The sequence below is a fragment of the Giraffa tippelskirchi genome, chromosome 12 (assembly GCF_054371585.1).
Source record: "Giraffa tippelskirchi isolate mGirTip1 chromosome 12, T2T-mGirTip1v1.2.pri, whole genome shotgun sequence".
Taxonomy (NCBI): Eukaryota; Metazoa; Chordata; class Mammalia; order Artiodactyla; family Giraffidae; genus Giraffa; species Giraffa tippelskirchi.
This window is the reverse complement of record NC_137286.1, coordinates 40,208,492-40,785,207: the sequence shown is the minus strand read 5'-3', so window position 1 is coordinate 40,785,207 and position 576,716 is coordinate 40,208,492. Positions and strand designations below refer to the sequence as shown.

Below are 576,716 nucleotides of genomic sequence, written 5' to 3'. Positions count from 1 at the left end.
CTTTATTTGTGGTCATTTGCATGCTAATGATTGAACAGTCACAGACCAGTTGGCTGGATAATGAGTTTGGTCTAGACGTGTCGTATCAGAGAGACCACTGTGGATGCCAACAGAATTTCGAATATCACCTGGAAAGAGAGATTGATCATTAACTCTGTTAATTCACTGGGCATTTTTAAGCAAAAATTACCTCTGTAAATATGTAACATGTGAGAAGACCCAGTGCACACAGTATTATCTGATAAAAACATCCAGAGAATCTGGTTATGCTGGAAAAGAAAATTGTTGTCGTTTGTGAGGTGGTTTCCAAAATGGATTAACACAAACAGGAAAGTGATTATCTAACAAAATATTATTTTCATATACTGAATTTCTTCACTTATAAGACCAAATCAAAAATGCCCTAGCTTGTGAAATAGTAGTCAGAGTGATGTGAGAGTCAGAAAGTGCTGTACATAGAAGAGGAGTGGTTATAATTCCTACTGGAAATGGAATTATTAAAATCCTTCTCATACACTGGGAAAAAAGGAAGACTTACATGGGCTTTCCTGGTAGCTCAGCTGGTAAAGAATCCACCCACAATGTGGGAGACCTGGGTTCGATCCCTGGGTTGGGGAGATCCCCCGGAGAAGGGAAATGCTATCCACTGCAGTATTCCGGCCTAGAGAATTCCATGTACTGTATAGTCCATGGGGTCGCAAAGAGCTGGACATGACTGAGCGACTTTCACTTTCACTTCACTATGTGGCATAGAGCATTGAGCTTTGGGTGGAAGACCTTTTTTCATACTCATTTCCCTCTAGTTCTTCAAGAGTAACTGATGTAGCTTTTCATATGGATCAAAACTATAGCAGGAAATTAAAAATAAAAATCCAGCCTAGAGAAGTTAAAAAATAGAGATGCTAGGGTTCCCTATCACTGGAAATGCGTGAGATGTTATAGAAGCAACATTTCATTCTGTGTATCCTATCAAGGAGGGAATAGTAGGGAGGCATGGTGGATAACATGCTCACTCATGTCTGATAAGATACTTAACCACTCATTCCATGAATATTAGAATACTTCATAAAAAAAGAAAAAGGAAAATAGTCACTCAGTCATGTCCAACTCTTGTAGACCCCATGGATTGTAGTCCATCAGGCTCCTGGAATTCCCCAGGCAAGAATCCTGGAGTGGGTAGCCATTCCCTTCTCCAGGGTATCTTCCCTACCCAGGGATCAAACCCAGGTCTCCTGTATTGCAAGCAGATTCTTTACCACCTGAGCCACCAGCGTAGCCCCAGAATGCTTCATAGGGGTCAGGATATGAACTCAGTATCAAAGGAAAAAAAAGATAAAGGCAGTAGCTCACAGCTTAATGAAACAAAAACATAAAAAATCAGTCCCGGTATAGAGAGGTATGTGCTGAAATGAAGGAAATGGAGGGAAATGGAGGCCCTCGTGGGAGAAATCATGAAGTCACTGCTTGTAAGTGAGGAGGCAATAACGCTAAGAAGGTCATGGGTTGCTGTGGTTGTTTAGTCACTAAGTTGAGTCTGACTCTTGGTGACCCATGGACTCTATAGCCTGCCAGACTCCTCTGCCCATGGGGTTTCCCAGGCAAGAATACTGGAGTAGGTTGCCATTTCCTTCTCCAGGGGATCTTCCCGACCTAAGGATCAAACCCATGTCTCCTGCCTTGGCAGGCAGATTCTTCACCACTGAGCCATTAGGAATAGGGGCGGGGCGGGAGGAAAAGGAAGCCTCCTGGTGTGTGTAGGAAATCACAAGTCCTGAACTTTACTGGAACATAATTGTTGATGGGGAATAGAGATTGAGTGTCAGAGGTAAAATGGATAATTTTTAATTGTTAACTTTTTCTCCTTTCATTTTCTCCCACTTTGCAGCGGCCATCTGTGCAAACGTCGTCCTAGCCATTCCATCCTTCTCTTGGAATGGCAGCCCCGTATTCTTGAGTGCTGCTTCTTCATGGCTCCAGCCACAGGGCTTCATGAGGAGCCTCGTTCTTCTTACATGATCAGGCGTCTTATCCCAAGAAGGGATAGTCAAGGTCACCTCATGGGCACAGCTGGTGTAGAGGCAGGCATCCAAGCCAGGGCCAGCCTCAGCCTCTCTCTGTTCATGGGGGCCACAGAGAGTTTCAGAGAGTTTGAGAGCATTTCCCAAGAGATGAACATCTTCAGGGAGGAAGATTATGCCTGTCCTACATGGTCTGGTCATTGTCTGCAAACCCACTCAATCACAGCCACCCTGGGGGCCAAGTGACTCTGGCTCATGCTAAGAGGAAGAGCTTCAGTCAGACTCAGGAGCAGAGTCTTAGGGTCCCAAGCTATAGCCAAGAGTAAACAACAAACTTCAAATCAGCATATCTTATAGTTGCTTTTGTTGTTGTTCTGTCAACAATCAGAAAAATCTTAGCTAAAATTTGTACTGCCACTGTGATTTTTGTCAGTTTCTTCTTGAATTCCATTTCATATATATTTTTAATTGGAGTATAGTTCCCTTACAATGTTGTGTTAGTTCCTGCTGTACAACAATGTGAATCAGCTATACTTATACAAATATCCCTTCCCTCTTGAGCCTCCTTCCCATCCCACCCCTCCAATTTCTTCTTGAATTTCTAGTAGCATCTGTTGTATACATTTTCATGCCATGTGTTTGCATTCCTGGCCTCATGCCATCTTAAAGTTAAAAGAAGATAACAATTCCTGCATCATACAAAGGAAGTCCTGTCTCTCACACGAAAGGGATACAAGCTGAGTCAAGGTGCTTGCTTTCCCCCACCCAGTCTTATCAGCATTGTGTCTGGCAACCCAAGTCATTTCTGGGAATACCGTACCCAGTATCACATGCTATGGGCCCCATGGGTCTGTGTTTTTAATGCAAATCTCAGCTTCCAAAGCAAGATCCTCATTTGGAATTTAAAAGAGTTCTAGGTTGTTTAACGTTTGAGTGGAATTCCTGAGCTTGTTAACTGGTCACAGTCTACTAGCTTTCATAATTAGCAAGAGACACTGTATTGTGCAAACACCACTCAATATTCAACAATGACTAACCGCTCTGTTTCAGACTGTTTACTTAAGAGTGGGGTTTTCATCCACAATCAATGTTTCTGGGTAGTTACTTATTTAACACTGAGAGATGAGAGAGGATGAGCACCCAAATCACTCATTCCTCTACTACTTCTCAACACCCTCCTCATTCCACCGCCACCCCCTCACCCCAAATCCCAGCATTGAGGGTGACTTGGCTCCAAGTCTTCTCTGGCTAGAAATACAGATCAACGGAACAGTATAGAAAGTCCAGGGTAAATCCATGCACCTACGGTCACCTAATCTATGACAAAGGGCTTCTTTGCCTGGTGGCTCAGACGGTAAAGAACCTATAATGCAGGAGACCTGGGTTCAATCCTTGGGCCGGGAAGATCCTCTGAGGAGAGCATGGAAACTCACTCTAGTATTCTTACCTGGAGAATCCTATGGACAGAGGAGCCTGGCGGGCTACAGTCCATGAGGTCGCAAGCAGTTGGACATGACTATTAAAATATGTTTGGAGATAATACGAAAATGAGCCACATGGAGTGGCTGACATGTGAATGCCAAGGAGAGGAACTAGCTTACTTACCATAGCACACACACAGCACAATCTATGACAAAGGAGGCAAGTGCATACAATGGAGAAAAGACAGTCACTTCAATAAGTAGTGCTGGGAAAACTGGACTGCTACATGTAAAAGAATGGAATTAGAACACTCCCTTGTAACATCATACACAAAATTAAACTCAAAATAGATTAAAGACCTAAATGTAAGGCCAGATACTATAAACCTCTTAGAAGAAAATATAGGAAGAACACTTGGACAAAAATCATAGCAAGATCTTTTTGGTCCACTGCTTAGAGTGATGAAAATAAAAACATAAATAAACAAATGGGGCCTAATTAAACTTAAAGCCTCTTGCAGAACAAAGAAAACCATATAGAAAACAAAAAGACAACCCCTATAATGTGGATGGTGACTGCAACCATGAAATTAAAAGACACTTGCTCCTTGGAAGAAAAGTTATGACAAACCTAGACGGCATATTAAAAAGCAGAGACATCACTTTACCGACAAAGGTCTGTCTAGTCAAAGCCATGGTTTTTCCAGGAGTCATGTACGAATGTGAGAGGTGGACCATGTAGAAGACTGAGTGCTGAAGAACTGATGGTTTTGAACTGTGGTGTTGGAGAAGATTCTCCAGGGTCCCTTGGACAGCAAGGAGATCAAACCAGTCAGTCCTAAAGGAAATCAACTCTGAATATTCTTTGGAAGGATTGTTGCTGAAGCTGAAGCTCCAATACTTTGGCCACCTGATGCGAAGAGCTGTCTCACTGGAAAAGACCCTGATGCTGGAAAAGATTGAGGGCAGGAGGAGAAGGGGACGACAGAGGATGGGATGGTTGGATGGCATCACTGACTGAATGACATGAGTTTGAGCATGTTCCGGGGGATAGTGAAGGGAAGGGAAGCCTGGCATGCTACATGCAGTCCATGGGGTCTCAGAGAGCTGGATACAACTTTGCGACTGAACAATAACAACAACAAATTATGGGAGAAAATATGTGCAAATGAAGCAGCTGATAAGGGATTAATCTCCAAAATATACAAACAATTCATGCAGCTCAATAGAAAAAAAAAAACAAACACCAAATCTTGTCTAGCTATTGAGCTGTGTGACCTTGGGAAAGTCAGTTCCCTGCCCTGAACCTCAGTTCCCTCATCTGCAAACTCTGGGGGCTGAATTGGGTGATGCCAAAAGTCCCTTCCACCTGGAAGGTGTGGGGATTGAGGGAGAATATGAAATGTCTCCTTCTCTGTTAAAACTCAAATATGTTTATTACTTACTAAAAACCACAGCACCACAGATTCTAAGCAGACTATGGGACACAAAGTGCCCCAGTGTTTTGTAGCCGTCCACATTCTAACTTTTATTGCCATGGACAAATGCAAGAAGAAGGACTAAAGATATTTGCAGAGTAACATTTTAGAAAAATGGGGAGAAGGCAACATCACAGTTAAGGCTTCCCCAGTGGCTCAGATGGTAAAGAATCCACCTGCAACGTAGGTGTTCGATCTCTGGGTTGAGAAGATCCCCTGGAGAAGGGAATAGCTACCCATTTCTGAATTCTTGCCTGGAGAATTCCATGGATAGAGGAGACTATTGGGATATAGTCCATGAGGTCGCAAAGAGTCAGACGTGACTGAGCGACTAACACTTCCACTTTCCACTTTTCAACAGCACAGTTGAATATATGTGTGCCTGTGAGTAGAATGGTCATGTTCGCTACAATTTTAGTTTTTTAGGGAGACTATTAAGATATGTTTGGAGATAATACCAAAATGAGCCACATGGAGTGGCTGACATGTGAATGCCAAGGAGAGGAACTAGCTTACTTCTAAGGGGTGTAGAAAGTTGGAGAAGGGAAAGAGTTTGGTGGCAGCGAGGGTACAGTGATGCTGGGGGCTATGTGAAGATGGTTTTACAGAGCAGAGCCTAAAAAAGAATCGTCTGGGTAGCAGAAGCATTAAAGATGCAATTTTACCTTGCTTGAGATGGAGTGACAAATCTTCAGTCAAGTATCCTTGTTGTTCTTGACTAGTCGCTAGTCATGTCTGACTCTTTGTGACCCCGTGGACTATAGCCCCCCAGGCTCCTTTTTCTATGGGATTTTCCAGGCAAGAATACTGGAGTGGGTTGTTAATTCCTCCTTCAGGGGATCTTCCTGACTCAGGGGTCAAACTTGTGTCTCCTGCACTGGCAAGTGGATTCTTTACCACTGAGCCATCACGGAGGCCCTGTGTATTTGTTAATTGCATGGGGGTATTTGAGTGTGCTGCCATTTGGGAGGATGTGGAAGAGAGGCTGAGCTCTCATTTAACTGATGTTGGGAAAATCAGGGGCAGCGACTTGATGCAAGGATGGGGTGGTCCCAGCTGATACGCAAGCTGTTCTCTCTCTATACTTCAATATCTGTCTGGGCCTGGTTCACCTTTTTAATTATTTTTTTGATATTTATTAATTTATTTGGCTGCATCTGGTCTTATAGTTGTGGTACGTGGCATCCAGTTCCCTGACTGATGTCAGGTAACCTCGGCCTGCAGTGGTTTGAAGCGTGGCTTCACTTCCCCACCAGAGACTGAGATGGGGTCTTGGAGATAAGAGGACTGAATCCTAGCCACTAGGTCAGTGGTCAATGACAAGGCCCTTCGGCTTTGCAGAAAAGAGTTCCCACAGAGATAGAAAGTTGTGAAACCAGTATTTACCAGAGTACAGTTGGTGTGGATAGACACACAGGTGGGCTCAGAGAGAGAGTCATGCCCTGGTGGTAGTTTGAATCACTTTTAGTGGGTATTTCTTCCTGGTTCCTTTGGTCAATCATTTTGATTTGCCCGGTACTGACTCTGTATTTGGTATATCTCAGATGGGGAAACAGTGGAAACAGTGTCAGACTTTATTTTTCTGGGCTCCGAAATCACTGCAGATGGTGACTGCAGCCATGAAATTAAAAGACGCTTACTCCTTGGAAGGAAAGTTATGACCAACCTAGATAGCATATTGAAAAGCAGAGACATTACTTTACCAACAAAGGTCCATCTAGTCAAGGCTGTGGTTTTTCCAGTGGTCATGTATGGATGTGAGAGTTGGACTATAAAGAAAGCTGAGCACCGAAGAATTGATGCTTTTGAACTGTGGTGTTGGAGAAGACTCTTGAGAGTCCCTTGGACTGCAACAAGATTCAACCAGTCCATCCTAAAGGAGATCAGCCCTGGGTGTTCATTTGAAGGACTGATGTTGAAGCTGAAACTCCAATACTTTGGCCACCTCATGCGAAGAGTTGACTCACTGGAAAAGACCCTGATGCTTGGAAGGATTGGGGGCAGGAGGAGAAGGGGACGACAGAGGATGAGATGGCTGGATGAGTTTGGGTAAACTCCGGGAGTTGGTGATGGACAGGGAGGCCTGGCGTGCTGCGATTCATGGGGTCGAAAAGAGTTGCAGACGACTGAGCGACTGAACTGAACTGAACTGAGGACCCCTTCAGTGTGCGCATGGGCATCTCTTAGGCAAGATAGACTCTAGTGAAGAGGCCTATGGGTACGTTGACACCACTTACTAGGGTGGCGCCTCCTCCCTTTTTGACCATCATGGAGCCTTTCTGTGCATATATAGTTGGGGAGGCCTCCTTAACTTTGAGAATGAGGAATATGTGGTCTTTTATGTCTTATTTGGGCAGGGCCCAGGGTCCTCCTTGGGCTTCCCAGGTGGCGCTAGTGGTAAAGAACCTGCCTGCCATTGCAGGAGACATAAGAGACTCAGGTTCGATCCCTGGGTCAGGAAGATTCTCTAGAGAAGGGCATGGCAACCCACTCTAGTATTCTTGCCTGGAGAATCCTATGGACAGAGGAGCCTGGAGGGCTACAGTCCATGGGGTCACAGAGTCGGACACGACTGAAGCGACCTAGCAAGCACAGCCTCCTCTGTCATCCTGTTTCTGTGGAATTTCTGCTAGTTTTTAGAAAGTAATTTTTATTTATTTATTTTTGGCTGGGCTGGGTCTTCCTTGCAGCACGTAGGCTTCCTCTAGTTGCAGTGAGCAGGGGCTACTCTCTAGCTGCAGTGCTAGGGCTTCTCATTGTGGTGGCTTCTCTTGCTGGGGAGCATGGGCTCTAGGGAATGCAAACTTTGGTGGCTAGGGCATGTAGCTTCAGTAGTTGTGGCTTCTTGGCTCTAGACCACAAACTCAATAGTTGTGGCGCTAGGGCTTAGTTGCTCCATGGCATGTGGGATCTTCCTGAATCAGGGATGGAACCCTGGGTCTCCTACATTGCCAAGCGATTCTTTACCACTGAGCCACCGGGTAAGCCCTGGGATTTCTGCTATTACGGAGTTTCTGTCTATAGGGGAGAAACTATTTAGCATGGGGCCCATCTATCTCCTGCCTCATGACCAGGGGTGGAACCCAGGGGCCCCCTGCATTGGGAGGTCAGAGTCTTAGCCATTGGAACATCAGGGAAGCCCACCGGCTTGGCCCACCTTGGTGCTGGTTGCATTCATGCCCTAGTTTTCCCTTGAAGTGTCTTTCGTTCCACCTCTCCATATTCTGCTCATTTTTTCAGAATACTTTGTGTGTTCTTCATCACTCTGGCCTCTCTCTGCCCCCATTCATTCACTCACCAGTGACCACACTGAGCCCCAAGCAGCTGTGTGCTTCTGGAGTACAAACACCTTATTCTGCTGCCCTCATGGCCACCCAGACTAGAAGTCCAGGGAGGGCAGAGCCCCTGTGGCTCTCTTTCCATGGTCCACCCAATACATCGCCTTGTCCAGGCACACAGCAGACATTCAATTTCATGGAAGCGATAAACAAATGAATATTATTAAGCACCTATTAGTCAAATCAACAGTGACAAATACTCCCCTGGAAGACAATGCTGATTTGAAAATAACATCCCAAGCATTTTTTCTCTACTCGCCCCCTCCCTCTCCTCCAAGTGCTTCTTTGTAAGGATTCAAGACAGTCTGATGTTTTTGCAAACGTGTCCACATTAAGAGGCCGTCTTGCCCTTTGTGGGTCTCACCTGGGAGGGGTTCATTCTTCACTGGAGCCTTCTTAGTGGGTGCCATCTCCTTCCTATGAGCAACCGTGCTGTCTAGCGAAGAAACAGTCCCTCTCAGCTCCCTATGGCTAACTTCACCAGGATATGCAAACAAAAGCTCTCAGAGGCTCTTAAATTCTCAGGTGGTTGTGTAAAAGCTCCTGCAACAACTTTGGGTGATAACCAAAGACAGTCACCGTGCAGAAAGGAAAGTCGAGCTGACAGCCTTTCTAAGGGCCGAATCCTGCACAATTTTCCGGGTCTGGTGTTCGCTGGGTGCCCTCAGCAGCTGTCCTTCCGTGCCCGTGGCCTTGGAGGTGCCGGGGGCCTTAGGAGTCTCGGCCCTGGGAGCCGAACGGAGCGGCGCCGGCATGCTAAGTGGGCAGCACTGGGGCGCCTTTGTTTCTCTCCATCTTCCCTCTGAATCTTAATGGGCGGCCCCCCACCCTCTCCGGCCCGGCCCCTTGGCCCAGGGACAGCGGCCCTCCGAGCTGTGTCCAGGACCCCCGGGGTGGGGGTGGGCGGGAGGAGACTCGCACCCGGACAGCGGGGAGGGGGCACGCCTCCAGCCCAAGCCTGGGCACCTGCGCGGCCCCGAGGGGCGGCCCCCGAATCGGGGGTCCGGTCGCCCGCCGCCCCAAGTCTCGCGGTGCTGCGGCCCAGCCTGGGGAGCGGCGGCTGGGCGCCCCCCCGCCGCGTGACAAAGGCTGAGGCCGGAGAAGGAGGCCGGGGAGGGGGCGGAGGCGACAGAGGCGGGGGCGCGGGCGGCTGGGCGGCGGGAGAGCGCGGAGCAGCGCCCGCCCGCGCCGTCCTTTGTGTGGCGGCGGAGGGGCGGCGGAGGGGCGGCGGAGGGGCGGCGGCGGTGGCGCCTGGGCCTGCGCCGGCCGCGCCTGCCCCGGGGGGCGCCCGGCTCCGCGCCGCCCGCGCTCCGCGCCCCCGCCCGGCGCGCGCCCAGCCTCCGGAGCAAGATGGCAACCCCGGCGGCCGTCAACCCTCCGGGTGAGTAGCGGCCGCGGGCCCCGCCGCAGCCCGCGGGCCCTGCCGGGGGCCGAAGCGGGCCAGAGGGGCTGGGCGCGCCGAGCGCCCCCGGGGACGCGGAGCCGGGGAGCTCGACACCCCCATCCCCGGGTGGGGGGGGGCGCTGTCATTCTGCGCGGCAGCCTCAGCCTCAGCACCAGCTCCGGGATCTCCATCCCGGTCTCTGCCCATCCCGGTCTCGGGGATGCGTCCCTTCCAATCCGCGGGCGGCGCACGCCGGCCTCGCATCCCTGGGAACCAGAAGCGCCTGTCCGAGATCCCCTGAAGTTCCGAAAATACCCACCTTCGCCTTCCCCATCCAGCGCCTTTTTCTCTTCCGGTCCCGGCCCCTGTGGCATCAGGCGTCAGCCGGTCGGGACGGGTAGGAGGGTACCGCGCTGACGGAAGGAAAAGTTCGGAGCCAGGATTCAACAGGGTGGAACTCCGGGATGGTCCCCTGCCCGCCCCGCGCCTTGAGCTCTGGTCCTTCGATCACTTGGCGACTAGCTACTGTGTGTCCCCATCTTTAATGGACACACACGCACACAGCCTGTAGAAACAGCGTGGAGAAGCCCAGGCCAATTCAACGTCCTCTGCTTTATAAGGCTGACCAGCTCCCAGGGTGCGGTCTATGACAACTCTGCTTACTGGGCAGATTTCAGAAAAATGAGAAGAGTTCCTGATCAAGTGGGAATATCGACATGGTTTGGAATAGTAGCAGAGAAATTCTATTGTGTTTGGAGAAATGCCCTACCTTGTGAATAGGATGGCCGGAAAGGTGTCCGAGAATGGAAAGGCGGACAGCTGGGCTGACTGCTACAAAGTTTTGAGCTCTGTGCAGGGATTGCTATGGCCGTGGCGTGGTGTTCGGCCCCTGTGGAGGGTGCAGGGGAGTTAGACAGAGGCCAGCCCTTGGGGAATTCCTGGTAGCGGTAGCCGGAGGTCGTAGGGTGGAGGTCGTAGGGTGGAGGTCGTAGGGTGGAGGTCGTAGGGTGGAGGGCGGGGTCGAACAGACGCAGTGTCTAGCAAAGAAAAAAAAAGTGTCCTCAAAAGCTAGAAAGGAAGGACCCCTTCCATCTGAAGTGGTAAGGCAAAGCTTTTGGAGACTGGGCACTTTAGAACTGGACGTTGAAGAGTTGGGACACACAGACCCAGGTGCTAAAGCCACTTGCAGGTGGAAGGGATGGTGTGAGTCACGGCGGACTTACTCTGAGCATGCATAGATGCAGCTAGTGTTGGGGCTCTAGGGGTGGAAGAGAGAGCCGGAGAATTTCACACGGGGCGGTTTGGCAGTGGCCAGACTTTAGAGTAGGAGGAGAAGGGGACAACAGAGGATGAGATGGTTGGATGACGTGACTCAATGGACATGAGTCTGAGCAAACTCCAGGACATAGTGAAGGACAGGAAAGCCGGGCCTGGGGCAGTCCATGGGATCGCAAAGAGTTGGACAGGACTGAACAACAGCAACAAGGCTTTAGAGTGGATGGACTGAGGAGTATGGACTCCCGCATTCCACATGAAGAGAATTCTCTATGGTATTGCAGAGGAAAGTCACATGATCACAGGGCTTCTGGAAGATTAATTTGTTAGCTCAGTTGAGGTAACATAGGAATGAGGGAGCAAGACTGGAAGCAGAGAGGCTGGGTTGTGATGAGGCAGGTGCTGGGGAGGTGAGACTTGGTGGCCCTGGCTTGGAACACAGGAAGGGCAGTACTGTTGGGCAGGTGGAGGAGCTCAGACTTGCACCTCTTAGATTGGGGGTAAGCCTAAAGGAGACACAGACACAGAGGTGAGGAGCCTGAGTAGCTCCAAGGACGGAGGTTCCATTTGCAGAAATAGGGAGTCTAGGAAGAAGAGATGAGTCTCCTGTCCAGAATGCTGAGTTTGAAAAAAAGCTTTGCCAGTTTGCTTGCGACTGAGGCCTGCAAGTTCAACCTGTTCAGCTACTTAAAGATCAATGTTAAACTGATGGATTCAAATGTTATATTAGGAAAAGCAAAGGACGTTAAATGAGGATATTTTAGTCCAATATAGGTTTATAATGGAAATAGGAATAAAATCAGAAGGAATGGACATTTATATATATAGGCTATGGGGTTTCCCCAGTGGCAACCCACTCAAGTATTCTTGCCTGGAGAATCCGTGGACAGAGGAGCCTGGTGGACCATGATCCATGGGATCCCAAAGAGTTGGACACGACTGAACGACTGAGGGTGCACGTGTATACACACACACACACACACACACACACACACACGCATACATACATACATACATAGCATAACATTGCTGTTTAAGACATTTTGTGTATCACATTGTTCCGTGAGCCAAATGTAATAAATACAGGGCAACTGCCAGCCTTGGCCGTGCCTAGCACATGACTGCCTGTGCCTTAGACTTCAGAACACTTGAACTGTGCAAGTGCAGGGAGTTGTTTTTATTATTTATAAACACCCAACTTGCTTGATAGAGACAGAGGTGTCTGTCTTTTCTCTGTTGGCGATGATACCAGAGATACTGAGCATGATGAGATCTTCCCAAGGGAAAATTCCTTGAGGTGGTTGACTTTTCTCTTACTTACCATCTTTTCTTTGAAAAAATAAATTATCTATTTTGGCTGCGCCAGGTCTCATTTGGGCATTTGGGATCTTCAATCTTTGTTGCAGCATGCAGGATCTTTAGTGGTGGGATTTGAGATCTAGTTCCCTGACCAGGGATCGAACCCTGGCCCCTTGCGTGGCTAGCACAGAGTCTTAGCCACTGGACCATCAGGGAAGTCCCTCACCTGCCTTTTCTCTGAATGACCCTCTTCGATAACCCTCAGGTCTGTGGAACAAGTTGTTTTCGCACCCTGTGACTCTTGAACTTCTCTGGGGAAAGGGTGTGTTTCCTAAGGGATACAGCTAAAGGTTAGAGCCCAGAGACAGGTTTCAGATTTCTCTGGCAATTTACAACCAAGAGAGGCAAGGTGCCTGAGCTGGGTACCCAGAGTCCACCTCTCCTAGGCACGAGTCACATGATGCTTCTTTGAATGCCTCCTCCTCCTCCCAGCTCACCTCTCTCTCCAGATGTTGTTTTGCCAAGAATAAGAGCTTAGTAAACACAGACAAGTGGACTGGGAGGCACTCGGTTTTTTTTCTAATGCTTATCTCTGTTCAGGGTATCAAGGTGACAGGCCATCACTTCCCTACCCCACCCACTTGTTCCTTTTTTTCCAGTTGAGCCCTGCAGACCAGCAGACCCATTTGCAGTGACACTTGTCTGTGCTGTATGGTAGGGGCACTCTGGGGACCAGGTCATATGAAGTTGGAATCTTCCTAGTTTCGTGTATTCGGGAGATCTGAGCCAGGTTCACACTCCAACCGCCTGCCCCTTCTAGGTGCCCTGTTTGGGTTTTGGATTCTACCAGTTACTCAGAGAGGAGGAGTGGTCTTTGGAGCAGGATAGATTTGGCCCCCCACTCTTCTCATGGCATTTGCCACTGTAGTCGTGGGTTTAGCTTCCATCTCCTGGGGTCCCTGACCCCTCTCTGCTGCTGCTGCTTAGTTGCTTGTTCGTCTCCAACTGTTTTTGACCCCATGGACTGTAGCCCACCAGGCTCCTCTGTCCATGGGATTCTCCAGGCAAGAATAATGGAGTGAGTTGCCATGCCCTCATCCAGGGGATCTTCCCGACCCAGGAATCAAACTGTGTCTCCTGCTTTGGCAGGCAAGTGAGCCATTGGGGTCCCCTTCCTACTTCTAGGTCATTTGCAGTCCCTGTCTTGGTTGCTGATGCTATGGCAGTGGCTGATTTTTTATGATTTATTATTATTATTTTATTTTTGGCTGCACTAGGTCTTCATTGCCATGTGGGGGCTTTCTCTAGTTGTGATACCTGGGCTTAGCTGCTGCGTGGCATGTGTGATCTTAGTTCCTCAACCAGGGATCAAACTCGCGTTCCCTGCACTGGAAGGTGGATTCTTAACCACTGGACCACCAGGGAAGTCCCATGTCCAATGTCATTACACACTGCATTTCATGGTATCTAGAAGACTGTTGATGGCAAAATCAGTTCAGTTCAATTCAGTCACTCAGTCATGTCCGACTCTTTGCGACCCTATGGACTGCAGCACGCCAGGCCTCCCTGTCCATCACCAACTCCCAGAGCTTGCTCAAATTCATGTCCATTGAGTCGGTGATGCCATCCAACCATCTCATCCTCTGTCGTCCCCTTCTCCTCCCGCCTTCAATCTTTCCCAGCATCAGGGTCTTTTCAAATGAGTCAGCTCTTCGCGTCAGGTGGCCAAAGTATTGGAGTTTCAACTTTAGCATCAGTCCTTCCAAAGAATATTCAGGACTGATCTCCTTTAGGATGGACTGGTTGGATCTCCTTGCAGTCCAAGGGACTCTCATGAGTCTTCTCCAACACCACGGTTCAAAGGCATCAATTCTTTGGCACTCAGTTTTCTTTATAATCCAACTCTCACATCCATACATGACCACTGGAAAACTCATGGCTTTGACTAGATGGATCTTTGTTGATAATGTAATGTCTCTGCTTTTTAATATGCTGTGTAGGTTGGTCATAATTTTTATTCCAACGAGCAAGCGTCTTTTAATTTCATAGCTCCAGTCACCATCTGCAGTGATTTTGGAGCCCCCCAAAATAAAGTTTCTCACCGTTTCCATCGTTTCCCCATCTGTTTGCCATGAAGTGATGGGACCGGATGCCATGATCTTAGTTTTCTGAATGTTGAGTTTTAAGCCAATTTTTTCACTCTCCTCTTTTACTTTCATTAAGAAGCTCTTTGGTTCTTCACTTTCTGCCATAAGGGTGATGTCATCTGCATATCTGAGGTTATTGATATTTCTCCCGGCAATCTTGATTCCAGCTTGTGCTTCATCCAGCCCAGCATTTCTCATGATGTACTCTGAATATAAGTTAAATAAGCAGGGTGAGAGTATACAGCCTTGACGTACTCCTTTCCCAATTTGGAACCAGTCTGTTGTTCCATGTCCAGTTCTAACTGTTGCTTCTTGACCTGCATACAGATTTCTTAGGAGGCAGGTCAGGTGGTCTGGTATTCCCATCTCTTTAAGAACTTTCCACAGTTTGTTGTGATCCACACAGTCAAAGGCTTTGGCATAGTCAATAAAGCAGAAGTAAATGTTTTTCTGAAACTCTCTCGCTTTTTCGATGATCCAACGGATGTTGGCAATTTGATCTCTGGTTCCTCTGCCATTTCTAAATCCAGCTTGAACATCTGGAATTTCATGGTTCATGTACTGTTGAAGCCTGGCTTGGAGAATTTTGAGCATTACTTTGCTAGTGTGTGAGATGAGTGCAATTGTGTGGTAGTTTGAGCTTTCTTTGGCATTGCATTTCTTTGGGATGATGGCAAGATACATCATTATTTTATGAGCTTCCAAGAAAGAAAACTAGCTAATTCAACTCTGACATGCTATCAATTGTTAAATGCCCCTCCATTTCAGTGACGTTTTAGACAATTGCATTTAGAACCAGTGAAATACCATGCCTTAAGAAAAAGTCAGTTTTGCTTCCTGACCACTTGTAGACAAAACATACGGTCTTTTTTTTCCCCAATAAAGAACTATATGAAGTGTACCCTTTCAGCATCTGTCAGGGAGCCCAGTGATGAACCAATAGCCTTTTAGCTTCTGTCAAAAAACAGGAGTGATATCTGAAAGAGAGAAATATGTATTTCGGTCACGATTTATTGAGCAACTAGTATGTGTCAGCTAGGTGCTGTGCTAGCTTGAAGTTGGGAGGAGCTGGGCTGGTTTGAGGACCCAGAAAAGGCCAAGGTGGCCAGAGGACAGTGGGTGAGCAGGGATGATGGTGATGTGGGAGGTTGGAGAAGTGGGTAGAAGCCACTCATGGGAGGCATGGATAGGGATAAGGGGTTGAGATTTGATGCTAAGAGCAATAGAGAGCTCAAGGGTCTTGAACAGTGGAGGTACATGGTACCACCTGCAGTGACTGTTGTATGGGGAGTGGACTGGACGGAGGCAAGAGGAGAAGCCAGCATCCTGTTAGATCTTGCTGACATGGACAAGGGCAGCGGTGAACATGGAGGGAAGGGGATGGAGTTGAGATCTCTTTGGAGACCAGACTGCCATACTGGGCAGCTCCAGAGGCACCAGTTATATCCTTGGCCACATTGCCTGCAGCAGCCCTTTTTTTGGGTTAGCACCATAACTATATGGTGTGGGGTTAGGAGAAAGAACAGTTGATGTTGAGTCCTAACACCTGGGTATTAGGAGGTGGTGGGGAGATAGTGGGGTGCATGTGGCCGTAGGGTGTCCATGAGGCTCCTGCAGTCGATGCTGGGGTGGAGCCGCTGTCATGCAAGTCAGGCTGGTGGACTAGCTGAACACACAGAACTTGTTCAGTGAAGAAAAACGGAGTCTCCCACTTCTTGTCAAGCCCTTTCCCACTTGAGGCTTTGGCCTATGTTGCTGTGTTCTCTTCTGGGGATGAAGAACTGCTCACCTGTCCTTCCTACTGTCTCCTACCCACTCCCAACACTTAACCGTTTCCCCCCATGCCACTCCTTTTGTTTCCTTCTGCTCTCAGCTTGAATTCTTACTCCATTGGAAGAGGTTCTCCTGATCCCTTTATCAGTGGCTCAGTGATAAAGAACCCGCCTGCCAATTCAGGAGACCTGGGTTCGATCCCTGGGTTGGGAAAATTCCCTGGAGAAGAAAATGGAAAGATATCCCACTCTAGTATTCTCGCCTAGGAAATCCCTCGGACAGAGGAGCCTGGCGGGCTTCAGTCCATGGGGTCACAAAGAGTCCAACATGACTTAGCGACTAAACAGCAACAATCACCACCACCGCAGAAGGAGAACAGATCAGACTGGTAGCAGCCTGGGGCCCAACTGGTGGTCTCAGAAGACCCATATATATCCCCACCAGATTCCCTGTGAAAATCCCACAAGGTGCTCCCCTTTCCAGCCTTCTGCTCTGGGTGTGAAACTGCTGCTGTGTCTTGTGTGACCACCAGCAGTTATGGATAAGGCCCCCTGGGCTGGTTCTCATTCACCTGCCTCCCCCACGCTGCCAACCCAGGGGTCGACATGGGTCTCAGGAAGGTGGCATTGAGGACCACTGGCTCTGCAGTTGGAAGCAAGGTCCTTTGCAGAGAAGCAGAGCCTGCATGATTTTCCAGACTGTGACAATTGGACCATTTTCTGGGCAAATTCGTAGAAAAGCAAAAATGTTCACCAGTAAGGAGTTCTTGATTTTGTACATTGTGTGGGGCATCTTTTACTGCTCCGGTTATGTTGTGAGGGCAGCTGAGCAGAGCCTGGAGGGGGTCTTCTCCCAGCACCCTTCTGAGAAATTGGCTTCTTTCTTCCCCATAATCACTTTTCTCCCTGAATACAACAAGAAAGATAATGTGTGGATTATAAGAAATTTGGAAAATACACAAAAGTGCTAAGATAGTTCTCCTACCCACCATTAATATTTTTGCATATGTTGTTACAGACTTTAAAAAACATTAGAAATTAATACAAAATAGAATTTTAGTGTATATTATATATTGTGTATTGTAAATTAATTCTATATTGGAATAAAATATATAGTTTGCCATTTCCTTCTCCAGGGGATCTTCCCAACCCAGGGATGGAACCCATGTCTCCTGCATTGGCAGGTGGATTCTTTACTGGTGAGCCACCAGGGAAGCATTTTATTCCTAGTTATCACCAGATGCTATTCTCTTTCTTATTTGAAGAGACTCTGACTGAGCCGAGTGGCAGAGCATCTAAGAACCCAGACACAGGGGCCCAGAGATGTGTCCATACAGTGCTTATGAACTGCGGGGGGGGGGGGCATTCCTGGTTGTCACAATACCAGGATGGGTGGGAAGGTGGGGGGGTGGCATCTTTGGGTTGGTTGCCAGGGATGCTGGCAAACATCCTCCAGAGCACAGGGAAGCTCCCAACACAAAGAATGATCCAACCCTAAGGGTCACCAGTGGGAAGCTGAGAAAGCCGGGTCTACAGGGACAGGACTTCTCGTGGGTCTCTGGGCAGTGGCCACTGGGAAAGGACCCTGACAGTTCCATGGGGCATGTGGCTGACAGACACAAAGGGGCTGGCCCCCGAGACCACCACTTCAGAGTAAGAAACCATGGTGGCTTTAGAAACAAGATGGTACTTTTCAGAAAATTATGATATCCGCAGTGGAAGTTAATTTAAATGTGAAATAACAGAACTGCATGATTTTTTTTATTATTATTTTTAGAACAGCATTGCTCTTTCTATCACATCAGCAAGTTTGAAATGAGGCCTCGTCTGGGTTCATTTGCCATAATTTGATATGCTTGATGGATTCCAAGCCCCCCAAAGAATGAAATGAATGAATGTGATCAAGGATCACAGCTGTGTTCTTTCTCTTTGAAAGCATTTCAGGCCAGAAAACTTCTAATTCGGTTCAGCCAGCCTCCCCTGGGCACCCCTCTGCCCCCCTGTACCCGGTTCTGGGTGGGTGGAGAGATTCTGAGTGGAATAGGTTGGCTGCGCTGTGTGTGCAGCTGGTCTCCTCAACAGGCAGTATTGGGACAGTCTTCTGCCAATGACCGGTGGACTCTTACAGACAGGAGAGAACGTGGACCCCCACCAGCTCCTCCTGAAGGGCAGAAAGAGAGAGAGTGTTAAGGGATGGCTTAGGACAGGGGCTCCCAACCTCTGGGATCTAATGCCTAATGATCTGAGGTGGAGCTGATGTAATAATAATAGAAATAAGTGAGTGAAGTGAAAGTCGCTCATCATGTCCAACTCTTTGCGACCCCATGGACTGTAGTCCACCACGCTCCTCTGTCCATGAGATTTCCCAGGCAAGAATACTGGAGTGGGTTGCCATTCCCTTCTCCAGGGCATCTTCCTGACCCAGGGATTGAAGCCGGGTCTCCTGCATTGCAGACGAATTATTTACCATCTGAGTCACCAAATGTAAGGCACTTGAATCACCCCCAAACCATCCCCTCCACCCCTCTCCCTGTCGGTAGAAAAATTGTCTTCCAGGAATCCAGTCCCTGGTGCCAAAAAGTTTGGGGACCACTGGCTTGGGGGTGCACAGCTCATTTTAGCACCAGAGTGTATGCCTTTTCCTGACGTCAGCCTCACAAACCACAGGTCTCTATTTCCTGCTGCCCGCCCAGCATCTCCGTCCATGTGTCCCCTTCATTTTGCAAAGCCAATACCCCTCCTCAGGTCCCCCACAGCAGTGAATGGCATCACTCTCCATTTACTGGTCCAAGCCTGACGTTAATTATTTTAATTGCTTATCCACCTAATTAAGCAAATATTAATTGAATGCCAACTGTGCGTGCACAGCAGTGTGCAAAACCAGGCGTGGTCCCCACGCCCACGGAGATCCCTGCGGGGAGAACTGGTTGTTTATTAAAGAGTCATGAGCAGGAGGGTATTATTAAATAAGTGTTCGGGGAAAAAGGTGTCTTTGTGTCCAGATGCAATAGGAAGCCATTGAAGTGTTGTGAGCAGGAGGCAGATTTTGAAAAGTCCTCTTTGGCTGTTGAATCAGGCCTACAGGCTGAGGGTGTCCATCCCCATGGTCCAGGAAGGGGACTGCAGAGGCCCTCTCTAGGTGGCAGTGGACATGGAGAGAAGCATGTGAACCCCTGAGATGAAGCCAACAGAACCAAATCAGAACCAGATGATGGATCAAATGGAGCTGATGAGCACGGCAGTGGCTAGGTTCCTGATTCAGTTCCTGGAAGGGCAGGGTACCATTTCCCAAGACAGAGGTTGTTGATGAAGTCCCAGTGTTTGGGGGTATTTTGGTGGAAGGGGCAGGGAGGTGATGGATTCAATCTTGGACCTGTTGAGTCTAAGGCATCATGAGTTCAAGGCACGCAGGTGGGGCTTTGCCAGAAATCCCAAGTTGCTTCATTTTGCTTAGAGCTGAGATTTCCTTTTCCACTGTAGGAGCCTTGATATTAGGGGCTTCCCAAGTGGCTTAGTGGTAAGGAATCTGCCTGCTGAAGCAGGAGACACGGGTTCCATCTCTGTGTCGGGAAGATCCCTTGGAGAAGGAAATGACAACTCACTCCATTATTCTTGCTTGGGAAATCCCATAGACAGAGTAGCCTGGTGGGCTATAGTCCATGCGGTCGCAGAAGAGTCGGAAACAACTTAGCAATTAAACTACAACAACATCTCTAATATTATTGAATGAGTGGATGGATGGATGGTTTGGGCACCCAGTCTCCCACATTTCAAACCAATGAAAAGCAGCGTGACCATGACAAGGTTCGTTTTTTTGTTTTTAGTAACTGTTTATGCAATAATTACAGGCTTACAGAAACGTTTTGAGAAGACTACAGAACTCCTGTATTCCCATCATCTAGATTCCTTAAATGTTAACATTCACGTTTGCTTCATCAGTTTCTTCAGGTTTTTTTCTCTATTTTCTGAACAATTTGATAATACCTGGTAAACAAAAATGAAAGTGTTAATCGCTCAGTCGTGTCTGACTCTTTTATGACCCTGTGGACTGTAGCCTGCCAGGCTTTTCTGTCCATGAAATTCTCCAGGCAAGAATACTAAAGTGGGTGGCCATTTCCTTCTCCAGGGGATCTTCCCAACCCAGGGATCGAACCTGGGCCCCGTTTTAATTCTAAACACTTGAATGTGTGTAAACTGAAAATAAGCACATCCTTCTATAGGACTGTGATTTATGAGCAAGATCAGGAAGTTGGCATTCATATAACAGTATATTCTACGCTGCAGACCCTTATTCATATTTTACCAGTTGTTGTTCATAGCCAAAACCATTTTTTTGGCTCTAGGTTTAATCTAGGATGACAACTTATGATGTCTCTTTAGTCTCCTTTATTTCTGGAGTAACTGCTCTGGTTTCCCCCCAACCCCCATAACATTTTTACTGAGTACAGGCCAGTCACTTTGTAAAATATCCCACAATCTGGTTTTGTTTGATGTTGCTGCATGATGACCTTGGGATTGTGCTTTTAAACTTGTCTGTTATCAAGGACATAACAAAAGTGATGTTATATCACCAGGCTGTTTTTAGCAGGCATTATTTAAAAAGCAAGTCTCTGGGTTGATAAGTCAAGGTCTTGTGCAGACAAGGCTAAGCAAAGGTGATTAGTGGTTCCAGATGCCCTTTCCTGTGTAGATGCAGAGAGTGTGTTAGTTGCTCAGTTGTGTCTGACTCTTTGCAACCACATGGACTGTAGCCCGCCAGGCTCCTCTGTCCGTGGAATTCTCCAGGCAAGAATACTGGAGTGGGTAGCCATTCCCTTCTCCAGGGAATCTTCCTGCTGCTGCTGCTGCTAAGCCGCTTCAGTCGTGTCCGACTCTGTGCGACCCCATAGACGGCAGCCCACCAGGCTTCCCCGTCCCTAGGATTCTCCAGGCAAGAACACTGGAGTGGGTAGCCATTCCCTTCTCCAGGGAATCTTCCTGACCCAGGGATCAGATCTGAGTCTCCTGTATTGCAGGCAGATTCTTTACCACCTGAGCCGCCTGGGAAACCCTTCCCTGTGTGCTCGGCAAACCTCTGTGGCTTCTACACACCACGTATAGGCAGCTTCAGGTGTTCCTTGTCAAGTCCCAGGTTTTTTTCTATTTTTTAAAGACTGTAAGGGTAACATTTTCCTAAATAAGTATCGACTTCATTTGACAAATAATTATAATCTAACTATGCAAGGATTATCATATCTCTAATAAAGTCAATAGGGAGTTGAAGGGTTTAATTACCAACTTTCCTGACATACAAATTGGAAAGCTTTTCAGGTAAGTTGCTCATGTGGAATTCCTGAAACGTGTTGCAATTAATAGTCGGCTCTCCATTCAAACAGTAATTAGTGTGTGATTTGACCTGTTCTTTGTGGCTGATGCGTATCTAGGGTTAGATATGTATTTGTGTTTATTTTGGGAAGTGAATTTGCTGCTTTTTTTTTTTTTTTTCTGGCTGCGCTGTGTATGGAATCCTGCACCTCCTGCATTGGAAGTACGGAGTCTTAACCACTGGACCACGAGGGAAGTCTCCTGCTGCTGCTTCTACGGTCCATTTAAAAACACATTTGCATTTTACTGTAACTTCCCAAAGAAAGACCTAGTGACTTAAAAATCAGATTTGGGGTTGCGTAATTTGCCTGCAGAAACTTGCTGAGTTTTTCCCAAGGTCCGAGAATTCCCCCTCCTCGCTCTCTCCTCTCTGCTCCCTTCCCTCTCCTTTCTCCTCCCTTCTTTCTTCCTCCATCTCTTTCTCCTCCACCTCTTCCTTTCTTCCATGCGTCCTCTCTCCCTTCTTCTTCTTTCCCTTGGTCCTTCTCTCCCTCCCTGCTCCCACATCTCCTTCATCAAAGACCCAAAGGAACCAGACAGGGTGGAAATGTTCAGGTCACCCCAGTAGTTCATGCTGGGTCGTCTTGCTGCAGGTATTTAAAAACCCAGACTCTGACTGTGTGAGTGGTGATGATGTAAACACTATCCACTGGGAGATGGTACAGGTGAGGGCCTCAGTCTTCCCATCTGTAAAATATGCTGAATTCTCTATCAAGCACTGACTGTGCTGTGGGCTCAGAATTCAGAGATGAGGAGGACTTGCCCCCTGGGGTTGAGACAGGCCACGGCAGACCTGGTGTCTGTGGCTTGTGGACTGGCTGGTCACCCCCTCGTTTCCACTGCTTCCTTACCTGTATAGTGGGGCTCCTCACTTGGTTTTGATGAGGATTATATGGTTCTACTTAAGAACTTTGGGGATGAGGCTTAGCACATGGTAAACACTGGGTCAGAGGGGCTTTTGCTTCTTGTGATTGTCACAGGAGCGTGGAGCACAGCACAGGGTTCAGGAGTGAAGGACAGCTTTCCAGCTGGGCAGGGAAAACTTGGGGAGCAAATAACCAAATGTGCTTATGAAAGAGATGGGGTTCTTGTGCAGTAGGCAGTCTGGGGTTGCTGGGGCTCTTCTGTGCATGTGGGGGTCATTAGCTGTCTGTGCTCCAGTATTCCCCCTCCCAGACTCAGGACTGAGAAAGCCCTGGGAAGAAGTCCATCAGCTCTGGCAGCAGTCCCCTCCCCCACCCTCCTGGACTCCAGCTTTCCCCTCCTGTTGTGCTGTGATTGTTCTTCTTGCCATCCCTCCCTGTTTGCTAGACTTTCTGCCTTGGTCCTGCCTCTAAGTGCAGACCAGTACATAATGCCCTGTCACCCCTCCTTTCTCCTCCCTCACTGGCATAGAAGGGTGGGGGGAGGGCCCCATCACCCTAGGACGAATCTCCCTCCTGGCCGCTCCATCCTCTAGACAGACTGTGATGGGCTCCCCACTCAGGAGTGTCCCCCATTGAATGCTGCAATTGGAAACATTATACCTGGATGCCTGGAAGCTGCCTCTGCAGGCAGTGGCTTGGCACTTTCCCCCACCCTGTCTCCTTCCCCCACCCTGTCTCCTTCCACCTCTTAAACGTGGCTTCACTGGGCCTCAGGCTGCATCCTAAGACATTTCAATTTTGCAAACACTTTGTGGACAGAATAGGCATTAGAACATGTGTGTCTTTTTAAGTTTATTCATTCATCTTCGTGCATTCAACCAGTATTCATTAACTGTCTGCCTTTTATTAATCATGGTGCTTAAGTGCTGGGATTATCATGGTTAGAAAGCACAGCACAGTCTGTGCCGTTGAGCACCCACAGTCTGCATCCATAGTCTGCTGGCGGCCGCTCCTTCCCTTGGTCATTCAGGCTGAGTATTCTGGTCCTTTCCCAGAGCACAGGCACTGTTGTGCCTATTGACCACTAGGTGGCGCAGTCACACAGGTAGCTCAGTCGCTGGTATTAAACCTGCTTGTTGATACCCAGTGCCGCCCTGTTCTAGAGGCTCTGCCCATAGGCGGTGGTCAAATCGGAGGGAGGTTGGCCTGACATTTGTATTTCTTTCTTTTTAAAAAAAAAATCTTAAAAAAATTATTTATTTATTTGGCCCTGCCAGGTCTTAGTTGCAGCACTCAGGATCTTGAGTTGCCGTGTGCAAGCTTTTAGTTGCAGTATGGTGGAATCTAGTTCCCTGACCAGGGATGGAACCTGGGCTCCCTGTTCCAGTGGTTAAGACATCTGTTAGTTAGATGCAGACCTCCTGGATTGAGTCTCTATCTCTTCTCTCATTCTCCGGCTCCTTGATTGCTTTCTGTGTAGGTGGTGTATTTCTTCAGAAAGCAAACCTTCAGTCTCATTCCTTGGGAGAAATGTCAGCCCGTTGGCATTAGGGGTTAGAAGTTTGTTATTATTATTAATGGGGTGGTGTTGGGAAGGTAAAGAGGATGAGGCATGTGTCATTGTGCTGCCTTTAACTGGAAAATGGTGGCTTTCATGTTCCCTTTCTTTTTTGGACTGTGCTGCACAGCATGTGGGATCTTAGTTCCCCAGCCAGGGATTGAACCCGCTGCATTGGAAACGTGGAATCTTAACCACTGGACCACCAGGGAAGTCCCAGAAAATAATGGCTTTTAAAAGAAGCATCTAGATTCACTTTTTCTTTTAAAAGATTTTCTAATTGGGTAAAGCAACAGAAGCCAAACTATATCATTATGTACTACTATTTACAACTTGGAAAAAGTGATTTAAAGGTTTGAAAATAGAAGGACCAGCCTTGGTGTGGCAGGCCAGTGCAGACAAAAAGAAAGCTGTGGTCACAGTGTTAAAGTCAGTAAAAATGAAATCATTGTCAAAACATCTAATGGTAAGAAGAAATTATTACCCTGTGATTTGCTGGTTTTGATCTTAATGCACCAAACAACATTTTATAATTGATATGAATTTCTTATCACTTGCAGTGAAAGCCCATCTTATTGCTTTATTTTTATCCATCAAATTATACCTGCCTTATCCCTTCCAGCTGGCTGTTGGAACATCCAATTTGATGTTTCCTGGGGAATACGCCCTCCTCGGTCATTTGTGACACCTTTGGACTTTACAGAACTCAGGAGAATTGGAAACGGGCTGTCTGTTGTTTAGTTCAAGTGGGCCATCAGAAAGTTACAGTGCCGAAAAATGAGCAAAATTAGGAAATTGGTGGGTGAATTATTTATTTATAGTTAACTCATAGTTTGACAGTCTTTGTTTCGTAATCCAGAAAACTGAGTCCCTTTATTGGGACCATTTATATGTACAGACTTATTTCTACCACTTTTTCTCCTTTTTTTCCCACTTTTTCTTTTTCTTACCCCCTCCTCTGTTTTATTGGCGATGAGGGTTATATTTGCCATTCTGTTCTTTCTTGCTCTGCTAGTTTGGAGGTCATGTATAATATGCATGTTAATTGCCACTTTGGAAGCATGATTACGCACACTCAGCAGACTTTAGTAATATTGAATGGCCTAGCATCACCTCAGATCACCCCATGAAACACATGCTAGTATCATTTACTTATAGTCAATGCATATTTATATTTATTCTGTGTTCATCACTCTCTTTTCTCAGTAAAGCAGAGAGTACTCTCTGTGCCTGAGACCTTCCATTTGGGGATAATTTGGTTTCCTTATCTGTAAAATGGAATAATAACAAATACCTACCTTCAGGAGCAGGTGAGGTGAGCTGCTGAAATGAGACGATGCGTGTAAGGTGTTTAGCGGTGTTTAGCAGTGTGCTGGACAGTGTCTGTGCTCAGTATGTGTTAGCTGTTCCTATCATTGGAGTCATTCTGGCTCCGAGGACCATTTCCACAGGGATCTGAGAAATGATTCATAGTGGATCTGAGCAGTGGCAGCCTTGAGCAGTAAACGTCGAAGCACACAGCAACTCCTAACACTAGGAACACAAACCTGTCAAGGCAACGAGTCCCATGATCAGTTGTCACATGTCCTTTTCAGCGTCTATTGAGATAAACTCAGGTTTTTTTTAAGCTTATTTAAGCTATTAATAGATCTCCTAATGGTGAATTATCTGCATCTTCCTGGAATAAAAGGAACATGGTAACACTGCACAGTTCTTTTAATATTATTATTGTACAATAATGCTGGATTTGATTTACTAAGATTTTATTTAGGGATTTTCCATCCATATTAACGAGTGAGATGTTTTAGCAAATACAGAATTTGCAGTGTAGTCGATGATGTGTGCTTGTCGAATAATTCATATATACAGATTACAAATATTCATTGTGTCTGTGAGAGAGAAGACGGCGAAAGAAGGGGAGGGGAAAGGAGAGAAGAAGGAGGAGGGGAAAAAGACAGACGGGGAAGATGAAGCAGGGGAGGCGGTGGGCAGGGGAAAGAGAGTAGGAAGGAGACGAAGGGGAGGAGACAGAGAGAAAAGGAAGTCACAATATATCTGTCAGGGTTATTTCCCTCTCAAAAGACATCCCAGAGACTTCCCTGGTGGTCCAGTGGTTAAGACTTCACCTTTTAGCTCAGGGACTGGGGGTTCGATCTCTGGTCAGGGACCTAAGATCCCACATGCCTGGCAGCTAAAGAACTAAAACTGTAAAAGGAAGCAATATTGTTAACAGATTCAATAAAGACATTAAAAATGACCCACATCCAAAACAAAAAAATCTAAAAAAATTTTAAAAAAGACAGCCCAATTCAAAGCAAACAGTAATTGTTCCTAAAGTTAAGATAGCCAGGTGGGCATTTGGCTTCAGGTAAAGATCCAGAGGTGCTAGTATTGTACCTTTCACCCTGTTTATCTTCTGTAGGTCCTCTCACCCTCCCTCCTTGTACTGGTTTTAATCTCAGGCAAAATCCCCCTAGTGGTGGGGATCTCATCAACAAAACTCCAGCAGATGTCAGATGACATTGCTGAGCCAGGGTCTCTTGCCAGGGCATGCAGTGCTCTGAACAGACCTGGGCATGTGCCCACCTTTGGGAAGGAGAAAGAAAGACTCTCTCTCCAAAGAGAGTCTCCATCACAGCTTTAGATGTTTTATCTGGCCTCACCTTGTCTTGACTTTAACATATCTGGCTCTATGTTTACAGATCTTTTTTATTTTTACTTTTTGGCTGTGCTCCATCTGTATTGCAGCGCGTGGGCTTCTCCAGTTGTGGCACTTGGGCTCTCTAGCTGAGGTGTATGCATTTGGGTCCCACTTGAGCCACACAGACTATGAGTGGAAGGGGGGACATACCTGAGATGTGGTTCTCAGCACTGTCACTGAAGTGACGACGGGGACGTCGGGACAGGCAGTACAAGGCATTCCGGGTTATCCCTAATTGATCAGGTGCTTTTGTGTGTCCCAGGTTTCAGTTACTTCATTTGGTTTGCACAAAACTTCCATGAAGTTTTTTTTAAAATATTGTCTAAAATTTTCATGTATTTATTTTTGGCTGTGCTGGGTCTCCCTGCTGTGTGCAGGTTTTCTCTGGTTGCTGTGAGCAGGGGCTACGTGTCTTTGCAGTGTGCGGGCTTCTCATTGCGGTGGCTTCTCTTGTTGCGAAGCACAGGCTCTAGGGTGATCGGGCTTCAGTAATTGCCCCAAGGCATGTGGGATCTTCCCGACCCAGGGATCCAACCCACATCGCCTGTGTCTCCTGCATTGGCAAGTGGATTCTTTACCGACTGAGCCATCGGGAATGCTTATTGTAGTGATCCGTGCGTGGGGTGATAAGATCCTAGACTCCGGTGGGAAAAGTCACAAGAGGACAGCTGACCTGCAAGGTGGGGCTCTGGGGCTGTGCATTGTTCTGCTGAGACCTGAGCGTGTGTGGTTTGAGTCCCTGTCTGCCTCTCTTCTGAGACATTTAAGAGTTACTTCTTGGTTCACCGCTCAAATTGATTCTGCATTGAACCGTCCCACCCCATTCTGCGTTTGCGGCAGTGACTGGTGGTACCTGATAGAAGACGAGTGCTCAGAAAACCTTAGTGGAAGGAAAGCAGGGAGTTTTGAGCCTCAAGACTGAAAACAAGTGAGGTTCTGCTGATGGAAAGACTGGAAATCAGCTTACCAGATGGTTTGGGAAGGGAAAACAGAGTTCCATTTTAGACTATGGAAGTGTGAATTGAAAGTTGCTCAGTCGTGTCCTACTCTTTCCGATCCCATGGACTGTAGCCCGCCAGGCTCCTCTGTCCATAGAATTCTGCAGGCAAGAATACTGGATTGTGTTGCCATTCCCTTCTCCAGGGGACCTTCCTGACTCAGGGGTCAAATCTGGGTTGATCAGGCTTATTCTTTATCATTTGAGCCACTGGGGAAGCCCTTAAAATACAGAGGTTGAGGTTAACTGTGACACTGCTGTGGTGGTGGTGGTTTAGTAGCTAAGTTGTATCCAACTCTTTGAGATCCCATGGACTGTAACCTGCCAGGCTCCTCTGTCCATAGGATTCTCTAGGCAAGAATACTGGAGTGGGTTGCCATTTCCTCCTCCAGGGGATTTTTCTGACCCAGGGATTGAACCCGCATCTCCTGCATTGCATTGCTTCTCGTTTTGGAGCACTGGCTCAAGAGCACAGTCTCAATAGTTGTGGTGCACCGGCTTAGTTGCCACTTGGCATGTAGGATCTTACCAGAGCAGGGATCAAACAGGTATTCCCTGCATTGGCAGGTGGATTCTTAACCACTGGACCACCAAGGAAGCCCCACACATCTTATATATAGGGAGATTTTCAATCTTACCTCATCTAGAATGTCTGTTTACATTTGAAACTATTCAGTTTCAAATATTCATTTGGAGAACAATAAGTTCGTGTGGCATGCATTGTCTTGGGATTGCTGTTAATATACTATCAATGTAGGTATGATGATGACCCATGTGATTGTAGGGTTATTGATCACTCGCAAGTTCAAGGATGCCAGAAACGATCCTGAAGTAGGTATTCCACTGCTTGTCCATTCAAAGGTTGAGCCATTCATTCAGAAGCCAGGGCCAGATGCTAGGGCAAATATTGTGAAGCTGAATTTCACTGGATCCCTGACATCTATGTCTGCCTCTGAGCTTTTGTATCCTGCCCTACTAATGTACCCTGAGCATTTTCCTGTGACATTATTCTTTGAAATCATGATATTTAATGGCTGAGTGATTTTTATCTGTGTGGGTGTTCCATAATTTATTAGCTTTTAACTTTATGTCAGGTGTTTTAGTTCATCTGGTTTCTGTTCAACTTCAAACTGTATTTGAACAGTCAGCACGCATCTGAGTCATTCATTTTTCCCTTATCCTTCATATCCTTGGCCACCATGCCAAGGCCTCGGCAATAATCAAGAAGTGGCCTCTTCTGCTTTATACAGGAAGGTGTCTTGTGTATCTGAAGACAGTTTCATCTCTCCTTCTGCCTCAAGGACTCTTCTTCAACCTGGGTTTTAAGCGAGACTCCCTCTAAGACCTTCTCAGGGCAGCCTGTCCATTGATCGATCCCGAGCCTTCAACCCAGGTGACCTGCCCTGTCTTCTGCCCGACCTATGAGACCCACTTTCCTCTGATGGTCTCCGGCTGTTGATTTGACTCAAGCATGAGATGATCCATGGTGGAGGTCCCAGTGTGGTTAAAGACATGGGCTTTTGTTTGTCATCTCCCAGAGGGGGCAGATTTGAGTGCCGAGTTCACACTTACTGTCTTCCCCTAGAGTCATTACCTCACCAGTGACCTCCCGACCTTTCTTCTTCTGCCGTTATTGGTTACCCATCTTCTCCCTAGGTCTGTGGGGTTTGCCCTTTTTATAAAGCTCAAGGTGGGCTTGGACAGAGCAGGAATACAGGTGCTGACACCCTAGCAGACTCTGGTGCAGTGTCTGCATTCCAAAGGGCACAGCACGGCCCAGGAGGGCCAGGGAGCAGGGCTCTGCATAAGCCAGCATCATTAGCTGAGATGGGAGGCCATCTCCCGAGGCTGCCTTGGGACTCGTTCCAGTTCCCTAACACAAAACCTGCCTGCCAGCGAGAAGTGACTCAGGCCTGCAGCCAGGGCTCTGTGTCCAGGTGGGAGGCATCAGCTGATGGAGGCAGGACTGGCCTCTTCTTCTTCTCCTGGGTCCGTTGGCCATCTGTAACCCTGTCCAGCACCTCCTGCCCTGCTGCAGAGAACACCCCCCACCACCACGACCACTGCCTGCTTCTGGATGAAGGCTGCCTTACAGAGGAGGCACAACAGGTTAAAGTCTAACAAGGACCTGGAGTCAAAGCCCCTTGCCTCTCAGTCTAATGGCTTTTCTGTAGATTGTTTTTGTTTTGTTTTGTTTGGCCACTCCTTGAGGCCTGCAGAATCGTCCCAGACCAGGGATCGAACCCATGCCCCTTGCATTGGAAGTGCAGTGTCTTTTAACCACTGGACTACTAGGGAAGTAAGTCCCTTTTCTATGTTGCGCTGTGCTTAGTCACTCAGTTGTGTCTGACTCTTTGATCCCATGGACTGTAGCCTGCCAAGCTCCTCTGTCCATGGGGATTCTCCAGGCAAGAATACTGGAGTGGGTTGCCAGGCCCTCCTCCAGGGGAGCTCCCCAACTCAGGGATCAAATGCAGGTCTCCCACATTGCAGGGAAGTTCTTTACCATCTGAGCCACCAAGAAAGCTCAAGAATACTGGAGTGGGTACCCTATCCCTTCTCCAGGGGATCTTCCCAATCCAGGAATTGAACCGGGGTCTCCTGCCTTGCAGGTGGATTCTTTACCAGCTGAGATACCAGGGAAGCACCCCTTTCCTATACATTGTGCTATAAAAATCCCACCCTCCAGAGGATCTTGGAGAGTCCTGTGCCTTGTCTTCCTTCCAGAAGTGGAAGGGACCCTTTCTCCCTTGCTTGCTAGGAGGACTCCTTTTTGATCTCTCGCTGAAATATTTTGATAACAATCTAGAGATTTCAGTATAGATTGTGGTTGCACAAGAAATCCAAGTCACCAATTTTTCAGAACCTAAGCAGTTAAATTAGAAATTTTGCTGCAAATAAATTGATCAGTATGCAAGACAGTTGTCACGGCTGAATCATGGTCCACAGTTAAGGTAAACAGATCTGTGATGACATTTTCTGAGCAGAATACAAATGTAGCTCATTTCCTCCCAGAGCTTTCTGACATTTCTTCTACACGGATAACAGATTCTCCCAAGAAGGTGTTGGTCACAAGGAAGAAAGATCTTTGTTTAATCCCTCTGTAAAGGTATGGCCGTGATATTTGATGTGCTTTTCTTGAAAAAAAATTGTTCTAAGAGAGATGAATAGTGGGGAGAGCGTTTTTCTTTGGTTAGTTGTCCCTCACTCCCTCCCAATCATAGGGGGAACCCTTTTGGGTTTTTGCTTATTTGAATGGTTATTAAAATATTACATTGTCGTATTGTGAAAGTTTGTATGTCATTAATTTTTTTTTTTTTTTTGCAATGTGACAATCCAGGGATATTTTTCCTTATTTAGATTCATATGAAATAGTAGTGGGGGGAGAGGAAACGGAATGTTTTTCCATTTCCTCCGTTTGTTTCATGTGTAATGCTCTCAAGTTTCAGATTTCCCCCCAGGTTTTCGCTGCCTGTACTGTGTTTTAGAAATTCTATACACCACCTCTGCATTTGAAATGTGGAATAGTCCTTAGCTAGATGCTGCATCGTAAGACAGCTCTGTGTTCTGTGTTATGGTGAAGCTTTCAAAAGCGTCAGCTTGTGCTGATGTTAAAATGAGCTGAAAACCTGCAACTTTGGGTGAGGGCGGCCAGAGTCATTCCATCCCTGTGTGTAACAGGAAACAGTTTCCTGGGGTGGGAGGATGGATATTGGCATTTGGGGTGGGGTTGCTCTGGATAGAGCTATGCATGTCTGTTTGTGCATTTGTCATTGGTTACGACCAGCGATCCTGAGCAAGGAGCTATGCCGGGAAGGTTGCGTTTGAGGTGGGGGTTTCATTCTAGATCCTGTTGGGAGTTGCATTTGGGAGAAAATACCTGAAAGCTCCAGTGACTGGACATGAACAAGAGGGCATACCCCTCAAAGCAGGGGCATGAGTGAGTCTGCTCAGAAATTATGGGTCATCGAAGGAATCCATTTGGGAAAAGGGCATCTTTCACACCGTGCTTCATTCCTTCCCGAAACATTTACAGTCCTTGGCCAGGATAGCACGGGTGCAACCTCCTCTAGGAAGCCTTCTTGGATCTCCCTGTCCATTCCCACCACCCAGGGTCCAGTCTTTTGCACACCTCACAGCTCTCAGTGTGAAATTACCCAGCTATGTGTCATCACACTCAGGACTGAACTTGTCAGCAGCAGGATGGGGTCTTTTCGTCTCCAGCTCTCCTACTTGAAGCACAGTTCCTGGCTCAAAATCAGAGCTTTGCAAATGCTGTTTGTAGTGGATACAGGCCCTGTTTTCTTACAGCAGCTTCTGCATAAAGAAGGAGTGTCCTGATTAACCCCATTTCTTAGTTGAAGAATAGATTGAGAAACTGAGTCTTATGGCAGTGAAGCTAGAACTAGAAGCAGATGCCTCTTTAGTGCGGAGGAAGGTGTAAACGCTCATGTCTCCACTTTCTCCAGAGTCCCCACGTATCAAGTGCATGGAGTGGTCGATGTAAATATGTGACCGAACCAACCACATTTTTCTTCCTTCTCCAGAAATTTTTTGCCCCGTGCAGTCTCAGTGTAGGAGGATCAGGTGACCGAGGCTTTTTAGAATCTTCCTTTCTGGGCTCTGACGATGACACATCATGTATTCTGAGGCATTGACATCATCTCCTTCTTCCTGAACGCCCTCTTGGTGGTTCCATCATTCAGGCTCTGTCATCTTTCACCTGGACCATCGTGACCTTCATTCATTCACAGGAGAAGTGCAGGTACAAGAAGAATGAATCACCAGGGACCAGACCTAGAATGGGAGGGGCAGGGACTGGCCAAGGACAAGCTTCCTTGGAAAAGTGATGTTTGAGCTGAATCTAAATGAGTGTTCGGAGTTAGCTTGGTAAAGAGAGAAGAGAGAACTTTCTGGCCACAGGACACAGCGCATGCAAAGGCCCTGAGGTGGGAGGGAATGTGGTGTGTTCATAAAACCAATGAGGCAGTGTGGCCAGAGCCCAAGAGGTGGGCAGGAGAGGTGGACGGCAGTCTGACCACCCAGGGACTGGCTGGGAGCTCCACATTTGTGCTGAGAGCAGAGAGAAACTGCTAGGGGATAGAAAGAAGCAAAGCCTGGACCAGTCAGCTCCAACTCCCCTGTGAATGATGAGAGGGGGAAAATAGAAGCAGAAGGACCAAGGGAGGAGGCCCTGTGACAGGCCAGCAGCAGAACCCAGGAGACAGAGGGACTGTGACAGCAGGACTTGATGACTGGGTTTGGGAATTGTCATGGAAGAAATGGTAGTGATGCTGGTGCCTGTGTGAGTTCACCTGGAGAGAGAACAGAGCAGAGGGGGCCGTGTAGGTGCCTGGAGGGCTAGAGGAGGGGGAGCTGGCCGAGCAGAGGAGGAGGAGGGGTCTGTGAGGTTGGAGGGAGAGGACGCGGCCCCTGGCAGCCAGGAGAGTCTGGTGATGGAGTGGGCAGCCTCACCTCGCAAAGAAGGGCAGGGGTGGAGGCGAGCCCCCACATGATGATGGCAGCTCCCTAGCAGGGTGACAGAGACACAGGCCTGATGGAGGGGGATTGAAAGGAGACTGGGGGTGAGGAGATCCTGAGGGGGACGCAATGGGGAGCAGTGACTTTGCCCCACGTGACAACTCTTACTTTGACGAGTTCTTCATCTGCTTTTAGGATCAATTTGCATTTTGATAGTGGTGTTTTGGTCAGTAGGATGCGTTCATGTTTCTGTGGCACTCAAGCCCCTCCTTTTTAAAATTTATTTATTTATATATTTGACTGCTCCGGGTCTTTGTTGCGGCATGCAGGATCTTTCGTTTTCTCTCTGTGTTCACGAGGAGGAAAAAAGTTTTCACTCCTCCTACCCTGGTTACATTATCGGTTTATTTGGCTGCACCAGGTTTTAGTTGTGGCACTCGGATCTTTAGTTGTGGCATGCGAACTCTTAGTTGCAGCACGTGGGGTCTAGTTCCCCGACAAGGGGTGGCACCTGGCCTCCTGCATTGGGAGTCTGGACTCTTAGCCACTTCCCTGAACGTTCAGCAGGGAAGAATCAAGCCTCTGTTTTTTTTTTCAAGGTGCTGACCATGACCTCCACACACCTCTCAGTGGAATTCCTTTGCCGGTGCCCGCTTGGGACACCCATGGAAAACCAGAGTGGAGAGGGTGTGGTTGGTTCACCCAGGATTTCTGGGCTCCCCTGCTGGGCTGTGTGAACCCTCTGAAGGCCGAGTAGAGCTGTGTAGGGCCATGGGGTCCCAGGGCTGTGATGGGGGTATGTGCACCTGTTCGGGTGAGGCTCTCATGGATGAGAGCATGGTGTCGCAGGAGGGAGTCGTGTCCACATTGGTTCAGGGCGGAGGGTGTGCATGGGTGAAGTCCTGCAGGGACCTTGGGAGAGTGGAGGTTGGGGGCAACCAGTGGACGCACTCTCAGGGCCTGCCTGCTGACCCTTCCCTGGGGTATGGGGTGGGCCAACCAGGTTAAAGGCAGAACCCTGGGTAGGGAGCCCGTGTGAGGTCAGTGAAGGACAAGAATCTCAGCTCAGGCCTCTGGGGCTGTAGCAGCCCCTCTTGGCCTCCCTTTGCACGGGCATCATCCTGGGGACATTTTGCATGGGAGCTGCAGAGGAGTCAGTTGTATGGCCAGCCCCCTTCTGTGGCCCACTGTCCCCTTTCCTACACTCCTGTGAGACATAGCTGTAAAAACAAAATCGCAGAAGTGATCTAATTCCTTACAGAAAGAAATTATACCAAGTTTTGTTAGTGTCTATGTATATGTTACCTGGCTTCCCAAGTGGCACTAGTGATATGGAATCCGCCTACCAGCACAGGAGATGTGGGTTCGAGCCCTGGTCCGGGAACATCCCCTGGAGAAGGAAACGGCAACCCACTTCAGTATTCTTGCCTGGGAAATCCCATGGACATAGGAGCCTGGTGGGCTACAGTCCATGAGGTCACACAGAGTCGGACACAACTGAGCAACTGAGCACGTGCACATGTATGTGTCACTTAGCAAACACTTAGACGTCATTTCTGTGTGCCAGACATCATGCTAAGTGCTTTACATATATTAGCTTTTTTAATCCTCACAGCAATGTCATGAGGAATTTATATTATTATTATAAATAATATTATGGCTATTTTATAGACAGAAGACTGAGGCATAGAGAAGCTAAGTTTTGCTCAAGGGTTATGGAAAAGTACAGACACGAACACACAATATCTGCTTTAAAAAACATTCTTGTCTTGGGGGGAAGTAAGAGGAGAAGAGGGACCATAACTTCTGCCAGGTATCTTACATAAGGGATCTTCCTTAAGCCCCACAGTAACTGTCGATATAATGTGGGCATTTTCGTTATTTATAGATGAGGAGTCTGTAGCTTAGGAGATGATCCATAACTTGCCTGTGGCCGCAGAGTGACCCCAAAGCATGGACACTTTCTGCACGTCACACAACGTCCACCTGGATCTGTGATTTAAGAGTCTGGATGTTACGATGGCTCCTGTTGCCCCCCCTCCCCTACCTGGGAAAGGGTCTGCTGGCTGCCCAGCCTCTGCCTGGGCCCCTTGAGAAGGCGAGGGCCCTGCAGGGGTGGGACTGACCCATGAGAGCTCACTACCCACCTTCACAGCCCTGTGGCCGGGGCATGGCACTGACCTCTCTCTGCCCCAACTCCCTCGTCTGTAAAATGGGCTGATTTACACTCTCTTGTAGGCTGGATGTAAAGCTCATGTGAAGAGATTCGAATAGAGTGAGCACCTAGTGTAAATCTTTTAGGTAAATCTATACCTGTCAGCTGTAGGTATACATTTTTCCCCTCATTTTTGTATTCCCTCCCCATTCAGGTCACCACAGAGCACTGAGGAGAGTTTCCTGTGCTGTACAGCAGGTTCTCATTAGTTACTGATTTTATACACAGTGAAAGTGAAAGTGAAGTCGCTCAGTCGTGTCCGACTCTTTGTGACCCCATGGACTGCAGCCTACCAGGGTCCTCCGTCCATGGGATTTTCCAGGCAAGAGTACTGGAGTGGGTTTCCATTTCCTCCTCCAGGGTATCTTCCTGACTCAGGGATTGAACCCGGCTCTCCTGCATTGCAGGCAGACGCTTTACTGTCTGAGCCACCAGGGAAGCCCCTAGTAAGTGTATGTATATATGTTGATGTTTATCATCATTATTAAGCCGACCCATTCCATTGTTGGACACTCTTTTTATTAAAAAGTTATCCTCTTCCTTTGACTCATTCGTTCACTGCTTCTAGCTCTCCAGCTGTATATGCTTTTGAATGTGTCTTACAGTGAAACCCTTTAAAAATATTTATTTCTCTATTTGTGGTCATTAAATTAACACATCTTTTGATTAATGTTAACTTAGCCCAAGTTATTTGGGAAAAAATCCTAGTATACTCAAAAATAAAAAGAGCTTTTAGGAGAAAATAAAACCCACCTATAATTCCCACAACAAAAATAGCCAAGTTTAACACATTGGTGTGCTTGTATCTGCCTTCCAGTCTTTTTCTGCACATATAGCAAGTACACACACATAGCCCCGGCATCCTCTTTTGCGTGCATGCTCAGTTGCTTTAGTCATGTCTGACTCTTTGAGACCCCATGGACTGTAGCCCACCAGGCTCCTCTGTCCATGGGATTCTCCAGGCAAGCATACAGCAGTGAGTTGCCATGCCCTCCTCCAGGGGATCTTCCGGACCCAGAGATGGAATCCTCATACTCCTGTGGTTCCTGCATTGCAGGTGGGTTCTTTACCGCTGAGCCACCAGGGAAGCCTTTGCGAGGCATGGGTAATTTGATGTCTCTTGATACATACTGCCAAGTCCTCCTACACAGAGGCTGTGTTCATGTACACCCCAGGGTATGACAGTGGCCAGGTCGTCACCTGTTAGGTATCTGATGCTATTTCCTCTCTGCCCAGTGCTATAGTCAAGGTTCCACTTTACTTCCTTTTGAGGTGAAATTCAGAAACCCTGCATATCAACAGTGTACTCACAGGACTACTTTCCATCTAATTAAATAGCATTTTCTATTCCACTTAAAACCATGCTCTGCCTTGGAGACCCTCGCTTCTGACACCAGATGAGTGAACTTTTTCTGCTCACTTTTCCTGGGTGGATGTCCTAGGAGCTTTGCTAACTTATATTCAAATCATATGGAAAAGTTGCCAGGTTTAGAGAGCAGGCAGTCGCTTATCCAAAGAAGGCTGACAGCGGATCAGTTGGTAGATATGGATGTAGGTTATAGATGAGAGAGATGTATTTTTTATATTTTTATTTGAATGTATTAAGAGTGGTCTTTAAGAGACGTTAGAGAAAAGTTTAACCTTTCAACTGAATTTTGGTCTCATTGATTGCATGTTTTGCTTGGTTTGTTTGGTATCTCAAACACTATGTTAGGTACCACAGTGGTATTTGGTAAAATGAGACATCCATTCCATGAATCAGTTAAGAAATAGGAACAGCAGCAGATTTCCTTGACGTCATAAAGTGTATTTGTCTTAAACCCACAATTATATTCAAAGACCAAGCAAGTTTACTTACCATCACTATAATCATGATCATTTTAATCATTGCTGCTTGAGAGTTGTTTCCCCTCCCAGAAACTGTTTGATGCTCTTTATAAACATTATCCTTAATTTTTCAAGTGATCCTTTAAAGTAGATTATTATTAAGTTTTTAAGTTGTAATTTGAAACCAGATGTGTTTCACTGCAGAACCCCATGGCCTTTCTGTTCCCAGTTACTGGTCATTATTATCAAATATCTTGAAAACTCTGGCCAATGAAATAAGACTTGAGAAGAAATCAAACATTTAACTATTTGAAGTGAGAAAATAGTATCATCATTTGTAGCCCATAGGTTTGGTAAAATTAGAAAATTCGTAAGACTTAATGACAAATTATTAGAATAAATTTGAAAATTTGATGAAATGGCAGGACACATGGCAATGGCCCTAGAAACTCTTTATCCAGGAATTCAGATTTTGAAAGGATAATATATACACAGAACAGCAAGTGAGGAGAGAGGTCAGCACCTATCTTAGCTGCTGGTCAAATCAGTTGACATCACTTGTGGAGAGTTACTGCAGCACAATTGTCTTCATAGCTACTAACCAATCAGAAAGTATCTGGGAAAGGTGATCTCATTCACACTAGTAGCAATGATCATAATACACAACACAGTATCACATCATAGTAACATCATAAAGTAGAAATACACTGAATGCTGGGGCTTCCCTGGTGGTCCAGTGGCTAAGACTTTGAGCTCCCAATGCAGGGGGCCCAGGTTTGATTCCTGGTCAGGAGCTAGACCCCACATTGCCACAAGTAAGAGTTCGCATGCTGCAACTCTAGATCCCATATGCTGCAACTAAGACCTGAAGCAGCCAAACAATAAGTAAATAGAATGAAAGTGTTAAAGTTAGTCATTATTTAAAAAAAAAAAAAAAAAGCTTATGGGGAAAAGGAAGGACTAGAATAAATGAGGTTAGGACAATTGATCTTTTCTTCTACTGTGGATTGAATTGTATCTTCCCAAAATTTGTTTGTTGAAGCCTTAATGCCCCAGTTGACTGTTTTGAAGATAGAGCTTATGGCAGGTAAGTTAAGGTTAAATGAAGTTATGAGGTCATGAGTCTAGTGCCCTAGGATTGGTGGTCTTATAAGAAGAGAAAATGTGACGACATGGAGGGAAGGTGGCAGTCTAATCCAGCAAGAGGGTTCTTACTGCAACCAGTTTGGCTGGCACCTTCATCTTGGACTTCCCATTCTCCAGACTGTGAGGAAATACATTTCTTTTGTTCAGGCCACTCAGTGTATGGTATTTTGTTATGGCAACCGGAGCTGACCAATACATCTTAAAACTCTACCTCTTAAGGCTTTGTCTAGGGTTAAAAAATCTTTCAACCCAAAAAAACAAGCAACAAATAGGAGAAAGATTGTCAAGTATTTTCAGAAAATTTGGCAAAGCTTCAGTATCTGTCATAAAAAGCATCTTACAACTAGATGAGAAAGAACATCAGAAACTTAGAAGAGAAATGGATGCAAGATATATGAATGGGGGTTGGGGGGGAGGTCCAAAAGGGAGGGGATATATGTATACCTATGGCTGATTCACTTCATTGTACAGCAGAAACTAATGCAACATTGTGAAGCAGTTATCCTTCCATCTAAAAATAAAAAATAAAAAAAGATGTACAAATGCAATTTACAGGAGAAAAGTAGAACTAGAATGAGCCATGTTTTCTTAGAAATGCTTCTTGAAAATGAGAAAGAAATATAAAACAGAGGGGATATGTGTATACATATAAGTGATTCAGTTTGCTGTACAGCAGAAACTTAACAATATTGTAAAGCAACTACATTCCAATAAAAATGAATTAAAAAAGAAATGTTTCTCGAGTTGGGGAGGGGGTAGTTTTGGCCATTGTGGCTGGTGAGCCGACATCCATCTGTATTGTTTGGGTGGCCCTCTTTGCTGGGAATGCGTTTGTACCTCTCAGTCTTCAAATTCTGTTGATGTATTTGCTCCCTTGCTCCTCTCCCCTTAAAGCCACCATGCTCTGGCTTTATGACACTCTCATGTCACATGTAAAGATTGCAGCCGGCTCAGTGTATCTGTCAGGTGACCTTCATGAAGCATACGCTTTCTCCATGGTAGAAACTACTTGTATCTACCTGCCAACTTACACTTGGCATCTTGCACCAAGCCAGGATGGCACAAGAATATACCCAGTGGGTGCTGATGGAGCCAGGCTGGTTGTGGGCCTGTCCTCACTGGCCCTTCTTCTGGGCCGATGAAACTTAATCATGGGAAATGGTCATGCAGAGTAAGATGACAGCAAGTCTGGGCCCTCCCCCTGGCCTGGCCCCTGGTCCACGGGGCGCACCTGGGCAAGTCACTGAATCTCTCTTTCCTTGCGTCTCTCATCTCTCTGAGGAAAGGACTGGACTTTCCAAACTCCTCAACCCTTGCCCCATAGGCAGGGTTTTTTTGGAGCATTACAGTCCACAACTTTGTTTTCCCCACATAAAATGGGACAGATATCATTTTTCCTAGCTGCACATTGTCTTCCGTTTTCCACTCCTTCCTCCTCCCCGCCAAGCTCTGAGCCAGAAGGTGACTGCAGGTGGACCTTTCCAAGTCTGCAGACATGGGTGAAGATCTCTCACAGCTTGACATGTCCTTAGTTCAAAGGCAGGAACGAGGTAGTTGACTTTAAAAAATTAGAGTCATGTGAAACATTATTTGTTCAGAAAACGCATTTCAAGAGTCTCCACATGGACTTCCCTAGTGGTCCAGTGGTTAAGAATCTGCCTGCCAATGCAGGGGATACTGCGTGGGTTCGATCCCTGATCTAGGAAGATCCCACACGCAGCAGAGCAACTAAGCCCGTGCGCCACAACTGCTGAGCCTGCACGCCTTGGAGCCTGTGCTCTGCAACAAGGGAAGCCTCTGCAGTGAGAAGCCCGCACACCACAACAAAGAGTAGCCCCAGCTCACTACAACTCGAGAAAGCCTGTGAGCAGCAATGAAGACCCAGTGCAGCCCCCCAAATTAATTAATAAAATAATAAGCGTTAATTAGAGACCTTTACGGTATCCTGGATAGTCACAGTTAAATAAATGTCCTCCTATTAGGACTTCTCAGTCTGTTTTGAGTGGACATTGGAATCTTGGAGAAGGGAATAAGTGTGTGGCTTTTCCCTTGCCCGTTTGACCACGGAACCCTTTTCTTGGAGAATCCTAAGGGCCTGAAGTTCTGTGGGACTTACTTTGGGAAGTGGTGACTTTTGTTTTTGCCCGTGTTTGCATGGGCACTGATTCAACCTTCAGTTTGAGGCCTTAATGGACTTAACATGGTTTAGCCTCCATTTCAGGAAAAAACACAAATTTCTTATCAGAAGCAGGCAGATGTCAGGTTATGAGGTCATTGCTGTTCGTACTGCCTAGCTGTCACAAATACAGTACATTCACTGTCTACAGTGGAGACGATTACATTAGTTGAGAGAAAAACCTGATAGCTCTCAAACTTTTGTGAATATAGTGGAGTAGCTAAATTAAGATTATGTCTGTTAGTACTGTGAGATTCTTCTTCAGAAGTTTCGAGGGGTCTAGTTCAAGTTGACCTAGAATATGTTTATTAAACACAATGTCTTTGGACATAACTGAGGATCAGATGTCTCTGTGGTTTCTGGGAGGAGGCAGAGAGCTGTAACTTCTGAGCATCACCAGCATTCCTTCACTAACAAGGGTCCAGATTTTCATATTTATCCCAGACTGTCTTTCTGAAATACATTTTTGTAGACTCTTGCTTCCCTTCTGCCCCGGATAAGAGTTGGGGTGAGAAAATCGAACTGTGTAAGTCATTCCCAAGAGCAATAAACAGGATCAGAGAAGCCACTGGAGGATTGCTCTTGCCATTTCATGGTCTGAGGACAGGGCGTCTGAGTTCGCGAACTCGCCACAAAGTGGGAAGGAGAAATTCTTTAACTGTGGTTTCTTTGAAATGTAGAATGCTGATCATTGCCTTAACAAGCTCCCAAAAGTTTGTAGCTGGTAAGAAATAATATATTAATATATTACGAAGCACAGGGAAGGCACTCTCATCTAACGACAGACCTACTTATGCTTTAAATGAATATTCCTGCCTTGGAAGGCCTGCCTGTAGAGAGCTGCCATCACTGGCTTACTGTGCAGCCTGTTGTTGTTCAGTCTCTAAGTTGTGTCTGACTCTTTGCAATCCCAGGGACTGCAGCACGCCAGGCTTTCCTGTCCTTCATTATCTCCCGGAGCTTGCTCAAACTCATGTCCATTGAATCGATGATGGCATCCAACCATCTCATCCTCTGTTGCCCACTTTTTCTCCTGCCTTCAATCTTTCTCAGCATCAGCGTCTTTCTAATGAGTTCACATCAGGTGGCCAAAATATTGGAGTTTCAGTTTCAGCATCAGTCCTCCCAATGAATATTCAGGGTTGATTTCCTTTAGGACTAATTGGTTTGATCTCCTTGAAGTCCAAGGGACTCTCAAGAGTCTTCTCTGGCACCACAATTCAAAAGCATCAGTTCTTCGGTGCTCAGCCTTCTTTATGGTCCATTTCTCACATCCATACATCCCTACTGGAAAAACCATAGCTTTGATGATATGGACCTTTGTCTGCAAAGAGATGTCTCTGCTTGTTAATATGCTGTCTAGGTTTTTCATAGTTTTCCTTTCTTGCTGCCTGAGGGGGTGTTTTTAAGGCCCTTGGGACCTCACGGTCCTCATCATGAATGGAGGGCCAGGCAGGCAGAGCTCTATAGTCAGGGATTCTGAGTCCAAATTTAAGTGGGGAGCAGACTTTCTGCTTGAACACAGATGCCCAGGGTGAGGTCGGAGCATCTGTGATGCTGCTGCAGGAGACTGGCTCTCTAGATTTGCCCCAGTGGGCTACCAGTGTTTGGGATCAGCAGTGGTTCCTTCCCTGTAAGCTTTTGTCATGTGCCTGAACTGAACATCTTACCTGCCTCCAGGTGACAGGAAACAAGAGTTCTTTATGAATGCTGTTAGCTGTGAGAACTCTTTTTTTTTTTTTTTTAACCACCGAAACTAAATACAGGCGTGCTGCCTGGGATGTTGTTTTCCAGAGGAGAAAGGCAGAGTCCGGACTAGGGAAGGGCTCAGCCGGGTCACATGACTAAGGAAGGGCCAGGACCCAGGTCCCCTGGTTCTCCTCCCAGGTGGTGCCTTTGGTCCGCTGGACAATGTTATTGCTCATTCCTGGACTTCTCTGGCATTAACAAAACCTCTCCTCTTTGCCGAATTACAGAAATGGCTTCAGACATCCCTGGCTCGGTGACGTTGCCCGTTGCCCCCATGGCGGCCACTGGACAGGTGAGGATGGCGGGGGCCATGCCCGCCCGAGGAGGAAAGCGGCGATCCGGGTAAGCCCCCTCGGCGTTTCTGGGAACTGCGTTGGATACGTGTTGCACAACATTCTTGACCTGTTAGGAAAATATTGTCTCTCCCTGTCCCGGAGAGTAAGAGCTCAGCAGTTTGCATCCTGTTTATTAGATTCTGCGGGATTCCTAACCAGGCATGTGATCGCCTCTAAGAGTTCTTGGGCCTCGGCACCCAGCTGGGGACTTCTGTTTGCTTGTCCTTGCTGTGAGAACGGCTCTGTGGTCCTGCTGGGCCTCACTCCAGCCATCTCTCTCAGGGAGGGGGTTCACCCATCCCTCCGCCTGAGCCCACCAGCCAGAGGCAGCCCTCAGGGTCCGGCTCCAGCTCCAGTGGGCAGCAAGGATCCCTCTGGTGCTTTCTGTTCTTTGCTCTGGCTGCCAGTCTTTGCCAGGTGCTGTGCAGGAATTCCTCTCAAAAAAAAAAAAACTGGCTCTAGTCCAGCATCTAAAGGCTGGGCAGCTTCCATTGTAACCTACTCTGCCCATAACATTGGTAAGAGTGATGAGTTCTGGTGGGACCAGAAAGACGATCACTCTTGAGCCAATGGAACCCAAAACAGCATGTACTCATGATGTACCACGTCTGTAACTGAGCACAGGTCTCAGAAACAAATCAGCCACCACAGATCCCTGCAGGAAGAACACAGTGTACACTGTCAGACTCTTGTTTATCAACCAACTCCTTTTCTTCATTGAATCAACTTCATTTTCAGTGAAATATTTGATACACAAAGTTTCTCACGTAGAGTCAGTTTGTCCTATGAATGCATTTTCCCATAACACAGGTTCTCCCCAGGAAGACAAGGCTCCTCATTTGTAAAATGGTCCAGCAATCTAAACCCGAGAGTTTCCTCTTAACCTATGCGATTCTTAAAGGCGCCTGGGCTGGCCCCAGCAGGGGTGGGGGTGGGAGGCAGGTGTGTTTTGAGGATCTAGAATGGAATAGGGTAGGATGAAAAAGCATCTTCAGTGTTATCATTTCAGATGGTGAAAAGACTGCTGCCTATGTGCTGGTCTTCAAAAGAGGGGCTAAGATTTTGGTGATTATGGAGGTTATGGAGCCTGGTTCCCCACTTTCCCTTGGGGAAAGCTCCCTCCCATCCCTAAATGCCCCCAGGGTGCTGATGCAGCCAGAGTTCCATCTTTACAGTGGGACCCACTGAGCTGTTGTGAGCAGTGGGGTGCTTGGGGGCACACTCCTCAGCTCAGCCTGCCTCTGGGGCTTACTGCAAACCCAGACATCCTCCTTTAGCCAGCTCTTCTTTCTAACTAGGTGCTAAGCTCAGTAGAGTCTGGGTTGTTAAAAGAATGCACTTGCTGTCAACATATCAACTTACTGCATGTTTTTGTTTTTTTTTTTAAAGAATCCAGGTCTTTTAAAAATTATTTTAAATGCCTATGCTCTCTCAAGTCCATTCCCTGGGGACAGAGCCTCAGTGTGGGCCCAGTCCTTTTTAAGAAGAGGCCAGCACAGGACTCTAATGCAGGAAGGTAGGGCTGGGCCAGGCGCCAGGGACAGGCCGAGAGGCTGGAGCCCAGCATCTGCTGGGAGGGAAGTGGTCCCTGAGAGACTCTGCCAGCAGTCTGTGCCACTCCCCCGACCCACCCCTGCAGGGTGTGTGCTAGGCTTCAGCGAGCTGAGGCTACTCCCCTCCTCCATCCTCGAGTTCCTGGCCCCAGCCTGACGTTTGGACCCTGACTTCCACTGGCTCCCTAAGCTGATGATCGGATAGTGGACTCAGGCTTCTTTGTGAAGGAGTCCTCCCAGCTGCCCCTTTCCCTCCCAGATCATGTCTACTCAGTGTGACTCTGGAGGTGGAGGGGGACCTTGGTGGGGGAGACTGAGACACAGCCTAGAGCAGGGGTCCCCAACCTGCTGGGTCCCCCACGGTACTGGTCTGTGACCTGTTAGGAACTGGACTGCATAGCAGGAGGTGAGCAGCAGCGAGGAGTGGAGTGAAGCTTCATCTGTACTTGTAGCTGCTCCCCGTCACTCACATCACCACCTGAACTTGGCCTCCTGTTGGATTGGTGGCAGCATTAGATTCTCATAGGAGCTCAAATTCTACAGTGAACTGCACATGCAAGGGATCTGGGTTGCCTCGCTCCTTATGAGAATCATCCCGAAACCTTTCCCCCCACCCCATCGGCAGAAAAATTGTCTTCCATGAAAAGGGTCCCCGGTGCCAAAAAGGTTGGGGACCGCTGGCCTAGAGTTCTGCTCCACTTAGAACCAAGGAAGCCCAACGCCAAGCAAAGAAACCAGAGGTTCAAGGCGATGAGGAGTGATTGCTGACACACCCTCCCAATCAGGAGGAGGCGGGCACACACCCACGGAGGCAGATCAGGGAGCCAGCCGCCTCCTGGAGGCTTGTTCTTCGTTTTCTTCATTCTTGGAGCCCTGCACATGCCTCCATTTCCCTCTTCAGAGGTAGCAGCCAGAAAACTGTGCTTCCTTCTGCTAAGCCCCTGGGACTCACGGGGGGAGCTCTGTGTCTCAGCAAAGAAACCTCCCTTTTTACAGGGTGGTTTCCAGAGTAATCTTACATCTGATATTTTTACATGTTTTGCTGAAATTCTGTGATGGAGGCCATCACTGTTGTAGAGTAGCCACAGCAGTGATAAGGCTCTTCTGCCCTCAGCCCCCATGCTTGTACAAAGGAGACACCGATGGAAGTCGTGTTCCTCAAATAGCGGGTCACCCCACTCGGGGTCCCCACCCGTGAACTGTGGCACATTTACACACGCTTACCCATCCCTGCCACCTTGCCCCTCCTCCTCCTTCTCTCCTAGAGTGTTCGGCACAGTTGGAGACACAGGGACAGGGAGAAGGAGAGAAGAGGGGTGGGCTGTGTTGTTATTCAGTTGCTCAGTCGTGTCCAACTCCTTGTGACCCCATGGACTGCAGCACGCCAGGTTTCTCTGTCCTTCACTCTCTCCCAGAGTTTGCCCAAACATGTCCAGTATTCTTGCCTGAAAAGTCCCATGGACAGAGGAGCCAGGTGGGCTACAGTCCATGGGGTTGCAGAGTTGGACATGACTGATGTGACTTAGCATATTAGCACACATGTCCATCAAGTTGGTGATGCCATCCAACCATCTCATCCTCTGTTGCCCCGTTCTCCTCCTGCCTTCAATCTTTCCCAGCATCAGGGTCTTTTCCAATGAGTTGGCTCTTCACATCAGGAGGCCAAAGTCTTGGAGCTTCAGCTTCAGCATCAGTCCTTCCAATGAATATTTAGGTTTGATTTCCTTTAGGATTGACTGGCTCGATCTCCTTGCTGTCCAAGAGGTGGGCTGTGGGGGGTGGAAAGGTCCTTACTCCCTCTCCTCTTCCCTGCTCAGGTCTTCCTATTCTGACTTGGTTATTCTGGTGGAGGAACTTGTCCCGATTCCCAGGATAACTACCCAGCCCTGGGGTTTCAGAGCCAAGTAGAACTGACCCCTAGCGGGTTTGGCTCCCCTGGCCACATGCCTGGCCCAGTGCCGAGGATCCTCTGGCCTGAATGTTCCTTCCACTCCCGACAGTCTCCCCAGTACACGTCTTAGCAAGCTGCGTGCTCTGCGGGCAGTGGGGACACAAGGTGAAGGTTCAGAAGTTTCAGATTCTTTGCAAAGTGATTCCACATGTGTGGGAGAAGGAAGCAGAAGCCAGTCACCTGGGCTGCATTTTTGTAGAGAACTCCCTGATCCCGGTGAGGGGGTGGGGTGGGGCTGGGGGGCACCCATAGGGCACACTGGGTTCTTTTCAAAAGACAGGGGAGTGGGCTGTCATTAGGTTGTGCCCGCTCCAGAGTCAGCCCCTGTTGGGAAGGGGAGGTAAGGGTGGTGGGGACCAGGAGTCCTAGCCCCTTCCCGCTGCCTTGGAGTCAGATGCTGGGCTTCTAAAGCTTCATCATTGAGGGGAACGATTTCCAAATCATGTGCAGCCAGTACAACGGCGTCTCCCTGCAGTGTAAGCCTATGGCTGCTGGAATGTGGTGAAATAAAAGGCATATTACATAAGTACATGTTTTGCTTGGTTCAGATTTATGCAGTAGTGATGCTGTCATCTGGCATTTGCCGGCACCCATGTTCCTTCTTCACCTTTTGTCAATAGCAGCTTCAAGCTGTCCCAGGGTTGCTCCTTTGCTGAGCTCTACAACCAGCCTAGAGGGCATGACCTGCCCTCATCTTTTCTCATAAGAGCAAAAGTGGATTCTTTGATGACTCATAGTGGATGATGCATTATTATTATTGTTACACAATCGCTGTGAGGCAGATTCACATTGCTCACTCTGAACCAGATGCAAGCTCAAAAGTGCCTTTCATGGCTTTTTGTTGAGGGTAGAAATCATGCTCAGAACAGGAAAGTGAGGCAAAAGGCATTTTCAGCCCACCTTTGGAGGACTCTTACATCATCCACTGATGGTACCGAATTCTTCAAAGTGAACACAATAGGACTTAAAAGTCATATTTTGATTTCTCTCCTTTATTATCCAGATGCTGCAGTATAATAGAGATACATAAAAGACATAAAACAAAGGATGATTTAGTTGGAGTTTTTATAGCAGGAGAAATAAACAAAGCTATTGGAGTCGTATTTAAAGTGGAGCATTTGAATTGGTGACAGAAGACCCAAAGGCAGAGTCTTGGCAAGGAGTCTTCCAAATGATCCTTCTGTCCTCAGAAGTTGCAACTTTTCTGTGTGGCTGATGAGGAGTGAGTTGCTTTGGGGTCAAGTGACTTACCCTGAGGATCTGAACAGTTGTTTGTGTCCTGTTTTCTCTCCTGAGTTCACCCCCACATGATACGTTTCACAATTCCTACATGTGATCGCAGCTCATATGTGATCACACACCTGCATGGGTAGAAAGGTACAGATTTGTGGTCCCTGAATTTTCATAGAGAAGTCCTGCTTCCTCAGTTTTCAGCAGACATCAGAAAACTGCCTCCAGAGCTTGGCACTCCATCTCTTACACTCTGCTTGACTGGGTTAACGTGGTCCAGACTGGGACCGTTTACCGTGAGGCTTTCCTCTCTACCCATCTGCCGCTTGAGGATGGAGTAAAGAACTGAGCTGTCCTTACGAAAACGAGGGTGACGAATAGTTCTGGTTGGTCCGGGGCTTCCCCAGTTTCAGCACTGAAGTCCTTTACCCCCATGGATCCCCTCCTTCTGAGAAAATCAGGACGATGGGTCACCCTCAATACCCCAAAGATCCTACAGGCAGAGGAGGGATGGGTGACTGAAAAACTGTATCTTGCAGGAGCCAGATGATCACACTCATATCAACTGGAGCTGAAAAGCATTTTAAAGATAACTGATCATCTCACACCCACTTGAGGTTTTTCTAAATGCTTGCATAAGTCCATTGGAATTCTGAAAATGCGATTTCTTTTTCTTAACAACTGAGCTGTTTTTGACAGCCCAGGGGCGTTAAGTAACCTTTCCGTGTGCAGCAAAGTCGCTCTTACCCATGATGAACACTAGGTGGCAGTGTGGTTCTGCAGCGCTGCAGGAGCCCAGCGACAGGCTTTTTGGTGCTTTCTTCTCCCAGAGGTAATTTTCAGGAAAGGTGGGGCGAGGCCTTTGTAGCTAAGCAGCATATTGATGACTTTACTTCATTTAGAAAGTTGTGCATTCTGCCTGCATTTTCCCATAACGTGGACCACTCTGCTGCTGCTGTCTGGTACCCCGCTACCCAGTCTGCATTGTTGGGGGGGTCCTTGTCTCTCTCTCCCAGGGATGTTTTAATTCTATTTTCCCTTTTTTATCATTTTTCATTCCCTGCCTCCCCTCTTCTTTGTGCACAGTTATTTTTGTTATCATTACCGTCATCTCTCCCAGTTATATAACTCCTTTTGTTCCTTTATTCCAAGTGCAAGCCCTCATGTCTGGAAATTGGGGGTTCTAAATGGGCATAAATCCCATCAGGTCATCTCAGATCAGAACTCTGGCCACACTGTTCATAAAACAAGATAAAAATAAACAAACGATTGTAAAAAAGACAGTGTTCCTTTGCCCCATGTCATCCCAGCCCCTTGGTCCCCCAAGTAACCCCAAAGCCTCTAGAGTACAGTTTGCCTCTTTAGAGGCCTCTCTTCCCTTAAAAGCTGGCCTGTGAGCCCCGAGCCCTCCCCACATCACCACTACCCTCTGCGCCCCAGCCTGAGAGCTGGGGGTGGGGTCACATTCCCCGTGAGGCCAGCAGCCATGGCACCTGTAGTGTGGTTCTGGAGCACACCCGCCATTCTTGTGGCAAGCTCCTGGCCACCAGGCAGGCTGGATTCCTTTCTGCCTGGAGTCCACAAGAACTGTGTCCCACTCAATCCATCAGGCCCCCTAAGAACAAGATGGGGAGTGCAGAATGCCTGAGACCTTCTTCCCCAAGGAAGCCCACTCCCCGTGAATGTCCGGGAGAGTCAAAACATCTGTACTGTTGCTATTTTGTTCCCAAAGACTCTGGGTACACCTCGTACTAATTAACTGTTCTGCCCTAACATCTTCAAGGAGTAAAATTAATTGACATTAGAGAGGGCTGCTTTGTTGTTTTTCTTTTTTTGAGAAGGAGAGTTTGGAATATCAGTTAAACAAATAGCAGTCAAAACTTTTTGTTCTGTATTTGTTTGGAGAGACCCAGTAAAGTGGGAAATACGAGTATGTCTTGGGTGAGTTTCAATAAGCAGACAGCCACTCTGACTAGCTCAGGCACCAAACAACTGTATCTCCTCCTATGTCCATTTACTTGGACCCAGAGTTTATAGGGTAATGGCCTTAAATGCCTTTTTCACTTAGACTCATCGAGGCCAGCCAAGTTGGCATGGCACAACCAGCAGTATGTCTTCTTTGCCTCCAAAGCTTCTTGTTTCCCAAGCTCCCTGGAGCGTTCTCCATCTGTTAATATACCACTAGATAGTCAAATGAGGAATTCCAGTGTTGATACACGACGTGGAGGGGTGTAGGTGTCCCCAAAGATGGTGGGAAATAAGGGGTGCTGACTTTTCCAGCACTGGCAGCCTGTAAAGAGTTCTTGAAGGGTCGAGTCAGTATTTCAGCACTTTTACAGAAGCCCTCAACCATGTGATTAATGACGCTGTTACCGTAGACCTTTCATTTTGCCTTTTCTTGTCCCAAACCTGTTTGAGAACTGTGTGGAGATACTGTTTATTGCACTGTCAAGGGCTGGGATTGTTGGAGAGCAATCTGACCAAATCAATCCCCCTCTGAGCCAACAGCTCATGTGTCCAGTTAAATGTTCTACTTCTAACAAACGATCACTTGTGAACTTGACTTTTCCAGAATGGACTTTGATGATGAAGATGGCGAAGGTCCCAGCAAGTTTTCAAGGTGAGTTTCCTTTATGTTCCCTAGATTTAAAGAAGCCGAAACAGCCACTTATCACCTTGTTGGAACATATAGGGATTTGAATGTCTTTCGTCATTGAAAAAAAAACATTGCCTGTTATGTGGCATGGGAGGGGAGTTTGGGAGGAGAATAGGTATGTGTATATGTATGGCTGAGTCCCTTCACTGTGCACCTAAAACTCACAACATTGTTAATCAGGCTGTACTCCAATACAAATAGTTTTAAAACCTATTAAAAAGAAAAGAAGAAAAAAGCTATTGCTTGTAGCTTGATGGCCTTGTCCTTCATTCTGTGCTCATATTTGGCTCAGGGACAGGTAACTCTTAGCAAAACCTGCCATATCCCAGCCTAGATTTTCAAAAGTTAAGTATTAACAAGTGATTAACTCTGTTGGCTTTTTAAATTAAACAGACTGCCAGTTTTAATGGATCCCTTTTTAAAACACAGACCTAGAGTTCAAGTTTAGAAAAACAATCAAGATAAAGCCTCTTTTTCTACCATGGGAAATAAGGAGAAATATAAGAAACCTGGGTGGCCCTGTTCTGGATGCAGAAAACTGGACCTTAAGTTCCTAAGAGCTACATCACTCGCTGGCCACATGACAGCATCTCTAACTAGGCTCTGCAGGGCTGTCTGGAGTGCAGACTGCCTTCCAGAAGGATGCTAGCCCGTGGGTGCTATGGTGATAGGTGCATCACTTACATGAAGGGTGAGGTGTGCCAGTCCCATGGCTCTTTATTATTATTATTATCTTGTTTTAAGTTATGGGAGGAAGTTTGGCAATGTTGAGAAAAAGAGCGAAGATCATTCCATCAATCTTAGCAAACTTCCCATCTACATCAATTTACTTATGGAAGGACCTGCCTTGACATTCCCCTCCCCGCTCCCCGCCCTCCCACTGCCCAAGAATTCCTAATTCTTGGTTGCTGATGAATTCGAAAACCTACCCAGGGTGATGGGTACCTTTCTCTGGTATGCACAGCCCACAGTTTGGACTGACAGCCTCGGTTATTTTATAAAAGTTTTTGAGGACTTTCCTGGCAGTCCAGTGGCTAAAACTTCAGCCTCCAGTGCAGGGGGTGTGGGTTCGATCCCTGTTCAGGGAGCTAAGATCCTGCATGCCTCGTGGTCAAAAAACCAAAACATAAAACAAAAGCAATATTGCACAGATTCAATAAAGGCTTTAAAAAAGGCCCACATTAAAAAAAAAAAAAAACTTTAAAACAATGTTTAGAAGAATGATGTCTGGATGGAACTCTGTACCCATGGTCTCCCCCAGTTTGCTCATTACCATGGAAGCTACTTTTGGTCAGGTTCCTTTTACCCATATTATAGGTGTGAATTGAGTATCCTTTCCCCAAACCCAAGAGGAACAGGCATCTAGTTCCTATTCCTGGGCTTCCCCAGACTCTGCAGTTCCACTGAAAGTCTCAACCTTGATTCACTTTCCTCCCCAAGAACTCTGAGTTGCATCTTCCACTCAGTTCCGGTGAGACAGGAGCGAGGAGGTGGAACCCTCTTTGATCTCTGATAACCTTTCTAATCAAATCAAGACACAGGTTTCAACAACAAGAGCATGTATTATTTTTCCCTGGGTGCAGACAGAACCCAAACTTGGATGTCCACCTCTTTCTTAGGATACATATGAATAGCAGGGAGCACTGTGTTCCTGAAAGGAAGCTGGCCTGGGAAATAAGGGCACACGTCACCCCAGCCTGGTTTGCGCCAGCCTTGTACAGCCTGCCTTTGTGAGGAAACAGAGCCTTGTGATTCCTCTGGATCAGAATTCCCCTGGAGATAACGTTCCATAGTGTGTTGACCTCAGGAAGCGATGGTTCCTGGGTCTCAGAACAGAAGGAGGAAGAGAGAGATGAGGAGTGACATTTGTTTGACATGGAAGATCAGTGTCAGTGATGAAGTAACAGTGCAGGGACACAGAGAACTCATTGTCTGAGGTCCCACCAGGAAGAAACAGAAACTCTAGACTCTGAGCCTGCCCTTGAGTCAGGTTGTACATAAGTCAGGGTTCAAACCTGGGCTTCTGTGAGCCACATCCTTCCCCCTCCCCGCACATTAAAAATAAGAGGGAAAGATGGGGCGAGCTTACAACACATGCTGGTGCCGGTGGGAGCCTGGGGCCGCTTCAGTCTGTTGGCAGAAGGGTTGATGGGCCCATTGGCTGCTGGGGACATCTGAACTGCTCCCAGCTGGGGAGATCACTGAGTCCACCCCTCCCTTCGCTTTGCCAGCTGCACTGGCCACCATCCAGAGGCAGACCAGAGAGACTGCTGCACACTGTCTCCCTCAGCGGCAGGCATGGCATGCCTTGGGGGCGGCTTCTGTTTCCTGCTTCTGTGTTCACAGTCAGCCGAGGGAGCCCTCAGGCCAGGTGTCAGAAGAGAGAGGGGCTGAGAGGCAGGCGTCTCGCCAGCAGAGTTTGTGGTCTCAGAACCCAGACAGTGCGCTAGACCATGGTTTCTGTCACCCTGAGCTACCCTGGTGGCTCAGACGGTAAAGATACCCCTGCAGTGCACGAGACATAGGAGACACAGGTTTGATCCCTCGGTCCAGAAGATCCCCTACAGGAGAGCATAGCAACCCACTCCAGTATTCTTGCCTGGAGAATCCCATGGACAGAGGAGCCTGATGGGCTACAGTCCACAGGGTCGCAAAGATTTGGACATGACTGCGCAACTATCACTTCTTTACATCACCCTGATGTGTGTGCAGCCAGCTTTCTCAGCTTCTCTTGAGGGTGGTCCCAAATTCAAATGTCCCACCTGCCATCAGACGTTGTGTCTTAATTTTGGATTTGGGAAATATGGTCAAAGTCACATAGGAGGTACATTGTAGCCAATTAGGTTTGCTTCCTATGTTCTCACAGCAGGTCTTAGATGTTAAGCTGCTTACGGCTGGCTGCCTGATCACGCAGATGTGCACACATGCATTTTTTAATAGATAAAAGAGGATTTATTTATATATATGTGTGTGTGTATGCTAAGTGTCTTCAGTCACGTCTGACTCAGCGACCTCATGGCTATAGCCCTTAAGGCTCCTCTGTCCATGGGATTCTCCAGGCAAGAATGCTGGAGTGGGTTGCCATTTCCTCCCCCCAGGGAATCTTCACAACCCAGGGAGTGAACCCATGTCTCTTGTCTCTTGCGTTGGCAGGTAGGTTCTTTACCACTAGCGCCACCTGGGAAACCCTTATATATATATATCCCCTGCGTTGATCCAAAAAATACTGATGGTGGCTTAAAAAGAGGTTGCAAAAAGTTTTTTAAAAGATTTCTTTATTTTATTTGGCCGTGTTGGGTGTTCACTGCTGTGGGCAGGCTTTCTCTAGTTGCAGCCGGCGGGGACTACTCTGTGGTTGTGATGCGTGGGCTTCTCATTGTGGTGGTTTCTCTTGTCGCCACCACCACAAGAGAAGGGCTTGTGGGCTCTAGGCATGCAGGCTTCAGTAGTTGTGGTGCATGGGTTTAGTTGTTCCGAGGCACGTGGGATCTCCCCAGACCAGGGATTGAACTGGTATCCCCTGTATTGGCAGGCGGATTCTTAACCACTGTACCACCAGGGCAACCCCATAGTAACTTTTTGAAAAATGTTCAGAGTCTTAAATATATTACTCTTCCCCTAGAGCTAGCTGCTTCCAGACTTAATATTTTGCATGTTTTCTCTCTGTTGCTTGGTGACTATATTTGCTTCTCCTTTCTGCAGTTGTCATCTTACAGCTGATTTTTGCTGATTTGTCAACAGATGTTTTACTTTCTGTTTCACCAGTTCTGGAGGAACTGTGTAGGGGTTCTCAGCTGCTGCACACATGTACACATCTGTGCACATGCAAGGGCACACACACACGGTGCCAGGGCCAGAAATGCCCTGAGACTCGCTTTACCATGCCCAGGTCTCAGGCCTCCCTCCCACATGCAGATGATGCTGCTCCGGGGGCTGTGACATGAAGGACAGGGCTCTGCTGACCTGGGTGCTCCCTTCCCCACACACAAAGTCAAGGGCAGCCTGGGGGGCAGAAGCTGGTCTGCAGGGGCCAAGGAGTAGACTGGGGATGAAGAACCGAAGACCAGAGGGGACAGTTTATTGAGCAGCTTATTGTTCAGTCACTCAGTGGTGTCTGACTGTTTGTGACCCCATGCACTATAGCCTGCCAGGCTCCTCTGTCCATAGGATTTCCCAGGCAAGTATACTAGAGTGGGTTGGCATTTCCTCCTCCAGGGGATCTTCCCGACCCAGGGATCGAACCCGGGTTTCCTGTGGCTCCTACATCGGCAGGCAGATTCTTTGTTCTGAACCACATGTATTGTATAGTGGTCATTAAAACAGAAACGTGGACATGTGAAATAGAGATATTCTTAAGTGTTGGGTTTATTTATTTTTTTGTTCTTTTTGGCCACGCTGGGTCTTCCTTATAGTGCGCAGGCTTCTCCCATTGTGTCACACGGGCTTTAGTTGACCCCATGGCATGTGGAATCTTAGTTCCCCGACCAGGGCTCAAACCCCAGTCCCCTGCATTGGAAGGCGGGTTCTCAACCACCAGACCACCAGGGGAGTCTCTAAATTTGGAGTTTATATCTTAGGAACCCCCAAGTGCTCACTCCCAAACCTTTCATTTTTGTTGCTATGTGCACAGAGTCGGACACGACTGAAGCGACTTAGCAGCAGCAGCAGCAGCTATCACCCTGATTTTTTGCTGAGTTCTCACTCATTCTGCATCCCTTCTCAGAAGACTCAGAAGGTCTTGGAAGGAGTTCTCATGCCTGTTGCTCTGAATTCAGCTGTAGTGCTTGGGGCTGTCTACAAACCTGGAATCAAAAGACCTGGATAGGTTTTATTAGCCTTTCTTCCACCCCTTCCTTCACCCTTCACCTTTTGAGGACCATCTCCGACCTTCCTGGAGTTCCACCTTTAATCTATATGACTTTCAACTGTTCCCTCGGACATGGTCAAACTCGGTTGCATCAGTCCATAAGGAGTCCTTATATTTTGCAGGGTTTCACCAGTAAACTAACCATTATCTAACATTATCTAAATTATTATCTAGATTAATGCTTATTTAAATTAAATACTAAATTATCTAAATTAAATGCTAGATTATCTAACATTACCTAAAAGTAAAGATATCCACGATAGGAAGGTTTTCACAGAATTTTTTCCTTTTTCATCACACCCATTTTGACATTTTCCTCTTGGTTTTGTGCAGTATTTATGCTTGTGGGCCTTTTTTTTTTTTCTGTCTCTCTGGGTTGTGATGGTATTTTCATCTTTCCGCTTGAATTTACCACCCTGTTTTATTGAGAGCTCTGACCCTCATAACCCCATTGATAAGGGGGAAATATACAATATGGGTGTGTCCTTTATTTCCTTCCCGGCAGAAAAAAGAACAAGATTGTCATTTCACAGAATTCTCAATCTGTGCATCTTAGCTTAGAGAGCCAGGCGTTTTGTTTCAAGGTGGAGGATGCTCAGAGTACTTCTGATGCAGAGAGGATGGCCAGGAGGGAGCAAGGATTACCTTCATCTTATCAGTCACTTTGTGGGGGACACCCTGACTTGGCCGTGTGGACTCTGTTTAGAGTAAGGAAATTTCAGCTGAGCCTTCTGACACTGTGGAATAAAGACTCAAGTGAGCACTCTCAGCCTTTCCAGACGCTCTCCCTGCCTCGACAGCCTTCGTTCCTTTTTTTTTTTTTACTGTGATTTTTTTTCTTTTCTTTTTTTTTAATTGGATATAGTTGCTGTACAATGTTGTGTTAGTTTCTGCTGTACAGCAAAGTGAGTCACTATACATCCATCTGTTCTTTTTTGGATTTCTTTCCCATTTCAGTCACCACAGAGCACTGAGTAGAGTTCCCTGAGCTATGCAGTAGGTTCTCATTAGTTACCTATTTTATACACAGTATCAATAGTGTATATGTGTCAATCCCAATTTCCCAGTTCATCCCACTCCCCTCCTCCCTTGGTAATAAACAGATTTGGTAGGTTGTTCTCTGCATCTGTGACTTGAATTCTGCTTTGCAAGTAAGTTCATCTCTACCATTTTTCTAGATTTCACTTATAAGCAGTATTAGAGAACCTGCCTGTCAATGCAGGAGATGTAGGAGATGTGGATTTGATCTCTGGGTCGGGACAATCCACTGGAGGAGGGCACGGCAGCCCACTGCAGTATTCTTGCCTGGAGAATCCCCTTGGGCAGAGGAGCCTGGCTGGCTGCAGTCCGTAGGGTCACAAAGATTCGAACTCGACTGAGCGACTTTGCAAACACATACAATATTTGTTTTTCTCTTTCTGACTCTCTTCACTCTGTATGACAATCTCTGGGTCCCTCCATGTCTCTGCAAATAGCACAGTTCCATTCCTTTTTATGGCTGAGTAGTATTCCATTGTATGTATGTACCACATCTTCTTTATCCATTCCTCTGTTGATGGACATTTAGGTTGCTTCCACATCCTGGCTATTGTAAATAGTGTTGCAATGAACATCAGGGTGCATATGTCCTTTAGAATTATGGTTTTCTCCAGATACATGTCCAGGAGTGGTACTACTGGGTCATATAGTAGCTCTGTTGTTAGTTTTTTAAGGAACCTCCACACTGTTCTCCATAGTGGCTTTGTCAGCCTTAGTTCTTATGAACCAGAGAAGTCTGGCAGAGAACTTGGGTAGCACATACACAGTGTAGCCTGTGAGGAACCAAATTACCAGGGGAGATAGCTTCAGACAGTCTTGTCGTTTCAGTGGGTTGGGGCTGAGATTAGGGCTAGAAGCTGCGGGATTAATGCTGCATCAAGTGGAGACAGTCCTCCGCCATCAGGCCCGTCTGGATCAGTGACCTCTTCGTAGCTGTTTGGCTCTCATGTCATCAGCTTCAGTTCTGATGTCCTTCTCTCCTTGTTCAGTGACTCCAGCTCGTTCTGTTCTCGTGCAGAGATTAACCTGGATGTGAAGTGACCCTCATCTCCTGCACTGCAGGCAGATTCTTTACCCGCTAAGCCATTGGGAAGCCAACAGTCCTGGATAACCCCAGGCTTTGTGGGGAAAAGGGGATCGTTTCTGGAGGCATAAGCAGCCCCAAGCAGTGTCTGTAGAAGCTACCAGGCTTCTCTTCCCTGTCGAGCCTTAGGTATCTCTGCCTGTCTGTCTTCCCGGTGTTCCAGCTCTGACTCTGGGACCAGACAACGCTCTGTTGGGGAGCCGAGTTCAAGTCCTGGTAAATCAGTCCCTCTCTGAGCACCAGGGTCCTCTTCCACAAAGGACATTCCTGAAGACAGTGTGGGATGGACTTGGATCCCACTCTCTGGTTATCCTTCGCAGGCCCCCCCGGGCGCTGAGTTGACCGAGAAGCGCGAGGCAGCGTGCAGCCACAGCTCCTCCTCCCCGCCCTTGGCTTCCACAGCTGTGTTCCTGGGCCAGGCGGTGGGCCCTCTGGTCCCAGCAGAGGGGTCACAGCTGATGCTGTGCTGTGTCCCCCAGTGGTCACCGCTGCAGAGCCCTGGCCCTGGCGCCTACATGCAGAGGGGCTCATTGCTTTATCGATGCTGCATGTGGGGCCCACGGAACTCAGATGCTAAGTTCACAGGCTGCCCGTGCAACTCCTCCAAGCAGATCCCCATCACTCTGCACCCTGTGAAGGAGGTGGCTTTGGTCCTGGAGACACTTCCTTCTGTTTTCACAAGATGGCATTGTTCCTGTTTCTTGCCTCTGTGATCCTTCAAAATGAAACCATATATATACATATTTCATTCAAAATGAAACCATATATATACATATTTTACATATATTTTAATAGATTCAATAGCTATACTCACTTGTTTATCAGATCTTGTTGCTAGGTAACTTGCAGCTCTTCCTCATTTTGACCTTCTGTTGGTAACTCTTTCAGTCTCATTTCATGAAGTAGAGCGTTTTCTGCACTAGCCAATCGATACTGTTTTAAACAGTTGTCCTCATGTCTCCTTCAAGCACCTGTTCTCATGAGTTGGGTTGAATCAGCATGGTGATGAAATTGCTTTAGATCCATTTTAAGAACTTCACAAAGACTCGTCTCCTCAGATGTTTTACAAAACAAGTTGGTCTGTGGATCTTTTGGAAATGGGATCAGAAGTAGGCATGCCCTAGTCCTGCCTTGGGGTGGTTGCCGTGGTAACTAGCAGGAGGCAGGGAGGGAGGGGGCTGGGACTCTACCCTGTATATTTGGGGCATGCCTGAAGGAATGGAGAGGAAGATCTGGGACTGCATTTTTAGGAATATCTGCTGGATCACAGCACACAGACTGAACTGAGGGCCTGTCTGCTCCTGCCCAAAGGCTTTGCCCCAATTCCAGCCCTTTCTTTGATCCCACTGATGCTCTTCCCATAGTGCACCCCCTTTACCTGCTGCTAGGTCAGGGCCAGCTGCCTCTCAGCTCCTCCCCCACCCTCTCAGCCCCTGTCGCCCCCAGGACCACCCCCTCCTCTCCTCTGTTACTCTCTCCCGTAGGCTTTCCTTTCCATGTGCCTCTCAGTGCATCTGATCACTTCTGTTTTCATTTCCACCCTTCAAGGTGATGTTCTCCTGTCCTGACCAAACGCTTCGCCCCTTTAGGGCAGGAGCAGGACATTCCTTGGCTCCTTTGGCCCGTCCGCTATGGGCACCTGTCTCAGTGCTTTCCATACAGAGGTGCTCACCAGGCCACCCAGGCCCACTCACTGCAGTCTTTTATTTATTTTTTTTTAATATTTATTTACTTGTATTTATTTATTTGGCTGCACAGAGTCTTGGTTGTGGCACACAGGATTTTTAGTTGAGGCATGTGGGCTCTAGTTCCCTGACCAGGGCTGGAACCCGGGCCCCCAGCATTGGGAGTGCCGAGTCTTAGTCACTGGCCCACCGGGGAAATTCCCTCACCACAGTCTCACTCCCCCTGTTTTGTTTGTATGTTCACATGAGACCTTCTTTTCGTTTTTCATCTTAAACACGTCGCTGAGTGACGCTTTCAGAATTCCTGGCAGTGCTGGGTTTTTCTTAGTTGGCTCCGTGGTTAGAGAGTAGGTACACATATTCTGTTATTAGGCTGTAGAGAATGTGTTGCCGGTAGAGCAGGGGCTTGTTCACAACGTGATGGGATGCGGGTCTGTGGCGTGGCTGTCTGCTTAGGCATGCCAAGAATGGTGAGGAGGCTAGACGTGTTTCTCATTGTGGGTCAGAGTAAACCATTTGTTCAAGTCGATGGTAACGATTATGTTCAATGTGTGTGTGGATATTCGTGCACATGGAAAGCATGTTTGGTTCACTTTGGATGCCTGAAGGGTCATGTCTTCATTCTTTATGCTTATTAAAAAGTATTAATACCTCGGCACACTTGGACACAGTGGAAGCTTTGAGGACATATTTAGAGATGAGACTGAGGTGTCTGTGGAAGTCTGTTCCCACCCCATGCCCTGAGACAGAAGCTTGCTAAGATGTCCAGAAGCTGCTCTAAGATGTGTTCAAAGCATGGAGGTTCCTTAGAAAAAGTAAAAATAGAACTGCCGTATGACCCAGCAACCCCACTACTGGGCATGTACCCAGAGAAAACCATAATTCAAAAAGACATATACTCCCCAGTGTTCATTGCAGCACTATTTACAATAGCCAGAGCACGGAAGCAAGCTAGATGTCCATTCACAGAGGAATGGATAAAGAAGATTGGTACATATATACAGTGGAATATTACTTAGTCATAAAAAGGAACGAAATTGGGTCATTTATAGAGATGTGGATAGATCTAGCCTGCATACAGATTGAAGTCAGAAAAACATATCATATATGTATGGAATGTATATTAACACATGTATGTGGAATCTAGAAAAATGGTACAGATAAGCCTATTTGCAGGGCAGGAATAGAGATGCAAACACAGAGAATGGATGTGTGGGGAAGTGGGACGATCTGAGAGAATAGGATTGAGATATATACACTACATGTGTAAAACAGATAGCTAGTGGGAAGCTGCTGTATAGCACAGGGAGCTCAACTTGGTGCTCTGTGATGACCTAGAGGGGTGAGATGGGGGATGGGTTGGGAGGGAGGTCCAGGAGGGAGGGGACGTATGTATACATATGGCTGATTCACATGGTTGTACAGCAGAAACTAACACAACATTGTAAAGCAACCATATACCTCACCGACACATACACAAAAGGCATTGAATGAGCCATTACGAGTTCGTCTTTTGGTGACTTGGTGTTAGGGATGTGCCGTTTTATCCCATTAGACAGTAAGCCCTGGTCTGATCCGTCTCTCTTCCCCCACCCTGATCTCGTGCTTTCGGGAAGAGAGAACCACAGTGAGATCGAGAGGCGGCGGCGGAACAAGATGACTCAGTACATCACCGAGCTGTCGGACATGGTCCCCACTTGCAGCGCGCTGGCCCGGAAGCCCGACAAGCTCACCATCCTGCGCATGGCCGTCTCTCACATGAAGTCCATGCGGGGCACAGGGAACAAGTCCACGGACGGTGCCTACAAGCCTTCGTTCCTGACGGAACAGGTACCCGTTCACCCCTCACCTGTGCTCCTTGCTCCCCTGGTAACCACATTCCTGGGAGGGCAGAGAATGGCGAAAATGACAGCGTCACAAAGATGAGATAAACTACGTGGGGTGAAAGGCTGAGGTGGGGACGAAAGCAGGAAATTTTATTCCTCCGCTTCACTAGGAAACTCTCTTCTGGGGACTGTCTTTCTGATTTTGCATCCTCTGCTTTTTTTTCTCCCACCATGTACCTAAATAAGACAGGCTTCCCTGATGGCTCAGTGGTAAAGAACCTGCCTGCCAGTGCAGGAGATGCAGGTTTGATCCCTCAGTTGGGAAGATCCCCTGGAGGAGGAAATGGCTACCCACTCCAGTATTCTTATCTGGAGAATCCCATGGTCAGCGGAGCCTGGGGCTACAGTCCATGGGATCACAAAAGAGTCAGACACGACTGAGTGACTGAACAACAACCACCTTAATAAGACATCACTCAAAGCAAAGAGAGATATTTGCTTAGCACATACTAACCCAGGAAAAAACCAGCAAATCCAGTTCTTCTGTGCTAGACTAGCAGTGACGGTCGTCATCATGATGAAAGTTTTGGTAGATGTCGCAGCAATTGCAGTGACAAGGATTTAACAGCCAGCACATAGCTGGCCTCTGCCCTGAGCCCAGTTGAAGTCATGTCCTTTCTGTGCAGGATTTCATTGAATCCTTATTCTGGCTCAAGGAGAAAGCTGCTGTTATTCATCCCTGCTTTAGAGATGAAGAAGTGGAGGTTTCGAAAGTGTCTACTGCTCAGTGCAGACCAGGAGTTGACACGGAGTGGTCAGACCCCAGAACCATGTATTTGAACAGCTATCCTGGTCTTTGCAGAGTTGGGAAGGTGAAACCATGAGGTGGTCTGTGGGAAGTATTGATACATTGTAACTTGACCATTCCATGCCTTGGAAGGCCTGTGTTCTGGGTCCTTGTTCTTCCCCATGCTGGTCAGACATTGTTAGCTTGTATTCGCTCATCTGTGGACAAACATGAGCTTTCTGCCTTCCTGACCCTGAGGGCTTCTGCAGGATAAAAGGGACAATGGACTTGGTGCTGGCAGGGGCACAGGCAGGAAGAAGTGTTCAGGCTCGTCAGGGGCTGCCTGGGACAGAGTCAGCGCTGGCCTGCTGGGAGGGAGCCCCACATATGCATAGACAGAGAGCGGAGGAAGGGGTTCCACATGGGGAGACTGGGGAAACCAGTGAGAACAGAGCCTTGGAGGAAGGGGTGAGAAGGTGTGTCCAGAGACAGAAGCGTGTATTTTGCTGGAGTGAGGAATCTAAGCATTAGGTTTAGAAAAAGAGCAAGGAGAGAGGAGCTCACATGTATTCCTGTGTGGCAGACTTTTTAGCAAGGGTTTTTTGTCATCCCAGTGCCCATGTGCTCTTCACCTCAAGGTGTGAAGGGGTGTGGCAGCGGGGTGACCCTCGCTGGGAGCCAGGGAACACGGTAGTCCAGGGCAGAATGCCCAACCCATTTCCACCTCTGTAAAAGGGTTCCACCTCTGTTAGGGCTGACACAGCGATGGCTCCCACCTGGCAGGGTTGTGGAGGCAGGTAAGGGAGGAAGCAGAGTAGAGTGTTTAACACAGGGCTGGAGTGGAATGAAAGATGACTAGCTGGTGGGTAGTGTGAAAGTAGTGTTAATCGCTTAGTCATGTCAGACTCTTTGTGACCCCATGGACTATAGCCTGCCAGACTCCTCTGTCCATGGAATTCTCCAGGAAGGAATACGGGAGTGGGTTGCCATGCTCTCCTCCAGGGGATCTTCCCGACCCAGGGATCGAACCCAGGGTCTCCTGCATTGGCAGACAGGTTCTTTATCATCTGAACCACCAGGGAAGCCTAGCTGGCAGGTAAGCAGACAGAAATGCATTGTGCACATCCTGACCGCTAGGGTTAGTAAAAGGCCTTTCCTCTACATTTCTTTAATCCTTATAAAAACCCTGTTGGGGTCCATATTTGACATTAATCTCGTTAAGTTGCTGGGGACTAAAAACGTGGAGGGACTTTCCTGGTGGTCCAGTGGCTAAAGACTCTGTGCTCCCAATGCAGGGGGCCCAGATTTGATCCCTGGTCAGGGAACTAGAACCCACATGCCCCAACTGAGAGTTTGCATGCTACAACTGAAGATCCCACATGCCACAACTAAGATCTGGTGCAGACAAATTAATAAATATATATTTTTTAATGCTTTTTAAAAAAGAAAGAAAATGGAGAGAAGAGAGAAGGCAGTTATGCAGGTCACATGCATCTTCTCCCCCCATTCATCTCTTGGTTCCTCGGTAGGCTGTTGATAATGACAACAGCCACATGTGTTAAGTACTTACTGTTTGCCAAGCCCTTACTAAGTCCTTCACATTCAAGATCTCATTTAACCTCACAAAATCTACCCCCCCCCCGCCCCAAGAGAAAAGCATGAAAAAAACAGAAGCCAAAGATACTACGTCAGGAGCCCAGACTTGTACAGTGAAGTGGAAGAGCTGGAGTTGGTGGTCTCCTTTGACTCTACCATCCGTGCTTTTAGACCATCCTGTTGGCTTAACTGAAGGATAGGGGCAAGGCTGCTTCTGGATTCAGGGCACAAGACCTTGGTCATGAGTGGGGTGCTCCCAAAAGGCGAAAACCAGAGGGGAGGGTGTAGAAAGAGGGGCCCGTGAGGAGGGTGAGGCTCTGGCCCATAAGCCCTTCCCACAGTCCCTGAAAAGGGCTGAAGCTGTGAAAACATAAATGGAGTCAACTTGTCCATTTCCTCTTCTTCGGAGACACAGAATTCTCTACTTTCCCAGACAACCTGTTTTATGTGTTACAGTCCTTCCTGTTGGGAAGGCCATCTCAACACTGAAAATAAAACCGCTGACCCAGTCTTCTGAACTAAGTAATCATCAAGAGGGATGGCACAGCGGAAGTGCGAAGCAAGACAAAGGGGGAAAATAAACGTTTCTTTAAAAATGACTGTATAGCCTGCTTCCGCACCCAATTCCCAGGCAAAGGATGTTAGAGTTCTGACTCAGCCGCAGGCTCGGAGACCTCCCTGCGTTCTGCTTACCAGCTGACTCATGTTTCCTAGTCTTTGGCTTTTGGGCGCCCTTGGGTCGGGCACCAAGGGCGGGGCCGCATGCTCCAGGCTCCACACAGATGGCCCTTACTCTTTTACAGCACGGCTTCCACCTACAATTGTTGTTGTTGTTGTTGTTGTTGTTTAGTCACTCAGTCGTTTCCAACTCTTTGTGACCCCATGGACTCCTCCGTGTCTGCCAGGCTCCTCTGTCCTTGGGGATTCTCCAGGCAAGAATACTAGAGCGGGTTGCCATTTCCTACCCCAGGGGATCTTCCCAACCCAGGGATCGAACCCGAGTCTCCTGCTTTGGCAGATGGATTCTTTACCACTTGCGCCACCAGGGAAGCCCACCTACAATTACACAGAAGCAAGGAATTTGGGGTTTCCCAGGTGGCTCAATGGTGAAGAATCCGCCTGCCAATGCAGGAGATGTAAGAGATGTGTGTTCAGTCTGTGGACAGTCCATGGACAGAGGAGGCTGGCGGGCTACAATCCATGGGGTCACAAAAGAGTCGGACACAATTTAGTGACTAAACAACAAAACAGCAAAGAATTCCCCACAAGAATTGTTTGCCAGTCGCTGACCAGAAGAATCCCTTTGTTTTTTGGGGCCTGAGCATTGTGTGAGGTGGATGGAGAGGTGGTTGTGGACTCCGGCACACATGGAAGAGTTGGTCCCCAAGTCCTGCAAGGATGGAGCCCCTTGCATTCAGCAGGAAAGGGCCCCTGAGCCTGACAGGGGAGACAGCTGCACCTGGGCTGCCTGCAGGCACTGCAAAGAAAAGGCATCTCATTTGAACAAAGTTGATCTTGCCCGCTCTGCCTCTCGGGATGTTGAGGGCTTCCTGCCGCCCGTTCCTCCTTCCTGCCAGCACCAATAGTCATGAGCTCTGTGAGTCGGTGTGACTCTAGGGCTGGCACAGCTAAACTCTCTTCTCACCGCCAAGGGACACAGACAATGTAGGTGTCTCTGCCACCTCCTGGGATTACCCTGGGACTCTGTTGAGATGTTGGCTGTCACAGAGTTCTGGGAGTTTGACAGACAAGACGATGTAAAGTGATGTCCTTATATCCACTGCCAGCATTCAGCTCAGAAAGGAAGAGAAGAGGGATGAGAGCACTGGCAGCGTGGCAGGCGGTGGCTGGGGAGACACCTGGTGCCTTGCCTTCTCTCTTCCCACTTTCCCGTGGTCCTCCCCTCCCTTCCCTGACCATCTTCTGCTGCAGTGACATGACTGCAGTTTGAGTATGTAGGAGAGGACATTCACACCTCTGTGACCCAATACCTTCTGATTCCTCTGTGCTGGGAATTTCCTCTCTCCTTGAGAGAGAGCAAGTTAAGGGGCTTCCTTGGTGGTCCAGTGATAAAGACTTCTCCTTCTAATGCAGGGGGTGAGAGTTTGACCCCTGGGCAGGGAGCTAAGATCCCACATGCCTCATGGCCAAATAAAAGCATATTGTAACAAATACAGTGAAGACTTTAAAAATGGTCCACGTTTTTAAAAAATCATAAAAAAGAGGACTAGTTAAAAACGGTTAACAGTGTTTGGAACAGCTGTATCTTAGGGCTTAGTATGCGCTTTCTGAACTTCCATTAAAAAAAATAACTTATTCATTTATTTTTGGCTACACTGGGTCTTCATTGCTGAGTGGACTTTCTCTAGTTGTGATCAGCAGGGAGTACTCCTCCTTGTGGTGTGGGGGCTTCTCATTGCAGTGGCTTCTCTTGTTACGGAGCACGGGCTCTATGTGCATGGGCTTCACAGTTATGGCGCACACGCTTAGTTGCTCCTTGGCATATGTCCCCTGCATTGGCAGGCAGATTCTTATCCTCCATACCACCAGAGAAGTCTGCTTTGTGCACTTTTAAAGCTCATTTTCTGAAAAAAAAAAAAAAAAAAGAGTTCCCAAAAGCATTTGTGTATCATAATGAGCTTCTGAATGAAAGTTGAAGGTTGCTAATAAGACTATTTACTTGACCTGGGTTTGTCCTTGTCAGGTCCTCATCATGATCTTCTCTTCCCAGGAACTGAAGCATCTCATCCTCGAAGCGGCTGACGGGTTTCTGTTTGTAGTGGCAGCTGAGACGGGCAGAGTGATTTACGTGTCCGACTCTGTCACCCCTGTGCTGAATCAACCCCAGTCAGAGTGGTTTGGGAGCACCCTCTATGAGCAGGTACATCCTGATGACGTGGAGAAGCTGAGAGAGCAGCTGTGCACCTCAGAAAACTCAATGACAGGTCAGTGTCGCTCGCTCCGTGAAGCTTTCTCCCTAGAGAAAATCTTCTTTCCTTAAACATACCAAAGAAAAACACTGGAACAAATATATTACCATATGTAAAACAGATAGCCTGTGGGAGTTTGATGGATGACGAAGGGCACCCAAAGCTGGTGCTCTGTGACAACCTGGAGGAATGGGGTGGGGAGGGAGGTGGGAGGGGGTACAGAATAGAGGGGACACATGTATGCCTACGGCTGATTCACCCTGATGTATGGCAGAAACCATCACAATATTGTAAAGTAATTATCCTCCAGTTAAAATAAATAAATTTAAAAAATAACAGGAAGTTTGAGGTCAGAAAAAGTTGCCTACAGGTGAAGGATATGTTTGACTTAGCGTGTTTAATAGCTTCATTTATCCTGTAACATGTTAAAAATTCATTTTTAATGCATGATTTTTTCCTATATTTTACCTCCAATTATGGGATGTTGCCACTAGGAGGCATTGTTGACACATTAGCCACAACCCACTCAAGTGTGTGATTATTTGTGAACCTAATCATAGGTGTTGATTTTCCAGGTCTTACGTACAGGAAGTAAAATTTCTTATTGAGACATTTAAATACAGTTAGCTCTACTATATGACAAAATAACGTGTTATAAAAATCACTGCAAGAAACAAAACCATGAAATAAAAACCACAGGGCTTGGGAGGGGAAAGTGGGATAGACATGACACTAAAAATTTGTCAGGGACAGATAAGAACAAAACTAGGAACCTAATAAAAATGGAAGCATTGCTTGACACATTAAGTGGTTAAGAAATTTATGGCACTTGACCCTGAAACCTGACTTGAAGTTGACTTGTGTAAGTGAGCCTCAGAATTTGGGTGTTGGTGTGAAAATGGTCCAAGGACCATCATGTGAAATCAGGCAGAAATCAAGAACTGTAACATAATATGTGGATAGTTGTGGCTAATAACACACGTGGTAAATCAAGGCAGCTTCTGTGTGCCAGAGTGTGTACATTTTGTGAATTCCTATGTGGCTCTGTTCAGCTGGGTGCAGTTTCTGTGTTCACGTAGTACTTCTTACAGATAAAATCAAGCATAAGCAAACACAAAATTCGCATTCTGATCAAACTGTCGCCCAATGTATCAGTGTCACTGGAACAGAATCACATTTTTAATTATTTTGTTTATTGAGCTGTGTTGTGTCTTCGTTGCAGCATGCAGGTTCTTCGTTGTGTCGTATGGAATCTTCCACTGCAGCACACAGACTCTCTAGTTGTGGCTTGAAGGCTCAATAGTTGCAGCACGTGGGCTTAGTTGCTCTTTGGCCTGTGGGGTTTCAATTTCCCGACTAGGGAATGAACCCGTGTCCCCCTGCATTGCAAGGCAGACTCTTCACCGCTGGGCCACTAGGGAAGTCCCAAGATTTGCTTTTTCAAAAAAAGCATTATAGTAGAGCTGAGTATACCATGATAGGGCTTCCCTGGTGGCTCAGACAGTAAAGAATCTGCCTGCAATGCAGGAGACCCAGGTGTGATCCCTGGGTCCGGAAGATACTTTGGAGAAGAGAATAGCCACCCACTCCAGTATTCTTGCCTGGAGAATTCCATGGACAGAGGAGCCTGGTGGGCTCTAGTCCATGAGGTTGCAAAGAGTCGGACGTGATTGAGCAACTAACACTTCATATCATGATCCATCCCTACGTTCTGCTTTATGACAGATCTGTTTGTGCAGCGTGTTCTTCCTACCACACTGAGAGCCACTGGAGTCTCATTTACTTCCATGTCTGCCTAAAGTACCTCATTCAGTGCTCGGCACACAGTAGGTGTTCAGCAGAAGCCTGGTGAGCAGTGAGGCAGTGCTTTTCTACTGTAGTAGTCTGCTAGGGTTGCCATAACAAAACACCACAGACTGGGTGGCTTAAACCACTGTCATTTATTTTCTCACAGTTTTGGAGGCTTGAAGTCCAAGATCAAGGTGTTGACAGGTTTGGTTTCTGGTAAGAGCTCTCTCCTGGCCTGTAGACAGCTACCTTCTCGCTCTGTGTTAGGGTTACTTTCTCAGTTGCGTCTGACTCTGTAACCCCATGGCCTAGAGCCCACCAGGCTCCTCTGTCTATGAGATTCTCCAGGTGAGAATACTGCAGTGGGTTGCCATTCCCTTCTCCAAGGGATCTTCCTGACCCAAGGATCAAACCCGGGTCTCCTGCATTGCAGGTGGGTTCTTTACTGTCTAAGCCACCAGGGAAGCCCCTCCCTCCAAAGGGCCCAAATCTCTGGAAGGAGTCCCATGTCCAATCTTCTCACCACTCAGGATGAGCTGGGTTTACACTATACTCCAATAAACCAAACTATACCCCAATAAAATTAATTTTAAAAATGTTTTTAAAAAGTGACAGGAATACCGCTGTTCTGAAAAATAATAGTAATTTTCTCAGTGTTGGTTATCAATGACACACAAAAAGGAGGAAGATAATGAAGGATTAAGGTGTGTGGACAGAGTCTATGATGTGCAGGGATGAGCTCTCCGTATGTGTAAAACAATGGTGCTGAAACAGACTCAGAGAAAGACATGGTCCGCCATCGCACAGCTGGGGCTGAATGAGAGAACTCCCTATAGACATCGTAGGGGACACGCCTTGGGAAGTTAACGATCTTGGAAGGGATGTGAAAGGGAGAGTACATCAGCCAGGAAGTGTTGGTTTGACAGCTGAAATCACCTTCCCTGAAAAGAGCTGTCTTTTTTTCCCCCCGACTCCAGTATGTGAACACAGGATGTGGCTTTATGAAAGCAGTCAGGAGACCCAGCTGGGACAGTCAGTGGGTGGGGGAAGTGACGGTCAAAGGCAGGTCAGTCTCCGGATCAAGGGTTTAACAAACCAGCTCACCAGAGTTGGGTGGACACTTCTGTCTGTGGGAAGTCTTAATGTGTGTGTGGCACTGTTGAAAGGGGCAGCGTGAACCACATTTGGAAAGAAAGGTCCCTGGAGTGGATGTTGGATGGTGGCCTTGGCAGCCAGAGCTGGTGTAGTGGAGTGAGTCCTCCAAGATGCCAGAGAAGAGCCAGTAAACCCTGAGTGGCTGGGCTCCATGAGGTGGGGTGGAGAAGGGTGGTGAAGAGGACCGGGTCTCTTCTGGAACCAGAGAGCGTGCAATGCGAATGTCCCAGGACACACAACGTAAAAGTGTATTGATCCAGTGCAGGGAGCTGGGGATAGCTCACTGCAGCCAGGCTGCCACTGGCCTCAGGGTTTTGCTGGACCAAGGACTGGGTGGGAGCTGGGCTTCGCAACCAGCCAAAGTGCAGATGTAATGAAAGCTAGTAATAAAAAACCACAGGGACAATATGATTCTTTCAGTGACTGGACTAGCGTTTCTCAACCCTCCTGTCCTTTGGCATGGTGGGTTTCAGGCCCGGAGAGAGATGACATGGCCCATTGGACTGGGCGTCAGGGTGGCAGGCAGGGTGTGGGGGCAGGGAGCCAGGCAAGGACTGCTGGGATGGGGCTGGTTTAACCAGGGCAGCCTGGCACACTTGATCCAATGAAGTTCCCCTTCTCTGAGCCTCGCAGTTAGTAGAGAGTCCCTGTTCCATACATAGGTTTTGCAGGGTGGCCTGGACTGAGCCTGTGTGGCATTGCGTGTGCACGGTGGCCGGGGGACAAGACGCCTAATGACAGTGGGGTCTGCAGATGCCCATGCTGACTTGAGGATCCCAGAAAAACAATGCTTGCACAGAATTGCAGTCACTGGGGGTGGTGGTGATGAGGGAGTTCTTCTTTGTGGAATTAAAATTTTCCCCTTGGCTGGAGGAGTGGTGACAAAGAGTGGGTCAGAAGATTCACAAAGTCTCCTTAGAATGGAAACCAGGCATCATGGAATTATTCAGTTGCTAAGTGATGAAGAACTAAAGAGCCTCTTGATGAAAGTGAAAGAGGAGAGTGAAAAAGTTGGCTTAAAGCTCAATGTTCAGAAAACTAAGATCATGGCCTCTGGTCCCATCACTTCATGGGAAATAGATGGGGAAACAGTGGAAACAGTGTCAGACTTTATTTTGGGGGGCTCCAAAATCATTGCTGATGGTGATGACAGCCATGAAATTAAAAGACGCTTACTCCTTGGAAGGAAGGTTATGGCCAACCTAGATAGCATATTTAAAAGCAGAGACATTACTTTGCCAACAAAAGTCCATCTGGTCAAGGCTATAGTTTTTCCAGTGGTCATGTATGGATGTGAGAGTTGGACGGTGAAGAAAGCTGAGCGCTGCAGAATTGATGCTTTTGAACTGTGGTGTTGGAGAAGACTCTTGAGAGTCCCTTGGACTGCAAGGAGATCCAAGCAGTCCATCCTAAAGGAGATCAGTCCTGGGTGTTCACTGGAAGGACTGATGTTGAAGCTGAAACTCCAATACTTTGGCCACCTGACGCGAAGAGCTGATTCATTGGAAAAGACCCTAATGCTGGGAAGGATTGGGGGCAGGAGGAGAAGGGGACGACAGAGGATGAGATGGTTGGATGGCATCACCAACTCGATGGACATGGGTTTGGGTAAACTCCGGGAGTTGGTGATGGACAGGGAGGCCTGGCGTGCTGCAATTCATGGGGTCGCTGAGAGTCGGACATGACTGAGCGACTGAATTGAAGTGGTGTTGGACTCCTTGTGACCCCGTGGACTGCAGCACGCCAGCCTTCCCTGTCCTCCAGTATCTTCCGGAGTTTGCTCAGATTCGTGTCCATTGAATTGGTGATGCCATCCAACCATCTCATGGAGTGGTGTGGACCAGTGCAATGATTTTGACTTGTCTGTGAATAAAAGCTGGGGTTTATCAATGTGAGGAGGGGCTGGGGGAAACCCTCACCTAGCAGGAGCAGCACTGCTCATAGAGAAAGTGCTGGGAGGGCCTTGGGAGCCCCTTGCTGGTTTGCACTCTGCGATCTTGGCTGGTTCCTTTCTTCTCTGCCTCTTGTTCTCCTTATCTCAGCCTAGGACATTGCTAGGCTCCTTCTAGCTCTATTTTACCCTCTTGCCCAAGGCCCCGGTATAGAATCTAATCCACTGATTGGAGAAATGGTAGGAGGTTGGAGAAGAGGAACTAAAAGCTGCTCAGGGGCACACCCACAGGCCCCTCTGGGCCCCATTCCCATGAACCCTTCCTGTGGGTTGTCACAGCCTAGTGGGCAGGGTGGCAACATTGGCCCTGGAAACCCAAGAGCTATGCAGAACACAGGACATCAAAAGTAAGTGGGGAAATGTTTTCAGATCTCTAGGAAAAAGTTAATTGAATCTTAGCTTTCCATGAAACTTAAATTATACTTTAAGTATTATTTTAAAATACTGTTTTAAAAATGTTACACAGAGACACGCATCATGTAATAAGGGTGGAGTTTTCTCTCTCTGAACAATTATATAAGTGGATTTTGAGTAGAAGGAAAAGGAGGTCAAGAAATGACTGAAACTGTGTGCATGCCAAGTCTCTCAGTTGTGTCTGACTCTTTGTGACCCTATGGACCGCAGCCTGCCAGGTTCCTCTTTCCATGGGATTCTCCAGGAGAGGGTTGCCATGACTTCCTCCAGGGGATCTTCCTGAGTCAGGGATTGAACCTGCATCTCTTATGTCTCCTGCATTGGCAGGTGGGTTCTTTACCACTAGCGCCACCTGGGAAGCCTGACTGAAACTATAAAGGAATTCTCAATGGCCAGTATCCAATCGATTGAAACTGGATAGCCAGTGACCAGGAGGTTTTGCACATCCAGCTTCTTAGATTCGAATCAATAAAGTTCCTAAAGGGAAAAAGAAGAGCCATAGAGAAAGCATATTCATTCTCTAGGACTCAGATTGGCTGTAGCTTGAGAGAGATCCTGCTGAGGAGTGTTTACTCACAAGAAGAACCCAGCTCCTTGTGAGAACTTGTCTTGGTAGGAGGGTCAAAGGGATCTGTCATCTCATGCTGAGTGACTCTGGATGTAAACCTGGAAAATCTCTCCACAAACAATGCCTGGGGGGTGGGGGTGGGCAGTGCAGGGGTCCTGTGGATGTTGAGGGTTCTAACATGGGTCCTGTGGATGTTGAGGGTGATGAGGGAACCAGTGTCTTCCTCCCAGAGACCTCCATGCCAACAGGAAAGAGCAGCCGTGGAACTGGCCTGGTTCAAGTGACAGAAGATCAACTCCAGGGGATTGAGTGGAAGAAGGACATTCATTGGCTCATGGAACTGAAAGGGGTGTGTTGGCTTCAGGCTCAGAAGGATCCAGGTGATTTGAACCCTGCTAACGAAAGCACAGTCAATCTCTGTTATTCGCACATTCAGGGTTGATGAATTTGATAGTAGCAAAATTTACTTGTAACCCCACCATCAGTACCCACGAAGTGTTAGAGGTCATTTGAGGACTGGCACAGAGGCCAGGGTCGCATGGGATGACACCCTGCCTTTTGGTCTCAGCCCTCATAACTAGAAACACGTGCTCTCCTCGTGGTTTGTGCTGTGACGTTTGGTCTCTTTGTGCTTTCTGTCGGTGACTTTGCTGTTTAATGTGACCCCCTAGAGCAGTGCTGAAATCTCTCTAATGTCCTTAAGCACAGGGCTGTAATGTACCCTCCGGAGAGAAGACGTGTGTTGGATAAACCTCGTTCAGGCATGAGTCATTAAGTGCTGTTGACTGTGAGTTCAGTGTTATGAATCAAGATGTGTTAAAGAAGGTGTCTTTAAATAGAAACACAGAAAATAAGACTGTATGTCCATTGATTAATAAGAGTGTTGTGACCAGAGGCTGGCGGGAACATAACCCTCAATCTCCCTTAGGAGCAATGGTTCAGTGTTTGCTCATTCACTGTTTGCAGTGACTTCACAGAACAGAACTACTGCTAATGGTGAGAATCAACTGTTTGTGTTTTTTCCTAGCTTTGTTTCTTTTTAAAGCTTTACTGAGGTGCAATTGATATACTAAAGATTGCACATATTATACCCATGATACCATTACCAGCTTCAAGGTATTAAACATACCCTTCACCTCCAAATCTGGAGAAGAGAATGGCTACCCACTCCAGTATTCTTGCCTGAAAAATCCCATGGACAGAGGAGCCTAAAGGGCTACAGTCCACAGGGTCGCAAAGAGACAGTCAGACACAACTTAGTAACTGAACAACAAAGCTTTCTAACACCAGCAGAAATAGGTTGCCTTTTCAATACTTCCAGCAAAAATCCTGGGACTGGCTCTCCTGGATCAGCTTGGGCCACCTGCCTTGCCCGATTCCAGTGGCCAGGGAGGCTGAGCTGGCCTGTGAGGCCAGCGTCTCCACCCAAGACGCTTGGACCCAAGAGCAGGGGAGATGTGATTTCCTGGAGGAAGTCAGTGCAGTCACTCAAAGGAGGAGGGGGATGCCAAGCAGGCAGACCACAGGTTGGCGCTGGCTGGGAAAGCCAGGCTCAGGGTGATGCTCCTGGGGAGGGGTGGGTTTTCTCCCAGAGAATGGGGAGCACCTCCTCTTACCGGGAATGCTGGGGACACTGGGGTGACAGGGTTCTGAGCTGAAGATGGAGCCAGTGTCAGGTATGAAGGAGGGCGGTGGTCAGGTAGAGGTCTGATGGAGGGAGGGGCCACAGAAATCATTATTATGGATCTCAGACTGACCCGAGCCCTAGCTCACTGTGTGAAGGGAGAGGAACCAAGGAGAGGTCCCGGTGGTACCAGAGCCTGTGACTGTAACAGGATGCGCCCGAGGGGTGGGGTTCAGAGGGCCAGCAGTGCAGCCAGCTGCCCAGGAGAGCACAGAAGGGGTGAGCCCTTCTCTGTGTCTTATACAATGTAGCCCAAGACCCCTCCCACCTCCCCACCCTATCCCCACGGGTACTGAAATCTGGACAGCCCTGGTGCTGGCTAGCAGACACTGGAGACTCCTGTTCAGTGACCTTGAGCTCTGCACTGTGTAGGAAGTGCCTGGATCCATGGACTTGTCAGACTAGGTTTATTGGTCCCTTTCCCCACTTTGCTTTTCTGTGGCTCTGTTTCTGCTTGGCTCTTCCTTCATTCAGAGAATTGGATCAGCCTTTTGGTTCAATATAAGGAAGAACTTTGCAGTTGTTAGAAGTGTCCAAAGGCACAGAGTATAAGCAAGGCTGGATTATCTTTCTTCTTCCCTCCTTCCTTCTTTCTTTTTCTTTCTGTCTTCCCTTCTTTCCTTCCTCCTCTCCCTCCCTCCTTCTTCCCTTTCTCCCTCTCTTCTTCCCTCCCTCCCTTCCTTCTTTCCTTCCCTTGTCTTCCTTCCTTCTTTCCCCTCTCCCTCTCTTTTCTTTATCTAGTCATTACTCTTTAAAAGTCACGTGTGCAGGACTTCCCCGGTGGTCCAGTGGTTAAGACTTCCCCTTCCAATGCAGGGGGTGCAGGTTCGATCCCTGGTCAGGGCACCAAGATCCCACATGCCTTGTGGTCAAAAAATCAAAACATAAAACAGAAACAGTATTGTAACAAATTCAGTAAAGGCTTTAAAATTTAAATCATGTATTCATTCATTCATTCAACAAATACTTGTTCTGCTCGGCCGTAGAAAGCTCATCTGGGACGCAGCCTCTCCTTCTCATCACCGACAGGCGTTTCCAGCTGTTGTTGGATGAATGGACCCCCATTTCCTAACTGTTCCAAATGATTTGTGATAATCTGGGGGCGAGCCCCAGAAGGGTCGCTCCCCAAAGGCTTTGGCCGGAAAGCTCCCGTGCGTGATTCACATGTCCCAATCAGCTGTGATTAAGCTTCCCTATCTCCCTCAGAGCTTCGCCGAAGTCCAGAGATGCTTTCAGTCTTGGATCACCGGATTTGGCCGGGCCGCGGTCGGACTACAGGGAGCAGCTCCCCAGGAAGCCTGCTCAGCCAGCTCAGCTTGAGGACCTGTCATCACAGCGCTCCTGGGAGGGGTTAGGATGCTACATAGGCTCTGTGTCTCCCTGCTCGTCTGCGAGAGGGGACCACGCCTGCAGGACTCAGTGCTCGTTTCACTTTTCTTTTCTCATCCAACCCCAACAGTGACCTATTCATAGCTAGAGCAAACTCTTTTACCTTTTTAAATTAATTAATTAGCTAATTAATGTGTTATTTTTGGTTGTGCTGGGTCTTCATTGCTGAGCATGGGGTTTTCTCTAGTTGAGACGACTGGGGGCTACCTGCTGATTGCGGCGGCTTCTCTTCGTGGAGCACGGGCTCTAGAGCATGCAGTCTCTAGAATGCTGTGGCGCACAGGCTTAGTTGCTTCGAGGTGTGTGGCATCTTCCCGGACCAGAAAGCAAACTGGTGTCCCTGCATTGGCAGGCGGATTCTTCACCACTGGGCCACCAGGAAAGCCCCTGTCTTACATCCTTATAGCATGTTTCTACCCTATGTCAGTAGAAACATGCTGCAGATTAGACCCAATCATGTGAGGAGAGGTGACCAATACACCTGCCCAGGACTGGGGGAAGATGTTGGCACTGGTACTTTATAGAAGCTTTCTGGTGACTCTGATGCACAGGTGGGCTTCAGAACCCTCACTCCTCTGGGCCTGAGTGCAGTTCTGTTCATGGAGCGAGAGCAGGGGTGGATGGTGGTGTTGAACTTATTTCACAGGTGAGGAGCATGATGCTTGACGTCACTGGGAGCTTCCCAGGACCACATAGCTGAGGTCCAACAGCTCCTACAGATGGAGCTCATCCTCAATGCAGACAGAGCATCTGTTTCTTCTGAGGCATCGAGATACAAAGAAGCCTGGAAAGCCTTGGCCTGGCCTGATGCAGCACACGCAGAGCAGTCCAACCCTGGACTCTGGGGACCCTGCTCAGAGGGAAGACAGGGCAGCAGTCCAGTTCAGGGTCACATGACTTGTAGACAGTGTCAGAGCTTTGAGACTACAGTCAGATTCCCCAGGGGTCTCCAGGGTCCCCTGGTCTAGTGCAGTGCTTCTCAAAGTGTGGTCCCTGGTCCAGCTGTGTGAGCATCACTTGTGAACTTGTTAGGGATGTCAATTGTGGGCTGAACCCCAGACCTACTGAATCAGAAACTCCGGGGGCCCAGTAATCTGTATTTTTTCCCACCCTCCACATCATTCTGATGCACGCTGAAATCTGAGAATCACTGGTTTCTGGAAACCATCCTGGAACTTGAGCTCAAATCACCCGGATTGAGTCCACCTCTATTTTGACCTTGTCAAGCTCTTTGATGTCTTGAGTTTAGCATTCCTCCTCAGAAAGATGGGGATACATGGTTTTATAAAGTGTCTTATGAACAGTGAAGCTGAAGGCACATGTGTGTTTGACCTTGGAAGGTAGACCCTGGTAAGATGTAGTAAGTGTGCTCAGTGAACCAGCAGCACCTTCGTCTCCTGGGAGCTTCTTAGAAATGCAGTCCTAGGCCCATCCTGAGCCTGCCGACTCAGGGTCTGATGGGTTGGTCAAAAAGTTCTGGGTTTTTCTGTATGATGTTATGGAAAAACACGGACAAATATTTTGGCCAACCTAATACATTTTAATGAAATGTCCAAGGGATTTATGTGCACAGTCTAGACTGAGAAGCCCTGAACTAAAGAATTCAGCAAGTTGTGGTTGGGGGCTTGCAGCAGCTGGGGTCAGGGGCATCCTCCAACTGGTAGGCATGGCTGGGTACTGGCAGGAAGTGGTGGAATTGGCACCAGCAACTTTTTTTTTTTTTTGAAGATTTTTTTGATGTGGGCCATTTAAAGTCTTTATTGAATTTGTTACAGCATTGTTTCTGTTTTATGTTTTGGTCATGAGGCATGTGCGATCTTAGCTCCCCGACCAGGGATTGAACTCACACCCCCTGCATTGGAATGCAGAGCCTTAACCGTTGAACCACCAGGGAAGTCCTGGCCCCAGCCATTTCTGCTGACCAGCTTGGATTTGCCCAGCTCTCGGGTCGGTCCAAGGCCAGGCCTTTAGGGAGAGCAGTTGGAGGAGCAGCCTTTGGAGGTTTGCAGCCCTGGGACCTCACTCAGTAATCCACACGTGGCAGACTCATCATCAGTGTGGGGAGGAGGTTTGCAGGGTCAGTGGTTAGCATCCTCCACTGGGGAAGAGGAGGCGAGCAAGGAGCTGAGGATGGCCCATGAGGACCAGGCTAGAGCAGAAGCAAGCCCAGTTATGAATGACGCCACAGAGGACAGCAGGCACGCCTGGGAAAAGAGCCAACGGTTGTCAGCATTGAGCCTCACCCACCGAGGCAGCTGGGCTTCCTTCATGACACTTTGCACAGGAGGGCGAGGACAGAATTGTGTCAGACTCAGCCACACAGTCGGGTCCTTCAGGGAAGAATGTCAGGCTGATAATTGGTCCCACAGGGGTCCCTGAACTAGGAAGTCCCCCCAGGTGGTATCAGTTCTGGAGAAAGATGGTCTATTTCCAAATGTCAATCATAAAGGTAATTTCATGAAAACCAGACTTGAAAATCTATAGCTTATTTTCCTTGGAATACCCAAACTTCATCTTTGGACTAATGCCAGACCCTGAAATCCTAAACACCTTCATCAGTCCATCCATTTGTTGCCATATTAGGTAACGTCAATACGTGTGCCCCCCACCAAAAAAAAAAAATCCCCACTTTATCCAAGTCAACTATGAGCACTGTTACAGCATTTCTGTTGTTTGAAATCAAAATAAAGTGTGCTAGTGGCAAGGAAATCGTGTTTATTTGATTCTGGCTCCTTAGAAATTGCCCAATTGTGAAATAAACACTTAGGCCACTGGAAAAAGTGTTTAGAGTTAGGTCGCCAGAGGTGCTTGGTGAATGCACGTGAGAGTGAAATCTGAACCTCGCAGGCTGGCTGTTTTCAGGTCTTCCTAGTGCCGTTCCCACTGGAAACCACAGCCTGCTTAGATATGTTACCCCAGATGTCTCTCTGGCATCCGTTCAGTTCTTTCTCATTGTTAAATATTTATACAACCTGCCTTGTTTTGCTTTCCTGTGTCCGTAGCTTGCTGATGCTGCTCAAACGTTGGTATTTTTCTCTCCTGTTTGTGGTGAAAGCTATTTCATGAATCTGGACAGATTTCCAACTGGGGCTGCTGGGTTCATTATCGCTGTGGTGTCACAGCAGATAAAGGGCTCGGACAGTGTTTGCACACACATCCGCGGACTGTGGCTGGAACGTCGACTTCTCTGCCAGCAGGGAGAGCAGAGAGCTCCCCCAGCCCACGTGTGTGCTCAGCAGGGAGGCTGAAGGATGCCGGGGGTGGGCATGGGGGTGAGTCGAGGCCACTGGGGGTCACGGAAGGGTCCCTGCATGTGGCGTCGGCTGCAGCTGGTGATAGTTGTGGTTCCTGAGCCTTCATTTTGGGTGAATGACTTACCCTCCTGGGCTCGGTTCCTCACCTGTAGACACAGACCTACAGGACTATGGTGAAGTTTGCACGCCATGACACATGCATGCGCGCTAAGTCACTTCAGTCATACCTGACTCTTTGCGACGCTATGGACTATAGCCCGCCAGGCTCCTCTGTCCGTGGGATTCTCCAGGCAAGAATATTGGGGTGGGTTGTCATTCCCCTCTCCAGGGGATCTTCCTGGCCAAGGGATCGAACTCACATCTCTTATATCGCCTGCATGAACAGGTTGGTTCTTTACTACTGGAGCCACCTGGGAAGCCTGACATGACACGTGGGATAGTATCAATGATTGCATTTGAGAACTGGGGAGATCTCGTTCATTTTTTAAAAATTATTTATTTATTTTTAGCTGTGCTGGGGCTTTGTTGCTGCAAGTGGGCTTTCTCTGGTTGTGGCATGCAGGGGCTACTCTCTAGTTGCAGTGCTCGGGCTTCTCATTACAGTGGCTTCTCTCGCTGCAGAGCAGCAGCTCTAGAGCACAGGCTCAGTAGTTGTGGCACAGGGGTTTAATTGGCCTGAGCCATGTGGAATCTTCCCGGACCGGGGATTGAACCCACGTCCCCTGCATTGGCAGGTGGGTTCTTAACCACTGGACCACCAGGGAAGTCCTCATTCACTTTTAAATAATTGAAAATTAGATTCAAACACCTATCTGAATCAGTGATTTTCCAGACTATCTGTCTTGCTTGCTTTATTCCTCTTCTTGCCCCAATAAAGCGTCACTTAAGATTTTGGCACTGTTGACAAGGGAAGGCAGGTAGACTGTGACCTTTCTGAGTTTTGCCCAGTTGTGAAAGGATGGCTTCCTCCTCCCACCCTGTGCTCGAAATCATCTGTCGCACATTCAGGAGGAGGGATATGAAGATGTGCGTGCTCTCTTTCTCTCTTTGTTCTGTCGATTCATTTGTTCATCCAGCACATATTTATTGAGTACCTACTCACTTTGTGCAAGATGCTGTTCTGAGTGTTGGGGATACATGCGTGCTCTGTTGCTTCAGTCGTGTCCCACTCTTTGTGACCCCGTGGACTGTAGCCCACCAGGCTCCTCTGTCCATGGGATTCTCCGGGCAAGAATACTGGAGTGGGTTGCCATGCCTTCCTCCAGGGAATCTTCCTGACCCAGGGATCGAACTCTCATCTCTTACATCTCCTTCAATGGCAGGCGGGTTCTTTACCAATAGCACCACCTGGGAAGCCCCACGAAACTGATGCAGTCTATATCAGACTGATGCTCTCGTGGAGGTTACAGTTCAGTGAGGAAGAGAAACAGCAAAGAAATGATCACTTGCAACACACTGTGACAAGTGTTAAGAAGGCAGATTCCAGGGGGCAGGGAGAATGAATAACATAGGATCTGGCTTGTCTGGGCAGGCTGGAGTGGGCTCCTGTGGGTGCGTGAGGCTTTGTGAGACCTGGCAAGGAAGCTGAAGGCTACCCACTGAGAGGGTGGTGGAGGGTGAGGAGCGCGGGTACTTAGTCCTAGAGCAATACGTACCCAGGTCACTGCAGGTCTTTAACCAGAAGAGTCCTGGCTTCCATGTTGCTTCTGAGAAGCTCATTGCAGCCACAGAGTGGAGAACATGTAGGGAAGCCAGCCTGGGGGACGGGAGGAGTCAAGGTAACGAGGGTGTTGGAATTGTCCAGGAGAGGTGATGGAGGCAGGGGTTAGGATGGTGTCCTTGAGCTGCAGTCACAAATCACCACAACCTGAGCAGCTTAAAACAACAGAAATTTACTGTCTCCCAGTTCTGGAGGTCAGGAGTCCGGAATCAGGATGTCAGCAGGGCTGAGTCCTTCTGTAAGCTATGAGAAGACTGTACCAGGCCTCTCTCCTGGCTTTAGTGGTGGCCAGCAATCCTGACATTCCTTGACTTGCAGACACGTTACTCCCGGCTCTGCCTCCATCATCACATGCTTGTATGTCTCCATGTCCACATTTCTTCTTCTTATAAGGATGCCGATTGTATTGAATTAGGAGCCTCCGTGATAAAAGCATGACCTCATTTTAACTTGGTTATAGCTTGATTGGGCTTCCCCAATGGCTCAGACAGTTAAGTATCTACCTGCAATGCAGGAGACCCGGGTTCAATCCCTGGGTCCAGAAGATCCCCTGGAGAAGGAAGTGGCAACCTACTCCAGTATTCTTGCCTGGAGAATTCCATGGCAGAGGAGCCTGGTGGGCTACAGTCCATGGGGTCACAAAGAGTTGGACATGACTGAGCAACTAAACAACAACAACACAACAATATGTTTTCCATCCCATTATAAAAGCATGTGAATTAGACTTGAGAACTCTGAATCTTGCTTCAAATTCACTCTGAGATTTCACCACATAAAAGAACCACTGCTGCATTTCTTTGAAACACTAAGATCACCTCCTAAAGATCTGTTTTCTACAGGCCCGTTTTTGTATCCTAGCTTTTCTTGAACCGAGGAACATCCAAGAAGTGCTTGAAACACAACCACTTTGTAAATAAGTTTTTAAAATTCCCAGCTCCTGAAACAGTGATTCTCAAATCTCCACGCACATCAGAATCTCACTGGATGTTTTAACAATTATGATATCAGGTCTTCACCCCATTTCTCTGGATTCCACTGTGTCAAGCCCAGCATCTGTGTTTGTAAAAGCAACCCTGGTGATTCCAGTATGAACTAGATGCTGCACCCTGGGGCATCTCCTGCCAGATAAAACCCCATCCAATCAAATAATACAGCCTCATCTGCTTACACCAGGAGAGTTCAGCAAGATCAAAACCACAAAGAAACAAAATGTTATAAATGTAATCAGTTAGCAACACCATTGAAAAATGAGCAACTTCAGCATTTTTTAACCTCTTTGCAAGAGTTCTGATTTCCTTTTATTTTTTAATGATTTTTTTTCTCCTTTGGCTGCACTAGGTCTTCATTGCTGAGCTCGGGCTTTATCTAGTTGTGGCAAGCAGGGGCTACTCTGTATTTGTAGTATGTGGGCTTCTCAGTGCAGTGGTTTCTCTTCTTGCGAGCACAAACTCAAGGTGAGCGGGCTTCAGTAGTTGCAGCACACAGGCTCAGTAGTTGTGGTACGTGGACTTAGTTGCTCCAGGGCATGTGGAATCTTCCCAGACCAGGGATGGAACCCTTGTCCCCTGCATTGGCAGGTGGATTCATATCCACTGGACCACCAGGAAAGTCTGAGTCTTGATTTCTTAATGACGTATCTTTTGTCCTAACTTTGTGTCTTTTTTTCTTAAATGTATTTATTTGGCTGCACAAGGTGCGGCATGCAGGATCTTTAGCTTCGGCATGTGAACTCTTAACTGCCGCATGTGGGATCTAGTTCCCTGACCAGGGATTGAAACCAGGCCCCCAGCACTGGGAGAATGAGGTCCTAACCCCTGGACCATCTGGGGAGTCCCTTTTGTCCTAACTTTGATGCTTAAGAAATACAGACAAGGACCCTTTTCCCCCTCCATGTATCAATATAAGAGGTAAATATTAACAAAAATAACCTAGAATAGCACTGTTTTTAGACAAATGAAATTATTTGGACTCATCGCTTCCTGCTGGTATGATTTCAGTTTCAGTAATATTGTCACGTGATGACCATATTTTGTAATGCTTTGGTTAAAAATAACTCAATTGCAAAAACCCCAGTGTGATCAAGAAAATTAAAATAGTTTCCTTTCACTTCACTAAAAAAAAGAGACACATTCCCCTCTGAAAGGTTGTGACTCATGCCTAACGGTTAAAGAAAAATGCACATTTAGCACTGATCTTTCCTGTTTATTGCTTGCTCAGGAGATGTTAATTGAGGAAAACATCTGCATACGGTTTTCCCGTTATTTTTGTAGATTCTTTTCTTATCCTCCAGTTTTCTCAGGTAGCCATCCGGGTTTCAGTTCTCTGCTCTCTGGTGATGACGTGAATTACTCTCCAGTGAGTAGCTGACAGTGTCATTCTTTAATCTACGAGTTGAAGGCTCATAGGCTGGGGACCTAGAGTCACTAGAGCAGTGTGCTGTCTGGACCCCAGAAGTCACAAGGCCGACATTTCTCTGGGTCATGCTGCGCCTTCCAGGACACGCCTGAGTCTTTGTGGAATGTCCACAGGGGCAGAGCTGACGGCCTCGGCAATCAGTCCCATCTGCTTTGGAATAATATCCTTGTGCTCAGCCAGTTTGGTCACCCCTGTGGTGGTGGTTTAGTTGCTATGTCGTGTCCGACTCTTTGTGACCCCATGGACTATAGCCTGCCAGACTCCTCTGTCTGTGGGATTCTCCAGGCAAGAATACTGGAGTGAGTAGCCATTTCCTTCTCCAGGGGATTTTCCCAACCCGGGGATTGAACCTGGGTCTCCTTCATTGACAGGTGGGTTCTTTGCCACTGACTCATCTGGGAAGCCCTAGGGCCTGGAGTGGCAAACATTTCTCTAGCCATGGGACTGACATGTGCAAAGGCCCTGTGGCATGGAAGCTGCTGTAGAGTTTGGGGAGGTGAATAAGGCCATGCAGTGTGATGAGGAGAAAGACCAGGCCATGGTAGCCCTGGAGGACAGTTATGCACTAGAATTCAAACCATGTGCAAGAAATGGTCCCTGAAAGCACATTCACATAATCTGTTCTTCATTTCTATGCCTTTTTTGCTCCAGGGAAGGAAATGGTTTCATTTGGAATCCAAGAATGAAGGGAACTAATATATAGAGAGATGCTCTGTGGTAACTTCACAAATATTTCTCATTTAATCTTCACGACAAGATGTGGTTTTTGAAGTTTTGTTTTCTTTTTTTTGCATATGGATATCCAGTTGTACTTTGGTCACCTGATGTGAAGAGCTGACTCATTGGAAAAGACCCTGGTTCTGGGAAAGATTAAGGGCGTGAGGAGAAGGGGATATCAGAGGATGAGATGGTTGGATGGCATCACCAGCTCAATGGATGTGAGTTTGAGCAAACTCCGAAAGATAGAGAAGAACAGGGAAGCCTGGTGTGCTATATAGTCCAAGGGGTCGCAGAATTGGGCTTGACAGAGTGACTGAACAACAACAATCCATTTGTTCTAGCATCTTTGTTGAAAAGACTGTCCCTTTTCTACTGAATTTTCATATAGTTTTTTTTTTAATGTGGGCCATTTTTAGTCTGTATTTAACTTGTCACTATATTGTTTCTATTCTGTGTTGGTCTCCTCTGTCAACTCTGTTTTGCAGTTCCTGTGATGATCTCCTGATGATTCCTGCAGAATGTTAGATGTTTGTTTGTCACACTCACCTTCTTTTTCTTTTTTTTTCCTGTGACTTCTGGGACAATTTCTCAATGGGTCCTTCTAATTCATCAATTGAGCTTTCAGCAAGGTCACTTTGTACTGTCTCCATTTGAGTTTTCAACGCCGAAATCATGTTTTTCATCTAAAACTAATCTTTTCTGGTCTCAGGTTGTTCCCTTTTTTATTTATGGAAGATCTCTGCAAATATCACTGAGATTTGGTATTCCGAAATATTGTTTTCTTTCTCGGAATGTGTTTTATGGAGTGGCGTGGTATTCTTCTAACTTTTCAGGTCAATTTCCTTCCTTTTGGAGTAGGATTTTTTCATCTTTTAATGATTTTCATCTATTACCTTGCCCACTCCCTCACCTTTTTCATCCTGGGTTCCTAACGTTTATTAAGACTTGAAATGATTCAGATCACTGTATATTTCTTTGAAACTTAATTTGTTTAAGTTGAGGGCCTGGTTGTCCGGGAAGGGCTGAGGTTGTGCAGGCAGCGGCAGCTCTGTGCCCTGGGAAGCCTCAAGTCGGCAAGAGCAGCACCCACTGCTCTAACTAAAGTGCTGCCCCTTGGAAGCAGCCTCTCTTCTTTATGGGGGAGGTGGTTGCTGTAAGTCAAGGTCATGTGAGAGCTCTGCCCTTGGCCTTTCTGGGTCCAGACCCTGGGCGACCTCTCCTCTTCTTTCTGACCCCCTGTCTCTTTCCTGCTTGCAGAATTTGTTGTTGTTCAGTCGCTAAGTCGTGTCTGACTCTTTGCAACCCCATGGACTGCAGCACGCCAGACTTCCCTATCTCCCACAGTATGCTCAAACTCATGTCCATTGAATCAGTGATGTCATCCAACCATCTCATCCTCTGTCACCCACTTCTCCTTCTGCCCTCAATCTTTCCAAGCTTCAGGGTCTTTTCCATAGAGGCTTCTATTAGGGAACTCTTTCACATCCTTCTCAGGCAGCCCATTCCTTTGCAATTGTTGGGCTACAAGACTGCTCATATCCATTCTCATCACATTCTTAGATGTACAGTTTCTTGCAGAAATCCCTCCATGTTTCAAGGCCCCTTCCACTGTTTTTCTACATAGGTGCAATTTTTCCTTGCTACTTTTTTTTTAGTTTTTTTATTGGAGTAAAATTGCTTTACAGTGTTGTTTTGGTTTCTGCTGTACAGCAAAGTGAATCAGTTATATGTCAACATATACATGCATGCATGCATGCTCAGTTGCCTCAGTTGTGTCCGACTCTTTTGAGACCCCATAGACGGTAGCCCACCAGGCTCCTTTGTTTTTGGGATTCTCCAGGCAAGAATACTGGAGTGGCTTGCAATCTCCTCCTTCAGGGGATCTTCTGGACCCAGGAATCAAACCCTGCATCTGCTGTATTGCAGGCAGATTCTTTATCACTGAAGCCCATAAATATACACATATGTCCTCTCTTTTAGATTTCCTTCTTATTTAGGTCACCACAGAGCACTGAGTAGACTTCCCTGTGCTGTACAGTAAGTTCTCTTCAGTTATCTATTTTATACGTAGTGGTGCATATATGTCAGTCCCAATCTCCCAATTCCTCCCACCACCACCACCTTCCCCCTTGGTGTCCATACATTTGTTCCCTGCATCTGTGTCTCTATTTCTGCTTTGCAAATAAGATCATCTGTACCAATTTTCTAGATTCTACATAAAAGTGACAGTTGTTTTTCTCTGACTTATTTCACTCTGTATGACAGCCTCTGGGTCTGTCCATGCTCCTTTTGTATTTCTCTGATCATTTCATGAGCAATTTGCAGGGCAGGCAATGCATGACCTGTGTTTGCCTTCTTGAACTACGTGTCAGCCTGGGCTCTGTTCACACCCCAGGCGGCCCTTCTCCAGCCGAGGACGGAGAGTAGGGTTAATCATTCCCCCTTGGGCTTGCATTTCTGGCATTTTTGTAGCATGATACCCTGAGAGGAATGTATTTCTTTAAATCACTCTCCAGCATATTCCAAACAGGATGAGGAATTTGTACTTTGTCTACAGATTAAATAGCAGAAGAGGTGCTGGCCACAGGGGGGCTGGGGGGTGACGATTTTATAATGAATAGCAGAGCCTGGGCTGAGCATGAGGCACTCGTGATTCATGTTTGGAATGCAAGCACTGAGAAAGTGGTCAGGCTCTCGGTCTTTTCAGGGACCTCTGAGAACTGTTGTTCAGGTGATTGAGGTTGATGTGGCCAGTCACCAGTGGTGGAGCTCTGTACTTTGGATTTACCCCAAATGTTCTGGTCTAGGGCTTGTCATTGTTGTTGTTCAGTAGCTAAGTCATGTCCGACTCTTTGAGGCCCCATGGACTGCAGCTTGCCAGGCTTCCCTGTCTTTCACTGTCTCCTGGAGCTTGCTCAAACTCTTGTCCATTGAGTTGATGATGCCATCCAACCATCTTATCTGCTGTTGCTTCCTTCTCTTCCTGCCTTCAATCTTTCCCAGCATCAGGGTCTTTTCCAGCGAGTCAGCTCTTCACATCAGGTGGCCAAAATATTGGAGCTTCAGCTTCAGCATCAAGTCCTTCCAATGAATATTCAGGGTTGATTTCCTTTAGGATTGACTGGTTTGATCTCCCTATGTCCAAGGGATTCTCAAGAGTCATCTCCAGCACCACAGTTCAAAAGCATCTATTCTTCAGCACTCAGCCTTCTTTATGATCCAACTGTCACATCTGTACATGACTACTGGAAAAACCATAGCTTTGACTATATGGACCTTTGTTGTAAAAATGATGTCTCTGCTTTTTAATATGCTGTCTAGGTTTTTCATAGCTTTTCTTCCAAGGAGTCTTAATTTCATGGCTGCAGTCACCATGTGCAGTGATTTTGGAGCCCAAGAAAATAAAGTCTGTCACTGTTTCCATTGTTTCCCCATCTATTTGCCATGAAGTGATGGGACCAGATGCCATGATCTTAATTTTTTGAATGTTGAATTTTAAGCCAGCTTTTTCACTTTCCTCATTGCAGACAGTCATTATCCCTTTGATGCCCTCCTTTTGCAGAGATGTCACCTACTCCCGCCTAGTTATTGGCTCATTAGCACCTTCCCCAGATGAGGGGGTGGGGATGAGGGAACAGAAAGACTGACATGAAAACCAGACTGCCTGGCAAGGAGGCTCCTTCTCAGTGTCTGCTCAGGGCCTCTTAGTTACCGCACTCAGTCCTTTTTGCCTGCTCTTGTCAAGGGTCCCCATGAGCCCTTTTTTTATTTCCCTGTTTCACAGCTACAGGCTAGAGTTATAACCCAAACCCAGCCACGAGTTCTCCCAGTCCAGAAAAGCTAGAGGGCTCAGAGGATTGATGTTACCCCTCAAAACTATCTCTGCTCCTGAAAACAGTCCACCCTGGGGTTGCCCAGGAGCATGGTTCTGCTTAGTGAGCATTGTTCCTGTTGCCAGTTACTTCTTCTCAATGTTGATTTAGAAAGAAAAAAAAGATCACAACTTAAAGGTGAGAGTTATGTTTTATCCAAGGACCTTACTGAGGACTATGGCCGGGGAATCAGCCACTCAGATTGCTCTGAGGAACTCCTCCAAAGACGTAAGGGGAGAGTCAGGATATACAGCTGCTCCTGTGCTCAGTCGCTAACTTGTGTCTGACTCTTTGTAACCCCATAGGCTGTAGCCCTCCAGGCTCCTCTGTCTGTGGGATTCTCCAAGCAAGAATCCTGGAGTGGGTATCCATTTCCTTCTCTAGGCGATCTTCTCAACCCAGGGATAGAGCTTGCATCTCCTGCATTGGTAGATGGATTCTTTACCACTGAGCCACCAGAGAAGCCCCAGATATATAGGCGTTTTTGCTAAAAACAAAAACAAATGCAGCCAGATAGTTGAACATGCAAACATTATCGTTAATCACAAAAAACAGACATCTCAAAGATGTTAGTCCTTTCTTTGTATGGGAAGATGCAAGAGTCTGGGCTTAATGAAATCATTCCTCTGATCACATCTCCGCTATCTGGGGCCAGTATCCTGTTTTTCTGCATCCTGAATCCCCTCAGGGCACACCATCAGGCGGCTGCAGATGCTGATGGCTTGATGGCAGGCAACATTTGTTGTTTACCTGAAAGACGGGCGACAATTTTCTGTCCACACCAGCCAGCTTTTTCACTGCAGGCTGAATCCTGTCTTTGGAGAGCTGGGGCCGTGAATCCCCAAGTCTGGCATCTCTCTTTCCCTGAGTGGCAGAGGTGGGCAACATTAGAGAGTCATGCTTGCCTTACAAGTTTTTTGCTTCTGAAATCAAAATGATTGTTATTCTTGCACTTAAAGTACGGATCATATTAGTTTCCCCAGACAGTTCTGGGGCAGTTAGAAGGTTTGCTTTTTCAGTATGATGTGGCCTTTGCAAAGAACGTTCAGTATCTGTTGCCAGTGACATCAGGGGATGGGTGGGTCTGTGCGAAGCACATTTCCTAAAATCTGGGAACTCTGGCTCCTCTGCCTCTGTTTGAGAGATGGCAGAACAGCCCCGAAGGCTGGGCTCCTCTGTTTGCTCCTGTTCATGCCTTTCTGGCCCCTGTGGCTGGGCCTCAGCCTCTCACACTGAGGTCCATCTGGACAGGACTGCACCCCTTTTGCAGACCCCTCACTCCACTATCCCTGGGCTTGGGGCATCCTGCCTCTCCAGCTCCACCTCTCTGGACCTCCAGGGCTCCTCTTCACACCGCCTCTTCCAGGAACCTTCCCTTGATACCCCTTGGTGCTCTCTAACATGAAGCACTCTCTGCCCTGTGCTGCCCTTGCATTGTCTGTCTGTGCCTTGTCTGGACTGCTCCTCCTTAGTGGAGTTGGTTGAGTAGCTGGGTGATAATGGTGTCTTGTCTCCCTCTAACTGTGAGCCTGCTGAAACCTGCACTTGGAAGTTTCCATCAAGTGGAGCTGATTTGTAGATTTCTGCTCCCTGTGAGCTTCTAGGTGTTCATGAGCTTCCATGCACCTTTTATTGACAATATTATTTTGACGAAAAACTACTGTGTGGTTTATTTCCGTTTTTGGGTAATTGGGCTGCCTTTTGTAGTCTATTCCTGTCCCAAACTCATCGCATGGCTACCGCCCTCCTCTCCCCTCCCTCTGTGAGTTGTGAACTCTGGATGTGATGTGGGAGAGCCTGCCCAACACATGGTCTCGGTGGGCAGTGTGTAACTCTAGCTGGGTAGAATGGCCTCCCTTGGTTGCTGCCATTAAACCACACGTCCTTCCTCATAAAACACCTTCCAGAATCAAGTGCCAGTGTTCCCAGCAGATAAATATCTCTGAATAGGCTAATGTGACACTCATAGCCTGCCATTTACTGGAGAAGAGGGTTTGAAAGAGATGCAGCTTTGATCCCTGGGTCAGGAAGATTCCCTGTAGGAGGAAATGGCAACCTATTCCAGTATTCTTGCCTGGGAAATCTGGGCTTCCCTGGTGGTTCAAAAGGTAAAGAATCCACCTGCAGTGCAGGAGATGCAAGAGACAGGGTTCTATCCCTGGGTTGGGAAAATCCCCTGGAGAAGGAAATGGCAACCCACTCCAGTATTCTTGCCTGGAGAATGCTATGGACAGAGGAGCCTGGAGAGCTACAGTCCATGGGGTCACAAAGAGTTAGATATGACTGAGCACCCACACACACAATAGAAAGGAATACAGGTACCATCCTATCAGAGAACAAAGTATTCCCTGAGCCGTAGGGGATTCCTAGAGGAATAAGACAGTGTCTCTTGTGACTTCCCTGGTGGTCCGGTGGTTAAGACTTCACCTTCCAAAGCAGGGGTGCAGGTTTGATCCCTGTTCTGGGAGCTGGGTCGGGCATGACTGAGCACACATACACACTCACGGAAGCTAAGATTCACCACGTGCCGTGCAGTCAAAAAAACCAAAACATAGAACAGAAGCTATATTGGAGCAAATTCAATAAAGACTTTAAAAATGATCCACATTAAAAAAAAAAAAGGTCCCTGTCCTGAGAAACCTGAAGGCTGTCATCACTAGTAAATGATTGCATGTGGATTTGAAAGAGTAGGGCAGTGTTGCAGACGAGATAATTATGAATGTATTCTTGATGAGAAAAAAATGTGGAAAAGAAAAGTCTTCTTTCCAAAGCAAGAATTTTAGAGGTGAGGGGAAAGGGAAGAATTTCTGATACATTTCATCTTGTAGCTTTAACTTCATATTCATCTCCAAGCATCTGCAGCATCAGACCCCTGAATGTGAGTCGGGCAGTGCTTCTGGGTGGCGTTAACCTGGCACAGCTCAGAGCAGAGCAGCAGGAATCCAGTCAGCCACTCCTCCCGGGCCCCCAGAGGCTTCTCTAGAGAGGAGCTTTCTCACTCTCCTTTCCCAAACCTGAATGAGCTTTTGCTCTTTGTGAACCTGTCCCACTGAACCATGGGCTGCATTGCTAGCCCACCCTATTCTCTGAGAGGCTCTTAGAGAACTGCCCTCTGTCCCTAAAGACAAATGGAAACCTAGTTTTTTAAGGAATGTGCATACTGTTCTCCGTAGTGGCCATATCAGTTTACATTCTCACCTACAGTGCAGGAGGGTTCCCTTTTCTCCACATCCTCTCCAGCATTTATTGTTTGTAGACTTTTTGACGATGGCTATTCTAGCTGGTGTGAGGTGATACCTCATTGTAGTTTTGATTTGCATTTCTCTAATGGCGATGTTGAGCATCTTTTCATGTGTTTATTGGCCGTCTCTACCATGTGACCCAGCAATCCCACTATTGGGCATATACCCTGAGAAAAATCACAATTCTAAAGATCACATGTACCCCAATGTTCACTGCAGCACTGTTTATAATAGCCTGGACATGGAAGCAACTAGATGTCCATCGGCAGATGAATGGATAAAGAAGTTGTAGTGCATATATACAGTGGAATATTACTCAGCCATAAAAAGAAACAAATTTGAGTCAGCTCTAGTGAGGTAGATGAACCTAGAGCCTTATAAGAGGTGAAGTAAGTCAAAAAGAGAAAAACAAATATCATATATTAAGGCATGTATATGGAATCTAGAAAAATGGTACTGATAAACCTAGTAGAGAATAGACTTGTGGATACAGTGGAGAAGGTGAGGGTGGGACAAATTGAGAGAGTAGCATTGACATATATACACTATCATCTGTAAAATAAATAGCTAGTTGGAAGTTTCTAAATAACAGAGGGAGCCCAGCCCAGTGCTCTGTGATGACCAAGAGGGGTCTGGTGGGGGGAGGAGAGGGAGGCTCAGGAGGGAAGGGAGATAGATATAGATATATATATATATATATATATAAATAATATGACTGATTTGTGTTGCTGTCAGGCAGAAACCAACACAAAATGGTAAAGCAGTTTTCCACCAATTAAAAAAAAAGGGAAACCTGTCCAGGAGCAGAGAAGCCAGAGTGAGGGACCGGGGGGCTAGGTAGCCTCAAATGTAGCCGAGTTTCTCCGTCTTCCTGGAGTAGGATCCATCTCTCACCCTGATTTCCTCTGAGGTCACCTGTAAAGAGAGACAATAGGTATAGAATCTGTCATCCAAACATGGACACTTTGAGAGTGAAAAGAGACCCCACTAATAACCGTGCTGGGTCATTAGGCAAAAGCTGATATGTGCAGGTGTGGTCATTCTAACCACACCTGCCCTGAGGGGTGCTGCCCCTTCCAGAACTCCATCCAAATACAGATGTAAATCCCTTCCAGTGGTGTCCTTGGGATGGCTGAGATGGGCTAGCATGATCTACAGGTCTCTAAAATCAGAAGGAAAAACTGAAAAGCAGTAAGCACACGATAAGAATTGCAAGGGGAAAAAAACCTGGCATTTTCCCAGTCTCCGTTTCTGATCCTGAGACAGCTATTGGCAGTCTACGACCCCCTGCAGATGGCTGACCTCCTGTCCCCTCACTGCCCATCTGCTTCTGCTTGGTGGCTGCTATCTTGTTTTCTGCTTGGTGGGTGCTATCTTGTTTTCTGCTGAGGGAAGTATGCTGTGAAGAGCACAGACTTTAGATCAGATCCTGACTCCCCTCCCCTGTGATGAGGCCCATCTTGGCTGGGTTTTTTCAGTATCTTTGGGCTTCAGTTTCCCCATGGGAACGATGCAATCCACCCAGGGGCTAGCAAGAAGAGGATGTTGTTGTGGGTCTGCCCAGGGTGCCAGGAATAAAGGGCTGCATGGTTTATAGAGAATTACAAAACACATGTAGAGAATGGACCTGTGGACTCAAGGCAGGAAGGAGAGGGTGGGATGAACTGAGAGAGTAGCATTGACATGTATACACTACCATGTATAAAATAGACAGCTAGTGGGAAGCTGCACTGTAACACAGGGAGCTCAAGTCAGTGCTCTGTGATGACCTAGAGGAATGGGGTGGCGTGGCTCAAGAAGGGGACACATGTATGCATATAGCTGATTCATGTTGTTTTATAGGAGAAACTAATGCAACATTGTAAAGAAACTTTATTCCAGTAAAAAAAAAAAAATAAAGCCTAGTAAAAGTTAATCACTGTTTGTGATCACCCTGTACCAGCAGTTCTTGGCAATATCAGTGATAAAATATTTCTCCCCTCTGAGGCAGATGGCTCCCAACACCCTTCTCCCCACTCTACCTTGGTACACCACTGTGACCTAATTCCTCAAGTTGTGATGTAGATCAAACAAATAATGCACAGAAAATGCTTAATATTTTATGATAATAATCAGCCCTTAGTAAAATCCTCTAAAAGTTAATCCTTTGTCCTTCCTTTTCTGTCCAAGGTCACAGATTGTTGTATTGATCTGGACTATTTGGTTGCATGCTTCAGTTGTGTCTGACTTTTTGCAACTCTATGGACTGTAGCCTTCCATGCTACTCTGTCCATGGGATTCTCCAGGCAAGTGACAGAAATTAAAATTGAACAAGTTTAAACATTAAAAGAGGGAACTTTCTGGCACCAATGGTTTGAACACTGAGAGGGTACTCTTTCACTGGTTTATGTTTTCATTGCTTTCTTAGAATCAGCTTCATTGTCTTAGATCCAATTCTCCATGAAGTTGGACTCATTACTGCTGAAAAAGTCATGTTCAGATTCCTAAAGAAAAAGAGGGGAATGGTAGAAGTAGTCACATTTTGCCTTTGGAGGATTCTGATTGACGTGGCTGGATCATGTCCTAGTCTTCCAGCCAATCACTATGGACAGAGGAGTAAGGTACGGTGATTGGTCCAGCTTGTGTCAGGTTGCCCAGCCCTCACCCAATCATTATGGGCATAAGGTGGATGAGGTGCTAGGATTGGCCTAGCTTGTGTCATTTGCTCAGTCCTCAGCCAGTCACCATGGACATAGGGTGGATGAGGTACTATGATTGGTCCAACTTGTTTTAGGTACCCAACACTCAACCCAATCACTGTAGCCTGGGAGATGGGATCTTATAAGATGACGCTTCTTGTTTGACTTTCATAATAATGGAATATAATACATGTTAGTCGCTCAATCATGTCCAACTCTTTGCAATCCCATAGACAGTAGCCCACCAGGCTCCTCTGTCCATGGAATTCTCCAGGCAAGAATACTGGAGTGGGTCACCATTCCCTTCTCCAGGAGATCTTCCCAACCCAGGGATTGAACCCAGGTCTCTCACACTGCAAGCAGATTCTTAACCATCTGAGTTACCAGGGAAGCCAATAATGGAATAGCACAAGGTAACCAACAAGGACATACTGTATAGCACAGGGAACTCGACCCAATATTCTGTGATAACCTATATGAGACAAGAGTCTTAAAAAGAATGAATATATGTATATTTGTATGTATAACTGATGGACTTCCCAGGTGGTGCTCGTGGTAAAGAACACACCTGCCAGTGCAGGAGATGTAAGAGACACGGGTTCGATCCCTGAGACAGGAAGATCCCCTGGAGAAGGAAATGGCAACCCACTCCAGTATTCTTGCCTGGAAAATCCCATGGACAGAGGAGCCTGGCGAGCTATATATAGTCCATGGGGTCACAAAGAATTGGATACAACTGAAGAGACTGAGCATGTATAACTGAATCACTTTGCTGTACACCTGAAACTAACACAGCATTGTAAATCAACTATAATAAAATAAAACTTTTTTTTTTAAGAGAATAGTACAAAAGCATTGTGGTGGAGGAAGTTATGGGTGGGTGGAAAAACAGATGTCCCTAGTAACTCTACTGCCCAGAGACCCCTCTTCTAGTTTGAGAGGAAAATAGTTTGGCTACAACTTGAGTACTGGAGAAGACTCTTGAGAGTTCCTTGGAAAACAAGGAGATCAAACCAGTCAATCCTAAAGGAAATCAGCCTTGACTATTCATTGGAAGGACCTGAAGCTGAAGTACCAATACTTTGGCCACTTAATGTGAAGAGCTGACTCATTGGAAAAGACCCTGATGCTGGGGAAGATTGAAGGCAGGTGGAGAAGGGGGTGGCAGAGGATGAGATGGTTGGATGGCATCACTGACTCAATGGACATAAGTTTGAGAACACTCCAGGAGATGGTGAAAGACAGCGAAGCCTGGCATGCTGCAGTCCAAGGGGCCACAAAGAGTCGGACATGACACGACTGAATGAACAACAATAGCAACAACATCAGAATTGGTATATTTGTACCCTTTAGCTGTGTCACCACCTGGAAGAGATAGTGAACTATGAAGATGTACCCACGTCAGTGGCAGAAGGGCGGCTCTCTCTCAGGCTCCGGAGATGCAGTTCATGGTCTGGAGCATTTGTTCTGGAGCAGGCCTCGTGCACACTGCTTAGATTCCTGTGCTGTGGAGGTGGGGTGGGGGGTGGTGTTTGTTCCTGTGTGCACAGCTGCTCTCATGGCTGGGCTCAGCCTCTTGAGAATGAGGACACATTGTCACTGGAACAGCAACCAAAGTCTCTTCCAGCCCCTGGGCTCCCCTTTCAAGGGCCACACATTTTTGGAACAACATCAAATATTGTCCATCATGGAGCCATCACTGTGCTTTGGTTGCTAATCATTTTTTCTTGTTTTCCTCCCTTTTAAACCAAGATAAGATGTTTCCAGTTTTCTTAAGGATTCTTTTGATGAAATAATTCAGATTTATATTTGTATTTCTGTGGTAGCCTGGGGAGCTGTTTTATGAGCACAAAGCCTTCTTTTGTGATCTTATCCAAGACAAACTTAGGATCCTTCTTTGTTTCAAAAAGTTACTACTGACCAAAATAGTACTTAAAAAATCAGCTTACTGAAAACAATTATAGAAGGGCCCTCTGCCCATAGAAAAGGCTACTCTGTTGTTGGAATCGTTATAATCATTGCTTTTCTAATGTAGGAGTCAGCAAACGTTTTTTTGTAAAGGATCAGATAGGAAATATTTTTGGCTTTGTGAGCCATGTATTTATTCTCTTTCACAATTAATTACTCGATTCTGCCTTCATAGCCTGGAAGCAGCCATAGGCAGTAAATAAGTGAATGGCCAAGGCTGTGTTCCAATAAATATTTTAAAACCAGAGACTGAGCCAGCTGTGGGTCATAGGTCAGAGTTTGCCAACTCTTGTTCTAAAGCATCTTTTCTTTTTAACTGTCTTTGAAAAATTGTAGTTAAAATCTGAGATGCGTCATAATTCTTTCCATTCCATGGGGTAGAAACATTGAATATTGGTCAATGTGTTGACCACAGGGTTCACTAGGAGCTGCTATTAAGAGCCTGAAAATTTTTTTCACTTGATGCAGTAATTCCATTTTCAGGAACCTGTCCTAAGATGATATGGCTATTTTTTCCTATATAGTTATTTACCACTGCATTATTTGCTGTTGGAAACCTAGGAATGACTTAATGTCCAATAATAAATTGTCTACTCAAAATAATACCACAGAGTCTTTCAAATAACATTGATGATTAAATCCTTATAAATTTATGTTGTAATATAAAGTGGAAAAATATACACCATGAAACCTCATTTAGTTAAAAGAAATGAGCAGACACGCATAGAAAAAAGATTGACAGAAAATATGCCTAAGTGTTGATATTGGATTGGTCAAAAACATGTTTCGGGTTTTCCTGTACAATGTGATGGAAAAATCTGAACGAACTTTTTGGCAACTCAGTAGTTTAGAGAGGAAGATTATCTGGGCTTTTACTGTATGTATGGTTGCTTGATTTTTTTTGTTTTTTTAGAGATCACTTTAGTTTTAGAGGCTTCCCTGGTGGCTCAGATGGTAAAGAATCTGCCTGCAATGCAGGAGACTCAGGTTCAATCCCTGGGTCAGGAAGATACCCTGGAGAAGGGAAAGGCAGCCCACTCCAGTATTCTTCCCTGAAGAATTCCGTGGACAGAGGAGCCTGGTGGGCTACAGTTCATGGGGTCGCAAAGAATTGGACACAACTGAGTGACTAACACTTTAGTTTTATAATTTAAAAAATTTTATTTTAAGGAAAAAATTTTTATTTTAAGGAATGAAATAAGGAGTTCTTCAACCTTTTAGCCTGAGAGAGTGTTGTGTGCATTATTCTAGAACCTTCCTTAGAGAAGCCAAGAGGCAGGGGCTAGGCCACCTCTAAGAGAGCTTCTCAGACCTTTGCTCTGTATTTCAACACAGTTATCTTAAAGCTCACAAAGTGGCTGCCTGGAGCCTGCCAGTCACTTATATTCTAATTCTCAAAGGAGGTTATTGAGCTCCTCTGCTTAAGTCTTTGAATCCCCACAGAACCAACAAAGCAGGCAGGTCTGATCCTGTTTCCAGTGAAGGAGACCAAACACAGAGAAAGGAGATGACCTGCTCCTCTCCCACACTTGCACACAGGAGCTGTGACTCCTATTGTTGCTGCCCTGTTCACTTTGAAGTAGCAAACCTAGACAGTGTGTTAAAAAACAAAGACATCACTTTGCTGACAAAGGTTCATATAGTCAGTCTATAGTCTTTCCAGTAGTCATGCATGGTTATGATAACTGGGCCGTAAAGAAGGCTGAGTGCCGAAGAACTGATGCTTTTGAACTGTGGTGCTGGAGAAGACTCTTGAGAGCCCCTTGGACAGCAAGATCAAACCAGTCAATCTTAAGTGAAATCTACCCTGAATACTCATTGGATGGACTGATGCTAAAGCTGAAACTCCAGTATTTTGGCCACCTGATGTGAAGAGCTGACTCATAGGAAAAGATCCTGATGCTGGGAAAGATTGAAGGCAGAAAGAGCAGAGGGCAACAGAGGACGAGATGGTTGGATGGCATCACCGACTCAATTGACATGAGTTTGAGCAAGCTCCAGGAGATGGTGAGGGACAGGGAAGCCTGGTGTGCTGCAGTCCATGGAGTCGCAAAGAATTGGGCACAACTGAGTGACTGAACAACAACTTCAGATTTGGGCTGTGTCATCAAATCTCTCCCAGATTTGGGCTATATCATCAACAGTCCTCCTTCATACATTGAATTCAGACAAAATATCTGCTTCTGCAGCTGCCTGTTGTGTTGAAAGATTTCTGGGGCTTCTTCGGCAAAGGGGCCATTGTGTAATGTGAGCCCTTCTGCCCTGGTGACCAGCTCAGAGAAAAGCTTGTGGCTTTTGTCCTGAAAGAAGGAAGCTGATTGGGTGGGAGGCTTTGGACACTGGACTGACTGCATTCAAAGACCAATGAAGCCAGAGAGCCAGAGTGAAGGGACTAGTGGATGTGAAAATTGTGGTCCAGAAGGGGATATCTGAATGTAAAGCTTCAGAGGGAGCAGTTGTGGATGCCTGTGAGTTCCACAAAATGGTGGTGGGTGTACTGTCTGCCATGGAGTGGGGGGAGCATGCTCAGAGTTGAGGAGGGCAAGGACAGAGGCAAGGAGGTTGAGTGGATCCTTCACATGGATGTCGAGCCCATCCATGGTGGTAGCAGGTTTTGGGGGCAAAGAGAAAGAGTATGAGTGATGTGCTGATGTCTAAAATGAAAGACGAGAGTGATCCTGAGGTTGGAAGACTACAGAGACCACGAGGGCTTGTGGGTGGATGAGGCTGACCTGGTGTGTCTGGGTGGAGCCAGGGTTATGTGAGAGGACTGCTGACTTGGAAGGGCTCTGGATGCCCAGGAAGATGGCCGACCTGCGTCTGAGCCCGTAACACATAGGATATGAGAGAACAGGTTTCTTCTGAGAAGTGATGCCACCAAGGAAGGAGAAGGTCAGGCTTTCAAAGGAATTGAGGATGTAAACAGTTGTGTATTTCAGAGTGGACGTTCCAGAGGACACCCTGGACGAGATTAGGGAGGAGAGGAGCAGAGGGCTGGGGTGGCGGTAATGAGGACAGAGAGGAGAAGTGACTGCAGTGGCCGGGAGTTTAGGCACTGGCTGCAGGAAAGCAGGATGGGATTCATGGTGGGACCAGCCTGTGATGGGATTGACAAGGAGGGAGTCCTCCTGACCCAGTGGATGAGGTTGGGGGTGGGAGGAGATTCTGGAAGGGGTCAGCATTGGCCTGGTTGATGATGCTTCTTAGGGACCCACTGGGGACCTGCCCTAGAAATCCAGACCCATGGTTCTAAGCAGACCTGAGGTTTCAGTGGTCAGGAAAGAAGTAAAAGCATTGTGTGTGTGTGTGTGTGTGTGTGTGCGCGCCCGTGTGTGTGTGCGCGCCCTTGTGTGTGTGTGTGAGCGCAGTCATATCTGACTCTTTAGGATCTCATGGACAGTAGCCCACCAGGCTTCTCTGTCCATGGGATTCTCCAGGCAAAAATATTGGAGTGGGTTGCCATTTCTTACTCCAGGGGATCTTTCCAACCCAGGGATCGAACCTGTGTCTCTTGTGTCTCCTGCCTTGGCAGCTGGGTTCTTTACCACTTGTGCCACCTGGGAAGAGCAGTATAAATAGTAGCTATGTCTCCATATTCTGGGGAACCATATCATAAGTAAATCTAATTCTCAGTTGTCCGTGGGGTAGGGAGTGATTCTTAGTCCATCATGCTGGGACTCACTGCCCAGGGCCAGGGGATGGTCTCATACCTCCATACATCTTCCCTGCCATTAACTCTGTCAAAAACCCAGTTTCCATAAGCCCTTCAGGAACACACCTACTGCAGAAAATAGGCATGCTTTCCATTCCCAAGGAGCCTGGAAAGGGGATTCGTTGTGCCAGAGGAAATTGGAGAAGCACACAGAGAAATAAACTCCGAAGGAGTCATCCCTCGGGGTCACGACAGCAGACCGTGGAAGTGTGTTTTCTCATTTCCTCATGTTCCAGGGCTCATATGCTTCGCAGCTGTGATTTATTTTCAGAGCGCACTTTGGAATTTGACAGACTCTCAGGCTGGCCCTCTTCTCAGCTGAAGCCATTTGCCATTTGGTGGATGACAAAGCCAGTGACAATTTTCACTAAAACAGCCGTGAAAAGAAGACATCTGATAGACAGATGTCAAGCCTGGGATGCAGACAGCGCTGAATCACTGACAGGCACCGAGGGTCTCCGCTGCGTGGGAAGTGCCAGAGTCTCCTCCACCGCCGACCAGCAGACTGAGAGCTGGGCCCCTGATGGGCTTGAATTCTGGGGTACATGTCCTGCTTAAAGATGTTTGGCTCCATAGTGGGCATGATGTAATTGCTGGTGTTTAGAGAGCTGAGCGCCCCACACCCTACAGGGCCCTGGTCCACATGGAGTATGAAGGCTGCAGGGTCCCAGCTGCTCCAGCAGAAGGTGATGGGGAAAGAGAGCTGATCCCGCCATTCAAAGCCCCTGCTGCCTCTTCTCTGCTTGGAGCAGTGAGAACCAGTTTGGCTGGGGGGGGTGCCTATTTCAAGGACCTTTTGATTTCAAGTGATAGAAACCCATTCAGGGACGTACCTGGTGGTCCAGTGGCTGGGACTTTGACTTCTACTGCAGTAGGGGGTGGTGTGGGGTGGTGTGGGTTCGATCCCTGGCTGGGGAGCTGGGATTCCACATGCCTCATGGCCAAAGGACCAGAAAGCTTGAAGCAGAAGGGTTAACATGGCAGATTCAATGAAAGAAAAACATGTTAGTTGCTTGGTCGTGTCTGACTGTTTGCGACCCCATGGACTGTAGCCCACCAGGTTCCTCTGTCCATGGGATTCTCTAGGCAAGAATATTGGAGTGGGTAGCCATTTCCTCCTCCAAGGGATCTTCCCTACCCAGAGGTCGAACTCTTGTCTCCTGCAGCTTCTGCGTTGGCAGTGGATCCTTTACCACTGAACCATCTGGGAAGCCCCCATACTAGCATGTTACTTAATGCCAGTTGTGTTAAACAGTCCTTTCATGGATGGGTAAAAATGACTCAGTCCAACTAGCATATATAGTCCTGCCTCAGTGCCTACGCAGGACCTGACACAGATATTAAAATCCACAGAGGCTCAAATCTCTTCTATAAGATGGGGTAGTATCTCTTACATCAAATCATATAGCATTTGTACATATCCTTGGCTGTGCCTCACATCACGTAAGGTCTTAGCTCCCCAATCAAGGATCAAATCTTTGCGCTCTGCAGTGGAAGCTTAGAATCTTACCCACTGGACTGCCAGAGAAGTCCCCCTCCTGTACACTTTAGTTCATTTCTTGATTACTTGTAACAGCTATATGTAATAACAGTGTAAATGTACATGCATGTGTACTGGGTCACTTCAGTTGTGTCCGACTCCTTGAGAGGAAGGAAGGAAGAAAGGGAGGGAGGAAGGAAGAAACAGATTTGAAGCTCTGCATGAAGAACCTAGAAAAGATTTCTCAGAGGCTGTGCCATGAGGTGGTCCTGAAGGATGAGTTCACCAGGACGACAGCTTGTGTGGAACAGGGAGAGAATTTCTGGCAGGAAGGACCACATCTGCAAATGTGAGAGGGCACAGGGCACTTACAGAAACGCCTGCCTGCCGAGGGCTCTGATGAGGCCGTGGTCCACAGAGCTGCTCCCTGTACCACGTGGAAGTCTCTAACCATATCTGGTTACTGAGCACCCAAAACGGGGCTAGTCGGAATTGAAATGTGCTGCTCCTGTAAAATACACACCAGTTTCAAAGATATAGTAAGAGAAAAAGCGGCATAGCCCGTTAATAATTTTTGCATGAATTACATGTTGAAAGGATAATATTTGGGTTATATTTTTAGAAGTAATTTTACCCGTTTCTTTTAACTTTTTAAAAACCGCTTCTGCTAGAACATTTAAAATTACATAGGTGGCTCTTAGTACGTTTCTCTTGGACAGGATACTCGGAAGTGTAGGGGAAATGAGGTTGAGTGGCAGACAGGGACCAAAGACTCTCTAAGGAGCTCCTGTAAGCAATGCAGTTTTTAAATTTTTTATTTTATATTGGAGTACAGTTGTTTACAATGTTGTGTTAGTTTCAGATGTACAGCAATGTGATTTAGTTACACATGTATCTGGGCTTCTCTGGTGGTGCAACAGTAAAGAATCACCTGTCAGTGTAGGAGACATAGCATATACACGTTCTATCCCTGGGTCGGGAAGACCCTCTAGAGTAGGAAATGGCAACCCACTCCAGTATTCTTGCCTGGAAAATTCCATGGACAGAAGAGCCTGGCAGGCTACAGTCCATGGAGTTGCAAAGAGTTGGTTATGAGTGAGCAACTGAACAATAAATACATATATCTATTCTTTTTCAGATTCTTTTTTCATATAGGTTATTACAGAGTATTGAGTAGAGCTTCCTGTGCTTTACAGTAGCGATACATGAAGAGATTGGGAGATACACACCACTATATGGAGTTTCTCTGATGGCTCAGATGGTAAAGAATCACCTGCAATGCAAGAGACCTGGATTCGATCCCTGCGTTTGGAAGATCCCCTGGAGAAGGGAGTGACAACTCACTCCAGTATTCTTGCCTGGAGAATCCCATGGACAGAGGAGCCTGGTGGGCTACAGTCCATGGGGTGTCAAAGAGTTGGACATGACGGAGTGACTAATACACACACACACCATATAAAATAGATAATCGACAGGGACTTACATCTAGCAATGCAGTTTTAAGCCAAGAAGTGCACAGTCAGATATGTATTGTCTAGACAGCCATCAGCCATGTGAAAGGTGGACCAAGGAGAAAGGATGCTGAGGGCTGGAAGTGAGTCTCCCTTGAGGAATAAATGATGAGCCAGACAAGATGGCGAGACTAAGTGTGCGGGAGATAAGGGAGAGAAAGGTGAAATGACATTTAGAATTCTTACTTCAATTGTTGTTGGCTGGAGATGCTTTAGCTGCTGTCTGGGTGTGATTGATGCTGTCTTTGAGGTGTGCAGTCATCCACTGGTGGTTTAGATCTTGGTGCTGGAGGTGTAGATGTAGGTTCATTAGGGTAGAAGTGATCCTCAAAACCTTGGAGTGGCTAAAATCACACAGGGCAGCGGTCTCCAACTTTTTTGGCAACAGGGACCAATTTCATGGAAGACAATTTTTCCGAAGGATGGTTTTGGGATGGTTTAAATGCATTACATTTCTTGTGCACTTTATTTCTAATCTGATGCTGCTGCTGATCTGACTGGAGGGACCAGTCCATGCCCGGAGGTTGGGGACCCCTGACATAAAGGATACATAGAACAAGAAGAGAAGATGGCTGAGGTTGGAGCCTCTGGGGGAGGGAGGAGCCTCTGGGGGAGGCGAGTGGAGAGTGCTTGTCAGAAGCCAAGGGGAGGGAGGATTTTCAAGAATCATTGTGCCTCAGCAAAAGCAGTCAGATAAGTCAAAGGGAAAGCATGTTTTGGATTTAGCAATAAGAATGTCGTTAGTGACCTTGGTGAATGCCGTTTCCATGAAGCTGTGGAATACAAAGCCAAACTGGGGGGACTTGTGATGGACTTGGACAAAGCAGAGACAGCGGGTGTGGACCAGTCTTTGAAGAAAACAAAGCATTAGGATTGTGTGGATTTCATTGCTTAAAGAATGTTGGGAATTACAAGAAACAATTTGCATGGCCTCATGTGTTTTCACTTGGAGAGCTCTCCCCTCACCTGCACCCCACAATCAAAGACAGAGTTTCATGCAAATGTCTTTTCTCTCTCTCTGTCTGTCTCAGGCCGGATCTTAGACCTGAAGACCGGGACAGTCAAGAAAGAAGGGCAGCAGTCATCCATGAGGATGTGCATGGGTTCCCGGAGGTCCTTCATCTGCAGGATGAGGTCTGCTTGGGGGAGCAGTGGGCTGGGGCTCTGGTGGGGCTACTCCCTTCCCCCCTGCTGCTGAGTGTCCTGAGGGGCTCTCAGATCACACCTTCACCCTGGTGACATCGGTTCCTGACTGCAGCCCCATGTCACCTCCTTCTTGGTCTGTCTCACCTGTAAATGGAGAAGAGGAGTTGGCAGTTGAACATAGAATTCTGAAATTCATGGGAGAGCTTGGGGCTGAAGATATAGAGTTGAGGGTTGACATCAGTGAGATTGGAAAAGACCCTGATGCTGGGAAAGACTGAGGGCAGGAGGAGAAGGGGGCAACAGAGGATGAGATAGTTGCATGGCATCACCGACTCCTTGGATGTGAGTTTGAGCAAACTCCAAGAGATGGTGAAGGACAGGGAAGCCTGGCATGCTGCAGTCCATGGGGTCACAAAGAATCGGACACGACTGAGCAACCTAACAACTGCAAAGACTGTCTTCCCTCTGTTCAGCCGGCAGGGGCAAGCCAAGTGGCTCAGACTCACATGCATTAGTGTCCACCCAGGGACAAAATGCATGAGTTAATGTAGTCCAGCACAGCAAGGGCTTTCCTCAGTGCTTTGGCCAGTAGAGTAAATGCCCATCCTAGCTAGATGGACATTCAGTGTAGCACAGCAAGGTGAATTCTTCATTGCACCATCTAAGAAGTTGCCTTGTGCATAAATTTATTGGAAGCATCAAGTATTCCATTCCTAAATAGCCTCCAATGCCCTTATTTAATTAATTTATTTGTCTGTGCTGGGTCTTAGCTATAGCATGCAGGATATTTGATCTTCATTGTAGCATGCGGAATCTTTAGTTGTAGCATGCAAACTATTGAGGCATGTGGGATTTAGTTCCCTGACTAGGGATTGACCCCAGGCCCCCTGCATTGGGAGCACAGAGTCTTAGCCACTGGACCACCAGGAAAGTCTCTCTAATACCATTACTGGGCTCTGCTTAGTTCCTTAGTCGTTTCCAACTCTTTACAACCCCATGGACCAGAGCCTGCGAGGCTCCTTTATCCATGGAATTTTCCAGGCAGGAATACTGGACTGGATTGCCATTTCCTCTTCCAAGAGATCTTCCCAACCCAGGGATCGAACCCAGGTCTCCTGCATTGGCAGGCGGATTCTTTACCACTGTGCCACCTGGGAAGCCCTCCAATACCATTATCACTGACCTATCGACCAGATCCAGGTGGTCCCCTCCCTGCCTTGGTACCTCTGGGTTGCTTTTCCCAGTGCCACACCCACACTACCTAGATTTACCTGTGAGGCAAGGAGCACTGCCATCTGCTGAGAGCATGGCCTTCCCCTCCAAATAAAGCAGCTTAGTTTCAGGAAGACACTGGGCACAGCCTGCCAGAGGGCAGAGGACTGTGCCAGCATCCCTAGGCGGCTACCTCTTGGATGGATCCTGCTGGAAAACATGCCCATTCTGGCAGCTGCCCCAGGCCTCAGAATATAACTGGACTCTTGTCTTTGCTGCACTGTATACCGAGGCATTGAGGACATCATCTACCATGAAGTTGGGAAATGGAAGTGCGAACTGAGAACACAGGTCAGAGGCTGGCCACAGTGCAGGCTGTGGATGCTTGGAGCCTGGGATGCGGAGACAGTTATGGAGAAGGGAGACAGAAAAGATGCTGCTTGAAAGGGCAATGGGACACCTCACACCCCCTGCCTCCCAGAGAAGCACCCATAGAAAGATCTGATTCCAGACTGATCCTCCTCCTGTCCCCCATTTGTCCGTTGTCATCCGCAGGCTCACAGTGGTCTGCTCATTGCTAGTGCCTGAACATTTCAGGGGAGGAGGGACTTTCTACACTGTGAATCTGAAGCCTGAGAAGATGATTCTGGGTCAACTGGCAACATCTGTTTTGAGTTGATGCCTCTGCCTGGGCCTGAAGAGACACTGTAGCTGTCATCACCACCCTTCCCTTGTTCCCTGAAAGCCCCCAAGTTACACTGAAATGATCTGCAGGGTGGAGCATGGCCTGGATCCTCCAAGTGTCTGTCCATAGGTCTCTGGCTCCTGGGCTGGGCCGGAGACTGTCTCCCTGTGCACTGAAGAATGGGTCTCTTCCCTTGCCTTCGGTGATGATTGGAATTCATAGACATGCAGCACTGCTTCTGCACTTTGGAAAGAAATTGGCTATTCGGCTCACCCAAGTAAATGTGGTCACAATAGATAAGCCCCATATACTTGTCTTGAGAGTCCCTTGGACTGCAAGGAGGTCAAACCATTCAGTCCTAAAGGAAATCAACCCTGAATATTTGTTGGAAGGACTGATGCTAAAGCTGAAGCTTTAGTACTTTGGCCACCTGATGCAGAGACAAGTCATTGGAAAAGACCCTGATGCTGGGAGAGACTGAGGGCAGGAGGAGAAGCAGGCGGCAGAGGAGGAGGAGGTCGTTGGATGACATCACTGACTCAATGGACGTGAGTTTGATCAAGCTTCAGGAGATAATGAAGGACAGGGAGGCCTGGTGTGCTGCAGTCCAAAGAGGGTCACAAAGAGTCAGACATGATTGAGTGACTGAACAACAACAAATATACTTGCCTGCATCACTGTGGGCTTTATAAGCTTGCCTGGCTCCTCACTCGTTCTAACGTGTTTCTCACATCTTAGGTGTGGAAATGCTCCTTTGGACCATCTTCCTCTCAACAGACTAACCACCATGAGGAAGAGGTTCAGGTCAGTAGGCCTTTCATTTTTTATCTTTACTTTTTAAAACATTTATTTATTTGGCTGTGCTGGGTCTTAGATGTGGCACATGGGATCTTTAGTTGCAGCATGTGGGATCTAGTTTCCTGACCAAGGATCGAATCTGGGCCCCCCACATTGGTAGCACAGAGTCCTAGTCACTGAACCACCAAGAAAGTCCCAGTAGGCATGATGGATGTTTTGGGGCTATGCCAGTAGATAGCTTCAATGCACTAAGCTAAGGAATAGCTGAACTTGAAGACGGGCTTAGCCGTAGAAAGCACCAAGAGACTCACATATCAGTTACTGTGGCTCAGCTGAGAAAGGTGTTGGGTGGATTTATTTTGGACATGCATACTATGAGGGAGGAGGGAAAGGAGGATGGTGGGAAGTGAAGATTCAGAAACACAAGGTCAACAGGTGAACCCAAAAGCTTAGGTACTAAAGGAGTCATGGACATCCTTGCCTCACCCACCAGGTGCTGAAAGCCAGCTCATGATGTTCTTTCTGTAGGAATGGCCTTGGCCCTGTGAAGGAAGGAGAAGCCCAGTATGCTGTGGTCCACTGCACAGGCTACATCAAGGCTTGGCCGCCAGCAGGTAAGGAGAATCTGCATCTTCATTCCCAAGGGATTGAATGCTGGTTCATCTCACCATGGTATCCTGTTAGAAATGCATTCTTATAGAAAGAGACTGGAGAATACTCTTTATTTTCCATTGTAGTTAGAATGTAATGGTCTTTATAATGGAAAAAAGTCCTGCTACTTGAAACAAAGGTTTGTAGAAGGGCGATCCTGCAAAGGTGATTTGAGCCTCACAAATCCTTTCTGTGATCTGTCAGTGAGAGCACTCTGTAAAGTCAGAGGGACATTTGAAATGATGATTATATTCAAGTCACTAGAGAAATGCAAATCAAAACCACAATGATGAAATACCTCTCACACTCACTAGGATGGTTAAAATAGACAATAGTGCGTGTTGGTAAAGGTTTGGAGCAACTGGAACCCTCATCCTTTGCTGGTGGGGGTGTGAAATGAAGCAGTTGCTATGGAAAACAGTCTGGAAGTTCCTCAAAATGTTGAGCCTGGAGTTGCTGTATGACTTAGCAGTTTCACTCCAAGGTATATACTCAAGAGAACTGAAAGCATATGTTCACAAAGAAAATTGTACCTGAATGTTCATAGCAGCATTATTCGTGGTGGCCAAAATGTGGAATCAAATTACATGTGTACATTAATGGATAAATAAAAAGTGGTATACCCATATGATAGCTTCAATGCACTAAGCTAAGCTAATAATAATTCAGCAATAAAAAGCAGTGAAGGAGAAGGAAAGGGTAGGACAAACTGATAGAGTAGCATTGATACATACATTAATACAACACCATGTGTAAAATAGCTAGTGGAAAGCTGCTATATAGCATAGGGAGCTCAGTTCAGTATTCTGTGATGACCTAGAAGGGTGTGATGGCAGAGGTGGGAAGGAGGCTCAAGAGGGAGGGTTATATGTATACTTAGAGCTGATTCACATTGTTTACAGAAGAAACTCACACAACACTAAAGAATTATCCTTCAGTTAAAATTGACTGGCAGATACCAGGGCTGGAGAGAGGTGGAAAAAGCAATGAAGTACTGATTCATGCTATAATATGGGGGAACCTTGAAAACATCATGCTAAGTAAAGAAAGTTAGACACAAAAGGCCACATTACAATTCCATGTATGTGAAACATCCAGAATAGGCAAATCCATTGAAACAAAAAGTAGATTTGTGGTTTCCAGGTTCTGGGGGGAGAGACAAATTGGGAGTGACTGCTAATGGGTTGTTGTTGTTCAGTTGCTAAGTCGTGTCCTGCTCTGTAACCCCATGAATTGCAGTACGCCAGGCCCCTCTGTTCTCCACTATCTCCCAGAGTTTGCTCAAATTCATGTCTACTGAGTCGGTGATGCCAAGCAATCATGTCAACCTCTGCCACCCCCTTCTCTTTTTGCCTTCGATCTTTCCCAGCACAGGGCCTTTTCCAAAGAGTAGGTGCTTCTCGTCAGGTGGCCAAAGAATTGGAGCTTTAGCTTCAGCATCAGTTCTTCCAATGAATATTCAGAGTTGTGTTTCTTTCTGAGGTGACAAAAATGTTCTCAATTTAGATAGTAGTAATAGCTGTACAACTGTGCGAATCTACTAAAAACCACTGAGTTGTATTCTTTAAGATGGAAAATTTTATAGTATGTGAATATTTTATTTGACCTTAATTATATTCCTTCTCTGATGCTCATCCTTCCTTTGCGGCGATCTGAGTTTCTGATCTATATCATTTCCTTCTTCATGAAGACCTTCTTTTTAACATTCCTTGCAGGACAACTCTGCTGGTGATAAATTCTCACCATTTTCGTTTTTCACAGAAAGTCATTATTTCTCCTTCACACTTGGAGGATAATTTCACTGGATATAGAATTTTAGGTTGGTGGTTATTTTCTTTCCATACTTTAAATATTCACTTCACTTTCTTGTTTGCATGGTTTCTGATGAGAAGTCTACATGATTCTTATCCTCATTTTTCTATATGTAGTGTGATACTTTTTTCCTGGCTTCTTTCAAGATTTTTCTTTGTTTTTGGATTTTTGCAGTTTGAATGTGATAGTATAATTCGTTTAGTTTTTGTGGGATTTTTTGGTTATTATTGTTGTTGTTGTTGTTTAGTCCCCGAGTTGTGTCCAAGTCTTTGCGACCCCGTGGACTGTAGCCCACTAGGCTCCCCTGTCCATGGGATTCTCTAGGCAAGACTACTAGAGTGGGTTGCCACTTCCTTCTCCAGGGGATCTCTCCAACCCAGGGATTGAACCTGCATCTCCTACTTGGCAGATGGATTCTTTACCACTGAGCCACTAGGGAAGCCCCATTGATTGTTTGTACTGGTTGGTATTTTTTCTGAACTTCTTGGGTCTGTGGTTTGGGGTCTGTCATTAACTTTGGAAAATTCTTGGACATTATTTCTTCAAATATTTCTTTTGTTTCATTCTCTTCTCCTTTTGGTATTACAATTGCATGTGTATCTTTTGAAACTGGACTACAGTTTGGGGGTATTCTGTTCTGGGTTTTTTATTCTTTTTTGCCTTTGCATTTCAGTTTTGGAAATGTCAGTTGATATATCTGCAAGCTCACTAATTCTTTTCTTGACTATGTCCAGTCTACTGATGAGACTGTCAAAGGCATTGTTTTCTGTTACAGTGTTTTTTTGTTTTTCTAACATTTCCTTTTTATTCTTTCTTAGTTTCCATCTCTCTGTTTATATTACCCATATGATCTTTTGGCTCAGAGGGTAAAGTGTCTGCCTGCAATGCGGAAGACCTGGGTTCAATCCCTGGGTCAGGAAGACCCCCTGGGGAAGGAAATGGCAACCCACTCCAGTGCTTTTGCCTGGAAAATCCCATGGACAGAGAGGCCTGGTAGGCTACAGTTCATGGGGTCCCAAAGAGTTGGACATGACTGAGCAACTTCACTTTGACTTTCTATGTTCTTTATTTTATCTACTTCTTCCACTAGTGCTTTGAACATATTAATCATAGTTATTTTAAATTCCCAGCCTAGTCATTTCCAAATCCATGTCATATCTGAGTCTGGTTCTGATATTTAGTTGTCTCTTTGAGCTATGTTTGTTCCTGCCTTTTAGCATATCTTGTAAATCTTTGTTGAAATCCAGGTGCAATGTATCAGGTAATAAGAACTGAGGTAAACAGGTCTTTACTGTGAGGTTTTATATTGATCTTGCAATACATTGGCAGTGTTTAATGTTTGAGATGTAGATAGACACCAGTATATCAGTTTTATTTATCGTGTGTCTTATTTGTATGTTTTCCTACTTAGACCATGCTCATGCCTGTGCTCAGCTGCTCAGTCCTGTCCTACTGTTTGCGACCCTATGGATGGTAGCCCACCAGGCTCCTCTGTCCTTGGAATTTTCCAGGCAAGAATACTAGAATGGGTTGCCATTCCCTTCTCCAAGAGATCTTCCCAGCCAAGGGATGGAACCTGCATCTCTTGCATATCCTGTATTGGCAGGCAGATTCTTTACTACTGCATCATCTAGGAAGCCCATACTTAGATCATAATGCATAAAATCATCAAGGTGTTGCTTGCCTTAAGGTTGAGCTCAAGGATAGGAACTCAGAAGGCAGTGATTCATTTACAGTGTTCAGAGCCTGGACCTTAGCTTTGTAGATCCATAGTCTTGACCATGCTGCAGAACTCATCAGACCCAACGTTCTTAGAGAGAGTCCTCCAAAGCTGACGTGTTAATCAGGTACAACTCTGTGATGCCCTGGGGCTTCCTCGTCACTGGGGTGGATGTCCATGGCTATTGTCCAGGAAATCTGTGAGGTTTGAAAGTACTTGAGACAACAGATTTATGCTGGAAGGTTGTTTGATGAGAAGCAAAGAAGAGCAAAGGGCTGTGGGCAGCCTGGTGAAAGATTTCTAGCCGTGGCTCACTAGGACATGTGATGGCCTCATCCATGTCATCTGCTGAGCAAGGCTCTTGGGCACTAGACAGAGGCCTAGCCCTTTGGGAATGCAAAGATGTGTTGGTGGGGGACAAGCAGGTACACAGATAGCTCCAGGAGAGTGTGGGCAGGCAGTCAGCCCTGTGGATGGAAGAGAGGTCCTTCACCTGCCAGGGTCAGGAGAGGCTCCCCAGATGAGACTCTTTAGAAAGCTACCCCAGTCCCACCAAATTCAGCCTTTTGGGACCAGCGGACCATCTCCTTCTTGATGCTCTCCTCATTTGAATTCATCATCCTTGTTATACCAAGCAAACTTCCCTTCCTGTTTCTGGCCTCAAAGTGCTCTTTTTCTACCATTTTATTTGAGTGCCATGCCTGCCTGTCACAAGAAAGAAGGCTGAGGGCCAAGGTGCAGGCAGGTGACTGCATCCAGAGAGTCTGCCAGGAGGATTCAGGGCAAGACTTCCCTGGTGGTCCATTGGTTAAGATTCCACTCTTCCAATGCAGGGGATGTAGGTTCGATCCCTGGTTGGGGAACTAAGATTCCACTTGTCATGTGGCCAAAAAGAAAAATTCTAAAAAAGTGATCCAGGGCTGGCTTTTCTGGAGTCCTGTGGAGTTCTACACCCAAGAGAGCTGAAGGGTACAGGCTAACAGGGCGGAAGGACTTGTGAGGCATTAAATCTCCAACAACCGCCCTTGAAACTTTGCCACATGAGAAACAGTTGAAGGAGCTGGAAGTGTTTATCTTGGAGAAAGCAAGACATGATTTTTGTCTTCAAGTATTTGAGGGGGTGTCATATGAAGGAGGAATTAAACTTACTTAGGATAGTTCCAGAGGGCACAATTTGGACCAAAAGGTGGATTTTCACTGAATAGGAAGAAATGAGCAAAAGCTCTGAACAGGGTGTTACATACATTTACAAATATGAATACACACACATGCTAAGCATCTGGAAAGAATTCAGCCTCCTGTTCATCAGAACTGCAAGTTAAAATAATTTTATACCATCTTCTCTTACCTATCAAGTAGCAAAAAATTTATAAGAAAAAATACACAGTATTGGGAAGGTTCAGAAAAATGGACACTTTTGTGTTCTGCTATGTGTGCATGCTCAGTCGATTCAGTCATGTCCAACTCTTTGCAACCCTGTGGACTGTAGCCCGCCAGGCTTCTCTGGCCATGGAATTTCCCAGGCGAGAATACTGGAATGGGTTACCATGCCCTCCCCCAGGGGATCTTCCTGACCCAGGGATCAAACCTGTGTCTCATTAAGTCTCCTGCATGGCAGGCGGATTCTGTACCCATCTGGGAAGGTCAATGTTCTGCTGATGGGAATTTAAATCAGTACAAACCTTCTGTAGAATAACTTGAGAGTATATATTAAATGTGCAATCAATATATAGGAATTAAGCAGAGATGTGTGTATTGTATGGTTAAACATTGTTGTGAAAACCTTGAATTGTTTTAAATTTCAAAGTCTAAATATTGTAAATATCTAAATTTCAATGATAAAGAATTGGCTAAAACTAGCATAAAATGTCTATATGATAGGATACTGTGCAGTGTGCTATGCTTAGTTGCTTCAGTCGTGGCTAACTCTTTGTGACTCCATGAACCGTGGCCCACCAGGCTCCTCTGTTCTTGGGGACTCTCCAGGCAAGCATACTGGAGTGGGTTGCCATGGCTTCCTCCATCGGATCTTCCCAACCCAGGGATGGAACCCAGGTCTTCTGCATCGCAGGCGGATTCTTTACCGTCTGAGCCACCAGGGAAGCCATGATAGGATACTAGACAACCATTAAACAGACGTGCTTTCAGAAGGTATTTGAGAATGGAGCATGAGACTTCCCTAGTGGTCTAGTGGCTAAGATTCTACTGCCAGTGCGGGGAACCTGGGTTCAATCTCTGGTCAGGGAACTAGATCCCACATGCTACAACTAAGAATTCACATGCTGCAGTTAAAAGATTCTGTATGCCAAAATGATAAAGATCAAAGATCCCACGTGCCATAGCCAAATAAACAAATAAATCTTTTTTTAAAAAAAGAAGAGTGAAGCAAAGTGCTAAGAAGTATTAAAAAGAATGACAAGTTATGCAATCATGATCCCAATTTTATTTTTAGATTATAAACAAATGGTGTATCTATGTGTTGAAAAATTGTACATAGAATAGTAATCGTATCTCTGTGTAGTAGATTATTGGTTACTTTTTTATTCTCTCTTCAGTCTTGCATTTTCCAAATTTTTACATGACTTTCATCATCAGAGAAAATGGCATTTTTAGGCAATCAAGCAGAATTTTATAAACAGCATTTCATACCACTGGATTGAGTGATTTGCTATGAATTCAGAAATTGTGTCATTTTGTTGTTTGTTGGGTTTTTTTTGGTTTGGTTGTTGTATTTAGTTGCTGTGTTTCTATAAAGATGGAAGTTCTGGAAATTAAGCTTGTATCCACAATTATGCCTCCAGCATCCTGAATTGATATATATCTTGTTCCATGACTGCTAATACTGTTTCTTGATTAATAACTCCATTCTTTTTTCTATTTAAACTTTTTTTAATATATTGGAGTATAGCCAATTAACAATGTTGTGATAATTTCAGGTGCACAGCAAAGTAACTCAGCCATTTTTATACTTGTACCCATTCTCCTCCAAACTCCTCTCCCATCCAGGCTGCCACATAACATTGAACAGAGTTCTCTGCTATACTACTCTAGGTCCTTGTTGGTTATCCATTTTAGATATAGCGTGGACTATATTTACTTGATTGATAACTCCATTCGTCACACATATCACACACTATTTTGCACTTAAATTTAGAGCTCTCAAGACCAAATGCTTGCTTCATTTTCTCAACCCAGTGGTGAGCTCAGACCTGGCACATAAAATGTATTACTATTTCACACACTCTCCAGGAGAAGGCAATGGCAACCCACTCCAGTACTCTTGCCTGGAAAATCCCATGGATGGGGGAGCCTGGTGGACTGCTGCCTATGGGGTTGCACAGAGTCGGACACGACTGAAGCGACGCAGCAGCAGCAGCAGCAGCCAGGAGATTGTGATGGACAGGGAAGCCAGGTGTGCTGCAGTCCATGGGGTCACAAAGAGTCGGACATGACTGTGTAACTGAACAACAACAGGCCAGATGGGTGGATGGATGTGTGAAAGGAAAGAAGAAAAGGGTCTTGCCTAGATAAAAAAAAAAAAAAAGTTGTTAACCTAAGGGGAACGGGTTTTGAAAGAATTCTTTGCCAGAATTTCCAAAGATGTTTATAGAATCCACTTTCCCAGAAATCTTCTGAGATGGCACAGACAGTCATCTGACATAGATGAGGTGGCTGAAATGAGGTCATTGGCACGCTTACTCTATAATAAGGTCATGGTACCAGAGCACCGGAACAGCCACTCGCTTGATGCTTGAATGATGCCTTGTAAATGTCCACGAGTAATGCTGTCCCTACTTGCTCATGGGTTCAAACTCCTTAATTGTAAACAGTGACTTGGTTAGGAGGTATGAAGATGCCTAAGCACCAAAGTTGCTCAGAATACCTACAGGCGACCTTAGAAGTCTCTAAAGATGAGTAGAAGCAGTAGGCTTTGTGAAGCAAGCAAGGACCTTGTGAATAATTCTTTGACAGCCCCCTGGCAACACTTGTGCTTATTTCTGAACCAACAAGTTGTGCAGGCAAACTTACCTGGTACCTGTTGACTCCATCGTAAACATAAATGTCTCAAAAAATTCTGCTATATTCCAGAACCCCTTTCTATTACACAGTGACTTTCCCAATTAGCCTCACAGCATTGTATACTCTATGCAAGTGAAGTGTTAGTTGCTCAGTTGTATCTGACTCTTTTCAACCCCATGGACTGTAGCCCACCAGGCTCCTCTGTCCATGGAATTCTCCAGGCAAGAATACTGGAGTGGGTTGCCATTGCCTTCTCCAGGGGATCTTCCGACCCAGGGATTGAACCCGGGTATCCCGCACTGCAGGCAGATTCTTTAACATCTGAACACCAGTATACTGTATAAACTTCATTTAAAATATTTGAGCTAGGGACTTCCCTGGTGGTCCAGTGGTTAAGAATCTGTGCTTCCACTGCAAGGGGGCACAGGTTCCATCCCTGGTTGGGGAACTAAGATTCTGGCATGCTACATGGTGCAGCTAAAAATTAAAAAAAAAAAAAATCTGGTGTATGACTAAAGAAAAAACAGAGCTCTACAGTTTCTCTGTCTAATCCTTCCTTCTAAAGAAGTCAATACTCTGTGTTCAACGTAGCAAAGGAGACATCATCCTTGGTTCAGAAGAGATCACCCACGGCAGGTTGCATTTTCCAGTTTGTGAGGTATGCTCAGAGTCCAGGGGTAGCTTTGAAATTCTGAAGATGGGAATTGCCTCCATCCCATGGCACTGCCCCAGCGCCTTGCACTTTTCAGACTGGCATCCTGCTTTGAGCCAGACTCCATGTCTATCACAGAGACCTCTCCTCTAGTAATCATCATCTGATGTGCTTGGTTCATCACCACAGAATAATCCGTGGAAAATGTCTGATTAACTGGCTGTGTGTCTGCACAGGAGAGCCAGGATCTGCCCCCGTGGAGGGGGTGTGCTTGACCGAGATCGGGTTACCTCCCACTGGGACCATCCTGATCAGGAAGAAGCTTGGTTCTTGGCGGCCTCTGGTGCTTTCTCATCGGTGAGGCTGATGCTTTCCTTCACAATGCTGCTGGACTTTCAGTAAGCCTCGGCCGCAGCATGCCAGAGGCCTGAGGTTATTTTGGGGTTTTGGCTAGAATCTGCAGTGGTCAGGCCAGTGTTGCCACTTCACCAGACAGCTCAGCCCCACCATGAGCTCATCCACAACAGCCCCGCGCTTCTCACAGTTTGCTGGTTGAATACAGTGTGTTTGTTTTTTTTCCCTTCACTTGAAAGTCTCCAAAGGCTGCTCTTCTTTGTGGAAGCCATGCATCCCCAAGGCTGGATTCCCTCCTCTCACCAACCCTCAGCCATTCTGTCCTGCCCAAGCTGGACATGTTGATGTTTGATATTCTGGTTGGACATCAGAGCCATGACCTTAACTTGTGAGATGGAGCATTGGCCACCTCTTCCGTCCTCCTCATTCTCACGCAGGGCAAAGCCACTCTTCCATTTCTTTCAGTGGATACTTTCTGAGCACCAGCCATGGGCTAGTTACTTTCCTAGTTCCTGGAGATCCTAGGAGGAGTCTGATATAGCACCTGCCCTTTAGAAGCTCACAGTGTGGACTTCCCTTGTGGTCCATTGCTTAAAAATCCACCTGCCAATGCAGGGGACACTGGTTTGATCCCTGGTCTGGGAAGATCCCACATGTCTTGGGGTAACTAAGCCTGTGCACCACAACTACTAAAGCCTGTGCTTCACAACAAGAGAAACCACTGCGATGAGAAGCCTATGCTCCGCAAGGGCGTGACCCCACCTCAGTGCTACTGTAGAAAACCTGCACACCGCAATGAAGACCCAGCACGGCCAAAATAAGTAACAAGTTATTATTTAATTAAACTAAAAGAAGTCACAGCACAGTGGAGAAGACAGTTAGGCGTGTGGGTCATTGCAAAGCCCTAGATCAAGGGTCACACAGAGGTCTCATGAGAGAAGCGCATGGACAAGAGATCCCATCTACTGGGAGTGTCAAGGTTGTCTGCTCTCTCCTATGCTCTGTGGCCAAGCCTCACTGAAAGCCTAATAGGTGGAGAGTAACATTTGAGCTGAAACATGAACATAAAGGAGTTTGCTAGGTGGAAAAAATTGCTTTCTAGGCATACAGAGTTGTGTTGGTGAGTGTAGAGGAGGTATGTAATGATCACAGTCTTCATTTCAGAGTGCTCACAACATGTGAAGCACTGTGCCAAGGACTCTGTGCATTGGGCTTCAGTGTTTGTGAAAGTGTTTGGTCACTCAGTTGTGTCTGACTCTTTGCGACCCCATGGACTGCAGCATGTGGTCATTATTTTATATTATTCATCTGTCTTTCAAGAAACAGGTTTGCCATCTGCAGTCAAGTCCAGGACTCTGTTACTGACAATTCTTCCATCTTCCTGGTTTACTTACTCACCTCTGCTGGCTTCTGGACTATGTTTCCTCCATATCTGGTACCATGTCTCAGTGCCAGGTGGGCTCTTTCAGTTTGCAGACTTAAGCCTTTCCTGTGTGCATGCTCAGTTGCTTAGTGTATCTGATTCTTTGCAAACCCTTGGACTATTGCCTGCCAGGCTCCTCTGTCCATGGGATTCTCCAGGCGAGAATACTCCAGTGGGTTGCCATTTCCTCCTCCAGGGGATTTTCTTGACCCAGGGATCAAACCCACGTCTCCTGCATTGGCAGGTGGATTCTTTACCATTGAGCACCTGGAAGGTACTCTCCCTCGAGACTTGCCCCCGTTCTGTGCCACTGTCAAGCCAAAGCAGTTCTGAGCTTGTAGTTTGGTCTTGCTGGGGACCCTTCCACAGCCTCCGTTTTCCTTCATGTGTAGCTTCCTCAGCACTTCCCTTCACCCCCTCTTACCCAAACAATCCTCCCTGGTTTCTGGTATTGAGATGTTCTTCTCTCATCTCAGACTCTGGGAGTTTCCACAGTAACCTGGGAGGGAGAGGTAGTTACTCACATGGTCTCAAGTTACTCTTTTGACCCCAAAGCACCTGTTGTACTTCTAAGCTCTGCTTTGTAAATTGGGAGATCCGGGTCTTTAAGGTCACCAGAGCAGGAACCCTGAAATGCAAAACACCTACAAGTCAGCATTTCCTAAAGTGTATCCTGAGATCTCAGTCTCAGGGATACTTCATAAAGAAAGGAGTCCCTGGTCAATAGAGTCCCTTTCTCTCTCTCAGAGACTCGTACTCCAAAGTTCCCTGTTTCCTGAGCATGCCTACAGTGATGACACTTCTTTGTCTTTGTTTAAACTATGTTTCCCAAATGTATTTGGCCAGAGAATCATTTTTTTCCCCTAAAACTTTTTACTGTCCCCCAGAGAATACTTTGGAAACATGCTGTGAACAAGTGGCTGTTTTTTTCCCCTGTGTTTGGTGGAATGCAAAAAAAAAAAAAATTTTAATTCTCGTGAAGATGTGAGTCCCAAGATAGACTCCACCCAGCATTACTGAAAAACAACCCAACTTTCCATGAGTGTTTGCACAGGGTTAATGCAACCCTTCAGTTAAACATGAAGAAGACTTTCTGGCCAACAACTCTAAGCTTCATCCAAAACAGCAGTCTCCAGTTACACTTCACTTGTGTGTTGTTTATATGACTCGGGGTTTAGACCTGGCATTAGTGGAGTGTGTTTCCAAAGAAAAGGTAATTGAATGTGGGGCAAAACGGGCTTGTGAAACCAATTAGGAAATCATTGAGATCTGTTTAAATGGCTGGAATTATTCCGTTCCTATTAAAAACCACTTTGAGAAATGCTGATGTTCCTGCCAGGAAGCATTCCCTCCTGACACCATTCCTGCCAGCCCTGGCATTCAGCCTTGGCCACCCGCCCTTCCTCAAAGCAGCCTGTTCTTTTCTCTGTTGTAACACTAACCACTTGGCATTGTGATACTCTGGTTCTCTGCTTCCCCCACCTGCTGGAAACTCCTTGAGAGCAGGAGTTGGTGGCATGCACGCTGAATCCCTACTCTGTAGCATACTGGCAGGCACTTGACAGGTGCTCAACAGGTATGTCAAACTGATCCCATGGCCAAACTCTGAGCTGGTGTCTGAACAAGAAAGTCAAAGTCAAAGAGAACCTTCAGCGTTACCCCAAGCCAGCCCCTCCTCTCCATAAAGGGGGAATCTAAAATCTTGTAAGACTCCACATCTCAGCTGACCCCAGCACTTCTCCCCTCCCCTTGACCACAGCCCAGACCCTGCATGGGAAACCTGCAGCCAGGCAGAGTTCAGATGCCAAGAGGCCAGCTCAGGAATGGGATGATTCTGTGCCTATTGACTAGTGCTGGGGAAGCCATCACCAGCATCATAGCAAAAACTAGAGCTGGACATATTGAGCCCCACCTGCCAGTTGCTGTTATTGTTCAGTCACTGAGTCGTGTCTGACTCTGCGACCCCACAGGCCCTGAAATTGGTGACCGGTGGGGAGCCTTTGAGGTTTTTTAGAAAAGGAGCTTGAAATATGGTCAAGGCTGTGCTTTGGCAAAACAGAAAGTAGCAATAGCATAGGGAGAGGTGGGGCTGAGGAGGGAAGATGGTTGGAGTACCTGCTAGAAGAAGAGACTTTTGAGCACCTGTAACAGGAGGGTCAGGCTTACCCGGTGGCTCAGGAAGAATCCACCTGTGCGAGAGTGTGGGAGATGCTGGTTCGATGCCAGGGTTGGAAAGATCCCCTGAAGGCAGGCATGGCAACTCACTCCAGTATTCTTGCCTAGAGAATGCCATGGACAGAGGAGCCTGGCAGGCTACAGTCCATAGGGTTGCAAAGAGTCGGACACGACTGAAGCAACTGAGCATGCGCGCAACAGGAGGGTTGTGTGAAGGCAGCATCTGGAGGGGTCCATGTCCATGACCGGGGGCTGCTGGAGAAAGGAGCATCCTCTCCTGGGGAGGGGGTCACAGTCAGGGAGGTGGAAGCAGCCAGATCCAGAGCCTGTGAGACGCGGACAGCCAAGGATGCCGGTCTTCGACTACAAAGGATGAAGTTCCCAAGGACCGCATAGAAGGAGGTTATCTGGGAGCTGGTTACTTTGAGACAAGTTACTTTGAGCAAGGCCAGGTGGAGGCTGGTCTTCATTGGAGAAGAATGTGGAGCAGAAAGCAGCAAGACACTGATGGTGGTGAGAAGTGACAGCAGAATCAGGATGTGAGCGCTACTGGGGGACTGGCTATGATGAGTGGTGAGTTGGCATCATGGCAGAACTCTTGGTGCCAGCCAGTGCCCAGCCTGCCCAAGACAGAAGTATTGTGACCAGAAGCTGGAGAGACAGTGTAGCCCCAGAGCAGGGATGGGTGGCAGGTGGACTGTTGGACACAGCCCTACCTTTTAGATGCCTGTTCTGCACCAGTGAGGATTTATAGCTTCTAGGAGCTAGAAATGGGGGAGAAGTCAGTCAATGAAGCATGTATTTATTTCTGAACTTCGTATGTGCCTGCATGCTACGTCCCTTCAGTCATGTCTGACTCTGTGTGACCCCATGGACTGTAGCCCACCAGGCAACTATATTTGTGGGGATTCTCCAGGCAAGAATACTGCAGTGGTTGCCATGCCCTTCTCCAGGGCATCTTCCAGACCCAGGGATTGAACCTGAGTCTTCTACATTACCTGGCAGATTCTTTACCGTCTGACCCTGAACTTTCTATAACTGAAAGCTAAAGACAGCAGGGAAGAGCCACAGCTAAGCCACAAGAGAATGAGAGAGTCAGTCTTCTGAGCTTCCTTTGGAAAACAGTCCACTGCTTTCCAATGACATCCCTCTTCTGTCAGGGGGAGATAACATGGACTCAAGAGTCTTGAGGTGGGCAGGAAAACTAGGGGAGCCTCATGGCCCACTCCTCTCTATAACCCTGATGAGACTCAGCCCTGGAAAGGGCAGTCCTTGTGCCCCCAATTCCTTTTTTCCTGACTTCCCTCTGGACCTCAGTGTGGCTTTATTGTTACAGGCCCTTAGCCCTTTGTTTACAGATGACGCCTTACTGGAAATGAAGCTCTATCTTCTGAGTCCAAGTTTATACAAGAAATACTCATTTACAGCCTTCCCTTTAGGCATAAGCAAAGGAAAAAAGGAAAGATATTCCCATCTGAATGCAGAGTTCCAAAGAATAGCAAGGAGAGATAAGAAAGCCTTCCTCAGCGAACAATGCAAAGAAATAGAGGAAAACAACAGATTGGGAAAGACTAGAGATCTCTTCAAGAAAATTAGAGATACCAAAGGAACATTTCATGCAAAGACAGGCTCAATAAAGGACAGAAATGGTATGGACTTAACAGAAGCAGAAGATATTAAGAAGAGGTGGCAAGAATACACAGAAGAACTGTACAAAAAACATCTTCATGACCCAGATAATCACGATGGTGTGATCACTCACCTAGAGCCAGACATCCTGGAATGTGAAGTCAAGTGGGCCTTAGAAAGCATCACTACGAAAAAAGCTAGTGGAGGTGATGGAATTCCAGTTGAGCTATTTCAAATCCTGAAAGATGATGCTGTGAAAGTGCTGCACTCGATATGCCAGAAAATTTGGAAAACTCAGCAGTAGCCACAGGACTAGAAAAGGTCAGTTTTCATTCCAATCCCAAAGAAAGGCAATGCCAAAGAATGCTCAAACTACTGCACAATTGCACTCATCTCACATGCTGGTAAAGTAACGCTCAAAATTCTCCAAGCCAGGCTTCAGCAATACGTGAACCGTGAACTTCCAGATGTTCAAGCTGGTTTTAGAAAAGGCAGAGGAACCGGAGATCAAATTGCCAATATCCGCTGGATCATCGAAAAAGCAAGAGAGTTCCAGAAAAACATCTATTTCTGCTTTATTGACTATGCCAAAGCCTTTGACTGTGTGGATCACAATAAACTGTGGAAAATTCTGAAAGAGGTGGGAATACCAGACCATCTGACCTGTCTCTTGAGAAACCTGTATGCAGGTCAGGAAGCAACAGTTAGAACCGGACATGAACAACAGACTGGTTCCAAATAGGCAAAGGAGTACGTCAAGGCTGTAAATTGTCACCCTGCTTATTTAACTTATATGCAGAGTACATCATGAGAAACGCTGGGCTGGAAGAAACACAAGCTGGAATCAAGATTGCCGGGAGAAATATCAATAACCTCAGATATGCAGATGACACCACCCTTATGGCAGAAAGTGAAGAACTGAAGAGCCTCTTGATGCAAGTGAAAGAGGAGAGTGAAAAAGTTGGCTTAAAGCTCAACGTTCGGAAAACTAAGATCATGGCATCTGGTTCCATCCCTTCATGGGAAATAGATGGGGAAACAGTGGAAACAGTGTCAGACTTTATTTTTTTGGGCTCCAGAATCACTGCTGATGGTGATGGCAGCCATGAAATTAAAAGACGCTTACTCCTTGGAAGGAAGGTTATGGCCAACCTAGATAGCATATTTAAAAGCAGAGACATTACTTTGCCAACAAAAGTCCATCTAGTCAAGGCTATGGTTTTTCCAGTGGTCATGTATGGATGTGAGAGTTGGATGGTGAAGAAAGCTGAGCGCCGCAGAATTGATGCTTTTGAACTGTGGTATTGGAGAAGACCCTTGAGAGTCCCTTGGACTGCAAGGAGATCCAATCAATCCATCCTAAAGGAGATCAGTCCAGGGTGTTCATTGGAAGGACTGATGTTGAAGCTGAAACTCCAATACTTTGGCCACCTCATGCGAAGAGTTGACTCATTGGAAAAGACCCTAATGCTGGGTAGGATTGGAGGTAGGAGGAGAAGGGGATGACAGAGGATGAGATGGTTGGATGGCATCACTGACTCGATGGACATGGGTTTGGGTAGACTCCGGGAGTTGGTGATGGACAGGGAGGCCTGGCGTGCTGCAATTCATGGGGTCGCAAAGAGTCGGACACGACTTAGCGACTGAACTGAACTAAACTTTAGGCATAAGAAGATGGCGTGTTAATTTTCATGATTCAATGGCAGTTAATATGGAAAGAAATGTTGCATCTCTGCCAAACATTTGACAATTAAATGTCCAAAATCATCGTGTGCATTTCCCTCAATTTGGTAATCAGGAGCAGGATTCTAAAGGCTGAATTTAAGTACAACATGCTCATGTTTCTGACATGGTTGGAGAATGAGGTGTGAACTGGGAAAATTCCCCAGGTGTATGAAGCCCACCTTTTTAAATACAAACATCACAGGCCAGCCTTTTTTCTTAATCATTTTTTATTATTACTATAAAACAGCCCATCTTATTAAATTTAGAAGATCTATAAAATCTTAAAAAATAAAATTCACCTAAAACCCATTTTTTAACAGATTTTTTTGATGTGGACCTTTTTAAAAGTCTTTATTGAATTTGTTACAATGTTGCTTCTGTTTTTATGTTTTGGTTTTTTGGCCATGAGGCATGTGGGATCTTAGTTTTCCAACCAGGGAATCGAACCCACACCCCTTGAATTGGAAATCAAAGTCTTAACCACTGGACTGCCAGGGAAGTCCACTGAAAACCCATTTTAAAAAATTTTAATGTATTATGAAGTAAAAAAGAAGTCTCCCTTTCCACCCTGGTTCTATTCTAGACATTTTTAACTTTTCATGAGTATCATAAATGTTTCCAAGTTAGTACTTAAAACACTACTTAATTCTTTTAAATGACTGCATAGTATTCCATCAGCTGCTCCCCAAATTGGAACGTTAAGATGGTTTTCAGGGACTTCTCTCGCAGTCCAATTGTTGAGACCACCTTCCAATGCAGGGGGCACAGGTTGAATCCTTGGTCAGGGAACTAAGATCCTCCATACTGCAAGGTGTGGCCAAAAATTAAAAATAAATCAAAAAAGTTTTTTTAAAGATTGTTTTCAGTTTGAGGCTCTTGCAAAGAGTACCATAGTGGATGTCCTTGCACATGATTCTTTTACCATGAGCACTTCTGTTTCTTTAGAATGCTCTCAGAAGTGAAATGGGATGATGCAAGTACATTTTAATAGATGTTATCAAATTACCTTACAAGGCAGATTGCAAATGGGTCCATTTTTCCCCTCTCCTCCCAACTCTGAATGTTTTCATTCTTTTGTAAATTTTGCCAATCTGATAAGTATTTTGGGGGGTGAGGGGAGATGATGTATTTTAAATTGGATTGTCTTCATTAGTGAAATTGAGCATCTTTTCTGGATATATCGACTATCTGTACTTTACTGTGAGTTGCTTGTCCGTGGTATACATGCACATTTTCCTGTGGAGTGATTTGTGCTTTCCTTATTTACTTGTCCAGATGTTAGTTGCTCAGTCATATCCGACTCTTTGTGACCCCCATAGACTGTAGTCCTCCAGACTCCCCTGTCCTTGGAATTCTGCAGGCAAGAATACTGGAGTGGGTTGCCATTACTTGTAGGAGGTCTTTATAATATTATAAACATTAAACCTGTATGTTGAAAATCTTGTCTTCCAGGCTGTTGTTTCTCTTCTCACTGTGTTTGTATTATCTTTCATCACGCAGAATTTCTCATCTGCTTACATAAGGGGCCCAGAACACGCTCTTGTCTTTTCTCCTAAAAATTCAGAGTTGGCTCGACAAAAGTCTAGAGCTGGATGGGAATTGAAAGGATAATTCAAAGATGTCCTCAAGGTTTTTCAGCTCACTGCTGTCTCCCCTGTGGCTGTTGTTTTTTTGTGTGTGGGTTGTTGTTTGTTCCTTTTTATGCTCTGTAAGGCTGTCTTCAAATTCACCTGCTGGTAAATAACTTCATTCTTTCCAGGTGTCTCTTTTTATACTGTGCTATCCAATCACAAATTTCTGGTTCTCATCCTTCATGGTCTAAACCAGGGGTCTCCAACCTCTGGGATCTCAAGCCTGATCATCTGAGGTGGAGCTGATTGATGTCCCAGGTGGCATAGTGGTGAAGAATCTGCCTGCCAACACAGGAGACAGAGGTTCAATCCCTGGGTTGGGAAGATCCTTGGAGAAAGAAATGACAACCCACTCCAGTATTCTTGCCTGGGAAATCCCATGGGCAGAGGAGCCTGGCGGGCTACAGTCCATGGGATCACAAACAGTTGGACACAACTGAGCAGGCATGCTGTGCCATCCTTCATGGTATAGACTAGGGGTCCCCAACCTCTGGTATCTAATGCTTGATGATCTGGGGTGTAACTGATGTAATACTAATAGACATAAAGTGCACAATAAATGCAATGGGCTTGAATCGTCCTGAAACCATCCCCACTGCCTTCCATGAAATAATTGTCTTCCACAAAACTGATCCCCATTGCCAAAAAGGTTGAGGACTACTGGTCTAGACAACTTGTCGGTACCATGGGAAAAAGGGATGAAATAGACTGTGAGTGGGGCTGAGCCTCAGCCTTTCCTGAGAGTGAAGTGCCCAGACTAGTGAATGACCTTTGAGATCTCTGTTAGGGCTGGTAGAGACCTTGTTCTGGTTTGCTGAGACTGATAAACATAAATTTGTTCACGGAGGAGGTGGCTTTTGTAGGCTCTTTTCTTACATGAGAAATACTTATCTGGTGCCTCAGCCTTGACTGCATGGGACTCAGAACTGTGACGCTGTAAAGGAACTGTGCTAGACTCGTTAAGACACCTCCTTCCCCTGACACATCCCCGGAGACATCTTTCTCTGGCCAACACTGGTCCCACCAGACACAGAGACGCACCTGACTCTGATGAACCCTTGTCTGTAAAGCCTTCAGGAATATTCTGCCAACAAATTCCCAGCCAAGAGGCGTGTCACATAGTATTTCTTGTTATAGATTTTTTGCATCTGTTTGTCTCCCCTGCTTATGATAGGACAAGATCATATGCATTTCTGTATTATTTAAGCTACTGAGCACAGGGTTTAGAACATAGAGGGGCCCTGGTGAGTGTTTGGTGACTGAGTTTCTCTTTCATCTCCGGCTCATGCACACTGCAAACCTACCCAGAAGGAACCCAGGTTTACTAATACCACTGTTTAACACTGTTATTTAGTCATTGCTGTGGAAAGAATTTGTGCAAGTTTATAATAAAACATTAAGGTAAGAAAACAGAAGCAGCAAACAGGTTTTATTTTATGGCCCACTTTGATGAACTGTTTTGTGTCTGCTTCATTAACTGGTGGGAGGGACGTCCCTGGTGGTCCAGTGGTAGAAAATCCACCTTGCAAATCAAGGAACAGGGGTTTGATCCCTGGCCAGGGAACTAAGATCCCACATGCCTCAGAGCAACTAAGCCCACACACAGCAAGTCCTGAGCTACATGCTCTGGAGCCCACTTGCCACAACTAGAGAGTCTGTGCGTCACATCAAAAGATCCCACATGTGACTAAGACCTGATGCAGCCAAATAAATGAATGAATGGGTAAAATAACTGGGGGAAAACATGCCATTATTTATTAGTGATTAGTGATGCTTGTCTTGGGTACAGAAAGGGGGTGTCTCGGTTCACATGTTAGATCTGTGTCATGGCTAACCTATATGTTCAAAAATGAACATATAGAACATTCACAGAAGTGTTATGGGTTGGAGTGAGTTCCCTACAGAATTCATGGGTTGAAGCCCAATATTTCAGAATGTGACCTTATTTGGCAGTAGAGCCCTTGCAGATGTAATTAAGTTAAGATGAGATCATACTGGTGTTGTGTGGGCCCCTAATCCAGTATGACTTGTGTCCTTATGAAAGGGTAAACCAGCTACAACCTTTGTGCAAAGAAAACTATCTTTGAAGGGTGGAAATCAAAACTAAACTCTCATTACAGACTATTTTGTAATTAACAACTATGGCCCAATTCCATATCAAGACATGGTGGATATGACTAAAACAGTGCTTATAGGAAAGGTGTGGTTTGAAATGCTTTTCTTATTAAGTGTGGGAAAACTAGGATTTGCCTTATGAATTAGGAATTTAACTTATGAAAATAGAATTCATTTAACTTACAAACATAAAAAAAGAATAACAAAATAACATGAGCAAACTAAAAGGATAGAATTAATGAACAAATATAAATGAGAAAGATTAAATTAGAAAACAAAATTATTATCCTGTTGGTAATAGTTATTCATCAAGACTGGTAAAAGAAAACCTATAGGGGTGGGATGGGATGGAGAAGAAGGGAAGGAGTCTCAGAAGGAGGGGATATATGTATACGTATATGGCTGATTCATGCTGTTGTACAGCAGAAACTAACACAACATTGTAAAGTAATTATACTGCAATTGTAAGTAAATCAGTTCAGTTCAGTTCAGTTGCTCACGTGTCTCTGACTCTTTGCGACCCCATGGACTGAAGGCCTCCCTGTCTATCACCAACTCCCGGAGTTTACTCAAACTCATGTTCATTGAGTTGGTGATGCCATCCAACCATCTCATCCTCTGTCGTCCCCTTCTCCTCCTGCCCTCAATCTTTCCCAGCATCAAGGTCTTTTCAAATGAGTCAGCTCTTCGCATCAGGTGGCCAAAGTATTAGTTTCAGCTTCAGCATCAGTCCTTCCAATGAACACCCAGGACTGATCTCCTTTAGGATAGACTGGTTGGATCTCCTTGCAGTCCAAGGGACTCTCAAGAGTCTTCTCCAACACCACAGTTCAAAAGCATCAATTCTTTGGCACTCAGCTTTCTTTGTAGTCCAACTCTCACATCCATACAACTACTGGAAAAACCATAGCTTTGACTAGATGGACCTTTGTTGGCAAAGTAATGTCTCTGCTTTTTAATATGCTGTCTAGCTTGGTCATAACTTTTCTTCCAAGGAGCAAGCATCTTTTAATTTCATGGCTGCAGTCACCATCTGCAGTGATTTTGGAGCTCAAAAAAGTAAAGTCTTTCACTGTTTCCATTGTTTCCCCATCTATTTGCCATTAAGTGATGGGACCAGATGCCATGATCTTAGTTTTCTGAATGTTGAGTTTTAAGCGAACTTTTTCACTCTCCTCTTTCACTTTCATCAAGAGGCTCTTTTAGTACCTCTTTGCTTTCTGCCATAAGAGTGGTGTCATCTGCATATCTAAGTTATTGATATTTCTCCCAGCAATCTTGATTCTAGCTTGTGCTTCATCCAGTTCAGCATTTCTCATAAGGTACTCTGCATATAAGTTAAATAAGCAGGGTGACAACATACAGCCTTGATGTACTCAGTTCCCGTTTCAGAACCAGTCTGTTGTTCCATGTCCAGCTCTAATTGTTGCTTCTTGAGCTGTATACAGATTTCCCAGGAGGCAGGTCAGATGGTCTTGTATTCCCATTTCTTTAAGAATTTTCCATAGTTTGTTGTGATCCACACAGTAAAAGGCTTTGGCATAGTCAATAAAGCAGAAGTAGATGTTTTTCTTGAACTCTCACTTTTTCACTGATCCAACGGATGTTGGCAATTTGATCTCTGGTTCCTCTGCCTTTTCTAAATCCAGCTTGAACATCTGGAAGTTCATGGTTCACATACTGCTGAAGCCTGGCTTGGAGAATTTTGAGCAATACTTTGCTAGTGTGTGAGATGAGTAAATAAATAAAGACTGGTAAAAGAGAAAACTTCTAATAAGTCTAATCCTTATTTTTTTAAAAAGAAAATAAATGCATGTTAAGGGTGAAGAGATTCATCAAAGAAAGTTTAAAACCTTATAAACAGTGTGCATAATTTAAATTTATACATGTTAAAATCTTTGGGAAGAAAGTTAATTTCTGGGAAAATTGAATCAAAGAAAGGTCTTTTTTTTTTAATGCGAGGAGATCAAAACTAGGCAATAACTTGAAAAATCTAACAAAGAACAGCTCTCCCAATGGTGCCAGGCCTCAAGGTTTTATGAGCAAAGTATTTAAACACTTACAAAGCATAGGAAGACAGCAAGTGTTTGGCTTTGTTTCTTAAAGTTCCCAAAGCTTTAATACAAAACCTGACATGGGCACTTCAAAAAGGAAAACAATGAACCCAATTTCATTTATGAACATACAGGTGCTAAATACAACATTAGCAAATCAAATTATATATTTATTAATTACAAGACTACTTGAATGGTTTAATATTAAGAGATCTGTTAATATAATTAATTAATGGAGGAAAGTGAATTAATTTTATCTATTATAGCTTTTTAAATAAGTGTTTATAAACCAATAATAGAAATATGTTTTCTTAGTGCAGACAATACAAATATCTGAAACCAACAATCAATATCTTACATACTGGTGAAATATTAGAAGGGTTTTTATTAAAATGAAGACTATAAGAGGAATGTTCACTGCTACCTCTATTAATCACTATTTGTGTTGGAATTTTTATTCCAGGCACTAAAATAAGAAAAGGAAATAAAGCATAATTTCTTGAAAGGGAGAAAAGAAAAAATTATAGAATTAACATTACTTGCAGATGATATGATTACCTAAAGTATCAAATCAAATCAACTGAAAATATTTTAAAAAATTGGGTACAAAGCCATTTATAAAATACTAAAAAAAATCAGTAACACATTGGAAAATAAAATGTGAAAAGAATACCCATCTATAAAAATAGCAACACTTTACATAATGAAAACTATAAAACACTGATGAAAGAAATCAACGAGGACACAAATAGGTGGAGAAATATACCATGTTCATGGATCGGAAGAATCAATATAGTGAAAATGAGTATACTACCCAAAGCAATCTATAGATTCAGTGCAATCCCCATCAAGCTACTGACGGTATTTTTCACAGAAATAGAACAAATAATTTCACAATTTATATGGAAATGCAAAACACCTTGAATAGCCAAAGCAATCTTGAGAAAGAAGAATGGAACTGGAGGAATCAACCTGCCTGACTTCAGACTATACTACAAAGCTACAGTCATCAAGACAATATGGTACTGGCACAAAGACAGAAATATAGATCAATGAAACAAAATAGAAAGCCCAGAGATAAATCCATGCACCTATGGACACCTTATCTTTGACAAAGAAGGCAAGAATATACAATGGAGAAAAGAGAATCTCTTTAACAAGATGACACCACCCTTATGGCAGAAAGTGAAGAAGAACTAAAGAGCCTCTTGATGAAAGTGAAAGAGGAGAGTGAAAAAGTTGGCTTATAACTCAGCATTCAGAAAACTAAGATCATGGCATCCGGTCCATCACTTCATGGCAAATAGATGGGGAAACAGTGGCTGACTTTATGTTTGGGGGCTCCAAAATCACTGCAGATGGTGGTTACAGCCATGGAATTAAAAGACGCTTGCTCTTTGGAAGGAAAGTTATGACCAAGCTAGACAGCATATTAAAAAGCAGAGGCATTACTTTGTCAACAAAGTTCAGTCTAGTCAAAGCTATGGTTTTTCCAGTGGTCATATATGGATGTGAGAGTTGGACTATAAAGAAAGCTGAGCACTGAAGAATTGATGCTTTTGAACTGTGGTGTTGGAGAAGACTCTTGAAAGTCCCTTGGACTGCACGGAGATCCAACCAGTCTATCCTAAAGGAGATCAGTCCTGGGTGTTCATTGGAAGGACTGATGTTGAAGCTGAAACTCCAATATTTTGGCCACCTGATGTGAAGAGCTGACTCATTTGAAAAGACCCTGATGCTGGGAAAGATTGAGGGCAGGAGGAGAAGGGGACGACAGAGGATGAGATGGTTGGATGGCATCACTGACTCTATGGACATGGGTTTGGGTGGACTCCGGGAGTTGGTGATGGACAGGGAGGCCTGGCATGCTGTGGTTCATGGGGGTCTCAAAGAGTCGGACGTGAGTGAGCAACTGAACTGAACTTAACAAGTGGTGCTGGGAAAACTGGTCAACCACTTGTAAAAGAATGAAACTAGAACACTTCTAACACCACACACAAAAAATAAACTCAAAATGGATTAAAGATCTAAATGTAAGACTAGAAACTATAAAACTCCTAGAGGAAAACATAGGCAAAACACTCTCTGACATAAATCACAGCAGGATCCTCTATGACCCATCTCCCAGAGTAATGGAAATAAAGGCAAAAATAAACAAATGGGACCTAATTAAACTTAAAAGCTTTTGCACAATGAAGGAAACTGTAAGCAAGGTGAAAAGACAGCCTTCAGAATGGGAGAAAATTATGGCAAATGAAGCAACTGACAAAGAATTAATCTCAAAAATATACAAGCAGCTCAAGCAGCTCAAGCAGCTCAATTCCATAAAAATAAACGACCCAATCAAAAAATGGGCCAAAGAACTAAACAGACATTTCTCCAAAGAAGACATACAGATAGCTAACAAACACATGAAAAGATGCTCAACACCACTTATTATCAGAGAAATGCAAATCAAAACCACAGTGAGGTACCATCTCACTGGTCAGAATGGCTGCTATCAAAAAGTCTACAAACAATAAATGCTGGAGAGGGTGCAGAGAAAAGGGAACCCTCTTACACTGTTGGTGAGAATGCAAACTAGTGCAGCCGCTATGGACAACAGTGTAGAGATTCCTCAACTGGAAATAGAACTGCCATACGACCCAGCAATCCCACTGCTGGGCATACATACTGAGGAAACCAGAATTGAAAGAGACACGTGTACCCCAATGTTCATCGCAGCACTGTTTACAATAGCTAGGACATGGAAGCAACCTAGATGTCTATTGCCAGACGAATGGATAAGAAAGCTGTGGTACATATACACAATGGAATATTACTCAGCTATTAAAAAGAATGCATTTGAATCAGTTCTAATGAGGTGGATGAAACTGGCCTATTATACAGAGTGAAGTAAGTCAGAAAGAAAGACACCAATACAGTATATTAACACATATATATGGGATTTAGAAAGATGGTAACAATGACCCTATATGCGAGACAGCAAAAGAGACACAGATGTATAGAACAGACTTTTGGACTCTGTGGGAGAAGGTGAGGGTGGGAAGATTTGAGAGAACAGCATTGAAACATGTATATTACCATATGTGAAATAGATTGCCAGTCCAAGTTTGATGCATGAGATAGGGCTCTCAGGGCTGGTGTACTGGGATGACCCTGAGGGGTGGGATTGGGAGGGAGGTGGGAGGGAGGTTCAGGATGGGGGACACATGTACACCCATGGCTGATTCATGTCAATGTATGGCAAAAACCACTACAATATTGTAAAGTAATTAGCCTCCAATTAAAATAAATTAATTAATTTAAAAAAATAGAAACACTTTAAAATGCATGTTAGTAACATTAACGTGAAATAAAAAATGTTTCTTAAACTACAAAATAATATTGAGGGATATGAATGTAACTAATATGTGAATTATGTATGACTATAGCTAAGTGGTGGAGAAGGCGATGGCAACCCACTCCAGTACTCTTGCCTGGAAACTCCCGTGGATGGAGGAGCCTGGTAGGCTGCAGTCCATGGGGTCTCAAAGAGTCGGACACGACTGAGCGACTTCACTTTCACTTTTCACTTTCATGCATTGGAGAAGGAAATGGCAACCCACTCCAGTGCTCTTGCCTAAAGAATTCCAGGGACGGGGAAGCCTGGTGGACTGCCGTCTATGGGGTCGCACAGAGTCGGACACGACTGCAGCGACTTAGCAGCAGCAGCATAGCTAAGTGAGAGTCGTGTATTCTTTGATATAAAGGCTTAGTATTACAAAGATTTCAATTTTTTTTCTAAACCAATCTGTATGTTTAATACAATTTTATTAGCTGTCCCAGCGGAATGTCTTTTAAATGAAAGTTAGTTCTGAAATTTGTATAGTCCACTAAATATAAAAGTAGCTAATAAAATTTTCATTAACAGTACTAGGGAGTAATTGTCTTACCATATGTGAAAATATCGTTTAAAACCTAACTAATTAAGATGTCATCAATGAACTTTCTAAATCCAATCATTGAACAAACGTAAAAGACCTAAAACAGACCCAAGTATCTTTAGAAATGTGGTGTGTGATGAGGGAAACATTTTCAAAAGGAAAAAGTAGTGCACAGTTTGAGGACAACTGACTTATCATTTGCAAAACCATGAGATACAGCATATCAAAAACTTCGGATTTATCAAAGGTAAATGTGAAACTATAAAGTACTATATGAAAATATGAGTGAATATTTTACATGATCTTGGGGTAGAGGTTGTACTTTTCAAAGAATGACCCCCAAAGGCAAAAACCAGAGTAAAAACTGAGAGTTTTGATTATCTATGCTTTAATAATACTCTGTAGAAATAAATGAAGAAAACACTTTAAAGGAAAGAAAAACATAAAAAATAAATGAGACCCACATATAGTCTTTAAAAAAAAAAAAAACTATTTTGTATTGAGTATAGCCAGTTAACAGTGTTGTGATAGTTTTAGGTGGACTGCAGAGGGACTCAGCCATACATATACATGTATCCATTCTCCCCCAAATTTCGCTCCCATTCAGACTGCATATAACGCTGAGCAGAGTTCCCTGTGCTGTACAGTAGTTCTTGTTGGTTACCCATTTTAAATATGTCAGTGTGCACATGTCCATTCCTAGCTCCCTATCTCTTCCCCCATCCTTCCCCCTGCCCCAGCCACCATAAGCTCATTCTTTAAGTCTGTGAGAGACCCACCTAGATTCTTAATACATCACAAAACTTTTAAAATAAACGAGGAAAAAACCCACAAACAGAACTTTTGTATGGCAAAATTGTGTGCAGGCTATCCATAAAAGACCAAATGGAAAACAAATATATGTTCAAAGAAAACAAATATAACTAATAATAAAATACCATGTATATTCTCTGAGATGGCAGTTTCATTCCAAGGATTTATATGCTAAAGAAATCATTGATATGCTCTAAGATTTTGTGTAGAAGGATGCATGACATTGTATTTCTTGTGTGTGTGAAAAACTGGGGGAAAATAAAATGCACTAGTATCAGAGAGATGGGGTTATAGAAATCACAGCACATCCATACAGAGGAAAGATGAAAACACATACATGTTTCTCAATAAGCTGAAAAGTTTCCAAAGCAGGTTATAAAACAATATAAGAAAAAAAAAGATGTTTTATTACACACATATACACACAGTAAAGGACATAAGGATTTTACTGTAATCAAGGTTAATTTTAACATTTATCTTTTTATTTATCTATAGTTTTCTATGGTCTTTCTTGAGATCCAGTGGTTTAGACTCTGTGTGTCCACTGCAGGGTGCATGGGTTCTATCTCTTGTCAGGAAACTAAGATGCTGCCTGTTGTGGCCAAAATAAAAAATGATATCATATAGTCTTCTAAATCTGCTTCAAAAAGACTGGTCAGAAATATACCAAGACATCATTTTTTTGATATTCTTTTGGTAGGTGGCTTTTTACTCCCCTTATTTCTACCCCCCTTTTTTTCAAAATATTGTTTATATACCAGCTGCATTGAAATATAATTCATATATTACAAAGTACACAAATTAAAGTGTACCATTCAGTGGTTTGGAGTGTATTCACATAGTTTTACAACTATATCATTACAGTTAGTTTTAAAATATGTTTGTTATCCCAGAAAGAAATTACACACCTATTAGCAGTTAGCAGTTACTCCCTGTTTCCCCCCAAATCCTATACAACCACTAATCTACTTGTTTGTCTCTATGGAATCACCTGTTCCAGACATTTCACATAAATAAGACTCATGTAATATGTGACTTTTTGTGATGGACTTCTTTCACTTAGCATGATATTGTCAACATTTATCCATGTTGTAACAGGTGTCAGTATTTTCTTTTTTATTGCCCAATAATATACTAGTATCTGGATTTGCCACATTTTGTTTATCCATTCATCCCTTAACAGATATCATGGTTGTTTCCACTTTGGGGCTGTTGTTGCTGTGAACATCTATGTACACATGTTAGTGGACATATGTTTTCATTTCTCTCGGGCGCACACCTAGGAGTGGAATTGCTGGGGCATACGGTAGCTCAATGTTTAGCCCAGTGAGGAACTTCCAGATTGTTTTCCAAACCGACTGCACCATTTTACATTCCCACCAGCAGTATATGATGGTTCGTTTCTCCACATCTTCACCAACACTTGTTATTGCATTTTTTTAATTGTAGCCCATCCTAATGGATATGAAGTAGTCTCTCATTATGGTAGTGACTTGCATTTCCCTGATGACTAACGATGTTGAGTATCTTTCCATATGCTTACTAACCATTTGTATACTTCCTTTGGAGTAATGTTCACATCCTTTGCCCTTTTGTTAATTGGGGCTATATTTGTCTTTTTATTGTTGAGTACTAACAGTCAAAACCGTTTTAAAAGATCATCTATTACTTGGGAATATTACCCAAACGTTTGGAAAATAGAGAACATCCAGATATCTGGATGATAATCTGGAGATTACACATCACTGCCCCATCAGAGGCTTTTGGTCAGAAAAGCATGTGAGAGCTTGATCCTGAATCCTTTCCGCTAGCTGGTGCCAGAGCCCACCCCTGCCTTCCTGTGGTCACCCACAGCCTCCTCCAGACCCTGGTAGTCTGAGCGGTGATGATTACAGCTTCCTTGGCACTGAGGTCCCTACAGCTGCTCGTGGGGTTGTGTCAGAGCCACCTATGCAAATATTCAGCCCAGTGTTTTAAGTGCCAGCCCTTCCATGGGAAAACTGAGCCCAGCATCCTGAGGAGAACCTTGAGACAGGCACATAAATCAATTTCTTTAAGGAAGTTTGGGTTTGCTGAAGAATTTTCGGGATACTTCACAAGCACTTACTTGGCTCTTATTCACAACTAAAGATTACCTGCCCACATTAAGACCAAAACTATTTATTTAATAAGTTACAAATTTCCACTTCATTTCTGCAAAGCCAAATTATGGTAACATAATTTTAGCTGGTGTATTTAAAATACATTCTTACAAAGGAGCCTATTTATACACTTCAGTTCAGTTCAGTCACTCAGTCATGTCCAACTCTTTATGACCCCATGGACTGTAGCACGCCAAGCTTCCCTGTCCATCACCAACTCCTGGAGCTTGCTCAAACTCATGTCCATCGAATCGGTGATGCCATGCAACCATCTCATCCTCTGTCATCCCCTTCGCTTCCTGCCTTCAATCTTTCCCAGCATCAGGGTCTTTTCCAATGAGTCAGTTCTTCGCATCAGGTGGCCAAAGTATTGGAGCTTCAGCTTCAGCATCAGTCCTTCCAATGAATATTCAGGACTGATTTCCTTTAGGATGGACTGGTTTGATCTCCTTGCAGTCCAAGGGATTAAGAGTCTTCTCCAACACCACAGTTCAAAAGCATCAGTTCTTCGGCACTCAGCCTTCTTTATAGTCCAACCCTCACATCCATACATGACTACTGGAAAAACCATAGCTTTGACTAGATGGACCTTTGTCAGCAAAGTAATGTCTCTACTTTCTAGGTTGGTCTAGATGCTGTCTAGGTTGGTCATAGTTTTTCTTCCAAGGAGCAAGCGTCTTCTAATTTCATGGCTGTGGTCACCAACTGCAGTGATTTTGAAACCCAAGAAAATAAAGTCTGTCACTGTTTTCATTGTTTCCCCATCTATTTTCCACTAAGTGATGGGACAGGATGCCATGATCTTTGATTTTTGAATGTTAAGTTTTAAGTCAACTTTTTCACTCTCCTCTTTCACTTTCATCAAGAGGCTATTTAGTTCCTCTTTGCTTTCTGCCATAAGGGTGGTGTCATCTGCATATCTGAGGTTATTGGTATTTCTCCCAGCAATCTTGATTTCAGCTTGTGCTTTGTCCAGCCCAGCATTTAGCATAATGTACTCTTTATACACTTTATATTATAATATATATTATACATATATATGTATGATGTACTTTTTATACACTTAAAGGACTTGTATCTTTGGCTCCCATTAAGTCTTCTCCTCTGCACTTCTAGGCTGATGCGCCTTCTTTTTTTTAATTTTTAAAATAATTACATTTATTTATTTATTGACTGCACCACGTAGCATGTGGGATCTTGGTTCCTCAGCCAGAGACTGAACACGTGCTCCCTGCAATGGAAGGCAGAGTCTTAACTGGACCACTGGAGAATTCCTGATGCAGCTTCGAATTGAGACATTTTATTTTGATGATAAATCAGGGCTTCCCAGGTGGCACTAGTGGTAAAGAACCTGCCTGCTAATGCAGGATGTGTAAGAGGTTAGATCTCTGGATTGGGACGATGCCTTGAAGGAGGGCATGGCAACCCACTCCAGTATTCTTGCCTGGAGAATCTCATGGACAGAGGAGCCTGATGGCCTACAGTTCATGGGGCTGCAAAGAGTTGGACATGACTGAAGCAACTTAGCACACACTCATGCATTTTGTTGATAAAACCACCACCATTTTATTATACTCAGATTCTGTGGGCGAGGGGTTGAGACAGGGTGCAATATGGATGACCTGTCTCTGCTCCACAATGTCTGGGGCGCATTGTCTAGAAGCCAAAGAGCATCACTTCCACTTATTTCATTGATCAAAGTAGTCTCAAGGAAATCTAACTTCAAGTCTTGATAGAAGGTACATAAAGAGCATTTGTGACTACTTTTAAAAATCTATGGATGAAACTGGAGCCCATTATACAGAGTGAAGTAAGCCAGAAAGAAAAACAACAATACAGTATACTAATGCATATATATGGAATTTGAAAGATGGTAACGATAACCCTATATGCGAGACAGAATAAGAGACACAGATGCATGGAACAATTTTATGGACTCTGAGGGAGGAGGGTGGGATGTTCTCGGAGAATGGCATTGAGACATGTGTATTGTCATATGTGAAACAGAGCACCATTCCATGTTCGATGCATGTGACAAGGGCTCAGGGCCGGGGCAATGGGATGATCCAGAAGGATGGGATGGGGAGGGAGGTGGGTGGGGGGTCCAGGAAGGGGAACACATGTAAACCCATGGCTGATTCATATCAATGTATGGCAAAAACTATTACAATATTGTAAAGTAATTAGCCCCCAACTAAAATAAATAAATTTATAAAAAAAAAAATAAATAAATAAAAATTAGAGAACTGGAAAAAAAAAAAAAAAAATCTATGAAAGCTCTCACTTAACACTGGTGGGGTGAAGAATCAATCAACAAGTAAACTGTGATATCTCTAGGCAGATGGTCTCAGGGATCAGCCAGTGACAGCCCCGCCCTGCAAAATCCCTCCTTCCACAGGGTAGAACAGAAAAACATGATTTTTTCATCCTGACTGGATTCAAGTGTTCTTCCCACCACTCACTTTCTCCTCTGCTTCCTGTTCTGGACTGTAGCATAGCACCCTCATCCTTAGTGTGGCAAAGGTGTATCTGAACCCACTGTTCTCTTTATCCACAAATACGCTGTGCATGCGTGCTCAGTCGCCTAAGTCATGTCCAAATCTTTGCGACCCCGTGGACTGTGCCCACTAGGCTCCTCTGTCCATGGGATTTCCCAAGCAAGAATACTGGAGTGGGTTGCTGTGCTCTCCTCCAAGGCATCTTCCCAACCCAAGGGATCGCACCTGTGTCTCCTGTATCTGCTGAATTGGCAGGTGGATTCTTTACCGCTGAGCCGCTGGGGAAGCCCACAAATATACCTGCTACCAGCAATTGGGGAGTGAAGTCAGGGAAGTGAAAAAGCAGCTGACATTTGGGTCTTGGGCTGAGGGGGGTTCCACACCGTCCACTCATTCAAGCCTCGCAGCATATGATGGACTATATCATACCCTTTTGGACCTCAGTTTTAATGCAGGCTGAGATGGAGCTTGGCTCGGTGGTGAAGAATCCACCTGCCAGTGCGGGAGATCCAAGATACTCAGGTTCGATCGCTGGGTCAGGAAGATCCCCTGAAGAAAAAAACGGCAACCCACTCCATAATTTGAAGTGTCCTTATAACTAAGTGTTTTAGCCAAGTTTTGCAAATGTATACATGAATAATTTGTTTCATCCTTCAGTTCCTCAGCATCTTCCCCAGATGCAGATGATAATGAGCCATGAAATTATCCCTGGTGGTTCAGTGGTTAAGACGTTTCCTTCCAGTGCAGGAGGGGCAGGTTCAGTCCCTGGTCAGGGGGCTAAGATCCCACAGGCCGCAACTAGCCGTTCAAATGCCTCAACTCAAAAGATCCCACGTGGAAGATCCTGCGTGCCTCAGGGCCAAAACGTAAAACAGAAGCAATGGTGCAACAGATTCAGTAAAGACTTTAAAGTCCACACCAAAAAAAATCTTAAAGAAACAAATTATCAAAAGACATCAGGCAGAGAGCTCATCAGGAAATGAGTGAAGGACTGGTTAATTCATTGACTGACTTCCTAGACCCTGCAGGGTCCACAGTGGATCTGCATTTTTGATCATGTAAGTAAAATCATGGACACCTGTACCTCTTTTCAGGTCACCCTGGACATATTGCTGACTCTGGCATCTTTCATTTCAGGAATGACTATACCTGAAGAAGATGCTGATGTGGGACAAGGCAGTAAATATTGCCTGGTGGCAATTGGAAGACTCCAGGTAAGAAGGAGCTCACTGCCTTTTTAATCTCCAAGGAGGACTTGCTATTGCAGTGAGCAAGAGTCTGTGGTCTGGATGACTTTTTCCATCTCCCGTGTCCTCAGCATTGTTGGGTTCTGTGTCTCACCTTATGGGAGAGGATGAGGCTGAATCTGGGAGAAGAAAGGGGGGATGGTGACCTGCAAGCAGCAGAGTTCTCATTTCAATGAGAGTCTGCATTAGCCCATCCCCAGATATGCACCAGTTATTGCAAAGTTGAGCTCTGCTCACATCACACCCGTTTTTTTTTTCAATCGAAGTATAGTCAGTTAACAATTTCATGTTTGTTTCTGCTGTACAACGAAGTGAATCAGATCTGTGTATAGAAATATCCCCTCTTCTTTAGGTTTCCTTCCCGTCACCACAGAGCATTGAGTAGACTTCCTTTCGTTGACAGTAGGTTCTCATTAGTTATCTATTTTATACATAGTATTGGGCTTCCCAGGTGGTGCTAGTGGTCAAGAACCCACCTGCCAATGAAGGAAACACAAGAGATATGGGTTTGATCCCTGGGTGGAGAAGATCTCCTGGAGGAGGGCATGGCAACCCACTCCAGTATTCTTGCCTAGAGGATCCCATAGTCAGAGGAGCCTGGTGGGCTATAGTCCATAGGATCGTAAAGAGACGGACACGACTGAAGTGATTTAGCATATCAATAATGTATATATGTGAACCCCAACCTCCCAATGCATTCCACCCACCTTGGTGTTCATAAGTTTGTTAGGTAGATTTATTCCTAAGTATTTTATTCTTTTCATTGCAATGGTGAATGGAATTGTTTCCTTAATTTCTCTTTCTGTTTTCTCATTTTTAGTGTATAGGAATGCAAGGGATTTCTGTGTGTTAATTTTATATCCTGCAACTTTACTATATTCATTGATTAGCTCTAGTAATTTTCTGGTGGAGTCTTTAGGGCTTTCTATGTAGAGGATCATGTCATCTGCAAACAGTTGGAGTTTTACTTTTTGTTTTCCTATCTGGATTCCTTTTATTTCTTTTTCTTCTCTGACTGCTGTGGCTAAAACTTGCAAAACTATGTTGAATAGTAGTGGTAAGAGTGAGCATCCTTGTCTTGTTCCTGACTTTAGGGGAAATGCTTTCAATTTTTCACCATTGAGGATAATGTTTGCTATGGGTTTATCATATATGGCTTTTATTATGTTGAGGTATGTTCCTTCTGTGCCTGCTTTCTGGAGGGTTTTTATCATAAATGCATGTTGAATTTTGTCAAAGGCTTTCTCTGCACCTATTAAGATAATCATATGGTTTTTATCTTTCAATTTGTTAATGTGGTGTATCACATTGATTGATGTGCGAATATTGAAGAATCCTTGCATCCCTCAGATAAAGCCCACTTGGTCATGATGTATGATCTTTTTAATATGTTGTTGGATTCTGTTTGCTAGAATTTTGTTAAGGATTTTTACATCTATGTTCATCAGTGATATTGGCCTGTAGTTTTCTTTTTTTGTGGCATCTTTGTCAGGTTTTGGTATTAGGGTGATGGTGGCCTCATAGAATGAGTTTGGAAGTTTACCTTCCTCTGCAATTTTCTGGAAGAGTTTGAGTAAGATAGATGTTAGCTCTTCTCTAAATTTTTGGTAGAATTCACCTGTAAAGCCATCTGGTCCTGGGCTTTTGTTTGTTGGAAGATTTCTGATTAGAATTTCGATTTCTGTGCTTGTGATGGGTCTATTAAGATTTTCTATTTCTTCCTGCTTCAGTTTTGGAAAGTTATACTTTTCTAAGAATTTGTCCATTTCTTCCAAGTTTTCCATTTTATTGGCATATAGTTGCTGATAGTAGTCTCTTATGATCCTTTGTATTTCTGTGTTGTCTGTTGTGATTTCTCCATTTTCATTTCTAATTTTGTTGATTTGATTTTTCTCCCTTTTTTTTTCCAGATGAGTCTGGCTAATGATTTGTATATTTTATTTATCTTCTCAAAGAACTAGCTTTTAGCTTTGTTGATTTTGGCTATGGTCTCCTTTGTTTCTTTTGCATTTATTTCTGCCCTAATTTTTACGATTTCTTTCCTTCTACTGACCCTGGGGTGCTTCATTTCTTCTTTTTCTAGTTGCTTTAGGTGTAGAGTTAGGTTATTTATTTGATTTCTCTCTTGTTTCTTGAAATAGGCTTGTATTGCTATGAATCTTCCCCTTAGCACTGCTTTTACTGAATCCCATAGGTTTTGGGTTGTTGTGTTTTCATTTTCATTCATTTCTATGCATATTTTGATTTCTTCTGTGATTTGTTGGTTATTCAGAAGTGTGTTATTTAGCCTCCATGTGTTTGTATTTGTTATAGTTTTTTCCCTGTAGTTGACATCTAATCTTACCGCATTGTGATCAGAAAAGATGCTTGAGATGATTTCAATTTTTTTGAATTTACCAAGGCTAGATTTATGGCCCAGGATGTGATCTATCCTAGAGACGGTTCCGTGTGCACTTGAGAAAAAGGTGAAATTCATTGTTTTAGGGTGAAACGTCCTATAGATAGCAATTAGTTCTAACTGGTCCATTGTATCATTTAAAGTTTGTGTTTCCTTGCTAATTTTCTGTTTAGTTGATCTATTCATAGGTGTGAGTGGGGTATTAAAGTCTCCCACTATTATTGTGTTACTGTTAATTTCCCCTTTCATACTTGTTAGCATTTGCTTTACATATTGCAGTGCTCCTATGTTGGGGGCATATATATTTATAATTGTTATATCTTCTTCTTGGATTGATCCTTTGATCATTATGTAGTGTCCTTCTTTGTCTCTTTTCACGGCCTTTATTTCAAAGTCCATTTTGTCTGATATGAGTATTGCTACTCCTACTTTCTTTTGGTCTCCATTTGAGTGAAATATCTTTTTCCAACCCTTCACTTTCAGTCTGTATGTGTCCCTTCTTTTGAGGTGGGTCTCTTGTAGATAGCATATATAGGGGTCTTGTTTTTGTATCCATTTAGTCAGTCTTTGTTTTTTGGTTGGGGCATTCAACCCATTTAGATTTAAGGTAATTATTGATAAGTATGATCCCATTGCCACTTGCTTTGTTATTTTGGGTTCGAGTTTATAAACCTTTCCTGGGTTTCCTGGCTAGAGAAGATCCTTTAGCATTTGTTGAAGAGCTGGTTCAGTGGTACTGAATTCTCTGAGCTTTTGCGTAAAGCTTTTGATTTCTCCTTCATATTTGAATGAGATCCTTGCTGGATATAGTAATCTGGGTTGTAGGTTTTTCTCTTTCATCGCTTTAAGTATGTCCTGCCATTCCCTTCTGACTTGAAGTGTTTCTATTGAAAGATTAGCTGTTATCCTTATGGGGATCCCCTTGTGAGTTATTTGTTGTTTTTCCCTTGCTGCTTTTCATATTTGTTCTTTGTATTTGATCTTCATTAATTTGATTACTATGTGTCTTGGGGTGTTTGGCCTTGGGTTTATCCTGTTTGGGACTCTCTGGGTTTCTTGGACTTGGGTGGCTATTTCCTTCCCCATTTTAGGGAAGTTTTCAACTATTATCTCCTCAAGTATTTTCTCACGGCCTTTCTTTTTTGTCTTCTTCTTCTGGGACTACTGTGATTCGAATGTTGGGGCATTTAACATTGTCCCAGAGGTCTCTGAGGTTGTCCTCATTTCTTTTAATTCTTTTTTCTTTTTTCCTCTCTGCTTAATTTATTTCCACCATTCTATCTTCCACGTCACTTATCCTATCTTCTGCCTCAGTTATTCTCCTGTTGGTTCCCTCCAGACTGCTTTTGATCTCAGTTATTGCATTATTCATTACTGACTGACTCTTTTTTATTTCTTCTAGGTCCTTGTTAAACTTTTCTTGCATCTTCTCAATCATTGTCTCCAGGCTATTTATCTCTAACTCCATTTTGCTTTCAAGATTTTGGATTATTTTTGCTATCATTATTCTGAATTCTTTTTCAGGTAGACTCCCTATCTCCTCCTCTTTTGTTTGGTTTGGTGGGCTTTTATCATGTTCCTTTACCTGCTAAATATTTCTCTGCCTTTTCATCTTGTTTAGGTTGCTGTGTTTGGGGTGGCCTTTGTGTATGCTGGAAGTTTGTGGTTCCTCTATTGTGGAGATTCCTTCCTGTGGGTGGGGTTGGATGAGTGGCTTGTCAAGGTTTCCTGGTTAGGGAAGCTTGCATTGGTGTTCTGGTGGGTGGAGCTGGATCTCTTCTCTCTGGAGTGCAATGAAGTGAGTTTTGAGGTGTCTATGGGTTTGGTGTGACTTTTGGCCGTCTGTATTTTTGTGGTCAGGGTTATGTTCCTGTGTTGTTGGAGAATTAGCTTGGTATGTCTTGCTCTGAAACTTGTTGGCTCTTGGGTAGAGCTTTGTTTCATTGTAGGTATGGAGGCTGTTGGATGAGCTCTTGATTAATGTTCCCTGGAGTCAGGAGTTTTTTGGTGTTCTCAAGTTTTGGATTTAAGCCTCCTGCCTCTGGCTTTTAGTCTTATTCTTACAGTAGCCTCAAGACTTCTCCATCCATACAGCACCGATGATAAAACATCTAGGTTAATGGTGAAAAGATTCTCCGCAGTGGGGGACTCCCAGAGAGGTTCACAGAGTTGCATGGAGAAGAGAAGAGGGAGGAGGGAGATAGAGGTGACCAGGAGGAGAAGAGGGGGAATCAAAAGGGGCGAGAGCAATGTAGCCAGTAATCAATTCTCTATTTGCTCTCCACTGCATGTATCTTTTGAACTATGGTTTTCTCAGGGTATATGCCCAGGAGTGGGATTCCTGGGTCATATGGTAGTTCTATTTTTAGTTTTTTTAAGGAAGCTCCCTACTGTTCTCCATAGTGTTTGCACCAATTTACATTCCCATCAACAATGTAGGAGGGTTACCTTTTCTCCACACCCTCTCCCACATTTATTGTCAAACATTTTGAACTCATTGTACTCATGACCTGGAAGGATCTGTTAAATTAAATCCACATGGATTTTTCTCTAACTCAGTCTCCATCACCATCTCTGTCTCTGTTAAAGCTGCCTCCCTGTGGATTTTTCCATTCCAGGTGACCAGCTCTCCTGTGTGCATGGACATGAGTGGGATGTCAGTGCCCACGGAATTCTTATCACGGCATAACTCTGATGGGATCATCACGTTTGTGGACCCAAGATGCATCAGTGTGATTGGCTACCAGCCTCAGGTAGGTGGTTTTGAGTTCATGGAGTTGGCTGGAGATTTAGTTTTACTTAAAATGCACCTGGGCTTCCCTGGTGGCTCAGATGGTAAAGAATCTGCCCACAATTCAGGACACCTGGGTTCGATCCCTGGGTTAGGAAGATCCCCTGGAGAAGGGCATGGCAACCCAATCCAGTATTCTTGCCTGGAGAATCCCATGGAGAGGAGCCTGGCTGGCTACAGACCACGAGGTCACAAAGAGTCAGACACAACTGATCGATTAACACTTTCATTTTCAAAATGCACCTACCTCATTTGTTCAAGATATAATACAGTGACAATACAGGGAAATACAGCATAAAAATCTGTCTCCTTGCCTGGGTAATGTCCTTCCAAAGCAAAAAAGGTTATTGTATGCAACTACACTGCTTAAAATTAACTCTCCATTTTTTGCGCTAACCATTTTGTTTAATCTAGCTCTAGATTTTTCTCAAACTAGAGTTAAGATGTTCTGTGAAAAAGAGACTCTCTTATCAGTTAATTTTGATGAATACCAAACAGGAAATCTCTTTAGAAACTTTAAAAGTATGTTCGTGTGAAAGACCCTGAAATGTCTTAAAGATGTTCCCTGAATTTTGTCTCACCATTTGTTTCTCAAATGTATATGGATCCTCTTTTTACAGGGGGCACATTTTCAAGGTCTTTTTTTTAAAAAAGTGAAAACACAAAAGTCAGAAGAAATACCAAAAGGCAGGAGAGATTGTTCCAAATTAAGATAAACCAAAGAGATAAAATAACAGTATGCAATGTAAGAGCCTTCATTGGGTCCTCAACCTGAGGACGTATAGCTATAAAGGACAATTGGGAGACAAGTGAGGAAATGTTAATATGTTAGGTGATTTTATCGAATAATTATTGATTTTTTAAGGTATAATATGGTACACTATGGATTTGTAAGAGAATGTCATTTATATGGGGCTTCCCTGCTAGCACAGATGCTAAAAAATCTGTGTGCAATGCAAGAGATCCTGGTTCAATTCTTGGGTCAGGAAGATCTCCTGGAGAAGGGAATAGCAATCTACTCCACTGTTCTTGCCTAGAAAATTCCATGGACAGACCATGGGGTCGCAAAGAGACACATATTTCATATATGAAGAATGTCGTGATTTCTGCTAATTGTTTTCAAATGATTCAACAAAAAATTAAATGTATAAATATATTTAAAATGTATTTTAAAATTAAGATATATATAAATATATTTTAGATATATTTGTGCATAGGTATGATGTTTCATTTGTATTTACTTTTTATGTTTCACTTGTATATTTATATTTGCATATATAAGAAAGAAAGAGAAAAATGCAAATGTGGCAAAATGTTGACAATTGATGAATCCAGTTAAAACGACCCACAGGTGTTACTTACACTACCCTTTCAACTTTTCTGTAGATTTAAATTTCTTCCAATATAAAAAGGATTTGAACAAAAAAGAAGAAAAAGAATCTTTGTCCTGAGGAACAAAGTTTGGGTGACATTTATGGGTTGTTTTTTTTTTAATTACGTGTCTATTTTAAAACTAGAAACAGACTAAATTGAAATATGGGAACCCTTCACTGAATTCTGCATCTCCAGACTGATGTAAACTTCAGAATACTGGGATGGAATGAAGGGGAAAATTAATCTCTTTCCAAATTCACCATGACCTCTGATGGTCTCTGTTTCCAGCCAGATTCATTTATCCCCCAGCCATTTTCCATGGGCATCTGGATCTAGGTATTTCTTGGCACAGATAAGACTCCTTTCCCCTGTCAGTGTCAGCACCCACTGAGGCTATTTGATGATTTGGGTTCTGATCGATGACTTTGTTGAAACTCTTTGCCACTGAAGATACTTCCAACTGGACCAGTTTCCTATAACCCATTTGCCTTTGGACGGTTTCTCTCATTCCAGTTGGTTTCATTGCAAAACACTTTTGTTTGGGGTTAATGCTGGGTCCTTTGAATAAAACATAGATGAACGAAGGTAGGTAGTCAACAGGCTTAACAAGTTGAGTTATTTTATGATAACTGCCTTTCTCCAGGCACAAGAGAGCTGCAGTTCCCCCCATTTAAACGATTCCAGGTTTCATAGGCTACACATCCATCTTCATGCTACCACTTGTGTTCTTTTTATGTTTCTTAAAATGTTTATTACAGCTCGCCTGTACAGTCTGCCTTTCCAAGGCAAACAGAAATAAAATTACATTCTGAAGCTGCTGCTCGAGTGCCTTAGCAAAATTAGAAGTCAGTACTGAACATGCCAGAGGCACTGAGGATGGGGCACCAGATGCCAGCTCCTTAATCGCTCAAGGAGAACATTTCCATCCACTTTTTTCCCCTTATGATGGTGTGAGCTAAAGGAGATGAGTTGAAGGGGATGTATGTGAACACTGTTGTCTAACAGTGATATATAAACAATGAAACGTGGGGTTGGGGAGTATTAAAGCTTGTCTCTCTCTCTTTAGGATCTTCTAGGAAAGGACATTTTGGAGTTCTGCCACTCTGAGGATCAGAGCCATCTTAGGGAGAGTTTCCAGCAGGTACTGTGAATGTTCATTTCCAGCTGATGTAGAAGCCGGGTACACATGGATGTGGTCCTTCCATGTGCCAGGCAGGCAGCAGGGACCCCCTCTCCAAGGCATCAGAGGGCCCCTAGCACGAAGGAGCTCGCAGTCCAGTGGGGAGGGCAGACCATCAGTAAGGAATTTCCACGTTTTGAGAGAAGAGCAGAGGAGGACAAGGTTGGCAGGGTGAGGAACAGTCTCCAAGGGGAGGCAACAATCAGGATGGGTCTTAACAGATGAGCAGAGAAGAAATGACAGAACATTCTAGACAAGGAGCCAGCACCAGAGATGCGAAGAAGAGCACAGCCTGTTGGGAGAGTTTTAAGTAGTTCCTTCTGGGTAGAGCAACACTGGCTGGCTTGTAGGGAGGAGGTGGGCAGTGGTCAAAGATGAGGCCGATGAGGCCAGATTCTGAAAGGCCTCATATGCCATCACCAGGAACTTAAATTTTCTCCTGAGTTGTTTAAGTGAGGATTCCCTTGAGTATTTTAAGTGGAGCGATGTTTTTGAAAACCCGTTTTGGCAGCCCAGGTATGTGGAAAAGACAAGGATGCAAAATAAATGGAACAAAAGACAAGTCAGAAGGCTGCTTTGGTTGCCCTGGTGATGAGATCAGAACTAGGGCAGGAGCAGCAGAGGAAGTGGTTGCTGGGGTAGCGATGCTGACAGTGTGGATAGAGACAGTGAAGAAGAGAGAAGGACCGAGGGTGACTGTGGAGGTCTGAGAGAAAGGCCACTATGCTCACTGCATCCAGAGCATTGTTGGAATTAGATGCTGTTTACTGAGCACCTACTATGTGCCAGACAGTGTGGAAAGCCCTTTTGCACACACTGCTTTCCTGAAACTTCACAACAGTCACAGGAGGGGATGTTATTATCCTCATGCTACAGGCAGGTCAAGTGAAGCTTCGTGAAGGAATTCCATAAGGTTACGTGGGTAGGGAGTGAGAAAAGCAGGACTGTCACTGCGGACCTGCCCCCTCTTGAGCCCAAGTACACCTGGCAGGAGAGAGACAGCCAGTTCTTCAAAGGGCTCCAAGGACTCGCTTCAGCCCCTTCAGGGAAAAGAATGGGTGATGTTACAGAAGAAGGGCCTTTGAATTGCTTTTTAAGAGGGAATCATGGTTTGTCATTCATCTGAGAGAATAAGCCCTTGACATTCTGCTTTGCAAGTGGTTCAGAATGAGCGCCTCTGACACTGAGCTCTCCTGTGAAAGGCATGGAGCTGTCTGCATGCACAGACCTAGGGCTTCAGTTACACCACACCTGTGCGTGCAGATCACATGACCCAACTTGTGCCCTGCTGCTCTGTTCTTCCCAAATATCACCAGCTCCTGGTTACCTTTCCAACTGTTAGACTGCTTTGTTGTCCATCGTTCGTCTCTGCCTGCATCTCCAAGCCGTGATAGCCTAGGGCTCTGTTCCTGGTGCCTTCTCACTTTCTCTCCTTCTGTCTAGTATCCAGGTGATTTTACCTGCTGGATGAGTTCAGTCCAGACCATCACCTGCAGATGTGCAGATACCTAGCCCACACCTGCACTTGAGTACCCATGAACCTTCCAACACAGTGCTCCACTGTCTTCTCACAGCCCCCAGTCTCCTTTGTACCACTTGTCTCCTGGCTGCAAAGGTCAGAAACCAAGAAAGAGTCTGCACTCTTCCCTTGATCTCCCACATCCTGCCCGATCGTTCCTCCTGCCTCCAGCCCACCTCAAAAGACACCTGTAACCTGCCCTCTTCTCCCTCTCTTATTCTTACTGACCTTGTCCAGGCCACCCGTTCATGTATTTTGAGTTTTGCAACAGCTTCCTTGAGCTTCCCAGGTGGCTCAGTGGCAAAGAATCCTCCTGCCAATGCAGGAGACATGGGTTTGATCCCTGGGTTGGAAAGATCCCCTGGAGAAGGAAATGGAAATGCACTCCAGTTGTCTTGCCTGGGAAATCCCATGGACAGAGGAGCCTAACAGGCTGTAGCCCATGGGATCGCACTCAGACACAACTTAGCAACTGATCAACAACGGACCCTTTGTCACACATTATCCTGTATAATCCTCAACCCTTCACAATATCTTATCATTCCTACTTTTTTGCAGTGAAAACCAGGACTCAGAGAGTTTCAGTCACTTGCCCCAAGTCACACAGCAAGGTGATAACAGAGCTGGAATCAGAGCCTGCCTTCTTCCGAAGTGTCCACCTCCATCCCCAAACTCCCCACACAGGCCTCTCCATCTGACAGCACCTCGGAGATTTTAAACTACTGACACTGTCAGAACCTGGTTAGTTTGGAAAAGAAAGAGAAGGAGTAAAACATCGATCCCACCCCAGGATCCTGCTTAAGTAACCCTCGCTCTGAGAGCAGCCACCTCATTCCTGGGGCAGGAGGTGAAACCAAAGCAGCCCCACCCGAGAGCCGGCGGCCAGGGTGGGTCACCTGGCTCAGCGGGCAGCAGCCAGCAGCCGCGTGGACATGCTGGAGAGCCAGGCCAGGGCTCCTCGCCTGTGTTCTTTGGGTTCCAGCCACCAGCGGTCAGGGTGGAGGACAAATGTTGATAAAAGGAAGTGACTTATTTTTGCAAAAAGCACAGAGGAGGCTGTGTGAGTTCAGAGCAAGCCCTTGAACTCTGGATTTAAACAGAAGTTTTGAACGACCCAGATGTGAGACTTTAGAGTGGGATCACAAGTTCGTGAGGAATTTGTGGTTGGTGGGATGACAGCATGGCAGACCGGGCCCCAGTGGGGTGGGAATCCCGAGTCTGCTCTGGACTCTGCTGTTGGATCCCCTCTCTGGATCCCAGGTCACTTGGATGTCAGATGGAAGAGTGGGACCCAGGGAGATTAAGGCAGGCTCCTTCTTCTCTCTGCTCGGATGTCTTCCACAGTGATGGTGGTGGTGGTGGTGATGAGTAAAGGTGTTTGCAGGAACAGCTGAGCTGGGCTGGCTTTACACCTGGCCTTGGTGGTCTCAGGTACTGGCATCATACCTGAATAAAGCACAGGTGAATGCACCAGCCTGGTCTCCAGGCCTGGATTGTGACACCCCTACTGCCTTACCTGCGTGGTCCCACCCACATGGCACCTTATGTCTCCTTGCCCCCAGACACGTGCTCATCTGTGCCCTCTGCCCCAGGAGAACCCTCCCCAAAGCTTTGTTATTGGTTAGTCACCTAGTCGTGTCCAACTCTTTGTGACCCCATGGACTGCAGAATGCCAGGCTTCGCTGTCCTTTACTGTCTCCCAGAATTTGCTCAAACTCATGTTCATGGAGTTGGTGATGCCATCCAACCATCTCATCCTCTGTCACCCACTTCTCCTGCCCTCAATCTTTCCCAGCATCAGAGTCTTTCGCAATGAGTCAGCTCTTCAAATCAGGTGGCCAGAGTACTGGAGCTTCAGTTTCAGCCAGAGCTTTACCAGCCAGCATGTCACCCAAACCCACCTCCCTCCAGGAACTGTTTGGATCCTGAGAAAGCCTGTCTCCTTGACTTCCTGGTAACCCATGGCACCTGATCTTATGTTTCTGTCATTGTGTTTGCTGTCCGAGTTACAGTTACCCACGCGCCTGCCCTTCCTATGCTGGGTGAGAGGTTCTCTGGGGACAACGCGGCAGTTCTGTCTCAGCTCTAGCGAGTCGGGGAAAGACAGAGGTCAGGTAGAGGTCAGGTAGACGTGGAGTCCCATCCTGCCTCTGCTCCTCCTCAGTCATGAGGCTTTGGCCAGAGAGTTCCCTGTTTTCGTTGTTGTTGTTCAGTCACTCAGTCATGTCCAACTCTTTGCGACCCCATGAACTACATACAGCACACCAGGCTCCCTCATCCTTCACTATCTCCCTTAGTTTGCTCAAACTCATGTCCATTGAGTTGACGATGCCATCCAAGTGCCCTTTGTTATATCTTTTTTAGTTCTCTGATACTTCAGAGATCCTTGGCCAGATGCAGTGGAAGCTAATTGCTTCTTGGGACTTTCCTGGTGGTCCAGTGGTTAAGACTCTGAGCTTCCAATGTGTGGGACCCAGGTTCCATCCCTGGTCAGGGAACTAGATCCTACATGCCACAACTAAGACCCAGCACAGTCAAATAAATAAATAAAAAGAAACTAACCTTTCCTTTCATGGTGCCCAATGGGCAGAATCAGATTTCTATCCCATGAGAATGAGATGAATGGGGCTCTTTTCACTTCCAAGTTGAAGACAGCAGGCCTTTAATTTTGAGATTAACCTCCTCTGTCACAAGGCTTTGGCAGCAGAGTTCCCTCCTTTGTGGCTCAGCTTCCAGCTACACCAGACACTGTTGTGAGGACCACGGGAGGTGACATGCACAAGATATTTGTAGGTCAGCCCCCGGCAGGTGCAGGGCTGGGCTCCCTCCCGCCCTCGCTCTTTACCATGGCTCCAGGGGCCAAGGGGCTTCCTTGGTGGCTCAGACGGTATAAAGAATCTGCCGGAAATGCAACCCACTCCAATATTCTTGCCTGGAGAATCCCATGGACAGAGGAACCTGGCAAGCTACAGTCCATGGGGTCACAAAGAGTCGGACACGACTGAGCGACTAACAGCAGGAGCTGAGCTCACACACAGGCGGTGCCTGAGAGTGTGTGTTCCATGGAGTTAAAAAATTTTATTCCATCTCAGGAATCCTCGTTAGGGGAAGCAGGAAAAGGCACCGTCCTCAAGCTTCAGAGCACAGTAGACATGGTCTCACCATGGGGGCACTGCCTGCATCCCAGGTGCTTTGTGTAGACTCAGAGAACCCCCTGGAAAATGGCCCTGAGGGGCACGTGGCCTTGACCTCTGGCCGGCTTCCTGTTGAGGCTGCAGTTTTGCTAGCAGGCACCCCTGGGTGTCCTGGCCTAACCTCACCCCACCACATAGATGTGTTGAGTCAGCTCAGGAAAGGTGCTTGAGGTGCCTGCTCTCTGCCGGGTCCTGGGCTGAGGGTGCAGGCACTCGGTGACCATGGAGTCCCTGCCCCCTGCTGCTGCTGACAGTCAACCAGAATAAAGTACAAGTGCCAAGGGTTAAGGGGCAGGGACCCAGGTCCCAGTTCTTATCTCTGGTCACACTGTGATCTGCAGTCAGGAGGCTGGTTGCCTTCCAGCCCCAGAATCTGGGATGCACAGACCAGGAGGGGGCACTCCTGTTCTCTTTGCTTTGTCCTGGAGGCCTCCTCATACCCAGTCCTGGACCCACCAGCCATCTGTATCCTTTCTCCTTCTTTACTGATTCAGCTGAGAACTGTCCCCGGTGTCACCTGCACCCACACCCTACCATCTAGTCTCTGCATCTTGGGGTTTCTGCGTGTGATAGATTGTGTGTGTGCATAAAGCTGGAAAGCCAGCTGTGCTCCCTGAAACACACTCATGGTTTGGAAATAAGATTTCGGTTCCTGTCCCAGCTTTTCTACCCAAGTTATCTGATCTTGGGCAACTTATTTTATTTCTGTGACACTCAGCATTATCTTTGTAAATAGTAAAGCCCACCTCTCCAAGTTCTTGTGAGGGATTACATTGAGAAGTATCTTGGAGACTGTACTGCAACATGAAAGTCATAACAGAGGAGCTTTGCTGGCAGTCCAGTGGTTAAGATCCCCACTGCAGGGAGCAACGTTTCCATCCCTGGTCAGGGGACTGAGATCTCGTATGCCTTGTTGCTGCTGCTGCTGCTGTAAGTCGCTTCAGTCGTGTCCGACTCTGTGCGACCCCATAGACGGCAGCCCACCAAGCTCCGCCATCCCTGGGATTCTCCAGGCAAGAATACTGGAGTGGGTTGCCATTTCCTTCTCCAGTGCATGAAAGGGAAAAGTGAAAGTGAAGTCGCTCAGTCGTGTCCGACTCTTAGCGACCCCATGGACTGCAGCCTACCAGGCTCCTCTGTCCATGGGATTTTCCAGGCAAGAGTACTGGAGTGGGGTGCCAATGCCTTGTTGGGGGAGCCACAAAAAAGTAATAATAGATAATGCATAGAAATTTGTTATTTTATTGTATCTCTTCCCAGAGAGTATATTTAATCCAATCTGCAATGTTAAATGGAGTTTAAGAATTTCTTAATGTGAAGCATGAAGAAATAAACCCACGAGTACAACGTCACTACGTACCTGAGTTAACTTCATGGGGGCACGGGCACCAAGCTCAGAGTGCCCTGGTAGCCAAGGCAAAAAGGGAAACCCTCTAGCTTACAGAGTTTTCATGGTCTGATTTCTAAAAGCTAAAATGTTCTGATATAAAATGGGCTTTGAAGGGATGGGTGGAACAAATTGGGAGAGTAGCATTGACATGTATACACTATAATGTGTAAAACAGCTAGTTAATGGGAAGGTGCTGTATAGCACAGGGAGCTCAGCTTCGTGCTCTGTGATGACCTAGAGGGGTGGGATGGGGAGTGAGAGGGAGGGAGGCTCAAGAGGGGAGGGGATATATGTTTGTGTAGAGCTGGTTCACGTTGTTGTACAACAGAAACTAGTACAGCATTGTAAAGCAATTATACACCAGTATTTTAAAAAGGGCATTGACTAATTGGTTTCTCACAGGGTGGTGACAGAACAGCCCAAGTGCAGTGTCCCATCTCAAGGGGGAGTGGACCGAGCTTTCCCTGAGGGTGACCGCCCTCCCTCCGTGCCCGTCTGTGGCCACGATGCTCCCGTTCTGGGCTCCCGCCGGCCCCCGTCAAGCCTGCACTGCCTGCTGCCGCCCCGCTCTGTCTGGCACCTTCCTTCCTCCCGCTGACTTCCTTCTCCAAATGTTTGCTCAGGTGGTGAAGCTGAAAGGCCAAGTGCTGTCGGTCATGTATCGGTTCCGCACCAAGAACCGTGAGTGGGTGTTGATCCGCACCAGCAGCTTCACCTTCCAGAACCCGTATTCCGACGAGATCGAGTACATCATCTGCACCAACACCAACGTCAAGTACGTACCCGCCCGCCCCTCCCCGCGTCTCAGCCGGCACTGGTGCTCCAGGATGCTCTCCTCCTTGCAGGCTCTGGCTCTGCTGGCAGCTGCAGATCCCTGCAGGGGGCTAAGAAGCAAGATGAGGGGAGGCTGGCCCCTCTTCACTATCTCCTCCCAGGTCCCCCTTCTCCAGGCCCTCCTGATTGGGAGCCCTCGCGCCGACTAAGGACCCCCATGCTACTCCCTCTCCACCAGCATGGTCGGTCGGTTCAAGATGCTCTGGTTTCCGTGATCTTCTCCCCGAGTGCAGAGCCCAGCTCCACTCTGCTTCCTTGGGGCTCCCTGCTGCGCCAGCTGAAGCCAGGAGGTGGAGGAGTGGGGCCGAGCCTCTTGGCAGTTCTGGGGCGTGGGGGCAGGCAGCACGGGGGTGAGCACCTCAGGGCCATAGGGCTTCTTGGCTGTCCGGTCACTGACGCCATCCTCTGAGATCCCTGCTGACTTTGCTGCTGTACCCTACGTGTGTTGACACACAGACTTGAGCTCCGGTCCTGGCCCCAGCTTCCCTGCTGTGGGACCTTGATTGTGTCCCTTCATCTCTCAGCCTCATTCCCCATTGGTGGAAGGGGTAATAACAACTCTCTCTCAGATTCCCCAGAGGGTTTGATGAGGTCCGGCTTCTAGATACAGGCAGGTCACTCCTCCTCTCTGGACTTAATCTCCAGGAAATATCAGAAGCCCAAAGAACCAACATGGACAAAGGCAAAATGATGTCCACATGCACGGGAGTGCATGTGGCCACATGCACAGGAGTGCATGGAAGCCATGCCCAGTGTTGGGGGTGGGGGTGGGGCGCAGTCTGCAGGGTGTGAGACAAGCTTACGTGGTGGGAACTGTGCCCATGCGTCCCTGTGTCTCTGGTCAGTGGCACTGCTGCCCTCCACTTTCCCAGGTTCCACACTAAGCTGTGGAGTCTCTCCCCACCCTGGCCACCTCCCAATCCTTATCTGTGACAGCCCTCCTCCCCGGACACCAGCACCTCCAGGCCATCTCTGTGAGTGACCTCCTGGCTTGCCCAGAGCTCTCCATTGCCATCCCCGGCTCCCTGAGTTTGGTGGTTCCTGTCTGGGTCCCAGGAAGCAGCCTTCTTTCTAGCACCACCCTGAGTGTCTCAGCTTTGGCCCTGCTGCTGGACCGCAAGGTACAGAGTTGGACGGATGGGTCCACACAAGACCCCTCAGAGAACTGGTGGCCTGGGCTTCAGTCCCAACTCCCACCTGGGCAAGTCACTTGCTCTTTCGAAGCCTCAGTCGCTCATCTGTAAAATGGGGAGAATGACAGCACACACACCCCCCACCCACCCACCCTTGTATCCTCAGTGTAGATGGTGCTTTTGAATCTCTCTGGTGGAGCAGCAGCCCTGGGCAGTGGGATGAGGGGTCTCCAGTGGATCATTACTGATTTGATGGAGGCAGCTACATCCTCCCTACCACGTGGCACAGCTGCACGGCAGTTTCTTGGCTTGTTCTCTGCCAGTTCCACCAGATTAGCTAAGCACGCACTTGCTTCTAACTCTGGGCACATCGTGTTGTCTTCCAGCGAACAGGAAAGCCGGGACCATCTGCGTGAACCCCTCCTTGTTCATGTGGGTCTGTCTAGTCCCCTCCTCTCCTGCTCTGCTGGCTGCCAGCCAGGGCAAGGCCACCCCCTCCAGGGCCAAGCCCTCCACTTTCCTTCTAGCTCCCGGTACATCCTGTCTCCCATGGCCCAGTGCTCATCCACTCACACTGCAGGTTGCCTCCAGAGGCCCTCACCTAGGTACATGCCTCCTGATCTTAGAAAACCCTCTCTTGCTACCCTCCTTGCTTCCCTCCCTGCCCTGCCACATGTTTGTATTGGATGCCCTCACTGTTCATCTCTCCTTGACTCCCGAGAACCTGGTGTGGTAACAACTCTGCTCTTGCTCTCCCAGAAGCCACCAGGGACCCCTATCAATAACCCCTTCTCACTGGTCATTTTTCCCCAACTGTCAGGCCATCTCCTCTCTCTTTACGTCTTATCCCTTGACTCACCTGATGCTCTGATTCTTCTTACACCTCCTTCTCCTAGTCAAGACTTTCTTGGTGGTAAGAATAGCAGGAGTAAATCTAGTTAAGTTGTAGATCCACTAATGTAAAAAGGTAACTTTTTTTTTTTTGCTGGGCCAGTGCCTTGTGAGATCTTAGGGGACCAGGGATCGAACCTGCACCTCCTTGACCACAGTGGAAGCATAGAGTCTTAACTGCTGGACCACGAAGGAAGTCCCATATCTTTATTATTTTTTCGTATCTGACTTTGTCTAGTCACTGCTTGGTAAACTCAGTCCAATGAAGGAGTTTTTGCTTCTCCCTCTCTTCCCGACTTGGGCAGGAGAGGGAGCAGAGTGGTGCCTGTGTTCTGCGCCTGTGTTCTGCCCTGGCCTTGGAGAAAATGATGAAGCTCGAGAAACAGGAGGAAGAGTGAGATACACAGGGTGTAGAATCTCGAAGCTCCTTCTTTGTTTAGCAGCAGGGGGTGTAGATGTGAGACACAGGCCGGACCTGCAGGGGCTTCTAGGATGACGTAACTGGTGGGCTCATTGACCTGGAGCCGGGGTTGGGCAGCGGGAGCCCCAGGGGATGAGGCTGAAATGAACAAGAGAGCAGGTTTGCTCAGCATCTGTTCAGACCACAGCTCATCTGCAGGCTCACCTTGATTGTCCCAGCCCCACCAGCTACCTGTGCCCAAAGCTGTGGAGATGGGTCAGCCTACCACCATGCCAGGCCACAGGTGGCATCCTAGAACATCCACTGTTTTGATGCCAATGTATTAACCAGCTCTTAGTGATAGCTACCTGATCCCGCCCCTCTTCTCTTCTGTTCACCCCGTCTGCCTTCCTCCCCACACCTGGGCTATCTCCTGGTCCTCCCTCTGCGTGTGTGATGCCTGGTGTCCGTAGCCTGATCCAGGGAACCTCAGAGGGTGTGGTGGAAACAGTCCACCTGTCACCGAAGCGACTCACGTGCGGGCCATGCTCAGCAGTAGAGAGCAGGGTCCCAGGCTGGGGATCAGCAGAGTCCTCTGGATTTGGGGCATAACAGACTGAGGCTCCCCTTTTTGGGGTTTTTGGTTGTTTTATATTTATGACTATTTTTTGTTTGTTTCACTGTATCTTCATTGCTATGCACGGCTTTCTTTAGTTGTGGTGTGCTGGCTTCTTTATTGCAGTGGCTTCTCTTGTTGCAGAGCACGAGCTCCAGAGCTCAAGCTTCAGTAGTTGTGGTGCACACACAGGCTTAGGTGCTCCAAGGCATGTGAGATCTTTCCAGATCCCCGGGGATTGAAACCGTGTCCCCTGCATTGGCAGGTGGATTCTTAACCAGTGGACCACCAGGGAAGTCTTCACCATGCTTCATTCACTTCCAACATGAATACAAGCTTCAGCACTCACAGTTGCATGCCTTGTTGTGATGCAACACAGTGGATGGTCACTGAGCACCTGTGCCAGGCATCTGGTACTCTCAGGATGCCTCTGCTCTGGTTCCTGCCACCCCAAGTGTCTCCTATCACATGGAGAGCGTGAGAAGTGAGTGGCAGGAGGGAGGGAACGCAGGAGGAAGTAAAACGCCACAAGGAGGGCACAGGGGAGGCAGAGAATCAACAACTTCTACCCAGGGCCTCTGAAAACGCATCCTCGGCAGGTAGTGCCACAGGGGGGCCTGCAAGGAAAGGAAAGCCCCCTCCTCCTAAAAGCAACCACAGGCAGAGGCTCTGACCTATTTTCCTGGAAGTCGGGCATCATGGACAAAACAGAACACTCTGTCCCGGGGGTGTCCTTACATCTCTTCTCAGAACGATCGCTGCCCGCAGCTCACTGAGGTTGGACGGGGTGAGGAGCCCCCTCCACACACAGACTCACAGCAGAGGCTAAACTAGTCTGCTGGCATTTAAGGGCCTCTGGGTGAGGGTGTAGCAAATGTTGCCTGTGGACAGCAGAGGGCAGTGACAGCCATCATGTGAACAGTCAGGCTTCCAGTTTGTACCTGACCATCCTCGCCAGCAATAGGCAGACTTGTTGTGGAAAGGTTCTTTCGTGCTCTCTGCCTGTGGGGCGACAGGGGAAAGTGCAAACCCAGTTGCATTCAGTCCAGAACATCCAAAAGAAACATCCCAGGGAAACAGTGTGAATGGTTAGCATTTGAAGCTGCTGAAAGGGAGACCTCTTTATACCCCGCTTGCCTGTTTTCCTATTACGTTGAGGCAGGAAAAGGGAAAATCAGGCTCCCGTTTTACATGCTGGAGGCCCAGCTTTGAAAAGTGCCTGTGTCTGGGTGTCTGGGGATGGACACCATCAGGGAGACACTCCATGGGCTGCCGCTGAGCAGGAGTCGTTCGCACAACCCAGGTGCTGTGCCTTCCTGTGTCCCACTTCTCCTTAATGGGGGATGGAAGGCATTCCTTCGCATCTGCTGGAGCTGTGCACACGCCCTCCCGTGCGACCACCCCTTACAGAGTCACTGCGGGTCTACATGACCCCAGCTGCATGTTGTGCTGGTGTGTATGTGTGTCCTTGAAACTCCACGGTCCCCATGTCTTCCGGGATGGCTTCCTGGTGGGCCCAGCCCACCTGGCCAGTAGTTGGCAGAATGTGAGAGCAGAGAGTAAAAGGAAGCAAAGAAAACCTGCAGGGAAGGTGTCACTCCTGGTCTGTGCAGAGTTTAGAGTCAGGAAGGAGCCGAAACACCCTGTCAAATCACCAGGCCCCATCTTATCTTGGGTCCTGCCCTCTCGTCCACATGCAGCAGACAGCTGGCAGAGAGCCGGGGCCCATGGATTCTGTCTGGGGTCCTCTCTGGCCCACCTTCTCCTCCTCTGCTTCTGCCTCGCCATCTCCCGGGTGACCATCCATCATCCCCACTGGCTGGTTTTCCCTGCCTTCCATCTGGCCCTGGAAGCATCTCTCTAAAACCACACTCAGGCTGCTCCCTGTCCCGGATCAGACCAGTTCCGAACCCTTTCACAGGCACCCAGAGCCCTTCGTAGGGGGCATGCAGATGGCGCTCAATCTGTGGGGGTTAGGGGGCAGGATATTATTATCCTTGAGAGCAAGTTGGTCAGCTGAACTTGCCCACCCCCCCAGCCCACCACCCTGATGGCTCTGAGCCGGATTCCCGTTACTCCCAGGGGTACGATGGCAGGCTGCCTCTGGCTGCCCCCGTAATGGCTGGTTGCTCACTTACTCTGGTTGAGTAAAAACCTCTGCCCTGAGAGCATCAGAGATAATTGACAGCATCTGCCAGCCTGCTGCACCTCCTGATGCAGAGAGGCCGCTCTGACAGGAAGCCCGTGCTTGGTGTGTCTGTTTGCTGATCATTAGCTCTGGCCCCTCAGCTAATGGATGGTGGGCGGGGGCAGCCGTCTGTGGAATGGATCCGGTTCCCTCCCGTGTGCTGTCAGTCAGCTTTCAGCCCAGCCACCGTGTTTCTCCCTCTCTGGAATCTGCAAGCACACCAAGGTTTATTTTCATTCCATTGCCATGAAATGTCCGAGAAAGCTCCTCGGACCACTTCTCAGGATGGGGCGGCCCTCGGGTCAGCACTTCTTCCCCACGCGCTCAGCTGCGGAAGTGGAAACCAAAGGCCCAGACCAAGCATCTCATGTCCAGACCACAGGGACAGTGAGGTTGGCATCCTGGTTCTTTGCCAGCTGGGACTGAGACTTTGTTTTCTTTCCACATCCCAGTGAAAGTCACTGTCTGTGGTCTCAGAGCCCCCAGAGTTCAACGGAGCAGAGAGCAGATGCCCGTTGTAACACCTCTGGCTTTGATCACGTCTAATCATGCTTCTGTGCTAACTAGAAGCCCTCGCCCTCCTCCATGCATCATAGACCTACCCCAGGGTGCACAGCTGGGCGAGTGGAAAGGGCTGGGTTTCTGCCCCGTTCACCCCATGCACCAGACCCCCGGCACAGCAGCACAGCTGCTCACTCATCAAGATTCTGTGCTTGGGCTGGACACCAGGGCTGAACACCAGGGCTGAACCACGAGGTAGGAGTGGTCCTTATTTCCTGGAAAAACTCTTCTGTGTTCAAGGTTGAGCATCTGAAAGCTTATGAAAGGAAGAGGGGGGTGGTCCATGGATTCCTGCCCTGGAGGGGAGCTCACTGCTACAAAAATCCCACAAAAATCCCGAAGCACAGATTTTTATTTTCTCCTACATGGTGGCTCAGGATAGTGTCTTGGGCTCACAGCTCTGGGATGGGAGGCGTGGAAAGGTGGTTCCTGTTACATCTTTGGGATGGAGCAGGAGCTGATGCCAGACACACTTGGTTTTGAATCCTGAGTTTGCCATACTGATCAATGTCACCCTGGGCACGTCATTGACCTCAGTTTCTTTATCTGTAAAATGGGACATTTTGCAGAGATGTGAAAATGTTGATGAGGTTCTGGCTCTGAGTACTACACTTGGATTTTAGAGGGCATGCCAATGAGAGATGAGGGTGCCCGCAAGATGTAAATCAAAGTAAAACAGCAAAGCTGTCAAGTCAGAATCAGAAAATACAAAAAGTTGACATTTTTCTATTGACAATTATATCAATTCTTTAAAATGTTTTTGAAATGTCCATTTTTTTTTGAAAATTATTTTTAGTGCTCTTGTTTCTTGATGTTGCTGGGCTTAGGCTGTCTGGTGGGCAGGCACATGGTGCTGGTTTTATTGTTAAGCTTTTCTCCAGGCTCTGACGCCGAGGTTGGGAGACATACCGTGGGCTTCCCTGGTGGCTCAGCAGTAAAGAACCCACCTGCCAATGCAGGAGACACTGGTTCCATCCCTGGGTTGGAAAGATCCCCTGGAGAAGGAAATGGCAACCCACTCCAGTATTCTTGCCTGGAGAATCCCATGGGCAGAGGAGACTGGCAGGCTATAGTCCACGGGGTCACAAAGAGTCAGACACGACTGAGCAACTAACACTTTCACACTTTTCACTTTCAGACAGAACCTCCATTCTTCCTGTGTTGTGATCCCTAACTCAGCATACTGCCATTGTTTTTGCCAACTTATCTATCTGCTCCTGGAGGCTGTCAGATCCCTGAGGCCAGAGACCACATAGGTTCTGAGTTATCTTTTCTCTCCAGTGGCTGGCAGACACTTGGCATAGATAGCTCAGCACACTTCACTGAAGACATGGCTTACCTGGGCTTAGTTCTTTTTTTTTTTTTTCGGGCTGCACTTGGAGGCGTGTGGGATCTTACTTCCCTGACCAGGGATTGAACCCACACCCCCTGCATTGAAAGCTCTGTGTCTTAACCACTAAGCCACCAGGGAAGTCCTGCCGGGCTTAGTTTTAAATAAACTATTCACTGGGTCTTCCAACTGGGTGGGGTCCTCTTTTAAGACGTCTTCCCTTGTGGGGGACACACACTCTAGGGGCCCCAATTAAAAGGCATGGCTAGAAAATAAATAAATAAAAGGCATGGCTAGGGGAGTGAACAGTGTTCAGATTGTACACCTCTGAATGCTGAGGAAAAGAGTTGAGAACCACAATTCAAGTTATTTTGTGTTTCTCCAAAGCAGAATTGGAACTCAAACTGGGAGCGTAGGGAGATGCGTGCATGCTAAGTCGCTTCGGTTGTCTCCAACTCTTGTGAACCCATGGATTGTACCCTGCCAGGCTCCTCTGTCCATGAGATTTCTTAGGCAAGAATACTGGAGTGGGTAGCCATTCCCTCCTCCAGGGGATTTTCCCAACCTAGCGATTAAACCCAGGTCTCCTGCATTGGCAGGTGGATTCTTCACCGTCTAAGCCACCTGGGAGTTTTAAATATAAAGAGAGTTTTAAATATCTCTACCCCAAGGGCTGTGAGCTTACATTGTGAGCCTAACGTGGTCCATATGAGTGCAGACTCTGAGCAGAAAGGGCAGGAGTGAACACCACCATCTTTGCCCTCCCCTTGACCCAATCACACCTCTCCCAACCCCCGGGGAGCCCTCCAGGTCCTCAGATGCTGATTCAGGTTGCGACTGTTCAGCAGTGGCCCCTCTGCAGGGACCTGCTCCCTGACTGAGCTGGTCCACAGCTGCCCTGCCTCTCCCATCTGCTCCAGGGAGGGTCTCAACGGGCTCTGCTCTATACACCTCAGGCCGAAAGTGAAGGGGGCAAGGGATCTGTGAGCCGTTCTTCCGGGAGTCCTGCCTGCCACCTTCCTGTCCAGGGTGTGGCCAGGGATGACAAAGGGACACCCTAGCATCATTCATGCTTTTATAGTTAAAATGAACACGGAAAATCTTTCCAGTTAATGCAAGCACTTAAGATATATTTTTTTTCCGTGTTCCAAATCTCGCTCACCCACACAGGATGTAACGTTTGTAGCTGTAATCACAGCATCCGTAATATTTGGTGCTGAACTTTTCCGCACACTCCTGTCACACCTTGTGGTGTTTCCAGTCTTCACTGTGGCCACCGCTGCTGACCGTGTTTACTCAGCAAATGAATGGATGTGGTTTACAAAGCCGCTCCCCTGTCACAGCCAGCTGTGTGGGACAGCTCTTGTTTCCTGCCCCTGAATCATTTCCTTAGCACAGCCCTCGCCGCAGGGCGACCACCTGCAAGGCTGTGACCGCAGCCGCCCCTTCTGTTGTGTCCACCGTCCTGTTTTCCGAGAAGACTGCGTCCACACAGGCTTCTCTTGCAGGGTGTGAGCGGGATAGTTTCAGTACCATGCCAGCACACTGAGTGCGCTTTTACCAACTTAGTAGGTGAAAAATTGTAGTTTGAGATTATTTTAATTTGCGCTTATTTTAATGGTGAAAATATTTCCCTAACTACTTGCTCATCATATGTGTGTGTGTGTATATATATATATTTATGCATTATTGTTGTTTAATCGTGAAGCCATGTCCGACTCTTTTGCCACCCCACGGACTATAGCCCTCTAGGCTCCTCTGTCCATGTGCTTTCCCAGCAAGAAATCCCATTTCCTTCTCTAGGAGATCTTCCTGACCCAGGGATCAAACCTGTGTATCTTGCATGTCCTGTGTTAGCAGGCAGGTTCTTTACCAGCTGAACCACCAGGGAAACAAAAGCATCTATACTCAATAAAATTGACTTTTTAAAAAAACCCACTTATTTCCTAAATATTGGCAACCTAAGCCGGGTTTGATCCCTGGGTTGGGAAGACCCCCCCCCAGAGGAGGAATGGCAACCCACTCCAGTATTCTTGCCTGGAGAATCCTATGGACAGAGGAACCTGGCAGGCTACAGTCCACGGGGTTGCAAAGAGTCAGATACCACTGATCGGCTAACACTTTCACTTTCCAACTTAAAATATAAGACTTGGAGCCTTGATTTGGAACATGGAGAACTAAAATCAATCAAAACTGCAAACGATTTAGAGATCCAACAGGTGTCACCCGCTGTGCCCTTGGTAGCAAGGGACGTTCAGGCTCTGCCCTGTCACCCCCACGTCTATTTTTCCTGACTCTCTGCTGACCTCTTGTTTCACAGGCAGCTCCAGCAGCAGCAGGCAGAGCTGGAAGTGCACCAGAGAGACGGGCTGTCATCGTACGACTTGTCACAGGTGAATTTCTGGAAAGCTCTTTCCCAATTAGAACTGTCTCCAACCAAAGGACTGCAGACTAAATCCCCTCAGCCCAGCAGGTGTTGTTGCTTCCTCCACCCACACTGCAGAAAGCATTTCGGCCCCCAGAGAGTGTGTGTGTGCAGTAGAGGTCTACCATGACTCTTCCATGCAGAGTGTAGAACACAAGCTTTGGGAGCTGCAGTCAGCCAGTACAGTGAGTTCCCTCCATACGAATTTCAAGCTGTGAGCTTTCAGAGATGCAAATGTGGGTTCGCGTATCCAATCACATGAGTTAGTTCTCATGTCTGGCGTACACTATCACATGCGTACAGCCTGTACAAGTGGTTGTGTTCGTGTGTATTTTACTGTACAGTACTATATAGAGGACAGCAGTGCAGTGTCTATTTCAAGCCCAGGGTGTCGGGAAGCAAGCATAAAAGCAGTGATGATATAGCTGGTGCAACTGTACTTTTTAAGGTACTGTACTGTAAAATTAAAAATGTTCTCAATTTTTTGTGTTCATTTTTTTGTGTAGACATGTATGAAAAGTATTATAAACCTATGAGAGTAAAGTACTATATAGCCAAGTGTGTTAGTTGGGCACCTAGGCTAACTTTGTCAGACTTACAAACAAATTCATCTTATGAACATGCTCTCGGAACAGAACTGGTTCGTATGTAAGGGACTTACTGGTACTGAGATCCAGAGGCTGTGTGGGAACTCGGAGACTACCCAGCTCTGAACCTTGTCAGTCCTGCAGCCTCCACGCTGCCCCTCCCACCTCTAATCTGCACCCCGATGTTCTCAGGGCACCTCTTTCTGACCATCTCCTCAGGCCGCCCTCCTTCCCTTCTCCTTCCTCCTCTTCTCACTGTTTCTGGCCTTAGAGAAACTGAAGCTTGTGTTGGTACTTGGCGTCTCTCTCCAGTTAACCTTTATGTTCACTTTCCCTGATATTTAGACTAATTTTGATCATTTTTATTTCTCTCTCTCCAAGTAATCGGTGGAACTCCAGTGAGCCTTCTGTGACCCCTTGTTCACACCCACACCTGTATGTTCTAGGCTTTCACATATACAAAAGCTCCCTGCCCTACCCAGCACCCCAGCCTGAGATGCCAGCGATTCCGAGGGACGGGGATCTGGTGTGTCTATTCCGCCCTTCACACCCAGGGATGCTGTTGTATTTTCATGTGAAAACAGGTGCCTGTCCCCAGCCTACCAGCCGGGGTTCATGATGCAGGGAAGTCCGTGGAGAAGGCAGATGCAATCTTTTCCCAGGAAAGAGATCCGCGGTTTGCTGAAATGTTTGCAGGAATCAGTGCGTGTAAGTTCCCCAAGGGTGCTGACGTGGTGAGATGGTGGGGTTTATAGTCGCCACCAGCCAGGTGGAGGCAGCCACCCTTGAGGGTGAATTTACAGCAACTGCTGCAAGGTGTAAAAGGAACACCAAATTCAGGGGTCCTAATGAATCCTCTCTATTCTCAAACTCGCCTCTCATTTACCTGTTACCTGGGGCAACCACCTGACATCTCATGGGCCTCTGACAAACACCTGGGCCTCTGACATCTCATCTTCAAAATTTGAGGAATTGGAGTAAATGAGCTTTGTTCATCATAGTACAGTTTAGTTTTATCAAGCCAAAGACATGTCCCTATTTAAAAAAAAAATCTTAATCTCTAATATCAGTTCAGTTCAGTCGCTCAGTCGTGTCCAACTCTTTGCAACCCCATGAATCGCAGCACACCAGGCCTCCCTGTCCATCACCAACTCCCGGAGTTTACCCAAACCTATGTCCATCAAGTCGGTGATGCCATCCAACCATCTCATCCTCTGTTGTCCCCTTCTCCTCCTGCCCCCAATCCTTCCCAGCATCAGGGTCTTTTCCAATGAGTCAACTCTTTGCATGAGGTGGCCAAAGTATTGGAGTTTCAGCTTCAACATCAGTCCTTCCAGTGAACACCCAGGACTGATCTCCTTTAGGATGGACTGGTTGGATCCTCTTGCAGTCCAAGGGACTCTCAAGAGACTTCTCCAACACCACAGTTCAAAAGCATCAATTCTTTGGCGCTCAGCTTTCTTCACCGTCCAACTCTCACATCCGTACATGACCACTGGAAAAACCATAGCCTTGACTAGACGGACCTTTGTTGGCAAAGTAATGTCTCTGCTTAAATATGCTATCTAGGTTAGTCATAACCTTCCTTCCAAGGAGTAAGCATCTTTTAATTTCATGGCTGCGATCACCATCAGCAGTGATTTTGGAGCCCCCAAAAATAAAGTCTGACACTGTTTCCACTGTTTCCCCATCTACTTTGCATGACGTGATGGGAGCAGATGCTCAACGTTTCTGAACGTTGAGCTTTAAGCCAACTTTTTCACTCTCTTCTTTCACTTTCATCAAGAGGCTCTTTAGTTCTTCTTCACTTTCTGCCATAAGGGTGGTGTCATCTGCATATCTGAGCTTATTGATATTTCTCCCGGCAATCTTAATTCCAGCTTGTGTTTCTTCCAGCCCAGTGTTTCTCATGATGTACTCTGCATATAAGTTAAATAAGCAGGGTGACAATATACAGCCTTGATGTACTCCTTTTCCTATTTGGAACTAGTCTGTTGTTCCATGTCCGGTTCTAACTGTTGCTTCCTGACCTGCATACAGGTTTCTCAAGAGACAGGTCAGATGGTCTGGTATTCCCACCTCTTTCAGAATTTTCCACAGTTTATTGTGATCCACACAGTCAAAGGCTTTGGCATAGTCAATAAAGCAGAAATAGATGTTTTTCTGGAACTCTCTTGCTTTTTCGATGATCCATCGGACGTTGGCAGTTTGATCTCTGGTTCCTCTGCCATTTCTAAAACCAGCTTGAACATCTGGAAGTTCACGGTTCACGTATTGCTGAAGCCTGGCTTAGAGAATTTTGAGCATTACTTTACTAGCGTGTGAGATGAGTGCAATTATGCAGTAGTTTGAGCATTCTTTGGCATTGCCTTTCTTTGGGATTGGAATGAAAACTGACCTTTTCCAGTCCTGTGGCCACTGCTGAGTTTTCTAGATTTGCTGGCATATCGAGTGCAGCACTTTCACAGCATCATCTTTCAGGATTTGAAATAGCTCAACTGGAATTCCATCACCTCCACTAGCTTTGTTCATAGAGAGGACCATATTTTAAAATAAAAATATACATAAAAAGGAAAATAAAAATGATCCAGTATCATACCACCTAGATTTAATCTTTTTTAACTTTTTAAAGCTTGTCCTTTTTGTCTTTCTACACATTGTTATTGTTCGGTTGCTAAGTTGTGTCTGACTCTCTGCAATCTCATGGACTGCAGCACACCAGGCTTCCCTGTCCTTCACTATCTCCCGGAGTTTGCTCAAACTCATGTCCATTGAGTCAGTGATGCCATCCAACAAGCTCATCCTCCATCTCCTGCTTCTCCTCCTGGCCTCAACCTTTCCTAGCATCAGGGACTTTTCCAGTGTGTCGGCTCTTCGTATCAGGTGGCCAAAGTATTGGAGCTTCAGCTTCAGCATCAGTCCTTCCAATGGATATTCAGGGTTGATTTCCTTTAGAATTGACTAGCTTGATCTTCTTGATGTTCAAGGCTAAACAACTAACATGGAGGGAGCACAGCCCCCCTCCAGCAGGAGACAATTGGGTTAAAGATTTACTGAGCATGGCCCTTCCCACCAGAGCAAGACTGTTTTCTACATGTATGAATTCTTTTTATATATAGAATTGAGCTCATACTGTTTGGTAGCGTACTTTTTCATGTGTCTATTACGAACATCTTTCTAGGTTATTAAATAATCTGCATTGCTATTGCCTGCATAACGTTCCATTGTATGAGTATTCATAAGTCATCCTTTGTGGTGGTCACCAGGATGTCCCCCTGTGTAAGTGTCACTGTTAGAGAAAGTGGTACCATTCATGGGACTTCCCTGATGTTCAGTGGTTAGGACTGTGTGCTTGCACAACAAGGGTTGCAGTTTCAATCCCTGGTCAGGGAACTAAGATCCCTACTTGCCGCACAGCGCAGCCAAAAAAATAAAGAATAAAATGATATAAGAAATTTTATAAAGAAATAAAATAGTGCTGTCCAAAGTTCGGGTATCACATGGAACCCACTTGTGTAGCCGCCTCACTCGCCCACTCTGACTGCCACTGAGATCAGCAACATATAAAACTTGGAAACATTGTTGTCAGTTCCAAAATTCAGAAAGAAGATTCCATTTTCATGTGATCAGCAAGATACAGCACAACTGGGATCCGTTTAGGGACATACTAGCCGACTCATGCCACAGAATCGTGGGAAATGCAGTAAAGGGACAGGACCCCCAGTACCATCCTCCCAGGACCAAGGAGCAGGGAAAGCATGGCCCAGGAGAGGACAGAGAGGCCCTAGGCAGATCCCAGTCTTCCTGCTGTCAGCTCGTGAGGTGGAAGACCCCAGCGCTTATTCCCACACAGCTGGGGACCAGATGCTAGGAAAGCAGGAAGCTGCCTGAACTGGTGGCTCAGACAGTAAAGATTCTGCCTGCAATGCGGGAGACCTGGGTTCGATCCCTGCATTGAGAAGATCCCCTGGAGGAGGGCATGGCAACCCACTCCAGTATTCTTGCCTGGAGAACCCCATGGACAGAGGAACCTGGTGGTCTATAGTCCATGGGGTCACAAAGAGTCGGACACGACTGACTGGCTAAGCGCAACACAGCCTGAACTAAGGGCAACAGGTGCCAACACAGCCCAGCGTCTGGCTTCGAGCAGAGGACAGACCTGTTAGCATGACGCAAGGGCTCCCTGCTGGTGGTCCCCCTCCTCCCCATCGCTGGTCATCCACATGTGCCAGCCGCCCACAGCAGTATTTCTTCCACTTTCATAGAGAGATGTGGTTTCATCCAGCAAGATGAAACAATCCCACATCTCACTGGTTCTTCTTCCTCTCAGATAAGCCTGAAATATTTGACCACACCCACAGCATTTCTGGGAAATCCATTTGAAATTTTAATATTATATAGACATAGATATCTTCCCATAGAGATGACAAAAGAGAAAAAAAAGAAAAAGTTAACAGAAAAGGAAAAAGAAGGGGAAGGAAAATACGTAATCTCAAAATTTTTCCACCAACCAAGTTGCTTTCCTATATGAAAAAGCAACAGAGAGTTGGTTCAGTGGTTAAGAATCTGCCTTTCTATGCAGGGGACACGGGTTCGATCCCTGGTCGGGGAACTAAGATCCCACACACAACGGAGCAACTAAGCCCATGTGCTAGAAATACTGAGCCCTCACACTCCAGAGTTTGCGCTCCACAATAAGAGAAGCCCTAGTGCCTCAACTAGAGAAAAAACCCACACATCACAAGGAAGACCCAGTGCAGCCCATAAAAGAAAAAAAGGAACAGAAAGACCTTCTCAGATATGTACCATCTAATTACACTTCCTGGAAAAAATGACTTGCAGGAGAAGTCATTGTGAATTGAATAAAAATGCAGAACACAAGATTGGAAATGATAGGTTGGAAAAGTAGTAGCAATGAAAAAGTGAAACTAGTGACATGTAGAATTAATATAAAAATTGTTAGAAGATACAAAAGATATTTAAAAATAAATAAAAACCCGAGTCAAATCAGTTAAGCAAAAATACATACTTTGGGTGAGGGGACTGGGAACAGAAATTTCTCATCAGGCTATACTATTTTATCTCTGACATTTACAAAGATATATAACTTCAAGTATTTAAACATAACTACTGCTGCTAAGTCACTTCAGTCGTGTCCGACTCTGTGCGACCCCTTAGACGGCAGCCCACCAGGCTTCCCCGTCCCTGGGATTCTCCAGGCAAGAACACTGGAGTGGGTTGCCATTTCCTTCTCCAATGCATGAAAGTGAAAAGTGAAAGTGAAGTTGCTCAATCGTGTCCGACCCTTAGTGACCCCATGGACTGCAGCCTACCAGGCTCCTCTGTCCATGGGATTTTCCAGGCAAGAGTACTGGAGTGGGTTGCCATGTCCTTCTCCGAAACATAACTACTAATGAATGGTGTAAAAAAAAAAAAAAAAGAGGAAAGGAAAGAGGTCTCACTTCTAAACTATTTCCAAGAAAAGACAAGGACATTTTTAGCAACTTGCAAAATACTCAGAAGAAAAATAAAGTGAAATAGCAAAAAACTATGAATAGCATGAATAGTGCAATAAGTTGATGTCCAAGGGTTCCTGATTGATAATTCTGGAATGGTATGCCCTCAAAATATGATATTACCATAACAAAGTGAAACTATTTATCCTGAAAGAGTTGATGGTGATGATGCTCCAAAACCAAGGAGGAAAACAGAGGTGTTGACCTTGCCACACAAAGAAAAGTTAGAGCATTCAGTGGACAAAGAAGCTTATTTTATATAGATAAAAGGTGGAACCTAAAAATGAAGATACTTCATGAACATTGAAACGTGAAATCCAAAAATAGTTTGAAACACAAGAGATCCTGATAAAGCCAAATTGCAGTGGAAGATTTCAATATGCCTTTCTCCATCTCTAACAACTCATGTAGCTCAAAGTAATAAGAAAGATATAGAAGATTAGAAATTATAGATATATATAATTTTATGTACATGCATGCTTAGTCGTGTCTGACTCTTTGCAACCCCATGGACGATAGCCCACTAGACTCCTCTGTCCATGGGATTTCCCAGACAAGAATATTGGAGTGGGTTGCCATTTCCTCCTCCAGGGGATCTTCCCAACCCAGGGATCGAACCCACGTCTCTTTCGTTGGCAGGCAGATTTGTTTTACCACTGAGCCACCTGAGAAGCCCATGTGATTTTATAGACATATGTAATTTTGTACCCCACAAACATCCTGGAGCATTGAGAAAAATAAATGTTTCTTATTTAACCAACAACCCAAAATCTTAAATACATGAGAAAAAAATGGCTTATTTATAGTCAAGAGATATTCAGAAGTCTTTCTTACTCCTGCCACTTTTAATTTTATTTATTTTTTGGCAACCCCATGTGACTTGCAGGATCTTAGTTCCCTGACCAGGGATCAAACCTGTGCCCCCAGCAGTGGGAGCATGGAATCTTAACCACTGGACCGCCAGGGAAGTCCCCCTCCTGCAACTTTTAGCCTCGTCTCTTTCTCTCCAAGATCCAAGGCCTTGTGATTAGGTTAAAATACACACCCAAGAGTCCAATCTCTTTCCATCCTGTAGGGATTTCCCACTGAGCAACACCATCATTGCAGCAAAAGACAATGGAGCAGCAAAACTGCTCAGTGCCTCCATGTTTTTAAAAACATCATGGAGGTTTGTTGACACATGGGAGATTTAGCCGTGGTCCCTTTAGCCCAATCCCTGGACCCCAAGTCCAGGATCCTGTGTCCATCACTGCTCATGGCCACCCAGGGAAGGCTCCCCCCATCCCCCCAGCCCAGAGACAGGTGCAGACGTGGGGTCTGTCCAGGCACAGAATAGCTGCCATGTAACTCATCTGCATCTCCTTTATTCTGGTATCTTGCTGCAAGTGGAGATGTTAGAGATAATCTGAATAAGATGCAAGCGGGGTCTTTGAGCTTCTGGGAAAATGGGAGGGTGCTTCGAGGGAGCCCTGGGCCCCTCGATTACAAGAGGGAGTGAGAGAGCTCCCATCCCCACTGCTGTTTCTCAAACTACCACCCTCTTGCTCGCATCAGATCTAAAGGCCCAGCCGGGATTTGAACCCATTTCTTAGCCTCTCTCTGTGGGTGCCCGGGGCTCCCTGCCCTGGAGTCTGTAGGGCGGGAAAGCCTCCAGGGTGACCCTTGCTCTACTTTTCCCAGCGGAGAAGAAGATGATGAGCTCAGCTTCTGCAGCAGGAACGCAGCAGATCTACTCCCAAGGAAGCCCATTCCCTGCTGGACACTCGGGAAAGGCCTTCAGGTACCAGCCAGGAGTGCGGGGCATGCGGCAGGGGTGGGCAGGAGGGCAGGAAGAGGCCCCTACTCAGTGAAGCTCTGGGTCTCAGAGTCTGGCTCTGTGCGCAGCAAATACTGCCAACCTCGTTTAGTGCTTACCCATTCAAATGCTCGGGCTTCCCAGATGGCTCAGTGATAAAGAACCCGCCTGCCAGTGCAGGAGATATGGGTTCGATCCCTGGGTCAGGTAGATCCCCTGGAGAAGGAAGTGGCAACCCATTCCAGTATTCTTGCCTGGAGAATCCCATGGACAGAGGAGCCTGGCAGGCCACAGTCCATGGGGTTGCAAAGAGTCAGAGATGACTGAGTGCCTGAGCATGCGCACACACACATTCGTATGCCGGGGCCAGGCCGAGGAGTCCGGGAGCTCCAGTTCTGACCTGCAAGCCCTTGATGAGCCACCCTAAATACAAGGTGTCGGTTCCTCTTTCATGGATGTGAAAGGTGCCTGCCATGGAGAAGGGAGTGAGGTGGCTCTAGCCAGGACAGACCTGGGGACACCTGACAAGGCAGCAGGAAGTACCCTGTCCCTGGGTTTCCAGAGGCCACAGTGAACTCCAAGGGGGAGAGGACCGCTCAGCCCATCACGCCTGGGGTCTCAGCCTAAAGGGCTGCTCATGGGAGGTATAAGTAGGATGTTGTGCTTCCAGGGGTTGGTTCTTAGCATCAGGGGGTCTCTTGTAAATCACTGAGGAAGCCAGCAACACCACCAGGGATGGGGCCCGGCTCCAGGGGCCCCGAGGGCAGCAGGAGCAGGGGCTGGGGAGCTCGGCTAGGGCACAGACAGACACCTTCAGGGAGGGCGGTGGGCACTTGTGTGAGCCATCGGGTGCCCCCAGACCCACTAGGAGAAGCATCTCAGACCCTTGCCTGGTGAGATGGGGCTCCCCAGGCAGCCCAGATTCTAGCTGACTTGGCCAGAGCTGAATGTCCAGTTGAGAATCAGGCAGGGACCAAGACTGGGCAGGTGGACCAGCCACCCCAGGGAGAGGTCCCAGCCAGGATGGCCCTCACCAAGGGTCAGTGGACCGACCTCAGGGGAGGCAGCAGGTGGTCAGCAGCTGCACCCTGAGACATTAACCCCTGAGGTCACAGAGTGGCTATGCCAGCTCCGCAGCTGGGCTGTAGTAGATGGTGACTTGTTCTGAGTCTCTGGGGAACTTTGTCCTAGAGCACCTACTCTCTAGTCTGGGGATGGGAGGACAAGATGGTGGCGCCCCGTGAGCTGCCCCTGAGACATAATCCCTGCTGGTCACCTGGCTCTGCGGAGCACTGGCCAAGGCTCCAGGCTTTTCCCTGGCTGCTGTTTACTCACCCACTCAGCACATGGTAACCTGCTGTAGTTCCATGCCAGGCCCGCCTAGGCCCATGTTCATCGAGTCCTTGTAACACTTGCTGCTTCCCCCTCTCCCTCCCCGCCCCCTGCCATCTGGACAGAGGGCAGCCAGGATGGAGCAGAGGCCAGAGGTGAGGAGGGATAGCCAGGCACAGCGTGGTGGGGGCAGGGTTAGGGGGAGGCCCGGAAGCAAAAAATCAGATGGCCACCTGCTGCAAGGGCAGGTGCACAGGCATCAGGATTGTGCTGAGCAGAGCCCAGGGACAAGAGACACGGGGATTCCTGGAGTCTGGGAGGAAAAGAATGAGATGAATACATGAGTCTTGACTACTGTGTTCAGCTTGGGAGTTTGGACTCCATCACTGGGACGACTCATGGCGGAAGAGGGGCTTGAGGAAACGAGGTCCTGCAAATTTGTGGCGACAGAGGTGTGAAGGGTGGAGTGGAGGAGTGAGGCTGCAGGCAGGTGCTTAGAACAGATGGTCCAGCCAGAGATGCTGAGTCTGCGCCAGCTGTTGTCACTGAAACAGAAGAGAGGGGCCAGTCCCCTTGTGGAGCCTGGCGCTGGGGAGCCTCTCACTAGATCACTGGTCTATAGAACAAATGGGTTAATTAGTTAAAAGAGTGCTGTGAAGCTGTAAGCTTGTAGGATGGACAGTTTCCTGTACATCTGCAGGGCCTGAGCTGGATTGAGTGGGAAGGGACATGGGATGAGTGGCACTGAGCCCTTGGCAGGAGGGCACAGCTGTGGCTGCACATCCCTAAGTTTGTCCCCCGCCCGAGTCCTGCTGTGGTCCCACGGGCCCTGTGCACCAGGGCACCTTTCTGGGGTCCACAGCACTCCTGCCAGCTCTCCAGTCAGTGCTGTGAGGGAAGCCAGGGCCAAGGGGTGGAGGAGAGCCCCGCCACCCCAGTAGAGAACAATGATCAGAAAAGGCCCCGCGATCACATACACACATCAAGAGGGAGATGGGAAAGGAGCCCCGTGTTAAGTGAATGAGGAAGGGATCTCGGGAGTGAAGTTCCTCTTAATCACGGTTAGTGCAGGAATTTTTTTTTTTGGCTGCATTGTGTCTTCATTGCGGCACTCTGGTGTCTCTAGTTGTGGCACACAGGCTTAGTTGCCCCTAGGCATGTGAGATGTTAGTTCCCCAGCCTGGGATGGAACCTGAGCCCCCTGTGTTGGAAGGCGGAGTCTTACCGCTGGATCACCAGGAAAGTCCCACGATGTTCTTTCTTTCCTCGCAGCTCTGCCGTGGTGCACGTGCCTGGAGTGAACGACATCCAGTCCTCATCCTCAACAAGTCAGAACATGTCCCAGATCTCCAGGCAGCTCAACCAGAGTCAGGTGGCCTGGACAGGAAGCCGGCCGCCCTTTCCAGGACAGGTATGTGCATCAGCAAGGGCGTTGCCCCAGGTCCCCAGAGGGCGCAGAGCACCTGGGCTGTGCTTTCTGGGGATCCCGGCTCTGAGAACAGGTCAGCACTCGGAGCTGGAGCTGACTGCCTCGACCACAGCCGGGCTCCCAAGAGCACGCGGGTTAAGGGTACTTTGAGAACCAAGTACCCATCAATGGTACCAACTCTGGTTTCACAGCCTTTTCTCCCAGCAGTCTGGGGGCAGCTCTGGGGAACCCAGGGCAGGGGACAGGCACTCAGAGACCCTCCATCAGGAACAAGGCCCTCACCACTCAGGACCTCAGTTCCCTTGGCCCAGGAGTGCATGTGGACATCAACCTGGGGACATACCTGGCTCCCTGTCATCGCTGTGGGGACACCTGTATGCTGGACTGATAGAGTCCTTGCCAAGGTCCCCTAAGCAGAAGGCAGAGGACTTAGATCACTGTGGCCCTAGAGGGCAATTTCAACCAGACCCTGAAGATCCAGGACCTGAGTCCTGTTTCTTGGGCCAGCACATGTTGGCCTGATCCTGGGCATGACGCCCAGCAGGCCAGGAGGCCACTGGAGTCACTATCAGCCCAGAGTAGGGCTGCCAGTGCGGGTTGGACCTGCGTGTGACAGTGACCAACTGGGGCCATGGAGGGTGGGAGGAGGGGACCTGCTGGTGATGCTGGCCCTCTCTTCACTTTGTCCTGATTGTAGCAAATCCCCTCGCAGTCCAGCAAGACTCAGTCTTCTCCCTTTGGGATCGGAACAAGCCACACATATCCCGCAGACCCCTCGTCCTACAGCCCTCTCTCCAGTCCAGCTACCTCTTCGCCCAGCGGGAACGCCTACTCCAGCCTGGCCAACAGGACTCCAGGCTTCGGTAGGTGGGGACGGAGGGGAAGAATTCCTGGGAGAGCCAGCTAAGATACTTTCTGAACATTCTGGGTTTGGGGGTCTGAGCCCTAGGCTCTCAGAACCCTGGTACCAGGTCTGGAGATTTCCAAATTCTCTTCTCTCTGGCCATCAGGAGGCCAGCGGTGTCCCTAAGAGACTTGCTGCCTAGACCTTGGCTTTGTAGATTGACTTTATCATTGTCAAGGCTCTGGGTCTCTACTCCTGTGCACGGATGTCATCTGAGTGCTATTTTAACCATTTATGGCCCTTGGCAAGGACTTTTAGATCACCCAAGTCAAAAGCCCTACACAGTAAGTCCCCTACTTATGAATGAGTTCCGTTCCAAGAGTACATTAGTAGGTCCAGCAAAGTTAGCCTAGATATCCAACTAACACAACTGGCTATATAGTACTGTACTGCCATAGATTTATAATACTTTTGACACAAATAATACATAAAAAAAAACAAAAAAAATAAAGAAAGCATTTTTAATCTTACAGTTCCGTACCTTGAAAAGTATAGTAGTGCAGTACAACAGCTGGGCATATCTGCATCTTTGAAAGTTTTTATATAGGGAGTTTACTATGATCTTGTTTCAAAAAGACCCAGACTAGAGAATTATGGGTCATAGGGATGATGCATTGCATCAATAAATTGTGTACATGATAAACATCATAAAGTTCTCTCTCTTTTTAATATTACAAGAGGGGTCGTATCCCACGGAAGAACACCTTGCTTAGCTTTGTTTGCACAACTTCAGGCCCTAAAGGGTTAACTGTCTGCTCCCTCTGGTGGACTTCCCAGGAGCCCCTGCAGGTGTTTAAATGACCCACTCCGCGTGTCTGCCAGGGTCTGAGTCCCATGTCACAGAGCAGGAACTCAGAAAGGATCCTGGTGCCGGCAAGAAGCCTGAGCTGATGTCCCCTTCCTGCAGGGCTGTCTGCGGAGACAGTCATGCTCAGGGGGCATTTCATCTACAGAATGGATCATTCTCAAGCAAGCGTGAAGCAGAGTCCAAACCACCTGAGTTTCCATTTGAGCTGCAAGTGTCTCTTTAGGGCTATGTCAGCCTTAGGAAGCGTGTGGTGCCTTGCCCCTGGCCCACACCTGAGTTGTCAGCTGCCCCCACCCCCTGTCCAAACCCACCACTAATAGCAGCACTTCTGGCCCCGCAGTCCCAGGGTGCTGGGCAGGTGGACCCCATATTCCCCCTCATATTCGGGTGTTTCTCTGCATGAATCCCATAGACTTGTAGCAGGTTCTCACACTCAGCCTTTAAATATCCTTGCCAGATGATTCGGTGAGTTTAGAAGCACAGCCCCCTGTTTCAGGAAGGAGAGGCCCTTCCTGAAAGGCAGCTGCTTTCAAGCCAGCCAGTATCTCAACTTAGACCCACCCTGAGGTTGGAGGTCCCTGGTTCCCAGGAGGGCCCCCTCCTCACTGCATGTGGAGAGACATCACCCCCACCGCCAATCTCAGCACACTTGCCATGCAGGCACCTAGTCCTTCCTGGGAGCACAGGGCCCACCGGGCACTGACTGACTCACTGGCCCTCCTGATGCCAGGCCCTGTGCTGAGCCCTGGGAGGAGACTCGGTTCTGACTGGGTAGAAGGTCACAGTGCAGACACCGAGGCAGGGGAGACAGACAGGTACAGGGAGGCAGGCAGGCCAGTGCTGGAGGTGCAGCAGCCAAGTCTGTTGGAAGCAAGTGGGGGAGTCAGGAGAGGCTCGCAGGAGAGTCAGCATTCCCCCTGGTATGGCCTAGAAGCATCTCAGGGCGGCCCTAACTAGAAATGAGGGGAAGCCACCCCCTGCCCCAACGACTAGAGCCTTTAGCTCTGTGCCTCTGTCTGGTCTATCAAATGCCGGGCTCTGAAGTGCAAATGGAGGTGGAACACAGGAAGGACAGAGCCAGGGACTGAGGCTGCCACACAATTCGATCACCAAGAGCAGGACTGCACGAACGGGGCTCCAGGCTGAGCAGCCACTGTTACAGATGCCATGCAGCTAGCTTACTTTGAATGATGATAATATCGTAATAATTATGATAGCAGCTCACTCATACCACATGCTTACTTTGTGCTCGACGCTTTACACACTTGAATTTATTTAAAGCTCGTGGAGGGCTTCCCAGGTGGCACTGGTGGTAAAGAACCCACCCGCCTGCCAATGCAGGAGACATAAGAGAAACAAGTTCAATCCCTGAATTGGGAAGATCCCCTGGAGTAGGAAATGGCAACCCGCTCCAGTTTTCTTGCCTGGGAAGTCCCATGGACAGAGGAGCCTGGCAGGCTACAGTCCATAGAGTCACAAAGAGTGAGGCACGACTTAGCGACTGAGCATGCACAGACATACATATGCCTTCTGAGATGGCCCTCACCCTATCTGTGAAATGTGCCTCTCTAAATAAGTCTACTTCTTACCTATCAGAAAAGAAAGAAGTGTCTCTAGATGTTGCCAAATGTCCCTCCAGGATGGGGATTAAGGGCAAAATCACCCATGCCTGAGAACCACTGAGCTAAACCAACCACTTAGGACCTCTGAATGGGACTTCAGGTAAACCTTGAGTCTTAGTGCAGTTTCCAAATCAAATGAATCTCACCCAAATTATTAGTTAGCAAAAGTTGACAGGAGAACATTGAGTGCCAATAATTTTTTAAGGAAGTTGTCATCCCCTTTGTCTACAGTCTAGAAATTGACAAGCTCCCCAAGATTCTGACTGTTGTTCTGAAAGCCCACCCGGTCGACCCAGATGGTAGCAACCTACTCATATATTCTGTTTGGAATCCCTGGGCTGGCAGGTGGCCCAGGCATCCAGCCAGGGGATGTAGCAGCCTAGGTCTTACGCAGGCAGCCCACAGAACACAAGAAGCACGGCATAGCTGGAACCCATGCTTAAGGTTTGCAGTCACACATGTGGCTTTTGGATCGATGAGGCAACATGAGGATGTTGATTACCACTGGGGCTTTTTCCAGAAAGAGGCTCATAGGTACATATCCTGGGGGTGGGCCACGAACATTCCCTGTTTATGGTTTGTGGTACTGGTCAGTCGGGTCCAGGGTTTAGTCTAAGACCCCACAGGGCTCTATCATCCTGGGGAGGTTATGTTGTAGTTATTACTCATTCTTTAATCAGAGAAGTCACTGATAAAGCTCAGAAAAAAATGTCAGGAGCAGAGACTGCACGGAGGGCTTTCCCCTTTAACTGTCCCACCACATGACAGGTGAGGTCATCTTGTATCAGTGGATATAACTTCCTCCAGGAAGATGTAGATTGAGTTAAGTCTCACAGCCCTGTCCTTCCAATTGCCTGTGCTTCCCTTATAAGCAGTCTTAACAGTTTCAGTTGGGCTTCACTGCTGGCTCAGCAATACAGAATCCACCTGCCATGTAGGAGGCCTTGATTCAATCCCTGAGTTGGGAAGATCCCCTGGAGAAGAAAATGGCAGCCCACTCCAGTATTGTTGCCTGGGAAATCCCATGGACAGAGGAGACTGGTGGGCTACAGTCCATGGGGTTGCAAAGAGTCAGACATGACTGAGCAACTAAGCAAACAACAGTTCCCATTGCCTAGTTGCTCATCTGTCTTTCACAATGAATTGGGCCATTGCAACCCATTGTATCCCCAGCCACTGCTCAGTGTCGGGTACATAGCATTCACTATGAAAACTATTTATCAAATGAATGTATGTGGGCTTCAGCATCAGAAAGATCTCTGTTCAAACTCTGGCTCTGGTATTTATAAGCTAAATGAGTTGGGCACATTTCCTGACATCTTTGAGCCCCAGTCTCTTCATCTAAAAAACATGGAAGATGGACTCATTTCTTAGACTGAAGAAGAAATTAAAGAATGTCTAAAAAGTGCCCCAAAAGATGCCTAGCACCTAGTCTGTACTCCAAAAATACCAAGCCCTTTCCCTGCTTCCTTAGCTAGCTTAGGCTGCTTCTAAAGCAAACCAGTTCTTCCCCGGCGGTCCAGTGGTTAAGACTCCACATGCCCAGTGCAGGGAGCATGGGCTTGATCCCTGATTGAGGAGCTAAGACCCCACGTGCCATGCAGCAGGGCCATAAATAAATAGGCACACCCTATAGCAGTGTTAACTATGTAGTCATCATGCTGCACTTTACATCCCTATAAAAATAAATGAATAAAGCAGTCAGTTCACTGATTTTTTTTTTCTATTGCATGCAGTTAAGAAGAGCACTTCTCTTCCTAGAAGTGTAAGAATTTTTGTTCTGAAATCTTGTCTGGTTCATGAATACAGCCACCCCCAGACACAAGTTGGGAAGCTAGTCTTCCTCTAATCCTCCCCCTCCACCCCCCTCCCCTGGCTCTGGCTGTCACCGAGGAAGACTGATGAGAGGATGGGTATTAGCTTCATTATAAGTTGGTGATATCCAGGAAGCCTCCAGTGGGAAGAGAAGTGAAAGTGTATAGAGCGTTCTTGTTTCTTCCTCCTTTGCTTCTCTTTCCTTTCCTTCATTCTTACCTTCAGCAGATACTTTTTTTTTATTTATTTGGCTGTGCGGGATCTTCGTTGTGGCATGTGGGATCTAGTTCCCTAACCAGGGATTGAACCTGGACCGCCTGCGTTGGGAATGCAGACTCTTAGCCACTGGTCCACCAGGGAAGTCCCAGCAGATACTTATGGAGACCTGCTTTATTCCAGGCACTGTACTCAGTGAGGCCTGAAACAGACATTTTAGTAGATATGGTCCCTGGCCTTAAGTTACTCACATCTGGGGGTGAGTCATCTTAGCATGATGGGCACCATCCTGAGAGACAATGTAAGTGCCACAGGCCAGCTGAGGAGAGAACATGGAGTCAGTCGTTCAAGGTCACATTTGATCAGGTCTCGGAGTACGAGTAGAATCCTGCAGGCACAGAGCAAGGGGAGGACGCACACACCAGAGAGAACACAGGTACAGTGGCACCAAGCCAGTCATCCCTGAATACATGCGGACAGCCCTCATGGTCTGCCCCAGCCTCACCTTCAGCAGAGGTGCCTGTGTCCATCCATCCTCTGTCCGAGCAGCAGGTGGCCCAGCTTGTGCTCAACCTCGGGGCCTCCAGGATGAGGTGGTATCTGACCAGTGTGGCTCCTGTCACTGCTCCAGCTAGGGGTGCTGCACATTTCATCTTCTTTTTTTTAACATTTAATTTATTTATTTTTTGCTGTGTCCTTGTTGCCGCGTGTGGGATTTCTCTAGTTGCAGCAAGCAAGGGCTACTCTTTAGTTGCAATGCACAGGCTTCTCATTACAGTGGCTTCTCTTGTTTTGGAGCACAGTCTCTAATGTTCACAGGCTTCAGTAGTTGTGGCCCTGTGGCATGGGCGATCTTCCTGGAACAGGGATCAAACCCGGTTCCCCTGCACTGGCAGGCAGATTCTTAAGCACTGGACACCCAAGGAAGTCCTACGCATTTAATCTTCCCACAGTTTTGAACCAGAACTGTTCTAGATTGTTCTATTCACAAATCATGGCAACCCACTCCAGTGTTCTTGCCTGGGAAATCCCATGGACAGAGGAGCCTGGCAGGCTACAGTTCATGGGGTTGCCAGAGTCAGACATGACTTAGCAACTAAACCACCACCATTCCCAAATCAGGTCAGGGGACATGATTCTATGAAAAAGTTGTCCCTGGCCCATGGAATATCATGAGAGAGTGTTCGGGAAAGGCATTTCAGCAAAGCCAGATGCATTTGTTTAAACAACAGAATCCTATGTGCACAGTAGATTTAACTCCTTCTTGTGTGCAATAAGGAATTGTATCCTTACCTGAGTTTCTGGACCCCTTTACCAACTGTGGTCATGCAGAGCTTGAAAGGTGCCGTGGTGAACCATTTAAGGGAGTAGATGTTTTTGTTAAAGCCCTTCATGTCTCAGGCAGTAGGTGAGAAGTGAGAGAGAAAGGGATTGACTCTTCCCTCTGAATACCATCTAACCTTCCACCCGAGATGAACCCAGTGCCCACTCATCAGGCAGGGAGTGGGGTCGCCCGTGGTCAGTACAACTGTTGAAGAACAAGTGGGGCCAAGATGGAGCCTGTTCTGTTATCCAGATCTGGACAGTGAGCTCATCGTCTCCAAAATGTCATTGAATGGTTTGGAACAAGGAAAAGTGCCTTCAGTTTTTAATATGCCTTAGGATAAACCAACTCTGGTAGACTTAAAAAATATTCACAACCTGAAAGTTGAGAGTTATGTTTTATTTGATGGGAATGGGCTTCCCTGGTGGTTCAGTGATAAAGAATCCTCCTGGCAATGCAGGAGACCAGAGTTGGATCCCTGGGTTGAGAAGATCCCCTAGAGTAGGAAATGGCAATGCACTCCAGTATTCTTGCCTGGAAAATTCCATGGAGAGAGGAGCCTAGCAGGCTACAGTCCATGATGTTACAAAGAGTCAGACATGACTGAGCATGCACAGAATTTAGGACTTCAAGCCTGTGAGGCAGCATCTCAAGTAACTCTTAGAGAACTGCTCAGAGGAGGCGAAGGGAGAAGCCAGGTGATATAGAAGTTTTGCAACAAAGGGCAGGTAGTCTGAACATCAAAAGATTACTGTTAAAGAAAACCATTTAGCCAGGTTAAGGAATTTAGTGCTTTTCCATGAATGGAAAGATACAAGAGTCTGGGCTCACTGAAATCATGTCTGTGATACACACCTCACCTATCTGGGCCAGTATCCTATGTTTTCACATCCTGAGTGTCCTCCAGGCTCCCAGTAGGGAGTGGCTGCAGAATGACGGCTGCTAGACGGCAGGTATTCTTTTCTTCCTTAGTTCCCTCAGGGCTCACCGGCTCACAATTGTGGTAGCTGCAATTGCTGATGACTGTGACATCCTTGTTTACTGATATGGCAGGAAATATTCCATTTCTCACCCCCTTGGGTTAATCTTTAAAACGTTTTAGGCAAAATTCTGCTCTTTTTTCTAAGTTTTGTTTTTCCACCAGGTATTTTTTGTAAATTGTGGACAGAAGCAAGGTTGCTTTTGTTCACAAATTAATTTGACAGTTCCCACAAAGAGACCTATCTCTTTGTCTAAGCTGTACCCAAATGCCTTTCCTCTCAAACTAGTGGTGCTGAGAAACACTCTGCTAAAGAGACGGGCAGAAAGAGCCATGGCTCTTGGCCCCCATGGAAGGACCCTCATGGAATGCCATGTGTGGCTTCAGCTGAGTTACCCAGAAGGCAGTGAGGCTGGTGGAGGCCAAGTTTTGCTGAGTGAGGCTCTTCTACTGGCAGGACAGGGTTCCTTTAAAGAGCAGCCTGTGAGCCGGGGTATCTGGAGTGGCAGAGACTGCATATTCATTCTCTTGCACATTGGGAGATGGCTTCTCTCAGCCACAGACATGCCTCCAGTAGTGATCATGAGGACTGAGGGCTGTAAGACTTCACCCTGGCAAGTGTGCTCAGGGAGGGCCACCCTCACTGCCCGCCACCGGCACCATCTGGCAGAGAGCTCCTGTTTCTGTTTCACCCATCCAGCTCTCGGGTGCCAAACCAGCTTCTTATCTGTCAGCCAGCATGAGACAGAGGGAGACAGTGAGCACTGCCGGCCTGCTCTGGATGGAGTGCAGGGGTCCTCTGGGCTGCAGTTCTTAGGTCTCCCAAAGTGATGGGCTGGCTTTTAAAGGAAGTGTCCTCTGCGTCGGATCTTTCAGCTGAGAGCGGACAGAGTAGCGGGCAGTTCCAAGGGCGGCCCTCGGAAGTTTGGTCGCAGTGGCAAAGCCAGCACCACGGACAGCAGAGCGGTGAGCCGCACTCCCACCAGCAGCCCAGTCAGACTGAAGTGTTCCAGGTAAATCAGCGAGCACCGCCTTCTCGTAGGTACCCGCGCCTTCTCTCTGCTTCCTTTTCCCCTCGGTCTCTGCCTCCCTGCTGTAGCACCGACTGCTGATAGAGATTGTGAGTTCTGGCCCCTCCCGGGAAGGTCGTAGCCCCGACTCCAGGGGCTCCAGAAGGAGAGAGAGGCGAGGCTCCCTTCTCAAATCTCATGCACTGATTGAAGCTGCCTGGGCACCTTGCAACTCCTTCATTGTTTGATCCAGCTGTCCTCAACCCTTTTGGCACCAGGGACCAGTTTTGTGGAAGACAGTTTTTCCATGGATAGTGGGAAGGGATGGTATCAGGATGATTTAAGTGCATTACATTTATCGTGCATTTTATTTCTATTGTTATTACATCAGCTCCACCTCAGATCATCAGGCTTGAGATCTCAGAGACTGAGGACCCCCGATTTGAGCCATTCCCTAAGTGTGCAGCGGTAACAGATATCGCTGGCATACCACAGTGCAGGACTCTGCCCCCTTGGGTGTCAGAGCCCCACTTTAAGCCAGGAAGGTTCTCACTGGGAAGAGGCTCCAAATGGGGGTGTGAACCTGCTAGTGTCCCATCCACCCCACCAGGTCTTCATGAGGGAGAAACACCTGATAACAAGAGCCCCAAGTGCCTTCTGTCACATTCCAGAGCCTGCCCCGCAAAGCATGGCTGGAGCAGGGCACACCTGGGACCCACAGGACTATAAAGCTCTCATGGGAGAGCTCTCCATTTACCCCACCCTCTCCCCAAGCTGGGGCTTCCCTGGTGGCTCAGTGGAAATGAATTCTCCTGCTAATGCAAAAGATACGAGTTTGACCCCTGGGTTGGGAAGATCCCTTGGAGGAGGAAATGGCAGTTCACTCCAGTATTCTTGCCTGGGAAATGCCCTAGACAGAGGAGCCTGGTGGGTCACAGTCCATGAGGTCACAAAGAGTCGGACATAACTTAGTGACTAAACAGCAGCAGCACCCCAAGCTCCTTTCCCCCGAGTTCAAGCAGCATCTTCACAGGCAAAGTTCTAGAACCCAGGTCCCCAAAGGGGCAGAATTCTTTTATACTTGCAGAGAGGTACCCCGCCCAGGCCCTCACCTGACCACCCCTGACCCGTGATGACTGTCCCCGCTTCCTCCGTCTGTCAGGCTGAGCCCTGGCCCATCCTTGTGCCTCACAGTCACCATGTAAGGCGGATTTCCCTAACCTGGCTCTTCATGGTCACGATGCTAAAAGGAATTTTTGGTCAAATACATTTGTGAGACATGATTAAACAGTTATTCAGTTTCTTTTTTAAAAAATTAGAATATAATTGCTTTACAATGTTGTGTTAATTTCTGCTGTACAACAAAGTGAATCCGCCATGTTTACATATATCTCTTTCCTCCTGAGCCCCCCTCCCACCCCTCTAGGTCATCACAGAGCGCTGAGCTGAGCTTCCTGTGCTATATGGCAGCTTCCCACTAGCTTTCTATTTTACACATGGTGGTGTATATAGATCAATGCTACTGTCTCAGTTTGTCCCACCTTCTCCTTCCCCTGCTGTGTCCACACGTCTATTCTCTACATCTGCATCTCTATTCCTGCCCTGAAGATAGGTTCATCTGTATGACTACAGGACTTATCAGAGCCTTTATATACTAATGACGACTGAGAGTTTTCAGAAGGTCAGCAAAGTACACCTTGTTTCCCAAACTCATTTGTCCACAGAATTCTTTTCTCCCAGAATGTCTCATGGCCAAGAATTGGACACAGCACACTTTGGGGAAATTGCCATAAAGGATTGAAATATAGCTCCACCCATTTTCTGGGTGGGTAGTCTGAGTCCCAGAGAACTTGAAGGACTTGTGAAAGGTGAAGTCTAACCCCACAGGGATTTGGCCTTGCCCTCGATGTACATGGTGAAGACAGACCACTCAGTTCTCCTTATGCGTAGCCCTCCTGACCTTCCCTGCATTGCAGTGCTGTTGTATCTTGATTGTCAGTTGTGTATAACTTGCTTGGTACCACACTGGTACCAGTGGGGCTCTTGTCCACCCTGTGTCCTGGCTAGGCTTTAAACAGACAGAGGTTCCTGCTAGAATGACATTTTCCAGGACAGCAAAGCTACCCAGGATCTCAGACATTGGAGGAACCCAGCAGAGCATCTGTCAGACGGTGGGGGTGGTGGGGAGGGTACGTGTTCCCAGGCTGCCCTGTTGGAGAGATGCTGTGAGGGTGGTGGGCAGGCTGGGCTCCTGGGATGTGCCACTGCCCGGGAGGATGAGGGATGAGCCGACTCCCCTGCGCTCTTTTCCTCTCTCCTGCAGGACATGCTGCCCATGCCCGGAGATCCAACCCAGGGGACCGGCAACTATAACATTGAAGATTTTGCCGACCTGGGCATGTTCCCGCCATTTTCGGAGTAGCTGCAGGCAGAGCCAGGCTTCACAGAGCAGTGTACCCCCTGCTGTGACATCGACGCCATCGTGAACGGGGGGCCCCCCCTTGCCCTGCTTGTCCTGTGGCAGGAACCCCCCCAGCAGAAGACACCTCGTTTCTCCCCCGCCCCCGCCGTGTTCCCCTTGCCACCATCGCGTTGCTCAGCTTCTAACCCTCAGCAGTGGCTGCTCAGCCACCAACCAGGAGCCTGGTAGACGTCGGGGGTGGGTTTATTTATTGTATTTTACTTGTGTGTGTTGGGAGCCTGACCCATTGGGTTCCTAAAATCTGGTTGTGAATAATCTCCTATCAGACAGTTTGTGTCTATGAAAAGTTCATTTACAGCCCAGAGAGCCCAAGTGGCATGCCCAGGCCTGCCCTGGAAGCTGGAATCTGGTTTCTCCTGGCTTTTAACTTCTGTGTCCGCGTTGGGCTCAAGGAGTAGTGGGGAAAGAGGGCGCATAGCCTGTGTTCTCAGAGCTGGAGGTGAGCAGCCAGGGATCCCCGGGTGGACGCCGGCTCCTCTGTCTCCTGGCTCAGCCACATCCGTCCGTCGTCCGTGTTGCCATGAGACGTGTACTTTGTGCCGCGTGATGTGAATCCTTGTCCTGATGAATGTGTTGTGCCTGTGTCTGTCGTGTGTGGCAAGAGCGAGTGTCTAGAATCCAGGGTGTGTGGTGGGGGTGGAGCCCCAGCCAAGCTGAGGAGGACACCCTGACCAGAGGGAGCCAGGCCCGGGGCCTGGGTGCCAGGCAGACAGGCTGAACTGAGCAGGTGGGCACTTGACGGTGACCCCAGGAGTCCCGGCCCAGAGCTGCTTGCTCTGCTAGGTCAGTTCTTCGGTCCAGGTGAGGGACAGTGGCATCTCGGGAGAGACAGAGGGTGAGTCTTCGAGGGAAAGGACTTGGGCTACAGTTCTGGTTTTACCACCACCCCACCACCCGAGGGCCTTGAATCCCTCAGGTTGTCTCAAGACAGAATGAGAGCTGACTTCTAGAAGCTTGCCTGGCTAACTTCTGAGCCCGTGGTCCCTGGCTTGCTGTTTCTCTCAGATCTGAGATGATTCCTCATTTTTACTCACCACCACTCCATCCCGTGCCCTTTACAGTAAGGAAAGAAACTCCTGTGTCTTCTTCTTTTCCCGATGGTCCCCCTCCTGTCCTGCCTCCCCGTCCCATCAGTGCACCGACACCCACAGGGAGACCTGCTACCTGCCCGTGGCCACCTCGCAGCAGGCAGAGGAGCCCATGCCCCCTGCAGGCGCCTGGCTGGGAACAATCCTTGTACCCCTCCTCCTGGGGTTCTGAGGGGCCCAGCGGAGTGTAGTCACTTTTAGGCTGCCTGAGCCAGGAAGGAGCCACGCGGAGAGTGTTTGCTCTCATCCTCTAAAAACTCTGCATCAACCCCAGCACTGGCCAGCACCCAGAGCGGATGGGCGTCCATTCTGGCCTGGGAAGCTCCGGCTGTTAAAGTCCAGCATTGTTCATGAGCTTACCCTTGGCTGGTAGCCAGCTTTGTGTGATCCCAGGTCATGGGCTCTAAATTAAAACTGACCTGACAGTTTCTAGAGTGGCTTTTAACCTTCGTGTATATAGTGGTGATTGGATTTGGGGTTTAGACACACAGGATGTCATTTTCAACCTTTAGAAGCTTTTTGGCTCCTGAGAAAATGGCAGGGACCCTGACAGAACCAAGACCCAGAAGGGGCCTCCCCTGAGTGTGCCCCGCCCCTGGGGTCACCTCTGCCCCCCCTGCAGCCTTGAACTTGTCCCAGATGGTAGACTTAATTATTTCCCAAGAAGAGGCACCAAAATAGCTTTTGGGTCAAAGAATGGGTTCTCAGTGAAATGAAAACAGACTTCTTGTGACTTTGAGTCTATAAGTTTGGAAGTTTGAGGGGGGAGGTATGTTTGTCTCTTTTTCTGGTTTTGGAGGGAATTTGGGGGTTTTCTGAGGTGCACACACTGATTGGCACGATGACTGGGAGCCTGGCACCCACCCGGGCTGTACTGGGTGCCGAGGGGACGCAGAAGGACAGAGGAGAACAGTCTTGCCCTCGGGACCTTTCATCTACTTACACAACGTCTAGGATGAGGACCACTCAGTTCTTAGTCCTAGTAGGCAAGAATTCATGGGCGAATGAAAGCCAGATGTAACGGGAGAGCATCATAACTAAACAGCCCCACCCTGACTGCCCTGGTGGTCCAGTGGCTAAGACTCTGAGCTTCCACTTCTAGGACCTGGGTTCTATCCCTGGTCGGGGAACTAAGATCCTACACACAGCATAGTGTGGCAAAAAAAAAAAAAAATAGGCCCACCTCCCCTTCCAGCTTTATCCCAGGAGCCCTGGACGGAAGTCTGACTGCAATGTGACTGGTAGTTTGAGTTTTCTGCTTTCTGTATTCCCCATTCCATGCTTTGATTGTGAGTGTTAGAAGCCACCATGTGGCCACTCAGAAAACAAGGAGCACCCAGAGGACCACATGTCTGAGGGATTCTTTCCCCGCCACACACACAAAGAATTTTGAGACAAATGAGCACTAAAGTCCTAGAGAGCCTAGTAATGCCAGTTTGCAGAAGCCCCTCCCTCTGGTCCTGCCCAGCCAGGAGACCAGGATGCCCACGGACCCTGCATCACCGTGGCCTTCAGCTCAACTTCCTTCCCTACTGGAGATGGATGAAAAGCTGGATTGGGAAGGGGAACACCACTAGGACTTTGGCTCCGGGACTGTCTTCCTCAGTCACACCTCATCTTGCATCTCCCAGGCCTTCCAGTGGCTTCCTTCAGCTAAGCAAGCAGAAGGCCCTCCCCTAAAAAGAGCCATGTGGTGGCTGCCTGAACCATTGGTGAGCACACAGCCACAGCCATGCTGAGGCTTGACCAGGGCTGGGTTAGTGACTGCGACGGTGGCTACAGGGGTTCTAGAACATTCTGCCTCTATATCCCTCCCACTGGCTTCCTCTTTAGTTTTGGTTTCAGGGGGCTACAGGGCCATCACAGACACCCACATTCTTCTCTGCATCCCACTTGATCAAATTCACCCTCTTGTTGTTTCATGAACACCTGTTGCAGTGAGAATACTGATATTTGATGGGACTGACGTTGAAGAGCATGACTCTCCTGAGTCCATAAGAGAGTCTGTCCCCCAGACTAGCCACCCTTGACACTGTCAGTGCTATGACCAGGCTCGATCTAGAGATAAGTCAGGCCCCAGGGACATGACCAAGTTCCCTTCCCTCTACGTCAGCACCTGGACTAGCAGATGAGCCCTGAATCTCTACCCTCCCCCCTCCCTATGCACCTGCTCCCTAACATTTATGACATAAGCAGGACCATGCTGGTCACTTAACAGCTGTAGCCAGTCATGAGTCAGGGTGGATATGCTCCTTCTTTTCCTGGGAAGTATGGGTTTGGTCATTAAGTCGCTGTGTCCTGACTTGCCAGGGACACAGGGACAACCCAACTTGTCCATCCAGCCCTCTCTCCCAGCCAGATCTTCATCTTGGGTATGAAGGGATCTGACTGTCCTCCTTTTCCTTGCTGCCTAGGGGCTGGGGCAGCTTGAGAGGCATCATGCTGGAATACCGGCACCTCTTCATGCATAGATAGGTGTGCCTGGGTCTTGGGGCCAAAGCCGGTGGGGCGGTGACCATGGAGGTGGAAAAAGGGAGGTGTTATGGGAACAAGGCAGCCTGCTTCCGGTTAACAATTTCATTTTCCTCCAAAAACAAGAGAATTCCCAGATGAGCTTAAGAGGACAGTTTCAGCACTTAATCGTTTCTCTTTTAACCTTTCTTCTTATGAATGTGAACTGTGCTGTGGATAAATCATCATTTGTATTTCTTGAATGTTCTCTATGACTAACAGTTATTAAGTCAGTTGTGTATATGTGTAACTAATGGAACTGCCTTTTAAAATTTCATTACAATAAAAATGACTTTGCTCTGAACACTGAATAGCCCAGGCCAGCTTTGTCACTGAACGGTTCATAGAACCTGCTCTTGGAGTTTGGTGGATGCTCTCATATTACTCTTCCTAAGGGCTGTGTTTTGTTGTCCCCAGGAAAGGGTGTAGAAAGCATGTATGCTAAAGAGTGACTCTGTCAAGGGATCTGGCTACATAAAATTTTAAAAGAAGCTAATAATTCTCAGCTTTGTGTGTTAGGCAAGCCTCTCTGGAAGGCTCTTTGCAAATGCTATTTTTGTAACCATTATTAACCTCTGCAATGTGGATATTACTCCTGGTTTATAGATTCAGAAACTGGGACTCAGAGAAGTTAAGTGACTTATCTAAGAACACAAAAGGTTGATCTTAGGTCTCATTACAAAATCTTGTATCTGTTGTACTCTTCAGACACTCTATTTCTTTCGTAAATTCTTCCAGGGGCTTTCCTGGAAGTCCCGTGCTGGTCCCATGTTTAGGACTTCACCTTACAACCCAAGGGGAGCAGGTTCCATCCCTGGTTGGGGAACTAAGATCCCACGTGCCTTGTGGCCAAAAAATCAAAACATAAAATAGCAAGTATTGTAACAAATTCAATAAAAACTTTTTAAAATGGCCTACATTTTTCTTTTAAGAGAAAATGTGGGATTGGCATAGAGAAAACTAGATCAGTAGAACACCATAAAGAATCTGAAAGTATGCACACGTTCAGAAAGGAGAATATTTGGTATGTGCGCCGCTGAAGCAAGCCAAAGCTGTTATTTACAAGAGTCAGCATTACAAATCATGAGACCAGACAGACTTCCAATAAATGGTGCCAGGGAAAAGCACACGGGAAAAGAACTGTACCCTTATCTTACACAATGTACAAAAGATAAATTCCCCACAGATGAAAACATCTGAGTGTTGAAAAGCAATATATGTAAAATCTTTAGAAAAAAATCTGGGAAAATATACTGATGAAATCAGTTAGGGAAGGAGATTTTCAACCAGGCACAAAGACCACAAACCATACAGAAATTTTAAAAAAGTTTTGTTTGAGGTCACTAAAAAATAATCAGCTTAAAGAAATGGACTAGACAACCAATAAACTGGTAGAAATATTTGCAATATATGTTCCTAACAAAGTGGTATTCACATCATTGAGAGAGACTATTCTGAATATAAATATTCATAAAAATCAATAAGAAAAATACAACTCAATAGATAAATGGCCAGAGGCTTCCCCGGTGGTCCAGTTGTTAAGATGTTGCCTTCCACCGCAGGGGGTGCAGGCTCAATCCCTGGTCTGGGAGCTAAGATCCCACATGCCTCACTTCCCTAAAAACTGAAACATAAAACGGAAACAAGATTGTAACAAATTCAATAAAGACTCTAAAAATGGTCCGCATCAAAAAAAAGAATTGTTTTTAATAGATAAATGATCAGAGTTTGAATTGCCAGTTCGTAGAAACTCAGTGGCATTAGATGTGTGAGAAAAGACTAAACATCACTAGTAATGAAAGGAAATGCAAAATTAAAGCAAGAGAAGGTCTATCACTCAGATGTACCAGGTCTGATAACTCAATTGTTATGACCATATGGGAAAACGGGGCAGACACTCTGGGAAGGGTTACACAATATCCCGACACGTCAAAGATGTATGAACCCTATGACTCAGTGAATCCAACTCCAAGTGTCTGTCCTAGGAAACCTCCCACATGTGTACGACAAGGCAGGTAAAAGGAGACTTACTGCACTGCTTATTGTAGTGAAAAGCTGGGAACCTGTGTAAGCACCCTTTAATGATTAAACTGATTGATGTAGGCCCACAAAATTTGTGTGCTGCACTTAAAATGATTTTGTGGAAGTGTGCGCACCTTCTAAAAACATACTATTACATTTAAAAGATTGTACATATTTTATAACTCAAGGCAATTACATATTATGTTTCTGCATAAATAGATATGCAGCAAGCATTTTTTAAAAGGAATCTCCTGGATGGATAGGTACAACTGTGACTAGAGAGAGGAAGAGTGGACAGAGTGACTTGTGTGGTTGAATTCCTTAAAACAGATTAAGGCAGAGGAAAGAGAGAGGTGTTGATTGAAAATAAAGAGAAATATATGGTATTTGTTTTTCCCTTGTGTGTTTTTCTCTTTCTGTTTTCTCTTACTTCACTCTGTGTGACAGTCTCTAAGTCCATCCATGTCTCTACAAATGACCCAATTTTGTTCCTTTTAATGGCTGAGTGATACTCCATTGTGTATATGTGCCACATCTTCTTTAACCATTCATCTGGAGAAAAAGTATCTGAAGCAGTTATGGCAAAATGTTAAACAGGTATTTCATTTTGGTGATGAGCATATGGAATACTTTTCTCAAATTTGCTGTATAGTAGAAAAAATGTTAGTGACTCAGTCATGCGTCCCCATAGACTGTGGCCTACCAGGCTCCTCTGTTCATTGGATTTCCCAGGCAAAAATACTGGAGTGGGTTGCCATTTCCTTCTCCACAGATTTTCCTGACCCAGGAATGTTCCATTGCATTGATATAAAATTCTGTGTGCATTTATATTCATGAAAGATGAAACTATAGTAACCTATCTCCACATGATAGAATCTCAAGTGAATTTACCTTTTATGTAATTTTTTAAAAAAACATTTATTTGCTTACTTGAGTGCACCCGATCTTAGTTGCAACATCTGGTTCCCTGAAAAGGGAATTGAGCCTGGGTCCCCTGCATTGGGACCTCAGAGTCTAAGCCACTGGACCACCAGGGAAGTCCCAATCCTTATAATTTTTAATGTTATTTGTTTTACAAAGAATGTATGTTACTTATAAAGTCTTGAAGAATAATGAAAAGCAAATCACCTGTCAGAATAAGAAAATAAATGACTTAGTCACACTACCTTGAAATTGTTGGATCCCTGGTCGAGGAACTAAGATCCTGCATGCCACATCAGTTCAGTTCAGTTCAGTCGCTCAGTCGTGTCCGACTCTTTGCGACCCAATGAATCTCAGCACGCCAGGCCTCCCTGTCCATCACCAACTCCCGGAGTTTACCCAAACTCATGTCCATCAAGTCAGTGATGCCACATAGCAAGGCCAAATAAATAATTTGTTTGAACTTTGAAACTTTGAACTTAAAAAGGAAAAAAAAGAAAGAGCCATAGCTGGACACAGCTATGCCAGACCAGACAGTGCAGGAATTGCCAGGTAAGTTCAGAGGAGAAGAAATAGTGAAAAAAGCCCAAACAATTGCTAGGACATGGCTTCACCTACATCCTCCCTTTAATTCCTCCCCCAGCAATAGACAACTAGATAAAAATACACTCTCATCATAGATAGAGCAATAGTAATTCTTTTCCTGATGTTACTAATGATGTACACTCATTATTTTTAAGAGTGCAGCATATAGAAAAGCATGAAGAATAAAAGATTGTATTCTGATTCAGGCTATTGATGAGGGGCCCAGTGAACAGTGAAAGGCGATGGGATGAAGCACAGGAGGGTGGAAGCGTGAGGCTGCCCGGGTTGGGAGGGGGAATAGAGCAGGAAGAGCATCGGCCAGGTTCTTACGGTGCTCCCTCCACTTCCAAGACCCACCTCCCAGCCTCCCCTCCCAACAGCTCTGTATCTTCCTCTGGGAGGAAAATAAGGTCATCTCCCCTGTTAACCATGTTGAAGCCCAACAGTTATGAAGTTACTTCTCCCGCAAACCCTCTCAAGCGTGTTCTCTCTGTAAATACTTGTGTGGCACCTGCCACTTGGCACACACAGGACTGGAGCTACACAGCAAAGACCCAACCCCACCCCTGGAATATGAGGTTCCTAACTTATGCTTCCTGAGGAAAGAATGGGGGAAAGGATAGGGAGTCTGGGATGGACATGTGCACACTGCTACATTTAAAATGGATAACAAACAAGGACCTACTGTACAGCACAGGGAACTCTGCTCAATGTTATGTGGCAGCCTGGATGGGAAAGGGGTTTAGGGGAGAATGGATACATGTATATGTATGGCTGAATCCCTTTGCTATGCACCTGAAACTATCACAACTTTGATAATTAGCTATACCCTAATACAGAATAAAAAGTTTAAAAAAATGCATTAGAAAATTTTTAAAACCTTGATATGAAATATCTGAAATTATTGTCACATTTGAGATGGATGTTGTATAATTATTGCTCTAACTTTATCATTGTCTCATCCAATATTAAAGCATGCAGTAGGCACTTACTTGCTAGGGCTTCCCAGGTGGCTCAGTGGTGAAGAATCCGCCTGAAAATGCAGGAGACATGGGTTCGATCCCTGGGTTGTGACGATCCCTTGGTGAAGGACATGGCTACTCATTCCAATATTCTTGCCTGGAAAATCCCATGGATGGAGCAGCCTGGTGTGCTACAGTCCATGGGGTCACAAAGAGTCAGACACCACTTAGCGACTAAACAGCAGCAGCAATAAGGCACTTAACTGTGTTTGAATTAACGAGTAATATTATTTAGTTGTTATGATTGAATGAGTAGCATTATTGAATGTCATTAATGAATTACAAATGTCATTTTAAAATGCTCATTTTGATTGCTAATATTAAGTAAAAAATTCTATTGTGATTATGTTAATAAAAAGAAATCTTTACATGAAGAAAAAAAGTAAAATGGATAACCAACAAGGTCCTACTGTACAGCCCAGGGAACTCTGCTCAATGTTATGTGGCAACCTGGATGGGAAAGGAGTTTGGGAGAGAATGGATACATGTATATGTATGGCTGAGTCCCTTTGCTGTGCACCTGAAACTATCACAACATTGTCAATCGGTTATACTCCAATATAAAATAAAAAGTAAGAAAAGAATATGACATTCCAGAGTGTGCTAAGGGTTTAGGCAGAGTGCACCCACCCTGCAGATGGACAAAGGGAGGTGGGATGGGGGAAGAACTCAGAAGGCTGTAATTTGCATGACTTCGTCAACAGGTCCCAACAGATGGGGCCCATCAGAAGCAGAGCCTCCCCACCGGGCGCCCAGCTTATTGGCTCAGCTTTTGCAGAAAGCGCTTAATGGGTTCCCGTCTCCAAGCCCAAGACCCTTATAAATCATGAAATAGGTACGCCGCCCCTCAGCAGGACACTGGATTAAAATGCCTGGAATGCAGCAGGCCTCTGGTTCTACAGCCCAGCTCCTAATTCTTCCCACACATTTCACTTAAGACTCGAATAAAAATGCCAAAAACAAAGAAACGTGACCTGGCGCTGACGGGGAAGAGAAAAAACATTTCATCACAGCGTTTTATCAGTGTGTGAGCCCTGCTCTTCCACCAGGGTCCTTGACAGTAAAAGCCATGCTGGCTCATGTTTCTCATGGAGTCTCCACATCCCTAGAGGGCTGCCATGTTTTCATCATGGCCACATTGGGGCGTAAGCTGGACCCACAGAACTGAGCTCCATCGTGATGACGTCACACACGGGTTACTGGAAACCTTGGTGATCCCTCAGACTCCCGACTAGTCTTCTGAGATCTGCCTTTGGAAGCCATAGAAAGTCACCTTGTCACATCAACTCAGTGAGCAGCTAGGTTCCCGAATGCTAATAAGATGCTAGAAACCTTGGAGTTATGTTTTCTTAGGTTCACTTCCCACTGGCAGAATGAGGTGTTAATGCACTTCCAAGTCACCACGTAAGGGGCGTGGGGAGGAGACTTTTGTCTTAAGCATGGGTGCTCACACACTTCCTATGTGGCCACTTCCAGGGGTCAGCTCCTGGGAAGGTGGGACAGAAGAGAGAAATGATCCAGGGTGTGGTCCTGAGGAGGCTTTCAGTAGGGGCTTCTTCAGACTCTCTGTTCATCAGCCTCTGTGCAATACATCGGACAGTCCATGGAACTCAGCGAATGATCTTTAAATGTTAAGGAATTCTTTTGCTGGACAGCTAAAACTAACACAACATTGTAAATCAACTCAACTCCAATATAAAATTAAAATTAAAATTTTTTTGGAAAAACTATAAGAAATTCATTTTGCTCTAAGTCACAAGCATTGGACAGAGGAGGCAGAGGCAGGTTCCTCAATTGTCCAGCTCCAGAGTGAGTTCATCACGACTGCTGGCAGCTTGAGAGGTTTCTGGATAGGTCTCAGACCCTGCGTCTGCGCCAGGGATGGGCGTGCACACTTGTATTGTCATTTCTGTCTGCCTCAGGGAGATGGAACGCATGGAGGGCAGTGGAGAGCTGGGATGAGACGAGGTTAGCATTGGGTCATGACGAAAACTGGCTGAGCTCAAGTGAGAGGGATGGGCTGGGGTTGGGGGCAAAGGGAAAGAGGACCAAGGTCAGGAGGATTGGGGAAGTAAGAGCTTCAACTCTGGAATCTTCAAGCTTTGCCCCTGACTTTGAGTGGTTCTCCTACAATTTTGTGGGTATTGGTGGGGGAGGAAGTGCGAGGAGGTGTGAAAAGTAGTCAGTGAGGGGTGGCATTTGGCCTAATCTGAACCAGGATCAACAAGGATTTCTAAAAAAACAACATACAAGAAACACTTGAGAACCTAAGGGTGAAGGCACTTCCTATTGTTGCCTGAGAAGACAGCTTCATGATGCTGGAGCCAGGTGATAGAGAAATGGCATGTTCCAAGCAGACAGCCTGAAGATAAAGAAGAAAGGGCAGAGGGACTCCCTGGTTGTCCAGTGGTTAAGAATCCACCCTCCAACACAGGAGGTATGGGTTCGATCCCTGGTCTGGGAGCTAAGATCCCACATGCCTTGTGGTCAAAAAACCAAAACATTTAAAAAAAACAGAAGCAATATTGTAACATCTTCAATAAAGGCTTTGAAAATGGTCCCCATCAAAAAAAAAAAAGAGAGAGAGAGAAATTAAAGTAATGGGAGAGAGGCAGAAAGTCAAGCTGTGTGGCAAGGGCCAAGATGGGAATGTTGGTTCTCAGTGTGCCCGGGGTCTTCCAATCCTGGAGATGGCCCAACATCCAAAGGAACTGAACTCCAGCATGACTTCAGACCTTCTGAGCAGACTACAGAGGTCCCTGGGACTCTGTTTTTCTGCCGGGGAGAAAAAAGTGGCTGCTCACAGACCTCCATCCAGGTTCACACACCCCAGCTCTCTGCTTTCACTTTAAGGCACCAGAATCTGGATCTTCTTATTGGCTGTCCTCATCCTGCTGGATTCTACTTTGCAGAAGCATACAGAACCCAAGTGCCTCAGATTTTTATATCCGCCAAGACCAGCCCTTTACCAATGATCAGTGACAGTCCTATAACAAATACTACACTGCAGCAAAGAATAGGAACAGTCACACTTCATTTTTCTATCAGAAAACAAGAAATTCAAAAATATTTGTAAAGCTATGCTTGCAAAGAATTTCACCTTTCCTTTTCAATACAAATAAATCTTAAATTTTAGAAATATTTGATAGTGTAGATGTGGAAAGGACTTTGTCCACAAAGAAACCTGTTTTTCAGAACTTCCCTTTTGGTCTAGTGGTTAAGAATCTGCCTGCCAGTGCAGGGGACACTGGTTTGAGATCCCTGGCCTGGGAACTAAGATCCACATGCTGTGGCCCAGGTGCCACAACTACTGAAGCCCGCACACCCCAGAGCCTGTGCTCTGCAACAAGAAGCCATCGCAATGAGGAGCCAGCACAACGCAACCAGAGAGGAGCCCCTGCTCACTGCACACAGCAACAAAGACCCGACCCAGTGCAGTCAAAAATAAATTGATTAATTAATTTAAAAACAAGAATGAGAAAGAAAGTAGTCATCTAAAAAAAAAAAAAGGCAAAAAAAAAAAATCTATTTTTCCCAGGACTAGGGAAATCTACTTATCCTGGTTGACCTGAGACTTCTCCCTTTTTAGCAGTGAAAGTCCTATGTCCCAGAAATGAAGAAAATCAGGACATCTGGTCACCTACCCAGGACCTCAACATTTCCTGACAAAGACAGAACCCCTGAAGAGGAAGGAAGATGCTGACGGTTTTATGGAACCACAGAAGTTTAATGCTGGAGGGCATTTCGGTAATAGATGAGGAAAAGGGAGTTCCAAGGTTTATTCTGTTTGTTCTGTTTCCCAGAAGCTTGGGCAATAGATGAAACTTATCTCAGCCTGATTCTTCTAGATGAACAAGTCCAAGAATCATACCCACAAAGAGCCCGTGAGAACCTGGTGACTAGGTGGCGCAGTGGTAAAGAACCTGCCTGCCAACACAGGAGACACAAGAGATGAGGGTTTGATCCCTGGGTGGGGAAGATCCCCTGGAGGAGGGCATGGCAACCCATTTCAGTATTCTTGCCTGGAGAATCCCATGGACAGAAGAGTCTGGCAGGCTACAGTCCATGGAATCACAAAGAGTCGGACACAACTGAAGTGAAACATTCTTCTTCTCTCCATCACATTCAAGTCAGCAGGTGTATGGAGAAGGACCCTTCCACTTTGACCTGAAAAAGGCTGACCAGGTCATATGTGCACATTTTACCCGAGTCCACCTCATAAAGGGAGTAGCAACTGAACACAAATCTGGCTTGGTAATTTGGCTCACAGACGAAAACCCTGAGTTTTTTAGTTTTTTTTTATTTTAATGTCTTTTATAACTTTATTTTTTTTTAGGTTCTCATCAGTTATCTATTTTACAATAGTGTATATATACATAGTATCAACAGTGTATATATGTCAATCCCAATCTCCCAATTCATCACACCCAACTCTGAGTTTTTGAGGTTGAATTTCTGAGAAGGGGCTTCCCTAGTGGCTTAGATGGTAAAGAATCTGCCTGCAATGTAGGAGGCCTGGGTTCCATCCCTGGGTCGGGAAGATCCCCTGGAGAAGGCAATGGCAACCCACTCCAGTATTCTTGCCTGGAGGATCCCATGGACAGAGGAGCCTGGCGGGCTATAGTCTATGGGGTCGCAAACATTTGGACACGACTAAGAAACAGAGCAGGTAGGCACGACGATTAACCCATGACACAAGGCAAGGGGTGAGGGAGAGTTCCATTTGCCTGGTCTTCCACCAGAATACACAGGAATGCAGACTCTCTGTCTCAGACGTGTGATGGCTCAAACAGAATATCCAGAAGTGCCTGAAGCAACACAGAACGTCCCTGCTACCAACACAGCAGCCAAGGAAAGCATGTCAGGTCCTGAAGAAGCACTTGGACAAGCAGAGACCACAGCTGCAAGAGCTGGAATGACAGGTGGGTCAGAGGCAGAAACAGCAGGCCCAGGACTGATGTCAAAGAGCTGGGCATCCTCAGTGCCAGATGGTGGTCATCCTGGACTCCCACTGCCAGAGAGCACTGACCAAGCGGGAGGGTTCCGCCTCTTCCCTGAGACCCTCCTTTCAAGCACGTCCATCTGCCACCACTGCCACACCACAGTTGCACAGATCTAGAAGATGTATGCTGAAGCTGAAGCCCCAATACTTTGGCCACCTGATCAGAAGAGCCAACTCATTGTAAAAGACCCTGATGCTGGGAAACATTGAAGGCAGGAGGAGAAGTGGGTGACCGAGGACGAGATGGTTAGATGGCATCACCAACTCAATGGGCATGAGTTTAAGCAAACTCTGGGAGATGGTGAAGGACAGGGAAGCCTGGTGTGCTGCAGTCCATGAAGTCAGAAAAAGAGTCAGACATGACAGAGCCATTGAACAACTCAAAGAAGACATGGTGCTTACAGAAGCCTCGGAACAGCTGACCCCAACCCCCAGGGCACCGACTTCTCACCCCAGGAGAAGGGAGGGAAGGCAAGATCTCCAGCAGAGAGGTGGTTCTCAGGATGCTAAGAACCAACTGCACTCTCTCTAGGAACAGAGTGGACTCACTGAGAAATGAAAGATGGAAGGGGAGACCATTTCTGGAGAGGCAGCTCCCAGCTCTCTAATTTTTTTTTTTGTAATTTATAAAATAATTTGTTATTTATTTATTATTTTTAAAATTTACTACTTATTTTTTACTTTGCTTCTGGTTGCCCTGGATCTTTGTCACCGTGTCCAGGCTTTCTCTAGTTGTGGCACGCAGGCTTCTATTGTTGCAGAGCACAGGCTTAGTTGCTTTGTGGTGGGATCTTACCTCCCTGACCAGAGTTGGAACCTGCATCCCCTGCACTGGAAGGTGGATTCTCAACCACTGAACCACCAGGGAAGTCCCCCAGCTCTGTAATTTGTTGGGACAAAAGGAAGGCAGGAATTATGGTGAGGTTAAAGAAACAGGGCAGTGGAGACCCCTGACAGGACAGGAGCAAATGGCACAAATCCCTAAAACCAGAACTGTCTCTTCTTGCCCAGCAATCTCCATCAGAGAAGGCAGTATGGGAGAAAAAAAAAAAATCATGTAACACAGAGAGAAAGACCAGCTGTTCTCAAAAATGTGAATCCACATGTTTTGATTTTCTTTAAAAATAGCATCTCTTTATTTTATTTGTTTTGGCCACTCCACGGGGTATTCAGGATCTTAGTTCCCCAACCAGGAATTGAACCTGGGCCCCCTGCACTGGGGGCGCAGAGTCTTAAACATCAGATCACCAGAGAAGTCTCTGAACCCACATGGTTTGAGACTAACAAATAAGTTCACTGACAAAGGTTAGGGACTTTTGGTTTTTTTTCTTTGTTTTGTTTTGCATTAGAAACATTGCATTCTTTTCTTTCTGAAATCTTTTTTCTTAGAAGGCCAAGATTATGCTCCAGAAATATCCTAGAATGGATAGATACCTAGGATGCAGTACGAGTATATTCATCTCTGTATCTCTATCTTCCAACACAATATCTGGAAAAGTGATCAAGCATGTTTTTAGATGGAAATGTATCCAAGGGCCATGACAAATTTGCCCACTGGGGTACCATACCCTCCATCTGTATTCACCTCCTTGGCCTGGAAATAATGGTGACGTACTTACAAAAACACAGAGACTACAGGGGGTTGACCTAAACTTGCAGTTACAACCTTGACTTTTAGGGGGGTTATCATTCATGCAAAAGGGTGGAACAAATCCCAGAGAAATTCCCAGTGGACCCTGGAGACTCCTAGATGATTATGGATCAATGGCAAATGTTGAGTAGGAAGAAGTTCTAAGGAGGGGCTGGATGTCCGCATGTTTATCTACTGGACAGTGTCTCATCTCCAATACCTTTAGTGCCTGCTGCCTGACCCGGCCTCTCTGAGTCTGATGAGATGCTCAGTCTTGGGATCTTCCAGGAGGGACCCCACACAGGAATGCCTGGGATAGGCAGGGGCTGGACCTGGAAGTGTTGTTCAGAGACTCAGTCTGTGTGTGGATCTGTAAATCACAGACTGTTGCTCCTATTTATTTACATTATGTATATTTTTGGCTTCCATATGGGCCTATCTGATTTGTGTTGGGATCTGAAGACTGCAAGAAGAGAGGAGCGCAGTTTGGGGAGGAACAGTCAGATGGTGAATCTGATTGAGCTTAGAAAGAGGGGAATCCGCTCAGGTTTCAGAGATAAAGTCCTTTGTCTTTTATCTGGGCTTTCCTGGTGGCTCAGACAGTAAAGAATCCGCTGCATTGCAGGAGGCCTGGCTTTGATCCCTGGGTGGGGAAGACCCCCTGGAGAAGGGAATGGCTACCCACTCCAGTATTCCTGCCTGGAGAATCCCATGGACAGAGTAGCCTGGTAAGCTACAGTCCTTGGTGTCAATGGTCCTTTATCAATAGTAGAGGGTGTTTGGGGAAAGTAGGTCACAGCTACCACACTGAGTCTGAGGCTCAGAGCATCTGTGGAGGTGTGATCAGCGTGGTAGGGTAGAGTGTGATGTACGTGTGGACGAGGTTCAGCTCCAGTTCAGATACACACAATCTCCAGCTGCCATGTTTGCATTTCTCAGCATCAGTGGTATCTGTGAAGGTGCTTCTCTCATGGGGTGAACAAAGGGTGGAAAATGGTATTTCCAACTCAAACAAGACTGGAATAACATAGGAGGTGTCCATGCTGACCTAAGACAGCAAGAAGACCCAAGATAACAAGACCCATACCCATTCCAGGCATGGGGCAAAGGCAAAGCAACTGTGCAAGAAGCATGGAGCTAGAGAACACCGCCTTTTCGGAATGGGTACACCAGCCAATGCTATCTTCCTTCTTTTTCTGTTCGTAAAGAAATACAAAAATACAGTAAGGGAGTATGTTTTAGGAGGATTATTATTCTGGAAAGAGGATGGTGATTACATTTATTGAAATTCTTCCAATGACACGTGTTGCATTTTTCAAGTGGAGATAAAATTCACATAGCATGTTCCATTGTACAATTCGGTGGTTTCAGCCTATAAACAAGGTTGTGCAACCATCGTGACTAATTCCAGAACATTTCATCACCCCATAAGGAAACCCCATACCCCTCCTCTTCCCCTCCTCCCTTCAACCCCTGCAGCCACTAATCTCCCTTCTGTCTGGATGGATTTGCTTGTTCTGTACATTTCATATAAATGGAATCCTACTGAATGTGGCCTTTCGTGTCTGGCTTCTGTCATTTAGCCGTAAGGGTTTCAAAGTTCATCCGTGTTGTGGCGTGTATCAGTACTTTAATCCCTTTTATTGCCAAATAACATTCCTTTGTATTAACATGCCACTTCATTCTCCTAACAGCCTTTCAAAAAGCAAACTTCTTTAATTTTACCCAAGTCCCAATTATTAACCTTTGTTTTTGTGGACGTGCTTTTGGTGTTCCTAGCTAAGAAATCTGTCTAACTCAGGATCACCATGGTTACCTCTATGTTTTTCTTTTAGATATTTTATCATTTTTCAAAGACATTTTAAACCAAGATTTTATTTTTAATTTTTAAAATTTATTTATTTCCAGCTGAGCTGGGTCTTCATTACTGCGGGGGCTACTCTCTATTTTCTGTGTGGGCTTCTCCCTGCGGTAGCTTCTCCTGTTGCAGAGCACAGGCTCTAGGGCACTCAGGCTCTAGGCCGTGTGGGCTCAGCAGTTGTGGCTCCTGGGCTCGAGAGCACAGGCTCAGTAGCTGTTGGTCCGCAGCAGGTGGGATCTTCCCAGATCAGGGATGGAACACATGTCTCCTGCATTGGCAGGTGAATTCTTTACCACTGAGCCACCTGGGAAGCCCTGATAGTTTATCATTTTAAGTTTTATCTTATTCTTGGGTACTCTCTATTCATATGTGCTGCTTCAAGGGGTTTATTTCATCTTTGTTTTTTGTTTCATTTTTCTAATTTTGGAGGAGGGCAATCGTTCTCAGCTCCATGAGATCGAGGATCTCCATTAGTTCACTGATCTCCCCCTACAGCTGGGAACATTACCTGTCACACAGTGGATACATGATGTTTGATAAATGAATTAGTTATTTCTAAATTTCCCTCACCTATCTGCCAGAAGCACCTCTGCTTCCTCATTCTATTTGGTGAGAACTTCTTCTACTTCATATTCTTCTTCCTATGCAATGGACTGCATTGTCCCAGGTGTGAGCCACCCTCCCATCCCTCGAGTTTGTAATGACAGAAAGGCCTACAGAAGGAACATATCCAGGGACCTCCCTGGTGGTCCAGTGGTTAAGAACCCGCCTTCCAATGCAGAAGATATGAGTTCAATCCCTGGTCAGGGAACTGAGATCTCACATGCCACAGGGCTACTGAGCCCTTACCCTGTAGAGCCTGTGCTCTGCAACAAGAGAAGCCCACGTGCCACAGCAACGACCCAGTGTGGCCAAAATTTAAAAAGAAGAAGAAAGAACCTATCCAAATTACTAAGAGAGAAGCGACATTAGAATGTATATCAAAAATGCTTTCCACACTACTTGAGGCATTGTGGTTGTTGCAACAGAAGATTTATTTGATTCAGATTATTTTAGAGCTATAAGGGAAGCCTTTCCTATCAACAATATGAGGCCTTTACATATTGGGGAATTAGCTAAAGTAAAACTACAGTGAGACATCATTCCCATCCATCAGAATGGCTGAAATGAAAAATAGTGACAACACCAGACACTGGCGAGGATGTGGAGAAGATAGATGGCTCAGACATTGCTGGTGAGGATGAAAAACAGTACAGCCACTCTGAAAAGTAGTTTGGCAACTCCTTTCCAAACTAAAGAAGTGGATTTACCATACAACTTGGTAATGGCCCTCTTAGGGATTTATCTTAGGAAAAGGGAGACTTACTTTTCACTCAAGAAATCGTAAACATTTTAAAAAATTGTCAATGAATGCTCATAACAGCTTGTAGCACAGGGAAAAAAAGAAGCTAAAGTTAACTTAAAGTTAACCTTTAAAATGCGTTTCAATACGCAGTACATGCTAAGTTGCTTTCGTTGTGTCTGACTTTTGTGACCCTATGTACAGTAGATGCAGACAAATACTACTTGATTCCACTTATACGAGGTACCTAGAATAGGCAAATTCATAGAGTCAGAAAATACGTTGGTAGATGCCAGGGACCAGGGGAAGTAGGGGAGGGGGAAAAGGGAGTTAGGGTTTAATGGGGACAGAGTTTCAGTTCAGGAAGGTGGAAAATTCAGGAGATGGATGATGGTGAGAGTTGCACAACAGTGGAATGAGTGTACTTAGTGCTACTGAGCTGTGCAGTTAAATATGGTTAAAATAGTATGTTTTATATTATGTGACTTTTACCACAATAAAAAGATATTTTAAAAAAACAACAGACTATTGATTCATGTAATAGCTTGGGTGAGCCTTGAGAAAAGCCATTCTCAAAAGGATACATGCTACTTGATTCCATTAATGTGAAATAACATAATTACAGAGACAGAGAGGGGATTAGCGGTTGCCAGGGGTTAGGGAGGGACAGATGGGTGCGGGTAGAGAAGGTAACATGAGAGGGTCTTGTGGAGATATTACAATATCTACACTGTGGTGGTGGTCCTGCAAGGCTCTACACACACACACACGTCTTGCATAAAGCTACACACACATGCACACACATACAAGTGCATATAGAACTGGTAATATCCGAATAATCTCTGTGGATAGCACCAATGTCAATTTCATGGGTTTGAAGTCATCTAAGCTATGAAAGAGGCTTCCCTGGTTGCTCAACAGTAAAGAATCCACCTGCCAATGCAGGAGACACAGGAGACCTGGGTTTGATCCCTGGGTCAGGAAGATCCCCTGGAGGAGAGAATGGCAACCCACTTCAGTGTTCTTGCCTGGAGAATTCCATGGAAAGAGGAGGCTGGTGGGTTACAGTCCATGAGGTCACAAAGAGTCGGATACGACTGAAGTGACTGAAATGCACATGCAGTCTATGAAAGATGGAAACAAGGGGGCAGAGAAGACAGGAAAGGGATGCGTGGAACTTCCCTGTACATTTCTCCACAGCCTCCTGTGAATCTATCATTGTTTCAAAATAATTTTTTTAAATGAGGCTTTAAGTACAGTATATTTCTAAATTACAAAATGCTTTTCCAGTTATGCTGATATGAACTTGTGTCCAAACTTCAAGAAAGCCAAAAGGGAACCATAATTTTTTTTAACAGACATATATTAAGGAAATACCATCAGCAGTGTCAAATGACACAGCTGTCAAGTAATATCCAACCTGGAAAGTGTCCATTGACCTTGGAGCTTAGGAGTCACTGGGGACCCAGCTGGAGCAAGGCCAGTGGTGTAGTGAAGGCAGGATCCAGGTGCCCTTTCTGTGAAGACTAGCCCCCAAGGGCACAGACTCCAGGAAAAAAGAGGTCCCCAGACCTCAATCATAAGGCAACACCCAGCTTTCAGAAAAACTCAGTGAATGAAACAAGCAGCTAGTTGACCTGATGGTTTTGGGCAGAGCCTGCAGGTGAGGTCATGAGGTCCAGAGGTCCCAGGAGCATGCAGAGAGCCAAGGGGTAGGGAGATGGGAGGCTCTGATGGACACTTTTTATTGTACAAACACATGTTCAAGGTCATCTAAGGATTGTAATTGGAGTACTCACCCAGGCTGCGCTCGTGCCAGCTGTACGTTCGGGCCTTAGATGACAGTCTTAAGGATGAAAGATGGGACCTACGTGTGCTGTCCTTCTTCCACTAAGTGGTCATTATTGATCTCAGGGATACAATGTTGGTCTCATGAGGCTAGAAAAGACAGTTGCAAGTTTCTGTCATTCAGTCATAGACCCTTGGCCACACAGAGCCATGTGCAGACCTTCTGATCCATTCTCTCAGAACCTGGGAATTTATTACATCAAATTTACTCAACATAAGGAGAAGTTAAACCCACAGAATTCTTCATTTCAGTTATATTTGTGTAATAAGTAATGATTTAATGTTAAACTATGAATATTTCATTCCCTTTGTCCTCTCCTGCCCTTCCCAGCCTTCACTCAGGGAGCAGGAAGAGCCCCTATCTTGGGAATAGAAAGCACCTTTTTAAAAAGTATTTATTTATTTGGCTGTGTTGTGTCTTAGCTGCGTCATACGGAGTCTTCCAGTTGCAGTGCGCGGGCTCAGTAGTTTCAGCGGGCGGGCTTAGATGTTCTGTGGCACACGGGGTCTTCGATCTACAACCAGGGATCTCCTGCTTTGCAAGGTGGATTCTTAACCATTGGAACAACAGGGAACTCCCAGAAAGCACCTTTAAAAAAAGAAGTTATATATAGATGCAGAGAAAATGCTGAAGAGACTTTGCAAGATTCTGCCTGTACTAAACGTTTGAAAGCATTTTCTAGGCATCCTAGGATCTAGACACAAAAACACAAAGCCAAGATTGGAGAGCTGAGGGGAGCTTTTACTTCCCTTTGGGTACAGAAGATTCATGATGGCCTAATAATGATCTTTTTGCCTACAAGGGTTCAGAATATGTCACGCCCAAATATGCCATTTTGGCATAGTGATTATTTTTAATTAAAGATATTTGAGAAACAGCCATTGCAGGATGCACAATCTGACCCTCTTTTGCCCCCTGAAAGCAGAAGATAGATCTCCCATGAAATTGCCCTCCCATTTCTGTCTGGGAAATCCCCTGGACAGAGGAGCCTGTTGGGCTACAGTCTACGAGGTCTCGAAAGAGTCGGACATGATTTAGCCACTAAACAACAACCAGGAGGGCAGAAGGCAACCTTATCACCAGAGACAGGGAGTTAAGGGCTGAAAAGGCTGTAGATAAATATCTTGTTACTTTTTTATCATCTTACTATACTGAGCCCCAGTTTTTTTTCTGTCAATTCTTCACAAATGTATTCTTTCTTTTTTAGAACATTATTTTATTTTTAATCTGAGAATAATTACTTTACAATATTGTGATGGTTTCTCCAATACATCAACATTAATCAGCCATAGGTATACATGTATTTTTTATCTGAAAGGGATAAACCTGTTCTGGTCACTTCTTTGAGTTTCATATTTAGTGGGACTCCTGTTTATACAGCCTTAATCCAACTTGTTTGTCTTACATTAATCTGTCCTTTTACTACAAGTTTGGGAGCCACTTGCTCCATTTAAAACATGAAAGTGAAAGTGCTAGTCACTTCTGTTGTGTCCAACTCTTTGCAACCCCATGGACTGTAGCCCGCCAGGCTCCTCTGTCTATGGGATTTCCCAGGCAACAATACTGGAGTGGGTTGCCTTTTCCTCCTCCAGGGGATCTTCCAGAGCCAGGGATTGAATCCACATCTCCTAAGGCTCCTGCATTGCAGGTGGATTCTTTACCACTGAGCCACCAGAGAAATCCATCCTAGTCAATATCAGCACCCAGTGTCTGATCCTGAATCAATACAACACACAATATCTGATCCCGGATCAATACTAACCCCCAGTGTCCAATCCCGGGTTTGCCAACACAACAGAAGGTGACAAGGTCAGAGGATGTCACCAACAAGAGAAGCAGCCCCTGCTAATGTCTAGGGATCAAGACTTCTCTTAATCCCCTAGAAATTAGACCACCTTCAGGGAGCTGAAAAGTGGAGCGAAAGCGAAAGGGGGAGAGTCTCAGATTTGATCCTAAAGATACTAACTTGTAAAGCAGAGTTGAGTGAAAGAACATGTTTCCTACCATCCACAGAACTAACCTGAGTCCAGTCACAGAAAAATAAAGTTGTACTGACACGCAGGAGAGGTGTGGCTATACCCCGTTGCCGTGCCTCCGTAACAGCAGGGGGACTGCTTGGCAGCTGCAGAAATCATCTCCGTGAAGAGGCTGGAGCAGCCTGACTGAACGTGGGCTTGATGGAAGCAAAGAACTTAAAATTGGCTGTCTGTTTCGGATGCAGTGCTGTGTGGCTTTGTGTGCATCCAGCCATCAAGTACAAGGCAAGTGTGGATGGGGAATTAAGGAATTTGGTGGTAAAGAATCCAGCTGCCAATGCAGGAGATCTGGGTTCAAGCCCTGGTCTAGGAAGATTCCACATGCATCAGGGCAACTAAGCCCGTGTGCCACAACTACAGAGCCTGCGCTCTGAAGCCCAGAAGCTGCAACTACTGAGCCCACGTGCACGTGCTGCAGCTACTTAAACCCAGAGCCCTAGAGCCCACACTCCACAAGAGAAGCCACTGCAAAGAGAAAGTCGAGCACTGCAGCTAGAGAATAGCTCCCGCTCACTGAAACTAGAGAAAAGCCCACACAGCAACGAAGATCCAGCAGAGCCAAAAATAAATGAAATTAGAAAAAGAAAAAGGAGCACCAGTTTTCTGGGATTTCCTAGAAGGGAGATGCTAACCTCAAAGTGTGTCTTTAGGGAAAAGAGATGTGCTGTGTTAGTCGCTCAGTCGTGTCCCACTATTTGCGACCCCATGAACTGTAGCCCAGCAGGCTCCTCTGTCCATGGGATTCTCCAAGCAAGAATACTGGAGTGGGTTGCCATTCCCTTCTCCAGGGGATCTTCCTGACCCAGAGATCGAACCTGGGTCTCTCGCATTGCAGGCAGATCCTTTACTGTGTGAGCCACCAGGGGAGCCCAGGGAAAAGAGGCAGGGTATTCTAAACCGACTGTGGGAGTGTCTCTCTCTTTCAAGCAGCCCCATTACTGAACAGACTGCTAGATAACCCCTCAGATGTACAGCCTTTGAGGAAATCTGTCTCGGTGTTTGACCACCAAGCCAGAGCAACACAGGTGTCCCCCAGGAGCCTCCGCAGACCTGTCCAGGTGTGTGAGGTCCCATCTGGGAAGTAGGGAAACACCTGCTTCTCCCTCTGTGTCTCACAACCAGATGAACAGCACAGGCACAGGGAGGAAGGTGGTCCAAGAAGGGGGCCAAGTCCAAACAGCACAGCATCCTCAGCCAGGTGGTTGATAGAAAGGCATTTCCTCCTCCAAGGATGTGTGTGTGTATGTGCATGCGGCAGGGGGCTGGAGCTTGTGAAGCAGAGAACCACTGCCTTCCACCCCTCCACCCCATTTTCTAGAATGCCCCCCTTCTTCTAAAGCCAACTCAGCTATGAGCGGGAGCTTGCTGACCCCTACGGCTCCATTGCTGAAAAGAGAAAAGAGGAGTGTTCTTGTCACCGTATTCAGCAACACTAGACTTGCCACTCAGCCCACGTTGACTAGATAAATCATACCATCAGAATGGTCACCCCTCGGAGCTGACCTGAGATCCTCTCACCCAGCCCCTCACTTGTGTTCATCACTAGATCAGCCTCTGAAAGACTCTGGGTTTTCTCTGAAGTCCCAGGTACATATTGTAGCCGCTATGTAGTGTGGCCCTACTTGTCTGGTTTATTACTCTCTGAGAGTCCTGTATTGGAGAAACCCCGTCTCACTGCACTCTAAAACTAAGGTGTCTGCAACTGGCTCTCTTTAGGTGGTTCCGGGGGAGATTCCTTTCCTTTCTTTTTCCAGCTTCCTTGGGCTGCCTGCACTCCTTCGCTCAAGACCCCTCCCTTCAATAACTCCAACCTTCTCTTTTCACAGTCAAGCATCTTCAACTACCAATTCCAATCCTCCCACCTCCCTTATATAGGGTTCACAATTCCCTGGTCCACCCAGATAATCCAGGGTCATCTCCCATCTCAAGATCCTTAATTTCATCACATCCGTAAAGTCTCTTGTACCGTATAAAGTGACATAGTTCCAGGATGCAGGCATAAGGATGTGGACCTCTTTGGGAGGCCCTGTTCAGCCTACCACACCTCCCAGGGGAACTAGAGTCTCATTCAGTGGGAAGTGCTGTGTTCTCAAAAAGCAGCCGTGTTGGGACTTCCCTGGTGGTCCAGTGGTTAGGACTTCTCCTTCCAGAGCAACAGGTGTGGATTCGATCCCTGGTCAGGGAGCTAAGATGCCACATGCTTCCTGGCCAAAAAAAACAAAACATAAAACAGAAACAATATATAGTGAATTCAATAAAGACTATAAAAATAGTCCACACCAAAAAAACTAAAAAAAAAGCAGTCATGTTACAATATGGTCTGTTCTCAGAGTTGCCTTGCAACACACCAAGGAGGAGGGACAGAGCCTTGGACAGTCAGGAGCCCCCCATTTGAGCCTTCAGTGTTCACTACTCCACATTCTCATCCTCTGGTGTTTTCGGGTATTAATATAAAAGGCAGTAACACAGGACTTCCCTAGTGGTTCCACGGTAAAGAACCCATCTGCCAATGCAGGAGACACAAGAGACATGGGTTCCATCCTGGTATCAGGAAGACCCCCTGGAGGAGGAAATGGCAACCCACTCCAGTATTCTTGCCTGGAGAATTCTATGGACAGAGGAGCCTGGTGGGCTATAGTTCATGGGATCACAAAGGGTTGGACACGACTTATTGACTCAACAACAACCACCACCCAAGGCTTCTGTGCAGATGCGTGGAGATGACGCACGTGGGCAACGCTCCCTGTGCACCTGGGAAATCTGCCTCCTGTCCTTCATGTGCCCCGCCCCGCTAACACATCCTGCTCTGTCGTACCTGTGATGCCTACAAGTGCTGAATTTGACCGTGATGAAGTCGGCTCCTTGATAGGAGCCATTTTTCCTCTGCTGGCAGACTTCAATGAGGGCCTCTGCCATTCAAAATGCTAATGACTCACATATGATGGATGTGCAGCATAATTCAAGCATGTCTGGATTCCCTATCACTGTCAAGGTCGGTGGAAACTCCCTTTAAACAGATACACACACACACTCAGGCACATTCACCACCCGAGACACTAGCGTCTGAGGATATAACCTCCTGCTATGTCAGCAAACATTGAGTGACCCTGCTCCCCACCATGAGGACATGACCCAGGCAGATAGATGGCGGGGACCCAGAAGGAAAGGAGAAGTGGTCACTGCTGTCCCGGCTCCTCTGCAGCCTCTCAGCACCTCCCGGCCCAGGCTCCTGCCCTCTAGCTGGTCTTCCACACTGTGGCTCACAAAGTATCTGTTTAAAAGTGCAAATCTGGGGTTTCCCTGGTAGTCCAGTGGTTAAGAATCTCCTGCTAACACAAGGGACGCAGGTTCAGTGCCTAGTCTGGGAAGATCCCACATGCTGCAGAGCAACTAAGCCCATGTGCCACAACTACTGAGCCTGTGCTCTAGAGCCCTCAAGCTGCAACTACTGAAGCCCACACGCCCTAGAGCCCATGTTCCACAATAAGAGAAGGCACCACTCATCATAACTTGAGAAAGCCCATGCTCAGCAACGAAGAACCAGCACAGCCTAACAAATAATAAAAATCAACTAATTTAGAAAAGATAAACACGAAAATCTGATTGACACTTCTCTTCCTAAAACCCTTTATGGTTCCCCCCAGCAGAGTCCATGCTTTGGGACATGGCCTTCAAGTGCTGTCATAAGGCCCAGCCATCACTCCAGCTTCATTTCCAGCTGTCGCTTTCCTCACCCATTGGCCTCCACTTGGCTGCTCCTGCAGGCTGTCTTTGACCTCCATGCCTTTGACTTTGCAGTAACTTTGTTTTTGATGCCCAAGTCCTTAACTAACGTTCCTTCCAAATTTAGCTCGGGCCTGACCCCCCAAAGAAAGCCTTCTCTGGGCCCCTGGCCTAATGAGGCTTTCCTACCCCCCAAGCTCATATCTGGGGCAAGGGCCACTTTGCATGGACACAGCTATTGGTATTTCTCAACAGATGGTCCCCTTAAGGACAGTGTGGCTGCCCTGCTCACTTCCGTATCTCAAAAGCCTCATACAGTGCTCGGAAACCAGTAGGAAAACTGGATTAGAATGAATTCAATCGGGACTTCTGTGGTGGTCCCACGGTTAAGACTCCCAATGCAGGGGACCCGGGGTCAACCCCTGGCCAGTAAACTAGATCCCAGATGCCACATTTAACCAAAACTAAAAAGATCCCGCATGTCACAGTTAAAAATCCTTCATGCATGCCACAAGGAAGATGGAAGATCCTGAGTGCTGCAACTAACACCCGGCACAGCTAAATAAATAAGGGACTGTTCCCTGGTGGTTTGTGGCTTCCCAGGTGGCTCAGTGGATAAAGAATCACCTGTAACACAGGAGACTCAGATTTGATCCCTGGGTCAGGAAGATCCCCTGGAGGAGGGCATGGCAACCCACTCCAGTATTCTTGCCTGGGAAATCCCATGGACAGAGGGGCCTGGTGGGCTACAGTCCGTGGGGTCACAGAGTTAGACTGAGTGACTGAGCACGCATACACTGGTGGTCCAGTGGTTAAGACTTCCCCTTCCAACGAAGAGGGTTTGGATTCGATCCCCCATCAGGGAGCAAAGGTCCCATACCCCTTGTGGCCAAAAAAACCAAAGCATAGAGTAGAAGCAATATTGCAACAAATTCAATAAAGACTTTAAAAATGGTTCACATCAAAAGAAAAAAAACTTTAAAATAAACTAATTAAATAATTTATAAATAAGCAAACAAATAAAATGAATTCAAGAAACGTTCATCCCAGCAGAAGATATCTAGCTACCCTGTTTTGTGCTCTCTTCAAAGTGGCTCAGCTCCCTGGTGTCGGTAAAGCTGCCCGTAGATGCTGCAGTTTATAAAAATCTCCCTTGGTGGCAGTAAACTATTAAACCAACAAGTCCAGCACTTTAGAAACTCCCAGGAAGGGACAAATGTGACGGAAGCTGGCATTCATTACTCACCACCAACATTTGTTTTTCCACCAAATGTGATTCTTGATTAATGGTTTTGTAAAACATTTGGGAAAAACAGGAAAAACCGATTAATGTGATGTTCTCTGATTCCCATATCCCTGCCTACCATCATCAGCAATATATTACCATCAGGCATCTGGTGAGCATCTCTCCTCTCTGCTCAACCCTTTGGAATCTCGGGGAGAGATTCAACAACCCCATTTGAAGCAACCATCCGACACATTGATGTCACTGACCCCAGGAAGATGGTGACACAGAACAGTCACCATCTCCTGCCTGAAGGCTGACGTGTGATCCGAGAGAGCTATTTTATTTATTTCTTCATTTCCTCCATTCCCTGCCCTCAAATGGCTTCGGGAAAAAAAAAAAAAATTTCCAACCAAGATTTGGACTCAACTGATATAGAAGGCAATTAGCAACCGACGAAAGTTTCTTGTAATAGTTGTTCAACAACAGTTACCTCTTGTTGACACTAAATGTGCTGTCTTTTTTCCTTAACAGGATCTCAGTTTCATAATGACCAACCTCACACTTTACAGATGTGGGCGCTGAGTGAGACTCGTCTTAAATTTTTATTAATTTATTTTTGGCTGTGCTGGGTCTCTGTCGCTATTCAGAGGCTTTTCTCTAGTTGTGGTACAAGGGCTTCTCATTGCAGTGGTTTCTCTTGTTGCGGAGCACAGGCTCCAGGGTATGCAGGCTCAGTAATTGTTGGGCACGGGCTTAGCTGCCCCATGGCTTGTGGGATCTTCCCACCTGTGCCCCCTGCTTAGGCAGGGGAATTCTTAACCACTGGACCCCCAGGAAAAGTCCCTCATCTTAATTATTGACTAGAGTCGTATTACTATGTGTTTTGTTATTCGAACATTTCTGACCAGAGACTTATCAATCTGCTGTTAGAGATACAATTAACATCACCACGAGAAGTTGTTAGAGCTTCCAATTGATCAAGTGTTCATCATGCAACTTATGATTGTCATAATCACTCACATTTTGCTACGTTAGGTTTTTGTTTCAACCTTGTGTATATCATCAATGAAAAATTTCAAAAATGATGCATCCTGAAATTTTGAGTGAAGAAGTTTTTGGTGAATTTTATACTTTCTCTGATTGTCTGAGTGACATATACTAGTGTCTCAGAAGATGATAGTTCTTCAGAACATAGTTCTGATTCAGATGATACGAATATTAGACCAACAAAAAGACAAAAAAACCTTAGTGATTGATTCTGATACAGAAAGTGAACGTGAAACTCACCGTACTGGAGAAGGCTCCTTTGCGTCAATCCTTTGTTTTGTGTTGAAGACAACATTTCATGAAAATTAGAAGGCTTTACAGGTGTGTCAGGTATAACTATTGAATGTAATAACCTGCAAAGTGTTAGTGAAATAACAGAATTAATTTGGGGGCCAGCCAAAATAAAAACCGCCATAAGTGTTAGTTTCTGCAAAAATCCCCCAGTCAACAATGAGTTAACTAACTTTACCAAATGATTCAATCAGTACGGGACTGAGCCTGAGGTTTGACCTTAGGACAGTTCTGACTCCAAATCCCATGCTCTGAGCTATGCATTCAGTGTGTGTGTGTGTGTGTGTGTGCACATGCATGCGCACGCTCAGTCACTAAGTGGAATCTGACTCTTTTCGACCCCATCAACTGTATCCCACCAGGCTCCTCTGTCCTTGGAATTCTCCAGACAAGAATGCTTGAATGGGTTGCCATTTCCTACTCCAGGGGATCTTTCTGACCCAGGGATTGAATCCTCCTCTCATGCATTGGCAGGCAGATTCTTTACCGCTGTGTCACCTGGGAAACATTCAGTGTCTGAGTCCTCAAACTCTGCCCCCAAATCCATGAGTTCTGATTCAGACAATCCTAGCAGGCAGAGGTCATCAGACCCACCACTCTCTCTTATCACCTACAGCATTTCTGCGAAAGCAGTGAGCTCGTTGCCTCCCAAGGTTGTTGGTCCCGTTCTGCTCAACAAACATTTCGAGGTGAGCCTTCCCTGTGCAAGTTCAAAGTTATTATCGCTCCACCCATTCACACTAGTTTGACCTCTGGGACCTCATAGAACCATCTTTTGCAGGACGACCCTTGGGATATCTGGAGACATTTATCCCCTTCCAAGGCTCTATCAGGACACAGGATGGAGCCCAGGGACTGGCCAAGGGGCCAGCACAGAAATTGAATTGAGAGAGAGGACTGATCTTGAGGAGGTCATTGGCACTCAGAATTGCTGGGGTGACACATAAGGTCTTCCCAAATTCTCCATCTGCCAAATGGAGCTGGACTTAGACTTCTACCCTGGGGATGAAGATAGCAATGGCTGATCCCGTAAGAGTGGTCCAGAGGCATACTGAATGATGAGGAAGGGCCCTAGCAGGGTGAGAGGACACAGCAGCAGGGGCAGTCACTAGGCCTGGCCCATCCCTCACTGCGTCCAAGGGCCCCCTTGTGGAAACACAGTGGCCAGATCTAAGTAGTGATTCCCATGCTCTAATCCTGTCTTAGAGGGGATGGTTGTAACTTGGCTGGCCTCTGTTCCTTTCTCTTCTTTTGCTACTGCAGTCTCTGAAAAAGAGTTGAATACTGGGGCTTCCCTGGTGGCTCAGTGGTAAAGAATCCACCTGCCAATGCAGGAAACACCATTTCAATCCCTGATCCAGGAAGATCCGACATGCTGTGGGGCAACTAAGCCTGTGCTCTAGAGCCCAGGAACCCCAACGACTGAGCCCACGAGCCACAGCTACTGAAGCCTGCCCACCCTAAACAAGAGAAGCCACCGAAATGAGAAGAGTACCCCAAACACCACAATGATCAGTAGGCCCCAACTGCCGCAACTAGAGAAAGCTCCCAAAGTCAATGATGAATGGCATCAACAACTCAATGGACATGAGTCTGAGCAAACTCCAGGAGCTGTCGAAGGACAGGGAGGCCTGGCATGCTGCAGGCCACGGCATTGCAAAGAGTTGGACATGACTGAGGGACTGAATAAAAACAAGAGAAACCCCTTTCAGCAATGAAGACCAAGCACAGCCATAATATATAAATAAATAAAACCATTTTTAAAAACAGTTGGATACAAGGATAGCAGACTTTCTCTGCAGAGGGCCAGAGAGTAAATATTTTAGGCTGCTGTGGGCCATACAGTCTCTGATACAACTGCTCAACTCTTCTAACAAAGTAAGAATGCAGCCATAGACAGGCACAGGTCAATGGATGTGGTCGTATGCAGCAAAACTTTAATTTTAGACAGTGAAACTTTAATTGTATACCATTTCAATGTCAACAATATTACTTAATTTTTTTTCAAATGTTTAAAAATCACTCAAAGCTTGCCAGTCATACAAAACAGGCAGGGGTCCTATTTGGCCCAGAGCCTGTAGTTTTCTGACCCTTGGTCTAGAATGTTTACTGATGCCAAGTGTTAGCTGGGGTGAGAGACTCTGGACCATAGGATTTCCCAAGGGCTTTGACCCAGGACTCTGAACCTGAGCCACGTGCAGTTATATCCCAATGACTCTTCTGGAAATAATGTGGATCCTGGCTCTGCATAGATCCTCCCCTGCAGCTCCATTTCTCTGCCCAGGGCTGTGCCAAGTCCAACATCAACTGCCTCGTCACATCCATTTGCGTCTTCACTTTGTGGTGTCACTCCTTGGAAGGCTTGGCCTGCACAAGAGGAATATTTGACAACTGCCTGGAGCTTTGACTCATTGCTGAAAAAGGGCCTGGAGGAAGAAATATGATCAAGAGGAAATGTGAAGGCTTCGGGACAATAGCAATTTTACAGGAAACCAGGCACTTGGGGAAGCAGGAATGAACAAAGATTTGGGGTAGGCCACTGAGTGGATCAGCTGAGTTGCTTTATTCATGTCCAACTTTTTGCAACCCCATGAAGTGTTGCCCTACAGGGTCCTCTGTCCATGGGATTCTCTAGGCAAGAATACTGGAGTGGGTTGCCATGCCCTCCTCCAGGGGGATCTTTTCAACCCAGAGATCGAACCCAGGTCTCATTATGTCTCCTTCACTGGCAAGTGGGTTCTTTACCACTAGCACCACTTGGGAAGCCCCAGTCAGCGGAGGACTCAGTAGTTATTCTTCCTGGAGCTTAAAATTTCTATTTTCCCATCATAAAAACATTTCTTAAACTTGATGTACCTTTTTTTGGGTGCTGTGATGAGAGAATTTCTCGTAAAAAAAAAAAATACAGCTAATTTTAATATCTTCCGTGGTTTGTAGCAAGTTGTTTTCTTAATCTGGACTTGGAGGTTTTGAGTTCTGTTAAATATTATTATTTCTTTTAAATCCTTTGTTTGTCTTAGGAAAGTCCCTGGGCTCTTATTCCCGTTTGCGTGTGGACTTGTTCGCCAAAACCACTCTGTTCAATTCTGTTCTGTCCTGTTTTCTGTGCTGCCTGGGGAAAGGAAGACCACATGGTTAGAATGGAAATAGCAGGATCAGAGTCAGAAGACAGAGGCTATCACTAACCAGCAGGTCAAAGGACTCACCTTCCCGGTTCATTGCTCCTTGCCCAGGAACAGGTATAAAACTCCCCAGGTACTGTGTCGTGAAGGTGGGTGAGAGGTACAGAGTCGACACAAGAGTCAGGTCTTACTGCTCACAGGAAAAGTCCAAGGTAGAGTAAGTCTCCTACAGACAAACCCTCAAGCTGCAAATTTTCAAAGATGCGAATGTGCATCACTGGATCATTTTTTCAAGAGCATAGATGGAATTGAATCCAGCAAGGAATCAGAACCTGTGCCATCAATGTCAGATGTGAGTGACATCTCAGCTTGCCCTCCATCTCCTGTTGCTGACGACCCTTCCGCTCTACCATCTCCCACCTCCTCTCCCTCCTGCATCAGTAATTCTTCTTGCCTGTTCACTCAAAGCCAGCCTCTGTGTGCCAGCTGTTGTACTGTGCTACTGTACTTCTCCAGGTTCTGTACTATAAGATTAAAAATATTTCCTTTATTTGTTGTGTTTGTTTTCTATGTATTATTTGTGTGAAAAGTATTATAAACCTATTACAGTAGAGTACTATATAGCCGATTATGTTATTTGGATAACTCGGCTGACTTTGTTGGACTTAGAAACAAATTGGACTTAACGAACACGCTCCCAGAATGGAACTTGTTTGTATATAGGGAACTTACTGTACTTTTGCCAGTCGCGTTCTGACCCACTAGCCTGAGGAAGGAAATGAGACATTTCCAAGTTGTCAGCAGAGTGATTACGTGAACCACACGTTGAAGCCTTTGTAAATATCTATTAGTTCACCGATTATGAGACATGTTGACGGGTTCCGAGAACATACGATTTCACTTATGTGAGGTATAAAGTGTAATCAAATTAATAAAGACAGAAAGTAGGGTAGAGGTGACTAGGGGCTGGTGGAAGAGGAGACCAGGTAGTCAGTGTTAATTGCAGACAGAGTTTCATTTTGGGAAGATGAAGTTCTGAATTTGGATGCTGATGACAGTAAAGTTCATGTACTTAATGCCACTTAAAAATGAATAAAATGGTAAATTTTATGTATATTTTACCACAATGAAAATATTACCCATTCACAAAAGAAATACAGGGCTTCCCTGTTGGCTCAGTGGTAAAGAATCTGCCTGCCAATGCAGGAGACATGGGTTCAATCCCTTGTCTGGGAAGATCCCACATGCCGAGGAACAACTATGCCCATGCACCAAAACTACTGAGTCTGTGCTCTAGAGCCCAGTAGCCACAACTACTGAAGCCAGCATGCCCTAGAGCCCATGCTCCACAGCAAGAGAAGCCACTGCAATGAGAAGCCCACGCACCAAAACAGAGAGGAGCTCCTGCTCACTGCAAGTAGAGAAAAGCCCACACAGCAGTGAAGACCCAGCACAGCCAAAAATAAATAAAATTATTTTTAAAAAATGCAAAACATACACTCCAAAACCTATAAAACATTGTTGAAAGAAATTCTAGAAGACCTAATAAATGGAAAGACATCCCATGTTCTCGGATTGTAGGACTCAGTTCTGTTAAGATGGCAATACAAATAGAGCTACAGAGTCAATGCAGTCCCTCCCAAAATTCCACTTAGGTTCTTTGCAGACATTGACAAGCTGATTCTAAAATATATATGGAAGGCAGTTCCCTGATGGTCTAGTGGTTAGGATCCTGGGCTTTCACTGCTAGGGCCTAGGTTCAATCCCTGGTCAGGAAACTGAGATCTTGCAAGTCTTGCTGCATGGCTATATATATATATATGTGTGTGTGTGTGTGTGTGTGTGTGTGTGTGTGTGTGTGTGTGTAAATTCAAGGGACTCAGATTAGTTAAAATTCCTTTAAAAGGAAACATAAGGGACTTCCCTGGTGGTCCAATGGCTAAGACTCTGAGTTCTCAATGAAGGGGGCCCAGGTTTGATCCTTGGTCAGGGAACTAGATCCCACATGCTGCAGCTAAGACCCAGTGCAGCCAAATAAATAAATTTTTAAAAAAATCAAAAAAAATAAAAGGAAACATAAAATTGGAGGACTCATACTTCCTAATTTCAAACGTACTGCAAAAATGTAATTAAGGAGACTTCCCTGAGGGTCCAGTGGCTAAGACTCTGCACTATCAATGCAGGGGGCATGGGTTCCATGCCTGGTCTAGGAACTAGATCCTGCACACCACAACAAAGACCCAGATGCAGTCAAATAAGTAAACATAAACATAATTTTTTAAATGTATATATATATAAAGCTGCAATTATAGAGAAGCCAGTGTGATAGCAGTATCAGGTTAGACGTATAGATCAATAGGCTTGAGCTCAAAGTCCAGAAATAAACCTCACGTTTAAAGTCAATTGATTTTCCACAAGAGTGCCAAGACCATTCAATGGAGAATGAATAGTCTTTTCAACAAAATGGTTCTGGACAACTGTATACCACTTGAAAAGAAAAACGTTGGACACGCTACCTCATACGGGGTATGAGTTAGGAGGTCCAACTTCATGTGCAAAATTTAACTTAATATGGATCAAAAGGTTAAATGTAAGAGCTAAAATAAAACCCCAGACACTGCTGGTGGGATTATAAAATGGTGCAAACACTTAAGAAAACAACTGGGCAGCTCCTCAAAAGACACACAGCAATTCCACTCTTATGAATATACTCAAGAGAAACACAAAGATGTATTCACACAGAAACTTGTACAAGAATATTCATAGCTGTGCTGTTCTTAGTCACTCAGTCATGTCCGTCTCTTGGCGACCCCATGGACTGTAGCCCGCCAGGCTCCTCTGTCCACGGGGACTCTCAAGGCAAGAATACTAAAATGGGTAGCCTATCCCTTCTCCAGGGGATCTTCCCAACCCAAGAATCGTACCAGGGTCTCCTGCATTGCCGGTGGATTCTTTACCAGCTGAGCTACCAGGGAAGCCTAATATTCATAGCAGCATTATAGCCAAAAGTGGAAATAACTCAAATATCAATCAACCGATGAATGAATAAAGAAAATCATGTGGTATATCTATATGATAGAATAGTGAAAGTGAAAGTCGCTCAGTCGTGTCCAACTCTTTGTGACCCCATGGGCTATATAGTCCATGGAATTCTCCAGGCCAGAATACTGGAGTGGGTAGCCTATCCCTTCTCAAGCAGATCTTCCTGACACAGGAATCGCACTGGGGTCTCCTGCATTGCAGGCAGATTCTTTACCAACTAAGCTATCATGGAAGCCCTGATAGAATATTATTCAATCATAAATAAAAGGGGAAGGACTGCAAGGAGATCAAATCAGTCAATCCTAAAGGAAATCACTCCTGAATATTCATTGGAAGGACTGAAGCTGAAACTCCAATACTTTGGCCACCTGACGCGAAGAACTGACTCATTGGAAAAGACCCTGATGCTGGGAAAGATTGAAGGCAGGAGGAGAAGGGGACGACAGAGGATGAGATGGTTGGATGGCTTCACCAACTCAATGGACATGAGTTTGAGCAAGCTCCAGGAGTTGGTGATGGACAAGGAAGCCTGGCGCGCTGCAGTCCATGGGGTTGCAAAGAGTCGGACACAACTGAGCGAATAAACTGAACTGAACTGATTCAAGTTACAGCATGGATAAAACTAAAAAAACATTATTTTAACTCTATTGTATTCTAAATAAAAAGGACCACATATGTTTTATTTCCGTTGCATAAAATACATTAAATACACAAGCCTAGAGAGACAAAGGTGATCTGTGGTTGGCTAAGGCTGAGGGGCAGTGCCTGCTAATTGCTACCATTTCTTTTTAGGGGGATAAAAAAGTTGCAAAATTGTGATGATGACTGCACAACTTTGTGAATATACTAAAACCATTGAATTGTGTATTCTAAATGGATGACTTTTGTAGTATGTGATTGGTATCTCAAAAAAGCCATTATGGAAAAAATTATCTATAATCATTGTTAGTATGTTGGTACGTATTTTTGTAATGTCTTTATGGCATTTCCCCCACAAATTTTATTAAACACGTTTATTTATTTATTTTTGGCCACACCCTGTGCATTATGTGGAATCTTAGCTCATACCATAATGTGTAAAGGGTGTAGTGCCCATCACGGGGGTCCTTGGGAGGCTGGGGTTCTCTGTTCCTCCTATACAGCTCCCTAGATGCTTCACTGGTCTCCCCAGACTAGCGGTTTTTCCAGTAAGTCACATATGGATATGAGAGGTGGACCATAAAGAAGGCTGAACACCAAAGAATTGATGCTTTTGAGTTGTGGTGCAAGAGAAGACTCTTGAAAGTCCCCTTGGATGGCAAGGAGATCAAATCAGTCAGTCTTAAAGGAAATCAACCCTGAATATTCATTGGAAGGACTGATATTGAAGCCGAAGCTCCAATTCTTTGGCCAACTGATGCAAAGAGCCAACTCATTAGAAAAGACCCTGATGCTTGTAGATTGAAGACAAAAGGAGAAGGGAGTGGCAGAGAATGAGATGGTTGGATAGCATCACCGACTCAGTGGACATGAATTTGAGCAAACTCTGGGAGATAGTGAAGGACAGGGAAGCCTAGTGTGCTGCAGTCCATGGGGTCCCAAAGAGTGAAACATGACTGAAAACTGAACAAGATGCTCCACAGATGCCTCAGAAGCAATGGGGAGGGTAGGAGGTGTCAGCTTTACTCCATTTTTGCTTCCCAGGTCACTGAGTCACACAACAGTGGATGTTTGTTACTCACCGTCACTGAGCTCAGTACTTCATGGTGAATCTGGTCACTTACATCTCCATCAGTTCCGCATGATAGACATGGCCTTTGCTTTACAGATGAGAAAACGGAGGAAGTTTAAGTCATTGTCTGAGGGTACAGAGAAATCTGTCACCAACCCCTGCCTTCTCAGATCACACTGTGAAATGTGGGAAACCCAGGGATAAGGCTCCATCTGATTTTGAGAGGTTGTGGTGTACATCCTTCATATTGTGGGCAAACATCTATTGAAATCCTGCTTTGCTCACAGCAGGTCCTGTGTATGGCTGTTGCAGGCAGATGGGTAATATTAAATACAAGATCCCTGTCTTTAAGAAGGTCACTGCTTGCTTAGTCCCTTAGAGAATAAATGCAGCTTCATTTTGCCTATTTCTTTTCTTTTCTTTTTTTTCGGTTGCACAGCATATGGGATCCTAGTTCCCTGACCAGAGATCAAACTCGCGCCTCTGCATTGGAAGCACGGAGTCTTTAACCACTGGACCTCCAGGGAAGTCTCTTGCCTATCTCTCACCTGATGAAACCTCCTTGTCCTTTTTTATCTAATGTAGCAGAAATCTAGATAAGCTTTTCTTACACCTCTTCATGGGCCAACGGTAAAATGCCTCTGACTTCCCCTAGTCTTTGGACAAGGGCTAAGGGAGCCGTCTACCTATGTCTTCATTCTTTTGGATCCCAGCCCTTCCCCACCAATAGTCAGTCTCCATGGTGACGGGGTAGGTGTGAAACTTCCCCAGGGAGTTGGTAATGGCTTTCTGAGCAATAGCTTTGCTGCTTGCTCCCCGCCCCCTACCCACTTACCCTTGGCCCTGGGAGCAGGAGGTTGAGTGGTGATGGGGGAGGGGCTGTAAGGATTCACAGTCTGCTCCTGGGGCTGCAGAACTCCCAGGGCATCTTCAAGGTTGAAGCACTGTACCAAGACATCAGACATTCACTGTGCTTGCTGTCCTCTGGGTGGGAACTGCTACCTGTAAGAAGTTAAGATAGACTGGCTTCAACCAAACCCAGCCCATTCTGAGAAAGGAAGTTAACCAGGAACTGAAGCTGGTAGTTCTTTGACCGGCAACGTTAATGTCTTCCGGGAACTTGTAAGAGAGGCAAGTTCTTTCCCCCACAACACCCTCCTCCCAAGGTAGACCTACTAAGTCAGAAGCTGAGGGTGGGGCAGACACAGTGAAATCATTTGGTGTAATTCCAGGGGGCCTCCAGGGAGCTCTGGTACCATCGTCCTTTATGTCTCAGCATAGAAAAGAATTCAGTAAGAGACAAAATGATAGATAAAAAGTGGTTTATTAGAATAGGACACTTGTGAGGTTTATAGGCAGACAGATGAGAAATGCCACACCCTGAGAACATACTGGACTGGGCTAGTTTTATAATGAAAGGAAAAGTGGGGCAGACGAGGAGAACTCCTTTGTCTTTCTTGAGTAGACGCCATGCTTCCATCATCACTCCTCCTCCAGGTTGGGCAGGCAAGTTTTCTTGTCCCTACAGATCAAGCTAGGTCCACAAATTACTGTTTTTCATGTGTGCAGAGAGCGTGTCCTGAGGATCATTAACTTGCTGAGCTCACTGGGCAGGCCGTGGGGCTCATGCCACCATTGTTTTACTGTTTGGGGGTAGGTCTCCTGCTTCTGCTGCATAGTTTTGTTGCCAAACATGCCTGATTGGTTCCGTGGTTAAGCAAACCTGCTTTCTTGAGTAATCATTAACTTACAGGTATCCCATATTTATTCTACTTATAATCCTCTGTGCTAAGTCACTTCAATCGTGTCTGACTCTGCAACTCGATGGACTGTAGCCCACCAGGCTCCTCTGTCCATGGGTTATCTCCAGGCAAGAATACTGGAGTGGGTTGCCATTCCCTTCTCCAGAGGATCTTTCTGACCCAGGGATCCAACCCAGGTCTACCTGCATTGCAGGCAGGTTCTTTACCCCTGAGCCACAGGGGAAATCCCCATAAATCCCTGGTGGGGTTAACTATTTAATTACCTACTTTGTCCCTTTATTCTCTCCCAATCACAGTAGTCTATGCTTCATCAAGCCCCCCACATGTTAAAATTTGAGAGCTGTTGTTCTAAAGCAGTGGAGTCCAAATTTATCTGCGCTTTGGGCTCAACTGGAAGCTTCAAAGGGGGCTTCCCAGGCTGCTTGTAATGCAAGAGATGCAGTAGACAAGGGTTCGATCCTGGAGGAGGAAATGGCAACCCATTCCAGTATTCTTGCCTGCAGAATCCCATGGACAGAAGAACCTGGTGGGCTACAGTCCATGGGGTCGCAAAGAGTCGGACATGACTGAGCATGCAGCATGCAGACACGCCTGTCCCGGTAGTGGGCTGCAGCCAGCTTGTACTAGCTTGCAGGATCTGGATATAGGGAGTTGATTATAAAAGCACTGAAAAGGCCAAAGAAGCAGGGAAAAAATGGAATGAGCCCTACAGGAGAGAGCTGACAGGGAGCAGGTGCTGGAGTCTGGGATTTAGACAGCCCTGAGTGGCAGCTTGCACCTTTACCACTGCCAACACTTTGGTGTCCCAGGAAGTCAATGCCTACATTCCTGCCACATCACGGCAACCTGAACTGGAACCCAGGAGTCCAGCCTCCCCACTGCTGTTGCAGGAACAACAGCTAGGAAAGCCTTCTAGTCCCCATCTTCCAAACTTCCCCGAGTGCCCCCCCAGGCCAGAATCTAACCGATGTGCAGGAGCATCTAAATGCAGTGTGCAGGGCCCAGCCTCCCTTCACACAAGGCAGTGCACGAAGGAATGGAAAGGGGGCTGAGGGCCGAAATGACCAGCACAGAGTGAATGGGGGAGACTTTCATGACCTGAGGTACCTAAATGAGAACGTACAGTAAGTTCCTTATACACAAAGCTTCAAGCTGCAAACTCTCAAAGATTCTAATGTGAGTTCACATGTCCAATCACGTAAGTTAGTTCACGTGTCTGGTGTACATTGCCATGTGCTTGCATCCTCTACAACTAGTTGTGATGTAGGAGATAGGTGACTCCAGGCTAGACATTTACAACTGGCCTCCTGTTTGCATTTCATGAGGCACGAAGAAGTGGGCTTCAGGCTGGACACTTAGAACTGTTAGCATTTCTTGAGACAAGAGATAGGTGGGCTCCGGTTAAGGCATTTACAATCAGTCTCCTGTTTGCCCTCTGAAATGAAAGTAGCAGAAACAAGGTAAATAGCCAATGTTTGTCTCTTGTAAACACCTTAAGGTAATAGTCATGGTAATAGTCACGGTAAGGACAAAGAAAGGCAAAATCCTGTTTGAGTAAAGGATTAAGGGGTCTCCGTTCCTCCATTTTTGGGACAAGGAAGACACTATACATGCGCAGAAAATGGCTCCTTGTGGATCAAAAGTCAGGGGATAATGCCAGGCTGTAATGAGTCTTTTTCCTTCCAGAAACCTTCACTTCAAGATCCATCTTGGCGGAGGGGTGCGTATGTGCCCAGGGGAGGGTCCCAGGGTAGGTCAGGTGTAGAAAAGGAACCAGACAATTGGTCTGCAGGAAGACAAAGACCCAGAAGGACGGATGTATGAAATGACTTAACCACCTCTTTACTGTGCTCCTCTTCACTAGGGGGGACGCCCATACCCTTTCTCTCCAGGTGTGCATCTCTGCCTTGCTTCTGTCTTAACTAAACAAGCCATTTTTCTGTGTATTCTCCTACTTGTTCTTGTGCTGTGTCTGTAATAATAAACTTTGCACCTGCATTTGCAGTTTCTGCCTCTGTGATAAGTGCATTTTTCACTGGAGGCAAAGATCCAGGGCAAAATAGCTTCTAGCCTCTAATCCTTGCAGGCCTGGTAGCTAGGATTCCTGGCTCTTCAGGCTATCCAGGTTCAACTCCTAGGCAGGGAATTAACATCTCACTCCATGCCACCGCTCACTACTGCCTCACTGAGATCAGTTGTGTTTGTGTGTACTTCACTGTACAGCCGTGTAGAGTACACAACAGCACAGCATCTTTATTTCAAGCCCAGAATGTCTGAAAGCAAACATAAAAGCAGCGCTGATGGAACCAGTCCTACAGTACTTTTCAAGGTACTGTACTGTAAGATTAAAAATGTTTTCTTGGGACTTCCCTGGCAATTCAGTGGTTAGGACTCTTCATTCCCAATGCAGGGGCCATGGGTTCAATCCCTGATCAGGGAACTAAGATCCTGAATGCCGCATGGTGTGGCCAAATAAAAAAATTAATTTTTAAAAAAGTTTTCTGTAGTTTTTGTGTTTGTTTTTCATGTGTTATTTGTGTGAGAAGTATTATAAGCCTATTACAGTACAATACAGTTAGTTGAGTACCGAGGCTAAGTTTGTTGGACTTCACAAACAAATTGGACTTATGATCTCTCTCTCAGAATGAGACTCGTTTGTAGGTAGGGAACTGACTGTATCTCAATTGCACCCCAGGCAGAGTATCAGCTCGGAGTGAATTGGTCTCACAAAAACAGATTTGTTTGTCCATTCTCTTATTCACTCATGCATTCACAAGCATGTTCATTTAGTTATTCGTTAATCCAGCAAAAATCCAGCCAACAGTGAGTGATGGAAGCGTTCCCTCCTTTTCTCTTTACACCCTACTGACTCCAAGGTTCTGTGTGGGCTTTGAGGATTCCCTGTAACCATTTGTCCTGCACAGAAACTGGAGCCAAGAGCAACAGAAGAGCGGGTGAGGACACCCAGCGGGCACCGTTCACAAGCTCGGTAAATGGCCTACAAAGCTGGCGCTGTGATTCCTCCTGTTTTGCCACTGCTCCTGGTTCAGTGTGTTAGTGCAAGTATGTGTGCCCGACACACAGTGAAACACACCCAAATGTCAGAGTTTGGAGCAGAGAAAGGTTTATTGCAGGTCCATGCAAGGAGATGGGTGCTTGCATGCTCAGTCCTTCACGCCCTCAAAAGCCCCAAGCTCTCTGAAAGGTTTCAACAAAGCACTTTTAAAATCCGCTGAGGCAGGGGTCGAAGGGTCTGTGATCAGTTTATGCACAATTCTCTGATTGACTGATGGTGAGCTGTGACCCACCCAGGGGTCACAGGAGTGAACTTAGGCTCCAAGAGGCCTGGGGCTGTGTGTTCAGGGTCTTCAGGTAGTTAACATCTTCCTTTTGGTGGGGGGTTTCACATCTGCAGAACAACTCAGGAAATTTGCATCAAATACCATTTGTATCCCTGGAGGAGGGCAAGGCAACCTACTCCTGTATTCTTGCCTGGAGAATACCCATGGACAGAGGAACCTAGAGGGCTACAGTCCATGGAGTCGCAAAGAGTCAGATATGACTGAGTGACTAAGGGACTAAACACTATTTGCATCAAATACTATTCAGAGAGGAGCTAAAGCAGAGGATATGGGGAAAGCCTTGTCCCGGGAAGGCCCCAGAGGGTCCCGCTTGATTACAAGTTTACCCCCGGGAGAGCAAAGAGAGCTTTCACATCAGTCTTTCTATTAAAGAGGCAAAAACACACCTTCTGCTTGAGGGAGCGGGCCTTTCTCTGGCACTGAATTCTAAAGAGAATCTGTTGAGTGGAGCTTTCTAAGACAAACTGACCCAGCAAAGTCCATTTGGCCACTTCCAGTGAGGGCATCAGAGAGAAGCCCAGGGACCAACAGGAGTCCTCTGGGTCAAGAGTACCGGCTCCCACAGGCATTTGGGAGTTTGGGGGAAGAGCGTGTATTCTCGGGGGTGAGTATCTGTGATGAGATGAGGCCCCCTGGTGCCCTCCAACCTCAGCTTTTGCTGATCACAACCACCTAGCAGAGCCACCCTTGGGCTGGGATGAGCAGAGGGTGCGTCCAGCGGGGAGGGTCACTGTCCTGCTGAGTTTGTCTCCTGCTTCCCATCGAAGCCTGCTGGGGGAGGGGAGGCTGATGATGGTGGGAAATGGCCCTCACCCTCACCCAAGCCAATCCCCCTTTTTAAAAATCACCCTTCCAGCTCCTCTGGCAAGAGCCTTACACACAGTCAGGGAAGCCTCTGTGTGAGTTGAGCAGGGACAGTCTGAGGGGAGGGAATGAAAGCACTGAGGACAAGGAGGCCCTGCAGACCAGAGTGCTGCTGTTGTTCAGTCGCTCAGTCTTGTCTGACCCTTTGTGACCCCATGGGCTGCAGCACGCCAGGCTTCCCTGTCCTTCACTATCTCCTGCAGTTTGCTCAAACTTACGTCCAACGAGTCAGTGAAGTCATCCAACTATCTCGTCCTCTGTCATCCACTTCTCCTCCTGCCCTCAATCTTTCCCAGCATCAGGGTCTTTTCCACCGACTCTTCGCATCAGGTGGCCACAGGATTAAAGCTTCATCTTCAGCATCAGTCGCTCCAATGAATATTCAGGCTTGATTTCCTTTAGGATTTATCTCCTTGCAGTCGAAGGGACTCTCAAGAATCTTCTCCAGCACAATTTGAAATCATCAGTTCTTTGGCACTCAGTTTTCTTTATGGTCCAACTCTCACACCTGTCCATGACTATTGGAAAAACCATGGTTTGACTATATAGACTTTTGTTGGCAGAGTGATGTCTCTGCTTTTTAATACACTGTCTGGGCTTGTCATAGCTTTTCTTCCAAGGAGCAGGTCACAGTGGCCCCAGTGAATAGATGTGGCAGTTCCAGAGAGGAGATTCTGGTGCAGCTGAACAGGTCTTGGTAAGCCACTCTGGGTGGGGTGTGCATGGAAACAAGGGGATATGTGAGGCTGAGTCTCAAGGAGAAAGCAAAAGACAGAAAAAGGAATCTGACATGAAGGATAAGCAAAGTGAATAAGCAATACATAGAGTAAGAGGTGACAGATACAAATTAGCACTTGTCACAGGCCCGTGCCATCTACCTCTACAAGAGTTAAATCATGTGATGCTGTGGCTTCTGACCTTTAACACCCCCTGAAGGAGTTCTGGGTGGAGAGCAGGAAGAGGAACCCTGTGCTCTGGGAAAAATGGGCAGAACAGGCCTTTGAATAGTTAAATATTTTCAGAAGCTTATTTTTACGAGCCTTAGGTAGGAGTTAGATGGGCTCCAGGTTAGGTGTTTACAAGAGACAAACACCGGCTATTTACCCTGTTTTTGTTGTTATTTCCATTTTGGAGGGCAAAGAGGAGGCTGATTGTAAATTCCTCAACTGGAGCCCACCTATTTCTTGTTTCAGGAAATGCAAACTGGAAACTAGTTGTAAGTGTCCAGCCTGAAGCCCACTTCTTCGTGTCCCATGAACTGCAAACAGGAGGGCAGTTGTAAATGTCTAAACTGGAGCCCGTCTAACTCCTACCTCAAGCCCAATTTGTGTATCTCCTCAGATCTAGAAAAGCACTAAATTCCTTCATGGTAATGACTGCTCCTCAGGACTAGAACAAATCTTCTGCAAACACATGTGCTTGATTGCATGTATTCCCCCTTCACCAAAGGGCTTCCCAGGTCGTGGACTGGTAAAGAATCCACCTGCCAATGCAGAAGACACAAGAGATGCAGTTTCGATCCCTGGCTCGGGAAGATCCCCTGGAGAAGGAAAGGGCTACCCACTCCAGCATTCTTGCCTGGAAAATCCCATGGACAGAGGAGCCTGGCGGGCTACAGTCTATGGTGTTGCAAACAGTCAGACATGATTTAGCAACTAAACAGCAGCAGCCTGGAGGAGAAACCATGGTGTCTCCCACCTGGAGGGACAAAAGGCTGGTTGGCACATTTCTACAGTGTTCTTGGCTACGGTGTTCTGTGGCCAGAGTGACCCGGATGCAGAGGCTCAGCAGGAAGAGGAAAGCCATCATCGCATGCAACTTGACGTTCTCATGGCAGGAAGTCAGTAAGTTATATGAGAATTCTCTAGAGGTCAAGTTGACAGTCTCACTGTGTTTTGTAGAGATAGCAAGGGAAATATTTCATTTCCTGTTTGGTATGTGTCATTTTGCCACCTGGAGCTGACAACGACTTAGTGGAGTCGACCTTGATGGAGTCATCTTCCAAAACCAAGAGGCCAGTAGCCTATCAGAGGGCACCTAGTGATCAGCCCGTGAAAGGAAGAACGTCTCAGTGACCATGAAGCCAACCATACGTGGAGGCACCTGTCAGCACTAGGAATGAACCGTTCTCATGGTGGGAAATACCAGAGGGCCGTAAGCATGTAGAGACAGATGGGTGATAAAATCCAGGTGAACTGTGTCTCAAGGACACTGTGCCCTTGGGTCTTTCCCTTCTGTATGCTACTTATTATTATTATTTTTTTTTTTTCCACGCAACATGTGAGATCTTAGCTTCCTGACCAGGGATTGAACCCCTGTCCCCTGCTTTGGAAGCTTGGAGTTTTAACTTTTGAACCATCAGGTAAGTTCCTGTGTGCTACTTATTGATCCTTTTATTTGCTGCTTAACAGAGCTGGAGCAGAGACTCTGCCAACTCCATTTCTTGGATCCACTTGCCAGAGGGAGTCCTTTTAGAATTTGCCAAAAATGAAGTATTAGAGAGAAATCAAAGAGAGGGAAGGGGAAGAGGGACTTACCCCCTGTTTTTCCCTGTTCTTGGCCAAATTGCTCCAGCACAGCGTCTCTGGGTGCCCCCCAGGACCAGACACCTGTGGAATGCCAGGTCTGGAGTGAATATAAAGGTATTTTTTTAAGAAGGTCTAGAATGTCACCCTGGAGACGGCAATGGCAACCCATTCCAGTACTCTTGCCTAGAGAATCCCATGGATGGGGGAGCCTGGCGGGCTGCAGTCCATGGGGTCGCTAATAGTCAGACATGACTGAGCGACTTTACTTTCACTTTTCGCTTTCATGCAATGGAGAAGGAAATGGCAACCCACTCCAGTGTTCTTGCCTGGAGAATTCCAGGGACAGTGGAGGCTGGTGGGCTGCCGTCTATGGGGTCGCACAGAGTCGGACACGACTGAAGCGACTTAGCAGCAGCAGCAGCAGCAGAATGTCACCCAAAATGTGTTCAGTGGCTTCTGAAAGAAGACCAGGGCAAATATCATCACAGGGGACAAGAACAAGTCCAGAAAGCCAGGCTCCTCCCTGGATATGGAGGATGAAGCATTTGGAGACAATTCAAGGAGAAAAAGCTGCAAGCTGTTAAAATAAAACATAATACAACTATGCACATACACAAATGTTCAACTCCACCAGTAATTTTTTTTAAAAAAAGGAATAAAGAATCAATATTGAAATGCCATCTTCTACTCGTGTAGACAGTTTAATGTAGATGATAAAGATTGATTCTCAGGAAACAATTATTGTTAGGCACAAAATAAATTATGAAGTGGCTTCTTTACTGACATGTTATTTACGACAGTGAAAAAGTTTAGACTATATACCTGATAGAATGATGTTAGGTCATTGTCAATTCACTTGACAATATGAAATACTATTTAGACATTTAAAGGTCTAAATCATACATTTGGGAGTATATGAAATGTACTATGTAGGCTAAGTCTACTGTGTAGAATAGTACCTTTAAAATGTCTAAGTTAAAATAATCCTGTAAACAAGAATCTATTGACATATAAAAATGTTTGCAGAATAATATTACTTAATAAAATAGAAAAAGCAAAGTTAATAACAAGTAGTATAGGGATTTTCCTGGCAGTCCAGTGGTTAAGACTTTGCCTTCCAATGCAGGGGGTTTGGGTTCAATCCCTGGTCAGAGAGCTACGATCCCACATGCCTCATGGCCAAACAACCAGAATATAAACAACAGAACCAACATTGTAAAAAATTAAATAAAGACTTTAAAAATGGTCCACATCAAAAAAAAAAAAAAAACGTTCACTATGATCCCATTGAGTTAAATGCATGCATGTATGTGCATGTGTATAAAAGAAATTTCTTTAAAGGGAAATTTTTCAAAGTCCTCTTGCCCAACACAAACCAATTAAATCATGATAATAATTTATTGGGGAACTTCCCTGGTGGTCCAGTGGTCTAGAATCCACCTGCCAACATAAGGGACACAGATTTGACCCCTGGTCACGGAACTAGATCCCATAAGCCATGGTCCAACTAAGCCCATGCACCATAACTACGGAGCCTGAGCTCTAGAGCCCACAAGCTGCAACTACTGGAGCCCACTTGCCTAGAGCCCGTGCTCTACAACTACAAAGTAGCCCTGCTCACCACAACTAGAAAAAGCCCTAGTGCAGCAATGAAGACCCGGTGCAGCCAAAAATAAAACCAGTAAAATTTTTTTAAAAAACATACTTAGTAGTGCTCAGGCCTCAGTAACACCTCAGGAGATTACCACGTACAGTCAGGATTGCAAAACAGTGCTGTAAACACACCTTGTCTTAATCTATGCACTCTTCTCTATACCCCTAAAATTAGAGTGCTGTTTCAAATTTTTTATAAAATTGGTTTGATTTAATTAATTTCATCAAAATTGGGTTCCTTCTAATTGAACTGATTCTTTTGTAATTTAACTTTTGATGAATTCCATTGGATCCCAATTGATTTTTTTTTTTTTTGGTGAACATTTGGTCTTTAGGAAAACAGACAGTTCTCATGGGACAGGCTTGTGGCAGAGAAGTTTGGAGCACTTTGCTGGGTCGAGGTGTCTGGAATGTCTCTGTAGCCATCCTAACCTCACATGGGTAAGCCATCTTCCCCCCTCCCCATGTGAAGAACAAACCGTCTATCTCCGTTTATTTCACCATGCCTTTTTATTATTTTTATTTTACGTTTTGGCAGTGCCACACAGCACCCAGGATCTTAGTTTCCCAACTAAGGATCGAACCTGTGCCCCCTGCATTAAAAGCATAGAGTCCTAACCTTTGGACCAGTAGGGAAATTCCCACCACCAAGCTTTTTTTAAAGGAGTAAGGAGTCAGGTGGATCACAGCATAGCCAAGGGGACTGAGCAGTCGAGTGGACTCTCATCTTTGCAAGGAGGTGGTTCTGAATGTTTTCAAACATAAAAAATGGCATTGAGCACCTCAGCAGACTCAACATGTAGGGCTGACAGTAGGGTGGAAGCCTCCTAAAGAGCCCCATCCAGCTCCACCCAGCGTGGTCCAACTATTGGGACCCCTCCCATCACTCGGGGTCTGTCTGGACTTAGCACCTGCTGCCTGTCTGTGTTTCCATGGAGACTCTGTTGCTAAAGGGGAGGAAAAAGAACTTTCTCTCTACTCTTCTGAGTTCGGTGGCTGAGACCCCATATTCAGTAAAAGATTAACAAGGGAAAAGAAGTTTAATAACATAAATACACACCTCATGTATGGGTTTCCCTGGTGGATCAGCGGTAAAGAATCCTCCTGCCAGTGAGGGTTCCATCTCTAGGTCAGGAAGATCCCCTGGAGAAGGAAATGCAACCCACTCTAGTATTCTTGCCTGGAGAATTCCATGGACAGAAGAGCCTGGTGGGCTGCAGTCTATAGGGTCAAAAAGAGTCGGACACGACTGAGCGACTAAACAACAACAATAATATGAGCCCCACATTCTGTCCAATGAGCTCAGTAAGTTAATGATCCCTGGGACATGCTCTCTGCACACACAAAAAACAATAATTTGTGGACTCAGCTTGACCACGTAGGGACAAGAAAACTCTCCTGCCCAACCTGGAGGAGGGGCTGAAGGTGAAAACGTGATGTCTATTCAAGAAAGTCAAAGAAGTTCTTTTCCCCATCTCCACTTTTCCTCTGATTATAAAACTGTAGCCCAATAAATTCTCAGGGCATGGCATTTCTCACCCAACCGCCTATAAACCTCACAAGCATCCTATTCTAATAAGTCACTTTTTATCCATCACTTTCTCTCTCTGAATTCTTTTCTGTGCTGAGACATAAAGGACTAGGGTACCGGAGCACTTTGGAACCCCCAAAAGGACACCTGATGGTTTCAGAATCAGCTGAGTTTGAGAAACACCTGTCCTTCCTGGGGAGTTGTTAGAAGTATCAACTACTGAGCCTCACCTCAGGCTTAGGAATTAGTGACTCGAATATTTTTTAACATGCTCTCCAGATGATCCTTGGAGTGAAAAAATGGGAGAACTGCTGTTTCTTTGCTTTTTTTATGAAGCACATAGCCGTTCTTTTTATTGGAGTGGAGTTGTTTTACAGTGTTATGCTAGTGTCTTCCGTAGAGCAATGTGAATCAGCTACATGCATCCATATATCCCTTCCTTTTTGGATTTCCTTCCCCTGCTGTTTGAAAACAATGGTCTTAAAACATTACTGTTCAGTAGAACTGGTAGGGGAGACTTAGTCTGAAAACAGTACGGAAGCTTAGACCTCAGAAGGTGATCCCCATTCAGTCGCTTCAAGTGAGGTCCAGTCATTAGTTATTTTTGTTTGTTTTTTTAAAGTTTCCTTGGTGATTCTAACGCCACCAGGTCAGAGAATCTTAGTTTTTTAAATTTTTAATTGAAGGATAATTACAATATTGTGTTGGTTCCTGCCATACATCATCATGGATCAGCCATAGGTATACGTATGTCTCCTCCCTTTAGAGCCTCCCTCCCACCACTCACCGCATCCCACCCCTCTAGATTGTCACAGAGCCCTGGTTTGAGTTCCCTGAAACATATGAAAACCTTAGTTTTAAAAAGAAAGTTGGTCTTGAGCAGAATCCTCTAGAAGGAGCGCGGACACACACACACACACACATACACACACACAGATATACACACAAACACACAGCAGGAGCTCCAGCTGGCCCAGCAGAGTTGCAGCATCTCTAATGTTTATAACGCAATTAAATTCATGTCTTTCGTTAGTGACCTTTGGTTAGGTTGAATCACTTCCTTTGGAAATAAGAGAAAATGCCTCCATTGTTTTTGACAAGTTCTCTTCATCTTTGAAAATATTTTGCGAAACAACTTCTCTGACTTGGAAGCCTCCAACTTCCTCTAGATTTTGTCTCTACTGACCTAAGCAGACAACCACATAATGTCGTTGGAAAAATGCTTGGTTTAATGGGGATATTTTTCACATCGAAGTTGGAAGTACTCTTCAACTTCAGCCACTGAGATCCACCCCACCCTGCCCCCACCCCATTTTATGGCGGGGATGCCGAGACCCAGAGAGCCTCCAGATATCTCGTTGGGAGTGAACAGAACATTTATAGCTGAGCTGGGAGCAGGGCCAAGCCTTGCCACCTCCCCCAGGTTTATTTTTTCCAGATGACACTATATGGGCAGTAAACATTTCACTGGAACTTTCCCTAGTGCAGTCGGAAAGTGCAGGGCTTCTGGGCATCAGCATGCCCAGGTTCGAATCCTAGCTCAACTAGATGCCAGCTGTGAGAATTTTGACAAGTGACTTCCTCTCTCTGGGCCTCAGTTTCCTCATCTGTAAAATGGGGATTAGTGGTCCAGTGGTTGAGAATCTGCCTGCCAATGCACTGGGACATGGGTTTGATCCCCGATCCGGGAAGATCCCACATGCTGTGAAGCAACTAAGCCTGTGAGCCACAACTATTGAGCATGTGGTCCAGAGCCTGGGAACCGCAGCTACTGCCCCTGCCCTAGAGCGCATCTCAGCAACAAGAGAAGCCACTGCAATGAGAAGCCTATACAGTGCAACTAGACAGTAGCCCCCACTTGCTGCGACTAGAGAAAGCCCTTGCAGCAACAAAGACCCAGGGCAGCCAAAAATAAATAAATAAAAAATTTTAAATGGGGATGCACAGAGTTCTTGTGGAAATTGAAGGTAAGGCACACAGAATGAGATTGCATGTAAGTAAGTGACAGTTCTTCCTATGGTCCATGAGGTGCTTTGCCCCATTGTTTCTGCACCAACTTCCAGCCCTTCTCTCACTTCGGCCTCACATCCCCCTCCCGGCGCTCTGTTTCTCTGTCCTGGGGGTCTGTGTGCTAAGCCAAAAAGCCTGGACCCCCACACCACCATAGTGGGAAATGCTTCTCAGTAAAGTGAGTAGGTGGAAGTTTGGGATCCGGGAGTAGAGGAGGGCGCCTGAGATGAGGATTTTTGAGCACTCTTGTTCGGAGCACAGACGTATTGACATATCCAGGCCATCAGCAAACCTTGCCAGCTGGGTTGCTTGGGATGATGACCTTGGTCCAGGAGAAGCTTGAACCCTTTCAATAGCGATCCAAGAATTCTCCATCATCAGAGACTTGGCCTGGAGCGTGGAGACCGCTGCGGCCATGATTTGGCCCCTGACGGACCATGTGACATCTGGCTGGACACCGGGCTTCTCTGACCCAGCCTTCCCCTTGGCTCAGCAGGTACAGACGGCTTCCACCGGTTATAAAGTGCTATGACCTTGTTGCAATTGATCCTCACAATGACTGGTAGTGGGGGCAGGTGTTGTTACCCCATATGATGAAAGGAGAAGCCGACTCTCAGGAAAACTTGCCCAAGGTTGTGGTTTAATACAAGGAAGAGGCACAGAGGAAGCAGCCCCCAGCCACCCAACACCATCCTGTTTTCTTATACCCACCTCCATGGGCTGACCTCATGCCCTCATCCCTCCCCCCACCATCCTGGCCAACCAGCCTGGGCTTCTCTCCTCAGTTCTTCCTTTTCCATAAAAGTTTACCTTTTCTCTCCACCAGGGCCTAGTTTAAGGCTAGACTATTTTTTAAAAAAATCTTTGTTGAAATATAGATAGTTGATTTAAAATGTTGTGTTGGTTTCAGGTATAAGGCAAAGTGATTCAGATATATATATATAGCTCCAATACTTGGGCCACCTAATGCAAAGAGCTGACTCATTGAAAAAGACCCTGATGCTGGGAAAGATTGAGGGCAGGAGGAGAAGGGAGTAACAGAGGATGAGATGGTTGGATGGCATCACCAACTCAATGGACATGAGTTTGAGCAAACTCTGGGAGATAGTGAAGGACAAGGAAGCCTGGGGTGCTGCAGTCCATGGAATAGCAAAGAATTGGACATGACTTTGCCACTTAACAACAACAATTTTATATATATATATATAATATATATATTCTTTTTTTAGATTTTTCGCTATTATAGGTTATTACAAGATATTAACCCTGTGATAGTAGGCCCTTGTTGGTTATCTATTTTATAAATAGTCATGTGTATATTTTTAATCCCAAACCCTGATTTATCCCCCAACACGGTTTCCCTTCAGAAACCATAAGTTTATTTTCTATGTCTGTGAATCTATTTCTGTTTTACAAATAACTGCATTTGTATCTAAGGTTTAGATTCCACAAACGTGAATATTTGTCTGTCAGACTTACTTCACTTGGTATCTTGATCTCTAGATGCATGTATATTACTGAAAATGGCATTATTTTATTCTTTTTTATGGCTGAGTAGTATTCCATTGTATATATGTCCCACATCTTCTTTATACATTCATCTGTCAATGGACATTTAGGTTGCTTCTATGTCTTGACTGTTGTAAATAGTGCTGATATGAACATAGGGGTGCCAATATCTTTTCAGATTATAGTTTTCTCTGGATATATGCCCAGGAGTGGGATTACTGGATCACATGGTAGCTCTATTTTTAGTTTTTTAAACGAGGCTAGACTTTAGATAGAGTGATCCAGTCTGGCCCACAGTGGGTTCATGCTTTACCACTGTCAGGAAACTGAACTAATATTTAGCATGACTTCCTCAGACGAAATGTCACTCCCGAAGAGAATGACTGAGTCATGCATGACAGAGATTTCCAGTACCTTGGCAGATCAGAGAGACAGCTGCTGCTGGTGATGGAGCTGGCCCCTGTAGGGTGGAAGGGACACAGAACTGAGGAAGAACTGAGAGGCTGACCATCGGGTGTACTGCACTCCACTTTCTGACCTCAGCTTCTCGGTCTGTACCGATGGTGAATCTAGGTGCTGGCTGACGCAACATGCAGCTCTAGTGTTCCCATCCTCCTTAACGTCTCAGCACCCATTGCTGTGGGCCTGTGGATTCATGGGATATACTGGTGTTTCCCCCTTCACTTCCCTACCTCCCTTATGAGGAATTCCAAGTTCCCTAAAAAATCTCCAACCCCACCATCTCTCTTCCAATAGCTTTGACACACTTCAGGCCTTTCCAACTTCACCCAGGCTTCCACCGTCCTGTTTGCATCTTGTAGACAGAGAAGCTAGAAACAGGAAAGCAAAATGTTGGATTCAAAGTCTTTCCTGGTGGTCCAGCGGTTGAGAATCCAACTTGCAATATAGGAGACATCGGTTCAATCCCTAGTTGGGAAACTAGGATCCCACATGCTGTGGGGCAACTGAGCCTGAACTCTCTGGAGCGAAGATCCTGTTTGCTACAACTAAGACACGAAGCAGCCAAAAATAAATAAATACTTTTCAAAATAATTGTTGGCTTCAACAAATAAAACTTTAGTAGCATTTGGCTGTCAGACTTGTGGAGTGAGTACAAAGTGGGTGGGATCTTGTTCTCTCCTTCAGGGCCCCAGATTAAGAGACGGTCAGCATTGGAGGCAGATGAGGGCCACTGAAGAGGAGGAACCAAGAACCGGAGAGGTTTGGAGGAAGGAACTTGGCTCAGTGTGGAGACACCCAGCCAGGCAGGAGCTGGCAGAGTCTATCCTGAGTGGCAGGTCCAGTAAGGAAGGAAAAGTGGGTCACTGTGGGGTGTTGGTCTTCCTTTGCATTTATTGTACAAACAAAACAGCAACAATAGAAATCAGGGGGGAGAAAATAAAACAACCACAATTTTTTCCCCTTAACACATCAGATGTTTCTATTTTTCCAGGTCCTTTTCCAGGCCCTGATGACATTTATGTAAAAATGTTTTGTTGCACTAAACACAGCAGGGCCTGACTCTGAACTCAGCTGTTGCCACTCAGCCTCACATATGAGCATGCTTTCATGTTGCTACACAAACTTCACCCGTTTAATAGCTGCGCTGTGCATCACTGGATGCTTTCGTCAATGCCTCCAACGGTAGATGAGTTGTACAGTTTCCGGAAGCTAGTGTGATTATTAATGTGATTCAAAAGGTTTACTCACTTGTGCAACACTGAACTTCATGTTATGTTTTTCTCATCTCCTTGATAACTTGGAAGGTGAAATATGTATCAATTCTCTTATTGGCAAATTGTTATCTCCTTGTCAACCAGGTACTGCAAGGTTAAATTCTCTCACTTCTTCATACAGAGAAGGAGAAATGTGGTATGACATCGCTTATTTGTAGAATCTTAAATGATACAAATGTAAAACAAAAAGAGACTCACAGGCTTCGAGAAAGAACTTATGGTTGCCTGTGTGTGTCAGTCACTTAGTCGTGTCCGACTCTTTGCAGCCCCACGGACTGTAGCCCACCAGGCTCTTCTATCCATGGAATTCTCCAGGCAAGAATACTGGAGTTGGTTTGCCAGTCCATTCTCTCCAGGGGATCTTTGCCTGTACACACTGCTATATTTAAAATGGGTAGCCAACAAGGACGTCAAGGAACTCACTCAATGTCATGTGGCAGCCTGGATGGGAGGGGAGTTTGGAGGAGAATGGATACATGTATATGTATGGCTGAGTCCCTTTGCTGTCATGAGACTATCACAACATTGTTAATTGGCGATACTCCAATACAAAACAAAGTTTTAAAAAAAAGTTATCTCACTTCTGTGAATGAAAAATGTTTCTGCCAAGTCAGTAAAGAAATACTGTTGTAGCCATCCATTCATCACATTACAATGGCCCCAACAGTGGGCTCTGAGGGGACTCAGGAGGAGAAAACACAGGATGTTGGCCCCAGACAATTAGGATGCATATCAAAGGAATGATTTTCAGTGAGCCCACTCTCATCTTCCCATACATGCTGCTGCTAAGTTGCTTCAGTGATGCCCAACTCTTCGCCACCCTATGGACGTAGCTCTCCAAGCTCTCCTCCATGTAGAGGAGCATAGCCCTCCACGCTCCTCTGGCCATACGATTCTCCAAGCAAGAATACTGGAGTGGGTTGCCATTTCTTTCTCCATCCCATACGTAGAAAAGTGCCAAATTCCTTAACTCGAGATGTCTGGTTTCTTTAATTAGCAGTGATCTCTCTCTCTCTCTTTTTTTTTTTCTTTTTTTTTTTCTTTTTTTTTTTTTAGCCATAATGGGAACATGATTAACCTAATAATATAAAATAATTAAATATAATTTGGTGGGTCAAGCAGAGTGATGGGGTAAGTGGAAGTGCATGCATGCACATGTTTTCATCTGCTCAGCCAGTCTATGTCTTTTGGTTGGAGTATTTAATCTACTTGCATTTAAAGTGAAAGTGAAGTTGCTCAGTTGTGTCTGACTCTTTGCGACCCCATGGACAGTAGCCCACCAGGCTCCTCCATCCATGGAATTTTCCAGGGAAGAGTACTGGAGTGGGCTGTCATTTCCTTCTCCAATTTACATTTAAGGTAATTATCAATAGGTATGACCCTATTACCATTTTCTTAATTTTGGGGGGCTTATTTTCTGTGGGTAGGGCTTTTCCTTCTCTTGTTTTCTGCCTAGAGAAGTTCCTTCAGCATTTGTTGTAAAGCTGGTTGGGTAGAACTCTCTTAATTTTTGCTTGTCTGGAAATCTTTTGATATTCTGACTACCTGGTCTTTGTTGCAAAAACTCCTATACATCCTGGCTCCTCCCTTGCCTCTTTGGAGCAGAACCTCAGATTGTTCTGAGAGTCTCCGTCTCCTTGGCATTAAGTCCTTAAAATTTCCACCAAATAAAACATAACGGTCAACATTTAGGTTGTGCTTTTTTTTTTCAGTTGACGGTTTGTCATCCCAACACCCTCTGCTTTATACCTAGAGAAACAGGGCCTTTGAGCACTTAAATAAGTTGTCCAGGAAGTTTCCTGGTGGTCCAGTGGTTAAGACTCCGCCTTCCAATGAAGGGGGTGCAGTTCAATTCCTGGTTGGGGAACTAAGATCCCACATGTCTCATGGCCAAAGAACCAAAACATACAACAGAATGATACTGCAACACATTCAATAAAGACTTAAAGGAAAAGAAATTTGCCCAAATGACACAAGTTGTGAGGGGTTGAGCCAGCTGGCCACAGAACCTGGAATCGCCTCTCTCTATGAGGAGCTGGATGCTGATGGGAGGTTGATCCATGGACACTGGAGATCAGCTTTTCTTAATTTTCAAATTCTGTCATGTGCTGACTCTTCGTACACTGACATCATCCTCACAACGTCTGTGGCTTCTGGAGCAAGAGAGAGAATTTTGCTTCTCGGGAGGCCCCTGAGAGCCTCTGTCACCCTGAGTGTAGGTGACACTATCGGCTGGTGATCACACAGGTGCCGGTAATGAGCGAGTGGCTGTGCCCACCTACAGGTACCCTCCCTTGCCTCTTCCTCAAGCTTATCAGCCAAGGTGCCGCAGACCCCAGCAAGCAAAGGTCAGGTGGGGAGGGACTGGCGTTGTCTTCTAGACAGGGTTTGACCGAGAGGAGAGTGTACACTGTGTCTGTCTGGGTGTGTATACTAGGGCAGGTGATGCCTCCAGGCCTGGCACTGGGCAAACCAACACTCTCATCCCATTGCGACTGGGCCAAACCTGAGCGTCAGTTCAGACAGAAGCTCCTGCAAACAGCCCATCAGTTCCCACACAGTGTCTGCCCTGGGCTGGCGGGCAGCCTCCAGCTTCCTGCCTGGGTACAGCACCCTGGTTGATAAGCTTGAGTACACAGGGTATCCAGTTATAAAAACTGAATTTATCATCTCTCTGCGTGTGTGCCAAGTCACTTTAGTCGTGTCCAACTCTTTGCCACCCTATGGACTGTAGCCTGCCAGGCTCCTCTGTCCTTGCGGATTCTCCAGGGAAGAATGATCTCTCTAGATTTAACTAATTATAGCAATTTTAGGGTTGACTTCTGAATTTTTAATTTTATATTGCTTATTTATTATAGAGACATAATAAATATAGCTTCTCTTTTTTCTTGTTATTTCTTCTTAGTTTCATACAGTATTTTTTTTTATTTATTAAATTTAAAATTTTTGGCCTCACTGGGTCTTTGTTGTTGCATACAGGCTCTCTCTAGTTGCAGTGCTTGGGCTTCTTATAGTGGCTGCTTCTCTTGTTGAGGAGCGCAGGCTCTAGAGTGCAGGCGTAGTAGCTGTGATGCATGGGCTTAGTTTCTCTGGGGCTTGTGGGGTCTTCCCGGACCAGGGATTGAACCTGTGTCCCCTGCATTGCAAGGCAGATTCTTAACCACTGGGCCACCAGGGAAACCCCCAATGTATTTTCTATTTTAAAAAGTGTAACAAAGCACTCTACAGGTAACCCTCACAAGGACCCTGGGGGCAGGTGAATGTGGCTACTCAGAGCTGGTTTATCCCCTCTCTCCTTTGGGTTCTGTGCTTCTGCTAATGAAAATTAAAACCACACTGCCTTTAAATTTTTATTCATTTATTTATGATCTCACCCGCAGGGCTTGTGGGATCTCAGTTGCCCAACCAGGGATCGAACCCAAGTCTCCTGCATAGGAAGCACAGAGTCTTAACCACTGGGCCTCCAGGGAAGTTCCACTATTTTTTTAGCCACTGAAAGCCTAGAGTGAGTTCCATTGTTGTTCAGTCGCTTAGTTGTGTCCGACTCTTTGCGACCCCATGGGCAGCAGCACACCAGGCTTCCCTGTCTTTCATCATCTCCCAGAGCTTCCTCAAACTCATGTCCATGAGTCGGTGATGCCATCCAACCATCTCATCTTCTGTCGTCACCTTCTCCTCTTGCCTTCAATCTCTCCCAGAATCAGGGCCTTTTCCAAAGAGTGAGTTCAGAGGGGAGCGATAAGGAGGGTGAGGGGCCTCGAAAGACTCAGATGAAATTATCTGGGCCGAGCTCACAGGAGACACAGACCACGAAGGCCTCCCCTGGGCAGTGAGAACCACCCTGCAGGGCTCTGCCAGGCCAGACAGATGTTTGGAAGTCCTCAGGGGCTTTCAGAGGCCAGTGCAGGGCATCCAGGGGCCCCTTGTGAAGCAGTAGCACCTGCCAGGGAATTGAAATTGGGGACAGGACCCAAGACGCTTGAACTGGATGAGAAATGCATGCTGGGGAGTTTGCACCCTCAGGATAAGGCAGAGAGTGGCTGAGCCAGATCCCCTTAGATGCTGTTCTGCTAGAGATTCTGTGTCTGGATGAGAATGTTGTCAAAAATATGTCACCCTGGGTCAAGAAGATTCCCTGGAGAGGTCATGGCAACCCAATCCAGTATTCTTGCCTAGAAAATCCCCTGGATGGAAGAGCCTGGCGGGCTACAGTGCATGAGGTTGCAAAGAGTCGGACATGACTGAGCGACTAAACAGCAAAACAACATAAGCAAAAGTGCCTGGCATGGCGGTGCTGCCTGGAATAATTTGCGATCCACACGGTTTTCACGACCTTCTCCAGGTTTTCCCCCTTCATCCTCCAGGGGACAGAATGGGAATGAGTAATTGCATCTGACTCCACTATGACCTCAACTGGCATATCTTCTCAAGAAGACTTTTGTCTGCTGACTGCCCTTCAGGGGGGTGTGTTTATATTTATGTCTCGTTTATTCTCCTCCTCAGTGAGTTGTGGTTTTCCGGGAGAGAAGTACATTTCGCTTTAGGATAAAATGGAAAATCCGATTGTTCAATGCACAATAAATCCCATTTCCTTTCCTTTTTTTTTCGAAAGATGAGCTGTTCAGGCACGTGAGGGATGATGACTGCTTGAGAAATATGAGGCTTCCGGTATTGGTGCCTGGTCAGTTGCTGTCAGTTTTTGGCCTTTTCATTTTAATGACATGAATCTTCTCTGCCATTAGGTTCATCTAACCAGAGCATCTGTCCATGTTCATTGATCACTCAGATCTTTACTGACAGGCCCCAGCATGCACTTTGTCACTTTCCACTCACATGCCTTCTGCTTTGGAAATATTGGATTAAGTTAGCAGCCTCCAGAGATGCTGTGCTCCTCCCAGGTCTTCACACGTGCTGTTGGCTTTGCAAAGAATACCTTTATTTTCATTACCTGCCTGGACCACTCTTCTGCATCCTTTAAGCATGAGGTTAGGACTTTCCTGCTGGCACAGTGGATAAGAATATACCGGCCAATGAAGGGGACGTGGGTCCTCAATTCCTGGTCCAGGAAAATGCCACCTGTGTACCACAACTATTGAAGTCCAAGAGCCCTAACACTCGAGTGCCACACTGCTGAAGCCCGTGCACCTAGAGCCTGTGCTCTGCAACAAGAGAAGCCACCGGTAGTACAGAATTTGCCCACAATTCGGGAGACCGGAGTTTGATCCCTAGGTGGGGAATATTCCCTGGAGAAAGGAATGGCAACCCACTGCAGTATTCTTGCCTGGGAAATCCCATGGACAGAGGAGCCTGGTGGGCTACAGTCCACGGGATCCCACAGAGTTGGACACAACTGAATGACTTTCACTTTTTCACTTCCACAAAGGTCAAATATACACCAACTTTCAAACACTTAGTAGAAAAAAAAGAATGTGAAATATTTCACTCATGATTTCAATGTTGATTGTCTGTTTATGGTTGAGACTCCTTACTCTCACTCCAGTGGGCATGGGTTCGATCCCTGGTCAGAGAAGTTCCACATACCATGCAGTGTGGCCAAAAAAAGTGGATATATGTACATGTATAACTGATTCATTTTGCTGTACACCTGAAACTAACAAAACATTATAAATCAACCATACTTCAATAAAAAAATTTTCTAAAAAGATTTCTTATTTGATCTTAATAAAGATCATTGTCTTTATTGATCTTTTAATGCCTCATTGTCTCTTAATGAGGCATTTCTCCTTCCTCCCTCACTCCTTCCCTCCCATCACCAGCTCCTTCCATCTCATTCCATCTGAGAATCTGACCTGCCCACTGTCTTCCCTATCACTCCTCCCATATTCATGAAGTCTCCTTGGCTTTCTGCCTTCCTCTCCACCCTCTCTCCTGCCTTAGCCCTTGGTGACTCCAGTATCTAAGCTTCTTACCTCCAACCCAGTGCAGCCCTTCTCTTCCCATTATCACCCTCCTGACCTAGGACTCCTGAAATCATTTCAAGCATCTTGCTCTCCTTTCAACTTACTTTCTATAAAACCCCAATCTAATAATTCTTTGACCTGAATCCCTCAATTCCCTTCCCTCTTTTCCCCATTAAAATTGCAAAATCCCTTTACTTCCCTCCTACCTTTGTGGGTCTTTATCACAATCTATTCTTTAAAATATCTTCACTTCCCTTGTTCCTTTCTTCCTCTGTCATCATTCCCTGGCAAAACTCTCATCCTGGTTGAGTCCACCTCATGGTTTTCCTTGTCCTTTCTCCTTATGCCCTGAATGTCATTGGAGGAAAGTTCACAATCTGGATGTCTGGTCCATTTTGTTTATTTATTTATTTGATTGCACTAGGTCTTTGTTGCTGCGCTCAGGCTTTCTCTAGTTGAGGCGATCAGGGGCTACTCTAGTTGCTGTGCCTAGGCTTTTCATTGTGGTGGCTTCTTTTATTGCTGAGCATGGGTGGGGGCTTCAGTAGTTATGGTGCACAAGCTTAGTTGCCCTGTAGCGTGTGGGATCTTCCCAGACAAGGGATTGAACCTGTGCCTCCAAGAATTGGCAGGCAGATTCTTACCCTTTGGACCACCAGGGAAGCCTGACTAGTTCACTTTAAAAGTCATAACAGCAAGCTGGAACAGGCAGGCAACACTCTGTGGCAAGTCTTTTTTTTTTTTTTTTTTAAGTAAATCTGCTTTTCTCTTCCTCAAGATGACAATTTTATTAAGTCAGGCTACGTCTCCCTCCATGTCCATCTGAGGACCAGATGTCCACTGAGAGGCTGTGTCTTCCTTTAGTACTGTTTTCAGGACCACCCGTGAGTGTCCCTGTGGGAACAGCAGTCTGTTTTGGGCTAGAACCAACATGCGGAGCTGATTGATTCATGCATGACCCAAGCATCGGTTTTTCCTTCCTCCCTCAGCTGGGAGTAGAGAACCTTCTTCAGGACGCCGTGGGTGTGAGCTCATGCCTTGATGCATCATCTCAGGACTTCCCTGGTGCTTCAGGACTCTGTGCTTCCACTGCAAGTGGCACAGGTTCGATTCCTGGTCAGGGAACTAAGATCCCACATGCCGTGTGGTGTGGCCAAAAATAACAGTAATAAATAAAATACAATAATTTTTTTTAATCTTAAAGAAAGAAATGCATCATCTCAGTACAGCACATGGATTATAGCCAATATCTCACAATAAATTTAAATGGAGTATAATCAATAAAAGAGCTTCTCTGGTGTCTCAGACAGTAAAGAATCTACCTGCGATGTAGGAAACCTGGGTTCAATCCCTAAGTTGGGAAGAAGGGAAGGGCTGGAGAAGGGAATGGCTACTCACTCCAGTATTCTTGCCTGGAGAATTCCATGGACAGAGGAACCTGGCGGGCTGTAGTCCACGGGATGGTGACGAGTATTGAATAACTATGTTGTACACCCGAAATAATACTATACTGTAAATCAACTATACTTCAATAGAAAGAAAGGAATAAAAGAAGACAGTAAGAAAGAAAGGAACAAAGGAAGAAAAAGGAAGGAAGGAAGACAGCATTTCAAATCTTGGCCAGACCTGCTGAAACAGAGTGTACGTGCTAAGCTGTGTTTGACTCTTTGAGACCCTGTGGACTGTAACCCGCCAGACTTCTTTGTCCATGGGATTCTCCAGGCAAGAATACTGGAGTGTGTAGCTATTTCCTCCTCCAGGGGATCTTCCCAACCCAGGGATCAAACCTGAGTCTCCTGCATTGCAGTTTGATTCTTTGCCACAGAGCCAGCTGGGAAGTTGAAACAGCATCCACCTTATAATAGGATCCCCCAGGTGAGTCCAGTACACCCTAAAGTTTGAGAAGCAGTTATATAAAACATGCTATTCTGCTTTTAGATAAAAGAAAGCAATCCATTTTTATTATGGAGGGCTGTTGATAATGGCAGGAATTGTGACTTCAAGTTGGTAGCCTTTATGTTTTCATTAAATTACTATTATATATCTGTAATGCTATTTTCTCAATTTTATTGTGACTGCATTTCTGAATGGTTATGAACTCTATCTATTTACACACTTAATTGAAAAGACTCAGGAAAAACAGTCCTAAATCTCTTTCCATTCCTTTCTCTCAAGCTTTAAATGGTACTGAGCCTTTGTTTGGGCTTCCCAGGTGGTGCTAGTGGTAAAGAATCTGCCTGCCAATGCGACAGACATAAGAGTGTCTGGTTCGATCCCTGGGTTGGGAAAACCCCTGGAGGAGGGCATGGAAACTCACTCCAGTGTTCTTTGTTTTTAATTGAAGGATAATTGCTTTACAGAATTTTGTTGTTTTCTGTCAAACCTTACTCCAGTATTCTTGCCTGGAGAATCCCATGAGAGGAGCCTGGCGGGCTACGGTCCATGGGGCCACAAAGAGTCAGACACGACTGAAGCAACTTAGCACACACACATGAGCCTTTGTTTAACAAAATGAAACTTTGTTTTTCTCACTCAATCAGCAGACTTCCTGAGGATTTACACTGTGAGTGATGTAGGAGAGTGGGATGGAGAATAAAAAACTACTGACATAGTTCCTGTTTTCAGGGGGCTTACAGTTTGTAGCAGAAAGCTAATACACCCGTCCAAGTAGCCACAGAACAAAGGAGAATGTGGGTCATGGAATGAGAATGCTTAGACAAAGTGTCCTGTGATTCAGAGATGGGAGTGGTCACTTCCTGCTCCTGGGCTTAGGGAGGCTGTCATTAAGAGGTGGCCTTTGTGCTGAAGGTTTTAGACAACCAGAGGTGGAGGGAAGCTGTTTTTATAGGAGAGGACATAGACACACTGGCTGATGGGGCTTTAACCATCAGGGTGATGCTGACATGTCTTAATTAGGAGACTTGGTTGTCAGGGGCAGAAATGCAACCCACTTCCTCATTAAGGCAGAAAAGGAGATTTTTGGCTTGTGGAATTCATAGATTTTTATTTTTATTCATTTATCTATTTCTGGCTGTGCTGGGTTGTCGTGGCGGTGTGCAGGCAGAGAGCAAGGTCTCCTCTTTGATGTGGAGTCCTGGCTTTCTCACTGTGGCGCCTTCTCTTGTTGGGGAGCATGGGCTCTAGGCGCAGGACAACCTTAAGGCGTGAGGGCCATTCAAAATCTGCTGTTTTACATACTTTAAAAAAAAAAGTCTTTATTAAATTTGTTACAATACTGCTTCTGTTTTATGTTTTTGTTTCTTTGGTCACAAGTTCTCTGCATCAGAAATCAAACGGGCACCGCCTGCATTGGAAGGTGAAGTCTTAACCACTTAACCACTTTCCACTGGACTGCCAGGAAAGTCCCTCAAAATCTGGTCTTAAATCAATTTTCTGGGGGAAGGCTGAGCCACACAGCTTGCGGGATCTTAGTTCCTCAACTAGGGATTGAAAGCAGGCACCCTACAGGGGAAGCTCAGAGTCTTAACCACTGGAACAACAGGGAAGTCCCCAGTTAAAACAAAATTTTTAAAGCTTCTTTCCATTTGTACCCACTTGGGTCTATACGTCAGATATTTATTCTTCTGTACTTCTGCCTATGCTACTTCTTCTATATGAACATATTGGCCGAATTCTACAATTTTGAACTTAAAACCAACCTCCTTTCCTAAATATTCCCTTCCTTCCCCAGCAGCGCTCATTCTTCTGGGTGCTATCTTACATACCCTTGGAGTTTGACACTTGTAACACCGCTCAGTGATGACCTTTTCACATTTGCATCCTCTGACCCCCACACAGAAACCCAGTTGCAATCACAATGAATGTTTCCCCTGTACCTAAAATAATGATTAAATGTCTTGATAAATTTGAAAGCTACAACACAAAGTAGGTAAGTAATCTCTTGATTACAAGGGATCCCCAAACTCCCATTCTGCCAACTATTGAAGATTAAGTTTGATATAATCAGATGCTGTGAGAGGACACTCTATCCTACCACCACCCATCCAGCTTTTCCAGAGCTCTGATGTGGTTCTCCCTTCGAATGACCCCTGAATCCTGCTCTCTGCCATCCATGCCTGCAGAGTCCAAATTCTAGCCCTTGAAACTTCCGGAAGTACAATCAGACTTCCCAGGTTGGCCCTCGTGATTTGTTCTTCAGACTCAATATCGAGCGTTCTTTCAAGGACTCTTCAGAAGGCAGGGTGTGAGGCTGTGAGCGTGCTTCAGCCTGTCTGGAGCAATCTGGATAGGTGGCTCCAAAATGGCACGTAGCACCCGGGTGTGGTCGGACTGGGAACAGGACATCGACAAGGAATGAACAAGAAGAATCGCCAGTGGCATTGAGGGCACAGTTGAGATTGCGTTAACGTGCTATAGTTAGTCACAGCAGTGTTCAGCAGCCCATGACAAAGAATGAGACAGGTGTTCGTGTTTATCCAGGGCTGGAGACTGGCAAGGACAGTCCTGGGACAGAAGAAGACTCCCTGGTGGTCCAGCGATTAGGTCTCTGGGGGCACAGGATTAGTCCCTGGTTGGGGAGCTAAGATCCCACAAGCCACACGGCATGGCTAAAAAAAAAAAAAAAAAAAAGTGAATTTGTTCAGGCTTTCCTCTCTACATTCTCAGGACAAATTGGTGTATTTTTAAAATCTATTTCTCCTCCTTATTTTGGCACAGCAAATGATAAGACACCTTCCACATTATTTTCCTTACAATATGTTGCTTAAAATTGGATGCACTCATGATCCCTTTAACAGAGACTGCACAAGAGGACATAATAAACTTTTTCTCCTCACACTTTCAGAACTGAAGTGGAGTTTCTAAGTCATCTATGACTAGGGTTCTTCTGTAAGTGTGTGAGAATTAGGCTCCCAGGTTGGGTGCCATGAAGAATAGGAATGGGCCTTCTAGATCTCTACTCTTGGTTGGAAGAATATGGGGGGTGGGGACTGGGGTGCATATGTAAAACCCTCCCTTACTAGATTGACTATTTCAAAGAAAAAGAATGGTGAAAATTAAAGCAAGAGTAATTTGTTCATCATAAACGAAAAATGTCTGACTATCAGAGTCTTTAAACAACATCACAGCAAAGCCAAACACTGACCTTCTTTGACAAAGCAAACTGCACCTGACTAGGAAATAATGCCCCTCAAGAGGGTGAGGTTGCTATGCATGTCACGGGGACAGTATGACCAGATCAGAGGGCTTTTGACTGAATTTAGAAGAAGAGGGAGATGGAGCTTCTGGTGGTCCCGTGGTTAGGAATCCATGCTTTCACCGCAGAAGGCTCAAGGAACTAAGATCCTGCAAGCTCTGCGGTGTGGCCAAAAAAATAAATCAATAATAATTTTAAAAAAGAAGAAGAGGGAGACAAAAACATGGAAAACCTGTGAAACTAGTTACTGTGGAAGACAGGTTCAACATATACAGAAAGAGCCACGTGATTTACATGCAACTATTATTGAAAAATTGTATGTGGTATTGGAGAAGACTCTTGAGAGTCCCTTGGACAGAAAGAAAATCAAGCTAGTCAATTCTAAAGGAAATCAGTTCTAAATATTCATTGGAAGGACTGTTGTTGAAGCTGAAGCTCCAATATTTTGGCCACGTGATGCGAAGAGCTGACTCATTGGAAGAGACCCTGATGCTGGGCAAGATTGTGGGCAGGAGGAGATGGGGGCAACAGAGGATGAGATGATTGGATGGCATCACTGACTCAATGGACATGAATCTGAGAAAACTCCAGGAGATGGTGAAGGACAGGGAAGCCTGGTGCGCTGCAGTTCATGGGGTTGCAAAGAGTTGGAAATAAGTTAGCAATGGAACAACAATCACTAAGTTGTGTCCAACTCTTGCAACCCCATGGACTGTTAGCTGCCAGGTTCCTCTGTCCATGGGATTTCCCAGGCAAAAACACTGGAGTGGGTTAATATTTCCTTCCCCAGGGGATCTTCCTAGCCCAGGGATTGAACCTGAATCTCCAACGTCTAAAGCATTAATAGGCAGATTCTTTACCACTAGCCACCTGGGAAGACTCGATATGGATCACAGTAGAGTATAATAAATGCAACCTTGCAAGAATAGACTGATAGGAATATGAAGATTCAAAAGCATATACACTTTTTAAATGACCATTTATATGGGAAATGGGACTAGTGCTACAGACTCACAGAGCATGACCACAGACTGAGGGCCAGGAACTGCACCGGGGCCTGAGGATACGATGATATTTGAGACAAACATGGTTCCTGCCCTCTCGGAGGTTTCAGGCTAGTGGGGCTGAAGGTAGAGAGGGTAGCATATTTAAGGAATTGAGAGAAGATTCTCATGAGGTAGGGCATGATTAGAGACAACATTAGAGAAGATAAAGAACTCAGAGGCCCTATGAAGGAGTTTAGACCTTACTCTCAAGCTGGAAGGCAAGGGGCTGCTACAGTCTCAGCCCCAGAGATGGCATCTTCCACCCAACTGTGAGCAGGCTCCCAGCTGCTAACCACGTCTTCCTGAGATTCCACACCTGAGATGGTGCTCTCACAGTGCACCCGGGAAACCGAGTAGCTGGGACCAGGGAGGTGATTAAGACGCACGGCCCCCCTGTGACAGTGGACTTGCCAAGCACTTGGTTACCTGAGCTGCTTAGACCTGGGAAGGGCAAAAAACACACACCCAACTCACAGAGACTGAACCAGAACTGTATCTGAGTATCTCCTGTGGAGGTACGGGTCAGCAGTGGCCTGCCACAGGGGCTCTGGGTGCAGCAGACCTGGGTACAGCATAAGCCCTCTTGGAGGAAGTCACCATTAAGCCCACCATAGAATCACCAGAACTTGCACAGGACTGAAGAAACAGACTCTTGGAGGGCATAAACAAAACTTTGTGCGCACCAGGACCCAGGAGAAAGGAGCAGTGACCCCACAAGAAACTGACCCAGACATGCCCATGAGTGTCCAGGAGTCTCCAGCAGAGGCGTGGGTCGGCAGTAGCCTGCTTCAGAGTCGGAGGCACTGAGTGTTGCCGTTGTGCCTGGGACCTTTTGAAGGAGGTTGCCATTATCTTTATTACCTCCACCATAGTTTGGCTTCAAGTCAAGCAACAGGGAAGGAACTCAGCCCCACCAATCAACAGAAAATTGGATTAAAGATTTACTGAGCATGGTCCCACCCATCAGAACAAGACCCAATCTCCCCCTCAGTCAGTCTCTCCCATCAGGAAGCTTCCATAAACCTCTTATCCTTATCTAGAGGAGGGCAGACAGAATGAAAATCACAATCACAGAAAACTATCCAAACTGATCACATGGACGACAGCATTGTCTAGCTCAATGAAACTATGAGCCATGCCATGTAGGGCCACCCAAGACAGACAGGTCATGGTGGAGGGTTCTGACAAAACGTGGTCCAGTGGAGAAGGGAATGGCAAACCGTTTCAGTATTCTTGCCTTGAGAACCCCATGAACAGTGTGAAAAGGCAAAAAGGTGTGACACTGAAAGATGATCTCCTCAGGTCAGTAGGTGCCCAATATGCTACTGGAGAAGAGTGGAGAAATAACTTTCAAAAGAATGAAGAGAGAGAGCCAAAGCAAAAACAACACCCAGTTGTGGATGTGACGGGTGATGGAAAGAAAGTCCTATGCTGTAAAGAGCAATATTGCATAGGAACCTGGAATGTTAGGTCCATGAATCAAGGCAAATTGGAAGTGGTCAAACAGGAGATGGCAAGAGTGAACATCGACATTTTAGGAATCAGCGAACTAAAATGGACAGGAATGGGTGAATTTAACTCAGATGACCATTATATCTACTACTGTGGGCAAGAACACCTTAGAAGAAATGGAGTAGCCATCATAGTCAATAAAAGAGTCCAAAATGCAGTACTTGGATGCAATGTCAAAAATGACAGAATGATCTCTGTTGCCTTCCAAGGCAAACCATTCAGTATCACAGTAATCCAAGTCTATACCCCAACCACTAATGCTGAAGCTGAACTGTTTTACTAAGACCTACAAGACCTCCTAGAACTAACACCCAAAAATGATGTCCTTTTCATTATAGGGGACTGGAATACAAAAGTAGGAAGTCAAGAGATATCTGGGGTAAGAGGCAAATTTGGCTCTGGAGTACAAAATGAAGCAGGTCAAAGGCTAACAAAGTTTTGCCAAGAGAATGCACTGGTCATATCAATCACCCTCTTCCAACAACACAAGAGAAGACTCTACACATGGACATCACCAGATGATCAATACTGAAATCAGATTGATTATATTCTTTGCAGCCAAAGATGGAGAAGCTTTAAAACAGTCAGCTGAAACAAGACTGGAAGATGACTGTGGCTCAGATCATGAACTCCTTATTGCTAAATTCAGACTTAAATTGAAGAAAGTAGGGAAAACCACTAGGCCATTCAGTTCAGTTCAGTTCAGTTCAGTTCAGTCGCTCAGTTGCGTCCGACTCTTTGCAACCCCATGAATTTCAGCATGCCAGGCCTCCCTGTCCATCACCAACTCCTGGAGTTTACCCAAACTCACATCCATTGAGTCAATGATGCCATCCAGCCATCTCATCCTCCGACGTCCCCTTCTCCTCCTGCCCCCAATCCTTCCCAGCATCAGGGTCTTTTCAAATGAGTCAGCTCTTTGCATCAGGTGGCCAAAGTATTGGAGTTTCAGCTTCAACATCAGTCCTTCCAATGAACACCCTGGACTGATCTCCTTTAGGATGGACTGGTTGGATCTCCTTGCAGTCCAAGGGACTCTCAAGAGTCTTCTCCAACACCACAGTTCAAAAGCATCAATTCTGCAGTGCTCAGCTTTCTTTATAGTCCAACTCTCACATCCATACATGACCACTGGAAAAACCATAGCCTTGACTAGGCAGACCTTTGTTGGCAAAGTAATGTCTCTGCTTTTAAATATGCTATCTAGGTTGGTCATAACCTTCCTTCCAAGGAGTAAGCGTCTTTTAATTTCATGGCTGCAATCACCATCAGCAGTGATTTTGGAGCCCAAAAAAATAAAGTCTGACACTGTTTCCACTGTTTGCCCATCTATTTGCCATGAAGTGATGGGACCAGATGCCATGATCTTAGTTTTCTGAACACTGAGCTTTCAGCCAACTTTTTCACTCTCCTCTTTCACTTTCATCAAGAGGCTCTTTAGTTCTTCTTCACTTTCTGCCATAAGGGTGGTGTCATCTGCATCTCTGAGGTTATTGATATTTCTCCTGGCAATCTTGATTCCAGCTTGTGTTTCTTCCAGCCTAGACAGCATCCTAAAAGGCAGAGACATTACTTTAACAAAAAAGGTCTGTGTAGTCAAAGCTATGGTTTTTCCAGTAGTCATGTATGGATGTGAGAGTTGGACTATAAAGAAAGCTGAGTGCTGAAGAATTGATCCTTTTAAACTGTGGTGTTGGAGAAGACTCTTGAGAGTACCTTAGACAGCAAGGAGATCCACCCAGTCAATCCTAAAGGAAATCAGTCCTGAATATTCATTGGAAGGACTGATGTTGAAGCTGAAATTCCAATACTTTGGCCACTTGATATGAAGAACCGACTCATCGGAAAAGACCCTGATGCTGCGAAAGATTGAAGGCGGGAGGAGAAGGGGACAACAGAGGATGAGATGGTTGGATGGCATCACTGATGCAATGGACATGAGTTTGAGTAGGCTTCAGGAGTTGGTGATGGACAGAGAAACCTGGCATGCTGTAGTCCTTGGGGTTGCAAAGAGTCGGACATGACTGAGCTACTAAACTGAACTGAACTCAGGTCAAGGGGATATCACCAAAGGATTCAAAGCAGGGATATGACATGATCAAATTTTATGTGGGACAAGCAATGAGGCAGAGGCTAGAAGCTGAGATGGTAATCTAGGCAAGAAAGGATTATAGCCTGGGTTAAGGTGGGGATACACTCAAGGCTAGTGAGAAATTAGAACTGGCAATACCCAGGTCAATTACAAATAGAAAGTGAAAAAGAAGAAGGAATCGAAGAAAATATCAAAGTTTCTGGCTCTGGCTTCTTGGCAGTGCCATTCACAGTGTTGAGAATAAAAGAGGAGTGCTGGCTCAGTGGAATGGGGGCAGGGGAGAAAGCTGAGCTCAGTTGTGGACACGTTGACTGGAAAGGCTCTATGAATCAATCAGATGGAGATGTTTGGAAGGCAAGGGGAAGAGCAGTGAGCAGTGGTGAGGTGAGCAGTGGACTAGTGTTCAAGATTATCCAGAGAGAAAGAAGCTCTCAAAATGAAAGTATGCATTTGCCTATGTCTGTGAAAGAGAATTGGAAGCAGACTGCACAGTAGATACCTTTTTTTTTTTTAATTCTATTTTGGCCGTGTTGAGTCTTAGTTGCAGCATGGGGGAACTTTAGTTGGAATACACCTCTCTAACTTTGGCACACAGGCTTCAGAGCACTCAAGTTCGGTTCCCCACCCCCTACCATGTGGGATCTTAGTTTCCTCACTAGGAATTAAACCTGGGACCCTTACGTTGGAGGGCAGATTCTTAACCACTGGACTACCAGGGAAATCTCAAGTAGGTACCTATTTTAATATTAATTCTATTTATACTCATTCCACAACATTTTTTTTTTAATATTTTATTATTTATTTGAACACATCAGGTCTTAGTTACAGCAAGGGGGATCTTTCCTTGTGGCACATGGACCCGCTAGTTGTGGTGCGTGAGTTCTGGAGCATGTGGGCTCAGTAGTTGTACCACACAGGCTCGCTAGTTGTGGCACATGGGCTTAGTTGCTCCACAGCATGTGGGATCTTAGTTCCCTGACCAGGGATCAAACCCACGTCCCCTGAATCGCAAGGCAGATTCTTAACCACTGGACTGCTAGGGAAGCCCCCTCATTCCACAACATTTTTTGCTTTAATTTTTAAAATTTGTATTAATTATTTATTTTTGCACCATGCCAGCATGTGAGAACCCTCCCAGGGATCAAACCTGTGCCCTTGCAGTAGAAGCACAGATTGTTAACCACTGGATCACCAGGGAAGTCCCAACCTTTTTGTTTTTTTTAATAAATAAATCTATATGGATTCACTGCTCTGGAGGTTTTAGTCTGCCAAATTAAGAACATAATTGCCTTCTTGGGGGACATGGCAAACATCAAGAGTTAAATGGATAATGGGGATGTCTATTAGTATTTCAACAAAAGTTGATATCATTATTATAAACATTGGTGTCCCAGTTATTGATGGAGAAATGATGGACCTTTAAAGTGTATATCCCTGGCTCTTCATTTTTCTTTCTCTTCTATTCAGGTTGGGGAAAATCTTTTCCTAGCATTTTCACTCACATAGATTTTCAGAGACCTAAAGAACTGTAGAGGATCTAGCCTCTCTCTCTCTCTTTTTTTTTTTTTGGTTGCAGCGTCCTAACCACTGGACCATCAGGGAATTCCCTCCAGTCTCTCTTAGAACTGCCAATTGGTGATAAGTTCACATGCTGTAAAGACAAGACACAGTGCTCAGGTCAAGAAATTCTCTTGACGTATCAAGACTCTTAAGAATGCATCTCATGGTCTCCTGGGTTTAAGCTGTATCTCAGAAATTAGTGGCATGCAAATTATTTGACTTGCCTGTTTGCATAAGATGTCTTTGCCATGCTTCAGGGCATACCAGACACAATCATACCATAATTACAGGGGAGCTCTGGGGACTGGCTTCAATTAACCAAGCTGCCTCTCAGTTATCATTATATTATCCATATTTATAGCATTTGACATTTCCACAGTGCTCTTTAATCATATTGCATGTGGGTTGCCTTAATCTAAATCTTTCAGCATACTTGGGATACTGGCTGTTCCTGTTCTCTGGATCTTCCAGATGGAGAAACTAGGCAAGGATCAGTATCCAGTGATAGAACCAGAGAGCTACAGTCTCACGTCTTCTGGGCAGGCCAGTGGTGGTTATGCATTTATTCTAAAATTCAAAGGCCTGCTGGATAAGGTTGGGTAGGTCAGTGGGATGATAAGACACTGAACTAAAGGCAAAGACATTGTCTTTATTTATGTTTAAAATATTGATTTCTATATATTTATATATAGATAAATGTAATATTTATAATTATAAGATTTATATATAGATATATATAATATATGTCTATATATTTACTTGATTGTGGTGGGTCTTTGTTGCTGCAGACTGGCTTTCTCTAGTTGGGGCAAGCAGGGGCTATGCTCAAGTTTCAGTGCACAGACTTCTCATTGCTGTGGCTTTTCTTGTAGCAGAAGAGCATGGGCTCTAGGTGTGTAGGCTTCAGTAGCTGTAGTACATGGGCTCAATATGTGGTTCAGAGGCTCTAGAACACAGGATCAGTAGTTGTGGCACACAGGCTTCCTTGCTCCGTGGCATGTAGGATTTTCCCAGACAAGGGATCGAACTGGTGTCCCTTGCATTCCAAGGCAGATTCTTAACCACTGGACCACCAGGGAAGTCCAAAGACACTGTTTTTAGTCCAAAGGTCTGAGGACTGGACTTGCCTAGAGCAATGCAATCTCTGAAGCTGAGTGTCCTAGCAACCACTGTTCTATCAAGACAAGAGTTGTCATAGGGTTTCTGCTACTGCCAAGCTGAGTTAACTCCAACTTCTTTGGGTCTAACGGTTCTCTAGTCTCTCTTGGTTGGACAGCGGAGCTTGGGCAGGGCAGAGAGGGTTGTCTGAATAGGAGATACAAAATATAGGACCCCACCCTCTTCTGCCTGCTGATTCCTCCCACAGCTTGAGCCTGGACTCTAACTGCAGAGATTCTGACAAAGTCTTATTATATCTGTTTATGAATGGATAATTTTACCACTCTGATCTGCAGCAGCCCCATAGAAAACATTGATGCTACTCACAGCACACAGTTCTCACATGGAGTTTGATATGCATACTCTTGCATGTAGATCTATGATTGTCTTTGGCCAGTTTCCTCCAGATCCATCTAGAAATTAGTTCCCTCTGTCATTCTACATCAGATTCACAAAGAAGACAACCATTCCTCTCAACTCTCCAACATTTCTCTTTCACTCGAAATCACAAATCTCACATCTAAGTTTATAGATATAGAAATCATTTGATTACAGGGATGAATTTGTTAGAAAGATTCCTTTGCACTGAATATGAAACCAAAGGAATGTTAAATTTTGTGATTTTTTTCCCCCGGATTTAATTAACATTATGCTTAGGTTTTGCTTTCTCTCACTAGATGAGTAATTTTAAAGAAGAATAACCTGTCTGAGATTCCTTCCTAAAGCTCAGTGTTTGATCAGGCACTGCAGGCTCATTTTGTAAATGCCATTACTCAGTCAAGTGCCTTTTTTTCAGTGAATGGCTTCCCCAGAACCTTAACCAGGTCCTCACTCGACCTATAGTCACACATTGTCACACACTCCAAGGCCATATTCCAAACCTCAGCATTCTTTCTTTATTCTTAATTGGAGGATAATTGCTTTACAATGTTGTGTTGGTTTCTGCTATACAACAACATAAAATCAGCTATAAGTATACATATATCCCCTCTCTCTTGAGTCTCCATCTGACACCCAGCTTTCCTTGTTAACCCATTGAATCCTTTGGAGGGAGATAACCACCAGCAAAACTTACTGACCAGCTGAAGAACTCCTTCAACCCACCTACTCATGACCTCATACTCTTCACGTAAATACATTTCCTCTCTCATTTACAACTGATCTTGTAGGTGAAATATCCCTGGTCAAGCCTGGTCCTCTGTGTTCTTGATTCTCTTCTGCACTCAACCTCCTTTTCCAGTAGTCATGTACGGATGCGAGAGTTGGACCGTTAAGAAGGCTGAGCACCGAAGAATTGATGCTTTTGAACTGTGGTGTTGGAGAAGACTCTTGACAGTCCCTTGGACTGCCAGGAAATCAAACCAGGAAATCCTAAAGGAAATCAGTGCTGAATATTCATTGGAAAGACTGTTGTTGAATCTGAAGCTCCAATACTTCGGCCACCTGATGTGAAGAGCTGACTCATTGGAAAAGACCCTGCTGCTGGGAAAGATTGAAGGCAGAAGAAGAGGACAACAGAGGATGAGATGGTTGGATGACATCATCGATTTGATGGACATGAGTTTGAGCGAGCTCCGAGAAATACTGGAGGACAGGGAAGCCTAGGGTGCTGCAGTTTATGGGGTCACAAAGAGTTGGGACACAACTGAGCAACTGAACAACAAAGACCGCATCACAGACCAACTTCTCCTTCTGTCCAATTTGATGTCCTTCACAGCTCTTGATTCCAAGCACTCTCCCTGACAAACTTCCCACATGTGAACCTCAACTCACTATCAGCTTCCCAGGCAACACAACCTGTGACACATCCTTATTTACTGGCTAGCATGGAGGTAGGGCTTTATAAATGTGAATTCTCTCCCTCCAGATACTGATTGACTTCCTGGGTTGCAACTTCAACTGTCTGTCCCTATACATTCAGGATATTTTCTCTTGCACAAAAGTCACCTTCTGGGGGACCTCCCTGGAAGCCTGGTGACTAAAACTCTGTGTTTTCACTGCTGAGGGCCTGGGTTCAATTCTTGTTTGGGAAACTAAGATCCCACAAGCAGTGTGGTAAGACCCAAAAAAAAAAAAAAACCCACCTCCTTCCTGAAGTCTTTCTGATGGCCTGCTTCATGGGGGTGGAGTTTGATTGCTTCCCTGTTGCTCCACAGCATTTTCTATTTGCCTCTATTAGCACTTGTCTGACTGTGCTGGCACAGAACAGGAACTGAATGGATGCTGAGTGACTAAGCGAGTTCTGCCTGTCCAGCAAGACATTCTCCTGTTGTCAGAAACCAAGGCCACCCACTTGGAGCCCATCTCAGATTAGAGAATGCGTATCATTTATGGTTTCCAGGTCCTGCCTCCACTTTGTTTTATTATGTCTCTCTAAATCCATTTATCTAAAGAATACAAAGTTCCAGTTTTGTTAGAAGCCATGGTGTGGAAGGAGTACAGATAGCTGGTAAGATGGTTCTTTGGGACCCTAGTCCACCACCCTCTTGGTCTGTTGGCTTTCCAAATAAAGTTGCAAGTCCTTGCCCCTACAACTCATCTCTTGATTTATTAGCCTTTCAGGTGGCAAGCTGCATGAGCTTGGGCTTGGTAACAAAAACAGTTTTTAAAGTGATTAGATCTTGACATCCCAGCTCTTTACTGATCTACATGGCACAGAGTAGAGGCTCAATAATATTTTGCTAAACATTTGCTCTAACCAGGGAAGTGAAAGTGAAAGTGTTAGTCATTCAGTAAGTAGTGTCTGACTCTTTGCAGCTCCATGGACTGTAGCCTGCCAGGCTCCTCTGTCCATGGAATTCTCCAGGCAAGGTTACTGGAGTGGGTAGCCATTCCCTTCTCTAGGGGATCTTGCCAACCCAGGGATTGAACCTGGGTCTTCTGCATTGCAGGAAGATTCTTTACTGTCTAACCAGGAAAGGGGGTTAGCAAAGTGGGCACAGCAGAGAGACAATACATATGATGAGGGTTGCATATTAAGGTTTCAATGAGAATATTATTGACATGACTCACTGTCTATAAGACCAAGGTCAGGGGAATTCTCAGTGGTTAGGACTCTGCACTTCCACTGCCAGGGGCCTAGGTTCAATCCCAGGCTGGGGAGCTAAGATCCCTCATGCTGTTTAGTGCAGCCAAAAGAAAGAAAAAAGAAAGAAAGGACCAAGGTCAGGACAAGCATTCTAGGCTGTCCAATCAAAGAAGGAGTGGGTAACAAGAGAATTTGCAAGAGGTTCAATGAGAGGAAAGAAGAGAGGTGACGGAATAGGAAATTGTAATCAAAAAAAGAAATTGCAACTTTCAGGGAAAGACACAGTGCCATATGATAACAAGGTCCAGGTAGTGACAACGTTTGTGTACAGTTCAGTGGAGAAGAAATGAAAACATCAGGAGACATGAGGCAACAGAGAATTGTAGAGTCAGGCTCTTCAGCTGGTGGGGCTTCAATGAGAGAAATGACTGCCTCATTTTTAGGGAAAGGAAGGTAGAGAAGGGAGGAGAAGGAGAAGGTAAGCACACTGCAAAACACAAAAGACAAAACAAAACACTCAGAGCAGAAAAGCACATTCCTGGGCTAGGCAGGTATCAACATTGTGAAAGCCCAGACAGCCAGATACTATAGACTCCAAGAGAGAAGAAGGATGGTCCTTGAGGGTGAGGTGTGGGCTATTTTGTTCATCTTTGCATTTCCTGCAGAAACCACCACATTTCTGGCACATAGTAAGTCTTGGTAGAGCTTTGCTCAACTCAATTATAGTAAAATTACTTCGTCCTCATGTGAATGAGAAATTATCTTTGGGAAGTTAATTTTTGAAGAATCTCCAAGTATCCAGAAGAACATCTTCATTATTCTAAAATGCTTTCTTTCCTCTTTTTTTTTTGTTTGGTTTATGATAACTTATTCATTTTAAATTATAAAATAATACACACCTATAACTTAAAGAATATACACAAAAACAACCAACCAAACCCAAACCCCCAAAATCTCATTCATCGGTGATTTTTTTTTTCTGGGTTTGAACTTTTAAAGTATATTTATTGATACATGTTGTACATATTTTGTGTTGTTTTCACTGGACATATTCTGGATATTTTCCTATGATAACAAATATGGCTCTTTCATCTCAGTTTTAATGGCACATATTTGTCTATTGTCTGGATGTGCTATCATTTTCTTTCTTAGACTCTGATGTTTTCAATTTTTTGTTTTGCTTTGTTTGCCATTACAAACTATACTGTTACAAACATCCTAGTATTTAAAATCTATGTGCAAAGTGGATTATTTCCTTAGGCTAAATTTCAACTTGAATTACTTGATTACAAGTTTGACATATTTTAAGTCTTCTGACATGTACTGTGAAGTTTCTTTCCAGAAGGTTGTCCCAATTAATATTTCCACCAGAAACTTGTATCTGAGAGTGCTTACTTTTCTAAATCATGTCCAGCAGAGCCCTAGTGGTTTCTATTCCATTTTTTTCAAAAAATTTGGGTCAGTACAAGAAAGTTAAAAATAAATTTTTAAAATTTGCTTTTAAAACTGAGTCTAAACTTTTTCTCACATACTTATTGGTTATTTGTACTCCTTTTTATAAAATGCTTGGTCATATATTTTATCCATTTTCCCCATTGGGGTGTTTTGTCTTTCTTTTTAAATGAATTGATGGCAAATAGTTTGGCCTAGATTGTTTCTCAAAATCCTAAAAATTGAAAAAAAAAAGTACATTTTTTATTATGGAAAAGTTCTGATATATACAAAAGTAGAGAGAATTGCATATGAAACCCCCATGTACTCACCAACTCAAGCCCCAGGTTCTACAATTATCAAGTCCTTATTAATCAATCTTGTTTCCTTTTTTTCTTCCCTTTTTTTTTTTGGCAGTAAGTCCTCAACATCATCTCATTTAATCTATAAATTAATTTTAGTATATAGAAGACTGAAAATTATGTGGTCAAATCACTAACTTTTTCCTATGTAGTTTCTGCCTTTGGTATTTTACCCGAAGATATATAAATCTTCATCTATACTTTCCAGCTGTCTTTTGGTTTCTTTTTTTAAAAATCTTTGATTTTTTTTAGCTATCAGAATTGAACTTTATCTTTTTTCAAATATTTAGCTAATTGCTGAAATAAGTTAGTATAATCCCACCAATCTGAAACATCAAATTTATTACACGTGAAATATTTACAGACAGCTAGATCTGTCTGGTCTTATGCTGGTATTACTGTCATTTTGAGTATGTCCTTAACATTCATTATTGTAAATTCCCTGGAATAACACTACAGATCAATCATTCATGGACAGTTTTCATGTGCAACTATCTGAAATTCAAAAAAGAAACCACCTTAAAATTGAAGCCATATTGTTCATTATCACCATAAAACTAGATTTGCAAGTTCAGCATATAAAAGGCTGTTCCTTCTCACTTCCCATTTAAAAAAAAATCACTTTATAACCTATTACATGTTTGTACATGAAACAAGCATTTAGAGATTATTAGGAATTGAATTCCAATAACCAGTTAAGTCTGTTTAGAGTTCCTATTATGTGCTAGGACATAAGGTTTTATGCTGATTGTGCAGGGGAAACAAGTTCCTGTCTTCAAGCAGCTCATCAAGTCCAAATTCTGAGATAGATTTTGGGGACTCTGGACCTCCCATTAAGAATCTGTAAATAAGAGAAGACTAGTAAGAAATGCAGGTCTGAGGACATAATCATCCATGCGAAGAATGGAACTGTGAAAGCACCTATCTGTGGGTGGTTGGTGTTTGATTTCTCTCAATCTTTATTTCTCTGGTGCTTTCTCAGCATTTCATGGATCTCTGAGCTCTCCCCAGCTGGGGCTCCAGTGACCTCATTTACAACACTCTTGGTAAGAGCCCTCAGGCTGAGAGGTTCTGGGAAAAAGATACTTTACCTCCAAAAGCTTTCAGTTGAATGGCAGGTGTTACCCTGATGAGCGCTGGCTCACATTTCCCAGATGCTTCAAATGTCATCTATACTATATTCAAAATTATTGGCTTGATTTTCTTCACTTTTCCAAAGGATTTGTTTAATAGATATCGCCTCAAAAATCTACCCCATCTTTAGTAATACTTTCATAATTTTTTTAAATGGAGGAAAAAGCAGCCATAGCTATTCCACTGTTACCAACAAAATATTCTTTGACTTTATTGAGAAAGCAGTTAAGAACAATGTTTGGATCTTTTCGTTTCTGATTCCTGAATCAGATTCCTAATGATTGCATTAGGCTACAGGTAACAAAATACTCAACTATTAATACAGTTATATAAAGTGACTTACTGATCTCATATAATAAGAAGCCTAGGGACTTCCCTGGTGGTCCAGTGGTTAAGACTTCAGCCTTCCAATGCAGGAGGCACAGGTTTAGCCCCTGGTTGGGGAACTAAGATCCCACAAGCCTTGTGGCCAAAAACGCAAAATACAGAAGAGAAGCAATATTGAAACAAATTCAATAAAGATTTAAAAACAAAGTTAAAAGCCCAGGTGAAAGGCAAAGCTGGGCAGTTGTTCAGCAATGTCATGAAGGGCCCAGACTTTACTCTTTCTTCTCCACCATCTTCAACTATGAAATTCACTCTCATTTTGCAAGGTGGCTCTCATAGCTCTAGTAATAATAATGCCTGCAACCCAAGTGGGAATTAAGGGACAGGAAAGAGAAACATGCCAGATGAGTTCCATTCTGTTAAGTTTCTCTAGAAGCTCTGAAAAACTCTTCACTTAGACACTATTGGCCAGAACTGTGTCCTGTGGCCATCTTCACAGCAGGGGAGGCCAGGTGACTATGTGTCTTAACTGGGAGCATTGTTGCCCAGAACAAACCCGATCTCTGTTATCAATAGTAAGAAAGATGAGGAGAATGCCACAACTCCTTAGCCAGCGGACATGTGTAGTCTGTTCCTTGGGAGATGCTGGCATGGACTTGGGCTTCTTTGTGTCTTTCTCAAAGCCTGTACTCTGACCATACTGTCTGAAAGAGAAGGAATAACCTTGGTCTCTTGATGCATTCACTAAATCACTCACTCATTCTTTAATTGATCGATTTAATGCAATGAAATTAAAAGATGCTTACTCCTTGGAAGGAAAGTTATGAGCAACCTAGACAGCATATTAAAAAGCAGAGACATTACTTTGCCAACAAAGGTCCATCTAGTCAAGGCTATGGTTTTTCCAGTGGTTGTGTATGGATGTGAGAGTTGGATTACAAAGAAAGCTGAGCAACAAAGAATTGATGCTTTTGAACTGTGGTGTTGGAGAAGACTCTTGAGAGTCCCTTGGACTGCAAGGAGATCCAACCAGTCCATCCTAAAGGAAATCAGTCCTGGGTGATCATTGGAAGGACCGATGTTGAAGCTGAAACTCCAATACTTTGGCCACCTGATGCAAAGAGCTGACTCATTGGAAAAGACCCTGATGCTGGGAAAGATTGAGGTCAGGAGGAGAAGGGAACGATGGAGGATGAGATGGTTGGATGGCATCACCGACTCGATGGACATGAGTTTGGGTGGACTCAGGGAGTTGGTGATGGACAGGGAGACCTGGCGTGCTGCGGTTCATGGGGTCGCAAAGAGTCGGACACGACTGAGCGACTGAACTGAACTGAAATTAATATTTGCTGAGCATCTTCTTTAAATGAGGCATGGAGGAAACAGTGACCAAAACAGACATCATCCTAGCCTTCACAGAGCATTCAGTCCTAAATTTAAAGAAAGAAAAAATAAAACAGGGCACTCTATTTTTTTTTTTCCCTCGAATTTGGTCATGTTGCTCAGCTTGTGAGATCTTAGTTCCCTGACCAAGGATTGAACCTGGGTCCTGCAATGAAAGTGCCAAGTCCTAACTACTGGATCACCAGGAAATTCCCAGGGGTCAATGTATCTTCGATCTCTCTTTACCTTCCACTGAAACACATATCCAGTTTTGAAGCATAAATATCCTCTGATGGTCAGTGAAAAATGCTGACACAAGTGGGGTGATCTTGAGCAACTCAGAATCAGGCAGACTGATCTGGAAGAAAAATTCAATGTGCAAAAAGCCAATATTAAATAATAGAAACCAGTGCATTTAGCTACTTGGAATACTGTTCAGTTTACTGACCCAGAATGGCTTAGCAGGATGCAGAGTTATTCTGTGTAGCAAATCGTTCAGTGAGCTTGTTGAGGGCAGGAGGAGCTGTCTTTGCCACTCTGTATTCCACAGATTGACTCAGTTACCAACTCATGGTAAGTACTTAGTAAATATGTCTGCTGACCCAGACTCAAAGTTTTACCTTTCCTACTAAAATGCAGGAAGAGCCAAACAGACATTCTTTAAGATCAAAGTGATCAGTTAGTAATCCCTGACCTTTGAAAATATATTTGCAAATATATAGGGGAAATGTATTCTTCTTGGGCTGCATGTTGAAGTTCTGCAACCAGTATGACAAGGCAGGCTGCCAACTTTGGGTGTGAGAGGTGTGGCAGAGATATATAACTCGCCCTCCTAGGCGGCAGCGGCGGCGGGGGGGGGGGGCAGTGGGGGTGGGTGGGTATTGTGTTGAGGGGCTACATAAATTTGACTATGACTAGAAGAGGCATGAGGTGAGAAAGTTGGTGAGCTCTATTCTACAGCATACACAAAAACTTTGGTTTGGGGTAAAACTTCACCAAGTGTGAATAAGTTAAAAATAGACTTCAAATACATAGTCTGAACAGTCTTCGTCAACCAGATTTTCTTTAGCTAACTTTTTGGATAGCCCAAAAACATCTAAAAATCACTTTCGTGAAGACAGTCTTTTGAAGCCAGGTCCGAAAGGTTACTAGAATCAGTATGGGCAAGTTCATTTAAAAGAGGGTCTCAATATTGCCACAAACCTGAACCAACATACAGTCCAGGGAAATAAATACTCTTTGAATCCACCGCTGTGTAATCTTCTAAGAGGATGAAAATAAAAACCAGGCTTTTATTTACTTATGTATTTATTGGTATTACACTGCATGATGCCCCACAAATCCTTTAGGAATATAAGTAAACAAATATTTTTCTTTTTGGCTGGGCAGCAGGTAGGATCTTAGTCCCCCAACCAGGGATTGAACCTGCATCCCCTGCATTGGAAGCACAGAGTCTTAAGCACTGGACCACCAGGAAAGTCCCCCAAATTCCATTCTCATCTTGAAAAGATTAGGGAGTGGCACACTTGGCTAATTATCTTACCTTCCCACAGAAATATCACCACTGAATCAGCATTCAAAACCATTTCCTTAGCTTTTGGGTTTTTGGTTTGTTCTTTTTTTTTAATTCACAGGGAAAAGTGTTCTGAATCTTCTGCCAATACTCTAATTAAATTTTAAGGTGTCTGAAAGCAGGGACTGTATTCTCTTTATAGCTTCCACCCAAAAGTTCTAACATCTTAGGTACTGTGAACATAAGAAACATTACATCAATAGATGCTGAATACACACAGTATTTTTGTATTCACTAGCAAGCTATACAGCTTTTTAAAAAGGGAAAACTAACCTCCAGAAGATAAAAATTTGGTTTGGGGGCCTTCCCTGGGGTCGCAGAGTCCGACAGGACTGAGTGACAACAACTGGTCGTCCAGTAGTTAAGATTCTACGATTACAATGCAGGGGGCACGGGTCCCATCCCTGGTTGGGGTAGTAAATACCACATACTTCAGCTAGCCAAATAAATTAAAAGAAAGAAAGAAAGAAAAAAACTGGTTTTGGGTGAAAGATCACCAAGTGTGAATAACTTTAAAATAGACTTCAAATATTTAATCTGAACAAGCTTTGCTAACCAAGTTTTCTTTAGCCAATTTATTGGATAGTTTCAACAACATTTAAAACTTATTTTAGTGAACAAATAATCTTTTCAAACCTGGTCCTAAAGGTTACAGAAATCAAGATGGGCAAATTCATTTAGATGAGGGTGCTCAAAAATAACACCTTCCACAAAAGCCAGGAGGAAAGTTTAAATTCTCCTGGACATCTGTGAGTTAACACAGAGACCCAGAGTGGTGGTGCTGCCAATTTCCTTGTCTCTAGCTGCCCTGCTGGCAATCAGGAAGGGTATCTCCTGTCAATTCCTGAAAGGGAATTCAGCTGCCAAATCAGAAGGAAAAAGGAAGTTGTGGAAGGCTCTGTGAAATTGGCACCAGAGCCTACTCAGTTTCAAGGCACCGAGAGTAATATTTGGGGGAAAAAAATATCACTTAAAGGTGAGTGCCAAGATTACAATGGATTTAAATCATTGTAAAATCTTTCCTGATTAAGACCATTAAAAATCCTGGATTCTAGAAACAAGTCTAGAGGAACTAGGGCTGTAAAGGACACCTAGTTACCACTAGAAAATCTACTGCCCTTGGGATGAGAAACAACAGTGGCAACACAGTACATTACTAAATATATAGAGTGGCCCTGTTATAATAGCTGACTTTTATGGACATAGGGGTTTACTGAAGGCCCAGTCATGCCCCTAGGAAAGTAATACTGTGGCTGTAGTTTAGTTGGTAAGTTGTGTCTGACTCTTTGTGACCCTATGGACTGGGGCCAGCCAGGCTCCTCTGTCCATGAGATTCTCCAGGCAAGAATACTGGAGTGGGGTACCATTTCCTACTCCAGGGTATCTTCCCCACCCAGGGATCGAACCTGGATCTCCTGCATTGGCAGGCGAATCCTTTATCACTGAGCCACCAGGGAAGCTCAGTACTGTACCTACATAGGCAGAAACAACCTCCTGTAACAGGGAGATGCAGCGATCCATCGGCGCTCTATCCCTCACCACCAGGACCCCTGATGGTCCTGAGACTTCGGGAAGAGCCAGTTCAGAAAGCACCAATGGACACAAAGAGCCAAAAATTTCAGGTTCATTTCAAGTCTCTTTCATTCGTTAATTCTTCAATAAATTCCCAAGAATCTCCACGCATGAGAAAACTTGGATTTGGGGACGGGAATTCCAGGGAGAGGGGAGAGAGAGTTACAGTCCGATCCGGGAGTATACCTGCTCCCCTTCCATTGTCCCCACCCTTCACCGTCCCCCGATCGGCCCACGTGCCCCCATGCCTAACCCGGTGCGCTCCGCTGCTCCGGGCCTCTGCGCTCCCGGAGAGGCCACGTCGGCCTCAGGTCTTGCTTCCCAGGGGGCAAAGGTGCCCGTGTCCCCTCCCGGAACCCCTCTGGGGATCTGCCCCTGCATACAGACCCTAAGCCGGGGCGCCCCCCTGCTCCGGGCGCCTGGGCGTCCCAGGGAGGAAGACGCGCTTCCCAGGCCAGAGCAGGTGCCCGCGCCCCGGGGCGCGGAGTCTGGGTAGGCGGCCGGGGAGCCCCGCCCAGACGCCGGCCCGGCCCGGGTCCTGGCGGGGGCGTGGGCCCGCGGTAACCCGGAAGAGGCGGCGGCGGCGGGCGTGCGGGAGCCGGGGGGCGGGGGTAGGGGTGGGGGCGGCGCGCTCCAGCCGGCATGGCCGCCGCCGCCGGCTTTGTGTGCCGCGCGCGGGCCCCGTACGCCCGTGCCTCGCCCGGCCCGCGGGGCCGCCGCTGACCCGCCCCGGCTCCCAGCGCCGCGCCCGCCGGGCCGGCCCCGCCTCCCCCCCTGCGCCTCCCCGCCCCCTCCTCCAGCCGCCGGGCGGGCGGGCCGCAGCCGCCCTCCGCTCGCCAGCTCCTCGCCGCGCGCCCGCCCGCCCTCGCTCCCCAGCCGGCCTGCCTGCCTGCCTGCCTGCCGTGCCGGCGGCGGCGGCGGCGCGCTCCAGCCGCCCCGATGCCTGAGCCAGGCCCCAGGATGAACGGCTTCTCGCTGGGCGAGCTGTGCTGGCTCTTCTGCTGCCCGCCCTGCCCGAGCCGCATCGCCGCCAAGCTGGCCTTCCTGCCGCCCGAGCCCACCTACACGGTGCTGGCGCCGGAGCAGCGCGGCCCCGGCGCGCCTGCTCCGGCCTCGGCCGCTTCCACCTCCTCCGCCTCCGCCGCGGCCCAGCCGGCGCCGCAGCAGCAGCCCGAGGAGGGGGGCGCGGGGCCCGGAGCGTGCAGCCTGCACCTGAGCGAGCGCGCCGACTGGCAGTACTCGCAGCGCGAGCTGGACGCCGTCGAGGTCTTCTTCTCGCGCACCGCCCGGGACAACCGGCTAGGCTGCATGTTCGTGCGTTGCGCGCCCTCCAGCCGCTACACGCTGCTCTTCTCGCACGGCAACGCGGTGGACTTGGGCCAGATGTGCAGCTTCTACATCGGCCTGGGCTCGCGCATCAACTGCAACATCTTCTCCTACGACTACTCCGGCTACGGCGTCAGCTCGGGCAAGCCCTCCGAGAAGAACCTCTATGCCGACATCGACGCCGCGTGGCAGGCGCTGCGCACCCGGTGAGCCCGGCGGGGGTCGCCAGGCCTGGCCGGCCTCTGCGAGGGGGCCAGGCCGGCATCCCCTTGGGGCCTCTGGGGCGGCCTGAGGGCAGAGGGACCCTCCTTCGGGGCTGTAGGCGAGCCGAGATTTCCTCCCCCCACGCACACACACACACCTCCGCGGCCGTCGTGGCTTCTCTTTTCTTCTCCATCCCTGGCTTTCTTTCACCCCCTCCAAGAAACCCGCCAGCCCTCTGGTTCCTGGAGAGTTCAGGTTCGCAGGATTTTGCCTGCTTTGGCACGCCTGGGTGCCCCCAATCTCCCCGGCTGGGTCTTTTGTGGTTCTGGGCACCACAAGTGGCAGTGTGGGCATGCTTAAATAAGGGGCAGAGACAACTTGGTTCGCGTTGAGTTTGTGTGAGCCGGCGGCCAGAGGCTGGAGGGCCTCAGGGTGAAGTGACCTTGGGCAAGGTGCATGAGCTCAGACCTCTTGTTTCCTTCCTTGTAAAGTCAGGGGGCGCGGCGGGACGGCTTCCAAAATGCGTTCCGGTTGTAAAGTGCTCCGCGGGGCCACGTCTGGGCGGCCTTGGAGGGAGCTGGAAGGTCGGGTGGTGTGAAGTTGGACTTCTGGGTCTGAGTAGCTGGCACGGCGGTCAGGAAGTTTAGCTGGTGGTGGGCCTGGCATCTTTATCAGAAACTTAGTTAAAAAACAAAAAAAACCAGGAAGAGTTCGAATCTTGTGCTTATAGGGCTTGGGGAATCTCTTGACCTTGAATTAGCATTCACAGAAGGACTAGGAAGTGTTTACTGAGGGAGAGTCTTTTATGTGCAAGGCACAAATTGGGGGCTTGGTTTTGGGGCTACACATGGTAAGACCAGCAAACCAAACTTGAGTTTTAGTCTCGAGTTACCCAAAAGTCTGGTAAGTGGGCAAGTCATGTCCACCTGTTTGTGCTCCAGTCTGCGTATCTGGCTTCAGCCCAGCCACCTGGTAGTAGGATGGTAAAAACGTCTGAGGTCATGTCTTCTCTAACATCAGATTGCTTCAGAGGAAAGAGCCCCCAGAATAGGTATAATTGGCACTGTTAAGCTACTGACAGGTGTAGTCTTTATCTAAAATGTGTTTGCCTGGCTCTTGCAGACTGCCAACATTAGTGATTTTTGTCCTCATTCCTGTTCATGCATATGTTCATAAATTATTCTGTGCCTTTCTGGGAAAATGGCCTATCCAACAGGGAAATACTTGGGATTTCATATGTTGCTTATTCACGTTCTTCTCCTGAAGTCAAAGGACTTCGTTTGGATGAAGCTTTTTGAAAGTGGTTTAGGCTGAGGTTGTACAATTCTTGAGACCCCCATGGACCCATCAGGCACCTCTGTCCATGGGAGTCTCCAGGCAAGAATACTGGAGTGGGTAGCCATTTTCTCTCCAGGGTATCGTCCTGATCCAGGGGTTAAATCTTCGTCTCCTGCATTGGCAGGTGGATTCTTTACTGCTGAGCCACCAGGGAAGCCCCCGAGTCAGAATCTATAAGTAGTTAAAAAGTCACCTGTTCCAGTAAAGGGTTTCAAATACATGTTTGTCACACACAATCAATTGCTAGAAGCTGCTGTTGGTCAAGGTATTAAAATTAAGGGTTCGCATTAGATCTTCTTAAAGTGAAACATAATCCCACCTTGAGTAGGTTATTTGGTGAAATTTCTGTAGAACACTATTCCTATATGTAAGTGTCTAGATTAGAATGAAATCTTTTTCAGACGTGAGGCAAATCCTTTGCCCTGAATATGCAGGTGTGTCTGTTACAACATACATGAGACATAATTATTTCCCGGAGACATGTGTCATATGTAATTTAATTATGGGCATGGCTTTGGGTAAGGTTAAATTTTGAATTGTGTGATAGGGTGGATGGTGCTAGTGGTAAAGAACCTGCCTGCCAGTGCAGGAGACATAAGAGATGTAGGTTCAGTCCCTGTGTCGGGAACATCCTCTGGAGGAGAGCATGGTAACCCACTGAATTGTTCTTGCCTGGAGAATCCCATGGACAGAGGAGCCTGGTGGGCTATGGTCCATAGGGTCCCAAAGAATCGAACACAACTGAAGTAATTTAGTACACACAGACACAGCACACGGCACATAGCTGGGCACATAGCTCATCTTTGCCCAGAATTTATTTAGTTTTATGCCAGAATTCAACTCATATCAAGGTTGATTTACTCACCTGTTAAATAGGTTAGAACTTAAAGACTAAATGACAGTCTTAGGATTTGAAGAAACCTTACACACCTTGTGCTTTTCAAACTTTTTTGATTGTGACCCCTCAAGAAGGAACACATTTTACATTTTACATCTAGATCAAGCACACACATAAACATCTGTGTCTATATATCTGAAGCAAATGTCTCGCAAAGCAGTAGTTTTGCCTGTGAGCACTACACATGTAGACTATATTCTGTTTTCTTTTTTTAAGAAGAAGAAAAAGAATGCAGGCTGGGAAGGACTAAGTTAATTTACCTTCTCATTTATGGACACTGTCCTTATGCACCCTCATTTGACAGAGGCTCAAGGAAGATCAGGAAGGTCTCTTGATTGATAGTTTAGGACTGTTTCCACATTACCATGCAGTCTGATTTATCAGATTTCGCTAGAGGTGCGTATACATGTCTCAGTTATTCTAATAGGCTAGGAGTTACTTGTGGAGAAGGCAGTGGCAACCCACTCCAGGGTTCTTGCCTGGAGAATCCCGGGGACGGCAGAGCCTGGTGGGTTGCACAGAGTTGGACACGACTGAAGCGACTTAGCAGCAGCAGCAGAAGTTACTTGACTCTGAAGCTAAGCAGTCCCTGAACAGCCTTTCCCCTTGGTCTGCTGTCTGTAGATTTCTGTTCTACTTTGCCTAGAAGATGCCCTCTTGTCCACCCATTTATGACTCTGTTCAGGTCATGGTCCTGGCAGCAGTACCTCCCACCACATGTACCCATTGTTCTGTGGCTGATTAGCTCAGATCCCGTTTTCTTTCTTAAAATGTTATTTATTTATTTTATTTTTGGCTGTGCTGGGTCTTCGTTGCTATGTGGACTTTTCTCTAGTTGTAGTGAACAGGGCTACTCTAGTTGCAGTGCATGGGCTTCTCATTGTGATGGCTTCTCTTGTTGCAGCTCCCAGGCTCTAGAGCACAGGCTCAGTAGTTGTGGCACATGGGGTTAGTGTGCCATATGGGATCTTCCTGGATCAGAGAGTGAACCAGTGTCTCCTGCATTGGCAGGCAGATTCTTTGTCAATGAGCCAGCAGGGAAACCCCTCAGGTCCCCTTTTCTACCCACAGTCTTCATGCCTTCCTTGGGGAACTTTCTCTTTTCTGATCTCCTGATGAACGAGGCTGCTCAGAACTCTTGATTGGAAAGCCCAACTTTCCATCTCTGCACTTAGGTTGTTCCCCCAGGACTGTAAGGTGACTGTGTCAGCGCTATGCAGCACCCCTCCCCTCCCCCCCACCCCGAAGTACCCTGCCCAGTATTTGCCCTCCCTTCTGGTGCTCGCACCTGGCCTTCTGTGGGGGCCCTTTTCCTGTGTCCCTAGTTCTCCATCTCGACTGGATCCTGAGTGCGTTCGTGAGCCCTTGGTGCTCTGCTCCTTCACCTTCACTAATCACACTGTGTGGCTGTTTCTTATTTAACTGCATCTCACTAAGTTGGAAGTTCCCTGAGGGCAAGGACTTCCTGTCTTTTGTATTCCCAACAACAGGCAAAGTGCCTTAAGATAATAGGAACTCATTAAATATTTGTTTAGTGGTTGCCTGTATGGGCACCCTTTAAATAAATAAAATAGATTCAAATTTTCCTAATTTTCTTAAAATGAGTTGCATCTGTTTTACCTCTAGGATCTGCTATCCATTGGCATAACCATAGGCAAAGAAAGGGGTTACAATGTATTGGTTCAAAAAAAAAAAAGTATTGGCTCAAGGTCTGATCCACTTTGTATCCACTATCTCTCATGCTTGCAGCCTTGAAGCATCTCTGTTGGACAGCAGAGTAACAGTAACCCTTTTGTATTTCTCTGCATCCTTTCTCCATGCTGATTGGCCAAAATGTTTGCTTGGGTTTTTCAAGATGTTACGGAAAAATCTGAACAAACTTTTTGGCCCACTCTCTCTGCATGCTCTAGGGATGGGTCCAGTCCTTGATGGAGGGCTTCAAACACAACCACTCCCTAGTGTTTCCAAAGGTAAATGTAGCACATCCCTTAAGTAAATAGGCAAGTCATCTAAAGTAAGGGTTTGGGGAGGAAGTAAACTTGAAGGCAAGAAAGGTGGGTCATTGCTAGTTGGCCAAGAGGTGATTATTTTAAGCATTTGGAAAATGACTGAAAAGTGTGTAGAAGAGAGGTTGGATATGAAAGAAGGGTATAGACTGAGCTTAGAAGAAAGAAGCTGGTTGTCTTGTAAGGTTTGACTGCTATAGCAAAGTACCGCAGAGTAAGTGGCTTAAAAGCAACACAGATTTATCAGTGCTGGAGGCTGAAAGTCTGAGGTCAGGGTGTCAGCATGGTCAGGCTCTGGCAAGAACCCTTTTTCTGGTTACCAGCTTCTTGTTGTGCCTCACAAGGTGGAAGAGGCAAGGGAGTTTTCTTGGGCTGGTTTATAAGGACTTCCCTGGGGGCTCAGTGGTGAAGAATCTTCCTGCAATGCAAGAGAGCCTGGTTCAATCCCTGCCTGGGTCGGAAAGATCCCTGGAGAAGGGAATGGCAACCAACTCTAGTATTCTTGCTTGGAGAATTCCATGGACAGAGGAGCCTGGCAATCTATAGTCCATGGGGTCTCAAAGAGTCATACATGACTGAGGGACCAGCACTTTTACTTTTTGTAAGGGCACTGATCCCATTCATATAGGTTTCACCCTCAAGACCTAGTCACCTTTCAAAAGCCCCACCTCCCAAAACATCACCCTGTGGGTTAGGTTTCAACAGATAAATTTTGGGAGTGGGACACATGCTTACACTCACACACACATAAACACTATTCAGCCTACGGGCAGTTGGTATTGGAAAAGTGAGAGAGAGAGTGGAGAATCTAAGCGTGGTGGAGGCCTTGAAGGTTGGGACATGTTTTACATTTGGGTTACTGATGCCCTTTACAAGCATGCTGTGTAGCCAAGCAATTGAGGGAGTGAATTGGAGTCACTTAGAAATATCTGTAGAAAGGACACTATGAAAATCAGTGTAACCTTATTGGAGGGCAGTGTTGTAATTTGGGCTGGGGGGAATTGAAGTGATTAATCAGTGCAGGAAAAGCTGCCTGTTGGTTAAGGTGGGATTAAATAGGCGGATTAAGCCTCCTCAACACACATCCTTTCTGGATGTGAGGAGCTTTAGGCTGCAGAATTGGGGCTTGTGATTCAAGAGGGAGTGAATCAAGCTGATTTGAAGGTGTAAACCCAAACAAGCAAATAACTCAGAGAATGAGGTGTAAGTAAGGCGGGGAGAATTTTAGCTGAAACATTTTCATCTAGAGAAACAGGAAAGTAGGGGCATTTGTGAGTTGATTTGTTGTTTGTGTTTACCATCACCATCTACAGAAGTTGTTTCAGGCAAAAACTGTGGAGGAGCGGGGCATTTGGTAACATTGTCAGAGAAAGCAAGTGCTGAGAGAGGAAGGTAAAGAAGAATTGTCAGGGAATTGCCTGGTGGTCCAGTGGTTAGGACTCTGTGCTTTCACTGTGGGGCCCAGGTTTCACCCTTGGTCAGGGAGCTAAGATGTCGCAAGCAGAGATGCTAGGGGGAAAAAGAACTTACAGTGTCGAGGTACAAAAGTGTTAGCTGCTCAGTTGTGTCCTGCTCTTTGCAACCCCATGGACTGTAGCCCACTAGGCTCCACTATCCATGGAATTCTCCAGGCAAGAATACTGGAGTGGGCTGCCATTCCCTTCTCCAGGGGATCTTCCTGACCCAGGAAGAACTTGGGGCTCCTGCGTTGCAGGTGGATTCTTTAAACTGTGACAAGTTACAAAAGACTATTTCCCTTCACTCATTCATTCTTTCAACTAATGAGCCATCAAACACACATATATTGATACTGTGCTTGTACTGGCCACTAAGATAGTTTCCCTTGCATATTGTTAATGTGAAACTTTCTTTTTTTTTTTTTTTTTTTGGCTACAAGATGTTTATTATTTTATTTTATTTTATTATTTTTTAAATAAATTTATTTATTTTAGTTGGGGGCTAATTACTTTACAATATTGTAGTAGTTTTTGCCATACATTGACATGAATCAGCCATGGGTTTACATGTATTCCCCTTCCTGGACCCCCCTCCCACCTCCCTCCCCATCCCATCCCTCTGGGTCATCCCATTGCCCCAGTCCTGAGCATTTGTCTCATGCATCGAACATGGAATGGTGTTCTGTTTCACATATGATAATATACATGAAACTTTCTTTTTTATGTGTGAGATGGATTAGATTTTAGAGACACTTTAAATGTGTAGCCAAGCGTTGCTATTTTATAACATTTGCCTTTGTGATTTAAAGGATCCATAATTGGAAAATCTCTGTCTTGGGAAGACTGTAATGGATACCCTCAGGTAGTGGGATCTTGAAAAGCACCTTCTGTTGGTTGTGGATGTTGTTTACATTTATGAGTCAGGATGGATTTCTCCTGGGAAGAGCCAAACAGTGACTAGTTTCCCAAGTAGGTTAAAGTTAATGACCTAACTTCTTTGTTCTCAGTTTTCTCAGAGGGAATTCTATGGTACGATGAAAGGAAGAATGCTCGTGTTTCTACCTTAGTTTCACTGATTAGGGACAAAGTAAACAGAATGTTCTGTGAATGGTGTGATATGTGAATGCACAATGATCTTCCTAGAATGGAAATAGAATAGCAGCTTGACATTCAAGGTAGTCAGTGTGCAAGTATCCCATTAAGAAGAATGTAACTCTTAAGAACAGACCTGTTGAAACTGACATAGATGCAGTGTGTTTCAGTGGTTTGCTATGGCTCCACTCCCCTCCTCCTGTGCTCTTGGACTGTACCTGGTTCTTCAATCTGTCCTCCCTGACCTGTCATTGCTGGGTTTCTCTCTAGCACAACCAGATTCTGAGCTGTCACCCTTATCCTACTAAACCTCACTTTCCCATGGTTCTTTTCTTTTTTTTTAATTTTCTAAAATATTTATTTATTTATTTGGCTGTGCTGGGTTTTGGCTGTGGCATACAGGATCTTTGTTGCAACCTGTGGGATCTTAGTTCCCTGACTAGGGATCAAACCCAGGCCTCCTGTATTGGGAACTCAGAGTCTTGGCCAGTGACCACCAGGGAAGTCCCTCCCCTCCGATGGTTCTATTTTTCGAGGGGTCTTACTTTCCTCTAGTAAACCAAGTACCAAAGATCTGACAAGCGTTTTCAGTTTCTGTGTTAATGGTCAATTACTCCTTAATGGGCTTCCTCTTCTGAGCATACTTGTTTTTATTTAGGGCAATATTGGAGGCTCAATCTTATCTAAAATTCAGTCTGAAAACTCTACTGGTACAATAGAATATTGATGGAAGGCCTTCCCCACACCTGCCTTTTTCCCCTTGAAGTCATTTGAGTGATACCATTCTGAGATCACTTAGAGCAAATCCTTAACATCACTCCCAACCTTCTGCTACTGCCTGCCTTTCTGTCCCTCTCTCCAAATTAATAACTACTCTACTCATATGAGGGCTTCCCAGGTAACTCAGTGGTAAAGAACCTGCCTGCAGTGCAGGAGACCCAGGTTCAATCCCTGGGCCAGGAAGATCCCCTGGAGAAGGAAGTGTCAACCCACTCCAGTATTCTTGCCTGGGAAATCCTATGGACAGAGGAGCCTGGCAGGCTACACTCCATGGGGCCTTGAAGGAGTCAGACACAACTTAGCAACTAAACAACAATAACTACCCATATTAATAACCCCATGTAAGACTCCAGAATCTGCCTTCAGGGATTGTACTGTTCATGGTGGTGGCAGACTTACTCTCTGTATTGGATTTTGCTTAAGCTAGTGTTGAGGCTATAAGTCTGCTCCACTTTAAAAAGCCTTCGGTACAAGAATCTGAAGTCTCAATACAGCTGCACTTAGGAGATTATTATTTGTGTATTAGAATGATTTTTTTCCCCCCAGGATTGCTGTAAATAATAGGCTTGCTGATTCATAAAAGCTTTAGTTTGCAAAAGTGAGATGAACACAAAACCTTTTGAGCTAGGGAAATTAGTTCTAATTCCAACAGTCCCTCTAATCCGTGTTGTCACCTTGCACAGGGAGGCACTCCACACTCCTGAGCTTTACATTGCATTGTTTTCAAAACAAGGGACGCAACTACAGAAAGTTCCCTACATACGAACCTTCAAGCTGGGAACTTTCAAAGATGCGAACATGCATTCCATCAACCTCAGGCATGAATGACCTCGCAGCTTGTCCTCCGTCTCCTATTGCTGATGACCCTTCAGCTCTACCATCTCCCACCTCCTCTCTCTCACTCGATGCCAGCCCTGTGTGCAGCTGTTGTACTCTACTCCTGTACTTCTCAAGGTACTGTACTGTAAGATTTAAATGTTTTATTTTTTGTGTTTTTGTGTGTATCATTTGTGTGAAGAGTATTATAAACCTATGACAGTACAGTACTATATAACCGATTGTGTTAGTTGGGTACCTAGGCTAACTTTGTTGGACTTATGAATGCTTTCCGGGAATGGAACTTGTTCATATGTAGGGGACGTACTGTACGTGTTGTCTGAGGTGCCTTCTTTAAGTAAGGCTGTGTTTCATGATTTTTAAGGGAGAGTACCTAATGTTTCTGAATTTGCTTGACTATACTGAGAAATGTGGTAGACTCTGTCTCTGGAATGAATCTCAAGCCTGGCTGCATCTCAGCAGCCCTGGATAGATATTTTTCTTGTATGTGTGTGTATTTAGACATATGCATATATGTGTATCTGTGTGTGTACATGTATAAGTGAACATGAATTCATATGTGTGTGCATATGTGTATGCTTGCATGCAGCCTCAGTTGAGTTGCACTCGCCTAGAGACTATAGTTGAGGATTAGACTCTTTTCGACCCCATGGACTGTAGTCCACGAGGATCCTCTGTCCATGGGATTACCCAGGCATGGGATTTCCCAGGCAAGAGTACTGGAGGGATTGCAATTTCCTTCTCGAGATCTTACCAACCCAGGGATCGAACCCGGGTGTCCTGCATCGCAGGCAGATTCTTTGCTGTCCTAGCCACCAGGGAAGCCCTCCAATTGGTTAGATTTGAAGAAAAGTGACTGCTAGGGAAGATTTTTTTAATGCACTTTATAGTTGGTTTTAGTCAAAGGTCTTTGGTGGCCAGGAACCCACTCGTGTGGATGATGTGAGTGCACACAGCCACACTCATACTTGCAGGATTCCTGAGCCTCATGGGGACTGAAGCTGGGGGCTTGGAAGCCATCACGACCCTGAATTCTCACCCTCTCAGCTTCCTCTTTCTGAGCTGGTGTCTCCCGTCTCCTCTCTGCGTGCCTGCTCCCTCTTTCTACAACAAACCTCTTCATGCTCCTGATCTCTTCGCGTCACCTCACTCCCCCCCCGCCGCCCAGCCCAGCTATGCTTATTATCTTCCCTCTCCCCACTTATCTGCCCTCCCTCTGGCTTCTAGACCCCTCGTTCCCATGCCTGACGCCCCTGTTGTACCCCAGGATGGTAAGGCTGGGGCTGAGGCTGTGTAAGTAGACAGGGCTCCTCCCATGGGAATGAGGTGGGGTCAAGTCTGGGACCATCAGCTGGCACTTCTGGGCCTCAGTGAGCCCTGCTCTAGGTGGAGAGTTGTTGTTGTGCGGGGCATTCTCCACTCTCCACTCAGCCCCTGTGTGCCCCGTCGTGCGTCTGACCAGAGAGCATGGGCCTTGAAGAACAGATCATAATTAATAGACCTTAAACCTGGTCAGTGGAGCAGTGACGTGGTTGCCTCGTGACCAGCCTGTGGCTCCCTCTCTGAGCCTGGAAATGGAAAATTGTGGACTGATAGGACTCTCCTGTCTAGTCACCTCCCTTCTCTCTGCCCTGCAACTGAGGCTGTTGTGCCAAGTTAGTTTGTGGTGTGGGGACAGAATTCTGTACTGCCCATGGAGCATCCAGAGGTGGTGGGTGAAGGAGAAGGGAGAAGAGGGGGAACTCCCAAACTCTGCAGGGTCCCACAGACTCCTGTGTCTCAGGATCAGAAGAGATGCCCAGCTTGGAATGATGGAATGACTTAGTCCTTCATTTAGATGATTTATAGCCGGAGCTGATTTCTGGCTCTTCTGTCAGAGTAGCTCAGGCAAGGTTGTCTCAAGGGGAACCTGAAGAGGGATGTGACTGCACGCCTTCACTTTCTCTGACGTCCTTAATAGCTCTGGGCAGAGATTTTGGAGTCAAACAGGTGTAAGTTCAGGTCCTGCCTGGGCCACTTATTGAGTACTTGACCTCAGGCAAGTTTCCTAACCTTTTTGAACCTCAGTTAAATTTTACCAGGGTGCAGAGTTGACCACTTTACTTCCTGTCTCTTAAGCATCAGGATTATTTGAGGCTGATTATGTTAAGCAACTGCAGACTCAGGAGAAGCTTTGGAAAACCCAAGTAGATGTTGTCGTTCAATTGCTCAGTCCTCTCCGACTCTTTGCGACCCCATGGACTGCAGCATGCCAGGCTTCCCTGTTCTTTACCATCTCCCAGAGTTTGCTCAAACTGCGCATTGAGTTGCTGATGCCCGCCAACCATCTCATCCTCTGTCGCTCCCTTCTCCTCCTTCCCTCAATCTTTCCCAGCATCAGAGACATTTCCATGTATAAGGGAAATCTCCATTTGTAAGGGTGTCTTCCAGGCTGCTCCTGGAAGTTGGGGGGAGGTGACCTTCATCATGAATACACAGCTCTCATCGGTGCAGAAGGTGGTAACAAATCTGCATTACAACCTCACCTTTGTTTTCTCTGCTTTTCCTCATGACCTCCCAGAGAGTATCCCACCACCCTCTTCTTTTGCTTTCGCTGAAGAAGGCATTTTAAGGTGAGGGCTTCTACCGTTTCAGAGTTACTCAGTTTTCCTGGGTCTTTCCCAAATACATGTGTTATTAAACTTGTTTGCTTTTCTCCTATTAATCTTTTATCAATTTAATTATTAGACCAGCTAACAAACCTAGAAAGGAAGAAGAGAAAACTTTGCTGTACCTACAATGATAACAGTAATAATAATAACAATGACCTTATGTCACAAGCTCTAGCACAGTGTTTTCCACTGTCAGAGCACAGCAGATGGGATGTTTTTGTTGTTTAAGACTCAATGAACATGAGTTTGAGCAAATTCCTGGAGATAGTGAAGGACAGGGAAGCCTGGTGTGCTGCAGTCCTTGGGGTTGCAAAGAGTCGGACACGACTGAGTGACTGAACAGCAACAAGATCATTGAGAGCATTAATAATCATGCTCAGATCGTACTATAGACCACATGCTTCACTGAGTCATATCCGACTCTTTGGGACCCCATGGAGTGCAATACGCGGATCACCATTTCCTTCTCCAGGGATCTTCCCCACCCACGGATTGAACTTGCATCTCTTGTGTCTCCTGCATTGCAGGCCTATTCTTTACCACTGAGACACCAGGGGAGCCCAGACCAGATACTTAGGTCAGGTGTTAAGGAAATTGCTTCCTCCCCCCTTCTCCAGAGATGTAAATAATACCCTGGTCCAGGGAGCTTGGTGGGTGTAGCTATAAAAGAACTGTAAAGGAGTGTTAGTTTTATTTGTGACAAAGGGGAAAGAGCTTCTCTGAATTTCTTCCCCTGGGCTCAAGGGCTCTACGTATCACGCTCTGGCTTTGGAGAGTGGTGTGCGTTAGTATTTTAAGTCAGCACTTCATCTACTGAGGTGTTTATATCCCTAAAGGAGATCTTAAAAAGAGAGGAAACCTTACCTGTAATCCAATACCTCACAATTACTTTGCCAACACTTCCTCTGCTCTCTTCCCTTACCCTGCTGTTTCCAGGCTTAGCTCTCAGTATTGGAACTTGCGTTCTGGATGAAACAAGATATTTCCTCTCTCTCCAGCACTCAGGACATTCTGGTTGCTCTTTATTACTGGGACGACCTTCAATAGATTGTTGTTGTTGTTCAGTCACTAAGTCGTATCCTACTCTATGACCCCATGAACTGTAGCATGCCTGGCTTCCCTGTCCTTCACCATCTCACAGAGTTTGCTCAAATTCATGTCCATTGAGTCACTGATGCCATCCAACCATCTCGCCCTCTGCGTCCCCTTCTCCTCCTGCCCTCAATCTTCCCCAGCATCAGGGTCTTTTCCAATGGGTTGGCTCTTCACATCAGGTGACCAAAGTATTAGAGCTTCAGCTTCAGCATCAGTCCTTCCAATGCATATTCAGGGTTGATTTCCTTTAGGATTGACTGGTTTGATCTCCTTGCTGTCCAAGGGACTCTCAAGAGTCTTCTCCAACACCATAATTCAAAAGCATCAATTTTTTGGCACTCAGTCTTCTTTGTGGTCCAAGTCTCACATCCATACATGACTACTGGAAAAACCAAAGCTTTGACTATACAGACCTTTGTTGGCACAGTGATGTCTCTGCTTTTTAATATATTGTCTAGGTATCGATATATAGAGTTATCTTTATTTCCAAAAGTTGATCTAGGCACCTGAATGCACACATTTCCTTCTGAAATATGAATGCTCCCGTGATGCCTTGTACCAGAGATCTCATATTGAGTTTTCAAGTCTCCGTGAAATGGAGCTCATTGATAACTTCCACAATATTGATTTACTTCAGAGTGTTAAAACCATGGCACCATGGTGAAACTGGAAACCTGTTTCCAGAAAGCCTAGGTCATTCACATTCAATGCTCAGACTAACAGTTAACTGTTGGCGTGTCATTGATTTGCTGGGTCACTGAGAAGAGCCCTACCTCAAGATTGCTTGTTGACCGAGCACTGCTTAAATTCTCAGATGGAAAAGGAACCCAGAGAACCTCCAATGCTGATTGTTAGTTTGTTCCTTTAGTTTATGTTTTTATATCTAAAAAAATTTTTTTCTTTTTTGGCCATGATGCTTGGCATCTGGGATCTTAGTTCCTTGACCTGGGATCCAGCCATAGTCTCTTGCATTTGAAGTGCAAAGTCTTAACCACTGGACCACCAGAGAAGTCCTCAGTTTACATTTTAAATGGGCAGTTACGTTGGAGGAAAAATGCAGAGCAAGCCTTTATTCAGAGTATATTCGCAAAGAGGGAGTTTGCAGACGGTAATTATAACTGCTGGCTAACACCTCCATTATTATGGTTGGTAATCACATGAGAATTCTAACTTACCCAAAAGTTCTTAGTGATTGTCATGGACAGAACCAGACCATATGCAGTGATAATTGACTGTAAAGGTCTGTGATACCAGAACAAGATTCTTATACATTGGTTTAACTAGAACAATTTGATTTATCCCTGTTGTCATAAATAATGCAAGGATATTTCAGGATCTCTGAATTCTGGAGTTCAGAATTTGGTTGAATTTTTGGTTGCTATGTTGTTTAATGATTACTGTTGTCTTAACATTCATACCATTTACGTATACATATATATATATAAAGCCATTCATGTGTTAATCATGTCTAAACATTTTATATAACAAGGCCACAAAAAATAATTTTTAAATGAACCTGGAGTCACATTTAATTGGGATATATTAGTTTTTTCCTACTAAAAACATCAAGAAAATTCTAGAAAGGTATGTTAACATATGAAGCTAGAATATAATTGCAAAAGAGACAGTAAGATAGTTTGAGCTGTCATCTAACTGTAGAGAGTTCCCCATCTCTGTCTCCTTCCTGGGGTCCTGGGGTTCTGGCTGCTTCAGGTCTGTACCCACTGGGCAGTCCTTTGGGACCTGGGACTCATCATGTTGTAGTTACAGGTCTTCAGGGCTCTGACCTCTCAGCATACTTTGTTACCTAGCTCCCAGCTGCACAGTCCCCACTGGGTCCTTTCTCCCCATCTGTTCATCACCCACAAGTATCTATTCTTTTTCCTCTTGCTGTCTTGCCCCTGCAGTACTTTAGATATGTGATGATGGGGGCTTGGATCAGAGTGGTAACAGCAGAGGTGGAGGGAAGAGCTCAGATATGGATGTTTCTTCAAAGGTAGAAGCAGCAGTATTTGCTGGTGCCTAGTGAGGAAGGGGGTGCGTGGCTGATGCCACTAGAGCAACAGGAAACTTAGACTTGCAGTTGATTACAGTTGGGAGGGCAGTGTAAGTGGTTCAGGATTGGGGGGAAGGGGGGGTCAGGAGTCTAGCATTGAATCCAGTGAGTCTAAGGTGCCTATCAGACTTCTTTTTTAAAAAATAATTTTATTTATATATTTATTTTCAGTTTTGGCTGTGCTGGGTCTTTGTTGCTGTGTGGGCTTTTCTCTAGTTGTGGTGAGCAGGGGCTGCTCTCTGGTTGCTGTGCACAGACTTCTCTTGTTATGGAGCAGAGGCTCTAGGACGCGTGAGCTCAGTAGCTGTGGCTCCTAGGCTCTAGAGCACAGGCTCAGTAGTTGTGGCACACAGGCGTAGTTCCTCATGACTTGTGGGATCTTCCCTGATCTGGGATGGAACATGTGTCTCCTGCATTGGCAGACAGATTTTTTACCACTGAGCCACCGGGGAAGCCCCGTGCATCAGACTTCTCAGTGGCGGTGAAGAGCAGGCAGTAGGGTGTACGTTCAGTTCAGGAACGAAGTCTGGACTACAGATAAATTTGGGGATCGTCCCTTCAAAGAGGGAAAGCAGTTAAACCAAAAACAAACTGAGGAGAACTGGCATTGTCCCTGGGGTAGCCCTGCCTCTGCCCGCCTCATTGCCAAGGTCACCCTGTAATAGCCTATATAATCCTTTCCTCTGGTTTCACCAGGCCCCTGAACAAACCCACCATGGGAGGGTCAGATGTTCGGGTGGATGACTAGTCTCCCCAGGAGACTTGGGCTTCCCTGGTGGCTCAGATAGTAAAGAATCTTCCCACAGTGCAGGGGACGTGGGTTTGATCCCACGGTCATGGGGTTGCAAAAGAGTCAGACATGACTGAGTGACTAACAGTCTCCCCAGGAGACATCACCGTGGTGTCAAGCTGTGTGTGTTCTGCTTGCTTGAGTTGTGGCTCTTTGGTCACTTTCTGTCCCTGGGGAGTGATCACTGATCTTGCCTGCCATCTCTTCTGAGGAACCGGGAGAGCAGCTTGATGGCTCTGAGCTTACCCAGCTCCCCTAGAAGGCTCTGCCTGCTCCTGTGTTCTGTGGTCCTCCCAGGGGGCTCATCATTACCGTCTGCTTCCTGGCTTCTGCTGGACCATCTTCTGAAAACCCTGATACTGACTCAGATGGACCTGAGTTTACACATCTTGTGTAAAATGTGAGAGTATCCTAGTCACTTTAGCAGGATTAAGTATGCTGAAGATGACAGTTTTAATTTGTATAATCCCTCTGCTGATCTATTTCCATTTATTTTCTCTCTGAACTGAAAATGGAACAAGAATTTCTTTTCTTTTTTAAAATAAATATTTATTTGTTTATTTGGTTGTGTCGGTTCTCAGTTGTGGAGCTCAGGTTTCAGGGTATGTGGGCTCAGTAGTTGCAGTACTCAGGCTTAGTTGCCCTATGGCTTGTGGGATGTTAGTTCCCCGACCAGGGATCAAACCTGTGTCCCCTGCGTTGGGAGGCAGATTCTCAATCACCGGTCCACCAGGGAAGTCCTCGAGACAAAAGTTTCTTGGGGACATCTATAACTTCTAAATTCCATCCTTGTATTTTTGAGTCATCTTCCCATCCTCCCTTTGACTAAAGGATTGCAAAGGAAATTAATGCACACCCCAGACAACTGGAATCTAAATCTCTCAGGACTTGTCTCTTCCATGAGCACCTCTTTTGTGAAAAGTGCTGCTTGGAATAAAAGACTGTATGTTTATGGGAGAAAAACATGTCTTGACTTTTCTATGTCTTTATCTGGTATGCCCTTGTCGGGCCAGCACAGACTGTTCAGAATCCACCCCACCCCACTCCCACTGACTGGTCTCCTCTGCACAACCTTGCCAACCAGGCAGCCAGCCCTTTCTCTTCTCCCAGAACTCTGATTATACGTCTGTTCTAGCTCTCATCACCTGGTCTTTGGTTTGTTCTGACTCCCGCAAGAATGTAATTTCCTTGGGACTTCCCTGGCGGTCTAGTGGCTAGGACTCCACACTAACAATGCAAGGAGCATGGGTTCCATCCCTGGTCTGGGGAATAAGATTCTGTAAGATGTGGCAAAACAAAACAAAAAAGGAGGGAAGGGAGGGAGGGAGGGAGAAAGGAAGAAAGAAAAGAATGCGATCTTCTTGAGGACATGGCCAGACTGACTCTTTTGCTTGCGCTGAGACCCCAGTACAACACCCCTTGTGTTGTACCAAAGACCACACTGAATGTCAGCAAAGCAGTGAGGAGAATGACTGGGTGCAGGAGGGGGTAATGGGTGGGCGGTGTTTTTACCGAGGCCTCTTTCTTTGCAGGTTTAGGATTCAGAGTCTTAATCTCCTTTGCTTGCACCACCGGTTGGTTATCTGTGGCCGCCCCAGCTTTCCCTGGAGAAGGGCATGGCAACCCACTCCAGTATTCTTGTCTGGAGAATCCCATGGACAGAGGAGCCTGGTGGGCTACAGTCCTTGGGATCGCAGAGAGTCAGACATGACTGAGCGGCTAACACACAGCTTTCTGTTGAGGTCTCTCTCCTGAATAGGGTGTGAGTGTCCACCCCAGCCCAGGGGAGGGAGAGGGGCAATCCGGACCCTGGGGACTGAGGTCCTCCCCACAGCCCACCATCCCCTCCTTCACATGACTGGCCCTCCTTCTGGAGGACAAAGCTGCCTGCAGGGGCCACCCCAAGAAGGGTAACAGGAGTACTTCGAGGTGATAGGGGGACATTTGTCTTTCTTGTTGTTGATGGGCCAGGAGTGGATGCAAGTCTACCTGCTATCAAAGTGCATGCTCCCAGTCCTCCATACATGTACTGATGACCAGCTCATGTTTTTAAAAGACTTGGAGAAGGTGGTTGTGGCTGCTATTGTTGAGGAATATTTATCTTTTTCATCTCAGCTGACAATTAAGAGAAAGCAGAAAGGGGGAAAAATGTCTGTCCAGTTCCACTGACTGTGTCCTTGTTGTCTTCATTTCTGCAGGTCCTTGAGACCTCTACACCATCTGTTTTTTCCCCCTTGCCATTTTTTTTTTTAAACTTTATTATGATTGTTGTTGTTCAGTCACCAAGTCACGTCTGACTCTTTGCCACCCCATGGACTGCAGCATTCCAGGCTTCCCTGTCCTTCACTATCTCATGGAATTTGCTCAGATTCATGTCCATTGAGTCAGTGATACCATCCAACCATCTCATCCTCTGCTGCCCTCTTCTCTTATTGCCTTCAGTCTTTCTCAGCATCAGAGTCTTTTCCAATGAGTGGGCTCTTGGTATCAAGTGGCCAAAGTATTGGAACTTCAGCATCAGTCCTTCCAATGAATAGTCAGGGTTGATTTCCTTTAGGATTGACTAAATCAGTTTGATCTCCTTGCAGTCCAAGGGACTCTCAGGAGTCTTCTCTTTATTATGATATACAAGGCAAATAAAATATTAAACACCATGTCTTTCTCACCCACCTTCAACCACTATCAACATTCTGCCATTCTTATGGCATCTGTATACTTCAACCCACGCCCCATCCTTACTCTTTTGTTATTATTTTATAATAGGTCTTTTTTTTAAAGGAAAGATCTGCATCTTTGAAATGCACAAATCTTAGCTGTCTGCCTTCCAGTAACATCTTCTTGCTGTCTGCATCTTCCTGTGATGAGCTAGCTGCAGACACAAGCTTTTCCTGGTGTGCTCTGGTATTGTACAATCTTTGGAGCATGGATTGCCACTTGAGAATAAATTTAAGGAAGATATTAAATAGATTTAATACCAAATATTTATCAAAGGAAAGGTTTTAGAGTCTTGACCCTTGGTTTCAACAACAGTGTTGTAAAGATATAAAAGTTGGGGACCCCAGAGTGTGTTCCGTTTATCTAAAAATAGGTTACAGTTAATATATATATCTTTTTCCTTTTTTGGCCACACTGTGTATCTTGTGGGATCTCAGTTTCCCAACAAGGGACTGAACCGAGGCTGTGGCAGTGAAAGCCAGGAATCCTAACCATTAGGCCACCAGAGAACCCCCTAAGGTACAGTTAAAAGATCACTGATCTGGAGCTAGGAGATGGTGGCTTCTAGGCCACCATTGAGATATCCAGTTCTGTGGCCTGGAAAGTCAGGTAATGTCTTTGGGCCTCACTTTTTCTCCATTTATAAGAAGGTGGTTTGCATTAAATGTCATTTCTGGTTTAACCATCATTCCTGGGTTGTCTGTGTTGTGCTAAGCACATTTCACTCAGTACATTATTTTAATCATCAACACATCTATAAGGTGGAAACTGTTATCTCCACTTGCAGGAGATCCAGATTCAATCCCTCGGTCAGGAAGATCCCTTGGAGAAGAAAATGGCAACCCACTTCGGTATTCTTGCCTAGAGAATCCCATGGACAGAGGAGCCTGGCAGCCTACAGTCCATGGGGTGGCAAAGAGTCAGACATGACTGAGCAACCAGCACACACCAAGATTTGAAAACTGAGGACCAGAAGGGAGGAATGACTTGTCCCAGGGTCACACGGTGACACAGGTCACACAGAGACACAGGGTTACACAGGGTCACACAGAGGTGAGCCAAGATAGTGGACCCTGTCATCTTGACCCTGTGGCTCTGGTTCAGAGTGTTCTCTGTTACTCCTCTACGAAGGTGATGGGGTGGGGTAAGCATCATCCAAGATGCTCAAGACTGTACGTTGGGATGTACAAAGAAAATACCAGAACTTATATTTCTGCTTGCTATTTATTTATTATTAATTTTTATTGGAGTATAGTTGCTTTACAATGTTGTATTAGTTTCTACTGTACAGCAAAGTGAATCAGCTATATGTATGCATATATCTCTGTTTTTGAATTTCCTCTCTGTTTAGGTCACCACAAGGTACTGAGTAGAGTTCCCTGTGTTATAGAGTAGGTTCTCATCACTTATCTATTTTATACACAGTAATATATATATGTTGGGCTTCCCTATGTTAATCCCAGTCTCCCAATTCATCCCACCTCTCTTTTTCCCCCTTGGTGTCCATACGATTGTTCTCTATGTCTGTGTCTCTGTTTTCTGCTTTGCAAATAGGATCATCTATACCATTTTGTTAGATTCCTGCTATTTTTAATGTATGTTTTTGTTTTAAATGTTCATAAGATTTTATAGTGTTTTAAAACATGTATATATAAGTTTTTATCCATCTACACATGTACACCAGGAATTCAGGTTCTCATCTTTATGAAAAAGGATGCATGATGAAAAGTGTGGACAGCAGTGTTCTAGATTATTATGGTTACTTCAATAGTTTTTGGATTCCTTTTCTCAGAATTGTAGGATCTGAGGATGATGAGAAATTAACATTTTTAGAAGTGACAGTCCTCGGGCAAACTGAGTGTCTGATGTGTGTCAGGTGTTTGGCTAGACACTTGGTACAGTCTTGCATTGTTACCAGATCTTCTACAGTACCAGAAAAATCTTTAGTTGGCATTTAAAAGATGGCTTTGAATACCCCCAGAGAAGTGACTGGATCCTCCCTCCCTCCCCCTCCCCGCAACATAGAATTCAGTGCTTTTGTCTAACAGTATTCTGAAGACAAAAAAAAAAAGCCTCCTGAAGCTTTGGAAATCAAATGAAAGAAAGAATAGAAATGATTCTTTCCTATTGAGATGTCCACTCAGGTTCTTTCCAGCACTTGGATTGGATGGTCCTCACTAATTCGCTTTTGTTGTACGGATCCTGCTAAAGTGAAGGTGGCTGGGGATGAGGAAACAGAACCCTTGATAACTCTCGGGGAGCTCCATGGTGCAGAGCCAGGACAGTGCAGCCCGACAGCCTGGGTTTGAAACCTGCCTGCGCGTTCCTTCTGTGACTTGGTCTCCTCTTCTGTAAAAATGGAGAAATGATAGTTGTATATGCAGTCGTGTTTGTTAGGAGTAGTAAATGTAAAGTGCTTGTATGTAAGTTTGTTCGTACGGATTTTTGAAAATCTGGAAACAAAGAGGGAAAGAAAAGGACAAAGTTTATATCAATAGTAGATACCCTTTATTTTAAAGATTTGAAAAATAGCTTACTGTATTTCTAAAGGGCTTTGTAATCTCCAAAGTCCTATCACAGACACTGTCTTTGTTCCTGAGAATAGTTCTATGAGAAAGGCAGGAGAGACACTGTTATCACTACTTGATACAAAGATAGAAGGAAGTGGAGGAGGAGAAAACTGCTCACATCACCCCGTGTGGCTGTTAAGTAGCAAGTACTCGGTTTCAGTATATTTCTTTTGACTTTAAAAATGTTCCAAGGGCTCCCTCTTCAATTTGTCTAACCATTTCTAATGATTTTGTCAGCTGTGTGCAAATATTCCAGCAACATAGTCTTCTCATGTTTGATTCCACCCTCCTTTTAAAGATATGTATTTTTTAATGTTACCATTTTTTTAAAAAAAGTCATTATTGAATTTGTTACAATAGTGCTTCTGTTTTATGTTTTGTTTTTCTGTCTGCAAGGTATGTGGGTCTTAGGTCCCTGACCAGGGCTCGAACTGTACCCCTTGGGTTGGAAAGAGAAGTCTTAACCACTGGACTGCCTGGCAAGTTCCACCCCCACCTCCCTCCCTTTTTAAAGCACTATTGAGCTTTCTTTCTCATTCTTCTCTGTAATTTCATTGCCAAAATTGGTTCTAAGGAGCTATTATGACCTATTTTAAATAATAGAACAGTATTTTATTCCTGAGTGTTTTAAAGTTGAACCAGTTTTTCCAATGGAATGGCAGAAATTCTCTTTTTAGATGGAAAGTGAAAATCCTTAAAAACCCGTCTGAGATTTATGGACCTGGCCTGGAGGGATAACTACAAAGTGGGGTTCTTATCCTCAGGAGCTTGAATTATCATTACAGATGGTTTCCTGGAGTCACGTCCCCTGCTCTCCCCCAAGGATATAGGGTGTTTATCACAACCAGCTGCTCAAGAGCCTACTGCTCTGCTCAGTCTACTACTTGGCAGTTTTTAATAAAGGTTTACTGACTTAAGCCCAGACTGGATCTGGACATGCTTCTGTCTCAACAGTCACGGGACAACAAGTATTAGTAAGATAAGTCCTCTGACCCTGTTGGAAATCTCTCTGCTTTATGAGTTCTTATCAGGCTCTAGGTCCCTTATAATTTCTTGGAAATGAGAGGGTCTCTGACCCTAGGAGAGGCTCTTGCAGTAGAAGAGTTATATCCACAGCATTATAGATTTCTTGGCAGAATGGATCCCTGGTATAAGACAGCATTCATAAGGAAAATCATTTTCAATCCTTCCCTTCTCCTCCCATGCCACTAAAGTTTAGTCTTCTTGAATTATGGCCAGAGATATTAAACAGCATGGTCATTTCTCTGGTTAACTGTGCTGTGTTCTATATGTCCATTACATTTCTGTGTGTGTGTGTGTGTTAGTTGCTCAGTTGTGTCCAACTCTTTGCAACCCCATAGACTGTAGCCCACCAGGCTCCTCTGTCCATGGGATTCTCCAGGCAAGAATACTGGAGTGAGTTGCCATTGCCTTATCAGGGAAGGGAATCTTCCCGACCCAGGGATCAAACCTGGGTCTTCTACATGGCAGGCAGATTCTTCATAATCTGAGCCACCAGGTAGACCCTTAGGGTATACAGTCAGATAGATGATCCTTGGAAAGGACATGAGAACTGGAGTGATCTGGTGTATCCTTAATGCCAGTTCATGGTGTAAGAAGACACTTCAGTTTGTTCAAAGCAAAATCAGGAAAAGGCAGTGCAGGTTTCCAGAAGCTGGATGTATTTAAAGATCCGATATTCTGAGATTTTTGCCACTCTTGCTTTTGTTGTTAAAATTTTCTTTAAAATTACAGTTAAGCCCCCTGCATATGAATGAGTTCTGTTTCAAGAGCGCATTTCTAAGTCCAATTTGCTTTTAAGTCCAACAAAGTTAGCTTAGGTACCCAAGTAACACAATCGGCTATGTAGTATTTTACTGTAATAGGTTTATAATACATTCGCATCTTTGAAAGTTTGCAACTTGAAGGTTTGTATGTAGGGGACTTACTGTATTTTATTTGGCAACCTAAACCATTTCCCTATTTTATTGGCATAGGGAAGGGAGGGGCAGTTGGGCTCATATCTAAAATCTAGAAATCCAGAAGCTACTCAATTGTCTAACTCATATGTCTTTTAGGAAGTTGTTTTAATTTCTAACATCAAATGCAAAATTTGATTAGTCATAAAGTTCTTAGTACATTTTTATGATCTGCTATCAATTAATTCATCTGTTTAATGTTTGTTTTAGTAATAAGTATCCCAAAGCTTTACCTTAAAGTGTAAAAGCCAGGGAAATGACAGTAATTTACCTCTAACCATCTGGTCCCTGTCTCGCTGCCCACCCCACCCCCATCCCCCGCTCCTGCCAGCAACCTCCAATTCCCAGGTAGCCAACAATCTGAATCCTGAATCTATCTTTGCCAGTAATCCCTATTTTTATGTTTGAATGAATACCTGAATCAATATTTGCATATCAACAGTGGAATCCTTCCAAGAAGAAGAGGTTTTCTTCTGTTAAGCTCCACTCTTTTTTTACTTTTCTCCCCTTTGCCCCAATTCATTCATTCATTCTTTCTTTAATGCATTTTTATTGTGGTAAAAGTCACATAATATAAAACATACCGTTGTAACTGTATTTACCTATACAGTGGCACTAAATACATTCACATTGTTGTGTAACTCTCACCGTCATCCATCTCCCAAGTTTTTCACTTTTCTAAACTGAAACTCTGACCCCATTAAACACTAACTCCCCATCCTCCCTCCCATCTCACTCCCATCCCCAGCCCCTGGCATTCCACCAATGTACTTTCTGACTATGAATTTGACTGTTCTCGGTACCTCATATAAGTAGAATTAAACAGTATTTGTTTGCACCTACTATGTACTGGAATGCATTTTTAAGATGACCTTAATATATGTCCTACAAACAGATTGTCCCTTCTCCCCCCTGCCCCGTGCTATACAGTATATTCTCACTGAGTGAGTGAAGTCGCTTAGTCGTGTCTGACTCTTTGTGACCCCATGGACTGTAGCCTACCAGGCTCCTCAGTCCATGGGATTTTCCAGGCAAGAATACTGGAGTGGGTTGCCATTTCCTTCTCCAGGGGAATCTTCCCGACCCAGGGATTGAACCCAGGTCTCCCGCATTGTAGGCAGCCGCTTTACCATCTGAGCTACCAGGGAACTGGTGTTCTCATTAGTTATCTATTTTATACATCAGTAGGGTATACATGCCAATCCCAATCTCTCCATTCATCCTATCCCCTCCTTTCCTCCCTCAGTGTCCATACATTTGTTCTCTATGTCTGTGTCTCTATTTCTTCTTTGCAAATAGGTTCATCTCTACCATTTTTCTAAATTCCACATATATGCATTAATATGCAATATTTTTTTTCTCTTTCTGACTTACTTCACTCCATATGACAGACTCTAGGACCATCCATGACTCCTCCTTCTTCCCTCCCTCACTCCTTCTTTTTCTTTATATTTTAATTTTTTTGGCTGCGTGGCATATAGGATCCTAGTTCCCTGAGCAGGGCTTGAACCTGTGCCCCCTGCATTGGAAACGTGGAGTCTTAAGTACTGGACTACCAGAGAAGTCCTTTGGTCCCAGTTCTTGCTTGTCATTCCACCCAACATCTGTCAGATACTTGGGCACCACTATCAGGTAAGCTCCAGGAGGACAATGATGGCATCTTCTTCAGATCTGAATCGCCTGCAGCACCTAACACAGGTAGAGCCTCGGTCAGTGTCAGCTGAATTAGATTCTTCTTGTACTTGCTCAGTTCTTTAGAGGCTAAGTATCCCCATTCCTTGGAGCATGCTCTGTGTGAGCTGGTTCCAGATTCCTCACCATCTGGGTCATCCTCTCTGAATGCATTCTTGTTTAGTGACTTTTGCGACAGGCCTCGAGTTACAAGAACAGTCCATTAGATGTGGTTGGACGGGAGGGAAGTACGCTGGTACTGTCCCTCCCAGTACCAGACTCCTTGGGTGATACAATCTTAACTATGATCAGGCAGCCCACTGTTCATACATGTGCTCCTCTGAAAATATTGGATTAAGTGCAGTGATGGTCTATGTTATATGGAAGTTTTCATTCTTTGAAAGTTCATTTTTTAAAATTATATTCCCCAATTATATCTCAATTTCCAGATAGTCTTTAAAATGACATTTATTTCTAGCTTTCCATGTATGCTCTTTAAGTGTTCTTTTTTTCCTTTAGAATTGAACATACACTCTCAGTGAGAGGCCAGTGGGCATTTGATGGATGCAAAAAAAAAAAAAAAATCCAAGCTTTTGTCCATCAGATACTTTTCATCCTTGCCTCAACCATATTAAGTTTATGATATTTTATGCTTATTAATGTTAGCTTTTTTCATTTTTTCCATTTTCCACTCATTTGATGAAATACAAGCAAAACACACTTAAGCAGAGGTTTGGAAATCCTTATTTGGTAGCTGACCCCTTTTTCCTCAGAGTAATAAAGTTGAATACAAGTAGGAAGCCCCACCCTCTTCCCTTGTCTGGGTTCCTGAAGAGCTTAGGATGCCCTCCAACAGATTCCTTAAATAGTTGCAATGAAATATCCAGCTGATTTCAACAATGGGGCTGAGTATGGTTGCTGTCCTTAATGGACCACCAGCTGGTAGCATCACCATCTAGAATACAGATGTCTACATGGGTGGTCTGGGAGGAAGGTGGCTTAGGTTAGGAAAGTGACATTGTTCCTGAACTGATCAGAGCCTTTAGAAGCATTCTCCACAGGGGCTTCCCTCGCTCTACCGGCTGAGGCTCCACTTTCCAGTGCAGGCAATGCAGGTTCAACCCCTGGTTGGGGAACTAAGATCCCAGTTACACAGCATGTGTGTGTGTGTGTGTGTGTGTGTGTGAGTCACTCAGTCCTGTCCGACTCTTTGCAACCCTGTGGACTGTAGCCCACCTGGCTCCTCTGTCCATGGGATTCTCCAGGCAAGAATACTGGAGTGGGTTGCCATTTCCTCCTCCAATGCTTTGTGGTATGGCCAAAATTTTAAAAAGTTGTCTCCACAACCCCCTCAGAATTTTTGCCTCATTTCAATCTTTTGATCAAATTTAAGACCCTCCCCTCAATTTTTTTTTTTTCCACCTTACATGCAAACCAGATCAGGTCTCTAGTTTGTAGTTTCTTTTCCTTAAACCACCTTTGAAGATTAAAAAAAAAAAACTTATATTCCTTTTCTTCCTGTAAGTTTAAGCCCCGTGCTCTGCCCCCTTAGTATCTCCTTGCCATTGACCTTGTTAATAATTCAGTCTTGAGTTTTAGATCCAATTCTTAAATGTGATGGCTGCAAATTAGCATCCAGTGGCTTGGAGGATGGCGGCACAGGTCCAATGCAGTGTCGTCATCGTGCTTCAACCAGAGATGTAGCTGATTTAGAAAGGGCAGAGTGAGGTACAGGAGGGGATGGAATAACTTTGAGAACCGGTATGAATAATGTCTGTGTTTCATCTCCTCAAACCACACTCCTCATTTATTTTAAAGAAAATTCCAGTGGGGTGCTCATGGAGAGGATACCACAGTAAATAACATAGGATATCTCATCAGGCACCAAGCTATGCCAACATGCTGGGGAGAAAACTTAGTCATGCATGACCCTAGTGGCGAATGACATTTTAATGACAGAATTTAAGATTTTTATTCAAATAAAATGCAAACAATAATAAATTAGAAGAGATTATGATAGAAAGTGATAGTAACCCCTCTTCTTCCTTACCCCCAGCACCCCAGTAACTCTAGATAGTATTTATTGACTTTCTGCTGATAAACATGGGGAATTTTTTTTTAGTTATCTAGTCCTGATGACTTTTTATTTTTAAATTTTTATTCATTATTTATTTATTTTTGGTTGTGCTGGGTCTTAGTTGCTGCTCAGGCTTTTCTCTAGTTGTGGCAAGTGGAAGCTACTCTCTAGCTGCAGTGCACAGGCTTCTCATTACAGTGACTTCTTTTGTGGTGGAGCCTGGGCCCTGGGCATGTGGGCTTCAGTAGCTGCAACTCCCAGGTTCTAGAGCACAGGCTTGATCGTCGTAGCTCATGGGCTCAGTTGCTGTGAGGCATGTGGGATCTTCCCAGATCAGGGATCAAATTCCTGTCTTCTGCATTGACAGGCGAATTCTTTACCAGTGAGCCACCGGAGAAGCCCCTAGTGACTTCTTGCTATTTTTAGTGTCTGAGTTACCTTTGTTTCTTCGTGGGCCTTGTTCATGATTTTAAATTCATAAATTTAAACTTTATGTCCAGCTCCATCCACTTTAGTCAGTGTCTGGACTCTATTCACCTTCTCTACCCTCAGTTCCCACTTTCTGTCAGTTTGACAGGAAGTCCTGTCAGTTCCTGCAGTGTCAAGGTTGTCCATTGTCATAGTTCTCTCTGAATATGGCTTCTGTTATGCCAGCCTCTTGGATTTTATTTTTTCTTTTGTTGCTTATGGTCTCCCTCTCTTTGTCTAGTTTGGTGTCCTGGGAGGTCTCTTCAATTTTATTTTCTAACCTATGAGTTAAACTTTCTAGTTTAGCTATCACTTTTTTTCTCTTTGACTTTCCCTTTTTTCATAACATACTGTTTGTGTTTTATGAATATATTTTCTCAGATTTGTATCTTTTTTTTTCTTTCTTTTAGTATGTTTTTGAAGCCTTAAACGCTGGTCCCTTACTTGCCTGTTCCTCTGAGGACACATTTGGGTGTCTTTTCTTTTTGCTGTGCTATGTGACATGTTGGGTCTTAGTTCCCTGACCCGGAATCAAACCTGTGTCCCTTGCAATGGAAGCATGGAGCCCTAACCATTGGATCACCAGAGAAATCCCAACAGTTGCGGCGTCTTTTGTGCTGCTTGTCTTTTGTGTTCTTTGTATTTTGGTAGTTTAGCTTAGTGGTCAAGAGCTTGGTCTCTGGCTCAAACTCAGGTTGAATCCTGGCTTTAGCCTACCAGTACAGGAGACATGGGTTCAGTTTTCTGGGTCAAGAAGATCCCCTGGAGAAGAGAATGGCAACCCACTCCAGTATTCTTGCCTGGGAAATCCCATGGACAGAAGAGCCTGGTGGGCTACAGTCTATGGTTTAGCAAGAGTGAAACAAAACTGAGCGTGCATCCGCCAACCCCCTACCCCACCCACAAACACAGTCAAGGGGAGAGAATAGAGAAACACACGTTTACTTTGCCAATTTTTATGACATTTCTCATTATTAGTCCTTTAAATCTTATACCAAATAGTGTTTCCTTGTTAGCTTAGTTATGTAACCACTGTTATTATGTTTTTATACTCTAGTTTCTTGAAGAATTTGTTGTTGTTCAGTCACTAAGTCATGTCCCGCTCTTTGAGACCCCATGGACTGCAAACCGCCTGGCTCCCTTGCCCTTCACTATCCTGGAGTTTGCTCAGACTCATGTCCATTGAGTTATTCTTGGAGAATAACCAGAGTCAAACAGTCAAAGACCTGCAAGGAAGAGGCAAAGAGGTGGAAAGGGAAGTGTCTCACGAGCACCTTAGTCTCTGGGTGAGTTTCATGAAGAGGTGCAGGTATATACAGAGAATGTTCTCTGCAGTTTCTACAAATTAACAGACTCTTGGAATAGAGGTCATCTACAGTCTCTTCCCTTTTAAAATTTTTTTAATTTGTTTTTTAAGCCATACTATGCAGCATGCAGGCTCTAGTTCCCCAAGCAGGAATCAAACCCATGCCCTTTGCAGTGGGAGCTGGGAGTCTTAACCACTGGACTGACAGGGAAGTCCCTACTTACAGTCTCTTCCTTAGACATTCTGGGAATGATGGGCTCTTGCAGACATGGGAAGGTTACCAGTTCCTGCTCCCTGCTGTTAGCAAGTATGGATACCTGCATGTTCTTAAAGCTTTGAATTCTTTATGCTAGTTTAGCATTATTATAGGTTTTGGTTATTTTGATGGGCAATGCAATGATGAAGATTTTATTGTTATTTTGCCTTTCAATAACGTTGTCTATCATTGTGGTTTTGATTTCTCCTTTGATTCATTTATTGTATAGAAAAGTTTATATGTATTATGAGAATGAATTTTATGTATATAAAATGAATATCATGGACTATTCCTCCTTTCTTGGTTAATTGCTTTGTGAAATGGAATATCCCTAAGGGAATTAAGGAAGGAGAATATCGTCTATCTAACAGCCATGAAGCTGCAGCCACTCCCTATGGAAGGGGGGTGGATCTGAAAACACTGGAAGCTTGCCCCAGGTAGCTGAGATACATATAAAAGGAATGATTTCTGTAAGCCTGATAACATCTTCCCATACATAGAAGAGCACTAAATTCCTCTACTTGAGATATCTGGTTTTCCTTGAATAGCAACCATCTTTGATGTTCAGATTACCTGTCCTTTGTTATAAGACTTTTATATAACCTGGCTACCCCACCCCCCACTCCCACCCCTACACCAGCAATTGTTTCAGGGCTACTTGAGATGCTCCCTCCCAGGCTTGAAGTCCTAAGAATTTCCCACCAAATAAAACCTAAGTCTTAACTTCTAGGTTGTGACTGTTTTTTAAGTTGACAGTTTCTATTTCTGTTGTTAAAGTGTAAAATCAAAATATTGTTGACTCATTTGAAAATGTTCTAGTGGATATGATGAATTCTTAAGAAGACTTGCCTTGGCGTCTTCCAGTCCTTGAGGAGCTCAACTTTAATTCTTTCTTCTCCTTTGAGGCAAGAGATTAGAATTGCTTAATGTGGCTTGGTGGTCCATGCACTTAAGCAGGCAGTTGGCCAGCAGAGGGTGTGTTGTAGTATCTGGTTCTTTGAGAAATTCAAACTGTTTGGTTGTTTGGCAGCTGCCTCTTCTCATTTTCACCGAACCTTTGTTGGAAAACGTCTTCTGTGCTCAGTCAGCCTCTGCCTGGAAGGGTTGAATAGTTTGCATTCTTCTGAGTCACTCCCAGTCCTTGTCCTAATGGAGCATTCTTCTAAAAATTAGAATAGAATCAGTCTCCGTAAGTAGAGATAGCTTTCCTGACCAAACGGTGAGGAAATGAAAGAGCACCGGTAAGAACAGTGGTCTGCAGCATCTGACTCTCAGGTTTGCGCTGTGTGTGGTCTGAGCCTTCCTGCGGTCTTGGAACCAGTGGCTAGTCTGGCTCTGCTGATTTCTGCTGCACCAGGAGTTCCAGGAACTCCACTAAGGTTTTGGAGCTTCGTGATTTAAAGATATGAGTGTGGAGTTAGGGGAAGGGCCAGGTGACATGCTTAAATACTTCGGTGAAGGGGTCATCAAGCCTCCTGCATGCCTGACTTCATCCGGCTATCAGGGTACTGTGAGGCTGTGACCACCCCTCCCTAGCTATTGTGAGTCTCAGGGCAGAGGGGCTGAGCTCTGGAGGCAAACGTCTGATGTGAGGTCAGAGCCAGGCTCCACCACCTATCAGCTTCAGGCATTTCATGCGTAGCTTCATGCACGTGTGCTCACTGACTGACTCTTTGTGACCCCATGGACTGTAGCCCATCAGGCTCCTCTGTCCATGGGATTTCCCAGGCAAGGATATTGGAGTGGGTTGCTATTTCCTCTTCCAGAGTGTCTTCCCGACCCAGAGATCAAACTCCTCCTGCATTGGCAGGCAGATTCTTTATCACTGAATCATCTGGGAAACCCATCAGCTTTATGGCCTTTGGTAAAAACCACCAGACTCCAAGAACTGCAGATTAAAAGAACTGACAATAGCAGCTTAATGGCACCTTGCAGGTTGTTGTTAGAATTAGAGATAAGGTATTTGAAGATCATCATTGCCTCTGAAGCTGAAGCTCTAATACTTCGACCACCTGATGGGGAGACTCTTTGGAAAAGACCCTGATGCTGGGAAAGATTAAAGGCAGAAGGAGAAGAGGGCCACAGAGGATGCGATGGTTGGATGGCATCAGCAACTCAATGGACATGTGTTTGAGCAAACTCCGGGAGATAGTAAAGGACAGGGAAGCCTGGTGTGCTGCAGTCTGTGGGGTCTCAAAAGAGTCGGACACGATTTAGCGACTGAAGAACAACAATAAAAATCGTCCTCAACCTCCTGCTCCTCATCATTCTCCTTGTCGTGGTTCATCCTGGGTCACCCTTCTGTGTGCCAAGTACCTTCACATGATGAACAGCAGAAGCCCCCCTGTGGATCCTGGCTGTTCACAGGTCGAAGGGACACCCACCTCCCCTGGGTTAAGCACCTCTAGGCTGGCCTTATCAAGTGTGGTTTGTGACCTGAGCTTGCGGGGCAGAGTGGCAGTGACTGGGGCGTGGGGGCAGGGGCAGAGGAGGCTAATAGGGGCCTAATCCCCTTGGAAAATGATATCAAAGGGCCTGAAATGATTAATGCGGTGATTTACTTTGGATTTCTGATCTGTCAAGTGAGGGGAATGAATCAGGCCTGGATCTGCCTCCTCAAATCTTTCAAATCAGGAACTCTTACTCTGATGTTTGTTTATTTTTATTTATTTAATTGACTGCGCTGGGTCTTAGTTTCGACACTCAGGATCTTTAATCATTATTGAGGTACACAGGATCTTTAGCTGTGGCATGTGGGATCTAGTTCACTGACCAAGGATTGAACCCTGGCCCCCTGCATTGAGAGCGCAGGGGTCTTAGCTACTGGACCACCAGGGAAGTCTCGAAGGCACTCTCAACTTGGAATAGAGTGTACATACATAATCAGACTGTTAGACTATAGGTCCTAGGAGGGCGTAACCCAGATCTTTCTTTGTTCTTTTACCCTTAGCCTGTATCACCATAGATACATAGAAGTCCCACAGTGATTATCTGAGAAATAAATTATCCCCTGCTTTATCTCTGTCCTGGAATAGAACCCAGTCAACGTGGAGGTATATAACCAGTGGGGGGGTGGGAGAGGTGGGGGCCAACTCAACTCACGTATTTCTTATACAATACTTGATTCAGATATTCAGCTTATGAAAACTTATAACCTTGCCCATAAATTTTGCTTTGTGTCAGAGAAGCAGCAAGTCTGAAATTATAATAAAACCTTAATATTTTCATCAACATTTTGGCTATACTGTTTCACTTTTTTTTGGCTGGGCCATGTGGCATGCGAGCTCTCAATTCCCCAACTAGGGATTGAACCTGCGCCCCCTGCATTCAAAGCGCAGAGTCCTAACTCCTAGACCTCTAGGGAAGTCCCTGTTTCACTTTTATTTTTTTAATATGAGGAATTCTGATATGTTGTGAAAGATGGTGAAAATAAGCTTCTTTTGAAGGTAAAAATGCATTCAAACAAAGCTATAGTATTGAAAGTGTTAGTTAATACTTCATAAAAGATTTGTATATTTTGATTTCTTTCCAATTTTGAATGAAAAAAAATGTTCTTTTGACGAACTTTGCAATTCTGGAGTAAATACTCTCCTGTATCCAAATTGCCTTGACTTAATGGGAACTCAGAAACCATGGGAAATTGTCAACAGGGAGTCAGATGTATTAGAAATAATAACGTAGGAACATTCCAGGACTGAGGAGAGAGATTTGAAAGTTTAATATGTTAAAGTACCCATTGGCATCTTGGATGGAATTTTGGAGAGACTGGGACTGTTTGAGGTCCAGTGGGCTTGGAGAGAGGACAGGACCCAGCTAGGGAAGCCAGTTTGGAACAGGGGGCCGCTGGAGTGAGGGGTGAGCACCGAGAAGCAGACATCTGGAGGTTGTTGATCAGCCTTGCTCAGAGGGTGGAGTACGTTTATGATGCTCAGAACAGAGGACGAGAAGGTGGATCCAGCATCAGATTCGCCGAGCATCGCCTGGATGAGAAGACGCCTGACTGTGTCTGACACACATTCTTCTTTCATTTCCCATCCTCTGGGGTGTATGTGTGGGTGAGTGTGAGTGTGCGTGGGTGCACTCAGTTGTGTCCGACTCAGGGATTCCATGGGCTGTAGCCCAACAGGCTCCTCTGTCTATGGGATTTCCCAGACAATACTGGAGTGGGTTGCCACTTCCTTCCCCAGGAGATCTTCCTTCCCCAGGGATTGAACCAGCATCTCTGGCATTGCAGGCAGATTCTTTGCTGCTGAGCCACCAGGGGAGCCTATCTTTTGTTTTAGCATATTTTTAAAAATATTTATCTATTTGGGTGTGTCAGATCTTTGGCGGCACACAGGATGGCTCGAACTCTTATTGTTTTAGCATCTTAATCCCAGTGTCTGCCAGTGGGTCCTAAAGTCCCATGTTCCACGTAGCACATGGAATTGGCTTCTTCAGGTGATCTGACCTGCTCTGCCCTCCCTGAATTCCCATTGGATAGATGGGGATGGGGGTCACTCTCACTGGGCTACTTACATTGGACTTCCCTGGTAGCTCGGACGGTAAAGAATCTGCCTGCAATGTGGGAGACCTGGGTTGGATCTCTGAGTCGGGAAGATTCCCCTGGAGAAGGAAATGGCAACCCACTCCAGTATTCTTGCCTGAAGAATCCCATGGACGGAGGAGCCAGGCGGGCTGCAGACCACGGGGTCACAATGAGTCAGACATGACTGAGCGACTTTCACATTCATTCATTCATTCATTACGTTAGATGCCAAAGACTGGTTTATGAGGATATCAGAACAGGTTGGATGGAGTGTATGGAATGGAATGTGGTGAGCTGAGTATTTTTGAGTTATTAATGTTATGGTACATGATGTTCTTAGTGGGCCAAATAAAGGCTTCCTGTTTAATGATAAATAAGGGCATGGCGTTTGCCTCTATGTTTATAGGCCGTGTAGTATTTTAATTAAAATGTAATGTTGAAGTTACCTCGAGGCCGTATTTTAGACGGACTGGAAAAGGAAATGAAGGCTCCCATGTGGGTAAGACCTATGAGTCACATAGACGCTGTCTGGTGTTTGGAGGCTACAAGGCTGGCTCCGCCATCCAGAATCCCAAGTCCTCTGTCCTTGTCAGCCTCGGGGGTGATATTTCAGAATGCAGCCAACCTCTCTAACAGCTGCCCTTGGGTATTTAGATATAGAATTGGAATTCTGTGCCGGTGTTACTCAGACGAAAGGTGCCACTGAGAAGAGAGGCGTCTGTTTCCATCACCACATCCTGCACTGGCCTCATCTTGTGATGTCACTGAGTGAGTCCTTTCATGTCCCCAAGAAAAAGGATGGCAGAACTGGTGGGCTGTGCTAAGGAGTGGGTTTCCTTTGTTTTGCTTTAAAAAAAAAAAGAAAATTCAGGCAAGGTGGAGAGATAATGGAAAGGATAAGAAGGTCTTTGTGATTAAGTAAAACAGCTGTCACCCCCATCCCACCTTCGTAAGTGCCACTGAGCCTCCCTGAAGCTGCCCTTGGAGATGGCTCATGAGTGGAATGTTCTACCAGATTTGTAAAAGAACACAGTATTAGTGACATGCATATCTTTAGAATCTTCTTCCTTTAAAAAAAGTGAACTGTATTTACTATTTTATTTTTGTAGTAAAATCTCTTTCTCTCTCCCCTTTTTTTTTTTTTGGCTGTACCTCGTGGCTTTTGGGATCTTAGGTCCCCAATCAGGGATGGAACTGGGGCCCTGGTAGTAAAAGCGCCTAGTCCTAGCCACTGTACCACCAGAGAATTCCCTAAAATCTCAATTGGACTTCAGGAGAGCTAGCCTTTCTCCCTGGTATGCTCTAATAAGGAAATAATTAGTAGAAGTCAGATTTAAGAGGATTGTTCACTTGTCCCCCCTTTTTTGTGACTATATGTACATAACATGAAATGGAGTCTTCGGACCAGTTTTAAGTGGACAGTTCTGGGGCATTGAGTCTGTTCACATTGTTTGGAAACCATCACCACCATCTGTGTCCAGAACTTTCCATTTTCCCAGATGAAAACTCTGTGCCCCTAAAGCAGAATGTTCACATTTTAAAGCATGATTTATTTCAGAAATGCTTAGGTTGGGCGTCTGGACATACTGATTCCAAATCGTTTTACATGTGAGTTGCAAGGGGATGATAAAAGACATGACCGAGCCGTTACACATCACCCTAGCCTGGATAATAGGAGCCCATTGAACGCACCAGACAACCGACGCCTAGAGCATGACTGATAATTCTGCCTGATGCTGAACCTATCCTGCACCCCCTCCAATATGCTTGTGCTGGTTTGGCTGTAATTTGTGCGATTGACAATCCTTCCCCAGTTTGTCAATATTCCGGAGCTATAATATACTTACAGCAGTTATCTTGGTACTTGCAATTCAGAGTGAAGTTTTAACCTTTCTCAAAGCTTTCGTTTCCTTGTCTTAGAGTGACCCATCTGTGTGATCTCTGAGGAAGGGTTTTGCCATCCACCTGTCCTGTAGTTCTAGTTATTTCCATAATTGATGTTGTGAACTTACTATGCTTTAAGAAGGAGGAAAGGAGGGGGGAATGGAAGGTTCTGGAAGTCAAATGAAGAGTAGAGAATACAAGGAAAAAAGACAAGCACAAAGAAGGAATGAGACCAAAGAGAAAGGAACTGAGATGTCATCAAGGAGGGACTCGGGACATCACTGGGTTTGTCCCAAGGAGGATGTTTATTTAACAGACTTCCATTGTGAGTGTACACAAAACATTAAGGGTGCAAACAGTACCAAGCCCAAGCTGATGGGAGGGAGAGAACCAGCATTCTGGTTTGAGATTAGGTGTCATCTTGTGTCCTGGGGTCGCATTCAATCTCCACTCGTGCCACGTCTGGCTGTGGACACATGAAAGCAGCCTAGAGGGGGGACAAAAAGGGAGTCTATGGGGTTTCACTCATCACCTCATTTAATTTTCCCTGTAGATCCAAGGCAAGGTTACACCCCTTTAGAGCCCAGGAAACAGGACTGCTGGTCACTGGGACTTCTCTGGTGTCCAGTGGTGGGACTCTGCTTCCACTGCAGGGTGGAGGGTTCGATTCCTGGTCAGGGAACTAAAATCCTTCATGCTGCCCTGTAGCCCCCGCAAAAAATAAATACAAATTTTTTTAATTAAAAAAAGATCAGATCACTGATCGTGGCAGAGCTGGGCTCCAGTCCTCGAGTTGTCTAATTCAAAGCCTACTCTTTCCTCTAACCCACTGTGCAAATCTCCACCCTCCGTCCACGCCCCAGACTATCACACAGTCCTGACTACATACTCTGAGCTGCTCACAAAAGGCTAATGTTAGCCCAGACTCACAGGAGAAGAGCGTAAGCTCCACCCAGGTCGAAACTCCAGGAGCTCTGTGATCAGGTGCTTGACCAGGTTTGGGACCTCGAATGGTAGCTTCAAGACTCAGCTCACTTACTTCTTCTCTCAACTTTGCTTTCTTGTTGGTAGCAATTTTTTTTTTTGGCTCTACTGCAGGGCATGTGGAATCTTAGTTCCCGGACCAGGAATCGAACATTCACCCCTTGCAGAGTCTTAACCACTGGACCTCCAGGGAAGTCCTGTAGTGATTTTGAGAAGATTCTTTCTGAGCAGTGACAAAGGTGATGCTTGGCAGAAGAGGGCACAGGCGTCCTGGAAGAACTCCAGTTGACTGGTCTTGGTTCCAACTCTGCTTCTCCCAGAAGCAGTCACTCTGGCCAAGGAGGTCTACCTTGGGTTTGTGTTCATACCTGCAGCTCCAGGGTCAGGAGAGAGATGCTCTGAAGATACAGCAGATCAGAAAAGCTCTCTGTCTGCTGTGGGTGACTATCCATGAATGTCTACTGGACACCTCAGCAGTTGTCATGTAGGAGTTAAAGGGCTTTTGTTGAACTCCATTTGCAAGTCCCTGTGAGGCAGGGCAGAGACTGACCATGTAGTGTCTTGTGTGCTATGGCTGTTGGGAGAACTCACCTTACAGTGAGATAAAATAATTAGAAATTGATTCTTGGGTTTCTCATTCTAAGAAGTGACTTCGGCCCTCAAAGGGATAATTAAATACGAATTTAAAAAAAATGTATTTCCCTGTCCCGGAGATTTCATGAGCTCTGTCTTTTAATTTCAGCTGTGTTTCTTGGGTATGAAATAGGGAGATCCTTTAAGCCAGAGGTCCCCAACCTTTTTGGCTCCAAGAACTTGTTTTTTGGAAGACAATTTTTCCATGGACCAGGGATGGGGGATGGTTTCAGGATGATTCAAGGGCTTTACATTTACATTTATTTCTATTATTATTACATCAGCTCTACCTCAGATCATCAGGCATTAGATCCAGAGTTTGGGGACCTCTGCTTTAAGGCTTTACCTTGGTCACGTGTCTGTTTTCAATCTGTATTTGGTGTGAATGGGAGTGACATACACTAAATGCCTTTTTTATCAGATGCTTGTGACTTACATAAGCCAGCTCATGTCATCCTCTCAAAACCTGTAGGGTAGGTGGCATTCTAACCATTTCACAGGTATTTATGCAGCTGTTGGTCGGGGGAGGCTGGGGGGGAGGGAAGACAGCATTTCTTCTGGCTTTTCCGACATGTTAGATAATTACAGAATGCCAAGAGAGCCCCAATTATCATTAGAACAATTTCATGCACAATTATACTCAAACAAGTTCAAGCAAATTATTCTATTTTAATTGTAACAGAGCTAAAGAGAGGTGATTTTCGTATTCTTTAGGACTATTAACTTTTCCTCTGAAAAGTAATTTTTGTAAAAAAAAATTAAGTCATGCCAAGTCTGGTTTATTTTTGCTTTGACACAGAGAAAGAGTATTGTAGGGGAGAGAACAGTCTCTAATGTCACAAAGAATCATGTTGTTTTGGGACTTCCATGGTGGTCCAGTGGTTAAGTCTCTGCACTTCCAAAATTTATCTTTTGGCTTGGCCAAAAGATAGAAAAAGAATTGTTTGGAAGGTGGTTTTAGACCTGGCACAGATAGCCAATGCCTGTGCTATCATTTGGAAGGAAATTTCTAACACCTAGGATAGAATGAAATCCCATCCCCGAGTGTAGATGCTACTTTACAAAAATTGGATAATGCTTGTCTTTTTTATTTTTGGCTGTGCTGGGTCTTCGTTGTCACTCAGGCTTTTCTCTAGTTGCGGTGAGTGGGCTTCTCATTGCAGTGGCTTCTCTTGTTGCAGAGCACGGGCTCTAGAATACCTGGGCTCAGTAGTTGTGGCTCCTGAGTTCTAGAGCACAGACTCAGTAATTGTGATGCACAGGCTTAGTTGCCCCACCGCATATGGGGTCTTCCCAGACCAGGGATTGAACCCATGTCTTCTGCATTGGCAGGTGGATTCTTTACCACTAAGCCACCAGGGAAGCCCCCTTGTTATGTTTTGAAATACCTGAGTACCTGTAAGAAAGGCTTCGTTGACCAGGCGTGCGTCGCCACACCACTGCCTCCTGGTGAGTTAGGATTTGCTGAAATGCCCTCATTCTGTGTGTTGTGTCATTGTCATCACAGTCCACTGAAGAAAAGGACACGTTACCTTTTCGTTTACAGGTATAAGCTGTGATGCGTCTGGTCCATCTGTCTCCTTGGCACCTGGGTCATGTTGTCTCTCCCAGAGCCTCTGCTTGTAGCTGTCTGTGCCCCTGCAGCTGCTGGCCTGGACAGACACCCCAGCCCTCCGTCCTTCCAGCTGCTGGGCTTCCCGCACCCTGTCAGGAGGCAGCGTGAGGAGCACCTAGAGGCTCGCCTATCTGACATTGACCTCAGTATGATTCATAAAGATTTTCCTTATAAGGAGCCCTGAGAGTGTGACTCATGTGCCTTCTTGGGATGCTCCGCAGTTACCTGGAACCCACTGTCTTCCCAAGCTGAACATATAATTTTTTAAAATAATTTACTTATTTATTTGGCTGTACCAGGTCTTAGTTGAGGCATGCAGGATCTTTTAGTTGCAGGAATCTAGTTCCCCAACCAGGGATTGAACCTGGTCCCCTGCATTGGGAGTCTTGGCTATTGGGAAGTCCTGAACGTATTTTCTAAAAACCGAAACTCCAACCACCCATGATCTCCTTCTCAACATTTCTGTGTGTGCTCATTTTCTGTCCCTTAACTACAGAATTATCTTCATGTCTGTCCCTTCCCCACCACTGCTTGCTGCACAGACACGTGATGTGAGCCACTCAAAACATGTCTCGCCCAGCCATTATTTTCCTTCTGGTGGCACAACTTGTCACGTCTCCATTCTCTGGGGACCTTGTGCACATTCCTCAGATGCTTTCAGAGTGGGTGACACCTCCTTCGGACGGCCTTGTGCTTTCCGAGGTGAAACCCTCACCCCCACCAGGACAGGCTGCCCTCCGTGTTCTTAGGGTGCTCAGCTTCCCCTCAGCTCTTGCCTTTCTTCCCTTGTGTCTGCAGATTTCCCCTCCTGAGTGACGGGCTTCAAGCTTCTTCTGTGCTTCCTGATTTCCTGGCCACAACTGAACCATTCCACTTGCTGTGCTCTGATGAACTTACCGACGGTGATAGTCATGTTTAAACTTAGCTTGGTTTTAGTGTTATTTCTTGGTTTGAACCTCATTTCCTTCTTCAGTTCCCCAGAGACTAATAACCCAGGAGCTCATATTTATCCTCATCACCTTCACTGATGCTTCCCATGAAGGAGGCTAGTTTCAATGTTGCATTTGGCACCCTTTATTTTGTAACCAGTGTTGAGAAGGATACCTTGAGCACTGGCTCAGAGTTTTGAAACTGTCACAATTATCATTATCTTCCTTTTCAATGTCCCTTTTAGCCACATTTCCTTGGTCAGAAAAAAGGAAACAATCCACTGACATTACTTACCATTAAAATTTTTAATTGTCTCAAACAGCGCCCTTGCAACAGTTACTTACTTTAAACTGTGTTTCCTTTGCTTTTGCCACTGGAGTTAAAGGACCAGTAGAAATCTGTTTGTGAAGCATCAGTATAACATTTTAGAAAGCCTAAACCTACAAAGGTACATTTTTAAAAAGGAAAAATAAGCCTGTTTCAGGGGGTGGATGCTTTTTTATCTTCCTCATAATTAAAGTATAAATCACACATTTGTGTGTGTGTGTATGTTTAACTTTTTAGTTTGTATTGGAGTATATAGCTGATTAACAATGTTGTGATAGTTTCAGGTGAACAGCAAAGGGACTCAGCCATACACATACATGTATCCACTCTCCCCTCAGGCTCCCCTCCCATCCAGGCCGCCACATAACACTGAGCAGAGTTCCCTGTGCTGTGCAGTAGGTCCTTGTTGGTTATCCGTTTAAAATATAGCAGAAGTCACATTCGTTAAGCTCTGGCTACAGAAAGTAAAAGATGGATTTCCCATTTCTGCGGCTGAAGGTGAGTGTTCCCAGGTCATCTGTTTTCTCCAGGGCTGTGTTTACCCACCTGCTTCCCTCCCAGCCAGACCTTTTACTCTGAGGCTTTGCTCTGAAGTTTATTAGGGCTTTTTGGTATCCTCAGACCTCATCCTTCAATTAACTTTCACCTTACCTTTTGTATTTGTCTTTGTCCTATGTCTAAAAGTATTTTCACTAGGAGTCCTAGCTCTGAAATATTTAAAATGTTGACTTCAAAGTTGGTGGAAGTGTGCCAAGCATGCTTCATCTGAAGATAAATGGAAATGCTCTTCATGCAGGGCAAAACCAGGGCCCATTAACTTAAACAGGATGCAGTGTGTCTTAGGGAGGCTCAGCTTGGCCATGTTTGTAGACAGAAAGGCAAGCTTTACATTAAAACGAAAACAAACAGATTTTCCCTTATCAGTGAAGGGAACATCCCCACTGGACACGGTCCCCCTGGTACTCTCAGCCTCTCCATGGGCACCTCCTGCCTCAACTCCTGCTTGCTGCCATGCCCTCGGGTATGGGGGTCAGGGTAGGGGTGGGGGGGGAGGTGTGCTCCTGGGATCGTGTCCTGTATGCTGAGTGGGAACCAGAACTTAACATTTGTGTTGTTGATCTGAGCTCAGCATAGCTGGTGACTGCAAGAAGATGCTAGACGTTTGAAAGAAGCAGGGAGCAAAATTTGTAGGTTTCCAAGAGGTTACCATACACATGGCATTCCCTGCTGAGGAAAGTAATCATTCAGGGTCGTGACTTTCCCCTAGCAAACGTTGGGAGACCTTATTCCTTGTGTTGTATTTTAAGTAAATCTTAATTTCCTGACCAGGGATCGAACCTGTGGCTCCTGCATTGTTAAGCACAGAGTCTTCATTGCTGTATCTGCAGGGAAGTCCCTGCACTGCATTTTGAGTTTTCTAGTATGTTTTTCTCAGAACCCATCCTGACTTTGGCCCCATTCACTCTGTGTCATGCAAGTATTTCTACGAATTTACAGGCGAGCGGCTACTGGAGTTCGTCTCTAACTCCAGTCTTTTCCTCTGTGGGCAGTTTCTTCCTCCTTTTTAAACTCAGTGCTCTGTGGTGACCTAAATGAGAGGGAAATCCAAGGAAGAAGGGATATATGTACATCTGTAGCTGATTCGCTTTGCTGTACAGCAGAAACTGACACAGCATAGTAAAGCAGCTATATTCCAATAAAAATTAATTTTTTTAAAAAAGCAGGATGGTCAGGATGTCAACGATTCTGGGGGTTATAACACTGGGGATTGAAGATCTGATGGACTGTGCTTGAGCATGGGACTTAATGGAATCAGAATTTTGGCCTGGGTGAAATTTGAGGGATCCAGTCAAAGAAGGGTTAAGGGGCAGTGGAGACTATAACCAAGAGGAGACTCAGGTGCAGAGGCTGGTGTTTATGCGATGCTAATGCTGAGGATGCTATGAAACTAGGGCCTCTGAATGGTCCTCTGGCAGGCCTGGGGCTCTGATCATGAGCATCAGGACTTCCAGGCTCAGTTATAGCTACAGTGTAAATATAGGTCTCGGCTGTTCAGTCTCTCCACATATCAAGGGTCAGATCTGAGTGTCAGAACCTGTTGTGGGTCCCTGGAGCCAGCTGTGGCAGGCCTGAACGCACCCTTGCAGGAGATGATGACATTCTGACTGGAGACTCAGCTGTAAAATGAATGCATGGATTCTCACCGACCAAGAGTGGCTTTTCCCTAGAGATCCATGTGCAGACAGTACCTGCTTGCATATTTAAGTCAGGACTGAAGATTTCATGGGGAGGTCCAGGGAGAGTCTGATAAGAACGTGTGTCTGTCTGACATGCAAATCGAGCTGTAGTTGGCTACAAGCAAATGAAATGCTTTGTTCACGTGGCTTTGACCCTGCCTGATCTTGAATTCCTTGCCTCATCTGCTGTGACCCTGTGTCCTAATCTCTCATCCTAGATTTAGATCTGGCTTTAGCTTGTCCCCCACCCCAAGCTTTTATGTACATTGCTTCCCCAGCTGGACTATAAACTCCTTGCACCCACCCAGTGTTTTATGTTCATCTTTCTGTACCCCTAGAGGTTCTGTGCTTAGTCCTTAAAGAGGCGTTCAGCAACTATTTTTTTTAATGCATTATTTTTAAAACAATAAGTGACATCTTCCAGGTATAGAAACTAGTCCCCTGTTTGCATAATCATCAAGCTAATTGGTCACTGCCAGAATAAGTTGAGATCTTTAGCTGGATTTCTCATGTGACAGTCCACTCCTTTCCATAATTTATCTTTGTCTTCATCCTGACTTTGAATACTACGTTGGAAGCATTGCCAGCAGAGAGTTAACAGTTGAGGCATGGATTCAGTGAAATCCTTTGGAGAGAAAATGTAAGAGTAGCAGGAAGGCTACAGCAGGAGGAGGGAAGCCAGGAAAGGGCCAAGCCTGTGGATAGTGGGGCTGGAGGAGGAACCAAGAGTGAATGCAGTCAAGGAAGAAAGGCATCGTGGGGTCCCATGGTGGTCCAGCAGTTAAGATTCTGTGTTTCCATTGCAGAAGGCACAGGTTCAATCCCTGGTCAGGGAGGATCCCGCATGCTGCAGGTTGTGGCAAAAAGAAAAAAAAAAGGGAGGAGGAGAAGGAAAAGAAGAAAGAGAAATTGGATGAGGAGTTGGGGAGAAGGAGTTGCATCAGGAACTTCTGAGAGCAGCTCACTGGGCGTTGTGGTGGCAGGGGGTGGATTTCAGGGGCTTCGTTGGGGATGAGGATGTGGTGGGGAAGGAGAGATGAGAGATGGGACTGTCACTTAGAGGAGGCACCAGTGAAGATGGGCCGTTTCTTAGATCCAGAGACTTGGAGATGTGTGTGGTGCTGGGATTAAGATTGGTTCTGCATGGGTGGGGATAAAATTTTCAAATTTAGGGGAGGGTGAAGATCCAGTGCTCAGGTGGAAGGTTCACCCTGGGATGGAAAAGCAGCATCTTCCAGACACATGAAGGGGCAGGGGGGAAACAGCAGCAGAAGAGAGCTATTGGGCGTGGGAAGGAGGGACGGCCTCCGTGTCTCCGGGTCTGGTGTGTTTATAGCTGAGAAACGCGGAAGTTTACTTGTTAAAGCCTGCCTTTGGGGGTTGGACACATGGAAGAAAAAAACATTGTTTGTGGACTGTTGTAAGAAATCACTTTTGATGTTTTGATGTTTTAAAATAGCAAATTCTAAGTAAAAAAGCAAAAAATCCTGCCTACCTGTGTCGTGCCACAAAACTGTCCTGTCCAGGCTGGAAGAGCTTAACATCCATTTTACTTTAGTATAAAGGTTTTGGACTTGGGGTTTATTGATGTTTTTGGAAAAAAAAAAAAAAATATATATATATATATATACGCACTTAATCCTAAGAGCTATGATCTTCAAATGCCCTGAATTTCACCCAGACTTAGTAACAGATTCCATTTACCATCTCTCTTTTTATCTTACATTTTTTAATTGAATTTGAGAGCTAAAAGCACTTTAGGATCTGGTTTGACACTTTTTTACTCAGTACCAAACAATGGTTAGTTTGAGGAATCAGCAAACCCACTGGAGTTTTTAAGTATGGAAAATCTCTAAAGGAGTTTACATTCTTTAAGATTCCCAAGACATTCAGATACTTCTTATTTTGGAACCACTGGTATAGAGGTCATCAATCGTCTACCTTTTTTTTTTTTTTTTCATCAAAAACAGCATCATAGTGGTACTGTAAAAAGGACCCACTTCAGCCTCCTCATCTGTTAGAGGCGGATGTTTGACCAGAGACCTCCTAGAGTTTTCCTGAAAACCTTCCATACCTTCAAAGAATTAGCCGCCCCCGAACCCCATCCGTACCTCCCAGGCTTCTCATGTGTTGTCAGACAGTATAATAAACAGGGAAAAGTCCTTAATGTAATACTAACAAATCTGAACATTTCACTAGCACTTTAGTTTTCAAAGCCTTTTCAAATACAGACACTGTAAAGAACACTTGCTGACTCCATGTAAAATGGTCCAGCAATTGTGCTTCCTTAATTTATTCATTTTAACAAATCACTACCTAATAATTATAGGAAATTAGAAATGAATGTTTGAAAGAAGAAACGTTACCTGGTTCTCACTACCTGAAAATAACCATTATCATTTTAATAGATTACTTTCAAGTCCCTTTTCCATATAGATTTTGTTTGAAGGAATGTAACTGTGACCCTGTTTTTTTGTTGGCTGCTTTTTATGGAACATTTGAACATGAGTTTTCCCCACATTAGCTCTTGATGAGATGTAATTTCTAATGGCCTCATGTTTCCTTAGAACGTTTGTGTTTAGCACAAAATCTATTATGATTCATAACAGTTTCCAGGAGGGCTGTCTCCATATCTGAAATATCTGGTGAGCTTATAAAAAATATTTACTGTTGTGAAATATAATAAATAGAATGGTAGCCAGTAATGTTCATAAGATTGTAAATGTTCCACTTAATGAACTGTAAAAGGAACAGTTGTGATAAGACATAGACTAATAGGGACTTCTTTGGCAGTCCAGTGGTTAAGACTTCATGCTCCCAATACAGGGGGCCCCAGTTAGACCCTTGGTTGAGAAGCTAGGATTCCACATGATGTGCAGCTCTGCCAAAAAAAAAAAAAGATACAGACTATATCCAGCAATCCATAAGCCTCCCCTAAACAACATGCTTCTTCCCAGCCATAAGCTATTTCCCCCCTCCTCCTGTCCTTAACCACTACCCTGGTTTTTCAGGGCTTTACTTCTTTGCTTTTCTTTCAATTAAGTATCCCTAAGACCCCCTTTGGGGGTTCCCTGATGGCTCAGATGGTCAAGAATCTGCCTGCAGTGAAGGTCGGGAAGAACCCCTGGAGGAGGCAATGGCAACCCACTCCAGTATTCATGCCTGGAGAATCCCATGGACAGAGGAACCTGGTGGGCTACAGTCCACGGGGCAGCAAAAAGTCGGACACGACTGAGCACCTTTTACTCACTCAATCAAGCACCCTTTCATGGATCACAGCCTTGCTGTGGCAAAGGGGCTTTTGTAACTCAATGAAGCTATGAGCCAGGCCATGCAGGGCCACCGAGGATGGACAAGTCATGGTGGAGGGTTCTGACAAAATGTCGTCCACTCGAGGGGGGAATGGCAGTCCACTTCAGTATTCTTGCCACGAGAACACCATGACAGTATGAAAAGGCAAAAGGATATGACACTGGAAGATGAGCCCCTCAGGTCCGAAGGTGTCCAACATGCTACTGGGGAAAAACGGAGGGCAACTACTAATAGCTCCAGAAAGAATGAAGCAGCTGGGCCAAAGTGGAGCCAATTCTCAGTTGTGGATGTGTCTGGTGAAAGTAAAGCCCAGTGCAGTCGAGAACAGTATTGCATAGGAACCTGGATTGTTAGGTCCGTGAATCAAGGTAAATTGGACATAGTCAAACAGGAGATGGCAAGAGTGAACATCGACAGTTAGGAATCAGTGAACTAAAATGGACAGGGATGGGAGAATTTAATTCAGATGACCATTCTATCTACTACTGTGGGCAAGAATCCCTTAGAAGAAATGGAGTAGCCCTCATATAGTCAACAAAAGAGTCCAAGCAGTAAAGTTTAATTTGGGTGGGTTTAAGTTTTTTGCACATGGTGTGTTCTGTGTATCTGCTCATTCTGATTGTGTCTCATCCATTCTGAACAGGATGTCTTTACCATTCATCAGCGTTGCCTTTTGATGCTCTGTGACACCCCTTGAGGCTCTCTCCAACCACCCGTGAATAGTCCAGAAGATATTTCTAATCCATGGTGAATATATCTGGGGGAGGAATTGCTAGGTCCCTGGGGATGTGTCATTGTATCTTCACTTTTACTTTTTTGCAAAGTGCTTCCATCTATTCTCTTAATCCCCATCAGGAAAGAATGAAAGTTTCTGTGGTCACATTTTTGTCAACACTTGGTATTGACAGCATTTAAATGTTTGTTAGTATTACGCTATGGTTTTCGTTTGTGAAATCTCATTTTGTTTTTTACTAATGAAGTTGAGTTACCCTCCCTGCCTTCCTTCCTTCCCTCTCTGCCATTTAGATGTCTTCTGTTACGAAATAATCATTTTGTAGAGTGCTGTTTTTCTGTACTTGATCATTTCCCCCCCCCCACTGATGTGTTCTTTGTTTTAGTTGTGAGCCCTTTGCCAGTTCCATGTGTGGCAAATAATTTTTCCCACTTGCCTTTTTACTTCCTTAATGATGCCTTCTGAGGACCAGAAGTTCTGTCTCTCTCTTTCTTTGGCTGCACAGGGCCTTAGTTGCGGCACAGGGGATCTTAAGTTGTGGCATATGAACTCTTAGTTTCAGCATGTGAGACCTAGTTCCCTGACCAGGGATCAAACCCAGGCCCCCTGCATTGGGAGTCTTAGCCACTGGACCACCAGGGAAATCCCAAAGTTCTTTATTTAATGTAATACCAGTTGTCGTATTTTCCACTATTAATGGCTAGTGTTTCGCATAGTGAAGTTTTGCAATGAAAACACTGAGTTGTAAAGTGTTGTTAAGGCTGTGGGTGTCTGTGTGTCAGAAGGAGGATTTGTTGAGATTGGTGCCAGGTGTGTCCTGATGCCCATGAGTAGAAATTCTGAAAGCTGAGTATCCTTCAGTGAAAAGTTCGGGCTGCTCTATAAAGACATTTCAGGGACGTCATGATCTTGGAGAATGGACAGAGTCAGGACACTCAAGAAAAGGCTGTTCAAGTAACTACACACCCACCTCTGCCCTTTGAGTCTGTGCCCAGTGATCCTTTATTCATTCAGTGTAGCCCCCAAGGTCTGTGAAACAGGATGTAAAACAGTGTCAGGTGACTGAGAAAATAAGTTTGACTCTAATAGTAACACTCACTACTATGATAGGTTATCCTGTATGGTTCTTATCATTCTGCAGATCCGATCAAAGAAGGTAAGCGTTAGTCTGATGCCATTTTAATCTGGAAGTCTTTTACTTTATTTTTTTACTTTTGGCCACACCACGTGGCATATGGGATCTAGTTCCCTGACTAGGGATCAAACCCATGCCCTCTACAGTGAAAGCTCAGAGTCTGGACTGCCAGGGAATTCCTCTTTTATTTTACTTTTAACTTTGAATATTAACCATCTCTTACTCCTCCCCTTCAATAACTACCTTCAGTTTTTATTTTCTTCTTCCTCTTATTGTTGTTTATGATTTAGTTGTTTATAATCGATAGCAAAACATCCTGCCACAGAGCTGGCCATTGCAGAAAGAGCCTACACTTCAAATGTGGGGATTGCAGGTAGTCTTCTCTCCAGGTGCCTTCTGACACCCTGTAATCCACCCCATGCAGCATCCAATGGCCCTCATGTTTTGGGGTGTCATAGCCTACTTTGATGAAAATTGTGGAGGGAGAAGAAGACCCCTAATCTTAAGTATACTTCCCCCTCCAAGGGACTTTGAACTCTCAGTTAAATCCTACTGAAATGGACCTCCCTGTCCATCAGAGAAGGAACTCCCAGGGGAGGGAGGTCCTCCCTAGGATAACTTACCTTTAAATCTGTGGATTGAAGGCAAAAGATGCTGGAGCCATGAGTTCCTTCCTCAAAACCATCCATAAAAACTCTTTTTGCTGACCCGTCTTATAAAAAAGCATATTTATTTGGCTGCATCAGGTCTTGGATGTGGCATGTGGGTTCTTCCTTGTGGCGCCCAGGCCTAGTCTTTGCAGCATGGGGCTTAGTTGCTCCTTGGCATGTGGGATCTTAGATCCCTGACTAGGAATTGAACCTGCATCCCCTGCATTAGAAGGCAGATTCTTAACCACTGGACGACCAGGGAAGTCCCGCTGACCCTTTTTTTAATCACTCGTTCTTCCAACTGAAATGAATCCCACGCAGGAACGCCAGACAAGACTTGTGTCCTGGGACCCTCTTCTACAAGCACAATTGTGTTAGATGGTGTCAAGTTCGAAGGCCTGGGGCCAAACAGAAACTTTTTTTTTTTTTTTTTTGCTGCACCAGCATGTGGGGTCTAGTTTGAACCCAGGCCCCCTGCAGTGGGAGTGCGAAGTCTTAGCCACTGGACCACCAGGAAATTCCTGGTTGTAGGAGTTTTGTGAGTTTATGACACTGTGGTGTTTGGCTTCCTCACTCTCTCTGCCACATGTCAGCTAATGGCCCGTGCCCTCTGACTTCTCCAGGTATGGCGTAAGTCCCGAGAACATCATCCTGTATGGTCAGAGCATTGGGACAGTCCCCACGGTAGACCTGGCCTCCAGGTATGAGTGTGCTGCCGTGATTCTCCATTCGCCTCTGATGTCTGGATTGCGTGTGGCTTTTCCTGACACCAGAAAAACGTACTGCTTTGACGCCTTCCCCAGGTAAGCTCACTGCTATACAGTAAGTAAGTACTAAGACGTCCAGTGACCCAACTTCAGATCAGAAGCTGTGGTCTCCTGAATGCAGCTGGCCATCAGCCCCTGTGCTGGGCTCCTCAGGGAACGAGAGGTGGACGTGGCACACGCACCAACCAGGGACTTAGTCCTCTGGGCCAGACTCATTTGTAAAAAAAAAAAAAAAACCTGCCAGATGATGTCTAAGGACCTTGCTTGTTCTGACATCCAGGATTAATTGGTTCAGCTGGATGTATAGGATAAAAAAAACAAGTGTGCACATGTCTTAAAGGAACTTCTAGTACAGTGTTCATTTGTTCACTCAGAGGGACATGTATTGTTGAGTCACAAGAACTAAATCAGAGGTCTAGATACTCAAATAGGTCTTCCCTGATGGCTCAGGCTTCCATCCCTGAGTTGAGAAGATCCCCTGGAGAAGGAAATAGCAACCCTTTCCAGTAACCTTGCCTGGGAAGTTCCATGGACAGAGGAGCCTGGTGGGGCTACAGTCCGTGGGGTTGCAAAAGAGTTAGACACGACTTAGCAACCAAATAACAACAACAGATACTCATAAAAACTGTAGGCCTCCCCAAGTTTGAAATTTCTCTTGTTTTTGGTCACACCACTAGGTAAGAGAAAAAGTGATGTAAGCTCTGCGATGATGGGCGTCAGGGACAGTATAAGTCCTCCATACAGCCCTAGACACCTCCTGCTGCCCACCTGTGCCTGAAGCCCCCCTCCCCTGCACGAGAGACCATGGCCAGGCCCCCTCCTGCCAGCACCCCAGGGGCAGCAGAGCTCCTGCCAGCCTGGCCCCTGCTGTTTTCCAGTCCCCGAACAGAAGGAGGAAAATGGGCAGCTGTATTATACAAGCAAAAGCAGTGGGCACATTGCCTTCTTGAACACCTCTCTTTGAAAACCTCTGCTTTTTTTTTGTTAAATCTAAGCTGAGGAAGGGCTTCACTGGTGACTCAGATGGTAAAGAATCCACCTGCAATGCAGGAGACCTGGGTTCAATCCTTGGGTTGGGAAGATTCCCTGGAGGAGTACATGGCATCCCACTCTAGGATTCTTGCCTGGAGAATCCCCATGGACAGAGGAGCCTGGCAGGCTACAGTTCGTGGGGTCGCAAAGAGTCAGACATGACTGAGCAACTAAGCACAAGCTAAGGAAAGTATTTAATAAAGATTATTTGCCCAGGGTACATCCAAAATTCTGACAGCAGGACACCCATGGCCATGTTATAGAAAACCTCAAAGAAGTACGTACAGTTTTTGAATTTTGATCAACACCTTCATTGCTGTCATTCTGTTATTATTGGGAATGAGGGTGGGGGGAGCATCATTTGGTTGCGTAAACAACTGTTCCACAGATGGGCTTGTCTCCCAAGAAGAAACTTTCTCTTAACACCTTGGGTAAACTCTGTGCAGCCTGTATGAGGTTCAGCTTCATGGGAAAGTTAAGCAAGCTATGGATTTCCAGTGGCATGGCTGAGAATGCTAAGCAGGGACCCTGTGCATCTCAAATATGGCCTTATTTGTGCTGAATGGGTAATGAGAGGCCCATTTGTTGAAAGGGAGATATTTACTGTGTTTGTGGAAAGCCATGCAAGGGGTTACCCTGGCAACAAAACAAATAGGTTTTCCCCTGACTCTTAAATTAGCAGATACCTTAAAATACAGCCACAACAACTAATTGCAGCTTATTAATTAATAGGAAACCAGCATACTACTCTTACTGGGTTTGAGTGATCTGCCAGGCATGGGCTAATCATTTTATGTGCCTTATCTTGAAAGACTCATTTTACAGTGAGGAAACTGAGGCTGAGAAAGTTAAGTGGTGTAAGCAGCTTCATTAAGGTGGGTGGGTGGAAATAGGCAGAAAAGGCCATTCTTCCTGTTCAGTACCATAAAGTATTAAAATGAGAGACTTCAAACCATCAATAGTCACGTGAACTGTCATCACTAATTGAACTTGAGGAATGTTTTCTTAGGGTGTCTGTTGCTACCAAATGCACACTTGTTTCTGTGTCCCTCTCTTTAAAGGAAGGCACTTTCCCATTTCTTTTTTAATACCGAAGAATAGAGATAAGGGACTTCCCTGGTGGTCCAGTGGTTAGGGACTCTGAGCTTCAATCCTTGGTCGGGGAACTATTACAGGATCACACATGCCATACAACTCAGCCACATATACATATATTTATAACATACATTATATATATAGAGAGAGATAAGTAATTCTAATCATTACCTGGTTGGTGGTTTATTCTCTCTTGCAAAAAAGTGAAAGTGTTAGTCGCTCAGTTGTATCTGACTCTTTGCAACTCCATGGACTGTTAGTAGCCCACCAGGCTCTTCTGTCCATGGGATTTTCTAGACAAGAATACTGGAAAAAAAAAAAAGAAGAATACTGGAGTGGGTTGCCACTCCCTTCTCCAGGGGATCTTCCCAATCCATGGATCAAACCTGAGTCTCCTGCATTACAGGCAGATTCTTTACTGTCTGAGCCACCAGAAAAACCCTTATTCTTTCTTACTTCCTTTATATTTAGAATCAAGATGGTGGCATTTAACTTCAAATACACCCTCCAGGCTATAGAGAGCCCCCTAAATCGTGCAGCATGGAACTGTCAGCAAATAGATTTTTAATGGAATATAATTGGACTTTTGCATTCTGAGAAGAAGTCACTTTAAAAATTAATTATAAGAGGATAATAGATTTCTAAACAAGATTCCTAATCTGCCAAATTGACTGCTGCCACAGTAGCCCTGATCTTGGCAAATGACATGGCCAATGAGGTCTTGCATTCTTCCTGGACATTGTGAGGTGGTTGGCAACTTCATGAGCTGTTAACAAGGCTCTGTGACAGTTGTTTGTAGATCTTTGGAATGTGTGATGGATATCAGAGCTCTGTACTAGCTCCACAGCCTCATGCCTGTTCTTTAATAATCTCCAAGCTTCAGTTCCCTCCGTGGTTTAACAGAGACAGCCCCTCCTCTTTAACTGTGTCTCACTGAAGATGAATAACATTTCAGATGTCAAGTGCAAAGCACCTGGTTGTGGTCCATGTTGGATAAATGTTTGTCGATGTTTAGTTGCTCAGGCATGTCTGACTCTTTGTGACCCCATGGATTGTAGCCCACCAGGCTCCTCTGTCCATGGAATTTCCCAGGTAAGAATACTGGAGTGGGTTGCCATGCCCTTCTCCAGGGGATCGTCCCAACCCAGGGATCTAACTTGAGTCTCCTGCATTGGCAGGCAGATTCTTTACCAATGAGCCACCAGGTAAGCCCTGAATAAATGCTAGTCAGGACATAACAAAATGACCCCTGTGGGTAGAACCAAATCGATCCTTCTGTAACTTTGGCTAGGATCAGATACAGAAAGTCAACTGTAAGAGGGTCTCTGGCAGGGGGCCAAAAAGGACAGAGGGTCACCTCTCTATGTGTTTGTAGGGGAAATGACAGTGACCTCCAGCAGAGAAGTCACCCACGCACCCAGCCTAACAAGCCTTACTAACTTCTCAGTTCCTCTTTGGGAAATGCTTTCAGAGCCTGTAGTATATTCTTTTGGAGATCCTCAAATATTCATCCTCTGTGGGTAGATTGGGCTTCCCAGGTGGTGCAGTGGTAAAGAATCTCCCTGCCAATTCAGGAGATGCAAGAGGCGTGGGTTCAATACCTGGGTCAGGAAGATCCCCTGGAATAGAAAATGGCAACCCACTCCAGTATTCTTGCCTGGAAGATTCTATGGACAAGAGGACCCTGGCGGGCTACAGTTCATGGCCTCACAAGCTGAATTTTGGGACTTCCCTGGTGGGTAGATTTGATTTTTGTAAACAGAATTCATTCAGGATCCAATCTAGGCATACATTAAATTTCCAAGCTAAATAGTACAGTTTTTATTTAAGGATGAGGTTTTCGTTTTTATGAAACGAGGCTTCTGATGACCTTGCTAATCAGTGCTGAAGATGGCTTACACACAGAGAGAGTCCTGAAAACTTGAGTGGCTGTGTGTTCAGTGCCCAGCTTTCAAGAGACATTCCAGTATGTTAAGTTCTAGCTTGTGTATTTTTTTTAAAAAAATCCTCTCTCCGAAATATGAATGTATCAGAAATATTATTTACTGGGTGGGTAGTCAGATGACATTTAGGAGTTCTGTTTTTAATAAAATACTTTTACAAAAACACAATGGCTAACGGCATTGTGGTATTCTCAGTTGGATCCTGGAACAGAAAAAGGACTTAAGTGGAAAAGTTCATAGAATTCAAATAAAGTCTGGAGTTCAGTAACATACCAATGCTGGTTTTTTGGTTTGGACAAACGGACTACGATCATGTGTGTCGTTGGCCTTATGGGAAGGGGGTTAGGAGTAGATAGGAGCACTGTGTTATCTTTGTACCTTGCCTGTAAATCAAGAATTATTGTGAAATGCAAAGTTAATTTTTTTTTAAAAAATGAACTACTAGAAAAGTGAGGGGAAATTCCTCCAGGGCTCTTGCCTTGTTTGCCTAGGATGCTGACTCTGTTACATTGAGTGTGAAGTCTGTGATCCTTCTTTTTTCTCCCCCTTTCCTGTCTTGAAGCATTGACAAGATCTCCAAAGTCACTTCTCCCGTGTTGGTCATTCATGGCACAGAGGACGAGGTCATCGACTTCTCCCACGGCCTGGCCATGTACGAGCGCTGTCCCCGGGCCGTGGAACCGCTCTGGGTCGAAGGGGCAGGGCATAATGACATAGAGCTTTACGCACAATACCTAGAGAGACTAAAACAGTTCATTTCTCACGAACTTCCCAATTCCTGAAGACGACGACTTGATCTTACCTCATTGGCTGTGAACACGAGTCCTCCGTTTTACACGTGCTTTCACTGGACAGCGGTCATGGCGTGATCACCACAAGGAAGCACGCAGCTTTTCGGGCATCCTCATCGGAGAGCAGAGGACTTCTCAGTCTTTTGTATCCACAGGTTCTACTGACTCACACATCATGTTAAACCGAACAGTTGTGACTTCCAGCTTCATTGCCTTGCAGGGCGGGAATGAGAGCTGAGTGGGGGGTCCACTTTCTTGTGCTGTAAAAAAGGATGCTCGCACCTCTTTCTCCACCTTACCTCTCACGTAGGATGCATTAATGCAGGACTCAACCTCTCTCTACCCGTGTTCTCAGTATTTGACCTGCAGCTCTGTTTCAGCCACTGGATTCATGGTTCAGTCCATTTGTGAAGCTGTGATAGTTTAACTGGAAACCATTGTGATGAAAATTCCTTCATTCATTTTTATTAACATACCGATCTTTCCCCAAAACAAATCAATTAAAGGGTAATTTACTGGAACTATGGTGAATGGCTTCATCAACTGGAACCATATAAATATAACTGGAATATTCTTAAACAAAATGAAACTTTTTTTTTAAGTGTAAATTTATTACTACTAGTCCACAGAGTTTTAATATTTTGATCGTCTGGTTGGTCTAACAAAGAACCTAGCCAGCTTTCCTCCTTGTAGGTTTTTTAAAGTACTGTACATATTTGCAATCACATTGTGCATAGATTCCTACTGAGTAATTTTCTTCTGTCAGGCCACAACAATGAACTGCAGATTCCTTGTTTGTAATGTAAATGATTGAATACATTTTGTTAATATGTTTTTATTCCTATGTTTTGCTATTAAAAAAATTTTATAACATTTCCAAGACAAAAAAAAGAGACAAGTTTATGCTTTGAAAAATTTATGTAATTAAAATTTCACGAAACTAATCTTTTTAGTTTAGGAGTTATTTGGATTTTGACACTGGGGTTGCACCAACAGCATCGGAAATGTAAGATGCTTAAAACTGTTACACTACTTCTGTTGGTTGGGGGTTTGGGTTTGAGAGTTCTTTGGTTTTATTAAAAAAGCATTTTTTTTTTTTTCCCAAATTTAAAAGCCTTAAATGTACTGTAAGCCTCCGATTGTTGTACAGCTGGGTTGCGGGTGACTGCCAGTTTGTATAGTGTTGCCTGGATGCAACACAGTGGTTGATCATGGAATAAAGGATGCATGGATCTGAAAGTGTGGGCTCCTGCCATTTATTCCTTCCTCTCTCCATCAAAGAAAGCATTTCGTCTGGATTTAAGAAGAAACCCTTGCAACTTACACACGTCTCTACCTTTCTCAAGGTGTATGCTTTTGTTCTGTGAAAGACTGTAGATTAATTTCGGAGAAGCCAAGATAAGAAGCACATAGTGGTAACATGCAGACTGAGTCCAAATAGAGAATGCGGTGGGTTCTGGCTATGAAACAAGAGGGATGAAGGCAGTCTCACTGGGACCTGGCTTGGACTGAGAACAGGCCTGTTTCTTGGGAACACCCTGAGCTGAGTCTTTTCGGTCCTTTGATCACTGACCAGAAAAAAACAACTGAGGGGTGTTTGTTTGCTAGTGTCAGAGGATTATACTTCCTAGGGAGAGAAATGATGGAGGAGGGCACAGGGCCATGCTCCCGTGCATATGTGTCCCAGCACCTTGCAAGCTACTCCTTGGCCTTAGATCAGTACCTATAATGGGGGGCATCCCACTCACCTTAGGATGCATCAGCGAAGTTCCAGAGGTGGTATTGTCCCAGAGGTCTAGTGACCTTGAATGGAAACACATCCAACAGCGTGCCTTTGGGGTGTGACAGCACCTAATCTAGGTTTGTGTGCTGTGTGTGTTTGCTTAGTCGCCCAGTTGTGTCTGACTTTGCAATCCTCTGTACTATAACCCACCGGGCTACTCTGTCCATGGGATTTTCCAGGCAAGAGTACTGGAGTGGGTTGCCATGCCTTCCTCCAGGGGATCTAGGTTTGCACAGACCAGATTTCTGAGTCCATTTGTCTGTTATTTGCATCTTCTGTAACTGTCTCCCGCCCTTCCCCTCCTGAACTATTTAGTAAACTTTTTTTTTTAAGAAAAAAAAGTCAAATCAGCTTTTATCTAGTATATTCTTACATTAAAGAAGCAGTTCCAGTAATTAAAAGATCAAATAGCTCTAAGGAGATAAAGCCTTCTTTTATGAGGAAGACATTTTTGTAATTTGCACAATACAGTATTGTTACCTTTAGGCAGAATGTTGTATGGTAGAGCTCTAGAACTGAACTTGTCTTGCGTAACTGACACTAGTAAACTTACTTCTGTCTATCAACTTTCAGCAATGTTAATGGGAAACTATCATAAGATACATCTAGTGGCTCAGATGGTAAAGAACCTGCCTGCAATGTGGCAGACCTGAGTTTGATCCCTGGGTCAGGAAGATCCCATGGAGGAGGAAATAGCAGCCCACTCCAATATTTTGCCTGGAGAATTTCATGGACGGAGCAACCTGGTGGGCTACAGTCCATGGGGTTGCAAAGAGTTGGACACAAGTGAGTGACTAACAGTTTCACTTTCAGTGGGAAACTATAGTAAGATCCACAGTTACAGAAGCTAAGGGGGCAAAGTTCATTGTTTTAGTAACTTGATGTAGGTGGTTTGTGGTTTATATCCTTTGGAAGTGGCTCATGTCTTCTGACTCCTGACTTTTTCCCAAAAACCAAGGAAGGAGGTTTTATCTACTCTTTCCTGAAGTTTGTCATGGGGACAGCCTTTCTCTGAGGATGGCACGTGTGATGACAGTGGGAATCCCAAGAGAGACCCCATTCATGACAGTTACAGATTCGAAACACACTTAGTGCTAAACCTGAAAGATCTGTTTACTGCTCTGAGACGGACATGGAGTGAGGACCAACTCTCCTAGTGGGAAAAAGCAAAAACAATCTAGCACTGCTAAATACAATGGAAAAGTCTTAGATGCAGGAACTGGTAATAAAATAAAGATTATGCAGGCCAAAGACCAAGTAAAGATGAAGCTAGTTTTGTCTTGGAAGGAATTTGCTGAACTTAGGTTAACCTGAGCATTGCTTTTCCAGTCTGGTGGAGCTCAGGGAACTGTCAACAAACCATGGAGTGCCCTCCACAGTGGGAAGACTAATTGGAAACTGCCCTTTTTAAGGGAAAATCATATGATCTTCTCCATAGACACAGACAAAACATTGGATGGAATTCAATGTCCTATTCATAATTAAAAACCAAACAAAACTTATCAAATTAGAGCTAGAAAGCAACTTTATGGATAGAGAGATTATCTCAAACTAAAAAGCCAAGCATTATACTGAGTGGTAAAACAATGGAAGAAATATTCCATTTTATGTATTTTAAAATTTTTTATTTGCTTTTAAATTATTTTTTAAATTTTCTAAATTTTAAAACATATTATGGCTCCCCTGCAGTGGAAGCATGGAGTCTTAACCACTGGACTGTCAGGAAAGTTCCACATTATTCCATTTTAGATTGGGAATTAGCCATGGTACTTACCATTCTTCAGTTCAGTCGCTCAGTTGTGTCCGACTGTTTGTGACCCCATGGAATGCAGCACACCAGGCTTCCCTGTAAGTTCCAGTAACTAAAATAAAAGCCCAAATACTCTGAAGAGATAAAGCCTTCTTTTATTAGGAAGACATTTTTATTATTTGCACAATACAGTATTGCCAGGCTTCCCTGTTCATCACTAACTCCCAGAGCTTGCTCAAACTTATGTCCATCGACTCAGTGATGCCATCCAACCATCTCATCCTCTGTTGTCCCCTTCTCCTCCTGCCTTCAATCTTTCCCAACATTAGGGTCTTTTCCAGTGAAAAGACCAACTCTCACATCCATACTTGACTACTGGAAAAACCATAGCTTTGACTAGATGGACCTTTGTCAACAAAGTAGCGTCTCTGCTTTTTAATATGCTGTGTAGGTTGATCGTAGCTTTTCTCCCAAGGAACAAGCGTCTTTTAATTTTATGGCTGCAGGCACCATCTGCAGTCATTTTAGAGCCCAAAATCACCTACTATTCTTTTGTTCAAAATTACACAAAGCCCCTAGCAAATGTGCTAGAGTTAAAGAAATGAAAAATGTATAAGACACAGAAAAATAAAAAGGATAAATATGTTCTAAAGGCACATAATTGTGGCTGCACAAATACATTTACCAAAAATCATTCAAATATATGCTTCAAAGGGGGTAGATTTTATGATATGTAGATCATGCCATAATAAAAATTTTTTAAAGAAATGAAAAATAAAACTCAGATTATGGTGTCTGGATAAAACACCTGAAAGCATCAACAAATCTTTAGATGTAATAAGAATTTAGTTAAGTTGCTGGACACAAAATCAATATACAAAAATCCTATTTCTATCAGCTTAAGATGTTTAAAATCCAATTAAATGCAATAGTTATAATAGCTTTTAGTTAATTACATATTAATTATAAATCAAATACATATTAGTATAAATTACATATTAATAATTTTAATAATTACAATAACTTTAAAAATATTGAGTGATCGGGAATAATCTAACACATATATTAGACATGTTACTCTGGAGAAAATCATAAACTTTTTTGAAGGACATTAAAGCAAAATGAATGAGGACTATACCATGTTAATAGATAAGAAGTCTCATTTTTAATATAGTCTTACCAAATAGGCCTATAGGGTTAACATGATTACAACAAAGATCCCAACAGCTTTTTTTTTTTTTTTTTTTGACAAGATGATCCTAAAATGTGTATGGCAGAACACAGGGCCAAGAATAGCCAGGGCAATTGAAGATGAAAAAGATGCAGAGACATGCCATACCAGGTAGAATTCCAAACGGGCAGTCCCAAGACTGAAAAGGCTCAGTCCTTCAGATTCCGGAATCTAGAAAGCCTTTCGTGACCCCAGCTCTAGCCCCTGCCAACAGCTGCTTCAGTATTCTGTTCTCATCTGCTGAGAGCCATATAATTACTGGTTGAAACCACAAAGGAATACATTTGTAATCATAGCGGGACTTCTCTGGTGGTCCACTGGTTAAGACTCTGACTTCCGATCATGGGGCGAGAATTTGATCCCTGGTTGGGAAATTAAGATCCCACAAGTCACACCACAAGTGCAGCCAAAAAATAAATAATAAAAATTAAACTTAGATGGTAAAAAAAAAATAACATACCTGGTGACAAACTAGGGGAGACATTATAATAAATCATATGACATATAATGTAAAAATATATTTAATAATCAAATGATGAGGCACCCTTTATCAAAGGGTACAGGAGGTGAAGAGACTATCTTAAGGGATTATTATCCATAATAATCACAGATTCAAATAATCAAATCAATTATATCAAATATCAGTTCAGTTGCTCAGTCATGTCTGACTCTGCAACCCCATGGACTGCAGCATGCCAGGCTTCCCTGTCCATCACCACCTCCCAGAGCTTGCACAAATTCATGTCCATCGACTCAGTGATGCCATCCAACCATCTCATCCTCTGTTGTCCCCTTCTCCTGCCTTCACTCTTTCCCAGCATTAGGGTCTTTTCCAGTGAGGCAGTTCTTCGCATCAGGTGGCCAAAGTATTAGAGTTTGAGCTTCAGCATTAGTCCTTCCAATGAATATTCAGGATTGATTTTCCTTTAGGATGGACTCGTTGGATCTGCTTGCAGTCCAAGGGACTCTCCAGAGTCTTTTCCAACACCACAGTTCAATTCTTCAGCTCTCAGCTTTCTTTATGGTCCAACTCTCACATCCATACTTGACTACTGGAAAAACCATAGCTTTGACTAGGCGGACTTTTGTCAGCAAAGTAACGTCTTTGCTTTTTAATATACTGTGTAGGTTGGTCATAGCTTTTCTCCCAAGGAGCAAGTGTCTTTTAATTTCATGGCTACAGTCACCATCTGCAGTCATTTTGGAGCCCCAAAATTAAAGTCTCTCACTGTTTCTATTGTTTCCTCATCTATTTGCCATGAAGTGATTGGACTGGATGCCATGATCTTAGTTTTCTGAATGTTGAGTTTTAAACCAACTTTTTCACTCTCCTCTTTCACTTTCATCAAGAGGCTCTTTAGTTCTTTGCTTTCTGCTATAAGGGTGGTGTCACCTGCATATCTAAGGTTATTGATATTTCTCTCAGCAATCTTGATTCCAGCTTGTGCTTCATGCAGCCAGGCATTTCACATGATGTACTCTGCATATAAGTTAAATAAGAAGGGTGACAATATACAGGCTTGATGTATTGCTTTCCCGATTTGGAGCTAGTCTGTTGTTCCATGTCCAGTTCTGTTGCTTCCAGACCTGCATACAGATTTCTCAGGAGGCAGGTCAGGTGGTCTGGTATTCCCATCTCATTAAGAATTTTCCACAGTTTGTTGTGATCCACACAGTCAAAGGCTTTGGTGTAGTCAATAAAGCAAAAGTAGATGTTTTTCTAGAACTCTCTTCCTTTTTCAATGATCCAACGGATGTTGGCAATTTATCTCTGGTTCCTCTGCCTTTTCTAAATCCAGGTTGAACATCTGGAAGTTCACGGTTCACAGACTGTTGAAGCCTGGCTTGGAGAATTTTGAGCATTACTTTACTAGTGTGTGGGATGAGTGCAATTGTGCAGTAGTTTGAACATTCTTTGGCATTGCCTTACCTTGGGATTGGAATGAAAACTGACCTTTTCCGGTCCTGTGGCTACTGCTGAGTTTTCCAAATTTGCTGGCATATTGAGTGCAGCACTTTCACAGCATCATCTTTTAGGATTTGAAATAGTTCAACTGGAATTCCATTACCTCTACTAGCTTTGTTTGTAGTGATGCTTCCTAAGGCCCACTTGACTTCACATGCCAGGATGTCTGGCTCTAGGTTAGTGATCACACCATTGTGGTTATCTGGGTCATGAAGATCTATCTTTTTTGTACAGTTCTTCTGTGTGTTCTTGCCAACTTTTCTTAATATCTTCTGCTTCTGTTAGGTCCATACCATTTCTGTCCTTTATTAAACCCATCTATGCACAAAATGTTCCCTTGGTATCTAATTTTCTTGAAGAGATCTCTAGTCTTTCCCATTCTATTGTTTTCCTCTATTTCTATGCATTGATCACTGAGGAAGGCTTTCTTATCTCTCCTTGCTATTCTTTGGAGCTCTGCATTCAAATGGATATATCTTTCCTTTTCTCCTTTGCCTTTCACTTCTCTTCTTTTCACAGCTATTTGTAAGGCCTCCTCAGACAACCATTTTGCCTTTTTGCATTTCTTTTTCTTGGGGATTGTCTTGATCACTGCTTCCTGTACAATGTCTCGAACCTCCATCCATAGTTCTTCAGGCACTCTGTCTGTCAGATCTAATCCCTTGAATCTATTTGTCACTTACACTGTATAATTGTAAGGGATTTGATTTAGGACATACCTGAATGGTCTAGTGGTTTTCCCTACTTTCTCCAATTTAAGTCTGAATTTGGCAATCAGGAGTTCATGATCTGAGCCACAGTCAGCTCACCGTCTTGTTTTTGCTGACTCTATAGAGCTTCACCATCTTTGGCTGCAAAGACCATCTGGTGATGTCCATGTGTAGAGTCTTCTCCAGTGTTGTAGGAAGAGGGTGTTTGCTATGACCAGTGCATTCTCTGGCAAAACTCTTCATTTTTACTGCTTGGAAAAGGATATGGCAGCCCACTCTAGTATTCTTGTCTGGAAAATTCCATGGACAGAGGAGCCTGGTGGGCTGCAGTCCATGGGGTTACATGACTGTGCCATGCAAGTATAAGGAGGGAGAGGGAGATGGGTTGGTAGCAATAAACTGGTAGAACTAAAAAAAAATTTTTTTACTGCTAATTTTATGCACAAAATTGGTTCAAATGTTCTAAAGTAAGTATAAATGTATATGTGAAAGTCGCTCAGTTATGTTCAACTCTTTGCAACCCCAGGGACTGTAGCCCTTCAGGCTCCTCTGTCCTGAGGAGATTTCCCAGAAAAGAATACTGGGGTGGGTTGCCATGCCCTCCCTCCTCTAGGCGATCTTCCCAACCCAGGGATCGAACTGGAGTCTCTTACATCTGTATTGGCAGGTGGGTTCCTTACCATTGTGCCACCTAAGGAGGCCTCACCCTATTCCCTCCCAGCCAGAGGAAAATATGTATAACATAAAGTTCACTGTTTTAACCAGTTTGAGGTACACAAGTTCAGTAGCGTTAAGTGCATTCTTATTGTTGTGCAGCCTCACTACCATCTACCCCAGGAGTCTTTTCACCTTTCTAAACTGAAACTCTGTCTCCATGAAATACTAACTCCTCATTTCCCCTCCCCCAACCCCTGCAAATCCCCTTCTGCTTTCTGTCTATGAATTTGGCTACTCTAAGTACCTCCTAGAAGTGGAGTCACACAGTATTTGTCCTTTTGTGACTGGCTTATTTCTCTTAATACAATGTTGTCAAGGTTCATTCATGTCGTAACATTCCATTCCCTTCCTTTTAAGCCTGAATAATATTCTATTGTATGTGTATACCACATTTTGTTTATCCGTTCCTCCATTGATGGGTATTTGGGTTGTTTCCACCTTTTGACTATTATGAATAGTGCTGCTATGAATATATACCAATATTCATATACATCATACTCATATATGTATATTGGAGACCCTGCTTTCAATTCTTTTGGGTGTATCCAAAGGTGGAATTTCTGGATTGTATGGTAATTCTATTTTAACTTTTTGGAGAAAACACTAAAATTGTAATTCTTGATTTGCAATCTTTTTTTTTTTAATTGGAGTATAATTGCTTTGCAACGTCGTGTTTCTGCTGTACATCAATGTGAATCAGCTATGTATATACATATATCCCTTCCCTCTTGAGCCTCTTTCCCACCCACCCCCATCCCACCCCTTTAGGTCATCACAGAGCATTGATTTGCAATTCTTAACAAGAGTCTTGGGGTTCATGACCCTTGGAGATGTCTGTGGGCATTTTTCTGGGGAGAAGGTCCACAATTTCAGCAGCTTCTCAAAGGTATCAGTGATTCTTGAAGGACTAACATCACTAAACTAGAGTCATGTCTACAAGTACTTTTAAAGCCAATATTTTTGAATCCCAGGACCTGTGAATGCAGGTTTTGGAGAGGTTATTTGAATGTATTCTGCAGGCAAGTCCAGGCAAGGAAGGGCATGGGCTGGCCAGGGCCCTCTGCACAAGGAAGGCATCTCTGGGTGTACAAGAGTCGAGTGCAGGAGCATTTACACACCCAGAAGGGGCTGAGACCATTGGAAGAATCTTGGAGACAGCAGGCCTGGCTGTGAGTTTTTGTGCCATGGTAACCGTGTGATCTTGAGCAATTCTCTCTCTTTTTTCTTAAGGATTTTATTTTAAACATTTTTAAATTTGTTTATTTTATTTATTTTGACTGTGCTGAGTTTCTCTAGTAGCAGAGAACAGGAGCTACTCTCTAGCTGTGGTTCGTGGTCTTCTCATGGCTTCTCTCATCGTGCAGTACAGACTAACTGCAGTACATGGTCTCAGTAGTTGTGGCACAGGAGTTTAGTTGCTCTGACACATGTGGGATCTTCCCAGACCAGGGATTGAACTCATGTCCCCTGCACTGGCAGGTTGGTTCTTACTGTGCCACCAGGAAAGTGAAAGTCGCTCAGTAGTGTCCGACTCTTTGCAACCCCAAGGGAGTTCTCTAGGCCAGAATACTGGAGTGGGTAACCTTTCCCTTCTCCAGGGGATTTTCCCAACCCAGGGATCGAGCCCAGGTCTCCTGCATTACAGGTGTATTCTTTACCAGCTGAGCCACAAGGGAAGCCCATGCTACCAGGAGGTCCTTGGGCAATTCTCTTAACTGCCTTGAGCCTGCTCTTCATCTCTAAAATAGTAGTAATCCCCACCACAGTCATGGGAGGATCAGATGAGATTCCGTAGGTAGAAATGCTTTGTAAGAGGTAATGGTGTATTGGACCCACTCATTAACTAGATGGCTGAGTCTGGGTTTAGAACAAACCAGAAAGCATTTTGAAAACTCTAGTTGAAGACAGTCTGCCCTGTCGTAGCTTAATCATTATTCTGCTGCTAAATGATTTACCATTTGGCCGGTCCTGGCTTGTTGACACCTGGCCCTGTCTGGCTCTGTCTGTGTGAAGGTGGGAAGGGCCCGGGCCTTCCAGACACACACAGATACTGCCTTCTGTTTTAATGCCCTTTAGACTTCCCTTCCCGGGACTCCCAGATGCCCCTTAGATGGGCCTTCGAGGCAAGTGTAAGTCCTGAGCCCATCTAGAACTTTCTAAAATGGGACCTGGAGTGAGCCAGGATCTCTGGGATGAAAAAGATCCAGGTGGGCAGAGCAGTGGGTCCATTTGCTCGGCCCTGACGTCTCAGCAAAGGCGGAGAGAACCAGCTCAGAGCAGAGCAGCAGAGGAGGTCTGGGGAAGGGTGAGGTGCTTTGAAGAAGGCAACTCAGAAGAAAGGATAGTAAAAGATGCCCTCTTAAAACATTTTTTAGACTTTAAAATTTTATCCAAAGGAGTGGATAAACACTATTTTTATAGTTTAAGAGGAAGAAAGAAACACCAGTATTCCCCACTACTGAACATAAGAAATAGAAAGAATATTAGCAGGGAGACTTCCCTAGTGGTTCAGTGGTTAAGACTCCATGCTTTCAATGCAGGGGGTGTGGGTTCAATCCCTGGTCAGGGAATTAAGATCCCACATGCTGCATGGCATGGCTGGAGAAAAAAAAATATTACCAGGACCTTAAAAATTCACTTTCTCCCCCATTCTCCTCCAATCACATGCCTTTTTCTCCCATACCCCACAGAGTAACCACTATTCTGAATTTCCTATTAGTCACTCACCTGCTTTTCTTTATAGTAAGTGGGGGGGGGGGGGGTGCGCACGCGCGCATGCGCACATGTGCAAAATCTGCTATTGGTAGACATTTTGGTTATCTTCCAGATTTTAGCTATTAAAGATACTTTTGTGTTTCTCATAATATGAAAGACATCTGGTTGCTGCTTCTTAACCCTAGTTATATGTTGAAATGAGAAGCTTTTTAAAATGCTAATGCCCAGGTCCCACCCTGAGATTACAGTTTAGCCGGTCTGGGTGCTACCTAGGCGTCTGGGCATTTGAAAGATCCCCAGGGGCCTCCAGTGGCATCTCAAGGCAGATCTTGATTCCATAGGTCCATGATGGGGACCTGGATTCTGCATTTCCAGGAGGCTTCCAGGCGATGCTGATCACAGGGCTCCATTTTGAGTAGTGCGGAGTTGTACGGGATCTGTCTGTTCAGCTTCACTAAGCAATGTCAAGTCATTTCCAGAGGAAGAGCACCGATTTCCCTCCCATCAAATGGATAGAAGTTCCAGTCATTCACACAGTTTTTTTGGTCATGCCACTGGGCATGTGGGATCTTAGTTCCCCCACCAGGGATCAAATCCACACTCTCTGCACTGGAAGGACAGAGTCTTAATCCCTGGACTGCCAGGGAAGTTTCAAGTCATTCACATTTGACATCCTCTGACTTTGTGAATTTTTGCTTTAAACAGTGGATGTGAAATATTACTTCCCTGATTATGCATGAGAATAAGCAACCTTTTAAAAACACACGGGCCTTTTGTAAGTTCTTTCATGTACAATGTCTGGGCATGACTCTGGTCCACTTTTCTGACAGAGTTCTCTCTTTTCTAGGTGATTATGTATATATTCCTGTACTAATCCTTTGCTTTCACATGCTCCAAATATATCCTCCCAGTTTGTTCCTCACCTTTTTATTGTCTGGGCTTTCTAGGTGGCGCAGTTGGTAAAGAATCCGCCTGCTCAGTGTGGATATACAACTCCTGGGTTGGAAAAATCCCCTGGAGGAAGAAATGGCAACCCACTCCAGTATTCCTGCCTAGAGAATCTCATGGACAGAGGAGCCTGGCGGGCTACAGTCCATGGGGTCACAAAGTGTCAGACATGACTGAGCATGCAGGCATGCTTCTTTATTGTCTTCATGACATATTTTGCCAAACAGATATTCTCACTTTTACTTGGAGAAATCATAATGGGCTTTTGTTTCATTATTACTTTAATAAGTAGACTCAAAATACATTAAACTTTTTTTTTTTCCAAAACCACAAGAAGAAATCAATAAATATCATCAATGCCAATAACCCCAAATAGTTAGGTGGCCTAAATATCAAGCTCCTTATAAATAAATCATGCTTCCTATATCCCTGGTGTAGTAAAACTTACATTCTGGTAACAGTGGGAAAACAGGCAATAATCAGATAAATGTATTATAGGCTAAGTATTACCGGGTGCTTGGAGGAAAAGTCAAGTATGGTGGTCAATCAGCTTACTTGTGCCTGACCCTGAGCTCATTTAAGTCTTTTCAGATATACAGACAGATTTTTGTATTCCTAGAAATGCTAAGAAAGGCTTTTTTTGGCTGAGAGTCCCAAAGAGTCGGACACGACTGAGCAACTAACACACACTACCCTCCTAGTAGGCAGAAAGAATCCAGTTCTGTTAACTCATTTCTCTGTGTCATGTTTCTGTGGGGCAGGGGGGTGAGGGGAACTATAAGGAATTTAAATGAAACTATTGTAGATCGAGGGTCAGAAAATGTTTTCTATGGAATGTTGGAGAGTAAATCTTTTTGGTTTCGAGGGCCATATGGTCTCCATCCTTGAACCCTACCATAGTTGCACTAAAGCAACCATAGCCAGTATGTAAATGAAGGGGTGGGCCTGTGTTCTAAGAAAACCTGATTTACAAAGCAGGTGGTGGGCCAGATTTGGCTCATGGGCTGCAGTTTGCCAATTCCTGCCTTACAAATTCTTCTTTTGATATTGTTTATTGCTTGTGTTTCAGTCCAGAAATAACACATGATCATGGGTGGGGGTGGGATTCAAGCAATACAGGAGTATTTAAAGTAGAAAGATAAGAGGCTCTTGTCTTCTCTCTCCTGCTTTACTAATCCCACTCATCAGAGATGACCCACCTGGCATACTGGAAGGAAGCCTGGGATAGCCCCCCGAAACACACACACAGCCACACGAGCATCTCCAGGGTCTCAGGGTGACCTAAGGGAAGATGCCCACAAAGGCCAGATGGATGTCGCTGGGTGGTGCTTTGCCCTCTGGACTGCCTGCTGTCACCTTAAAGGTGAACTCTGTTCTTCTCAGTACAAGAAACTGATGGGGCTTTTTCTTTAAAAACAAGATCGGGACTTCCCTGGCAGTTCAGTGGTTGAGACTTCACCTCCCAATGCATTGGTTCGATCCCTAGTGGGGAGCTAAGATCCCATATGCCTCGTGTTTAAAAAGCCAGAAACATAAAACAGAAGCAATATTGTAACAAATTCAATAAAGGCTTTAGAAATGGTCCCCATCAAAAAAAATCTTTAATAAAAATAAAAACTAAAAACAAGATCACTCAGTGCACAACTAGCAGTCAATAGAAAAAAACAAAATATAACAGGCATTCTTTTGTCAAGTCTCATTTAGTAAGCAGACGGATACACAGACTTTGTTCTGTCCCTCCTCCCGTCCCTCCCTGCCCTTCTGCCTCCCTCCCTTCCTCCTTCCCTCCTTTCCTTCCTTTCACAAATGTTTTTGGTTCTGAGGATGCAGCAGTGAACAGACAAAGCCCTTGTCTTCTTGCAGCTTTTCTGCTAGGAGGGGAAACAGACGATAGTAGGTGAGCACATGAAAAAGTCGGATCACAGCGTGTTCTAAAGGAAACAAGAGACAACCAAGAAGGTGATTAAAGGGATGGAGTCTCTAGGCCTCTGAGATGTTGATGACGTTGGGGTTCAACTTGCATCTGTGAGGTCCCTCTGCCTGAGCCTGAATCTCGGCTCCACCGGCTTCTCCCTGTGTGTCACAGGGACACAGTGTGCCCTCTCTGTGCCTCAGTTTCCTTGCTTGTAAAATGAGAGTGAATTAGGATTTACATCATAACACTGAGGTGAGGACTGTATAAAGAACGTACTGAGCTCTCAATAAAAATACCAGCTCTTATCAGCTGTAGAAATAGAACACTATGGTCTCTCCTGAAAGAATTTTGCACGTGAACACATTAGTAAAATCCTCCCGGGAGGATGTGGGTACATGGCAGCATTATTCAATATGTGCCGAGTCTCTATTCACTCTCCATGTCACACAGAGCCCTGGCTTTTGTGTAGAATAGAATCCCTGGGGGCTTTTTTTTCCTTAATAAGAATCTTGGTAAAAATTTTCCTCTCTAGAAACACAAAGTGTTTTGAATTCTCTCTCATAGACTTACATTGAACAACACCCCCATCCAACCCCCACCAGGAGGTAAGAGTGTAAACTCAGGAGAGTGCCAGGCTCTCCTTCTGAGGACAGTGTGTGTCCTGCCAGCAGCACGGTTTATCTTCAAAGACACAGAACAACCTGATGTCACCCGGCACTTACGCTGAAACAAACAGGGGCCATTCTCCTTGAGTACATGAAAGAGTTTCTAAAGTCAGCCAGCCTCTCCCCATTGTCTTGCAAGCTTCCTTGCCCCCTGTATTTTTGATGTACATCAGTTTACTAATGTGGCATGGTAACCCACCCCAGTATTCTTGCCTGAAGAATCCCTTGGACAATATTCTATAGGAAACAGAGCCTGGTAGGCTATGATCCATAGGGTCACAAAGAGTCAGAGTGACTGTAGCAACTTAGCAGCACTAATGTGACTCATACCTTGACCAGAAGTTCATGTGTTAAACTACCATCTGCTGCAAACATAGAATCACAGACCTGCCTGGGAGCTTCCCCCAGGACAGGACGGACAACACCTTCAGAGTGGGGAGGAGAGGGAAGAGAGAAGAGGGGGAGGATGAAACAGAGTTTCTACAATATGTCCTGGAATTCTTATTGTCTAGTCATTAACTTTAGAAGGAGTAAGTATTATCTTTATCCTATATATTTACCATTAGTTTTCAAAGGTATATAGATGTGGCTGTGATTAATAACCATTTTACAAAATCATTTACAGAATTCTTAGACTCACTAGTATCATATTGTGTTAAGTATGTATATTGTTACTGTTGTTGTTGCTTAGTTGCTAAGTCATGTCCAGCTGTTTGCGATCTTTATATACATAATTTTTTTTTCAGTTAAAAAATTTTTTTTGGCCATGCCATGCAGCTTGTGGGATCTTAGTTTCTTAACCAGAGATTGAACCCTGGCCTCCAGCAATGGAAGCACAGAGTCCTAACCACTGTACCACCAGGGTAGTCCCTAAATATTCTGTTTGTTGTTGTTGTTTAGTCGCTAAGTCATGTCTGACTGTTTGTGACCCCATGGAATATAGCCCTCCAGGCTCCTCTGTCCATGGGATTTTCCAGGCAGTTGCTATTTTCTTCTTCAGGGGATGTTCCTGACCAGGGATTGAACCTGAGGCTCCTGCATTGGAAGGTGTATTATTTACTACTGAGCTGCCAAGGAAACCCTCTAAATATTTTCTTCGATTACCTTCAAATCCTACACTGCTGGACCAGTAGTTCTCAAAGTGTGGTCTCTGGACCAGCAGTGTCACCATCACCTGCGAACTCATCAGAAATGTGGATTCTTGACACCACCCAATAGCTGCAGAATCAAAAACTCTGCAGGGGAGGGACCCAACAGCCTGTATAACAAGTCCTCCAGGGGATCTGATTTGCTTCATTTAAAGTTTGAAAGGCTTCCCAGGTGGCTCAGTGGTAAAGAAACTGCCTGCCAATGTAGGAAACGCAGTTCCGCCCCTGGGTCAGGAAGATCCCCTGCAGGAGGAAGTGGCAACCCACTCTAGTATTCTTGCCTGCAGAATTCCATGGACAGAAGATCCTGGCGGGCTACAGTCCATGGGATTGCAAAGAGTCAGACACGACTGAGTGACTTAACACGCACACGCAAATTTTGAAAATCTCTGAGCTGGATTATTTGATGTTTAAATCCAAAAGGGGTCCTACTGAGAGGAGTTCAGGAAAAGACTCGTTGTTCTTTGGCCCCTGGAACAAGTACCAGGGGAACAGGTTTTAAAGCTGTCCCAATTCATCACTGACAGCCTCCTCCGGTCAGTACACATGCTTCTGAGGGCCAGCCAGTCAGCGACAGCCTCGTTCCAGTGACCTGGCTTCCTTTGCTAAAGGTCACTTAGTGCCTGAATACTCCCACTGTTAAGAGTCCACTAATCCCAAGCCGCACGCTTCCCAAACGCTCAGTAAGAAATCCATAGTTTACTGTCTTTTGTTGTTGTTGTTCAGTTGCTCAGTCATGTCTGACTCTTTGCGACCCCATGGACTGCAGCAGATCAGGCTTCCCTGTCCTTCATCATCTCCCAGAGTTTGCTCAAACTCATGTCCATTGAGTCAGTGATGCCATCCAACTATCTAATTCTCTGTCCTCCTGCCCTCATAAACAACAAATCCAGCGTTTGCTTTAGATATAGCATAGACATCTCTTTCTTCATCATCCCATGCAAAACATTGTGTTTAGTCCAGAGATGACAGTTGCTGACACTTATAGGGGCAGAGAGCATCGTGAATGCATACAGTGGGCCAGGTGTGAGGCAGTACTATGTAGAGAAGAAGTGGCGATGTGAAGAGGCAGTCATGTTATTATGACAGATACATCCCTGAAGGGCCAAATGAGGCACCCCTGCAGCCCTGGGGTCTGCAGGTGTCAGTCTGTAACATCCAGATTAGCCTGCCCACCTGCATTTTTATTGGGCTTCCCAGGTGGCTCAGTGGTAAAGAACCCGAGTGCCAATGCAGGAGATGCAAGAGAGGTGGGTTCAATCCCTGGGTTGGGAAGAGGCCCTGGAGGAGGGCATGGCAACCCACTCCAGTATTCTTGCCTGGAGAATTCCACGGACAGAGGAGCCTGGTGGGCTACAGTCCATGAGGTTGCAAAGAATCAGATACAACGGAGCCAATGAGCACACACACACATTGCATTTTTGTATAAGAGGTGATCTAGGTAAAGAGAATTGCCCAAGGACAGCTGATTTAGTGGCAGTTTACATGTAGTCCATTCCCACACCACTGTCCTTTCTTTTTTTTCCTGCACAAAGTGTAAAGGTATGTAACATAAACAAAATTGTCAATAATTTTTTAAGGAATTTCATGTCCCAATTCTTTTCACTGTCAGTCACCTTAGTTCCACCAAAGTCATAATCGTCAAGCTAAGATAACCCTTTCAAAAAGAAGTTTTGCCCAGTCCACAGCTGTCATGTTGGTTGGTTCACAATTCTTTTGGTTCAGCTTCTTTGTTCTCCAATGGAATACAGACACACTTCAAAATTCCAAATTCAAATTTGTAATCTTTGGGATCCAGTTTTCTCAAGCAATTTACTTTAGGACCCTAGAAGTTAAATATAGCAAGTACATTCGTAATTTATTCCTTCATCTTTTCTAACATTGGAGAGGCTTGTGATATATTAACAGATCTCATTGTCACCACTGCAATAAAATTACAGTAATAGAAGCAGAACCTATATTCCCAATATAGCAACATTAACAGTTTATGGACACCATGAACAACAGTGCCCATTTTCAGTAGAATGAGGCTTTGCTGTACTTTCTATACTTTTGGAAAGAAGGCAAAAGATTTCATGGCATCATACAAAAACATACCAAATGTGTTTATTATGTTGCCATTGAAACCATGAGGTGTACATGTTGTAGCTAAGGGTATTACCAGTAAAAGCAAAACCAAACCCTTTGTCTTGGCTGTCTAGGAATTTCATGTAGTATTCAAATACCATTTTATCTGTATATATTTGTTTCCCAGGCCAGGAGCTTCTCTTTGGGAGTACTCAATGAATCTCATTGGAGAAATGCTTTTTATCTATTATTGCATCTGCTGAGCATCTACTCAGTCTGTCACTGTGTTAGTCTGGGGACAGAGGGAAGAGTAAGATGCACGTCTGGTCCTCAGAGCTCACAGCTGAAGAAGGAAGGAAGAGGAAGGGGAGGAAGAAGAAGAGAGGGGAGCAAACGTACATGGTGCTGTGATTCCACAACAGAATTCTCTACAAGCTTCCAGGAGAACCCAGGATCGGGGAGAGCTGACAGGGTACCCAATGGCAGCAACATTTGAGTCATGAGGAGTGGCTTCATGTCTGCCCTGCAGAAAAGAGAGGAAGAGGTCTCTTTGAGCAGTGCCCTAGTGATCCTGAAACGTAAACATGGAGCTGTCAACTAAACACACTCCGCCCCCAATGGCATTATTAGAATTAAAAATGAATTCATTGATCGTTGAAGAAAGGCCCCAAACATCTCAAGATCCATGACAAATCAGTCATGGTTGCTGTACCTGTGCTCTGTGCTCAGTCCCTCAGTCGTGTCCAACTCTCTGTGACCCAATGGACTGTAGCCCGCCAGGCTCCTCTGTCCATGGGATTCTCTGGGCAAGAATACCAGAGTGGGGTGCCATTTCCTTTTCCAGGGGATCTTCCTGACCAGGGATTAGACCTGGGTCTCCCGCATTGGCAGGTGGATTCTTTACTGCAAGTGCCACCTGGGAAGCCCAACCAATGTTATGGTGAAGTAATTAATATGTATTCAGGCAGTGATAGAGAAGGAAATGGCAACCCACTCCAGTATTCTTACCTGGAGAATCCCATGGACAGAAGAGCCTGGCGAGCTACAGTCCATGGGGTCACAAAAAGTCAGACATGACTGAATAACTGAGCACAGGAAGAAAACAAATGTTTGTGGAGTGCCTCTTATTTTATGGAGGAACTTCTCTGGTCACCGGGAATACAGCAGATAATAAAATGACTATATCTCTTTTTTGGCTGCATCTTAGTTCTCCCACCAGAAATTGAACTCCTGCCCCCCTACAGTGGAAGTGCAGGGTCCCAACCACTAGGGAAGTCCCTGGTAGTTCTATTTTTAGTTTTTTGAAAAATGCCATATTATTTTCCATAGTGCCTGCCTCATTTTACATTCTCACCAATAGTGTACAATCTCGCCACATCCTTGCCAACACTTGTGATTGTCTATATTTTGTTTTTGTTTGTAGTGGCTAACATAATGGGTGTGAAGGGGTATTTCATGGAGGTTTTGATTTCCCTAATGATTAGTGATGTTGGGTATCTTTGCATGTGCTTGTTGGCTATCGGTATACCTTTGGAGAAATGAGCAGTGCTTCTGTCACCTGCCAAGACACTGTCTAATGTCAAAGTGGTTTAGAGCCCTCACTGCAGCAATTCTTCCATAGCATCTACTAAGCTCACACAGGTCTGGTGTGATTGGTCCGTGACATGTTCTCTTCCAAAGGAAGAACTACAAATGCTCAGACATCAAAGTGTTCCACTAGAAACAATGAAAACTAAAACTACAGTGAAATATATTTTTATATTATGTTGGCAATGGGTTAAAAAATAGGAATACCAGGTATTAAAGTGAATTCAGGGAAAGAGGCCCACTGGCATAGACTGTTAGAGTGGAGACTGATCCAACTTTTCTACAGGGTAAGCTGGCTTTAAGTTGATGCAAACTTACATTGATCCCAAGGAAATAATGATAGAGAGGTACAGAGGTGTTCCTAATCATAGTCTTATTCAGAATACTGAAACTAATATTAGGGGATTGATAGTATAAATTATATCCTTATTAGGGAATAGTATACCATTCAAACATACTATTGATGGAGACTCAAGATATAGGAAGGGAGTTCCCTTGTGGTACAGTGGATAGGAGTCCACCTCCCAAAGCAGAGGAGGTAATAGGTTTGATCCTCGATCTGGGAGGATTCCACAGGCCCCAGAGAAACTAAGCCCATGAGCCACAGCTGCTAAGCCTACATGCTGCAACCACTGAAGCCCACGCACCTAGAGCTTGTACTCCATAACAAGAGAAGTCCTCACCACAAGAAGGCCATGCACCGTGATGAACAGTAGCCCCCAATCGCTGCAACTAGAGAAAGCCCACTCACAGCAATGAAGACCTAGCACAACCAAAAGAAAAAAAAAAGACATGGGGAAATGTTTATGCAATATACTATTAAATAACAAAGGCTTATTATTACATGTGAACATAACCTTTTGCCATTTAAAAATTATTCACTTTTTCCTCAGGTAGTTACATTTACTTGGTTAAAAAATGAAAAAGCATAAAATCATACACAACAAAAATGTCTATTTTTTATTCCTATCTTCCATCATCCTGTCGCCCCACCAAAACCATCATCAGTAAGATAGGAAATCATGTTACTGGTGTCTTATATAGCATCCTAGATGATTTCTTATGCATCTATAAGTAAATGCAAATAATCCTTTTTCCTTTCCCCTTTTGGCCAAATAGTAGCTTGTTATATACATTGATTTACACTTTGATTTTTCATTTTAATACGTAAAACTGATCTTTATTCTTTTTTAAAAAAATAGCTGCATAGTATCAGGAAGCAACAGTTAGAACTGGACATGGAACAACAGACTGGTTCCAAATAGGAAAAGGAGTACGTCAAGGCTGTATATTGTCACCCTGCTTATTTAACTTATATACAGAGTACATCATGAGAAACGCTGGGCTGGAGGAAGCACAAGCTGAAATCAAGATTGCCGGGAGAAATATCAATAAGCTCAGATATGCAGATGACACCACCCTTATGGCAGAAAGTGAAGAAGAACTAAAGAGCCTCTTGATAAAGTGAAAGAGAGAGAGAAAAAAAAAAAAGAAAGTGAAAGAGGAGAGTGAAAAAGTTGGCTTAAAGCTCAACATTCAGAAAACTAAGATCATGGCATCCGGTCCCATCACTTCATGGCAGATAGATGGGGAAACAGTGGAAACAGTGGCTGACTTTATTTTTCTGGGCTCCAAAATGACTGCAGATGGTGACTGCAGCCATGAAATTAAAAGATGCTTACTCCTTGGAAGGAAAGTTATGACCAACCTAGACAACATATTAAAAAGCAGAGACATTACTTTGTCAACAAAGGTCCGTCTAGTCAAGGCTATGGTTTTTCCAGTGGTCATGTATGGATGTGAGAGTTGGATTATAAAGAAAGCTGAGCAACAAAGAATTGATGCTTTTCAACTGTGATGTTGGAATCTTGAGAGTCCCATGGACTGCAAGGAGATCCAACCAGTCCATCCTAAAGGAGATCAGTCCAGGGTGTTCATTGGAAGGACTGATGTTGAAGCTGAAACTCTAACACTTTGGCCACCTGATGCGAAGAGCTGACTCACTGGAAAAGACCCTGATGCTGGGAAAGATTGAGGGCAGGAGGAAAAGGGGACGACAGAGGATGAGATGGCTGGATGACATCACCGACTCGATGGACATGGGTTTGGGTGGACTCAGGGAGTTGGTGATGGACAGGGAGGCCTGATGTGCTGTGGTTCATGGGGTTGCAAAGAGTCGGACATGACTGAGCGACTGAACTGAACTGAACTGATTCTATTACATGGACTTTCCTGGTGGCTCAGTGGTAAAGAATCCACCTGTCAATGCAGGAGACACAGGTTTGTTCCCTGGGTTGGGAAAATCTTCTGGAGTAGGAAATGGCAACCTACTCCAGTATTCCTGCCTGGGAAATCCCATGGACAGAGGAGCTTGGTAGGTTGCAGTCCATGGGATTGCAAAGAGTTGGACACAACTCAGTGACTATACAACTTTCTATTATATGAATGTAACATGTTAGGTAGCCCTACCACTAGGCAATGAGGATGTTTCTAACTTTATGTGATTACAAATAGGGCTGCAATGTATAACTCTGTACATGTCATTTCACACATGGTGCAACTCTAGCTATAGGATAAATTCCTGTAAGTGGGACTGCTGAGTCAAATATTATGTACATTCTCAAAAATCTTGGCCAACTGCCCTCAGTTCAGTTCAGTCTCTCAGTCATGTCTGACTCTTTGCGACCCCATGAACCACAGCACACCAGACCTCCCTGTCCATCACCAACTCCCTGAGTCCACCCAAACCCATGTCCATCAAGTCGATGATGCCATCCAGCCATCTCATCCTCCATCATCCCCTTTTCCTCCTGCCCTCAATCTTTCCCAGCATCAAGGTCTTTTCCAGTGAGTCAGCTCTTTGCATCAGGTGGCCAAAGCATTGGAGTCTCAGCTTCAACATCAGTCCGTCCAATGAACACCCAGGACTGATCTCCCCTAGGATGGACTGGTTGGATCTCCTTGCAGTCCAAGGGACTCTCAAGAGTCTTCTCCAACACCACAGTTCAAAAGCATCAATTCTTTGTTGCTCAGCTTTCTTTATAATCCAACTCTCACATCCATACATGACCACTGGACAAACCACAGCCTTGACTAGACGGACCTTTGTTGACAAAGTAATGTCTCTGCTTTTTAATACGCTATCTAGGTTGGTCATAACTTTCCTTCCAAGGAGTAGTTCAGTTCAGTCACTCAGTCGTGTCCAACTCTTTGTGACCCCATGAAATGTCTTTTAATTTCATGGCTGCAGTCACCATCTGCAGTCATTTTGGAGCCCAGAAAAATAAAGTCAGCCACTGTTTCCACTGTTTCCCCATCTATCTGCCATGAAGTGATGGGACCGGATGCCATGATCTTAGTTTTCTGAATGTTGAGCTTTAAGCCAACTTTTTCACTCTCCTCTTTCACTTTCATCAAGAGGCTCTTTAGTTCTTCTTCACTTTCTGCCATAAGGGTGGTGTCATCTGCATATCTGAGCTTATTGATATTTCTCCCGGCAATCTTGATTTCAGCTTGTGCTTCTTCCAGCCCAGCGTTTCTCATGATGTACTCTGTATATAAGTTAAATAAGCAGGGTGACAATATACAGCCTTGACGTACTCCTTTTCCTATTTGGAACCAGTCTGTTGTTCCATGTCCAGTTCTAACTGTTGCTTCCTGACCTGCATACAGGTTTCTCAAGAGGCAGGTCAGGTGGTCTGGTATGCCCATCTCTTTCAGGATTTTCCACAGTTTATTGTGATCCACACAGTCAAAGGCTTAAATGGAGCTTTCATCAGCCAGGTATGAGGCAAGGCTCTGTTCCCCAACCTCACCCCCATTCCAACAAAAGTGATATCATCAAATGCTTGAATTTTTGCCAATCTGATAGGGATTTCAACATAGCATTACTTTGCATTTCTTTGTTTATGGGCAAAGTCGAGTCTCTTTGCAAATGTTTACTAACTATTTGGGTCTCTTTTTCTATGAACTGCATGTATATCATTTTAGTTAAAAATGTTCATCTGGGGAACTCCCTGGTGGTCCAGTGGTTAGAACTCAGAGCTTTGACTGCTTTGGCCAGGGTTCAGTCCCTGGTTGGGGTACTAAGATCCTGCGAGCTGCATGGCACAGCCAACAAAACAATAAAAACAAAAAAAAGTTCCATCTGTGTATTCATTCATTTACATTGTAAACACTTCTTACATACCAACTTTTTGTTGGACATTATAGGAGCAAGTAAAGGGCTTCCCAGGTGGCAGTACTGGTAAAGAATCCACCTGCCAATGCAGGAGACACAGAGATACGGGTTCAGTCCCTGGGTCAGAAAGATCCCCTGGAGTAGGAAATGGCAACCCACTCCAGTATTCTTGCCTGGGAAAATTTCATGGACAGAGAAGCCTGGTGGACTACAGTCCATGGGGCTGAAAAAGTAGGACATAGTGGAGCAATTAACCTCACACACACACTGTAGGTAGAAGGGTGAACTTGGGAGACTCTGTTCCTTCTCTCCCAGGATATGTGACCTGGTGGAAGAGAAAGTTTTTTTTTTTTTTTTTTTTAAGAGAAAGATTTTAACATTGAACTACTTATGGGATATTTATTGGGTTGGCCAGAATGGGTTCCCAAACAAGCTTTATGGCCAACACAATACACATATGTACATATTTGTGTATCTGTATATGTAACTTACCCATGGAAAAATACTTGGTTATATTCTATGAGTTAACACAGAAGATCTTTGAATATAAGTGTTATTTTTCTTTGGGCTTTTCTGTATTTTCTAAGATTTTTGTAATGTCTCGATTACACACATAATATTTGCAGTTAGGTGATTTCTCCTTTGTTCAGTTTCTGAATTTTCAAAGTCTTTTTGTTTGCTATTTTGCAAAGAATATATATGATTTTTGCATTTAGGAAAAAGAACTAAGTGATATGAAAACATCATGGACACACATACAAGTTTATATGTATTTTTTAAACAGAGAAAAACACAGGAAAGCATGTTCTTTCTGTATAATAATGATGACATCGAAGAGGAAGATGTAGAAATCTATTTTCAGAGTTCCTAAGTAGTTGGCCAGTGTTCTAGAACTTCCCATCTCAAATTCCAGTATGGACCTCCACTCACCAGAAAAACTGAGTACTTGTCTCTTCTCTTCTGGGCAACCTCATCTGCATCCAACAAAACAGGAACTGAGCAGTTAAGAGTCCTGGAAATCTGGCCCCAGGGCCCAGGGCTGGGAATTTCCCCTTTTACATGCCAGCTTCAGGCTCAGTGTCCAAGGGCGACCCCTGTTGGTAGAATTTTAAAATGCCCATTATTTGTGATTGCTGTTAGAGGAAATTCTAAAGTCAGGACATCAACCCTGAAGCACTGATGCTGAAGCTGAAGCTCCAATACTTTGGCCACCTGACGTGAAGAGCCAACTCACTGGAAAAGACCCTGATGCTGGGAAAGATTGAAGGCAATAGGAGAAGGGGGCAGCAGATAGCAAGGTGGTTGGATGGCATCACTGACTCAATGGACATAAGTCTGAGCAAACTCCAGGAGCTAGTGGGGGACAGGGGAGCCTGGCATGCTGCAGTCTGTGGGGTTGCAAAGAGTCGGACAAGACTGAGCAACTGAACAACAATTAGGACTGGTATCCCTGAGTGGGATTTTCTTGTGGGGTTTGCTGGAAGCCTTGAACTGACAGTACTCGCTCCTTACCCTAGCTTCTTCCCAACTCACCATGCCCCGCTGTTGCTCCAGGTTTGTCCACTGTTTGCCTGGGAAAACCAGCAGTGGCACTTAAAGGATGAAGCCACAACTGTAGCCGGCTTTTAAATGTCACACAGGCAGGCTGCTTTTGCAGCAAGGACTAGCTTTGCTGGCCAGAGAGTAGAGTGTGGTGACTCCTGCTCTAAGTGACAGAGTTAGATCCTGCCAGCTGACTGAAAACACCAGACTTGGGCAGCTTATGGGAGCAGTGAGCAGGCAGACCATTCTACTATAGGGATGTGGTGGAGAGGGCTTCACCTCCCCTGAGGAAGGTAGGCTGGAGGCAGATGCACATGGAGGAACAGCAGGCTTTCTGGATGGAGTTATACCATTTAAGATTACTTCCTGGGATTTCCTTGGTGGTCCAGTGGTTAAGACTACATGCTTCCAATGCAGGGGGTATGGGTTCAATCCCTGGTCAGAGAATTAAGATCCCACATGCAACAAGGCCAAAAAAAAATTTTTTTTTTCTTTTTAATAAATAAAAAAGATTATTTTCTTCCCTATCTGGAGATTTTGCTGGGGGATTCTGACATGAACCAGAAAACCCAGCATGGCCTTTCTTGACCAGCTCCTGTGTCTGCATTTATAAGAACAAGACCTTGGATTGAGGAAAGTATGGGTAGTAATTATGTCAGAGTCATGCTGCCAACATTCATCCAAAAAAAGAACTGCCCACATACCCCGTCCATCACTGAGTGCTGAGTGGAAGTGCTGAATGGAGCTCTGGCTGGAGAATCTGGTTTAAGACGCAGAGCCTCTTTGTAATTCATCAGCATCACTCTTTCCCCAGGGGCATCAGTCTGTGATAAAGAAAGCTGGACACCGAGGAATGTGCCAGGCATTTCTGGGCTTTGAGAAAACATGACTAAGCATTTCTCCGAGCCCATCAGCAGACAGGAATCCTACTTTACTGGCTTCATCTCTCAGAGGCCTGTGGTACAGGCTTCTCACCAGACACCTCGTGTCCTGCAGGTCTCAAATCTACTCTCTCCTGATGGGAGGAGGGGGAAAGCCTGCTTATCACTCTCACTGCTTTAAGCAAGGCTGATTCAAGCCTGGTCCAAGGTCTCCATTTGGACTAAATGCTCAGCATTCTCCAAATGCCTGGTGTCTGGGGGATCTTATTAAGAAAGAAAAGAAATCAGGAATTAAGGAAACGATGTGGGGGCCCTTGGGTACATTCTATCTAAATTTGCTGGAAAGGAAAGGCTGGGTGAGGGAGAGGGGTGGAGAGGGGGAGAACCTGCCACAGGACCCAGCCTGTTACCTGTCAAGAAAGGCTGAGAATCCTGGTAAGGGACCTAGTGATGGTCAAGATCAGTTTTCTGAGAAAGGTCTGGTGAGGCAAGGCATTACTTCCCTAGTTTAGTCAGGTAATTAAGGCTTCTGTCCCAGTGCAGAAAACACAGACACAGAGTCCAGCAGCTTCTGTCTGACTTCAAAGCCCAGACATGGATTCACAGTGGGATGTGTGCTGCCTGGAATGAGGACCGTACCTGCAGAGTCAGTTTTCACATTGCGCTGGAAGGGAAGGGAGAAAGGACTAGCTATTCTAGGAGGACTCCAGTCCACCAGGTGAGTGGCTGAGCTGTAAGCTCCAGGAAAGTGGAAGAGGTACAGCAAACAGAGAAGGAGAATGGATGACTCCAAACCACAAAGCAAGTTAGTGGCTGGGTTGGGAGAAGATGCCAGGTGCCCTAGGGCCCTGTTATGGGCTCTTTCCGCTAGGACTGTTTTTTCCAGTAGGGAAATATCTAGACCAGTTGTGCCTTTTTGATCTGACCCTGGAGGGGCCTCAGTCTGTCCAGTCAAAGGTAGAGAGTTCTCCCCCACATACAGGGAGGAGTCTAACTTATTGAAGACCTGCTGTGAACTAGGTACCTGCACTACTGTGCCTTCACATCCTACTAGTTGGTAAGGAAGCAACGCACTTTCCTGATGAGGAAACTGAGGTCTAGGGAGGTTAAGATCCCTGTGAAAGTGAAAGTGTTATTCTCTCAGTCATATCTGGCTCTTTGCAACCCCATGGACTGTAGCCCACCAGGCTCCTCTTTCCATGGGGTTCTTCTGGCAAGAGAACTAGAGTGGGTTGCCGTTCCCTTCACCAAGGGGTCTTCCTGACCCAGGGATCGAACCCAGGTCTCCTGCATTGCAGGCAGATTCTTTACCGTCTGAGCCACCAGGGAGTGATAAGATCCCCATCTGCAATCACATACCTAGCATGTCTGACTCTGGTTTCAAACCAAGATCCCTTTGTCAGAAAAGCCCACGGATCTTCCACTTGGAGCAACTGCTTAATCTTATACTAGGATCTCTTTCTAAAGCCACCCTCTCCTTACCAAAGGCTAGCTTGTGTGCCCAACACACAGTGAGGCCAAGCAAACCGAAATGTCGGAATTTGAAGCAAAAAAAGTCTATTGCAGGGCCTCAAAACCTGGAACTCCGGGAAGAGTTTCAGCAAAGCATTTTTAAAGGCAAGGTGAGGGACACGGCAACGTTGGTGGTTGCAAATGTCTTGGTGCAGTCATCTTTTTGTCCACTGAAATCGGGTCACAGTGTTCCTATAAACCTCCAACAAGTTAAATGTTACTCTCTGTTCTGCAACTTTTTCTCTCTCTATGCAGGAACAAGTGTTATCCTCAAAGGTCAGAGCCTTGAGAATGGGCTATCCTTTATATTTCAGGCTTCAGGCCACACTGTTAAAGCAATAGAATACAAAGGTTAAAGCAAAAGAAACACATCTAATACGGACTCAGACTTGTTCTTCCCTAGTACACCCTGATAAGATTAGGGAAAAAAAAAAAGATTCTGAGACTTAATAAACCTGAACCTCATCTCTCCGCGATTCTGTGCTAGGCTCTGGGCTTTCTCCGAGAGAGCCTCTCCCTTCGCTGGTTTGGAGTGGGTATTCAGGCCTACGCACCGCGACCCCAAGCCCTCTGAGCGCAGGGAAGAGGCTCTCTGCGGCCAGCCGCGGCTGCTCCTCCCGTGTCCTGGGCTCCAGCGCCCTCACCTGGCTGCTGCCGCCGCCGCCGCCGCCGGACTCCGCGCGCCCGGGCTCCCCCAGGCTCCGCGGGCTCGGGTCTGCGTCTCCCAGAGCGGCCACCAGAGCCCGCCCGGGTCCGGCCGGGGCCCGGGGCCCCCGCCCGACTTGGGCAAGGGGGAGGCGAGCTTCAGCGGGGGGCGGGTCGGTGGCGCGCGGGCGTCAGGGGCCCCGGGGAGGAGCCAGCCCGGCGCGGCCGGCTGAAGAGCAGACAGCACTCTATAAAAGCCGCCGTTCTGGCGGGCGGCCGGGGAGCGCGGGCGAGCGCAGCGCGGTGCAGCCCGGCTGAGCCTGGCGAGGGCCTGCGGCGCGCGGAGCCGGCGGAGCTGAGCGCGGTCAGAGGCTGAACCCCGCTTTCCCGGACGAACTACCACTCGGCTTGCCCAAGTCCCGGGACATAACCGGGCCGGTCAGTGTGCCACCCGACAGCTCCGACCGCGGCGCTTCTGGCCCCAGAGGCGTGACAGTGTCTCGGCTACAGACCCAGAGGTAAGAGGGCCCGCTCGGCGCGCCGGGGCTGTGCGGACTGCCCAGCCTCAGAGGGGAGGGGAGATGAGGGGTTCGGCGCCTCCACCGGTGATAGGGAAAACGCACCGCGTCATGGGCTTGTTTGTCTGTCCACCCTGTGCTGTGCTGTCTGTTCGTCTGTCTGTCTGTCCACGTGTCTGTTGATGGGCACACGACCGCTGTGGCATTTCTCTGAGGTCGTGTGAGACTTTGCAAGGAGCAGGTGCCGGGGGGCGCCAGTGTCTTCGGAGCGCATCCGGCGGGGAGCAGGTCCCCGTTTTCAGTAGAGTTCCCCCGCTCTGAACGTCTCCGGGGAGATACTTGCGCCCCGAAGTGTCTCGTCGAGGAGTGACTGCTCCGAGGGTCGGATCATGGAGTCCAGCTCACTGGGAGCCGGCTCACACCGTGCACTAGTGAGCGCGCACCTGGCAACAGGTCTGCGCCCTGCTGCTCGGCTTTGAGCACCATCTTCCTTCTGGTTTCCCCTCCGCCTCCTGCTGCCTCCCTGCGCGCGCTCTCCCCGACGGCGTGAGGCACCCAGCATCGCTCTGGCACGCGACGGGTGGAGGTTAATTGAATGTTAGATGACAGGAGAACCCCTACTGATGTCTAGACTGCGACGCCCAACCTGGCATCACTACAAGAGGGTTCGGCAGTCCCTGGCGAGGAACGTCAGCTCCAAGAAAGGTCAAATAAGGTTGGGAAGAAAGGGACCTGGTGGAGCCCAGGCCAGGGCCGTGGCCAGGTCTCCAGCTCGCCGCTCTGGGAACCAGGGCCAGAGACACTCTGGAGAGGAGCCGGTGGGACGCATGTGCTCTTGAGAAAGGAGCTCAGTGCGCCGAGGTCCTCCGCCGCAGACTCGCTGTCCGCGCTCTCAAGACCGCCGCGGTTCCCCAAGGGTCCAACACTACGGCCGTCCCAGGCGCGCCGCCAGGAGCCGGGTTTGAGGTCCTGAGTCCTGCTTCGTGCAGCCAAGGCTGCCCACAGGTGAGAAAACCCTTTTAAAACTGAACTTTTGATGTGTGAGCCAGTGCCTGGCTGCAGGCTGGGAGCGAGTCTGTCTCTCCATTCCGGCGGTCTGGAGCGTGATCCCGGGCGTGCCCGGGGGCGGGAGCCGGCGGCTCTGCGTGCCCAGGCGCGGCGCCACCATGGACAGCTCCCAGCCGCTTCCTCCACTCCCGGTTGGTGGCCCTGGGTCTCCCGGGGAAGTGGAGCGGCTTTCCTTCCAGACTCGGAGAGTAGGGATACAGGGCAGGTGGAGAGGGACCGATGGTCTTCGGGAGCCCTCGGGATCCCGTCCCGAGGCGACGTGAGCCGCTCAGGAGGATAAAGGAAGCCTGGGTGGTTTGTGACCCGTTCCGAGATCGCCCTGAAGCTGAGCTCTTACCCGACTTTCAGTGTGGTGTCGTGGGGGCTTCTCTGCAGCACTACGGGGCCCTCTGAGGTGTTGTAATTGTGCAACGCACGCTGAGACAGTGAGATAACGCTAGACCTAATCCCACCCCAAACTGTTTTAGGCGCATGACATAGGATCATGTTCCGCTTTATTAAGTTCTTTAGTAAATACGGTAGCGGAAGGCGATACTAGTTTCACAGTTACAGGGACAGAATGGAGAAAAAGCAGATAGATCACGTATACAGAGAATGGGTTTGGATGCGTTTGCAAAAGCAGCTGTGCTGTTTTCCGAGCCCAATCGCTTCCTCCCAGGCGCATAACACTCTTAAAGAAGCTTCCATTGCTTCTTCTTGCCCAGTAGAGCATCTGGCAAGTTGGTTGCCTGGAAACAGGCTGCGGAGAACCTGTAGGAGTTAATCTGGGCAAATTAAATATCTCCGTTCTCTGATAAGAAATGACATTGGCTGAGGCTCTTCTTTCTGTCATTTTTCAGCTGTGTAGAAGAGGTAGCTTCCTTCATCTTAACATTGCCAGAAATTCAGAAGATCTGCTTCTGTTTGTGTCTGGTAGGCCTAGAGAGAGTAAAAACACTCAAGCATCTTTATTTATTTATTTTTGAAGACAGCTTGTGTGACTTTTCAAAAGTCGCTTAAACTCTGTTTCCCCATATGGAAACTGGGGGCAACACAACCAACCTCACAGAGTTGCCAACAAGAATTAAGTAGTAAAATGTAAAGCACTTATATCCATGCTAAACACAAAGAAAGCTCTTAAAATGGTAGTGATTATAAGCATATTTCACTCTTTTTTTTTTTTTTTTGCCATGCCACTCAGCATGCAGGATCCTAGTTCCCCAACCAGGGATGAAACCCATGCCCCCTGCATTGGGTGCTCAAAGTCTCAACCCCTGGATCACCAGGGAAGTTCCCATAGGTGTATTTTAAAGTTGGCTGTGCACTGCTTTTGGATTACATTCACCAGCCCTCTGCTGTCTCTCCTAACCTAGTGATTGTTTGATAGGGACTCTGGCTCCACTTTATATTCATGTTCGAGAACTTGTTGATAGAAATGATGAAAGTGCTGAAGTTGATTACAGTGTTGGAAAAAACAAAAGCAACAACAACAACAACAAACACCCCAATGTGTTCACCAAACATCAGTGGAAGAATGTTTGCATGAAACAAATCAGTTGCCTATTTTCCCCACCTGTGCCACTTGGAGAAAGTAAGTCATTTTCAAAATGTTATCACAGCCCTCTGGTTGAGATGATCTATTCTTCCTAATCCTTCTCTCAGAGGAATTTAGGACCTTCTGAGGGATCTCCTTGTCCTCTTGGAGGTGAGGTTCCCTTGGGTATTTATGGGAAGTGCCCTCTGCAGCCCCATTTCTTGATTCCTGGAGGATGAAGTGTGGGGTCGATGTACTAGGGCAGCACATGGTCTAGGAAACCCCTGAATGGTTGCTCCCAATCAGGAGGCACATTCCCTTGTGTTTGAACCTTGCTTGTCTGTGAGACCCGGACCAAAACACTACCATACTCTGCCTGGAGCATTGCCACTTTGGTGGTCACAGATAGATCTGAAGATTTCCTCCAGCTCTGTCTTTGAGGTTCTTTCTGGTGTGTGCATGCTCAATCATGTCTAACTCTTTGCTACCCTGTGGGCTATAGCCCTCCAGGCTCCTCTGTCCATAGGATTCTTCAGGCAAGAATACTGGAGTGGGTTGCCATGCCCTCCTCCAGGGGATCTTCCTGACCCAGAGATCAAACCCTCATCTCCTGCATTGGCAGATGGATTCTTTACCACTGAGCCAGGTTAAATATGTGACGTCATGCAGAAGTTTGGATAATGGAGTTGTACCGAGTCCAATGTCACAGTTAGATTTTTTTTCCCACAAAAAGTATGGGTGTACATGTGGGTGTCTGTGTGTATTTCTGCCAGTTTCACATTCTGATGCTTTTTCTATATTCTTTTTTCCTTAGTAGATCAAAGTTATCTTAGCTCCCTCCATCTGGAAGGAGTGGAACTGATGGATGCAGTCCACAGATTCTGGGACTCTTTCGTCTACCTGGTGATGTGAATGATGACGTGGGCCCTGGCTGAACTTGAAGTCATGATTCTCTTCTCTGGACTCCTGTACTGTTCCAGTTTCCAGCACACAAGACTTACTGGTAGGAAAACTAACTACAGAATCCTTTTGGAGTAGAGGGCCAAAGAAGGGGAGGAATTGGTGTGAGAGGCAGAAAGAGGCTCTTCCTGGATCCTGTAGCATTCTGTCTGCTGAAGCAGCTTCTGAGTGGCTGGGACAGACAGATCAAATAGCAAGGGTGGCATTCAGTGGGGATGGCTGGCTGGCGGGCTGACGGGGGTGACTCTCAGCATCTTTTGAGGCCTGCCACTTAAGTGACCCCCTTTTAGTACCTCATGTGGTATTGATGGAGCAGCACAGTTTGACAGGATAAACGCATTTTGCATTTGTAGTTATAACTCAAAAGATAAATATAAGCATGTTGGTTCCTAAAAGGAACAAAGTTATGTTTATGGATCAAATCCACAAGATCCCATATCCATGATCAGTCTAGGCAATATCTCTCTCTTTTTTAAAATTTTTAATTAAATAACTTGGCTACACTGGATGCTGTTGAATAGGCGTGAGTTTGAGCAAACTCCGGGAGATAGTAAAGGACAGGAAAGCCTGGTGTGCTGTAGTCCATGAAGTCGCAAAGAATTGGACACGACTGAGCCACTGAACAACAAGCCTGGGTCCTAGTTGCGGCATGCAGCATCTTTAGTTGTAGCATTTGAACTCTTAGTTTCAGCGTGTGGGATTTAGTTCCTGACTAGAGATTTAACCTGGGCTCCCTGCTTTGGAAGCTTGGAGTCTTAGCCACTGGACCACCAGAGAAATCCCTACATCTCTCTTTCTACATGATGGCAAATACCAAAATGGTTCATCTTCTCCAGGTATTGCATCAGTTGTCTCCTTTTGCTGCATTTTTTATCATTATATGGAGGCAACTCAGTTTCTTTTCAACAGGGAACAGGAAGTGATTACATTCTTCCTCTCCTGGGTCTGGTTAGGTTAGTAGGAGGTTAGGATGGTAATGGGTCTGGGCGGAGACTGAGTTCCTGTTTACTGTTTTGCCGGCTTATCAGCTGGGCTCAGAGCCTCCTTCCCCAAGAGCCTGGCAGATGGACATTTTGGTAAATTGGACAGAATTGTGGTGCCTATTGGGCTTCTCCAGTGGCTCAGCTGGTAAGAACCTGCCTGCCAATGCAGGAGACCCAAGAGACTGAGGTTCAGTCCCTGAGTGGGGAAGATCACCTGGAGAAGGAAATGGCAACACACTCCAGTTTTCTTTATTATTCTTATTATTTTTAATTTTCTTATTTTTAATTGGAGAATAATTGATTTGCAATATTGTGGAGGTTTTTTTTTTTTTTGCCATACATCAACATGGATCAGCCGTAGGTGTGCATATGTCTCCTCCCTCTTGAGCCTCTTTCCCACTTCCCACTCAAGTATTTTTGCCTGGAAAATTGCATGGACAGAGGAGCCTGTTAGGCTAGTGTGTGGCATCACGAGGTCAGATACCAGTGAGCTCCCACGCGCACGCATGGTACATATCACAGTGAGTCTTATTAGCATCTGCACTTCCAGGGGCTCTCCTAGCCTCTCTGGGAGGTTCCTTATCCTCTTTCCTCTCTCTGCTTTGGTACCAGGCTTCATTCAAACTTGGCTCTTTGGAAGAGAGGCTGCCTGCTGAGAAATGTCATCAAATATACATTTGCTTTCTGCTTTGTACCCTCGATGCCAGGAAACTCACTTCCCCACCCCAAGGGAGAGGAGCTGTGACTCTCCCCTCCTATGTTACCTTCCAGGGCCCCTCTCTAGGCTCAGTTTGGCTCCAAGCATCTGAGTCCACCTCTCCCTTCCCACCCCCTGCAGGTGAGGGAGCGCTGGTGTGTGTGTGGTGGAGCCCAGGCAGCTACCTCCCCCACCGACACTCACTCAGAGCAGGTTTCCGCTCTCCAGCTCCGGACAGTCTGGCTCCTCGTGTGGGGAAATTGCTGAGGCATTATCTGAATCTTTCACAAGGACAGCCACATGATAGATATACTTTGGGTTTAAAGTGCTTTGACCAGACAACAGCTTTTGCAAACCCTAAGCATTTCTTTCCTTCAGCTGTCCATAGAAGAGCTCAGCCATTAGGCATTTTCTGTCACAGGGAAGGCCCATCTAGAAAAAGGTCCTAAAAAAAAATAAATAAATAAAAAAAAAAAAAGAAAAAGGTCCTTTTGGCATGCAAAGTATTTGTGCTAGACTATTGCTTCTCTTGTCTCTATTCATCATTGGGCGGGGGCGGGGGTTGGCAGGGCAGGGGGCTGCAGACTTCTCCAGGAGCCTGCTATACTATGTGGCCTTTTCTGGGATCAGGAGTTCATGCTGGTGGCCTGAGACTTTATGGCTATGAGGACTGTACCCAGCCCACGGGGCTTCCCAGGTAGCACTAGTGGTAAAGAACCTGCCTGCCAGTGCAAGAGACTTAAGAGACCTGGGTCCAATCCCTATGTTGGGAAGATCCTCTGGAGAGGACATGGCAACCCACTCCAGTATTCTTGCCTGGAGAATCCTCATGGACAGAGGAGCCTGGTGGGCTACAGTCCATAGGATTGCGAAGAGTTGGACACAACTGAAGCAACTTAGCTCAGCATGTGGGACCAAGTAAGGTACCGTGGCAGAGTTTTTTTAGACTTGAACATGCAAGCAAGTCACTGGGGCGCTTGTAAAATGCAAGTTCTGATCAGACATATCTGGGGGGTGGGGCCAGCATCTGCATTTCTGACAAGCTCCCAGGTGATGCTGCTGGTCCACAGAGCTTCCTTTGGGTCGCCAGGGCCTACATCATTGCTGACATTTTGTGACACTAATGCAACTTTTTTTTTTAAGGTCTTCATACTTTAAAAAAAATTTATTTATTTATTCATTGGCTGTGTTGGGTCTTTGATGCTGCTCGGGCTTTTCCGTAGTTGTGGTGCGTGGACGTCTCATTGCAGTGGTTTCTCTTGTTGTGGCTCATAGGCTCTAGAGCACAGGCTCAGTAATTACAGTACATGGGCTTAGTTGCTCCAGGCATGTCAGATCTTCCTTGATCAGGGATCGAACGTGCATCTCCTGCAATGACAGGCAGATTCATTACCACTGAGCCACTAGGGAAGCCCTAACTCAACTCATTTTGGTGTAGTTAGAGTCCGTTTCTGATGTCCAAGTAGATGGGGCCCAGCTGGCCGGTGTCCTTCTAATGACCTGCTAACGACCCTTCAAATTCTTGGAGATAATTATTGTCACTCCTAAGCTGTCTTATCAGTAGACTAAATATCTTGAACCCCTTTGAGTTTCCACTTTTCCCGGTCATAATAAATTTTCCAAAGCTCCCTGAGCCAAGTTACTTTTAAGTGCAAGACCATTGTGAAAATGGCAATTTATCTTTGCCTGGCAGAGGCATTTGAGTGTAATTTTGGTGGTATTAAGAGATCACTTGGGGAATTTCATCTCAGTCCTCTTCCAGACACTGAGAATGCATGTTTACATTTCAACAACTTTATTTGACTCTGAAGATCACAACTTTTTTTTTTTGGAACCTGAAAATGAAATTTAGGCTCACTGATCTTCCTCAACTGCCCTCCCTCAACTGCCCTCCCTATGGCATTCCTGTGGGGATGAACTGGCCATCAGAGATGCCTCCTGCAGCTCAAGATGCAGTTATGCAACTGCATCCAGTCGCCACTGCTGCATCCGGGAGCAGGGAAGAAATTGACTACTGGTTTGAGCATCTTCTATGGGGAGACCCTGTGTTAGCCATGGAGGAGGCATAGTTAAATAAGTGATCTCTGTCCTCTAGAGCTAACAGTCCCATGAAGGGGTTGTTTTTCAGTCGCTCAATCGTATCCTGCTCTTTGTGGCCCCATGGACTGTAGCCTGCCAAGCTCTTCTATCCATGGGATTCTCCAGGCAAGAATACTGGAGTGTGTTGCCATTTCCTTCTCCAGGGGCTCTTCCTGGACCAGGGATCAAACTCGTGTCTCCTGCACTGGCAGGCAGATTCTTTACCACCGAGCCACCAGGGAAACTCCCCCATGGGGAAGCAAACATCCAAATCAGCAGTTGCCATGCAGTGTGACCGGGGCTAGGACAGATGGCTCAGGAGGTGTGGTGGGCAGAGGGTCTGTTTGGGGGCAGGCAAAGCCAGGGGACATCTCAGGAAGCTCCCCTGAGAAGCAGCATGAGAAGAGGTGCATCTAGAAGTATTAGCAGGAGTTTACAGGGCTTTTCTGGGGCTTCTTGGGTGGCTCAGTGGTAAAGAATCCACCTGCCAATGCAGGAGATGCATATTTGATCTCTAGGTCAGGAAGATCCCCTGGAGAAGGAAATGGCAACCTGCTCTAGTATTCTTGCCTGGCAAATCCCACAGATAGAGGAGCCTGGCGGGCTACAGTCCGTGGGGCCACAAAAGAGTTGGACACAGCTGAGCAACTGAGCACACACAGAGGAATTTTCTGGTGAGGCAAATGTGGAGAGTGGAGTTCAGAAGGCAGTCTACAGAGAGGAAGCCATGCAGAAAAATCCAGAAACACAGTCAGTTTAGTTCAGTTGCTCAGTCATGTCTGACTCTTTGCGACTCCATGGACTGCAGCACACCATGGGGGAAAATGGGGGAAGCCATGCAGAAAAATCCAGAAGCACAGACAGATCTAAACATCTCATTTCTTGCAACCCTTCAGTTCCGTGAAGCTCTGTAGCTGTCTCATGTGCGTGAACTCTCTAAAGCTGAAGAGAGGAAACATCCTTCTGGGCATCTGTAGGTCTCTGGAGCCTTTGTCTCTCAGGCCAAGAGTTTAAAACTACTTTAACCATAATTTTTTTTTTCTACAAAATCTTACTAAATCCAATTTACAAACCAGAGAAAACGTGGCTGTGGCTGTGAGGGTTTGGGTTTTCTCTTATGGCCTCTAAAGAATTCCACAGAACTGTAGGGGTTCCGTGGAGCATGGTTTGGAAACCTCTGTCCTGGAGAATCTTTTATTGCTTTTGGCAGCCCTATGAAGAATGTTATCTTAGTTGTATTGTGATCGGTCTTGCTGTGTCTTCTTGACATTCTGGATGCCTTTCTGGTTGTTGTGTCAATAGTTGTCAGTGGAAGGAAACCAGAATTGTCCTATGTGACACTCTGACAAATGTGGGGCACACGGGCTCCCCATGAGAAAGGGAGTGTGGCAGGTGCTGGCTCAGAAGTCTCCAGCAGTAGCTGTCCACCGGGGGAAGCAAAGAGAACAGTGAGCTTCTTGCAGAAATGGGCTGTTTTACTTGCAACCTTGTCTAACCATCCAAGACTTTTCAGATTCTAAAAAAGTTGGCAAAGGAAAACAATAAAAGCATATTTCTGGGTATAAGACTCAACAAATTCTACCCAGGATCTCGCATCTCTTTTCATCAGTGTAAACTAGCCAAATGTGAAATTTAAAGGCAGGATGTTTTTGAGAGTGAGTTTTGAAAAGGGACTGTTAAGCCAGAAGCTTAAGAATAGAAAAGTTCCACTGGCCCAGGGTGAGGCGGAAGGTTCCGCTTCAAGCTGGAGCTCCTGTGTGCATCTTACAAAGCTCTCTCAAAGGAGAAAATTGATGCTCTAAATGGAACAATGCCCGAAGGGAGCCCCACCCCTCACTGATGGATGGTCCTTGTCCTTAAAAAGGGATCTGAAGAACTCCCTGTATGCACTGTGTGGGTGTGTGTGCTAAGTCACTTCAGTCGTGTCCGACTCTTTGTGACCCTGTGGACTGTAGCCCACCAGGCTCCTCTGTCCATGGGATTCTCCAAGCAAGAATACTGGAGTGAGTTTGCCATTTCCTTCTCCAGGGGCTCTTCCTTACTTGGGGATTGAACCCCTGTCTCATGTCTCCTGTGTTGGCAGGTTGGTTCTATATTAGTAGCACCACCTGGACACAGAGCAAGCTCTAAAAGCATCATCATGTGAATGATTTAAGGTGACGAATGTAAGGCATGCTCAGTCTAGAGAGCACTACTGGGTACTTGAGAAACCCCGACGAAGGGAAGGGACAGTGAGGGTTCCCTTCAGGATGTACATGTGCTGTTGCCTGGGGCTGGGTCTGCTGCCAGACCAACAACCCACTGAACTAGACAGTGTCAAGAAAGAGCTGGTGATCAGCAGCCTCTCTATCCAGATGGTCTTGTGTCCAGGGGTCTTGACATCAGCCCCCATTGCTTTGGAAACTGGTCCACCAGGAACTATGGGCTTGACTCCCAAACTATGAGGATTCAGCTTCTTCTTGCCTCCTAGGGCTGGCCTTACACGGGCTCTTAGGTTGCCCTGATCTGTCGGGACAGGTGACCAAAGACACTGGCTTCCTAGATCCCACAGAACTGTCTGATGGATGGCTAGTGATGAGCCTGAGCTGTCTACTTGGTTGCAGCAGCTACTGCCTGGCTCTTACCCCGCTGTGTGCCCTCCTCCCCTCTACTCCCCAGAGGGGGCAATGGTGCCTGCATGTGAGTGATGAGGACACTGATGCCCAAGGGTTCAGAGCTGGTACAGAATGATTTTTTTTTTTTTTTTTTTTTTTGCTGCATGGTACGTGGAACTTCCCAGACCAGGAATTAAACCTGCGCCTCTTGCAGAGGAAATTTGCAGTCTCAACCCCTGGACTATGAGGGAAGTCCCAAGAGGACATCTTGGATGTCTGTCTAGCTCTTAGTCCAGTGCATCAGTAACCCACCTTCTTTCCAGGGCTCTCGTCCTTGCTATGTAGTAGGGGCCATTATTCCCAGCTTGGTCTCCTTGAACTCCCTAATTCTTGGGGCTTAGGACCCAGAGCTTCCCAGGCAGACAGTGGCCATGCAGAGCAGTTCCCCATCCCGTAAAGAACAACAAGAATGAACCTCAAAAGGACTGAGCCAGGGAGCAGATTTGGGCAAACCGTTAACATTTTTTGGTTGAAAAACAAACTGGTGGTTTATGACGAGCCTGTTTCAAAGCCGGCTGTGTTATAACCACTGAGTAATTCACTCGTGTGTCAATTTTCCAAAGGATTGGGTTCAGGAAAACCTCAAACATAGTGGCTAAGTACTTTTCCTTTCCTTTAAAAATTGTGTTTATTTTGGGAGGAATTTAATCCATATGTTTCAGATCTATTTCCATGTTACTCAGCAAAAGGTTGTTTTTTTTTTGCCCAGCATCGCTAAGCCATGAGTCCACTCAGTTCCTTTCTCTTCCCTTCCCACAGCCATCCCCAAGCTTCACCCACCGGGTGCTCACAGCTGAGCCCCAGGCTTGTGGCTGGTCAATTCTATAGCCTTTTATGTGTACTGAGTGCTGAGTCACTTCAGTCACGTCCAACTCTGTGACTCCCATGGACTGTAGCCCGCCAGACTCCTCTGATCGTGGGATTCTCCAGGCAAGGATACTGGAGTGGGTTGCCATGCCCTCCTCCAGGGGATCTTCCTGACGCAGGGATCAAACCCATGTCTCTTACATCTCCTGCATTGGCAGGAGGGTTTTTTGGTTTTTTTTTTTTACCACTAGCGCCACCTGGGAAGCCCATTTTATGAGACACAAGCAACTGTAGGCCCTGGAGGCAAAAAGAAAAATCAGTGATACTATTTCTGTCTATCTTGAAAATTTTGACGTTTGATTCACTATAGATTTTTGGCGTTTATTTAGATTTGTTAAATGTTGTGATACAATATTAGTTATATTGACTGACTGAGTTTTTGGTCCTATCTTAAATTTTGCATTTTTGCCTCAACTTTCTTCTGACCAACATCCTTCGGGGCTCTTTCCTGTTGGGAAGTCAAAGTCCTTATCATCAGTGCTAGTTCTGTTCTGATATTTTCTGATGCAGAGCTCTCTGTGATGACCTAGAGCGGTGGGATTGGTGAGAAGCTCAGGATGTAAGGGACATATGTATACATACAGCTGATTCATTTTGTTGTACAGCAGAAACTAACACAACATTGTAAAGCAATCATACTCTAATAAAACATATATATAATAGATCATATGGTTGTCTTGTAAGAATGAAAACAGATCAATATAGGAGGATAAATATCCTACAGATACTTTGCAGAATGTATGAAAATTTTATGTATGACATGTGCTGTGCTGTGCTAAGTCACTTCAGTCGTGTCCAACTCTTTGAAACCCTGTGGACTGTAGCCCTCCAGGCTTCTCTGTCCATGGGATTCTCCAGGCAAGAATACTGGAGTGGGTTGCCATTTCCTCCTCCAGGGGATCTTCCTGATCTAGGGGTTGAACCTGCATCTCCTGCCTTGCAAGGAGATTCTTGACCTGCTGAGCCATTGGGGAAGCTCCAATGTAAGATATAGGCAATATCAATTCAGTGAGGGAAAATGTGGTTTGTTCAATAAACATACCTGGATATTATTATTTTTTACCAAAAAGAGGTCAGTGTCAGAGACAGGGGAGCAAGCTTTGGGGATGCTAAATGTGCCTCTGGCTCTTAACCTACCTATTGATTTGAATTGGGGGTGTAGGAGTCTTAGGGAAAGTGGAGGAGAGGGGTGTGGGTCCTCTCTAGACACCCATGTGATCTGAAGCTGATATTTTCCCTTCTCCATTGCTTGTCTTCCTTTCTGGGGAGAGAGAAATAGTGGTATTCCATGGTAAATATTTTGCCAGTTATGCTGGACTGATGTGTCACTGTGTCTGTGAGTTCTTAAGAAGGCACTGAGTTCACCAGATTTCTCAATTCAGTTCCTGGGAACAAAAGAGAAAGCAGTTATAGGATCTGGGCTTTGGAGCTTTCATAGGCAAGGATTTCTTCTAAGTGAAGTGATTTTCTGAAAATAAAAAGTACAGCCATCTTGGAGGCACCGACTTGGTTCTCAGCGTTGAGGAAACTCGGAGTTTCCTTAGATGACCTAACTGTAGGTTGTGTATATACTTGAACTTACTTGGTGGCAGAGCTGAAATCTGTTTTTAATTTTAAAATCATTGGGCAGCGTTGTTACAAATGGTAATAGATAAACATGTCCTGGGATTTTCTGAGAAGGACTGGTGCCAGTGAAGTTCATTTTTACTTTAAACATGCCCCACATACAGTTACTTTAAATAAGAAACTATTTTTAACATGGAGAAGAAATGATGTTTCTACTGAATCTTGCTTATTAAGTGTGAGCTTGAGCTCTGCTCTGCTGGGGTTGTTTGAGGACGTCACCTTTCCAAGGTCGGGGGATCAGAGAGGTGTAGAGTCACATTTTGGTTTTATTTTTCTCTTTTGGATGAGCCTCCTAGCTAGGGGTTGCACTCTGCCACGTCACCCCTACCCCTCTCTTTTTGGCCAGGGCACATGGCAGGTGGAATCTTAGTTCCCCATCCAGGGATCAAACCCCGGGCCCTCAGAAGTGAGAGCTTGAATCCTGACCACTGATCCACCTGAGGTCACTTGCCTGGGTGTGATGAAGTTGGTAGAGGGACCCAGGTCCATGTGAGTCTGAAAGCCCGTGCTCCAAATAGTGACTGATGTTTCTTGATTCTTAAATTTTGAGGAAGCACGTTTAGGGGAATACTGTAACTCATAGTAAAGCGTTTTGAGAATAACAGGATTTTTGAGAATAACAGGTAACCCAAACACAGTTGTTGATTCACCAGTTCTTTCAGGACACCTGGGATTCAGAAATGACTTTGTGACATTTCCGTGTCATGGAGAAGCTCTCAGTTGAGAAGATGGGTAGGCCTTCAGGTGCCTATAGTCTGTGCTGTAAGACAGTGGACAGTATGGAAGCACTGCAAATTGATGAGAAATAACTTTACTGGGGAAAGAGACAAGGTGTCATGGAGGCAGTGCTTTTTTTGAGTATACAATATTGTGTTAGTTTCTGCTAATACACTAATGTATAGTGACTCAGCTATACATATACATATATCCCCTCTTTTTTGGATTTCCTTTGCATTTAAGTCATCACAGAGCATTGAGTAGAGTTCCCTGTGCTCTACAGTAGGTTCTCATTAGGCGTCTATTTTATAAACAGTAGTGTGTATATGTCAATTCCAATCTCCCAATTATTCCCACCCCCCTTCCCCTCTTGGCATCTGTATGCTTGTTCTCTATGTCTGTGTCTCTATTTCTCCTTTGCAAAAATGGTTAATCTGTACCGTTTTTCTAGGTTCCACATATATACATTAATATATGATATTTGCTTTTCTTTTTCTGACTTTACTCTGTATAACAGTTTCTAGGTCCATCCACATCTCTGCAAATGGCACAATTTCATTCCTCTTTATGGCTGGGTAATATTCCATTGTATATATGTACCACATCTTCTTTATCTGTTCCTCTGTTGTTGGACATTTAGGTTGCTTTCATGTCCTGGCTATTGTAAATAGTGCTGCTATGAACATTTTTGTGCATGTATCTTTTGTAATTATGATTTTCTCAGGGTATATGCCCAGCAATGGGATTGCTGGGTCATACAGTAGTTCTGGTTTTAGTTTTTTAAGGAATCTCCATACTGTTCTCCACAGTGGCTGTACCAATTTACATTCTGACCAACAGTGTAGGAGGGTTCCTTTTTCTCCATACCCTGTCTAGCATTTATTTGTAGATTTTTGATAATATTGTTTGATAGGGCCTTGAAGGAGGATCTGGTTTGCTGGCTGGAGGAGAGAAGGTTAGGAGGGAAGGACTAGCCTGAATTTAGTTTAGAGAATCCAGAAATCAGATATTTGGGGGAAGGTCTAGGAGTTCCCTGGAAATGAGACCATAAAAGTGAGGACAGGTGATGGTGGTCCTTAAAAGCTGAGTCAGGGCATTTTTGTATGTGACTTTGATGAGGGGAGGGGTGTAATCAGTAGGTGGACACTAGACCATTGCTGTTGGTGGCAGGTGGCTTGGATGTCCCTCACTTCTGAGGGCAGTGTTCTTGGCAGGAAGTCCATTCGAGAATACCAGTTCTCACCTGAGAATGTACTTCCTAGGGTCCAGTGAAGGCATTAAGGACTGCACTGCCTATAATGAAATACTGGTGCTGGGGCCAGAGGGAGAACTTTAAGCTGGAAGTGTTTCAGGGACCTCATGGCCTCATGTGAGGCCCAGTCCCTCTGCAGCTTGAGCTCTGAGTCTTTGAGGAGAATGTTCTGAGACTCATGTGTCTTTGGAATTATCCTTCCAGGCCAATGCTTTCTGTATCCACTCTCAGTGTGGGAGTAGAGTGTTCGAGTCTTCTTCCTGTGACTTTTGTGCTGATTTTTTTTATATTTAAAAATTTTTTTAAGTATATTAATTTATTTATGGCTGTGCTGGGTCTTTGTTGCTGCTTGGGCTCTTCTCGAGTAGTGGTGAGCGTGGAGGCTACTCTCTAGTTGTGGTGCACAGGCTTCTCATTGTAGTGGCTTCTCTTGTTGTGGAGCGAGGGCTTTAGGGCAGGAGAGCTTCAGTAGTTGTGGCACATGGGCTTAGTTGCCCGGCGACACATGGGATCCTCCTGGATCAGGGATAGAACCCCTGTCCCTCGAACTGGCAGGCAGACCCCCAAGCACTGGACCACCAGTAAAGTCCTATGATGAATTTTCATAAGCACCTTCCTAATTCTTCACACATTCTTGGGCAGATTCCTGACTTCTTTGTTTGACTGACCTGCAGCAGAAGTGGTGGAAGGAATGTGGTTGAAAGGGACAGAGTTTTCATGTGCAGCTCACCTTTAGGAAGGAGAGTCGTCACTGTGAAGGGTGCTTGTTCAGTTCAAATAGTCCAGCTCAGCTGGATGAGATGGGTACCCTGAGCGCTCTCTGCAGAGGTGCCAAGGTGACCTTCCAGCCCTTAGCTGTTCTCTGCCCTGGAGTTGCAATTAGACATTTGGTGGTTTCAGTGAATTGAGCCTATCCAGGGAACCCTGAATATCTGAAAGTCCCTTGGAGAGCAAGGAGATCAAACCAGTCAGTCCTAAAGGAAATCAACCCTCTTGATGTTTTTCAGTCACTAAGTCTTGTTTGACTCTTTGCGGCCCCATGGGCTGCAGCATGCCAGGCTTCCCTGTCCTTCACTATCTCCCAGAGTTTGCTCAAACTCATGTCCACTGAGTCAATGATGCCACCCAACCATCTCATCCCATCTCATCTCATCTCATCTCATCTCATCTCATCTCATCTCATCCTCTGTCAACCCTTTCTCCTCTTGCCCTCAATCTTTCCCAGCCTTGGGGTCTTTTCCAGTGAGTCAGCTCTTCCCATCAGGTGGCCAAAATATTGAAACTTCAGTTTCAGCATCAGTTTGTACTAGAAAGCATTTCCTCAAAGAGACGCTTTTTTCCCCCCACAACACTTTTGAAACACCTTTAAACAGACCTTAGCAAGGATTTAAAACAGAGATCTGGGTTAGCTTCTCTTTGCTGATTACACTCAGACCACAGAGTGTTTTATAAATGGATAGGACTGCAGCAAAATTCAGAGTCAGCATGCCTCAGCGAGTCCATTTTTCATCGTGGATGCTCTGATTGAGGACTTGAAACCCAAGATGTATGCAAGAGGAGACTTCTGGGAAATGAATGACCAGGCTAAAGGTACTCTGGATGAAATGCTCTTATCACAGGACTTCTGGTGCATGCCCTGTGTCCCACTTACATGGGCGATAAGTCAGCAATGCATTTATTAGTCTGACTTTTATCGAAAAAGATACCAGGGACTTGAAGCTTTGAGTCAGTGCCAGGTGAATCAATAAAACCAGGACATACTGCATTTGCTTAGCCAGTTTATTCAGCAAACACTTATTAATCCACCACTCTACACCAGACACGGAGCGTACTAAACCCAATAACTCATGTTCCTACCTTGCAATTCAAGTTGTTGGGGGGTCATGTGAATAAAAGAGAATAGTAAAACATTCTACATCCATTCAAGGAACAGAGTGGGCAGGAAAGTGAGAGGATTCCTTTATTCCTGGAGGATTATTGCTTGATTTGAACATGACAACAGAGTGAGAATCTGTCAATCAGAGAAAGGACCTTTGGATACTGGGAGGTCAGACCATGTGGTTCATGAAAGGAGCTACCAGCAATTTAACAAAGTGATAGTATATGGACAAAGCCAAGTGGGGTGAGAGACAAAGCTTTGGAGTGAGAGATGTCGGGAGACGGATCTCTCTCCCTGTCTTCCTTTTTGGTTATTTTGTAAAATACATGATATATTTTCATGTAGTCCAATCTGTTGATCATTTCCTTTGGATTTCTTCTCCTTGTTGTTCTTTAGTCGCTCAGTTGTGTCCCACTCTTTGCGACCCCATGGACTGCAGCATGCCAGGTTTCCCTCCTTCACTATCTCCTGGAGTTTGTTCAGACTCATGTCCATTGAGTCAGTGATGCCATCCAACCATCTCATCCTCTGTCGCCCCCTTCTCCTGCCCTCAATCTTCTTCTGTCAGTATATAATTCTAAAATCTTAGACCACCACTAGTAGTCCCATGATTTTAAGCTCCTAGACCTGTGTGGAATTTATTTCAGTTCATGGTGCAAAGAGAGATTCTCACTTCATTTTCCCCTGAATCAACCAACCCGTTATCCAAGCACAGTTTTCTTGAACAAGTTCTGCTTTATCCATTGGCTCCTGCTGCCGGTGAAAGCTTAGCTGATCCGGTTACCAGTGGAGAAGAGAGCAGGGATGTGATAAGGCTAGTGTGACAGGAATTCAGCCAGACATTTGATCTGACCATCTGGGCGGGCTTCAGAGATTCCATCTCAGTGGACTAGACCTGGCTATGTCTGGAAAGCTCTGCAGAGATGCAGCCAGCACTGCTGGCTGTTCTACTCTGAAAATTTAACCAAATGAGGGTCGGTCTGGTGGCACATTGGGCTGCTAACCTCCCTGGGAAGCACTGCCTGGGGGAAGGAGCTCAATCATTCCTCCCTGGGGAGGGTGACCACCTGTGTGTCCCAGTGAGTCAAGGTGTGAGAGAGACCACCCATGGGAACTCTCAGGCATGCTCAGACTATGGGAGCCCTGGTCCAGAGGGATGCCAGAATTCTGAGTGCGGTCTCTTCCACGAAATAAGAGCTGGTATATACATAGTGTAAGGAAATTTGTTCCTGATCTATGTAGAAGAGGCAGCTGAAATAACCTACCCATCCTCTGGGTTCCCAGACACCATGATTTATAAGGCTAGATGTCCAGTCTTCTCCTCTGTCTAGTGGCTCATGTCCTATTTATTTATAGAAACTCAGAGTTTATTGTAGGATGTGATGGAGTCACCGCCTGCTGCCTCTATGGAATGAATAGATGAATAACTAATGATTGACTGTGACTGTTTTTTCCATGTCTTCCCACAGCTGTACTACTTAACGTTGGGGGTGGCAACTTGTTTTAAACTGCTGGTCCTTCTCTTTAATAAGATCCTGGTAAAACCTTGACTTTAATGTCATTTTACTTCAAGACTTCTTCCTCATTCCAGGCTTTTCTTTTTCATCGAGTACATGTGATAGTCACAATCTCCAGGAGCCTTTACAAACCATGTTTTCAAAAACCCTCCTTTATATCAGAGAAGAAACTCACATTCTAGAAAGACTTGCAAGGTTATGGAGGTTCCTACTGTTTCAGATCCTATTTGGAAGATGTGTTGGGGCTATTCTTTTAACTTCTCAGAAACCTGTTAGAAAGTGGAGCTGTTGACCTGGAGGTGTGGGGGTCTATGGGACACACAGCTCAGCCTGGTGCACGGGACCTTCTGTGACTAGACCGTACCTGCCAGCCAGCTGGCTCATCTGCATCTCAATTCAGCTGGCAGAAGAGCTGGAGGCTGGCTGGTCTAGGATGTCCTGACCCATGTGCTTGGTGTTGGCAGGCTGTCTTCTGCGGGGCCGAGGGGACCATGTATACCATGTCCAGTATTCTGGTAGTGGACTATGTATCTCTCATCACCTAGCAGACTAGCCTGGGTGTGTTCTAAGGTGGCTGATCTGGTTCTGTGAGACAGAGGGAAAGCATGCATTAATTTCATAGCTCAGTGGCATGCCATCGCTTCTACTCCCTTTTTTAAAATGTCTTAGTTTGTGTATTTCTTTTAAAAAATATTTTATTACTTTATTTGGCTGCACCGGGTCTTTTTTTTTTTTTTTTTTTTAAATAAAGTTTCTCTTTTTTGGCCCCAAACTTTCTTTTATTTACTTTTGGCTGTGCTGGGTCTTTGTTGCTATGGTTTTTCTCTTGCAGCAAGTGGGGCTACTCTCTAGTTGCAGTGTGTGGGCTTCTCATTGCAGTGGCTTCTCTTGTTAAGGAGCACGGGCTCTGGGGTGTGAGGGCTTCAGTAGCTGTAGCTCCCTGGCTCTAGAGCACAGGCTCAGTAGTTGTGGCACGCTGGCTAAGTTGCCCTGTGGCATGTGGGATCTCCCTGGACCAGGGATCAAAACTGTGTCCCCTGCATTAGCAGGTGGATTCTTTTCCACGGAGCCACCAGGGAAGCCCTGTGCCAGGTCTTAGTTGTGGCTTGTGGCATTTAGTTCTCTGACCAGGGATCAAACACCGGTCTCCTGCAGTGGGCCCTGGGAGTCTTAGCCATTGGACCACTAGGGAAGGCCCACTTCTGCTTCCTTCTTTTGGCTGAAGCAAGGCTGGTTCGTGTTCAAGGGGAGGAGATTCTGATTCTGCCTGGTGATGGGAGAAGCTGCAATGCCGTATTACAAAGGACATGGATCCAGGGAGAAGAGAAAAAGGTGGGAGTGTGTGTGTGCTCAGTCTTGTCTGACACTGTGACTCCATGAACTGTAGCCCACCAGCTCCTCTGTCCATGGGATTCTCCAGGCAAGAATACTAGAGTGGGTTGCCATGGCCTCCTCCAGGGGGTCTTCCCAACCCAGGGATCGAACCCACGTCTCTTGTGTCTCCTGTGTTGTCAGGCAGATTCTTTACCACTAGTGCTACCTGGGAAGCCCACAAAAGGTGGGGCAATGGGGCCATGTTTGCGATCAATCCACCACACCTGCATGTGATAGAATTGCTTCCTCCATAGTAATCTTGCACTTGGATGTACTTACACGGTGACACCTTGCATGATTTCTCTGAGTCTCAATTGTGCATACATGTCCTGGCATTTGCGTTCATCTGCTAGCACCTGGGTCATCAGTTCTTCTCTTGGAGATGTGTTGGCCAGCCATCCTCCAAGTACAGTCACAAGGATAGGCCAGCACCTGAGAGTGGTTGTGTCCAGGAGGGAGGGGACCGTGGGGTGAGGAGGGGACATGCTCCACAGGATCTTGGCTGCATGTCCTGAAGGCTGGCTGAGGCTGTCAGCTGCTGCAGGGCAGGTCCCAGAGCCCCAAGGAAGCCCTGTTCACCCTTCCTGGTGCCCTTGCCTTTAGCTGGGTGTGGGTGGGCAGGTCTTGCCAGCTGAGGTTCCAGCCCTGACCTACCGTGTCAGCAATGCAGCCCCCAGAGGACCGGCCCCAGGTCCTGCCCACACACCCGGATGTTGAAAGGGGCACGGCTCCAGCACCGGCCTTCATGGATGGTCTCATCGCTTTTAAGATAATGACCGTGGGGTGTGGGCTGGCAGGAGTGGTGACATCACTTTCCTGCAATTCTGGGTCAGTTCCTTCTGCTTTTCTCTGCATCTCTGAATGACTGAAATAAACCTATGGGTTGGGTATGTGTCCTGAAAGGTTTTGAGCCTGCTGACACGCCTGTCTTGTGATGTGGCCAGGAGAGTGATGGCTTTGAGATCAGAGGTCCTGGGTTCAAGATTCTGTCATTGGCTTGTCATGCGAACTTGAACCACAGGTTTCACTTTTCTAGGCCCGTGTTTTCTTATTTGTACCATGATGGATTCATCCCTGATTTTGTGAAGTAATACTGAGGTTGATCAAACCAATCAGTCCTCAAGGAAATCAACCCTGAATATACGTTCAAAGAACTTTTGCTGAAGCTTAAGCTCCAATACTTTGGCCACTTGATGCAAAGAGCTGACTCATTGGAAAAGACCCTGATGCTGGGAAAGATTGAGGGCAGGAGGAGAAGGGGACGACAGAGGATGAGATGGCTGGATGGCGTCACCGACTCAGTGGACATATGTACATATGTCTCTTCCCTCTTGAACCTCCCTCCCACTCTTTCCCATCTCTATAGGTTGTTACAGAGCCCCGGCTTGATTTCCCTGAGTCATACAGTAAATTTCCATTGGCTATATGATAGTGTATATGCTTCCATACTACTCTCTTCATTCATCTCACCCTCTCCTTCCTCCCCACCGCCCATGTCCATAAGTCTGTTCTCTGTGTCTGCATCTCCATTGCTGCCCTACAAATAGGTTCATTAGTACTATCTTTCTAGATTCCATATATATGTGTTAATATATGATATCTGTTTTTCTCTTTCTGACTTACTTCACTCTGGGTTCATCCACCTCATTAGAACTGACTCAAGTGCATTCCTTTTTTATGGCTGAGTAGTATTCCATCATACATATGTACCACAGCTTCTTTATCCATTCCTCTGTTGATGGACACCTGGGTTGCTTCCATGTCCTAGCTATTGTAAATAGTGTGATGCAGACCATTTTTAAAGTTTTTATTGAATTTGTTCAATATTACTTCTGTTTTATGTTTTGTTTTTTTGGCCACAAGGCATGTGGGATCTTAGCTCCCTGACCAGTGATAGAACCCACATGCCCTGCACTGGAAGGTGAAGTTTCAACCACTGTACTACCAGGGAAGTCCCTCAGTTGGTTACTATTGTAACAGACCTTTATATCCTAAATCTATCAATAGGAAGAAAGGGTCATTCCAGGCTCACAGATTAGAAACATGGAGATAAGAGTTGGGTATTTTCTTCCTTCCCACCTTGATTTTATCTGGAAGGATCCCTTGTGGTTAAGGAGACATATCTTCACAATGACAAAACTCAGCAGAGTTTCTCATGTTTCCACCCACGAGAGCCAGCATCCCAGATGCCTCTGTGTCCCACGTGGTCTTGGCCAGAAGGAGAAAAAGTACCCAAGGGCTTGCACTGGATACAGACCTTCTGGGGCAGGATGGCTTCTCCACTGATGTTTCCCAGAGCCCGGAGGAGGTGGGGGGATTGCTGACTCCATCATGAATCGCCCTGCCTCCAGAGCCCATTCTGTATGTCCTCACATAAGAAGACCAGCAGTTATTGCCTCATCTTCCTCACCCAGCACAGAAGTGGGGTGATCCCAGGAGACGATGGATGAAAACCAGACTTTGCTCCTGCATGGGTGAATAGTACCCAGTATGGACTGCCCCTCCCTGAGGGCCGTGGGATGGCTGGACTCTGTCCATTCGTACAGTGGGCAGCATTTCTCCCTGGAATGAATGTGTAGTCTTCCAAAGGCTGCGGATGACTTCACACGGCTATCAGGTGACCAGGCATGAGTGCCATCCTCCCAATAGATGTATGAACAGTATTCAGTTCAGTTTTGATCCATATTTTTAGGTCAACTTGGATTAGGAAATGTCCAACCAAGAAGGTTTAGTTTTAGGATTCTATTTTTTATTAGAGTATAATTGCTTTACAATGTTGTGTTAATTTCTGCTGTACAATGAGTGAGTCAGCTATACATATACATATATCCCCTTTCTTCTTGGGCCTCCCTCCCACCCCTCATCCCACCCCTCTAGGTCACCACAAAGCACTGAACTGAGCTCCCTATGCTATACAGCAGCTTCCCACTAGCTATCTATTTTACAAATAGTAGTGTATTTTTGTCAAATCTAATCTCCCAATTCATCTCACCCCTCCCCATGTCCACATGTCCATTCTCTATGTCTGCATCTCTATTCTTACCCTGCAAATAGGTTCATCTGTACCATTTTTCTAGATTCCACATGTATGTGTTAATATACAATACTTGTTTTTCTCTTTCTGACTTACTTCACTCTGTATGTATGACAGACTGTAGGTCCATCCACATCAAAGCAAAACCGAAAAGAATCTTGCAGGCAGTAAAGATAGTCATGGAAAATTCCCTGGGCTGGAGGTAAGGCATGAAGGTGATGATAATGAAGGTTATAGTTTTTTGAATACCTACTATCCTTCAGGCATTATGATCAGTATTTGCATCTCTTGCCTCTTTGAGCTCTCCCTGCTGCTCCACAAGCTTGGGTCTGTGCTATCCAGACAACCTAGATGAGATAAAAAGAGGCCCAGAGAAGTTAAGCAACTGGCGCAAAGACACACAGTAAATCTGTATGTGTGTGTGGTGGTGGGGTGGGTGGGGAGGTCTGCTGTTTGAGCTCAGGTCTCTCTTCTTGGCTTCTCTCTCATCTTCTGTTATGGAGAGCCTCCAAGATCCTATCTGGAAAATGAATCCGCTGGACCCTAGGATCCCTTTCCAGCTCTGAATGACCCTGATCTCTATGACTTAATGTCTTGCTGAAGGAAATGGTGACTTCCGCTTGCCCTGTTTGTAAGTGATGTTGCTGCACCCCCAGAGTATAAGAGACCAAGTTGAGCATTGTCATTAGATGGTAAGAGTTGTGGGAGAAGGAACAGGCACCCTACATTTTTTTTTTTTTTTTTGGCAGCACGGCTCAACATGTGGGATCCTATTTCCCTGACCAGGGATTGAACCCTTGCCCTTATGCAGTGAAAGCACAGAGTCCTAATCACTGGACCACCAGGAAAGTCCAGGAACCCTGATTGTTATTTTCGGCTTCCACACCAAGTGGCTGTGTGGCCAGAGACAGGTTGACCCTTCTGAGCCTGTGTCCCTACCTGGAGACAAGAAGCTTGGGTGCAGTTGTCCCTAGGACACTTTGAGCCTTGGAGGAGAATGCCATCTCCTTTCCCCAGCTGCTCCAGACACGCGAGGGCAGATTTTTAGGCAGAATCAGACTTCTTTTGGCTGCACTATGCAGCATGCAGGATCTTAGTTCCCTGGCCAGATATGGAACCCTGGCCCCCTTCCTTGGGAGCTCAGAGTCTTAATCACAGGACCACCAGGGAAGTCCCAGGATCAGGCTTTCTTGAAGCATCTGTGTTTTTCCTAATGGATGACTGGGATTTCTTCACATCAGGTGAGCATTTCAAAACTTCTGGAAAGGACTCTGACATGAGAGCAAATGGATCTTCCTTTTGTAATAAAATCTCTTCCCTCCGGTTAGGACAAGCCTTTACAGAGTTCTTATCACAGTACCTAAACCACGTGGCGAGCAAAAGATAGAGAGACTTTTGCTGTTGCTTTTGTCATTGTTGTTGTTCAGTTGCTAAGTTATGTCTGACTCTTTGTGACCGCGTGGACTGCGGCACGCCAGGCTTCCCTGTCCTTCACTATCTCCCAGAATTTGCTCAAACTCATATCCGTTGAGTCAGTGATGCTATCTAACCATCTCTTCCTTTGATGCCTTCTTTTCCTTTTGCCTTCAATCTTTCCCAGCATCGCAGTCTTTTCCAATGAGTCGGCTCGTGGCTTTAGGTAGCCAAAGTATTGGAGCTTTAGCTTCAGCAACAGTCCTTCCAGTGAATATTCAGGGTTGATTTCCTTTAGGATTGACTCATTTGATCTCCTTATAGTTGTTCAGTTGTTAAATAGTGTCCGTCTCTCTGCAACCCCACGGAGTACTGGACACCAGGCTCCTCTGTCCTTCACCATCTCCCGGAGTTTGCTCAGACTCTTGTCTATTGAGTCGGTTTAGTTCCTCTATAATGTGGAAGATAGCCCAGGCCTGAGTTTCTCAGGGAACCAGTGCTGGGAGCAGGTCACGTGGCTGAACCATCATTGCTGCCCTGAGAGTGTACATTTGCCCCTGTGTGCCTTCAGCTAGCATGAAATCCCCAGTCTCTGTGTTAATACCCACCCCCATCCCAGCTCCCACAACCACATGAAAGCAAGAGAGAGAGGCAGACTGATACCTCAACAGCTCAAAGAACAAGCTTGGCGCACTGATAAAATCAACTGAGAGATCCTATCACCCTGGGGAGAAACAGGTCGGCTTCAGCCTGACAAAGCTACTGGAAGCAGTTTGTTCTCTGTGAGTCCAGCCCAGGGCAAACGGAACACACAGAAGATGATGATTATGGGTGTTTTTAAAAATATGCTTCTTCCTGCCCAGCCCCGGACAATATTTACAAAGCAGACACACAAACAAGAAGACCTTCTTTTCAGGTTTAAATGGCCCCGTGAGCCAGGCTCTCCCCGTGCTGGAGTCCTTGTCTGGCAATCCCTGAGGTAGGTGTTTAAAGAGCGCCTTTGCCAGCCAATTGAGCCCGCCTGCGCTGTGGTGGTTACGGTGTGGTTAGTAAGTCCAGGGCGGTGTTGCTCCTACTTGAATAAGACACAGACCCCTTTAAAGGAAGAACATTCTCAAGGATGTCCCGGTGTTGACTAAATTACCCTTATTATTATGTTATTTAAATATGTACAAATATCACACCAGGTATATATTCCTTCAGCTTAGAGTTTTTGTTTTTTAAAAATTATTTATTTTATTTATATCTGGGCTTCCTAGGTGGCACTAGTGGCAAAGAGTCTGCCTGCCAATTCAGGAGACGTAAGAGACGCAGGTTTGATCCCTGGGTTGGGAAGATCCCCTGGAGCAGGAAATGGCAATTTCACTTTCTTTCATTTGTATTTATTTTATTTTTGGTTGCTTTGGGTCTTTGTTGCTGCCAGCAGGCCTTTCTCTAGTTGTGGTGAGTGGGGGCTACTCTCTAGTTGCGGTGTTCACGCTTCTCATCGTGGTGGTTTCTCTTGTCGCAGAGCACCAGCTCTAAACACTTGGGTTTCAGTAGTTGCAGCAAGTGGGCTCTAGAGAGCAGGCTCAATAGTTGTGGTGCACAAGCTCAGTTGTACTGCAGCATAGGAAATCCTCCCAGACGAGGGAGGATTGGCAGACAGTTTCTTATCCGCTGTACCGCCAAGGGAGTTCCAGCTTACAGTTCTTCTACAACTATAAATTTAAAACAATTTTACAAATGATATGCCAACAGAACTGTAACACGAATGAAATTCAGATCATCCACATTAGCTCAGTACACTACCTTGCCAATCTCTGATGTTGGGCTTCAAGGAAGAAAGCTTTATTGCTGACATCTTATATTTCACTTGTTAGGGTCTTGGTTGATTTGATTTTGTACATAAAGGACCATTGTTTGAGTTATCCTGTATCATCCCCCTGCTCCATGTGATAACACTGAATTCATTTGGAGCCACAAAGCCATTATTTTATTAAGCCAGTCTCTAAAAGGAAATCAATGTCTAACAGCAAAAAAAAAAAAAAAAAAGAAGAAGTCAAATGCTGGTTAATGGGATGTTCTTCATGGCATGTTTACTGACTGCTAAGGAACAGTTGAATGTTAGTGCAAGTGAAGTCAAGATTTGTCTAGAGCATCTGCTAGCAACCTTCAGAATCTCCTACCATTTGGGGGAGATTGGTATGCCTGTACCATCATGAAACCTGGTGACTCACTTCTACCATTTATTCTAATTACAGTGAAAACTTTTTTGAGGGCATTTAGATATCATTCAGTCAGGACTGGATCCCAGATGATGCAAATGTGGGCGCTGAAACTGTACACAGCATTTCATGAGAAGGTACCCATCTGGATGATCCTGAATATACTTACATTGTAGAGCCCCTGAGATTATGTCCATAGGGGTCTCTGAACCCTGGTTTTGAAAAACACCCTTCTGGAGACAAGCCAGAGTGCTCATGGAAGGTAGAGAGATCTCCCCAATGGTGGGGGATGGCCCAAGGGAACAGTTTTCTGCCAGAAACCAGGAAAGAGCACACGACATTGCATTAACAGTGATCATTTATTCACTGTATATTTTATGGAATTCCATCTTTTTTAAAAGATTTTTTCAATGTGGGCCAATTTTTAAAGTCTTTATTGAATTGGTTATGATATTGCTTCTGTTTTATGTTTTGGTTTATTGGCCACAAGACATGTAGGATCTTAGCTCTCCAACCAGGGACTGAACCCATGTTTCCTGCATTAGAAGATGAAGTCTTAACTACTGGATTGCCAGGGAAGTCCCTGGAACTTCATCTTTTTCATATACCTGGCATAAGGGATGGGAAGAGAGCAGTGGTAGAATTAAGTATAACTTCCTTAGACAGTGGCTTGGGAGAGTTTGAAAAGCTCTTTGGAACTGCTCTCTGAACTAGACTGTTAGCCCTGGAAGAGAATTAATATCTGCGATTTAGAGTTTGGCACTCACTTTGCACAACAGTATACTGGGTTTTTTAATTTTTTAAATTGATATATTTGGCTTCACGGGGTCTTTGTTGCAGCATGTGGGATCTAGTTCCCTGACCAGGGGTGGAACTCAGACTGTATTGGGAGCATGGAGTCTTAGCTACTGGACCACAAGGGAAATCCCTAGTGTACTGTGTGATCATTTTAACTTTCCAGTTCTTTTTTCAAATGATGTCTGACTAGTTCCAGAAATTGAATCCTAAGAATGGTAAAAATTTGCCACCTTTAAGTAATGTCGAGAATTGCTACAGCCTTTCGAGGCCACTTCCTGCAGAGAGATGTTAGAGTAAGTTCCTGGTCAGAGGGTGTGTGGGATGAGATAAGAACCATCTGGATGTCTAACTTCTGGTGCATTTGTTTAAAATACAAGAGCCTCAGTTTACGACACAGGAAATAGCCCGTGGAAGTGATTTGATGGTTGATGCTAAGTGAGCATCAGAAACACAAAGTACCATGAGTTTTTGTGAGAGGTTTGGATTGTGGGGTGGACTTGCTCAGGGCAGATTTAAAGAAGTGAGCAACTGTTTTGGGACCTAAATCACATCTGCAAAATCCTTTCCCAGTAGCACCTATGTTAGTGTTTGACCAAATGACCAAGCAGGTGCCAGGAATCTTAGTGAGGGAATCCTGAAACCCTGCTGACCACAATTGATACACTGAGTTCTTTCTTAATAGTAATATGGATGTACAACATGATGACGTGGTTGGGACCACCTTAAGTGTCTTATAATGCAAAAGAAGGCTTATAAATATAGCTTGAAGCTATTTTACCTTTTGATTTGGGTAAGATTTGTTTTGAATTCTCCTGCAAAACAGTTTACCACTTTTTTTGAATCGTGCTCTTTGAACTTGTTCTTAAAATGGTTCAGTGACTTGGCTTCTTGGGAACTTGTCTGTTCCTTGTTGATCTACCTACCTTCCTTGCCCATTCATCTACCCATCGACGAGTCTCTCCGTCTAACAAATTACCCACCAGTCTGTCTGTCCATCCATCTATCCTTCCATTCATCTGTCCATTCACCCATCCATCCAGCCATTCATTCATCCATCTGTCCTTCCATCTGTCCAACCATCCACCCATACATGCACCCATCCATCTAGCCTTCTATCCATCTGGTCACCTGTCCAACAGTACATTCAATTCTACTTCCCCCACCCATCTGCCTACTCAACCTTCCAGCCGCTCATTTACCTATCTATCCATCAGCCTACCCATCACACAGACATCATCTTTGTTATTGATTTGTTAGAACTGTTTGAACACTAATTACATGCTAGGTCCTGCCGTGGGCACCAGGATGCTAGGATCAAAATATTTACCTTTAATCTGCTTATACCCTACTGGAGAAGGGGGACAGAAAAGTAAACAGATCATTACAATTCAACATGAAAAGTCCTTTAATAAGAGAATATGTCAGGTGTCTTATAAGCCCAAAGCAGATGGGAACTAATCAGGTCTGGGGAAATTCAGGCAAAGAGGAGACTTATGAATTGGCCTTTGGAGGATGAGTCATCTCATCCCAGTGAAAGCCTGTTGCTGCTGCCCCAGGGCATGGAGAACGCAACTGCTCTAATTCCTTCTGAGTGCGATGTGTTGCCCAGTGCAACTGATGTACTGCAAGAATCCCAGCACACAGCCCTGGAGGGCTATATCAATGGCATCAGTTTTAGTCTCTCCTGGACATGGTAAGGGTAACTGTCATGAACACTTGAGACATGCCAGAGGCAGCCCTGATCAACTGACAGTGATGACTGTCATCTTCCATCACATTTTCTGTGAGCCTCATTTAAACACGGCCCACAGACACCTTGATTTCTCTGGCGTAATTTGTCTAGCTGCTTTGAGTGCCAGAGAATTCATGTCACTGTGCCTGAGGGCTCACTGTTGGCATGGCTTTCATTTTGACTCCATGTCCTCTGATTCAATGCAGGTTGTCTGTGGCCAACTTTGGCGAACCCCTCATGATAGTATGTTGTTCAGCAGTATGTTCTTCAAAGTATGGTCACCTCGGTGGCCAGCTCTAGGAACCACTTCAGTGCTTTTCTCTTCATGTCCATTGGAAGCTTTTTTTTTTTTTTAACAAAGGTACAGAGTCAATTTAATGGACAAAGGATGCTCTTTTTAGCAAATAGTAGGGGAAAACAATTGTATATGCAAATGCAAAAAAAAAAAATACTTTACCTTAACCTCAACACCGCCCCCCAAACTGTAAAACATTTAGAAGAAAAGATAGAAGGAAATTTCTGTGACTTTGAGTTAGGCAAATTATTTTAAATTATGATACCAAAAGTACAATCCATAAAAAAAAAAATTGTAAATGGAACTTCATCAAAACTTCAAAATATTTTTTTCTGCAAAAGACACTGTTAGGAGAGTAAAGCTGAAAATTGTAGAGACTGCTTAGACAATATTTTAAAATCTCCTGACAAAGGATTTGTATGCAGAATTTATAAAGAACTCTCAAAATTTGACAGTAAGAAAAAGCCCAATTTAAAAAATAGGCAGAAAGAACAAAAAAAAGAAAAAAGAAAAAAAAAAGAAAAAAAAAGAAAAAAGAAAAAAAATAAAAAATAGGCAAATTATTTGAAGGGACACTATCAGAGAAGATATAAAGATGACAAGTAAGCACAGGAATAGATGGTCAACATCATTAGCTATTAGGGAAATGCAAATAAAAGTCACAATAAGATATCATTACATACCTAATGCAATGGATAAACAAACAATTGACAATAAGTGCTGAAAGGATATGAAGCAAGAAAGTATCACTTGTTGGTTGGGATACAATATCATGTAGCTACTCTGGAAAACAGTTTTGCAGTTTCTTATAAAGTTAAATATACACTTATATGACCCAGCACTCTTGTTCCTAGGTATTTAATCAAGAGAACTGAAAACTTATTCACACTTATTTTACACAAAATCCTATATGTGAATGGCTATAGCAACATTGGGCTTCCCTAGTAGCTCAGATGATCAAGAATCTGCCTGCAATGCGGGAGACCTGGGCTCGATCCCTGGGTTGGAAAGATCCCCTGGAGGAGGGCATGGCAATCCACTCCAGTATTCTTGCCTGGAGAGTCCCATTGACAGAGGTGCCTGGTGGGCTACAGTCCATGGGGTCGCAAAGAGTTGGACACGACTGAGCGACTAACCACAGCACATAGCAACATTATTCATAATTGCCCAAACCTGCAAATGCCCCAAATGTTTTTGAATGGGTTCAGTTCAGTTCAGTTCAGTTCAGTCGCTCAGTCGTGTCTGACTCTTTGTGACCCCATGAACCGCAGTACGCCAGGCCTCCCTGTCCATCACCAACTCCCGGAGTTTACCCAAACTCATGTCCATTGAGTCAGTGATGCCATCCAACCATTTCATCCTCTGTCGTCCCTTTCTCCTCCTGCCCTCAATCTTACCCAGCATCAGGGTCTTTTCAAATGAGTCAGCTCTTCTCATCAGGTGGCCAAAGTATTAGAGTTTCAGCTTCAACATCAGTCCTTCCAATGAACACCCAGGACTGATCTCCTTGAGGATAGACTGGTTGGATTTGAATGGGTACATTGATACAATGCATGATTCTATTATATTGCATCCCAAAATATGCATATATCCATATAGTGGGATGATAGGGACCAAGTAGGAGGCATTAGTCATCATCAGGGATTAGAAGGAGAAATTTTGCCTACAAAGAAACAGCATAAGGAAATTTGGGGGGCGATGGAGCTGTTGTGTATTCTAAGTGGAGTGGTGGTTGTGTAAATTTATGCATGCATGTGTTAAATCTAATAGAATCAGACACTTTTAAAAAATAAGTAAATTGTAGTCTGTCTCTCTCTTATATTATAAATTCAACTTTGTCTTGGCAGTAGATTGTTTTGATGGTATGTTCAGCAAATTGGCATTTGACGAAAGTAAAGTATTATGCTACCATTTTTTTTTTTTTTTTTTAATTAGGAAGGTACCAGGTATTTGGGAAATAGGCATGTTAACAAGGTACTGCCATTTCTCCCTCTTAAGTCCTGTGCTAGGAAGGTCACTCACCCAATTAAACAGCCACTCCAGATCTCGAAGTTTCTGTTGTCATTTTTGTAGCTCCTCACTACTCCTTTTAAAACATTATTCCCTCACTGACAAAGGAAAAAAAAAATCTCCTTTGTGGAGGCTAATTTTTAAAAATTCACTTATTTATTTTTGGCTGTGCTGGGTCTTCATCACTGTGCATGGGCTTTCTCTAGTTGCAGTGCTTGTGTTTGTCCTTGCTGTGGCTTCTCTTGTTGTGACACTCAGGTTTAGTTGCTCTGCGGCATGTGGAATCCTCCTGGACCGGTGATCGAACCCATGTCCCCTTCATTGGCAGGAGGATTCTTAACCACTGGACCACCAGGGAAGTCCCATGGAGACTAATTTTGATCAAGATTTCAAGATAATTTTTCCTCTTACTACCCCTGACTAGTATCCCAAACTGATATAAAAGGTATGTCCCTCTGGTGGGGGATATTTTTAATGGAGGAGGCTGTGTATATGTGGGTCAGAGAATATATGAGAAATCTCTGTACCTCTGCTCAAGTTTTCTGAGACCCTAAAATGGCTCTAAAAAATTAAAGTATTATTTTAAAAAAAACATTAATTTTGAAGACTGATTCAAATCCTAGCTCTGCCACTAACCAAGTGTATGGCCCTATGTGAGTTACCTGTTTTCTAACCTGTGTAATGAAGCTAGTGACATTTGCTTGAGGGCTTGTTCTGAGGATTATTTGGGCTAAGGCAGACGAAGTGAGAAGCCCAGGGCACAGGAAAATACTCAGAGAAGGGGACTTGCTTTTGTCCTCAGCTATTGTGGTTATTTCCAGGGGCATTTGATCTTTTCAAGTTGTAGTGTGGGCATTCTCCTATTTTTCCATAGGCAAACTTGGCTGTCTGATCAGACTAATCAGCTTTATGGTTAACCACGCTCATAAAAAATGTTTGGTCAAGTCTTGCTTAATGCAGTAAAATACCAAAGTGCTGGGTCTAATTTATTAGGCTAAAAAAACACTGAAATGAATCGTGCAGTTAGCAAACACTCAGCTTAGGCCAGGGGATCATCACGCGGACTTTATCTTGAAAGGTTAACACGCCCCATCATGGAGAGGGATGGGGCCGAGGCCAGTTATAGCTCATTCAAGACAGAGCTTGACCAGAAAGCCCTGTACTTTGGAAGTTATTGAGCCTCCATGAATAAACCTAACATTTGGATTCACTTTTTAAAAAAATTTATTTGTTTTTAATAGGAAGATTATTTCTTTACAATGTTGTGTTGGTTTCTGCCATACATCAGCGTGAATCAGGCACAGGTATACATATGTGCCCTCCCTCTTGAACCTACCTCCCACCTCCCACCCCTGGTGGCTCAGATGGTGAAGAATCTGCCTGCAATGCAGGAGACCTAGGTTTGATCCGTGGGTCAGGAAAATCCCCTGTAGAAGGGAATGGCTACCCACTCCAGTATTTTTGTCTGGAAAATTCCATGGACAGAGGAGCCTGGTGGGCTATAGTCCATTGGGTCACAATGAGTCAGAAACGATTGAGGGACTAACACTTTCACTTTTACCTGGTTAGAACCTGGGAAGAAGGATGACTGAATGATCAAGAAAGAAAATCACGTCAGTGCCTACACATTCGAATTGTCCTATAACTATTATTTTTGGTGCTTGCTTGTCTTGAGCATCGTTTTGATTAATATTTGCTTGCATAATAAAGTACCTCTTAATGTTAGGATTTTAAAAAGACAGTTGAGCACAGAGAAGCTTACAGCAGTCATGCTGAAATACTAGAGGACAGGCTTCAAAGGAAATTCATTCTTTTACATCACTGTGTGTTTTTCCTTTTACAACGCAGGATGAATTGTCATTTTACGAATGCTTTTGTCTCTTGGAAATAAAGGTGGAATATGAAAAATGAAAATGAGAGCTAATAATACCTATCCCCACTTGACCTTGAACAAGTTAATTACCCTTTTGGAACCAGAAGCAGGTCACTTCTAGTTCCAGAGGGGTTAGTAAAGTGGGAACATTTTAATACTTCCTTCAGAAAGTTGTCGTCAGGACTGAATGGGTTAACACAGATGTTCTTAAAGACAGCGGTTGGCACATGGTTTTGGTGAGTGTTCTGTAAGCGTTAGCTGCTATCATCACCAACATCATTTGTTGTGTTTATTTATTTATTTACTTTTGACATGAAGGATCTTAATTCCCTGAGCAGGGATCAAACTCATGCCTCCTGTACTGGAAGCACTTTTTTTTTTAATTGGAATATAGTTGCTTTACAATGTTATGTTAGTTTCTGCTGTACAACAGTGGGAATCAGATGTGTGTATACATATATCCCCTCCCTCTTGAGCCTCCCTCCCACCCCCTTCACCCCACCCCTCTAGGTCGTCACAGAGCACCGAACTGAGCTCCCTGGAAGCCTGGGGTCTTAACCCCTGGACCACCAGGGAATTGCCATCACCGTCACCATCTGTGATGGGAGCAGTGATGCTATTGTAAGAGGAGGCACCAGAGGGTAGGTGAGGTAACTTGCTCATGGTCAGACAGCAAGGGGCCTCATCTGATTAGAACTTGAGCAGGTAATCTTCCCTGGTTACCTAGACGGTCAAGAATTCGCCTGCAAGGTAGGAGACCCGCGTTCTGTCCCTGGGTTAGGAAGATCCCCTGGAGGAGGGAATGGCTACCCAACTCCAGTATTCTGACCTGGGGAATCCCATGGACAGAGGAGTCTGGTGGGCTATAGTCCATGGGTTGACACGACTGAGCGACTAACACTTTCACAGCTGATCTCAGAGCCAGCACTCTAAAGTGTGCATGTCAAAATAATTTTGCCATTTGATAAGTACAAGTGACAAATATCTTTCTGAAAGGCAAATTTGATCATGCTCTCTTTCATTTATTTTAACTTAAAAAAATTCTGCCACATCCTGCAACATGTGGGACTTTAGTTTCCTGATGGGGGATTGAACCCATACCCCTGGCATTAGTAGGTGGAATCTCAACCACTGGACCACCAGGGAAGCCCCTTCCCTCTCATTTAAAACCCACTAGTCTCCTTGCTTCTCAAGGATGAGAGGGCAGGATTGATTTGCTGGAGTATCTCCAGGACCTGGCTTCTTAACTGGCAGTAGGAGAGACTTACTGATTAAAGTTGAGCCTCTGCCTCCCATCCATGGTACCGTCTCTGGCACACGCTCAGAGCAACTCAGAGCTTGGCTACTGTCTCCAACCCTGTCGGCTTCCCGCAGTTCCCTCTGTGCTCCAGCCAGGGTGGCGCGCTGGCCCTCAGCTCCATCTCTAGTCACTTAGTCCTCTGCCTTTAAAGGTCCTCTTCAAGTTCCATATGTCCCTGACAATCTGTTGTTCGTCCTTTAAGACCAAGCTCAATGTCACCACTTCTTACCGCAATGCAGAACATGCAGGTACTTAGGATGTCCTCATCCAGTGAGGCTCTTTGGTTGAATCTTAAAGTACTGATTGACTTTGGGTCAGTGAATATGGGAAGGGTACCCAAGCCAGAGGGAATAGCATGGCAAAGGCACAGACCTGGAGGAACTTCCCTGGTGGTCCAGTGGTTAAGACTCTGCCCTTCCACTGCAGTGGACAAGGGTTCGATTCCTGGTCGGGGATGATCTTGCATGCCACATGACCAAAAAAAAAAAAAAAAGGCACAGACCTAGAGAAATGCATGGTTCTGAGAGAACCATCCAGTACTTCCTCCAAATGGTGATTTTTCTCCAGTGTTAATTCTAAGATCTTTCCAATGCAGATTTAAATTCTACTGTTGCGTCTTCAGTTTCCTTGTCACCTTCCAGGGTCCCCCTTTTACTTCTGTTTTCAGTAGCAGCCTTGATTTTGCCAGTGTCTTACCTTATCTTGGATTTTTTTTTGTTTCAGGGAATCCACGTGTTCTTCAAATATGTTGAAATTGTGAATTAGATACATTGTCAAACTTATCCTTGCATCTGGCCTCCTGTGGGGTATTTGTTTTTTATGCTGACAGAGTTTTTTCATAGGATCCTTTCTAAGGTGTCTTGTTTTTCACTCATTTTTAATAATGAGAGGTTTATCTAGACTTGAAAAGCAGCAAGCTGTGTTCTGCTGCACCTCTCATTGGGTGTGGGGCATGTCCAGTGACTCACAGGCTGTAGGCGATGGGAGGTGGGGAAGTGGGTGGGGGAGGTAGGGAGGGGCCAGACTCCACCAGGGAAACTTCTCTCTGCAGGGGGCTCCTCCCCTAAGGGACTAGATTTAAAATATTTATCCATTTTTGGCTTTGCTGGGTCTTCGTTGCTACATTTGGACTTTTCTCTAGTTGTGGCGAGCGGGGGCTACTCTCCGGTTGCTGTGCTTGGTCTTCTCACTGCAGTGGCTTCTCTTGTTGTGGAGCACGGGCTCTAGGCATGTGGGCCTCAGTAGTTGTGGCTCACGGACTTAGCTGCTCTGCTGCATGTGGGATCTCCCCAGACCAGGAAAAGAACCTGTGTCCCCTGCCTTGGCAGGTGGATTCTTAACCAGTGGACCACCAGGGAAGCCTGGGACCAGATTTCTGTATCCTACTTTTGGTTTGGCGCAGCCTCCTTAGCAGGTACAGTCTCTGACTGTCGGCACCTTCCTTTCAGATGCTGATAGCGTGTGTCTGTGTTCTACTTGTGCGTGCCTTCAGCATCCAGGGCCCCTCAGTCCTGTGGATCCTCAGGGGCAGGTAGAGATCCTGGACTTGTCCCTCAGTAGCATCTCAGCCCCCTCCACTTCTACCTGTTGGAGCCCATTGGTGAAGCTTGCCTGGAATGGTCCCCTCTGCCTACCCCGTGATACTCTTTCTCAGGAGGGAGGATTTCTAGTGTCTCTTCTAAGGCTTCATTTATCCTGGCCCAACCTGTGGCATCCTGGGCAGAAGAAGCTACTTGATCCATCCAGCCTGTTCCTGGCCTCCTCTCCCCATTATCTGCCCCTGTTTTCTTAGCCAGTGGTCATTTCCATGAGAATCTTATAGGGTAGATATCTGGTGATTTTCCTAACAGCATGATCTTGCTTAGACATTATAAAAAGTTTTTAAGAGAATGACAGGATCATTTGACATTGACAGGAAAACAAAGCAACTCTGGTGGCAGAATTCTAGAATATGGGTTGGGGATAGGCAAGGTCAATGATGTTGATTTTCTGTTTCTTCTACCAGTGTTCATATTCATGGGTCTGAACCAAGGGACATAGCTCCTGCGCCATGGTGAGGTCTGCTTTATACTCTTCCTTTGATGACTGGACAGAAGAGCCTGGCAGCCTGCAGTCCATGGGGTCACAACGAGTTGGACATGGCTGAACATGCATGCACTTCTTGATGTTCCTCTCTCTGAGCCCTGAGAGAGTCTTTCCAATGAGATTATAGTAGCTACTCACTTGTTTGGGAAAACGGGACAGAAAGAGGTTCAAAGATGTATGCACGTAACTCTTCTGCCTCTCTTAAGACTTCTGTGTCTTCAGAACTGAGAAGGCTGCTGACTGAGCCTGGCCTTGAAGAACTCATGCATATGCCAGGCTTTCGGCTGGCAGGGAGGTTACTCCTTGTTCTGCCCTCATCTAGTTGTGTACCATTGGGAAAGAAACATGGGGAAACACTGTACCTCAGATTCTTTGATCATGAAAATAAGGCCACAAATACCTGCCAGAGAGTTTGATCATGAGGATGAAATGAGGTCCCTGGTGGGAAAGTGCACAGCAGGGTGCCTGGAGTGGAGTAGAGACTCAACAAGGTCTCTTTTCCTCCTTCCCTCTTTCCTTCCTTCCTCCCTCCTCCCTCCCTCCCTTCATTCCTTCTTTCCCTCCCCTTTGTTTCTTAGCTATAAAAATGAGGAGTTAAAGATTCTTTAAGTAAAGAAACTGAATCTGTCCTATTTTAAAAGTAAAAGAACTTGTTTTATTACTGGGCTATAACTTAGAAACATCAAGAAATAATATTTTTTTTCCAAAAGGGGGGGGGGGGAAATCCAGATCTTTTCTGCTCCAGGAGCTCCAGGAGTTAAAGGAAAAATGATAAACATGTCAGAATGACTTCTTTATTTCTATTTATAATCTTTGCCATGCAGCTCAGTGGAGGGTGAGGTGCTTTTTCCAGCAGAGAAGCTTTCCTTGGCCAAGGAAAGGCAAGAATAAATACTTTTCCTGGGATGAATCCATCAACAGTGCCTTCTTTCCAGTATTCTTCCAGATTGAAATTTATGCATAAAATCCAAGTGAGTTAAGAGCAGCTGTGACTTGCTAAAGCAAGTGTTCTGCAGTGCGATTTTGCCATGCAAAGTCAGTGCTATTATTTTCGTTTATTTATTTGGCTGCACTGGGTCTTAGATGCAGCAAGTGAGATCTTTAGTTGTGGCATGCAAACTCTTAGTTGTGGTATGTGGGATCTACTTCCCTGACCAGGGATCGAACCCAGGCCCCCTGCATTGGGAGCATGAAGTCTTAGCCACTGGACCACCAGAGAAGTCTCTGAAGCCACAGAAGTTTTGAGAGGGTAGAAGAGTTGTCTGGATATTTCCTCAAACCCATTTCTGCCTCATTCTCCAGAGCCTCCTTCAGGCTGAGGTCCATGCCCATCATCATGGTCTTCCCATCTCCTGCCTCCTAACCTTGCTTCTACTTCACCTGAGCCACCCTCCCACTGCCCCTCAGAGAAGCCAGGTTTCCCAGCCCAGTTCAAGATGCAGCTCCTCTGGGTTGCCTTGCCTGGCCACTCTGAATCTCGAAATGTCCTTTCCTGACTCGTTCCCAGCCTCGTTCCTGCTGCCAACTCTGTGACTTCCTCCAGTGTTCTAACATGGCTCCATCTACTGCATTAACTTTTTTCTAATTTTTAAAACATATTTATTTATTTGGCTGTGCTGGGTCTTATTTGTGGCACACAGGATCTTTAGTGGCAGCGTGTGGGATCTAGTTCCCTGACCAGGGATTGAACCCTGGCCCCCTGTATCAGGAGCATAGAGTCTTAGTCACTGAACCACCAGGGAAGTCTCCATTTGCTAGATTTAAACTCTTCTCATCTTGTTTGTGTGAGGAGGGGAGAGCATGGGTCTTGGGATAGAGTGTTGGAAGAAGAGACAGGGGTGAGTTGAGGCAGGGAGAATATTGTATCCTGTATCTTCAGCCCCAAACACAGCACAGGGCATAGCTGCTATTGCTGCTTAGCCACTCAGTTGTGTCTGACTCTTTGTGACCCTACGGACTGTAGTCCACCAGGCTCCTCTTGTGCGTGGGATTCCCCAGGCAAGAATACTGGAATGGGTTACCATGCCCTCCTCCAGGAGATCTTCCTGACCTAGGGGACAGAAAACGGACCAATTCATACTTGTGTTTAGGAACCTACCACACACCCTGACTCCAGGAGAGGAACCACAAACCAAGTGCAAGAGATGACTTCCCCTCCCCATGACTTCAGATCTCATTTATATGCTTGAAGAGAGTAAGGAGAAATCAATGGTTATATTTTTATGTTGGTAATATATACTCTGCCTACTTCCAGAAAAGAATGGAGCTAGCTGACAGTAAAGAGCTTACAATAAGGCTATTTATGTAGAAATATAAATTGAAAGCCAGGCAAAAGGAGGAAGGAGCTAAAATTACGACGCATTAGCTGATATAATTATTAGGATTATATATAGCTCGGAACCGGGGATGTGGAAGGCCAGGGGGCAGGCTGCCCAGGAGTGTGTAGTATCTACCATTTGAGAAGAAGTGGCAGGAGAGTGGTTTAAGGAATTGGAAAATAGGATTTCCATAAATAATATGTGTGCAAAGGCAGAGAGATTATGGGAACATTCAGGGGTCGGGTGTGGCTGGAGAGGAGGATTTGGGTGACAGTTGCAAAGATGAGTGAGGTTTTTAATTTAGGAGGTTGTGGTGGTAAATTCTGACTTTATTCTTTTTTAAAATTAAATTAAAACTTTTTGGCCGCATGTGTGGCACACGGGGATCTCAGTTCCCTGACCAGGAATAGAACCTGAGCCCCCTGCAGTGGGAGCACAGTCTCAACCACCAGGGAGGTCCACTGACTTTATTCTTAAATGGTTGTGTTGGGTCATTTTGGAGTTGATTTTGGTGTTTCAGGGTCAATGTTCAGATAATGTTTAATTTTTCAGTGAGATCTATGACTTGTTTCCATGCCCCACCCCTTGGAAAAATGTTCTGAGTAGAGTATATCAGTTTCAGTAAGAAGGGGCTACCCATGGTAGTCACCCAACTGAATAGAAGCTCTAGCTCAACACAGACTTCTAGAATCACTAGGCGGAAGGAAGGGGAAATGGGAACCACGAGCTGGTCCCTAAAACTTCACTTGTGTGATATGCATCACTTCTGCTCATCTGTGATTGACCAATTGAAGTCACACGACTGTGCCTAAATTCACAGCAGGCAGGAAAGCCCAAACTTACCCTGGACCCAAAGGAGAGGCAAATGTGAGTGTCTGTAGATGGGGTTTTTTTGTTTGTTTTTTTATTTTTTTGGAGTACAGTTGGTTTACAATGTTGTGTTAGTTTCAGGTATACAGCAGAGTGAATCGGTTATACATATATTCATTCTTTTTCAGATTCTTTTCTTGTATAGTTTACCACAGAATATTTTTTAAAGTTTTTAATTGGAGGATAATTGCTTTACAATGTTGTGTTGGTCTCTGCTGTACAACAAAGTGAACAGCCACATGTATGTGTATGTATCGCCCCTCCTGAGCCTCCCTCCCACTTCCCCATCCCATCCCTCTAGGTCATCAGTGAGCACCAAGCTGAGCTCCCTGTGCTACACAGCAGCTTCCCACTAGCCATCTATTTCACACCTGGTGGTGTATCTATGCCAATGTTACTCTCTCAAGTCATTCCACCCTCTTTGCCCCGCTGGGTCACAGGATATGGAGTAGAGTTCTCCTTGCTATACAGTAGGTCCTTGTTGGTTATCTATCTTACTCTGTGAAAAAGTGAAAGTGTTAGTCGTTCAGTCACATCCGACTCTGAGACCCTGTGGACTGTAGCCCACCAGCTCCTCTGTCTTTGGGATTTCCCAGGCAAAAATACTGGAGTGGATTGTCATTCCCTTCTCCAGGGATCTTCCCAACCCAGGGATTGGACCTGGGTCTCCTGCACTGGTTTTAATTTTGGCAAAGTGCTGCATACTTGCCCCCCAAACAAATAAGAATGTTACTATGCTTCGACCTCCTGTGTTTGCATCACAACAGAAACACTGTAAGCTTCAGGGAGCACCAACCCAATGTCAGAATTTCTCAGCTATGCCCACAGGGGCCCATACATACAGTGGGGATCCAGACAGTAGCTACGATGTAGCTCATGAGCTGTTGCAGAGAGAGTGGAGAAGTGTCACCTCATGCCAACTCCTTGTGAGTGCTGGTGGGTTCTGGAAGAGTTGTGTCAAAAGATTGGGTCAGGGGCTCAGACAGAGGGAGAGCTGGGATTGAGTTAGTAATGTCTAAGATGGGAACAGAAAGTGGGGCATAGGAGCAGTCATGCTCCCAGAAAGTCTTTGTCTTTCTGGATCAGTTGTACCCTTCTGAGGGCTTCATGGGCCTTTCCAACTGATGCTAGTGGTAAAGAATCCACCTGTAATGCAGGAGATGCAAGTTTGATCCCTGGGTCAGAAAGAGCCCCTAGAGGAGGAAATGGCCACCCACTCCAGTATTCTTGCCTGGAGAATCCCATGGACAGAGGAGCCTGGAGGGTTATAGTCCATAGAGTCACAAAGAGTTGGATACAACTTAGTGACTTAACACTCATGCATGCGACGAGGGCTTCACAGTGGCTGGTGCAGGCGTTGCATGCAGAGATTTCAGCCAAAGGATGGCTTCCAAACTCCACCCCCTTGTGAGAATTCCAGAGCCAGTCCAGAGCTTATAAAGGATCACCCTATGTCCCCCTTGTTGTTGTTGTTCAGTCACTAAGTTGTGTCTGACTCTTTGTGACCCCATGGACTGCAGCACGCCAGGCTCCTCTGTCCTTCACTGTCTCCCAAAGTTTGCTCAAACTCATGTCCATTGAGTTGGTGATGCCATCCAACCATCTCATCCTCTGTCTTCCCCTTCTCCTCATGCCCTCAAACTTTCCTAGCAACAGGTCTTTTCCAATGAGTTGGCTTTTCGTGTCAAGTAGCCCAAGTATTGGAGCTTCAGCTTCAGTATCAGTCCTTCCAGTGAATATTCAGGGTTGATTTCATTTAGGATTGACTGGTTTGATCTTACAGTCCAAGGGACTCAAGAGTCTTCTCCAGTACCACAATTTAATAGCATCAATTCTACAGTGCCTAGTCCCAACGTAAAGTGCCTTTCTCTAATAGTTCAGCCTCGTGTGGGCATCTTCATTCCTCTTTTGTGACACTGAGTGAACATCTTTCTAGAGACCCAGAGAGAAAGCCATTTTCTGAGTTTCCATGGGCTCTCCAGAAAAGCTACTCAACAACTCACCCAGCCAGTTCTTTTCCAAAAATACCCACTCGTATTTTTTAAAAATGGAGAATTATATAATCCTTAAACCGGCCTCACCCATTTCCCTTCCTGCAAAGATGCCATGGCTGTCACTGTGTGGTTAGGACCTCAGGAAGCTCTGGAGCAGCAGAGGATTTGAAATCTGCAGCCTTGTGAGCCAAGAAGCTGCTCCCACTCCTGGCAGGATTGGGTCCTAATTGGAGTGATGGTCGCTCTTAGTGATGGTCCCAGATTGTCATATGGGTTCAACTTGCCTTACGTTTACTTTGTTCAGGAGGCCAGTGGCTGCAATTCAGAAGTCACTTTTCATCTGGGTCCTTTGTCCTACCTGTTTATGTCTTGCTCATGGCAGGATGTGACCTGGAGTGGGAGCTGAAGTGAGAATCCTCAAATTTATATTCACCGGAGCCACTGAAACACTTTGTGTACATTCCCTCCTTCATTCTACAGGGATCTAATGCCTAATGATCTGAGGTGGAGCTGATGTAATAATAATAGAAATAAAGGGCACAGTAAATGTAATGCACTTGAATCATCCCGAAACCATCCCCTCGCCCCCAGTCTGTGGAAAAATTGTCTTCCACGAAACCGGTCTCTGGTGCCAGAAAGGTTGGGGACCGCTGCTCTGTAGTATTTATGACAAGAAACTGGGGCATGAGTCATTGAGAATGACCATCTAGATTTTTTTGTCAGCCTATTTTATCATTTTACAGTGGAGAGAAAAGGATCTTACAGAGAGGGTAGGGAGGGGAAGAGAGGAATATTTATTGAGTGCTTACTGTATACTATTAATAGGTCTGTGCAGGGCACGTCTGGTACATTATTCATTGAGCCTCACAACAAGGTCCAAGCTGTGGGTCTCAGTTACCTTGTTTGGCAGATGAGCAAACTGAAGATCATCAAGTTGAATGACTTGGTCAAGTTAGAGCAGGGTCAGGATTCAGAGGCAAGTCTAGGACCCTGGGCTGGGAGCCTGAGAACTGGATTGAGGACATCCCAAACTGCAGAGCATGGTGGTGAGGGAAGAGGGAAACTTCACCAGGCCTGTCTCTTATTGCTATTCATCCTTCTTTCTCTAAAGTCACAGCTCCTACTCTGGACCTTTCCAGAAATCTTTGGAGCTGTGCAAAAACATGCCACTTATGTTTTCTGTGTGTGTGGTATGTGTGTGTTCCTTGTGCCTGATTGATTTTCCTTTATTTAATCTGGAATTCTCTTGGACAGTGGTACTCCGTGGTAGCGCTGTTCCCCAGACTGGGTCGGAGGAAAGTGGGCAGCCTGTTCCTTATAAATACGGTGAGTCACATGTCTCCCCAGCTGCCAAAAAAATTCATGCAGAACCCAAGTCCTCCTTCCTCTGGCCTGCATAAATTTCTCAAGGGCTGGCAGAACAGTGCAGCCTTTGTGTTCACAGATTCTTACATTCTCCCGGGGTCTTCTTATCTTGGAAACCTGATTTTCCATGGGTAGGTGTTCTTTCCCAGGTCCACCCAAACCTCAGTTCTGATGACTTGACTCAAGGAGTAGTGGTGGATCTCAGCAAGGGACATGGAGTTGGGAGGCCTGGCTAGGCCACTCACCAGCTGTGTGATCCTAATCAACTCCCTAAACTTTCTGAGCCTCAGTTTCCTCATCTGTTAAATGGGGTGATAATAGTTACTGAAGGCATAGGCTATGGAAACTGATAGGTCTGGCTTTGATTTCCAGGGACTTGAGAACTAGGTAACTTTGGGAAAGTCTCTCACCCTTTTGCGAACTCAGTTTCTCCATTCATAGAGTGGAGATTGCAGTAGTACTTAACCCATTAGTTTGTTGCACACAGTAAATGAATTAAAACATGGGAACACTTAGAACAGTTGTTGGTGTCAGCAATGCTCAATGAATGTTGGATATTACAATTTTACTGTTATTATTATTCACTTTACAAGTTGTAGTGAGATTCAAATAAGCTAATGATGTAAAAGTATCTGATACGGAGTTTGGGGGGCTTCACAGATGGTGCTAGTGGTAAAGAATCTGCCTGCCAGTGCAGGAGACCTAAGAGACACAGGTTCAATCCCTAGGTCAGGAAGATATCCTGGAGGAGGAAATGGCAACCCATTCCAGTATTCTTGCCTGGAGAATTCCACGGGCAGAGGAGCCTGGCGGGCTACAGTCCATGGGGTCTGCAACGACTTGGCATCATGCACACACAGAGTATGGAATACAAGAATTCCTTCAAAATAGTTAAATTAGGGACTTCCCTGGTGGTCCAGTGGTTAAGACTCGGCATTTTCATTTCCACGGCCCAGCTTTAATCCCTGGTGGGGGAACTAAGATCCCAAAAGCCACGAGGCTCAGCCAAAAGAAAGAGTTGAATTAGGTCTTCAGCATAAAGATGTGAAACCTTTGAGAGAGCTGAAACGGAGCTATTCAATTTCCAGAGTTCTGTTTAGCCAGTTGGATGCCTACTGTGCCCTGAGCTCTTGTGCTAATTGCTGAGAACTTAGTGATGAGCCTCGCCCATCCGCTGGCCCCTTGGAGCACGTCCTCTCACAGGGAAACAGCCACTGACTGTGACGGAGAATGGAGGTGGCTAGAGCATGGAAGACCATATTCTTTCTTCCCTGGCTTGTTGTATTCAGGAAGTTTAGTTTCTATTTTATTCCTAGTGGTTTCATACACTAGTGCCATGTTGCGAGTGACCAGAAAGGTGAGCAGAGGCCAGATTATAAAGGGTCATGCTAACAAGTTATGACCCATAAGAAGCTGAGAGCCATGGAAAGAGTTGGAGCAAGAGAAGGGCATGGGCACATTTATTTCTTTTTTGTTTTTTTTGTATTTGGCCATGCAGCCTGAGGGATCTTCGTTCCCCGACCAAGAATTGAACCCATGTCCCCTGCATTGGAAGCATGGCGTCTTAACCACTGGACTGCCAGAGAAGTTCTATCATATCTGCCTTTTAGAAAGACAACTGTGGCAGCCACCTGGGTTGGATGGGAGAAGGTCAATAATGGTTAGGACCCCAACTTGGAAGTTTTTTTTTCCATCAACCAGGCGAAATAACAAGGACTCAAAATAGACAGATTCAAGGGCTCTACAAGAGATTAAGTTAACAGGTTTTATCCAAGAAGACAGGATGACAGGTCTTAATCAAGGTGTAAGGCAGGGAAGTGAGAAGAGTGGAGATGAAGTCTTGTGGGAAGAAGAGGGGCATTACATCCCCATGGGTCTCCTTTCTTTCTATGGGACATCCTATCATGGGCTCCCTTTGGCGTGATCATGGATCATGGGACAGAATTGAGGCTGAGAGGAGAGAATTAACCTGAGGTGGAGCTCTGGGGCCCCCTGAGGGGGCCTCTGAGGGGAATCCCTAGGTTGGTGTCTCTGTTTCACCATGGGATTGGAAAAGCTACAAGTCAGGAGCTTTTGATAGCTGTTGAGCTTGCTAGAGACCACCATGTTGGAAGACCATCTGTTATTGGGCCCAAGGAGAGTGACTTAGCCAGTTTCATTTTCCTCCTGGTTATTGTACCTTTAGACTCTGGTCCGGTGATTGGATTGTATTTCATCCTCAAGTTGAAAACCAATAAAGGCGTACTAACTTATCAACATCTTGCCTATCTCTGATATGCGGTGGGTCTGAGAACCCCTTCAGAAGGGGTCTACTCCTTCAGAAGTGTCTGGTTGGTTTTGGCAGATGCTTCTAAACATGGTTGAAACTTGATACTCCTTGTACACAGCTGCCCTGCTCCGAGAGGCCCTTGATCAGTGCATTTCCCTTCAGTCCCAGATTCGAGCCCAAGGCCTGGCTCCCTGAGTGGTTCCTGGCTGAGTACATGTACTTCCTTGCTGCCTGCTCCTGGGGACACCACCTCTGAGCCCTCGCAGGAAATGAGGGTGATTGATGTTTGTAATGACCTCATGTTGTTTTGATGTCTTCTTGTGTGTGCGTGTACAGCTCTGCCCCTTTCCAAACCAAACCCATTCTGAGCCAGGCCTCAGGCCTCTGAAACAGAGGCAAAGTTCCCTTTGAGGTGGGTCTCGTGAGCCTCCTTTTAAGCTCCCTCTGACCGGCTCTTGTGGTGACCGTTTGTGTGAGCCCCATGTCTCCACCAGAAGAACGAAAGAGACGGTGGACACACACAGAACAGAAAGCTCCGACCGACATTAGCAGAGTCAACACCGCGTTTATAAGAGTCACCTGCCCAGCAGTGATGGCCACTGCAAGGGAGCGCAGTGTTTGTAGAAGCAAGCACAGCTGCTTGGCTAACGGTCTAGCTTATTTCCTCCTGCCGTGTTGTTTGTGGCATAAAGTGAGGACATTTCCAGTTTGAGAGCATCCCTCCACGCCGCGTGCTGCCATCTGGTTTCTGTGCCTGTATCCACTTCCATCTGCCACCACACAGGGCACCTCGCTCCTCAGCTTTTCAAACAGATGGTCAGGAAGCAGAGCCAAGTTTGGGAAATTGTCAAACCCAGAGAGAACACGGGCACTGAGAGTTGGGAGTGGGGGGTCCGGAATCCAGCTTTGGCTGGGCCACCTACTGATGGTGTGATTGCAGGAAAATTGTGTCCCCTCCCTGGGCCTCAGTGATCTTGCACATGAGAATGACAACAACAAGAACAAACCGCGATCACCCTTCTTGCACATGTTGGAATGGAAGAGAGCAGGATTCTGGGAAGGGAGCTGGGGAAAGCAGTTTGTTTGAGTTCCTTGTTGAAGCGAGAGTGTGCCTGTGTTTACGCCCCTGGGGAGTGCCAGCCTGTGTGGTTTTCCAGACGTTTGTATGTGCTAATTCCCGCTGAGTTAAGTACAAGCCGTTCCATTGATGGCAGCCAACTTCAGACACGCTTGGACTCCCCAGAGGATTGACCAGTAGCAAAGCATCTACCTGTATGAGGGCCTTTGGAGATGATGCCCTCAGCCAGGGGACTCCAACCTGCCATCCCAGGGCCAGAGTTACTCAGGATAGGGAAGGGATCTCAGGATCTCACTGGCAACCACACAGGCCTCCTGATGGGGACCCTGCTTGACTTCTCAGTCCCAGGCTGACTCTCTAAGAAGCCCCCTCCTTCTATGGGCCCTGGAGGTTCTGTGCCCTGCCCTCTTCTATAATACACACACACACACACACACACACACACACACACACACACACACACACACACACACACACACACACACCATCACCTGGGGTCTCCTGTTCTGAGACTAGATGTGAAGACTTGCAGTTTTTCCATCTGAGCCATTGAGATGCCCCCCACTAAGCCATGTGTGGGTCAATCATAGCAGGCTTGATAATTATTAAGAGAAGACTTCCCTAGCAGTCCAGTGGTTAAGAATCCACCTTCCAATGCAGGGACTTGGGTTCAATCCCTGGTCAGGGAACTAAGATCCCACATACCATGGAGCAAGTAAGCCCAAGTGTTGCAACTAGAGAAAGCTCACTTGCTGAAATGAAGACATAGCACGGCCAAAAAATACAATGATAATAATTATTATTAGGAGAAGGATGGAACAATTGAGAGAGTAGCACTGAAACATATACATAAGTGGCAACCTACTCCAGTATTCTTGCCTGGAAAATTGCATGGACAGAGGAGTCTGGTGGGCTACAGTCTGTGGGGTCTCTGACTGACTGACTGAGCACAAAATAGACAGGGGGAATTTGCTGAATGATGCAGGGAGCTCAAACCCAGCGCTTTGTGACAACCTACAGGGGAGGGATAGGGTGGGAGGTGGGAGGGAGGTTCAAGAGGGAGGGGACATATGTATTGTTATTGTTGTTCATTCGCTAAATCATGTATGACTCTTTGCAACCCCATGGACTACAGCCTGCCAGGCCTCCCTGTCCCTCACTATCTCCCAAAATTTGCCTAAGTTCTTGTCCATTGAGTTGGTGATGCCATCCAACCATCTCATCCTCTGCCACCCTCTTCTTTTGCTTTCAATTTTTCCTAGCATCAGGGTCTTTTCCAATGAGTTGGCTGATCATGGCTGATTCATGCTGATGTATGGTAGAATCCAACACAATATTGTAAAGCAACTATCCTTCAATTAAAAATAAATAAAACTAAGAAATCTACCAAAAAAAAAAGAGCAAGAGAAAGAGGGAGATGATAAGGATGCTCGGTGAGTTGTGTATTTGATCTGAGGTCAGATGGGGGAGCCTCCAGAGGGGAAATGATGGATACAAGAAAAAAGACAGCCGACCCCCTTTGAACATCTTATATGTGCACGACCAGCAGGCCAGGTGTGGGAATTCTTATGCACACCTGGGACGTGTCCTGACCTCACAGAGAAGGAAGGGCCTGGCTGATGAGTGGTAGGGTTGAAATTCAACCCCCAGTGTGCAGACAGCAAGATTCTAGTGTAGACGTGACACAGCTGAGGCTGATGTGAGCACTGACTCAGTGCATCCAGAGTGTGGAACACTCCCTCCTGTTGGTCTTTCCTCTAGGCCTGGGGTAGCAATCAGGTGTCGTCCTTCAATATCAACTCAAGGGAGGATTGTGACGATACCTTCATGGTCCCTGGGAAAGGGTGTGGTATTTGATTAGTGATGTCTGCCTGGCACTGGAAAAAGGAAGTGAATGATGTTTGCTTTACCTCCAGCGGATTCCAGTCAAGTGTCCCGGGCAGGAGTTCATGACTCTGGCTTGGCCACCTCCTCCTGCTGGTGCTTCTTCCTCCTCTTGCTCCCTTTCACCTACTCTTGGCCTCTGGAGGCACAAGGTCTTTTCTTGTTTGGGCCTCAGGCTCTCATCTTTGCAATTTTCGGTGGAAACTGCTGGCGGGCAAGACACCTCAGTCCATCCCGGCTTGCCTCCCTGCTGTCTGCTGTCAAGAATCCTGTGGGTCACTCCGGTCCTCTCCTCCTCTCCCCGCTGACACTTGGAGCCACCTGTGTCCCCGGTCACACATCTGGAATGGCTGCCCTCTGTTTGTGTTGGGGGCTGGAGAGGTGTCTGCACCAGCCTCTGCCTCCATCCTGTTCTGACATCAACAGCCTGGCCGGCTTCCCTCCACAGGGCGGCTCTTACCTGGTCTCGTTTCACTGATTTATAACTTCATTAATAATGTGAAAGACCATTACTACATAGGAAGGACTCACTGTCTTTTTTTTTTTTTTTTTTTCGCTTTGGGCCATTCTAGGTCTGGGTTGCTGCATGGGGCCTTTTCTATTTGGGGCAAGTGGGGACTAGTCTCTAGTTCTGGTGTTTGGGCTTCCCATTGCGATGGCTTCATTGCTGCAGAGCACAGGCTCTAGGGTGTGTGGACTTCAGTAGTTGTGGCACATGGGCTCAATCTTTGGGGCTCCTGGGCTCTAGAGCACAGGCTTAGTAGTTGTGGTGCACAGGCTTAGTTTGCCCCGAGGCATGTGGGATCGTCCCTGACCACGGATCCAGCCCAGGTCCCCTGTGTTGGCACACAGGTTCTTAACCATTGGACCACCAAGGGAGTCCTCACTGTCTTTCATCTTTGATTCTTCTAACCTCTTTGAGCTTGCGGGAGGTGAGGGGGCACTTAATGTTCTCAGTTCCTGTGTGGTGAGTGGACCACTTGAGACAGAGTGAATCAGTCCACCTGCCCCCAGTTCAGAAAGTGACCCCCCTGAACCTCTGGGAGAAGCAGGTTGGTCCTACCTGTGGGCCCAGCTTTCATCACTTGGGTTGGGACAAGTAGTGTTCTGAAAGATTTTCCAAGGAGCTGGTACCAGGGAGTCTGAATGAAATGGACACTTCTATCTCCATCTGGGTTTGTCACCATCAGCTAGAGGAGAAGAGAGGACCCATTAACACCCCCAAACTATTCTCCTGGTTTATTTTATGGGCTGACATGATGAATGTGCGATATGTGTTTGATATGCCTTAGTGTTCCCAGTTGCAGATGAAGGCTGGTCACTGAGTGTCTGCTCTGTACCGTGTGGGCATTGATGGTGTTGCTATGCTGTGTGTGTGTGTGTGTGTGTGTGTGTGTGTGTGTGTGTGTGTGCTCATTAAATGGCTCTCACAACTAACTCATGGTGGCATTCCCTTCAGTTGACAAATGAGGCAACTGAGGCTCTGAGAGTTAAGTGATATCCCTAAGGACACCTGCCCAGGGAACATTCCTGAGCCAGGATGAAGATGCCAAATTCCTAACTACAAGGCCTAAGCTCTTTCTCTCACCCTCAGTAAAGCGGGCATGATTTTCTTCTCTTATTCTTGGAAATGCTCATAAGAATTTCCAGGAGAGGGCCGGGCTGGGAAGGCCTCTGTCTGACCTGTCGTTTAAACCACTCCAAGTGCTGAGAGTCGGCCAAGCCACTGCATAAATGGCCAGGGTTCAAACGAGTAAGCAAGGCCATCGCGCCTTCTCATTAACATCCGAGAAGAGAACAAAAGTAAGAGAACCCACGTCTCCATCAGCCATTGCACGCTGGAGCCAAGCCACAGGTGTCACTCTGGTCAAGGCAGGACTCATGGCTGACCCTTAGGCTTAAAGGCTCTTCCTCCACTTCAGAGCCTGCAGACAGTCCTTCCATGAGGCCCAGACACATTCTCACCACCCTGACCCTGTGGGCCGCCTGAGGGTGCTTCCATTCCTGTTATTGTCCCGGCCACTCAAACATCTGTGATAAAGATAGAGACCTGGCCTTCCTCCCTGCTGCTATGAAAGGCAGAGACTCACCTCTTAGACGTTCCTGCCCCCAGGTGTGTAAGTCATCACTTGTGAAGTCCACGGTTTGCACGTCTTTCTTTTTCCCCAGGAACACCTTTCCATCACTTTCATTCTTCTACGGTGAACCAAGCACCTTTTGTGAGTGAGTTCAGGCAGCCTGTGTATGGTGCGTGCTCATGTACTCCGTTGTGTCTGACTCTTCGCGACCGCATGGACTGTAGCCTGCCAGGCTCCTCTATCCATGGGATTTCCCAGGCAGGAATACTGGAGTGGGTTGCCATTCCCTTCTCCCAGGGCTCTTCCCCACCCAGGGATAGACCCCGAGTCTCTTGCATTGGCAAGCAGATTCTTTACCACTAAGACACCAGGGAAGCCTGCCTATGCATGGTAGGAAAATTAAAAACACATATGATCCCACCTTCAAAGAGGGAATTCTAACTTTATTTCACATAATAGCACACTTTTTCCAGATGCTTCAAATTCTGCATTATTTATAAAACTCATTTGCCATCATTACCAGTTGGGTGTGTTTGTCATCTCCTTGGACTTTAAAAAACTCTCAAAGTTTGGGATGGACATGTGCACACTGCTATTTTTAAAATGGATAACCAACAAGGACCTACTATACAGCACAGGGAACTCTGCTCAATGTTATGTAACTAAATGGGAAAAGAATTTGAAAAAGAATGTGTAAAAGTGAATCAGTCTGTTGTACAGTTGAAACTAACACAACATATGGGCTTCCCTTGTAGCTCAGTCAGTAAAGAATCTCCCTGCAGTGCAGGAAACCCGGGTTTGATCCCTGGGTTGGAAAGATCCCCTGGAGAAGGAAATGGCAACCCACTCCAGTATCCTTGCCTGGAAAATCTCATGGACAGAGGAGCCTGGTGGGCTGTAGTCCATGGGGTGGCAAAGAGTTGGGCACGACTGAGAGGCTAACACTTACTTACTTACTTATTGATCAAATATTCTCCAATATAAAATAAAAAGTTTAAAGAAACTCTCGCTAGAAAAATCCCACTGAAACAACCAAACAAATTATAACAGGAAACGTCATTTGCCCCTGAGAACTGGGGAGCATGCATTCTTATACCTGAGACTTAGAGAGGTTTTAACAAGATATAGTGGAGTTCCCCTGCATCCCCTCTACATGGCTGAAACTCTAAGATGACAAGGTTCATTTACTATCAGTTGACTTCTTGGCATTTCTACAATAAATCTAAATGGTCCCCATCTTTTCTTTCCTGTCTCTGAAAGGTTTGAACAAAGGTCTACACCATCTCGGTGAGAATCCCAAATAGATAGGACAAGTTGAAATGTTTGAATGGAAGGCATAAAGGAGAAAGGCATTATTGAAGGGCTTTTTAAAAAAGGATTTTGTGCAAAAAAAAGCACGTTGACTTCCTCTAAGACTTCTTCAGAACACGGAGTACCAGAAGTTAAAGCTCTGGCCCAAGGCTCAAATTGTCCAAAATAAATAAGGCTGTGACCAGTGTGAATAATTCCATCACTGAGCTTGATTTGGAAGACATATCTTAAACACTGGACTTTACTCTTTCAAGCAACCCTATAGCTAATCCCTGGTAATATGACTCCCCTTTCTGTATAGGCAAACATTTTTCTGAAAATGTACATATATTCTCTCTAGCTTAGTGATGAATTTCACATATGAGGTTTCCTCAAAGCAGGGCATAGCAGAATTGGATCTGCTAGAAAAAGGAGCAGAAGCTTTGAGATGACAGGTGATGGTTTTCTGCTTTTATTTTTCCCAGCCTGTGTTGCAGTTTCTATAACTACAAATACATTTTTGGGATAGGTGATACCAACGAATGGGTCTCTATGGGAGTGGTCTTGGTAGACTCAAAAATGGCACCCATGTTTTGGTGCCAGTTGAATCTGTATGAGCTGGGAATTGGGTCAACATCTACCAGGTGGCTCAGTGGTAAAGAATCCGCCTGCCAAGGCAGGAGACATGGGTTAGATCTCTCGGTCAGGAAGATCCCCTGGAGAAGGAAAGGGCAACCCACTCCAGTATTTTCATCTGGGAAATCCCATGGACAGAAGAGCCTGGCGGGCTACTGTTCCTGGAGTTGCAAAGAGTTGGACACAGCTGAGCGACTGAGCATGCACTCCTGCATGCACTAGTGACTGCAATTTCAGTCTGATTCTTGTTTCTTATTTAAACACGGGGCCATGAGCCCGCCTGCCCTTTCTTCCTCCAGAGGAAGTGGTTTATAAAATTAAAGTGGAGAATGGCCACTATGAGTCCATGCCAGGGCCCCACAGTAGAGCCTACACTTTGAGCTAATGGAGGCATTCAGGAGCACAGCTCCTTCTCTGCTCTGCCAGCACCCTGTCTGCCCCGATGGATGCCTGAGCCATCTGCCTGGGAGCCCTCAACCTTCCACCTTGAAATCTCTGGCATAGTCGCACATCCCTGACCTTCCCTTAGGTCTCAGAGGGACTTGTGCTTCCCACCTGGGCCCCTCCCTCCCCCTCCTCCATCTCCTGGATTCCTGACGTCCGGACACCCTTGTGGAATTCCTCATCCTTCTCCAGCTGCTGCCTTCTTTCCGCTGATACATCTGGGAATGAGCAGCCTACCTCTGCCACTCTCAACTCCCCATCACCTTGTCCCTCGTGACCTCCTGCTGTCCCATTTCTGCCTTCACTGCCCTACAGAGATTGTTTCAAAAGCCCCCAGTGTTTTTCGTTCTTCTGGACTGCCTTGCCACCTTGGGCACACTTTAGACCAGCAGTTCTCAAATGCTGTTCTGTGGAACCCTAGGATCGACATAGATGTCTCAGGTGTTTGGAGGGGAGGCAGTAGCCAGCTGCCCCGAGATCCTACTTCAACCGGTATACCTCCGTTCTTACCTGTAATTACTGTGATATTGTGAAGAGATTATGAGATGGGCCATGCTGCTCACGCTCACAGATAAAGTTTGAAATCCACACTTCTGTCCACTTGAAATGCTCCTGTTTCTTTTCCCCAGGTAGACCCACCTGAAAGGCCCACCCTGGGGTAATGCACTGCAGGTGCAGGGGTTTCTGCAGGTTGACCAAACACCTCAATTTGTGTTGGTTTTTTGTAGGGAGTTTGGGAAGGCCAGCAGACCAACATTTCCTTGATGGAATTTCCCCAAATTCTACTGTTCATGAATCTCCTCTTGCAAATCTCCAGCTGTTTTCTTGTCTTGAGAGCCTCTTGGGAATTAATGCATCTGACGGAGCATAGTAGAAGGGCTGTGTGTTTGCGTCTACGTGTGTGTGTGCCTGTGGGTGTGTGTGCGTTCTTCCCATGGGTAGCCAGGCTCCAGAGTTCTGGCCACTTCTGACCTGGTTTTCGTGTTCTTAGGGGATTTAGGACAGTGCAGCACAGAAGCCTGTTTGTCTTACAATCCCATGTGGGCCAGGTTTCCTGGTTTGGGCTGATGGCTGGCCATTTTCACATCCGCCCGTAGACTTTCTTTGTTCAATATTTCTATTTGTCATTTGCTCCAGATTTTGTAATTTAGTGCTTTCATCTGTTGGCAGCAAATCACGATTCAGTTTCCTGCAGTAATTACTGTAATCAGCGTGACGCACCAGCCCATAACTAACTCTGATTGTGACGCCCTTAATAGCCTGTACCCACAGCTTTTTGTGTCTTGTTAGTGTTACAGTGTTAGAGCAGTGCTGTAGGGAGGAAGAGACTCCTCTTGCTCAGGGACCTCCCTGAAGTGTTGTTCTGGTTCTAGAGCTGTGATCCTCTGATCTCCCCGTGTGTTCATGGCTGATGCCAGTCTAGGGGGCCCAGAACCTACCAGGATCAATCACTATCCCCTCTCTCCTGCCTAGAGGGCAGTGTGGGCAGGGAAGGGGGCCCATGGAGTTGCCTTATGGATGAATGTCTTTAGTTTCTTTTAGGAGATTCCTTACAGTTTATTTCTGCCATCTGTGAACTCTTCGGAAGGCTGTGTTAACTTGGAACACAATCATCTTAATTTTTTTTTTTTTTTTAGAAACTGATGTCTTTGTATTTGGGGCTTCCCCCAGGGCTCAGTGGTATAGAGTTTGCCTGCCAAGCAGGAAAGGTGGATTCGATCCCTGGGTTGGGAAGATCCCCTGGAGAAGGAAATGGCAACCAACACCAGTATTCTTGCCTGGGAAATCCCATGTATAGAAGAGCCTGGTGGGCTACAGTCCATGGGATCACAAGAGTCAGACATGACTGAGCACGCCTGCACACACACAATTTGTATTTATTTATTTTTTTACTGTATCACATGGTTCCCCGACCAAGGACTGAACCCATGTCCCCTGCATTGCAAGGCAGATTCTTAACCACTGGACCAGTAGGGAAGTCCCTGAGCTCTCTGGTTCTTGATTGCTTCACAGAGACCTGCACTTCTGGATGTCAAGAGGGTTACATGCTGGGAAAGCTTGGTGGTGAGCGTCAGGTGTCCCTGGGTTGCCCGCCAGCTCCAGCTTGCTATCCCTCCTCCTGGAGGGCCTCTGAGCACAGCTTCTGGCCACAGGGCTCTTCTGAGGGCTACAGAGCCACATTGCTCCCTTCTGTAGCCTTCCCCATGCCACTCTGTATACAGAGTTCCCAAGGAAAGGTGGATTTAGAAACAGACTGACTATGAGGGTGAGACAGAGATAGAACCTGTTGCAAGCATTTCCCATCAACTGTTATTCAGATGAATCCTATCGAGCATCACTTGCTCTGGCCCAAAGGGACAAGAGTATGTTTGCAAAAGCAGCTCTGGATGCCTAGCATACGCCCAGCAGAAGGCCCTCTTCCAAATTGGCCTGTTTGTTTTGCAAAATCAGGTTCAAAGATTATGCCCCTTCTGCATTTAGAAATATTTCAATGGGTGTGAACTTATGGCAGTCATGGTCCTGAGTAATTCCCTCTTTGATCTAAGTTGCCAAAAAATTTACCGTATCAGACACTGCTTCAGGTTTCTAAAGCATTGGTTTAAAGTAAAGCTTGCGGGGGGTTGGAGGAGTGCTTCTTGAGTAATGAAGTGTTGTTATTTTCCAAAACAGGGATCTATTTGTGTTCAAAGATTCTGTTTCCTGAAAGTGGTCCCGATGACCCTGTTTGCAGGGTAGGAATAGAGATGAGGACATAGAGAACAGACAAGAGGACCATAGGGGAGGAAGGGAAGGTGGAATGAATTAGAAGATTAGAATCGACATATGCACTACCATGTGTAAAATGGCTGGTGGGAAGCTGCTGTATAGCACAGGGAGCTCAGCTCAGTGCTCTGTGATGACCTAGAGGGGTGGGATGTGAGGGGGTAGGAAGTTCAAGAGGGAGGGGTTATATGTGTACATATAGCTGACTCACTTCATTATATAGCAGAAGCAACACAGCATTGTAGAGCAATTATCCTCCAATTTGAAAAAGAAGATTAAGTTTCTTGGACTAAAAATTATTCTGGATCCTCACTGCTTGGCATTCTGTGGGTTTGGCAATCCACCTCCACCCTTCTGCCTGCCCCCTCGTATCCCATCTATGGTATTTTTATTTTTTGGTCTTGTGTAGCTAATCTAAGTTCCCCCAGTTCACCATGTCTTTGCTCCTACTGTTTCCTCTGCCTGGAATGTCTTTTGTCAAGGTGGCTCCCTGATAAAATCTGCTTGTATTTCAAGGCCTAGGCCAGTGATTTGAGCACCCCATCCCCAAGCAGAATGAATTGCTTCGTCCTCGTGTTCTTGTCACACCATCCATCCTTGTATTTGTCACTCTCTGTAGAGGTTGGTTGTGTTCTAGTCTGTCTCCTGCTTAGGGTATCGGGTGGGATTTTGTTGGCAAACATTCATTGATTCACTCACTAATCATATCCTGAGGTCCTTCTTTTTTAATTTATTTATTTTAATTGGAGGATAAATACTTTACAATGTTATGTTAGTTTCTACTACACATCAACATAAATCAACCATAGGTATACATAGGTCTCCGCCCTCTTAAACCTCCCTCCCACCTCCCTCCCCATCCTACCCCTTCATGTTGTCACAGAGCACCGGGTTTGAGCTCCCTGTGTCATACAGCAACTTCCCATGGCTATCTGTTTTACATATGGTAATGTAGATGTCTCAGTGTTACTCTCTCAGTTTGTCCCACCTGAGGTCCTTCTGAATGTCATTCCCTGTGCTGGGCTCCTGGATTATAGAGAAGAGCAAACCATTCAGCCCACCCTCAAAGAGTTCGCAAACACAGAGAGACAACCTTAGTACACGTGGTATGCCTGGTGATACAGGTGGACACAGACGAGGAGCATCAAACCCTGGACCCAGGGTTAGGGCTGGAGTGGGCAATGTCATGGAAGACTTTAAGGAGAACATCACGCCAGTGCTGAGTCTTGAAGAAAGAGGAGCATTTTAAGCAGATCGCCTCTCATCAGTGCCTACCCCAAGCACAGACAGGGTAGGAGCTCAGTCAATATTGGCTCAGCTGTGACATGTATAGTGTCCTGGGTCTACGTGAAGGCCAGGGCCCTGTGTGACCACCCTCACCCTCCGGGGGCAGCCAGCCTGTGCTGGTCTCGCCCATAGAAGGGCCCAGTTTGTCTCAAGCGTGTGGAATCTTCCAGGCTGTCTTTGGGTGGTCTGAACCTACAGTGTGTCCACAAATTCTGGAAACAAATCCTATTTGATTTTCTATGAATGGGAGATATCCATGAAGATATTGTGCACATTCTCTTGTGTCTCTAGAGCTTGTGGACAACCTGGATTTCTCTAGGGTTGCCTCAGTCCAAGGGACCTTGAACGTGGCACTATGTCCTTCACTGTCTCCCTTCTCCTCCAGTCCCTTTCTCTCTGTCTCATCCTTGACCGCAACGAGTCTAGACAGATCAGAGTCTTGTCCCGACTGGAACATGGTGTTTTTGTTTTTTGTTTTCAAAAGAACATAATAAAAATCTAGGTGAAAATGGAAATATCTCCATGTTTATTTTTAAGTGTCTTTTTAAAGATGTTAAGTCCCTTTGTTGGGAAACATCAAAGTAGATCCATGTATAACTTGGTTTGCTCATAAAAAATGGCTCCTACTTGATATATTTAGGGAGAAGTGATTTTTCACATTAAGTTTTTCTCTATTTTTCTTTTCAAACCAGAAAGGGCTTGGAAAATGTCTCCACCCTCTCCACCACTGGTGTATTTTCCTGGCTTCACAATGCTGGTTCGGTCTTTCGTTTCCTGAGCCGAAGAGTTAAAGACGCTCAGCTTTGACCTTCAGTTCTGCTTCTCTCTTTCAAATGGAAAAAGCATTTTTGGGGGCAGGTGTTAGTCATGGGCAGGGAAAGGCAGGGTTTGGAAGAGTGGAAGAAGGACTTTCTCTGTGAGAAATGAAGGTAGTGGTGAAAAGAGTGGTATTCTGACATGTAGCTGTCTCTGCCAATTATTGTTCAGTCGCTCAGTTGCGTCCAACTCTTCACGACCCCATGAACTATAGCCCGCCAGGCTCCTCTGTCCATGGGATTTCCCAGGCAAGAATGCTGGAGTCAGTTGACATTTCCTTCTCCAGGGGATCTTCCCAACCCAGGGATCGAATCCACGTTGCCTGTGTTGGCAGGTGGATTCTTTTCCACTGAGCTACTGGGGAAGCCCTGATTCAGTGCTTCCATCATTCCTGCTTTCTTACCGTGGAAGCGTTCAAGTCTTTTCTCTTCTTTCTTTCCTCCTGGATATTCTGCCAGCCACTCCCCACTTCTCCTCCCCTATCAAATCCAAAGGCACCCCATCCTGTATCAGGCAGAAAATTTTGGTCTGCTATCAGATTCCAAGCCCAGATTTTCATTTTCCAACCAACAGGATTTTCAGCAAAAGGCTGTTACCAGAATCATAGCAGTAGGAAGTTTTAGGTAATCTTTTTATAACAAGCCAGACCAATGAGGTAGTACTGGAAGGACCAAGCAGAGAAGTGCTAGAAGGATTTCAGAGACCCTGGCTGCATTGAGCCCTATTCTTCTTGTTGTTTTGTCACCAAGTCGTGTCTGACTCTTTTGTGACCCCATGCCCTGTGGCCCACCAGGCTCCTCTGTCCATGGGATTCCCCAGGCAAGAATACTGGAGTGGGTTGCCATTTTCTCCTCCAGGGGATCTTCCCGACCCAGGGATGGAGCCCATATCTCCTGCATTGCAGGCGGATTCTTTACTGCTAAGCCACCAGGGAAGCCCCGAGCCCTAGCCCACCAGGTTCCTCTGTCCATGGGATTCTCCAGGCAAGAATACTGGAGTGGATTGCCATACCCTCCTCCATATTCTAGAAAGGTTACTTCCAGTTTCTCCCACCCCAGATCCCAGCCTGCAGAGCTGGCCCGGGAATCACCCTCCCTTTCTCTCGTGACAGACCCAGCCCAGTGGTCCCTTCCTATCTGCAATCCTCAGCTGAATGTGGGCTAAGGGACAGGGTCTAGTCTGAGCTGGGACACACCCTGAGGCGCAGGTGGTGATGCTATAACCTTAGAGCAGCACCAAACTCTCCTGATAACATGGGTCCTCGGGGAATCTGACTGCCCCACAGGATTCGCTTTATAGAAACAACAGAACTAAATCAGATACTTTAGGACGCTGCCAACGGAGAGAGAATGTTGCTGCACGGGATTCCAGGCTCGCCAGATTGATAGATAGATGTGTAGATGGACTAGACTGAGAGAGACAGGAGGTGTATAGATGACCAGTGATATAGTCTGGAATCAGGTCAGCGGAGGGATTCCCAGGCTCTTGGGAAAGAGACATTCAAAACAGCAAGACCTGAAAGAATGCTGGGCTTCCCAGGTGGCTCAGTGGTAAAGAATCCGTCTGCCAATGTAGGAGGTGCAGGAAGAGTCGAGTTCAATCCCTGGGTCAGGAAGATCCCCTGGAAAAGGAAATGGCAACCCACTCCAGTATTCTTGCCTGGAGAACCCATGGACACAGGAACCTGGAGGGCTACAGTCCATGGGGTCACAAAGAGTTGGACACGACTGAACACATGCGTGTGAATGTGTGTTGGAACCACATCATCTCTTTGGACATGAGGCAGGAATTCCCATTTTGCAATGGAATACACTGAGGTTAAGATAAATTGGGCAACTTGCTTTAACAGACTCAGTGAGTAACGGTCAGAGTGAGCGTTGGGTGCGGCCTGCCTGGCTGCAAGATGCGTACTCCCCACTCCTGCGCTGGTCTCTTAGGGCACCTAGAGTGACCTGTGCAGCTTTGGTGCCCAGGTATTGGCTCTGCTCAAGGGTGTCTGGCACACACTAGCTGAGGCATCTTGACTTGCAGCTGAGCTCTTGGAGTGGGGAAGGAGTGGAGGCTGCAGCTGGGGCTGCGGGGCTGGTGGGAGGAGGGGGGAGAAGCAGCTGATGGGTGGAGGGGGCAGGGACGCTCACTCACACCCACTCAGGTAAGAGGCGCCCTGCCCAGGGGCCCGAATGTCATTTCTCCTTGGTCAGCAGGAACCACATTCCATAGCACAGCAGCGCTCTGTTCAGAGGAGGCATAGTCAGAAGTCAAGGCTCGTGTGTGTGTGTGTGTGTGTGTGTGTGTGTGTGTGTGTGTTTTCTTGGCAGGCCAGACTTAGTAATGAGTTAAGGAAAATAAAGAATCTGCCTGCAATGCAGGAGACCCAAGTTCGATCCCTGTGTTGGGAAGATTCCCTTGAGAAGGCCATGGCAACCCACTCCAGTATTCTTGCCTGGAGAATCCCATGGACAGAGGAGCCTGGCAGGCTTCAGTCCATGGGGTCGCAAAGAGTTGGACACGACTGAGCAACAAGCAGTTTCAAGGAAAATAAAATAAAAGGAAAAAAAAAAGAATGAGTGAAGGACACAAAAAAAGGAAAGGGAAGCTTGTCCATAACTGAGGGTGAGTTGAGTATGGAACCTGAGGAAACGAGCTTCTGGAAAAGTCAAGTGCAATGTCGCTGGTGGCTTTCTGCCCTGGTTTTCATCCCTCATCCTTGCCCCAAACTGGGTCTGCAGGGGTCCCGGCACCTCCTTGGGCTACAGAGCAGGCCAGACAGCCCCTGGCCTCCCTGGGAGGCAGAGAGTGTGCAGGGTGCCAGGCCGCTGCAGATTGCAGAGTGGGGAGGGCGGCTGGGAGAGAGGCGTTTGCCTTTGTGGCTTCTGCAGCATCTTCATGGGCTGGGGAGATCGGAGCTGGCTTGTGAAGTGCTCCCACTGCTCTGGGTCACCCACCCAGAGCTGAGCAAAGGGGACGAGGATGAGAGGCCTTGCTGTACCAGCAACTCTCCAAGCAGGACTCTGAAGGCAGGGAGCACACAGGAGAAAAGCTATTTCCCGTATACATTCCCACCCCTGTAGGCTGTGTGCAGCCACATCTCAGAGCCAGATGCATGTGGAATGCACTCATTCAGCCGTGGTTCATTGGGGCTTTTTAAAGAAATTATTGTATTTATATATTTATTTTTGGCTGCTCTGGTTTTTCATTGCTGCATGGGTTTTTCTCTACTTGTGGCAAGCTGGAGTATTCTCTAGTTGCAGTGCGCAGGCTTCTCAGTGCAATGGTTTCCCTTGTTGTGGAGCACGGGCTCTAGGGCAGCCAGGCTTCAGTAGCTGTGGCTCCAGGGTGCTAGAGCACAGGCTCCATAGTTGTGGCGCACAGGCTCAGTTATTTGGCGGCATGTGGGATCGTCTCGGATCAAAGATCGAACCCTTGTCTCTTCCTTTGGCAGGCAGATTCTTTACCACTGAGCCACCATGGAAGCCCCATCCAGGCTTTTTATTTGTTCAGGCATTGTGTTAGAGACTTCACATGTATTTTCATTGTTTAAAAATTGAAGTATAGTTGATTTACAGCATTGTGTTAGTTTCCAGTGTACAGTATAGTTATTCAACATTTTTGCAGATTGTCCTTCATTATAGATCATTACAAGATAATGAGTATAATTCCTTGTGTTAAATAGGACAGTATATCCTTGTTGGTTGTTTCATTCTTCCTTGCTGTTTTATTTAATTATTGGAGTATAATTGCTTTACAACATTGAGTTAGTTTCTGCTGTACAGCAAATATCACATGTATTTTCATCCTCCGTCCTCACAACAGCCCTGCCAGGTGGGTACTATGAATCCCACTTGACAGTTGAGGAAGCAGAACTGTAAGAAGAGGGGTGGGGTTGGGTCCCAGGTCACATAGCTGGTAAGGATGGAGTCTGGATTTGAAACTGAGTCTTTTTGAATTTCCTCCTCTCAAGGGTTGCTGAGGCCGGCAATGGAAGAGAAAATCATAAACGCACAATTCTGGTAGGAGGTGGAAAGTGGAAAGGGGGGTGGGTTCAAAGTCCAGAGAGACTTCAGAGGGGATCGGAGGCTGGACCCAGAGGGCTGGTGCTCCCCAGGGCCCTAGAAGGGAAGCTTGATTTGGAAATGCAGTAGAAGGGAGAGGATGCCAGGCAGAGAAAAAGCAGAGATGACCCAGATTCTCAGGTTCCACAAGGTAATGCAGGGGCTCTGGAACTGGTGAGCTGGAAGCAGGCAGACCCTCTGGGAGCAGTCAGACCTTTCCCAGCCCTCCTCCAGGGCCCGGACCCCGCTGCCAGGCCCGCTGTCTCTGCCCTCTGCCTTGGTGCTTCCTCTAGGACTGTGGAAAGATAGTCATCTCTAAATATTTGTTTGGATTTTTTTCTGGCAGCTCCTTGAAGTCAAAATGAAATATCTGGTGATTCTGAAACAGGCTACCCCATTGGCAGGCCTAGTTCTGGCAGGACCCCCTAGTGGCCCCAGGAGGGACACGGACCATACCGCTGGAACTGTTGGGGGCCCCAGCCTGGGGCCCTGGGCCCTGAAGCCCCTGAATGTTTGCCCAGGTGCCCTGGATGCAGCAGCCTGGGCCATGCGAGGGAACACTAGGAGGTCCGGGCCAGGAAGCCAGAGGTGGTTTTGGTTACATTAGAAATACCAGCAGGTTTCCTGGAGTGGACGGAGTCCTGTGGTCAAGAAGCAGGCAGGCTCAGAGGCAGCCTGGCTCCCCACGGAGTGGCCGCCTCGCTTCCACTCCATTAGCTGACAAAGCTGCCCTCTGTCCCCACTGGCCACAAATGGAGGAGGACACAGCTTGTGGAAACATTCAAGCTGCTAGCCCAGACCCCAGCCCAGCATGGCTGTGAAGTTACTCCCTTCTCTTACGAGATGGGGAGAGACCATGCCCGCCGTGAAGGAGCAGCTGTAGCTCAGGACCAGAAGATTGCTGCCATGTGGGAATTTGGCCTCAAGTTACGAGATTTTCCAGTAAAGCTGAACATCGAGACACTTGTGTGAAATTTCTCAATTTCTGAAATTCTTAATGATGCTATGCAGGCTGAACTACACATCTGCAGGCCAGACTTGGTCCCTCAGCTGCCAGTTAGTGTCCTCTGCTCTTGGCCTTGAGAATCCAAGGACCACGTAAGCAAAGGGTACCCATGCAGGTGACGGGATGAAGGTGGGATGGATAGAAGTTTTGAAGAGGGGCCTCAAAGTCCACAGACAAGGAATGCACCATCCTGCCTTCACTCCCCCACAAGGGTAGTGCATGCGTGCTAAGTCACTTCAGTTGTGTCTGACTCTTTATGACCCCATGGACTATAGCCCACCAGGCTCCTCTGTCCATGGGATTTTCTAGACAAGAATAGTGGAGTGGGTTGCCATTTCCTTCACCAGGGGATCTTCCTGACCCAGGGATCAAAACTGAGTCTCTTATGCCTCCTGCATTGGCAAGTGGATTTTTTACCATGAGCACTACCTGGGAAGCCCCCAGGAGCCGAAACAGCTCCAATTCTTCTGCATCTTCCATCTTGGTGCAGTTATAGGAGCAGGAGGAGAAGGGGAACTATTTCCAGACTCGAACCTTGTTTCTCTTTCAGGCATTTCCGGTGGCACTTGGCCTGACCTTCTGTGGGTTTAGCTTATAAGGTCTGCCAAGGAGGAGGCTCTTTCTCCCTCTGCTCCCTTTCTGTCCACAGCTTACATCCCATAGGTCCTTGTGGCCACCAGAGTACTCCCCCATAGGAGGATTGGCCAATGAGGAAGCTGCAAGGCTGGTGGCCAACCAATCAGAGCAGCTGGCAATGTTGGTGGGAATTAAAGACAATGCAGCTTAGGGGAAGAAAGCACAAGATTTAGAAACAGACAGACCTGGAGTCAACTCACGACTCTTCCTCTAATGAGCTACATGATCTTGAGACTGTTACCAAATCTTCCTGCAATTCTCTTCCTTCATCTGTAAAATGGGAATAGGAATTCCTCCCTGGAGGGGGTTAAATACAAAGATTATGGAAGATGCCTGGCACAGTACATGGCACATATGTTAACAGCAAATCTACATTTGTCATTGATCTTCTCTTTTATTTTAAAATTTGTTTATTCATGGCTTCTCTAAATGTTCGTTGCTGCATGCAGGCTTTCTCTAGTTGTGGTGAGCAGCAGCAACTCTAGTTGCAGTGAGTAGGCTTCTCATTGCGGTGGCTTCTCTTTTTGCGGAGCATGGGCTCTAGGGTGCATGGGTTCAGTAGTTGTGTCCTATGGGTTTAGTTGACCCGTGGCATGTGGAATCTTCCCAGACCCGGGATCGAATCAGTGTTCCCTGCATTGAAAGGCGGATTCTTAACCACTGGAACTCCAGAGAAGTCTGTCATAAATCTTGATTTGAATTTTTAACAGAAGATACAATGCCATGTTCTAAGCAACCAACTTATAAACACACTTTTGGAACAAATAAGTTGGACACCATCTGCTCATGTTTTATAGATGTATTTCCATTTCATCTTTTACCTTCCTCTCTTTTAAATGAAACCATGGTGGACTGAAAGGTAATAAATTATGCATAAAATACCCTTCCACTTTTCTTCTCTTCCTGCTTGGCCTCTCTCCACCCACCAGGACCTTTCCTCTGGTCTCCTACGTTCACTGACTCATCAGTCCAGCAAATATTTATTGAGTACACGTCTTGCTCCCTGCTCTCCAGGGGCCCATAGCCAGTGAGAGTGGCAGGTGGGCAGATGGATGATTGCAGCTAGGGTGGGGTAGAGGGAAGTTCATGGTGCTAGATGAGCCTGGGGCAGGGGGGACGTCCGGCAGTCCCTGGAGTGAGGCTTGAGATAAGATCAGGGCTGTGGAGGCAGGGACGGAGAAGAGATGGAGGCCGGAGACCTGCAGAGCGAGGATGAAGAGGATGCACTGGGTACTGTGGTGCCAGGGATGAGCAATGAGAAGAGCCAGGAGGAGCCCTAGTTTCTGTTTACATGCTTGGGTGGATGCCCCCAACTGGGCTTGAGAGCAGCAGAGGAAAAGCGTTGCCCTGAGAAGTGTTAAGTTAGAAGGTGCAGGGTAGCCTTTGAAATGTTGGTGTTAGGTAGAGTGATCCTGTTAGTGATAATAGTGAACCTGCTTTGTGCCAGAAAGCAAAGCGACTTCAATGGTCTCTCTTACGTCATCCTCACCACGGTCCCAGGAGAGCCAGATTCACTTTTCTGGTGAATATATAGTGAGATTCAGAAATATTAGATAATTGCGACTGACACGTGTACACTACTGTGTATAAAATAGATGACTAATGAGAGCCTACTCTGTAGCATAAGGAACTTTACTCAGTGCTCTGTGGTGACCTGAATGGGAAGGAAATCTGAAAAAGAGGGGATATATGTATATGTACAGCTGATTCACTTTGTTGTGCAGCAGAAACTAACACAACATTGTAAAGCAACTATGTGTGTGCTCGGTCACTCAGTTGGGTCACTTTTTGTGACCCCATGGACTGTAGCCCACTCCACTGTAGGCTCCTCTGTTCATGGGATTTCCCAGACAAGAATACTGGAGTGGGTTGCCATTTCCTTCTTCAGGGAATCTTCCTGGCCTAGGGATTGAACTTGCATCTCTTGAGTATACTGCATTGGCAGGTGGATTCTTTACCACCACACCACCTGAGAAGAAATTATATCCAATAAAAATTAACTAAAAAATGTGTATGGCTAGTATAAAGTCAGTGATAGTGCTCACTTTCTCCTCAAAAATAAATATGTTTTTTTAAAAATCTAAGATTGTTTATAGTCCCCTATCAGGTATACTGTGGTTTATGTTTTGGTCCCTCAAGTTAAATTACCAAGTTGTAAAGCAATTCTTCCTCATAGAGATCTATTTTCTTAAGAACAGCTTATAATAAATATCTTTAAAAGAGTAAAGAAAAAAAGAAATGTAAGGTAATCAGCTGGTCCAGCGTCACACAGTGAGCCGGCAATGTGAATCTGACTCCAGAGCCCATCTTCCCACTCAATTGTTCATGGATTTGTTCAACTGCCATTTACTGAGCACCTCCTATGCGACTTCCCTGGGTGGCTCAGATGGTAGAGAATCTGCCTGCAATGCAGGAGACCCAGATTCGACCCCTGGGTCAGGAAGTTACCCCCGGAGAAGGAAACGGCAACCCACTCCAGTATTCTTGCCTGGAGAATCCCATGGACAGAGGAGCCTGGCCAGCTACAGTCCATGGTGTTGCAAAGAGTTGGGCATGACTGAGTGAATAACACTTTCCTATGGGGCTGGTACATTTTGGTCCTCTGGGTATATCAGTCAAGGGTATCTGCCCTTCTGTGGGTCCTGCACATGCCCCCTGTGCTGGGAGGTGGCTGGGCTGGGTGTCTAGACAATGTTTCTTCCGGGATGGATGTACAGTGGGTGCTGCCTGCACGGTAGAGATGACCCATCCTGCAGAGACTCTTATCTTGGGTCCCCTCTACTTGTCTCCTAGCGTCCCCCAGGGGCTTAGGAGAGAGGCCTGCTGCTCACCAGGGAGGAAAGTTACACTGCTGGTGGCACAGCCCTGAGAAGGTAAGAGACCTCCCCTTGTTCTGCCCGGACACGGGGAGGAATCAGACATGGCCCATGGCCTCCCAGTGAACCAGGGACAGAGCCAGTGAGAACGCAGCCCTGTGTTTGCCTGCCTTCCCCTGGTTCAGGTCACTGACTCTCCACAGGGGCCTGCCCAGGGGGGAGCCAACCTCACATGCTCCCCTCCGAGGAAGGCAGGGCCCCCTCAAGGCTGCCACCAGCAACCACTCGGGCAGGTTGGAGCAGCCCAAGCCAACCTCCCTGGCACCCACAGCCTGCTCACGAGCAGCTGGTCAGTGGGCGTGGACTTCCTGCTCGAGTGACCCCGGCCGCTCGTGTGCCACCTCCCTTCCTGGGGCTGAGCCGCAGCTGCCCAAGCCCCTCAGGCAGCCTGCACCCCCTCCCTAAAGGCTCAGGGAGTCTCAGGCAGAAGAGCTGGCAGGGTTCCCTCCAGAAGCAGAGGCCAGTAAATAAGCCAAATGCCAGGATGTAGGGGCAGGAGGGGATGGCAACAGCTGCGGGCCCCTCTTCCAGATTTAGCTAGGCCACCGCTCTGCCTGCTCCTTCCTCTCTGGGCTTTTTGGGTGGCCCTTGCCTTCACAGTGGGGGTGGAATCCTGAGACCCACCCCCAGAATGACTCACGGGCTGGGGCAGCCTGGAGAGGAATGTCTGCTCATTTCAGTGAAGGCTTTTTTTTTTTTTTTTTAAAAAAAGCTAGTTGAACCTGAGCAGCTGCTCCATGGTGGGCTGGGGCCAGATAGGGCTGCCCCTCACTTCCTGGGTCCCCACCTCCCCTTCAGGGCCTGCCAGCACCAGGGAGCTTACCTGGAGATAGCAGAGAGTTTGGGGGTGATGGAGGCTGACCTGGGAGCCTGGTGAGGCTAGGGTGAGGAGCCAGTCAAGGCCGGGCTGGACCAGTCCTGGTGGGAGAGCTGGGGAGACACCAGACCCAGCTGCCCTGGTAGGCAGGGCCCAGGGCCCCAGAACCATCACATACCACGACCAGTGCCTGTTCGTGCTTGAGAAAGAATGTCCAAGTCAGCTAGTCCACAATGTCCCAAAGATGAGCGATTTATGAAATGATTTCAAACATGGACAAACTTTAAAACATTTTTGTAGTAACGAGTGATTTGACACTGATTTATTAGAAGATGAAGGTCTTGTTTGAAGAGGAATACATTTAAGATATGTATTAAGCAAATATTGTGTTCCAGCTGGTATATGTGCTGTGCTAAGTCGCCTCAATCGTGTCCGACTCTTTGTGACCCCACGGACTGTAGCCCACCAGTCCATGTCCTCTGTCCATGGAATTCTCCAGGCAAAAATACTGGAGGGGGTTGCCGTGCCCTCTTCCAGCAGATCTTCCCAACCCAGGGATCAAGCCCACGTCTCACATGTCTCTTGCATTGGCAGGCAGATTCTTTACCACTAGCACCACCTGAGAAACACCAGCTGGTATATAATTATTTCATAAAGAAAAAAACCTCAGGGATAAATCAGTGAGTAAACGCTGGAAATGCTGGTTGCCATCTTGTCTTCTCTCTGGTTATCTGGTCTTCTGGTCTCCATCCAGGGAAGACAGGTGTTTGAGTAATGTTGCTATGAATTTGATTTTGGTTCAGTGGGGCCAGGCCAGCACTCATTCCAGCCTTCAAGAGTTCTGTGGTGACTTGAGCTGTCACCTGCAATGGGGCAGGTGAGCCATAATGAGATAGAAAGTCCTGTCCATGAGGCAGGTCGAGTCACTGGGTGTGACAGGCAGGGCAGGATTAGAGCCAGGAATGTGGGAGAAGGCCGAGGTCATGGAGGCTCATGTAGCTGCACATGATGACAGGGGAAGCCAAGAGATGTTCCAGGGCTGGCCCCTCCCGCTTCTGCCATTCAGATCTGGGCGAGCCCTTCCAAAACACCTCATCCCACCCATCTCATCAACAGCTCAGTCTGACCCCGTCCTAGGTGGGCACGCCCTCTGCTACACCCACCCCACCCCAAAACCACTCCTGGAAGGTGACAGGCAGGTGCCTCCTCTCCCCGCCCGCTCAGTCTGCATCACCACACGATCCTCCTGCTTTGGGCCAGAACACGTGGAATGAGGAAGGACAGTTGATGGAGCAGTTTTTGCCTAACCCTTTTGTAGTATCAATGGGTGCCTCCCCCTCCCACCCACTCACGCACACAGTGGGTGGGGGACCCATAGTCACGTGCTCACATAGTCACTCAGCCCGCCAGGAGCACCCTTCCCCTCATCCTGGGGCAGGTCACCTGCGTCTTGCAGGTCTGGGTATCCTGAGGCTCTGCCTGCCCACCCCCTTGCCAGCCTACATTTGTCAGTACTTCTCCTGTTGTCCTCCTTCATAGCAACCCATGTTTTCACTTAACGTAACTCACTATGTTGTTTGTTGTTATGCACTTGATTTTGTGACTATTTGATACACGTTGGTCACTCCAAGAGACTGAACTTCAAAAGGATGAGGATCAAGGCTGTTTTGTTGAATGTTGGTTCCCCAGTGCCTGGATCAGAGCTGGACTATTGAATGAATGAGAGAATGGATAAATGGATGATAGACTTGGAGTGCGACAAGTCGAGATTTGAATCTTCATTCAGCTATTTCCTAGGTGAGGGCCTGTAAGCATCTCTCTGAGCCTCATCTCCATCTGTGCCTATGAACAGAAGCAAAATTGTTCACCGAGCTGTGCTGTTGAAAGCATTATAGTGATGCACGCAAATCACGTAAGCCAAGTCCAATTTCATATTGTAATTCTTATGTTAATAATGATTGACGGCTCTAGTGTTTAATGAGTACTTATAAGTGTCCCATGATTCACAAGCACTCTCTAAAGCATGCCCATCCCTATTTTATAGATTAGAATGCTGAGGCTGACTTGTCCAAAGGCATATGGAGAGCAAGTGACACTGCCTAGGGTTTTTTCTAACAGCTTTTTTGAGATTTTAATTTACATGCCATAAAATTCACCTGGGGCTTCCCAGGTGGTGCTAGTGGTAAAGCATCCACCTGCCAATGCAGGAGACATAAGAGACTTCGGTTCGATCCCTGGGTTGGGAAGATCCCCTGGAGTAGGAAATGGTAATCCATTCCAGTATTATTCTTGCCTGGCTAATCCCATGGACAGAGGAGCCTAGCAGGCCACAGTCCATGGGTCCACAGGGTTGCAAAAGAGTCAGACAAGATGGAGCAACCATAAAATTCATTCTTTTGAAGTGAATTGAGATGGCCAAAAAGTTCATTCAGGTTTTTTGTAACATCTTATGGAAAAAAACCCGAATGAACTTTCTGACGAACCCAATACAATTCAGTAGTATTTACTATATTGACAGAGCTATGTACCCATCATCACCACCACTATCTATTTTTTGAACATTTGGTCACCCCAGTTAGCAGAGACCCTCCCCATTAGCACTCGCTCTCCATTGTGACTACCCAGCCTATAGCGACCAGAAGCAGAACCTCCTCTGTCTCTACGGACTTGCCTGTTCTGCTGCGCTGGGTTTTAGTAGCTGCACACAGAATCTTCCATCTTCCTTAGGGCACGAGGGATCTTTTAGTTGTGGCAAGTGAACGTTCAGTTGTAGCATGTGGGCTTTAGTTCCCTGGCCAGGGATCGAACCTGGGCCCCCTGCATTGGGAATGTGGAATCTTAGCCACCTGACCATCAGGAAAGTCCAAGAGTTTGTATATTTTTAAATGCCCCAGATGGTAATTATGTAGCTTTTGTGAACTAGTGACTAGTGAACTTCAGGCTCTGTGTGATTAAAACTACTATTATAAAGCAAACCTGAGCCAACAGAAGGCTTCCCAGGGTGAGGCAGAGCCTGGGCACTCCAGCATCCCCAGCAGCAACTGAAGACCACTTTGGGAGGATCCAGTGAGCTGAGCGCCGAGGAATTGATGCTTTCAAACTGTGGTGCTGGAGAAGACTCTTCAGAGTCCCTTGGACAGCAAGGAGATCAAACCAGTCAATTCTAAAGGATATCAACCATGAATATTCATTGGAAGGGCTGATTCTGAAGCTGAAGCTCCAGTACTTTGGCCACCTGATGCAAAAAGCTGACTCATTGGAAAAGACCCTTATGCTGGCAAAGATTGAGGGCAGGAGGAGAAGGGGGTGACAGAGGATGAGGCAGTTGGATGGCATCACTGACTCAATGGACATGGGTCTGAGTAAACTACGGGAGATAGTGAAGGACGGGAAGCCTGGCGTGCTGCAGTCCATGGGGTCGCAAAGAGTCGGACACGACTGAGAGACTGAACAGCAACAATAAAAGAGCTGAGAAGCCACTCGAGGTAGCGATCAGGTTTGGCAGTATCAGCTAGTTCCTCCCTTTCCTCTCCAGCAAGATGCGTTTGACCATCCTCTGCAGTTGGTGGCTGTGTGGTAACACTGGTTGCCAGGAGCAGCAGCTGGCAGTGCCACTGAGAAGACAGATCCTACTCCATGTGCTCACAAAGACCCATTCAGAGCTCATCTTCTCCCAGCGTGGCAATACCGTGGGCTTGTTCAGAGTGTTACAGAGTGACAGGGTGCTGAGGCAGGACATGAGTGCCAGCCGACCACGTGGCAGACGCTAATCAGCCAGTCTGCCCAGACTGGAGGGACCAGAAGCAGCAAGTGTGGATAATGAGCTGCAGAGAGGTACGGCTCCTCCTGGGAGGCTCTCTCTGACTTGCCTGAGATGGCGATGTCACCCACATAGAGCTCTCCAGCCTGTGTCCCCACCTCCTGCAGGGACAAAGGGGACTTTAACCTCAAGAGGGGGGCTGCAGAGCTCTCCAAACAATGAACAGGATGATCTTCAGACCATTAAGAGGAAGATGACCCTGATAAAAGAGAAAATGGATTATTTAGCAGAAAGTTTGGAAAAACCCTGTGAGAGAGCCCTGCATGGTCTGGGAGAGCTGCTGGGGAGATCTCTGATTCTGGCCTCCGGGAGCCACGTGGCTTCCTCCTCCTCCGGCCTCATCACCTGGCCTCCACCAGCATTTTTCCTCCCGAGAATCCTGGAGAAGGGGCCGATGAGAGAGATTCGGTTCCCGGGCAACCACCCCTCAACTGTTCCTGCCCCTGTGCTCTCAGCTCCGACACCTTCGGTTGGCCTCACACAACCTGAGAGACACCTTTGTAACACATTTACAGGCCCGTTAGCTCAGGAGCAGCTGGTGGGGAGGCAGAGGCCCCAGCCTGCCAAGACCTAAGCCCCCAGGCCCATTTCTCCTTGGCTGGGACTCACGCAGCAGCTGGCATTTTCAGGGAGGGAGATGAAGTTCTGTTCACATCCCCTACATGGGGGAGAATCTCTTCTGGGGTTACTCTTCAATGAGTATCTGTAAGAAAGGAAACCATCCCCTTGATATTCCTGGAGAGGATCAGAGACTTCTCGGAGAGTCCCATCAGCCTGGGGCCTGTGGGAGCTGGCAGCTGCAGGTGGAGGGGAGGCAGGCACCTGAGCGAGCAGGTGGTGGGCTTGGCTGGCAGCCAGGTGCTGGTGGGTGGATCGCGGGCCCCACACACAGGCACCAGGTGGGGACTTCAAATGCTCTGACGGCTTTGCTGGCCCAAAGGGCACAGGCTGCCCATGGACGGGAAGGCAGGGGCGGGGGAGCCTGGGCAGGAGGAAGGGGTGGAGGAAGCTGCCATGCAGAAACTGGTTTCCCAGCCTCTGAAAGTGGGGCCCACCCTGCAGTGTGGGGTGTACCCACCTCAGAGGGAACTCTGCAGGGTCACACCCGCTGAAGCCTGTTCCTAGGGCTCTCACAGTTCGTGTGGCCTCCAATGAGCTCACACACCCTCCCCCATGGCTTTGGGGACCTTTTTAAACTGTATCTACAGCCCACACTGCTCTCCTGATCCCTGGATTTCCCCTCCTCCACACACACACACAGCTGCCTGGTGCACATTACACTTGGCCGTGACGGCAGCTCCAATCCCGCAGGCCCTTCCTGCTAGCTAAGAAATCTGCGCACCTTCTCTTGGCAGGGGTCCCACCCGGGCCACGAACCCCTGAGTCATCCCGGTCTCCTCCCTCTGGCTCACCCCCCCACCCCCTTGCACACAACAGGATGTTACCTACTCTTCCAGTGCCCGACTTCCGTGCAGGCAGAAGCCAGATAATTGTGGCGGAGGAAGGTCACAAAGGATGTGGAGGGTGTCTCTTAATTGGAAAGTTGGGTTTGGTTAAGAGGAGTGAGCAACACCAAGAAAGAGTTTATCAGGAAGCGAGGCGTCAATTGGGGTCATTGGGAAGTCCTCAAAGTAAGGCAGAATGGAAATAGGCAGAAATAAACAAGATAATATGAATGGGTGGGGGGGCTTCCCTGAAAGTCCAGTGGTTAAGATTCCATGCTGCCACTGCAGGGGGCATGGGCCTGATCCCTGGTTAGGGAACTAAGGGAAATAAGATTCTGTATGCCTTGCTGCTGGAACAAAAAATAAAAAAGGAAAAGGAAAAAAAAAAAAAGAACATTGGGTTTGAGCTTCCTGCATCATATAGCAATTTCCCACTGTCTATCTATTTTACATATGATAAAGTATATGTTTCAATGCTAGTCTCTCAATTCGTCCCACTCTCTCCTTCCCCAACTGTGTCCAGAAGTCTGTTCTCTATGTCTGTGCCTCCACTGCTGCCCTGCAAATAGGTTCATCAGTGCCATCTTTCTAGATTCCATACATGTGCATTAATATATGATATTTGTTTTTCTCTTTCTGACTTACTTCACTCTCTAGAACAGGCTCTAGGGTCATCCACCTCATTAGAACTGACTCAAATGCATTCTTTTTTATGGCTAAGTAATATTCCATTTATATATGTACCACAACTTTTTCTATTCCTCTGTTGATGGACATCTAGGTTGCCTCCATGTCTTAGCTATTGTGAATAGTGCTTCAGTAAACATTCGGGTACTCTGTGACAACCTAGAGGAGTGGGATATGGTGGGAGGTGGGAAGGAGGTTCAAGAGGGAAGGGACATATGTATAACTGTAGCTGATTCATGATGATGCATGGTGGAAACCAACACAATATTGTAAAGCAATTATCCCCCAATTAAAATTGAAATTATATATATATATATATATAGAATAAGTGGGAAAGGCATAGAAAGAGGTGAGTCTGTGAGGGGCAGCTGGGGACCACTTCACAAGGGGCCTCAGACATCAAAGGCTTTACAAGGGTGTAAAGTACAAGATGCTGTAAGACTATGCTGGCAGCAGAGCAATGGATAGATCAGAAGGAGGAAGAAGTTGGGGACAGCAGGCTGGTCAGGGGGCCACTGTGAATGCCCAGAAAGGCAATACAGTGGCTCATGCCCGTGACTGAAGAGATGATACTGATGTAAGAGGTCACTGCAGAATGTATTGTGGGCGTGATGGGTCCCTGAGCAAGACTGGGAGGAGGCACAGTTTGCTGGGCAGGAAGAGGTGCTGGTCTTGGAGTTCCCTGTGGTCCTCCCAAGAAAGCATCAGTTCCTTATGACAGTGGAGCAGGCAGAACAAAGGGCTTCCCTGGTGGTGCTAGTGGTAAAGAATCTGCCTGCCAATTCAGGAGACATAAGAGACACAGGTTCAATCCCTGAGTCAGGAAGATCCCCTGAAGAAGGAAATGGCAACCCGCTCTAGTATTCTTGCCTGGAGAATCCCATAGACAGAGGAGCCTGGCAGGCTACAGCCCATGGGGTCGCAGAGTCGGACATGACTGAAGCAACTTAGCATGTACACACACAGCCAGAACAAAGACAATGGCTTGAAAACCAGACAATTTAGACCCTAGAAGAGACATCACTTACCTATTATGTGAATTTGGACAAATTGCTTGACCTCTGGAATATGGGAAGGGGTGGGCCAGTTAGTAAGTAAATAAATAGCCTAACTGGTGCATAGGAGACACTCAATGTGTCATTTGAATCAGAATCAGAATCTTTGGGATTCAATAGCTGTTTTCTATATTGATTTTTGGAAATTGGAGAGGTACAAATAATAACTAATAGCAGTAATGGAATTAGTCAAGTCTTGAGGAAGACAGTTTATTTTTATGGCACCAGAAATGTTCTGACTGGCTTACGGTCATTTCCTCCGGCACCATCTTCCTTTGCACTGAAACGTGTTTTTTTTAAAAAAATCTTTTGTCCCATTCAAAGAAGGGCCTGACTCCTCCACTTTCATGTCACAGCATACTCAGAGGAATATTCTCATTCCCTTCCTTTTACCTTTTTGTGCCAGGGCCCTGGAGAAGAGCCAGGCAAGGTGGTGCTTATCTCATCTGCAGTCCTCAAAGAGAGAGAAGACAAAGCGTGTGCTGTGCTAAGTGTCTGGAAGCTGTTTATTTGATTTTTGGCTTGTCTTTGTTCCAACATGAATTGAACTGTAAACAAGCGGGAGCAGCTCCTAGTAGGTGCTGAAATAGCTGAGCAGTGAAATGCCCCCAATGGCCCTTACTCACGTCTGCCATCTCCGCAAGTCTTGCTCAGCTCACTCCTGTCCAGTCCTGGGATACAGAGAGAGACAGGGGGCATCGCATCCTCTACTGGTGCAAAGTCTTGGCCACTAGAAGTGGAATTGTAGCCTCACAAGAGAGTCAATGGGAATAGGGTGGGAATCCATGCAGAAAACCATGCTGTCTGCAAGATTCAAGGCCCGTTTAAGACCTTAGGAGGGCAACACCAGATCGCTCTTTTATGGGCTGACAAACTAAGACTCTTTTGTTGCAAGTAACAGAAATTGAGTTGAGCTAAATTTAGCAAAAATGAAAAAAAAAATCAGAAGGGTTGGATTTCTTGTAAGGACACAGAGGGTGTCTGCTAGAATCAAAGGCAGATATAAAGCCAAACCTCAAGAAGGGACTGGACCAAAAGAAAATGAGTCAGCTTAGCTTTGATCCATTGTCGTCCCCCTGCCCCCTCCTCACCGGTCCAGTCAGTCTGGTCTAGGATCTGGGAATTCTTTTTATATATATATATAAATAATTTTATTTATATATTTAGGATGTGCCGGATCTTGATAGGGCTTCCTCGGATGGTAAAGAATTCACCTGCAATGCAGGAGACACGTGTTTGATCCCTGGGTCAGGAAGATCCCCCGGAGAAGGGAATGGCAACTCACTCCAGTATTCTTGCCTGGAGAATTTCATGGACAGAAAAGCCTGGCGGGCTACAGTCCATAGGGTCGCAGAGAGTCGGACACGATTGAGCGACTAGCACTTTCACTGTCAGTTGGATCTTCACTGCTGCTTGGGCTTTTCTCTAGTTGCACAGAGTGGAGGCTACTCCCTAGTCGCAGTGCACAGGCTTCTCATTGCCGTGGCTTCTCTTGTTGCGGAGCATGGGCACTGGGGCATGCGGGCTTCAGTAGCTGCAGCAAGAGGGCTCAGTCGTTGTAGCACATAACAGGGACTGGATGCATGGACAGGTTGACTCATATGAAATTACTATTTCTGAGGTTCAGTATGGTTGAATAGCTCCAATTTCATACTGTTCAACTGAACAGAGACATGTGTGTGTTGAATTGCACTGGGACCTGGCTTTGAATCTTCATGATGGAACTTGGGGCAAATAATGGGCTCCATGGTTTTGAAGGTCCTTCCTGACTCCAAGGTGCTAGAAATACAACTTCCAGGTTGAATCCTAGGGGCAACAGTCGGAGGCAGGAAGAAGCTTGGCCATCAGAGAGCTCTGGGTCAGATGCCAGCCAGGCATGACCCCTGCTTGTGCAGGCCCTGGGTGAGTCAGGTAGACCTGCCCTGAGTTGATAGCACCAACTCCTCTCTGAGCCAACTCCCTCCCATATAATGGTGAAAAAGTAAGGGGTAACTTTTTCCAGCTGAAGCTTCTGGAAGATCTTAAGCAGCACAGCCAAAGTGGGCTGAACCCAGGCCAGCATCCTGGGCCGCAGCTCAGCTCAGCAGAGGAAACCAGAGCCTGAGGTGCGCGCTCTTCCTGGCTGGGAACCAGGTGTGGGCGGCAGCTGAGGGCCCAGGGGACACTTCAGGCTCTGTGCAGTCCCTCCCCTTGAACTCCATCTTCAGTAGCATCCATCTGGCAAGAGGCCCAGGACTGACCCGCACGCATGCCCGGGGTCCTGACTTCTCAGGGCAAGACTCTCAGAAGCATTCCGTCTGAAAGAGCGCCTGCTGTTTTCAGCAGATATGAATCAGTCACTGTTCTGTCCTTTCTGAGAGCACAGCTAAGAATGGAGGGTAGATTTTACAGCATGCTAACTGCAGAGCCGGGGCTCGCCTAAGCTCTTTGTGTACATTCTCTCTCTTAATTCTCTCAAAACCCCCTTTAGATGGAAGAGCCTTGTGTGCTGGAAAGGAATCTTAGCCTAGAGCACTGAGCAGAGAGCATTTGAATGGGAAAGGGGAAAACAGGAAGAGGAAGAAATAATCCACAAGATACTATCATAAAATATTCTTAAGCCACTCCAAGGGTAAAAAGAAACCACAGAAATTTCCCAGAATTTCAGAGCCCCTTAGTGGATGGTAGGTCTTCCCTCATGGCTCAGACAGTAAAGAATCTGCCTGCAATTCAAGAGACCCGGGTTCAATGGCTGGATTGAGAATATCCCCTGGGGAAGGGAATAGCAACCCATTCCAGTATTCTTGCCTGGGAAATCTCATGGACAGACGAGCCTGGCAGGCAGCACTCCATGGGGTCGCAGAGAGTCAGACACAACTGAGCAACTAACGCTTTCAGCAGTCATAAGAATTGAACTATAGATTCATGTAACAGTGTGAATGAATCCCAGAGGTGTTAGAAGGAAAAAAAGGTTCACCCGAAAGACTGCATCTTGGATAATTCCTTTTATATGATCTTCTACAACAGGCAAAACAAATCTGTGGATGGGTTCTGATATTTCACTGCTAGAGCAGCAGTTGCCTCTTGCGAAAGGGAATTAATTTGGACAAGGCACGAGAGAACTTTCTAAGGGAATAGTAATGTTCTGTACTTTAGTAGGTGCTTGGGTGATGCAGGGATATGCATTTGTCAAAACTCAGCAAACCTAACTTAAGGTTTGTGTGCTTCATTACATATAAACTCTACCTCAAAAGGTTAAAAAAAATAGATAAATATTGAGCTTTATTATTAAGTAACTGCATGCTGAAGCGGTTGAGGGGTAGTGTACCAGTGCTTACAATTTGCTTTGAAATGCAACTATAAAAATAAGGTTGATTTCTTGGAATATTACTCAGCCATAAAAAGGAACGCATTTGAGTCAGTTGTAATGAGGTGGATGAGCCTAGAACCTATTATACAGAGTGAAGTAAGTCAGAAAGAGAAAGATAAATATCGTATTCTAACACGTATATACAGAATCTAGAAGAATTGTACTGAAGAATTTATTTCAGTTCAGTTCAGTCACTCAGTCGTGTCCGACTCTTTGCGACCCCATGAATCGCAGCACGCCAGGCCTCCCTGTCCATCACCAACTCTCGGAGTCTACCCAAACCCATGTCCATCGAGTTGGTGATGCCATCCACCCATCTTATCCTCTGTCGTCCCCTTCTCCTCCTGCCCCCAATCCTTCCCAGCATTAGGGTCTTTTCCAATGAGTCAACTCTTCACATGAGTGGCCAAAGTATTGGAGTTTCAGCTTCAACATCAATCCTTCCAATGAACACCCAGGACTGATCTCCTTTAGGATGGACTGGTTGGATCTTCTTGCAGTCCAAGGGACTCTCAAGAGCCTTCTCCAACACCACAGTTCAAAAGCATCAATTCTTCGGTGCTCAGCCTTCTTCACCATCCAACTCTCACATCCACACATGACTACTGGAAAAACCGTAGCCTTGACTAGATGGTCCTTTGTTGGCAAAGTAGTGTCTCTGCTTTTAAATATGCTATCTAGGTTGGCCATAACCTTCCTTCCCAGGAGTAAGTGTCTTTTAATTTCATGGCTGCAGTCACCATCAGCAGTGATTCTGGAGCCCAAAAAAATAAAGTCTGACACTGTTTCCACTGTTTCCCCATCTACTTCGCATGAAGTGATGGGACCGGATGCCATGATCTTAGTTTTCTGAACGTTGAGCTTTAAGCCAACTTTTTCACTCTCCTCTTTCACCTTCATGAAGAGGCTCCTTAGTTCTTCTTCACTTTCTGTCATAAGGGTGGTGTCATCCGCATATCTGAGGTTATTGATATTTCTCCCGGCAATCTTGATTCCAGCTTGTGTTTCTTCCAGCCCAGTGTTTCTCATGATGTACTCTGCATATAAGTTAAATAAGCAGGGTGACAATATACAGCCTTGACGTACTCCTTTTCCTATTTGGAACCAGTCTGTTGTTCCATGTCCAGTTCTAACTATTGCTTCCTGACCTGCATACAGGTTTCTCAAGAGACAGGTCAGATGGTCTGGTATTCTCATCTCTTGAAGAATTTTCCACAGTTTATTGTGATCCACACAGTCAAAGGCTTTGGCATAGTCAATAAAGCAGAAATAGATATTTTTCTGGAACTCTCTTGCTTTTTTGATGATCCAGCGGTTGTTGGCAATTTGATCTCTGGTTCCTCTGCCTTTTCTAAAACCAGCTTGAACATCTGGAAGTTCACGGTTCATGTATTGCTGAAGCCTGGCTTGGAGAATTTTGAGCTTTACTAGCGTGTGAGATGAGTGCAATTGTGCAGTCGTTCGAGCATTCTTTGGCATTGCCTTTCTTTGGGATTGAAATGAAAACTGACCTTTTCCAGTCCTGTGGCCACTGCTGAGTTTTCCAGATTTGCTGACATATTGAGTGCAGCACTTTCACAGCATCATCTTTGAGGATTTGAAATAGCTCACCTGGAATTCCATCACCTCCACTAGCTTTGTTCGTTGAGATGCTTTCTAAGGCCCACTTGACTTCACATTTCAGGATGTCTGGCTCTAGGTGAGTGATCACACCATCATGATTATCTGGCTCATGAAGATCTTTTTTGTACAGATTTTCTGTGTATTCTTTCCACCTCTTCTTAATATCTTCTGCTTCTGTTAGGTCCATACCATTTCTTTCCTTTATCGAGCCCATCTTTGCATGAAATGTTCCCTTGGTATCCCTAATTTTCTTGAAGAGATTTTAGAAACAGACATAGAGAATAGACTTATAAACATGGGGAGAGGGGAGGAGAGGGTGAGATGTATGGAAAGAGTAACATGGAAACTTACATTACCATATGTAAAATAGATAGCCAATAGGAATTTGCTGTATGGCTCAGAAAAATTAAGCAGGGGCTCTGTATCAATCTAGAGGAGTGGGATGGGGGAGTAGATGGGAGAGAGGTTCAAAAGGTAGGGGATATATGTATACCTATGGCTAATACATGTTGAGGTTTGACAGAAAACAACAAAATTCTGTAAAGCAATTATCCTTCAAAAAAAATTAATTAATTAAAAAAAATAAGGCTGATTTCTGGATGGATAGAGAGATGGATGAATAGATAGCTACGTGATAGGACAAATAGAGCAGCATCTTACTAGTAGCATTTAGGTCGCGGGTATGTTGCTGTTTGCTGTGAAATTCTTTTAATGTGGCTGTGTTTGAAATTTTTCATAGTAAAGTGTTGGGGACATACAATGATGTGGAGCCCTGGGGTCCCCTAGTGGTGAAGCAGAGGGGGTCCCCAGAGCTCAGAGCTTGTCCTAGAGCTCCTCCCACCAGGCACCATCCACCATTTTTTCCATCCTTATTCACCACTGTCACAGCTCTCGCGTGGGACCCAGTTCTGAATAAGCACAAAAATACACATCTCCCTGGCTCTTCCTTTACAGGAAAAAAAAAACAAAAACAGAGGCCCAGAGGAGCCCCGGTTCTCCCAGGACTGCTGATTTCTAGTCACTTCTCCACATCAGGTTTATTGGGGCCCATTTGCCCCCCAAGATCACAGGCTTTTGTTTCCTAGCCCGGAGCGTTGAATCACACCTTCGTACAGGAATACAGGTAACCGATCCCAGGCGTGAGGAGTCAGTGACACATGGGGCAGTAAAACAAACCTGGGCTGGGACTCCGCCTGGCGTCAGTTCCCTTATGTGTATTTGAAGTCATAGGAAACCAGAGCAGTTTCTACAAATAAATAACCCAGCAAGAGACAAGCCCCTCAGATCAAAGGAGGACTCTGGCCCAAACTTGAACCAAAACCAAGCATGCTCTCTCGACTCCGATCTGGCGGGCAGAGAGAGGAGTGGAGAAGGCCTATCGGCTGTGCAAACATTCCCTGTCTCTGCCCTTCCTGGGTTTGTGTGAGCCTGAGAACGGGAGCCGGGAGGAAGGCTGCGCTCTCTGAACTGTGGCCAGGCCCTGCCTCAGGACATTCCAGCCTGGCTTCCAGACACAGCAGGTGCCAGCACATTGGCCTCTTGTGTCCAAACCTAGGGGGCTCCCCCGTGGGCCGCACGCTAGTCTCAGGATTCTCACATCAGCCCTCTGGGGCCCCTGGCCCTTTGTGGAAACTTTCACAGCCCACCTCCCTTGTCCTAAGTCTGGTGGCTCTGATGGACCACTAAATATTGCTCCCCAGGTGGCATAGTGGTAAAGAATCTGTCTGCAAAGCAAGAGATGTGGGTTTCAGCCCTGGGTTGGGAAGATCCCCTAGAGGAGGGCATGGCAGCCCACTCCAGGATTCTTGCCTGGAAAATCACACAGAGAAGCCTGGTGGGCTATAGTCCATAGGATTGCAAAGAGCTGGACACACCTAGCGACTAAACAACAACAATGAGAACCTACTGTACAGCATAGGGAACTCTTCTCAGTGCTCTGTGGTGATTTAAATGGGAAGGAAATCCAAAAAGAAGGTGATTATGTACACATATGGCTGATTCACTTTGCTGCACAGCAGAAACTAACACAACGCTGTAAAGCAACTATACTCCAGTGAAAATTAATTTTAAGAAAAGAGCAGGGGTTTCCATCAATTGTTGTTCTGCAAATAGTTGTGATTCTGGTGTGCTTGTGAGGGGAGATTAACTCAGGGTCTTTGTAGTCTGCCCTCCTGGCTGACTCCATCTGGGCTTTAACTGAGACCCGAGGATTAGTGGAATGGAGGATAGCATTCCAAGGACTGCATGCAAAAAAGTCCTGGGGCAGGAAGGGAGCTTGGCATCTTCAGAGGAAATGATGAAGTGGCCATGTGGGCAGGAATGGAGCCTGGTGTGAGAGCATGTTGATGAGGAGGCTAGGCTGTGCAGGGCTGGACGAGGAGTTTGGACTTCATCCTACATTCAATCGAAGCCGTTAGATGGTTTTACACCAAAACATGTCATGCTCTGGCACACTGGCTGGTCTGTGGGAGATGGACTGGGGTGGGGGTGGGGAGCAGGCCGCTCGGTGGTTCTTGTGGAATCCTACAGAAAAGTCCTGGACCATGGTGGTGGCAGTGACTATCGTTTTTCCTAATGTGAGTCACCCTTCCTAGGGACACACAGGTTTGGGGGGAGGGCATGCACAATTGGAGAAAGGAAATCTCTTTTCCCAGAAAACTCATTTGAGGCCTCGACGATGAAAATGGACATTTTATGAGAGCAAAGAGACTTGTAAGAATCAACCTTCATCTTGCCCTCCCCTTTGGGCTCCTTAGGATTGTTTTTCCATAGCAAATGTCAGAGACACAGCTCAAGTTGGCTTAACCAAAAAGGAACTTTATTGGCTCAGGTAGCTGAGAAGTCCGGGGACAGCACTAGCTTCAGGCAGAGTTGGATCCGGGTGCTCAAGTGCTGTCTCTCTCCAGGTTTAGGTTCTGCCTGCTCTGTACAAGCTTCATCGTCAGGCAGGCTCTCCCTGCACTGAAGCCAGGATGGCTCCAGCAGTTCCAAGCTTGTCAGCCACGGTAGGATGAGAACCAGCTTTCCCATTAGTTCTTTGTCTCGGGTCACATGACCACCCCCGAACCAATCACAACAGCCAGGGAACTGAGCATGTTCGTTAGCCAGGCTGGGTCACATGTCTGCCTAGGGACTCAAGGTGACTGAATCGGCCCCACTTGAACCACAGGGACTGAGAGTGAGGGAATGTAGTTCCCTATAGGGTGGTGGTGGTGGTTGTTCAGTCACTCAGTCATCTCCCACTCTTTGTGACCCCATGGACTATAGCCCACAAGGCTCCTCTGTCCTCCACTGTCTCCCCGAGTCTGCTCAAATTCATGTGCATTGAGTCAGTGATGCTATTTAACCGTCTCATCTTCTGCCACCCCCTTCTCCTGCCCTCAACCTTTACCTTCATTCACGGACCTAACATTCCAGATTCCTATGCAATATTGTTCTTCACAGCATCAGACTTTACTCTCACCACCAGACACATCCACACGTGAGCAATGTTTCCGCTTTGGCCCAGCCACTTCATTCCTTCTGAAGCTATTAGTAATTGCCTTCGCTCCTCCCCAGTAGCATATTGGGCACCTTCTGACTTGGGGGGAACTCATCTTCTGGTGTCATACCTTTTTGCCTTATCATACTGTCCATGAGTTCTCCAGGCAAGACTGCTGGAGTGGGTTGCCATTTCCTCCTCCTGTGGACCACATTTTGTCAGAACTCTTCACCGTGATGCATCCATCTTGGGTGGCTCTGCATGGCATGGCTCCTAGCTTCCCTGAGTTACACAAGCCCCTTTGCCACAACAAGGTTGCGATTCATGAAGGAGTCCCTATACAGCAGGTCCTTTTTAAGTCAACCCCACCTGATTGGATAATTGATGAAGCGCTGAGCCAGGTGGGCCCTGCTGTGACTAGAGGCATCGTCTCTGTCCCAGGTGTGTGGTCTCCTGCCGTCCTCTATCTTCCCCATTGAGCTCCAGCTCCTGACCTCGTGCTCCACCCAGCACTGTCCCCCTGGTGGGTCCCTCTGCCTGGATTCCTCCCAGAACCCCTGCGCCGTCCCTTCCTTCAGGTGTCACCTTCTCAGCGAGAACTTCCCTAACCATCCACATAAATTAGCAGCTTCTCCCCACCTCATCTCTTTGACTTTTCTCTATGGCTCTTGACACCATCAAACACACACAGGATGCTCTTATTTGTTCTTTATTCTTTCTCTGTTCCCACCCACCCCCAGTAGACTAAGCTCTAACCTAACCCAGGGCAGGGTCTTTTCCTGAGTGGTTTCCTCTGTAGTCCAGCATCTAGAACCAGCATACAGGAGGCCCTCGATAAATATTTGTTGGATTCATCCAACTCCAACAGAGTCCTCTGGGCGGCACTCTGGTTCTCGCCTGTCCCTCCCCTCCATCTCAGCCAGCAGCATCCTTATAAAATACTTGTGTTCTCCGGGCTCCTCTGCTCTGCCAGTGTCCCCCCCTGCCACCCACCCCAGCTTTCAGGATAAAGTCCAGACTCCTGAACGTCACTCCAAAGTTGTTTCAGGTCTCTCGCTCTGTTCGTCTCTGCCGTGCCTTGGAGCGGACTGCACCCTTCCGCTTATTTAGCATGGATTTTCTGCTCTTTGAAACACAGGTATTTGTGGGATCAAGCCAACACGTCTCCCTGTGGAGGATGGATGGGAGGGGGCCAGCAGATATCCCAGGAGGAGGTGGTGGTGGTGGTGGTGTTGGTGGTAGGGCTGGGGCATTTTCACAGCAATCTTTCTGGAGTCTCAGACTCAAGTGGGCACATCTATGGGGCAACTGCAGGTCAGGAGAAATGCCACATCAACTGCTGATGCTAGTGTTTTGGGTTAAAAAACACAGCAGACGAAGTGTTTGTGGCTACAATCACTTACCCAGTTAGGACAGAGCACACCACCCACAGGGAAGGTGTGGCGCCCGCGGTCTGACCCAGGCAGCTCCATGTTCTGACTCTGTCCTGGGAGGGGATCCCCTTTGAGGGTCGCTGGACTCTGTGATCAGGCTGCTCTGAGCACCACCTGACTTTCCAGCTGCCAGCCTTGGGGGTACACAGGGCTCTGATGGCTGGACCTCGGGGCGTTTGCCCGGGACAGGGTGCAAAGGACCAAACCCCCATAGCCAGGCAGCATCCCAGGCTCCCTGATAAGCTTTCCTTTGGCAAGGAGAGGAGAGTCAGCTGGCGGGGCTACTGTGCCTTCTGTGGTTTGTGACCTGCAAAGCCAGAGTTGGGACCCAGCTCAACTTGTCCTTGATGTGGCAGTTTCTGGCTTCCCAGATGGCTCTAGCGGTAAAGAATCCACCTGCCAATGCAGGAGACATGGGTTCAATCCTTGGGTCAGGAAGATCCCCTGGAGAAGGAAATGGCAACATATTCTAGTATTCTTGCCTGGGAAATCCCATGGACTTGCAGGCAACAGTCCATGGGGTTACAAAAGAGTCAGACACGACTTAGCAACTAAGTTACAACAACCTGTCCCCTCAAACCTACTTATATCTACTGATGTATGTACTGATGTATAAGGAGATGAAAGAGGCTGAGGAGGCTGGGGTGTGCTGGTGGGATGTACCCTGTCTTTCCAGGTGGGGATTGCTTATCTGTGGCCCCATTTGATGAACTGGTAAGACCAGATAGATGCCCAGTGGCAGGGAAGGGCAATCTTGGGAGGCTCCTGGGAGACCAATCTTGTAATGGCAGAAAGCATCATGCACCTTGCAGACTCAATGTTGGGGCCAAAGGGACAAGGTAGAGGGGGACCAAGCTGGCCGAGCAGGGTGCTCTCTCCCCACACCTGTATGCATAGTAAGAACTGAGACACCAAGACACTTGGGTTATTATTATTATTTTTTTTATCTTTTGGCCATGCCACACGGCCTTCAGGATCTTAGTTCCCTGACCAGGGATGGAACCCACGCCCCCTGAATTGGCAGCCTGGAGTATTAACAGCCGGACCACCAAGGAAATCCTGGGTTATGTTTAGAGTAGGTATTGCCCTCTCCAGAGAGTTCTGGGTTTGCTGAAAGAAGCCAGGATCCATGGCTGCAGCCTCTGGGCACCTCAGGCAGTGGCAGAGGCGGGCTGGCCTTGGACTTGGTGAGTCTGGGGAGAAGCACCAATATCAGTAATCTGACTTCCTCTCTTCCTCCATGATCATAGGGGAGAAAACCAGTTTTAACCAACAAGGACCTATTGTAGAACACAGGGAACTTTGCTCAATGTCATATGGCAGCCTGGGTGAGAGGGGAGTTTGGGGGAGAGTGGATACATGTATATGTATGGCTGAGTCCCTTTGCTGTCCCCCTAAAACTATCACAACATTGTCAATCAGCTATGCATGTCGCTTCAGTCATGTCTAATTCTTTGCGGCCCCGTAGACTGTTGCCCACAAGGCTCCTCTGTCCATGGGATTCTTCAGGCAAGAATAATGAAGTGGGTTGCCATGCCCTCCTTCAGGGGATCTTCCTAAACCAGGGATCGAACCCATGTCTCTCAAGTCTCCTGCATTGGCAGGCAAATTCTTTCACCACAAGCGCCACCTGGGAAGCCCTTAATCAGCTATACTCCAATACAAAATAAAAAGTTTAAAAAAAAGAAAACCAGTTTTAAGAGGGAAGTTACTCTTTTTTTCCTCAATTGAGGGCAAGCCTTAAAAGGATGTTTTGAAAAAGAGTTATAATTTAAAAACATATTGGCTTGTTCAGTGCCTCCAGTTTCTGCTTCAGCACTCCCACCTGTTTTTTCAGACAGCATTGGACACAGAGCCCAAAGTCGCAGAGCAGGCAAATGGCCAAGTGGGTTGTTCCTCCAGCAATCGCTGGGCAAACTCATTTGCTCATTGTCCACGTCCACTGGGCAGCCACTGTGTGCCGGGTTGTAGGAAAGAAAAATGGGTTTATGTAGTGGCCACCTTTCAGGAGCCTGTAGCCCAGTGTGGAAGATGTTGAGGTGTTCCAAAGATAGAATGAGAGAATTTAAAGAAAGTTTTGATCAGTAAGCTGTGGGTGAAGAGAAAGAAGCAATTGCTGTAGACTTTAGGGCCAGGGGTGAGTTCCTCAGGGGAGGTAGAAAGGGAACCTTAAAACAAACCGCCAATCTCCAAAGGTCAAGTGTGGCAGCTGGAAGCATGGTGGTAGAGAAAAAACATTTTAGTCAAGGAATTAACAGAGCATGCTCGAGTCCATCAGGGGTCAGCAGGAAATTGTTGTAACAGTCTGGGACCAAGAACAAGTCTGCTTTCTTTTTTGGTTTTGTTTTAATATTTATTTGGCTGCATTAGATCTTAGTTGCAGCATGCAGAATCTTTAGTTGCAGCATGTGGACTCTGAGTTGTGGCATGTGGGATCTAGTTCCCAGACCAGGGATCCAACCCAGGCCCCCTGCATTGGGAGTGGGGAAACTAGCCACTGGACCGCCAGGGGAGTCCAGCATAGATCTGCTTTGAGTACTATTTCCTTCTCCCCCTTTTCCACCTTCCCATCAGACCCCCTCACCCCATGGGTGGTGTGTCTTCATCCATGGAATCTTTCAGAAGAGTGGTAATTTAATACTGGGGAGTGTCAATAAGTCATCTTTTATTTATTTATTTTTGTCTCCCTCCTCTTCCCTTTTGGGAGCTCTGGTTTGCTTGAATCTGAGCCATAAACCAAGCCCTTGTGAAATAAAACAATGAACCAAACAACCAACCCAAAAGACTTCCTCCTCCTGGGTCTCAGAGGGGGCAGCCATCTCCCCTACCTCACCAAAAATCTTAAAAAAAAAAAATTACTTATTTGGCTACGCTGGGTCTTAGTTGGCACTCAGGGTCTTAAGTTGTGACATGAGAACTCTTAGTTGCATGTGTGGGATCTTAACTCCCCAACCAAGGACTAAACCAGCGCCCCCTGCATTGGAAGGTGGATTCTTAACCACTGGACTGACAGGGAAGTCCCTCGTACTTTTTCTAATAAGAAAGCTATTTCAGGACCCAAGACTCTGGCCTGCCGTGTCTGTCACACTTCACATTGTCCAGGCAGAACTTTTGCCCAGAGCCCAGGGTGGGGCATCCACTAGGTCATATTTGTGTTTTTCCCCCAGCTCCATAAACACATCACTCCACAGGGCATGAGTTTCCTATGTAAAGTCCTCTGTGTTGAGCTTTTGAGAAAGCATTTTTGTGTAGTAGTACCTCTCAGGGAATGGCATAGCACTACCCATCTGTCAGTGAAAGAGGTAAAAATCCCATTTAGTAAGTCAGGCCAATGATTGGCTGCATCAGGCATTGAATGGAAACCAGACAGGGATGATGGTGATAAACTGACATATGGCAGCTTGCAGTCCAGCAGACCACTCACTGTCCCTGTATCTCTCCATCCGTCTAGTATCCTTGAAAGGATTCCCCCATTTTACAGCTGAGGAAATGGAGGCTTGACGGTTAAATGAATGGCGAAGTTGACCCACGGCTCCTAAGTGGGAGATCTGAGGCTTAAATCTGGATCTTGTCACACAGCCTGCGAGCTTAGCCAAGGCACTGTCAAACATTCCTGAGGTTGACACTTAACTGGTGGTTGACAAGTGTCTCTGGACTGAGTTGATTCTCTGAACTGGTGGTTCTTGAGCAACATTAGAATCCCTGGAGAGCTTGTTAAAACACAGATGGCTGGCCCACCCCTGGAGTTTGAATCAGTCAGTCAGTAGGTCTGCAGTGGGGCTGAGAATCTGAGGTTCTAAAAGGTGGAGTCAAGGATGCCACCATAAAAACTGTTGCTCTGAACCGTCTTGAAGCTCGCTCTAATTTGATCTTCTAAACCACTCTGAATATCGAGGCTCTAAATTAGAAGTTTCTACAATAATGGAAATGTTGTAGATCCACGCGCCCAACATGGTTGCTGTTGTTTAGTAGCTAAGTCATGTCTGACTCTCTTTGCGATCTCATGGACTGTAGCCCGCCAGGCTCCTCTGTCTATGGGATTCTTCAGGCAAGAATACTGGAGTGGGTTGCCATTTGCTCCTCCAAGGGATCTTCCTGACCTAGGGATCAAACCCCCATCTCCTGCCTCTCCTGCAGTAGCTGGCAGATTCTTTACCCACTGGTAGCTAGTGGTGATCAAACTCTTAAAAGTGCCTAGCGTGACGGAGGAACTGAGTCTTAACTGTATCTGATTTTAATTTAAATGTCCATAGCCACACGTGACTTGCTGCTAGTGTATTGGACAGCCTAGCTCTAAACCAAAGGGCAAGTTAGATATGTCAATGTGGCTCAATTGTTTACTTCAGTGTTTAATCTCCAATAAGTCATTGAGGAACTCTTCATTAGGGAACATCTGGTTTGCGGAAGAATCAGGCTCATCATTTAGACTGTGATGCCTGATGCAGAGGGTGATGGGACCTTGGGATCCCTGTGGGGGCAGGGATCTCACTGCCTTTTCCACCAGGACCAGTGCAGTGCCCGCTTGTGGGATGCATAGACCGTGTGTGTTACATGAACAGGAGGGGAGACAGGTCACAGACCTGTCTTCCTACCTGCCGTGACGGTGGAAGGCTTTGACGCTACCAGCCCCGGTGGCCGATTTGGTGATGACAGGTCTGGGTGTTGCCACAGCAGGACCCGATGAGATTTGTTCAGATATGCTTGGGGGTGGGAGTGGTCTGTGATGGTGAAGTTCTCTCATCACATGAAACTCTCCTCCTTGGCTCAGCAGGTGGCTCCCCACTGGGAATTTCCCCTCTCAGAGGAGGTATTTTGTTTGGGGAAGATAATTTTAAGACTTGATGGAAGTATAAAGGGTTCCTGAGGCAAGTGTTTACTATCCAAACTGTGACTGAAAGCGATGCCCCAGTTGAAACAGGGGCTGAAACAGAAATGGGCCCAGTCTTACCTCTTCCTTTCCACCCAAACAAGCAGGGTGGCCGGGAAGGTGGCGTGTGCCCCATAATTTGGAGTCAGATGGCAATTCTCTGATCCATTTACTGTTCTTGATTATAAGCAACAATCTTCTGCACTGTGGGTCTCAGTTTACTCATCTGTAAAATGGGAGGGTGGGACTGCACGAGATCCTTGCTACTCAAAGCATGGCCCATAGCCCAACAGCAGAGGCAGCCTCGCTTGGGAGCTGGTTGGAAATGCAGAATCAGATCCTACCCCAGACCCATGAAATGAGAATCCTCATTTTAACAAATTCTCCACATGGTTCAGGTGCACAGCCAAGGGCTGACTGGAAAGGGTCTCTGATCCCATCAGCTCCTACATTCTGTGAGCCTGATGCTAACTGGCAAGTCGCTTGGTGGTGGTGGTGGTCTGGGGATCTTCCCAACCCAGGGATTAAACTCAGTCTCCTGCATTGCAGGCAGATTGTTTACCACCTGAACCACCAGGGAAACCCTCCTGGTTATGGGTAGTATTATTGTTCCCATTTTAAAAATGAGACAGCTAAGGATCAAAATGACCTTGGAGTTTAAGAGGCATTATTTCAGTTTTACGGGTTAAAAAAAGCAAGGCCTGAGTGGTCAAATGGTTTTCCTGATGTTGAGCTGCATGGGTGGCCTGGAAGCCTCTGGGGCCTGTGCTCCAGGTCCCCATAGTGTCCTGCTGGTCTGAGCCGAGCCTAGGCTTTGCGGAAAATGAGACTTGCCTTGGTGCAGATGTAACGGAGAGTGACGGCTGTCCCTGTGCTGTCCCATGGCCCAAACCAGCTTCCGGGTCCCCCTGCAGCCCTACCACACCCCTCTACACTCCCTCCCGCTCCCCCTTCCGGGGCCCTCACCCCTGGCCTCAGAGCTTACACTGAGCCTCCCCTACCTCCTTCTCCTCCCTCTCTTCATGGTAATCCCTGAAGAGAGTTTGGCTTCTGCAGGCTGCAAGCTCTGCAGGCAGCAAGGGCCCACCTCCACCCGGGGCGGGGATGCTGTGGGGCGTGGACCTGCTAATGATGCTCCTCTGGGGGTTCAGGGGCCTCTGTGGAGGCTCGAATAACCCCACGCTCCTCTTCTCCTTCAGGTGATGGCTTCTACTACCCCAGGGCAGCTGGAGGAAGAGCAGAGCCCCCACCCCGGCTGTGTGATGGCAGCGAGGCGAGGCAGAGACAGCCAGGGGCAGGCGACACCCTGCCCCTCTATGTTCCTGGGAAGCCTGGCAGATACTCGGAGCTACAGCTGGATAGAGTGGGGGTGCCGAGCTTCTGGAAAACTTTAGCTTGTTATTGTGAAGCCTTGTGAAGCAGATTGTCCTGGAGTTCCGGCCATTCCTCCTGCACACGACTCTACCCGAGGGGCTCACCGTGCCCTGCAAGAAAGGGGCCAGTTCACGACCAGCGGGACCCAGCCAGGCTCCAGCCAGCAGCTCCCTGAGGAAGCTTCTAGCATTGTTAGCCAACTTGCCTGCTTCCCAGGCCTTCTGTGGCTGGGCACCGTTTCCAGACCATATCTTGCCAGCTGGAGAAGCCGAGTCCAGCTCCTGCTGCCAGAGAGCTTTCAGTGGCCAAGTGGAAAAGCTGTCCTCCACCCCTGGGGAAGAAGTCCCGACTGAAATTTGAGAATCTTTGGGATGCGTATCAACGGGACCTTTCTCCATGTTTCTGTGCTCAGGGCCCTGGAAGCCACTCGGGGGGCACAAAAGCCCAGAGGACCACCCCACCCCTCCCCGGGCAATGTGGGGTCATGAGCTCTTTGAGGCGGGGGAGGGGTGCGGTTCTCTCTGTCTCTAGTGCCTCAGACACAGCAGATCTGTTTCATGTTAGGAGAAAGATTTTGAGCATTATCCTGCCAGGTGTAATTGGTTTTACATCCATCCTGAAACTGATGGTTTTTGTCTCTGAAATGACCTAGGCTGTAATCAGAAGGTGTGAGGGCCACAAGTCCCTGTATCCCAACCTTCCACTCTGCATATGGGGAGTCGAGGCCCAGAGAAGCACATGCCTGGGTGAGGGTCACCCAGCAGTTAAGGCTGGAGGAGTGCCCACACCCAGATTGCCTCTCATCCTCCAGGCCCCACCCTGCTCAGCGCCGGCCACATTCCTCTCCTAGCTCATGGCCCGAAGTTTGGGTTCATGAAGCCCCAGGATGGCTTGGAGCTTCTTACCAGCAAAGGACAAGTCAGTTTTGGTTTTGGTGAACAGATGGAGGCTCGAGAGCTGGGCCTTGGCTTTCCCTGAGGACCACAAGACACTCCTGTCCCCAGCGTCCCCTTCTTTCTCTTGCAAAGAGCATGAAAACAGACACTCCTCTTCTGGGGACCATGGGGAGAAAGGTGCCGTTTTATGCCCCACTCCAGCGGCTCTGTTGAGGCGACTAGAATGGGTCCTGTTGTTCTCTCCAGGTCAGGCCAGGGCCAGGCAGGGTGCCCACCAGGAGGACACCTTGGACATTGATGCTGACAGCATTGTGCCTCCCTCCCCTGGCCTCCCCAGCGCACCTGTGTGGGAGGGACCGGGCACAAGGCCAGGGTGCTCTGTTTCAGACCCTCCTGCCCACTCCGATTCACTGAACTCACACAAAGCACTTTACCTGGAGCTGGGAGGTCAGGGATGATCAGATTTATCCCTGAGCTTGTTTAGAGGCAGGAACCTGCGTGGCATGAGGAACCTCTGGCCCATTCCTCCGTGTGGGAGAATATCTGTTTGTTTTCAGGCTCCAGGGAGGATCTGAGGACATGGGCAAGGGAGCTGGAGCAGGCTGCTCTCCCAGCCTCGTTTACTCGTACTCGAGCGTGCAACAGAGTACTCGAGGACAGAGATCTTTCTCCAAGAGTGTTATATTCTGACAGGGGCATCAGGCATCTTTTTTTTTTTTTTAAGTTCCTGTCTTGAGGATTACCTAGACAAATTCCCATAGTCAGTTTCTGTCTGAGTAAAAGGAAAAAAAAAAAGTAGCTTTCATAAAATAGAAATGAAATAAAATTCTGTCACACAGAAAAATATATCCAGAGTCTAGGGCTGTTTCAATTCTCCATGGGGTCGGAGCCTAGTTTCTTACTCTCCGCTTTACCATCTTCAGCACATGGCTCCAACTACCTACGTGGCCACAGGTAGCTGCTAAAGATCCAGCCATCATATCCATATTCCAGCTAGCAGGAAGGGGGGGCATGGAGAAAGGCTTCCCACCTTCTGTGAGGACATATCCTGGAATTCACACACTGTACTTTTGCCATATTGGCTAAAACAATTCCAGAGACTGAAGAAGGTAGCCTTTATTTTAGGTGGCTGTGTGCCCAGACAAAACACAGGGGTTCTTTTCCAGGGAAAATGGATGTTAGGGGACAATCAACTATCTCTGCCCTGCCTTCCTCTTGGATGGGTAATATTAAAAGAGTTTATAATACACAGGCATCCTATTTAAGATCTCAATATTATCATCAAGGCTTGTTTTAGAAGCACAGACTAACATTCAGTCAGTTCAGTTGTGTCCAACTCTTTATGACCCCATGGACTGCAGCATGCCAGGCTTCCCTGTCCATCACCAATTCTGGAGTTTACTCAAACTCATGTCCATTGAGTCCTTTGATGCCATCCAACCATCTTATCCTCTGTCGTCCCCTTCTCCTCCTGCCTTCAATCTTTCCCAGTATCAGGATCTTTTCCAATGAGTCAGCTCTTTGCATCAGGTGGCCAAAATATTGGAATTTCAGCTTCAGCATCAGTCCTTCCAATGAATATTCAGGACTGATTACCTTTAGGATGGACTGGTTGGATCTCCTTGCAGTCCAAGGGACTCTCAACATTAGAAATCAGCTAGTCCACAGCCTCATTTTTCAGATTAGGAAACTGAAGCCCAGAGAGGTTAATCAAATCAACTGAGATCACACGGGAAGTTAGTGTTTTTTCATTTTCTCTGTTTTTTAATTTAAGAAGAAGAAAAAATCAAGCTTTATTCTGGAGGATAGCGAGCTCAAGCACCAAGGATGAAATTCCATCCGTCACTAGGTCTCTGAGCTGGAGGACACAGGCAGGAGGGGCTGGCATGCCCCGATCTGCCCAGTCCTGAGTCATGGCAGCTGAGGACTTGGCACTGGCCGGCTGGAGGGTGCCCATGCTGGCATGGCCTCTGTGTGTTCACGTGTCCTGTGTGTCTGTGTGTGTGTCTTCCCCATACACTGACTCCAGCCTGGTAAGCTTGCAGGTCTGATTCGGTGTGCTTCTGTTTCAGGGAGCACTCTGCCAGGATGGGAGCTGCTCACAGGCCGGACATCTCCTTTAGGGGTATGCTGACCATCGGTTGGTTCATCCTGGCCCACTTTCCTGGTGCTGCATCCACGGGTAAGCCACTGTACAGTATCTGGGCCTCTGCTTGTCATCAAAGAAGGTGTAACCACTTCTGGAAGCAAGGGGCTGGGGGCCAGGAGCAAGAGCCGTGGGGGGGTGGGGCGCAGGGTTCTGGCTTGACCCTGCTAACTCAATGACCCTGGGAAGGTCTTATCCTGTGCTTCGGTTTCATCAGGCAGCCTTGGGGGTTACAAATTCAGTGTCTACAGGTGCCAGGTACATGATGCAAAGCAGTGAAGCTGGCCAGGTAGAGATGTGGTCACCTGTAGAATGCAGGCCCCTCTTAAGGAACTCACCCTTCTCAGTCCTGGCCAATGGCCCCCACATGGGAAGAGGGGGGCACCTATTGCAGGGTCTATTGAATTTTTAAGAGAAGCCAGAAATATAGACTTTTGTATAAAAGCTCTCTACTTGTTAAAGGATGGCAACCAATTGAAATTTTATCAAACACTCAGGGTGGGGTGGAACAGACAAAAAACACACGGCTGCCAGCCAGCCTGCCGTCTGGGAGCCACCTGACCTTCATGTTCCCTTCCTAATTTGCCATAAGATCTGGTGCATTAAGATACAGCTCATAAGATCATGGGCTTCCCTGGTAGCTCAGACAGTAAAGAATCTGCCTATGATGCAGGAGACCCAGGTTCAATCCATGGGTCGGTAAGATCCCCTGGAGAAGGGAATGGCAACCCATTCCAGCATTCTTGCCTGGAGAATCCCATGGACAGAGGAGCCTGGTGGGCTACATTCCATGGGGTGGCAAAGAGTTGGACGAAACTGAAGTGACTTAGCATGCACACACACCTTCCCGCTCCTCCATCCCCTCCTCAGTTATTTAAAAATCTACTGTTTCAGGCTCACAACTTAATTCCTAGTAAGAGAAAAAAAAGAGGACATTGAGGCTTGTTCACTGAGTAAGAATTCTCATCTTGTTTTGCCCGTGGTCTCTTCTGATCGCTTTCCCTCTGGGCTTTCCCCTGCTGTCCAGGGAGAGTCTCCCTGTTTCTGAGACAGTCTTCTCTGTTCACCGTACGTGGTACCCCACTGGGGTATAGATCCTTCTGAGCAGTAGAAGGAGGGACTCCTCCTAGTGCTTCTATTTGCAGTGTAACACCCACCATGGGCGCTTTGAGTTCAGCTAAACTTTCAGACTCACGAGGCTACCACAGGCCGTGCTTATGCATGTGTGCTCACTTGCTTCAGTTGAGTCCGACTCTTTGTGACTGCATGGACTGTAGCCTGCCAGGCTCCTCTGTCCATGGGATTCTCCAAGCAAGAATACTGGACTGGGTTGCCATGCCTTTCCTCCGGAGGATCTTCCAGACCCAGGGGTCGAACACATGTCTCCTGCATTGCAGGCAGATTCTTTACTGCTGAAACACCAGAAAATCCTACAGGCCATGCTGAGCATCAGGCTAACTTTGAAGGGTTTAGGACAGAAACACCACCTGCCATTGATGTTTCATCAGGCACTCCTCTTTCATGGGAGTGGTCTTAGTAACATCCCACAAGCCTCCCAGAAATTATCTCTTTGGTTTCCCAGGTAACAGCTCCTTAGGTGAGAGGAAACAAGGCCATCATTGGACAGGTATGGAATTGCCCCATCAGAGCCAGTATCTCTTATAGCAACTCCGTAGATGTAACTTTTAGGGTTGCCGTGTGGGATGGGCCCAGTTATCAGAGTCCCTGCACTCAGGGAAGCCCATAGTAAGACATCTCCAGCAGGATCGTTATAAATACAGCATGTGTGTGTGTGTGCACAGTCACTCTGTCATGTTCAACTCTTCATAGCCCCCTCGACTGTAGCCTGCCAGGCTCTTCTGTCCACGGGATTCTCTAAGCAAGAAGACTGAAGTGGGTTGTCATTTCCTTCTCCAAGGGATCTTCCCAACCCAGAGACTGAACATGCATTTCTTGTATCTCCTGCATTGGCAGGCAGATTCTTTACCACTGCACCACATAGTTCCTCCTGGTTTAGATGCCACTGACTCATCAGGGGTCACTTTTGTATATAATTGGGCTTCTCTGGTGGCTCAGACAGTAAAGCATCTGCCTACAATGTGGGAGACCCGGCTTCGATCCCTGGGTCAGGAAGATTCCCTGGAGAAGGAAACGGCAACCACTCCAGAATTCTTGCCTGGAAAATCCCATGGATGGAGGAGCCTGATAGGCTACGGTCCATGGGGTCGCAAAGAGTCGTACACGACTGAGTGACTTCACTTTTCACTTTGTTATAATTAATGTTGCTTGGTAGCACAGTTTATAGAATACCATCTTGCTCAGGTTTCCAGGGAAACAGGGAGAGCAAATTAACTAAAAGTCAAATTCTCGTGCAGAAGGGGAAAGGGCTTTGCCAACTTTTAAACATTCTTTCCAGGGGAAAGAATGCCTTGGAATACAAGTAATATAAGTATATCACTATCTAACTTTAGGTTCTGAAATCTCTTGAGGAGTCATCTGGTCTACCCTTCATTCTATAAAGGGAAAAACTGAGCCCAGAGGAAGGAAGTCCACAGAAAATGCATGATGAACTAATGAAGGGCATGGGATAAATCCCAGGGCTCCTATGTCAGGGGTTCTCTTTTCTCTCTAAGGCCCTGCTTTTAGCTCTAGTAAGGAGGAGGCCAGAGCCATGAAAGTGTGTGATAGCTCCGCCCACCCCATGATCTGTGCCATCCTTGCTGGGGAGGTCGGTGGATGATGGCAGTGACACCTCTCTGTACTTGGCAGGGTCAGCTGAGTGCCCTGATCAGTGGCCTGAGTTGCAACCCTGGAATCCTGGCCATGACCCAGCCCACTATGTGTACATAGGCCAGGGCAGAGCACTTCTGCTCACATCTTCTGCCACGGTCTACTCCATCCGCATCTCAGAGGGAGGTAAGCCAATCTCCTTCCCCCATACTCCCCGTCCCATCTCTGTGGTCCACTGCCTCAGAGCCCAGCAGATAGATGCAAGTTGCCATTACTTTAGATGGACAAAACAAACGTCACATGCTTAGAGCTCAGGTCAGAGCATCTGGTTGTTGGAGATAACCATCAACTCTGAGCACTTAAGGAATGCCTTGTCAGAGTCTAATCTTAATGAAAGAAGAATTTATAGAGGAAACTCCTTATTGGTGCTCTGAGCAGTTCTGCTTATCTGACTTTCAGATGCTTACTCATTGAAGGCAGAGCACATAGTGAAGGCAGCAAACCAAGCAGGCAATATTTATTTACCCATCGCAAGACAGAGAGAAAAGTAAACATCATAAGCACAGCAAACATAGAAGTACATGAAGGAGGCCTTCTTGCCAGCCTGGAGGAGATGGGGGGCTCAGGAAGTCTGCCCTTCTCTCTGCTAGAATCTCATCACTAACACTTGTGTTCTTTTTTTTTAAATTAGTTTATTTATCTATTTTTTAACTTTACAATATTGTATTGGTTTTGCCATACATTGACCTGAATCCGCCATGGGTGTACATGTGTTCTCTTTCCAGAACCCCCCTCCCACCTCCCTCCCCCAAAACACCAATACAGTATACTAACGCATATATATGGAATTTAGTAAATCGGTAAAGATAACCCTGTATCCGAGACAGCAAAAGAGACACAGATATATAGAACAGTATTATGGACTCTATGGGAGAGGGCGAGGGTGGGATGATATGGGGTAATGCCACTGAAGCATGTATATTATCATATGTGAAACAAATTGCCAGTCCAGGTTCGAACACTTGTGTACTTCAACCTCACTCCATTCCTACCTCTTCAGGAAAGCTAGTCATTAAAGACCAAGATGAGGCCATTGTTTTGCGTACCCGGAACATCCTGATTGACAGCGGAGGAGAGCTGCATGCTGGGAGTGCCCTCTGCCCTTTCCAGGGCAATTTCAGCATCGTTTTGTATGGAAGGTGGGTAGATGGTCCCCTCGCTACCGTGGATACCTTGCCACCCTTGGATCTGATGTGGGGGAGATTGTCCATAGAAGAGAGGAAGGTGAGATAGCAAGCCTTTGTGCAAGAAAGGAATTATCATTACATCCTACCAGATCACAATCACGAGCAAGACAGACACTGGCAATTTGGGTGAGTTGGAGAGGTACACGAGGTATTTTATTTACTGTGGCTCAGGTCTGGACTTAAGTTACAGAAACCTCTGCCAGCTTTTCAGCTGCTTTCTAATCATGCCATGGCTCAGAGAGTCTCTGTGAATGTTTACTAATAGGCTCTGATGGACAAGATAAAGAAAAATTCCAGGCAGTATCTGCCTCTGGCTATGCTCCATCACCAAGCAACTGAGAGTTCTCAGAAGTGGTAGCCAAGAATACACAGGGGTATGCAGTAGTTGTCCAGGTGATTCCGCATCTGATATGGACCAAAATATAATGCACCTAGACCCGGAAAGAAGTGCCAACATGTTGACTATTGATGAGTATTTCTGCTTGGCCTGTTGGACTCATTTTGTTCTGGCTTGGGACTATCTTGGTTGCTTATGCTATATCTACCGATCTTGGACAGTCACCAGGTGTGACTGGTTCTACGGTTGCCACAGTGGGAGTTAGCAGCAGTGCCGTCCCCTCTGGGCTCAGCAGCCACTAAACAGAGATGTTGGCCAACCACAGAAAGCCGTTTTCTCTCATAGGGCTGATGATGGCATTCAGCTAGATCCCTACTTTGGCCTCAAGTACATTGGTGTCGACAGAGGAGGTACCCTTGAGTTGCATGGACAGAAGAAGCTCTCTTGGACATTTCTGAACAAGACTCTTCACCCGGGTGGTCTGGAAGAGGGAGGCTATTTTTTTGAAAGGAGCTGGGGTCACCGTGGAGTCATTGTCCATGTCATCGACCCCAAATCAGGAACAGTCATCCACTCTGACAGGTAAGGTTTGCCTTTGCATCAACACATTCATTCATTCATTCAACACACACTTACTGGACATGTGTCCTAGCCACTCAGGGTGCTGAGCTGCGAGCAAAACAGAAATCCTTGATCTCAAGGAGTTAGGTCTCTCCTTCCCGAGGCATCTGCCTCGTGAAGCCAAACTGAACAGGAACAGGCACATTCACACACACGTATGCACATGTACACACAGCATAGTTTCAGGCTGGGATCATCAGTAATTAGGGGGAAGACATAGGTGGTGCAGAGTAACTCGGAAAGGTCATCTTACATCACGTGGTCAGGGAGCCTAGTGTAAACAAGAGACATTTGAGCCGAGGACTTTAGGGTGAGGCTGTCAGCGAATGATTGTTCAAGACTGAGAGCAGCAAGTGCAAAGGGCAAGGGCTGAGAAAGTGTGTGATGTTCTCATAGGACGGAAGGGCCAGCAGAGAGGTGGGAGGGCAGAGAGTGATGGAAACGACATGCAATGATGTTGGAGTTTCAGGCAGAGGCATGTGTGCAGCCTGGGAGGCCCAGTGAGGAGATGGGTTCTATTCTTAGTAGAATGCAAAGCCACGAAAGTGCTTTAAGAAAAAAATGATCTGATTTAGCCATAACTGTGGAGAAGGAAATGGCAACCCACTCCAGGATTCTTGCCTAGAGAATCCCGTGGACAGAGGAGCCTGGTAGGCTACAGTCCATAGCGTTGTAAGAGTCTGACACTACTTAGCGACTAAACCACCACATGTATATTATCCCCTCCCTCTGGAGCCTCCCTCCCACCTCCCCCATCCCACCCCTCTAGGTCATCACAGAGCACCACACTGACCCCTGTGCTATACAGCAGCTTCCCACTAGCTCTCTGTTTTACATATGGGAGTATATATATGTCAATGCTACTCTCTCAGTTCGTCCCACCCTCTCCTTCCCCTGCTGTATCCACAAGACCATTCTCTACATCTGCATCTCTATTCCTGCCTGCAAATAGGCTCATCAGTACCATTCTTCTAGATTCCTTACATATACATTAACATATACTTTTGGCTGATTTGCATTTTTGTACAGCAGAAATGAACACAACTTTGTAAAGCAATTATCCACCAATTAAAAATTTATAAAATTAAATAAATAAAAAAGAAGTAAAAAATAAAGAAGAATACCATCTAATTTAAAAGAATTGGCTGCTCTGTAGAGAGTGGATTGTTTGTGGAGAGCTAAAGCAAAGCTCAGGACTTCCCTGGTGGCTCAGTGGTAAAGAATCTGCCTGCCAATGCAGGTGACACATGTTTGATCCCTAGTCTGGGAAGATTCCACATGCCACAGAGCAACTAAGCCCATGCACCACAACTATTGAGTCTGTGCTCTAGAGCCCGGGAGCTGCAACAACTGAGCCCATGTGCTGCAACTCCTGAAGCCTGAGTGCCCTAGAGCCTGTGCTCCACAGCAAGAGAAGCCCCTGCAAGGAGAAGCCGTGCACTGCAACGAAGAGGAGCCCCCTGCTCCCTGCAACTAGCTAAAAGCCCACGCAGTAATGTAGACCCAGCACAGCCAAAAATAAATATATAAAATTATTTTTTTTTTAAAGTAAAGCTAGCAGAGGTGGTTCAGAGGCTTCCACATGGTCTGGGCAAAAGATGTCGCTGGTGAGGATTCAGGTAGAAGCAGTGGCGATAGAAGTGGATGGACTGGAGAGATATTCAGGAGGTAGACACAGCAAGTCTCTTTCCCCTCTCCTCTCTCTGGGCTCGGGTGTGAGCTGGTAGACACTACAGAGGCTGGACCTGACCAGTAACTTCCTGGGGCTTCTTGTCTGGACCCTGCAGAGGCCAGTCCAGGCCACTTGGAGAGAAAGAGACGTGAGGAAGGGCACAGCTGGAGTGGGCAAGCAGACAAAGCTGTCCTGGTGCTGCTGGAGGATGGGGATATTGAATTCCTCAAAAACAGGGCAGGAGCCATGAGCGTCCACAGGAAGGCAGCAAAAACTGGCTGTGATATGGTGCAGGCTAGCCCACTCACCTTGCCCTCTAGTGAATATCAGTAACAATAATACAATCACTGGACTTTGTGCAAAACCCTGTGTTAACCGCTTTCTCCACCACATATAACTGAATCTTCATAAATACCCTGGGAGGTGATTCTGTTTTTATACAGATGAGAGCACTGAGGTTGAGTGAGGCTAAATTTGCTCAGAGACTTCCTTGGTGGCTCAGATGGTAAAAAAAAAAAAAAAAACCTGCCTGCAATGCAGGAAATGTGGGTTTGACCTCTAGGTTGGGAAGATCTTCTGGAGGAGGAAATGGCTACCTACTCCAGTATTTTTGCCTGGAGAATCCCATGGATAGAGGAGCTCAGCATCAAAAGGCTTGGGAGTGTTGGAGCTGGGATTCAAACCCAGATCTGCCCAGACCCTGAGTCACTAAATTGCCCCCATGGGTCCCCTGGTGACAGCCACCTGCTTGGCCTGGGGTGGAGCAATCCTCAGTCCAGGGGTAACACAACCAGGATGCGCTTGATTGACACAAAGGCTATCAGAGAGCTCCTCCCTTCAGAGGAGAGAGAATGGCCTACTCAATTGTGCTCTGACTCCTGGATGCTGCGTCTTTCTTAAAAATTTTATTATATTATACTCAATTTATTCTTATTTTAGTTTTTATTATTAACTTTTATAGTCGCTTTACAATCTTGTATTAGTTTCTGCTGTGAAACAAAGTAAATCAGCTATACATATACATATATCCCCTCATTTTTGGATTCCCTTCCCATTCAGGTCACCACAGAGCACTGAGTAGAGTTCCCTGTGCTATACAGTAGGTTCTCCTTAGTTATTTATTCTATACATAGTAGTGTATATGTGTCAATCCCAATCTCCCAGTTCATCCCACTCTTTTCCCCCCTTGGTGTCCATATATTAGTTCTCTACATCTGTGTCTCTATTTCCGTTTTGGAAATGGGTTCATCTGTACCATTTTTCTAGATTCCACATATCAGTGATATAATATGATATTTGTTTTTCTCTCTCTGACTTACTTCACTCTGAATGACAGTCTCTAGGTCCATCCACGTCTCTGCAACTGGTGTTGTTTTGTTACTTTTTATGGCTGAGTAATATTCCATTGTGTATATGTATCACATCTTCTTTATCCATTCCTTTGTAGATAGACATTTAGTTTGCTTCCATGTCCTGACTATTGTAAGTAGTGCTGCGAAGAACATTGGGGTGCATGCATTCTTTTGAACTCTGGTTTTCTCCAGATATTGCGCTGCTTCTTAAGTAGTACAATATGGATTACTTGTGGCAGCCAATCAAATTGAATTCATCACTGAAGTGGATAATGAGATGTTATACCAATAGCTGGTGTGGAGATTCCAAAGTCAGGATGCCTGCTCCTTCCTTGTCTCTTTTGGGTAAAGTATGAGTCAGTGGGCTCAAGAATCTAATAGCTGAAGGTGTCTGAGTAAACATATTGATAAACACTAAACACACACGGAAATGCAGGCTATGGTCACTTGAGACCTGGTCACCTGGAAGTTACTTGCATAAGGTTACTTGGAGAAATAAGAACTTAGATCAGCTCTGGGGAGGTGGTAAGCATTTGACTGGCTGGAGAGAAGGTTAGGATGATAGAGTGAAGGCAGGAGTGGGCTCGTGGTATGATCATGAGACCCTGAGATATGCTAGGATTGTAGCAGACATTTCATGGGGAAGGACAGTGAAGAAGGAAGGGGCCTAGGTGGGGTCATACCAGGTTATGGAAACAATTAAAAGTAAGTTGGAGGGCCCCTGAGCATCCACACATCCCCCTGCCCACATCCCCTAACCGCCTTTGTTTTCCTTTTCTCAAATCTTGGCTGTTCATGCTGGTTTATTTTTCTAGATTCCTTGTAGAACTATTTGCTTGTTAAGTTCCAAGACAAATTCTTTTGGAATTTCCATTGTCATTGTACAAAATTTTTATACTTAATAAGTACGCTTTATATTAGGGTTGGGATCATGACAAAATTTTATCTTTCCTTTGTAAATTCTTGTCACCTGTGGTGTAGGTTTTTTGAGATCTCCATTTCATAGCTGCTTTATATGTATGAGAATGGATTATCTTTGACAAGTCTCAGATGATTGTTTTTTTGCTGTAATAAAAGCTCTTTTCTTTAAAAATCATGACTCTTGAGATTTTGGATGGCATGTTAGCTGTCTTACCACAGGTAGGTGCTTAGAGCTCTCTTTTTGCGCTGCTGTTAGGTCTATTAATATCCCCTCTTCCTGCCCCTTTCAGATTTGACACCTACAGATCCAAGAAAGAGAGTGAGCGTCTGGCCCAGTATTTAAATGCCGTGCCCGATGGCAGGATCCTTTCTGTTGCTGTGAACGATGAAGGCTCTCGAAACTTGGATGATGTGGCCAGGAAGGCGATGACCAAACTGGGCAGCAAACACTTCCTACACCTTGGATTCAGGTATCGGTCATCACTCCCATCACTTCCCCAGGCTCCAGAACACTAAAGTGACACTAGCCCAGACAGACTTTACCTAACTTCCTTCTTGGTTTCCCCAGGGCCACATGACCCTCAAGGGTGACCCTGGAGGATGCAGGCACACACATCCATCTGCATTGGATGTATTATGACTTGTTTTTAAAGGGAACCTAGTTTTTCTTACAAGCATATTCCACTCTTCAAACTTCAAAGCTTTCTGTGTATATAAACTCATTCATTCAATCAGTCACTTACTAAATATTAATTGAGTATCTACTGCAGGTAAGAGCTGTGCCTCAGATGTACAACGGATGGTCATTTTCCTTTCCTTTGGCGAAGTGATCATAATGTGCTTTGGGGGGTTGGCAGACATCTGTTTAGAGACCACATGAAGTGCTTCTGCCCTGCCAAGACTCTCCCAGTAGAAGGGGCACTTTGATGTGCTCCAGGGCGAGTTTTGTTTGCCTGGGTTTGCAGTGTCATGCCTGATTCTGGCGGTGCACACACTTTGGCACCAAGACAAATGCATTATGGTTTATCCGACAGTAGCCACACCTTTGAATCATGTTGAATCAGATTTCGGTTTAGCAGAAAGTTGAGATCATCTTTCCCGTGGCTGTTGGAGATAGAGACGCCCCACCCTTCGGCTCTGCAGATGATGGGCAAGATGGGGGCAGGCCTGAGGCTATTCTGGTCTCTGAGCAAAGCAATTTTACTGACTGGGTGGAGTCCCCCTGGGCAGGAGCAGGGCTCCAGGTTCCAGGGTGCTTTCCACCTGCCCATGGGCAACTCTCTCTGGAAGGATTTGGGCAGGAAACTTGAGCAGCCAAAGATGACAATGACACAGTACTATTGCAAAGCTCCTTTGCTGATAAAAACTGAGGGCATTGCTACTTCATTGTCATATAAGCCAAAAGGCCAGTTTGTTAATCTACACCGAGAGGTAGAACCACAAAGAGACTGGCTGCAGATGGCCTCAGCAGAAGAAGGGCCAAGATCTGGCATCCAATTTGTCCTGAATCTTGAGTCTGGGCTGGACCTCCTCCTAGGTGATGGCATGCAAGTGACTCACCCTCTCTTTGAGCTGTCCCCGCTATGTGTAAAGTGGGATATTTCAGGGGTCAGCTCAGAGGACTCTGGGGAGGGCAAAGGTGATGATAAGAGCAAAGTATTTGCCGCTGTGGGTAGCACAGAGTAAAACTCAATGAACATTAGCAACTCTTCTCAAGAGCCATGGAAAGGACTGTTGTTGTTCAGTCGCTCAGTTGTATCCGACTCTTTGTGACCCTATGGACTGCAGCATGCCAGGCTCCTCTATCCATAGGATTGTCTAGGCAAGAATACTGGACTGGGTTGCCATTTCCTCCTCTAGGGGATCTTCCTTATCTAGTGATTGAATCTGCATCTCCTATATCTGCTGCCTTGCAGGAAGGTTCTTTACCTGCTGAGCCACCAGGGAAGCCCCAATGTATGACATAGGCAGTATCAATTCAGTGAGAGAGAATGTGGTTTGTTCAATAAACATATTTGGGTATTATTACTTTTTAAAAAAGAGATCAGTGTCAGAGACAGGGAATCAAGCTTTGGGGATGCTAAATGTGCCACCAGCTCCTAATCTATCTGTTTATTTGAATTGGTGGTATAGGAGTAATAGGAAAAGTGGAGGAGAGGCATGTGGATCCTCTCTAGACATCCATGTGATCTGAAGCTGATATTTTCCCTTTCTGTTGCTTATCTTCCTTCCCTGTCTTCCACTATCTCCTGGAGTTTGCTCAAATTCATTCCCATTGATTTGGTGATGCCATCCAACCATCTCATCCTCTGTTGCCCCCTTCTCCTGCCCTCAATCTTTTCCAGCATCAGGGTCTTTTCCAATGAGTCGGCTCTTCGCATCAGGAGGCCTAAGTATTGGAGTTTCAGCATCAGTCCCCCCAGTGAATATTCAGGGTTGATTTCCTTTAGGATTGACTGGTTTGATCTCCTTGCTGTCCAAGGGACTCTCAAGAGTCTTCTCCAACACCATAGTTTGAAAGCATTAATTCTTCAGTGCTCAGGATGGGTGCTCTTAATATGTTCTATGAGTAAAGGAGATACATAGGCAGGAATTACACTGTTACCCTTCATTTGTATATAGACTCACTTTGAATGACAAACTCAGAGCACTTAAAATCAGCAGAAGATCTGAGACTTGGGCCCATCGTGAGTTCATTCATCCTGGAAGTGATTACTGAGCAGAAATTGAAATAAAGCACCAGGAAGGGACTAGTCATACTGAGTTCTTGTGGGAAGTTGTGAGGCCTTGCGGGAAGTGTTGAGCTCTCAAGGGAGGGCAGACATAAAAGAATTGATGATGGTGTGTGAAAGAACAAGAAGGGGAAGTAAGAGAGATGAAGTTGGCAAGGTGGGCACAGGATGGCCTTTTGCTCAGTGCTGAGAAGCTTGTTCTTTATCCAAGTCAGTAGGCATTGAAAGATTTTTAAGCAAGTGTGACACAGTCTAATCCCCAACCTCAATGAACCCCAGCCTTTGATCTCAAGGTGAGATCAAAACAAAAATAATCAAACAAATATGAGCTACTGATAGCTCATAGTAACAGAGAGGCTGGCTTAGGTATGAGAGGTTGGATAAAGAAAATCTCCCTGCCTTAGAGAAGTGCAAGTTTCGATGGAGAGAAGAAGAGTGTACGACTTTCCAAAATCAGACCCTTCTTTTTCCTCCTTCGCTCCTCATGAAAAAAATGCATCTCTTTCCTTCCCAAGGCCCAGTGCCGATTGCTGGGGACTCAGACACTTCTGCCCAGTTTTCCTCGAGCATAACTTGGGAGAGAAATAAACTTTATCCCTTGGAGCATGTCTCCTTGTTTTCCTGAAGGACTCAGGGCACTTGCTTCAGGATCTCATTGAGCCTGGCAAGTGGTATGTGGGTCTACGGGCTTGTTTGTTTATGATTCATGCCCCATCTACTGCCAGAATGGAGTTGCAGAGGCTCAGTATCCACAAACGTCAGGCTGGTCAGATGGCCTTTCAGATGGTTAGGAAAGCCAGGGCTTGCTGAGAAAGGCTCTTGTTCTTTTGGAAACAGGAAGCCCAGCCCGGGAACTCATTTCCCCAAACAGCCTCACTATGACACTCTGTGTCAACTCTGCCTCCAGTACAGGCTCAGACAGGTGAAAACTTTACTTTTTGTTGTTTTTCTTTTCCAGACACCCTTGGAGTTTCCTAACTGTGAAAGGAAATCCCTCTTCTTCCGTCGAAGACCACATCGAGTATCATGGTAATAAATGGCAAAAGGCCATTCCGCCCTGAGTTTTTCTGACCAATAGGCTCAGGGGCTTTTTGAACCACTCTCCTCCCAGATGGTGCAGTGGTAGAGAATCCGCCTGCCAATGCAGGAGACAGAAGAGACGCAGGTTTGATCCCTGGGCTGGGAAGATTCCCTGGAGGAAGGCATGCCAATCCACTCCAGTATTCTTACCTGGAGAATCCCATAGACAGAGGAGGCTGGTGAACTACAGTCCATGGGATTGCAAAGAGTCAGACATGACCAAACACACACCCTTCTCCTTCCCCAGAACGTGGCTGATCCATCTCCCAACACACTGTTGAGTGACCAGCTGCTTAATGGCCGGGTTATGTGAGTGGCAAAAGTCCATACTGATTTAAGGCCAATCACTAAGATAGTGTTTATATTTGCAAAGAGATTATCATTGGTTTAATCCCAAACAAGTGACAGAGGAAAGATGAGAACTGGATCAGAACCAGCAGAAGTAATATTTTGATCTAAAAAGATGCTTAGAGGACTTCCCTGGCAGTCTAGTGGTTAGTGCTCTGTGCTTTCACTGCAAGGGGCATGGGTTCCATCCTTAGTTAGGAAACTAAGATCCCACCTGCTATGCCTTGTGGCCAAAAAAAAAAAAAGTAAGATGAAGAAGTGGCTCAAGATCCACGTGTGCAGGGGGCTTTCTCTGCCTTAGCATCACATTTTTCTTAATTCGGGGGTCTGTGTGGTCGCCGATGCCTCTGATCTCCTCTTTGATAGGACACCACGGCTCTGCTGCTGCCCGGGTGTTCAAAGTCTTCCGGACAGAGCATGGTGAGCTTTTCAACGTCTCCTCATCCAGCGAGTGGGTTCAAGGTGAGGAGCTTGGGACCCCTTGGAAAAATTCCACAGTGGGATAAAAAGCCGGGACTTTGCAGAAGGAGAATTTTTCTTTCCACCAGTAAGACCGCTTGACAGCTTCAGTGTTAACTCAGTTGGCAGCTGAGAGCTGTCTTTAATCCGGGCTCAGTGGGGAATAACCCAAAGGGATGTGCCCTCTCAGGGAATGCCTCTTGCCTGGCACTGACAGGGAATGCAGACAGCAGTAGGACCCGGCCTTCAAGCTCACACACGGGGACATAGGGGGTGGTGTGGAAAGCAACAATCTTCACGAGCACCCTCGGACAATGGGTTCATGGCTGGATCTCATCTTTCTCCTTTTGGCAATAATGAAGAATATCTGTTGCTTTTATAAAATAAGATAGTCAGTAAGAGGCACTTGTAATGAAAAGTTGGGGGAGGTGGGGAGGTTGGCAGATGGATTACAAGCCTCTGGGAGCCAGCCTGGTGAGAGCCTGGACATATGGTATTTGATTCCCACTGGGCTGAGGGTACTCGGAGGCTGTGCCAGCATGGCTAGTCTCAGCGCCCTGCTTGCCTGACCCTGATCTTTGCTTTCTGCCCAGATGTGGAGTGGACAGAGTGGTTCGAACATGACCAAGTGCCTTACACAAAAGGTGGAGAGAAAATTTCAGACCTTGGGGTCACTCACCCAGGGAAAATCTGCAATCGCCCCATTGATATACAGGTAACCAAGAAGTTATCAAGGCTTTGTCTTGAAGAAGATGCTGTAGATCACAAATTCTCTTACTATCTGAGTGGTGTGAGTCTCATGGCCCTCCTGTGATGTCGGTAATGCCAGAGAGTAGCATTCTCGTTTTAAAGACTGATCTTGAAGCTGATTATCTGCTCCAGGCCTCCCCACCCATGACTTTCAAAGCCAGGATTCAGATTCTCTTCTGGATCCTGCTGATGACTTCCTTTTCTGTCTCCTAAACCTGCATCTTCAGCCATGGGTGAGGGTGCCCAGTGCAGGGAGTCTTTGACCTTCTCGGCTTCACGCACCCATTCATTTCTTTTGGGGCTTCAAGTTCACAGGGTATAGCTGGAATTCAGGTGCAGGCTGAGACCAGCCCAGGTGGAGAACACCCACAGCCTTGTTCTCCACTTAGTGAAAGTCAGCCTTCACCGAATGGACAGTATTTGCTTGGGATCTTCACTTGGAGTTAACTCTGTTCAAAGGGGACCTGGGCTTCCCAGGTGGTGCTAGTGGTAAAGAACCCACCTGCCAGTGCAGGAGATGCAAAAGATTTGGCTTCATTCCCTGGGCCAGAAAGATCGCCTGGATTAGGAAATGGCAACCCACTCCAGTATTCTCGCCTGAAGAATCTCATGAACAGAGGAGCCTGGCAGGCTACCGTTCAGGAGGTCACAGAGTCAGACACAACTGAGTGACCGAGCAAAGAGGACCTAGGCTTTCTCAGCTGGCTCCATCATGAAAGTGTGGCATAAATGGGCAGCTCTCACAACTCAGTGGCTCAGCTGGTGAGCTTGAGAGCTCAAAGGAGAATAGGAAAGATAGAGACATAGGCAAGGAAGTGGAGTTTATTTCCTTATGCCTGGCCTACTTCCAAAACAAGATTTGGGGCCACTTAAATGTCTGATAGAGAATTTGGCTTCCCAGATGGCTCAGTGGTAAAGAATCCTCCTGCCAATGCAGGAAACACAAGAGATGAGGGTTAGATCCCTGGGTTGGGAAGAACCCTTGGAGGAGGGCATGGCAACCCACTCCAGTATTCTTGCCTGGAGAATCCCATGGACAGAGGAGCCTGACAGGCTACAGTCCACAGGGTTGCAAAGTGTCCGACATGACTGAGCACACACAAGCGTGCACGCACGTGCACACACACACGAGAATTTGGAGTCATTTCAGGAAGACCATCTCTGCCCATTTTATCTTCTTTCAGCCAACAAAAATAGCAACATTTGTACACCACCTTTTCTTATATTATCTAACCTCAGGTCCCAGATCATCTGACTGTTTTCATTCCTCCGTATCCCTCCACCCCAAGGCATGACTTCCGCCCTCTGCCTTGCATCGTAGAGGGACCGCAGGACAAGGGACCACTTTTCCAAGAGAGGAGAGTCGGTTCTGCAGTCAGCAAAGGCCAGGGAAACCTTTCTCATTGTTTGGCCAAGGCTGTCTGTTCACATGGCTCCAGTGTGGTTGAGAAGGATTTACCCAGATTCCATTACACGTTATAGACTCTTCTTGGGTCCAAGAGAATCAAAAAGCGCTGACTCCTCCAAAGCACATACTTCTCAGATTTAACTTTAATTTTTTTCTTGCAACCCTGCACGTTCCAGCTCTAATTCTGAGAGAGCCCCAATTGGATTCCTCCAGTTCACTTGGCTGCAGGAAGTCCAGTCCTGTACCAGGGCTGCTCCCTCCCCAAGCATTTCTGGAAATCCTCAAGGAATGTGTCCACGCTCTGCAAATCCCTCCCAGTGTTTGCTCTGCCAGCTGTCTGGCTCCAGACCACTGTTGTTGAGAAGACCACTTCTCCATGCCAGGAAAATAGCTTTCCTTAGGCATTTCTTACTCTCAGGAACTTTGCTCCCAGCTGATATGGACTCTTCCCAGAGAGAGTCAAAGCACCACTAATCCCAGGCTCAAACAGTCCGTAAAACTTTACTGAAGGCTTGGAGAGAGCAGAGGAAACCAGTGAAAATATATGTATTTTCCCATATGTCATACATATAATAGTATATGACTGTTCGCATCCCAGGTGGCTCAATGGTAAAGAATCTGCCTGCACTGCAGAAGACTCAGGTTCTATCCCTGGATCAGGAAGATCTTCTGGAGAAGGAAATGGCAAGCCACTCCAGTATTCTTGCCTGGAAAATCCCATGGACAGAGGAGCCTGGTGGGCTACAGTCTGAGGGGTCGAAAAGAGTCGAACATGACTTAGCGACTAAACAACAACAACATGACTGCTCACCAACTCAATAATCCCAGACCTTCCATGGCGACCCAACCCCATACTCGGTAACCACTAGTCTGCCACCACACTGCAGGGCCCATTTACTTTGCTGAACAGCAGAAACTAACGCAACATGGTAAAGCAACTATACTCCAATAAAAATTTAAAAAAGAAAAGAAACAGAGGAAATGCTCTATCCTGAAAATGCCAGGCTCATCCCCTTTCTCGCCATCAACATTTTGTCAGTAGTGGCCGCAGTCTTAGCCAAAGCATTTCTTTATAGTCATCAGAGGTAATGAGGTAGAAGATACTCCGGGTTTTTCTAAAGTCAGAAAAGCAAAACCAGGCTTATGCTATGTTTACCATAGGTGAGAGAAGAAAGATTTCATTCTCTTTATCAATAGAGTGTGAGACACATCTGCCAGGAGCTAAATGCCCAAGTTAATTAACCCACCAGAGAGACTGAGACAAAACTGAAATGCTCAGGTGCCCATTTTTGCCACCATGGGAAATCACAGGTTATTGGGGTCACTTGCCACCTCTGATCACCCCGAGGGCCCCACACAAGGGGTCCCCGAGATACCTGCTGTCAAATCCTTTGGAGGGGAGGGGTGTTAGGACATTTGCCACCTGGGCAGGATGGTGAGTTGGAAAGAAAAAGGAAATAGTTAATACTAGCACAGTTGACCTTAACTCAAGGAAAGTTTTTCAACATCTGATCATTTGTGATTCTGCAAAATCAAAACCAAAAACCATAGTCCCCAGTTCCCATGTCCTTACCCTTCTGATGGTTCTCCTGGGCTGAAATCTCCTTGCTTCCCACCTTCTCTCTTAAAACTCACCTGCCTTTCAAGGCTAGTGGAACCTAATGGACTCACATGTCCTTTGGGACCTGTGAGGTGCCCAGAACACCAAATTTAAGGTGGCACTTCCTCCCAGGTGCCAACTCTGCACTCATGTGACCCCGGAGAGTGAGTGCTGCCTTAAATGTTGCACCCTGGGTTCCTCACTAGCAATCTTGGCCATATCTATCAGTCAGGCTATTTAATTTAGTGTCTCAATTTCCTCCTAAGCAAAAATGGAGATAGTGATTGTTCCTTCATGGGATTATTTTGTGGATTTAATGCAGTAATACATGAAGCTTCTAACCTACAGCGAGTGCCTATAATTTTCTTTTATTATTTTAAAATTATTTGCTTATATTATTATTATGATATTGCTTGTTTAGTCGCTAACTTGTGTCTGACTCTTTTGTGACCCCATGGACTGTAGCCTGCCAGACTCCTCTGTCCATGGGATTTCCCAGGCAAGAATACTGGAGTGGGTTACCATTTCCTTCTTTAGGGGATCTTCCTGGACCAGGGATCAAACCTGCATCTCCTGCATTGGCAGGTGGATTCTTTACCACCGAGCCACCAGGGAAGCCTATGATATTGCTAGTTATTTTAGAATTATTATCAAGAATAACAATCACATTGTGTCTACTTAAAGTTAAGATCAAGTTCACTGAACAGGGAAAGCCCTTTTTACTCTTCTTATCCAAAACTGAGGTCATTCTTATGGTCTAAAAGGGAGAAAAAGAAAAACAATAAAATTGAATAGAGGTTTTCTTGACATTTTTATTGGATGTTGTACCTTAAAAAATGTCCAACTCCCCTGAATGATGTTTTTAGGCTCAGTTCTCAATATTCAGGGGTATCCTACTGAAAAACATGCTGGCCTCAGGGGAAAAGATACGGGAGTCTGAAGAGTGGGCTTGACAGTCAGGTGACCTTGAACTTGCACCTAAATCCCTGTGAGCCTTCGTGATTTCCTTTAAGGACGAGTCTGCAGTGCCTGCCTCTCTGCTGCAGGAACCACCCCAGATAAGGACTGTGAGCATGTTGCCTGCAGGAAAGGGCTGAATTTTCATTCTGGCTAAACTCACATTTCCACAGCTCTCCTCCCAAACCACAGACAAGGGATATCTGCTGGGTTCAAAACAATGTTTCCTAAAAGTGCCCCCCCCTTTTTAGATGGACTATACTTCACTTTCCTATTTGCCCAGCCCTGGTCCCTTTGGTCTTTGTGCCAAAAAGGACAACAGCTGTGGCCCTTGCTCTAAATTGCAAGTCTCTGATGACAGCCACCGTCATGGTGCAGACACACCCCGGCCCCAGGGTGAGCCCCAGCTGGCAGGGACCGTGCCCTCCTCTGAACCCACTCCTGAGATTCTCTACTTGGCCTTGGAGCTACCATCAGCTGAGACTCTGCTCTGTGCCTGGCCCTGGACTGGATGCTGAGATCAGGGAAGAAGCAATATCTGGTCCTTCCAGAGTCCACCACCCCCCTGGTAGGAGACAGACACTGAATGCAGGACAGTAGGAACAGCAGCACAAGGGGCTGCGAGGCACTGCTCTGTCACTGGAGGAGTCCAGATTCAGATTCTGTCCCTGCTTCTTACAAGCTGTGTGATGCTGGGCAAGTTCCCCAACCTCTCTGAGTATCAGTTTCCAGATCTGTAAAACCAGCATCAACCTCATAGACCTCAGAGCCAGGAAGAGGGAATGCAATAATGTATGTTAATAATGTATGGAACTCAGAGACTTCCCTGGTGGCCCCCAGGGGTTAAGATTCTGCGCTTCCAAGGCAGGGGGCGAGGGTTCATTCCCTCGTCAGGGAACTAAGATTTCATGTGGTGCACAGTGAGGCCAAAAAATAAAAAACAAATTGAAAAAAAAAATGTATGGAGCTCCATAACTACAAAAGGGGTTCTCAAGCTTAACTTCCCATTGGAATCACCTGGGGCAGCCTTTCAAAGTTCTCATGTCCAGATTGTACCCTGGACACAATCAAATCCGAGACTCTGAGGATGGGGCCTGGGCGTGAGCATTTTTTTCTTTTTTTGGTGGCTGCACTGGGTCTTCGCTGATGCATCGGCTTTCTCTAGTTGCAGTGAGTGGGAGCTACTCTAGTTGTGGTGTTCAGGCTTCTCATTTTGGTGGCTTCTCTTGCTGCCGAGCACAGGCTCTAGGTGCTCAGGTTTCAGTAGTTGCAGTACATGGGCTCAGCAGTTGCGTCTCACCGCCTCTAGAGCACAGACTCAGTAGTTGTGGGGCACAGGCTTAGTTGCTCCGAGGCATGTAGGATCTTCCCAGACCAGGGATCAAACCCGTGTCCCCTGCATGGGCAGGTGGATTCTTAACCACTGGACCACCAGAGAAGTCCCAGCAGGAGTATTTTTAAAGACTCCCCACAGGATATGGAGTCACATTTGGGCACCAGCAGGTTGATCCAATGAGTCTTCAGTAAATGTTGGCCACTGTGGACGTACTGGTAGAGGAGAGTGGTACAAGTTGTAGAAAGCAGCCCGCCCAGCTCTTAAAAGAGCATGTGGTGGTGATAAATGCTCTGTAAACCGTTTCCCAGTGTAGTCACTCACTGGTTTGGATACCAAATATGGTGGGACCCCAGGCAAGATGTTTATCCACCCTGTGACTTCATGCTGCCCTTCTTAGAACAGGGAAGGGGAAACGTTAGAATAATACTCTAAAGCCATTGTAAATAAGTTTCGCAGGAGCAACAATTTTAGACTTGTGAGTATATGTTTGTAACATTAATCATCACCTTCCTTCTTTACAAAGAGAAATGACTTTGTAATTTCTGTGCCATTCCCAGGCCACTACATTGGATGGAGTCAACCTCACCACTGAGGTTGTCTACAAAAGAGGACAGGATTATAGGTTTGTTTGCTACGACCGGGGCCAAGCCTGCCAGAGCTACCGTGTGCGGTTCCTGTGCGGGAAGCCTGGTAAGCAGCTCCTTACTGGGGACACACTTGCCTCCGTGGCTCGGTTTCTCCAGCTGGTAGCTATGCACTGCGAGTTTGGGCGGCGGGGTCAGCTGCCTCCGGGCATCTTAGTGACATGGTGCTCCTGCCAAGTTCTCGATGGAGAGCCCTTCTATGACACAGGAACCGTGGGAGGGTCCTCAGAGTTGGCAGGAGCCATTGGAGCCCCACCCTGCCCATACGCCTTTCAGGAAGGGGAAGGGCCTATTCAAGGCAACCAGGGTGCCATGGACGGAGCTGACCTTCCTGCAGCCCGCCCCCACAGAGATACGCAGCCCATGGCCTCTCTGGATGCTATTATTTTAAACCCAGTTCCCGAGGTGCTTGTTAGCAGGGGTTGGAAATGGTTGGTTTCTTCTCGAGGGCACTTGGCCATCTCCAGAAGGCAGTCATTAGGGATGGGAGTTCTTTGGAAGGGGAGGCTGACAGCTACTGTAAATAATAGTTGAGAGAAACTATATTTGTTTTACATCTTTTGCAAAGTGGGTGTGGAGAGACAGCCCCATTTAACTCCAGCTAAGGAGTTAGTGGAAAATTCCCCTGCCCAGAGCTAATGAATGGCTCTTTTCTGGTAAGGTTTTTTGATGACTTCAAAAAAAAAAAAACCAAAAACCCATCCCAAGACTGGTTCGGGGCGAGCCTGGTGATTTGGATTTTGGATAGGCAAACCTGGCATTTACTGATTTAGGGAGGGTAAGGGAAGAGGTGGAAGTTTGCCAGGAGCAAAGGTTTATCTCTCAGTCTCTCCTATTTTGGGTTATAGTGAGGCCCAAACTCACCGTCACCATCGACACCAATGTGAACAGCACCATCCTGCATCTGGAAGCCAATGTACAGTCATGGAAGCCTGGGGACACCCTGGTCGTTGCCAGTACCGATTACTCCATGTACCAGGCGGAAGAGTTCCAGGTGCTCCCCTGCAGAACCTGTGCGCCCAACCAGGTCAAAGTAGCAGGTAGGACATTCGCTCACCCCTTCCTAGGCTAGATGAAACTGAAAATTGCTAGGCTTAAAGTTGACTGAATTAAAAACAAATTTGTATTAATCAGCTATAGCCATGATAATGCTGCATAACAACAATAACAACAAAAACTTCTTAAAATTTCATGGAAAACTTTTATTTCTTACTAATGCATCTACAGGCTGTGTAGGGTTCAGCTTTTCTAGACTAAACTTGGCTCCAGGGGTTGGGTTTGGGTCAGTTCCATGTGACTCTCATTCTTCCCAAGGACATATTATTATTCATGGCGGAAAAGTGAACAGAATCATAGGAAGACTCCTAAGGCCTGAGCTCCAAACTTGAACCCTCTCACACCTACTTTTCAATAGATCATATGGTCCAACTCAACAAGAATGGGGAACTCTATTTCTCCCATTAAGACAGAGGGGAGGGAGTGAATATTTGTTAGCAATAATTTAACTTACCACAAAAATTTAAATGTCTTCTTTCTATACCTTTTACATTTCCTTTTTCTTCTCCTAAATGTTGACTTAAATACCCTGGTCATTTATGTTATGTGAGGCTACTGGAATTATAGATGGTTAGAGGTAAAAAGGGTGCTACCCAAATGGCTCAGTAGTAAAGAATCCACCTGCCAATGCAGGAGATGAGGGTTTGATTCCTGGGTCAGAAAGATCTCCTGGATGAGAAAACGGCAACCCATCTAGTATTCTTGCCTGGGAAATCCCATGGACAGAGGAGCCTGGTGGGCTATAGTCCATGGGATCACAAAGAGTTGGACACAACTTAGTGACTAAACAACAACAGCAAAGATGTAAAAAGAGACCTCGTTTATAGTCCAGGTCAATTATTTTTTGGGGAGGGGAGTCATGTATTCATTAGAGTTCTTGGTTGTAAACAACAGAATCCAATTTTACCACCTTAAACAAAATAGGAATTCATTGGGAAACTATTCAACTTAGAGAGCTAAATAGAAACTGGGCAGTCACACTGCAAACAAGGACCAGAAATAGGGCAGCTTCAGGGGCCTGGGGTGCAGGAATGCATGGGCAGCCTCCTTAAGGCATCACTGTTTTCATGTCCTGGGACATGGTGCTCGAAAGTTACCTTCCAGGGAGATAGCATTGATTGGGTTGATGGGTCACATGCTCACCCTCTGGCTAGGACACCATCATTAACTGTCCTTCGAAGACTGCATTGCATGGATACAGTCACTCCCCAGAGGAAAACTGAGATGTATTAGCAGAGAAAGGAAAATCAATACTAGGCATTAAAAATATCAGCTGCTATATATGGAATCTAAAAATCAGGTACAAATGAACTTATCTACAAAACAGAAATAGAGTCACCCATGTAGAGAACAAGCTTATGGTTACCAGGGGCTAAAGAGCAGGAGGGATTAATTGAGAGATTGGGCTTGACACATACACACTACTGTGTATAAAGTAGATGACTGATAAGCACCTACTATACAGCACAGGGAACTCTACTCAGTCCTCTGTAATGGACTATATGGAAAGGAATTTTAAAAAGAGGGGATGTATGTATGTGTGTGTGTGTGTGTATATGTGTATATATATATATATATATATATACATATATATATATATATATATACATATATATATAAATATATAACTGATTTACTTTGCTGTACAGCAGAAATTAACACACCACTGTAACTATAACCCAATAAGTTTTTTTTTTAAATATATCAGCTGCCACAGGACCATGTACCTAGAGAAGTATTAGAACCTAGGGGTAGAAGAATACTTTGGATTGAGAAAGTATAACCAACATATTGAAATATCTATTATCTTAGAAACAAAACTACAGAAAGTAAAATTCAATACAGTCTTTTTGGCTAGTGGAAGTGTGCTTGAGAAAGAATTTGGGGGCTTTCTTCTAAGTGCAATGGCTTCTTAGACTTCCTAGCTCCTCACTTACAGGATGGCACCAAGGGAAGCAATTCCTAGTGAATGCCAGACCCTTGGGTCTTCCCTGGGTGACTTCTGTGTCTCCCGAGGACAGTAGAGGCAGACAGGCCTTCTGGGATGCCAGGTGTCCTCTGGGACTCTTGGCAGGAGTAGCATTCAGACGTTTGAGCTTTGTCACTGCCGTCTGTGAGGTGACCCTGATTCTGGGGCTGCCCTTGTGGCTTCTAGAGGGGTGAAAGCTTGCCTTTGAGGCCCAGCCTTCAGGGAGGGAGAAGAAGGAGCACCCCTGGAAGAGACACTGGTCTGTTCACACCAGCCGCCATCTGCACCTCAGTGTTGGGCATCTCTAGGCCTGGAGGGAGATTTCAACATGAGCAGGACCTAACAGGGCAGCAGGTAGTGCCATGGGTGACCTTGAGGAAGAGGGAACTGTGTGATATGAGGGCATGCCTGCCTCGCCCCACAACATAGTTCAGGGGTAAATGATCGAGCGTGGCTCCAGGTGGCAGCGTTTGACCAGTGGTTCTAGGGGCTTCTTGAAGATTGTTCAGGCTGGACAGAGTGTGAGATGGGGCTGCTCCAGGTCCTGGAAGGACCAAGGAGGAAAGAGTGAGTAGAGAGGAGTGTACCCCCCCGTCAGGACCCTCCAAGCTCCTTTGGTTCATGATTGCCCATGTCTGTATCTCCAAGTCCCACAACCTAGCCTCCCCCATTCCCCCTTAAGCAAGGGTGGGACCATCTTGCTCAGAAGCTTTAAGGTTTCTGTGAGAACAGCGCCTCGCAGTGAGAAAAGTACCAGGGAAGGGTATCTGTAAGGTGCGTGTATGTGTCTGTCTGTCTGTCCCGGGGAGGCCCTCATTTCTCCTCTTCAGCTCCAAGCCCATTCTCCGGCTGTCCATCCCCCACTGACATGGAACGGGGACTCCAGCTGCTTTGCTCTTTTCCAAAATGGCGCCGCCACCCAGTCACCAATCAGTGTTCTCCCCAGCCTGGCTGCAGAGCGGGCCACAGCCTTCCTGGCTCCTCTTTCCTCACTGCCCCCAAATTCCAGTAAACAGGCTTTTTTGCATTTTAAGGCTTTTCTGACGGGAAACAGATGGGGATAACAAAGTCATGAAAAAGTGTGAATCATCTAAAAAAAAAATATTTCCAAGTTCTGCCAACCACAGTGTGAATCTCAACACCTCCTGACATGGCAATGGGAAATGTCTTCAGTTTTCTACCCTGTTTTCATTCCCCACTTCCCACTTTGCTTGTAACTACCCAATATCACACATACACACTTTTAAGTAATACTACTGTTAATTAGTATTAACATTTTTTGAGTTTCCTACGCTATGTTAAACACTTTACATGAACCATCTTTCTCACTCTCTGTGATAACATAACAAGGTGGGGGCTACTGTTTTCTCCATGACCCAGATGAAGAAACAGTTCTGTGGAAATTAAATATCTAGACTACTGCTTTCCACTATGGTAGCCACCAACCACTTATGGCTATATAAATGTAATTAAAATTAATTTAAAAAAGGAAATTCATTCCTCAGATTTTAAGAGTTCAGTGACCACCTGTGGCCAGTGGATGACATGGAGTAGAGCATGCCCTTCATCTCAGAACTTTCTGGGGATTGCTGCTATTGTAGACCAAGCAAGTCTGCTTGGAGGATATGAGCCAAGGTTCAGACTCAGAGCTCTCAAGTTCGAAGGCTACGTGTTCTCTCAGTATCTTCACTCAAAGATGACTAGACAGGAGGAGGAATCTAGGGCACTCTATAGCTTAAATCTGCCTCTCTGGGACCCTCCAGCCCAAGTCCCTCTGGGCTTGTCCCCGTGGTCTGAGAAGGGCAGGCCCCATTGCCCCCTCCTCCAGAATCCCTGGATCATGCTAGGTCAGAACCACATGCGTGGGGTGGAAGATCCTCGATGCTCATTTTTCTCTTGAGCCCGGAGTGTCCCGTGCCATGATTGTGCTGTAGAGATGGGGCATTGTAGAATCTGGCCAGCCATAGGGTGAGCACTCAGAGAGGTCAGAGTTTTATTCCTGTGTGGGTCTCTCTGCATCCCACACCTTTCCCACCCCTCGTCTGTGCTCACAGCCCTTCTGGATTATTTGGGACAAATCCGGCTTGGCCGTGCCTGCCTGCTTTAACCCACATCCCCAGCCCAACCCCTCCACCCCCGCTCTCAACACCCCCTTCCTTCGGCCTTCCTGTATCAGAGCTTAGAGAAGAAAGGGAGGGAGGGTGGAGGCCAGCTGGGAGAATTCTGCAGACAGGACAGGATGCTGAGAAAGCAGGGCGCACAGCTTCCCTGGCATAGCGGCCTGGGAGCGGCCTGTGAACACAGCAGCAGGGCAGATAAAGCAGCCATGAGGTCTGTCAGAGCCCTGATAGGGAGCCCCGCAGCAGGCGGGGGAGGAGGCGGTGGGACTGGAGAGTTCTCCCAGCTCTCAGTCTGTCTTCCTACCTCTGCTCCCAGAAGTCTAATCAACACAGTGCCTCCATCCACCTGGAAGTCCCCCTACCCCTGGCTTCTTTCCCGCCTCCACCCCTCCACCCCAGCCTATGGAACTGAGAAAGCTGTCAAACCTGCTTTCTATGAACTCCCATCATTAGAAGCGTGAAGCCAATGGTGGGAGCCCTCGGGTCAAGCCTTCGCTTGGGGATAGCTGCATGTGTCACTTGTGTCACACTGGCCCACACTAGGGCTGTTCCGGGCACGTTCCCTGGATTAATTCATTTCACAATTATCTCTACATTTTTTTAAATTTTAATTGGAGGCTAATACATGTATCTCTACCTTTTGAGATGCGTACTATGATTGTCTCCATTGTATAGATAAAGAGTCTGAGGTTCAGGGAGCTTAAATGACATGTTCAGGGATCCACAGCAATGACCTGAGTCAGATTCCAACCCGGACGGTGTGGCTCCAGAGCCACAGTCCTCCCCATCCACTGTCTCTCCCCTCCAGTTGTGTTGAGACTGAATTCCTGAGGAGGGCCCTCTGGCCAGCCCCAGGAACAGAAACCTCTGGTTCCCATTTTGTCTGCATATCATTTTTTTTTTTGGCCACGCCACTCAAGACGTGGGATATTAGTTCCCTGACTCTAACCTGCTCTCCCTGCATTGGAAGCACAGAGTCTTAACCACTGGACCACCAGGGAAGTCCCTGGACACACCATATTTTAAAGTAGATGCTGACAAATCAAGAGGAGCCCCCTGAACCCTGAAATGCATACACTCTGAGGGGTGGTTGGAAATCTGGGGATGCATGGCCTGGTTTCCTGTCTCTGCCGAGCGCTGTGGGGCCCCGAGATGTGAAGGCTGACATTGAGGGTGGTCGGGGAAGACTTCACTGAAAAGGAGCTAGATCTCGAGGAACAAAGTGATTTGCTCCATGCACAAAGGGAGGAGGCCTTCCTGGCTAGAGAGAGCAACTTAGGTAAAATCTCTAAGATGTGAAAGAGCAGAGGCTCGCTGTGGGTAGGGTGGGTGGTGGGGTCCGGCTGGAGCAGAAAGGGCCATGAGGGAGTGATGGCGGATAAGCCCGCAAGAGTCTGGGTTTTACTCTGTCCATCCTGCGGGTGGCTGGGCAGGGTGCTGTGCTCCTTGGAGCCATGTGCAAATATTACCTTGGTGGCAAAAGGGACTTGGTTGATGTCCTTAAGTTAAGGCTCATGAGATGGGAGGTGAGCCTGGATTATCTGGGTGGGCTCGGTGAAATCAAAAGTGTCCTTAAAGTATTTATTTATTTTGGCTGTGCTGGGTCTTCGTTGCTGCATGAGCTTTTCTCTAGTTGTGGCGAGCAGGGCAACTCTCTAGTTGCAGTTGCAATGCACAAGCTTCTTACTGCGGTGGCTTCTCTTGTTGCGGAGCATGGGTTCTAGGGTGTGCGGGCTTCAGTAGTTAACAGCGCTTGGGCTCAGTAGTTGCGGTCCCCAGCCTCTAGAGCACAGGCTCAGTAGGTGTGAAACATGGGCTTAGTCGGTCCGCAGCATGTGGTATCTTCCCTAGGCCAGAGCTTGAACCCACTTCTCTTGCATTGGAGGTGGATTCTTTACCACCGAGCGACCAGGGAAGCCCAAAATGGTCCTTAAAAGAGAGATACAGGAAGGTCAGAGTCAGAGGGAAAGACTGAAGGCAGGAGGAGAAGTGGACAACAGAGGATGACATGATTGAATGACATCACCGACTCAATGGACATGAGCTTGAGCAAACTCTAAGAGATAGTGAAGGACGGGGAAGCCTGGCACGTTGCATTCCAGGGAGTCACAAAGAATCAGACACAATTGAGTGACTGAACAATAACAACAGGGTCAGAAGAGAAAGTGATGTGATGATGGAGCAGATTGGAGGAATGAGCCAGCAGGCCAGGAACATTGACCACTATCTGGATCTGCAAAAGGCCAGGAGCAAACTCTCCCCAGAGCCTCCCGACAGAACTATCACTGTCGACTTCTGACTGCTGACCCGGTGGAATGGATTTTGGACTTCTGAATTCCAGGACTGTCAGACATTTCTGTTGTCTTTGGGCTTTCCTGACGGTCCAGTGATTAAGACTCCGTGCTTCCACTGCAGGGGGCATGAGTTTCATCCCTGGTTGGAGGACTAAGATCCCACATGCCACCTGGCATGACCAAAAAAGAATAAGAAATTTCTGTTGTCTTAAACCACTAAATTTGTGGTCAGTTGTTACTGTAGCCAGAGGAGGTGAATACCTATTCCAAAGGAAATGTTTTCTCAGCTTTGCCAGGCACTGGTCTTGCATCTTGAACTGAGATGCTTCAAAGAAACCACCACCTCCCTGAGTCTGCAGAAATCCAATGCAATAAACATCTTCCGAAAAAGTGCAGACCCACCCACGGGATATAAGCTAGGAGAAGGACTGGACAGAGGAGCCAGCCCTCCCTGTGGGTGAGAGGGCAGGGTGAGGTCACTGTCAGTGGGTGCTACTTGGGGCTCAGTACAACCACAGCCTTTGCATGTGGGCACCAGTGGTATCGAGGGGCTGAGCTCGGTGCCCCGCTGCTCTAGTCAAGGTCACAGTAAAAGCCAAGCGTTGTCCGTGGTATGGTTCGGGCTGCAAATCAGCACAAGAGATTGTTGATGTCTATAATTACATCCTCAGAAGAAAGAGACGGCACCTAGGAGCCAGGTCAGCAGTCTCAGGGACGAGCTAAATTTAAAGGCAGCCTGTTGTTGTTGTTCAGTCTCTCGGTCGTGTCTGACTCTTTGCAACCGCATGGACCGCAGCATGCCAGGCTTCCCTTTATCGCAGTGGCTTTGAAGAGGGGGTTTGTCTTGCGTCTGTAAGAAACCCAACTGGTAGGCAGTCCAGGGCATGAGCTCTCTGGGATCATCCAGAGCCCAGGTTTCTTCCCTCTGTTCGCTGTGCCATCTCCAGGATATGTTCCCACACAGGCAAGGCTGGCCTACCACCAGTGCCCACATCCCTGTCCCGGGGGAGAGAGGGAGCCAACTGCACACATTGCCTCTGTTCATCCTCTGACCACGCTGACCTGCAGGGAGGCTGGGTTGTATGTATGGTTGTCCCGGGGAGTCTTATGTCAGCTAAAATAGAAGTTTCTAGCACTGACAAGCAGAAAGGGGGTAGGAATTAGGAGACAAATAGCCATTTCTGCCATGGGCTTCAGATGTGAGCATTCATGGCTGGCTCTTCATCCAGGCGAGTAATTTCACCTCCCTGGGCTTCACTCTTCTATAAAATGGGGCTCAGGATCATGGACACCCCCTTGTGCCACAGAAGCAGCAGAAGCACCTGGCGGGCCCTAGGCACAGTGGATACAGGCAGCACCTCTGATGCACCCCCCTTCCCTTCTTCTGCCCTAGGCAAGCCAATGTATCTGCACATCGGGGAGGAGATTGACGGTGTGGACATGCGCGCTGAGGTAGGACTCCTGAGCCGGAACATCGTGGTGATGGGGGAGATGGAGGACAAGTGCTACCCCTACAGCAACCACCTCTGCAACTTCTTTGACTTCGACACCTTTGGGGGCCACATCAAGGTACGACGAATCTACCTGGCAGAGTCCGTCAACCCAACCAGGAGGACTTGCACGATGCCATCCTGGGGGCAAGGGTGCTTGGTAGGGAAGGGATTGGGAGGTAAGGGGTAGGATCAAGAGAAGGGTACTCTCTGGAAGCTGGAGGAGTCTTGTGTATTATCCACTAGTGTGCAATTCCATCTGTCGTTACTTGGGGATCAGAGAGATAACGAGGAACATCTCCTACTCCCCAGGCATGGCACCCATCACACTGTGCTTCCTGCCTTCATGGTTTTCAATTTTCAGTCATGGCTTCCACTCCCTTTCTTCATTAGTTAACCCTGAGGACTCCCTAAAAGAAGGGGCATTTAACTCACACAAAGTCACATTTATAATAGATCCTTCCCAGGTGGTGCTAGCGGTAAAGAACCTGCCTGCCAATGCAGGAGACATAAAGAGAGTCAGGTTCGATCCTTGGGTTGGGAAGATCTCCTAAAGGAGGACACGGCAACCTACTCCAGTACTCTTGCCTGGGTAATCCCATGGACAGAGGAGCCGCAAAGTGTCGGACACAACCGAAGCAACTTAGCACACACGCACACTGTTAAAATACAGAGAAGGTGATAAGCAAGGGACAACTAGAAGTTCTAGCTTTACGTTTACCTGTGAGTTTCCCAGTAGAGACTCAAGACCAAGGCAGAGATGATGAGTGGCAGGGGTTCTCATTGTGCAACAAAGAAAAATGGTATCAATTCACTGGAGCTCATGTTTTCCTAGCATTCAGCTCATAGGGGAATTTCTTTAGCATCTCTCTAAAAGGGGCCTGAACCTGGCATACTGAATATCCTAAGACACCCCATCCTTCTTCATGAAGCCATTGCTTCCAGTGATTTGAGGTTAAAACTGGTGGAATAACCGTAGTACTCTGGAGTTTTGTAAAGATAATTCTTTTGAAGCTAAAATCATATGCTCTAAGGATAAGACTTTTTTAGTAATCTAACAGAAAGGAATAATTGAGTAAAACAGTTCATCATGGGGTCCCTGCTGGCATAGGTAAGACATTTTTTTTTTTGTCACAGGGGTCTATATTATAAGATTTCTAGCATCTCTGGCCCCTGCTCATTAAATTCAAGCAGTACATCCCAGTCACTGCAACCTCCAATACCACTTCTACATATTTCCAATCAGTGTCTGGGGAGGAGAGGGGGCAAGGGTGGTAGTATAAAATCATTAGAGAGATGAAAGCAAAAATAGCAGGTTTATGTTACTCAGGCTGCTGCAATCCTGTTTCCCATCTTGAGAGTAAATCTCTGAGTGACCAGAGCACTCCTTCCCACTTTGCCCAAACTAGTCCCCAGAATCATTCTTAACACAGCTCTCCAGGGCAGCCACTGCTACAGACGGCATTTCAGTGGGCACCTATTACTGGAAGGAATGGTAGCATGTCCTGAAGTCATCCTTCCTAGTAGAAGTTAGCAGAGCCCAAACTGGGACAGGAGTTGTTTTTGAACTGTGCTTTCATGGTGGGTTCCTGGAGTATAGACATTCATTGCGATCAAGTGGGTCCCTTGAAATGTGTAGGAATGGCTCTGAGTACACTGTGACATAAGCGTGTGGAACACCCTACAGCTCACACACACACTACTAGAGTCACAGGCTGATGAAGACCCCAAGCTCAGCTTCCCCTTCCCCCAGCCAGGAGAGGGCCTCAGATGGTGGACCACAACCTGGGCTCTTACTGACCCAGGGTCCATCCTCTCTTGGACTCCCTAACCCTCCTGGGCATACTTCTTGCTAGTGTCCCCCAGGTTATCTCAGGGTTACCCCTTTCTCATAATGCTCAGTAGCTTAGGAGGCAGGAAAAGCAGGTTGTCCAGCCACTGCACATTCCCAATGCACCTCTTGATCCCACACAATCCATTGCCTTGCACATCACTATATTATCAGCAGCACCCTGTCTCCTGTGAGGTAGGAAGAGTCAGGCATCTCAACCCATTTGCAGAGAATGTCTTTGATGTACTGAGTCCCTGAGGTGGGGCTCAGTGGAATATTCTGAGGACAACATGTGTATGTGCATTTCTGGAATGTGGGCACCAGCGAGGGGGGTCAGGGAACAACCCCATGGACCCCTTCTGACTCTGGGCTCTGCTTTCCTAGTTTGCACTGGGGTTCAAGGCTGCACACCTGGAGGGCGTGGAGCTGAAGCACATGGGCCAGCAGCTGATTGGTCAGTACCCAATTCACTTCCACCTGGCAGGCGATGTGGATGAAAAGGGGGGCTACAACCCGCCCACTTATGTCAAGGATCTCTCCATCCACCACACATTCTCCCGCTGTGTCACCGTCCATGGCTCCAATGGCTTGTTGGTAAGCACTTCCTTCCCGGGGCAGCAAGGGGTCCAGAGCCCCTTCATCTCCTTCATTTCCCCCCCTGATGCCAATCTGCTCACTGCTGGGCCCAAGGACCATTAGCAATGGCATGATGTTTTAGATCTAGTCACTTGGTCCAGGGCCATTGGGGGTAGAACCATCCTTGGTTCAGATTTGAGAACAATATCAATTGAGAAGAGGTCACCCACCAAAGAAGGAGGAAAAAGGGCGTATCCTTGCCAAAGGGCACCAAGCTACAGAGATGGGTGAGCCCTTATTGGTCACAGGGAGTCTAGCTCTTCTGCTCCTTGGTTTGCCCAAGGATCATTCCATGACTGTGCGTCATGACGAATCTGTTTAACTGCAAATGAGGCAGGGGTCATGCCAAGCCTGCCTGACAGGATTGCGGTGGTGGCAGGAGTGGGCCCTTTCCCCTTTTCTTCTGTTGAACCAAGTGTCTTCAGAGCAATCGGCACTGGGGGAAATGCCTTCATTAGTAAGTTGGTGTGTGTGTGTGTGTGTGTGTGTGGCTTGTCTTGATTTGCACAGATAATTTTTACACTCAATTGATCCTTTTTTAAGTGAACTCAGCTTATATCCTCCATAATTTTAAAGCTGGATGTTAGAAAATGGCACCCTGCATGCTGAATCCGGTTTGTGTTTTGTTTGGCTTGTATCATGTTTAGAGAAATATTTGATAATTTTACATGAAATGGAACTTTCTTTCAATGGACCAAACTCATATCCTCTGTGAACTTTTAAACCGGATGTCACAAAATGGCACCCAGCAAACTGAACCCAGTGGCCAGATGTGTTTTGTTTGGCTTAAGTGTTTAAAGAAACATTTGAATGAGTTTTCATCACTTGAAAATGGAGAGATTTCACATAAAATCTTGGATTCTTGGCTTCTCTTGAGAAGTAGGCTGAATTGGCAACACTACACCCACATTCCTGCTTGGCCACAATGGACTGGGGCAAAGTCATAGCACCCCCGCCCCAAGGTGGGCTTTACTCTGGTTTATACCATGCCCACCACTTCCTAGTACATTATAGTAAATTATCCTGGCAGGGCCATTCATCAGTATAAAGAGGAGAGCATGGGTTTGGGGGCATAGTCTAGAAGGGCTTGGTCCACGGGTGTTGAGCTATGGACCTTGGGCAAGTTGTTCACCCTCTCTAAGCCTCATGTGGAGAACAGGCTCACGTGGAGTGGGAGGTGGTCAGAGCACAGAAAGTGCTGTGGGTGGGGCTGGAGGGCCGCTCTCAGGGGCTTCTATCAGGGCAGTGCTGCAAGGGAGCATCTCTATGGAGACGAAAACTGTGGAGAAGCCAGGGGAAGTGGGATCTTCCTGAATCAGGAATCAAACTCATGGCTCCTGCACTAGCAGGCAGATTCTTAACCACTGGACCACCAGGGAAGTCCCTCACTCATTTCTTGATTCACGAGCTGCTCTCATCTCTCCTTCCCTCCTGAGCCCAAATGAAGAAAACAGACCCCTGGCCTTGTTTTCTCCCAAAGGTTCAGAGGCTAGGGCTTCCCCTGGCAGAGTGTGCATCACAGATCAGCACAGACACCAACCGGGAATGGAGAGACTGGCTTTTCTTCTCAGGCCCTCCCTCCCTCTACCTGGCCGTGGGGTCCTGCCGTGCGCTCCCTGACCTGTCTGGGGCCGCCTTAGAAACTCACTCTTTCCCTCATTAGGCAGAATGACTGAGTTCTTGGTTTCCTTTCCCAACTTACATTTACATTTTCAAAAGCTCAGTAACACACGCTGCAAAACAAACCACCGCCTACTCCAAAGCTCTTTTCCTTAGCAGCTCAAAAAAAAAAAAAAAAAAAAAAGAGGAAGCAGAAACGGCAGCAGCTCAGAAATTACAGTCTTCCTTTTAATAAGGTCATATTTGTGGCCAAGTTTCTCACTAAGACGAATTATATCATACCCACCCTAGAAGGCAGAATTAGGTATACAGTTCACTTCTGTATTTGTTTTATATTTTAAATTAATTTTTATTGGAGTATAGTTGCTTTACCATGTTGTGTTAGTTTCTGCTCTACAGCAAAGTGACTCAGCTATACATACACATATAGCCCCTCCGTTTTGAATTTCCTTCTCATTTAGATCACCACAGAGCACTGAGTAGAGTTCCCTGAGCTATGCAGTAGGTTCTCATTAGCTACCTGTTTTTTAAAAATTAATTAATTTATTTTAATTGCAGGATAATTACTGTACAATATTGTGATGGCTTTTGCCATGTATCAACATGAATCTGTTTTATACATAGTAGTATTTATTTGTCAATCCCAGTCTCCCAGGTCATCCCGTCCACTCCCCCATTTGTATTTGTTTCAGTCTTTTCCTTTTCATACTGTGTGCAGGATGCAGGAGGAAGTCCTCATAGTTGGGGTGACCCTATGCCCTGATTTGCATCGAACAGTTCCAGTTTACACTTGTTGTCCCTAAATTAATTACTAATAAATAATAGTTAATTAGTAGTTATGTTAATATAATTATTAACATAATAATTATTAATTACAGTTAATAATTGATAGTTAATTGGTATTAATTGCTCCCACCTTCACTCTCAGAAATGTCCTGGTTGAGACAATAAACTACATGGTCACTCTCACTGAAGCAGTTCCTAAGAGCTGAGGAATTTTACCCCTCAAAATCTCGTGCCTAGACTCCACTTCACAGCAGTTGAAGACTTAAAACAGCTCTCAGGACTCACTTTCATGATCTCAATCATGAGGGAAGGTATCCAGAAGAACAAAGGGAAAATGCAGTTTGGGCAAGAGAATGGCCAGGAGTGTACCCATTGCTTTCGGAGAGCAGACATGGGGATTTGCTGGGTACACCGCTTGTTCGTGTGTGTGTCTGTTTATCCAGCTCCTTGCTATCTATCTATCTGAGAGCCCCTTGGACAGCAAGGAGATCAAACCAGTCAATCCTAAAGGAAATCAACCCCAGATACTCCTTGGAAGGGCTGATGCTGAAGCTGAAGCTCCAGTACTTTGACCACCTGAAGCAAAGAGCTAACTCACTGAAAAAGACCCTGATGGGGGGAAGATTAAGGGCAGGAGGAGAAGGGGGTGACAGAAGATGAGGTGGTTGGATGGCATCACCAACTCAATGAACATGAGTTTGAGCAAACTCTGGGAGATAGTGAAGGACAGGGAAACCTGGCATGCTGCGGCCCATGGGGTCACAGACTCAGACACGACTGAGAGACTGAACAACAACATCTGTCTGCCTGCATATCTATCTGTCATCTATCTATATGTACCCATCTCAAGCCATATCACAGTTCAAGTGTCTTAATTCTAGGAACTGTTCTAAGGAAGAACAGTCATCCAGTGTTAGGGCTGGAAGAGATTTCAGAGGTCTCCCTAAGGACACTCAGACAAATCACACAGCAAGTCTGTGGTGAAGCCAAACTTGAACTTGCATCTTCCACTCCCAGCCCAGGGCTTTTTTTCTACCTTATCACACTGCTCTCTTGACTCTATATGCTACTTCACCCCACTCCTAAAGAGAAGAAAGAAATGCAACACAAGACAGGAGCGTTTTTTCTCTGGTGCTGTTGAGAACTGGTTCGTACACAAAGTTTAGATCAGACAGATGGAGAAGCATGTCTCCATCCGTCCTTGCAAGGGAAGGGACTCGGGCAACTTTCTAAGTAAGTCTCGGTGTCATCAGTCGAAAGGGAATAGTAGTTTGGATGAGGATTGGATGAGATAATATATGTAAAGCATTTCATACCCAGCAAATAGGTGTTATTTTTATTCCTTTCAATAGGATTTTTCTCTCCAGAGCACAACTCAAGAGGAGGGAATTTCTTTTTCAGGCATTTGTTAGAATAAGAATGTATTCATTATTCACTTGGATTCAAAGAATGACACCCAAAGTATTATCCAGACATCGGGCAACTGGGTGCATGGGATTTGAGAAGAACTGTGGGCTGCAGGCAGGAGGCCCGGGTCTGAACTCGGCTCCATCTCCTCCCTCTGGACCTCAGTGTCCTCCTCTGTAAAGTGAAGGCATTGAACTTGCTCTCAGATGTCCCTGCCAGGACGAGCAGCCCATGTTTTCTCACCTCTTCCTCCCAGGCTTGTCTGCCCAGGCTATTTATAAGAAACTTTCATTGCTCACTAGGAGGAAAGGAAGCAGTCCCATTGCATGACCTTGGTATTGGCTAAAATGCTTATTGAGGGACTAAATAGCATTCAAGACCACGCCCTTGCCTATTATCAAAGATTAAGGGGGTGATACTTGTTTGAGAGAACAAAGAGCTTGCCTGGCACAGGGCAGCTGTGCTTGTGACCCACCCTTACGGGTGAATGGACACAGTCAGAAAACTGGGGTTTCAGCCCTGGTTTCACACATGTGGGTTCCATGACCTTTGGCAAATCACTCAACCTTTCTGAGTCTCATTTTCCTCATCTCTAAAAGAAAAAATATCATTATTGGATTATGTAAGATTTCAGCAAGATTAAAAGGTATCAGCGCCCAGGCCAGTGCTGGGACATGAAGGGTCCTAGTTCCGGATGCTTATAGCACAGGGCTGCGTGGGAGTTGGGGGAGTAGGTAAGATTTGTCATAGAAAAGACTTCAGAGGGGTATTTACCCTGGATTAGTGCTTCTCAGATAGGGGCAATTTTGTCACTTCCTTTTCCCAGTGGAATTGTTGTTTAGTCGCTAAGTTGTGTTTGACTCTTTTCGACCCCATGGACTGTAGCCCATCTGGCTCCTCTGTCCTTGGGATTCTCCAGGCAAGAATACTGAAGTCGGTTGCCATTTTCTTCTCCAGGGGATCTTCCCAATGCAGGGATCGAACCTGTGTCTTCTGCATTGCAGGTGGATTCTGTACCATTTGAGTCACTGGGGAAGCCTATTGCAATAGGATACTTGGAAATGAATGTCTGGAGACATTTCTGGTTGTCACAACTGAGGTTCTGCTGGCATCTAGTGGGTAGGGGCGAGTGATGTTGCTGAACATCTCATAATATACAGGATAACCCCTCAAATGGTAGCAGTGCTGGAGGGGGAGTTGTTTGGGGGTGATGGTTGAATTTTTTCCAGGGCCTGTTGCAGCATCAGGTTGAATGATGTCATAGGGGAGCAAGAGTTTCCCTGGTTGGGTGATGTCATTGGACAGTCAGGACCCAGGGGCAGGGATGGGGAAAGAAGATCTCAGTCAAGGTAGTGAGGTGTTTCTTGCCATCCTCACATCCTACTGTGGACAGGGCACCTTGGGAGGTAGCCAGCATCTCATCTAAGCCATTCAACTGAACATTTGTCAGGATGCCCATTTGTCAGGGATGCTGGTGAGCAGAGTCCTGCAGGAGACAAGGAGGTACAGCTCCGCCCACAGGCCCTCTGGGAATACTCTAGCTCTCAGATCAATGAGTTCATTGAGATTCAGACCCAGAAGCGGCCTTGGAGATCCTGGAACTGGACTCCTTCATTGTGAGGTGGGGAGAGTTTGCTGGAGAAAGCTTGAAAGACTTGTCTGAGAGACTCTACCCCATGCCTCTCCATGTCTTCAAGTGGTTTCTAGGCTTAGCCCCCTGACTCTGTGATTCCAAGAAGGATATTGAAGAGCTGGAGTTTGCAACCCTCTCTCGCTTTCTGCAAATGAGACTTGATATGGATTGCAGGCTTCAAAGGTGGTTTGGGTCCATGGGTGAGGGCAGAGTGAGGAGCCAGTCTTACTACAATGAGCCCACCTGGTCTGGCTCAGGTGCTGTCCTCAGGTGGCACTCTCCCCACCGCCCTTTCTGGGGGACCTCTTGGTGAAATCCTCTAAGTCCTCGTAAGCAGTGTACTTGCTGTGTCCTCACCAGGTTAGGCTCACAGGACCTTGTCCATGGTCTCCTCTTGGGCCCATTCTAACATCTTGTCCTTTTCCCCACCCTGAGAAGCCTCAGTCACAACACCTCCAGCTGGAAGGGACTTTAAAGTCCGGCTCTATCACCCTGACCCACCCTCCCCAGGCCAAACACCCATGTCAGGTCCATCTTCAAATGCCCAGTGCCCCTCTCAGAGCTTGGTGGTGCCTGAGGCTGTGCAGTGTGTGTGGAATGGATGAAAGAGCAAATGAGTGGTGACTCTGGGTGACCTGTCCCCTGTCTTGACCCTGTCAGGTCAAGGATGTTGTAGGCTATAACTCTTTGGGCCACTGCTTCTTCACGGAAGATGGGCCAGAAGAACGCAACACTTTTGACCACTGTCTCGGCCTCCTTGTCAAGTCTGGAACCCTTCTCCCCTCTGACCGTGACAGCAAGATGTGCAAGACGATCACAGAGGACTCCTACCCAGGGTACATCCCCAAGCCCCGGCAGGACTGCAAGTAAGCATCTCCCTCACGCGACTTCCCACCCAGCCTCTGACTCCTCAGTCCTAGGCTCCTGTGTGGCCCAGACCTTGCAGCCTTAACCACCTGAGGCTCCCCGCTGCTCAGACACAGTGTGTTTTCTATTCTCCCTTCTCACTGGGCCTCACGGGCATCGGTCTTATCCAGAGAGACCACTGTTCTCATCCTTGGGTTTTTCCGGGTGATACACAGGGTTCCTTTGAGGAGAGGAAGCAGGCTGCCACCTTGGCGCCCACAGCCTGTACACATGGGTACCAGCTGCCCAGTGTGCTTCCAGACATGAGAGAGTCAGGACAGAGTCGGAGACAGAAATAGTCAGAGAGAGAAAGACAGAGAGAGTCAGAGAGAGACAGAGAGAGAGACAGAGAAACAGAGCTTCCTATGCGATCACCCTTCTGAGTCCAGGGTCTCTCCCTTAGAGATAGCCACTTTCCTGGGTTCCCCTTATTTCCTTTTATTCTAGAATCCATCTCAGATTTAACCCACAAACTTGCTTCTACCATCAAGAGCCAGACCCCATTCAAATTCTGAGCATGTTAGGGGTGTAAATGCACACCACTTTAATGAGAAAATTAGGCTTCAGATCAACAAATCAAGGGCTTCTGAAATCACTGCTAAGAGGTTCCTCGAAGCTTCATTAGAGCCCTTGACCTGGGGCACGCCTCCACCCCGGACAGCAGAACGGAAGCCAGTGGCCCTCCGTCTGATGCCGCTCCATCTCTGCCCCTGCCCACAGTGCTGTGTCCACCTTCTGGATGGCCAATCCCAACAACAACCTCATAAACTGTGCCGCTGCGGGATCCGAGGTGAGCGGAAACATCCCTGCCTTGGGTGGGGCTGAGGGAGAGGGGACGGCCAGGTCGAGCATATGGAATACGTATGCCTTGAGCCCCAGTCTAGACATCTACACAGACAGGAGCAGGGTGAGGAGGGAAGGGCCAGCTTGGGAGGCAGATGGACTTGGTTTTCTTTTTCTACTTTCGGCTGCACTGGGTCTTCACTGCTGTGCACGGGCTTTCTCTAGTTGTGGTGTGAGGGCTTCTCATTACAGTAACTTCTCTTATTGCAGAGCACAGGCTCTAGATAGTTGTGGCACAGAGGTTTAGTTGCCCTGAAGCATGTGGGATCTTAGCTCCCAGACCAGGAATCACATCTGCGTTTCCTGCATTGGCAGGCGGATTCTTAACCACTGGACCACCAGGGAAGTCCAGGTGGACTCGGTTTTAAGTGATGCCTCTGCCCCTTTGTCACACTGATAATCACAGCTAACGTGATCAATAACTCATTATTAGATGCCTGGCATATCAGTGTTCTAAGCTCCAATAACTTAAAATTGTTTTCACACTTAAATAATAATTTAAAATAATTTAAAATTTTAATAATAATTTAAAAAATTATTTTGTGTTGCTGTATGTGCAAGTTTATTTATTTTTATTTATTTTTGGCCACATCATGCAGCATGTGGGATCTTAGTTACCCATCCAAGGATTGGACATGTGCTCCCTGCATTGGGACCGCGGAGTCTTAACCTCTGAACCACCAGGGAAATCCCATAAACTCCAGTAATTTATCAACCTTGTATCAACCCTATGAGATTTGTGCTATGACCTACCAGCTGATGGGGAGGAAGGTCAGGCAGGGACACGCAGAGGGTCCAGACACGGCATTCTGTCTACCCAGCCTGCCTCTCACCCAGCCCTCTGTGCTGCTCACCTTCCCGGGGGTCCTGAGCAGGTCAGCTGCTGTCTCTGGGCTTCAGCTCCCATGTCTGCGGAATAAAAGGGAAAAGCTAAGAAAAAAGCTCAGGAGAACCTCGTGTTCTGTGTTGGGAGAGGGGGTGGCGATGGACCCAGCGGTGGCTCTGAAATGCAGCCATTTGTTTCCCATGGCTGATACAGTAGGACCCCACGAAGCGTTTTAACAGTCAGGATGGAACCCCCACCCCCGCCCCACCTGCCCACCCGCAAAATATACTTGCCTCATACTTTTCGCTGTTTCCTGCAGGTGTGTTTGGGGATGAGGGGTGGGGCCGTTTGGGTGATAGCGCTAGGCTCACCCCAAGTCTGGGCCATACAGTCACCCCCACAAGAAGCTCCCTGGTGCTGAATTCTGTGCCTTTCCCCCTGTGTCCTCCTCCACCAGGAAACCGGATTCTGGTTCATTTTTCACCACGTCCCGACGGGCCCCTCGGCCGGCATGTACTCCCCGGGTTATTCAGAGCACATTCCACTGGGGAAATTCCTTAACAACCGAGCGCACTCCAACTACCGGGTAAGTGCTTCCAGACTGCGCCTCCCCGCCAGCCCATTGGTCACTACCGGGTAAGCACCTCCCCGCCCGCCCACCGGTCCGCCTTCCCAGGCCTGCAGAGGGTTAGAGCCGGAACTGCCACTGGCGACAGCCGGGAGCAAGTGCATTCCTAGCCTTGGACTTGAAGGACACAAAGTGGCCTTCCGTGGCCTCCCAGGTCCCGGCCGTCCTTAGCAAGGCTCTCCCGTGGCTGTTCCTGCCTTGGTCTCCACCTGGCAACTGGTCGGAGCCAAAAGGAGAAGCAGGAAGCGCCGTCACTGAGGCTGCTCCTCTTGGTGGCCCCTGCTTGGGGCACCTGAGTTTGACTTTGCAGCGCACTTGGAGGGGATGGGAGCAGTGATGAGTGTGAAAAGCCAAGTCCTATGAGCTAGAGGAGATAAGTACCTGGTCCTGGAGAAAAGATAGAGGCAGCATCAGCATCCTTCCCTCTGTTCGCTTTGTTTCCCTCGGTATACAGCGCTAAAAAGGCAAGTGGAAACAGAATTTTCATCATCATTTACTCATCAGTAGTTCTGTGTGTAAGGAAATGGCAACCCACTCCAGTATTCTTGCCTGGGAAATCCCATGGACAGAGGAGCCTGGCGGGCTGCAGTCCATGGGGCCACAAAGAGTTTATTTACTTAGCAAATAAACAACAACAGTTCTTTGAGTCCAGCCCCAAGTGAGGTGCTGGAAGGGCCTGGAGTCTCAAGGGTGTCCAGGACCCCCAACAAGGACAACATCAAGACCAGAGTCATGGTCACGCAGGAATGGAGCCTGGGAGCAGGGCTGGGACCCAAGATGCTGCGATGGGGACAGAGGTGGCCTTGGGGATGCAGGGACAGTGCGTATATAGAAAGAGTCTGGAATGTCAAGGCTGTTCTTCTGGTCCTCTTCCTAGTGGTGCCGATGGAGGAAACTGAGACCCTTAGCGGGGAATGGATGCATTCAGGGTCAAAAGAAGAGATTCAACTAGAGAGAAGTGTAAAGAAATAATCTCAGAACAGCCCTGTGCTTCCATCTAGGGGATGGGGTAGAGAAAAGGGTCCTGAGAGGAGGGCTAGGCTGTGTGGGCAGAGGGAGGACCCTGGGCAGTGTCATGTCCTAGAAGCCAAGAAAGACAAGCTTCCTTGGACCGAGGGTAGAGGCAGGGAGGGTAACAGTGCCACCTGGACAGAGGTGAGGGAATTAGCACAAGCTCCAGGCGGGTCTTTTTGAGGCTGCTACAGGCCTGGGAGAGCCATCTCTCTGCAGAACAGGCTTAGGAACGACATCTCTGTGGGGGAAGAGGGGCCGTGGAGAGACAACCGTTGGCTGCTTGTCACGACCCCTTCCTAGAGAACCCTCCCCATGAGCTGGGGCTGGACCACACAGGACCCTGATGTTTGGGGAGGTTGGAAAGGAGAGGAATACTCAAGGGAGGATGGTAGCCAGGACTCCTGGGCATAGGGGGAGGGACAGGCCCTTAGGAAGGTGGCAGGGAGGGAAGGAGGCAAAGAATACCCTTGACCGGATGAATTCCAAGGCCTCAGCCAGGGAGGAGCCCCATGCATGGTGTTGGCGCCCAGTGAGCCCTGACCCCATGTCACCGTGTGAGGGCTCTGCCCCAGGCTTTTCACTTGGCCTGTCTTACTTGGTCCTCACAGCAGGACCTCAGTGTCATCAGCCCATCTTACAGAGGCTGCAACTGAAGCCCCAGAGGTGACGGGATTTACCCAAGGTCACACTCATGAGGGACGTGCTGAGGATGGAGCCCTGCTTCTCCTGACTCACTCACCTCCCCACCGCTTAATTACAAGTCAGCTGAAGATCACAGCAGCCAGCGTCCTCAGTTATATAAAGAGGAGATGCTGTGTTCAAACCTTCCTAACAGGCCGAGGGAATCCAGCCCTGAGGGTAGACTGAACAGAGCTACCCTGGACAGCCTTGTTCGGTTGCCCAGACTCACGCTCACCTGTGGCTGACAAAGCGGACACCTTGGGGGCCAAATAAGAAAGTGAGATTTTTTTCCTTGAGTCAGGCAAAAACTGAGACAAAACTAAGGGAGGATCAAAGACCCCTGCTCCAAGGTAAAGACAAAGCTTAAGCTCAGCATTTTCTTTGCACCATTGCAGACACATTTCCCAAGACAGCGTATCTATTGTCTTTAATTTGGAACCTGGGGTTATAACTCCCCAAAGCAGTGTGAGTTCTGGTAATGGACTTAGCATATGTCCTTGGACAAGATACTTAACCCCATCTAAATGTCAGCATCCTCATCTATACCTCAGAGACAACACTTTATTCCAGATTTGACTTGAGCCATGCAGAGCAATCCATGTTCTTCACCTCCCTCACTGCAGAACCCCCTGTCTCTATTAATACATTCTGAGAGCAAAGCTGGTTTTACTAGAGCATTCAAGAGTACACCGTGAGGCTGGGTGTGAGAAGATGCCTGCAGCCTGTGATCCACGATAATGTGTCCCTCAATGTCCCCTCCCCAGGCTGGCATGATCATAGACAACGGGGTCAAAACCACCCAGGCCTCTGCCAAGGACAAGCGGCCCTTCCTCTCCATCATCTCTGCCAGGTAATCAACCCTGGGGAGTCCATGCACTCCATGGGGACCTCTGGACTCAGCCCTACTCCCTTCATCCACTCATTCGTTCATCCTTCAAGTATCTGTTGGCACGTTCTGTGTCCTATGCATGGAGCTAGCTGCTGGGGGTACTTTATGGGAAAACCTGAGTGGGGCCAAATCTGAGTCAGGGTCTAGGCTTCAGCAGTTGTAAGGACAAAGAAATTTCAAGAGGTTTCTAGAAATATCAGCAAAATCTAGTACCTGCTTTTTAATAAGTTAACGGGGCTAGGGTATAAAAGATGAAGAGAAGAGAAAAGAAGGGAGGAATTTTGCCATCAATTTAATAGGCAGAAACATTGAAGTTGTACCTATACATACATCTGGAGCTCAGCCCAAGGCCAGGAGCTGCTTTTAAAATGTGCTGTCCAAACCTCTGGGTAGTTAGGAAAATCAGTACCCTTTAAACAGACCAAGGTGCTTGGTCTCTGTCAAGAGTGGGCAATACCAGTGACATGATCCTCCCAGTGGAAGACTTTTGCTGGCCCAGATGTCAGGAGCATCCAGGCTCAGCGCTCCATTTGGTGGCTAAGATGTAGCAGCCTAGAAAAGGCAAGGTTACTCCCTGTGGAGTAGAGAGCAGGGCATCTCAGACTCCCCTGAGTTAGGGGAGTCAAGTGCCAGGGTTAGGACTGGCTGTTTGAACTTTCTCCAGGGCTTTGACCCCATCTTGGGGCCTAGGGTGTGGGGGGAGCAGTCCTCCATGGCGATGATGAACAAGAGAAGCGACATGTCTGTAGGCTACAAGGGGCTGGCGCCTGAAGAGAAGACCTCTGACTTTGGCGTCAAGCTCAGAAAGCTCATTGCAGAGCCCAAACTGGGCAGGTTGCTGTTAGCCCAAGTCTTCTGGGCACCACGAGCAGAGAGAAGCTCACCACCGCCCAGAAGGGCAGTCTGTTCAAGAGTACCCCTTCCCCAACAACTCGATCACCTGTGCCTCCCCACGGTGTGTTCCAGATACAGCCCCCACCAGGACGCCGACCCACTGAAGCCCCGGGAGCCAGCCATCATCAAACACTTCATCGCCTACAAGAACCAAGATCACGGGGCCTGGCTGCGTGGTGGAGATGTGTGGTTGGACAGCTGCAGGTGAGTGAGGCATGGGCACAGTACGGAGACCATGTTCCTCCCCACCTCCCCAGCATGGGAGACAGACACGAGCAAGACAGAGGAGTCCAGACAGACCAATGTTTGTCCTTCTGGCTATCCAGCCAGGCAGGGACATGGAAGGGCAGCGGGCAGTGACCCAGAAAGCCTGCTAGAGGCAGCATGTGGCTTCTGTCTACTATGTCAGCGGCTGTGGGTCATGATTGCCCCCAAGTAGTCACTGGGCTTGGCTCTAAGTCACAAAGTCATTCATATCACCAGTCAGCAGGAGGAAGAAAGGAAGAAGGAAACCAGCACATTCTAGGCACCTCCTGTGTGCTGGATCCTTAGTCGCATTTATTTCTTACTGTGTTTCTCGGAGATATAAATCCTCATCTCTGTCTTAGACATGGTACACTGTGGCTCTGTTGAGTGAATTTCCTGCAAGGTGAGCAGTTGAACTGGAGCTTGAAATAGTAGCGCATCAGACTCCAAGCCCAGAGGAAGAAGACTGGGAACCCCGAGCTCTGATAGAAGGTCCCCGTGGACAGCTATGGCCACACTGGACAAGAACCAGAGGGACAGGCAGCTGAGTTGGGGTTTCCTCTAAAGGAGAAGTGGAAAATGTCCTCCTGGTCTGCTTTTGGTGTTAAAAGTGGGAGACCATGGACTTCCCTGGTGTTCCAGGGGTTAAGAATCTGCCTTGTAATGCATGGGACATGGGTTTGATCCCTGGTCAGGGAACTAAGATGCCACATGCCACTTGACAAAATAAAAGGGACACCAGAAACTATACATGGGAAATAAGTGTATTTCCCCATTTTATTGTGATTGATTTAAAGGAGACATGGGCTTCCCAGGTGGTGCTAGTGGTAATGAACCTACCTCCCAGTGCAGGAGACTGGAGAGATGCGGATTTGATCCGTGGGTCAGAAAGGTCCCTTGGAGGAGGGCATGGCTATCCACTCTAGTATTCTTGCCTGGAGAATCCGATGGACAGAGGAGGCCAGCAGGCTGCAGTCCATGGGGTCACAAAGAGTCGGATATAACTGAGCATATGAACATACACACACATCCAGGGAGAAGGAATTACAGTGAGGGCTTCACTGAAAATGTGCATGTGGAATGTTGAACAGGCTTAGATGCATGATAGCTCCTCTGCTTTATGTGTGTTAAGTCTGAGATGCTCTTGTCTGACTGTCTGATCTTGTCCCCAGGTTTGCTGACAATGGCATTGGCCTGACCTTGGCCAGGTAAGAGCAGTGGTCATCACCCCTGGCCCCTGTGGGATGCTGTCTCCGGACATCTCATCTCAGACACCTTCTCTCTGCAGTGGTGGAACCTTCCCCTATGATGATGGCTCCAAGCAGGAGATCAAGAACAGCTTGTTTGTCGGCGAGAGTGGCAACGTGGGCACAGAGATGATGGACAACAGGATCTGGGGTCCTGGTGGCTTGGACCACAGTGGAAGGACCCTCCCCATAGGCCAGTAGGTTTGCAAGCATGGCAGCTTCCTTGTTCTGCCTGTTGTTCGGTCATGAAGTTGTGTTGGATTCTTTGCGACCTCATGTACTGCAGCACTCCAGGCTCTCTTATCCTTCCCTATCTCCTGGAGTTTGCTCAAACTCATGTCCATTGAGTTGGTGATACCATCCAACCATCTCATTCTCTGTCGCCCCCTTCTCCTTCTGCCTTCAATCTTTCCCAGCATCAGGGTCTTTTTCCAGTGAATCAACTCTTCATGTCAGTTGGCCAAAGTATTGGAGCTTCAGCTTCAGCATCAGTCCTTCCAATGAATATTCAGAGTTTATTTCCTTTAAGATTGACTGATTTGATCTCCCTGCTGTCCAAGGGACTTGTGGCTTAACCTAAATGACAGCAGTGGAAGGAAAGATGCTAGTATGTGATCTCTACCTGTTGAATGTGAATTCCTCTGTCCTCTACTGGTCAGAGAAATCATGGAAACAATTGTAATTAACCAGCAGAGGAGTGAAATCTAGAATCAGAGAGAGAAGTCAAAAAACTGTGTTGAAAGGGAGTCAACAGAGGGGCACAGCTGTCAAAACATATAATGTGGTTCTGAGCCATGTCCATAGGAATTTAGTGTCCAGGATGGGTGACCCTGGCTTCCTTTCTCCTTGGACAGCCCACTCACTTGGAGCATCTCACCCACCACTGATGGTGGTGTGAGGATAGTCAGCCCTAAGCACTTGAAGGAGAGTAACCCAGAGGGCGACACAGCCCAGAGTCACGTCACACAGAGATAGGGATCTTCAAGCAGAAGATGGGACCTGACTTGGGGGAACAGCACGGGAGATGCTGTCACACAACCTGCCATGCACTTAGAAGATGAAACTCACCCTATGTGCACCTAAGGGTCAGAATTGGTTTTGTGCGAGAAAGAATTTTCTAGCCATCAGGTCTGTTAAACAGCAGAGTAGCACAGCTGTCCTGGGGAGGGGGTCAGAGGCTCTCTATCGCTGGATGATAACCAGGTGGCTGGAGATGGGGGGTGACTTGGAGAGGAGATGAGCTAGCAGAGCAGAGGGACTCGCTTAATTCCTCGGAAAGCTGCGGGCTGAGTCAGCGGTGAGGATGGTGTTTCTGCTCAGAGGTGAATTCAAGCCAGAGAGCAAGCCGCTGAGCCACAAGCAGCAGAGGGCTAAAATCGGCCCTTCCTGCCCCCCACCCCCAAGCCTTCTCCTCTTTCTCAGGAATTTATCCTTCCTGCTCCTACAGGTAGGACCCAGGCCTAAGCCCCCAGCCCTAGAGGGATGGGCATCTTTGAAAAGGTTGTGAGGACAGACCCACAGTCTCCCTGGGCACAAGCGATCTAGAAGCCCTTGTTTCTGTCTAGTCTAAGCGATGTAGCAATCCCTTCAGATCATTTTTACGAGCAACTCTGGGTCTGTGGATTTGGGTTTTCACACTGAGGGTTCCCAGCCTCCCAGGGCCAGAATATCCTGATGACTTCCAGAGGTGAGTTTGTTTATGGAGGCCTGACAGCTTGGTCAGACTCGGGCAGGTTTCTCCAACTGTGTTTGAGAGCATGAGCTCAGGACTGTGCGGACCAGATTGTAGGGGATCCCTCCTGTATAGGCCGGGGTTGAGGTCCCAGCATAGAGTAAGTACACAGTTTAAATATAGAGCTGGTCAGAATGGGCTGCCCCTAAAATACCTTAAATGGAAAGATGCACGGAGCTGCTCCATGAGAACACGACTCAAGGCGATGACATTAATCAATTACAAACAGAAAGATACAGAAATACCAGACGTCCTTGGCACATGGTGTCCTGAAGGCACGTTGCCAAGACTGGCGTGACCAGGCCCTTCCTTGGGGGAACATGTCTGGATGAGGGGAGTCCAGCTCTGGAGATGGGAACAGCTGAAATGTGGCCTCTCCCCATGGACAGACCCCCTTTTCTGCTTTGTTTTCCTTCCTCTGCCCTTCCTTCTTTATGTTTACCATGGAAAGAGAGGGTCCTGGCCCAAAGTAGTTGCCGCTGTTGTTTAGTTGCTCAGTCATGTCCAACTCTTTGCAGCCCCATGGACTGTAGCCCGCCAGCCTCCTCTGCCCATAGGATTTCTCAGGCAAGAATACTGGAGTGTGTTGCCATTCCCTCCTCCAGGGGATCTTCCCCTCCCAGGGATCAAACCCATGTTTCCTGCATTGGCAGGTGGATTCTTAACCACTGAGCCACCAGGGAAGACCCCCTGAAGTAGAGATACCAGTAAAAGCATAAAAATCAGGCTTGAAGAATGAGCAAGTCTAGATTCGGGGACAGGCCCAAGATGGATCAGCTCAGCCATCATAGGCCTGTGTTTTCCACACCCTGCTCAGGCGTCTGTGGCAAAGGAGAACGGCATCTTGTGTCCCCCTGCGGAACCCATGGCAGAATTTCTGAGTCACTAGTTCTCCCACAGCTCCTTCTACCTCCAGCTCCAAGCCTTTTGCCTCTTACTCCATCTTTCCCTGCCTCCTGGGTACCAGGGCTTTCTTGAGGTCCTCTGGCGGTTCACAGGCTTGCCCTCCCCGTGGGTCCTGCCCTCTCTCCTAGGGCGCTTGAAACATCACATTGCAGTTACTCTTCCATTTCACTATCACCTTCCATTCTGTGTCTTGCCTCTCCCTTGTTTCCCAAACCCAGCACACTATCCATCAAAAGGCTTACTCACAGAGAGGAAACTCATCTGGGTCTTAATCTAATTAAATTGTTATAGCAACTAAGACTAAGGGGATAATGACTAATGGCTGTACTCTCCCGAGGGACATGCTATTGATATTGGCACTCTCCAACAATATTCACCATATTTATCCGATGACTCTTGATAGGATGGAAACATTTGGGGAAATGTCTGTACAGAACATCCCCCAAACCTCAAGTCAGCAACCAGACATCCACCCATCCATCTAATAATTCATCCAGCAATCATTTATTCATGTGTACTGGTGGCTCAACAGTAAAGAATCTGCCTGGCAATGCAGGAGATGTGCGTTCCATCCCTGGGTCAGGAAGATCCCATGGAGAAGGGAATGGCTCCAGTATTCTTGCCTGGAGAATCCCATGGACAGAGGAGCCTGGTGGCCTATATAGTCCATGGGGTCATAAAGAGCTGGACACAACTGAGCACAGATGCATGCATACTGTATCCGTAAATGCTTTCTTAGTGAATGAATTAATGAATCAATCATGTTGTGTTATAGGGGCAGTTTTGGGAGGTGGAGTAGGAATGAGGAATGATTTACCCAGAAAATCTCTTACTGTCCACCTTGGAGGGTGCAAACAACATGGCGGCACGACATGGCCATCAGCCTGACAGCTGACTCCCTTCTCTCCACAGGAATTTTCCTATCCGAGGCATTCAGTTCTATGACGGCCCCATCAACATCCAGAACTGCACTTTCCGCAAGTTCGCAGCCCTGGAGGGCCGGCACACCAGCGCCCTGGCCTTCCGTCTGAACAACGCCTGGCAGAGCTGCCCCCACAACAACGTCACCAACATCGCCTTTGAGGATGTCCCGGTGAGTGGGCCTCCCCCCAACCCGGGGTGGGCTCCCAGCAAACCCAGACTTGGCCAGTGATTCACGAGTCCCCGGGGGCCTGGAGTCTGAGCCGTTGCCACCACCACAGGGGTTGAACATCCTCCTCCAAGCAGGTCAGGCCACGTCTCAAGTCTGTCTGCAGCCAAACTGGAAAAGTACAAGCGGAGGTTGCCCCACAGGTCAAGTCTGGGTGAATGCCCGCCTGCCCTCAGCCTGCTCAAAACCCACCCAAGCCTTGGCAGGAACTTTCCGCTGCCCTCAGAGTTCTGAGGCTCTGTTCCTCCAAGGCTCTTGGGTTCAACCTCTGGAGTCTGGTGACTAGGCCACTTCAGTTGGCACAATTAACCTAAAAAAAAACAACAGCAGTTTCCGAAGGAATCTTTGCAGAAGAAGCTCTGTTTAATCTCTCCTGGAGACTGAAACATAAACAGGGCCCTCCTGGCCCTAGACGGCAGCAAATTAGGAGCCGGGGTGAGGTGGTCAGGATGGAGGGCTGCCCCTGTGACGGGGAGGTCCAGGGCTGTGGGTACATTTTCTCTGGGTTACAGCATTCCCAGACCTCCCCCTCCCCTTCCCCCTGCTCCTGCCCTTTGCCTGTCTGCCCAGTTCCTGGCAGCTGAGGGAAAAGATGTGAAACTCAAGTTACTTAATTTCTTTACTCAGGCCATTGGAGGCCTGAAAGAGGTCAGTCATGGAACTCTCCACGGGCTCATGTTGAAAGACTGCCTTCCTACAACACAGTGTACACTCACACACACACACCCACACACACTCACATACACATGCTCGCTCACACATATCCACCTGACATGTGTGTGTGTTTCTTATTTATACATAATACTTCCTCATGCAAACACTCACTACCACCTCAACCGCATTTCCTCTCTGTCTCTGTCACACACACACTCCTCTGCGCACCTCCCCGCCCCCTGCAGTCTCTGAGCCACGTGTCATAGTACTCTCTGAGGTTGCACACAGCAGCCAGCTCTCAGTGAGTAGAGGCCAAAACCGCGTGCTGGGCCTGAGGGCCGAAGCACAGCAGATGTTTGGTGGTCTTTCTGGCTCCATCTGAAGGGTCAGCCATGTGGTTTCCTGCACTGCCCTGGAGCCTCTCTGCTTTGGCTGATTCGTAGCATCAGCAGAAATCGGGAACTTCACCCTGGCCCGCCAATGGCCACTACCCACCACCCTCCACCTTCTGGTCCAGCCTCACTTTCCTGGGTTCTGTTCAGATTACTTCCAGAGTTTTCTTCGGGGAGCCTGGGCCCTGGTTCAACCAGCTGGACATGGATGGGGATAAGACATCGGTGTTCCACGATGTGGATGGCTCTGTGTCCGAGTACCCCGGCTCCTACCTCACCAAGGATGACAACTGGCTGGTCCGGCACCCAGACTGCATCAACGTTCCGGATTGGAGAGGCGCCATCTGCAGTGGGCGCTATGCACAGGTGGGTGGGGATGCGGGGTGCGCCTCCTCGGGGTCACTGTCATCTACTCGTGGGACAAGCATTGAGCCAGGCCAGAAAGAGACATAGGCTTCTTCTTTTTGAAAAAATCATTTTATTTACTTATTTATTTTTGGTTGTGGTGGGTCTTTGTTGCTGTGCACGGGCTTTTCTCTAGTTGAGGTGAGCAGGGGCTACTCTCTAGCTGCGGTGCACAGGCTTCTCACTGTGGTGGCTTCTCTTGTTGCAGAGACGGGCTCTAGAGTGCAGGCTTCAGTAGTTGCGGCGCATGGGCTTAGTTCTTGTGGGATATTCCCAGACCAGGGATCAAACCCATGTCCCCTGCATTGGCAGGCAGATTCTTTACCACTGAGCCACCAGGAAAGCCCTATAGGCTTCTTCTTCATTAAAAAAAAATTTATTAGAGTATAGTTACTTTACAATGTCTTAGTTTCTGCTGTATAGCAGAGTGAATCAGCTATATGTATACGTATATCCTGTCTTTTTTAGATTTCCTTCCCATTTAGGTCACTACAGAGCATCAAATAGAGCTCCCTGTGCTTACAGTAGGTTCTCATTAGTCATCTGTTTTATACATAGTCATGTGTATATGTCAATCCCACTCTCCCAATTCATCACCCAAAAATCTACAAACAATAAATGCTGAAGAGGGTGTGGAGAAAAGGGAACCCTCTTACCCTGTTGGTGGGAATGTAAATTGGTATAGCCATTACAGAGAACAGTATGGAGGTTCCTCAAAAAACTAAAATAGAACTATTGTATGACCCAGCAGTCCCACTCCTGGGCATATAAGTGGAGAAAACCATAATTCAAAAAGATACATGCACCCCAATGTTCATTACAGCACTGTTCACAACAGCCAGGACATGGAGGCAACCTAAGTGTCCATCAACAGAGGAATGGATAAAGAAGATGTGGTACATATACACAATAAAATAATACTCAGTCATAAAAGGGAATGAAATTGTGCCATTCTTTATTCTTCTTTCTTTTTATTTTTTCTCCCCACCCAATAGGATTTTCAAAAAGCCCAAGTGATAACACTTTGTAAGCAGAGGTCAGGCTCTTGCACTTACTGTGTGACCTTGGGCAAGTTACCTAAACTCCTGAAGCCTCCGTTTTCTTATATGTAAAATCAGGATGAGAGTTGAACTCTCTTAGTGAACATGTAAGTGTCTCACCAGTCCTCTCCACCAGAAATACAATACAGGCACATGAGCTCAAATGTTCCAGGAGTTACGTTAAAAAGGAAAATAAACAGGTAAAATCTATTTTAATAATAGATTCTATTTAGCTCAATATATTCAAAATGCTATCATCTCAACATGTAATCCGCATAAAAAATCATTAACGAGGCATTTTACGTTCATTTTTTTTTCCTATCCCAAGTCCTCAAAATTCTCTGCATATTTTATGCCTGTAGCCCATTCAGTTTGCATTCAAATTTTCTACAGTTAAAGCCAAAGCTAGTCCTACCAAAACAATAAAGCTGTATTTCAGGGAAAACTCTCTTACACCACTTTTGAAATTTAAATTAATTAAAATGAAATTTAAAATTGGGGCCTCAGCCACACTGCCCACATTTCCAGTGCCCAGTGGCCACGTGGGCAGCAGGCAAGGAAAGTGCCCGGAATGTGAAAATATTGGTGACTATATTGATGTTATATGGAGGAATAACCAGGATTGGATGAGCAGAAGGAGCGAGTCTCCAAGGAGACAAAGAGCTGTAAGATGAGGAGGGTGGTGAGCCTGGGGGCCCCAGTGGGGGTAGGAACACGTGGGAATGAGGAAGTCCTCCCCACCACCCCACAGGCAGGCAGTTATCACCACTGTGGACATCAGCAGCCAGAGTGGGCGTTAGAAGAGAGCTAAAGGGGGACTTCCTAGAGGTCCGGTGGTGAACACTTTGCACTCTCACTGCCGAGGGCCCGGGTTTGTTCCCTGGTTGGGGAACTAAAATCAAAAAAGAAAGAAAAGAAAAGTGCTAAAGGTGGTAAGGTGGTTTGACATCTGGGGAGAGACAGAGCAGGGAGCTAGGGAAAGGGCCACGGGGGGGGGGGGGGCGAGGTGGGCCCCTGGGGGCAGGGCTGTTCTGGGAATAGGTTCCAGCAGAGGCAGGAGGGGCTGGCATTAGCAGGAGAAGGGCACAGAGGAAGAAGGGGCCAGGATCAGGGAGCTCCAGAGTGTTTCTTTCCACAGTAGAAGGGGAGGTGATGCACTGAAGGGGTAGAGAGTGGGCCTGAGCCAGGGGGTCTGCAGAGAGCAATCAGGTTGGAAAGAGTTGCCGCAGAGACTGGGAAATGCTGACAGAGGCATGTGGAAGGAGTGCCAGGTCATGCTACAAACCCAGTGGAGACGGCTGATGGAGCCTGGAGGGGCACCCCTCTCCCCACTGTGAGACTTCCTCAGGCCTGCCCCAGCATCCTGCAGGGAAGGCGGACCCGTGGAATGGTCCAGGCCGAGGGGCTGCTGTCTGTGTGGGCAGGACAAAGGGTCTGACGCTCCAGGAGTGAGTGGGTGACATGATGATCCAGGACAGCTCAGAAGGGAAGTGTGGTTGGAAGGGAGCTGATGGATGGGAGTCATGACCTGCATAATTAAAGGGTGACCAGACCCTTACGCCTTGCAGCCGCACTCTGAAAGTGAGAGCATCCCTGATTCAAGGCCGAGACATCCCGTGTGGAGGGAGCCTTGATCTTGAGCTTCCTTCCCACCCTTTCTTCCCGATACGTTGCTTATCTTCTGTGGAAAAGGGCTGACCGAGCTTGGAGGTTATCGGAATTGGCTACTGGTTAATTATTATTAATAATCTCCTTCCCGGAGAGGGTGGGATGAATTGAGAGAGTAGCGTTGAAACATATACACTACCATATGTAAAAGAGATAGCCAGTGGGAATTTGCTGTTTCACGCAGGGAGCTCAATCCGGTACATTGAGACTACCTAGAGGGGAGGGGTGGGGTGGGACATGGGAGAGGGAGGTTCAAGAGGGAGGGGACATATGTATACCTATACCTATATATACATATACATACCGTATGTGTCAATATGTCATACATATTGATGTATGACAGAAACCATCACAATATCATAAAGCAATTTTCCTCCAATTAAAAACATAAAAGGATGGGAAAAGAACATGTAAACACAAAAAATGATAATGATAATATCCTTCCTCCACTTTACAGCTTACCACAGGCTTTAAGATGCAATACCTTTAAACGCTTAGACTCATGACAACTCCATGTTAGGGCAGGGTTGAAGTTCCTCTTCCCATTTTACATGTGATACATGCAGAAAGGAAGAGAACTCCTTCTTTCCAAAGGCACAACGTTATTGAATCTTGATGTGATGTTTTCTTTTGGCCACAGCCACAGGGATGTCACCTGGTGAATATGGGACAGATCCTAAAACAGGACACGGTGCTTTATTTTATTTATTTCTTGGCTGTACTGGATCTTTGTTGCAGCATGCAGTCTTTCTCTAGTTGTGGTGTACAGGGGCTTCTCTAGTTGCAGAGCACAGGCTCTAGAGCATGAAGGTTGGGTAGCTGTGGGGTGTTGTGCCATGTGGGGTTTTATTTCCCCAGTAGCGGATCAGACCTGTATCACCTGCATTGGAAGGTAGATTCTTAGCCACTGGGCCACCAGGGGAGTCCTGGACGCAGTGTTTATTTTTTAATGGATTTTTGAAATTGAAGTATATAGTTGATTTGGGGGCTTCTCAGGTGGCTCAGGGAGAAGGAAATGGCAACTCACCAGTATTCTTGCCTGGGAAATCCCATGGACAGGGGAGCCTGGCGGGCTACAGTCCATGGGGTCACAAAAGAGTCGGACACAACTTAGCAACTAAACAACAACATAGTTGATTTACAAGGTTGTGCCAATCTCTGCTGTAAAGTGACTCAGTTATACTCATATAGACTTTCTTTTCAGATTCTCTTTTCCTTTATGGTTTGTCACAGGCTATTGAATCTAGTTTTCTGGGCTATACATTGAGACCCTCTTGTTTATCCATCCTAAATGTCATAGTTTGCCTCTACCAACCCCAGACTCCCAATCCATCCTCCTCTCTCCTCCCTCTGCCTTTGGCAGCCACAGGTCTGTTCTCATCAGGACATGGTGTTTTAAACCAACGGTGGCTCAAAGCAGTCAGGCTCTTCTGCCCCTTGGACTCGGTGGCTAACAGTCTTGCTTGCATGTTTGCCTCTGAAATGAGACACCATTGGTCACCCGATGTGTGCCGATAGGCACAGGGACCAGACACTCAAGCCAGACCCCGAGGATGAGAGGGAGAAGTCGGCCACACGCCAGGCTCTTTCTCAAATGCAGACAGGACAGTAGCTGGTTACAGGGGAGTTGCTTCTGCAGCAGAAGTGTGAAAATCCTCTCTCCCCTCCCCTCATTCCTGATCCCCCTGACTTTCCCCCCCAGTTTGCTCTCTGACAATTAAGCAGACACCCTCCACGTTCCCACTGGTCTCTCCTCAACAGAGTACTTTTTTGAAGATGAACAGAGAGCACTGGCTAGCTTGCACAGAACGGCTAGGGCTGCATTCACCAGCAGAAAGAGATGCCCCCTTATTTGGCCTCCTCTCATTCAAGCTTTCTAAAAAGGACTCTGTGAAGAGCAAGTGCTTGTGAAAGTGTACTCTGTGCTCAGAGGTTAACCAGACGCTCCCGGGATGACCCCTCGTAATTGCCCCGTTGTGTGTTTCTTTTTTGGGCTCTAAAAGATGTACATTCAGGCCTACAAGACCAGTAATCTGCGGATGAAGATCATCAAGAATGACTTCCCCAACCACCCTCTCTACCTGGAGGGGGCCCTGACCAGGAGCACGCACTACCAGCAGTACCAGCCAGTCATCACCCTACAGAAGGGCTACACCATCCACTGGGACCAGACTGCCCCCTCTGAGCTCACCATCTGGCTCATCAACTTCAACAAGTGAGTGGGGGGCCTCATAGAAGCAAGGTGACCTGGGGACAGCTGCCCTGCCCCGCTCAAAGCTGTGGTGATAACAGGGCCTTGTTGCAAAGTCCTGGGCTTACTGCTCACAGAATCCCAGGCTAGCCCACATCACTCCTGCACAAGGATGCACCTAGAGGGCTTGACATCACCCACTGGTTAAGAGGTAGAAGACCCGGCTGAGGCCTTGTTCCGGGCGTGGATGACCTCGCACAGGGTGTCTGACCCTCGGAGCCTCAGTTCTTTCTTCATCTAGGAGATGAGCCTACCTAGTGTTACTTTGCAGAGTTGTAGTGAGGATGGAGTGTGAGAGTGTATGGCAAGCGTTTCACCCAGAACCTGGCTTTACGAAGTGCTTCATGTATGGCAAAAATCCCTGGCATTCCCATTTTACAGAGAAAGACGAGACTCTGCGTGGTGAAGGGGTGAAGCTGAGGGCATCTGGAGAGGGCTTCATTTATTTGTTTATGTCACGTATCTTCTGTGCATGAACATCATTAACTTGGCACAGTATTCTCGTGAGAAAATATTTATCAGATGCAGAAAAAAAGACCCAGAGAGCTGAGATGAGCCCCACAATCAGGCTGAACCAGGAAGGGGCTGAATCCAGATCTTACAGACCCTGGTTTTTTGACTCCAGCCCTGCTGAAGTGAAAAAGTGAAAGTGTTAGTCGCTGAGTCATGTCCAACTCTTTGCAACCCACTGGACTATGGCCCCCCAGGCTCCTCTGTCCATGGAATTCTCCAGGCAAGAATACTGGAGTGGGTGGCCATTTCCCTCTCCAGGGGATCTTCTTGACCCAGTGATTGAACCCAGGTCTCCTGCATTGCAGGCAGATTCTTTACCATCTGAGCCATTAGGGAAGCTCCTAGCCCTGTTGAAAGAAGGTCTTTTTATTTTTCCTAGCCAATGTTCCACATGAAACACACAGTGCAGACCCCGGGGACACCCCACCGACCCACTGCCATCATCCATTCCAGTCATCATTTCTCCCTCTGTCCTTGAACACTGTGTGACCCAATCATGACCAACAGCAAGTGTTCTTTCAAAACTCCCCACTGAAAAGTAGACTTGCTATTCGGGGGAGAATGCTTGGGTCTTTGTCCAGTGTACGCCAAAGAGGCCCCGTGGCTGGGACATCCTTACTTGTCACCTGATGACTGTCCTTCCGGTTCTAGGGGCGACTGGATCCGAGTGGGACTCTGCTACCCCCGGGGCACCACCTTCTCCATCCTCTCGGACGTCCACAATCGCCTGCTGAAGCAGACATCCAAGACGGGCATCTTCGTGAAGACCTCGCAGATGGACAAACTGGAGCAGAGCCACCCTGGCCGCAGCCACTACTACTGGGACGAGGACTCGGGGTGAGGAGCCCTCTCGAGTTGTCCCCCAGCCTTTCCAGTAATCCAAGACCCACCGTGCAGTGGGTAACCTAATACCCTTTTCCAGGCACTTCTGATTTCAGGTGGTTTGTACCATCCACCAGTGACATTGTTTTTAAAGCTGTTTTTAAAGCTTTGGGAGGAAAATAAGCACGCTCTTAATATACACATGGATTGTAGGGAATCCACCTATTTTAGGAGAAACAACATGAAAGCAGTGAATCTTAGAACTGAGAAAATGTGGCACATGACCTCAACTCCTTGCACCCCAATCGGAGCAGATGATATCATCCTTGATCCAGAAATAAGCAGAGAAGGCATAGGGTGAATGGTAACGACTTGTTCAGAGAACCTAGCACGAATTCGGCATGGCTGGTTTTGAGCACATACCTCTCTGTACCCCCACGTCCTCCCCTTTTTGCTGAACTGCACTAGGTCCTATTCAGTAGGGACATCATGGGGACAGAGTCTCTGTTCCTGGAGACAGGGAGCTAGGAGGTCACCTTCTCTAGAGAGAGAGAGTTTTACTCTGACATCTTAAGAATGCTGACATGTCTGCAGAGCGATGAGCCTGTTGTTAGTCAGCTCTCCAGGAACGAAGGGTAAAGGATTGTGTCATGGCCATTTTTTCCATTCTTTTTTAAAAATTTTTAAAAAATATTTTGATTTATTTATTTGGCCGCACTGGGTCTTAGTTGAGGCTCGTGGCATCTTTAGTTGAGACATGTGAACTCTTAGTTGCACCATGTGGGATCTAGTTCTCTGACCAGAAGGGATCGAACCCAGGCCCCCTGCACTGGGAGCCAAGAGTCTTAGTCACTGGACCATCAGGGAAATTGCTGTACTTTTTTTTTCCATTCTTGATCTGAAATCAATGGTAAGGAAATAGAAGATGCTTAGAAATATCTATAAAGATAGGGCTGGCTTTATCAATTTGATTAAAGGGAAATTCAGATTTGAAAGCCAGAAGTGTAAGTAAAAATGTTGGGGTCCGGAGAGGCGGCATAGAGCAGCCTTTCCCCATGTCAGTTCTAAACCAGCAGTGGGGCAGACAGGACAACAGGTGAAGAGGGACCTGCCTCACTGATGGCGGAGCTACTGGGGAGCAGGGCTTCCCAGTCCTGGGCGCCTCTCTCCAGCCCTGGGCTACTTATTTCACGAGAGCGGCCATGCCATTACCCTGAAACCAGCGTTGTGATTCATAAGGAGCCCTGAACGAGCTGTCACGCAATGCTGGAGCCGGTTTTCTATAAGCTTTGAAAGGGCAACTAATTTTTTTTTTTGTTCATTCTTACCTGAAAACTCTTCATTTGACCATATGATTTTTGAAAAACAAAATAGCGCACCAAGATAAAAGATGAAACAAGAGTTCAAATAACTCAGCTATGAAGCTCCTCGTCCAGTGGAGGAGAAAAGCTTGCCTAGGGAAACCTGGCAATGACAGTAGACTCATCTGATGTCCCATGGGAAAGCCTGTTTTTCAAGAAGTCAGCATACTCTCTTTGATATTCCGATGCCTATGCCAAAATATTAAAGGAAAGCATCCCATGTTCATATGACTGTGGTATTTGTGAATAAAACTCATTCCTTTTTGATACCCACGGAGATTATAGCATGGTCTTTAGGGTTTAGGACCTGGGTAATGTTCATACCTGCAGTAATACATGAAGATAACAAATGCCATAGGAAATAACTTCCAAGTGATGTGTAGATAGTAAGGAACAACTTCCCTGATGGCTGAGTGGTTAAGAATCTGCCTACCAATGCAAGAGACTTGGGTTCAATCCCTGGGTCAGGAAGATCACCTGGAGAAGGAAATGGCAACCCACTCCAGTATTCTTGCCTTAGAAATCCCATGGACAGAGGAGACTGGAGGGCTACAGTCCTTGGAGCTGCAAAGAGTCAGACACGACTTAGCGACTAAACAACAACAACAGGGTACACGGGGAGCAGACCTGAGCCTCCCCCCATCCCACCCCACTGGCTGACCTATATACCCACACCCAGTAGTCAAATGAGTCACTCTACTTTCCCCGGGAAGACGTCAGTGAGGGGACAGGATGGGCCCAGGAGTGTTTAGAAAAATCCCTCCATATGAAAACTAGAGAAGGAATTAAATATTCCTCATACAACAGCAGAAACTATTATGATTTAAAAAATGTAAATAAGGTGAAGTCTTCATCGCACCATCTATGCATAATATCTTCTTTTAGGATCACGAGAATTGCTTTGATCCAGAGGTGTGAATTTTTCAAATGTAAACTGCCACTCAACAAGTTGAACCTTTTTTGATTAAAAAATTTTTTAATTTATGATTTTCCCCTTAGAGCAGATTCTGCTGCTTAATTTACCCTTTTTATTGGTTGCTTAGCTCATCATTATACCTATTGATTATCACACTGGGCTTTAAGTCAGTGACAGCCTCAGGGATGAGGTGGGTTGTAGGATGCTTGTTTCCTGTGTAGAAAGCCAAACTCTTAGGCTTTTTGAATTCTTAAGGCCGTTTTCCATGATTTTTCTGCCTGACAAACGTGTTACTCTTTCTTAAGTTCTGAGCACCTGCCTTCAATGGCTGCCTTCTATTCTGCTATGGCCTAGGACACCTGATAACCAGCTTGTTATAACTGGGGAAGCGTCGAGTTAGGAAGCCAGAGAGCATTCTCACCAGGCACAGGGTGGGGATAAAATGCCAGCTCTGCCCCTTTTGTGCTGTGTGGTCCTGGCAAGTCGCTTCACTTTTCTGAGCCATTGAGATGTGAGAAATGGGGATGATAACAGTGCTTGCCGGACTAGATTGTCTGAGGGTTAAATGAGATAATATGTCCGTTGATGGCATAGGCCTAGCATAGCATAGAGTAGGTGCTCGGAAAATGAAAATTGTATTTGCTTTTTCCTCAATATACTTTTTTTTTCATTTCTCCAACCACGTACAACCTTGTAGGGGTGGGGGGGGTGGTCCTCCTCCATTCTGTGGGGCCCACTGGGTCTAGTACTGTGGCCAGCACAGAATGCGGAGGCAGAGGGAGGAAGAAAGCGGGGGGAGGAGGAAGATGCGGATACCAAAGGGAACCGCCCGCTCTGCTCCTGTGTGCAGGCTGCTTTTCCTGAAGCTGAAAGCTCAGAACGAGAGAGAGAAGTTTGCCTTCTGTTCTGTGAAGGGCTGTGAGAGGATAAAGATTAAAGCTCTGATCCCAAAGAACGCAGGTATCAGCGACTGCGTGGCCACGGCCTACCCCAAGTTCATGGAGAAGGCCATCGTGGACGTGCCCATGCCCAAGAAGCTCTTCGGTTCTCTGCTGGTGAGTGGCCGATGGCCAGCCGAGCCCCAACCCCCTCAGGGTCCTCTCCAGACCTCTGCTCCCCTCCTCAAACCCTTTCCCATGGCTGAGGGGTTACAGGGAAGTGAGGGGGCCGACCAGCCCTTGGGCCAGATGCTGGACCCCCAAACCTGACACCCGCCCTGGGTTTTTGTTTTTTCTCCAGAAGACAAAGGACCACTTCCTGGAGGTGAAGATGGAGAGTGCCAAGCAGCGCTTCTTCCACCTGCTGAACGACCTGGCGTACATCCAAGTAAGCCACCGTCCCCCTGCCCGGGGCGTCTCTGCTCACGGAGACCTGGTGTCAGTGCCTAAGCTGTGGTCGCCAGTGACTGCCAACCAGGTGGCTGAAGACAACAGAACCTTATCCCCGCGCAGTTCACAAGCTGGATGCCCAACACCATGGGGCTGGCAGGGTTGTCTTCTGCAGGTGCTGAGGGCGAGTCCTTCCCTGGCCTCCTCCAGCTTCTGTGGCCACCAGCAGCCCTGGACGCCCCCCTTCCCAGCTCACAGCTGCGTTCCCCCAGCCTCCGCCCCGTCCTCTTGTGGTCTTCACCCCCATTGACTGAGTTTCAGACCACCCTCTTCCTCGTCCTTATAAGGACATCCGCCTTTGGATTTAGGGCCCATCTGAAATCCAGGATGACCTCATCTTGAGATCATTGACTTAATTACATCTGCAAAGCCTCTTGCTCCAAATACGGTCACTCCCAAAGGTTGTAATAAACGTGTCTTTTGAGGGGGAGGCCATCCCAGGTGGCTCAGTGGTAAAGAACCTGCCTGCCAATGCAGGAGACGCAAGTTCGATCCCTGGGTTAGGAAGATCCCCTGGAGGAGGAAATGACAGCCCACTCCAGTATTCCCACTCTTGCCTGGGAAATCCCATGGACAGAGGAGCCTGGTGGGCTACAGTCCATGGGGTCGTGAAGAGTCAGACATGACTGAGCGACTGAGCATGCACACAAACACACACACATCCTTCAGCCACTGCGCAGGGCTGCAGACTGAAGTGGGTTTTATGCTTTGAACAGCTGCATTGGCACCCTCTGCCTTCAGAGCCTACATGGGACCCATGTGGGCAGGAGAGCTTCAGGGCTCTGATGCCTTTGGGATGCTCCCCCAACCCCCCCTCCATGTCATACTCTGTGTTGCCTGTTGTCTGCAGGTGGACGGGAAGAAGTACCCCAGCTTGGAAGATGGCATCCAAGTGGTGGTGATTGACGGGAAGCATGGGCAGGTGCTGAACCACACTGGCTTCAGGAACGCCATCCTGCAGGGCATCCCCTGGCAGCTCTTCAATTACGTGGCAACCATCCCCGACAAGTGAGTCTGGCCGAGGCCCCCTCCCTGTCCCTGGGGCCTGCATCACAGTCCAGGCTGAGGAAGCTTAGGGAGCCTCCACACACTGCCCATGGTTTCCCGGGTAGCTCATTGGTAAAGAATCTGCCTGCCAATGCAGGGGACATGGATTCATTCCCTGGGTCAGGAAGATCCCCTGGAGAAGAAAAAGGCAATCCAATCCAGTATTCTTTCCTGGAGAATTCCATGGAAAGAGGAGCCTGGCGGGCTACAGTCCATGGGGTTGCAAACAGATACAACTGAATGACTAAACAATAACAACAGTGGTCTGCGCATCCATGATGGGAGCTGGCCAGGAAGCCTCCCTTCCTGGAGCCTCTGAGATGGGAGCCCGGGGCCACTGTGAATGTAGGTCAGGCCGAGTCTACCAGCTACACGTGGGAAGCCTGCCCCGGCCCTCCACCCCCACCCGGCACACTCTCCCAGCGTGAGCTCATCCCCGCCCGCACTCTTGCTGCAATCCAAATGTTGGTGGCTGCCAAGCCTCTCCAGCCCCCGTCTCCCTCCTAAATGCCAGATATCTTTATCCAACGGCCACTTGGACTCCGCCACCCAAATGTCCCCTATGGAACTGAATTCTCATCTTTTTTTTTTTATTATTATTTTTTAATCCCCTAAGCCAGCCACCCCTCTTTGCCACATTTTGGTGAAATCGTCATCTCCCATCCAGGCAACTAGCTACACCAGAGTCCAAGCATCACATTTGGTTCTGGTCTTTCTTTGGTTTCAACATCACCACACTCAGTAACCACACCTGTTGACTCCGCCTGCATCGTGGCTCCCCTGCTCATTATCCCATGACATCCTCTCCATCGCCTCCAAACTATCTGCCACCCACACTGTCAGCACAGTGACCCAACAGACTCCCTCGCCCAGCTTCCTCCACTTGACTCCACACACCATACTGGAGGGGAGGGGGTTGAGCTTCTTAAGCACAGGTGTCCCCTGTCCCCTTTCCTAGGAATAATTTCCCTGCCACCTTCCAAATCTAGCTCACAAATCACCTGTTTGGTGAGGTCTATTCTGATCCAACCAAAAGCTTCTACCCATCCCTGCCCCCACAGAGGACCAGTGGGTGTATCTGCTCCCTCATCTAGGGTCTGGATTTTTATTTTTTAAAGCCTTTTATTTTATATTAGCGAATAGCCAATTAAGTATTGTGATAGTTTCAGATGGACAGCCAAGGGACTGCTGGTAAGTCGCTTCAGTCGTGTCCGACTCTGTGCGACCCCATAGACGGCAGCCCACCAGGCTCCGCCATCCCTAGGATTCTCCAGGCAAGAATACTGGAGTGGGTTGCCATTTCCTTCTCCAGTGCATGAAAGGGAAAAGTGAAAGTGAAGTCGCTCAGTCGTGTCCGACTCTTAGCGACCCCATGGACTATAGCCTACCAGGCTCCTCCGTCCATGGGATTTTCCAGGCAAGAGTACTGGAGTGGGGTGCCATTGCCTTCTCCGCCAAGGGACTGAGCCACACATATACATGTATCCATTCTCCCCAAAACTCCCCTCCCATCTGAGCTGCCACATAACTTTGAGCAGAGCTCCATGTGCTGTACAGTAGGTCTTGGCTGGTTATCCATTTTAAGTACAGCAGTACAGGGATCATATCCAACTCGAATTTTCATTTCTGATATAATGGAGAATTCACTCGAAAGCCAAAACCTGGACTAGCAGGCAGTCTAAGTGCTTCATGTGGTACCTGTCATCCAGGAGGTGCTTGGAAAATATTTACTGATGAAAACAAATGTGCTTCCCAGATGCTATATGAAGGCCTGACTTGAACTGGACACTGTGTGAGATTCCAAAGACAGGGGTGGTGCTTGACCACCTTTGGTCATGAGCTTCTTCAGCATCATGGTTTCACGTGCATATTCATACAGAAGCAAGAGATTAACCGATTTGGGGAAACAGAGGATCATCTAGATATTTGTAGTTTTTGTGCCTTTGGGGGCTAGAGGACTTTTCCTGGAAATGAAATAGGATGCAGAAGCCTAGAATAAGAAACTGAAATGCAGGAACTTCCCTGGTGGTCCAGTGGTTAAGAATCTGCCTTGCGATACAAGGGATGAGGGTTCTATCCCTGATCAGGAACTGAGGTGCTGCAGAGCAACTAAGCTCGAGTGGGCTGCAACTACTGAGCCCAAGCAAATTAAAAAACAAAAAAGTAAGAAACCGAAATGCAGAGCTGCTCTGTTGAAAACCAGGGGTGAAAGGCGTCGGGCCTCCCCATCCAGGGCTCCTCTCAGCCCGTGCTGCAGCCCCAGTGCACCTTGCTGGGGACAGCCCTCGCCAAGTACCTGCTATGAAGCATGCCCTTGGTTGGCACCGGGTACCCAGGCAAGAACCAGGTACCCCCCAGACCTCAGGGAGAGCAGCAGGGCTTGAAGGAATAAGGCAAGGCAGGTCCTGGCCCACTGTCCCCGCAGGTCCCAGCCAGGTGGCCCCACCTTCCCACCCCACCACAGGGCCGCCCCAGCCCCAGGGCCCCAGGGAAAGGAGGAGGCAACTGCTTCCACCAGAACCTTCCAGGATGGCTTCCAGGGGCTGCCTCTGTCAGCACCCCTTCGGAATCTCGTGTTGACAGGTGTGGGGGCTCAGTGGGCATGAGAAGCTCAGGCCAGGCAGAGAGGGGCCCCTGAAGAGTGCAGGCTGCTTCCGGTGCTGCCAGGAGGCCGGGGCACATGAGAAGCTCCGTCCGTCTCCCTGCCCACTCCCAGAGGCCATGCTCTTCATTTGAGTCCAGCCCAGCAAGGAAGCTTAACTGAGCCAAAGGGGTGTTAGCTTCGTTTCTGAATGGGAGCGACGGGGACAGTCTCCTGGGAACAGAGCCCGAATTCAGAATCTAGAGTCAAGGGTGTTGGCAATGCACCGCCCCCCTCCTCCCCGGCCCCTCTGTGATCCAGAGGAGCCAGGGGCGGCCCAGCTCCCCTCCTCTCTGCTCTTCCCACACATGAGCTCTTTACATTTTGACAGCTCTCTTTCTGCTCCCTGTGGGACGCGTATGGGGGTAACAATGGCTTCCAGAGTCCTATACAGTTTTTCCATGTCTGGACTGTGGTCTGTGGTTACAGGATTCCTCTGAGGAAAACTAGAAGCCCCAGTGGGCCTCTGCCCCTGTTTCTGTTCCTGGGGGAGGTGTGCATTTCCCGCTGTCTGGCCCAGCAGGCTGCGTGGACCCCTACAATGGCCGTTCTCCAGGTGCACTTTGGCCTGATCGCACCCAGGCCAGGGGACTAGAGACCTCAGCTCCTCAGCAAGGCTTTTGCAAGTCGAGACCTTCAGGCTGGGCAGCCCCAGGCCTGCTCCTCCTCCCACCCCAGGCATGGCTCCCCTTTGGCAGGTCATCCTAGCTATTGGCTTGGCCAAAGAATTCATTCAGGTTTTTCCATTCTTTTTGTTCAACCCAGTGCTTAGTAACCACGTGCCTCCATCTCCCCATTTGTAGCATGAAACAGTCACACTGTCCTGCCTGAGTGGAGATAGTGGGGCATGAACTTGAGGGGTTAACCCTCCCCTGAGCACAGGGTGACTCAACACTCTGCTTCCTCCATTACCACATTTCCATCTGGTCCTACACAGTCCCTGCACCTTCAGGTTAAGAGATGCACACTGAAGTCATTTGTGTGCCTGGCTCTGGCATGGGAGCTGGTCCCCGATGGTGGGCTCTGTATGCCAGCTCTGTCCTCTTTGGGGACAGCCATGGAGCAGCAGTGAGCTGAGAGCAGGCTCAGAGAGAAGGTCACGGGCACCAGCTGCAGCCAGACGTGTGGGAGGATGTTCAGGATGTTGGCCATCACATGGAAAGAGCCAGTCAGCTCGGCACACAATCCTGCTCTCCCCCGGTCCCTGGCAGGGCTCTGGGCACTGCTGACTCAAGTCCCACCAGCCACCATGCAGCATCCCTTCCCGGGAACTCCTTACCCCACTTTGTTGTCCAGTCATCTCATTTGTCCTTTCTGGTTCAGTTCCATAGTTCTCATGGCATCAAAGGGAAGATACATCTCCAGAGGCCCGTGGACCAGAGTGCTGGAAAAACTCGGGGCAGACAAGGGACTCAAACTGAGAGGTAAGGACAAAAAGGCACTGACACTGAGTCTGGATGCCCGGGCCTCCTGCTGAGGCCAGACCACTTCCCCCCAAACCTGGTGTGACTTCAGAATCTTCAACACAACCTGCGGTCCACAGTTGTGCAGGGCAAGAGGCTACCTGGCCACCGTCCCTGCCCTGCAGTAATGGCATTCTAACATGTGATCAGATACCCAAAGGAAATTGACAGAATCACTTACCCATCGACTCAGCAAGTGGCCCTTTTTATCCACAAAAGTATCAGCAGAAAGGGCTTCCCTGGTGGCTCAGTATAAAGAACCCGCCTGCCAATGCAGGAGACATGAGTTCCACCCCTGGGTTGGGAAGATCCCCTGGAGGAGGAAATGGAAACCCACTGCAGTATTCTTGCCTATAAAATTCCATGGACTGAGGAGCCTGGTGAGATACGGTCCATGGGGTCGAAGAAAATCAGACACGACTTAACGAATGAAAAACAACAATCCACAGAAAAGGGGCTCAGTCTGACCCTCCTGTCTCAGTTCCTGCTACCTGGATTGGCCAGAGTCACTACCTCTGCCCCAGCTTTCCTGCCAATGGCCAGCATTTGTACAGTCCTTTGTAGCTGGCAAAGCTCTCATTTGAGAATATACATGGCTTGTCCAAGGTCACACAGCTCTTCTGCCATAAAGCCTGGCACAGACTCCTCAGGGAGGAAGCCAACCAGAACAAAAATGTCAGCATTTCATCACCATCATCACAGACTGCGTGATGAGAGTCCTTGGGGAGGCTGAGAGAGGAGGCCAAGCAACCTTCCTGATAATAATGTCCACTGTATTGGGTTGGCCAAAATGTTCATTTGGGTTTTCCAAACGATGTTATAGAACATCATATTTGTTTCTGGATTTGGTTTTTTTTAAAACAGAAAAACATGAATGAACTTTTTGGCCAGCCCAATAGTTATCATAAACGCACAGCCTTGTGCCTTGCTGAACATCCTATATAGATCTGGTATTCATTAATAACCTGTATGACAGGTACTGTGATTTCCATTTAAGGTAGAGCCACTTGAGAATTAGTCATTTAAGATTAGAATTTGGATCCTAATCTTCTAACTCAAAGCCAGCCGTCCTCAGCGGCCAGGGCATCCTGATTGCAAAACACATCGAAGCTAGCAACCCATCATATGGGAAGCTTATCACAGGCCTCTCACAGAGGAAATTCAGGAACAACGAAAGTCCTTCCAATGAGCCAAAAGAGAAAACAAGGAAAAGAGAAGCATCTTCCCCAGTCCAGGACTGAAAGCATCTAGGGGGCCTGTGTGCCTTAAATTAGGACCCTGGGACTTCCCCAGTGGTCTAGTGGTTAAGAATCTGCCTTCCAAAACTGGGGGCACAGGTTTGATCCCTGGTCAGGGAACAAAGATCCCACATGCTAGATGACTGAGTCCCCAAAAAAATCAATTAATTAAGACCCTGTTGCCAAAAACTGATGAACATAAAGGTGATGTTGTTCAGTCAAGGGACACTTTCCCAGGGGTGATGCATGTGTATGGCCTACCAGGCGAGGCCATTGCCCCGTGTCAACGTGGATCCCCACATCCCTCGGACGGGGCCAGGCTCTGAGCTGTGGGACAGAGGGCCCCGCATGGGGCTTGGGATTCTAGAGCTCTGGCTGGGCCACACCATCTGCTCAGGGCCCCTAGGCAAATTTCTCCGCTGCTCAGAACTTCCTTCTAAAGCCACGGGATATTGGAGCTGGGGCAGAGATCTTGTAGTTGAATGCCATTACTTGACAGATGGGGACACAGGGCTTCAGAGAGGAGCAGGCACTTGCTGCCAATTGTAGGGTCAGCTTGATGGCGACTGGTTTCTTGGGGGGTCCCCTGCATAGAGCAGAGCCAGCACTCCACACAGGTGGCTGGAGGCTCAGGTGAGACCCTGTGTGCCCCATACGGACCAACGCCAGACACCATTGGTAACAGGGCACAAAGCTCTTCCCAGGCAGACACAGTCCAGTGCAGCTGGAGGAGGGGGTGTCTGGAGGGGGCCAGGGAATGGCAATGGGGAACCCCCAAAGTCAGTGGGTACATGGCCATTCTCTCGTGAAGTTTCTGCTTATGCAACTTTACTGCTTTGCAGAGAAAATGGTATTCGTTGGCTTCAAAGGCAGCTTCCGGCCCACCTGGGTGACCCTGGACACTGAGGACCACCACGCCAAAATCTTCCAAGTGGTGCCCATCCCGGTGGTGAGGAAGAAGAAGCTGTGAGGACTGCCACCACCCCATGTACCCCCACAGTGGACTCTGACACTGGAGTCTGGGCGGCAGCCCGGGGCAGCGAGGCCGGCTCCCATAGCCCCGGTCTGGCAGCTGCCCAGGAAGGCCACGTGTCAGCCCTGATGGGCCAGGGGGAGAGTTCCAAGCCCCCTGGGGCTGCCGCCTGCCCCCCTCAAATGTCTACCTGCAGCCCTGGGGCCACGTGGGCTGATGCTGCAAACCTTCTCCTCCTTGCAGCCTCCCGGGGGTCTCTCTATCTGTGCCTCTGTGGTGGGGGCTGTGGGGACCACAGGGAGCCCTGGGCTCTACTGGCAAAAACAGTCCCCTTTGGCAGGAGTTCTGCTCCAGCTGGGAGGGATCCTGAGGGTGGGGGGCTCACAGATCTCCATGCTCTCCAGCACAATGTTAGGGCGGGAGGTGCAGGAAGAATCCTCATTCCTGTAAGCGGGACCCGACCTCCACGGGGTTCAGAGCTCGGGTGTAGGCAGAGTGCACTGAGATGGAAGCAGCTGCCCTCGGGGAGGACGAGCCTGCCTCCGGAGGAGGCCAGCCTCTCAGGAGACTTGGTGCCAAGACGGGGAGTCGGACTAGGTGACTTTTAAAGGCCCTTTCCGTTCTGAGAGCCCAGAAGTCTGTGGCTTCTCATGTTGTGCCTGGAGTCCAGTGATAGGCGAGAACATTCTTCTCAGCCAACATCCATGACGCTGGGCACTCCAGGCAGACAGGATGGAGGCGTGAGAAGCAAGGCCCAGGGTGAGGGGCTTGGCTGCCTAGCGCAACAGGCGGTCAGTGTAAGTGCCTTCTGATGCTGGGGGAGAAAGCCGAGAGGGCTCAAATGGGGGCTGTGCCGGTTCCCAGGAGGGAAAGAAAGGGTTTATGTGCTCGGGTGGGTCTGGAAGCTTCTTGCAGGAGAGGCCCTGGGCTCATAAGGATGAAGGGCAGGGGGCTTATGGGTGGCAGGGACGGGGCAGCCTCTGGAGTGTTCAGAGGCTGTGCCCTTCCTGCCGAATCTGGATGACTTCAAGGTGGCCCGTTGCCCTGGACTCGCTGGCCCACCCATAGCAGAGAAGCGTGCATCAGAGGGAGGACTGGTGGGCCCATGACGCCCAGGGTGTGGGCCAGCCGGCCCTACCCACGACTCCAAGAGAGGCTGGAGTCAAGTCGAGAAAGGTGGGCTCCTCCATGGGGGGCCCATCTGCTCCTCACTGGGGAGCCCCCGAGATGTGCTCACACCTCAGGGCGCCTGGGCTTTCGGAGCCAGAAAGGGCCTTAGGAGACACCTAGTCCAAAGCCTTGGTTGTACAGACGGGATGATGAGACCCCAAGAAGGGGAAGAACCACACAGCCAGAGTGGGGCCAGGACGGGAGCCCCACACTCCCCACAATCACTGCCACACCACGCTGCCTCAGCTGCCGGCCGGAGGGGCCAGGCGCTCCTGACGGACAAGCCCCCTTGAAGGGGGAAAAGATGAGACTAGAAAGAGAGTTGTTGGCCAGGACCGTTTCTGCCCCGGCCCCCTCACCGTGCACACAAGGGCGCCCTCCTGTGGGCTCTTGGGGCCCTGCAGCCTCCTTTTGGCTCACACTTACCTGACCTCCAGAGGGGCACCCAGCCGCCGCAATAACTGCACCGGTGCTACCTGCGTCTGCAGGTCCGCAGGCGCGCCCAGCAGACAGTGTCAGGCCACCCCAACACATCTTTGGGGAGCCGGCTAGGTGGCCCTCCGGGGTCCATCCACCCCAGGCCCTCTTGGAGAACTGCCCACCTTGGAGAGCCAGGAGAGCTCGGGAAAAGGAAAACTCTTGTCTGTGGATTATACTCTCTTGTGAGACCCCAGGGTCGCTCTGGGTCTCGTGATGACCACGTCCGTCCCCTCTCCTGCCCCAACCACAAACTCCTTCCCTTCTTGTCCCCGTCTGTTCAGCTGCACCCAGTGAGGCTCAGCCTTAAGTCCACCCCCGCCCCCTAGAGTGAGCCAGTCACCAAAGAGGTTTTTCCCACTAAACAAGTCTTTCAGCTGCTAGGGGGTGACAATGGGACTCTGCCTCTAAAGGACACAGCAGCTTCAGAGGCCCAAGTCCCTGGAGGGACCTCTTCCAGGAAGATCAGAGGCCGTGGGGAGGAGAGTTCAGATGACCTCATGTTCTTCTTGTCTACAGTCCTGTTGAGTTTTCCTAAACTCTTAACATAAGGGTCTCACACTGTGAACCACTTAGGGTGCGATCACTTCCAATGGCCAGGAATGTTAACTGTCTTTGGTTCAGTTCATGGAAAGAAAATATCTATTTGAAAATCCTCAGAGTTGTACATTTGTCAAACAGTACAGGATCTGTGCATATAATGTTCCTTCTAAAACCATTCACCAAGAGCCTGTGTCTAGGCATGTTCTTGGTAGCACAAATTTTCTTACTGCTTAGAAAATTGTTCCTGTTGTTCTTTCTGTTTGGAAGCCTCAAGATGAATTAGGCCTTTTTAAAAAAGCAAAACACTCCTCTGAAATGCTTGTGTTTTTCCTGTTGCCGAAATAGCTGGTCCTTTTTCGGGAATTAGATGTATAGTGTGTTTTGTATGTAAACGTTTCTCATAGGTGTCACTATGAACAAAGATATATTTTCTATTTATTTATTCTATTATGCACTTCGAGAAGTTGTTGTCGGAGAAATGAAGAATCGTCTTAAATGTCTTATTTGGGTATGTCCTTTGGACTGCTTGAAAGGGGTGTATCCAGGGCCTTCTGCTTGCAGCAGACATCGGCTCTGGTTTGGAAAATCTTGCTGTACTGTAGTAAACGTAAAAAGGATGTCATCCACCTGACTGCTTGTTTATTTTCTATTAAAGTGGGTCTCACCTTAAGCCAGAGGGCTAGGGAAAATAAGACAGGAAATTACCCTTTGCCGCTGGGCCGCTCACTTCAAAGAATCAGTCATGTGTCCTACCTCATTCTGTCCACAAGGGGGCGCTCACGACAGCAGGTGGAGATGGTCCTAGGAGAGGAAAGCTGTCATTCATGTGGCTGGCACATCCATGTTGGACTGTGTCCTCCTTACTCCCAAGTATCAGTGAGCTGTCAAGGCAGCACCCTCCCTGGGGGAAAGCTAGAGGTTAGCGGAGTCTGGACTTGAAGCAACACTGTTTCTTCCTCATGGGTATAGTTTGGTCAGAGGCCAAACATGATGTCTGGGGAGAACATGGAGACTGAGTTGGAGAGACAGGTCCACATCAAGCTGCCAGACAAGGGGTATGGCGAAGCAGGTTAGAGGGGACCCCTAGGCAGAGGTGAGAGAGGCTTGGGGGTCTGGGGAGGAGAAAGTGAGAAGCTTAGAATGGGGTGAATGGGAGGGTCCTACAACTGTGCTGTGCAGTAAGGCAGCCACTGGTCACATAAAGCCACCTACATTGAGATTAATTACAATGAAATACAATTGAAAATTCAGTTCCTCGGTCACACTGGCCCATTTGAAGCTCTCAATAGTGCATATGTCTGCGTGTGTACATGTTAAGTCTCTTCAGTCATGTCCAACTCTTTGCAGCTCCATGAACTATTGTCCATCAGGCTCCTCTGTCCATGGGATCCTCCAGGCAGGAACACTGGAGCGGGTTGCCATTCCCTTCTCCAAGGAGTCTTCCCAACCCAGGGATTGAACCCATATCTCTGGATGTCTCCTGCATTGACAGGCAGGTTCTTCACCAGTAGTGCCACCTGGGAGGCCCAGTCCATATGTCTAGTGGTTACCATACTGGTCAAGGAACATATAAAACATTTCCATCAACAAAGAAAGTTCTTTTCTTAATGATTTCCAGAAAGCTTTAGTGGCTCGTATACTGGACTTTTAAAAATCTATGCTCCTAATGCGTGTGTGTGTGTGTGTGTGTGTGTTTGTGTGTGTGTTCAGTCCACTTAAAAGGGCTAGCACCAGATTGGTGCTATCAAGCTGTCAAAAAACAAATACAGTCATCCCTGGGTATCCACAGGGGGTTGGTTCTAGGATCCCCTTGGACACCAAAATCAGAGGATGCTCAAATCCCTCACAGTCTGCTCTCTATTTCTGTGGGTTCTGCATCCCAGAATTCAACCAACCTGTGATCGTGTAGTATTTTCCACCCGCGGTTGGTTAAATCAGTGAATGCAGAAGCCTGCATATGTGGAGGACCAGCTGTCCATCTGGCAAAGTAGCCTGAGCACCCTAGGTCAGTGTGAGTGGAAGGTCCATGGCCCCTGCCCTCAAGAAACTTCACCTGGGGAAGTGGGGAGATCGCATCTGTCCACTCACTCTACAACTAGTTCTGAGCATCTGCTTGGTGCCAGGCACGGCCCAAAGAGGAACATCAAAGACCTCCATGGAGGACTTCCCTGGTGGTCCAGTGGTTAAAATTCCACCTGTCAGTGCAGGAGATGAGGGTTCGATCCCCAGTCCAGGAAGATTCCACATGCCTCGGGGCAACTAAGCCCATGCGCCACAACTACTGAGCCCGTACTCTAGAGCCTGTGCTCTGCAACAGAGAAGCCACCACCACAATGAGAAGCCCGAGCACTGCAACTAGAGAAAGCCCATGCAATGAAGACCCAGCACAGCCTAAAATAATCAATTAATTAATTTTAAAACATAAATAAAAGGGAAGAAATAACACCAAACGGAAAAAAAACAAAGACCCTAGTGGAGACCCTGCAGTCCCCATGCCCAGGGAGTGGGGAGGCAGAGAGCTCTGAGGGAGGAGAGATTCTCAGCTGGAGTGGTCAGGGGTCCATGAGCATGAGTGGGACTGGAGGCAGTCTGGGGGTCAAGATCAGATGAGGAATGGGGCCTTTCATAAGAGGCACAGCCTGGGTGCTGGGGAAGTAACCAGAGGTGTGGGCTTGAAGATGGCTGGGCACAAGCCAGAGAGCAACCATGAGAGGGAAGTTGGGCAGCCAGACCCTGGGCTGTTCGTAGGGACCACGAGGTCTGACAATGAGAGGGGGTCCCTGGTGACTCCTCAGCCAGCAGTTTGGCTGCTTGAGTAAGTGCGCAGTGCACTGGTTTGGTTAGTGAAGTAGAAATGGCACTTGGGAGGACTGAGAGACCAGGCTCAAAGGAAGCAATAGGAGACGCAGCCATCTCCGTGCAGAGTGCAAGCAGCAGGGGATACCCTAGAGTGGAGACAGGGTAGACATGGGGCCCCTTCACGCTTGTCCCTTCAGCAGTCACCAGACGCCCAGAGGGGAGTCACTGCCAGGTGTTAGGTGACAAGGTAAGCACACCTGGCCCCTGTCTGCATGCAGAAAGCCATGAAAACATGGAAGCAATCTAAGTGTCCATAGGCAGCGGAAAGACTGAAGAAGATGTAGTACATATACACAAGGCTTCACTGCTGGCTGAAGGGTGAAGAATCTGCCCACAAAGAAGGAGACATGGTGTTGATCCCTGGGGAGGAGAGCATGGCAACCCACTCCAGTATTTTTGCCTGAAGAATCCCATGGACAGAGGAGCCTGGTGGGCTGCAGTCCATAGGATGGCAAAGAGTTGGACATGACTGAAGTGACTGAGCATGCACAGTACATATATACACTGGACTGCTACTCAGCTGTGAAAAAAGAATGAAATAATGTCATTTGCAGCAATATGGGTAGATTTAGAGATTGTCATACTAAGTGAAATAAGTCAGAAAAAAAAGACCAATATTATGTGATATCACTCATATGTGGAAGCTAAAAAAATAGTATGAATGAACTTATTTACAAAACAGATTCTTAGACATAGAAAACAAATCTATGGTTACCAAGGGGGAATCAGGGGAGGGATAAATTGGGAGACTGGGATTAACATATGGACACTACGGTATATAAAATAAACAACAAGGATTTACTGTATAGCACATGGAACTATATTCACCTGTAACAAACTATAATGGAAAATAATTTTTAAAAAATATAGATATATACATATATATGTATAAACACATTAGTTTGCTGTACATCTGAAACAGAGTCGTTTCAGTCGTGTCCAACCCTTTGTGACCACATGGACTGTAGCCCACCGGGCTCCTCTGTCCGTGGGATTCTCCAGGCAAGAGTACTGGAGTGGGGTGCCATTGCCTTCTCCGTCTGCACATTAGAGATGTTCACATAAACACAGACACACACACACACAGACACACACACACACACCTCTTCAGCCTTGCCACCTCCACCAAGCCCACGCCCCCATTCCTTCCTGATGGCCCCACTGCCCTTCAGCCTTTGCACCCCCTCCTCCCTCTTCTCCCTCCCTCCTGAATCTGCCTCCCAAAATTCCAAGGAACTAGCTTGCAATAGCAAAGTCCTCAGCGGCTGGTTCCCTTGGTTACACTCCTTTGGTGAGTGCTGTCTGGTCCAACTAAGGTACAGAGAGGTGATCTATTCTAGCCTGGGGCATACACTGATTTAAAATTAGAAGTAGGAGGGACTTCCCTGATGGTCTTCTGGCTAAGACTCTGTGCTCCCAGTGCAGAGGGTCCATGTTCAATCCCTGGTCAAGGAACTAGATCCCACAGGATTCAACTAAAAGATTCCATGTGCTGCAACAAGAACTGGCACAGCCCAAACATTAATTAATTTAAAAAATCAATAAAATTAGAAGTAGGAGCCCAAGGGCAGAAAACATCATCCTTGTCCATGAGATTCTAAAAGAGGAGCAAAGGTCTCAGGGAATTTATAAGGAAGCTTCTATCCTAGGGGTTCAGGGACCTGCCTGGCTCCGGAATGAATTCCTCTAGTCCTGTTTCTTCCACATGTCAGTGTGTGGATTCCAGGCCTGGCAGAGCTTGTCACCTCTGTTTACAGAAGAGGTGAGGCCCAGGGACATGAAATTGGCCCTCAAGGTCTTCCACCGTGGACTCCAGCAGGAGACTGGATCAAAGAGGCCTCAGTGTTTCCAGGCCCATCAATGAAGCCTCGCTCCCCACAAGGAAGAATGCTGCTGGCCGGCGGGCCGGCAGATGCAAAGCAGGCCAGATGTCCCCGGGATTCCTGACATTCCAGAAGGGCAGCCCTCCTTGCTGCCCGACTCCAGGCCCCAGATTCGTGGGCTCAGAAACCTCACCTTGGAAACTTAGGCAGACCTCTCGGAAGGGAAAAAAAATTGCTCCGAGTGTGCTAGGGCCCAGAGCTGCTGCTGCTGCCGCCTAGTTGCTCAGCTGTATCCAACTCTTTGTGACCCCATGGACTGTAGCCTGCCAGGCTCCTCTGTCCATGGGCATCTCCAGGCAAGAACGCTGGAGTGGGTTGCCATTCCCTCCTCCAGGGGATCTTCCTGCCCCAGGGATTGAACCTGGGTCTTCTGCATTGCAGGCAAATTCTCTATCCTCTGAGCCACCAAACAGGAAACAGTCAATTCACATAAAAAATATATAAATGGGGGACATCCCTAGTGGTCCAGTGGCTAAGACTCCATGCTTCCAATGTAGGGGGCCTACATTCAATCCCTGGTCAGGTTACTAGATACCACATGCCACAAATAAGACCCAGTGCAGCTAAATAAATAAATAAATAACTGAAAATATATATATATATATGGGAAATAAATATGTGTTTAAAAGTTCAGCCTCATTGGTAATTATAAGATGTAAACTGAAATGACAGATACTATCAATCAGCTATCAAACTGAAAATACTATAAAGAATCCTACAAGGCAAGAAAGAAATGGGCACTCTTAGATGACGACAGCAAAGCGACTTGGTGTAAGTTTTCTATAAAGCAATTTCGAATTGTGTAAAAGTGATTTGAAAATGTGTGCAGACTTTGGTTCCAAAGTTAACATGTATAGAATGCTATATACATTAAGTGCTTCACATGGATTCGCTCATTTCATCCTCACGGCACTTCCGTGAGGTAGGAGCTTTTATTAGTGCTCAAAGGCTTAGGTAAGGTGCTTAGACGATGGACCCAAGATGATACAGCTCGTAAAACACAGGACAAGGCCCGCCCAGCTCCAGGGCTGTGCTCTAGGGGCCTCGAACTAACTGCTAACTAACTGCAAACTCGAAGGGTTATGGAGAGTAAATGAAATGAAGTATGTACAGAGCCTGCACACAGTGGGTGCTCAATAAATGGAAAGTGACCTTGAACATCTTTTCATGCCATTTGTAAACACCAGGAGGGCAGGGGCCTTTGCTGCCTTGTTTACCTTCATACCCATCTCCGGCACAGTTCCTGAAGCTTGTAGGTGTTCAGCACATACTTGGTGAGCAGGGGAGTGATGAGGCCAGATGGACAGGAGAGCCCTCTGCCCAGGCAGAGCCCCATGACCTGAGCTCAAATCCTGGCTTTGTCACTTCCAAGCGGTGTGACCATGAAGAAAAAACTTAACATCTCTGTGCTTCCATTTCCTTGTGTGTAAAATGGGGATGCTACTACAGTATCTACTGCACAGGGCTGCTAGAAGGATGATGTAAATTAATTTATGTCAAACAGTACACATGGATGGGATAATCCTTTAGATTTCAAAGAGAAATTCATAGAAATGTAAGTATATTTTCACAAATATATGGCAAGCACAGATAGAGTGAGAAGAGGTCGACAGAAGATGAGATGGTTGGATGGCATCACTGACTCAATGGACATGGGTTTGAGTAGACTCCGGGAGTTGGTGATAGACAGGGAGGCCTGGCATGCTGTGGTTCATGGGGTGGCGAAGAGTCAGACACGACTGAGCGACTGAACTGAACTGAACAGACAGAGTGACCTGCTCATTAAAATAATAGCTGGAATGGACTTCCCTGGCGGTCCAGTGCTTAAGACCTCACCTTCCAATGCTGGGGATGCAGCTTTGAGCCCTGTTTGGGGAGCTAAGATCCCACACACCTCTAAGCAAAAAAACAAAACAAAACATAAAACAGAAGCAATATTGTAACAATTTCTATAAAAGACTTTAAAATGGAAAAAAAAGAGAAATAAATAAAATAATAGCTGAAATATTCTACCTGATGAATGGTGGCAAGTCAGAGCTTTGTTGAGGTGGGTGTCATGCAGTATGCCTGTCTCTGCTGCCCCCTAGTGGCCATATCCCTTAATTTTTGGACGATTTTCTTTCACAGGAAGACACTACAGTCATGCTATGGTCACTTCAGAGGGATCCTGCTCTCCAGGATTCTGGCCAAACTCCAGATGTGCCTTGGTTCTCTGGACGCTGAGGTGGAGAAAATACACATTTCTCCTTCACTTGATAGGAGTTTTGTGAAAGAGGCAGAGCACTGGCTGGTTCTGAGATCCCAGGCAAACCCCCTCCCCTCTCCCTGGTCTCACCTGGGAACAGGTACTGCCCACACCTCCACGGCAGGGCAGGAGCGAGGCTCACCCGTGGTGATAACAGGAGGCCCGTGGAAGCTCCCAAGTCCAAGACGTGTTTGCTGTAGTCATTACACCCACATCCTCCTCTGTTTCCCAGCTGAATTCAGCCACACCTGTTCTCCAGGACTTTTTCTCCCAGATGTCCACCCTCAAGGCACCCCCAAGTGAAGAGCCCGAAGGCCCCTCAGCTCCAAGCCCTGGCCTCCCCCAGCCTGGTCAACAAGGTACCTCACAGCATCATCACAAGAAGGCATTTTTTTTTCATTAGCTTTCAGTTGAAGGATTAATTTCTATGTTCAATAAGAAGTGTGCACATTACAAAAATTGGAGTTGAAAAGAATTGGAGTTGGAAGAGAATACAAGTGCTTTTAGAATCCTAGAAGGCTAATTTTGGGACTTGGTTTTAAGAATGAAATTCTAGGGGCTTCCCTGGTGGTCCAGCGGTTAAGAATCTGCTCTGCAATGCAGGGGACACGTGTTCCATCTCTGTTCCGGGAAGATCCCACATGCTGTGGGGCAACTAAGCCCATACTCCCCAACTACTAAGCCTGTGCTCTAGAGCCCGGGAGCTACACCCACTGAGCCCTCAAGCCCTAGAGCCTGTGCTCCACAAGAGAAGCCACCGCAATAAGAAGCCCACATGGAAACTAGAGAGTAGCCCCCAATCATCTCAGCTAGAGAAAAGTCTGCACAGCAAAAATAGAGCCAGCACAGCCAAAACCAACTATTAATAACTAAATAAATGTTAAAAAGGAATGACTTTGTTATTTAAAAAAAATTAGATTATAACTTGCTATTGTAACAGAGATCCTGAAGCAGCATAAATACTTTTTAAAATAAAGTTTTAAAAACACAATATTCATGAAAAAAAAATTGGAGTTGACAAAGACTCCATCCTTATCCAAACTTTATTCAGGCACCTCTGAACCCTCATTTCAACTAGCCCTCAAGCTTAGCCTGTTGAGCTTAGTTTTAGCAAAGAATCTTCCCAAGTCCGGTTAATTCCCCACCCTTGAAAGTTAAGTCTTGGGCAAGTCTTTAGTAAGACTCCTGTGAAGACAGTTAAGCAAGAATCACCTTACCCTTGCTAGCTAATCTAACTTTCCATCCACTCACCCTCTCACTCTGTCCTTTGACTAAAAATTCCCCGTTGTCATTACTCTGTTTACTTACTTTCTGGCTGTGCCATGCAAGACAGGCGGGATCCTAGTTCCCTAACCAGGGATCAGACCTGCACCACTGGACCACCAGGGAAGTCCCCTGTCATTGTTGTACTCAGACTTGAGTTCAATTCCTTTCCTTTATTGCAACAGTCTTAAATAAAATCTCCCTTGCCATTTTTAACAAGTGTCAAGTACAAAATTTTTCTTTGAGTCCACCAACAGATTAAGAGGCATGCAAATTAAATTAATATTTTATATCTATTGAACTATGCCTGGGATGTAGGTGATCAATAAATATCTTTGAATGAATAAAAGAATGAATTAACAATAATGCCCATGAGAACCTGCTGTACAGCACAGGGAACTCTACTCAGTGCTCTGTGGTGGAAGGAAATCCAAACAAGAGGGGGCATATGCATGTATGTATATATAGCTGGTTCACTTTGTTGTACAGCAGAAACTAACAAAACATAGTAAAGCAACTGTATACTCCAATAAAAAAAATAATGCCCAATTCTAGTAAGTTTTTGGCAAAATGGATGTCTGCTCATATATGGCTGGTGATTGTGCAAATCGATATAATCCTTTTGAAAGCAAAATAACAACATATAATAAAAATATGTCCTTTGTTCCAATAATCTTGAAAACAATACTAAAGGAGTCATCTTAAGAAAGACAAAAAACTAATTTCAATGAAATTGATGGTTGTAGGTAAATAAAAAGAACTCGAATATTCAACAGTATAGGAATATGTAAATAGTATAGGAAGATGTAAAGAGAGTGACGATACAGCACAGAGTGAAGGTCCCTATGTCTACTTCATTTCCTACCTTCGTTTTTTTACATTGGAGTTGTGTTAGTTTCTGCTATACAACAACATGAATCAGCCATATGTGTATATATACATATATATATCCCCTCACTCTTGGACCTCCCTCCCACCCCACCGCCCGATCCTACCTCTCTAGGTCATCATAGAGCATAGCGCTGAGCTCCCTGTGCTACACAGCAGCTTCCCACTAGCTATCTACTTTATACGTGGTGGTGTATATGTTAGTCCTCTTTAGACAGATAAATGGAGAATAAAAAAAAGTTTGAGTGAAAGATGAGAGCAATTACAGAACCCTCTACAAAGTGGCTCTACTTATAGGGATCTAGAGCTCTCAGAATCCAGGAACAAGCAGAATAATCAAGACCCGGGAGGTCAGAACCTCAAGCCAAGTCCACAAACTTCACCAACAGAAGTTCTGAAACATTCTTCAGTCTAGGTGTCCATCCACTACTAATGACTCAGCTACCAAGTCATTCAGCCTCTGGCCAAGCGAGAGAGGATCTGATTTGTCAACCAGGTGTGTGGTGCCCTGGGTGAGATGCCCACCTCTAGTCCAAATGGCCACAACCATGCAAGGGAGGCAGAATAGGGAAGCAGGGTCCCTCCTGTGAACAGGGCAGCCTTGGGTTGAAGCAGATGCTCCTAGAAGGCGATGTGGATCGTGAGACAGAGACTAGACACATGCCCCTGTAAGAAGTACATGCCTATGTATGTAGTCCCTCAGTCATCTCCAACTCTTTGTGACTCTGTGGACCGTAGGCCACCAGGCTCCTCTGTCCATGGGCTTCTCCAAGCAAGAATACTGGAGTGGGATGCCATTTCCTTCTCCAGGGGATCTTCCTGACCCAGGGATCGAACCCAAGTCTCTTGCATCTCTTGCAATGGTAGGTGGATTCTTGACCACTGCACCACCTGGGAAGCCCATTATAAGGAGTAGACTCACGCCTAACGCTGAGATCTGGCCCAGCTTTCTCTGCAGGAAAAGGGTGCGACTGTTACCCAGCCACCGAAATGTTAAACGTGAAGACCACATAGCCACAGGAAAACTTCATTATGATATAAGGCTAAGTGGGAAAAGCCAAAAACAAAAGTCTCTTTCTGCTTAGATGACAGCTATGTGATTATACAGTTCAGAGTTAATAGCCTTGAAAGGAAGCTTGGTCAGATGAACAAAACTTGAAGAGCTGGGATGCTGTGCTGGCGTTTCAATTTCTTTCTTGTTTTAAACTTTTTATTTTACATTGAAGTATAGCCGTTAAACAATGCTGGGATAGTTTCAGGTGCACAGTGGAGTGACTTAGTCGTACATACACATGTATCCATTCTCCCTCAAACTCCCCTCCCACCCAGGCTGCCACATAACATGGAGCAGAGTTCCCTGTGCTGTACAGAAGGTTCTTGTTGGTTGTCCATTATTAAGTGAATTTCTTTCTTTCACAGAGATCTTGTGGCATCTCTACAATAATGATTTCAAGTTTTACTCTGAGAGCATGAATCTGGAAAGTTAAGAAATACAAACTCTTAAAATATGGAGAAATACTGAGGCTTCCCTGGTGGTCCAGGGGTTAAGACATCAGGCTTCCACTGGCAGAGGGTGAAGGTTCGATCTCTTGCTGGGGAACTAAGATCCTGCATGTCACTTTGCATGGCCAAAAAATAGGAAAAAAAGAAGAAGAAGAAGAAATACTAAGGCCCGCTGGTTTAAAAGCCTAGATTGGACCCTACACTTGCACAGCCTCACTGTCTCACCCTCATCCTCACTCTGACTGGTCCTGTCTTTAACATTTTCATCATCAGGTTTTGTTTTAACATTAAATTGATTTTTAAAATACAGCACTGAAATATTATTGCTCTTTACTGAGTTTTGGAATGCCCCTTACATCATGTGCCTGTATCAAGTGCCCCACTGCGCACGTCAAAAGCAGCTTTTGGGACATCCTTCCTCCTCCTGCAGGGGCAGGAGAAACACAGTTATCAAAAAGAGGGGAGTGAGGCAAGGACCACTCCAGCCTGACCCCTCCCCACAGAGGGCAGCCAGGGCTCCCAATTCTGCTGCTGACCTGAGGAACTTTGAAGACTGGACAGGAAATCTACTAGGAAGAGTGGTTGCCTCTCTGATCCCCTCCAAGGTCTAGGACTTTGGGTAAGAATCACAGAAGGGCACAGCCTACTCGCCAAGCAAGGCCACCCACAGCCTGAGTCCCCCCCTTTCCTGTTCGGTTATAGAAAAGCTGAGAAAAAGCAGGGCTCAGACCTTGAACTGCAGCCCCAGGAAGGCAGACAATGCTCTGATAAGGAGGGAAGGGAATCAGGAGAATTCACCTAAGATAGATGCTCAGGACCAAGGTCTGGGAAAGGCCATGTCTATGGAGCACGAACAGGAGAGGAAAAAACAGAGACATGGACTGTCTCCAAACAAGCTGCAACTAGAAAACAAAGGAATATACACACAAGCACAGAAAAATATTCTATTCTGGGGAAACAAACCTAACGCAAGGTGTAAATCAACTATACTTCTATAAAATTTAAGATAGTAAATAAAAAGCAAACGTAAAAAAAAAATGAGATGCAAAAATAAAGTTGGAAATTACTTGTATTAAAAAAAAAACCATGAGTTGCAGAGACTCCATTTGGACTTCTTGAATTCACAGAATATTTTTTAAAGTTTTTTTCTTTTGAATTGCTTTTCAAAATATTTATTTATTTGGCTGTGCTGGGTCTTAGTTGTGGCATATGGGATCTTAATTCCCTGACTAGGTATGGAATGAGGACCCCTGCATTGGCAGCACAGAGTCTTAGCTACAGGACCACCAAGGGAGTCCCTTGAAGTCACAGAATTTAATAAATACTTGAATTCTAAAAAAACAGCTCAATGAAATTGAAAATAGAATGAGATTTTTTAAAATTTATGTCAGAGCTAAGAAAAAAATTGGTGCCCAAAACACCAATACAAATTGAAAATAAGTTAACCATAGAAGATTAATTTTTTCAAACGATGGGTGAAAAAAAAAAACACTTAAATGTGCAATTGGAAATGACACACCATATTCTAGGAGAATAAAAAAAGATTTTGAAAAATCAAGGCCTTCCCTGGAGGCCCAGTGGCTAAGACTCCATGTTCCCAATGCAGGGGGCCGGGATTTGATCCATAGTCAGGGAACTGGATCCCACATGACACAACTACGAGTTCACATGCTGAAACTAAAAAAGAAAAAAGATCTCACGTGCTGCAACTAAGATCTGGAGCAATAAATACATAAAATTTAAAAAAATAAAAAATCAACACTCGAACTTCTTAGCAAAATTACTGAATATTATCAATAGGAATGAGGCAGGATCTCCAGGATTTAACAGAAAAACAGTCGCTTTCAAGAGAAAAGATAACGCTGGCCTCAGAACACTCCAGTGGAGCCATGGATACTTTATACACTTTGTCAGTATGCAAATAACTCTCTTAAAAGAAGAATCCGGAGACAGAAGGAAGTTTGAGAATTCCTCCACCTTGATGAGGAGTTAACACATCCTGAAAGTGTGAAAGTGTTAGTTGCTCAGTTGTGTCCAACTCTTTGCGATCCTATGGACTGTAGCCTGCCAGGTTCCTGTCCATGGGATTCTCCAGGCAGGAATACTGGAGTGGGTTGCTATTTTCTTCTCCAGAGGATCTTCCTGACCCAGGGATCGAACCCGAGTCTCCTGCATTGCAGGCAGATTCTTTTGCCATCTTAGCCACCAGGGAAGATGTTTAACAATGTAAAGGAAACCACCAGAAGTACTACAAACCACAGTCTGATCATCAGAAACCAGGGAGGTAGAAGGATGTCTATTAAGTTCCCATGTTTCATAGTTGATAGTCAAAGACACCATGTGACTGTATTAAAGCAAGAGACATGCAAATAAACATGTTGTTGTTCTGTCACTCAGTTGTACCCGACTCTTTGTGACCCCATGGACTGCAGCATGCCAGGCTTCCCTGTCCTTCAGTATCTCCAGGAGTTTGCTCAAACTCATGTCCATTGAGTCGGTGACGCCATCCAACCATCTCATCGTCTCATGCTCTTCTCATCCTGCACTGAATCTTTCCCAGCATCAGGATCCTTTCAAATGAGCTGGCTCTTCACAACAGGTGGCCAAAGTATTGGAGCTTCATCTTCAGCATCAGTCCTTCCAATGAATATTCAGGGTGAAAACAAACATGAAGAAGTAAAAATGAATTTATATACATGCATGTGTATATGTATTATATATATATATATATAAAATCCCACTCCCCACCTTAAGCATGGCATTTCTCTTGTTCATGAATCTGCACCCTGGGCATGGCTTTTCTGGGCAGCTCCTCTCTGCTTCCTGCATCCCTGTGACATCCTGAGGGCTGGGGCTGGGAACATTTGAAGACTCACTTGCTCACTTGTCTGCACCTGGGCTGTGAAGACCCCCAGGTGGGGCTGGACCAGGTGGGGCTCTCTGGGCATCTCTATCTCTGCGTGGCCTTTGCACATGGCCTCTCCAGTCTGGTGGCTTCAGGGGAGCCAAAGAAGATGTGATTTTCACGTTTTTTAAAATTTATTTTTATTTATTTATATTTTGGGTTGTATGTGCTGGCTCCTTGTTACTGCCCGGGCTTTTCTCTAGTTGCCACAAATGGGGACTTCTCTCTAGTTGCAGTACGTGGGCTTCTCATTGCGGTGGCTTCTCTTGTTGGGGAGCACAGGCTGTAGGCGCATGGGCTTCAATAGTTGCACCACATGGGCTCAACAGCTGTGGCACCTGGGCTTAGGGCTTAAGGCTTAGTGCCTCTGAGACATGTAGGATCTTCCTGGACCAGGGATCCAACCCACGTCCGCTGCATTGGCAAGCGAATTTTTTTTTTAACCACTGAGCCACCAGGGAAACCCTGGTTTTCATATCTTAATGGAAAGTATAATGGTTAGTGCTGGCTGGGTTTTAAGGTCTATTGCTAGCAAAGGTAAGTTAACAAAACCACTTTGGAGGGCCACTTCACAATAACATACCAGAAGGTGAAAATTCAGTTGTTTCAGCAATTCCACTGCTAGGAATCTGCTCCTCAGATATAAACACAAGTTTACCAAAGTATGTGGTAACATTTATTAAAATGTCCAGGGCAGCATTTTTGTACAAACTAGTGAGACCCTGAAAACTCAGCGTCCATTAGCAGGGACTGTGCATGTGAATCGTGGGTCAAAACCTCACCACCGCCCAGCTCACGGCACCACCTTTGACCTAGGCCTGAACCACTGAAATACCCTCCCAACCTGCCCCTCACCCCCGCTCCTGTTGGCTTCCAACCAGTCCAGCAGTGCAAATCAGATGACCCCTCAAATCTACCCCACCACAGCTAAAATCCTTCAGGCCTCCCCCATCTCCACCAGATCCTGCACACCCCACAAACATGCTCCAGTCTTCACCCTCATTACTGGGGTGTGCAAGGTCCGGGGCTTCCCAGGGAGGGGGTGGGGGGCAGGCTAGCCAGGGTAATAAGCTTTATCACCTGGTAAAGTAGTTCAATACCTTACCAACCACCTTGCAGAGGTAGATTTTCTTTTTTCAAAGTATTTATTTAGTTGTTCCACGTCTTAGTTGCGGCATGTGGGACCTGGTTTCCCTGATCAGGGATGGAACCCAGAACCTGTGCACTGGGAGTGCATGTATCTTAGCCACAGGACCCCTGGGAAGTCCCCAGAGGCAGATTCTCTAAGTGAATGGACCCCTCCTGCATAGGAATCTTCTAAATAAATCTTTGCTGTCATAATTCTCATTCATAAAGGTGTGTTGTTTCTGAGAGATCCCACAAACTTGCCTAAGCTCAAAGCCCCCGCAAACCTTCATCACTCACCCGTCCAGCCTGGTGCTGTGCTGTGCCCCAGACTCTCCATCAGCCTTCCTGCTGTCCTTCCTGTCACTTCTAACCACAGGTCCTTTGCATGGACTGTTTCCTCTGCCTGGTTACTCCCTCCACCTGCCTGAGAGGTCCTCTCTCACTATCCCAAGATCCCTCCACGTCTTGGCACTGTTGTTCTTTCCTGTTTCTAACAGTTGCCACGTCACTTTGTACAGGATTACCATTTGTCTTTCCCACCAAACCACTGTTTCACGAAAGCAGGGGCTGTGGGTACACTGTCCCTGGCACTCAGTGGAGCCCAGCATGTAACAGACCCTTGTTTAGTACAGGCTGATGTGGCCGCATGTCCCATGGGAAGCAATGAGACAGACAGGCATGTTGTGACAGTTCAAAGGGAACACTCTTCTGTTTAAAGACACACACTGGATCAGGACAGTGGCCCTGCTGGGCCACTACGGGTACAGATGGCAGAAACCTAACAAACAGCCCAAGGGAAAACTGACAACACCTGTGGACACTGCTGGCTTCAGGCAGGGCTCAATGCAGGCGTTCAGCTGACCCCACCAGCACTCCGCTCTTTCCCTGCTTCGCCCCATTGCTTGCGTCATCCTCCGGCCTGAGATAGTTCTCCCCTGGAGGGGGCAAGGTGGCGACAGCAGCTCCAGCCTCACTCCCCTGGGTGCCAAGTTGTGCAAGAAACAGACAACACCTCTTCCTGGGGTGGGTGTGTGTTAGTCACTCAATCATGTCCCCACCCTTTGCGATTCCACAGACTGTGGCCCGCCAGGCTCCTCTGTCCACGGAATTCTCCCGGCAAGAATACTGGAGCGGGTTGCCACTGCCTTCCCCAGGGGGTCTTCCTGACCCAAGGACTCAACCCAAGTCTCCTGCATCGCAGGCCGATTCTTTTAACATCTGAGTCACCAGGGATTCCTGAGGTGGCTCATGCAAACTCACTCTAGGATTAATTCCACCCTGGAGTGAGGGGCCCACAGGGCAAACACCCACCCCTCGCCCCACCAACCCAGCACAGAACAGAAAATGAAGAGTGCATGAATCATTACAGGGAAATCGGAAAATAAATTACCAAAATAAGGGGAGCTAGGTACCACCAGGCCAAAACAAACACGTATCATCCCACAGATCACTATAAACTGGTAAGTGTGTTTGTTTGTTTGTTTAATGAACACAAATTAACAGTAGCTTCCACGGGACAAGGCAGTGGCAGTGGGGGGCAGGGGGAAATGTTTCACTCTGTACCATTCTTTAATGATGATGTTTTCTAAACTTTTCTGCATTTGCTAAAATCACGATGGAAGCTTTTCTTTTTTTTTTAACAAATAATTTTAGCTCTTAGAAATGACGGCTGGGTATAAATTCTCTCACTCAGAGCAGGCTGTGACACAGCAACAGCAACGTCAGACAGTAACAGGTAGCACATCGTATTAGTACCATACAAAATCACCACAAGTTTAGGCACTTTATCAAAGGAACATGTTTAGGAGCTCGGCCGATGCCCGATTCACACCCTGGAAAATCACGTTAGATGGAGCACATGACCTGTGACACCGGCACGACTTTCCTAAGTAAGGTCCTATTTGGACAGAGCCCCTGGATTCACAGACCACGCAAAACCTGACTGATACCAAGAGTTCTCCATCACCGATGAGAGGGGTTTAAATCCAATAAACTTCAAGTGAATACTAGGGATTTTCAAGCTGCATGATTTTCTGCTCTGTGTCTTCTGCAGAGATTTGGGATTCATGTGTCCTGACGTCCTGACTGTGTATGTAGATGTCGGAGCTCTGAGTGGTGCTCCTGTGGCCTGTTTTTAATTTCACAGTAATGGACGTGGTGTCTGCAAGATCAAGAGACTGATTCAACGCATTTGAGAGTCTTAAGTTCATCTGATGAGAACCTGGTATCCTTTCGGTTAAGAGAAACAATACAGAAGGCTGCAGGTCAGAGCAGGTAGGGCCAGGGGTGCGGTGCCACGGTCCAGCCAGAGAGCCCTCCACATTTCAGTGGGAAAAAGCCACACCTGCAGGTTTCCACTGAAAGTGATTTTATGGTAAACATGAATCTGTCAGTGTTCCATGTTAGTTACAAAACCTCTGTCCTCTTCCTTGAAGCCTTTTAAACAGTAATTCTTTTGCTGACCAGAAACTGGCCACAGGGCAGACCTTTCTCAGCAGAGACGGGAAGCCTGTGGGTGTGTGGTCGCCAACGCCCTCCTCCTCTGCACAGCAAGGCTGCCCCGTCACAGCTCTTCCCTCTTACTCCCAGCCCGATTGTCTTCCTTTGAAGCCTGGGGTTTTGGGTCCCTCTCCTTCTTTTTCTTGCCCTTCTCTTGCTTGGTTTGATTCTTCTCTTTGCTTCCTCCCCCTTTGCCGGGGTACACCTGGCCCTCCAGAGTCACGTCGGCACACCTGTCCTGACTGACCAGGAAGTCCTTGATCTCCCATGCGTAGCCCCCATCACGCAGCATGAAGATGGCACGGTCTGACCCCACGATGAACCTGGACAGAGCAAGGGGACCACGGTCAGCACACAGTTGGCGCAGGGCTAATGGTTCAGAACAGGCCTACGGCACTTAACTAAGAAAAGAGAATCCCCTTCAAATTCTACATGAACACAGAACAAAGCGTCCTATTTCCCCAGGCCTAGAAGCTGTTGACATTCACTGTTGGAAAGTACTAGCTGGCTCAACTATTTAACAACTCGGCTCAGATCAAAAGAGAAACAGGACCTGGGTTGTATGTGTGGTGCAGGGGCTGCTCATGTGAAGGGAGGTGTCACAAGGGGGCCTTGGGAGGCTGCAGATGGGTGGGGCTCAGGGCCTCTCCCAGGGAATCGAGGGGAAGCTGATGTTTGGGTCTGTTTTACAGTCTTAAGCGCCCAGTTAAGGTTTCATGTGACAAAAGGCCTCTGCTAATAAAGACTGACAAACACGAGTTTGGATTGGGTCACAAGAGGCCCACAAAGGGCTCAGGAGGATGCTCGGTGACTGGACAGAACTCAACACCAGAGGTTAACTGCTAGCAGCCAAGCACGTCCGCGCTCCGCAGGTCCCAAGGAGCAGAGAGGAACAGAACAGGGTCCAGGCATGTGTAAAGCACCGCCGCCCCCACCCCGCCCCCCCATACATCAGTGAGAGCTCTGGGCCCATCACCACCACAGCACTCTCTCGTTCCCCCAAGTGTCTGCTTATGCTCACAAAAGCATTCTGCCACCCTAGACACTGAGTATTCCTTTTGATTCCTTTCGTACTTCCTAAACTAAAATATTGGAAGACCCTACATTTTAGAAACCATTATTGACGAAGAAAAAGGAAATTCCTCAAAACTGCATCTCAGGATCATACGGACCCGTGATGACCAGATTCCTTCACTTTAAAGGAACAGAGTCTGGTCCAAGCTTCTGTGTGAACACAGCTACACAGAAGAGCTTCTCCCGTGGGCAGGGACTTCGAAAAGAAGAGGCACACTATCAGCCGTCAACTAATTTTCCACTCCCCAGAGGCTAAGCTATATAGCTTCTTAATCAGATAAAAGAGAAGTTCAAGATACATAAATAAATGGCTTTTGGATCAAATGAGGTATGAAAACAAATAAATTTACTGGCTTTGACCAAATCTGGGAGGTCTTCTTCAAAGAAAAATAAATAAACTAGGTAAATAAATGTAAAAGCAGACAGACTAGACAGGAAAGGTGCAGTGCCCTGCTAAGTACTGCCAGGAATGACACCCATTACACCGACAGAGATAAAGCCCAGCACAGCCCATGTTTCTCAGCAAGACTGCAGTTTTACCTCTGGACGTCATAGTTGGCGTTGAAAAGGCTGCCCTGCCACAGGCTGGTGATCTCCTCCGTCTCCTTCTCGGAGGGGTTTCCTGACACGGTGACAAACATCATGAGCGTCTTGCCCTTCTTCGTCATCTTCAGGATGCTCTCGGGCTTGCCCGGGTCTATCTGCGAGAAGTCTATCGGCGCAGAGGGTCTTTTGTGCTCTGGGAGGTCTCCTTCTTCTATGTCGTCATCTTTCTGTAAGGATGGGGGGGTGGGGAGGGAAGCGTCACACAGAGTGTGCGCTCCAACTGGCAAAGGCAAGAATGTCCGCATGTGATGTCAGCTGCAGGTTTATGATCTAAATCATAGCAGAAGGGCTTCTCTGGTGGCCCAGTGGTTAAGAATCCGCCTGCCAATGGAGGGGACATGGGTTTGATCCCTGGTCCAGGAAGATCCCACATGCCCCTGAGCAACTGAATCACGACCTGTGAACTCTAGGCTTGAGAAGGGAATACCTACTGGTACACTGAGGATAATGAGAGCTGGGTCCTTCCCTTTGGGCGGGGAGTTATTAATACAAAAGTAGAAGAATGCACCCGTGGTATTGGGCTGGAATTGGAGGCAGCAGAAGGAACTTAAGATTTTGTGACAGACAAGATAAAAATATTTAAAAGAACTAGTGTTCCACGGGGGAAAAGCTAATTCCAGCAAAGGAAACAGAAGATGAGTCTGGAGCATCTTCTTGTCTCAGAAAGTAAGAAAGTGCTCGGGGAATTATGGGATGTGTCAGGATGACACAGAGGCCAGCATGAAGCAGAGCTTGTGGGCCTAATCGGGAATAATCTGAAAATCAAAATAACGGCAGAATGGTTTAGAACTCCCCAAACAAAGTACGAACCACTGGATCCAGGCCCACAGACATAAACAAGACAATTAATTACTAACGGCAGAATGCCAACTAAATAAATATAAGATAAATGAGTTAAAAATACACAAAAGAACCAGGTGTTCCTTGGAGAAAAGGCTAATTCCAGCAAGGAAAAGAAATCATTGCTGCTCGATGTTACCATATGCATGATCCTTGACAACATCAGGATAAGTGAAGGAGAAGACCACATATACACCGAAGGAGTCTATTTACACAAACATCCAGAGTAGACAGAGCTATAGACAGGAAGCAGATGAGAGGCTGCCTGGGGCTGGCTGGAGGGCTGGGAGGAACGCGGGGAGGGGTGACTCAGACCAGTTTCTTTCTGGGGGTGAAGCAAATATTCTCATATTGACTGTGGTGCTGATTGCACAACTCTCTGAACAGTCCAGAAACCACTGAAATGTACACTTTAAATGAGGGAACTATAGAGCGTGTAAATTATATCACAATAAAGCTGTTACTTAAAACAACAACAAAGAAACAACCTAAAATGAAACAAAAAGCCCCTCTACATCACTACGCGGGCTTCTTGACAAATCACTGAAGGGCCGAGGCTTAAGACACCAATAATAATGTCCTGTATTAAACATATTTTTAATAAGAGAACAAGATAATTCTAAAGACATGTCTGAAGGTGATCCATATTTGATCTGGCTTCAGCTCCCTAACTCACCTGCATGGTCTTGGACCAGACTCCATAATCCTCTAGGACTGCCTCCTCGTCTATAAAAGGAAAAGCAGAACTGGGTGATCCCCACAGCCCTAGCAGTGTGGGGCCAACCTTTTCCTCAACTCTGCCACCCTCTCAACTGACCCATTTCTTCCTCATTTGACTCTGAAAGAGCTGCTGGAGACCTGCAGGCAAGCACAGGAGCTGCACTGTCACGTGGGCCTAGTTGTGGCTCCAGGCACCACCCCTTTAGCCACGTGGCCTTAGTGGAGAATCATTTTCCCTCACCTGTAATGGGGAGGGGGGTGATCACAGCATCTCCCCGCTAAGCTCTGGGAATTCAATGACATAAAGGCAAGCGGTACATACTTAATACACAGTGCTGTTACCACTTGTTCAGTCGCTATGTCATATCAGACTCTTTGCGACCTCACGGACTGCAGCATGCCAGGGTTCCCTGTCCTTCACCATCTCCTGGAGTTTGCTGAGACTCATAGCCCTCTGTAATCCAGCTTCCAAGCAACTATTGAAATCACCCTCTTAAAGTACACAGGAACTCTTGGTGGCCAAACTCACAGGCTGTTTCTGACTGTATTCTATTCTATTTCTCCATAATATCTGTTTATGGTCTCCTTGGAATACTTCGAGACTTCTAGCCGGGTTAACAGCCTAGAATATTTTTATTTTTCAAGCTGATTCTACTAACAGTCATGGCGTTAAATCCGTAGGTTACAAGTACCATTTCTTTTTCATGAAAATATAATTAACCAGAAGTCTAGCGCATACAGCAAGAGTAAGGATCTTTTCAAGAACCTTTTAATTTCTATTTATATGTCTGATTGTGAGTTGCAGTTACAAAAAGAAAAGAAGAAAAAACACAGTACCATAGATGTAAAAGAAAAGGTGGCAGCAGAGGACGAGATGGTTAGATAGCATCACGGGCTGAATGGACATGAGTGTGAACAAACTCCAGGAGATAGTATGGACTTCCCTGGTGTCTCAGATGGTAAAGAATCTGCCTGCAATGCAGGTGACCCAGGTTCAATCCCTGGGTGGGGAAGATCCCCTGGAGAAGGGAATGGCTACCCATTCTAGTATTCTTGCCTACAGAATTCTATGGACAAAGGAGCCTGGTGGGCTACAGACAGGATGAGACGGGCTGGATGGGATCATCAACTCAATGGACATCAATATGAGCAAACACTGGGAGACAGTGAAGGAAAGGAGAGCCTGGCGGGCTATAGTCCACAGATTCGCAAAGAGCCTGGCCTGACAGAAAAACCACCACCTTAGATGTAGGTGCAATTGTCCAGGTCTATTCTTAGCTGCACTGCTTCCCTGAGTAATCTCACTGTTCTATCACTTCCTTTAAACTGAAAGCAATCACACCTTCACCTCCAGGCAGGGCTGGGGGCGGAGAATGTGACCAAGTGGCCTTTCCCACACTCTATGTAGCCCTGCCTCCAGGCCAGTCTTGCATTTTTTTTTTTTTATAAATTTATTTATTTTAGTTGGGGGCTAATTACTTTACAATATTGTAATAGTTTTTGCCATACATTGACATGAATCAGCCATGGGTTTACATGTGTTCCCCTTCCTGGACCCCCCACCCACCTCCCTCCCCATCCCATCCCTCTGGGTCATCCCATTGCCCCGGCCCTGAGCCCTTGTCTCATGCATCGAACATGGAATGGTGTTCTGTTTCACATATGATAATATACATGTTTCAGTGCTATTCTCCCAGAACGTCCCACTCTCACCTTCTCCCTCAGAGTCCATAAAATTGTTCTATGCATCTGTGTCTCTTATTCTGTCTCGCATACAGTCTTGCATTTTTAACTGGCTTCCCCACTTCTCCAATGCTGTTTTTCAAATTTCATAGCTACAGAGCTGAACTCCCTTATTCTGTAAATGCTTTTCTTTCTCCCAGGTCCTTGATAATAAGACCAGCTACCATATCCTGAGCAGCTACTATGTCACAGGCATTGTTCATTTAGTATATCCCACCTCAGGACAGGGCTTCCCTGATAGCTGAGCTAGTAAAGAATCCGCCTACCATGCAGGAGTCCCTGGTTCAATTCCTGGGTTGGAAGATCCGCTGGAGAAGGGATAGGCTTCCCACTCCAGTATTCTTGGGCTTCCCTGGTGGCTCAGATGGTAAAGAATCTGCCTGCAATGCGAGAGTCCTGGGTTCAATCCTTGGGAGCCCATGGGGTCACAAAGAATCAGACACGACTGAGCAACTTTCACTCACCTCAGGACAACCCTGTAGGATGCACATTGAACTGAGCTGTGGATGAGGCCCAGAGAAGGTGAATAACTGACTCAAGGTCACAGGCTTGACAGGATGACACTGAAGTACAAACTCACTTGTCTGGCTCTGCTCCTAACTCCCCACCTGCCCCTTCCCCGGCACCTGGTGGCACCTGGTTACAGTAACGTAAGAATCACCTTCGGTTTTTCTGCACCAACTGGGACTCATTACCACAGTGGAAGGACAACCACCGTTCCTGCCCCTCTCCCCCCACCCCTCTACACACACCTGAGGTGGGCCTCTCCCTGCAGCTCTGACTTTTACACTGGCAGAGGATGGAGGAAGACCTTAGGGACCCCCACCAGGGGAGAGGAGGTACCGCTTCCTTCAAAAAAGCACCCTTAGATTTTCCAGTGGCACAGTGGGTGAGAATCTGCCTGCCAAACCAGGGGACACGAGTTCTATCCCTGGTCCAGGAAGAGCAACTAAGCCCATGCACCACAACTACTGAAGCCCCTGTGCCTAGTGGCCCCGTGCTCTGCAATAAGAGTAGCCACCACAATGAGAAGCCCACATACTCCACCTAGAGAGTAGCCCCTGCTTGCCACAACTAGAGAAAAGCCTGTGCGCAGCGACGAAGACCCAGCACAGCCAAAAATAAAATAACTTTTTTTTAATGAGAGATTAAAAATAAAAAAGCACCCAGAGATGGATCTGCTCTCCCACAAGAGAGACTGCAATTGCTGGGGCAGGGCTTTCACACTTGCAGTGTCTGCAAAGAGGAGCTCAATTCACCTAAAAGGAACCCTGCAAAGTGGGATGCTATCTAACTTTAAAGATAAGGAAAATGAGGATCACAAAGCTACCAAGGTCAATACATCAGATGGTACTAAAACTCAGGTCTGAAAGCCTCTATTTAATACATACACCATGTGCATGCGTGCTCAGTCGCCAAGTCGTGTTCAACTCTTTTACAATCCCATGGACTGTAGCTTGCCAGGATCCTCTGTCCAGAGGGTTTCCCAGGCAAGTATACTGGAGTGGGTTGCCAATTCCTCTTCCAGGGGATCTTACCAGACCAGGGATAGAACCTTCCTCTCCTGCACTGACGGGCGGATTCTTTACTACTGAGCCACCTGGGAAGCCCACATACACACATGGGAAACCACAAAATAACAAAACATCAGCACTGGAAGAAATCATCCAGTAAAATCTCATTCTGCACATAAGGAACCTGAGGTCCAGGGTGGAAACATGACTCATCCAAGGTAACACAGGAAGTGGAACCCAGGTTTCTGACATTACTTTACCAGCAGTACAAATAAACCAGGAAAACACAACCACCTTTGTATAGGCAAGAGGCAGCAACAGTGGTTTTGGTTAGTGAACTTCACCTAAAAAGGTTAATACCCTCTCCCTGCTATTACACATTCCAGCCCATTCAAGTAACCTGAAAATTGACTCGCACAATAGCAACTCATTGCTCCCTTGAACGAAAAATGTGAGTTCCACGACAGAAAGCCACTAGCCTTTAATAAGGCCTCCTACCCCGTCCAAAAAATTAAAGGCACGCACAAAACTTACAAAAACTTTCAGCAGGGACATATACCAAAATGGGAACTGTGAATCCTTACTTAGAACGCGGGAGAACGATGAAAGCTGAAACGGCGCTCTTAGAAAATAATCCTCTCCATACCCCTCCACCCACCCACGCACCCCGTTCTCAGGGGTGGGATGGTAAGGTCTCCCTCCGCCCTTCATTAGAAGGGCTCGCTGACCACAGGGAGCAACGCGGAGGAGACCACGGCACTAATGACAAATAGGGCTGAAGAGTGAGAGGCTGACTCGTGACTAGAGTGGCCCGAGGAACGGTGGAAAGAGGACATCGGGATGAACGGCTTGGGGCGGGGGTCGGCAGACAGATGGGGGAGTGGTCAGAGGAGGCACTGAGGGTCAGCGGTAGCTGGAGTGGGTAAGGGCCGTTGGCATGCGGACAGAGGAGGTTAGGGGGTCGAAAGACACCAAGACGAAGGTCTAAAGGGTCTCAAGACGGAGGAGGTAAGCAGTCACTAGGAAGGGACCCGGGACAGAGGAGCCGGGAAGGTGTGCGCGCGCCGCGGACCTCCCACTGTTCCAGAAGACGGGCCATGTCGGCGTCATTGTAGTCGCGAATATCCTTCTTCTTCTTCCGGGGAGGTGGGGTGGCTTTGCCGGGCGTCTCGGCCGGGCCCTCGGCGGCGAAGGCCCTCGGCGGCGGCAGCAGGAGCAGCATCAGATCACAGGCACAGAGAAAAACCACGGCGGCGCGCGCCCAGCCGGAGGCCGCCATCTTCGCTGCGCAGCGTCGCGCCGCCGCGTGGACCAGACTTGGCGCGAGCTCTGGCCCCACCCCAGGCCGCCTCTTTCCTGGGCCCGCCCCGTGCCGGTGCCTGAGCGGGACACGCCTTCAGCCCCGCCTCCATGGGCTCAAGGCCACCCCGTTGGCCCCGCCTCCCAGGCTTCGGTAACCTACCAGGCTCCGCCCCGTCCTATTTCCTCCGGCCCCCACCTCCGGAAGCCCCGCCTCCTCCGCCATCTTGGCTCCGCCCCGCAGCCTTTTCTGGCTGGTCCAGCCTAGGCGCTCTGCCCAGAGTGGTGCTCTCCCTCATTTTCTGCCAGCGGTCGACCTTTTTCTCTCTTAACGAGTAAGTGAGGTCCAAAAGTTCCTTCAGGGCCTCTAGGAATCCTCCAACAGCGCCTCACGAGGCCTCAGGTTTTCGCCTGTGAAATGAAGCGGAGCTGGAAGCTCTGGGAGCTCATTTGCTCCAACAAAGCCCGCTTCACGAAGTCACACGCTTCCTCTGAGTCTCCTACAATTTCCTTTAAAAACGCCAGTGGCAGGTTAAGCAGCTTTCTCAGAAGATCATAAATAGATTGGGCCCAGTGGTTTGCTGCTCAGGAGAAAGAATTCAATCCGTCTCTCAATATTACTGTCATCTGAAACTGAAAACTTTTTTTTTTAATTATTACTTTTCATCTGTAAAACAACTTCAGCATCTCTTCTGATTTTAATCTCATATTGCCGGCTCTGTCTATTCCTTTTGAAGGTTGAATCATTCTGTTTTTTTTGTTTCTTGCTTTAAAAGATTCAGGCCAGAAATACTTTAAAATTCCACAGATTTTAAATGGTTGATCTGCTGACTTTTAAATTTTTAACTGGATGAGAAAGACACGAATCCCTTACTGTAGCCGTAAAATATTCGACCATTGTACAAACATTGTGTTCTCTTCCACACCAGCCACAGTTCTGTCCCACATAAACCAGTTATCACTTTCTAGAATATTGTATACATTTTTCTGTACATTTACAAACACCAAAGTGTCTCTAGAAATGGTTTTGTTGCATTTATATGTGTGTTTATGGCAACATGGGCTTCCCTGGTGGCTCAGAGAGGGTAAAGAATCTGCTTGCAATGAAGGAGACCTGGGTTCGATCCCTGGGTCAGGAAGATCCCCTGCGGAAGGGAATGCAACCCACTCCAGTATTCTTGCTTGGAAAATCCATGGACATCAGAGCCGGGTAGGCTACAGCCCATGGGGTTGCAGAGTCAGACATGACTGAATGACTAACATGAGACCACCCTACAAGTTGGTATGCGTATTAGCATTTTAAGAGTTTTTGACTTACCAAAATGATATGAAGTTTGACTATACTGCAGTATAGTATGCATTGATTTTTTAAAATAATTTTTTATATGGACCATTTTTAAAGTCTTTATTGAGCCTGTTACAACATTGCTTGTTTTATGCTTTTTCAGCTGCGAGGCATGTGGGATCTTAGCTGCCTGACCAGGGTTCGAACCCTCATCCTTTGCATTGGAAGGCAAAGTCTTAACCACTGGACTGCCAGGGAAGTATAGTATAGTACAGTATTAATAAAGTATAGCATTAATATACCTGTACTTTATTTCCTTATTACCTTATTGGTGGGTGCATGCCAAGTCACTTCAGTCATGTCAGTTGTATTAGTCTCTCAGTTGTGTCCGACTCTCTGTGACCCCATGTACTGTAGCCAGCCAGGTTCCTCTGTCCATGGAATTCTCCAGGCAAGAATACTGGAGTGGCTTGCCATTTCCTCCAGGGGATCTTCCCAACCCAGGGATCGAACCCACTTCTCTTATATCTCCTGCATTGTCAGGCGGGTTCTTTACCACTAGCACCACCCCAATTTTTCTGCTATTACCAAAAGAAAAAAGAGCCATAATAAACCACTTTACTTCTGCCTGGTGTTAGGGGCTGCATGGTATCCTCCCAAATTCTGTATGTGGAAGCCCTAACTCTGGTACCTCAGAACATGACTGTGTTTGGATCTCTAAAGAGGGAATTAAGTTAAAATGAGGTTGTTGGGATTGGAGAAGGCAATGGCACCCCACTCCAGTACTCTTGCCTGGAAAATCCCACGGATGGAGGAGCCTGGTGGGCTGCAGTCCATGGGGTCGCTAAGAGTCGGACACGACCGAGCGACTTCACTTTCACTTTTCACTTTCATGCATTGGAGAAGGAAATGGCAACCCACTCCAGTGTTCTTGCCTGGAGAATCCCAGGGACGGGGGAGTATGGTGGGCTGCCGTCTATGGGGTCGCACAGAGTTGGGCATGACTGAAGCGACTTAGCAGCAGCGGGGGTTGGTCCCTAATCCAATATGACCAGTATCCATACAAAAGAAGAGATTTGGACACAATGATGTATAGAGGGATCATGTAAAGACACAGGGAGAACATGGCCATTTACAAGCCAAGGAGGGAGGCATCAGAAGAAACCAACCCAACCTTGATCTGGGCCTTGCAGCCTCCAGGACAGTGAGAAAATTCATTTCTGTTGTTTATTCCAGCGGTCCCCAACCTTTTTGGCACTAGGGACAAATTTTGTAGAAGACAATTTTGCCATGGACCAGGGGTAGGGGCAGTGGTTTTGGGATGACTCAAGTGCATTGTATTTATTATGCACTTTATTCCTATTAACATTGCATCAGCTCCATATCAGATCATCAGGCATTAGATCCCAGAAGTTTGGGACCCCTGGTTTAAGCCACCTGGTCTGTACTTCGTTGTTGTTCAGTTGCTAAGTCATTTCTAACTCCATGACCCCATGTACTGCGGCACACCAGGCTTCCCTGTCGTTCACTGTCTCCCGGAATTCACTCAAACTCATGTTTATTGTGTCAGTGATGCCATCCAACCATCTCATCCTCTGTCGCCCCCTTCTCCTCTTGCTCTCAATCTTTCTCAGCATCAGGGATTTTCCAGTGAGTCAGCTCTTGGTATCAGGTGACCAAAGTATTGGAGCTTCAGCTTCAGCTTCAGCATCAGTCCTTCCAATGAATACTCAGGGTTGATTTCCTTTAGGATTTTTTTAAATTAAAATGATATTTTATTTTAAATAGTCACATCTGACATTTCAAAAAAAGATACCACTAATAAATAACAAAAGTGGAAATACTTATCAAAGTTACAACAGACATAATGTTTAGCTGAGAATCACTTCAACAGAGTAAGGCTCTAAAGATACCAGACAATGATTTCCTTTAGGATTGGCTGGTTTGATCTCCTTGCTGTCCAAGGGACTCTCAAAAGTCTTATGCCCTAGCAAACTAACATATCTTGCTTGGATAGATTATAGGCCACATATAAAACAAAACTGAATTTGTAAAAAAAAAAAACAAAACAAGTGGTTTAAATAAGACAGAGGCCTTTGTGGTTATTGTTTGATTTCTCTCTCACAGAAGCAGCTGGAAACTGAGCATCTAGGGCTTGTATTTTTGCTCCTTGATCATCTGCCACCCTGTCTCTTTTCTCATCCTGCTCCCTCATATTGGTCTGTGGCTTCCATCTTCAAGGTCACAAGTTCAAGATCAAGATGACTTTCATCCCGAGGAAGGAGGGAGGAAAAAAGGCCAAAAGGAGCACACTTTTTAACGGAGTGTGTCTTCCTTTAAGCAGCCTATTTGGATGTTCCACAGAGCACTTCTATTTACATCACATGGGCTGGAACCTAGCCTTCTAAAGGAGGCTATCTACATTGTCATCCCAAATAAAACTGGGATTCTGTCATTAAGGGAAACGAGGAAGTGAAAGTTAAGCGGGTAACTAGTTAACAATGTCTGCCTCACCTTCACACTTAGAACTATTGATATTTAAAGCTCTTGCACTGTGGGATGTCTGATACCCTGTATCTTTATTTGTTGTTTAGTTGCTCAGTTGTGTTGGACTCTTTGGGACCTCATGGGCTGCAGCACGCCAGGCTTCCCTATCCTTCACCATCTTCCGGAGTTTCCCAAACCCATGTCTGTTAAATCAGTGATGCCATCCAGCCATCTCATCCTCTGTCACCCCCTTCTCCTATGTACATGCTATGCCGTTTCCTATTGTCATTGAGCAGAAACAACTCATAAGAAAAAAGAGTTTTTTCTTTTCTGAAATCATAGGGGAAATGTCATAAGCTTTCTCCCCAGAGTGCACTGCTCCACCCAGTGGCTCAGCGCCTGTCCTGGTGCAGTCATGCTAAAAAACATGCACAGCTGTGGTCGGTCATGTGCTCTTCTGGGAGGGGTCACCCTGGTCATTCATTTTGCCAGCTGCTAAGTTAAGGTGTAAAAGTGCTGGGATTCTTAGTCCATTGTATCTAATGATACAGAAAAAAAAAAAAAAGGAATGTTTTATAGAAGTTGTTGGGATTGTGTGAAAAAATTAAAAATCCCAGGACTAGTTTCATCTAAGGAGGAAATGAATTCAGTTTATTATCCAGAGGTATGAAAACATCTGGATTGATTGCATTTTCACCCATCTGATGTTAGGAACTTGATTCAGTTCAACCCTGTGAGAATGTATTTTAACTAAGGGTGTGTGTGTGTGTGTGTGTGTGTGTGTGTGTGTGTGTGTGTGTGTGTGTGTGTGTCACTCAACTGTGTCCAACTCTTTGCCACCCCACGGACTGCAGCCCACCGGGCTCCTCTATCCATGGAATTTTCCAGGCAAGAATACTGGAGTGGGTAGCCATTCCTTTCTCCAGAACTAAGGGTCTACTGTCTTTTTTTTTTTTTTGGCCCCACCACAGGGTATGTGGAACTTCCAGGACCAGGGATTGAACCAGCATCCTCTGCAGTGGAAGTGCAGAGTTTTAACCACTGGGCCAGCAGGGAACACCAGGGTCTACTGTCAATCAAGAGCCAGATGGGCACTGATGAAAAGATGAATATGACAAGGTTCCTGCACTAAAGAGCCTGCAAACTAGCAGAGGAGATGAACAATCCACAGTAAATATAATGTAGATTTCAGGCGGTCCTTGCTATTATATGATGATAATAATAGGGGGAAACCCTGATTTTGGAATTGCATCATTTGTCTGAGGTCCCATAGCTAGTGAAGTGGTAGGGAAGAATCTGAACCCTGGTCTGTGGATGAAGAGGTATATCTTTCTCCCAGCATAGTACCATTTGGGTTCATCACTGAAGCACTCAGGATAGTTAAACTGGAGGCCAGATGAAAGACCCATCGAACAGGAGTCTGGAGGCAGGAATGCCCAGATGGGATAAGACACCCCTGGCAGTCCAGTGGTTGAGACTTCACCTTCAATGCAGGGGATGCGGGTTCAGGGAACTAAGATCCTACACACCCAAAACCTAACACAGAAGAAACATTGTAACATATTCTATAAAGAAAAAAAGATGTGAACCTGGTCTGAGGGCATGTAGTTAAGGCAGGAGAGGAGGGGACAGAAGTGAAAGAGACTCCGTGGTCATGGCTTAAATGAGGCCACCATTGCCCTGAGGTTTAATACTAACCGTGCCTCTAAGAGGTTCGGTGGCTGAAAATGGTAAAATCAAATCTCCTACCAACTTTCCCATCTTAAGGTGGCCCTCAGCTGGGCTCCTTCTGGCTAGTGTCACACCACAACATACGAGGGATGCCTCAACTGGAGGGTGCAGCAAGAGTTTCTAGCAATATATATTTATATATATATATTTTTCTTTCAGCTGCGCGGGGTCTTCATTGCTGTGTGCAGGCTTTCTCTAGTTGCAGTGTGTGGGCGCTGCTCTTCATTGTGGTGGGCAGGTTTCTCACTGAGGTGGCTTCTCTTGTGGCAGAAAATGGACTCCAGGCATACAGACTTAGCAGTCACAGAGCACGAGCTTTGTTGTTCTGCGGCATGTGGGATCTTCCCAGACCAGGGTTGTAACCCATGTCCCCTGCATTGGCAGGCAGATTCTTAACCACTGGCCCACCAGGCAAGCCCTCTAGCGATATCTGTAATCAAGCAGGGGTGATATTCAAAATACTGAAAAACTGGAGTGGCACGGTTACCAGCTCATCAGAACTCACTCCCGTGACCTGAAGGGTACAGCTCGGTTCAAGAGGCTCTGTGGTGCCAAACATTAACCCTGTAAAGATGAATCATGGGGAATCATGGGAAGAGGGTCCTGAGATTGGGTCTGAGGTGGAGACACGGGAGACCATGACTGTTCTTTTTTAAAAAATTTAATTAATTAATTTATTTGGTTGTGCTGGGTCTTAGTTGTAGCACTCAAGATCTTCCATCTTCCTTGCAGCATGTGGGATCTTTAGTTGCGGCATACAAACTATTAGTTGTGGCGTGTGGGATTGAGTTCCCTGACCAGGAATGCATTCAGGCCACTTGCATTGGGAGCGTGGAGTCTTAGCCACTAGACCATCCAGCAAGTCCTTTACTTTTGTACTTTTTAACCTAATGCAAGAAGAATCACCACATCTCCTGAGCTTTATATTTATTCACATGTAGCAATGAACTGATTATCTTTTGACAACAATTCCAGATTTCCAGGAGAGAATGTTATTGGCCCAGGCTGAGGTGGGTGTCTGTTCCTGGTCACCATCATTTCTTGTGAAAAGGAGAGCAGGACTCATATAATTAAATCAAACACTTAAAACTTGCGTTTTGCCAAGCATCATGAAAAAAAGCTAAAAGGCAGACAGTAAACTGGGAGGAGAACTCCAACATGGCAGAGAGAAAAATATCTTACAGATCAGTAAGAAAAAGACAAACTTTCTGATTGAAACATGGAGAGAGGAATCATATTTTTATTTCTCCAAAATAAATAAACCTATTTGTATATGAAAAAATACAGCAGTGATTATCTCAGTAGATTTCAAAGAAATGCAAATTCAAATAAGATGCAATTTTTTTGCCTATTGGTGGGGCCAGAATAAAAATTAGGATAGTGTACATTGTTGGCAAGGCTCAGGAAAAAAGCATTCTCATTCTCTCAAGGGGATGGAGACTTTCTGATGAAAATTTGGTGAAATGTATCAAAACTCTAAGTGCCTAATTCCACTTCCAAGAATGACTCTGAGGAAATAGACAATAAAAATAATAGAAATGGTCATAATCCACAGCATTTACTATATGGCAGGCACTCTTCTGAATGCTGTACATGTATTTCTTCACTTATCCACTGTTATCAATCCTACGTAACACTCTCTGTAAGATGAGAAAACAGGAGCCACCCTAAATGTTCAACCACAGTACGCTGAAAAATTCACATTTACAGTGCAAAACAATGCAGTAATTAAATATGATGTCATAGATATATATTTGTTGATATTAAAGATGTTTATATTAAAAGACAAAATGTTATAATATGGTATTAAAATAATATGTATATGTACGTATGGGGAAATAGCTGCAAATATGTATATCGTGGCTACATCTAAGCATGGGATTTTAAGTCAGTTGTATTTTTTATTAGATATTTATTCATTTATTTATTTGGCTGCACCAGGTCTTAGTTGGGGCATGCAGAATCTTGTATTTTTGGCATGCAGGATCTTTAGTTGTAGCATGTGGTATATTTATAGTTGTGGTGTATGGAATCTTGTTCCCTGACTAGGGATCGAACTTGGGCCCTCGGCAGCGGGAGCTTGGACTCTTAGCTACTGGACCACCAGGGAAGTTCTGTAATTAGTTGTATTTTAAAAGGGGTGGGAAAGTGAAAGAGTTAGTTGCTCAGTCATGTCTGACTCTTTGTGACCCTAAGGACTGTAGTCCGCCAGGCTCCTTTGTCTGTGAGATTCTCCAGACAAGAATACTGGAGTGGGTTGCCATTCCCTTCTCCCGGGGATCTTCCTGACCCAGCAATTGAACCCAGGTCTGCCACATTGCAGGTAGACTCGACCAGCTGAGCCACTAGGGAAGCTCAAAAGGGGTAGGGGAGGCACATAAATGCACTGATGCTTCCCAAATACTGAAAAGTCTATAATTTAAACAAAAATCCTCAGAATAATACACTTAATTAAAATTATCTATAATACTGCAATTGCCTTGAAAATTTAGGGAAGTGATTTGAATTCATCTCCTAAGAGGAAAAGGTATGAATTTTATCTGTGTTATCTGAAACATCTCCTATACTTTGCAGCACAGATAGAGGCAATTATATTTAGAGAACTTATAATCTCTTTCCGAAGAATTCGCTTCCTGGACTCTCCAAGACAAGCTGTAAGGGAAGTGGGCTGAACACACCTGCTAAGCAAAGGCCTAACATTCAATCCAAGAGCTGTGAGCTATAGATCATGATCACACACAGGCCGAGCCCCTCTGTGGGTTCCTGAAGGTCCATGACTTTCTGTCCATTACTCAGTAAGAGGTGTGGGCAACAGGATGTTGCTTCATGGAAAGGAGGACCTTCTTGCAGGGAACTGCAAATGAATTCATTAAATTATTTATTGATGACTACGCAACGCACTAGTGGCTGGCGAGAACAGTATCATCAGTATTTTGGAAGCATCAGTGCATTTCCGTGAATCCCCTACCACTTTTAAAATGCAATTGATGATAGGACTTCCCTGGCAGTCTAGTGTCACAGAGATGCACAGATCAAGTCCTGTCTTTAAAGGGATGACAAGGTGTTAGGGAGAGTTAAGCCGACAGTTACAAATACACTATACTAACGGCCAGGCACAGAGCACAGTAGTTACAAGGGGGCAGAAATGCTTAAGTCTGTCTAGGGGTCATGGAGGCTCCATGTAAAGGAGCAGTAAAGCTAGTCATTCTGTGCATGCATGCTCAGTCTGTCCGACTCTGCAACCCCATGGACTGTACCCTGCCAGGCTCCATGGAATTCTCCAGGCAAGACTACTGGAGTGGTTGCCATGCCCTCCTCCAGGGGATCTTACCCACCCACGGATTGAAGCCGAGTCCCCAGGGTCTCCTGCACTAGCAGGCAGATTCTTTTACTGCTGAACCACCAGGGAAGCCCTATAGCCAAGTATTAATATTATAAGAATCCTAATTCTCTAATATCTGTAGCTATTGACTGATTTATGTGCTAGGCACATAAATTAGTCAATATAAATAAATAAAAGAATAAAAATAAAATTATATATAATAAAATAAAAAGTAATAAAATTAAAATTATATAACAAGAAGATTGAAAATAAAATAAAATAAAAAATAATAATAAAACATAAATCAGAAAATAGGTAGGCGTGATTGGTGTTAGGTGTCTGGGGAGCCTAGATCTCAGTACTTATTTTTCCTCCCCTACAGAATTCTGGAAAATGGAAAATACATCCAAAGGTCATTAACCAGCAGGGAAATGGGGTAGAGAATTTATCTGTGAAAGCAACCTTCACCTCCATGTAGGGCTTCCTGGTAAATCAGACTACAGAAAATTCCAGATCTCCCAGATCTTGGAAACTGAAGACACAGGTATAACTGTCATGCTATGACAGGCCCTGCACACAGGCCTCCCTCAAAACACACTAGCTTCAGGTGAACAGAGACAGTGCAGAGGGAGGGAGGGCAGGTAGGAATGGGGGGTGGATATGAGAGTGGATAGGTGAGATTCTGCCCAGGTGGTTTTATTGTATGAGCACAAAGTATACCAGAGAGAAAGAGGACGTGGTGGGTAAGGAGAGTGATCTGTCACCCCGTGACCCTGCTCCATAATGAACCATGGGCCAATAGATGTCATCTCATGCATCACCTGTGGAGAATGAATAAATCTGGGGAAAGGAGGGTAGGGGTGAATTTTCCATATACAAATTTCTCTCCTTTAGAAGAGACATTGAAATGAAGATATTAAGGAAGATGTTTAGCTATGTGTTAGAAAGAATGCCTGAGAATGAATTGGCCCACCTATGACTACAGACCCCCACAGGGGCCTTCCCTGGTGGCTTAGCGGTAAAGAATCCGCTTGCCAGTGTAGGAGACACAAGAGACATGGGTTCAATCCCTGGGTCGGGAAGATCCCCTGGAGAAGGAAATAGCAACCCACTCCTGTATTCTTGCCTGGGAAATCTCATGGACAGAGGAGCCTGGTGGGCTACAGTCCATGGACTCGCAAAGAGTCTGACACAACTGAGCATGCATGCACACACAAGGACTATTACGACCATAAAAACAAAACAGAAACACTGCTTCAAAGGTTGCTACATTAGGGCAGGGAATGCCCCTTACTGTCCACCAGGTGGCACCATAGACCAAACACAGCTTGGTTGTTAGTCTATAAAATCTGCAGTGTGAATGTTCGATATCAAACCTGCTAGGGCTAGATACATACAATGGAAAATTATTCAGTCTTATAAGGGAAGAAAAGGGACTTCCCTGGTGGTCCAGTGACTAAGACTCCAAGCTCCCAATGCAGGGGGCCCAGGTTTGATCCCTGGTCAGGGAAGTAGATCCCTCATCCTGCAACTAAGACCTGATGCAAACAAATACATATCTTTTAAAATAATAATAAAAAAGGAGAGAAAATTCTGACACATGTGACAGTATCAGTGAACCATGAAGACATTATTCTAAGTGAAATAAGCCAGACAGATAAGGACAAATATTACAGGATTCCACTTAAATAAAGTACTTAGAATAGTCACATTTATAGAGATAGAAAGTAGAATAGCAACTTCCAGGGGAATGAGAAGTTATTGTGGAATGGTACAGAATTCAGTTTGAGGAGATGTCAGGTTTTTCTGAAGACAGATGGTGGTGATGGTTACACAGCAAAGTGAATGTACTTAACACCGCGGAACTGTGGCTAGGTTCACAAAAATGACCAAGATGGTAAATTTTATGTTTTAAATATCTTACACAATTGAAAAAAAATCAGAGGCTCACACTGTTGTCTTTGTGTGCTCAGTCGCTCAGTTGTGTCTGACTCTTTGTGACCTCACGGACTGTAGCCTGCTAGGCTCCTCTCTCCTCTGTCTGTAGAATTTTCCAGGCAAGAATACTGGAGTGGGGTTGCTCTTTCCTTCTTCAGTTGTCTTATACCTGCTGAAACTCCAGGAGGAGGATGTACCTACCAGAAAAGGTGAAGAAGGAAGAAAAGCATGTTTCCAACAATCTTGCCCCTGCTGACCTTGGCTGGCTCCCCAAATCCTGAGTCAGCTTTCTATTTGCATCTTGTTCACTCACTTGTTTATTAAATGCCTACTAAGTGTTGGCCTTGAGCCAGGCAACTGAGAAGACATTCTGCAGGGGCCAAGCCATTTTCTGCACACCTCCAGCTTCCTCTTGCCTATTCCAGTTGCTTTCCCCTAGCCAGTCCTTCAGCCCAAATCTTTTCAGCTTTCTTCTCTCAGTTTTCATTTTAATGAAAAATACTTGGGTTCACATCATATTTTAATTAATTTTTTTTTTTTTTTAATTTTTGGCTACACCATGCAGTATGTGAAATCTTAGTTCTCCAGCCAGGGATTGAACCCGCACCCCCTACATTGGAAGCACAGAGTCTTAACCACTGGACCACCAGGGAAGTCCTTTGTTAAAAAAATTTCATAATTGTTTTGGCATATTTTAATTTTAAAAGGCCTTCCCTGGTGATGTAGTGGTAAGGAATCCATCCACCTGCCAACGCAGGAGACGTGGGTTCGATCCCTGGGTCGGGAAGATCAGCTGGAGAATGAAATGGCAACTTGCTCCAGTATTCTTGCCTGGGAAATCCCATGGACAGAGGAACCTGGCAGGCTATAGTCCATGGGGTCACAAAGAGTGTGACAGGACTTAGCACTAAACAACAATAAAAATTTTAAATGAGGATTAGAAGTAATGGGTGGAGTTTTCTAAAGAAAAAGACCTTACTGCAGAGAATCCAGGGGCAGTCACAGCCTTCCTCTGTTAATCAAGTTAGATGAAAATATGCTACAGCAACAAGCAACCCTTGGATCTCAGTGGCTCCACACTGAGTTTACTTTTTGCTCATGTGACCTGTTCCACACAGTTAGTAGAGGGGGTCTGCTCCACAGTCACCGAGGCTTATGGTAGTTGCACCACCTAGGACACAGTTTCCTGAGCAGTGACAGCAGGGGAAGAGTGGAGAATTAGATTGGCTTTCCCCAGCCTCCATCTGAGACAACCCACATCCCTACCATTGACATCTCAAGGCTCAGGACTGATCACATGGTCCCGTCGAATGCAACTGGACTGTTTGGTGAACAACATTCTAGTTTCTTTCTAAATCTCCCTATTTGTTTATTTTGACCACACCATGTGGCATGCGGGATCTTAGTTCCCCAACCAGGGATGCTCCCTGCATTGGCAGTGGGGCGTCTTAACCCCTGGACCACCAGGGAAGTCCCTCTAGTTTCTTGACTCTGCTTTCACTATACGAATAGTGTAGTCATGGTGACCTGTTTTCCTTGTTGCCCTTTCTGGACTCTTCAGAAGAGGTCAAGCCCTCACATTATTTTGTAACTGTGCCTACCACAGGGCCTGGCGTGTGGTAGGTGCCCTTTGTTTGTAGAATGGATAAAAGATGGCAGAAAGTAAAGGGGACCCAGAGGAAAGTAGAGTCAGTACCGGGAAGGATTTGTTTAGGAAGAGGTGCCATATCTGATAAATGAAGCCAGGAGGGCCAAGAAACCAATTCCATCCAATTTTAAGAGCTAAACCAAATGTCACTGAATATAGTGGGACGTTTTATGTGTCACACAGCTCATTGTTGGGGTTCAGAAATTCCAACAGCAACCAAAGAGAGTGCACATGTAGAAGCAAAGTAGGACCCAGGCAGCACCAAGTGGCTTTGGGAAAAAATCCTCTGATCCCAGAGCAGTTTTATGAATAAAAAAACTGGATGTGAAGGGAAGGGTCTGACTTTCTCAGAAGTTTTCAGAGCTAACTAAAACCAGGGTGCTATTCATAGGTTACCTGGAAAGACCTTGACTTATCCAACTGTTTTTCTCTGGTAGAGAAATAAAAAGGATCAACCCTACAGAATCACTGCTAGTTTAGAAAATGAGCAGTTTTATAGGCCTCAGTTTGTAAAATAAGTAGGTTCATATAGAATGTGGAAGATATACAAGGACCCTTTAAGTTATAAGCAGGGTGACCATTCAAGTTTGTCTCTGTTGTTACTGGTTAATTTATTAGTAACACATCTCACAGTTACTCTCAAAACTGTTTCTGTTTAGACAATAAATTGCAAGGTCATCCATCCCAGTTACAAGTGATAACTGGCTGGAAAAAGGTAACAGACACTAGGTCCTAGAAAGGGGCAGAAGAACAAACATTTCCATTGGCTGAAAACACCCAGCTTGTGCTGGGCTGGGCACCTAGACGGCCTGTTTCAGGGCTAAGAAGTAGGGGGAACCCCTGGGACCCTGGAGGGGTTAGGGGATGAGGGAAGCCTGGATGCTTCTAGCACTTCCTGAAGAGCAAGGGCTAGGTCAAATGAGAACGATGTTGGCGGTTGGCTCCTTGCCCATGCATTTGCTATCTTCTTGACCTTGGGAAGGCACATAAGGCACCTGACCATCACTTTCCTAATCTGTAAAATGGGGGTGTTTACCTCCGAAAGCTGCTTCTCTTATTTAACTGTTGGCCACTATTCTTCCATTATGCAGCTGACGACACATAAGTTATGGGAGGGCAGACTGTGCCAGTACAGGCTCATAATTCTCAGAGCTACATTTATGAGCCAAGTACTCAGGCAGTCGGTGCACAGTATCTGATTTCCAAAGGAGAAAACGGAGACTTGGAGAGAGAACTTGCATAAGGTCACACAACTCATACATGGCTGGGGAAGACTGACCCCAGGAAAAAAAAAAAGCTAGTTCAAAGCTCACGCTCTAACTATATAAGGGCTATTGAGCTGAAGGGAGGAAGCCGCCAGCGTCCAGCTCTGCTCTTCTCAGACTCCCATCTCCAAGGCTCTTTGCTCACCCGCACAGTCCCTCCAGGATCGCACCCTGGAAGAGGAGCAAACACAACAAAGGGCGGAGTAGAGCCTGGCCGACCGGTCGACATCCCACAAAACGCGATGACTGGACCCCAGCACACCACTCGGGGATGGTGCCAAGCGTCCTCCCTTCGGTCCAGAAAACAGGCCACCTTTGAGACTTGCTCCCTGGGCGGGGAGGAAGCGCGGAGCCCCCGGGTCGGGCTGAGAGCTTACGTAAGGCCAACCGGCGGCTGCGCCCGGGTCTCCCAAGGGTAGGCGCTGAGCCCCCGGCCTGGACGGGCCTCCCTCCGGTCCGCTCCCCCGCGTCTCAGCCGGGGACCACCGGCCGGGCGCCCGCGGTGTCCGCGCTGGGCGGGGGCGTCCTCCCGCAGCCACCCAGCTTCCCGGGGGAGGAGCAGCGCATCGCGCAAGCATCCGGGAGCGGCGGAGGGGGCGGGAGGAAGGGCGAGAGGAGGAAGCGGGATTTAAACGAAAGGCGGTGACGCCACACAAAAGATTTCTATAGGCTCCAGGGAGGTTACGGCCGAGGCGGCGGCGGCGAGCCCGGGGGCGAGGCGCGGACGGGAAGAGGCGAAGCCTCCAGCGGCCCCGGCGGGCGAGCGGGCGGCGGCGCACCCACGGCCGCGCTCCGAGGTGAAGCCGCGCGGGGAGAGGAAGCGGGTGTTTTCCCCTCTGCCTTTCGGTCCCCGCCCTTCCTTTCAGTTTCTCCCGGCTCGCTCGGAAGTTGGAGGTTGACAAAAATGGCAGGAGCCGGGGCCCGGGCGGGTCTCTGCAGCGCCGCGGGGACCTTCTGAGTTGACCGGGCCGCCGGGAAGACGCGCGCGGCGGCGTCCGATGCTCAGGGCCCGCGGTCCCGGGAGAGCTCAGCCGCTGCGGGCCCGAGGCGAGGAGGAGGCGACGGGGATGGACTCGCGCCGACAGCCGGCGGCGGGCCGTGGGGCGCGCGGTCCGGGAGGGCGTGTCGCCTCGGCTCCGGGCCGCGCTCTGTGAACCGGCGAGGCGGGAAGGGGCCGCCGCGGCGCCCGGCACGCCCGGGCGTGGCGGGCGGGCGAGAGCGCGAGCGGGGCGGCCGCTGTGCGCAATCAGTGCAGGCTCCCGCCCGACTCTGACTCGGCCGCGCCAGCACCGGCCACACCCTCGGCCCTGCAGCCGCCGCTTCCCGAGAGCGGGAGGCAGGAGATGCCCACGGGGCGGCCGTACGTCCTCGAGGGCCAGCCCCGGCCGCCGTCGCGGGGAAGTGCCGCCCGGCGGGGTCTGGACGCCTGAAGCCCACGTGCGCCGCGGAGCCCGAGGTGGCTGACAGCAGAGCCTGCCGGAGCAGCCGCCCGCGCTCCTCCCCGAGGAAAGGATTTTGATTTCAAAGAAAGGAAGGAAGGACAACTCCCAGCTTCCCTCTCCCGCCCCCCTTGCCCCGGCAGTCGGACCGGGCCATGCCCAGGAAGGCGGCGGCGGCGGCAGCCCAGCAGAAGGGACTTTCCTGGCACTCCGGCGACGAGGAGCGCAGTCTGTGAGTTTGCTCTGCCCCGGTTCATGGTTCCTGCAAGCCCTCCAAGAGGCCGAAAGCTGCAGCCCCTCGCCGCGCCCCGAAGAGCCTCCTGCGTTCTGTGGCCCCCGGGCCCGCTCCGCGCCGCCGGGGCTCCGGCCGCCGCAGCCCAGTGCCCTCTGCCCGCGGCGGTGGATGGCATGATGGTTCGGGGAAGGCACCGCGGCCTTGGCCAGCTGAGTCGCGACGGCCGCGGGGGCGGCGGCATCGGCAGCGGCGGTGGTAGCGGGCTCCCCAGCGGCATGCCAGTGCCCCCCGGGCGCGATGGCTAGCGGCAGCGCTGGGAAGCCCAGTGTCGAGGCGGCTTCTCCGGCTCCAGCGAGCGCCGTCGGCGGGGCCTCGTCGCAGCCGCGGAAGAGGCTGGTGTCCGTCTGTGACCACTGCAAAGGCAAGATGCAGCTGGTGGCCGACCTGCTGCTGCTGTCGAGTGAGGCGCGGCCCGTGCTCTTCGAGGGCCCCGCCGCCTCCTGCGCCGGCGCCGAGTCCTTCGAGCAGTGCCGGGACACCATCATCGCGCGCACCAAGGGGCTCTCCATCCTCACCCACGACGTGCAGAGCCAGCTCAACATGGGCCGCTTCGGGGAGGCAGGGGACAGCCTGGTGGAGCTGGGAGACCTGGTGGTTTCCCTAACCGAGTGCTCCGCTCACGCGGCCTATCTGGCGGCCGTGGCCACGCCGGGCGCGCAGCCGGCGCAGCCGGGCCTGGTGGACCGCTACCGCGTGACGCGCTGCCGCCACGAGGTGGAGCAGGGCTGCGCCGTGCTGCGCGCCACCCCGCTGGCCGACATGACCCCGCAGCTGCTGCTCGAGGTGTCGCAGGGCCTGTCGCGCAACCTCAAGTTCCTGACGGACGCGTGCGCCCTGGCTAGCGACAAGTCCCGGGACCGCTTCTCGCGTGAGCAGTTCAAGCTGGGCGTCAAGTGCATGAGCACCAGCGCGTCGGCGCTGCTGGCTTGCGTGCGCGAGGTGAAGGCGGCGCCCAGCGAGCTGGCGCGGAGCCGCTGCGCGCTTTTCAGCGGGCCGCTGGTGCAGGCGGTCGGCGCCCTGGTGGGCTTCGCCACCGAGCCGCAGTTCCTGGGTCGCGCGGCGGCCGTGAGCGCCGAGGGAAAGGCGGTGCAGACCGCCATCCTGGGAGGCGCCATGAGCGTGGTGTCGGCCTGCGTGCTCCTGACCCAGTGCCTCAGGGATCTGGCGCAGCACCCCGACGGGGGCGCCAAGATGTCGGACCACAGGGAGAGGCTGAGGAACTCGGCCTGCGCCGTGTCTGAAGGCTGCACCCTGCTATCTCAGGCTTTAAGGGAGAGGTCTTCGCCCAGGACTTTACCGCCAGTGAATTCCAATTCTGTGAATTAGCACCCCCACTCCCACCCTCACCCTCATCCTCATCCCCTCTTCCATCCCCCTACCCCCTCCCAGGCTAAAGGAAGATAACATATTCTCTGCCCTTTTCCATTTATACCAAAGAAATCAACGGTGAAGCTTACCCCCTACCCCCCTCCCCGTTAAATGTTCATGAGGAATCTTCCAGAAGGCAGGGCCATGCATACATGCCATTTATGCACGCACTCTGAGGGCCCCCGTGCCCCACCAGCCCAAGCACAGTAGAGACCAGCAGGTGGAAGATGTGCCATCTGCTGGTTGCGGTGTTAACCCCCGCCCCCTACCCCGGCTGCCCTTCTGGGACTCCTCAACTAAATTTTATTAATTGGGCAGGAAGGAGGTCATGGGTTCATTTCTTTTTTGGTCTTTTATTTTCTTCCCTAATTAAAAGAAAGGTTACCTCAGTTTTCACTCCTTAGACATGGATGTAGCTACCTTTTGTTTGTATGTTGTTATTTTTTTAAGCAGTCGTGATGGATTAGGCGTATACTTGGTGTGGAAAGAGTATGACTTTGCCATGTGATTTGCAAATGGGGGGAGAAAGCTACTGTGAGTGTGTGTTTTATTTTTTAATTTACACTATAGAGTGATTCCCCCCCCCATGTCAAGTTTTTACCTTGCATGTACTGGAGTATTTATTTCATCTATTAAAATGTTATGTTTCTCAGATGACTTTCTGCAATGATTGTTGATTTTTCAATAATTGTAATGTTGCAGGCTGCCTGTCATTCCTGGAAAGGCACCCTAGAAAGGTTTCGCTTCGGTAGTGGTGAGGTGGGTCCCCTTTATGAAGAGTTAACTTATTTGAACAGCCTAGAATTCAAGAAGAGAGAACTGTTTGTAAAAAGAAAACTGTCCCCTTGTAAAGGCAGGGGACACTTACAGTGGTTAGATTACCTATAGTGCTAGAGTGGCTGTTTGGGTTTTCTTTGTTTTTTGTCTGTCTTGCTTCTAGTTTCTCCTGGAAAGTAATTTTGCCTCCATTGTCCTCTTCTCATCTTCCTGTCCTAATGAACAGGGTTCAGGCTAACTGCAGTCTGATCTGTATTCCACCTGTCTTTTTCAGATTAAGGCTCTTGCTAGTCCTATGTGGAATGCATGTAGGGAATCTGTGTATGGACCTGCAAAAGTACTGTATATCAAATGAGAATATGTAGGCAGGTCTGTTCAGACAAGAACCAACTGCTCTTGATTTTAGAAAACCAAACAAATGTAGACTGTTCTAGACTGTTCAGTGTAGGGGGAAGTATTCTGAAAAGTGTGATAATAACTTTCTAGACCCAGGGCATGATGGCAGGCAAAGGGCTTATCTTTGTGACCTTGGTCTAAGATATGCCCCGGTTCCTTGTATGTTGGATGCTTTGTTCAGTGAAATCTGGAATTACTTTGAGGTAGCTGGTCCTTTCTGCAGACAGTTTTAAGAAAAAAAATATTGGGGAAAAGGTGTATGGTTTTGCTGAACCTAGCTAAGTTCTGAACATTTTCCCACTGAAAAAACAACAAATGTATTTGCCGTGCCTATCCTCAGAGAGCTACGTGGATAAAACTCGTACATGCTTTAAATTTGCTCAGTTTATTTATTTATTTTTTCTTGGAATTTGTTGTGCCTAAACCTTTGCAGTTGCCACAGAGCTGAAAAGAAAAGATTTTTCCACTGTGATATGTTAGAGAGAGGAAAGTTGTAGTGATTGTTTTTACTTGAATGACTGTATTTATTACAAGAACATTGTATTCAGCATGTAGAACCTCTTTAAATCTATGTTGGGTTACTTCACTCCTTGAGCTTCTCTGAAGTTTGAAAAAGTCTTAAAGTGGTCGAGTGTATACATTTTTAAAAATGGTCAGGGGAATTGTTCTTTTTCTCTCTTAGATCCTGGTAGACAGAAGTCTATAAAAGATGTAAATGACCTTTAACGTTTATTCCTCTCCCCCTACCCTTCTTTAAGTCTGGATTGGTCAGGTTCAGGAAACATTTAAGTGGAGAAAACCTACCAAACCTATGTGCCAGTGACAGTCCTGCTTGCATATAGGAATTTTTACTTACTTTTATTCATTGAATTTCCATAAGTAATGCTGACATTTATAATTGCATGTTTCCTTTAGCCTGTGCAGATCACAAAGAGTCAACTGAATGGAACATAGTAAAATAAAACCAGAGCCAGAAATCTGCAAATTTGGTATCTGATTAGGAAAAAAAGAATTGCCAATTGTTCCTTGGACTCATTCCTTGCAGAAGCAATTTTCAGGACAGTGCAAGCCAAAAAAAAAAACAACCCACTTTCCCTATCTACTTGGATGCAGTTAACTAGCTAGTCACCAAATTAACTTTGAAACTTCTTTTCCTCTTAGCCAAGTGACCATTGCTTTTAACATTTCTATGTATTAAAGATTTTTGGACTTGTAGTTGAAATCTCTGTCCTCTGAAATTGATCAAAGATTCCGTTGTGTGTTGACCTCTTTTTTTCTCCCTCTATCTCTAAGATAAAGTTCAGGATTTTTCATCCAGCAGGTGGCTTGAAGTGAATTCCGCTTGTATTTTTTCAACTTCAGGAAAGTAGAGTGAGGAATGCACAGTATTTCTGTGTGTCTGTATCACTTGCTTAGCTGGGCACAAGTCTTTGATATTTTAACTTTCTCCCGATACATTGTTGTTGTTCTTTAGTTGTTAAGTTGTGTCGGACTCTCTTACAACCCCATGGACTGTAAGCCTGCTGGGCTCCTCTGCCTGTGGAATTTCTCAGGCAAGAATACTGGAGTGGGTTGCCATTTCCTTCTCTAGGAGATCGTCCCGACCCAAGGATCAAACCTGTGTCTCCCGCTTGGCAAGCAGATTCTTTACCACTGAGCCACCTGGGAAGCCCACTTCTCCCAGTGTACCAAGCAGCTAAACTTGTATTTTAAATAGCCCTGATTTTGTGAAAGCATCTCAGACCTATTTCATTGGGTTTATTTAATAAGGGCAGCAGAGATACTGGTTCCAGGAATAAAATCACAGTGGCCTGATTTTTTTTTTTTTCCAGATTAAACCACCCTAGAGTTAATTTAGACAGCTATCCTTGGGCTTTTCTGACTTCCGAGGGTAAGTTTTCTTAAACACGGGCTTAATGGGCACCATCCTGACTGAGAATGTTGGAAACCTTCCTTCGAATGGTCCTGAGAGAAGGAAATGATTATGGCACTGTTCTCGGAACAGAAGCCATTATTTATGACAGTCAACTGAAGTAAATGGGACAAAAGGCTTTCAAACACAAGACTTCGCTAGAAAAAAAGCATAGCTCTGTCTTTCCGTGGTTGTTTAAGCTTGGCCTTTTTCTGTCACTCTTTCTGGGTTGATGTTGGGAAATGCAAAAATTACGTGTTTCTGTGTTTCGAACTCCAACCTCATATCCACCCGTTTTTTTTTTTTTTTAGTCATGTTTCTGAAAAAATATCTCGTTCATAATTCTGGAAGCATCATTTAAACCTGATTGGTTATTTTGCGGATACTTTTTTTTTTTAAAGCTGGCATAGGGATCTAAAATATTTGACAGTTTGAAGCAGCTAATTTTAACAGAAACACCTGTTTGTTTTTTTTTTCCCCCAGAATGAATGTGACTATGGTAACATGCAGATCAGGCAAAGGATTTGAAAAATGCCTGCCAAAGCCTCTTCTGAGCTTTGCTCAGTAAACAGAGAGGAGTTAGAGAAGAAATCTGTGAAGCCCTGGTGCTACTTTCACCATCAGGCCATCCCCTGGCCTGTGGGTGCTTAGAATTCCAACTCCTGGAAGAGCCATGAAGGAACCCACCTCGGGTTCCAGGGTGGAAACAGGTACCTGTGTTCCCTACAGGCAAATTCTTGTCTCGATTGAAAAAAATTTTTTTTTTCTTTCTTTGCATGAGTATGTGTAAAATGAATTGGCTTCTTTTATTGAAAGCAGGGTTTTTATTTGGGATCATTTGGGTAGGTGAGTTGTCTGGTTCCACTCAGTGGCAGGGGTTCAGAGATTGGATTGATCTGATGCTGCAGGGGGAAAAGTGTTACTTGTATCTATGATTAAGGTTGATTTAATTGAACTGTAAAGCCCCTTCAGGTCAGGGATTGTCGTACTTGGCACATGTGCAGTTGTTTTGGCACATGTGCAGTTGTTTTTTTTTAAGTGAATGTGTGTCAAGATACCTGCCTCAAATATATCCAAGTGTGAAAGTGTTAGTCACTCAGTTGTGTCTGACTCTTTGCAACCCCTGTGGACTGGGGCCCGCCAGGCTCCTCTCTCCATGGGATTTCCCAGGCAAGAATACTGGAATAGGTTGCCATTTCCTCCTCCAGTGGATCTTCCTGACCCAGCGATCGTACTCCATACTTGGGTCTACCTGCATTGCAGGCAGACTGCCTTCAGGCCACCAGGGAAGCCCACTTTTTTTTCATGAAATGAAAGTTACAATGGGCCTTTGTTAGTGACTGTAGAGCAGGGAACCAGCAGTGTGTGCCAGCCACTGTCAGAGGCCATAGGGTCCAGCTCTGAGGGGATCTTGGTTCTTCCTTTTGTAGAAAGTCGGGTGCTGCTCCAGACTTGGTCAGTGGACTGGCAGTAACATCCCCATCGTAATCCTGGGCCCTACCTCTGGCCTATTTCTGTCAGCAACACGGGGTGTGGAGCAATCTGAGTCTCCTCCAGCCCTCCCAGGTGGTTGTGACCCAGGGCCAGTCTGCAAGGCCTGCTGGTTCCTTTTTATTCCCTGTGGACCCTGTAAGATCTCAGTGCTTCTGTATCAAGAGGTAGCAGCATTTCTACAAGTTTCTTGTTTGCTCAGGTGTTTTTTTGTTTTTTTGTTTTTTCTCCTGGATATTTTGAGCCCTTTTCTTCACTTAGGATAATTTAGGCTCTCCTGCCAATTTGGAATTGACAGGTTTTTCTTTTGGGGGTTTGTGTGTGTGTATGTGTGTATAAGTACAGAGGCTTTGTTCTCTTAACTCTCTTTGGAGATGAACTGAAATCGTATAATAGTAAACTGGCAATTTGGCTTTCTATGTTTTTGCATGCTGTTGACTCTTCTCCTAGAAAACTGGAACTAGCAGACAACCTAATTAAAAATCAACCCTTCAGCTCTTTGGCTGCCCAAGAAAGAACACTTTGCTCTTGAGTTTGTAAAGTACTTTATTCAGAACCAAATGAAGCATACAGACTTATTCCAAAGCTCATTTTAGGGAAAAGCCAAAGTTTGCATATACTCAGGAAATGTGTTCTTGAAGGCCAGTCATGCACCAGGAATTAGGAAGATCTTTTAGATCCTTCATATTCACAAGGGTGGTCCCGGGAGCTGGCTTCAGCACCAACAGATAGCAGAATCTTGGCCCCACCCTTGACCTACCCAGTAGTATCTGCTTTGTCAAGATCTCCATGGATTTCTGGGCACACTCATTTTGAGAAGCACTGCTTGAGGAGATAATATGTAGCCTCCATGGCCAAATCCTTGCTCCAGTCTTGACTTTGGGAACCTAGGCATTTACTATGTTTATTTCCATCTTTTCTGTTTATCATGTGTGTTCATGTATGTGATGTAACTGGCTCCTTCCAGCAGTCTTGTGAAGTAGGCAGGTATTACTCACTGTGCGTGTCATCTAAACATTTGTACTTCTGTTTTCCCGTTGTGAAAAATATTTATGATGAATTCCCATGAAATGCAAGACCTCCAGAGTAGTCCTATCCACTTACAAGATGATCGAAAATATTATCTGAAATACTTTATGTTAAAGTTGGTTTCTCCTAAGGATCTTCTTTTTTACCCTTCCAGTAACATGACACAGCAAATACATTGTGATGTCCTTGAGGAGGGTGCAAATAAAGAGCATAGCCCTGTCTTCTAAGTCTTTTGTTCTTCTCTGGGGCAAACCTATCCAGATTCTTGGAAATGTTGGATGTCTAAAGTTCTTCAAAATGTCAAACTTCCAGGAAGTGTTTAAATGCTCATTTAGGTTTGTTAGTACAGTTTCATTAATAGCAAATCTATTTACTGATTTCAAGCTTTATTCTAACTATTCACTAATAACTTACTTTTTTTTTTTTTTTGCTGAAGTAGGACATAGAGAACTTAAAAAAAAAAAAAAACCTCTGTTTTGGGAAAAGAAAAAATGTTAGTCGCTCAGTTGTATCAGACTCTTTGCAACCCCATGGACTGTAGCCCACCAGGCTCCTCTGTCCATAGAACTTTCCAGGCAAAAAATTGGAGTGGGTAGCCATTCCCTTCTCTAGGGGATCTTCCCAACCCAGGGATGGAACCTGGGTCTCCTGCACTGCAGGTGGATTCTTTACCACTGAGCCACCAGGGAAGCGGCTATGCATTCAAGGCTAATGAGCATATTGCCCTGAAAATTTTTCTGCCAAAATTGCAGTATATCACCTAATGTGGTTTCTGACTTCCTTCTAATTTGCCCAAGTTTTATTTTATTTTTTTTATTTTACCACCTGTGCCCCCTGCAGTTCAAGCGTGGAGCCGCAAGCACTGGTCTGCCAGGGAATTCCAAATTTGCCTGTTTTAGACGGCAAAGATACTCATCCAGTGGAAAATCACACATTGGTTGCCTTAGGTATAGGAGACCTGCCTTCATGTCAGACCCCTAGAAGTTAGATATAGGAAACGTAGGTCAGTTTAGTGCTTACTGAGGCCCTTTCCATTTCAACTTTGGCCATCTGCTTCCTGTTCTAAAATGAATGGGTAAGTCATTCCAGTACCTTCCTTGAGATAGACTTTTGGTATAAAAGTTTTTCTAAAAGTTTGCTTGGAGGCTAGGTTTTACTTAAATGTTCCTTCTTTGGTAAGTTCCATGATAAAATATTTCTAAAAACATACATATGATTCTAGTTTTATCACTTGGAACTTCGTTTTAAGGTGTGTAGGCATTTTAGTAATGCTATGAAAAGTCCATCAGTTCAGTTCAGTCGCTCAGTCGTGTCCAACTCTTTGCAACCCCATGAACCGCAGCACGCCAGGCCTCCTGTCCATCACCAACTCCCGGAGTCCACCCAAACCCATGTCCATTGAGTTGGTGATGCCATCCGACCATCTCATCCTCTGTCGTCCCCTTCTCCTGCCCTCAATCTTTCCCAGCATCAGGGTCTTTTCCAGTGAGTCAGCTCTTCGCATCAGGTGGCCAAAGTATTGGAGTTTCAGCTTCAACATCAGTCCTTCCAATGAACACCCAGGACTGATCTCCTTTAGGATGGACTGGTTGGATCTCCTTGCAGTCCAAGGGACTCTCAAGAGTCTTCAACACCACAGTTCAAAAGCATCAATTCATTTGATATTTCACCTGTCTTGATGGAGTGATGTTGTTCATATTGTTGTTTAGTCACTGAGTCGTGTCCAACTCTTGTGTGACCCCATGAGTTGTAGCCTGCCAGGCTCCTCTATCCAGGCAAGAATACTGGAGTGGGATACCGTTTCCTTCTCAAGGAGATTTTCCCAACCTAGGGATTGAACCCATGTCTCCTGCACTACAGGCAAATTCTCTACCAGTGAGCCACCAGGGAAGCCCACCTTATATAAGAGAAATGACTCAAAGCCACACAGCATTCCCAACAGACCCAGAAGCTCCATCCTTTGTCATCCTCAATAAAATCAATTTGTGATGTGGTTTGTTTTCCAGCAGAGATGTTTTCCAAGTATACCTTCCTTTTGTGTTACATCTGTATGGCTACAGAAAATAGACCTGAGAAAGCATAGCTTCCAAGGGACTCACTGAATGAAGAGTAGGATGTAGGTGTTACCGTGATGCACCAGAGCATCTTCCCTTTTAGATACAGTAGATGGTTTCAGTATCATGGGGGTTGATTCCTTCCTGGGCATCTGAGGATTATTCACTTTAAATGCTCCAGGGAAAAGTTTTAACTATATATATATGAAAAATGAAAGCCCTTTTTTGGAGTAGCCAAGGATTTGGTGTCCACAGCAGGTTCTGGAACCAGTCCCCCACAGATGCAAGAGATGACTGTATTTGCAAATCTTTGACCTCCAGAGTACCTCATTTAATTTCAATAAAATATTCTCTATGTAAGCTAAAGTCCTCTCATTAAAACCCATCATCCATATCAGCAAGATAAGCAAGCAGGTATTTAGGTAGATGGGGTTTTCCAGGTAGTGCTAGTAATAAAGAACCTCCCTGCCAATGCAGGAGACATAAGGGACTCAGGTTCGGTCCTTGGGTCAGGAAGACTCCTGGAGGAGGGCACAGTAACCCAATCCAGTGTTCTTGCCTATAGAATCCCCTGGACAGAGGAGCCTGGTGGGCTATGGTCCATAGAGTCACAAAGAGTTGGGCATGACTCCCGTGACTTAGCACAGCATAACACATTAAGGTGTATGTGTAGGAAGACAGGTAATAATCAGAAGGTGGGTTACAAAATAGAGCCTTGACAATTTTTTTTATCTTTTCCTATGTAAACATGTTCATGAAATTCCATATGGTATGAACATCCATTAATTGTTAAGTCTCAGGGATGAGAAACTAGATGTGTTTTTACCTTCTTAACACTTTGAGAAGTGAATTCTGCAGTGTCCAGTGGAAATTCATTTAGATTTTTTGAAGCATATCCTAATTGCCTAACCTAAATTGTTCCTCCTCTACTGTTCTGGCCCGTTTTTTTTCCAGCTGAAAAGAGAGTGGCTCCCATACTGCTTAGAGAAGATAGGACATTAATTGATACCTCAGGGGAAGTCAAGATACTGGGACTCTTCACCCATCTCTAGTGGCCGTTTCTTAAGACTGATTCTGTCCTAGGAGCTGGGAATATGGAGATAAGCTTAAAATACAGAACAAGTGATCGAAAAGGAGTACAGATTACAAGAGATCGAGATAAGCACCATAAATACTGTCAATGAGAATCCCCTAGTTTAGATCTTTGGCTATTTTCAATCTTTGTAGTTTCTTGTTATTGTTTAGTAAGTTGTGCCCAGCTCTTTGCGACCCCATGAACTGCAGCATGCCAGGCTTCCCTGTCCATCATCCTAGAGTTTACTCAAACTCATGTCCATTGAGTTGATGCCATCCAACCATCACATTCTGTCGCCCCCTTCTCCTCCTGCCCTCAGTCTTTCCCAGCATCAGGGTCTTTTCCAGTGAGTCAACTCAGGTAGCCAAAGGACTGGAGCTTCAGTGTCAGTTCTTCCAATAAATATTCAGAGTTGATTTCCTTTAAGATTGACTGGTTTGATCTCCTTGCTGTCCAAGGGACTCTCAAGTGTCTTCTCCAGCACCACAGTTTGAAAGCATCGATTGTTCTACGCTTAGCCATGCTTATGGTCCAACTCTTTATTGTTCCTGTAGTTGATCAAATTCGTGACCAGGGAAGGAGGTTGGCGTCAGAACTGGTCTTTCCTACTCTTGGTGCCAGGTGACTGCATATAATTTAAGTGGGGACTTCATGAAATTTTGCTGTTGCTGGAGGGTAGTTTTCAGTTAAAGACTTCAGGTGCCTTCAAGAGTGGGCTTTATTCCAAGGCTTAAGGGTCATTTTCTTTTCTGCTCGTTAATTCTGAGTAGTGTTGATGTAGGGTGTAAGGCTGTTCTGGACCAGCTTTGCTCTACTGGAAGTAGAACAGCTTTTCCCCTGAGCTTCTGGCCTGGCCTTGGATCAGGAGCCCTGGGTGGGGCTGCTGGGATCAGCTTACCTGCAGAGGAGTCCTGGGCCCGGCTGCCCGCCACCTTTGGAGATCACCTAGCTCTGAGCTTACCTGGTGGCTCAGACAGTAAAGAACGTGCCTGCCAATGCAGGAGACCTGAGTTTGATCCTTGGGTCAGAAAGATCCCCTGGAGAAGGGAATAGCTACCCACTCTAGTGTTCTTGCCTGGAAAATTCCATAAACAGAGGAGCCTTGTAGGCTACAATCCATGGGGTTGTGAAGAGTCAGACATGACTGAAGCAACTAACACCTTCACTTTCACTTTAGAGCTAGGCTGGGGTACCTGAAGATGCATGTGGCTGGGAGTGAAGCTGGCTGACAGACTGGGAGCCTTCCAGGCAAGAACTGGGACTTTTTCATCTCTGTCATCCTTAGCAGGTAGCCAACATACTCAATAAACATTTGTTCAGTGAAAGAAAAGCAAGAGCCAACATCTTTTGAGCCCCTGTGTATGCGAGGAACTTTACGTTGCGTCTCTCAATCCTTAAAGCAACACTTTGAAGTGTGAAGAGTTGTTCTCCTTTTACAGATGAGGATGCTGAAGTGAAACCGCTTGCCCAGGGACCCAAAGCTAGAAAATAGTGGAATAAGGGTAACAATCAAGGTCTGTCTGGTGGAGCCTAGCATTCTCAGCCACTTGGCTACAGAAAATGAATGAATTTCTAGGATGGAGTCCCTCTGCCTATTGAGGTTGAAATGCTCACCAACTCCATTAAAAAAAGAAAAACACTGTACCAGGACTTCCCTGGTGGTCCAGTGGTTAAGACTTCCAATGCAGGGGGCACATGTTCCATCCCTGGTCAGGGACCTAAGATCCTGCATGCCTCTTGCAAACAAAAAGCACCAAACCCTTGAACTGTACCGATGACAGTTTTTGTAGGTTTCCTCCTGAGCCTTCAGTCTGAGCCCTTTTGCAGAGAGCCCTGGTTGCCCATGGCTCCCTCATAAAGTCTCAGGCTGTCTACCAGCTGCTCAATCCTGGTGTCCTGGAGGATGCTCAGAGGTCAACCTCTGCTTTGCCTCGTAACCTCCACTTGGATTTCTCAAATACAAATATCTTAGTTATTGCCCACTTACAACACTCCATGGTTTCCCCATTGACTTTAGGATAAAAGCCAGACTCCTAATTGAGAGATTTCTACATGATCTGGTCCCTTGCTCCCCGCAGACTGCATTCCACCCGTGATAGCACCTGCAGAGTCCCTCTCATGTCATTCTCTTATTTTTACCTGAGCTCTTGCACAGCTGTGTCTTCTTGGACAGTTCATCCTGCACCCTGCCTTTCTCCCCCAGCCTCTGACTCTTCTCGCCTGGGTGGCACCCCTCCAATGAGTCCTTGTGGTACCCTTGACTTCCTTTCTATTGGTTTACCAAGTTCTTGTAATCTTCTGTTTACTTATTCACGTTCCCAGTCTGTATCATCGGATGGTAGAGTCATCTTTCTGTTTCCAGTGACTAATGGAGTTGCCTAACACAAAGTGCGTGTGTGCTCAGCTGACTGCGACCCCATGGACTGCAGCACACCAGGCTTCTCTGTTCATGAGGTTTTCCAGGCAAGAATGCTGGAACAAGTTGCCATTTCCTACTCCAGGGGATCTTCCCGACCCGGGGATCAAACCTGCATCTCCTGCATTGACAGGCAGATACTTTACCACTGAGCCATCTGGGAAGCCCAACACATAGTAGGCCCCAATAAACATTTCTGCATGAACAGATGTGTTGATGAGTCATATCAAGCTTTTAGAGAAGAAGAGCCCAGAAGTAAAAGATCTCATTAGCTTTTCCCTTTGTCTCGGTCCCCTTTCGTCAGTTACCAAGTTCATCCAAACTTTCCTTCCTAGAACCCTCAGGATCTGTTTCTTCCCTCAGCTGCAGTGCCAGGACCCTAGTCCAGGGCCTTGCTGGCCTGCATACAGACAATGCTGCAGAATGTATCTCCTTGGAGATCAGCTGCAGCCTGGACCTCTCAGCCAAGATTGGCCTGCTTTCCTCATTTCCCTCCCCATCACTCATGCCTTTTTGCAGCAAATTGGAACCCTAAAGTGCACCTTCAAGTAGCCAATACATGCGTGTGCATGTGCTCAGTCACGTTCGACTCTTTCTGACCCCGTGAACTATAGCCCACCAGGCTCCTCTGTCCATGGAATTTTCCAGGCAAGAATATTGGAATGAGTTGCCATTTCCTCCACCAGGGGATCTTCCTGACCCAGGGACTGAACCCACGCCCCTTATGTCTCCTGCATTGGCAGGCAGGTTCTTTACTGGTAGCTCAGCACATTTCTGAGTACCATCAGTGTGCCACTGGACTGATCCACAGTGGATAGGACCAGGCTCCACTCAGGCTGTGGCCACCATCGCCTACCACCTCCAACTCAAGCCACTGTTCTAGTGTAACAACTCTCAGACAATCCTACGCCCTCTTTTCCCTAACTCTGCTTCTGCTTTTGTTGGCTTCTACATGAACTATCTCTCCCATCCTTCTGAATTGTTACTAACCCCTTGAGTGCACACTGCTTCCAGGGTCCTAGGATCAGGACTCTTGGCTGCTGTATAGGCCTGGCCCAGGCACCTCTGGACCTCTGAAGACCCTCCAGGGATTTGGGTGGATTCTAAGGGGACACTTGAGGGGCCCTGGGTGGACCACAGTCTCTTCTCTGTCTTAACCTCAGAGCCTAAGTTTGGGCTTTGGTTTGTGAGCTGCAGGAGTAGGTGCTGACCTGGTGAGGATTCACTCTGCAGGGTGGTACTTGGCCCAGTGGGGATGTGGAAATGAGGCATCACTTGATGAAATGAGGTGGTGTGTTTTTTTTTTTTCCTTCCCACAGATGGACTTAGAACTGTATTCCCCAGGGAGCCCTTGAAACCAGCGTGAGAATTGACCAAGGGAGTGAGTTCTGGCTTTCAATCCCATAATTGTTATGATACAGAAATTACTCACGGCTTGCCATAATCAGGTTTGGGCTATAATAGTGTACTTAAGCAGAGCTCTGGGGTGGGTGGATGCTCACCAGCATCCTCTGCCTACGTCTTTCCTGCCCAGACTCTTATGAGTGGAGGCAAAAAGCTAAAGCCTTAGGGAAGAAAAACGGAGTGCTGCCCAAAAGCGCCCCTGGGAATGGGGGCCACCAAAAACCTCAGGGGCCAAAATGTCAGCAGCAAACACGTGGTCCTCAGGGTTGAACTGCCTTTTGATACCTAACCCTTTGAGTTGTTCAGTCATGAAATCGTGTCTGACTCTTTGCAACCCTATGGACTGTAACACGCCAGGCTCCTCTGTCATGGGATTTCCCAGGCAAGAATACTGGAGTGAGTTGCCGTTTCCTTCTCCTGGGGATCTTCCTGACCCAGGGATTGAACCCACATCTGCATTGGCAGGCAGTAGCTTTATTAATTTTGTTTCTTTTTGCATTTGATTGTTGACACTGTCTAAAAATATAAAATGATGGCTGTCTTATCAAAATTAAAGGAATGGTTTAAAACAAAGGCATTCTATCTATTTACTTAACTTTTCCCTTCCAGCAAGGACATTCCAGTTTCAGTGGAGTAATAAGCAGATAGGGTTACCATGACCACAGTGAATTGCCATGACAATTTCGACAAACACTGAACTGAGTTGATCGTGTCCCCTTTCTGGTGATGTGACATGGATCATAAGAGCACTGGGTGTGACTGAACACTGGGGTGTGGCCAGAAGCCTTTTGTCACAAACTGAGCAGCTGTGGTCTGGGGCCTTGGTGTGAGGGTCTCCAAGTGACCTGGCTTCTCTCAGACTGTGGGGTCAACTTTGAAAACAATGCAGAGATGACTAAGTGAAAAGAATAATGTTGTTAGTGGTCTCGCTTTAAACATGCACAAAAACTTACCACAGTGCTCAGACATGATGTAGGGTCTGGTTCCCCGGGCAAAGGAGGAATCACCATTTACAGTCTGAAAGGGTGATTGTGAGCAGTTGAAGTCTGTGCTTTCTTTTTTTATATTATTTTTGTGTGTTTGTGGTTAGTTCATTTGCTAGAGTCATATCACATACACGAGGACTTCCCCTGTGGGTGAGTGGTAAAGAATCTGCCTGCCAAATACAGGAGACCTGGGTTTGATCCCTGGGTCAGGAAGATCCCCTGGAGAAGGAAATGGCAACCCACTCCAGTATGCTTGCCTGGAGAATTCCATGGACAGAGGGACCTGGTGGGCTACAGTCCATGATATCGCAGAAGAGTTGGACATGACTGAGCACACACACACTCACACACACAAACATCACATCATATCACATACACAGACAACAGAACAGCTTTGTTAAGATTGGATTCGGAAAATGAATGAAAAAGAAAGAGACTGGATTCTGGACAGATGTCAGACTCATTCACCATACTAGACTGGTGGAAGGCTGTGCCTTCTGTCTTTGCGCTGCCCTGCCCTCGCCCCAGACACTCCAACTCTTTCCTATCCCAGGATGCCTGCATCCTGATACTTAGAGATTAGCCCCTAGCAGCAGAGGCAGTCTTGCCGACCTTCTCAGAACAACTTCCTTGATTTCTCAGAGGGAAGTTCTTCTCTGCTCACTGCCTGACCACCTGACCCATGACTGCCTCTCTTCCTGTCCAGTGGGTCCTGCTAGTGTACCAGGCCCCTCTCCACTGCCAGCCTGGATCTGCTTGAGCCATTTCAGCCAGCAGCTCCCTCCCAGAGCCCTACCCTGGGGTCAGGCATCAATGATACAAAAGACCCACTCCCTAGGCTCAAAGAAGATCGATGCTTGTAGAACATAATTTGCACTTGCGTAGCGATCCCTGAAACCCTCAAATCCTGAAAGGCTGAGGAATAAACCTGAGGTGGTGTTTGGGGGCAAAACATATTGGAACAGAAATCTGGACTCAAAAACTTCGCTGACGGTCCAGTGGTTCAGACTCCACACTTCCATTGCAGGGGCGAGTGTTCAATCCCTGATCAGGGAACTAAGATGTCATATGCTGCATGGCTTGGCCAAAAGAGAATAAAAGAAAGAAATCTGGGCTCAGCAGCCCTTGACTTATTCAACAAGCATCTCTCTGTCTCTCTTTATACTTATAAACTCATCTATTAGCATCAGTTTCAGGCCTTACCCCCCGCTAACCCCACCAAAATGGAAGATGTCATACTCAGTTCCCTGACAATCCACCAACTCATAAATGAAAGTGGTAAAAAAAAAAATGTATTAAGATTGTACTTGGTGACTTTCTTCTAGAAGACATATACTCTGTCCCTTGAAAGTCGTGGTGGCTTCTTCCTGGGGTCGGGGTGGGGAGTGAGATTCACCATAACTTCTGTCTTTATAAATAGGCCTTCCTTACGGACACTCTTATAAACATGCTCTGACCTTCACTATTGAAGATTGGGGAAGTATGTGAATTATGCTATAGATGAAATAACTAAGCCTTGCGGCCTAGATAAAATTGGGCCATGGGAAGAAGTAGAAGAACATGAGAATTCTAGTAATTTTATGCTGAAGGTTACAGCAATGCTTAGACATCTCAACCTCTGGTACAACTTGGAAAGCTTTTCATGTTACATAACATCCTGGGGAATAGAGAGTTGGCCTTAATTGTCACCTAGATCAGTGGTTCCAGAATGCTGGTTTAGGAGCTGAGCCTGCCTGTGACAAAGATTTCACCAGTCTGAATAAAATGGAAAAAGAAGACAATGAAATGAAAGATTCCTAACAGGACCTTCTTGGAATTTTCTTTATTCTGAGATGGTATCCTTCCTTTGTCTTTATTGTCAAAATGTCATCTTATGAAAATGATGGTGGTAGCTGGTGCTAGTTTTAATTAAAAAAAAAATAGTCTTGCATTGCAGAATTAGTCATTAACCTTATTTTGGTGCTCCCAACATTAAATATATATATTGCATGCTCAAAAATCTCAAAGTCAGAACCACTGACCTTGACCACCCATGCAATATTTTGAGTTCTTGGGTTTTTCTTTAGGAATGTTTTTGAGTTAGTACAATCATTTTTGAAAAAGTATATGTAAAAATTCTTTCAAAGGTAAATCCAAGCAAAGAAGCACTTCTAAAGAGCCACAAAACCACTGCTTAGTTTTATTAATAAATTTATTGTTAGAGGTTTCCCTGGTGGTTCGGTGATAAAGAACCCACCTGCCAATGCAGGAGACAGAATGAAACCTGGGTTTGATCACTGAGTCAGGAAGATCTTCTGGAGGACAGCATGGGAACCCACTCCAGTATTCTTGCCTGGAGAATCTCATGGACAGAGGAGCCTGGAAGACTGTAGTTCATGGGGTCACAAAGAGTCAGACACAACTGAAGTGACTTGGCATGCTTGCACACGTGAGTTCCACAGTGATGCTGATGCTGTGCTGGGGTTCACACTTTGAGAACCTCTGGAGCAGGCCCCCATTCTCAAACTTGGCTGCACATTGGATTCACCTGAGGAATTAAAAATATCTGTATGTTGATGCCTGGGTTCTACCAGTGGAGATTCTGATTGGATTGTTTGAGATACCTTGAGCACTGGCATTCATAAGAGGGGCCAAGTGATGGGCAGTGTTTGAGAAATACTGGACTAGGTCACAGATTTAAAACTGAAAATCTTTATGAAGTAACCACTAAAGCCTATTTCTCGGGACTTTACTGGTGGTCCAGTGGTCAGGACCCCCCTTCCAGTGCAGGGGGTGCGTGTTTGATCACTGGCCAGGAGCTAAGATCCCACAGGCCTCTCAGCCAAAACTAAAGCAAAGCAATGCTGTAACAAATTCAGTAAAAGCTTTAAAAATGGTCCATATCAAAAAAATTAAAATAATAAATTAGATGTGAATCTTAAAAAAAAAAAGTTAATTACTCATCCTACACGCAGGTTTGATCCCAGTCAGTCAGTTCAGTCGCTCAGTCGTGTCCGACTCTTTGCGACCCCATGAACCGCAGCATGCCAGGCCTCCCTGTCCATCACCAACTCCCGGAGTCCACCCAAACCCATGTCCATCGAGTCAGTGATGCCATCCAACCATCTCATCCTCTGTCATCCCCTTCTCCTCCTGCCCTTAATCTTTCCCAGCATCAGGGTCGTTTCAAATGAGTCAGCTCTTCGCATCAAGTGGCCAAAGTATTGGAGTTTCAGCTTCAACATCAGTCCTTCCAATGAATACTCAGGACTGATCTCCTTTAGGATGGATTGATTGGATCTCCTTGCAGTCCAAGGGACTCTCAAGAGTCTTCTCCAACACCACAATTCAAAAGCATCAATTCTTCGGCGCTCAGCTTTCTATGGCCCAAGTCTCACATCCATACATGACCACTGGAAAAACCATAGCCTTGACTAGGCAGACCTTTGTTGACAAAGTAATGTCTCTGCTTTTTAATATGCGGTCTAGGTTGGTCATAACCTTCCTTCCAAAGAGTAAGCGTCTTTTAATTTAATGGGTGCAATCACCATCTGCAGTGATTTTGGGAGCCCGCAAAAATAAAGTCAGCCACTGTTTCCACTGTTTCCCCATCTATTTGTCATGAAGTGATGGGTTTGATCCCAGGGTCCGGAATATCCCCTGGAGGAGGGCACACCAATCTGCTCCAGTATTCTTGTCTGGAGAATCCCATGGACAGAGGAGCCTGGTGGGCTGCAGTCCATGGGGTCACAAAGAGTTGGACATGACTGAGCACCCATGCATTCAAATAGGATGTGGAGAAGAGGGAAGCGTTGCGGTCCACACAGTCCCTCAAGCACCCAGGCTGGTGTAGTCTCCACCATCAGGAACTAGTGATCTCTGTTCCTGCAGCAGAGAAAGAAGTAGGCAGCTAGTTCTTCAGTGATTCAGCCACAAGTGACTCAAAGTGGCTGAGCAGAAGTAGTCATGTGCCCTAACTGTGAGAAGCCTAGGAATACAGAGGAGCACGTGCCATTTAGGGAGCAGTAAGTTTCTCTGGTGCGTTGATCGTTCCCTGGTTCAGTGTGATCTGGTCCACATATTCTAAAAAGTGGCTTCTCCGTTGTTCCTTTTACAGTGACTTTTTTCTGTCATTAAATGCTTACTGTAGACTATTTTTATTTATGTATCGCCATAGGCTTCCTCTAGTTGTGGAGAGGTGGGGCTACTCTTCCTTGCAGTTCGTGGGTGCATGGGCTCTAGAGCACAGGCTCAATAGTTGTGGTACACAGGCTTAGCTGCCCTGAGGCATGTGGAATTCTCTTGGACCAGGAATTGAACCAGGTGTTGCCTGTATTGGCAGGCGGATTCTGAACCACTGAACCACCAGGGAAGTCCCACTGTAGGCAATGTAGAAGACACCAAAAAGTCTAAGGAAAAGAAATCCCTATAGCCCACTACCTAGGAATAATGGCTCTTTGTTTCTGGTGTGTATCTTTCCAAGAATTTTTTTCTATACACATTCTTTAACATGGTTACTCGTTTTAAAAACATTATTTTGTAACCTGTTCTCTTAACATTTTCTCATTTTGTTAAAATAAAGTTAAAATTATTTAAATACACTTTCTATAGCATGGGTATGCTGCTGCTGCTAAGTCACTTCAGTCGTGTCCGACTCTGTGCGACCCCATAGACGGCAGCCCACCAGGCTCTCCCATCCCTGGGATTCTCCAGGCAAGAACACTGGAGTGGGTTGCCATTTCCTTCTCCAAGCATGGGTATACTAACATATAATTGGTAATTCCCTCCTAGTTAGATATTTTGGTTATTTAAAAAAATTTTTTTTTAATTTAATTTTATTTTTTGGCCGTGCCACTCAGCATGCAGGATTTTAGCTCCCCAACCAGAGAGGGAACTTTGTCTCCTGCAGTGGGAGTGCAGAGCCATTACCATTGGACCACCAGGGAATTCCGCTCTTGGTTATTTCTTGTCAATAACGTAGTCCTTGCACAGACATCTGTACGAGTGACTTTCCTTCATCATTCTGGTCACTTGGATAGATTTCTAGAAATAAGTGAACAGCTTTATTTTAACTATCTGTTGTTGTACAGAAACTGTCTCTACATTTTGAAACATGTATTTAGTCAGTACAAGTCATTGGTGGAGAAATGATTGAACTTGGCTCCCGTAGCTGAGTCTAGGTAGAGATACAACCAGCTCTAATTTCAAAGAGAAAGATTACTCCAATTATCTCTGTAAGTAGTTTCCCAAAAGCCTTCCTTCTTAGGACCCACCAACACTTAAAAGATGAATTCAGTGCTCCTTAGGAGTCAAAGACAAGGGTTCTAATCAGGGCTTGCCCTCACAAGATGACATGACCTTGGGTGAGTTCTTTTCTAGGCTTCGGTTTTCTCATCTTTAAATGAGGTCATTGGATTATGTTCCTTCTAATGGTGCTGTTCTTTGCCCCTTAAATAGTTGAAGGGTGTGGGTGAGCATGAGTGTATACTTTCCTTTTTTAGGTGTCTAATTATGTCTAGCAATCTGGGACAGTTTCTATGGGACATGCTGGAAGGCATTGTGGTTGCCCAGGGTTCATTTCTGACCTTGGACTCTAGGATGATACCTTTGTACAAAACAAATTACTGGCGAAAGAGCAGGGTCCAGGCTTATTCCTCTTTTTCTTATTTTTTTTGCTGCACTGTTCAGCTTTTTCGGGGCCTTAGTTCTCCAACCAGTGATTGAACCCATGCCCCTTGCAATAGAAGTGCAGAGTCCTAAGCCCTGAACCACCTGGGAATTCTGGAGTCCAAGCTTCTTGCAAAGAGGGATTGAGAAATGAAGAGCTTTTAAAAGGAGGAACTTTTTTTTTTTTTTAATGTATTTTAATTGGAGGCTAAGTACTTTACAATATTGTAGTGGTTTTTGCCATACATTGACATGAATCAGCCATGGGTGTACATGTGTTCCCCATCCTGAACCCCCCTCCCACCTCCCTCCCCATCCCATCCCTCAGAGTCATCCCAGTGCACCAGCCCTGAGCACCTGTCTCATGCATCAAACCTGGACTGGCGATCTGTTTCACGTATGATAATATACATGTTTCAATGCTATTCTGTCAGATCATTCCACCCTCGCCTTTGCCCACAGAGTCCAAAAGACTGTTCTATACATTAGTGTCTCTTTTGCTGTCTCACATATAGGGTTGTCGTTACCATCTTTCTAAATTCCATATATATGCATTAGTATAATGTATTGGTGTTTTTCTTTCTGACTTACTTCACTCTGTATAATAGGCTCCAGTTTCATGCACTTCATTAGAACTGATTCAAATGTATTCTTTTTAGTGGCTGAGTAATATTCCATTGTGTATATGTACCACAGCTTTCTTATCCATTCGTCTGCTGATGGACATCTAGGTTGCTTCCATGTCCTGGCTATTATAAACAGTGCTGTGATGAACATTGGGGTATACCTGTCTCTTTCAATTCTGGTTTCCTTAGTGTGTATGCCCAGCAGTGGGATTGCTGGGTCATATGGCAATGGCACCCCACTCCAGTACTCTTGCCTGGAAAATCCCATGGACAGAGGAGCCTGGTAGGCTACAGTCCATGGGGTCGCTAAGAGTCGGACACAACTGAGCGACTTCACTTTCACTTTTCACTTTCACACATTGGAGAAGGAAATGGCAACCCACTCCAGTGTTCTTGCCTGGAGAATCCCAGGGACGGGGGAGCCTGGTGGGCTGCCATCTATGGGGTCGCACAGAGTCGGACACGACTGAAGCGACTTAGCAGCAGCAGCATGGCAGTTCTATTTCCAGTTTTTAAAGGAATCTTCACACTGTTCTCCATAGTGGCTGTGATAGTTTGCATTCCCACCAACACTGTAAGAGGGTTCCTAAAAGGAGGAGCTTTTAATGAGGAGCCATTTGGTTGACATTGGAAATGGTTATTAATGGTAACAATATAGCTCCCACCAACTGTGTGCAAGGAATCTCCAAACTCATTACCTACATCATTTCATTTAAACCTTCTAAAGCTCTGGGAGGTCAGTGTTTTTATCCCTATTTCATAGATAAGGAACTTGAAGCTCAAAGAGGAGACATGAACTGCTTTAGGGTGTTGCCACAGGAAAAGTGAGGTCATGGTCAAATGCAAAGAAAAGCAAAATAAGCTAATTTTGATTTTTTGAGTCTGAAGGCTTAGGTCAAGTTTTAATAAGGGGATTTCATGAGATTTCTTTAGAAAGATAATTGTGAGAATAAGAACTTAAACCTTCAGCTCAGTTCAGTCGCTCAGTCGTGTCCAACTCTTTGTGACACCATGGACTGCAGCACACCAGGCTTCCCTGTCCATCACCAACTCCCGGAGCTTGCTCAAACTCATGTCCATTGAGTCAGTGATGCCATCCAACCATGTCATCCTCTGTCATCCCCTTCTCCTCCTGACTTCAATCTTTCCCAGCATTGAGGTCTTTACAAATGAGTCAGTTCTTCACAGCAGGTGGCCAAAGTATTGGAGTTTCAGCTTCAGCATCAGTCCTTCCAATGAATATTTGGGACTGATCTCCTTTAGGATAGACTGGTTGGATCTCCTTGCAGTCCAAGGGACTCTCAAGAGTCTTCTCCAATGTCACAGTTCAAAAGCATCAATTCTTTGGCGCTCAGCTTTCTTTATGGTCCAACTCTCACATCTGTACACGACAACTGGAAAAACCATAGCTTTGACTAGATGGACCTTTGCCGGCAAAATAATGTCTCTGCTTTTTAATATGCTGTCTAGGTTGGTCATAGCTTTTCTTCCAAGGCGAAAACATCTTTTAATTTCATGGCTGCAGCCACCATCAGCAGTGATTTTGGAGCCCCCCAAAATAAAGCCTCTCACTGTTTCCTTTATTTCCCCATCTATTTGCCATGAAGTGATGGGACTGGATGCCATGATCTTAGTTTTCTGAATGCTGAGTTTTAAGCCAATTTTTTCACTTTCCTCTTTCACTTTCATCAAAAGGCTCTTGTTCTGCCATAAGGGTGGTGTCATCTGCATATCTGAGGTTATTGATATTTCTCCTGGCAATCTTGATTCCAGCTTGTGCTTCATCCAGCCTGGCATTTTGCGTGATGTACTCTGCATATAAGTTAAATAAGCAGGGTGACAATATACAATCTTGATGTACTCCTTTCCTTTCCTGATTTGGAACCAGTCTGTTGTTGCGCGTCCAGTTCTAACTGTTGCTTCTTGACCTGCATACAGATTTCTCAGGAGGCAGGTCAGGCGGTCTGGTATTCTCATCTCTTTAAGAATTTTCCATAGTTTGTTGTGATCTACACAGTCAAAGGCCTTGGCATAGTCAATAAAGCAGAAGTCAATGTTTTTCTGGAACTCTTGTGCTTTTTCGATGATCCAACAGATGTTGGCAGTTTGATCTCTGGTTCCTCTGCCTATTCTAAATCCAACTTGAACATCTGGAATTTTGTGGTTCACGTACTGTTGAAGCCTGGCTTGGAGAATTTTGAGCATTACTTTACAAGCATGTGAGATGAGTGCAGTCGTGTGGTAGTTTTAACATTCTTTGGCATTGCCTTTCTTTGGGATTGGAATGTAAAACATAGGACACTCACTGAAAGATGAACTCCCCAGGTCGGTAGGTGCCCAATATGCTACTGGAGATCAGTGGAGAAATAACTCCAGAAAGAATGAAGAGACAGAGCCAAAGCAAAAACAACTCAGTTGTGTATGTGACTGGTGATGGAAGTAAAGTCCAGTGCTGTAAAGAACAATATTGCATAGGAACCTAGAATGTTAGGTCTATGAATCAAGGTAAATTGGAAGTGGTCAAACAGGAGATGGCAAGAGTGAACATCGACATTTTAGGAATCAGTCAACTAAAATGGACTGGAATGGGTGAATTTAACTCAGATGACCATTATATCTACAACTGTGGGCAAGAATCCCTTTGAAGAAATGGAGTAGCCATCATAATCAACGAAAGAGTTCGAAATGCAGTACTTGGATGCAATCTCAAAAACGACAGAATGATCTCTTTGTTTCCAAGGCTTTAACCTTAGGTGTTGTGTTTATAAAGTAACTGCTTCCCCCCACCACACCCTTCCACCCCACAACCTTCTCTTAACTCCCATTTTTTTTAAGATTTTTTTTTCATATTTAAAGTTTTTCTTGAATTTGTTAAATATTTCTGTTGTTTATAGTCTGATCTTTTAGCATCATGGCCTGTGGGATCTTAGCTCCCAACCAGGGATGGAACCTGCCCCCCTGCACTGGAAGGCAGAATCTTAACCACTGGACCACCAGGGAAGGCCCTCCAGTACATTTTTTTTCTTTCTGTCACAAGTGTGTATCTTTCCCCTTCTGCAGTTTTATGTTTTCATGGGGATGCTCCAGGATGAGCCACATAAGGCCTTGACCACAAAATCCCTGGAAAAAGTCTGCAGTTTCAAGTGCATTTTGCCTGTGGAAAATGTACACAAACTACTGCTCAGGATCCCTGGGCAGCCCACCATTCTTGTTGTTGTTGTTGTTAAATTGATTTTTAATTGGAGGATAATTGCTTTACAATGTTGTATTGATTTCTGCCATACATCAACATGAAGCATCTGTAGGGTATACACATGTCCCCTCCGTCCTGAACCTCCCTCCCATCTCTCACCCCCATCCCACCCCTCTAGGTCATCACAGAGCACCGAGTGCCAAAACTAAGACACAGAGCAGCCAAATAAATAATAAAAAAATTAAAAAGAATACCCAGTAAATGGGTAGATTTTCAGATAATGTGACAATGTAAAGGGAGAGATGTTTAGGAATAGAATAATACATCTTAGGGCTTTCCTGCCTGCATTGCAGGAGACCAGGTACCATCCCTGGGTCAGTCAGGAAGATCCCCTGAAGGAGAACATAGCAACCCACTCCAGTATTCTTGCCTGGGAAATCCCATGGGGTTGAAAAGAGTCGAAGGTGACTAAGTAACTAACACTCTCACAGTCAGTTCCATCTAGGAGTCTGCCCCTTTGGGCCAACTCTGCTGAAAGAGTCTTGCTTGTGCTACCCTTTTCACTTTCACCTCCCCAATTTTCTCAAAGGCTTCATGGTTTGCAAAGATGCAGGATAAAGGAAGCAAAAGTATGAGAGAGGTTTTGTGCTATACAAGTTCTTGCCTTATGCAAGGCTCTTTACGTACATTCTCATTTTATACAACACCTCTATGAAATGGGCACATTGTCACCACCATCTTTCAGAAGAGCAATCAGAGACTTGTCCAAGATCACACCTCAAAT

The 576,716-nt window shown here is 46.5% G+C and overlaps 5 protein-coding genes, 5 long non-coding RNA genes and 1 other non-coding gene across 21 annotated transcripts in view; 4 read left to right on the top strand and 7 right to left on the bottom strand.

Annotated features, from left to right (window-relative positions):
- The window catches only part of LOC145528422 (uncharacterized), a 39,817-nt gene extending 29,539 nt beyond the window's left edge, over positions 1-10,278 (bottom strand). Inside the window, exon 1 of the long non-coding RNA XR_014070395.1 lies at positions 9,959-10,278. This is a non-coding gene — a long non-coding RNA (uncharacterized LOC145528422). The remainder of the gene's footprint in view (positions 1-9,958) is intronic.
- ARNT2 (aryl hydrocarbon receptor nuclear translocator 2) lies at positions 9,404-184,010 on the top strand. 10 transcript variants are annotated; one of them, XM_081546728.1, is made up of 20 exons: positions 37,898-37,956; positions 38,184-38,228; positions 42,440-42,554; positions 49,854-49,901; positions 60,228-60,441; positions 65,552-65,765; positions 102,303-102,405; positions 105,053-105,118; positions 105,641-105,726; positions 137,589-137,665; positions 142,715-142,849; positions 145,328-145,402; positions 152,168-152,319; positions 161,818-161,890; positions 163,094-163,217; positions 169,706-169,805; positions 172,425-172,563; positions 173,279-173,444; positions 181,126-181,262; positions 183,583-184,010. In XM_081546728.1, the coding sequence occupies exons 2-20, from the start codon at positions 38,189-38,191 to the stop codon at positions 183,679-183,681; spliced, it is 2,163 nt and encodes a 720-aa protein (XP_081402854.1). In that variant the 5' UTR covers positions 37,898-37,956; positions 38,184-38,188; the 3' UTR covers positions 183,682-184,010. The 10 variants fall into 10 exon arrangements, with proteins under 10 accessions (XP_081402857.1, XP_081402859.1, XP_081402855.1 ...); XM_081546731.1 differs by lacking the exons at positions 37,898-37,956; positions 38,184-38,228 and adding an exon at positions 9,404-9,636 and having other exon boundaries at positions 173,294-173,444; XM_081546733.1 differs by lacking the exons at positions 37,898-37,956; positions 38,184-38,228 and adding an exon at positions 9,404-9,636 and having other exon boundaries at positions 173,294-173,444; positions 181,126-181,287.
- On the bottom strand, positions 49,094-52,366 carry LOC145528423 (uncharacterized). Its single transcript, XR_014070396.1, has 2 exons — positions 52,027-52,366; positions 49,094-49,921 (listed from the first exon to the last, which is right to left on the bottom strand). It is a non-coding gene; the product is annotated as an uncharacterized LOC145528423 (long non-coding RNA).
- Positions 184,011-243,829: 59,819 nt separating the features above from the next.
- Positions 243,830-255,135, bottom strand: LOC145528420 (uncharacterized). Its single transcript, XR_014070394.1, has 3 exons — positions 254,776-255,135; positions 251,176-251,917; positions 243,830-247,219 (listed from the first exon to the last, which is right to left on the bottom strand). It is a non-coding gene; the product is annotated as an uncharacterized LOC145528420 (long non-coding RNA).
- Positions 255,136-266,789: 11,654 nt separating this feature from the next.
- ABHD17C (abhydrolase domain containing 17C, depalmitoylase) lies at positions 266,790-321,391 on the top strand. 2 transcript variants are annotated; one of them, XM_081546727.1, is made up of 4 exons: positions 266,790-267,084; positions 267,190-267,516; positions 315,148-315,327; positions 319,924-321,391. In XM_081546727.1, the coding sequence occupies exons 1-4, from the start codon at positions 266,924-266,926 to the stop codon at positions 320,141-320,143; spliced, it is 888 nt and encodes a 295-aa protein (XP_081402853.1). In that variant the 5' UTR covers positions 266,790-266,923; the 3' UTR covers positions 320,144-321,391. The 2 variants fall into 2 exon arrangements, with proteins under 2 accessions (XP_081402853.1, XP_081402851.1); XM_081546725.1 differs by having other exon boundaries at positions 266,790-267,516.
- A 12,163-nt stretch (positions 321,392-333,554) lies between these two features.
- Positions 333,555-348,248, bottom strand: LOC145528418 (uncharacterized). Its single transcript, XR_014070393.1, has 5 exons — positions 348,114-348,248; positions 344,465-344,628; positions 340,038-340,117; positions 338,167-338,290; positions 333,555-333,903 (listed from the first exon to the last, which is right to left on the bottom strand). It is a non-coding gene; the product is annotated as an uncharacterized LOC145528418 (long non-coding RNA).
- On the bottom strand, positions 337,597-337,732 carry LOC145530730 (small nucleolar RNA SNORA1). Its single transcript, XR_014072033.1, has one exon. It is a non-coding gene; the product is annotated as a small nucleolar RNA SNORA1 (small nucleolar RNA).
- Positions 348,249-348,344: 96 nt separating the features above from the next.
- CEMIP (cell migration inducing hyaluronidase 1) lies at positions 348,345-509,237 on the top strand. Its single transcript, XM_081546724.1, has 29 exons — positions 348,345-348,632; positions 441,147-441,256; positions 443,990-444,136; positions 445,011-445,149; positions 445,880-446,116; positions 450,391-450,570; positions 453,791-453,861; positions 454,627-454,722; positions 455,313-455,434; positions 461,328-461,460; positions 462,263-462,454; positions 470,247-470,422; positions 472,559-472,768; positions 478,917-479,122; positions 479,883-479,952; positions 481,289-481,417; positions 483,919-484,004; positions 485,010-485,141; positions 486,356-486,391; positions 486,472-486,627; positions 489,981-490,161; positions 491,415-491,630; positions 496,381-496,592; positions 497,793-497,978; positions 501,091-501,295; positions 501,480-501,566; positions 502,479-502,636; positions 506,640-506,740; positions 508,860-509,237. Exons 2-29 carry the CDS (start codon positions 441,163-441,165, stop codon positions 508,985-508,987), a joined length of 4,086 nt encoding a protein of 1,361 aa, XP_081402850.1. The 5' UTR covers positions 348,345-348,632; positions 441,147-441,162; the 3' UTR covers positions 508,988-509,237.
- An 18,082-nt stretch (positions 509,238-527,319) lies between these two features.
- MESD (mesoderm development LRP chaperone) lies at positions 527,320-536,143 on the bottom strand. Its single transcript, XM_081546723.1, has 3 exons — positions 535,923-536,143; positions 529,968-530,200; positions 527,320-528,676 (listed from the first exon to the last, which is right to left on the bottom strand). Exons 1-3 carry the CDS (start codon positions 536,127-536,129, stop codon positions 528,418-528,420), a joined length of 699 nt encoding a protein of 232 aa, XP_081402849.1. The 5' UTR covers positions 536,130-536,143; the 3' UTR covers positions 527,320-528,417.
- Positions 536,144-546,644: 10,501 nt separating this feature from the next.
- On the bottom strand, positions 546,645-550,374 carry LOC145528416 (uncharacterized). The gene is made up of 2 exons (XR_014070392.1): positions 549,971-550,374; positions 546,645-547,109 (listed from the first exon to the last, which is right to left on the bottom strand). It is a non-coding gene; the product is annotated as an uncharacterized LOC145528416 (long non-coding RNA).
- Positions 550,375-550,420: 46 nt separating this feature from the next.
- TLNRD1 (talin rod domain containing 1) lies at positions 550,421-558,753 on the top strand. Its single transcript, XM_081546722.1, has one exon. It carries the CDS (start codon positions 551,797-551,799, stop codon positions 552,883-552,885), a length of 1,089 nt encoding a protein of 362 aa, XP_081402848.1. The 5' UTR covers positions 550,421-551,796; the 3' UTR covers positions 552,886-558,753.
- Positions 558,754-576,716: the final 17,963 nt, after the last annotated feature.

What these genes read in the sequence shown, in the direction of transcription:
- ARNT2 (XM_081546728.1), top strand. Translation starts at nt 38,189, where the DNA reads ATGCCCCAGTTGACTGTTTTGAAGATAGAGCTTATGGCAG. An exon ending in ACCATGAGGAAGAGGTTCAG is followed by an intron (nt 105,119 to 105,640) that starts GTCAGTAGGCCT and finishes TTCTTTCTGTAG; the next exon opens with GAATGGCCTTGGCCCTGTGA. An exon ending in GTCAGACTGAAGTGTTCCAG is followed by an intron (nt 181,263 to 183,582) that starts GTAAATCAGCGA and finishes TCTCTCCTGCAG; the next exon opens with GACATGCTGCCCATGCCCGG.
- MESD (XM_081546723.1), bottom strand. Translation starts at nt 536,129, where the DNA reads ATGGCGGCCTCCGGCTGGGCGCGCGCCGCCGTGGTTTTTCTCTGTGCC. An exon ending in GTCTTCTGGAACAGTGGGAG is followed by an intron (nt 530,201 to 535,922) that starts GTCCGCGGCGCG and finishes CCATCCTTACAG; the next exon opens with AAAGATGACGACATAGAAGA. An exon ending in GCCAACTATGACGTCCAGAG is followed by an intron (nt 528,677 to 529,967) that starts GTAAAACTGCAG and finishes TGCTCTGTCCAG; the next exon opens with GTTCATCGTGGGGTCAGACC.
- ABHD17C (XM_081546725.1), top strand. Translation starts at nt 266,924, where the DNA reads ATGCCTGAGCCAGGCCCCAGGATGAACGGCTTCTCGCTGGGCGAGCTG. An exon ending in TGGCAGGCGCTGCGCACCCG is followed by an intron (nt 267,517 to 315,147) that starts GTGAGCCCGGCG and finishes TGACTTCTCCAG; the next exon opens with GTATGGCGTAAGTCCCGAGA. An exon ending in TGCTTTGACGCCTTCCCCAG is followed by an intron (nt 315,328 to 319,923) that starts GTAAGCTCACTG and finishes CCTGTCTTGAAG; the next exon opens with CATTGACAAGATCTCCAAAG.
- CEMIP (XM_081546724.1), top strand. Translation starts at nt 441,163, where the DNA reads ATGGGAGCTGCTCACAGGCCGGACATCTCCTTTAGGGGTATGCTGACC. An exon ending in GTGTGGTTGGACAGCTGCAG is followed by an intron (nt 485,142 to 486,355) that starts GTGAGTGAGGCA and finishes TCTTGTCCCCAG; the next exon opens with GTTTGCTGACAATGGCATTG. An exon ending in GTGGCAACCATCCCCGACAA is followed by an intron (nt 502,637 to 506,639) that starts GTGAGTCTGGCC and finishes TTTCTGGTTCAG; the next exon opens with TTCCATAGTTCTCATGGCAT.
- TLNRD1 (XM_081546722.1), top strand. Translation starts at nt 551,797, where the DNA reads ATGGCTAGCGGCAGCGCTGGGAAGCCCAGTGTCGAGGCGGCTTCTCCG.